Source organism: Camelus ferus, chromosome 5 (assembly GCF_009834535.1).
Source record: "Camelus ferus isolate YT-003-E chromosome 5, BCGSAC_Cfer_1.0, whole genome shotgun sequence".
In the NCBI taxonomy this organism is placed as follows: Eukaryota; Metazoa; Chordata; class Mammalia; order Artiodactyla; family Camelidae; genus Camelus; species Camelus ferus.
This window is the reverse complement of record NC_045700.1, coordinates 63,919,896-64,397,465: the sequence shown is the minus strand read 5'-3', so window position 1 is coordinate 64,397,465 and position 477,570 is coordinate 63,919,896. Positions and strand designations below refer to the sequence as shown.

Here is a 477,570-nt window from a genome sequence, read left to right as displayed (position 1 = left end):
TTTTTTGATATATACCCAGGAGTAGAATTGCTGGATCATATGGTAGTTCTATTTTTTAGTTTTTTAAGGAACCTCCTCCATACTGTTCTTATAGTAGCTGTACCAATTTACATTCCAGCCAACAGTGGAGGGTTTCCTTTTCTCCATATCCTCTCCAACATTTGTTATTTGTAGACATTTTAATGACGACCATTCTAACAGGTATGAGCTGATACCTTGTGGTTTTCATTTGCATTTCTCTAATAATTAGCCATGTGCCATAATAAAAGTTGATTTGTTGTTGTTGTTGTTAACAAGGCAAAGAAGAATATCCTTGCCTTGAGAAGAGACCAGTAATTCAGAAATAGTGTAGGATGGCAGGATAACTCTCTACATAGTGTATTTTTGGGGGTGGGGGGGGAATGTTTCTCTTTCATGATATGGCACCTATGATGTAGAACTATGACCCAAACAGTTCAAGGCTAGAATGTTGTCCCTGTCAAAAGTACACTTTCCAGAAACCTAAAAATTATTTCAAAATACTGTCTTCTAGATTTTCTTAAATACCTTGAAGAAACATCATAGACACAGCCCTAAAGGCTCCTTTTTTCCTCTCATGCCTTTGCATCACAAACACACCACAGCTGTTCCCACTTTGCCCTCAAATTCTATTAAAATCTCCTGCCCCAGGCCTAGTTGAGGTTAATAGACCTGAGGCCTCCAGATGTGTGTTTGACCTTCACAGTGTTTTCAAACTCAAGAAGGTTCACACCCACACACACTCCTAGATTTGGATCTTTGAAAAGTTAAAAGGTTTGGCAACAGTGGGCCTGTACTGGTTCATAACAACTGGCTAGAGCTGGACCATGAATGATGAGATGGGTCCATTCCCTGTACTTGTCCACAACGCCCACGTTGTTCCCTTTCACTTATTACTGTGGCATTTTGCGTTTGTAACGTCTGGCCTAGACCCACTTGTCTTTCCCTCTTTCCCATTTTCTTCCTCATTCTGTGAAACAAAAACCCAAAAGTTCAAGCCCCAATCCTAGAGTGGAGGAGGGAAAAGGTCAGGTTGGGCAGATCAGATCAGAATCTGCAGGGAGCCTGGGAGCCTGGGAAATCAATTTTTAAGACTTTGGCCCTGTCTCAAGGAAAAAAGAAAAAAAACTTTAAGAAGTTTGTTGATTTAACAGTAGCAACTGGTAATTTTTATGTCCATGATAAACACATTTAAAATTCTGCTCCCACCTTTAATATTTCTCAATAAAGCAGAGAAAAAAGAAAAATACAGTGGGGTTTGGTTCCTTGCTTCCCCACCCTATGATAAATAAAAATCTCATTGTCAAGTGAGAAATGGCAAAAAAAACCAAAACAAACAAAAATCTATCATCTTATTATGGGCTACTTACCTATTACTTTTAGAAGCAGAAGAAAGGCACAGAGGAAAGATGTTAGTACCTAGTCAAGCAAGTGACAGGTTCTTAAACGCAGGGCAGATCTGCATCAACATACACCACATTCAGTTGAGTAAGTTGTTATAATATTGAAAGACTTGCTGCCAAACCTATTCCTCACCAATGCCCGCCTTTCATCACCCAGACCTATCCCCAGGCCAACCTCCTCTGGTTTTAGCACCTAAGAGGTTACTGCTCATACAGCAGAGAGCCTCCAAGATCCTGCTCCAGGGACCCCAAAAGTCCAGCCTTCCAGGCCTCACCAGTTGCTATGATCCCCTCAGGGTCCCTGGAGGACTGGCTTGTGCATCACCAGCTATTCCAGGAAGCTCAGATTGTCTATACTGGCTTCTAGCAGCCTGCTGGTCCACCAGCCAGCCTGCCCAGCTGGACCCCCACAAAAAAGACAGCACTTTCTGGGCTCCTGGTGGGCAGGTACCTGGTGCTTATATAACCATACCTTGCTGTGGTCACCTGCTACCAGTCTTCATTTTCCCCAGAACGTCCCTTCTATGGTTGCTGGTAGGAATTGAAGTCACCACAAGACTTTAACTCTTACCAAAGCATAGAGATGGGCAACAGGCACTGAGGAGGTAATGGGGGCTCCTGAGGCCAACAATAGAAGGATGTTGTGAGCAATGATAGGCCCCATGGGGCCATGTGAGATTAGCATTGTCTACGGTAAAGCCTTTTTATGGTCCCTGTTGAAATTCACTTCCATCTAAAACCCATCAAAAAGCCCAGATGAAGTGGGCATTAACATTAATTTTATAATTATTTAGTGATTGTCTCTTATAGGCATCCTTATAAACATATGTTAACTCCTTTGAGTACTGTAATTATCAGTCTCCCCATTTTACAGATGATAAAACTGAGGCATAGAGAGACATTGTTTAAAACTTAACAGACAGAGATGGAATTTGAATCCAAGCAGCCCAAGATGTCTTATCTGGTCTAACGGATTAGTTGTGACCCAATTAAATATTCAAATAAACAGTTTTCCTGACAATCAAGAATAAAGATACCAAATATATATTATGTAAAAATATCAGCATTATAAGGGCTAGAAGAATGTTCATGTTTTGCTGTTAATGCAGTAAATGGTTAAAGATGATTATGGATCATAAACAATGTCATTTATGTAAAGAGAAATTCTCTCTTTAAAAAAATATAAATACAAGTCATCCAGTGACAATTAAATAGGAAGTCATTAGAACAACTTCTGCCATTCTCTGTGTCAAGTCAGGGCTCATACAAAAGGCATTATTTAGCGAGTAACATGTATGTCAAGCAAATATCAACCAGCCATTTCTAAAATTCAGCAATGTATTTGGAAACTATTAGGAAAATTGGATGAACTATTTGTGCTACAATACACATCACTTGACAAGCAATTTCGTAATTCATATTGTTTAGAGAATAGGAGCATTTTTTTCTAATGTATGTGTTAACATGATAATGTGCCAGTTGCTAAATACAGTTGGCCCTCCTTATCCATGGGTCCCGCATCCCCAGATTCAACCAACTGCTGAATCCACATATGTAAAACCTGTAAGTACAGGGGACCAACTGTACCACGCTGTTTTACATAAAGCGTTTAAGCCTCCGCAGATTTTGGTGTCCGCAGGCGAGGCGGGCCCTGGAACAGTCCCCAGAAGATACTGAGGAATGACTGTGTTTTAACATCACCTTTGCTTCCAGCACTGTGCAGCTTTCTTAAAGGCTGTTTTTCTTTCTCTAGTATGACACTAATAACTGAATTAAATCCCTTGCTTTCATTATAAGCATGGCATGTCACTTAGATTCTCCTTATAAAACAAGGGTCAACAATTCACAGCATAAAATATGAGAACACCTGATCAAGCTTTTGATGTGGAATGCACACTTCTGTTAGTCTTATTTGATTTTTAACATTAGTAAACAAACAAACAAACAAAAGATGATTTCCATTAACATCAGAAAACTAAGATACAAATAGATACCAAGAGGACTTCTCAGTCTTTTTTTTTGCTTCAATTGTAGACAAATCAGAAAGCACTCATTATGTGGACACCTGAGTATTAATTTTTCCCTTTTCCTGTGTAACCAATGTGTTGAGCAAGTGTGACTCATACAAATTGCGATCAAAACAGATTTATTTTTGTCTCTCACAGTTCCTCTAAACATTATGCAGTGGAAGAAAGATCCCCCTGCCTCAAGCTGAAGACTTGGGCAGACTCCTGACTTCTTAGTCACTCTCGGATAATAAGTCTTTTGGCTATAAAAAGATTCTCAATTATAAAAAAAAAAAAGTCTCAATTCAGAAATGAACTATCCGACCCAAGGAACAGTCAACACTCCAAGGCTGATGGGGGCGATCTCTCTACTCCTGCCCAGCTCAGGTCTCCCTTAGGCAGCAAGCCTGCTTTCTCCTTGTGGACTTGCTTTCTCTTTTTCCTGCCAGTTGCTGCTTTGGCTCCCTCTGGGGAGAAAGCTGGGAGAATAAGGGGAAATAAGGGAAGAGGAGATGCCTTACTTGGTTGGAGACTGGGCATCTGTGTCTTGCAGGTGACTGAAGAGGATTTTTCCTCTTTCTCTGTGGGCTTCCAGGGGTACACCTCCAGCCTCTTCCTGCCGAGGCTTCTCTCCCATCCAGGCAGGCTTACTGGATAGGACACAAGACAACTTTCTCCAGCTCCCTCTCCTGCATGGCCCTCCCTGGGCCCTCTTGGATTACCTGCCCTTCTTATTCCAGGAGTGGAGGCAGATCCCAACTCAGCAGTGCCCCTGCAGCCCCACAACCAGGGCCGTCAGCCCTGCTCTGGCTGCTAGATTTCTCCAGCCTGTGTGAATCTGATGCCTGCCAACATCAGGGAATGTATTTCAACGTGCTCCAACCATTAGAATCCTCTTTGTATTAAGCTTAGGGTTAGAGGCAACATCTCCCCACAGCTCCCCCAAAAGAAAAGAGTGAATTATAGACAGCCTGCCATCTCTGCCCAAAGAAACCCCTCATCAACCTTCTCTCGTCAAATCCCTCTCTGTGTCCCCCTTTGATGCCCTTAATCTGACAAAAACAAAGCCCTGGAGATTATTTCCTTTGGAAATGTCCACATGGAAAGGAACAATATTTCACTCTCGCTTTTTTTTTTTTTTTTTTTTTTTTTTTTGCATCCTGATGTATCCTGATGTCAGTCAGGCCAGCCCCACAGTAGATTCTCAGGCCAAAAAATAACCATTTCTAACATCCTGCTGTCTTGTCTCTTCTAGAGTGCTTTTGGCTAGAGTAGTCTCATAATGTGTACATCTTTTTAAATAGGAAATGAATAAATGCCACAAATACTTTTTGAGTGGTACATCCTCATCTGGTACAGTGGCTTCAAGGCCTTCAGAGTCAAGTGAGGGAAACAGATCACACACAACACACCACAGCCCAGGATAAACAGTAATAAATGGTGGGAATCAAGTTCACATAAAACCTATGGGGAAAAGGAATCCAGGAAGGACAGGGGAAATAGAGGGGGAGTTTCTAAAGCAGTGCATAAAGGCATGAGTGAAGGACACATTCTGAGAACATGAAACCATTTTGTGTATCTGGAGCAGGGGTGGGTTGGAGAAAATGAGGCCAAGGGAGAAAAAAAAGCTTGGAGATAAATATTGGGTCTCCTCTCATATTCACAAATTTGGGTTCTGTTGTAGAAGCTAGAGCAGTCATTAAAGATTTTTGAGGAAGAGAAATGACGTGATCAGATTGGAGTTTTAGAAGAATAATTTTGGCAACAATGTGGAGATTGAACTGGAAAGAAGAGGCTAGAGCTGGGGAGACAGAGGAGAGGTGACTAAGAACCTGAGCCTGGAGAGTAGCAGCAAAGATCTGGAGGAAGAAAGATGCTTGAGATACTCTTGAAATAAAAGGGACAGAACTTAGAGACCACAGGATGTGAACTGGTTAATGGAGAAGGAGAAATAAACTTGAGGTTAATAACTTGAGTGGTCAAGTGGATGATAATGCCATTATCAAAGATGAAGTATGAGGTGGGGGGAGGGTATAGTTCAAGTGGTAGAGCGCATGCTTAGCATGCACAGGGTCCTGGGATCAATCCCCAGTACCTCCTCTAATAATAAATAAATAAATAAACCTAATTACCAACCTCCTCCAAAAAAAGATGTATGCAGGTGGAGAAGATGAGGTGTCAGTGGAGTATTCATAAGGACATCTCAGAAATTTGTTAATTCATATCTGGATCTTAGAAGTGGAAGATGGATAAATGAGTATCAGCCCAGATTCTGGATGGTCCCAAGCCAGAGAGAGTAAATAAAAGGAAGAGGATTGGCTTGCCCCAACTGAGTCTAACCCAACTATACTGATCATTTATGAGCAATGCTCTTGCCATTCACCCCATAGCATGGCTCTCTCTGAGTTCAGGCATTATCCCTTAGGATGAATGAATCTAGTTGACAGGAATGCAGTGTTGGTGATGACCCCAGGTCTGTGACTTCCCTGTGGTAGATCTCTGGACATGCTGCTTGTTTTAGGGAAAGTTAGAAGAGCTAAGTTTCAAAACGTCATGAAGAATGGTCCCTCCTTCTCAGTTCTTCCTATGTCATCATCAGCACTGCTTCTCAGTTTGTCCATTGCCCCTAAAACTGTTTTTATCTCAAGCTGGGAAAAGGTCTTTTTTTCCTTATATTTTTATTTGTTCTTGAAATCCACTCATTAGACACCAGGTAACTTAGCTCTGTTTATTTTGTTTAGGGATGAAACATCAAGTCATCTAGAAATAGCACTCTTAAAATCAAGTCAACAAGGACCAGTACAAAGTGATTAATTTTTCCATGTTACCATAATACTTGGCATTTGTTCTCCCTTCATAACCTGAAACAGAGCTTTGAAAAATGCCTCACATACAAATGATATTAGTTCTGGAGAATGGATGAGCTCATGCACGCTGGACTCACAAAAAAGAAAAGAGTTAAAAACCACAAAATGAAACTTGTGTAATTCCTATATTTAAGGGGCAAGCAGAGATAGGGAAAGAAAGGGGGGGGTGATTGTAAAAACTAAGGGACAGCCATTTGAGGGATCATACTGAGAAAAAAATGTCACAGAAACCCCAAGAGTAGATGTTACATAAGGTTAAAATCTGCAGGGAATCTGCCAAACATGAGAAATGAGAAGCTGTTGAATTCTAGAATAGATCATTCAGTGACTTTGCAGCACAATGGTGGATGCTGAAGATAGAACAGGCTTTTTGGGCTGCACCTCTTCATTTCACTTATATATGACCTGGGGCAAATTATATAACTGAGCCACTGGCAAAGAAATACCTTCTCTAGGTCTGAAAGGGCAATCTGAAATGAATTCTCCACTCATAGCTTGGGGAACTTTGAATATAAGTGTTTTCTTCTTGAAATGTCTTTCTTCCAGGGCACACAGTATCTGTCAACATTGTCAGATTGGTGAGAAGGCAATCTCCCTACACTTTGACAACTCACCCTGTCAGTCCGATGGCTATTTTTGAAAACCCATTTCTCTTTCCATGGGTTCACAAATACTTGCATTTGCTATCTTACTGGAACATGGTGGCTAACTCTCATACTGGCTTTGAAATGAATATAAGCAGATTTATTTCTTATATAATAAAAAGCATGAATAAAAATTTTCAAAAGAGTAAACAGACTTTGATAAGCATATTAAGCAGTGCAATAGGATCTCAGGGGTTAAAAGAAAGTGACTAGTGTCTGTTTTACTACTGATTCCTTTGTTGGTCTTAAATCTTTTAACCAAACCTTTCAGCCACAAAAATGAAGATAATTCTTCCTTACGTCCTTGTGTTTTAGCCAATTCGATTTACAGAGTGATTTGTGATTCTTAGATGAAGATTACTGAGATTTCTCATTTAAACATTTTAAGAGTGGTACGTGACGAGCTGATGAATTTAAATCCCTCTGCCTTCTGGGCCAGTTGGGAAAACCACAGTAGATTAATTTTGGTTATATGATTTACTGTGATTTCTTCTGTAGATAGATTTGAATGCATTATACAATCATGCAATCATTTGTACATAATCGCCTTTGAATTATATTCTATTTTAATCTCATTCCTGCTTTTGCACACACATGCCTGTGAACACACTTTAAATATTCTATAACATACCCATTCTAAAATTAAGTTAGTTTTCAATTTCTTGGGAAATGAGAAGTGTTTCTAATGACTCTAGAATACAAGGGGGGCTAAGTTTGCAGCTAGCTCTTACAGCAGGCTCGTAGCTCTTCCTAATTATGTTGACTGTGCTTTCATTCCTGATGCCAGACGAATCATCTTGATGCAAGCAGGATGGTGCCTGATTAGAGAAGCACATTAGCAGCAATACAAAGTGCTGCAAAACAAGAAAAATCCCAGAGGAGATGGGGCATTTATCTATGCTTTATAAGGGAACTTTTCACCAATGAAAAAAGCTGAAACCATATTCAATATCAGAGCACAAATGAATGGCTTCCACTCTTTTTAGAACATGGATTAAATATAGGAGAGCAAGTAGAATACTTCCTCCTGAATCTTACAGCCACATCCAATGTCATTCCATTTTTATAGCAAATTTTCTCACCAATTTTCTAGAGAGACATCAAAGTTTCACAGAATCAATCTCATGCTTTGGAGAGGAAGATCCTAGCTGTTTTTATCAGTAAAAGAAATAAACATTGAGAGAAGTCTGTTTGGCTTGTTAAAAAAAAACACGCTAGAAAATCAGAGATGAAAATTACCAAATGTGGCTCAGCACAAAGCATGGGACAAGATGAAACTCCCTTGTTTCAAAGGTATGTCCATCACAGGTGCCATTATTCTCTATTCAAGACACTTGACCGCATCAGTTTTCTTGTGTTTGAACCAATGGCTAGGGCTTTACTCAGCTATTCCTGGTACCCCAGCCATGACACCTATAGGAGGAACCCACAGCAACCATTCCTCATTCCTGGGTTGGTGGTATTTTTCTACCTCACTAGGCTATAGCCCTAGCACTATCAGAAAGGACATTTCCCAAATCATTCTTCTGAAGAGTTCAATCTTTTTCTTGCCAGCAAACATACTTTTTTCAGCAGACAAATGTCGTCCTTAGATAGACTGGGTAATATCTCTCGATGTAAAGTGTGCTTGTCTGTAATGGAGGGGCTGTATACATTTTATATCAAGGGCTCAGAGAATGATCGCCATGTGTGTGATGTCAGTCTTTTAGCATCATTTCCTTGAAAAAGACAAATTAATGATCTCTAATATAAATTAGTAGCCATAAACTGATGACAACCAGTCTTGAAATACAAAATGAAATTGCATAGTCACTGCTTAGTATTTCAGCAATCTGTATGCAGACACACAGGGGTCAATTATGGTTCTCATTGCTGATTACATTTTTAAGGGAATCAAAGTTATTGCCCTTCAAGATGTCTTCCATGCTTTTTTTTTTACATGCTTACATTGCTTCTTTTAATCTTCACAATAACTCTATAAGTATCATTATGTCCATTTTATGTTAAGGAAAGAGGGAGTTACAGAGCCAAATAGCTTGTCCAGTATCACACAGACAATAAATGGTGACACAGTGAATTACTTGGATCTCTCTGATTGGAAACCCCAGTTTTCTTATTAAACTCTGCTGTATCCCAGGGAAGGCGTCTGCTATTTATAGTAAAAGAACATACTAAGGTTTACTGTTTTATTTTTATTAAAATAAAACATTCAACCTGATGTTGGAAGGAATCTGTGGCATAGAATATAAAGAACTTACTGGTTAAGTAACTTTGGGCAATTTACTTAAATTTTCTGTGCCTCGGTTTCAACGCTCATAAAACGGAAACACTTTTAAGTGTATTAAAGTGTAATTAAATAAAAAATGAGTGAATAGCTCACAGGATGTTTGGGAATTTTAAATGAAATAATGTGTAGGGTTGTCTAAGAGAGTACTTGAAACTCAGTAAGTGCTAAATTTTCTGCTGTTCCAACCTTATATTTTTAAATTGCATTTAATAGAATACCACAACATGTAATTTTTTTCAAAAGAACCTACTATACATGTTCTTGTGTACCAAGCTGTTCTCCTCTAAACATGTATTATGAACATGTTTCAGTTCAATACAGGTTTGCATTATTCTTTTTAATGACTTTATTGCATTCCATTTGCTGGGTATACTATAAATTACCTAGCTAATTATATGTGTTTGGACACTTGATCTGTTTGCAAATTTTCACTATTATAAATGATTGTCCTTTCTTATATCTCTGCACAGACGTCTAGTTATTTCCTTAGCAAAAATTTCCAGAAATGGAATTATTGGGTTAAAGGGTATTCAGATGTATAAGAGCTTTTTATATGTGTAGCAAAACTGTCTCCAGGAATCATGTACTTTTTATTCCCACAATAGAGGGATATTCCCCCACATCATTTTTTATCTTTGCCGATTTGTTGTGCATATGTTAGTTTTTCACGTTTAATGCTTTTGATAACAATTGATGAGACATTTTCTTACTAACAAGAAAATACATTAAAAGCAACCAATAATTAAGATCAGAAGTTTGTAAACTTGTTCTACAAAGAGCCAGATAATAAATTTTTTAGGTTTTGCAAGCCATGCCTTCTCTGTCCCCTCAACTCTACTTGGTAATGTGAAAACAGCCACAAACAACACATAAACAAATGACTGAAACTGAAATTTAAATTTCATATAATTTTTGCATCTCATAATTTTATTCATCTTTCAATTTTTTTTTCATTTAAAAATGTAAAAACCATTACTAGCCTCTGCAGACAGAGAACTGGATTTGGCCTCGGTTGTGTTTTGCTGACACCAATTTGGATAGATGTCATGTGATTATACGTGACTCCTGCTGTCTGATTTTCCTGTAACAAAGGCAGGGGAGGAGATAGGGGGTCAACTGTTTGAAGAGATTGGTGCCCTTTAGTCTTAAGGAAAGAGTTGCACCTTTCCACAATCCAAAATGACTACAAATCCTGCTCTCTAATTTACAACCAGTGAGGACTTGAGCAACTTAACCTCTCTGAACGTCAGCTTTCCCTCACTTAGAATGAAGTTGGAATCATCCACAGGGTGCCCTTAATTCATGTGAAAGCAGTTAAGCAATGGCCAATATTCTTCAGTGTTCTGGAAAATTCACACAGGGGGTGTTTCATTAATATATTGGATACATGAGTTACAGTGGACAGCTAAATTGATATTTATTCATAAACAGTCACATTGCACTGCCTTCCTTACAGCAGGAATTAACCTTATATTCTTGTCCATTAAAGTAATTATTCCTTTGCATTTGTCTGGTGCTTTTAGATTTACTACGCATTTTCAACCTTTCATTTATTTAATCCTTAAAACAATCCTATGGGGTATATGTTCCTGCCACATTTTCTATAGTGAAAAATATGATATGATGTAATGATGCAAGATTATACAGAAGACAGCTAGTTAATGAAAGAGCTATAACTGAACACAGGTCTTCTAATCCCAAGTCCAGGCTTCTCTTCACTACACGCAGATGGATCCTTTCATATTTGAAAAGACAAGGTAGCTGCCTCTTTGCTGTCCTCTTATGCTGAAGCTCTCACTCCTGGCCTGACTCTTGGAAATTGTTATGGAGTCGAAACTCATTCTGTTCACCACACAACAAGCCAATAAATTGGGAGATGAGGTGTCAAGGCAAGGAATAAGGACTTTATTTGGAAAGCCATCAGACCAAGAGGATAACAGTCCTAGAGAACCATCTTACCCAAGTCAGAATGCAGGCTCCTTTTATACGGAAAGGGGAGGGGGTGTGATTGGTTGTTGCACATTTCTTGGTGTCAGAATCATTTGTTCTTGCAGCTGTCCACGAAGGTCAGGTCATGATGTTCCTGTAAACCTTCAACAAGACAAATATTATTCTCTATTCTGCAACTTTTTATCTCTCTGTGAATGGAAAAGTGTTGTACCTTTAAAAGTCAGAGCCTTGAGAATGAGCTACCCTGTATATTTCAGGCTATAGGCAACTTTCTTTTACAAAAGGTGCAGAACCAGCACGACTAAGCCCAGGAAACAGAGCACAGGGTTAGAGCTAAAGGAACAGATCTAACATGGAGTCAAATTCGCGATTCCCTATTACAATCTGCTCCTTATTCCCATTTTTCCTGCTGTCATAAATAATCACAGTTTAGAACGTGACCTTTCTCCTCATAACTCCATCACACTTTATGGAACCACTAAGGGGGGGTCAAAGACAGCTAAGCCCTAGGCCGAGGGGCATAGAGGAACAGACCAACTGAGCGTAGATGAGTTACACCAAGTAGTACAGCCTGAACTGATGAGGTGGCCCTTGTGGCACCCTTGTCCATCCACTAGTTCCCGCTCACTGAGGCTTAAGCACAACTTCTATGTCTGTGAGATTCCCCTTATAATATCCCCTTCTGTTTAAGCTAGTCTGGAGAGATCTGTTTCCTCCAACCAAGTAAACTCAAAATAAAACACACTGGTTGATCCGTAGAGCATTTTTTATTTTCTTCCTACAATATGTGAAGACCTATATAGATCCATAGGATTTTCAATCAAAACCCACATTAAAAGCTACATGTCTATGTAATGTTGGGCACATTTAAAAAACATGATCAAAGTAGGCAAACTGGGTTTTGAATTATTTCTCATGGAAGGCAAAGAACATTAATTATTACTAACCATGAAATTTATTTTAGATGAGGCCTATTCCATGACCAAATGTTGATGAAATGCTTGAAGGTAGAAATTAGAGGATTGTGTTTTCTTTTGTGGCAATTGTTTCTGGTTTTCCTGATGATAAAACTATAGTTTCTTGGCTAATCCTATTTTTGTGGCAGTTGGAGTTGTTTACTTCTGTTTTTTAGTATTTTGTGTAGTTGCCTTTTATATATTAAAATAATGAAAGTCAAATAATTGTCAATTTGTGCCTTTAATGTGTTCAGTTTTCTCCTCCGGCCTGAGCTACTTACCTGCTTTTTTCTAATATTCCTGCATTTTGACTTCAGTTGGATTAGAGCACAGTGGTTCTTTGCTCAGTTTGCACACTGGACACAAGCAAAGCTTTGTAAAAATATTTGGAAACTTTCCCTTCCCCATTGATTCTGACTTCATTGATCAGGGATATTAATATTTTTAAGCTCCTCTGGTAAGATTCGAATCACCAGGATTAAAAACCAATGGTTTTGAGAAATCTATCAACCTCTTCTAGAATCCAATTAGTCACTAGGGTTGATAAATGAGCAGTTTATTTCTCGATCAGATAAAAGGATATTGACCCAGATGCACAACACTTTGGATCAGGAAACAGAAGAGGTGAATTTTAATACGCCTGTAGCTCAGCTGTGCAGTGTGAAATGAACCCTGCACAGAGGGTCTCGGGCAGGCTTGCTTGGTCTCGGTTCCCTCCAATGGGAATGATTATGCTGAAAACAAAAAACGAAGTATCCTATCAATGGTTACTGCTTGCCTTTTTAAAAGAGAAAACTGCGAGCTTTCAGAGTTTGATGATATTTTAAATCAAGTTCCAAATGTTTCTGCAGATCAAATTCCCCTCCACTGGGGTGAAAGCTCTGCCCAAGGTCGCAATGCTACGTTCTCTGGAAGCAGACTCCGAGATGCAGTTCAGTGCAAGATATAAACTGTATTTGCTGTGGAACAGAGAAAGCTGTCTCTGCTGGGGCAGATCAGGGTCTGGGGTTTGTGCTGTGGCCACGCGACTGAGTCATGGACAGACTCCCACCCTGGCAGCGGGCACGTGCACCAGAGAACAGAAGGAGTGAGGAGTCAAAGCAGCGACACGGCAGGAGGGAGAAGTGTTGCAGAGACTGTTTCTTCCTGGCTACTTCCTGAGGAGCCCAGCATCCTCGGTTCTCCTCTCACATCAACACTCATCATTACATTTGCAGGGCACACAAAGTAAGATATATTCAAAATTTCAGCCAATCACAGACAAGCAAACCTTTCATTAATAAGAAAATGTCAATAAAATATTAAGTGCAGATATTGCATTTTCCATGCAAACTTTCTAAAATAAACAATTTTATTTTTTAAATTGGCCCCTCTGCAGAAATGGTCTACTCTAGGAAAACATGAATCTCTTGTTCTCTTAATAGTGGTGGTATAAAAGAGGATTTTTAAAAATATTGTTTTTCCTAAACTTCAGAAGGAAAATTAAATTGAGGTATAGTTTTTTAAGGGGCAAGGGACTGTTCAGCATTCCCACCTTAGCAAAATAAAGCTCCCTTCATTACAACGGTCTAATATAAAATGGGAATGTATACATCATCATCCTAATGTGACAAACAGTGCATAAAAATGAAGCCTGAGAAATAAAAATATTTAAAGCCACACCAATGTTAAGTGAAAATTAATACATAATGACTCAGCAAATATGGCTTTCAGCATCAGGAAGCTTTCCTGCTCTTTCAACAAAAAACATGTGATTGTTTTTAAAGCTAGAAACAAACAAAAATAGGCTTTAAGATATCAAAGTCTACCTGAAGTATAATATTTATATTTCTTCCTGTCTTCTTAAATCTCTGTTACTGAAAGCACGTTTGTGTGCCCAATGCATTGTGAGGCCAAACAAACTGAAACGCTGGAGTTTGGAGCAGAGAAAGGTTTATTGCAGGGCCAAGCAAGGAGGGCAGGGTGACTCATGCCTAAGAAAACCCCAAACTCCCCAAAGGGTTTCAGCAAATATATTTAAAGGTCAGGAAGGGGAGGGGGTCACAGGCTACGTGATCAGCTTGTGCAAAATCCTCTGATTGGTTGATGTTGTGTAACAGGGCGGTCAGCACTATCAACCCCTAGGTGCCAGAAGGTCTGGGGGCCATGTACTATTGATCATCAAGTAGTTAATTTCTTCCTTTGGTGGTGCTTTTTAGCATCTGAAAAACTCAGGAAATAAACATGAGATACTATTCTCTGGGTGCTTCAGAAAGGAGCTGCAGCAGAGGGTATGGGGGAGGGATCTGACCCTGGAAGGCCCTGCAGGGTCCTGCTCTGTTACATCTACAGAAGAAAAAGGGTTTTGTACTCCTGAAACAGAGCTGTCAGACAATTAATAGGAATCAGAGGGCTGGCATGAATTAAAGTTGAAACAGAGATTTGACCTAGTAAAAGACAGACCATTCATGTGTTATGATTTCAAATAAGCTCCTGACATTCCTAAAGCAATGTCAGGAGCTAGCATCCACCCCCATCCTCCACAGGCATCAGTGAGTGACAATGTGTCACTTCACCCTGTGCTTCGGGGATACGTTGACTAACAAGCCCTAACAAGATTCCAAGTGGAAAAGAAAAAATTTAAATGCAAATACTGTAGCCATCTTCTCCACATAATTACAAGGTTTATATAACATCAGCTCTGAGAATTATCAGAACTGTTGTCTGTCCATCTTCCCCAGTGTCACTCCATAAAGAAATATTGTGGATTGTAACATTGAAACAAAATGAAAAAGAGGACTAAGCTACACAAAAAAGTTCATTTAAAAAGCTAAAAGGCTATGACATCATATCCAAATAATAACACTAATGATACAGTAGAACAGGCACTGCTCCAAGGGCTTTACTTATATTGTAGTTACTCTAAAAGATGTCTGAAAATTCTTTGACACTCCTCCCTTTGAGAGGTGGGATCTATGTTGCTACCTCTTGACTCTGGAGGAAACTTAGTGACTTATTTATAACCAATAGACTGCAGCAGAAGTGTTGCTACATGGCTTCTGAGGCTAGATCAGAAAAGACTAGGCAGCTTCCACCTGGTTCTCTTGGGATGCTCTCTTTGGGTGAAGTGAGCTGTGAAAAGTCCAACTACCTAGAGACTTACACTCGGGAGAGGCTGTGTAGATTTGCTCTGGTGGACAGCCTGAGCTGAACTCCCAGCTGTCAAGCAGCATCAACTCTCAGCCATGTAAGTGAGCCGTCTTGGGCATACAGACCATTCAAGTCTTCAAATAACTGCAGTCCCAACTCACCACTAACTGTAACTGCATGAGAGACTCTAAATGGGAGCTACCCTGCTGAGACTTCCCAAATTCCTGACTCGTGAGTCATGAGCACAATAAAATGGTTGTTTTATGCCATGAAGACTGAGACTGATCATTTGTTATGCAACAGTTGGAAACAGAAAATATATTGACTCATTTAATTTAATCCTCACAACAGCCTTACAAATCAGCTACTCTTGTTATTCTCATTTTTCAGATGAGGATACTGACTCCTAGCGATGTTAAAGGGGGCAATTTTCAATGTTACATGGCTTGTGAGCCACGATGCTGGTATTTGAACCCAGGAAGTCAGGTTTCAGGGTCCTTGCTTTTAAGGATGAATGTTTGTTATCATATCTGTTTAACCAAGCAGGATCCTATTGTCATTGGTGACCATATGGCATTTGTAACTGCTTATTTGTATGATAGTCTGCATGGTTTTTCTCAGGCTGTTGGGCTGAAGTGGGGGGGCCTGGGTCGTCTGCCCAACCCGCTAGTGGTGCTGTGTGCAGGGGTCACGTACAGTGCCCTGCTGTTTCTCCTGACACCCCAGAAATTGCAGTTGGGTTTCTGTTTTTGTATCTTGTAGTTCATAGCTTGTCCCAACTGTGCATGCATGCAGTTATTTTTAGTCCCTTATAGTTTCTTTGTATTTTGTTGCTCAAGTTGCAGGTCCCAGCCTATGCAAGCACTGCAGCAAGAGGTCCCAAGTCTCAACGCACCTCAATACCAGAAACATATATCAACCTGACTTTAAACTGCACAATTTTTTCTTTAGAGCCCTTTCCCACAGATCTACTTCCTAAATACCCATTGTTCTAAGCACATCTAGGAGATATGGGTCATTGATTTCCAAGGCTGGCAATAAAAAAATATGCCCAGCCCAAAGAAGGGACAGCTGCATCTGCAAAAACAAGGACAACATTGCAACAATTTGTTATCCTGTGTGTGATCTCTATGGAAACCATCACCACCCCTTGATCTTTTACTATAAAACCCTATACCTTATCTCCTCAGGAAGCTCACATTCTTGGAGGCCTCCTTTACCTCGCAAAGAAATAAAGTTGCCTCTTCTGCTTTATCCAAAACTCTGTCCTCAAGTCTCAGTTCAGTAATCAGGACATAGAGGGCCCAGTTTCGACAACATTTGAACTTCTTATGTGCCATTTCAAATCCTCTTGGCCTCACCTACTACTGGGGCCAGTGACCACTTGTTCCAGCTCCAGCCACTTCTGCAGAGACCAGTGCTATGTGGATTCTTGCCAACTTCACCTTGCCCCTGCCACATAAGCTACGAGTGACCCAGAAACCGCTTTTAATGCTGAGGCATGAGATGCTGAGGACCCTCTCTGTGCCCATACGTGTGTGTCCAGGGAGTGTGTGAAGAAACTAATACTCCACAGAGCAAACCAAACCCGCAGATAAACTTTTCCCCTTCCCTCTATAAATGTACTCTCTTGAGAAGCGGTTATTCTGAGTAACAGATTCTCAGAGAACAATTTCCAGGTCAAGCAATCAATTGCTTTTGATACAAAGTAGTACTCAGCTTGGTAATGCACCATCCTATTAGCTTTGCCTCCTTTTCTCCCTCGTCTATTTTCAGTTCACTTCTACCCCCTTGAACTGTACTCTAATAGGAAGTAACACATAAACCAGTTGCTTCAAGCCCTGTTTTCTAGGAAGCTCAGATTAGGATGTTAGCCAAATGTATGACCATTAAATTATTATGCCTAAATGTAATATATAACATTGGCTTTTTTAATTTTTAACTTTTTAAATAAATGGTATTATACCATAAAATGATTCTACAAGTTGTTTTGTTCACTTAACACTGCTCTTTGGAAAATTTCCCATGTTGATACATGGAGGTCTAATTCATACATGTTAAATGCTATCTATTATTCCATTGTGTGACTATGTCATAGATGATTTATCCATTCTCATGAATGTGAAAATGCATAGGATGCTTAGAATTCACTACTAAAATGTTGTTGTGGTGAGGAATTATTGTTCTTATCTTTTTGTTTGCATATGTGATAAATCCTCCAAAGTCTACTATGGGAATTGTTGGATTGAAGTGTACACATACTCAATTTTCCTAGGTATTGTGAAATTAATCTCCAAAATTATTTTATAAATTAAGTCCTTGTTTTCAGCTCTACATATTCTTGACAAACCTTGGTATTATCTGAGTTTTTAAGAAGAATTTATTCTTAGCACAGTTTTAGGTTTACAACAAAGTTGAGAGAAATGTACAGAGATTTCTTATTTATCCTCTGCCCCCACCCATGCATTGCTTTTCCCATCACCCCTATCCCCCATATCCCACTAGAGTGGTACATTTGTTAAACTGATGAGTCTACACTGACACATCATAATCACCCAAAATCTATAGTTTACCATATAGTTCACTCTGGATGTTGTACATTTAATGGGTTTGGACAAATGTATAATGACATGTGTTGAGTTGATCATTATAATATCATATGGAGTATTTTCACTGCCCTGAAAATCCCGTGTTCTGCCTACTCATCTCTCCTCCCTCACCAGCCTCTTGCAGCAGCTGATCTTTTTACTGTCTCCATAGTTTTACCTTTTCCAGAATATCATGTAGTTGGAATCATACATAAAACCTTTTCAGATTGGCATCTTTCAATTAGTAATATGTATTTAAGTTCCTCCATGTCTTTTCATGGCTTGGTAACTCATTTCTTTTTAATGCTGAATAACATTCCATTTTCAGGATATACCACAGTTTATGTATCCATTCACCTATTGAAAAATAACTCAGTTGCTTCCAGGTTTTGGAAATTATGAACAAAACTGCCAAAAATATCTGCACGCAGACATAAATTTTCAATTTATTTGTGTAAATACCAAGGAGTGCAATCGCTGAATCTTATGGTAAGATTGCGTTTTGTTTTCTAAGAAATTGCCAATCTGTCTTTCAAAGTGGCAGTATCATTTTGCAGTCCCACCAGCAGTGTATGAGTTTCTGTTCCTCCACATCCTCTCCAGTATTTGGTGTTGTTAGTGTTCCAGATCAGGGCCTACTAAGGTGTATAGTGGTATCTCATTGTTTTAATTTGCATTTCCATGGTGACATATGATGTGAAGCATCTTTCAATACGTTATTTGACATCTGTCTATCTTTTTGGTGAGATGTCTGTTAAAGTCTTTGGCATATTCTTAAATGGGCTTGTTTGTTGTCTAACTGTTGAATTTTAAGAGATCTTTGTGTGTTTTGGATAACAGTCCTCTATCATCTTTGTCTTTCGCAAATACTTTTTTCCAGTTTGTGGCTTGTCTTCTCATTCTTTTGACATGGTCTTTCACAGAGCAGAAGTTTTTAATTTTGGTGAAGTCCAGCTTATTTCTTTCATGGACTGTGCTTTTGGTGTTTAGCTAGAACATTATTTTATTGCCACAAAAATGGATTTTATTGCCATATCCAAGGTTATCAAGGTTTTCCTCTGTTACTTTCTAGGAGTTGTATATTTTTGTGTTTTACATTTAGATCTTTGATCCATTTTGAGCTAATTTTTGTGAAAGATATAAGATCCGTGTCTAGATTCATTTATTTGCATGTGGATATCCAGTTGTTCCAACACCATTTGCTGAAGAAATTATCTTTGATTCTTGTAGTGTCTTTACTCTTTTTCAGAGATCACTGACTATATTTATGTGGGTCTATTTGTAGGATCTTCGTTCTGTTCCATTGATCTATTTGTTTGTTATTTCTCCAATATCATGTTGTCTTGATTACTATAACTTTAGGGTAAGTTTTAAAGTTGGGTAGTGTCAGTCCTCCAATTTTATTCTTCTTTAATATTTTGTTGGCTATTCTGGGTCTTTTGCCTCTCCATATGTATAGTTGGTAGAGTTTAGGTAGAAATATCAATTTAATTTTTTCTTAATAGACACAACACATTCTGCTATGTCACATGTGATTTCCTCATATTTCATTATTTAAACTTTTTATTCTGTTCTACTAGTAAATTTTTCTATCCTTATGTTATTATCTATCACATTGTCTTAATTATTATATAGTCTTATGACTCCTCAATACTTTCCTTTTTCTGAATCTCCTAATTCCTTTCTATGAATTTTAGGAATGACTTTTTAAGGGTTTTATGAAAAATCCTGGAATAACATTGAATTTAAATAATAACAATATATCTTTATGAAAATGACTCTTCCTACCTAGGAACATGGTATGTTTGCAGTCTCTATGCTTTTAAACAATTTATAGTATTTTTCCACAAAGGTACTAAGTATTTTTGTTAGGGGAGTAGGGTATAGCTCAAGTGGTAGAGTGCATGCTTAGCATACACAAGGTCCTGGGTTCAAGTCCCACTACCTTCTCTAAAACTAAATAAGTAAACCTAATTACCTCCCCCTAAAAATTTTTTTAAAATATTTTTGTTAGATTTATTCCTGAATACCTTATAGATTCTCTTGCTATTCTCTACACTAAATAGATCAACCTTAAAACACATAAATATGATATTTACAGAATAATGAGTTTTATGAAAAACGGGAAAATAATAGCACTTATGGTATAGAATAGGGAAGAGTATTATTTCAGGCAGGTTAACTAACATTCTTATATGATGAGATTACATTTGGGCTGAGATCTGAATGGTAAAAAGGTGCCAGCCTGTAAAGATATGGAGGAAGATAGACCTGCAATACAAGGTCCTTGAGGTGGGCAATGTATCCAGAGCAAAGTGAAGTAATAAGAATTGTTTGTAATGCAATCAATCATGAAGAACCTTGCAAACCAAAGTAAGGAGCTCAGATGAGTATGGACTTGGGCTTTAGAGCTTTGTTCTGCCCACTGAGGGATCACTGGAACTGCTCTCCTTGGAGATATCAGCTGTTTGGGCTAAGGATGCACAAGACACATGGGGCACATCCACTCTTACGTAATAAGTATGAGCTTGAGGTATATGTGGCCTCTCCCTTCAAACTCCAAAACTACAGTATCAATGTATTCATTTGTACACTTCAACTGACGGACACATGACAACAGTAATCATGCTTTATCTTCAAATTTTAGTGGGTTGCTGTAGAGTAACAGTGGACTCTCTTCAAAATGGTTTTTATTAATTATTATGAGAATTAATATTACTACTAGCTCTCATGTACTTACACAACGTTCTGGATTCTGCTTACTAAAACAATCTTTTCCAAAATCCAGGCAGAGTTCTCTTCTGCTCAGTTTATTTCCAAAGAATGTTTATTTATATACTCATCTGGCAACTTGGAACCTGGCCATTATCAAAATTTGTCCTTCCATTTAAAAGAGAGGATAACCTTCAAGGCTGACATACATTTAGCTGCATCTGTCTGGATCTTCTTGGAATTTCCTTTCACATGCTTCCTAAAGCCCAGTAGCCAGTCCCTTCTTCTGATCCAAAGCCACTTCATCACTGAGCATTGTCTTTAGGAAACCTCCACATCCAATTCAATGTCTTGCACAGTGAGATGATAATATGATGCAGTGATTACCATGGAGCTGGTTCATTAACTGTGATGGTGTGATTGACCAGATTAACTCAGTTATTAGCTTTCCTCCAACAGTGTTCATCTGAATTGAAAAAGAAATGTATTAAGGAAGGTAGTGTAGAGGAAAGCATTTAGGGAGGGCAAGTTTCTTCCCTAAAACCAGAAAATATTTGGAGGTTTTCAGTGGGGTATGAGAAGTAAACCATCAGGGTAACCTTAATTCTCCACTAAAATGTTATTTTGAAAACAGGTCTTGACAGTGCTCATTGTAGATCTTTTTTCCACCCCATATGACTCACTGCCTTAAGGGCATTTGGGAATGGATAGGGTCATTAGCTCTTCTTCATCTTCCACTGTCAACAGACAAATTCTTTCATACGTCCTTAAACAGCTCTCATTTACATGATTCATCACACTTCTTCCAAACCCTCACAACTTCACAAAATTCAGTATTATAGTAGAAATTTGTGGGGGTAGAACTTTGAAGCCAGATCTCACAGTTTCTTTTAACACTTACTGTGTAACCTCAGGCAGGTTATGTAATATTTGAGTGTCTCAATTTTCCCTTCTATAAATGTTGATAGCAGACTTTTTTGGGTCAACTGTTGGATATACTTTAAACAGACCTTGACATATAACAAGTATTCGGTATATATTATCTGCTATTAATATTTTTTGACAGATACCCTACTTTTTTCTATTAAATATCATTCTTAAAAAAATGACCTTATTGATTACTTCACAGCTTACCTAGGTCATCAAGCCTGAACTCTCTCATATTCTCATTCTTCCTCTTTCCCTTCTAATTGTGCCTCAAATATTTTTCCTTTTTATCTCCCATCTTAGGAATTATGCCTCCACCAAAAAAGGATGAATCCAGCTATGCTCCAGAACCTTGTTAATTATTCTCTCTCTTAAGTGTACTCAACATTTCCTTCTAACATGACCCTTTAATTCTGGCTCATAAATGTGTCCAAATCTCATATGTTTAAAAAATTCCATGGTACAGACACTTTGGAAGACAGTTTGACATTTTCTTACAAAGCTAATCATAGTCTTAAAATACAGTCCAGCAATTGCACTCCTAGGTATTTTACCAAATGAATTGTAGCATCTTTATTTGTAATTGCCAAAGATTGGAAGCAACCAAGATGCTCTTCAATAAGTGAATGGATAAATAAACTGTAGTATATCCATACAAATGGACTATTACTCAGCCATAAAAAGTAATGAGCTACCAAGTTACAAAAAGACATGAAGGAAACTTAAATGCTAAGAGAAAGAAATCAGTCTGAAAAAAACTGCATACTATATGATCTCAACTATATGACATTCTGGGAAAGGTAAAACTATAGAGACAGTGAAAAGATTAGGGGTTGCCAAGGGTTGGGGAGGAGTAGGGAAGGATGGGTAGATGAAGCAGAGAGAAGTTTTAGAGCATGAAACTACTCTGTATGATATAAAAATGATGGATAAATTACATTATTTGGAAAAACCCATACAATTCTACAATATAAAGAGTGAACTCTAATGTAAACTATGGATTTAGTTAATAATAACGTATAAATTGGCTCATCAATAATAGCAAATGTACCACAGCAATACAAGTTGTTAGTAGGAGAAACTGTGAGCTGGATAAGAGAGAATATAGGTTCTTTCTGTGTAAATTTTCTTTAAACCAAAAATACCCCAAGAAATGTTTTAAAAACCTGAAGAAAGTTTATATAAGTTGTTTCACAGCAGCACTTAGGTTAGTTTTTTAATGACTAGCTTGAAGAAGATGTGTATGTTCACCTTGGGAGCTGTCTTAGAATTCTACCTACCCCACTATCCTATTCTATGCTCTCACCTCTCAAAAATATCTTTTGTGACAATAGACAATAGTTGATGTCCCTTATACTTCCAAATTGGTTTTTTTTTCTCTTTCCAGATGTTCACCTGAATTACTTTACCTACTTCCATGGTTTCAACTACATTTTATACAGTATTAATCAATCTATCCTACCTCATTAACTCTTCTGAACTCTATATCCATATTTCCAGCTGCCTCTTCATGATATCCATTGGAATTTCCAAAAGATGCTCAAGGAAAACTCATTAATGCTCCCATACACACATATAAAATAAGAACACGATTCTCCTTGCCAACTTTTTCTCTCTTTGAATGAGATCATCATTACTCAGTTGCTCAAAATAGAAAATTTAGAGCTTTGGTGGATATGTACTGAAGGCTTAGTATAGAACAGGGACTCTCTTAAATTCTTTGCAAGTATTAATATTAATCTTTACAACATCTCTATGGGGAAGGTGCTATTATTTGAAAACCTTAGTGAAGAACCTTTTCCAGGGTATTATACATAATAAGAGGTAGAGCTAGAGTTAAAACTGTCTGGCTCAAGACCTAAGCTTTTAACCACTGTGCTACCTATTTTTAATTTTTCCATGCCCACTTTGTAATCAAGGCCTATTTATTCTGCTTCTGCAAGATCACTCAAACTCAACTCCGAATCTCTAGCTCTGCTCTCATATTCAGGATCTCATACGATATTTTTCTAATCTCTAGACTGGTGTTCCCACCTACAGCCCTTGCCTATTTAAAATGACTTCTACATTCTAGTCATATCAATCACTTTTAAATGGAAATGAAGTTTTTCCTGCTCCACTTAAATTCTTCCTATCCAAACTTTGTAGCCTGCCATACAATACCTTTCTCCCTCTGATTCCTGCCCCTATTTTCTGATCTGCCCCTTTGTTCATAAGTGAATTCATATCATGGTACCTTTTTCTTTACCTGTCTGTCTCTCCTTCAATACTGTGAGTTCATCATGAGCAGGAATCTATATAGATTAATGGTTGGCATACAAAATGAACGAAATAAATTTGCATTGAATAAGTGGTTTAGAATCTTTTCCTTGTTTCAAGATTCCTATTAAAAGATGACTTTAAGAGGAGCAAAACTGGAGCTAGCCTGTACTCAGAGCTTTAGGCCTGCCCTGGCAGCTTTGAAAACCTACTCAGACAGGTTACATTATACTAATGCAGAAGCTTAAGACATTTAGCAACACAAGAAGTAAAAGCAGCTCAAGAAAACTCAGTGAAGATCCAAACACTGAGAATGACATGCTTCCTAGTGATCAAATTCAAGTTTGATTCACTGAGACATACGACTTCTCTTAGAGTAGAATACCTTTGACAACATTAAGTAGCATTGTGAGTGATCGCAGTTACAAACAAGGCAGAAGAAATATTGAGTTTAGCCTCAAGGAATGTGTATAAAGAATAGCTTCGAGAAATAGCAAACATATATGTTATTCCCCTATTCTCGTCACATAGCAGACAACACTAATCAGTAACTGTAGTCCTTTCTTGCAGTACCTGTGCCTTAGTTGCACCATCTTTCTCAAGGGGCAGGTCTTATCAATTGATTTGAATTGGCATGAGAAAGAAAACTTATTTACTGTCTATCCTATAAAAGAGAAGACCTCTGTGCTAAGACTCATGAGGACCTGCTTCTCCTTTGGGCTCTGCCATTAACCAGTTAGGCAAGTTGCTTCCTAACTCTAGGCCTCAACACCCTAATAGTTAAAACTTGAAACTAGGGGCAGACCACCTCTAAGTTTCCTTTGTGTGTCCTAGCCATAGATATTTATAATCTTAAAGCAATGAAGAGTGTCTATGAATGATTGAAAAATGCATGACTATTACATAATTCTAAGAAATGAAGTTACTATTAAACTTACAAAATATCATTGTTATTTTTTTCCTCCTGACAGAACTGCTGATATGAATTATAAGATTCTTTGTCCAATAGTGGTTTTAAAAAATGACTTTAAGATATTAAATAAACTTATTTCTGTGACTGAAAATATCAATACACACCTTATAGTTCTCTCTATACGGAGTAGACACACAAGCAGTTAATTATACATAAAATATTTCTGTTTGTTGAGATCAGGGTCTAATTCTCCATTGCATGGGTCACACCAATACCTTTGTTCAAAAAGGCATATGACTATGTTTGTTTTGCAAGTATTTGGATCCACAGCAATTGTTTTTTACTCAGACTGCTTCACTTAATCCCACCCCTACTTGTTTCACTGCCAGGTAAAACATCTAACAATAATCCACTTATAAACTATAGTATGGGCTTTGACTACAACTGAAATAAGATGGCAAGTATCAATGCGATGAGCAGGATCATCCAAGGGCACTAATGGACTATAATAAACTGCATATCCTAACAGCATGATTCAAATGTTCTTTCTCAAGTTCTAATTAACTGATATTCACAACTGGGTAGTTTGGGAATATTTCTGCTTTTGCAAAACATGCATGGTTACTTTCTTATGGTTACCATTTTAAAATAAATTTGTACATCAGAGAACTTTCAGGCTTTCTCTGTCTCACCAAGCCAGCTTCCTTCCTGGTTTACACTTCTAATAATTTTCATGTGCTCCTTCTGCTAAGCCCCGAGGGTGGACTCCTGACCTCCTTGCTAGAGGTGCGAATGATGCCAGGGTTAGTGACTGCTCTGCGGTTCCCCAAAGCTCCTCCTCCCCAGACCGTGACAGTTCTTCAGATGCTGAGGTTGGGAAGCAGGACAGGGGACACTCCTGGGGTGCAGATCCGAGGGGAGGAAGCCGAATCCTGGGGGCTAAAGAGGCCAAACAGGGGACCTGCGTGCGATGCGGAGGGTGGACCCTTTTGGCCATCCCGCCGCTTCTCAACCTGACCCCTGGTTTTGTTTCCCGCCGGTCCGTCCGGCGCGGGCCGCTGTCCACAGTGGGAGGTGCTGAAAGCAAGGAGCGGGCACGGGGGCGGCGAGGCGGACAGCTCCTCCGAGCGCCCCCCTCCTCGCTTCGCGGCTCCTCCAGCCCTCCCCTCCTCCCGCAGCCATGTTCCACGCACGGGGAGGGGCGGGGGAAGGGGAGAGGGACGGGGGATCAGAGCGGAGAGAGCCTGCTCTGCCTCGGGGAAGGAGGGGATGAGAGTTGGGGAGAGCAGCGGGAGGAGGAGGTGGCGGCGGCGGCGGCTAGCGAGGAGCCGGCGCTGGGTCCTGCAGTAGGACTCCCGGGAGCCACCATCATGGTGAAGAGGAAGAGCTCCGAGGGCCAGGAGCAAGACAGCGGCCGCGGCATTCCCTTGCCTATCCAGACCTTCCTGTGGCGGCAAACCAGGTGAGGGGCGCAGAGGGCGCACCGCGGGCTGCCCTGGGCTGGGGGCGCTCCCGGGGCCGCCTGGGTCGTCGCCACCACCGCCACTGCCGCTGCCGCTGAGGCCGCGCCACAGCCTGCAGCTCCCTCTCTGGGGCTGGAAAGCAAGCCCTCTGCACCCGCTTAAAACCACGCATTTAAAAATATTTCAGTGAAGTTTGACGGCAAGTAGATCGGCAACTGTAGAATAAATATATACATTATTTAGGGGGTAGGAGGGCAGAGAGCCTAGGAAGAGGGGGCGGGGAACTAGGGAAGATAATTATGACTGGTTGTGCTCCTGTGTCCAATTCCCCCTCCATCTCCTGCTGTAATTCCAGCCCGGTGACCTGTTGTTTTTACAGCTCCTGTTTGTCGAATATCTGCTATGCCCACTTGTTAACCATTTTTGCTCGGATTCAGCCGGTGTAATCTTCCTGATTAAAGCCTCTGAGAAGAATTTTTGATAAGAATTTTTTTCCCGAAAAATCCTGAAGCCTATTCCAATAAACAGGAAACAAGATTCCGTTATTGCTACTATTATTATTCTAGAGATTTATCAGCTAAGAAATTAGATCCTGAAAATCATAACCCACAAGCTGTGTTCATTTTTCAGTTTTTAATATGACTGTACACATGAGTAATGCAACACTTCTGACCATTGGCGATTTAGAATCCAATTAGGTAAAAAGTCTTCAGAATAAGAGTGGCTGCATAAACTGTAGAGATCCACAGCTTTTTCATATATGTAATTACACGTGTAAAAGCAAACGTCGTCAGCTATTCAACACCTGCTCATTAACAAGCCATAGGAAGGCATGAAATTTGAGTTTCATAGCACTGTCTTATTTGTTGAAAAATATGTCATAAGGATGCTCTAATAATAATTGTACTTATGTTTATTACAATTATCTCTATTAATTTTTCAGTGCATTTTTGAGGCCTAAACTGGGGAAGCAATATGAAGCCTCTTGTGTGGTATGTGATATTTACCGTTTAACCACTATTTCTATATTCTGTATGGTAATTTGTAAGAAAGACATTAGATCATACTGTGTATATTAATTCACTTGGCAAATATTATTGAGCACCTACTACGTGTCAGGCAGAGTTCCAGATAATGAGATAGAGCAATAATCTAAACAAATATGGGGTTTGCATTCTAAAGGGAGAGGGACAGTCTACTTACAAATAAGTAAAAGCCATAACAAGCCAGATGGTGATATACGCTATGGAGAAAAGTTAAGCAGAAAAGGAAATTAGAGAGCATTAGGGTGAAGGTTTTATGTTAGATGCATTGGATAGATAAGGTTTGCGTGCTAATGTGACCCTTGGACAAAGCTTTAAGGAAGGGAGGGAAAAATAGCTGAGGGAAGAGCAGAGGAAAAGCAAGACTAAAGGCCCTTAGCCCAGAGCCGAGGGTAGGGGGTTGGTAGACCTGTAGAAGAGAGGGGGGAGAGATAGCAGAGAACCAGGTGGTAGAGGGCTTGCAGGGCAAGTATGATAAGTGAAATCCTTAATTAACAAAATCAAGACTCAAGGGGGAGGGTATAGCTCTAGTGGTAGAGCACATGCTTAGCATGCACTCAGTCCTGGGTTCAGTCCCCAGCACCTTGATAAAAAATAGATGAATAAATAAATAAAGCTAATTACCCCCCCCAAAAAAACAAAATCAAGATTTATATAGTGCAAGTTCACAAGATGACAGCCTGTGAACTACTCAAAATAATATGCATTTTTGAATTTGATGTCTTCCATTTTTGTGCAAGTCTGAAATGGACGATATGAAATAACTATGAAAATAATGCTATTAATGTTTATGCAAAATATTGTGTACTTGTCCCGAGATTATAAGGGAATCCCATGCATGTCTTACAAATTGAGAACAAAGGACATGAAACAATGAAGCAAAGTTGAAATGCGCTTTTCACAGACTTCATTAAAATTTGGAGCTCAGGTAAAGGTCTTACATTGCATATATTATAACCTATAAGTGGAAATCTACCCATGTGGATATTGCCATGATTTTTCCAAATGCCTAGATAGGTGATAGATGACCTCCTAGTAAGGAGCTCTGAAATGTGTTAGGGCCACAAACTATTATGGAAGCCAGTGGAGAATTAAACACCCCCCTCCCACACACACATGCACACTTAAATAGGAATTTGCTTTGTTGCATCTCTTAACCTTCAAAATTGTCACAGTTTTTTTTTTTTTTAATCTAACTAACTTTCTAGTAAGTCTCTTTTAATGTAATTTGTTGTACTTAGCTCAGGTTAAAGTAATTTGACACTTGAAATCTCTGAGCCTTCATCAAACCATGGTTACAATTACACTAGCTTAAAATAACCCTGACTTTTCTCTGTTCTTGGCAAAGATGTGCTTGACATTTTTAATATAGTCACACAATATCAAAAAAGTAAGTCACATTCATAGATAGATATAAGTATAAAAACCAATTTCCTGCATTGAAAATTATAAAAAGTTATATTAGTAACACTTAAGAAGAAAATGATATTAAGTATCTAAAGCTTCTTGAGATTATGAAATATATAACTCATCCTCTAAAGGTATATTCATCAAGACTGTATAAATTCTTATAGTCTTCTAATGTCTAATATACTTACCCTTTACCTAATGAATACTTAGATATCGGAGGGCTGAGGAATTTAAAAGTGTTTGGATCTGTCTTTATCTTGTTTTTTTAAAAAAACAAAACACAACACAAAACAAAACCCAAAAGACTGTATCTCTGATTGCACTCCTTGCCAAACCTCAGCATGCCTTTCATTATGAAGATGAATTTATTTTCCTTCCTTGAGTCTAAAGTAGATGGTTTTCTTTGGAGAATCTCTGTATTAAGTCATGTTGTTTTCTCAGGTATCCTAATAATTCCAATACTACAGCTTGAGCACCTGGGACTTGTATTATGATTCTAGAGAACACAATTCTTTAGACCATCTGGGACATCAAGTACCAATCAGGTTCTGTTCATCCAAGTCAAATGTCTATTAAACTTATTCTAATATTTGATAGCTACACTTTCCCCAACATCTTACAGTGATATCCTCCTATACCTTCAAAAAAAATTGAGTAGGTTAAACCTATTCAGTGGGGATGCTTCACTCTCTGAAAGAATCTCCAACCAGGATAGAAGATTTAGTAAACTAGCAAAGCAAAAATGGCTTATTTCCCTCCTCCCTCCCTCTTTCTCCCTGTCCTTTTCTTTCTTTATTGAAAAGATATATTAAATATCTTTATGGTTGCAGGCATTAGGTGAGGAGTGTCATGTGCCAACTCTTTGCTAGGAACATAGAATAACTCAGGAACCCTAAAGTCAGATCTCTTGAAAGATTGCACATTCTCATAAATTCTGTACCTCAAGATACTTTCACAAGAGACATTTCAATTTGGTCTGCAGTTGTGATAACCCTTTAGATGACCCAAAAACATTTTTATAAAATATTACATCCAAAAACTTTATAAGGTTAAATGTGTTGTTGCACTTTTTCTTTTGATAGGAACTTATTTTGGTGGAAATAAAAATCATTTAATAATTCAAACCATAGACCTTTGGCTCAAAAACTTGAAAATGGGTAGATAATAGGAAATTATCACTGACTCACTGCATGTCAACATACAGAATGAAATGCAACTTGAGCACACTCTAAACAATTTAATGTAATTATTTGTGTCTTTTCGGATATGTAGTACATTGTCTAGTTTTTCACCCATCAGAGTTCAATTTCTTATTTCACTTTTTTTGTTGTCTACAGTCCTTTGAACGAGTATTGGTAGAAAACAAGCTTCATGGCCTCTCTCCGGCCCTCTCTGAGGCCATCCAGAGCATTTCCAGATGGGAACTGGTACAAGCTGCTTTGCCTCATGTCCTCCACTGCACCGCCACCCTGCTGTCGAACAGGAACAAACTAGGTTGGTGCTCCTGCTTCCCTTCTTCATGGTGAATCATTGTCCTCACTCAGAGCAACTCCTAATAACACTCATAAGAACTGTCCTTCTTCCTTATTATTTATTTTCCCAGGCACTGTGCACACATTCTCTCATTTAATTTTCACAAAGTCTCCGTCACTCTGGCATCACTATTATCTCCATGTTACCAACGAGAGGACTAGCTCTGTTTGTTTTAAGGTTTTAATTTTACAAGTATTATGTGAATATATTCTCCATTCAAACATTAAAATGTTATAGGAAAACTAAAGACTCTCACCTGTTCAAGATGAGTTCTAATCAGAGCTGTCTCTTTGTTCTACCAATGCCTAAAGCAACCGCCTTCGTGAATTTGGCATAGTGCCCTCCAGACCTTTCCCAACTTTGTAGCGCTATGTGTATGTGTACATGCATGCACATAAATATTATTTGTCTTATTTAGATTATTTGCAGATTGCTTTCCCCACATAGCATTATGTCCTAGCTGTCTATCCCAAGCTCTTCTCCATCCTGTTCCTTCCCCTTATTTGGGTCTTTGCTCACATGTTACCTTTCTCAAGAGGTCTTTCCTACTCACACTTTCTAAAATGGAGTAGTTGTTATCTTCAGAGCCAATACTCTTAACCATTGTGCTGCTTATTTGGAAACATATATGGGGATCTTACTGAAGAGCTGTGATCCATGCAGTTTCTATCCCTGTGACAGCATATCATTCTGCAGAGATTACAGCCAGTTAGAAAGTCCCCAGAACAAGAATGAGCCCTCCCAGCAGTGACTGTAAGTGGTACAGAGAAATGCTGGTGTCTCCCAGGAAATCAAGTCACAGAACAAAGCAAGGATGTGCTCTCAAGACCTAAGGTTGACATCCATTGTTCTGGTCATAGAGTTTGCCTTCACCTGACTGTGGGGTTGTCCCATGCAGGCCACCAGGATAAATTGGGTGTCGCTGAGACAAAGCTCCTTCACACCCTGCACTGGATGCTCCTGGAAGCCCCCCAGGACTGCAGCAGTGAGCGTTTTGGGGGCACAGACCGAGGCTCCAGCTGGGGTGGCGGCAGCAGCGCTTTCATCCATCAGGTTGAAAACCAAGGTTCTCCAGGGCAGCCTTGCCAGAGCACCTCCAACGATGAAGAAGAAAACAACCGAAGGAAGATCTTCCAGAACTCCATGGCTACCGTGGAGCTCTTTGTGTTTCTGTTTGCTCCTCTGGTGCACAGGATCAAGGTAAGCAGAAAGCTGGTTAGGGCTGAAGGGGGCTGGAGGTCAGGTGAGGGTGGGCTTCAAATGATATTTCCATACTTGGTGTCCATGTCTTTGTCTGATCTTATGGCAAGCCAAGACATGGAGAGCTTTGCTGCTATATTAAACTACCAAACATTATTTCAAAACCAAAGTTCTTCTTTAAGAACTTTCAGTGGTTCTCCATCTGCCCCAAGATCATGCCCAGCATATGAAACATGCCATATAAGGTCAAGCATGATCTGGAGCTTAAGTCCCTCTCGTAATCAACTGCCAGTCCCTACTGACCACCTCATGATCCAGCTCTGGGAGCCATGTGAACCATTCCCTCAATATGCCCTTGCAGTCTGCTCTGCCCTCCTTTCCCTCCATTGTTCCTTTGTATTTCTATAGCATTTTGTAATAATAATATTACATCTGTTATAATAGAGCAGAAGTTTTTACGTTTTATGTGCTGTGGACCATTTAACAATTTGGTGTACAATCTAAGAATTGCTTTTCAAAATATTTTTAAATGCATAAAGTACAAAACATGGTATTACATAGAAATAAACTGTATTAAAATACAATTATATGCATGTACTCCTTGGATCTGAAAGAGACAAAATCATTTGAAGTCATTGTGCCAACCCTTTCTAGCTATGTGATCTTGGTGATATTATTTAACCTCTTGGGTCCTCCACTGCATACAATTTTGGATATTTTGAACACACGGTGAGTATATGTGAAGATAGAGTGCATAGAAAGTCCATGGAAAGACATCAAGTACATGGAAAGAAATCAAGAATTATTTGTTACTTCTATGAATGAATGAATGAGAGTGTTCCATCTAAGTGCTCTGATAAGAGATAAGGAATTATTACACTCAACTGTTCTTTAATAGAATATCAGGATCCTAATAAATCAATGTTTCATTATATATATATGTAAAATAAATATATAAATACATATATATATATGTATATATGATGGTTGTGAGACCATTGAGGGGGCATGGACTAGTAAGACTTTTCATCCATTTAATTTAATTTTAGATAAATTCACTTTCAGTGGACTTTGTCCCATTGCTGAATTGAAATTACCTGTATATTCCCAAAATGTTTCACAGGCACTGGCCACATCATCTATGAAAATTATCAAAAAATTCTGTGTTATTAAATTAAATTGCTGCTTTAAAAGCATTATGCTTTCCATCTTTCAAAGTCTTTTATAAAGGTTACACTTAATGGAAAGCATCACTTTATCTGAGACCCTCTCCCAGACCCATGGGGCCTGCAGGACCTGCTTCTGCCCACCTCCCCAGCCCCGTCTCCCTCCATCTCACTGGCGTCTCTCTTGTTCACTAACTTGCAGACTCACCACAGGTTCACCCTCCAACTCAACAAGCGTATTCTTGCTTTCAGGTCTTTTCACTGATTTTTCCTTCTATTTGAAGCATTACTCCCATCCTCTACCCCTAGATTTTCACATGGCCATGTCCTTTCTGTCACTTTACTCACAACTCAAATGTTACCACCTCGGGAAGTATTTCCCTGGCTACTTTAGTGCCACTAGTATATAAATCTACTTCTTTCATTGTTTCCTTCTTAGCACTTATCAGTACCTGAAATTATTTTATGGGTTTGTTTACATTTGTTGCCTATCACTCTCCCTAAAACAGAGGTTCTTCAGCAAAAGGATGCTGCCTGTCCAGGTCCCAGCTGTATCTCTAGCGCCTAGAAGAGTGTCTGACATATATGGAGCAATCAATAATCACTTAATGACTGACTCACTAAATAAAACCAAGTTATTATCAGAAGCTGATTCTGGTGCTAAGAGTATCAGTTACATGTAGGTACATAGTCCCTAAAATGGAGAGAGCCGGAAAGAAAGTTCCTTTAAAAAGATAGCCCAGTAAGATGTCTATTTGTAGAGAAATATCCTCTGGATTAAAAAATGTGAAAGTATAGGAGTGACCCGAATGGCAGTAATTTTATTTGAAGACATGCTGAGAGTCCAAGTTAAGGACACAGGCCTGCGTTAGAATCCAGTGCTTGCTGCATCCTACTCTAAGTAGGAAGGACATTGAGCAACTAACTTCTTTAAGCCTCAAGTATCAATTGAATGTAAGAATAATTTTATGAGGCACTGTGAGGATTAAACAAATTATAGTGCTCAACCTGACACACAAAAAGAAGTCATTAACAAATGGTAGTTACTTGCAGTGTTGGCATTTTATTGCTGCTGGCGTTGTGCATTATTAGTGGGAGGGGAACCAGATCTTCTTTCAGGGGAGACTGTAGCTAGTTGAGAAGAGCTGGCTCAAGGTCCCCAGGTTTTACCTATGGCCTGGGACTGGAGCATTTATAAGGGAGTAAGAAAGTGCCTCTGATACACTGCACAGTGATTAATACATAGTATTGTAACAATTATTGCTGGGTGTTATTACTAGCACTATTGTTTTATCATTTTACTATTGCTATAAGGGAAGTATTGTTCTAGATGCCATAGGGGATAAAACATTGTAATAATGTGATAAATATCCCCACGAGGCTTTTTTCATCTGAGCGCGTTATGTAACGGGCAGTTTTCAAGTATCATTTCTGGTTTTTACAAACACCCACAGGAAGGTGAATATCTTTGTCTTCATTTTACCAAAGAGGAAACTGAGGTCCAGAGAGGCAATAATCAAGCTCATTAAGTAACCAAGGTGGGATTCAAACCCAATTCCATCTGACTTTCTACAAAACTACGCAGTTTTTTATGTTTCTGTGCTGGAAATCTCTTCACTAAAGTCATGAACAGCCTCTGAGCTATTGACCTAATCTTTCTTTTGCTGTCTTCATCTCACTAAAACTCAGCTGTGTTTGAAATTACCATCATCTCTTCTTCTTCTATTTTTTTTTTAACATTTCTTTATTGAGTTGCAGTCATTTTACAATGTTGTGTCAAATTCCAGTGTAGAGCACAATTTTTCAATTATATATGAACATACATATATTCATTATCACATTTTTTTTTTGCTGTGAGCCACCACAAGGTCTTGTATATATTTCCCTGTGCTATACAGTATAATCTTGCTTATCTCTTCTGCCTATGCCTGTCAGTATCTACAAATTTTGAAATCCCAGCCATCATTTCTTCTTGAAGATTTCCATTCCTTTGGTGACGATACACTCTGCCAGCTCTCCATGCATCCCTGGCTAATTCTGCTCTATCTTCTTTGAGAGCTCATCTTCTTTGCCTGCCCCTTTAACTCTGGGAGTTCTCCAGAGATACAAACTAGACCCTTTGCTATTGTCGCTGTATCTTCTCTCTGACCTCTTCTCCTGCTTCATTTACCGTTTGTGTCCCAATAGGCTGAAGTCACCTAATTTTATATCTCTTAACTATTCTCCTCTCCTGGCCTCTAGACCAACTTGTCAACTAGCTTCTTCAAACAGATAATCCATGAGCATTCAGATTTCCCCCGGAATGAGCCCTTCTCCTGATGTTCTATATTTCAGTGGATCCATTCACATAAACTCAAAACCTAGGAGCTTCCTATGATTACTCCTTCATTCTTACCTGCATATTCCACTAATCACAGAGTTCTACTCATTTTGTTTCCTAAATATTTCTCAAATTGACCACATCTTCTTCATCCCTATCTACTGCCTTAACTTAAGCTTTCATCATCTCTCACTTGGACCTCTGACTTGGTCACTTTCTAACTGGATTGTCTCCTGGCTTGTCTCATAAAATCCAACCTCAACACCAAAGCACTCTCTCTAAAATGCAGATCTGACCAAATAACCAACATGCTTAAAATAATTTGTGGATTTTTCATTATACAGAGAGTGAAACTCCAGCTCCTTAGTGGTATCTGGGAGCTGCCTGGCTTCCTCTCCTGCCTATGAGCTCCAAGTGCTTGGAATCTCCCTAAGAACATAACATGTTTTTTTCCCAGTCCTATTCTCATGCTGGTCATGCCCGTAAAATGCCCTTGTACACCATCTTTCTGCCTAGAAAACCCCTACTCATTCTTTATGACTTCAGTCAAGATCTGCCCCCCTCCTTAGACTTATTTTATTGTCACTTTTAGCTTGTTTATTATCATTATCTCTTTATGTGTCCATCTCTCCCACTAGATTCTGAGTGGTTTGAGACTAGAAATTATCATTGTATCTTGGATAGCTAATGTAGTCTCTGTTTTGTAGGTATGCAATTAATATTTATTGAATGAATTAGTTTACTAATTAGCAAATAAATATAAGTGACTCATCCTTTTGTAAGACAGTATATAATTCAATGCATTTTTATGCATTTATAACTAGCTCAAATATTTTACATGAAATCAATAACCTAAACATTCTATAAATATATTATTCAGGGCAAATTTAATTTTATCAGTGAAAAATGATGAATGTTCATTACGACTAAGGAATCTGCTTTAAATGTGCTATCAATATTTTTTTAATTTCATCATATTCACTTATTCTTTCAATAAATATTTATTGAGTACCTCCTATATGCTAGGCACGGTTCAGAGCACTGGAGAAACAGCAGGGAATTAAACAAAATCCAAGCCCTGAAGGAAATTTTTGTAAAATCCGTATGTGTGAAGTAAACAACTTTAAAATGGAATTTAAAATAATAGTTGTTTAAGTAGATCTCTCTAAGCTACTAGTAAACATATTTAGAATGGCTTCACATCATTGTGAAAACAGGCTTTCAGTGCAGGCAAGAAAGAACCTGTAATATGGAAATGTTGATTCTATGAATGTTTATACCTTCTGGTTTTTCTCAGGACCTTTCTAGACCACCCACTGCACAGCTGTTTGAATGATAAACAGCATTTTCTCCAGCTGCAGAGTTTCTGCTCATGTGTGCAGAGATAGCATTGGGTGACCCATTAAAGGGGGCTCTAGAAGAGGAATTAGCATCCCAGAGTTTATACATTCAGCCAACTCAAGAGGACATACCGACATAAGAGTTGGCTGTAGGGACTGCAAGTATTCAGTTCTAAAGGATAATTAGATTTAGTTGGTGTTATTTGGGATATGTAAAATATGCTCAATTAATCAACAATTATGTGTTGATGTTCGAGGAAAAATGCACAGGAGATCTGGTCTTTAAGAAAGATACAATCTAGTTGGGGGTATATCAAATACAATAAAATGATGGCAGTAATTGTCAATGAGTGCTAAGTGTCGCATTGACAAAGCAGATGTCAGAGGCCAGGATGTCAATATAAGAGAGCTCACTTCCTGCTGCAGTGTTCACTGGAGCTTTATCGGTATCAAGATTACTTAGAAGAAATATGGAAAAAGACAATCTCAGAAACTAATAAGATATGATCAAATTCAGGTCAATTGAGATTTAGCATCCTGCATTTCTGGGGACAAATCTGATATATTTTGCACACTGTTAATTCCCTGCTTGTTGGATCTAATGCCACATGTAATACCATGCAAACTTCCCCACATCCACTTCAAGGGATGAGGGAGGTTACTTTCCCCTTAACTTCAGACCTGTCCATCTAGCTGTTTACTCAGTATGTCTAGTTGAATGTCTAACAGGCATCTCAAACTTAACATGTCTAAACCAGGCTCCTGATACCCCCAAAACTTTCCTCCTTCATCTTGCCCATCTTTATCTATGGAAAAGCCTAGTCTTTGATATCTCTTTCTCCTACACTCCACCTCTACTCAATTAGCAAATTTTGTAAACTATCTTCAAAATGTAGGCAGAAGCTGCCGCTTCTCATTTTGCCCTCTGCTAATACCTAATCATCTTTCACCTACATGATAATAATAGCTTCCTAAATAGTCTCTATTTCCACGCTTACTCTTTCTCAAACTATACTCAATAATCTGAGTGATCCTATCCAAACATACATCCAGTCATGTCATTCGACTTCTCAAAACCCTCTGCTGGCTTCCCATGTTATTTGGTAATTACTGAAGTTCTTACTATAGCCTGTAATATTTGGAATTTGATAACTTCTCAGATCTTTTTTTTTTTACTTCCTACTCTTCTGTCATTCACTTGACTCCAGGTTCACAGTCTCTTGGCTATTTCTTGACACACAAGATATACTTAGGACCTTTGCACTTGCTGATCCCTTTGCACAAAATGCTTTTTCTGGAAATATCTATCTGGCAGCTCCTTCATTTCATTCAGATACTTGCTCAAAAGTCACCGCACAAGAAGGCCTTCCCTGGCCATTCTGTCTAAAACATCAGCACCCTGCCTGACACTTCCCTCTACCTGCTCTGCTTCTCCCCTTGCACTGGGGGGCAGGGATTTTTATGCGCTTTGTTCATTGTTGTATCCCAGAACCTAGAACAGGACCAGGTACACAGTTGGTGGCCTATAAATATTTGTAGAATGAATGTTGAAGGAATTTGATCAAATGCTTTATGGGCTTTTCTAATACTTCCTGTAGGAGTCTTGGGTGCTTTTCCATCATAGGTACTGCTGTGGTGCCAGGATCTCAGTCTACAGTGTACAGAAGGGTCCCCTCTGTCCCAATGTGGAGATTTCTTTAGGGGTTTCATCCATTCTTTCCATTAAAGCTTCCTTTGATACTGAGCTCCATTGATTCACCATTTGAGGAATCAATTTCTTTCTAGCTCTTATCCTTCTAGATCGGTGGTTTTCAATCATGGCTACGCATGAGAGTCACCAGGGGGAACTTAAGAAAACCTCACAGCAATTCTAATTTAATCAATCTGGGTAGGGGAGAAAGCAAGACCTGGGCATCCTAGGTTTTAAAAACTCCCCAGGTGATTATAATATATAACCCAGGGTTGCAAATCACCACCCTAAGTGAATTCCTGGATCTCAGTTGTGTTCATTAATCTGCAATCATATTCTCAGCTTCCATCTCTACGTTGTTTTGAGAGGCTGCGTTGTTTAAAATGTAACCTCAGAAGGTCATGTATTTGTACTTATACAATAAATATAAGTTGCATTTTAAACATCTCAGCCACTCAAAATGAGGTAATGATGAAGCAGAGAATGTACTCCCTGGGAGAGACCTTCAACTGTAGATAAATTGAAGGAGTATGGGTTGTAAAGTCAGTGCAATTCAGCAAGTAATTATCGAGCACCTATTGTGCACCCAGCTTCTAATGCTGTATTTAGCATTGTGATGGTGACAGGGGCTATGGAGGAGGGAGGATGCTGGATACCTCTCTGCCCTCAGAGAATTAGCGATTGTTGAGAAGGCAGCATTACAAAAGGATACACTAAGAAGAGTCTAAATAATGTTTCCAATTCCATGAAATGCAAGAACAAGAGATGGAGTGCACGATAGAAAGTCAAAATAGCCAGCCTCCAAGGATACTGCCTTATGAGGGGAAAAGGGGACAATTAAATCATTAAGAGGAATAATAATAATAATCACGGGTAAAAAGATCTGCCAAGACCCTTGAAATAGAAAGTACTCAATCACTGCTAACACAGAACAATGATTTGTGTGTTTCATGCTCTGCCCAAAGCTGCATTCTTATTAATTTTGCCTAAAGCAGACCACCGTGATTTCCGTAGTAATTATGAAGATGACTTAGGGCCATTGGTTTACCCTAGAAACACTCATCTGAGTGAGGAAAGGTCTTGCAGATCAGGCTTCTTTGAAAATAATCTGGTGAATGATGTTAATTGTTGCATTGCCTGGTCCCTTCAGCCAGTTCTTGGACATAGATCTTCTCTTCTCCCAGGAATCTGACCTCACGTTCCGATTGGCCAGTGGGCTCGTTATATGGCAGCCCATGTGGGAGCACAGACAGCCCGAAGTCTCTGGCTTCACAGCCCTGGTGAAGCCCATCAGGAACATCATTACAGGTGCGTGACTCAGACACCCAGTGGGTCAGTCTCAACAGACTCCCTCATATGCAGGAGTGAGGGTGATGGGTGATTTGCTCTTCAGAAACCAAGAGGAAGAAAATTTCTCCAGGGAGTTATCTAGGTGCCCAAGGTACAGGGCTCACTTACATGATGAGAAACTCCAAACCAGGAGCACATGCTGTTGAGTTGTGTGACTTTGGGGTAAAACATTTAAACTTCCTGAGCCTCTGTTTCCTCATCTGTGAAATGGGAATTATAGTTTTACAATACTATCAAGGTTGTTATGAGGAATAAATGAGTTAATATATGTAAAACTGCTTAGAAAGATGCCAGGTACATAGTAAGTGAATAAGTGGTAGCTATAATTATCATTATATCATCATTATGGTAAATGGAATAGCAACTCCTTAACAATCTTGCCATAGTGTGTTTTGGCTGTCAAAGCATTTCACTACAGGAATTGCCTATGAAATAGCCCTATTGTTGAACTGTAGAAAGAGTACAACATTATAGCCTGAAAAGTCAGAAAAGCCTGGAAGGTTCCTGCTTCACTCCAGCTCTATCTCTTACTATGTATGTAACCTAACCTCTCTGTTTCTATTTATTTAAAATGTAGTTGATACCACCTTGAAGTGATCCCTCCTTCATAGTGAGGGATAAATAAGAAAATGAATAAGGTGCCCACTTTATAGTGAGTGCTTAATTCCATCTTTATTCCCAGCCCAACTTTAGCATTGAAAACAAAATCTAAAAAGAGAGAAATCATGTGAGAAGTCTACAGAAACATATATGTAGTTTGTTTACTTTGTAAATTTTCTCTGCAGACAATGGAGGATTATGCATGTAAAAGAGCTTTCTTTGTAAGGGGAAGGAAACCATAAACAAGTTCTTGCATACTCTTATTTCCCCCTATAACTTAATACAAACTTGCAAGGTACATAGTATGTTAAGGAATTTTGTAAAGTAAAGAGTGATAATATGCTTATAGTGACAAATCATGCTTATAATAGCAATTCAAAAGGAAGATGAAATTTTTCACATGGTAAAACTAGATAATCTCACAATTTACCCATATATAATCCATTAACTATTGAAGTAAATTATAAATTCAAGAGCAACAGTCTGTCATAGGTTCAAATATCAAGGAACTAAATAAGTAAAGATGTCATAGCCACAAATGATCTACTTCAGAATCTGTGGCTGGAATAAGGTTAATTTCACTGGATTAAAACAATCTGAAAGTGAAGACAGATGTACCAGGTTAAAAAACTGAAAACAATATAAATAAGACAGAAGAAAATAAAATCTGCTACAGTAAAACAAAACTATTACAGAAAAAGCCGTATCTTGATGTTAATTAAAGAAATTTAATTAAAAAAATTTTTTTAAAGTCCTATCACTTTCTATAAATGGAGAGGTGAGTTTAAAGTTAGATCTCTCTCTCTGATTAAGACATAAATAATCATTTAACACATGAATAAAAATTAAGGAATCATGTCCGTCCAGGGAAGCACCCAGGCTATTCACTTCACCCTCCCTCTGCTTCACAGTAATATTCACAGTGGGTTCCTTTCCCTCTGCCCAATACCTGTGGACTTGAAATGGTGCCCAAAATCTGAGGGGGAGTTAAACTCAGTTTAGTATGGTCAGAAGGAAAACAGTGAACGTAGGTGACGTGCACTTGGTCTCTCATTTTGTGATTTGGTAAATCACTTTCCCTCTCAGCACCAGTTTACTCCAGTTCAAATGGGACATTGTCATTTTTGCTTCCCATTGTCCCTGACCAGATGTGATTAATTTGAATCTTACTCCAGGGGCAGCTTTATGCGGTCAATAAAGCACAGAGCCTGGAGCCTGATAGCCTGGGCTGGAAACTTCATGTAAGGGGCAGTGACCTTGGGCAAGTTAAATTCCCTATGCTTTAGTGTCTTTATCTGTAAAATGGGTGTAATAGTATACCATAAGTTATTATAGGGTTATTATAAGTATTAAATGAGTTGACATTTTAAAAACAGAACAGGACTTGACAGATATTAGGGACTATGTAGATGTTAACTTTTATAATCTTTAGTACTGCCAATTTTTTAGCAACCTATTGAGTTGGACTGAATAGGTAAAGAAATCTATATTGATAACCTAGAAATGCTAAGATTTTTGAATTGGTTATTTGATTTCTCTTACAACATATACTATTAAATGTCTTCCTTCAAGGTTTTAGCACTCTATTGAGATGGGTTTTTTATTTGAAAATAAAATGAACTTATAAAATAAATTTATATATAACATATCATCTTATAAAATCTTTGCAGCTAAGAGAAGCTCTCCTATCAACAGCCAGAACCAGACCTGTGAATCACCAAATCAAGACCCAAGACACCGAGAGGTGAGTTTAATGTATTTGAGAGAAGAAAGGAGATGGTCATTCCTTGGACACAGTGTAATGTCAAGGGTAAGACATGACTAGTGCTTTATCTCAATGGCTAGCATGTAACACTCAATAAATGATAGCTATCACTATTTGATAGCTATTCCACATTAAATTATCATCTTGTTTCAATTATTGACTCTCCTAATATATTCTAGGCAACCCTAATGTAGGTACAATAGTGCTATTGCAAGTGGAGAGGAGGGAGTAGAAAGGAGGCTTAAGATGCAGTCCTACCCCTTAAGGAATCTAAAGTTTAATGAGGAATCAAGACTAATCCACATAAAGCCAAGGATGCATAATAAAACAGAACATAACTTACTGTAAATTCATCATGTACTCTTTGATTCAGAAAAGAAAGAAATGAAGGCCAGGGTAGTTCAAAGCCACACAGAAATGTATACTGTCATTAACTTTACACATCGCTGGATGACCTGCTTTTACTTCCAGTTCAAAACGTGCAAAATACAATTTGCTGCTTTCCATCAAAATTGTATCCTCTTTCTAACTCATGCATTACTGCCAGGAGTATCATCATCCTTTTTACCCTCAAAACTAGAAATTTTGGAATCCTAATATATTTCTCTTATTTATGGAGCAATCGCTAAGTACAGACACTGTGATTTATATGCTGTATTTCATCTATTCTAAGATGAATATTTTTTTCACTTTTAACGTTTGAAGTCTAGTGTATTCCATGATCTTCGGCCTCTTCCAATCTCTCTACTTTTAATATGATTGTCATTCTTGTGCAGCATAAATTTGATCATTTTCGGCATCTAAGGTTGCATAATCAGGGTCAGTGGCTTAGAAGAATATATCAGAGGGAACAGTGAAAGACTCTTTAAAGAAATAACACTATTTGATTAGATTTACTCCTAGGTATTTTATTACTTTGGGTGCTATTTTAAAGGGGATTGTTTCTTTACTTTCTTTTTCTGTTGATTCATCATTAGTGTAAAGAAATGCCACTGATTTTTGAACGTTAATCTTGTAACCTGCTACCTTGCTGAATTCTTTGATCAGCTCTAGTAGTTTTTGTGCGGAACTTTTAGGGTTTTCTATATATAGTAACATGTCATCAGCATATAGTGACACTTTTACCTCTTCTTTTCCAATTTGGATCCCTTTGATTTCTCTCTCTTGTCTGATTGCTGTGGCTAGAACTTCCAAGACTATGAATAGGAGTGGTGATAGTGGGCATCCTTACCTTGTGGGACCCCTATTATGTGTAGGTTGGCATGTTTTATATTATCCCACAGGTCCCTGATACTGTTTTCATTGGTTTTTATTTGTTTTCCTGTCAGCTGTTCTGTTGTCCTGTCTTCTAAGTCACATATTCATTCCTCTGCATTATCTAGCCTACTTTTTACAGCCTTTAGCTCAGCTCTTATCTCAGCAAATGAGTTTTCCAATTTTAACTGGCTCCTCTTTATAGTTTCAATTTCGCTTTTTGACATATTTTCTGTCTCTATTCACAATCTCTTTTAGTTCCTTCAGTACTTTGATCACTCCTTTTTTGAAATCATGATCTAGTAGACTATCATGGTCTCTTTCATGATGGTTCTTTAAGGGGATTTCTCTTGTTCTTTAATTGGCAGTGGTTCCTCTGCTTCTTCATTTCAGTTACATCTCTCTGGCACTATGGATTATGGAGTATCAGTTATCTACTGTGGTCCTGAAGAGGTTTGTTTATTTACTTATCTAAAGAGGATGCAAAAATAAAACTAAAAAAAAAAAAAAAAAAAAATTTAAAAGAAGAAAAAAAGACTTGAAAACAGAGTATAAACAATAACAGAAGAACAAAATGAAGAGAAATAAAAACCAAATTGAGACAAATTTTTCCAATTAATAAAATGTTTTAAAAGAAAAATTTTAAAGGGATTAAAAAATAAAAATTAAGAGAAAATTAAAAACTAAAAAAGAAAAAAAGAAAAGAAAAAAAGTGAATGTGTTCCCATGGAGACTGTGCACTCAATAATTCTGTCAAGAGGTCCTTCTTAAGTGTGGGTGGTTGCCAACTCTTCCTTCCGTGTCTTTGTCTGTTGTCCCTTTGGTTGGGGGTGTGGCTGGTGTTGTGGTGGCCAGAGCCTGCCCTGTCTATTGAGCAGAGCCTCTTTTTTGTCCTGTGGTTGTCGCAGCTCCTGCCCTTGCCCTGCTTCGCAAACCCCGCTCGCTGGTTCCAGAGGCCCTTGGGTCGCATCCGCGGTCTGTGCCAGTAGGCCAGCGGGTCGCGCCTCCTCCCAAAGCCGCATCTCAGCGCCGTGCACGGTGGGTGGGCGGGTCGCTCCCCGGTCAGTGCTGCTTCCTGCGCCTGCGTAGGGCCCCTGCTCAGTAGGCAGCCTCAGAGAAAACGGCCGCACCAACGTTTGCCCTCGCTGTGTGCCAGAACTCCGCTCCTTGTTCTTTTGTCTTAGAGGCGCGAGTTCACAGAGGCTCCGGGGCAGAACGGTCCTCTCTGCCTGGGGCTGTCAACAAGCCTCAGTTCCGTCTATGAGGTTGCGGAGCCCCCAGGTAAGGATTCACGTTTCCACCCCACCTCTGCCTGGAACCCACGCACCGGAGAGTATGGCGGCTGTGGCTGCGCCCCGCCCCTCTTCCCCTGAGAACGCTGCCAGTAATGGTGCCGCGGGTCTGTGGAGACAAAGGCCATGGCGCCCCTCCCCCCCAGGGCCCCTCAGCATTGTAGCTTTGCTTTTTGTGTGTGTGTGTGTCTTATGGGGGACCCAGACTGTTCTGCTCCGTGTCCCCTCCCAGTAACGGCGCACAGCACGCTGCAGTCCCCCAGGGTTGCCTCTGTACAGCCGGCCTGAGTCCTCCTCCTGGCTCAGGCAGCCTGTCCCGTCCCCCACGTGCCGGCTCGCGTCTAGGGCTGGCGGTCGCGGGGACCCTTTGAGCCCATTTATCTTAGTTCTGATGGTCAAGGGCTATTCCATACAGAACCGAGCCTCGGAGGTTCCCCTCCATCCTACTGAGCTCTCCGTTGGAGAGGGGGAGACCCAGAGATCGAGCGCTGTTCCTCTTTGCCTCTCTGTCCCTGTGGGACCGGTCCCGCACTATTTTCCTTTTTCTTCCTTCTTTTTTCCTTGTCTCCTACCAGATTTGTGGCTTATTTTGTCTTTTGAAGTAGGTGATATTCTGTCAGAGTTCAGCAGGTGTTCTGATTGGCTGGGTGGGTCTGTGGATGTCACTCTTGATGTATTTGTGGGAGAGGGTGAGCTATGAGCGTCCTTCTACTCTGCCATCTTGTGCCTTCTGTGAGCAATACTTTTATTTTACAAGAAATTGTAAGGGCTAAAATGCTATGATTGGTCTTTGAGGGTCTTTATCCTTTAGCAAAGTATTTTATCTGTAATACTAATGGAAAATATCTCACGTTACCTGGGCAGAATTACAGTTACTAGCTAAATGTAATTAAAATAAGCTACTCTAAGAAATAGGCTGAATTTGTGCTTCTAAATAAAGGTCATTGTACCCAATTGCAAAAAATGTCTTTCATCCCCTCTTCTGATGAGTGATGGAAAATCCTGCACCTTGCACTTTCATTCTGATGTTTTGGCTTTGATTTAATTAGCTCTATCTAACTCGGCACTTGTTTTCTGCCTCATGTCTCTCTTCAGGTCACCTCAGTACTGGCGTATCTTTGCTGAATTGCCTGTAACTCTTCTGTAGATACTCGAGATGCACATGAAAAAGAAAAGAATCAAGGACAAAATGAAATACAGTACATGAAAGAGCTTAGCCTAGTGCTTAGAATGACACAGGTTCTTTCTAGAAGCCTGTTTTCAATCCCTTTTTGATGAAGCCAGATCCCTTTGTCTATGACATATTTTACTATGCTGCAAAATTTTTTTAAATTTAGAAAACAATGTATGTAATATGATAGATAACTCTAGAGGATATGCCTGAAAGGAAAAAAAAAACAAAACCTAATCTGCTGTCTCCACCTCCAAAAGGGGCTTCAGGTGGTCTGTGAAACATTCCAGTCGGATTCCATCTCACCCAAGGCCACCATGTCAGGCTGCCACCGAGGAAACTCCTTTGATGGAAGTCTGTCCTCCCAAACTTCCCAGGAAAGAGGACCATCACATTCCAGGTGTGTGATTGTGATGTTAGGGACAGAAATGTATTCCCAGTTCTCAAAAGTTAAATATGCATTTCTAGCTACTTGTGTAGCCTCTCTTCCTTAAAATGTGAAAGTACACGGTATATGTAGACATACTCTTGGTCAAAGTATCATTAGATTAATAATTCCGGAAATGAGCTATGAATAGCTCTCAGTTAAACATACTTGGTTGGAAGTGGGAAGACATGTCTGATTTAATGAGATGTCTGAATTAGATAATATTTTAAGTATTTAAATGCAGAAACTCAAATGATGCTGCAGGGATGTGAAAGGATCTGCTTTGATATATAAAAATACATTATACCAGCCAATCCTTGTATTAAAAAAATGGGTGCTTCTAAATTACTCATAGCGAATTCAGAAGTCTGTTCTTTGTAAACGTTCCAGGGCTGCCTGTCTTAGTTGGTACACAGTGAATTTGCTTACCAGTGCTTTCCCTAGGGGCAAACTCTACCTCAGAGGGGAGACACTCTAACACCATTTGTATAGTCCTGTTTTCAAGTGAAGTTTCTGTCTAGTGGGTAGTATTTTAAAAGCAGGTATTTTAAAAATGCTCTTTACATATCATAAAATTCACCCATATTAAGTGTACAATTAAGCAATTTTTAACAAATTTACAAAATTACACAACTACCACCACAGTCCTATTTAGAACATTTCTATCACCCAAAAACATCCCTGTGCCCATTTCAGTCACTCCTGTTCCCACACCCTGATCCAGGTGATCACTTAATATGCTTTGTGTCTCTCTATAGTTGCATTTCTGGACAGTTCAAGTAAATGGAATCATGCCATATGTGGTCTTTGGCATCTGGCTTCTTTCCTTTAGCATAATGTTTTAGAGATTCATCTGTATCATAGCATGCACAAGTAGCTCATTCCTTTTTATTGCTGAACAGTGTTCTGTTGCATGACTGTATCACATTTTGTTAATCCATTCGTCAGTTGTTGGATGTTTGGGTTATTTCTACTTTTTGTCTATTATGAGTAACGCTGTTATGGACATTCCCATACAAGTTTTTGGATGGATGGACGTTTTTAATTGCTGGATTGTATGGTACATTTATGTTTAATTTTTAAGAGCTGCCAAACTGTTTTCCATGATGGCTGCACCATTTTGCATTTCTATTGGAAATGTGTGAGAGTCCATTTTTCTCTGTATCCTTGGCAGAACTTGTTATTGTCTTTTTATTACAGCCACTCTAGTGGGTGTGATGTGGGATCTCATAGTGGTTTTAATTTGCATTTTCCTAATGACAAATGATGCTAAGTGTACTTTCATGTCCTTATTAGCTATTTAAATATCTTCTTGTGAAATATCTATTCACATTTTTGCCCAAGATTTAACTAGGTTGTTTGTCTTCTTATAACTGAATTGCAAGAGTTTTTAAATATATATAGTGGCTATGTCTTTATCCCTCCCTGCCCCCCAAGCCTAAAAAAGATTCACAGATATTCCCTGTTAGTATTAGCTTGCTTGCTTTTTCATTTGGTAGTTTTAAAATGATTTAACGCCTTCTGGCACCAGGACCGCTACGTGGCTACATGGGTGTAGTTTTTTTTTTTTTTTTAAGATTTCTTAGAATTATTGAAAGTTTAGAGCTAAAGGAATATAATTGCTTTTTAACCAAAATACTACTCTATTGTGCTTTAAAAGAAATAACATGTAAAAAGTTTATTTTTGTATCTTTATTTTGGACTTTAAAACCAAGCAACCCAGTTGAATGATCTTTTGCTGTTTGGGAATATGAAATTTTGACGGCAACTTTACTTGTATAAGCAGGGATTGTTTGTATTTATCCACATGATTTACTGTGTTGGGTCAGTGATGATGCGTGCTTAAAATTGTATCATTTTCTTTTTCTTTTCGAGGGGGAGGTAATGAGATTTATTTATCTGTTTGTTTACTTATTTATTTATTTTCATTGAGGTCCTGGAGATTGAACCCAGGACCTTGTGCATGCTAAGCAGGCACTCTACTACTGAGCTATACCCTCCCCACAAAATCATATCCTTTTTAATGTGAAAGGAAGGGTAACCAATCCAACTCCTGTCTCCTTGCCGACACACTAATCATTTTAACTATGTGAGCACTTTCAGCAATGAGGAAATTAGTACTCTCAGATGAAACTCATTTCATTCTTAGATAGCTCTATTTAATGGCATATCCTTTTTATATTTGACCAAATTTTGCTTTTCTTTAATTTCTGTCTATTGTTCTTGTATTAGTTTTCTACTGCTATGTAACAAATTACAACAAACTTAGTGGCTGAAAGCAACACACATTTACTACTTCACAATTTCTGTATATCAGAAATTCAGGCACAATTTAGCTGGACTCTGCCTCAGGGTCTTGCCAGACTGAATTCCAGATGTCAGGAAGGATGACAGTCTCATCACAGGCTGGACCAGGGAGAGATCCATTTACAAGCTTTTTCAGGCTGTTGGCACAATTTCTCCCTGTGGGTGCAGGACCGAGGCCCCTGTTTCCTTGCTAGCTGTTGTTTGGCGGCTGCTCTCAGTTCCTAGGGGCCACCCACAATTCATGGCTGCGTGGTCCTAACCACAGGCTGCCTCACGTGGTGGCTTCCTTCTTCAGAACCAGCAAGGGAGAGAAGCCCTCTCTAATTCCAGTCCGTTGATACAATCTTTATAATATAACATAATCACAGGAGTGACATCTCATCATCTTTGTCATATAATATAACCTAATCACAGGAATGGCATCCCGCCACTTTTGCCCTAAACTACAGGTTATAAGAAAGTCACAGGTCCAGAGGGGGAGGGTATAGCTCAGTGGCAGAGTGCATGCTTAGCATGTCCGAGGTCCTGGATTCAATCCCCAGTAAGTCCATTAAAAGTAAATTAAATAATAAGTAAATAAACCTAATTACTAGCCTCTCCAACAAAAAAAGAAAGTCCTGGGTCCTGCCCACACAAAAAAGAAGAGGATTATAAAGGGTGTGACCACCATCAGGTAGGAAGCAGGAATGGATCCCCTAAGTGCACTCACCACAATCCTTTGAGTACGTACAGAATCTTCTCATATTACTGTCCGCTTATTCAAAGGGAACCACCACCATAATGACCCCTCCACACATGAAAGCTCCCATTTTATTTGGTGACAATCACTAACAAAGTTATTAAAGGTATAATTTAATCATATTTGAAGAAAAGGTAGTTCCTTATGACACAGACACAGACTAATAAGGACTACCTTTTTGGAGACATCTTTACATTCATAGAATTTTCTAGAATCTTTACATTCATAGTATTTTCTAAATTTTCATTTATTCATGTCTTTTAAGTGTATTCTAGACATTAGGGTTGTATCAATATCAAAGTTCTTGTCCTCAAAGAGCTCATTTTCTAAAAAGATAGATAAAAGAGAGTAAATGCATAAATAAATAAAATTATTTTCAGGTTACTCTAAGGCCATGAAGGCAAAAGCAATGCAAAGGGGTGGGATGTGGGCCCTTTTTCATAGAGACCTGAGTAATATGAAGGATGTAGCCTTACGAGGACCTGGGGAGAGCAATCCAGGCAGATGGAACAAGTCTAAAGGCTCCAAGGTGGAAGTAAGTCCAGGATGTTTTGGGAACAGCAAGAAGGACAGTGTAATGTGGGGCCAGTGGTAAGCAAGAGGGTAATAATATAATCACCATTTTACATATGTACTATATATGTACATTTTCTCATGTTAATTATTGAGTATCCTCATATTCCTTCTTTACTAATTCTGTTCTACACAAATTCTAAGGAGTTTAGTTTAATTTAAGTGGTTTCTTAACTCAAATACTATGCTTCTGCCTGACTTTAAAAAATTGTGAAAAACAATACTAGGGTAAAATATTGAGGTCATAAAATACCCAGGAACTTGTATTTCTTACATAATTTTTCTTAACTATAGTAAGCATTGGAAATTTTCAAATATAAATTACAAATGATCTTTTATTCCTCTGACAAAATTCAGTGTTAATGGCTTTATTCTGATTTGCATGTAAAGACAAAGCCAGCTATAGTGTTCGATGTTCCTTTGTGGAAAGACATTGTTTTTCCATCCTCTGATGTGGCCACACTCAATCATCTATGTATATATTCATTCATTGAGACATATATGCACGCAGTCGCCCATAGCACACATACATCTTCATGTTTGAATTAGGTATGAGTTAGTGGCACTTCAGAAAAATGAATTCTGTATTCTCTCTGCCTAGCTACAGTGGCTGGTTGCCATGGAAATGATGCACAAGGTAGGCCTTTCAAAAATGCTGATGTTAATATGTCTTCATTGGAGAAGTTCATGTATTAATCAGAAATAAAGAGAAATTTAATAACAAAACGATGCAAATATCCTAGGAAAAAAAGGTGTCTGCTTATACCAAAGAAGTCCAATTCACCATCTTTTTTGCCCTAACCTTGACTGAACTGAACATTACTCTTCCCTGAAGTCTGCAACCAGTGAACAGGTAGCCAGTTTCTTTAAATTGATGTCAGATTTCATCTTTAATTACTGTATGCATAGACTTAATTTCTGCTTCGTTAAATACTCCATAGGGTCAGGACTGATTTCCACAGTTTTTTGCCTCCACAGAGTGTCTGTTATTCCCTTCCAAAGTGTTTTTCTGCTTCAGATTGCTCTCTACAAGCATCTCCCAACCCTAATTAATAATAACTTGATTTCCTTAAAGCCATAGTTGCTTGGAAAATGTATTAAAGGAATTCTTACCCCTTTTTGATAGTCTTTGTCATAATGTATTCTATGCATATTAAAGAAGTGTATGTAAATTATAGAAAAAAATTAAAGGACATAAAGTATTTTTAAAAAATTGAAAGTCATGAGCTAATCAGGTAGATATAAGCATCATTAATTTTTTGTATATGTACTTCTCTTCATTATATTTACATACACCATTTATAAAATATAAATCTCTTAGGAATTTTGGTTGGAATTTATGATATTGTGATTTAAAATAAGAAATATATAGTATACTTGGTCTTTGTCCCCATTTCTGGCACAAACTTCCTACAACGTTTAGCGTTTCCTAAGTGATGAGAACAACAAAGGTGTCTTTTGTTATGTTAATGAGGTGACTTTTGTCCAGCATCTAAGGTTGCCAGGAGAACAAACCATTTGCCTAGAGGGTTGGAAATTTCAACCCCACCCCTGACCTCCCTGGAGAGAAGAGGGACTGAGGTTGAATCAGTTGCTGTGGGCAATGATTTAATCAATCAGTGCCTGTGTAATGAAGCCTCTATAAAACCCCAAGAGTGTTCTGGGAGCTTCCAGGCTGGTGAGCGCATTGAGGTGCTGGGATAGTGGTCAGCCTGGAGAGGACATGGAAGCTTCATTCTCTTTCCCTAGACCTTGCCCTTTGTATCTCCTCTGTTTGACTGTTCCTGAGTCATATCCTTTTATACTAAACTGGTAATCTAGTGAGTACACGGGTTTTCTGAGTTCTGTTAGCCTCTTTTGCTAACAAATCAAACCCAAGCTGGGGGTCATGGGAACCTCTGATTTGTAGCCAGTCATTCAGAAATATATGTAACCTGAACTTGCAACTGGCAGCTGGAGTCCTAGGGACGGGGTTTGTGAGACCCTCCAATTTGTAACCAATGAGTCAGAAGCCCTGATGACAACCTGGACTTGTGACCTGTGTCTGGAGTAGGGGAAGTCTTGTCTCTAAACTCTTAACTTGTAAAATCTGATACTGTCTCTGGGGAGGAAGTGTCAGAATTGAGTAGGACATGCAGTTGGTGTCCACAGAATTGTTGGTGGTATGGAAAATACTCCCTCCCTATCTCCACACATTGAAACTGGTTGCAGAACACAGAAGAGAATCACATTAAACTTACGGATTATTTGGAGGAGAGTAGAAATCTTTATAACGTTGAATATTGCAATAATTATAGCTTTGTCTCTTTGTTTAATTAAGATTTTTTTTAATGTTCTGCAGTATTATTTATAGTGGTTTCCAAGTGCCTTCAACTTCTTGTATTACCATTCTGTTTTAGCATGGGAGTTGATGTTCTAGGTTAACTTGTTTAGTGTCTTTGCAATCTTTCCTAGCACTCCTTGATACTGGTTATTTTTTCCAAGTGTTTGTAAACTATAATATAAGACAATGTTCAAATCTATGTTGAGTATTAGATATTCCCCACTTAAACTGTCACCAGTTGATGTTAAATTCACCTTTCTTTCCACTTCTTTTTGGAGTTGATGTTTATCTTCAGCTTGTTAGGTCAAATATTCTTTAGATTTGAACATACTAATAAGTTACATTGCCAATTTTATTTCCCATCATTTTACTCCCCAACCCGTGGCATTTTACATATTTGTTGTTATTTTGAATAGGCCATTTTCATTTACATTTTCAAAATGTTTATTGCTTGTATGTACAAAAGCCTTAGATTTCACTGTCTTTATTTTGAATCTGTTTCTGAAATTTATCAGTTTATTCAAATAAATGAAGACAGGCAATAAGCAGGTAAACTAAGTAGAATATAATTTCAAGTCATGCCACGTTCTGTGAAGAAAATGAGAACAAGGTGAAGAGATGGATAGTGGGAGAGTGAAGCCTTTCTACACAGTGGTTAGGAAAGGCCTCTCTAAGGGGATGACATTGAAACAGAGCCCAGATAAAGCCTAGGGCATGAGGATAGAAATTTCCACACAGAGAAGAACTCTGAAGCTGGCAAAAACTTAATGTATTCAAGGGTAGTAAGAAGGTCAGTGTGGCTGAAGCATAACTACCAGATATCTGGATGGGTCCAATCAGGAGGGAGAAACCACACAGGAATCTGAACAGGGCAAGTTTAATATAATGAATTATTAAGTATAACCTAGGACTGGGGTATTGGAGTAATGATAGACCAGCTAGTAAGAGGTAAAGGGAATTCTAAAAAATACAGAAACAGTAGATATCATGGAGCAAGCACCAACTTTGAAGCTTGGACACAACACCCAAGGAAGAACCCCCTCTCCCCAGGGCTGAGATTCGATCCTGTTAGAGACGACAAAGTCACCTCTCACTGAAGGGCAGAAAGGTCACTGTGATGCTGTATCAGGGGAACTTGCTGGAAATCTGCCTTCTAGAATTTGTCTGAAGTTCACCCTCTAGGGTGCTAGGGAAAGCTCTTTATGGGGAGGTGTCTTGGTAGAGGTGCCTGGCTACAAAACTTCCTAAAATGGGGTGTGCCAAGGGAGCTGTTGGCTACAGGGTGCTGCTGGCCACTGTGAACGCTAGGAACTGGGCACAGGAGAAGGTGTGAGTGCAGCAGGAGCCTGGTGCTAGAAAAAACACCCATGCTGCAGAAGCTGCACACTGGGGAAGCCATGTGCATGGCAGGACCTCAGCACTGGACAAACATGAACACTATTGGAACTGGTACTGGAGAAGCTGCACACATTGCATGAACATGTCAAGAAAGTGCACCAGATCCAGGAAGCAAAATACTTTCCTCTTGTAGTACGTCTCCCATTCTCTCTACTGACCAAGCTGAACACCGTGCCAACTGTCAATGGAAAAACATTTAAAGGACCCAAATCCCTTTTCACAGAGTAAGCAAAAAAGATGAATTTGGAACTAAGAGGCAAAAATAAATAACTGACACAGCAGTGCAAGCATGGCAGAGAATGAGATTGGAGGGGGAGACAAGCCAAATCATGCAGGCCATGTTGGCCGCTGTAGAGAGCTTGCATTTCATTCTAAGGGTGATTAAAAAATCTACTGGAAGGTTTGAGCAAAGGAATAGAGAGATGAGAGAAGCACCAATGAGACCATAAGGAAGTAATTGCAAAAGCCTAAAGAGAGATGCTGGGGTCTGTGGAGCTAATGCAGAGTGGTTAGAAGGAGAATCTATGGAACTTTCTGATGGATAGAAAGTTGCCATGCAATTGATGTCCGAAGCGTATTCTAACTCCCTGGAAGGGGGGTAAACTCTAGGATTACATATACAGGAACTTCACTGATAGTAGAAAGCTTCTCTTCATATGACTGCTCATTTATTTAAATAATTAGTAACATAGCATCTTATATGGTTGAAATTTAACTTATACTTAATTTGCTACTTCAATTAAAATATTCAAGAATATTAGACTACAGGGTAGCATTGATAGTCAAAACCATCGTATACATAGGCAATTGCCTCTCAACACATTAGGGAGTACTAATAAGAGTAGAAAAAGTGAGGGGCAACACGTGCTTTGGTGGAGGGGTAGTGAAAAGCCTTTGAAAATGATTCACGGAACCTGGTCCAGGTTTGTATATCTGAACTTTTTACTGAGCCCACAGTAAAAAATATATTTGACTCATGACTCATGGCAAGTATGTAAAATGTAACAGAAATGACACCAACCATCCAAATCCTTACTCCATTTATTGCATTTTGATAGTTTTTATTCTAGTTAACATTTTAATCATAGTCATATCTTTTGGAGTTAATTTCCTGAACCAATAATGAGTCATAACCTTCAATTCAAAAAATATGAGTCTGGGAGGCTAAGGAAAACCTATCCTCCTTCCCAGTGGCTGCATTTAAAAATTTCTTTCTTTCTTTCTTTTGCTGAAGCCCTTCATGTGTGGGTGGCACCATTTGATTGTTGATAGAATAATATAAAAATTTATTTTTTGCATCATTTAACTCAGGAAGAAACTGTGCTTGTGGTTAATTTTAGATTTTAGATTTAAGTTTCCCTCTTAGATTCCAGAAGTTCTAAGTTTATAACTTGTCATTTATTGTCTGTCATTCTCACTTGACCGTATATGCCTCAAGTTGAGGAAGTTTATATACTTTCATATCTCCTAAAATACCTAAGATGGTGTAAGATACCTAATTTGCTGAGTAATTGCCTAAAACTAATTTATAGTAATTTTAAATTGAGCACTGAATAATGAATATATTATGTATTTAAATTGAGTAATAGAATTCCAGAATTTTGAGATTTTTTGGGGGGGGAGGAATGAATTAGGAGTCTCAGATTAACATAAACATACTACTATACATAAAACAGATAAACAAGAAGGACCTACTGTATAGCACAGGGAACTATATTCAATATCATATAATACCTATAATGGAAAGGAATCTGAAAAGGAAAACATATATATATGTATATGTATAACTGAATCACTTTGCTGTACACCTGAAACTAACACAACATTGTAAATCACCTATACTGCAAAAAATTTTTAAAACTATATATGACTTTAGAATTTTCAAAATGATTTCATTTTCCTTATACTATAAATTTTGTTTGTTTAGTACTTTATAGTTTCATTGGCCCTTTTACATAATATTATGAAATTGAAATTAAAATGTCCTAGTGAAGCACACAAATATTATTTCCATTTCTATCAAGGTGCAGGTCAACCTGATAGCTTAGTATAAAAGAAACATCGTGATCTGAACCTCATGTATTTCTATGACTCATCATTGTCCATCACACAAATTACTCACCAACTATACCAATGGAATTATTCTCCCCCTCTCACTTAAAACATACAATTTTTTAAAAACTCCATGCCTTTGTAGGCATTGTTCCCACTCACTGAAATGCTGATCCACCCTCCTGCCCCATCCTCAACTTTGCCTGGATAATTGCTACCTGTCTTTCAATTCTTTCCCATGTCTCCTCTGCCAGAGAGTGTCTAGCAAAAGTGAAATGAGTGAGACCAGTTAGAAGGATGGTAAAGTAAACCAAATAAGAGAGAAGTGAATGAATAAATGAACAAATGAGGAAAGCAGAGCTCTAAGCCATGCTGCGCCACCTCGCGGAATCTGTGACTGTCAATATAATCATGTTCTTTCTGCCATTGGGAACAGGGCATCTCTCGTGATACCTCCATGCCAAAGGTCCCGCTACGCCACCTACTTTGACGTTGCTGTTCTTCGCTGCCTACTGCAGCCCCACTGGTCTGAGGAAGGCACTCAGTGGTCACTGATGTACTATCTACAAAGGCTGAGACACATGTTGGAAGAGAAGCCAGAAAAGCCCCCAGAGCCAGATGTTCCTGTCCTGCCCAGACCTAGGAGTAGCTCGATGGTGGCAGCAACTCCCTCGCTAGTGAACACACACAAAACGCAAGTAAGAGATGCTCAATCCATCATCACTTGAACCCACAACTTTGACCATAACAGATTCTTTTTTTCTTCTGTGTATCCAGCTCTTCTTTATCCCAGTGCTGACTCTTTGATTGGTAGGTTACTCTGATGCTATTATCCTTTCTTTCCATCTTTTACTCCTAGACCCTTAGCATTTAATTGACCATTCAGAGAAGTGCTGTCTAAATGCCTCTTGCATACACTAATCTAAAGTAAGCCTCTGCTGATCCAGAAAATGGAAAATGGGTTTTCTGGCTAATCAAAGTACTAGTTAATAGAGAGTTCTCACATATAACTGTCAAGTACCAATATTATAAAATGCATGACACTAGCATTCTGCTGAACTTGATTCAACCTCCTTTTCGAAGCTCAAAATTTTCCAGTGCCTCAAGGTCATCATTAGCAATATTGTTTTTTGATATATAGATTACCATGTATTCTTCAGATGTTTGGAGGAATAAACTAAATGTGTGCATATGTGATAACATCCCCCAGAAATATCACTTTTTGATAAATGAAAGTCCTGTTACCAGCTTGAACATTTGTTCTTCTTCTCTTCCTTATGAATACCACATGTTGAATATGCAGAGAAAAATATGATTTTGCGTGTGTTCCAGTTGTTTGGGTTTACTTACGTGTGAATTGGCTGTGCCTGGAAAAACATCTGCATGTTCTGAAAATAAAGAGGAGGAATCTCAGAATGAAAAGGAATTATGCTCCGTTTTAGTAATAGATGATTCTGCACATGGTGAATATCTCCTTTGGAGAATCATTAAACGGAAAAACATTTTTTTAAAATAAAAAGTGAAGAGATACCTACTCCCTCCTGATTTTCTTAGCTTTCCTAAATCTGGAACTTTGTGGTCTCACTGTTGAAAAGTCCAAATAAAAGTTGCAATTAATATGAAATACACCTCCTCAGTAGTAGCTTTTGGGTTCTGAAAGTTTGGACACACAAGTTAACTTCATAGATATCAAAACAGTATGCATATCCCTATTAAAAATATGAGATCTCAATAAGAAAAGTATTTAGATATAAAGCCCCAAGTCCTTGATCATGAATCTACCTTCGTTGTCTGTTAAGGATCTCACTATGAAGTGTAATGAAGAGGAAAAATCTCTCAGCCCCGAGGCTTTTTCCAAGGTTTCGTTGACCAATCTGCGTAGGCCTGCAGTCCCAGATCTTTCTTCAGACCTTGGCATGAACATTTTTAAGAAGGTGAGTAGAACCACTTATGTCCTTTGACGTGCTGGTAATTGAAAAAAAACAAAACAAAGCAGTGGGGCATGAGATGCTTCTGATCGTGCTGCAGAGTGGGGTGGGATGGGAAAGAGACCCCGGAAGAGGTCTGCTCCCAATTACAACACTGGCTTGCAGTATGACCTTGTGCAGATGTTTAAATGAGGGCTTAACATTCTACACTTTATACAGAGTTGTTACACAGCTCAGTCCTGATGATATGTGTAAAATGCTTTTAGTAATGCTATAATGGAGATGGTTGTGGTAGCAGTGATGGTAACTTATATTTGTATAATTCATCTCGTTTTACCAAGCCCTTTATAGAAATAATTCTTATTTAATCCAACGAGATTTTTATTCTTCACCATTTGGACCTAAGAAACTGTATCTTACTGAAGTTCTTAGAGTGATGGGATCATCATGGAGCATTTATTCTTGAAGTCATCTGTGTTTTAAAGACAACAAGCAAACCAAGCTTTGTTAATAAAGTAGTAGCTCCTTATAACTGACCACTAGGTTTACTCCCATCTCTTCTTTTTGTGAGTGGCAATGTAGGTTTCCATTCAACAAACATTTATTGAGCATTCATAAGGGGCTAGAACACTAAAGGTAGGAAATTAAAAGGTGTAGTCTTCATGCAAATAAAACTGAGGTGGGAGTCAGTTGATCAGGGTTCAAATTCCAGCCCTGCCACTTTCTACCCATGTGATACCGGCCAAATGATACAATTTTCTTCATCTATAAATGAGTGCGTAATACACTTAATCTTGAAAGGTTAAGAGATTAAGTGAGATAATATATGTAAAGTCTTTACTGTGCCTGGCACTTGGCAAGTACTCAATAAATGTTATTATTCTTTAAAAAAAAAAAAAAAAAAGGAAGGAAGAAAAGAAAAGAAATGAAACTGAACCTTGGAAACTTTAGGTAGTTTTCAAAAGGTTGAGTCCAAACTCAAAACTAGGCCTTCTAACTAGATAGTCCATGTTCTAAGACTCTACATTTCACCTGTCCTTTTTATAAGTAATTAGAGCTGATCAAATAGAAAATAACATGTGTAGAATAATATATATGTGGTAGCCTATTTTTCTCTTTTCAAAATGACTGGTTAATTTCAGTGAAGAACACAGAATTATGACCCCATCTATGAGCTCGGAGTGTTGCTACCTTTGTTGATGATGCAGTAATGGGCAATGGCCATAGTTCTTCTAAAAACGTCAATCAGTAGGGGTAAAAGAGGCTTTCAGTACTGACTGCACATGAGAATCTCTGCAGAACTTTCAAAAATTCAGATGCCCAGGTCTGACCCCAGACCCATTAAGTCAGAATTGCTAAACAGACATTGATATATTATAAAAGCTTTCCAAGCAATTTCTAAACTCTTAGTTATACTGGATTTGAACTTATTTAACTGGTAGGAATAATAGATTTGTACCAATGCATGCTCTGTATCTTCTTTGCCTCCCCTTATGAACAGAGGCACACATTGGTTTTTGTCTGACTGAAACAATGGATCTTAGTCTTGAAAAAATGGAACAGAGAAAGATTGGCTGGTCCAAGCAGTGACTTTGGAATTCTAGACTCTAACTCAGGGGCTCTCATGTTTTACCATGCATCAGAATCACCTGCAGGGCTTGTTAAAACACACATTGCTGGGCCTCCCCCTTCTGAGTTTCTGATCCAGTGTGGCTGGGGATGAATCTGAGAATCTGCATCTCTGACAATTTCCCAGGCACTGCTGCTGCTGGTCCAGGGACCACACTTTGAGAATCACTCCTCAAACCCAACCCAGCAGAAAAAGCCAGGAAATACATTAGCTTTTGCTCAGTTTCTTTCATTCTTTTGACACACTGTGGAAATTGGATGATATTTGGTGACTTTCTGGCTCTCCCTTTCCTGGAACGTTTCCTGTGTTTTACTCCAGATCATGGAGCCCTTTGGGAAGCAAACTGTAACCTTGCCTCTGCCCTGTGCCCGACCCCTCATCTCTCATCCTTGTAGTTCAAGAGCCGCAAAGAAGACAGAGAGAGAAAAGGCTCCATCCCGTTCCACCACACGGGGAAGAGGCGGCCCCGCAGAATGGGAGTGCCATTCCTGCTCCACGAGGACCACCTGGATGTGTCCCCCACCCGCAGCACATTCTCCTTTGGAAGTTTCTCTGGGCTCGGAGAAGACAGGCGAGGCATTGAAAAAGGAGGCTGGCAAACCACCATTTTAGGTGACCACCAGGACTTCCCAAAATAGGGCAGAGCTTCAGTGACCTGTTTGGAACTCTGGATCTAGGTCTCCCGGGGAAATCTGGGTCTTTCTTAAACAGTTTAGTCAAGAAGTTTGGGCCCACATGTAGGCTCCCCAGACCCAAAATTATGCTGTCTCTTTCATAGCAAAAGAAATGCAGGTAATTGAATTATGCAAGAATCCTGTGTAATTAGACAGGTCATGGACCTATTTCTTGGATCATCCTAGATGTGGAAACATGGCCTCAGAGGGTTCTGTGCATTAACTTTCATTGTGAATCCAAGGGCAGACTTTTCTAACTTAGATATTAAAAAAGGAAGATGTAAAGGAAAGAAAAAGGAGCTTTTTTTTTTCTTTCTTTCTGAATGTCACATTAAGAAGGCCAGCTTGAAGTCAAGAGCTGACAGCTGGCCAGGGCCTAACAGATGGTTTCTGACATTTGACTTAGATTAGGGCTGACCTTATCACAGGCAGCTTCATCCATCATCTTGACCCAGAACATTCCCAAGGCGAGTTCAATTCCTGCTAGTCGGCTGTACCTCACGTACTTCCTGACATCCCCTCACTCTCATGGCTGTCCTTTGGACTGACAAGACCTCATCAGAGCATCTTTCAGATTTTCAAACCCTCTTGTGGTGCTCTTGTCCATCTCAGGGAAATTCACCCGGCGGGGCAGTTCGGACGCGGCCACTGAGATGGAGAGCCTGAGCGCCAGGCACTCCCACTCTCATCACACGCTGGTGAGTGACGTGCCAGACCACTCCAACAGCCACGGAGAAAACACCGTCAAGGAAGGTGGGTCGGAGGCGGCCCTGGCAGGCGGGAGTTCAGGTTCCTTTTCCTGTTTCCTGTTTTTACTCCATGTTCCATTTTCATTGTAACCTGGCTCCTGTGCTTTTTGAAAACTCCATCTGTGTATTATGTTGCTTTGTAATCTCCTTGTGAGCCATTCTTAAGATTTCCTTAGTAGCAAGAGCTGTTGGATAGCACACTATGAACACCGTAGCTTTTAGAGAGAAAGCCAGGGCAAGCCATTCATATTTGTTTTTGTTTTAATGGAGGTACTGGGGATTGAACCCAGGACTTCATGCTGCTAAGCATGCACTCTACCATGGGGCTATACCCCCCACCCCATATTTGTTTCCAAAAGAGCATAGACCTACAGGGCTAGGAGCGACTTAGAGGACCTCTATGACATCCCTCTGAAGGGCTTGTCCACCTTGTCTCTGCCTTCCAAGACCACCGATCTCCTTTTCAGACAGCTGATATTTGGTGCTTTATGTGGAGCAAATGTGTTTCTGGATGGAATCCAAGATGGGTTCTTACTCTGTGCTCTTAACCTATGAGCATGAATTTAGTCCCTCTTTTCCCTGGATTGTATTTCAAGTATTTGATAACGTCTGTTAGTTACCACCACAAATTTATGTTCCATTACTCTTAAGCAAAGGAGAAAAAGAACCTTTCTTGTTTGCTGTTGCCTAAACATACTAGATAAAACCAAATAGTTTTAGCAGTTACAAACTTGTGAGGAAATACTTCAGCTAAACTAGTTTAACTATATCAGTAGGGTCTGTCATCTAACAGTGGGTAAAGTGCACCTGTTAGACAAAAAATGTTAGCCTGTGTCTTAAGGAAGTTGGTTAAGTATTCATGTTTTCTATAACTGTCATTATTTATCATGTATTACATGACTTAACACCTTAATCATTTCCATCAAAGTTGAGAATAGCTCTGAGACTATCAGTCAAATATCTGTTAATGCTACAGTGGTGATTTGGTCATGATTTAAATGATAGTATAACTGTCTGACATGATGTCTTAGGTTAATATGGGGAAAACCAAGACATTGCTTTCCTTTTTTAGTACGATCCCAGATCTCCACCATCACAGTTGCAACCTTCAATACCACATTGGCGTCATTCAACGTAGGCTATGCAGACTTTTTCAGTGAGCATATGAGGAAGCTCTGCAACCAGGTGCCTATCCCGGAGATGCCACACGAACCCCTGGCATGTGCAAACCTGCCTCGAAGCCTCACAGACTCCTGCATAAACTACAGCTACTTGGAAGACACAGAACACATTGATGGGACCAATAACTTTGTCCACAAGAATGGCATGCTCGATCTTTCTGTAAGGAGCAAGATTTTGTCTTACTGAAGCTTGGAAGATATTGAATCTCTGGGCCAGTTTTTACAATGTTGGGTAAAATGGGCATATAAATTCTTAGAAATGTTGAGCAGTTAAATGAAAAATCTACTCATGTAAAAAAATTTCATAAATGTACCCACATCTTAGATTCATCTTTTCTTTTTTTCTGATCTCAATATTTTTATATCCTGATAGTAGATATATACAAGTGTGTGTGTGTGCTTGCTAAGTCCCTTTTTTCTATCTAGAATGGGAGTAAAAAATTCTGTTTATTTTCTTTTGTTATAAAAGCAGCAGGACTCTAAACCCACGGTATAGCAGGAGGAAATGAATAGAAGTCCAATAAAACATTTAAACCTGCATTCTCAAGAATGCCTGTCTTGATTATGGTTATTAGCAAATGAAAGGGTTGTTATATTTTACAATTATATTTCACAAAGTTTTGTAATTTCACCTCAGGGAAGTTAGCTCAGCAAATAATTTAAACTACTAGAATCAATAAAAGACATAATTTAAACATGCAAATATTTTGCATTTAAAATTGAAATGTAAATAATGATGCAATTGCTCATGCGTAAATGTTCTTCTATTAAGTGTGTCCATAAGGAGGTCATTTTTCTTCATCCTGTGTTGGTGGAAAGTGAAAGGCAGAGCATTAAAACACTTTGATTTTAAAAATCAGTTGAGCAAGTTTCCATTTGGGCAAATAATTTCTTTCCTATTAATTTGTTAAGCTTTATTGTCCCCATAAAGTGTCTATATCATGGCAAGTTTTAGAGTACTTAAGTGAGATAACACACATACATTTTTAATTCTTCTATATTAAGCACATACACATGATTCCAATGCAACTTAATAAAATATCTGAAAATTACCTGAATTATTTATGTTTAAGTGCCTAGAACAGCCTAAAGGAAATGCATTAAACAGAATAACTGAATCTATTTAGGAAGAGGTTAATTCAAGTCCCTTAATCACCCCCGGTTTATTTTTGTCTTCTCCCAGGTGGTTCTGAAGGCTGTTTATCTCGTCCTGAACCATGATATCAGTTCTCGCATCTGTGATGTGGCGCTAAACATTGTGGAATGCTTGCTTCAACTTGGCGTGGTGCCCTGTGTAGAAAAGAACAGAAAGAAGAGTGAAAATAAGGAAAATGGGACTGTGGAAAAAAGACCAAGTGAGGGAACTTTCCAGTTCAAAGGAGTATCTGGAAGTTCTGCTTGTGGATTTGGGGGCCCTTCAGTTAGTGGAGCTGGAGATGGTGGAGGAGAAGAAGGAGGAGGTGGTGATGGAGGAGGTGGAGGAGGTGACGGAGGAGGAGGTGGAGGAGGTGGAGGTGGCCCCTATGAGAAGAGTGATAAGAACCAAGAGAAGGTATGACAACCATGTTTTGTGTCCTCATGAAATGTTACTCCTGATTTCTTTCCAATTCTTGCTTGCTGGCAATTTGTTGACTCAGAATAGCAATTAGTCAGTAGAGTGAAAAAGTCTAGAAATCTCTTCATTAGGTTCTCAGCAGGCATGAGTGAAAAACAGATGAAACTGTATCCTGAATTCAAAAGCCATGGCCGTCCAAGTAATGTTAGAATTAATTCCCTGGCTTTGTTAATTCTGCAGGAGAATATCTCAGATACAGTACATGGCCATAATTCTTAGTCTGCCACCAAGAACAGCCTCATTCTCAAGACTTTCGGGGTCTGACCCAGTTGAGCAGTGTTGTTCCCTTCTCAGGCTGCCAGCACAAAATACCATAGATTGGGTGGCTTAAGCTACAGAAATTTATTTCTCACAGTTATGGAGGCTGAGAAGTCCAATATCAAGGTGCCAGAAAGGTAGATTTCATTCTGAGGCCTCTTCTCTTGGCTTGTAGGTGGCTGCCATTTTGCTGTGTGCTCATGTGACCTCTTTTTGCTTTGTGCACAGAGAAAGAGAACAGACTCCCCAGTGTCTCCTCTCATAAGGGCACAAATCATCTTGTAGGGCTCCCCTCTCATGACCTCATCTAACCATAATTTTTTCTCCGAAGGCCATGTCTCCAAATACCATCGCACTGGATGTTAGGGCTTCAACATGTGAATTTGGAGGCGGCAAACATTTAGTCCATAATAAGCAGTATAATTTTTCCACAAAGAAAATTAAATAAAGTCCTTTCTCTTGACTTAAGGAACGCATGTTTAGGCAGCCTACTTTAATCACAGTTAAGGGGAAAGAAGGGAAGATGTTCTGTGTAGTTGGTTGGTTTGTTGGTCTTGGTTTGGAAGATGAGCCTTGCTCCTCTATGTCACAGTGTGTCACATCCAGGTGTCTTTAGCTTTCTTGTTACTGACTGTTCTTGAATTTAATTTCCTTTGACTTGAAAACCTGATTTATGATCTCAGCACTTAACATCAAGAATCAGTTTTCTCTTTTAATTTGAATTTTAAATAAGAATTAACAGAGCTTAAATTCATATAATTTATGCTGATTTCAGTTTGGGGTTTGAGTTGGAAAATGCTATTAAGAAATTGAAATCAACAAGAGATTTGAATCTTGAACAGGTGACAATCTACACATCAAGTCAAGTGTTTATAAGCATAAGATTTCACCGTGCAGAGTTCTACCACCTACATACTATCTAAAGAGTAAATTGTTATTTTCTTGCAGGATATCAGGTTTTTTACATCTGAATAAGTGTTGCAGTGCTCCTTCCTCTTTTATATATTTTTTCTCTATCTCTTTCCAGTTCTACTTGATGCATGTTTAATGTGCATTTATCATCTGTGTGTCTGCCTCTCATTGTCTACTCTTATTTTTTCTTAGTATTGTGGACTCTGATCTAGTTATTCCTGCCCCAATATTCTTGCATTCCTAAACCTACCCTCTTTTTTAGGATTTCTTCTCCTGCCTTGATCATATATATGTTTTTCAATTCTAACAGAATCTTCTGGTTCTTAAGGTTCCCAACTTCTTACCTTCCTAACCATCACTGAGGACAATCCAAGGATCCTCAGATCTCACCGTAGATTAAAATTATCTAAATGATGATATAGATCACAATGGATTTGATCTTGGATCCTAAGATCTAAGAAATTATTCCTTCAGCAGTTATGTAGGAATTAGCAAACAAATACAAGTTTTAAGGACCAAATTTGTAAACACAACAAATCATGAGATTCTTAACGTTCAATTTTTCTTACCTGTCAATCTAGCCTGGCCACTCAAAGAGAAAATAGATACTGCTATGTCATCATGTCATAATATTCAAGGAAAAATAGACAAGAATAAAAGTTGTGAAATTTTGATAAGCTTTTATCCCTAAGTTGATGAGGGATTTTTTGTTTATACTGAGAATCTCTGAAGTTCATTATTAGTATTTTATTTTACTTTGTTTCTGTTTTGCTTTTGTTTTTAGTTCTAAAATTTCACCCAAGTAGTATTTTTATCTAATTTCTTATTAAAGAACTGCAAGTCCCTTGCCTATTTAAAATCTAGATATTATACTAGAAACTTGGTAATATAAGTTTGACCAAAACTATCACTTTTAATTAGGATGGGATTTCTAAAAAGTCAGATTATATGTTATCCAAAACAGCCACCAAGATATAAATGTTTTTTGGTTAGTTCTGCAGAATATTACTCTTTGTAATACAGAGAATTTATAAAATCATACCTTACCGTAGGTCAAGTACATTGTGCTTGTGATTCACACAAGTCTGTTTTGCCTCAAACCCATCTGTCTTTTCAGTGAAATCAGAAGGTTTATCTAATTTTGTAACCTAGTAATACCAGAAGCATGGGGGATTGATTAGTTCAGAAGGGAAGATCTAATTTCTGTTTCTATATTTGCCACTCACTGGTACTGAGAGCTTGAAATGTTATTTAATAGCTCTCCCGATTTCCGTCTGTAGCTTGATACATCTTTCTGAATGTCTGCTATGAGACATAAATCCAAAGGACATCTGAAGGTCCAAAGAAATACAAATAGATATTTACAAAAACTTATTGGAGTGGGGAGGGTATAGCTCAGTGGTAGAGTGTGTGCTTAGCATGCATGAGGTCCTGGTTTCAATCCCCAGTTAATAAATAAATAAATAAACCTAATCCCCCTTCCCCTCAAAAGACCTGATGAAATTTTAAAAAAAAAGAAAGAAAAGAAAAGAAAAGAAAGAAAGAAAAGCTTTTGAAGCTAGGAATTTTTTTTCAAAGTAACATGTAATAACTTTTAATTGTATGTAAACCAATCTTCTAAATCAGCCCTTAGTCAGGGTGACTTTCCGAGGCAGTACTCCCTTGGCTGTGTGTGCTCTGCTCTGCCAAGGGCTTGTGCTAAGGGGGTCAGTCAGGACTAAGCTCCAGGCCAAGCCCTGCTCACCGAGCTCTTCACCCAAGTGCTGCCTCTGCTAAGAGGGCTCACCTCCTAATTTATCCACCTGGAGGAGTGCCTCTTCTCATATGCACAAAGTTGCCCCAAAGGTTAGCAGTGTCCTACACCTAGAAATAATTAACATTGTTTTTGTTATTATTACACGTGCCTTACATGTGTTGCCTCACAAACTCTATGAAATGGGTATTTTTTATGATTCTTATTGTGTAGGGCACAGAGTGATTAAATAATTTGCCCAAGGTTGTGGAGCTAAGATTTGAATTTAAGCTAAAACATTTCTGAATTGGTATGTATGTATATGTGTGTGTGTGTGTGTGTGTGTGTGTGTGTGTGTGTGTGTGTGTATGTATGTTCGAGTCTTCAATTTTCAACCATCAGAGCTGTCAAATTCCCAAGAAACAGACTCAGACAGGAGAGGTGTGGCAGGAGGTTTCCTAGGGTGTCCACTCAGGATCAGTATCTGTGAAGTATAAAAGGGGCAGAGAAGTCGAACTGCAATGTCGTTGTAACAGAGACTTTAGTCCATCACATGGGGAGCTCCGGAGCTGGGTTGTCTCTTCAGAGAAATCCCCAGGTAAAGTAAGGGAGCCCACCTTTATACCACACCCCCCCATCCTTTTTATGCCCTTGACCTGCCATTGGAGGCAGACTGTTTCTAGGAAGAGAGCATACCCTGGGGCGAGGCAGGTCTCATGAGGTAAGGCAGTGCCTGGAGAGAACTATCAGCCGAGAGCTATCAGCCATCAGTACTTCTAGCAGCTCAGAGAATGAATATTCAGTTCTAAAGAGGGCATCTCTGGAGTCCAACATTACATCCACTACATGCGCTTTTGGTTAGAAAAGGAGGACCAATTACATAACAATAGGGGAGCAGAGAGCCTACCCTATCACATAGTGAACAGCACACAATGTCTAGATAACTCCCATCCCTTTCACGCCCTACCCACATCTGGATACTCTTTCTATGTGGGTAGCCCCAAAGTTTGTGTATCCACCTGAGCGTGGAAAAGCCCCTCACAATTTACAGAGCAATTCTTACTCATTATTTCATTTGTTTGGCACTGTAAATCGATAAAGAAAGAAGGGAAGCTATTAGGCGCCTCAGTTCACAGGTGAGAAAACGAAAGCATAAAGAGATTAGTTAATTTATCTAACATCATGTGCAATTAAGGAACAGCTGGAATCTCAGGTCCATGGTGCCTGTGCAGAAAGTAGCTAGAAGGACTGAGGAAGGCTGAAGCTTCTCGAAGGTAGTAGGACTTCCACACTGGGATCTGCGTCATTCCTTAGCAACAGCTTCCTTCTTCTTTGGAAATAATTCAAGGAAGCTCATTTTTCTGGAAGCTGTGTTCTCCACGAAGACCAAGGATTAAATGAGGCAAGAGAGAGGATGGTAGCAGTTTTCATAATTCATCTCAGGAGGCTTCCTATTTAGCCTCAAAGGAAGAATCGTGCTTAATATTTACAAGTTTTTTTTTTTTTAATATTCTCACCTTGCTGCTGCATGAGTATTACAATATAGTGAAAGTGTAAAATTAGAAAAATCTTTTGAAAATGTCAGAAATTTCAAAGTTTCTGACTTGGATCAGTTCCAGAAATTTAACAGTAATCCTTGGCTGGTGTGTTATCAGAAGCCTGCTGATGAGGATAGTTTCCGGAAAAAGCCATTTGCCTTCATCACCAATAGTCTGCCCTGCCTCCCTCTAGGCAGTTATTCTGATAGTCTGTCAAGGATGTGAAAGCATGTCTTCTAATAAAGACGACTACGTTTGTTTCCTTTAGCACTAGAGGGTGTTCAGAATGCATAAACGTTTTTCTTTCTTGTAAGTCTCATTCTAGATTTTTGAAAAGTTAGCTTGCTTGTTGGACCCTTGACAGTTCTCCTTCACAAATTGCAGGGGCTCACTCTACAACATATGTACTTGGTTTAATAATAAAATAGAATCTTAGTAGCAAAAGAACCTTAGTGACTTAAGTAAACAGAATCCTCTTTGTTTCTCAGTTTGTGGATACTAGGATGAAAGTACACCTGTAAGCAACCATAGGCTTGCCCTAACCATGCTCATCAAAATAGTGAAGTCTTTGGGATGTGCCTATGGTTGCGGAGAAGGACACCGAGGGCTCTCTGGGGATCGTCTGAGACACCAGGTATTCCGGGAGAATGTAAGAGAATTAAAGTAGATTCCATTTCCTCTTCCTCTTCCCTCACTCCAAATTAGGAATGAGTCCTTTGACAATGAGGGTCAGTGTTCCCGGAAAAATATTGTATTTTGTAGGGGTACTTAATGCATCATAAGGTGGGAGGATTCCCACAAATATCTCAAGATATCTAAAACCCAGGCCTGGGAAAATTTAATTGGGAAACCACTTCTACCTCCTGCTCAGGGCAGGCCAACGCCCAGTTGGTAAAAGGGTGTATAATTGGAACATGTGAATTATAGTTTGAAAGAACATTGCAAAGATGAGTGCATTTAGCAAGCTTCTGATGGTCTGTGACAGATGACTTTTTAATCACCTGTCTGGGGTACTATAGAAGAATATCTTATGTTAGAAAAGGGGATCAAATTTTAGGACTTAGTTTGTTGTTTTTAGATACGGAAAATGGCCCTTATTGGGACAAAACAGGACTGCAAAAGTAGCCAGTCATTTTCTGGCTGCTTTGTTTGACAATGAACCTTAACTACTAACTATCTGAGATCATATGCCTTTGAACTGTGTGAAACTTGAAACTCTGCGCTTAGCCTAATTCTGTGATGGAACATGGAAATGTAATTCCATCTCATTTTCATATGCCTCCACTCCCGACTGCTTTTCCCTACAAACCTGAGCAATAACCCACCTCCACAACAAGTCCGAGCTGGAACAGTTGCCTCATGCATACATTTGAACTGAAATCATAAGAAAATATTTTCTTAAAAGTAAGGGTTTGATGCAAATTTAAGACCAGGAAGCCCTTTGACATATCTTAGCAGAGTTTTAGGATCATGTCAAAATCTAACCCCAGCCTGTTTTTCCTTGGTATTAGGTTTTGTCATGAAATGTTCACACAGTATTAGCATGTTGAGTTTCTTTCTTAATCTATCATCTACCTACCTATCTATATATCACTCACTCTTTTGTATTCTGTTATATTGTATTGTATTTGTTTATTATATATATGGGGGTTATTTTCACAGTAATTAACATCTAAATTCTGAAACTTGACATTTTGGCCAAGGTCTAGATTTTGAGGCCAAAAATTTTAAATAATCAAGATAATCATGAGTAAGGCAATAAAAGCTGATGTTGCCCCCATCTTTGCACTTGTGTATGTGATTTTTGACCTTTGATTTTTAATTCTAGTACAGTATGAATAATTCCCTTCAAGGCTAAAACCACATCACTCCTCATGCAGAAGACTGATTCCATGAAATGAAACATCAGAATATAAAAAGAAGTGTCATGCTTTAGCTTGAGGTGTAAACTGGCTCTGACATCAGAACTTGTCTTTCTAGACTTGGAGAAAGTAGGGCTAATTGGATCAGAAGCCACTTGAGGGGCTGTTGCTACCGCTTTGTCACCATACTGTCTTCTCTCAAGAGTACTGAACATTACTCACTCAGAACGTCCAGTTTTCTACCTGCCTTCTCAACTTTGTTGCTTTACATGGCAATACCTCCATTCTCCAGTAGCCCAGTTTAGCACTCATTATAGGGACTATATTTACTTATCCACGCTTAGTAGACGCATTGTCCAAGAGGTATAAATTTGAGAAGTTTTCCCTGGGAAAGTCTAATTCAAGAAGCTAGATGTTTCCAGATTTCTCTGGCATTGGATTTTCAGAAATGACTTCACTTTTAAAATATTAAGAATATTTCTTACCCCCATCAGATCAGGTACTCTGTACTTTTATTTTTTTTTTTAGAAATCAATTATTATTTATTGTAATGATATTCATCAAAGGGCCTAGCAATACCGGCATGTGTTTCTTAGAATAAACTAATCATTAGCTGGTAGTCCCAAATTACTGAAAGGAATTCTCTCTTTATATCTCTTGAAGAAGTTTATAATATTCATTCAAAATCAAAATACTTATGGTTTGATTTTCTGCTTCTTGCTTAAACTTCCCATTGAACTCACTCAGACATTCTAATAGCCTCTAAAGAGTAGATCTGAAACTCTGCCTTTTTGGTGTATTTTATAGAGAAGAAGAAGTACTTTACAAACTTCATTTTATAGCAAGTAGCATTTATTTTATAAGGGAAGGGGGAAGCTTGCTTGAAACATAGCAACCAGAAACCTCTCTGGAATAAAAACACCTAATTTCCCAATCTTCCAGGACCCCGTAAAGGGAAAATGAGGGGGAAAAAAAAAATCAGTCCACCTGACTGTGATACAGATGGAGAGACTAAAGCAAGGTCACACTGAGAAGTCCATTGCTCATTACAAGTTTCAGACTTTTATAACCTTTCTCTTCCTCTCAAAATTCCTAAGACTCTTTCTCTGGGCTTTGACTTGTCAAAATGGTGATATAATTTATATTTTCTTCTGGGCCACCCAGTTCTCAGGGATTGCTTTCCCTGACCTGACTCCCATGCTTATACCTGGTTGCTCCAAATTCCTTGGTTAAGATTGTCCTCGTCCAGCCACTTCGCCCTTCTTGATCTTTTGCTTTTTTCCCCTCAATCCAGAGTCCTCTCTTACCATTTCCCCAGTTCATTCCATTGTTAAGGATTTTCTTTTTTAGGCAGATCTTATCTTCTGTACATACCAACTAATCTCAGTATCTGCCATCTTAAATCCTTTTTGGAAGTGGATGGTCTCTAAACACATTTTCCCCAGCAAACATTATTTGACTCTATCATAGGAGAAATAACCACTGTGAGGAAGCAAGACCTTGACTTCTACTTTTGGCTCTGCTGTGAAATGTGGTGTATCAACTTGGACAAAGTCCTTAACGTCTTTGAGCCTCAGTTTCCTCCACTGATAGAAGGATACTCTTCAAATCACAGAGGTGTGGAAGTTGAATGTTGCTATGCACTTACACACAAAAAATATGTTTTAAACAGCAAAGCACTGCACAAATTTTATTTTTCTCTCAGTGGTAAGAGAGGACCCATAAGCCTCCCTAACAGTATCAGGGCATTTTGTATGTGGCCATCTGCAGTCAATGACTGTGATTTTATTTGTTCTGATGGTGGGGATTATTCCCTTTCTCTTTGCCAGATTGTTTCCCAAAAACTGGGTTTGCCTCTTGGTAGGTATAGAGCCAAAAGATACAACCAAGCCAAAGCACAGGAAACAGAAGGATTTATTACTTGTAGCAAGTAAGGAGAACACTGGGGATCTTTCCCAAAGCAGTGTCTCCCTAACAGCAAAATTAGGGAAGTTTTAAACTAAAGGTACATGCGTATTCATGAAAGGGCTTAGGCGGTGGACAGAGTTCAAACTTTAGTTGATTGAAGTCATTAGGGTCAGTAAAGGTCAACGTCATCATCCCTCAGGTTCCTGATGATCTGGTGGTGAGCGCTTCAGGCTAATCTTTGCTATCAAACCAAATGGGGAGTCTTTACAACTGATATACTGTCTTTCCTATTGTTACTTCTCTTGCCTGGTAACAGTCCTTTGTTTCTGCATTCTTTTGTTCCCTTAAGGTCATTAATTACTGAGGCCTATTCCAGGGCAAGCTTTGTGGCCAGGCTTAAATCACAGAATGGCTTAGGCCAAAAATGACTTCTCTTAGGTCAAGAAAGCCATGCCTAGCTCTCTTTCTCCAGGCACCCCCTACCCTATCTGGTTACAAGATGGCAAAATTATTTGGTGGATCCTAAGAAGTATTTTTTTGAGTATCAGGGCCTAGACAATGGTCAATTGTTTTTCATATTCTTGAGGCCAACTTCTATTTAAATACCAAACTTCCACGTTCAAATGCAGACACATAAATAAACAAGCTAGACTTGCCTTTATTTTATACCTCTTTCACATTTCAAGAGTCTTTCCCTCCTGGCCACGTAGGAGGACTCCGGATAAGCACTTCCTACTTACTCCCCAAAACATCCATAAAATCTACTTCAATTCAGAATAGCCGAGCAAGGGAGTGGCTTGCTTCTTCCCTTGACACAGAGCCTTTGAGGTTTTCTAAACTTTGTTAACCAGTCCTGTCAGCTACCTAAATTTTACACTTGGAGTTTTTTCATTGAGGTCTTAAAATCTTGATCTTGGCGAAAATACTGAGCTAATTCTGGGACAGTGTTAGACCTTAGCTTTGGGTTTTTCCTGAGGAACAGCCCTTCTCAAAGTAATCTCCCTCATACTGCTCAGCCCCCTCTGCTACTTCATCCTCAGATAAGAGGGGCTGGCCGGGGTGGCGGGCACCATTCGGCAGGGATAGACTGAAGCCTTTGTCTTCTGAAGGCTTTGGTCTCATACCAGTGGTATCCCTAGCCTAAGCTGGTACCTGTGACTTCTTCACTTTTCTTCCTTCCTTGCAGGCCCAGAACTGCCTCACTAAGTTATACAAGCTAGATAAGATGCAGTTCCGACAAACCATGAGGGACTATGTGAACAAGGACTCTCTCAATAATGTAGTGGACTTCTTGCATGCTTTGCTAGGATTTTGTATGGAACCAGTCACTGACAGTAAGTAAAACTGCACTGAGTTCTAGGAGGAGTTGCTGTGAGAAGTGAAGCAGGTAGCGTTTCAGAGACACCCGAAATTTGTGGAGATAGAGTTGAGAGGAAAAGCTATTTCTGTGTTTGTGTGTGCACTTGTGTGTAATAAAATATAAACATGAAAAGCTTGCACATCATCTTTGATGACACATTTTGGAGTCTTTCTAAGGACAGCTTAGCTCAGCAGAGGGGAATTTGGTAAAGCTCTGGCATCCTCACCTGCAGCCCCTTGGTCCTTACACTCCTCTCTCTCACGTGACCTCTGTACGACTACTGAGGCAGAGATGAAGGAACAAGGGAATATGCTGATTAGTTCAACAAATATGAAATGAGGACCTTCTATGAGCCAGAAATCGTGCTTGGTGACTTTTTTCACAAAATAAAACAGGAAAGGGGAAAAAAAGACTAAACATAGTAGTAATATAATTTTGATATATATATATATATATATATATATATACACACACACATACACATGTACTGAATTTTTTTTTAATTGGGCAAAGGAATCTAGAGATAGGCTCATAAACTGTTTTATAGCTTTTTAGCTTTTATGGCTTTAAGAAAACTCTAGTGAAAAGACCTATATTATAGGGGGAGACCAGTGAACACAAATTACATCCACAATAAATTATCACCTTCAATATCACTTAAATGTAAATGCAGTAATGAAATTAAGCTGATGCCTGAAGCCTGAGTTAAGTAAAATATGTATTTTTGTTGAGAGTCTGGGATAAAATAACTTTTTTGTATAGGTGTTTATTATTTATTTAGTATGTGTGATAGTAGTTGATTAATTTTTAATGGAGGGGGGAAGGTATAGCTCAGTGGTAGAGGGCATGCTTAGCATGCATGAGGTGCTGGGTTCAATCCCTAGTACCTCCATTAAAAATAATAATAATAAACAAAATAAATTTTTAATGGAGACTTATTTCATGGATTTAGAAACAGCTTTTCTGTTTGTATCCCAGGCTTTATTGTCCCCCTCTAGAATCCCTGAAATAATCTATGTTATTAAAGTTGTTTTCAGCCAAGCATATAGCAAATTTAAAAAACAATGAAGTAAGTAAGCATGTAGTTCAGATGCTGCAAGAGCAATTTTTTATTACAAACTATTTCTTTCTGTTTTTTAACCTATTTGATATAGAAACTATGAACAGAGGCTAAAAGATTTCCTTCTGTAATGTTAGTCTAAAGATAACCTCTGACCCACTGAAACAGACAGTGAGAGGTTGGTAATAAAGTATGTTTCCTCCTTCTTCGTCGTCGTCGTTGTCGTCGTCGTCTTCTCCTTCCCCTTCCTCTTCTCCTTCCTCTTCTCCTTCCTCTTCTCCTTCTTCCTTCTCCTCATCTTACCCCTCTTCCTCATCTTCCTCTTCTTCTCCTTCTTCTCCTCCTCTTCCTTCCTCTTCCTTTTATTATTGAAGTAGTTGATTTACAATGTTGTGTTATTTTCTGGTGTACAACATAGTGATTGAGTCATACTTATATAAAGTATGTTACTTTAAAGTGATGAATTCCTCCTGGGATTTTTGAGAAGTTAAAATGGTTCACAGTGTATCAGCCAGGCAGACACATGTCCCTGACTGATCAGTCTTGGAGCTGCACATACCCCACCTCTACAGTCTACAGGTGGCTCGCAAGCTATGAGAAATACTCTGGCGAGGCCACAAAATACCTAATGTACCCGTTGAAATGTGAAAAACTGGTATAAAATGCCACATAGGGTGATGACCTCAATTCACTGGCATTTCACATGTGGATGAGTTAGAAGGTAGTAGCTCCAAGGGAGTTGTAGATTTTTTCCTATCCATATGCCCGTGGAGTCTCTGGAAGCAAAAGCTGCTGGAAGTCCTGTGCAGCTCTTGGCCAGACTCAGTCTTCTTTTTGTTTCTGGTGGTGCTGGTGTGAATTCCCCTGCAGGGTCCCTCCCCATCTCTTCCCTCCCACTGCCCATCTCACCTGGTCCATCCCACCTTATTCTACTTCCCACCGACTGAACAATTTGCGCTAAGAAATCATCATTCTTCACCACCGAAAAGGTTGTATCAAGTTAAGTCTGTCTCCACTGAGAGACCACTTAGTAGATCTTTTTTTTTTAAGTGATCACCTATTTAAAAACTACTTAGGTTTAAAAGACTTTCTTAGGGTCAACAGTTGATTCTCTTTTTGTTGCTAAGATATATCAATTAAAACACTCCACAAAGTGATGAAATATGTCATAGTAAAGACTCTGATGGAGACAATGAGTTATCTCCAAGTCTTCATAGAGATTATCAAACCAGGGGTATCTGGTTCTGTATCCTCTGCTTCTGTATTTTGTGTAGCCCTTCACTAATTCCTGAGTGACCAGTACTTTAAACTGTGTAGCTGAATGGAAATACTGCCTTTCATTGATGCCTTTGCATTCCAGACAAGGCTGGGTTTGGAAACAACTTCACCACAGTGGACAACAAATCCACAGCCCAAAATGTGGAAGGCATTATTGTCAGTGCCATGTTTAAATCCCTCATCACACGCTGCGCTTCAACGACACATGAATTGCACAGCCCTGAGAATCTGGTGAGAAGCTCCCCTCTTCTTCCCACAGGAGTTCTTGCTCTCATTCCATGGCCCAGAGAAGGACAAGTTGAAGTCTAAAACTTTAAAGTTAAAATATCAATTTTCCCAGTGTCACCAGTAACTCACAGTGGAAACTCAGCAACACGTTTCTCCTCCCTGTTACTTGTTATGTTACCTGCAAATTGGCTTATGTCTTCCATCTCAGAGGTTTTGTGGTCATTGGTAAAAATAGCTGCAAGGTTCTTTGAGCCTTTCAGAAAGAAGGTGCTAGAGCCCAGCTTGTTGGCTCATGAAATAGTAAAGGATGTTATGCCAAGCTTTTTTTCTAAAACCATATACTTACTTTAAAAATTAATGCAAATATGCTGCTAAAATTGATTTTGTCTTTTTTAAATTGAACAATGTACTTTTTTAGCTACTCTTCACAAAAGATTATGTTAATTAAACCACTGAAGCCACAAGCGGAGAGAGCCAGCCTGTAAAAAGTTAGCGCTTAATTGCTACCAAGGAGATTGTGGTTTGGGATACTAAAACATAAATTGAGACTGATATATCTGACATGACTAGATGAATTCAGGTCTCTTCAGTGAGTAAAGCAACATTTCCCTATCTTACCACTCTGTTAGATATTATGAGTCCTATGCAGAAATCAGCCCATTTACACATATGGTCACTATCTGCCAAGCTACTTAAGTCAGAGAAATTATTTTAAGCTATTCTAAACCAATGAAACTATGTATTCACTTAACTTGAGATAAATAGAACAAACACCCAAACTGAAAGTAATTTTGCTAATTGTTGAAGCCATCCCAGCAAGGTTCTTGGAGCTTGAGAATAACTTGAGTACCATCCATGGGTTCAATTTGCTCCTGGCAGGAAGTAATTTGACAAGTTGACTGTAGTATACACGAGCTCACGTAAGTCTTAGCCTACAAATTCATGTATAGAAGAAATAATTTATTTCTTAGTTTTCTTTAAATCAACTTAAATTTGACTTTGAACCCGCATTCCACCAGAATGGCTGGAGGTTGAAGCTCAGTCATTCTTGGGTCTCCCCTACTTCATGGAGTGATGCAAAGATCCCCAAGTCTTAGGTAGGACCCAGGGCCTGGTGAGGCTTCATGGGTTTCAGTCATCAGCCCACTCATGTTAGTTCACGTAATACTCTCTGCTGCTGAGGGATGGACACTCCGGTGCATTTGGAACCCTTGCTTTTTGGGGCCTTGCCTTCCACGGAGGAGCTACTGAAGAGCAGAGTGAGGGCATAGGGCCTTGCTTCCCACAGGACCCAAAGGACAGTCTCTGTGCTTTCCTTACTGACCCTTCCTTCTGCTTTTCTGAAGGTCATGGGCATAATTGTCTCTGTGGTCTTCAGTTTTGAAACCCAAAGCTGTAAGGTAAATGTTTCTTAGGTTTCTGTGTTCTGCTTTGTCATGAACTTTTTTAAGACAAAGAATATAGTATCTGCCTTCTTAAAGAGAGAAGAGAGAGGGGAATATGCTGAGTGAAAAGTTTAATATCTTTTTAAAAAGTCCTGCATATATTATTAAATGTTGAATCACCAATGTAATTGTTTTAATAGCACTGTATCATCTTAAGTCCATAGTCAAGTTCATGTTCAAGTGGGCTGCAACATACATATTATTTGTTAAATCTGTGCAGCAAAATGCACCATCCTTGAATATCAGGCTCTGTTAGGAGTGTCTAGAGGAGTTAGCATATTTTATCACAAAGATAGAGAAATTGTGGAGAAGCTCAACAGCAACTGAAATCTCTAGTCTAATTGCCTTTTTTTTTTTTTTTTGCAGGCATCTCTTTAGAAGTCACAGTTTAGAGAGAAATTAAAAACTTGGGAATTCAGTGGTTAAAAGTGTAAATTGATATCTATCTAATGATACAGCCAACTTTCTGAATATGAAGCTTGGTAACCATTCTTTTTGATACTGAGGATGACAGGCAAGGGTCTTGGTAATGTTACTATAGGTACAGAGGGGCAGTATACCATCAGTTTCACTGTAGTACTTTGTCTTCTTTTTACGACTCCAATGCTCATCTAAGTCCAAGGAATTATCTTCTCCCCTTCTTCCTGTGAAAACTATTTAATCACATAACGATCTTCCTTTTCCCACACTTTCCGTCTTGCTTCCAAACAGGGACTGTATTGTGATATCCGTCAGCTGGTCCAGTTCATCAAAGAGGCACATGGGAATGTCTTCAGGAGAGTGGCCCTCAGTGCTCTGCTTGACAGTGCCGAGAAGTTGGCACCAGGGAAGAAGGTGGAGGAGAATGAAGTGGAATCTAAGCCTGTAGGCGGTAAAAGGTTGGAAGCTTGAGCTCTCTGAATATTAGGGTTTGCCTGTGTCTGTAGAATATAATCTTCTGTTGCACTGTCCGTGGAGTTCCCAACATGGTGTGTAACTCCAGTGCAGGGATGGTGCAACTCTCTTGTATAAGCAGTATTGCTGCTGGTGGTGGCTCAGCTGCAGCTTAGAAAAGGAATGAGTTTGCTATCAAATAAATTCTGCCTCTGTATGAATCCAAGCTCAGTTGATTTCAAACTTTTATACACTTGAACCTCACTTCATAGCTCTTAATTATATGGTAAAATGTTACCTGTGTTTTGACCCTTCTCTAGATAACTTACATTCTTGCCCGGAAAGGAAAATCAATTACTGTTACCCTATCATCCTGTTCAGTAAGTAATATTTTAACATGACAAAAGACAAATTGCTGAGCAGTGTCCAATTATTTTTTCTTCTAGTAAATAGGAGTTTATTGTATGCCCATTCTATAAGAAATGCCACTTACAAAGATCAAAAGAAACTCCTAAACTCAAAATCCTGCCTGCAGCTAGTGACTGTCTGCAATAATGTAGCTAGCTTCTGAGTCAAATGGTAAGATGTAAATTCCATCCCAACATAGACTCATGGTGGTATAGGGTTTGCAAGCCATCTAGGTTGTCTGGAACAGAATGTTTTTCCCTTATGAAGTGTATGAAGTATTGAGAGGCAGTGGCCTGCTCTGTTGTGATTGGTGGAATGCACCATTTGCTTAGGTCGGAGGCGGGAAGCATTGTGGATAAAGGCCAGGTGACCCCTGCACCTGAGGAATGTCGCAGCTTCATGTCCGGTCGCCCCTCCCAGACTCCAGAGCAGTAAGTAGCATTGGGTTTTGTCTCCAATGCAGTGGGCTGAGCACTTCCCACTGGAAGAAATTCTATTTTCCAGGCTGCTGTTTGTTTTTCATTTCTGTTGAACTTCTCCTTGCTTCTGCCCTTTACTTTTCATTCCCAAAGCCACTCACCTCTACAGGCCCAAACCATAAATAGCCAACCTTGTGCTTACAGGAAGCCTCCCTCACTGCCTTTCCCATTTCCAGTTTCTCCCCCTCTTCCGCCTTTCATGCACAATCCTGCAGATAAATCTTGAAAAATAGCATGTGTGGTAGGTGGGGTGGGGGTGTCATCCACTTTCTTGCTTAAAATCACTTGCAAGTTGTCAATGTAATCAATGAAGCTTTTCCAAAAATAACTAAGATAATTTTTCTCATGTCCAGCTTTAGCTGGACTCTACTCCATTTCACCTGGGTCCTCTCCTGAGAGTCATTCCAAAGTCCTCTGACATCAGTTTATCTCCATTTTTCATAACAGCAAAATCAAAAGCGTCTTGATAATAGTGCCCCCAGAAAATGTGCGGATTACTATAGACTCTAAATATGTAGTCTAGTTCTGTGCAAGGCTCATTTGTATTCATTCTTCTTTTAATAACTATTTGCTCACAGGTATGATCAATATTTAAAATATGAACATCATTTTAAGTATGCCATTTTACTTCCCAAAACCCTGATCTTGTATTGTGATTATCCTTCTAGAAATCCTGCAGGGTATTCTAGGTTTTATGGTATCCCCTCTCTCTAGTCAAGGAAATCAGTCATCAAATAGAACCTTGGTAATCCACAACAAGCAACAAAACCTTCAAAGAAAAAAAGTCTGCACAATTCTTGTAGCCCTTCAAAATCTTAGAAACTGCCCCTAAATGGGTAGAGAAAAGGAAGGAGAAGATAAATCATCTCCATGGGTCCAGGGACCAAGTGAGTTTTTACTTACGTTACAGCTCTAACTCTTAGATGGGGATTGGCCCATAGTAGGCACTTAATATGTTTTTCAAGAATGAATGAATGACAGTCAATCAGTGAAAGGATGGACTTGTCGAATTTTTACCATTAAGCCTTTGTCTTCTTTAATTTCCATTCTCAAAATTGAAGTTTAGTTTTTCCTTTAAGTCTTTAAGGACATAATAAAAATCTAAACAAACAAACACAAAAATTAATGTGAAAGGCAAAGGTCTGTAGCTGAATAACCAACGACAAGACTAGTAAGAAGTCCTTACGTACAGAATTTGTCCAAAATAAGAGAGAGGGGCTTTTTTTCACCCAAAATAACGCTAACCAACTACTGAGCTAATCTGAACAATGAGAATGATTTAATAGGTAAATCGAATTTAAAACATAAAACCACCCACCTTGATAGTTGATTCTGTTTCCCAGATTGCAAAATATTCTTTCTTCAGTGTTCTGTAAATACCACCTCATTTCTCAGCACTTAGCACGTGCCTGTTCTTTCCCTTGAATGATGATACATATTTTAACATGTGTCTACATAAAAATCTCCACTTGGTGGGATATCATAGAATTTCAAATGTGGGACTTTTCCCTGATCTGAGTGGGCCCCGGGGATGTGCCTGCCATATGTCCTCTATTTAGCACTGGGGAAAGGTGGGTGGGCAATCCTGGCTCCTCTTCTATCTTCTCTTTCTCTTGCCTTTCCCTCCCCTTCATTCCCTTCACTTCTCCTTCTTCCCCCTTAAATAAAAATCACATTAACTGAGTAGTATTAAAAGCAGTTTTATATGCCCATTTCTCTGAAACTCATTACTGATACACATTCACTGGACAAAGTTGATGTGGCACTTTATTGTACAGCTGGTCAACTATAGCCTCCCTGGACGTTTCTCCTCTCAGACCACGTAGTCCTATACTCATCACTGTGCCTTGCATTTCCCAAAGGTAAGAAAAGCTTCATACACTGTGATCATCTGATAAAAATAATGGAGAAGTCTAAAACACTGATTTAAATTCACACCATGTTTGATAAGCAGTGTCCTGAATTAAAATAATAATTGAAGGTATTTAATACTCTGGTACTAAAATCTGCATCTCCATATAAATATCTTCAGAAAATGATTACACAATACTGTCAAATTTTAGACAGATCCCAGGTTTAACCTCAAAGCTTATAAGCAAATCATTACCTAGAACCCCTGAAAAGAAATTTCACCATGTGTTACTAGAGTATTTTCTATAACCTATTCTTTCCAAATTACTGAAGTATATATGTTGTTCAAGCTGAAACGTGGAAAACACAGAAAAGCATGGAGAAAAATAATTTTTAAAAAACATTTTTTTATTGAATTATAGTCATTTTACAATGTTGTGTCAAATTCCAATGCAGAGCACAATTTTTCAGTTATACATGGAGAAAAATAATTTTTAAATCCAGATATCTTCAAATACAGATGACCACTCCAGATCTGATACATTATATTGAGTGACTATTTGAACATATGTGCACACAAGCTCACACACAGAGACACACTTACATGTGTACTTTTCTTTTTATTACCTTGGTGTTAATCCCGTTAACCCATTTGATCACTGCCTTTTAACTTTGCAATACATCATCAACGTACCTCAAATCACTAGTCTTCTGAAAATAGAATTTTAATAACTACAGAGGATGCCATCCTACGGAAGCCCTACAGTTTATTCAGCTGTTTCCCTGGAGTTGAACATTTAGATTGTTTCCATTTTTTTTTTTAACGTTGACCCACAAACCTCAGTGAGCATTTGACTTTCTCGTATCTACATGTTAGTTTATTGTCCCATTGTTTCCTTGGGTTAACTTCCTAGAAATTGAATTTCTCTGTTGAAGGTGTAGACAGAGGCTTTGGATAACATATTATCAAAGTATCTTCCAGAAAGGTTGACTCATTCTGTCTCATCGTGGTAGTGTGATAGTACCATTGCTTTTTCTCCCTCTCCCCTCAATCTTTCTTAATCATTAAATAATTTTACTTAATGAGTGAAAATGAGGATCTCATTTCAACTGGCTTTTTTTTTTTTAAGTCCTGGTGAGATTAAACTCTGCATGCTATTGGCCACTTGTCTTTTTCCTCTTGTGGAATGCCCTAGTCAGAAATCCCTTTGGAGAGGTTCCCATTTGTCTTACTGAGTCAGGCTAATTCTTGTAACTCTTAAATTTTAAGCTTCTTTGACTTAAGAAAGCTAAATAATCAGGAACTATAAAAATAACTTGGTGAAAAATTGTGGGATGAAGCATCCCCTGGGTATGGTGATTGCATTTTATTTATTTATTCAAGCATTTTTGTAAGTTTGTTTAGTGCCAAGAATTATAGGTGGGGAATGGGGTTGGGAGCAGGGTTGGGGTGGGGAGTAAGTTACGGTACTTCAGGAAACTTCAAAAAAGTTAAATATTTACTGACACGGTAACTGCTTCTGTGATTATGACTCATACTTGCAGACAATTACCTGCAATAATATTTAGTCTTTTTATTATGGTTGAAAAAAATGATCACCTCAATTTGACAGCTGAGACATGACTATTCTCAATAACCACTCAGAGTCAACTTTGGTCTCCCTCCTTCCACTCCCACTCTGACTCTTCCTAATCCCAGCCCATCAAAGATCAGCCTGCATGATTTGCCTAAATATCATTGTCAGGCAGTTGAAAGAAATCTAGGAGAATTTCACGTGTGTTGTCAGACGTCTAACCCTATCATCTGCCTGATTTTCAGCGATGAACAAATGCAAGGGGGCAACCTGGGACGGAAAGATTTCTGGCGCAAGATGTTCAAATCTCAGAGTGCAGCGAGTGACACCAGCAGCCAGTCTGAGCAGGACACTTCAGAATGCACCACTGCCCATTCGGGGAACACCTCTGACCGGCGTGCCCGCTCACGGTCCCGCAGAATTTCCCTACGGAAGAAGCTTAAACTCCCCATAGGTAAAAGTATGTCTGTATTTATTTTATGGTTTCTCTTATTCCCTGCCATATCCTCAAATCAACTCACAATCAAAACAGAGCAACGCATGGAAGGAAAAACTTTCAAATCACGAAGACTAGGCTGACTTCATTCATTCATTCATTCTTCTTTCAGTTGATATTTCTCAAACCCCTACTGTGTACTTCCATCATGTGCAAACACTGTGCTAGGCTTCAGGGATTAAATGGTGAGCAAAATTACACAGTGCTTGACTTTGCTGAATTTATAATCTATTAGAAGTGATAATCACTAAAGCGGATAATCATACAACTAATTATAGTTGCAAACTATGAATTTTATGAAGGAAATTTATGTAGTGCTCTGAAAGCATGCAATGACAAGACCTAACCTAAATAGGGAGAGGGAGTAGGAATCAGGGAAGGCTTCCTGAAGGAAGTGGCATTAAGATCTACGGGATACTGAGGGGGAGTGGAAAGGAGAGCACCCCAGGAGGTAGCAGTACAATGTGCGAAGATATGGGTTCTTTTTGTCCTCATCTTAGTCATGTAATTTTATAGCCCAACACTGAAGATGTTTATTCACAGCGTGTACATTTGGAAAACAATTTGCTTTCACTTTTATTTACATCAAGCCATGTAACTTTCACTGCTTGTTGGGCACATGCTGACTTTTTTGTTTAATCCATTTGGGAGAAAATGCTATCATGGTCTAATTTCTTTTTTAAATTATTAAATAGGAAACTGGCTGAAACGATCCTCCCTCTCGGGCCTGGCAGATGGTGTGGAGGACCTCCTGGACATCAGCTCTGTGGACCGCCTGTCTTTCATCAGGCAAAGCTCCAAGGTAAACAGAACATTACTTATGTAAGGGAATGTTGGAGTCACTGATAGGAAAATGTCAGGGCTGAGAAATGCTAAACACCTGGCGGGGCCAAATAAGGAAGAGCTGAAGAAATTCCCTTCAAGTTAAGTAAGTTTTAAAAACTTAAATGAGCAATGGAAACTAAGACATCTTCGTGGTAGACTATCATAGACAGGAAAAAAGTGACAAAAACTTTATGTAAAATTATAATGCAGCTGTAGAGAGGTATATAGGTATTATTTCCCAGCTACTTTTAATTTTTAATACATATGTGAAATTCTGACATCCAAGTTCCTATCCAAGGATGGATATATAATTGTATAATGATTCCTTTTACACACATGCACATCCCCCCAACCAAACCACCCACACACCACTTATCTTCCTTCCCTACTTTTCATACCATATGGACCCTTTTCCCCATTGAAAAGGGTAAAACAGCTTAGAATGACTTTTCCCACTAAGTGCTTCTTCATAATACTGTTAGACATTGTAGGAGCATGCAGTTTGGAAAAGTCATGGTTCTCAGTGAAATCCGTTTCTGATAAGAGTCTTCCTTGTGGCTGATGCGTGGCCTGGTTGCTGTAATTTTCAGCATATAAGACTTTAATTTCTTTGTATACAAATTATTTGCTTACACTCTTTCTTCTTTGACTCTTACTAAAACCACTTGTCTTCTGTTTTAAAAGCAATGTTTTGAAATAATAAAAAGAATATAGAACATTATAGGACATTTATAAGATATATTTATAATTCCTCCTTCATATTCTTTTTGCTAAAATTTGGCCTAGTATCTGAGAGTCTATGAGGCCCATAGCTTCATTGCTTTGCTGAAAACAAACACATTTCAATTGTTAGAAAAAAATATTATTGCACTTTATAGTACACATTATAAATTGATTTAAACCAGTTCCTATTTGGCTATCTTTCACTTCATTTGATTCTCAGTTGTGGTATTGTTTGTAAAGATTGCATGTGAGTTGTTGTTCATAAATTTGAGTTTGGACTTTATCAGAATTGAACCTTAAGAATATCTCAATTGTTCATGAAATTGTGCCTGATTATTTCACTTTCAATCTGTGACCAACACTCTCTTCAAAATGTAGTTATTAAGTGATGTCTTTTTTGGCACATGGGAATAAACTATCCAGACTAGCTAACCAGGTGTAGAAGTCAGAAGAAATGAAGGGAACTTCATATTCTAAACAACTTATTTTTCAAGGTAAAAGTTAGTATAAACACAAAGAATTTCCTTTGAATTGAGTTATGTGATCGCTTCCCTTTTTTTCTCAGGTCAAATTCACCAGTGCTGTGAAGCTTTCTGAAGGGGGGCCAGGGAGCGGAATGGAAAATGGAAGAGAAGAGGAGGAGAACTTCTTCAAGCGTTCAATTGGTAAATGTCACTTGGCCTAAGAATTACATCCAACTTTTCATTACACAGAACAAACATTTAATGAGATAAAATGATCCATTTTTCTATTTCCATTGATTTCTTATTCATTTCTTCCTCATATGTGTGCTGTTTTTACTACTATTTATAGCTTCTCTACTTGTTATCAGTTTGGTTCAACAGACATTTATGGAAGTCCTACTGGGTTCCTCACTCCCTGGTGGGCCCTGGGTTTACCAAGAATAAGACACAGCCTCTTCTTCTGCCTTTCTATCCTTTGTTAAAATCTGAGAGTAAAGAACCTTCATATATCCTTTTATCCACCCACCTATCTACTTAGGAATTCTGCACATTTTATCCCTGACAGGTGGCCAGCCACCCTCTGAGCACTTCCACTGAGGGGGAGTTTATTACTTTACAAAGCAACTAGACAGCTGTCATTGTTAGAAAGTCTTTCCTCATGTTCTGAAAGTATACTTATCCATAAATTTGACTCACTAGTCCTAGCAGTGATATCTGTTCACGCACATACACACACACACACACACACACACACTCACTCATACACACATAATGGTAGTTTCACCTATTATCCATTTCACCTTCTCTCTTTTCATCTCACTTCTGCTGGTTTAATATTGTTGATTCCCTTTGTTTTCCTTACATAGAAGAGTCTCTAGGTCCATCACCATTTAGATTCCATTTTACATGTATTCTAGTTAGATAATGTGCTTTACAAAATGTGGTGCCTCAGATGGAATGCAATATACCATTTTGACTTTAATCAGTGTAGTAGATAGTGTAACTGTTAAGCTCCAGGGATATAGCCAGTGGATGAACACAATTTAAGACTGCGTTATCTATTTTCACATCACATAGTTGATTTGTATTGAATTTTGGACTTACTTTTGCTAGATGTCCTTCACATGAATGAATATCATGCATCACTTTGAAATAGCCATTATTAATTCTTCATCTCAAAATACATAAAATGTATTGTTTCATTAACTTGCCGGTGGTTGTGACTTGCCCAGGGAGGAAGTTAAGAGCAAGAACCCAAAACAAGTTGAATTCTGAATCTTTTCTCCTTTACCATTGTGCTATAAAGATACATCAGCAGACATACACATTTCCCTATTTTCATCCAAGGTGTTGACATTACTACTAAACAGGGCAAATCCAAAGAAATAGCTCCTAGAACACATCTAGTTGACTTTTATTGATTAACAATTTGTGGGTACAGTTTTTCAGCCAATCACACACTTAATTTACTAGTGATTGGCAAGTACTTTCCAACCTCGTTACAAAAACATCATCTGACTTTACCAAAATATTTCACTGGTATCTTTATAACTCTGTCAAAAGGAGACATGTAACTTAGTTCAACAAGATGTCTTCTTGATACTACAAGGGTTCCTATGATTACTTCTGTGTTTTTCTTTTTCTTTTTTTTTTTTTTTAATGTTCCTCTCTATGTAATTCTCTCTTATAGAATTGGGCTAGGGCACACATCAAGCTAATTAGTCTGTGGTTTCGAGAATCTTCCTAGCAATCAGGATCTTTGTCGTTTTCAGTCCTCTTGCACTCTTTCCACTCATGATATTTCAGAGAGGATACATCTAGTGTTCAAAACGGCCAGTATTCTGTGGTGGTTGAATGAAAGTTGGAACTAAAGTGTGTTCTCCAGGTGCTGTGTTAACTGGATGTCATTTGTCTAGTACTGTGATCACATCTCCAAGTTCTTTCCATGCACTGGTGTATAACTTGGTGGAACTGAAGCTTAAACTCAGAGACTAGGGTCTCTCACATTTGGTGGCTTCTTAGTGAATCTTTTCTGTACTTTCCCATTTGTGAATTTCTCTCCTTTGTAGAAAGGATGAAAGCATAATTGAGTTGTTGACTTTCCTTTTGACTTCCTTACATTCCTTTCTTCAGGTAAAAAGCCAGTATTTTTACTCTTACTCTTGTTCCAAACATGTTATCATTAGTATTTCTCACACACCTTAGTTCATTCTGGATTTTGTGTTTTTCTCACCACCATTCTTACAGATTTCAGCCACTGTTTCACATGCTCTTTATATTCCCTTCACAAATAGAAAAGACCTGATACAGAACATTCATAAAGCCTGAGTCTAGGGTGAGTTTGTATCAACAATCAGCAATACAGACAGTCTCTTCCTGTTTGTCTAGAAGCCAAAATGATAAAATCTGGGACTGATTCTGGAATATTTTATGTGCTTTTGACTTGCAAAAGAATATGACTTGACGTCATCATTCTTTGTCCTTGTTTTCTGGCTTGTTAAAAATTACAAAGAGTAGTCTGTGAGACAATTCTTTTGGAATCTCTCACAGAAGACAGGTATCCTTAGCTATTATAAAGAACAAAACAACATTATGTGCTAATCTAAGTACATTGTATTTTGCAACAACTACCATCCTTGACCATGTGAACACCTTTTTAACTTTGAGCCTAATTTTGTTTTTTCTTTCTTTCTCTCTGTTTTACTTTACAATCTGACTAAATGGTCTCTGTGCATCCATTATAGATGCATTGTCCTTTTCTTTCTTATTCAAATGATTTTCGTTTAATTGCATATTGCCTGTTTCTTGATTTAAAGTTGTTAAAGAAAACAAATATCAGAGGTTTTCAATTTAAATGCAGTACCCAAACTTCATTGAATTAAGATAAAATGCAATAGCTGATAGAATTTTTAACCTAAAAGATTATTCAACAAATGAAAAATACATCTGCTGAATATTTAACAGAACTGAAATTACATTCAGAGAACAGCTATCTTTTTCTTCTATGTTTCCCCATTCATTAAGAATATTTTATTATAGAAATCATGGATGATATTTCATTAATTAAAGCGGTGGATTTCTTCTCAACTGATCAGCAAACTTTACTGAATATCTTCTTTGTGCTCAGCTCTGCCATGAGCTCTATGGGAAATGATGCTTAAAGAAATACTTCATCTTGAAATGACGCTTTGGAGATTTAACAGCTTTTTAAAAATGTATTCTATGTAAATTATGCCTCAGTAAATTTAATGTAAAAAAAAAAAAAACCCAGTAAATAAATGCAACTAAACCATGCTGAGACTAAAAAATTAATGATAGCCAAGGAAGCCAGGAGGCATCCTTACATTCTTGTAAGTTTATATAAAAGATAGACTAAGAAGAGGTACATTTTATAGGCAAATTACTTTATAACATTTCTTTTAGTATTACAACACGAAATGCAAAACTGCTCAAAAAGTTAGCAAATATATTGTTATCTATTACTGCTTTACAGGTACAATGGAAAATTTCCATTGTAAATAGCTTTTCCCTACGGCATGATCCTATGTCCTGGGCTCACAGGGTTCCACTGATCTTCTTATCTGTCATAAGGGTACATCATTCTGTGAAGGGCTCTTCATAGAATAGGTTCTTGCTGACAAAAGTTGTTTTGATCACTTCTCTCTTCACTATTTTGGTCATCATCCTTAGCTGCGTTCTTTCTGAAGTTCTTTTGATCAAAATGGCACTTTCTTTAGTGATATTGAATATATTTCTTTTAGAATTAATTATCTTGTCAAAAAATATTTTAAAAGATGTGGGACACTTATTCTTAATGCTTCTTTTAATAAAATGATGACAACTGTTTTTTAATAAATTGGTAAAATTAGAATAATTTTTTGACCATCCATCCTGTCTTATGTATTAGTTCTTTTATAAATTTGAGAGTTACCACTTGATGCATCTTAATTATAGTAGGAAATAATGAAATGAGTGGATTCACTAAAAACAAAAATCTTATTATTTGGGATCTATCAAATTCAAAGTTTAAGTTTAAAGACTTAAGGCTATAATTTTATTTAATGGATGATATTTCCTGTGATATGTATATGTATTAAAGGGCTGTATATAAATGATTAATGAAGTGATATATAGATAGGAAAAATAATAGGAAGTTGCCTGTTCTTATAGCTTTGGTAATGTCCAGTGATTAAATACTGTATTGTCCAGGAAATATTTGTTCCTAATCTATAGCTTCTATGCCTTCTTTGTATCATTTGAAATTCTGTCTTTGGAATTTTTTCCACTGTCAGATTCTTCTTGAGCTACTTCCTTTTGCGTTTGATATGAAATATGCTACACTAACTGAAAAAAAAAATACTGAGGGTGTTGAACATAGAATTTTCAATATGGAATATTTGTACCTGAAAAGAAAACATACCCATAAGGAATGAAATGTGGGAAATGTTGATAATGATATTTTAATTATATTCTGAGCCATTTTGTATTCTTATGAAAATTTTCAAACATGGACAAAAAGTAAAAAGAATTTTCCAATAGATCCCAAGTATCCATCACCCACTTGAAATAATGATAAAAAATTTTACAATTTGCTTCATCTTTTATTTTTGCAATGTGTTTTAGAACAAATTCCAGACACCATATCATTTCACACCTACATACTTCAGTACGATACTGTGACATTTTGAAAGTTGTTGACCAGGAATCGGTAATTGTGTGTCATGCCATATTTTTTTATCTTGTGGTAATAAAGTCCAAAGGAATCTGTTCCCCAAGCTTGAACTACTTCCAAAGGATGTGTTTTCTAAAAGAACAGGTGCCCACTTTTTTCCACTAGTTCATCTGTTGGCCACCATCCCTTGTGTGGGACATACTCTCTTGGTAACTCAAGCTCATAACTGTAAATATGGCCCTTTTATCTACGATGAATGCAGGTTATTAAAGGGGTAACTCCAACTCTGGATTTGATTTTTAAATGCAAATTTGCAAACATTAGTGTTAATTAACAGGGATAAATTATTTACCATACATCCTGCAACCACCAGTGGTGACACACTTGTGTGTAGGGCACTTCAGTTGAGAGCAACAGTTACAAGAGCCACCTTTGTGCTAAGTGGCAGGTGGGCAAGTGGGGCAGTGGGTGGGAGGGATCAGGGTATTCTTGATAGAAGAGGGGAGAGAGTCATTTCCTGTAATGGGATCTGTCACCTAGTGAGGACCAGGAGTTGGTAGCATTGCAAATAAATGGCATCAGCGCAGATTAAACCAAGCACTAAATCAGCATCCTGGAGGTATATTCTTAGGTAGTGGAGGTACATTTCAGAATCATGGGAAGTAATTTGAGCTTGATTTTAAAAAAACTACATTCAATATTATTACCTTATACAAATTATACACACACACACACACACACACACACACACACACCACACACTAGAAGCACTATATATATACACACACACACACACACACACACACACATTTATAAATATATATATACTAGAAGCTATAGAAAAGCCATGAGATATTTAGGCTTTCTTAAAAGTGCCTAGGGATTAAAAAAAAAGATGAAAAACAATGCTTTGTATTATTCTTCCTTAATGTGTGATCCTTAGACTTTCTGTATTAAAATCATGTGGCATGTTTGTTAAAAATATACATTGCCCCCAGACCTATGGAATCAAAATCTCTAGCAATAGGACCTGATATTCTGCATGTTAAGAAGCTCCTTCTTGAGCTAGTGACTGATTCTCATTCGTAGGTAGCTTAATATGGAAAAGTAAGTGAGGATGGGTCAGTGGTTCCCAAACCTCTGACCCCTGTGTGGGGTCAGGCTGGCGGCATCATTATCACCTGTGAAGATTTACAAAGTGCAAAATCTTACATTCCTCTTCCAGGAATGCTTCTGAAGTTCTGAATAAGATTCAGGAACTTCCCAGATAATTCTGATAAACAGCCATGTTTGGAGATCCTAGAATTAAATGAGCAACCTCTCAAGTCCTTTACAACTCTAATAGTCAGTGATTCTTTGCATTGTAGCTAAATTATCAAGATATTATCTTTGATATCAGCTTTTCTGTAACAAATCTGAAATTGCACAGTGATTTTTGCATCTTCCAGTAAAAACAAGTTAGTTGTTGATTACAGGAAGAATTATTTTAAATAATCCTCTTAGCAATATTAGAGAGGAGATCTGGTGGCAAAGTGATCAGACCCTATATTTAAATAGTTGTATAAAACCCCAAATTTACATATATACTATGTGTCATCAGATTCCTAAAAGTCAAGATGTGTCCAAATCAAGCATTAGCTAGAGAGGAGGGAGATGTGGTCCAGGAAAATGTTCTCAGGCCAACAGTACAGAAAATGCATTGTTAAAACTTCAAAGCTCTGTTTTTAATTTATAACCATTATACTCTCTCTCCTTCATTCCTCCACCATGGGAAAACCCCTGCAGGTTGCCACAGTTTCGATGACCATCTGTCTTCCAACCAAGATGGTGGAAAAAGCAAAAATGTGGTGAATCTTGGAGCAATTCGACAAGGCATGAAGCGCTTTCAATTTCTGTTAAACTGCTGTGAGCCGGGGACAATTCCTGATGCATCTATCTTGGCAGCCGCCTTGGATCTCGTAAGTGGTTGGAAGAATTTGCCCACCGTGTCCCCGATTCCAGTTAATTCTGCTAATGGAGAAAAGGATAAATCCCTAATCCTAATCCTAACTGTGGGGTTATGTTTTGTGTTTTTGTTTTTCTCAGCATTAGTGGCAAAAGGATAAAAAATAAAATGTAGTGAAGTGAGAGAAGAAAAGGAAGGCGGAAAAATCTTAGTAAATATATTCTGGGAAATAGAATGTATAGCATCATGATTAAAAGTATATGAGGGTTCTGGAATGACTCTGCTTGGGTTAAAATCACTCTGACATCTACCAGCTAAACTCTGTAAAGAGAGTAAAAGGAATAATGTTATGCCTACCCACTATGGCTACTGTGAGGATTAAATGAGATATTAGATAGAAAACCCTCATCATAATACCTGAAATAAAGTAATTGCTCAATAAAGTAGGCCATTATTATTATTATTATATTATTGTTAGTTTTATGTCTGTCATGTTTTAGTCCTTTAAACTCTGACTTTGTTTAATTACCTATTATTGGAAGGAAAATATGAAACAAGGATCAATTGACATTAATTGTGCAGAAACATCTCAAACATCGTATGGCATTATACACACTTAAGAGATTCAAGGGTATAAAGTAGATCTTGCTTAGAAAGTATTTTTGTCCAGTAAACAAGGCCCAGATGTCAGTTTTGAACTCAGTCTCTCAATTTCCTTTATTTACCTTCTGGTTTAATAAGCTCTTCATACATTGCATAAATACTGGGTACAAAATTCCAAGTAAATATCAAGAAATAAAAGTCTCTTATTTTCTCATTTAAAAAAGAAAAGCTAAAATTGACATTTTTACAACAAAAAAATTTAAGCCTGTCTGTAAAATGATCCTTTTTTACAAAACATGAGTATATGACCACTGGCCACTCATATTTTACCTTGTAAAATCGTGCCAAACCTTGTAATATAATTCATGACATTTTTCTGTGACATTTATCATTTTTGCTGTTAGGATATTTAGTGACCAGCAAGGGAAGTAGCTTCACTGAAGCCTGAAATACCACTGTAATCACCCAAAATGATGATTTGTGGTTATATAAGATTGTTCAGTCAGTTTCCCATTCCTGAGTATTGGCTTTTGCAAATATTTTTGTAAATTCCAAAATATTTAATGTGTATTGATATATGCTACCATGACTATAAAATGTAGAGAGTCACAAGTCTCCAGGAGAGCTGAGGCTGGTGGCAGACAGACAAAGAACAAGGAGATACCTGTCTTAAGCAAGGGAGCTGAGAGGCAAGGAGCCAATTTCTCATTTTCTAAGTGGGAAAGTGGTAACTAGCCTGTCACTCCTTTGAGTCATACGTGGCTCTTCTTAATCACATCTTGATCTATCCCAAAAGGAACAGATTAGAATAAATTAATGTAACAAATGAATAAGGAAAGGGCAAACAATTGAACATTTAAAAAATGAGTAAGTACATCAACATTTCACTGAAAATATAAAGCCAATGAAGTATGTCCCATTGTATTTGCACTAAAGAAGTGCTCATTAAAATAACTATAAATTTCTATATTTTTACTGTCAGATTTGCAATGATTAAAAAGTGTTAGCGAGGTATGAAATATCATGTTGTTAATAGCAGTGGAAGCAGTAGACTTTGATTAGGGAACAGAAGGAAGCATTGGGATAACAGAGTGATAGTGAGAGAGCAGTAATGCTGAGCGGAGCCCCTCCTTGGTTCCCTCCCTGAGTAGTTAGTAATTTGGGACTAGGTGTAGTCATGGGGGAAGAGCAGTTCTCTACATACAAATACATCAAATGGAAAGGGTGGTAGAATTTGAAAGCCTGAAGTCAGTGAGACTTGTAAGATACTCACCGTATAATAATTGATTAATTAACTCAACCAATGTCTATGGAAGGCTTCCTGTGTGCCAGGCATGGTGCTAACTGTTAATGATAACACAACAGACCTCAAAGAGCTAGAGAGCTTCACCTGTTTTGCAACTTTCCTTGTGAAGATGATATTTGTATAGTGATCCATTTTCCAGACTTGGTGTATACAGCATTCTATGGTTGATAAACTAATGATTTAACATTTATTGTGTCCCTACTATGTTTTCAAAAAAAAGGAAAATTAAATCTCAGAAAGACCAATGGGCCAGGGCTCAAAGCTAGAAAGAATAGAGCCAGGTTAGAACCCAGGTTTGTCTTCAGAGATCCTAAGATTTGTACTTCACCATGTTGACTCACTCATGAAAAAAATTATGTGAAGTCGCTATAAGAACTTTAAAACATAAAAAGTAATAAATTCTATATTTTATGCCTGTTAGTTTAAATGTGATTAAGAAAGTGTAGATGACAGAAACTAGCTGAACAACTGTTAAATACACAATAGCAGTTGTGCGTTAGATCTTTCTGGATAGTTCCAAACTTCAGTGCTATCAGGTCCATCTTTGTCTCAACCCTAAAGTCACAGATAGTTTGGAAAATTTTGAGACAAGTGAGACATTAAATTTCTCAAGCAACTGCCTGAATGTAAGGAAAACAGTAATAATGAATCATGTTATTTCAACTTATTGTTGAAAAATTCAGAGAAAGAGGTACAGCTGGCCATACAAATTGGAAAATGATAGGATAATAGTATTTGGACAATGATCAGTGAAATAAGCACCTGATGACAGAGGTGACAGATTGTCCTTCCCTCACTGGGAAGTCTCAGTCCCATTCTTTCAGAGATCCTGAGTGAAATCTCCACATCAACGCACATCATGCAATGGACTCCATCAAGCCAGTCTTTTCATTCATACTTTGCTCAAGGTCATGTAAGCCAGTCAAAGCAAAAACTGGGCTCAGAGCAGAATCGTCTGATTCTATTCAGGACTCTTTTAGCAATATCGTATACTTTTTTTCTGTAAAAAAAATTATTTAGGTAAATCAAAATATCCCTTGATACATTGAAAATGCACTTAGATGTATATGATCTCCATAATAAAGAAGACTGTGAATGATTTCTAATGGTCCAAAAGCATTTGAATCTTGAAAAACGGTCACATGAATTCATGAATTCATAATAGAAAAATACAGAGGATTTTTAATTTTGAAGATTCACACCACACATTCTCCCTCTAAAGCAGTGATTTTTAGTATTCTGGGGACATAAACTCTTTCAGAATTGAATGAAAGCTATGGAGAGAAGTGCATTTATAGACAAAATTGAGCCTTATACTATCAGAAGTTTCATGGACAACCCCCCAAAACCCATCCATGAAACTAAAAATGAAAAGAACACAATCTCAATTAATGTATTATCACTGGCAAAAGGGACTCTCTAATAAAATAATTGGAATAATTTCATTAACCTTTATTGATGATATAACAACATAAGGAAATAGAAATAGAAAACTTTAAGATTAATATAAGACATGTGGGCACGGAAGAAACAGGAGGCTTGTCATGAAATGAGAAATACATGTTTGGAGATTAAAAAAATAATCCCAGTAGAACAAATTAATACTGGTTTCTGAAAGGAGATTATTATAAAAGGAATATTGATGAATACTTTAATCAGTTTCTTGAGTGTTGAGATTTCATTCCCTCTCATCAGATGGTACCACCTATATGATTTTGAACTGCTATAATGCTTAGAGTTTCCAAGGAGATGTGATATGTGGGATTTCCTAATATAAATACACTCTATTCCTGATTGTAGCTTGACTCCTACCATTAAGTTGGGCTGAATTCCATAGAAAACTTTAAATTTGTTTTACTTCCCCAAAATAAAACTATGGCCAGATAGTTACCAGACCACTAGATTCTCCTTTCTTCCTTTCCTGTAGAACCTTCTCTGGCCCTGCTTGACCTTCTCAATCTTACTAATTTCTTTTTTTAAGATAGTTTTATTAAATTTGGGAGGGGTAAGTAGGCTTGTTTGTTTGTTTGTTTATTATTTGTTTATTTTTAGTGGAGATACTGGGGATTGAACCCAGGACCTCGTGCATGCTAAGCATACACTCTACCACTTGAGCTGTATCCTATCCCCTTCAATCTTATTAATTTCATGGGAAGATGTAAAATAAAGGAGGTTTGATGCTTATAAGCAGTGTCTTTGAGCCTTGAAGCAAAGAGGTATTTTCTGATCAATATAGATGTCCAATGATGAAGTAGATACATTGGGAAGTAATGAGTTCTTTGTTATTGCTCTGGATTCAATGGGGATAAGTATACAGGAGGACTCAAGAGGTGAGTGGTTAGTATGAGCTGCTTTCATATCTGAGCGTCTTTGATTCTAGGTTAAGGCCAAGGAGTGTCCAGAGGTCAGAATCAGTGAAGATTTAAAGGAGACAAAGAGAGAAAATCCAAGTAGACCTGGCTGGTTGAATAAAAGGGATAGGTGATGATGGTGGTGATGGTAGTCACGGTGGTGGTGATGGCAGTGGCAATGGTGGCAGGGGTGATGGTAGAAGATAACAAAAGTAACATTTTCATTATATGTCATAGTTTATAAAGCCCCTTCATATTCATCATCTTATTTGTTGATATGAGAGAAAAGGGTCAAGCCAGAAAATGGTCCCCAAATAAGGGCACACTTAAACTTAGTTTCTCAGGTATAGAAAAGTGAAGGAACTGAAGTCATTGGTGTATGCTGGCAAGTGGACTGAGAGGAAGGAAAATGTAGCTGCACGTCCGATGTGTTTGAATCAAAGTAGCGTTCTATGTTTGCTGTCATTTGCACAGGTGTGGGAACTGCAGTTTTCCATGCCTGTGGATTTGGGTCAGGAGCTCCTCAAGAGTGCTCTCTAACTTTCACAGATCCTTCTATTAACTGTATTGTTAGCTTCTGTATCTGCTGCATTTGGTTTCACTTAATGTCTGTTCTCATCTGCTTCCTGACTTTCAGACATGCTTCACTTTTAAATGTTTTATATGTTTTCCAGTGCATTTGTGGTTTTAGTCATATGTGTGTGTGTGTAAATAGAGATAGAAATATGAAAATAGAAATAGATATAGATATAGAATTAAGTATAGATATAAATGACATAGATAGATTGATGATAGGTAGGTGGATATAGATGTCAGACAGATACACAAATGCAGATATTGATTCAGATATGGATGTAGATACAGATACAGACATAGGCATAGATTCTGCCATTTCATCAGATAGAATTTGGGAGACGAGGGGAGAAATGAATGTGTTCAGCTCATCATCATATTCCAGTCCAACAATTTCTTCCATCTCTCTTTTATTGTTTCTTTTGTTGGATGTCTCATTCATTTTGTAACTGCAGCTTAAATACAATGTTTGCATTATGATGTAAGTTTATTTCAGGACAGTTTTCATTGTTTTGTTGCCTTAATCATCAAATTAAAATGTGATTTTTTTTGAGTTTACAACTTTCTTCAGTATTAAAAAGTATTATTAAATGAAAGAAATACTAGAAATATCAGTGTTCAGTCTTGCCAGTCTTGTTTGTTTTAAACAATCCTCTGGTCATTTTTGCCACGATTATGAAGGGATAATTAGTTTAGTTTTCAGTTCAGCATAGCAGCTCCTCACACCCTTTCTTTTTAGTACACATTTAATAAATGTGCCCGTAAGGCATTTTTAAAAAGACATATTTTAGAAAGGACTCCTTTCATCTTTAGGTTCACATAATATACAAGCACAAAGATAGAAAAGTTAAACAATTCGAACAAAAGTCACTTCTGTTTGTTTTCTATATATTTCAGGTGAAATAATCTATCCTTTTTCATCCAATTGAATATGAAACATGTACAGACATAGTGATATCTAATTTACTGGTAATGTATTAGCATGAATAACACTTATAATGACGTCAGGTTGCTTTAGGAACAATTCTACGAGTATAAGAGAATCAGTGGGATTATAGACTTCTCCCTAGTCTGTGGATGGGGAAAACCTAATTCATGTTAAACCATGTAACTTCACAAATAGACAGCATTAGGAGAAATGGTTATATAATTTTTATCCAAACTGGGACATTTTTGAGAATCAAAGGGGGTGCTAGCAATGGTACCAGTTAAATAGACATAAACTAGAACTCTCCTGGGGTAAAAAATGAGATACTTGGTTACCATATAGCCATACTTTCTGGTTTATTGCATCCAATTTAACCTGTATTGGGGCTTAGCATCACAAGACTACTTGGTGATCAGTGGAAATTAGCTTTTTTTTCAGGGAGATTGGAATATGTGCATACAAGGAACAATTAAAGCAAAATAATACTGTATTCTCTTTTGAATCATAAGGAAAGTTGAAATAATCCAGTAATAACCAAAACTAAATTATCAAATTATTCACTTAATTCTAGTGGTACTCCTATATTATTGAATTAAAAAATTCTAACTATTAAATGTAGCATAAAGAATATATGTCATAAATATGCAGGGTTTAAAGAAAAAAATAAATAGGACATTTCCAGTTTCTTTGCAGTCCCCTCTCTCCCCCTCCCTAGTCACTCACCCCTACCTCCCAGACGACGCTACTGTCTTGAAACTTTGTTTTAATCTTTCCTGTGCTTTCTTTATTGTACTACTTGAGTTTGTGTCCCTAGGGAATATCTTGTTTGGTTTAGTTTCTTTATGCTGTATTTTAATGAAGAGAAAATTTTAATTTAAAGTAATTTAAATCATCAAAATTTTCTCTCATGTCTTTTAAAGAAATTCCAAGGTAGTAAATGCATCTTACATTTTCCTCTAAAACTTCTACTAAAGTTTGCATTTCACATTTAAGTCTTTAATTAGAGTTTACTGTGTGAATGATATAAAATAGGAATTTGTTTTCTTTATTTCCTTTCTTTATATGAGAAAAATTATCCTACCTTAATACATCGACCAATTCATACTTTATTGTCTGATGTGCAATGCCATCTTAATCATGTGTCAGGTTTCCTACATACACGGATGTGATTCTCAGTTTTTTTCTGTTCCATTCCCTGTGAACTATGAGTTAATCTACTCTGTCTTAATAGCTCAGATTTTGAACATCACCTAGGCTATTCCTGGCTTTTTGTTCTTCTATGTGAATTTTATAGTTAGCTTGTCAGTTTCCATGAAAATCCTTTGAGTTATTCTTGGAATTACATGGAGTCCACAGATAAATTTAGATATAATTAAAATTCAAATTGAAACTCAGATCTGAATTGATTATTCAAAAGTTCTGTTTCTTCCTGAGTCTAAGTAATTATAATTTTTTTAGTAATTTGTCAGTTTTACCTACATTTTCATGTTTATTAACCTAAAATTGATCATCACATTTTCTTATTAGTTCTTAATCTTTGCAGCATCTGTGGTTATTTTATCTGTTTTTATTCCTAAAATTGTTTTCTTTTTCGCCCTTGATTATGCTTGCCAGATGTCTGTCAATTTCATTAGTCTTTTTTAGTGACTTTGTTGATTCTCTCTATTGTATCTTTGTTTCTAATTCATTAATTTCTGCTCTTATTTTTATTATTTCCTTCATCTTGCTTTTAATTCATTGTACTATTCTTTAGCTTATTAGTTGATTGCTCAGTTCATAATTTTATTTTTTTGTTCAAAACTGAGCTTTTAGCTATTAATTTCCCACCAAGTACTACTTTAACTATATGCCATACATTTTGACAGGTAGTATTTTTGTTATAATTTAACTCCTTTTTAATTCCTTTAATAATTTCCTTTTCCATGAGTTATTTAAATATCTGTGTGTTTCATTTTATAAATTCCAGGGTTTTGTTAGCTATCTATTTGTTATTGAGTTCTAACTTCATTTTCAGATACTGATTCTTTGGAATTAATTTAGACTTGCTTTATGAACCAGAGCATTATTAATTTTCATAAATGTTCCATGTGTGGTTGAAAAGAATGTGCATTACCTAATTGTTGGGCACACATAGTAGCTTTTCTTTCCTTTTTTTCTTTTTTTTGAATTGAAGTATAGTTGACCTACAATATTATATTAGTTCCATGTGTACAACAAGGTGATTAGGCATTTATATGTACTATGAACTGTTCACCATAAGTCTAGTAGCCATCTGTCACCATACAAAGTTATTACAATATTATTGACAGTATTCCTTATTTTGTACATTATATTCTTGTGACTTATTTATTTTATAACTGGAGATTTGGACCTTTTAATCCCCTTCACCTATTTCACCCAAACCCAACTCCCTATCTCCCCCATCCACCCCAGCCCCACCTCTGGCAACCACCAGTTTGTTATCTCTATCTATGAGTCTGTTTCTGTTTTGTTTTGTTTGTTCATTTTTTGGTTTGTTTTCAGGTTCCATGTATCAGTGAAATCATGCAGTATTTGTCTTTCTCTGTCTAACTTGTTTCCCTTAGCATAATAGCCTCTAGTCCATCCAGGTATAGTGCTTTATATTCACATCTTCTATATCCTTATTTTTTTTCCTTCACTGCTTAATCTGTCAATTACTATTACGTTAAAATCTCCACTATGATGACAAATTTGGCCATGTATACTTGTGGTTTCACCAATTTTTGTTTATTTATTTAGAGGTAGATAGTTTAGAAGTGTGACGTGTATCTGGTGCTATAAATCTTTTATCACTACCTAGTGACCCAGTTTATTTCTGATATATATAAGATATATTTTTCTTTATTACTAATGCAGCTGAAACAATTTTATTAGGTTAGCATTGGCCTGGTATGTCTTTTTGCCAATTCTTTCAACTTTTCTACATCTTTGTGTTTTAGGTATATCTCTTATAAAAAGTGAATATTTAAATTTTTATACTGTTTTAAACATCTTTTTCCCCTAGAAAATTTAGAACATTTACACACAGATTATGATTACTGATAAAGATTTATTTCTGTCCTCTTCTACCTATTTATCATATTTTTTCACTATTGTGTGTTCTTATTTCCACTTCATGCCTTCTTTCAAATTGTGTTGGATTGTGTTTTATTTCTCTTGCTTTAATTTTGTTTAGCTTTGTTTTACTCATTTTCCTTGGTTAGTTTGGAAATTATTATATTATTCTTATATTTTTAAAAATTACATACATATTAACTAAATGAAGTCTAAAACTAATGGTTATCTTTACTCTTCTTTCAAACATTAAAAGACTGTAGAAGGCTTTAACCCCAACTATTTTTCAAGATTGAGTTCTATTTTGTTCTTGTTTTAACATTGGCAAAGTAGACATTATTTTTATTGATTTCTTTAGGAGAACTATTTTAATATTTGCCTTAAATCTTAGCATGGTCTTTGCTAACCATTTCTCCTTGCATCTCAGACACTCCCTTCTAAGGTCTATGTCTTTCTTCTGAAAGAAACCTTTCAAATGTTTCTTTGGTGATGATCAACTGGATGTAGCTCTGTCAGCTACAGTTTACTTGAAGATGTCTTTATTTTTCTCTACTCATTGAAAGGTAACTTTGATAGAATTATAATTATAGGCTAACATTTTCTTTCTATACTTCAAAGATGTTATTCCCTTCTCGTCTGGTTTAATAGTCATTCCTTTACAGGTAATCTGTCTCCTGTAATCCCTTCTTCTAGCTGCTTTTAATATCTTTTTGTTATTGTTGATAATTTGCAATTTCACTAAAATGTTTCTAGCCTGTTTCTCTGATTTGAGGTTTATTAAGTCCCTGAATCATGTATTGGCATATTACATCCACTCTGAAAATTATTCAACTATTTTCTCTTCAAAGATTGTATCTTTTGCATTTTCTCTAATCTTTACTTCTACAAATTGAAAAGATGAATGGTAGATCTTCTCAGTTTATCCTCTGTTTTTGACAACCCCTCTTTCATATTTTTCATTTCTTTGTCTCTTCCTATGCTGTATCTTGGATAATTTTCTGAGGTATATCTTCCATTTTGCTTTTTCCCTTTTCAGTTATGTCTAATCCCATAATTCTTAACCAGAGATAATTTTGCCTACCAGGGGACATTTGGCAATGTCTGGAGGAATTTTTGATTGTCACAACCTGGGGATTACTATTTGCATCCAGTTGATGGATAACAAAGATGCTGATAAACATCTCATAATACATAGTGTACCCTTCACAAAAAAGAATTACCTGGCCAAAACAGTCAATAGTGCTGAAGTTGAAAAAACTTGATCTAATCTGTATTTTAATCTATCTATTGAGTTTTAAATTTCAAGTACTACATTTTTATTTATAAAAGTTCTATTTAATCCTTGTTTTAAAACTGCCTGGTCAACTTTAATAATCTAACTTCTTCTACTTTTAATACATTAATCTTTAAATGCATGGATATTCTGTGATTCAATAATTGCAGTCTTTGCGGGTCTGATTCTGCACTGTGTTGTTTCTGCTGACTCTTACTCATGGTGGATTTTTAAAATGTATTTTTAATGTGAGCTTAACTCCTTGAAACTTTATCTGTGTAAATTCTTTAAGACCTGTGTTAGGAGTATTATTCAGTGAATCAGCAGTATTAGCATCACCTGTGAGCTTGCTAGAGATACAAATTTTCAGGCCCTGCAGCAGATCTGAATCAGAATCTCTGAGAATGGGGCCAAAGGATCTATTTTATCCATATTCCCAAGTGACTCTTATGCATACTCAAGTTTGAAGATTTGAGAAGCCCTGATTTAAAGTATTCCTCCAGAGAGGATTTCCATTTCTTTTCTCAGGCACCTAGGAACATCACCAACCCAAGATCATTTTTAAAACATTTTTTGGGGGCAAGGAACATGGAAATAGTGCACATTCTAGTTGAAACTGATATGAGAATGTTCAATTTTGATTAGGAATTCTCATTTAAGACTTTTTTTTCTTTTTCTTTTTTCTGTTCTACCCAGAGCCAAGCCTAGTTGTGCATGCCTACTTCTGTGGGGCAGATAGTTCTGTTTTTCATGTGCTGAAGGTGGCTCTCACCTGGAATAGTAGCATTATATTAGAATGTATGGCCCGATCTCCCATTCTACTGGAACCTAGTGGTCTTGCCATAGTCAATAGAAACACTTGGAGCAAATATTCCTACACTATCTCACATCTCTCCCCCTACCTTCAACCGAGAATTGCACTTCCTTGTAATTTCTACTCTCCAATGATCTATCTCCTGTTAGAAACAAAAGCAAAAATAATGTGAAAAAATTTTGGCTATTTTATCCAGCATTTTTAGGTATCTAAACCAAAAGAAGTTTGTCTTCACACTTAATCCATCATATTGTCAGAAACAGGAGTCTTCATTTGGTTTTTAAAACACTTACCCAAAATATTAGCATGATCTGAGTAAGTGTTAAAATGACTACCCATCCAGACTGTGTACTAAATAGTAATGCCTGCCTCTAGCCTGACACTGAATCATTTCAGTTGCCCACAGCTACTGTAGAAATGGGCAGGGGTTACTTAATGATCTCAGTCAGGCAGAGAATTCAATACAAGCTAAGTAATAAATACTGACTCACAAGCACATGCCCTCTAGCAAGCGAGGTTGCACTGCACAGTAAGACCCACAATAAATGCTTATTCCCATTGGTTTTAAATAAATAGGTATCTTGCACCAGCAAGAGCTTTATATTTTATTGTAAGGCAATAAAGTATTATATAACTACCCAGGGGCCAACATAAACTATTCAGTCTTTAGAAACAGTTAGTTGCTGTCCTGTGTTGTTATGCGTTTTCAAGATCAGTCAGGGTTTCTTCTTATTAAGTTTAGATATAGTCCTTCAGGGAAAGGAATGAATTGCAATTATAACCTTCAATTAGCCATCAACAATATTTTCTAGGTCCCCAGGCAAAATAAAGCACAGCTGTTTGAATTAGTATTCTAGTTCTCTACTTTACTTTCATAAAGGAAACATTCAATATACATGACGATCTTATGAAATGCAGAAAAAAGTGACAAAGGAAGTCAAGGAAAAGTAGCCTGATGCTTGAAGTTTTCTAGCTGTAGAGTGTTAGAGAAATCCATGCTGCATAATGTATGGCATTTTGTCATTTTAACTAGATGGCTCTGTAGCATTGCAGAGAATACCTTATATAAGGTTGAACCATATGAAATTGGTAATGTTCTACTCTTTTTTGACCTTCAAACTTAGAGATTTCATGTGGTTCAATGTAATACTTTGTCTTCTCAGTTAAAATTGATTCTTGCCTGTCAGGGAACTATGAAGCTATGACATAGTGAAACTGAAGACGCTCTGTGGCATTATGGAACAAAAAGGTGATCGGGCAGACAGTATTAATAAGAAATAATTTAAATATGCCTGGTTTTTTATCAGGACCATCTGCAAAGTTCTCTGTGATATACCCATGGTATCAAATTTTGTTTAGAAGTTCACTTTTAACTATGCCTGTGATACTCTGTAATTCTCTTCATCCATGCAGCATTCTTCTGATTCATTTTTCTCCATTTGTGCTGTGTTTCTCTGTGACGTGAATCCATCCCTATCCATTCTGTCATGCCTCCATTTTTTGCTACTTCGTCAGGTTGCACTGAGCCTTAAGAGGTAAGCTCCATCGAAAGAGCTCCACCAACTGACTTTCCTTTATGTCCAGAAAGAATCCTTTGTCTAAGATATAACATAACCCTCCTCCTAAAATCAATACTTTCTAAACTACACTTTGACAGGAACTTATAAGGAGAATAATTCCCCTTATAGCCACACCCTCACTAGAATGCCTTGAATGCTTTTTCACACACAGTGTGATATCAGTGCTTGTTGCTAAGTATCTTCTCCTGGGATGTACAGTTGAATCCTCGGCTTTGCACCACAACTCCCTCCATTGTCTGTACAGTAATATACACACCACAATACCCCAGAAATTGCTAGTACCCAGTGCCATCTTGACTGTAGGATTCCCAAGCCTGCTTTCATCTACCGGGTTCATGAGCCTTAAAATAAAAGAGCAATATTTGAGTTACTCTATATCATTGTCTCTTAATTTGGACAGTGATATTTCCAAAAGTTACTAGGTTTGGCAATTTACATGGATCAAATTTATCAAATAATAACCCACCCTCCCTTTAATGTTGTGCTGTATAGTTAATTAATGGGAATTATTTTCATATTGATCTCAATTCCATTTCCTAACTTATGTTAGGATTTCTTAGGGCCAATAGGATAATATTTGGGTTTTATCATAGGAAGTTTTTGAGAGCAGAGAATCGAAATTGCTTTTCATTCAAAACGCCTTGAGCTTCCTAAACAAATAAAAACGTATTTTCTAAAGAAGGCTAGCCAATCTACATAGGAAACCCCACATAGCACAATTTGGACTTTTCACTCATCTTCTATTAGTCCTCTCAGTGCCATCTAATAGTTAAGGGCAATAAAAAAAAAAAAAAAAAAAAAAGACCTATCTGCCCCATAGATTTGAGTTAGAAGTTTTACCCTTGTTCATTGTGAAGGAGCCAGGGTTCATAACATGATGCTACTCCATGTTGTTTCTGTCTTCCTGTAATTAAACAATGAATCTCATTGCTTTATATTAAAAATGTGTCAAATGTGGCAGACTAAGAAAAAATCCACAGCACTAGCCTTGCCCTCCAGACTGGCATTCATTTTTAGACATAGATGTTCCAGCCTTTTCTAGACACAAATTAACATATCTGAGATGTTTAGTAAAATATTTAATACAAGAAAAAAGTGCAAATATTTAGTTTGTATGTTATGGCACCATAATAATGGTAGTTTTGATGCAGAAACTCATTTGATCCTTTGCAATCTGAAATCTTTCTATCCCTGTGACCTGCTACCAAGTTTTGGCGCCAGTACAGTTGATGATGGTTTCTCATCATCAGTGTCCATCTTGTATTAATGATAAATTCTCACCATTGTGTTTATCTTGTCTTCTGCCTTTTCACATAGATTAACTTTATATGTCATGGCAAGACATTATATGCTTTGTAAAATTAAGTCCCTACATAAATAAATGTATTTTGGGAGTTCTTGATGGTTTCATTTAAGTTGTAGACAATGAGAAATGTTTAATGGGCAAACTTACTTGAATAATCCAGTGTGTCTGAGATACTGTGGCACTCAACAGTAGGAAGTAACCAACTCTGCCTGAAGAGGGATGGGATTAAGGAAGGCTTCTTAGAGGAGGTAACTAAACTGAATCTTAAAAGTGGGAATTTGCCGGATAGACAAGGATCTTAAAGGCTCTGCAAGTCATGGAAACAACACATGTAAAGGTAGGAGATGCCATATTTGAGAGACTAACCAGTTTGACATAATTGGACTATAGAGCACTTGAGACAGGAATAGAAAGAGAGATGAACAAAATAACAAAGGTCAGGTATTATTATTCACTGATGACTGAGCCTATAATATATTTTAAATGGGAAAATTATGTGATTATATATTTGCACTGTAGAAAATAATATTACATGACACTAATGTCCCAATGACTTTCTACATGCATTCTAGGAACCATCTTTTACCAAGGTTTATATGAGTATAAATTAAGACCATGTAGATACCAAAGAGGAACTAGCACAGATCTGAGATTGAATCCTGTCCACTTCTTCCCAGCTATATGATAGTGGAAAATTATACCTCATTTTTAAAAATATTAAAAAGAAGATATTGTTTCACAGGGTTGTTATGATAACTAAGAATTACAATTCATAAAAACTAACTGGCAAAAAAGTACCTAATTGACACATAATTGATATTCTCTATAGATTAGCCCTTATTCTAACATTATGGATCAATGCGTTGTTAAGAATGCTATTGCTTGCAATGATGAAAACCATTTTAATTTGAAAACATGTGGTTACTAAGCAACCTGTACTCTATATTTTTTTTAACTGGCATAAGTGAATTTTTGAAGTATGTATTTTTTGTGACCTGTTGACCTTCTATGGAAAACTTTATATTCCTTCCATTAATTATTTTTTTGGCTTATGAAAAGTTCAGTAGATGTTTCTGGGTATCAACTACAAGTTGCTTCTTGTATTTTTTTTCAAATACATCTTGACATGACAAAATGGAGCCATGTTTTTATTTTCCTGAAGAAATGCTCTGTTTTTCACTTATCAATTAAGCAATTTCCTCTTTGTCAAGCATTTGCAGTTAAAACCATGCCTATTAAAGCAGAATTTGGCCTATTGTTTATGAGAAATTGAGGGAAAAGACTAATTCAACATACATACATACATATTTATTTATTTATCCATTTCAGGTCCTATTTTATTCTGTTTTCTCTCACAACTCAACCTAATTTAATAAGCTCTTCCTTCTCTTACTAGCCAAAATGAGGGAGGAGTTGCACTTCTTGGAGCTTGTGGATGGTCCTAGATGACAGATTATTGTTTGAACAAGATCCCTCCTGACACCTTTGGTTGACATAATACTAGTTTTAGAAATTGAATATGTGTTTGCATCACGTTAATTTTAGGTTTAAAAAAAGCTTCATATTTAAAGCCTTCTTATTAAAATTTATTTCACTCTCACACAGAAATCCCAGCTGCCTCTTAAATTTGCAATAGAGTCATGAAATTACTTGAGATTCTTCAAAAGGCGGAAACTAAACACAGAAACCTACTTAAAATGTCTAATTTTTCAACACCCAAATTTGCCATCGTGGATTCATTTTCCAGATTTCCCACTACTATTTTAACCATGCTAACACTACACTGGGAAATATGGCCAAACTAAATCAAAATACGGAGACTCAGATAAACAACGAGCACATGGTCATTCCCTTTAAGGTCAATTTACTGTTCATTAATCCCACATTACTCTTTCCTTAACAACCCTACTCAGGAAGCGCCTGTGGTCGCCAGAGCAGCGCTTTTCCTGGAATGTGCCCGTTTTGTTCACCGCTGCAACCGTGGCAACTGGCCAGAGTGGATGAAAGGACATCATGTGAATATCACCAAGAAAGGCCTCTCCAGGGGACGATCTCCCATTGTGGGCAACAAGCGGAACCAGAAGCTGCAGTGGAATGCTGCCAAGCTCTTCTACCAATGGGGAGACGTGAGCTTTTGATTTTCTTCTATAGAAATTAGGCTGGGTGAAGTGAAGAAATTTTGTGTTTATGTTTGTCCGTTTGTTTGCGAGACAATTTATGGAATATCTGTTATGTACCAGGAACGGAACAAAACGTTTTCGGGGCAAATAAACTTAATTTGTTTAATATTCCCAATAAATCTACAAAGTTAGACATTATTATCTCTTCTGCCTTCTTTCCTGGTCCTCTGTCTCTTTCCTCCCTACAGATTCAGACATTTTCAGGATCGCATCATTCCTTCCCATATAATTTCCACTAGGATTACATTTATTCCTGTATTCTCAACTTTTACCTGTATGCCAGTGGCACACACTTCTCTATCCAAAGCACTTCCCAGAACTCTGACCAGCATTGCCAACTGTACTTTGGAGGCATTCACTTAATGTCCTGAAATGAATCGAAGCAAAATAAAATCTTTCTCTCCGTTTAAACACATCCCCATCTGCAACCCATCTTGAACTTCCTATTCTTATTGATGGTACCACCATTATCTAAGATGACAGCCTTTGAACACGTTCTAAACCTCCTTCCCTTATTGATTCCCCCTCTTCCATGTCACTGATGCCCTTTAGGTCAGATCTTTGTTACTTCTCATCTGTGTGACTAAAGTGTTTCCCTATTTGGTCTCCTCCCCTCAGTCTTCCCTCATCTGACCCATCCTACACACTGCCAGTAAAATGATCTCCCAATGTCATAGCCCATCAAAAACCAGAACACTCATACTTATCTCCCAGCCTCCAGACTTGCTCCCTCCAATTCATTCTCCAAACTGCTGTCACAGTAATTAGCCTAAAATGCAAATCAGACTGTGTTTCTTAATTCAGTTATAATGCTTCAGTGGCCCTCCTTTTCCCTTGGGATAAAACCCAAATTGCTTAGCCTGGCATTGCCGCTCTCTCCACAACCTTTGCTCAAATCACGCCAAGATTATGGATGATGAGGTCAAATGAGCTAATATATCTAAAGAACATTTATCTCAAATCTTTTGCATTTAAGAGATACTCAGTAATAATAAGTTACTACATTAATTTTTGAAAGCAGGATATATGGTTTGCGTATTTCTAGCAGCTAGTACAGTTTCCCTCAGAAGAGTGATGAGGGTTCTCCGCACTCAAAAGCTACCTTCCATCCTTCTTCAGAATGCAAAGTGAAGTCCAACTTCAAGAACTGTTGGATGTGGTCCCAATCTACCTTTCCAAGCCCTCAGCCACGTTATTTCCTCTCACAAAATGTTGCTTCAACTGAGTGGCTTATTTGTCAGTGTCTGGACACATCAGTGCATTTCCCTGAAGACAGATCTTTTGGAATTCTCCATCTGGAATATCCTCTCTTCCCCTTCCCTGTTAGAGCAAACACTGATTCTTCAATCTGCAGCCATGAGACTTTATATGATTCTCTGAAATGAATCTAATCTCTCCTTCTTCTAGACCAAGAAAGTGCTTTCAGTTTCTTTTACCACTTAATGTGTTATTTTGATACGTCATTACCTCTCCAGTCAGATTGTCAGCTCGTTTAGGGAAACAGCAAAAGACAGAGACAGACGTCCAGTGTTTGAACCCCAGTTCAAGGTTGCTGATCAATCTCGAGCGAGTCTTCCAAAGTTTCTAACTTTCATAATTGCCAAACAGTGATCCTTCTTTATGAGGGTTTATAATCTACTAGGGCACATTAAACAAAGATACTGATGTACTATAACAATTTATTCAACTTTATGTTTTATTTAATACCTAACAAATTACCTAATAAATATTTGATGAATGAAGGAGGAATAAACATATCCCCAAGGCATTCTTCTAGTCTTGGAAGAGATACAGAGCTCTAAATTATTATTTGGATATTTAGTATTATCCCAAACAAGTTCATTTTTTGAGCAGCCTTTTAAGCTTTACAAACTGTGGGTTTAACTTAAATTGCTTAGTATCAGCATTCTGGAAGGATCAATGTAAAATTTTTTCCCCTTTGAATCTCACTGTTAAGTTTACTGGCTCCACTCCAGACTCAGAATTTCATGTCTTCTTCTTTACAGAGGATTTTCAAAATAGTAGCATCAGGAGAAGGCTTTTTGTTAAGGTGGTGGTTTTTGTTTTTGTTTTGTTTTGTTTGCTTAAAACTTCTCAGGTAAGCAGCTAACATTTTAGGATGCTGCAATATCTTTTTACAGTGCTTTCTTTCTCATTGATGTGGTTTTTTTTTTTTTACCAGTTCCTCCTCTAAAAATAAATAAATAAACCTAATTACCTCCCCCCCCTTAAAAAAAGAAAAAAAAAAAAAGAGAACTCATTGATGTGGTTTTTGTTACTCCTCCCTTAATTCTATAGTTTTAGAAGACCTCTTTGTTTTCAGATAGCCAAGACATTCAAACAACTTGTGTTTTTATTTAAAGAGTTCTGAACATATCTTTGTGAGTTTCTAGTAGTGTGTCTAATTTCTGACATGCCCAGAATTTGGTGACTTTTCCAAATATTTGGAAAGGATGATACAGGAAGAAAGAAAAAAAATTAGCTGGAACTCTGTCCTTATTAATGCAGAGTACCAAAACTGTCGAACTCCAAGTTCAGTGCTCATTTTAACTTTTTGACTCTCCTTCCTAAGAATGTGTCTCTTCTTTTGTTGCATAGAGTATGTAATTGGAACGTAAAAGGCATTAGATAGAGGTAATATATTTTGTCTCTTCTTTTGGAAAATTCCTGTTGGTGAATCAGACAACAATCCATGCATGATGATTCAGAAAAATAGATAGCAAGTACTAGTTTTGTGAATTTCTTGTAAAAGCCTATGTTGCCCATGTGCTGAGTTATCTGAAAGTCATATTTCTAATGTGATGTCGGGTATGCTCTCAGAAGAACAGCTAGTATTTTTTTCTAATTCATAGTGTATCATGAGGGGGGAACAAAGAAAGCCATTTATCGTGTACTTAATGACAGATACAAATAAAACTGCAGTACCAGAACCCATGCTAGACTCTAAACTCATTAGCATGACAGTACCTTTCTCATAAAATAGCCTAATCAGGAACACCGAGGAGCTGACTTTTTTTTTTACTGCAACAAAATCCCTCGTTAAAAATAACTGCATACTCCTTTATTTGAGACCTATAAAATAAATGACCTTTGAGTGAATGAAAATATTTTCAGGAAAAAATTTGTATGAGAATAAAAAAATATCATTCCAGCTCCCGCAAGTCTTCAGACTAACTGACCTTGGAGACAGCATCAGCGCCTTCCCTCTCGGGGTTTCCACGTTGGGGAACGTGGTGGTGACAACACTGTGGCATACAAAGGGGGATTATCCTGGAAATGATTCCCATTAATTGGTGGCTTATGACCTCTGTAATGTGAGAGCCTATTTTACAGTCTGACATGCCTTGTGCTGTTTCATTCTTTCTCTTCCCACGGTAGGCAATTGGCGTCCGATTGAATGAGCTGTGCCATGGGGAGAGTGAGAGCCCAGCCAACCTGCTGGGTCTCATTTATGATGAGGAGACCAAGAGGAGACTGAGAAAGGAGGATGAGGAGGAAGACTTTTTAGATGACAGTAAGGAGACTCCCTTTACTACAAGAACCCCTGCTTGTAAGAACCTCTGCTTTAGGAGCACGTAATATTTCTCTTTCCTCTTTCATATTCTTACCACCTTCCCATGTCTCCCCACTGCACCTTCTCCCCTATTCCCTGTGCATGGATGTGAAGCATGTGCATAAAGCCACACAAGGAGAGAGCAAGGACCAGAAAGAGAAGACTGTAGACGGGAGCAAAGAGTTGCAGGCAATATGGAACATCCATTGTGTTGTAGTCTCTGACTCTTAATATTATGCAAAGATTAGTTTTAGGTCTCTCTGAGAAAACATAGTTATGGAAAATTACTGTCCCGGAAGAGGTTTGGTCAGGTTTTTGTGTTTTATTGTTGCTCTTAGAGATTAAAAAGGATTAGAGCAAATAAAATTGAATGAAAAGCTTCCCAAATCACTAAAATATTGAAATATTTAATCAGAGAATATTACAGTATTTAACATGGAATTGAAATATTAAGATTCAGTTGTTAAAACTGTGAATGTCTGATGTACTATACTTATTTATTAGAATTATAATTGAGCCCCATCATAGAAGAATAGAGACAAGGAGATTCCTGGGCATCCTTCTCAACACCATTCTGTGCATATGTGTGTTCTATACCATACAAACTTGTGTGTATGTGTACCACTGCCTTTTGTGGAGCATCAAATTCCAACATGGTTATAGAATTAGTATCATTATCTAAGGAAGACAGTGAAACCTCTTCCTTTTACCCTTCTTTAATGGTTTGAAACTAAGACCCTGATTATGTCTTAAGGATTGTTCTTAGTTAAGTGATGCCAAACCTACTTCATCCTTATAAGCATGAAATGTAAAAGGATGTCTACAGTGTAATATTGAACAGAATTAAATAATAATCAAAGAAAATGTATTGGTTTTTTTCCACTTTCATACCAATACTTTTTTTTTGCATTTTTTCATATTTTGGTTTTTCTCAGCCCTTATCATGTCAGAGAAAATCTTTTTGACTTAGCTATTGACAAAACACCAAATTCTGACATTAGCCTTTTTAATCTAATGATGGAAGTTGGCCCCAAAGATTCCCTCAAGTTCACAGGAGTCTCAGCTATCCTAGAATGACTCATAGAATTGGGTCTGATTTATAGGAAGAGTTGAGGATTATCCAGCAATCCCAGAACCTAGTGAGTGCCTGTCAGAAGAATTCCGAAGCTGCCCTGGATCTCCTGGGGTCCTTTAGAACAGAGAGGAGACAAAGCAACATTAGATGGATGTATCTTCATAGACCAGAATGGTCTCGCATCTCCATGAGACCACATAAGGATCATTGGCCAATATGGTATGCCTGTTATGTTAGCTTTTTGGTGAGATTATGTATAACTCAATCCTTGTAACAGAATATTTCAGATGATAGTAATGAGAGATCCTGGACTAAGACCAAGGACTGACAAGAAGTATCTAAATGATAACCTCAGGATTAAAAGGACAGCATTAGAAGTTTATACTGAATATCTAGTATTCAATTATTTTTTAAAAACATTTGCACACCTAGGCAATTTCTAGAGTCATGTAGCCTTCACTGAGTATAAGATTGGAATGTCTGCTTTAGTTCTCCTTTCAAGTCAATACATAGCTCACTTTGCGTTTAAAAAATAATCATGGTGTAAGCAAATTATCAGTCTGGAAATTCTTGAGGAATTAGTGTTTTCCATTCTTAATAAGTGGCAGTATCCTCAGCCACATATTACCTCTGTAGAAAACATAATGATTTTCATTGGGGAGCAATAGGCAGATATCTTCAGAAGGACTATCATTTCCACCCACTATCAATATAAACCATGAATTATATATAATATTCAGTTAAGGAAGCCAAATACAGAGGAAACATTTTAGAAATGTTTTTAGGAATGTTAATATGCAGTGATACAGTGATTGCTTGGTAACTTGATTCATTGGAAATAGATAACTATTTTCTTTCTTTTATGAGAGGCGTGACTTTGGTTTTGTTTTCTGAACACTGATAAGTAATCAATATATTTCTCCATGATTTGGGATGTCATGTATCTGAGAACTAATTGTGAGGATTTTAAAAAGTCTCTATAGTGTCACTTTGGCCATCATCTCCCTTTAGAGCAAAACCCATTAGTTGGTCTATGGTAGATGCAACTCATTCAAAGACTGGTCTTCTTCAAAGCAAAGGAGCATATCTGCATATTCTAGTACAGCTATTCCTTAATATGACAGGCTAACTTGTATAGGCTGTATTATACAGGTGACCAAGGAAGTACCAAATCTAGTAGTTCCAAATCTAGTTGACAGCCCTGTACCTTGTCTAAATCTGATTGATCAACAATGTGAAAATCTGGCAAGACTGGTTTCTATTTCTGTTTTCATTAAAAGGCTTTCCAGTTTAGTGGAGCTGCATTTTGTTACTCTCTGATGCCTTGAGGAGAACAATTTAGTTCTTAATGACTGATATTTTAATACTGAGGCATTCCTTATAGAATTGCAAAGGAGGGAAACAGAGGGGTGTGGTAATGCATAGATTATGCTAAAGGGACCAGGTAAATTAAACATGCATAGGTAACATCCTCATATGCAATTTCATTTTGGACATGTGGAGGTAACATTCTCATATGCAATTTGATTTTACACATGTGTAGCTATGTCCATCAAACCGTGCCTCTCTCTATGTTTTATTGGTTTATTTACTTATAAAAGAACTCTTTCATTCTTTAGGCACTGTGAACCCCTCCAAATGTGGCTGCCCCTTTGCATTGAAGATGGCAGCATGCCAGCTTCTCCTGGAGATTACCACCTTCCTGCGAGAGACCTTTTCTTGCCTGCCCAGACCACGCACTGAGCCTCTGGTGGTAAGCAAAACATATTGATGATCAGCCTAATTGGAGAGTCTAGCCACGTGGCCAGGTTTTGAGGATTCACAATTTCCTCAAATCTCCAATGGCCAAATGTATCATAGAGTTTAAAAATTCAACCAAGGGATTTTCATACATAAAAAGAAAAATCTTTTTTCTCTATTAAAAAAAAACCTATAATTGACCTTGAAATCTCTAAAGATAGCACCACTGGGTAAAATGTTGGATCAATCATTGTCAGTTAGTTATCCTAAGAATGTCTAAGAACCTCTAGGTGTTTTTGCTTCACAAACTATAAGGAGTTTTATGGCCAGCATTCTCCAGAAATCACTGACAGATTTTTTTCTTCATAATAACTACTCAAAAATCCACGTAGAAATGTGCTTCCAATGAGTTTTCTCATTTCAATTATAGGTGAAAAGACTTACGTGTTTAGCATGCAAATATCTCCAAACGTGTGTTAGTCCTGCAGCATTTCCTATGGATGCGGGTGGGCAGAAAAGAATCACATGTTCTCATGCGCATACATACACAGAAACACACACACACACACACACACAGGCGCACACACACACATACACACAACCCTGTATCATCAGGGCCTGATTTGTGTAACTTAGGATACAAATTCTAACAAGAGCCAGGGGTCTTCGCAGAGCGTGTGGGACAGGGGCACACCTTAGAGCCCATTCTCCTTGGCCCCTAGTTCTCCAGGGGGCACAGAGTTTCCAGTGGTTCTTCATCACAGCCAGAGCTGAGGAACCAGAGAAATTCTTTTTTTTTTTCCAACTTGACACAAGACTTACACTGCTCTTCCAGAAAAATTGTCATACCAACAATCTACATGCCTTCATTTAGGTGAATTTTACAATCCACCAGCTCTCTTGCTTTTTTAACCAAACTCTATGTGAAGAAGGCTGAACCCCCGTCCTGGGGGAACAGAAGAATCAGTGCTCTGGTATTCCTGAGAAGTGCCTCTCTAACTCCAGTTTTCCCATGTCTGGACAGCCTGTTTCCTCACACTCTAAAACATAAAATGGAAATACTTATAGGTAAAATATGTTTTCAAGAGAAACATATCCACATTTGGACTGTGAAACTATACCATTTAAATATTGGAAAGGGGAGTTCTTCCTTCTACCTTTATTTAATTTCATGTTATCCTGGGCCTTTATTTTTCTGAATTGTCACCTTCAGTATTATATTGAGACTACTGTATAAAACCAAATCAAAACCACCACTTACCAGATGGGTTTAGTTTAAAGTCAAGCATGAGAAAATGTCTGATCTGTAGGCCTCTGTCAGTGTTAACCTGTAACATTCTAATTATACTAAAGCCTTGATAAAAGCACAGAAACATACCTACTTTTAAGTGTTCAGATTTTCAATGGTCACCATTTTGGCCCATTATGATTTTTAAAAAATAGGAACCTTAAAATTTGACAGTTATTTTTGTTCTTCCTTTCAACACTATGAAACTATAGTTTAATGTCCCTTATTATTGTAACAAATTTTATTTTTAAAAAAAATCAATCAAATCTTTTAAAAATTACTGTATAACCACCTAGCAGACTAGTAGGAAATGCCAAGAAATTAAGCAAAAACAGAACCTGCAATCATTTATTCAATAAGAGGAACTTTTTCACTGTTACACTGCCTTTCACTAGGTCTCAGAAATCTTTTATTCATTACACTAGGATTTTCATTGTCAAGTGTAGATATATATTTTGTGTTGAGATGTGACCTTTATAAAGTAAATGGGGAAGACTTTTTTCTCATGTTTAATATACCTAACCGTATTTGATGGTGAAGAAAACTCAAGTCACATTTTAAACTATTGTAGAAAAAATAGTATCATAAAACTGTTTTACCAACACAGAAGCTATAAACACTTGAAGTTGTTTTTTAAGAAATTGTACTCAATAGTGACTGTAACAGACTCAGCATAAATACCACCAAGATGAAATATTTTAAAATTTTAACAAGACATTGCTACAAGGGTATTTATAGACCTTTGGAATGTTTTATTTATTCAGGAACATTTTTAATAGCAGTAAAAAAAAAGTTACTCTAATGTATAGAATAATAAAAGTAGAAGGTAGTAAAATAATCACTTCAAATTAAAAATATTCTGGGATCTGAGGCTTGAAGATGGGAGAAAATTGGGAACAGAAACTTTCCACCAACTAAAAGTCTTTCTGGTAGAAATGTCATAAGGCCATTTCCAAATAAAAGATATTTCCCTATGAAATATTTGTTTGAAAAAGTCCTAGTTATATTCCAAGTGTAGAAGAGAATGCAAAAATATCTGAAGTACGATAATTAAAATAAAAGTTAATTTGATAGGGTCAAGAAATCCCAGGAGGCCACTCATTGGTGGGGAACAGAGGTAAAAGGAAAAATGATATCAAAAGATTTTAAAATGTTGCTAAAAATGTATTTTTACTGACTTAACAAATTTTTCCCACATAGATCCCTAGATGCAACTTAGTATACTCCCCCCCTAAAAAATAACTTCTGATAGCATTTTTATTCACTCTTTTTGTAAACCATACAAATAATATTTAAAAATGGAAAAAGCATTTTTTACAAGATTCATCATCTGAAAAGCATAATAATCAAATTTTTCTCTAAATATTAACTTCCAAACCTGAGAACAACAAAGAAATTTTTTTACAGAATTTTGTTTATAAAACTGCCGGTCTATTCAAATGTTTCCCAGTTGAATTAGTAAAACCAATAACCGATGACCAAGCAACATGGAATTAAAAGAAGTTATTTCTCATCCGATGATGATATGAGTCCATAATAATAAAGACAGTAAGGCAGTCTCCAGGCGTCTATATTCCCTCATTAGGGAAAACAACATATTGGATGCTTTTGTATAAGATTGTGCTAGAAACTGTACCAACAGGATTTAACAAATCAGTTTATAAAGAATATACTGCTGGATTCCAAATGTTCCTAAAGTTAAAAAAAATCCGAAGCAAAACACAGTTCACATATATGAAGACCAGACTGATGAATATTTGAGAGTAAGACTGAGCAAGGTGGTGCGATGGTTCCAGACATGGGAGAGGACGTGACCCAGAGATGAATATATTATAACAGGAAAACCAATGCATAAACACCACACTTAAGAAAGGAGCAGAGGGCCGGGGCTGGCCAAATAAGGGACTGGAAAAATCTGAAGAACCTTCCTGGAAGAGTTCACATTTGAATGTAGCTTTGAAAGATAAGTGGGATTTTGGCAAGTAGATAAAAGTGGAAGTTGAAAGAGATTACTTTTGAGAACCAGACTTGTTTTGTATTACTTTTTGTCCCAACTAAGAAATGAGTCTAATTAAATGTGGCTACCAAAATAGAAATTAGTTGGTTATTTTTTTTCCTAAAAGGGATTAATTTCAGAGAAGCAATTATATTCCTAGAATATTTTTTGACAATGTTAAATAGACTCCATGTAGTTCCTTATTTTTCTAGATGTGATATAATTTTCTGAATACCAAAGCATAACTTCTATTCTTAATTCAAAGGGAAAAGAAGAAACAATATGTAGAGTCTAAAGTTTCATTTATTAGCAACAATTAAAAGCATAAGATTTTCATCTTAGCGCAAACTGAGTTTTTCAAACTATTTTTTGTTTTCCGTGCTATTCGAATCTGAGGGCTTACTATGTCATAATTAGGAAAAATGCTGTATAAAAATAAAGTTAGCATTTTATATATTTTTCACTTACCAGGTCTGAAAGTGTTTTAGAGGTTAATGATTAAATATGATCTTCAGCATGAGGAAGACTCCGTTCACAGAACAGTTCAAATGTTCAACTTGGGGCCTCACAGGTCAAACAAACTACTAAATATTTACACTCCCCAAGGTTTACTTTAGTGTGTGGGATCATTCTGTTCATAAGCAGATAGTGATGGATCCGCTGTTATACTGAAGTCTTCCTAGAAGACAGTGAGAAATTCCCCCAGTGTATGATCCTGTTTTGAGCCTCTGGCCTCACACATCAGGTTCCTTAAGCCTGAACTGCCTTTTCCTCCTTGTTTGCCAAGCTAATCTTACTTAATCCTGAAGATTTAACTCCAACATCATCTCTGTATTTGTTTTCTATTTCTGTTGTGTGATATTGTAATGTACAATAAGAAATAATGTATTTGGTCTTCATCCTTGTTTCTGGCACAGAGCTCCTAGAACCCTTGCAATTTCTTTAACGTTGGAGCGTGATCAAAGTGTCTTTTGTTATATTAATGAGGTAACTTTTGGATTGCCTCTAAATCACCTAAGGATCCAGCTGGTCGATAGAGGAAGCAACCAAGTGATTAGAAAATTGAAACTTTCATGTCCCACCCTCTCACCTCCACAGAGAGGAAAGGGGCTAGAGGTTGAATCAACTGCCAGGAGCTGGTGATTTAATCAGTCATGCCTATGGGATGAAGCCTCCATAAAAACCCAAAGGACAGGGTGCGGAGAGCTTCTGGTTGGTGAACACATGAAGGTTGGGGAAAGGGGTGCCCTTGGAGAGGCAATGGAAGCTCCACACCCTTTCCCCATACCTGGCCCTATGGCATTACTTCCGTCTAGCTGTTACTGATTATATCCTTGTGTAGTAAACTGGTAATCTAGTAAGCAAAGTGTTTCTCTGAGTCTTGTGAGCCCCTCTAGCAAATCAGTTGAACCCAAGGTTGTTGGAACCTTCGGTTTATAGCCAGTTGGTCAGAAGCACAGCTAACAATCTGGGCTTGCAGTTGGTGGCTGAAATGGAGATAGTCCTGTGGGACTGAATCCCTAACCTATGGATTAAGGAAAATGTTTTCATGGCCACAATCTACAATTGGCATTAGATAAGAGGGAATTTGGCTGTTTAAATGCAGCTGGGTGCAATTCATGGAGGGAGGTTCTCCATAAGACCAGTGCAGTGCTGGGGAGATGCCAGCACTCACGTGCTCCCCACTGCTATTTCAGGACTTGGAAAGCTGCAGACTTCGTTTGGATCCTGAGCTAGACCGGCACAGATATGAGAGGAAGATCAGCTTTGCTGGGGTCCTGGATGAAAATGAAGACTCAAAAGATTCCCTTCACAGTAGTAGCCACACCCTCAAATCAGATGCAGGTGTTGAGGAGAAGAAAGGTATGGAAAAGCAAAAATTAATTCATCTTTCAGGGTTTCTTGTAGAGCATTTGGTCTGGGGTCTAAATGGCAGAATTGTGCACTAAAAGAAGTCCAGAATTTTTGGCTCTGTACAGCACTGTGTTTGCTCAATGAGGTAGGCAGTCACACTGGTTAGGGGTTGGACTCTGCAGTCAGGGAGGCTTGGGTTCTATTTCCAGCTCAGAAATTCTCCAAATCCCATTGGATTTAAGATGCCATCAGTTGTAAGATGAACCATTATCTTATATACTAATAAGAAAGGAAAAATACTCCCCATTCAGCTCGTAGGCAATACTTTATCACTTAATGTATGTTTCATTCTTATTGAGAGAACTTTCAGATGTAATTAGGCATAGATTTTTATTATCAGTATATATAATCTTGTATCAGTATATATATGATCCAAGTTAAAGTTTTTCTAAACCATCTTCAATTCAGAGTTCAAATTCTTAATCATTTTTCAACTCGGAATTGTCCATGTCTGTGTTTTTATATGTGATAATGTCCTCTGTGCCATCTGAATATTAGTAATACATCATTTCTTAAATAAATCTAGTAAGAGAAGTAAAGCGATTGGTGTTAGTTACTTTAAGCCAGTGTGCAATTTTATGAAGCTAGCCACCTTCAGTTCCTGCTTCAGTAATGTTGCCAAACGCATCTGACTTACCACGTTACCCGCTCCTCCATCCAGCTATCATTTGACTCCTTGGACTTAAAAAACACTGGCACCCGTTTTTTATATTTTGTTGCCAGTGCTTTAGATATTCACATGAACACAGGCAATAGCAAATGTGTCACAAATGCTGCCTGGCACAGGTTATCCTAAGATGTCACCAATTGTAAGACAAATCTCAATTTTAGATATGTTCAAATGTAAAAAAATGTGCACCTTAAGATAATGAAATAGAGTGACTAGTTATGTGACCTTATCCAAGCTGTTTACTTTCTAAGTCAATTTTCTTCTCTGTAAAATTAGATTAATAACACCTACCACATTATAATGTTGAGGGCTTTAAATGAGACAATGCAAGTAAAACATAAACTCAGTACCAGATACATAATAAGTACACAATAAACAATTATCCTTATATATATATCTCTATATATCATGAGCATAGAAATTAGAACCTATGCAGAAAATCCTAAATATGAGTTAGAGATTGCAGAATTTTAAGTTGCTCTTTAAAGTCTCCTTTGAATTGTCAACTTCTCTACCTGATTTTTCTATTTCTCAAATTTCTTTGCCCCTCAATGTTTGAATGATGAACTCCAATTGAAAGAACATCAGCACATTTGTAAAAAGAGTCAAAGACAATTTTATGCATTGGGATAATTTCTAGTGTCCTGCAGACAGTGACTCCATAAATGATAATTAAAGGAATGCATAATTCTGAAAGGAATAACCCTAGATAGAGAAGCCACAACATATTAAAAATATTTAAAATTTTGTAAGGAATGGATATATTCTCAAAAAAAAACTTGTTAATATTTCAAGGTCATATTGTTGTCATGACATTTAAAAATGCAAGTAATCATATCATATTGTTTTGAATTTATGGTTTAATAGAAGCCATGTTGCAGGAAGGATTTAGCCAAGTTTTAGCAATTTCTGAGTATGAAGTATCAAGTCAAGGCTTTTTCAGATACTGGTACTTCTGAAAGGATAACTGCAGATGATAAGACACTTCCATGTTTTAAACATATCCCACAGGGATTTTTTTTTCCCCAAAGTATTGTGTTAGATACTATTTCTAATTGTGTCAGTATTATTGCTAATACTGACATGGTTAAATTTAAGCAGAGTAAATTCTACACCATTTAAAAAAAAAGACCTCATTAATTTTTAAGAACACTTTAATTCATGATTATCGTTCATGTAAATTGCCTTTAATATTCAATACACAAAGAGTTTTTCTCCTCATAGAATGGCTATGTGATTGTATGAAATTTGTATCATAAATGAAGAACAGGAAACTGAAACTATGAATAAAAAGAGAACATATTCATAAAATGTCCTTTACCAGTTGGCAAAAACCTTCCCAAAGATTCCTAAATATTCCTTAACCCTTTTCACAAGCTGATACCAGCTGCCAAAGCGGATGTGAAAAGGGGGACCACAGGGACCCTGCTAATGTAAATTATTAAAATTATATTTAAAATTTCATACCATCTGTTTGTATAACATCTAAAAATGTCAGTTCTTGAAATAAACAGCCTGAGGACAATTTGGATCCTGCAAAGGAAAACTAACATGAAATAATCCTTAGAACTAAAAATGTCTGCCTAAAATCTCCAAGCAAGTTCTGTTCAATCATTTTATCCATATTCCAAATACAAACTAAGATTGGCATTCTAAAATACAGACACCAAGACATGTCTGATCATTCAGCAGTCATCTATTGAACACCTAGTATATACTGGGCACTGTTACAGTTTCCTAGAATACAGTGATGAACAGGGAAAATTTCCCACATATATTTTAGTTTATCTTAGCTAATAGTTAATAATGTAATAGTGAATAACATTAATTTCAATTAGATATATATAGTATGAAGGAAAACAAATTAGAGTCAGAGAATTAGTAGTGACCTGGAGTGGGAGGGATTGTAGTCAGACGGGCCCCATAAGTGAGACTGGTCTGAGACCTGTATGATGTGAAGGAGCCAGTCATACAAAGGGCATACAAAACGCAGAGACAACAGAACAAGGCTCTGATGTAGGAATGAACTTGGAGCAAGTGAAGAAGGGCAAAAAGTTCAACATGGTTGCAACAGAATGAGTTGGAGGAAAAGTGATAGGAGATGGGGTCAGGCAAAGAGCAAATAAATAGGGCCTATAAATGTGGTTAGAAATGTAATTCTATTTTAAACGTGTCTGAGAGTTGTTAGCAGGCTTTGACTAGAAAAGTGATATAATATTTGTATTTATAATTTATGTATTTGAAAGATGAGTTGAACTGCGGGAGTGAGGGTAAGAGGAAGTTTCATAGTTATATTAGTCCAGGGAGTAGGTGATGCAGCTTTCAAAATCCAATGATATTTTAAAGTGTGGCACCAGCAAGACTTGCTAATGAATATACTGTGGATATACTGAGAGAAAAGGGAAAAGAGATGTTTTATCCAATTTGGATGAATTTGTTTCACTTTCATACCAGTTCTCGTTGTCATGGAAACAAAGGCTAAAATTCGATGGTGTACAATCTCAACTGATGTCTCTTGTGTACTATGCCAAATCTGAATTCTAACTGCTGTATCCTTTGTAAATAACCAGTGCCGTAATTCTGAACATTAATTTTTCAGTGCTGTAGGATGTCTCCCATTATCTTTGGTGGTAGAAGAGGTTCTCAAAATTAAATTTGTTTCAGATCCTATTAATTTGGGGTTATTTTGCCATATTTGTAGGATGAAAAAAGATCATGAAATCAGGCAAAGAATGCCAAGTGTGCCTCTGTAAGAAAGTTTTGAAACTTATTTCTTTAATATTTTTCTCTACTTCCCAATCTACTTTGAGATGAAATTGGATTAATAGTTATTAAAAATGATAAGTATATTCTTAAGTTTCAAATACATTTCAGGTAGGTCACAAAGTCTCAATTAAACCTAGAAATAATACAGTGAAGCCTGAAAAATACAGTGGTTGAGTTTTGTGCTATAATTAACACAGAGCACTCTGGTCTATAGTCCTTGTGGAGTGTATCCAACTCTGCTGCAAGAATTTCTATCCAAATGTGAAATTCTATCCAGATGTGTTCAGGGAGCTCCATGAGGCCTTTGCCAGCTGAGTGGTGATGATTTCCATCTTTCCCAATCGCAAGAATAGGTCAGAGATGAAACATTTCACATTATTCAATAGGAATTCTTCCAAGCTTCTTTATGTGGCACTAAAATCCATACTTAATTAACATTTTATGGAGCAATGCAAGTTCTGTCACAGTCACATACTAGCTACCCTGTGAGTAAGAAACTTTAGGCTAAAATGCAATCTCCCTGATTGGGACTTTTAAAAATATTAATAGCTATGCCTTAAATCATTAGTAAAAAATCTTGTTCCTGTCTTAAGAAATGGCCCCTTCCTGATCATCACTTTAAGCCCTGAAAACTTTCTTTATCTCACTTTTACAAAATCAATATGTGACAATATCAAATCTTCAAAGAAGAGGAAGGAGGTGTGTATATGACTATGGGAAATAAGGATGCTTTTGATTAAAAAGTAGGTTTCGAGTTGAATGTGTTTCTTTTACCCTTTTATTTTCCTCACTGATGACTGTTTCTTCCAGAACACTAAAGATGAATAATGCATGTTCTTCTTGGTACACGTAGACTGTAAGGTTGGCTCAGAGTGTTGCAACTTTTGGACTCATATCTCACCCAACCTATTGACTGAGAGGAGGATGCTATGAAATCACTAGGTGCATTGAAAATGGAACCATTTCACACTCAGGTTCACCCAAAGCACCCCACTGAAAACAGATCCTATATAGTGCCTTGGCTAAGGAACTGAGCGGAGCCCACTGCTGACTGTTGGAGAGAGAACTTGTTTTTATTTCTTAACGAGGTATTCCTAAATGAAGGGGTTTCCATAACTCACATGAGTCTGTAAGTTCCATTTCAAAAGAAAGACAAAAACAAATGGTTTGTGGTCCTACTGAATCAAGCAGTGATGCTGTGTGAACGTACTAACAGTCGTGGAGGATGCTGCGGCGGGGTGCGCTCATGCTTGTGAACCCTGGGCCAGAGAGAGAGCAGGTGTTCCCAGCACCGATGAGCTATGTGTCCGAGAGAGAAGCTGCACCAGCCCTTCCTGGTGGACCCAGCCTCCTGCCCGCCTAACAAAGCCGCCTGACGGGGGGCTTGGGAGAAGCTCCTTGTCCAGACATGCTGCTCGTCCCGGCCAACAGAGAGGAGGCTGTTCAGGGACAAGTTGGGGAGAGCTTGGATCTAACACTGGCTGGGGAGAACTAAGGGGGAAAAAGCCCTATTTTATTCTTTTAATACAGTTCCCAGCAGGAAGATCAGGATAGGAGGTTCCCGCCTGCTCCAGATTAAAGGAACCCGCAGTTTCCAGGTGAAGAAGGGGGGTTCCTTGTCCAGCATTCGCCGGGTCGGCAGCTTAAAGAGCAGCAAGTTATCACGGCAGGACTCAGAGTCTGAGGCTGAGGAGCTGCAGCTGTCCCAGAGCAGGGACACTGTCACTGACCTAGGTAACATAGAGGAGTGGGGTGTGCAGGGACGTGGGGGGCAGGAAGACAGGGCCCAAATCCTGAAACAGCTCAAGTCCATTTTCTTACACATCGGTAGATGGAGGACAGAGTCATAGGTTAGAGCGTTCATTCAGTCTGAAAACCAGGCTGCCCTCTCGAGCAGGGCTGCTCCAACCTTAACGTGCACACGGTCGGTCAGCTGGGAGCTTGCTAAAGTGCAGATTCTGATTCAGCAGCTCTGGGCTGGGAGCCAGAGAGTCTACATGAGGGAAAGAAAACATTTTAATGACAGGGACAGTTTTTGGAAATCCAGATGTTTGTGCATCCATTCTTCTGGTCAGGACCTTTCAAGCAAAAATGCAGAAATTCCCTTGGGGACAGACAGCTAGCATAAGGTCTTCTGTAAATAAAAGTTTCTATTTCCCAGTAAAAACAACCAAAATTTCAGAGGAAAAATGTCTACACCTAAGAATGAGTGACCTTCAGCGAATCACTTAACTTCTCAGGGACTGTTTTCCCCAGCTACCCAATGGGGATAATTTTGTTTACTCCCTGTTTACTCTGAAGGGATGCTCTAAATGTGTCAAACTCCTGAGTAGGAGCTCTATATACAAACAGAGCATTAGAGCTGTAGATTGTCACTTTAAGATCCACAGAACCCCAAAATGTCTTAGTCCTTTGGTTCCTGATCACTGTCTTAATAGACAAGAAAAAGGTTAAGCAGTCGTGCCAGTAGGGCTCACCAGCTGCCTGAAATTTAACTGTTAGGTAAAAAGTGAAGTACATGGTCTTTGCCATTCAGTCCCTGTATGAAAACCAAAATGGAAAGGTTTTTTTTTTTTTCCCTAAGTAGGCCGCTTCAGAAGTCAGTCAGGAAATGTGGATAAATTATCAATCAAGTCTGCTGAAATAGAGACTTAGTATAGCTCATCAAAGAGAGTTTAAAATAGGAAATGTTTTACCCACCCTTGCCCTTGAAAATAGCTAATTTATGCGTTAGTTAAGATTCAGTTTATTTTTAAAGGAGACAATAGGAAAAAAAAAAACCTAATGATGTCTTTTGTTACAGGTCTTAGCTGTAACAGGATCATCAGTTAGTTTGGGGGAAAATATTATTTGAATTAATTATTAAAACTGATTAATTTAGCCTAAGCTGTTAAATCAAACTATCCAAGCTAGAAGCATAGTTTGTCATAGAAAATACCCAAAATGCCTTGTAGATTTGAGGACAGAGCTTTGTTATCTAGTATACTAAGTAGCGAATTCCTGCGAGAGACCTCCTTCGTATTTTCCTGCAGAAAGGAGTTTGGACAAAGGGTTGTCCACAACTGGGCACAACTGCTTTCAAATTCCCTTAGTTTTTCCAAGGCACCCGCCCATCTGTGAAATAGCTCTGATAGCAAAGCCAGATGGTGTTCAGAGCGGTAGCACTGGCCGTAGTCACGGCAGCAGTGGAGGTAGCAGCACCCCGTGTGGCCACTGCAGGTTGGTTGGTGTCCCTACTTAAGTACACCTGCAAGGTCTGGGCAGTCTGGAATGGACTTGGGCACGCTCAATAAATTTGGGCACACTCAGTCAGTAACTTGCTCATCTCAGCAATTCAAGGACTTGACTCTGTTTTTCCCTCTGCTCCCATGTCTCAAAATGGAAGCCACCATAACAGAGGTCATAAATGTCTTTGTAATCATCAGTTTGGCTGGTGATGAAGGGAACCGCTCCTAGTCATACCTCTCCACTCAAGTCGCTGCTCTGCCCATAACCCTCTGGGCCATGGTAGTCTGCCCTAGGATTCAAAAGCATGGACAGCTATACCATAGCAGCATGGTCTCCAGGGAGACAGGACCATACAACTTTTCTTGGTATTTTTCTTTTGAAGAAGGGAGTCCTTGGAGTGCAAGTGAGCCCAGTATTGAGCCAGAGGGAATGAGCACTGTGGGCACGGAGGAAAACTACCACAGGAACATGTCCTGGCTTCACGTAAGTAGGAATCTCAGAAAGAGCCCTGAGATCAATTTCTTTTGGCTTTGGGGAAGATCTGTGGAGGGAGGGCAGGAGACTATACTGAAACCATCCATCCATTTCCACCTCCAAGAAGAACCATAGGCTTATATTTCAGCTGAACCTCTGAGTACTCACTAAGATTGATAATTTTCTGGATTGAATTCATTGTAAGCTTATCTAAGACCAAAGGTCCTTTGTTATGGTTGGCTTGTGGGTCAGTATAAGTCAGGGAAAACCCTGAGGGACCAGACCAGGTTGGTGATCAAGATAGCCTGAGTGACATAGGCAAGGCATTCACAATCAGTTTTATACAGGTCACCACAAATGCTGAGAGCAAGGTCATGGTGTCTGTCTTGAGTCTGTATTTGACCAAATTGTAAACCAGGACTTGGAGATTCTAAGGTGATGAAGGTCACAGCTCAAAAGGCTTTCCAGAAGGTCCAGGGAAGAAGGGATCCCAGGGGTACCTCAGGCACAGATCAGAGTTCAGGGTTTGAGTGGGCATGAAGAAAGGAAAAGAAAGGTAAGGAAGCATGACGTGAGAGCCACAGTTAGCAGGGCACTGCCAGCACTATTATGGATCTTAGATATGGACTATCTCCATCTCCTCTGATTTTAATCTGACTTCTTGGTAGGGTCAGATTAGGGCTGGCTGGGGTATAATGCTCAGACTTTCAGTGCTAAGCCCTCAGAACTGGCTGATTTTGAGAATCTCTGAGGCAGCTGTTTTTAAAGTAAACTTTTTGGTGAAGTTCAACTTAACATGTTGAAAAGTATACACAACCTGTGTGTACTGCACAATAAATTTTCACAAAGTAAACACATCTGTATAACCACCACCAGGTCAAGATGAACATTATCAACACCTTAGAAGCTCTACCTGGGCCCTCCACCAGCCACTAACTTCTCCTAACTACCATGCTAACACCAAAGATTGGTTTTGTCTATTTTTGAAAAGTGTATTTGTGTCATATGCTAAGTACTCTGTCGTGTCTGGTTTCTTTTTGTTTTCACAAGTGTAAATCCTCCAGCTTTGTTCTTCCTCAGGATGTCCTGGTCTATCCTTGGCTATGTTTGCTTCTATTAGTATTGCCTTGTTAATTTCCATTAAAAAAAAGCTTCCACAGCAGCCTTATATTGAATATAAAGATCATTTAAAATAGAGGAATTGAAATATTTATTGTATATGTATAAAATCGTCAATCTTTCCATTAATTTATGTCCTACCATTTATTTAAGATCTCAAAATTTCTTCAGTAATGCTTTTTAGTTTTCTATGTAGTGTTAATACTCTGGAAGTGTTTGTGAAGATCAGTTTTATTTCTTCTTTAAATATTTAGAAGAAATCATTGGTGGAACTTTCTAGATTTAAAAATTTCTTTGTAGGAAGGTTTTTAATTACAGATTTAATTTCTGTAATATAATTAAGACCATTCAGTTTTTCTATTTCATCTGGGAACAGTGTGGGTAAATTGATTTCTTTTCTAGGAGTTTGTTAATTTAATTCAGTTATTCACATTTATTGGCAAAATAGGTGTTTATAATATTTTCTTTAGATCATTTTAAATTCTGTGGGATCTGCAGTGATGTGCCTTTATCATTTCTGATATTGGTGAGTTACTTCTCTTTTTTTGATCAGTGTTGCTAGAAATGGGTCGATTTTTATTAGGCAAAGTACAAGATTCTTTTTTGTTGTTTTGGGAATGTTTGGTTTCATTAATTTCTGCTGTGATCTTTATTACTTTATTTGACTTTAATTTGTTTTCTTTCATAATTCTTGATAATAGATACTTAGATAATTGATTTCCAGCTGCTTGGCTAACATTCATTTAAAGCTATAAATCTCTAGAAATTGCTTTAGCTGTATCACACAAGGTTTGACACATTGTATGTTCATTATCTTTCAGTTAAAATATTTTTTGATTTCTATTTTGATCAGAATTGATCATACATATTTTAAAGTCCATGGCTGATAACTTCAGTCTATGAATCTATTGTATTCTCTTGGTCCTCCTGCTCCTTAAGTTGTCTGATTATTTCATTGACTCCTAGACATGGTGGATGAAAACTTATAGAAGCACAATGTTGGGTACATGTCATCAAAAAACCCATAGGATGCACCACATCAAGAGTGAACCCTAATGTAAACTATAGTCTGAGTGATAATGTGTCAACATAGAGTCATCAAGTGTTAACAAATGTGCCAGTCTTGTGGGGGATGTTGATAATGAAAGAGGCTACTCATGTTTGGGGGCAGGAGGAATATGGGAACTCTGTACTTTCTACTTAATTTTGCTGTGAATTTAAAACAAAGATTATTAACTTTTAAAATGATAGAATTATAGAGGCTCTGGATAGTTTTATCTCCTTCCACAGAGGATCCACCATATACTTCAGCAGACAGCAAAGAAGATCGCCTTGGTCCTAAGCTGATTTGACCTGCAGTGTTTCTATCCCCCACCCCGTCTCCCTGACACACACACACACACACACACACACACACACCCTAGTACAAAGGCTTCCAAAGTACCCAGTGAGCATCTGGGGTACGTCTGAGAGCCTCTCTGTCTTGATGGGTCAGAAATCCCAATTCTGTTTCCCCATCACAGTGCAATTTCCAAAATCTCTGCTCTGCTTGTCAGCTGGTTTCTGCCTGGTTTCTTAGCTACTCAACCAGCAAAGGCTTAGAAAGGAAAACAGTCACAGTGTCAGTCTCACTTCTCTGAACCTCTCTTCTTGACAGGATCTTATCCACTCAATTCCTCCTTCCTTGGGCAAATCTGAACTCTAGTTTTGTCTTCCAGCCCCCATGAAATTGCCTAGAGCTCTGCCTGGCTCCTTGGCCATCTATGCCCGAGAAGTAGCAAATGCCTCAAGAGGAGTATGGTGTGCACTCAGATTGTGCTCACCCACCTCAGTGGATGCCCTATGTCCACATCTCATTTTGTAGGTCCTGACCACCTCACTGTGTTGAATGCTATCTTATGCATTCAAATATACTTATATTTGAATGTAAGTGTAATATCAATATATTTAAATATATTTGAATGCATAATTAAATATCTTTAAATATATTCAAAGTATATATTAATATATGGTAATATATATGTATGTGTATTAAAACAGCCCATGTTTATTATCTTATACTTTCTGTGGGTCAGGAATCTTGGCACAGTTTTGCTAGGTCCTCTGCTTCAGGATTTCTCACAAGGCTGCAATCAAGGTATTGACCAGAGCTGGAGTCTTATCTGAAGACTTGACTAGGAAAGGATTTTCTTCTAAGGTCATGTGCTTGTTGGTAGAATTTCAGTTCCTCAAGGACTGTTGGACTGAGGGCCTCAGTTCCTAGCTGGCTGTTGGCCAGAGACCACCCTCATTTCCTTGCCATGTGGACCTTTCCAGCATGACAGCTTGCTTCATCAAAGCCAGTAAGCGAAAGAATCTAGCAAGAGAAGTCACCATATTCTGCAACCTGATCATGGAAATGACATCTCATCACCTCTGCTGCATTCTGTTGGTTAGAAGCAAGTCACTAGGCCAGCCCACACTCAACAGGAAGAGGTTTCACAGAGGTGTAAATACCAGAATGTGTGGTCACTGGGGACATCTTAGAAATATAGCTACCAAGATGTGCTAAATGAGAATGTCCTGAGCTGAAGCCCAGCAATATATTCATTTTTGTATCTGTTTGTTTTTGTTAAGCTTTCTTGGTGTTTCTCTTGAACAGTCAGATTTGAGAATAACAAGGGAAACCTTATTGTTCTTATTTGTTCCCTACCTCTTACCAGTATAAACAGGAATATCAGGGCTCTTTGATGAGTCTTGAGAGATCTGGATATTCTGCTCTGACGACATCTATATTTTTTGAAAGCTTTGAAGAGTATGAGGTACTGTTAGCTGAGTCTGACAGGGTTATGGAGTTGATTGTTATTGTTGTTTACCTTTGTGTCAGAGGAAGCAGGGCCTCTCATTCCTGAGGAAACGTGTGGCAGCCCTGCCTAGCAGGTTTGATTGGCCTTGTCCACGCAGACTTACTTTATGTTCTCCATCGGGTATGGCACATGGTCTCTCACAGGAGAGATGCTGGGGTGGGAACTAGTTTCCTGAAGGATGGAATCATTCAGAAGGTTAATCTGTACAGATTTGACTAAACCTGCAGCTCTAGGAATACTACTGCCTTTTTAGGAAGGCAACTTTGGAAGTTATAAACTCAAGGGCCTTCATTCCTTTTTTAAACATAACCGTATCCTTTAAATCAGCCGAGTTCTTTTCTGGAATCCTACTTGGGGAGTCTAGGGGGACTTGAGCCAGTTCTAGCCACAAGTGAAGAGCTGGAATGGCCCAAAAGCTGGAAAAAAAACTTAGTTTGTAGAAAGAGGAAATGAAGTTCTACAGTGGGGGCTCAAGGCCCACTTGAAGATTATAGGTCAGATGTGTGGGAGATGCAGAAATGTTCTCCAGGTCTGTGTAGGTGGGCTGGAGTTAAATACATCCCACAGCTGTGAAAGGCCAACCAATCCTTTGGGACAGAACTTCTCATCAGTTTCTGCTTTTCTGTCTGGCTCCTTTCACAACGTAAGAGCTGAGTAAATAATATATTTTAAGTTCAGAATCTTTATTTGGAAATATTTTGGAAATCATACATTCCCCAATAATTGTTTTATGTTTTTGAAGATCACTTAGCCTTTTATTGTTTCAAAAAGGACTTTCTAGCATGTATAAATCCAGGGAACAAAAGAAGCCAAGTACATAAAGGCTTGTAACTCTTTGTTCTCTTATGGGAATTGTTGTGGTTTTAAGACCCATTAAGGGAAGTTGACATTTTGACTTTTCATCTTCCACCCCACATAATTGTTCACAGTCTGTCTGTACCCTGGTTGCCTGGTTGAGTCTCAGTGATGTCTGTGTTCCAGGTCATGATCTTGCTGTGCAATCAGCAAAGCTTCATCTGCACCCATGTTGACTACTGCCACCCTCACTGCTACCTGCACCACAGCCGCTCCTGTGCCCGGCTGGTCAGGGCCATCAAGCTGCTCTACGGAGACACCGTGGACTCCCTCCGTGAGAGCAGCAGCGTCAGCACTGTGGTTCTCCGGGGCAAGAAACAGAAAGAGGTGAGTGAATGATCCCGTGATAACATACCGATGATAGGGAGAATGATGTCCTAACAATCTTTTCTCTGGAAATGCAAATTTCAGCCCACTGCAGTTGTATAAACCAGGCTACAGATCTGTGTGATTTTGAGCCAAGATGGAAGATCAGTGGAAGAAAGACAAGTGCTTTGTCTTCCTGTTCATGAGCAAACATGGACTCTTTTCCCAGGTTTTGTCTTTTTTCTATGAATAAATATGAACTCATAGGGGCGATGGTGATAAGTAGGTTGTTCTGGTATGCAGAACAGTAGTCCCCCAAAAGTGTCCAAATTCTAATCTCTGCAACCTGTGAATATGTTACCTCACGTGGCAAAAGGGATTTTGCCTGTGAGAATAAATTGAGACTCTTATAATGGGGAGATTATCCTGGATTATCCAGATGGTCCCACTGTAGTCAGAGGCAGAGGAGATGTGACAACAGAAGCAGAGGTCAGAGTGATGCAGGGCAATGAGCAAAGGCAGCCTGGAGAAGCCGGAAAGGACCAGGAAGTCAGTGGATCCTTAGAGCCTCCAAAAGGAACACAGCCCTGCCAATCCACTTTAGACGTCTGACCACCAGAACTGGAAGGTAATAAATTCGTATTGTTTTTCAACAAGAAAGTTATGGGAATTTGTTACAGCACTAATAAGAAATCCATAAAGTTACGTATTAAGAAATAAGTAATAGATGGCCCAGCTGGTCAGAGATAAACAATAGAGTAACCTAGTTCAAATCAGACTAAAGGAAACTTCTTTAAGAAACAATTACATTTTCTAAGCATTCAGCTGCACTTTCCTGACAACTGACCAGCTGAGCTGGCAGGAGATGAAGACAGTAACCAGGGCTGCCTTGCTGCTGCCAGGGAAGCCCTGAGTGACCCACCTGCCCCTGAACAGGCGTGATGGCCAAGATGCTCCTCTGCGTGCTGCTGGCTGCCCCTGCAGCTGCTTCCCACAAGTGGTTTTGCAAAGAGATTTTTATATAATACCTATTCATTTCGATGAGCATTCATTGGGCACCTGCTGTTGGCACAATATGAGACCAGATATTCTTTGGAGAAATAAAAAATAAATAAGTAGGAGTAGAGGATCTTTCTACTAAGGAGTTTGTGAGCCAGGTTTGGCGGGGTAGGAGGATGGCAATAAAATACAAATCAAACTGGAGAATACGAGCCATAACAAAAAAGGCACAGTTGAGTTGTATGGCAATTTGTGATGCTTTAACAGCCAAAAAAGGGATTTTTTAATGACTTTTTTTAAAATTATGAAAGCAATACAGGTACATGGAAGAAATTCTGGCTAATGTAAGAGCTCCAAATATATATATATATATCTTGTGCATCTTGTAAGTATGCTAATTTGCCTTCTGGGATATGATCTTTTAGTTTTGGGGGTTTTTTAAGCATATGTATGAGAGTTTAAGGCAGGTATACATCATTAACAAAGCACTTTTTGATTCTTGCAAATCTTGTGCAGGAGATACTGTTCTCATTTTACAGATGAAAATGTTGAGGTTCAGAAAGGTGGAGTTGTCCACAGTTCACATCTATAATGCATTCAGTTAGACTTTCATTTAGGAACATGGAGTATTCATTTTTTCAACTAGACTTTATTGCATTTCATGGTATTCAAATTACACAAATTCTGAGAGGAAATCAAGTGGAGAAACTACTTGAACTGCTAAATAATGACATAAAAAGAAAAGTATGTATGTATATATGCATGTATACATGTATACAGATGTGTCATTTATGGTTGAGATGAGTACATGTGTATGTATGTATGTACATACATGTTTACATACATATGTATCTCAACCATAAATGACACTACATTCAAAGGAAATCTGTTTTCTTTTAGGCAAGTACTACTTCATATAAAAACTCCCTTAGCTTTAGAAGAAAACCATATATGTTGAAAGTTATAAAAATACAGCAGCCTAAATTAATATTCATTGTTCACCATACACCTCTGAGATTTCTTACTTCCACGACTTTGCACCAGCTGCACCTTCACCTATAATCCATATGTGGCCAAACCCAAACAGCCTTCAAGATCCAACTCAGATGCCACCTCCTCACTGAAACCTTTTCTGATCTCCCTAGTGTTCATCACAGGGCAGACTGCAGGTGGATGATTAGTTATTTTCTGTTCCTTCTTCCTCTAAACTGCAGTGGTGTTTTACTTCTGCTTTTCTCACTCTTCATTCAGTGATTCATTCATTAATTTGTCCATCCATCCATGTGTCTATTCAACAAATTTTTAAAGAACTTATGGACCAAGCTGAGTCCACACCACTTGCTGGGTATAATAATAGCAAAAGAGATATGGCCCCTGCCCTCGCATGATGCACACAGTCTAGTTGGAGAGACGGACATTAATCAAATAAATGTTCCAAACTGACGTAAAATTGAAACAACAGTAAGCACAACAAAAGAGAAACCCCCTGTGCTGAGAGAGCTTTTGAACAAGACTTTGAACGTATTGGGGGAAATAAGACAGCCTCTCCAGTAAAGTGACAGATGAGCTTTGACTGAAGGATACATCGATGTTAGCTGAATACAGTATTCTCCTACCAGAAAGAAGACGTGAGTTCAGAGGACGATGGTGGGAACACAGAGGACTGGTGCGTCAGCACGAGGCTTTGTGGGCAGATAGAGGGCAGACCAGGGTGAGCCCCTAAGGCCATGGGAAGGATTTTAGTCTTGATCCTGTGAGTAGTGGCAAGCATTGAGAGGTTTCAAGGTCGCTCTGCCTGCAAAATGGGGCCACTTACCTCCCTATTTCTCCTCTGACACTTAATTATCAAACTTCTTGAGAACCGAGGCAGTCTTATACACATATATCCTGGTGGTACCTAACAGAGTACCTCACTGTAGCAGAGGGGCAATACTATTGAATGGATGAGTGGGCTGCAAAGTTCTAGGATGTTCCATGAGTGCCCTGTACCTCTGGCCCAGCCAGGACACTGGCCTGAAGCAGGAGAAAAGGTTACCAGCCTTAGGTATTGCATACATTTCTGAAAGAGAAACTAAAACAAGAGCCTGTTCCCCCAACCTTCACGCATTTCAATTAGTCATGCAGGTGCAGAGCTGAAAAGATGTATTGAGTCTTCTGTGATATGCAGTTTATCTCCAGAATGCCAGCCTCCCATTCAAGCTTTTTCTTTTTTTTAATATTTATTCTCTCATGATGTTTCCATTTGCCTGTTCTGAATCTGTCACATAAATGAACAATGCCCACGTTTCCAGAGCCAAAATGAAAACAGAGTAGGCAATAAATCAAAAATGAAAGCAGTGATTCTGATTAAAATGGAGACTTATGAGCAATTGATATTTCATTCCTGTTTCCTTTTTAATTGGTTTTTTATGGCAGAATATATTTGGAGCAGCTAGTACATTTTGTAACCCATTTAACTGATCAGTCTGCTAATCTACATTGCCCTGCTCGGAGACTCACGGTACATTCTGTTAGTCTATTTGAATGCACTTCCAAACTTGAGAGATTTTTATAAACTATCATTATATAATTATCATTATATATATTTTTATTCATATATATGCACGTATTATGTATGTATATATGCATATACCTCACCTTCACCAAAAGGTGAACTCACCAAAGAATTCTTTGCTTTTTCCTATGTATCTGTACCTTGTCTAATGCCATGCTCTAAATGGATTAAATGTTCAATTAGTGCCTGCTGATGAAAAAAGGAGTAGATAAAACTTTTTTTCCTTTTAGTTGAAAAGGAGAGGTAGATAAAAGGTTTTATGTGTCCAAACAAGAAAGGGCACAGGGTCCGTAAATTTTGTGAAGCCAATTCAAATGGCAAGTGGTTAGCTGATTTCCTGCAGGACTAATATTTTTCTAAAGCTATGGAAAACATAGTTGTGATGCCAAGACCAGGCCCTAGGTCTTGATTTCATGGGCCAGAATGACTCCTCACCATAATATACATTCCCCATGTGTCAAAGTTATATGAGACACAAAAGGTCTGGGTTAACTTTGGAGAAATACTGCACTTCTCTTGGCATGATGTTTCTTCCCAGAAACATGAGACAGTCGCTTTCCCAAAGAGCCCAAAGGCTGACTCCGATTTTCCCAAATTTTAAATACCTCCTTATTTCCACAGTGCAACATCGTTCATGACATTCTCTCCTTTTCTGCTTATCTTGACATTGCGTTAGTGTGCTTGTTTGTTAGCTGTCTCTCCTGGTAAGACACCCTGTGTAAGAGGGCAAGTATCATGGAGGAGTTTGCTCCTCAGCGTGTCCTCAGAAGTTGGCCCAGTTCCTGCATGTGGTTAATTCTTAATAAACATACTTGAATTATTGAAGGAATAAATACAATTTTTACTCAAAGTAATTAAGTTAATACTATGCCTCTCTAGTCAATAATCTTTTGTTGTAAGGAATAGAAGCCTGTTGAAACTTGTTCAAATAATCAGAGAGTTTCTTCAAAGGATATAACAGAATCTCAGGAAACTAGGGACAGATGGAAAACACGGTCAAGCCTCAAAGGAATGAGATCCAAAGCTGCTGTCCATCTCCGGATGGACATCGTCCCTCATCTCTGCTGCTTTCTGCTTCATCTCTGTCTGCTTACTTATGACCAGTAACTCCTGCTTTATTCGTCTTGTACTTAAGCTGAAAATCTCCCGGTTGCATCATTATTTCTCAGCCCCAGCAACCATCACCAAATGTATCAGACTCGGTCCCTTAATTCCCTAGGAGAGGAATTTGATGGGACCAGTTCTTCCTCTTTTTGATCCAAACACCACAAGTGATAATTCACTGGCAGTCAATAGGCTGGTTTTATACTGTAAATTTAATCAGTAGTATCAGAATGAGGAGAGAAGATAGGGAGACAATTATAGGGAATATGTCTAAGATATGTATGTAGAAGAAAATGACAGTAGTCCAAGTTCTACCACCCATAGCAAGCATGCCCCAGTATCCCTGCCAGCTCTTGGGACTTTAGAACTGCCTCCCATTGACCATGGCTCCCTATGGTAAATCAATTCAACAGTGAACAACATCCTTTATTAGTGATACATTCTGTCCTTTAGTCTTGGGTTACTAGTCTTGGTTTTCTTTACAGGTCCCTGTTTGATGTGTATTTCCAACTACCATGTACCTCTTGCAGTCCAGTGAAATTTCCAGCTCTTCAAGAATGACTAATAACCAATAGATGCCTTCAGAACTAGCCTCCTACTCCATCCATTTCTTATTCTCTTCTAGCCAAGTTTTACACCAAGTTACCAAAGCAAAAAGCAACTGATATCTTTGTTAGCCTGAATTGGGGGTCACACCAGTGGAGGACTTTAGGACCTTCACGTAGTGTATCCAAGTGCCCATCACATATGTACCCATCTTTAATATCTACTTTTCAAGCCTGAACAAGTCACACTAGAAGAGTTACTAGCCCATCACCCTAATATAAAAGCCTTTCCAGTTCCGTTCCCCTCCCTTGCCACTAAAACAAACATCCTAATTATCTTGAGGCCAGCAGAACACATGATGCTTCTTAGGGAAGCATGCCAGGATATTAAATGTTTGATATCTGAGAAGCTTGACTTATACCTTCTGTCCCCAGAAAACAGGATTAAACAAAACCCTACATTTCCCAGAGTATAAGAAACACATAAATGTGTGTCCTTGTTCTTCTGAGTATTTTCCTGTATCTACCTTGTTAAAATTCCTATAAATTAATCAAAAGCGTTGTTCAAAAGTAACCCTGAAAAGACAAAATGTTTAGCCAAAGGAGAAACGGATAAAATATTTTAAACTTTAAAAAATCATATTTTAAAATAACTATAATGACTGTACAGCACAGGGAACTATATTCAATATCTTATAGTAGCTTACGGTGAAAAAGAATATGAAAATGAATATATTTATATATATATTCATGTATGACTGAAGCATTGTGCCGTACACCAGCAACTGACACAATATTGTAAACTGACTATACTTCAATTAAAAAAGAAGTAATAAAATTACTGTAATGACCTGGGGAAGTATTCATCATAAAAGCATAGTGGAATGAAATGTTCAAGATTGTGTGCCACCTTCATAGCATTGTCACAGTTGTGCTAAGATGCAGAGGGGGACAAAAGGCTGAAAGGAACCAAATAATGGCCATCACTGACATGGGGATTATAGGGCTTTTGCTTTCTTCTTCATAGTTTTTCCTGTATTTTCCAGATCTTCTACAATTTACATGTATTTTTTTATAAATAGAATAAAAGCAAAAAGACTCCACTTTGTGAATACCTTAGCTTTTAAAAAAGTCAAATACACCCCTACATTTATATGTAAAATGATTGCCATGATTTTATGATTTTAGAACAGTTTTCAAATTATATAAAATAGGCACAATATTTGTGCTGTATATTACTTTTACAGTCACAGAAGGAAAAAAAAAAAAGCAATGCAGTATTTCTCTCCCCAAATGGTGTGTGTTCCCAAGTACGTGCCTCCACATTTTTTATCTTTAGAAAACACAGCAAGAGGTCTGATTCATTTGTTTCCAAGTAGATTCATTTAAAAGTTTATTCCCTCCCAGTCACATAACAGATGCATTGTGTTGGGCCTTTTTGTCAGAGTTTTGAAAGGCTTTCTTGGAACATGCATGTACTTTTAGATTTGCTTTTTCTTTTGAAATATCTCCATCTATAACACTGTAAAGCTCTGTTCAAAATTTCTTAAGGAGCTTAGTTTTTTCCCTTGGCATTGAGGGAGAAAGTGTTTCATTGACATGGCGCTGGAAAAACAAATGAACATTCATACTGTGCAAAGGGATGGATTCCCTCTTTGAATAGCCTGAGGTGCAAAAATAAGAGGAATCAGGACTCAGGATAAATAAACAAGGGCCTGTCGCCATTGGGAGCGATCATTCTCCCAGCTGCTCTGTCTACTCCATTCCTTGGCATTTAGGGAGTCAGGGAGAGATACTGTCTACTCCGTGTGTGTGCAGATGAGTCCGGCCTATTCTGGACCCTGGTCTGAGGGGACAGTTTGAAAGAGGAGCTGCCAAGTGTGATTTTTAATGAAGTCACTTCACCTGGACGATGGATACTCTGAATTCGTGTTTCCTTAATGAGAGTCTTTTATCTTTCACTTCCTAACATGTCTGTGTGAAATACTTTCTTTCCTCCAAATGGTCAACTTACGACATCCAACCCTGTGAAAGGACTATGAGAGAGCGTGGATTTTAACTGACAACATTTTAAAAGATTTGTGATTTTAACAGCTTGATGGAATATAATTTGCCCTGAAATGGAAATCAGGAGATCCTGTCCTTTCCTTATTCTGCTGATGACCAGCTTTGCACCTTGGGTAGGCTACTACCCCCGTCTAGATCCTAGTCTCCTTGGCGGCAAAAGAGGGATTTGCTGCTAAATATTCCTAAGCTCCCTTTTCATTACAAAATTAACTGCTTTTATCACTTTCAGAAAATGTGGGCCCATAAGAAGGCGTTAAATCATCTGTTCCATTAGAAGAAGTTGGTTATTTGGAGAATTTGGAGGGGAAACAACACTTGTTGGTTTTTGAGAGCACAACCCTCTTCATCATCTATCTCATATTTTTCTCAGTGCTCAGATAAATCATGCCTGAGGACACCTTCTCTGAAGAAGAGAGTTTCAGATGCCAACCTGGAAGGGAAAAAGGACTCTGGAATGCTGAAATACATCAGACTACAGGTATTGACACGTGGATCAGAAACATTCATGGAGCAGTAATAGGGAGGGGACTCCAGATAGCCTGTTTACTAATGTTTGGGACATAAAATGCCAATTGCCCCAGTACTGGCATAAAGTCTCCTCTAATTGATGAGCAAGAGTGCCACCAAGTGTGCAAGGAAAAAATCCCTTCTTGCTGGACAGCCAGCTTGCATAGAGACAAGGCTCGGGGAGCTTGGCTAGAACCAGTCTCTGCAGTCCAGGGATGCCAGCTTCCCACCAGTGGTAGTGATGCTCACAGGTCCTGAATGAGACAGTCTGGATTCCAATCCCATGTCTACTGCTCTGGTTCTGAGACTGTGGGCAAGTTATTTAATTTCTCTCAGTTTTAGTTGCCTAATCTCTAAAATGAGGATTATAACACTAGACCTATCCCAAAGGATTAAAAAAGACAGTACGCTTACCTGCTTATCCAGGGCTTGACATGTTGTTATACTGTTATATTACAACCTAAGTTCTAAATCATAATACATTTCCCCAGGGGAAAAGAAAAAAAAGTTTCATATTTTTGTAGAAGGTGTTTTAAATGATGGTTAAAACTTAATTTGCCCAGAACCTACATTTATCACCTAAATTATTTGAAATAATAGATTAAATAGGACTTTGTGGGCTAATCTGGGGGGCAGTAACCACAGTGTATAATGTTTTGAAGGGAAAAAGCCATCCAAGTTCACTGGTTTAGAAAAGTAACTTTCTGAATGGAACTCCTTTATAAATTAGAGGCTGCTCACAGTTTCCAGTGGAAATCAACTCCCATAGGAAGGAAAATAAGGTGCTATGAAAGTCCACCAGGACTTTTAACACAAAGATACTTTGGCTGGAGTCCTTTTTCCCTCATGGTACTATACTGATTCTACAGTTTATTCCCTAGGTGGTTGCATTAGTTTTTGTGGTGACAGCATTATAAAATTAGTATAATTTTTGGTAATCATGCATCAACTAATAAGGTTTAAGGCTTATTATACGTTATGCCAATAAATGTGCTCCCACTTTAGAAAGGACTTTAAGGTCATTTAAGGAAAGCAGAGAGAGAGGGGGTGGCACTTAATTTTCAAGAGTACAGCAATCAGTGTCTTCAAAGATTTTAAGACATCATTTCCACCTTTTCCCAGGTGATGAGCCTGTCTCCTGCTCCCTTATCTCTGCTAATCAAGGCGGCACCAATTCTGACAGAGGAGATGTATGGAGACATCCAGCCAGCTGCCTGGGAGCTCCTGCTCAGCATGGATGAGCACATGGCAGGGGCGGCAGGTAGAGAAAGACTACCCAGGACCCTGGTCCTGCTGCCGCTCATCCCCGTATTTAAATAATAGAGAAGCACATGATTCCGTTTTCACCCTTGGGTCAGATTGGTAGCAATGGCTAGGACTCTAAACAGAACCGTGCACCACGGGGAAACAGGACTGGGCTCTACGTGCACCCCTTTCAGTTCACTGTGTGGTCTGCACAAGGACAGTATGTCTCTCCCGGGATACTACCAAATTATAAAGCATAATTCCCTCAAGAATCTACATTTTCACTATATTTCACAAAAGATAAATTGTTTTTGTGTGTTGTGACTTCCTAGATCAACCATGAACTACCAGTGTTAGCTTTATTATATCTTATTGTGAGTCATATTCTGTGTCCAAATTACAATATCAAAACAGATTTGTTGAAATTTAAGTGACATGTCCATGACATAGCTTGTAAATGGTAGATGCAAAATGTGAATTCTTCACCTTTTACCACTTTTTGTACATATTTCTTTAGTTTGATATAGTTATTTTAATTGAAAAATGCACATGGTAAAAATTCAAATAGTATAAAAGTGTATGGTGTTTTAAAGTATCACCCTCTTTCCCATGATTCCCAGTCCCCTTTCTCAGATGTGACAATTTTTAAATTTCCCAGGAAACCTTCAAGGGTACCCTGTGCACATGTATATACCTAAGTATGTGTGTGTGTATTACATGTTTCCCTTTTCACACAAATAGGACATACCATAAAGACTTCTGTACTTTGCATTTTTTGTTTATATCTAGGAGACTTTTTTTTTTTAATTTTAAAAGTTTACTTGAACAAAAATTGATTTTAATCAGGCAGTGCCAAACCAGAAGTAGTTAGGAGCACTCTACCAAGAGTAGCTCAGAGAAAGACTTTTACAGAGAAAAGGCAGAAGCAAAGAAAGACAATCACTGATTAGCTATAACTTAAAACCTAGTTAGCTGCTTGCAATTGTTTGTCCATAGCATTTTGATTTGACGGGTTTACAGGCATAGATTTGGGTTTGCTTATGTAAGCTGCCATGTCATTAGAGCCACCTCAGTCTAATGGCTTCTTTTTTAAAATAATTTCATAATTATTGGTCATCCTCTCACATGCGAAAAATTGACGAGAGACTATAATGTTAACTATTAGAAGAATAATACCAAGGAGACTGAAGTGTACTCCTTAGCCAGGGCCCCAGTGAACCAAACCAGTTAGAATCAAATAAACCAAAGAATATACCTGTTTCAGCCAAGTGGCTTGTTTGTTAACTTTCTATATTTGCTACGATACTGTAGAGGTGTTGATCCAGGTGCAGCAGGGGGCTTTTGCTATGACACAGAGTCCTCCTTGTTCAGCCAATAAGTAATCTAAAGCAGTTCTATTATCTAAATCCACCTTAACAAGAAAATCTTAAGTCTTTTGTTATGCAGTTGTAGCCTTATATACATTCATCAACAGTTGCCAGAGTTAAGGAGCATTGTTTCTCCTGTGCGTTAACAGAGAAAAGAAGCAATTAGTGAAAAGGCAGAAGGAATAAACATTTCACACTGGTGATAAAGATCTTGATCTGTGATCTTAGGAGATCTGTTCACTACAAGGTACCATATGCTTCTGGATGGGAGCCTCCTTAGTCAATTTTCATTTTAGATCTCCAGCTGGCGTGTAGTTCCAAGAGCTTGGAAGAGCCTTTTTAATTGAGGGATGTGGACCCAAGGTTCAAGTCCATTAAGTATGACTGATATCTGGGTAGTGAGGAGGGCCTACTGTGGTCCCTTCCAAGGAAGCTCAAAGGCAGTCTTTGTTCTTAGTGATTCCAAATCAGAAGGGTGGGAAACAATTAGAAACATTAGTTTGGATAATTATAAGGAGATATTTGAGGAAAATAGAAGAAAGTGGAATTCAGTTTGGTGTACAGTTATATAACAAAACCTCAAAGATAATGTACGGGACCAGAATCTGTTATCCACAAGGCTGTGTTATCGTTTCCTACTGAAACATAATCTTTTCCTCCACAATCACCTTTATTTCTATCAGAGACAATCACAGTGAGACGAGTTTGTTTGCAAAGTAAGTCTCATCTCATTAAACTTGGCCTGATTATTTACACAAGTACAGCGAGAATAGTGATTGACCATATAGCCTCTCTTTTTATTATTATGATGTAAGGTTCAGGTGTACAGTATTACTACATCTATATACATGACAAAGTGATCACTTACCACAAGTCTAGTTGCCATCCGTCGCCATACAGTTGACCTCCTTCACCCATTTTGCCTGCCTCCCAACCCACTTCCCCTCTAGTAACCATTAATCTGTTCTCTGTATCTATGAGCTTTTGTTTTATTTTGTTTTTTCATTTGTTTTGTGTTTTTAGATTCCACATATTATTGAAATTATATAGTATTTGTCTTTCTGCATCTGACTTATTTCACTTAGCATAATACTTTCAGGGTTCATCCATGTTGTCACAAATGGCAGGATTTCAACTTTCTTTACATATAGGCTCTTTTAAAATCTGTTTTACTGAAACTTTTCCTAAAGCATCTTAGTTTGGACTTTTAAAAGCCTCTCCAGGCTAAGAAGCCAACCCAAGAACGTACCATGAGACTTCACCTGGCACACCTACAGATTTGGGTGAATTCCTCTATTCTTGAGATCCCTCAAATATCTTGAGGTTCCTTGGCCTGCCAGAAAGTTACCTTCCTTACTCACCTGGTAAGGCTACAGGGAACTCTATAAGCAAGGTACCCGGCCGGTTTTTCCTTGGGCTTTTCTTGGTTCCATAAAATCAACCTTAGCCCTTTAAAACTGGTCATACCTGATTTTATGCATATTCTCAAATATGATATTCCAATTCCAATAAAGTCTTGGTAATATAACCAGTGTTCCCAACTGTGTCTTGTTATAAGGAGAACAGATTTTTATTGCATTTATGCAAATAATTATATTGCCATAAATATAAAAATATTCAATATGTTTCTGAATTCTGGAGGGATCAGATAGGGATAAAAAGTAATATACTCTACAAAATTATTTTACAGAGATATACTTTACAGAATTATTGTAAGGCATAGAAAGCTTAAGAGAAAAAAGAAAAATATTTCCTTAAGTCTGGGAAAACAAAATACTAAGGAACCAGCAATGTTTCAAAGAAAAAGTTATAAAAAAAATTATAATCACCCTCATCAGCTTATTCAATCCCATATTATTAATATTTGTTCTGCTTGAATCCAGTTTTTTCATTAGTTCTGGAAATTTTTATTCAGTTCAGTTTTATGATCTTATAGTTAACCAGAAACCTACTTTTTTAGAGTAGCTCTTAGAGTCATTTCCATGAATCTCTCTGAAGAAAAAGCACCTTTGCAAAAGCATCAGAGCAAAATAACAACTGTCTGTAAATGACAAAAAGACTTTTAAAAAATGGCCATGGTGAAAGATCTGATGAAAATTCATTTGATAAGGAAATGTAGTTATTTCTGGGGCGTACAATAATTTAGGATAATAATTGGGCAATGAGAGTACTGACAGATTTCTAGAAAGCCAGAAGTAGATAAAGCTATGTTCAGTAATTAATGTTTCAATATTTTATCTTATTTGGAAATGACCTAGATAGTCAATGAATAACCATCATTTAACTTATCTCAATATAACATAAGGTTTCAAGTTACCAAAAAGATTTCAGAAACTATTTTTAAGTAGACATACTATAAATTTTAATGTTGAAAAGTTTATACACATTCATCCTTCATCTATTTAATTTATTTGTTCTTAATAATTATGTTTAGAATACTCATGAAAATTTCATAAGACATTAAACAGCTAACTATCAACTTAAGTTATCTTTCTTGCTTACAAATGGTATAACAGATACAACATGAGCTTGTTTGACTTTTAGTAAACCTAGGTCCAATTAAAGTATTATATTTAATGCTGATAACTCTAAAGACATGCCAATTTTAATTAAACCAACAAACTTAAACTAGCTTTTATTTTCAAAAGATTATCCTATATCACATGAACTTGAAAAACATTTGGTTTAGTTCCTATATATCTGAGGGAATACTTGATTTATATAGATGCTTGTTTGTCTTTAAGTCAATTAATAGAGCTCTTCATAAATTAATTTTGGCAATACCATCTGAAAGTAGAAAAATATCACACATCTGTAACATGCAAACATAGACACATATTAACATACAGACAGATGCAAAGATCTTAAAGCTTTAGTTTTAAAATTTCAGCCATGAGACAGGTCTGGTAATGCAAAACTGACTAGTTTATAGAAGAACAATTTGATCTAAATTGTCTTCCTGGCAAGTAAAATAAGTTAGATTTACCTGCTCAGATGGCTAAAACTTTTACTAATATTTGTGGAAAACACCTTAAGATTTTTCATTCACCTAATTTCCCAAATAGCTCCCTTTTTTTTCTGATAAAAATTACTTTCCTGAAGTTTGCATTTCAAGGGATGGATTTGGGTTCCCAGAGAAGACCAGACAGAACATTTACATCTCAAAATCACAAAGAAAAGATGTAAATTTCTCCAAGAAAGGCTTTTGTTTCCTAAATCCAGATTTTCTTTTTTAAATATCTGCAAGTCCTTTGAGATAAATAGCGGAGGTTTTGGAGTTGGTAAAAAGGATAAGTGGACTTTGAGTTGTTTCTAGAGCCACATTGTTCTTATAAAGACTTACTCTGTTAGACAAGTACAGTTGTTTTTAATTCTTCACAGAATTGGGTTGCAGCCTGACTATCAAGATGCTGACCCAACCATCCAACTACATTATTCTCAGTTTGCTTCTTTATATCAGGGAGCAGAGCTTCAACTAAGATGAAAATCAAAAGATTCCTGTGTTCTAGATTCAGCGCTGTTATTTCTTTGGAATGTTTTAGTAAACTCTTCTGCAGTGGCTTTGGAATGTGTTTCTTCCCCTCTGGGTACATAGCCTTTATTTTAGCTTGGAGGAGAAGGCCTGAAAAATAGTTCCTATCAGGCTCTAAATATCTGCTTCCAATTTGGCTAACTTCTGACTGTAGAGCTACTTAAAAAAAAAACAAAAAAAACAGTCAAATATCTTGTCAGGTTTGAGTGGGACAGACAGTAAATATTTCTGGCAATATCGAATAATCCCATGAACACAAGATCCAGAGCTATTCCCAAAGATAACCAAAAGAAAGAAAGACTTAGACAATTCCCCTGAGAGCTGGCAATAGTAGGACCCTGGCCACAAATGGAATGTAACCCACATTTCTGTCTGGCTAGATTTTGGGGACCTCCAATCTGATGACTGCCAAGCCAAGTTCTCAGGGCAAAAAGGAAAATGAAATGAACAAGAAGGCAGTAGCTGTCCCTGGGAGAGAAAGGATCAATAACAATTTTTTTTTTTCCCTGCCAATTTGGAAAGGAAGGGACAATGTGAAATTTTACTTTCTTTTCTGAACCAGGCACCAGATAAAGATCTAGGGGAGCTGACTTTAGTAAACATTCTTACCCATTGCTGGCTTCTGCCAATTTTCCCAGGATGCTGTCTGCAGGCTCCAGAGTGAGTGAGGTGTCCCAGTGTGTCTCATCCTGGTCACCAAGAGCTGTAGAGGAGGAAAAAGTAATTTCCCCTCTTACCTTTAAAAAATGAGTCCATTCCAGCCTTTTGCTCTTTTATACTACACTGCAATAAATGTCTTTATGAAATATCTTTGTTCACATTAAAGCTCAGATTTTTGCTTCTGTACCATATATTTCTCAGAGAGAGCTGCAGAAGTTCAGGGAAGGGCATGCTCCCTAAATATGGGATAGCCATGGAAACTCCTGTAGAAGATATAAATAGGTGAACTGGGCTTTAGGAAAAGCTAGAAGGAAGAGGAAATGGTGTGTGCAGAGCTACGTGGGGTGTGGAAATGCACTGGGTTTCTTTGGAAAGCCTGAGGAGGAGTTGAGACTGGGGTGGCTTTTGTCAGGAGGTCGCTAGTCCATAGTATATTAAGCAAATGAATGGGACTGAGATTGTATGAATTATTACCAAGTTTAATGTGGCAGTGGAGTAGTTCGGTTTTAGAAACAGTGATTTTTAGATGATGATGAGACATATCATTGGTGATATGACACTAAAGCTAATGACAAAGGCCAAAGCTAGGGATAAGCTTGGGGAAAACTGGATATATGTGGCAGCTGAAGCAATGAGAGTGGATAATTTCAGGGGAGAATCAGCAGAGAGGAGGGAGCTGAGTGATGAGCACAAAGCCATTGGCCTTCTCTGCCTTCAGAGGACAAGAAGAATTGCTGGCCAGCAAAACTCAGAAGAGCAGAAAGTAGAACTTAAATAATCACAAACTATGGAAGAAAAGGAAGATAGTTTTCAAGGAGATCATTATGAAGGTGTTAAAAACTGAAAGGAAACAAATGCTAAAAAAGACCACTGGGTCTATTGATGAATGAGCATTACAAGAACACTGCTTCAGTAAAGAGATGGAGGTAGAACTCCAACTGCCATGATTTAGAGAGTGACCATGGTGTTTAAAAATTGAGACAGAATAGAGTACATTTCAAAGAAAAGTAAAGGTGGGACAAATAGTGGTGATTTGAGGAGGTGGTAGGATTAAAAAAAGGGATTACCAAAAGCTACCAATGATGGTAGCTAACATTTGTCATCAAACTATGTCACACACATTAGCTTACTTGATCCTCATAACAGTGATTTTGTAAATGAGCAGACTGCAGCTCAGAAGGTTGAAAAGGACTTTTAACCAAGTGCACACAGCTCAGAATTAGCAGAGCCAGGAAACCAAACCCAGATCTTTTGACTATAAATAGGTGCCCTTTCCATACACCACATTCCCTCTAAAAAATAAAATACACTTTAGAATTCTGTAGTAATTTTCATGTTACAAAGCACCTTTTTATACATTATCTTATTTTATTCTAACAACAGATTTGGAAGCAGCAATGATCATCATCATCATCATCATCATCATTGACATTTTCAATAGAGAAACAAAGGCTAAGAAGTAGAGAGACTTGGCCAAGGTTGATAGCAGAGAAGTTTCAGCTGGGTTTCAACCCCAGTGATTCTAACACCATTGCCTGACAGTGTTTTGAGGATCTTGAAAAAAGCACAAGAGAGATTTTAAGTTATGTTTTTATGATCGACTGGTTCCTCCTTCTACACTCTAGAGTGATTTTTTTTCCTCCTTATTCAGTGTCATTGTGACTTTTCATGGTACGCACCTTTCTCTTATTGATACTGGCTTTCCTCAGATTAAAAAACAACAATGGTATAATGGTTCATGAAACCTCTTTTAGTTTCTTAATCTCTTCTACCTCTTGGAAGGATAGAAGTTTCTAATAAGAGTCTATATAATGAATTTTATTTTTAATACAACGAATGTAACTGAGACAGTTTTTAATGGACATTTTTAGATACTGTCCTAGGGTTACTCTGAGATGACTCTAGCCATTTCCTAAAGAAAATATTTCAGTATGTAATTTCCTTTTGTCGTTTGCTTCCTCTGGCATTCACTTTTCACTGTGAGCCAAGGGAAACTTTGCTCAGAATGAGTTATTCTACTGAAATGTCATGCTGTCACTGCCCTTGCATCAGATATTGGAAGATTATGGGTGGCACAAAGGATGATGTCTGGTTTCCAGTGGCTGAAACAAGGTTTGCTTTTGCCAATGCTGGTGGCCTGGCTCTATAGCTCAGTAGTCATTTTCAGGAGATAGGAGCAGTTCCCCGCTTTTCCCCATCCCCAGGAATCATGCAAAATTAAAAGATGTGTGCTGATGAATTGTTGATGGTCTTTAGCTGCCATGTTCCTGCTGTGTGCCGTGAAAGTCCCCGAAGCTGTGTCTGATATGCTGATGTCAGAGTTCCACCACCCAGAGACCGTGCAGAGGCTGAACGCCGTCCTTAAGTTCCACACGCTCTGGAGGTTTCGGTATCAGGTCTGGCCCCGGATGGAGGAGGGAGCACAGCAGATTTTTAAGGTAAGGGATACTTTCCACAAAAGGGGTACTACACATACACACACACACACACACACACGAATGAGATTAACAAACCTGACCCAAGGCTTGTTTCAATCCCTGAACCTCAAATCCACAGTGTATGGCCCAAGTGATGCTTCCTTTTCTTCTCTCTGATTATACAAGTAAACCTAACTCATATAATTGTGAATTCTTGTTCTTTATAAATTGAAATATAAAGAATGTAGAGTAAGAAAATCAAGTTTCTGTGAACCTCAAGTTCTCACTACCATCCCAAGAGGTAAGCACATAAAAATATGAGTATAATCTTCTAGACATTTTGCTATATATATACACAGATGTTTTTTGAAGGATGGGGTGATTAACACAAATAGTGATCATATAGTTGAAACCCTTCATTTTATTAATGAGTAAACTGAGACCCAGAGAGGTTCACACGGTGCTTTATAACATCCTGTGCTCTGTAAGATTGAGATAATTATACTTCAGACTCATTTTAGCTTATTTTCTATCTTACATCGTTCTTCTGATATCCACTGACAGATCCCGCCTCCCAGTATAAACTTCACCCTGCCCTCGCCAGTGCTTGGAATGCCATCCGTCCCGATGTTTGACCCCCCTTGGGTCCCTCAGTGCAGTGGGAGTGTCCAGGACCCCATTAATGAAGACCAGTCTGTGAGTAACAGGCACTTTCTTTCTCAAATCCTCTGACTGTGTGATGTACATGTGAGAGAGAAGAGCAATGAATGTGTGAGCCAGTTTTTTGGTCTTGTTGTAAGAAGGTAACAGCAGCACAGAAAATCAGCCACAGAAGGCCTTTAGTTCCTGTGAAACAGAATAGAAGGAACTAACACCTGGGAGTGAGCATTTGCAGACCTCCAAGCCAAGACAGTTTTGTTCTATAATCAAAGCAGCAGCCACCTTATAAAGCTATTAAGAGTACTAGGCATTGATTTCTTAGTCAAAGGTAGCACTTTTGCCTCTATTACAAAACAGTTTATTTAACCTACATAAGCTACCCAACAGTTAGTGAGATTGACCCTGGATGAATAAGTAAAAGAACTGAGTTGACAGCTCTTGTTTTTCCTCGTTTGGACCTTACTCTCTTCTTTATCTTGTTGATCATCAGTATCATCATCACAAACATCACTCTGAGGCCTCTGGTCTTATGTTATTCTAATATTTCACTGCTATATAAATACAATTCATAAACAGTTGAGTTTAGAACACAGTCTATTTATAAACAAGGACCAAGGATATGTGCCTTTTAAAAAAATGAATCTTCAAAATATGCCTCTTTCATCTGGTGAATGGCATTTTTCTAAATTACAAGAGGAATGTAGAAATTTTAGAAAATAAAAAATAGAAAAAGAATACATCTCTTTGCACAAATCCATGATTATTTCATTGCATAAATTCCCATGGGATATAGGGCAACTGGTATATAATTATTAAGGATTTTTGATACATCTCACAAAGTATTCCCAGGATGATTGCACCATTTTACCCTATACAACAGAATAGGAAATGTCTTCTTTATTCAAATTAACCAGTGTTACTTTTAAATGCCACTCTGAATGGCAAAAAACAAAGTTATTGGCTTTTTTATTCACACTTCTTTAAAAAGTTGGATGAATATATCAAGTTAGGTTGAATATTTTTGCATATCAACATTTATTTTCTAGACATTTATAGTTTTCTTTGGAGAACTGTTTGACCTCTCTACTTATCAAAATATTTTATTTTAATTCTTTTGCATACAGTACCGTCATATCTGATAGTTTGTGCCAAAGAGAAAGGCACACTTGGTTCCTCCCTCATACATGCAGTAATTCTAGCATCTGGACCACTGGCATAAATATCTTTGGTTTTTCCTCCCATACATGTGATAGATTCATCTGAGCCAAGTACATTTTCTCTCACAAGTTCACAGTGAATTTCAAACCAAGTTCCCTGCTTCTATATCCAGTTTTTTCTTATTCTATAATTCTTCCCTTATATTATAATGAATCAACTTAACCCCTGGCTCTAAAAGTGAATTGCCATGTGGCTCATCAGATGCCCTTAACTGCTGTGTGTCATTCATTATAGGAAATCTTTAGTCTTATGTTAAGATTCTGCATAAAGGGAGCTTCTTTGACTATAGTCCTTTAAAAGAGTCATCACCACCTCTGGTCTGTCTCTAAAATCCTATGTGACCACTGGCCAACAAGGAGATGTAGAATTGCTGTTGTACACAGACATCACTTCACATTGGTAGTCAGGAACTTCAGTGATCACTTCCCTGCTCTGGGACCAATGACTTCACTCCCCAAGCTCTTGGAATTTGTCTTAGCATAAACATCATGATTAAGGCACAAACAGAATGGCAACTCACAGAGTGAATCTTCTCTCCTTTAGTGTTCCTCATCTGTTATTCTTTTGCTGCTGGTAAACAGAGTCAGATTTCACATTCAAACTTAGCAACACTATCAACTCTCATGATTTCCGCTCAATAGCTTTGTTTCCACAAATATTGATAAGTATTTACAGTGTGCCACTGTATTTTCTATTATTAGTATTTATTATTCAATATTATTAATATTATTTGATATTAATATTTTTTCAATATTAAATACTTACAATGTGGTAGGTATTTAGGATACAAAAATAAATCACATAATTAATTGTTTCATATGAGAGATAGATCTCTTTCTTCCTCCTTCCCATGGTTCTGACTTTCTCTTTTATTAACCTTACAAAATAAATGTCCTTCATTTAAAACCAGTTTAAGAAATTTTGGAAAGAAACAGAATATTAAAAATTTGTATTTGTTGTCAGTGTTTAAAGAGTGGATCATTGATATTTTATTCTAAAGGTAAAATAGGATTCTTTCCAGAAATTACAGTCTTGAAGAATTATTCAGATTGCATGAGAAAAAAATAGCTTAGTTGGAGACAACCTAGAAACTTGGTAGAAAAAGAAGCAAACAAATAAATTTCCATGAAACTATATCATGGATACTCTAACATTTCCTGAGGACAAAGTACTACATTTGTGTTATTCATTGGAACACTCTTTTTGCCTGTGACCAGGTAGAAGAATTGCTAGTAAATAAACTTGCCTTCATGTCTCCAAAGAAATCCTTTTCAGCCCGGGCTGTGTCCCGCTCCCATCAAAGGGCAGAACACATCTTAAAGAATTTACAACAGGAAGAGGAGAAGAAACGTCTTGGTCGAGAAGCCAGCCTCATCACCGCCATCCCCATCACCCAGGAGGCTTGCTATGAGCCCACCTGCACACCCAACTCAGAGCCAGAAGAAGAAGGTGCCCTTTACACACTGGACTTCTTGGGGGGCTGAGTCATAGGAGAGGGAAAGGACTTGCTTTGAAATACACATTGATGATTTTACGTGACATGAGGTGATATGCTCCCTCTATCTCTCTCTCACCTCCTGACACTATCTAAAGAAAGAGAAAAGTTGTCTTTTTCTGAATGTTTAGAGTTGGCCTCTTTACAGAGGGGAACATTAGCTATACTGAATGAACCAATATGATAATGGACCAAGCAGTGAGTGACTATGACTCAGGCAACAGCTGAATCCAGAGTGTGTGCTAAAGTAAATGCAATTAAACTTTCATCATTAAAAGTGGGGTTAGTCTGGGGGAGGGTATAGTTCAGTGATAGAGTGCGTGCTTAGCATGCACAAGGTCCTGGGTTCAATCCCCAGTACCTCCATTAAAAAATAAATACATAAATAAACCTAATTACCACATACCCCCCAAAATGGGGTTAGTCCATTAACTGCTTTCTACCTTAAGTGCAGACAGTTCGCTGGTTGGTATCAGAAAATGATTTATGAACCATTCTAAACTCAGTGATTCTCTGCCCTGCTTTTGTGAAATCTTTGGGAGGAATTTTCTGTCTTTCTTTCTGTAAGTTTTTTTTTTTTTTTCATTTCTCAAATACTCTCTAAGTTACTTAATAAGCCTTATGCTCTGAGAGCAATATACTTTGATTTAAGTACAACTGTAGTTGTGATGATGGTAGCTTTGTTGTTACAAAACCAAAGTTCACATTCCCCATTTTCTTTGCCAGTAGAAGAAGTCACCAATCTGGCATCCCGTCGATTGTCTGTGAGTCCATCCTGTACCTCCAGCACTTCCCACAGGAATTACTCCTTCCGCCGAGGCTCAGTCTGGTCAGTGCGTTCGGCCGTCAGTGCGGAAGGTGTGTCCTCTCACAAATGTGTTTTTTACTTCTCATCACTGATGCATTTTGAAACAATTTTAATTGATATTATCTCACCTTATTATACTGTCTTCATTAAATAACTTGCCTCATGATTTCGAAGTTCTGAAAAATAAATATTCGATTGTGTGGTATTCTTTAAAAAAAAAAAGTTATTGTTGATGCAATCCAGCAAACGCCCTTGCTAAGTTGGTTCTATTTTAACTGCATTACATATAATCATATTGCTGAGGGTCCAGTAAACATTATTCTCAGAAGTTAACAGTTTTTAACCCTAGCTTCACATTACAGTCAACCAAGGAGCTTTCAAAAAGGGTCCAGGTCACATCCAAGACCAAATCAGAACCTCTAAGGGTGGGACCCATCACATCAATATTTTAAAAATCTGCTCAGGTGATTCCAGTGTGAGCTAAGACTCAGTAGGATGTTTTAGGATGCTATTCTGGAGTAATTTAACAATCAAAGGAAGAACGAAGCTGTTGCTACTCCTGTAATAAAATCTGATTCCAGGGGAAAATGTGATCCTCTTCAGTTCCAGGAATTTTTAAATTGTTCTTCTCTAATGATAAATAACTGACTGGGACTTGCTGCTTCATGATTATACGAATTTCGTCACTGCTTTGTAAAGTCATCCAAAAGTCATACAGAAACCAGTGGTTCTCAACCCTTCACTGCACTGGGGAACTTCAAAAATGACCAATGCTAATCACAGCTTATGGAGATGGGCCCACGGCACATCTATATTTTTTTTATAACACCTTTGTTGAGATATATTTCGCATACCATAAAATTCACCCTTTTGAAGTACTATAATGCTGTAGTTGTTAGTATATTGGTAGAGTGTACAACTGTCACCACTACCTAATTTTAGAATGTTTTCGTTATCCCAAAAGAGGTCCTATACCCATTTGTAGTCAGTCTTCATCCACTACTTCCCCCAACCCCTGACAAGAAGTAATCTACTTTCTATTCTATGGATTTGCCTGTTCTTCACATTTCATATCAGTGGAATCATACCATACATGACCTTTTGTGACTGGATTCTTTCACTCAGCATAATATTTTCAAAATTAATCCATGTTGTCACAGATATCAGTTCTTCATTCCTTCTCATTTCCAGATAATGTTCCATTATATGGATACACCACATTTTATCAGTTCATCATTAGTAGAAATGTGGGTTGTTTCCACTTTTTTGATTATTATGAATTACACTGCTGTGAACAGTTATGTATAGATTTTGTGAGGAAAACTGCCAAGCTATTTTCAAAAAGTGTCTGTATCATTTTACATTCCTACCAAAAGGTATGAGGGTTCTGATTGCTCCATGCCCTTGAGTAGCCACAATGATCTTGGAAATGAAGAACAAGGTTGGAAAACTCACATTTCCTAATTTCAAAACTTACTACAAAGCTGCAGTAATCAAGATTGTGTGGTATTGGTATATGGATTGACAAACAGATCAATGGAATAGAATTGAGCAACCAGAGGGTTGACCGTCACATGTGTCTTGATTCCGTGTTTGAAAAGGGTGCTGAGAAAATTCAGTGGGGAAAGACAACTAGATATCTATACAGAAAAGAATGTTAAATAGGTAGGTCTTGAACTGGGAAGTGTTATTGCATTAGAACTACAATATTGAGGAAAAGCACCCCAATTATGTCTCCCTCTTCAGATGAGGAGCACACCACCGAACACACCCCCAACCACCATGTGCCTCAGCCCCCACAGGCAGTGTTCCCAGCATGCATCTGTGCAGCAGTGCTCCCCATTGTTCATCTGATGGAGGATGGTGAGGTGCGGGAAGATGGAGTAGCAGGTACAGTTTTGACCAGTAAAACTATCAATAAGTCTAATAAATACTTAAGGTGTTCGTCTGATAAAGGACAGTAGGGTGCTCTAGAAGACATGAACCACTAGCATATGTGGAGTTGTTTTATGCATGTATTATAATTATAGATCTGTAGTACATGGGACTAACACTATCACTTTCTCTACCCCTTCCTCCCACAAACTTTATGACCAAGAAATTCCATTCAAAATATGGAATCCAGTCCAGGAGCACTGTTTGTGAACAGAGAACAGAACAACACTTATTTGGCAATATAGAAATCACATAGTCATTTGGGCCACCTTAGAAATCTTAGCTATTGGCTTGACATCATTAATGCCACCTTTCTCACTTGATTACCTTCCCAGAGGTACTATCTAAAGAGAAGAATTGAAAAATAAAATGATACCGGGTTAATATTCTTAATGTTAGTTTTAAAAAGCCTTTATAACTCAATAATGACTTTTTTAAACCCCCGTAGAAAAATGGACAAAGGATATAAACAATCTAATGGCTAATAATATCTGTAAATAACGTTGTTTAAAGTGCATCCTCACACCTTGCTGATGGCAGTATAATATTCAGTGCAAACCTTCTGAAACAGTTTCTCAGTATGCATCAAAAACCTTGAAAGTGTGAACACCCTTTGACATAGATTTGACTTCTAGCAATTTCCTAAGGCAATAATGAGGACTGAATAAAGGTTTATGACAATAATAAGTATTTGGAAAGAGTTTAAATATCCAACAATATGTAATTAGTTAATCATGGTACTTCCATAAGACAGCATTCTGTGCACATCAGAAACAATATTCTAGAATATTAACATAAAAGTGTTCAGTTTATTGCTAAATAAAAAATAAATACCGGAGAATATTTTCTACATGGTATTATTTTAAACGACATGTAAATATGTATTTCATGTACATGAAAGGACATACTCCAAAGTGTTAATGGTTGTTTTGATGGTTGGTAGACTTACCAGTCTTACTTTTCTCTTTGTCTTTTTCTGTATTTTTCATACTTTCATGTTTTAAGCATTAAACTGCCTTACCTCATCAATTAGAATAAAAATTGTATTATATAGATAGTCTTGCAACCAGTTTCAACCTAACGAAAACCCACATCTATTTTAATTATTTATAAAGATACATGAAAGCTAAATCTTACATTTAGACATATCTTGTTAATATTATTTATTTATATAGCTCAATTTTAATTGGATGGTTAGCATCTGAAGCAAAGAAAAGGTAGCATTTATTTAAAATATCAGGTGAAAGATAAATTCATGCTAAATTCTATATTCCGTTTAGAAAACTAAGCTAATTAAACCATTTAAACTGAAGATCATCCAGTGCTTCCCCACCACTCACTTTTACCCACCTGCTTTCTTAGCCTGGTCACTTCTAGGCAATCTTAGCCTGACCACCTTCCCCAAAGAAAGGGCACTTTCTTTCACATTTATTCCTAAGACATTTTCATTAGAAGTGGGAGCCATAACTACTACTGGCTCAACTATGTTATCTTGCTGAAGGAATTACTATTTAAATTATTCATGTGAACAATAAAAGGTCATCTCTAATTCATATGCATTTTAAACTGAGACATATATTCTAAAAACCAAATAATTAGAAATTTCTCCATGCAACAAACAATAAATGGTATTTAAATAAATAGGACTTTAATGTAATAAATACTTACCACTGCTAATAGGAGGGTGATTTCCAAAACAAAGATTCATAAATGTATTTTTAAGATATAATTAACATATATCATTGTACTAGCTTTAGGTATACTACATAAAGATTTGATGTATGTATATATTGCAAAATGATCACCACAGTAAGTTTAGTTAACATCCATCACCATACATAGTCACAGTTTTTTTCTTAGGAGGAGAATTTTTAAAATCTGTTCTCTTAACAGCATTCAAATATGCAATACAGTATTGTTAAGTTTAGTTACCATGCTGTAATTACATCTCCAGGATTTATTATCTTATAACTGGAAGTTTGTAACTTGACTGCCTTCACCCATCCCCTCCACCCTGACCCCATGCCTCTAGCAACCAGTCTGCTCTCTGTGTCTATGAGTTTGGGTTTTTCTTAGATTCCACATGTAAGTGAGATTATACAGTATTTGTCTTTTTCTGTCTAATTCATTTCACTTTGGATAACACCCTCAAAGTCCATCCATATTTTTGCAAATGGCAGGATTACCTTCTTTTTTATGGCTGAATGATATTCCATTGTATATCACAAATGCATTCTTTACAAAAACAATGCTCATATTTAAAGACCGTCCTATACTCTTTTGTCACCTTTCCTTTATTGGCTAAAATGTTCAGAAACAACAAAGGGTTTCTACCTTTCAATAGAAAAAAAGAATTCACAGAACCTTTTTAAGGCAAAACTTTTAGAGAGACTAATCAAAGCTTTGTAAATTGTTTGAATACTTTATCTTATAGGTTTATTTCCATTTAAGACAAGTGTTCAATTTCCTTTCTCTCCTAAAGTGAGTGCTGTGGCCCAACAAGTCTTATGGAATTGTCTAATTGAAGATCCATCAACAGTCCTTCGGCATTTTCTGGAGAAATTGACCATCAGCAATAGACAAGTAAATTCCTCTTTCTTTATAGGGTAGCCATGTAGCTCTGTGTGTGAACACGGTTAAAAGTGAGTGATGGACTTTATAGTGCTATTCATGCAACGTCAGTATCCCCTGACACATAGCCAAGAAGTACTTTGGATAACGATAATGATGAACAAATTAAACTTTGCTGTTTTCTTTCGAATTTCTCCATTATCTGAAGTCTCCATACGTTCATGGTACATGGCTAGTAATGACCCTAAGATACTGAAAGATTCTCAATCTTGTAAACAAAGATTAAATTTCAGTTTAATGTTATTTAATGTTTTTATTGTTGGGTATGTTTACTGAACTCTGATTTATTGGTAGTCTGTGATGCAAGTAGCGTTATCAGAGTATGTTGAAACTCTCCATTAGTCAAAAAATCGAATTTACCAGGCCCCTCTGTAAGAAGATTATGCCAAACAAAAGTGGTTTTCTGAGCAATGGTAAAATACACTGATTGCAAATTATTTCTTCATTTCTATGTTATGATCTTGTTCACTGGAAGATTAAGTTTAGTTTCTGAAAAGAAGGTTAATTATAAACATCTCCATTTATCCTCTCTTGGCCTAGCACATTATCTCTTTGACTCAAAACTAAGGAAACAGAACTATGATGTTCAATAATCCTAGTTTGTTTAATGGTGTCTTATGATAGGTCCTCCTCACATCTCCATTACACCTGGCAGCCGTAGCAAGTAGAGCTGACTAAATATCCAGCTTTCCTGCGATTTGCCTGTGACCTACAGACATAATCTAAATTTCTATTTTAAAAAAAGTTGTCTGACTACTGCTCAGCAAGTTCACATATTAGCTTCTAGGAAAAGGCATTACAGTTAGTTTAAATTCTGTTTAACAAGCATCATGTATCCAACATTAAAATGCTGGACATAATGGAAGTCAGCAAGTGGGCAAAAGTAAGAGGAATCCTCCCCTTGCTCCTCAAGAAGTTAATTTTATTTCCTACGTGGTGGCCAAGTGAGACATGGAGGTTATGTTGTTCTTTCAGGACGAGTTAATGTACATGCTGCGCAAACTTCTCCTGAATATCGGAGACTTTCCTGCTCAGACGTCTCACATCCTCTTCAACTACTTGGTGAGTTTCGCCTCTAGCGGGTTATAAATGTTCATTTCCAAGTAGGAAGCAGCAGCATGAGAAAAAGGTTTTAGGAGATTTCTTTTTCAATGAAATCCCATTAGTTACATGACTGACGGTGAATCGTGGTCCCCACTGTGTGTATGGGGAAGCCCCTCCTGGCACAATCCTTGGCCTGTGGGAGGTAATCAATAACTGTCAGTTTTGTCTCTGTCTTCCTTTGGCATTATACACCTTCCTCATGTTGGTTCTGTTGTAAAAAAAAGGAATGTGTCATTTTTAGTCATTTTTTCCCTTTTCCTACCTTGCTGCTTAAAACTGCACACACACAAACACACACACACACATACACACACAGAGAAGAAAATGTTGCCCTAGATGGAAAGTATTTGCAAGTGTATTTTTCCATAGCAACTGTCTGTGCTTTAAACTATCCTGACAGCTCCTTCCTGAACACTCCAGAATTTACCAGTTTCTTTATATTCTCCTCCTTACACCCTAAATGAATATGCAGTTTGGAGATTGTTGGCATGATGACCATTCTTTTAAACTGCACCTTAATCTAGGCAGACAGATGGCCAAATGAATTTCTATATTGAGAGAACTTCTTTCTCCTTTACTATCATTGGTCTTCTAGCAAGTGGGAAAATTAAAGAGTTATCCATATGTATCTGTAGCAGGATGATAAATTTAACTCACACTACAACTCTGATATGCACAGAGAATTTGTAATTCCTTTCTCATGTCGGTGACTGATCTGCTTTTTATCATGAGTGCCCACTTGGTGGTTGGCAAGGGGAAAAATATAAATAAGTGTCCAATCCAGTTTTAAGTTCAGACTGAGAGAAATATATAAATAGTACCTTTGGCTAGTGTTCAGTCTCTCTTGGCTAAAAATACTTAGTCTCTAGGAATTCTCCTCCCTTCCAACTTCTTTCAGCTCTAAATGCTATGTGGAGTTGGGGAGAAAAAAGACCTTTGTTCAGCATTCTATCCCTTGCTCTGACTCCTCCCTTTGCAAGACAATGCTCTTTTTCTGGCTAGTTGCTGGAGGCCTGGCTGGCAGAAGCTGAAGCTCTTGGCTCTTGTAATTTGCAAACCCTGTCTGCTCCCAACAGTGTTTACTGGGAAACTCCACCTTGCCTCCTTTCCTACTGGTACCCTGCATCCCTCTGAGTTCTGGTTGAGGGTCCTATATGGCTTTAGCTTAGGAAGTCCCCTGTCCAGAGCATCCTGCCCAGTGAACCAGCCTATGGCAGTTCTAACCAGAAAGCTCTCCAGCCAAGCTTTCTGCTGCTTCTTGGTCCTGTCCACACCACACAAAAACCCAAAGTAGATTAGCAAAGCCAAATATCAATGCCTCCCTAGTTTAAGTACATACCCTGCCAAGTTAAAGTTACATCCAGTTGTTATAAAAGGCTCTGTGGTGAACTCTTGTCAGAGACCCAAACAGAGACCAGAAGCAAGAGGCCCTTCGAGCGTACCTGCTCCTTCCCCCAGGTCACTGGACAGGGGAGATGCTTATGTAGACCACTGCTCCCCTCCATCCTTTAGTCCTGGGACAGAAAGATGGATGTTTCATTTCCCTTCTGCCATACTCTCTTGTCAACTCCAAATTAGCCTACATGGTAGCCAAAAGTCCTCCCAACTAGATCACTGATAAGCTAATAAAGAAAGAGACTGGCAACACTTTGGCTACATGCTGCATAATCTTATTTCATATGAATATAAATTCCTGTTTTTGCATTTCTGTCTAAACTCTAATCTTTCTCTGAATCCCAAGCACATGGATGCTTTAGGTGAACTGGGGAAAGGGGTCTTGCACTCAGAACGGCAGTATAGTGAAGGCAGAGTCATTCTTTAAACCATTACCTTTATGATACATTTCCTTTTTCTAATGACTCTTATAGAGCATGTATATATAGATGTGTACGGTGGGGATATTGAGAACAATGACCCATCTCTTCTGGACGTTGTTAGGGACATTTAAATCTACTGCTTAACTTGACCCACTGATCTTCATCCTGGGGTCTGAGTAGGTGTGGCAGTGTGTAAAGACTTTGAAAGTGGTTTGCTTCCCAGATAGTTTTAAGGAATAAATCTCCAAATCCTCATTTTGCAGACATGCACTGACACTCCCTGAGCATGACTGCCATCTCAACCCCTGTTCCCCTGCTGGACACCAGGAGGGCCCTCTCTGACCATCTCAGATATCACCAGACTGCATTGACAGACATGTAATACTGTCATGAGCATTAAGGAAGCCTCATTTCTGATTGATCCAGGCACTTTAAGCCAATAGGACTTCTCACCTTTTCCTGTCCTTTATAGCTGTCTACTAGGGATGAGGTTTGGCCATCGTGAGAGTATTCAGCCTTCAGTACCACCAAAGCAGACTGGGTTAGTGACACTGATTCTTCCAGTGCAACTGGAAAGTTTTTTAAGTTTAACAAATTTGTCAAGAAAAAAAATGGATAAAAAGCCTTGGGGACTGGCTTTTATATTATTTCTTTCTGATTTTGTTGTACATTATTGAGTAAGGTAGTTAAAACTTATTTCATCCAATTTGATGAAGTGCACATTCCAATTACAGTCAGTCCTCTTATTTCACTGTACAGACTATTTGACATACTCTATTCATGTTAACAAAAAGTAAACGTATGATGAGATATTTTTAAGTGTTATCTTAAAAATGGACAGAACGGCATGCAGTTTTTCAAAATTATTTCAGAGGACACAAACAAAAACTTCTATGCTCACTGACTTAGCTAAGCAGAGTGTTCTTAGGTCAAACTTTTTAGACATCATCCAGGCTGCAGATAGTACTTGGGCAAACATCATATAGAAATGCATTTTGGGTGGCCCAAGTACCTGAGCTCCCAAGTGACTTGGAGCTGGAAAAATGATCTGCTTTCCCCTTAAGAAGTGAGTATTTTGGTGATAATGTAAAAAGGTAAGATGACCCATTCTGGCCAGTTTTCCAGTCATACCTCCCGCTTACTGCACAGAAAGGGTTAGAGGAGCATTTGAACAGAGACTATGAAGGCACAAAAAGAATATTTAATTAAGGAAAGAAAAGCCCAGGAAATTAGAACACGAGCTCAGGATTACCGTGGCTCTGTGACCGCATCCTCTTCTGGCTTCCAGGTGGGATTAATCATGTACTTTGTGCGGACCCCCTGCGAGTGGGGGATGGACGCCATTTCAGCCACTCTGACTTTCCTGTGGGAGGTGGTGGGTTATGTGGAAGGCCTGTTCTTCAAGGATCTGAAGCAGACCATGAAGAAGGAGCAGTGTGAGGTAAAGCTCCTGGTGACCGCTTCAATGCCAGGTAAGAGTACAAATAATCCTTTAACAGACTAAGCATCTCTTTCATTCATGAGAAAATTTTCAGGGTTGTGACCCTGGTGTTGAGGGCATCAAAGAATTTTTGTTGACTGCCATCTAAAGAAATACAATAGACCCTTTAAAAGTCAGCAATTGCCAGATGAAAAGGGAGACATCAGAACTGAGATCCGTGTGAATAGACCTTCAAGGGCTGCCAAGGTTAAAGATGTATTTAAGTCTATCACAGAGGGCCAGCTGAACTGAGAGCCTTTCTGAATGAGTTTTTGGCACTGCAAGGAGAATAAGATTGTTTGCATGGCATGGGCCCAGGCTTTTGTAAACTCACTGAGAGATGGCTTTATGAAAAGTTGGAACAGGGAAAAGCAGGAAGGAGAATTAAAAAAGAACATGCAATGTGATGTAAACTTTAGATCCCGTTCCTTTTCACTTTGGATAGCTTGTCTTTCTTTGAGATAAAAATTTTGCCAAGCCTTTATCCCTGTGCAATGACTAAGAAAATGTAAGATGATACATGTATTGAAATAAAAGAGAAAGACAAAATTACATATAAATGAGAACACAGGTTCTAGCAGCAAAGAGGCCAATGTTAAAATTAGAGCACTGCCATTTGTTGTCTGGACAATTAGTGTTAGCTGTGAAAAAGTACATCATTTTGTAAAATTGAAGTATAGTTGATTTTGTAATGTGTTAGTTTCTGGTGTACAGCATAGTGATTCAGTTATACATACATATATTCTTTTTCATTATATGTTATTACAAGATATTGAGTATAGTTCCCTGTTCTCTTACAGTAGGATCTTGTTGTTTATCTACTTTATATATAGTAGTTTGTATCTGCTAATCCTAAGCTCCTAATTTAACCCTCCCCCCATTTCCCCTTTGGTAACCATGAGTTTGTTTTCTGTTTGTTTCTGTTTTATAAGTAAGTTCATTTGTTTCATATTTTAGATTGCACATACAAGAGATATCATATGTTATTTGTCTTTCTCTCTCTGACTTACTTCACTCAGTATGATCGTCTCAAGGTCCATCCATGTTGCTGCCATACACCATTTTTTAAGCTTTCTTTATTCATGTGTAAAATGGGGTATAATTCATACTTCACAGTCATGAGTGATAAGTGAGGTTAGGTTTGTAAAATACTTGCTGTCATACCTGACACCTGTTAAACATTTAGTAAATGGTGCTTGTGTATTTCTGTGTTCTGCAGATTACTCAACACAGTGATCAGTTTTCAGTACAGCAGAGAAACTCATATTGTCAATCATATACTTAAAAACAACTCATTAAAAATCAAGGTATATCATAATGTTCACAAAGATTTATAATTAAGGAATGAAGTAAAAATAAGTACTATCTCACCAGCCAAAGTAGAATACAGGAAATGTAAATTTAAACTAAATTTCAATTACATGTTTTGCTTTTGCTAATATCTCCATTTATGTTTTCTCAACCATTCTTACCTTGTCATCTCATTTAAAATATAGGAGTATATTATTTGTTGCAGTGCTTAAGTTTGGAATTCTGACTCTTCCCCTAAATAAATGTGTGTCTTTGACTAAATTACTTACAAGTTCTTATTTATAAGAATGAATTCTCTGTTTTCCTCATTTGTAAGGTGAAAATAATAATACATGTATCATAGGGGTGCTTTGAGATTTAAATACAATTATGCACTAAAAACCGTTTAAAGTATTGGGAACTCCATAAATGGTAGCTGTCGCTCTTAATAAGTAAATATATTGAACGTATATATTTAACTATTAACAAAGGAATGCAGTTAGTACAATACCCAACTCACATTAAACACTATTAGTAATAATCATAATAATAACAATTAAAATATCAGCTTATTGATAATATTTCAATATTCTATGCCTTATATACAAACTTCCTTATAGTAGAAGTCAGTTTATTGTGATTTTTACCTTCTGTAGGTACCAAAACCTTGGTAGTTCATGGACAGAATGAGTGTGATATCCCAACCCAGTTACCAGTCCATGAAGACACTCAATTTGAAGCCCTGTTAAAGGTAAGGATGACTTTTAACAGAAGTGATTTTTTTTTATGCACGATGTCGATGGCCATTTCACTGATCATCCAGTTTAGAATTTAATGGCATTTATCCATCTTCCAATCAATATGCGCATTTATCCACCTTTTACGGAATCCTCGCCCTTCTGTCCTTCCTCTATTTCCTTACATAATTTTCCCCGCAATCACTGACATTTTAGCTCTGCGTTGAAGTGGGCAAAATCATGCTGGCTACCTCTCAGCCACACTCCTCTCCAGATACCTGTGAGTCCTGCTTAGGAGCTTCCCAGCATCCCCCGTGGTAGCTCTGGAGCTGCCCTGGGTCCACATGCTGAGAGCATGGGGCAGACTCTAGCAGTCAGCCGATGATCCATGCCAGAGACCCTTTTTTGTTGAGCGATGCAGTCTTAACTTGCCCCTGACAGAAATGATTGGAGAAGCAGAAAATATACACCTTAGAATAAATCAGGTGAATCAAGGAAGTATTTTTAATGGTTGTGGCAATTATGCCCCCTCAAAAGAAATGCAATCCACAATGACTCTTGCCGATAAGGTTTTTAAGGTAAAGTAATAAGTACCCTAAGTGCAGTGATTTCCCATTTATCCAGAGTCCAGACTTTTGGCCCAGACATAAGTTGAAAAGACCTCTGAGAAATTCAGCTTTGCCAAACCTGTGTATTCTATTTCAGTAAAAATAAAATTTCCCGGTTGTTAAGCCTCCTCCCGGCCTTATCCATTTATCTCCAGAGAACTTCTCAGACTCAATGAAGGAAACTTCAACAAGCACTCCATTTTCTTGCTCACTTTGAATGGCAGGATAGCGTGAAGGCAGACAGTTAGTTCAAAGCCAGGCTCCCCGACAACCAAGTCACCTAAATCAAAGCCAGGTCCTCTCTAGTCCCGAGTTCTCTTTCAACAGTGCCGGGATCCCAGTGCAGGTTGTGCAAGTTCTCTACGTGGGAAGCGTTGAACTTAGAACATAGTAGGTAATAAGTGCTCAATCACTGTAGTTCATATTCTTAACGCAGCTGCTAAACTTGCTTTATTCCTGATGTTGAGACCAGTAGATGCCACTGTGCCTCCACAGTTCATCACTGAAGTCTACTTTATAGTTGTACCTTTCAGCACCACAAGAGCAGACAGTTTATATTACACTACCTGTCTTTATGCGCTCATTCTTCGGATATATGGATATACATACACACACATGCACGTATGTACGTATGTATGTTTCCTTGTAAGAAGTTACCTTGTTCTTATGATGCTTTTATCTTTCAGCTTGCTGCTTGGCTCATAATAAGTTCTCAATAAGTGTTTATTATTGTTCTAGGAGTGTCTGGAGTTTTTTAATATCCCAGAATCCCAGTCAACACATTATTTTCTCATGGATAAACGGTGGAACCTTATCCACTACAATAAGGTGAGACTTTGCAGTAATGCCACTCATGGAGAGTTGTGTCAAAAGCTCATCATGTCTTTCCTGAGGCAGCTTGCACTTGGGGAGGCATCGCTGTTTAGAGGTGAGGAGTACGTCCACTTGGGTGGCACTACCTCGCTGTCTGTGTCACTTTGGACTGGCCACTCTACCTTTGTACCCTCCGGCTTCCTGGTCTGGAAGGTAAAGGTGGTGATAGCATCCTCTGTAGAGTCGTAATAATTAAAGGAGGTAAATTCAAGTAAAGCACTTAGTTGCTCATTATTATTACATCTAGATGAAAAATTAGGTTCCCTATATCATAACTAGGTTTTCTATTTGGAATTTTAATATTGTTCTTGTTCCTCTTTCTATTATGTTAAGCATGAATGTGGTAATGATCTAATGAGCAAAAATAACCCAGAAGACCACTGACATCACTTTCCAGTGATTCTCTTCTTCTGGAATGTCCTTTAGTAAATTGCCTCTGGCTCCTTTGCCCTTGACCGAGCACCCTGGTGTTTGGAAAGGGTACTGAGAAGTTTGATGCTATCCTGAAGGGGAGGGGAGTTTATCTTCCCTGGGATTTTGTAGAACTGGGGAGCATAAAGTAGTAAGAATCTAAACACTAGAAAATACACAACTTGTGTTTGTCTGACCTTTGGGTAAAGAGGAAGTGAGAGTCCAAGTTAATCACTTGAATTCTTTTTTATCTTTGTATGATCCCACCACAGACCTACGTTCGAGATATTTATCCTTTCAGGAGATCAGTGTCTCCACAACTGAACCTTGTACATATGCATCCAGAGAAAGGACAGGAGCTGATTCAGAAACAGGTGACTGACCACCACAGTTTTATTCTATGATTTTGTCATGTCATTGGGACAGATGATCTGAAAATGGTTGCCAGCCCTGAGATTCTGTGATTCTGTCATGATCCTCTCTAGAGAGAGTAGATGGATGGGCCCTTGGTCAATAGATAATACCCCAAAATAGTGTGTGAGCTAAGTTTTATAAATTAGATCATAATGCGAAGGTATTAAGGAACACTCTCTTGGAGTAATGCTAGGATGAATCACTGGGTATAAATAATAAAAATCTAATTTATTTACCTATTAGTGTCTAAGTATGGATTTTCATTACACATTTTTGTAAAGCAGGATTGGAAGTACACATAATATAGCTATTAGAAAGTTGTCCCAGAAATTTATGCTAGCTGGAAAAAAAATAAAAGGGATCAATGTAATATGCCTGAAAAAGGGCACTGAATCAAGGTCCAGAGATTTGGACTCAGTCCCAGCTCTGCCACTGACTGGAGATCTGACCTTGGGTATGTTACTAACTTCTCCTGAAACAGGAGGAGACAGAGTCAAGCAGCTGTATTTAGATTTAAGATCGAAGAGCAGAATAATGTTCACACATCTCATCACAAATCAGACTTCGAGCTTAAGGAAATTCACAGTATTTTGCATGTGAAATATAGCTGTAGTACATGATTCTAATGATATAATTTTAATGTGGTCTGTGTGTTACATTCATTTATTTTTAATAAAATGTCTAAGCATGAAACTTTATCATTTCAATTTTTCTGCACATAGCAAGAATGCTAATTTGGCATCAAATTATTCAAAAATATCTTCATGAGATGAATGAGATAGCCTAGAATTTGACCACTTAAGTAATTAAAAACACAGTTAGTACTATGACCTAAACTGCATTTGAAAGAAAGAAAATAGTGAATGGGTTACAAAGGGTGAGGTGCTAGGCAAAACTAAGATCGTAAATGCAAAGAACTTCTAAAACAATTCCACCAAAAGATCCCAGCCTCTGATATAGCAGCAAAATAATTAAAACCATAATCAACAGCAGCACTTCACAACTGTGGTTTTTTAAATCATGTTTAAGAACATGTTTCTAAAAAACATAGCATAAAATGGGATTCCCGCTCTCTGTATTCTCCAAATTGGAATCTTAAGGCTTCTTTCTGAGTTCCTCAGGGACTGTAGTCATTTGCAGACCTGTGGTTCTGGCTCTGAAGTTCCTCAACAGCAGCTCGCTGCTTATCATCCTCCTCATCTCACCCCCCTGCCCCCTCAGCAGCAACAGAAGAGGCATTAAGAGAAGGGCCACAAGCCCCGTGTCCGAGGCATCTGAACTCAGGGCCAAAGGGGTACAAATCTAAGTCCCATCAGCTTTTGTCCCAAGGTAGGTTTTTCCTGGATCCCATTTCAGTCTTTAAGAGGCAAACCCAGAACTGATAGGAAACAGCTTAAGGCATCAGTGGAAAAGATAGAAGCAACTGGAACTGACTGGCTCCTGTCGCAGAAGGTCATCCAACAAACAGGCTCTGTTTAACATTGAATGGTTCTTGACAATGCTCGCCTTGTGCTCCGCCCCCAGCCTGCAAACTCGGCAGGACACTTCCTTCTGTGGAGCAGACAGATGCAGGAAGTTGGGGTCAATTATGCATTGTTTGCTCTCTCTATGTGTAAAGAAAAAAAGAAATTTCTTCCTCATTTCACTTCCTCCACCCCTTAATTTTTAATCAGCCTGGTTTGCCATTAAAGATTTTGCTTCAATTTCTTCAAATTAGTGATTCCTGGGTTGCCAGTTCTACTTGTCATCTGCCCTGCTCTTGTCTGCTGCTAGGTGTTCACCCGGAAGCTGGAGGAAGTCGGGCGGGTTTTGTTTCTCATCTCCCTTACCCAGAAGATCCCCACAGCCCACAAGCAGTCCCACGTCTCCATGCTCCAGGAAGACCTCCTCCGACTGCCCTCCTTCCCTCGAAGTGCTATCGATGCGGAGTTTTCACTCTTCAGTGATCCTCAAGGTATCAGCAAAGAAGCACTTCCTCTCTTGGGCTTCTCATGCCCTTGTTTTGTCCTCAGCTGGAGAGCATCTTAATCAGCAGACAGTTCCCTAAGCCAATGGCTCTCAGCCCTGAGTGGGCATCAGAATCACCTGGAGAACTTGATAAACCACAGATCGCTGGGCCCTACTCTTCATCCCTGAGTTTCTGATGCAGTATCTCTGGAATGGGGCCTAGGAGCCTGCATTTCTAACAAGCTGTCAGGTGATACTGATGCTGCTCTCCCAAGGACCAAACTCCGAGACCACTGCTCTAAGCTAATCATGAGGAGTTGAATGAAGTAGTATGGTGGTGTTAGAGGAGTTCCTGACTAAGTGAAGAACAGGTATTTATACAAAGTTTAAGAGGCGGAAAAATGAATCTACTGTAACAGAAATCAGAACAGTGGTGGCCTCTGGTTTGGGGGGAATAGATTTCCTGGAAGGGGGCAGGAGGGATCTTTCTAACGTGATGAAAATGGTCTATATATTGATGGAAATTTGATTGCATGAGTGGGTATTTTTGTCAAAACTCATTGAATTCTACATTTACAATCTGTGTATTTTACTCTATCTAAATTATACCCGATTTGAGAGAGCGAGACAGGGGTCAGGGGAAAGGAGCCTGAAACAGAAATAGAAAGAGACCTATTCTGAAACCTCACTCTGCTACTCAGTTTTAAATCTGGGACAATTTACTTAAATCAGCATCGCTATGCTCTGTATCCTCATCCAGAAGCTCCAGAGCAGTAGTAGACAGAGCTCTAGTCTGACCAGGATTTTAAAGACCAAGAATTAGCCATAACCCTGCCATTTTCTTTCTGTAATGACTTATTATCTCTCAAAGCCATGGCTTATGCAGCAGCAACACACTGCGCATGCCTACCCCGCCTTGCCCACAGAGCTGAATCAAAGAGGTGATGAAGAAAGTCCCTGGAGGACTAGGAGGTATTACAGCTGTGCCAGCAGTGTTGTGCTGGGAAGTGAGTCAGCAGTCGATCTCCACACTCCCCAAGTTGGAACGAATGGGAAACAGCGGTGCCCTGGGCTTTGGTGGTCATACCACGCTGACCAGATTGGCATGGGGCTCATTCTGTCTCTGCTGTTTCATGTTCTCGCAGCTGGCAAGGAGCTGTTTGGCCTTGACACACTTCAGAAGAGCTTGTGGATCCAGCTCCTAGAGGAGATGTTCCTGGGCATGCCGAGCGAGTTTCCCTGGGGAGATGAAATCATGCTTTTCCTCAACGTGTTTAACGGGGCTCTGATCCTCCACCCGGAAGACAGCGCCCTGCTCAGGCAGTATGCAGCCACCGTCATCAACAGCGCTGTGCACTTCAATCACCTGTTCTCTCTCAGTGGCTACCAGTGGATTCTGCCCACCATGCTGCAGGTGCGCTGGCTCGCCTCTCCTAACTGGGAGATTAACTGCCCATCTCGCACTTCCACAGGATCTATTAAGGAAACTTTTGAATGATGGAATTATCTTCTTTTGTGACCCCAGAAGGCACCAGGTGAAACCCTCCCTCCATTAGAAATTTCCAAAAGGTCACGATATTCCATTTTATCCTGAGATCTCCCAGATCTGGGCTGTGCTTTCCTGTTTCTTCTAGGCCAGTTATCCTCCAAGTGTAATCTCTGCACCGGCAGCATCAGTATCACCTGGGGCTTTGTTAGAAATGCCCATTCTTGGGTGGGCCCCATCCCAGACCTACTTGATCAGAAACTCTGGGGGCAGGGCCCAGTAATCTGTTTTTACAAGCCTCCAGGTGATACTGATGCCCTCGGAAATGTGAGAACCATTATTCAAATGTATGGCAAGTGGATGTTTCTCCCAAGAGAGTCTCTGCCCTCTCTCTGAATAGAGATTTTCATTGCCATTAAACTTGGAATATGACGGGGTTGGAGGAGGTGAATGGAGCAGAAACAGTTTCCACTTACACAAGTCTGATGTGTATGTGGGTGCATTTAGGAGTGCTGAGTAAAGTTCAGACAGGGCCGGGGGGATCACCCTAGTTCTCTACCTTTATGGAAATTTTCATAAAAATTATGGAAGTAATACACACTTGTGTAAAGTGGGCTTTGCTCAACCTGCAGGGGCAAGAAATTGACTTTTAATGTCATCAGGGCTCTCTGTCTGATTTTTAAATAGTTGGAGTTTTCCCCTTTTTATAACTTTTTTGACTGATTATCAAAAACAGTAAATGCTCATTATGAGATTCAGAAGATAAAAGTTTAAAACAAGAAAATAAAGATCACCTGTAATCTTCCCTCCTACATAGCCTTGGTTTAAATCTTCAAAATCCTGATACTCTTTCCTACTTTTCTTAAAAACAGAAGTTGGGTCATACCATATATTCAAAAATGTAATACTAGGAATATATGGGCATTTTCTCATGTAGCTCTATTTAGCACTATGGCATCTTTTAAAAAAAATAATTGTCTAGTATTCTGTTGTATGCATATACCATAATTCACTTAAACAACCCCAATTTACAAATAGCGAAAGTTGTTTCAAATTTTCTACTATTTTAAGCAACCTTGCAGCAGGCATTCTCGTATATACATCTTTGTATATTTGTCCAATTGTTTTCTTAAGATAAATTCCTAAGTCACAAATTTCCCAGGGAAAAAAGTATATTGGTATTTTTAGGATTCTTACATATATTGCCAAATTTCCCTCAAGAAAGGATATACCATTTTACCCTCCCATCTACCAGTTTATGAAATTCGCCATTGCCCTCCTTGCTTCCCATAATAGGCTGTTTAGGCATTTTCTGACTATGCGGCATTTTCCCACAGGTGTACTCTGACTACGAAAGTAACCCCCAGCTGCGTCAAGCCATTGAATTTGCCTGCCACCAGTTCTACATTCTACACCGGAAGCCCTTTGTGCTCCAGCTGTTTGCAAGTGTGGCCCCTCTCCTGGAGTTTCCTGTGAGTAAGCTCTGTGGAAATAAAGACCAACCAAACGAGAAAACTAAAGGTTCTTTATTCGGAGCTCACTGGAGCAAGGGAGTTAGCCACCATCACCTGTGTTTGGGAAAAAATTCGAATGCAGACAGTATAGTGGAGAAAAGGGGAGGCTTCAGGGATACCCTGATTGGAGGCCATTGGCGTGGGGAGGCTGTACACAGGCTAACAAGAAGTGAGGTCTCTCTTTGCCGTTGGTTATGGGCGCATATTTGGCTTTCTCTGGTTGGTCCTAAGTTGGACATGGGGATAAGGATTAGGGAAGCTGGGAGTAATTAATCAGGTCCTGGCCATTAGGGGGCTAATTGTTCCAGGGGTTATTTTGTTTACACTAGAGCTAGTAGTTTGACTTCTACAAGTCTACTTATAGCAGGCTGGTTTCCTGGGCTGGTTACCACAGGCTGAAGATCAGAGTTCTGTTTTTACGTTAGCCTTGTCATTGTCCCATTGTGTGACCAGTCTCTCAGCTCTCTTCCTTCAGCCACTGGACCATGAGCACCGTAAATCATTTCTCTTTCAACAAGTGAATAATTTCTCTTCAACATTTATCTTCAGTTCTTATCTCAGCCCCTAGGATGTAGATAGACCAACTCTCCAGGTTTTTTATACTCAATTAATAAAAGGATGGAAAATAAAAAATGATAAAAGGAGAAGTCCCTGATACTCATTTCTTTCTATCACTCTCTAGCACTTACCCTGCTTAATTTTTCTTTTTCTGCAGGGCATTTATACCATATCACATGTCACACATGTATTTGTCTCACCAATAGGTATCTCTGCCACACCCCACAACAGAATTTAAGCTCCATTAAAGCCAGACCTTTACCTAGGTTTCATTTGCCTTTTGTTGTCTTTAGTTGTTAAATTTTTATGGAGTTGTTTTGTTTTTGTTTTTGTTTTGCTATAACCTCAGTGCACAAAATGGAACCTGGTACATAGGAGGCATTTAATGAAGATTTGTTGTTTTAATGAATGAATTAAAGCCATTTTAAAGAGATTTGAGGTGGCAAGTATTTCCATTCTGGAGATATATTATCATATAGGACCTATAAAATTCCCAGAGTTGTCAAAATAAGCATCTGTTCTCCAAACATTTTGGAAGTACTCAGCTAATCCACCATGGGCATTTCCTTCGGGAATGCTGAGTCCTACTAGCATAGACCAGAGGAACAAGTGGCATGAGCTCTTCTTGCAGTTCACATATTGCTGCATTTTAATGAGTTTCCACAAATATCTTTTTTGTACTAGATTAACATTTAATAGATTTCTTAAAAGATCAGGCATTCCAAAGTCACATAGCAGCATGGTTGGATGCAGAATTCTGTAAACTGAAGATATTGTAATTGTTATTGGTGGCAAAGTTTATGAAACTTGAATTCTTGATCAAACGACATCAGTACTCAGGTAGGAATTAATCATCTAAAATGGCTTTTCTTTATACAGGATGCTGCCAACACCGGGTCCAGCAAAGGTGTGTCAGCTCAGTGCCTGTTTGACTTGCTACAGTCACTGGAAGGAGAGACCACAGACATCCTAGACATCTTAGAGCTGGTCAAAGCTGAGAAGCCTCTGAAGTCACTAGGTAAAAGCAAAATTTGTCTTGACATTCTTGTTCTCTTGGTAATCTTTCTGAATGACTCTATACTGAATATTTTGAACTAAATCAGAACAGCAAAAACAAATAGAATAATGGTGAGAACATTTTCCTAGCTCCTATTTTTCTTAAATTTCTTGTAAATCTTGAAGTGTAAAGAATTCTCTGCCATGAAGATTGTATTAAAAAAGGGGGCTCAGTAGACCACTGCAGTTTTCAGAAAATTGGGTTTTCATGGGCGATTCGAAGTGGGTAATACTTTAAGATAGTTTTTTATTGTCATGGACTGTGTATAAGTAGAGTTATTCAAAGATTCAGAGAAGTCTCATGTCTTACCTTAGACCATCCAAATGCCCTTCTATTCGGTAAGATTCTTTTAAGCTACCCCAGAAAAAGCACTTTTATTTAATCATCCAGTTTATTCAAAAGTAGAACAGAGTTTTCAGTCCCTTTAGATGAGGAAATTGATAGTGCTCACAGTTTAGGAATAAAGTCTAAGAAAGAAATGGCTACAAAATATAACTGGAAAGTCAGTATTAACAGTGACAAATTCTTCTCCCTGGCTTTGACCGTCTGTCCCTTCAGATTTCTGCTATGGAAATGAAGACCTGACTTTCTCTATAAGCGAAGCCATTAAGCTTTGCGTTACCGTGGTGGCCTACGCTCCTGAGTCATTCAGAAGGTAACTGCAGCCTTTTCTTCTGTGCCTTGAAATAAGTAAATATGGTGAAGAAAATAAAATTGACCACAAAGGGTTATGTGTGCTAATATTAACCTGTAACGTTCTGGCAAGTATGTTTGCAAAAACTAAATCTGGGAAATCTGTCATAGCAGGGATTATGAAAAATATAGTATATCTTCATTAATTTGAAATCCCCTGATTTGGAATTTGTGCAGCAGCTAAGATGTTTAGTCTTGTTTAGAAAATATCATCCTCACATGTGATATAAATTAATAGCAAATAAAATTTTAGGACAGACATTTAAACTATTCGAGAAAACTCCTTTCAAGGAGCAGTAAGAACTTCTGCCAAAGAGCAGGAAGATAAGTCATGTCTGTCATTTTGCCAAGTGCAAGGAATCCAAAGGTCTCACATAGAGAGTGTCATTCCAGTTCTAGGACGTTGGCTCTCATCTGATATATGTGTACAGTGATATGCAGAATGAAAATCAGTCTCATCTCTCTATGAAAATAGGTCTTCTAAAGGCAGAGACAATAATTCAAATGAATTGTGAATAGCCCCCTTTTATGTAATGTACATGCTTAAAAATAAGAGTTGTATTCCTTCGAAATGTTCCATAATTCTGGCCTAACTAACCCTTTGGCCTTCCCTTCTTTTCTCCAATTATATCAACAATAGACAATCTCTCTCTTACAACTTCTTAATCTAGTCTGATTTTTTTCTCATAATACATAACCTAGAAACAAAGCACTACATTGTGCCATATTCTTGGTATATCTGTATATATCTTCCAATGTCCAATATAATGCTGTAGTCCATAGAAGATATAACAGTAAAAATGTATAGAATGAACAAATCAGATAACAGCCAACTGTTTCCATTTTCCTATTTCTCTCATTTGATTATTTCTTTATGCATAGTCCTTTGTGGTCAGAAAATGTTTTGAAAGAAAATAAGGATTAGTCATAAACATCTCACAGCTTTTGCCTCAACTTTCTCACTTTACAGAGAAACATGGGCTGATAAATTGTTCCAGAGTATTGCTCCCTATTAAGACTGCCTTATCTAAGCAGGTTAGCATCTTCCTGATATAAATTCAAGAAATTGAGACTACAGACTCCTGTCACATAAAGAATAAGAATATAAATCTTGTCTGAGTATTATGTCAGTTCCAGGATGCTGACCCTGGTCTAACCCTGAAAATAAGATATAGTGACATACTTGGGGTGTAAAGATTGGGCTTACAGATTTACACATTACTTAGAATTCTTAATTCTCTTTCTGATCAAATCTCATCATCAATTTTTCACATTCCTCCTTAATTCTACTTTTGGTTTTCAATTAGTGTAGAAAAACATTGACCCATATTGCAACTATACTATTTTAACCCAGTGGGTATTTTAACTCTAAGGATATGTTGACTATGACTTTATAAATATAAAAACCTTAATCATAATTATGCCTACAGTGATCAATGTTCATTAAGGGATAATTGTCTAATTTCTCTATGCCACTTTAATTCCTTGATCAGTTATTTTATGTTGCAAATAAGCCATTTTCAACTTTTTATTTTCATTTTATCAAAATTCTTTTCATTGATAGTTAACCTGACAGGGGAGACACCATGATCATGAAGGTGGCTTTCCCAGGGTAAGGCTTATCCATTGCACTCTGGGTGTACTGACCCCTGCGATTTCCCCAAATGCAGGAAACTTGACTGCATGACTTGTGCTAGTGGGGGACTACTTTTGCACTTTCCCCTAATCTAAAAACAAACAAACAAACAAACAAAAAACTAAAAAAAACCCAAAAAACAAAAAACCAAAGTTCTTTTCACTGAGATTATTTTCTTTCCATGTAAAATTTATAATAAAGATTAAAGTCATCAATTAGGTTTTGGGGAAGGACTGATTTTGTTTTGGTCTATATCAAACTTTGCCAATTAGAGTTTCTGTCATTTTGAGCTTTTGTGTTTTGGGTTTTGATCATTATACCTGCCTGGTTCCCCAAGTCATATTTCAGTGTTGCCTGCAAGATGTAGTTTCTCTATTAGATCAGTTTATTCAGTAACAAATTCTCCTCAGTGATGTTTTAACCATTGTCAGTTTTATTTGATGCTGAAAATTCTCTTAGTTATTATGAATTGAATAAAAGACTGGGATTTTGTATTTTTTAAAGTATTCTATGAAAAAAGCAATGGACAGCCTATTAGATATTCCCAGACTGCTTCATTATTAAGGATCAATCTTATGCTGTAATGCCGTTGTTTAATAGTCTTCCATCAGTTTGCATATAATGTACCATCTCCGCACACACCACTGGGAGATAGCAAATGGTAGGGTCAGAACGTCCTGATCTTGAGTAGAGTGACCTCTGCACCATCTTCACAGTACATTTCCCCATCTGCCCATGACAAATAATCTCTCCTGCCTCTGCTTCTATAGCAATTAATTTTTGTAGTTTTTCCTTCTGAAATTTTGTTGTTTAGCTGTCTTGAGGTGCTCGGTCAAGTCACCTTACCTCACCCTGCCTCTTACCACCATGTGTGTAAACAGAAGGAGTCACCTGAAGAAGATACATAATGTTTCTTTTGGCCTCAACCTCTGGTGCAATTCCCTGCTCTCCTTCCTGAGCTGCACACCGCAGCCTTCTTGAGGATTTTATTTATTCTTTCTCAGAAACTCCTGAGATGGTTTTAGTCTTAAGTGTTGAGGTTTCTGAGAGGAGCCAATGATGAGTCCCCTCTCTCTTGCCCATGTCCTAAAAAAATGAAGGAAGACAAGGAGTGAGGCAAAAGGGAGGTTGATCATATCACCTTTATTACTGAGAAAGACTAAGTAGCAGAATCAAGCTTGAAACAGGACCTCCCTGAAAACTCACAGCATGGCGGAGGAAAGCCCTGTTGGCAAGCCTTTCCAGGAAAAAGGAAAGGGCTGAGCTGATTGTATATATCTTTATCAATTTGCCCCTCAGATAAGTCCTTCCCACTCCTCCAGAGCAGAATGAGTAAAAGGGCAAACAGGAACCAGGATTTATATGAACTGAACTCTCTCTCCTGGAAGGAAACATGAGGAATGAGTAAAAAATGCCACGTGCACCCCCAACGTTTCCAGTTCTTTTTGTCTTAAACAATGAGGATTAAACGTTATACCTGTGGTCAACCAGGAGTGTGACTTCAGCCCTCAGGAGACCAAATCTACCTTCTATCATGATGTTCCTCGTCCCACTTTCCCTAGGCTCCTCCTACAATATCACAGCTCATAAAAGACTCAAAAATGGATTGAAACTCTGCATTAACTCCATGTCCACTCAATTCCTGAGTATAAAAATAGTCCCTAGGCAGGGGGTGGGAAGGGACAGACTGGGATTTTAAAGTGTAGAATAGATAAACAATACTGTGTAGCACAGGGAAATACATACAAGATCTTGTGGTAGCTCACAGAGAAAAAAAATGTGACAATGAATATATGTATGTTCATGTATAACTGAAAAATTGTGCTCTACATTGGAATTTGACACAACATTGTAAAATGACTACTACTCAATAAAAAAAAGTTAAAATTAAAAAATAAAATAAAACACACACACATACAAAATAGTCCCTATCCTATTTTCCCTTCCAAGTGTGTCCAGTGCCACGTTAATAGGGTGTATCAGAGATTCTGCAGTGAGATTAAGGGGTAATACTAAGATGATGCAATAATAAAATGCATAAAGATTCTCTAATATTAAAATGCTAATGACACAGAACCCCCAAATTTGACTAAAAAGTCCTCCCATTATCAAATTCCCAATGAGACACAAAAGACTCAAGTGAAAATCAAACACATTGGAATCAAAAGGAATTAGAGTTCACGACGAAATTCCTCTGTCGTCGTGAGTTAAAAGCCAAAGTCAACACTGTTAAATTGAAATTTTTGAAGAATCTTCCCTAATGCCCTATTCTGCTGTAAGCCAGAGGCGTTCTTAATTCCCGGGTGGAGTCGGAGTCTCTTAAACAGTTGTTCCCTGATAGCTCTTACAGGAATAAGTTCAACTCTTACAAGATTCAATATTTGTAACACCAAGTCTCTGTTGTACCCCTAAATGTGATACGATCCACAAAAGTAGGATGTAAAACGCCACCTTGGTTTTCTTTCTGTTGATTAAAGTCTTCAGATGCTGATGGTCTTGGAAGCTTTAGTGCCATGTTACCTCCAAAAGCTAAAGAGGCAGACGTCACAAGTGGAGACGGTACCTGCTGCCCGGGAGGAGATCGCGGCCACGGCTGCCCTTGCGACATCCCTGCAGGCCCTTTTATACAGTGTGGAGGTCCTCACCAGGTAATCCCACTGGCAGAAATATCCACAGCTAGAAACTGTATGTACCCACCAAAAAGCAGAAAAAAATGGGGTGGCAAAAAAAATTTCTAAAACCCAGTTTTTATTTACAGATAACTTACCCAAACTCAGCCCTTTATAGTTTAAAACTACAAACATTCCTTATGTTATTTACATAAATAGTGCTAAGTACTCTGAGTAATAATAGTAATAATAATAATAATAATAATAATAGTAACTATTATTATTTTTCTACCATGATTACTAATCACACATTTGCATGTAATTTGCTGAGCTTCTGTGGCAGCTTCTGTGGCAACTTCTGTGCCAGCAGTGAGCAGATCTTTTGTAAAAAGGCCAATTTAGTGAATATGAAATTGTGATCCAGATTTTAATAAAATAAGCTCTTTTATGAGACATGAAATGTCTGCAATTCCAACTCAGCATTCTTTTGTTATTTTACTGTCTGTAAGGAGTTAGGGTTTCTTACTTTCATTTCAGAAGCTACGTAACAAAGATAAACTACAGAATTTTGTTCTAATGCTCTAATTAACAGATTCTCCTTGGGACCAGGCTCAGGAGTGCTGAGACAGAGGGCTGAGGGATTTGGGAATGGAAAGGTCATTTGACACCAGGGTTCAGCCCTGAACAAAGTTCCAGGAATTTAGTTAGTCCCGTCACAAGATTCTTGGGTGGAGAAGTGGGGGAATTAAACTGCCAGGGAAGGCATGTACTAGGGGGCATGTACAAAAGATGGAGTGAGAGGAGTCGGGACAGTAGATGCAGGAAACTATGTAAATGGTTGCCTTTCCTTCTCTGTTCTCACCTAAAATTAGCTGGAAGGTGACATTCCTCCGCAGGGGTGGACGTGGGGAAGCCTTCTTTCTGCCCTGGTGTCCATCGTGTTTGGCCATATCCTTAGCCTACAATTCCAAGATTTACTCCCAAAAAGGTGCCCACTTCCCCAGCCCCATCTTGCTCTGCCGGTGAGGGGGCTAGGTGAAATCTGTTGGTTCAGGGAGGACTATTTCAGCATGCAGCAGCAAGTTAGACAGGGAGTGAGACTGTTGCTCATTAAATTCAATGTATGTTTAGTTTCTAATCTTGAGCTACATTGTCAACCTCGGCAAGTAGAATACAGCCCCAAAGCCTTGGGTCAGCTATCTTTTGAAGTGCCCGAGTGCATCTAAACTGAAGAAATGGGAAGCAGTGGGACAGGGAGCCGTGATGAATTGCCTCATCCAATGGGAAACAGTCCCTAGTGCATTGACGATGATTTCCTGAGAGTCCGAGGTAGGAGAAGATCCTAAAGAGAAACACGTGACTTTCACTCTTTCTGCTCATCCACCTGGTTACATCACTAGTGCCTTCCTGTGACCAGAGGAGAGAAGAGCAGACCATTCTCCTAAATGTCACTTGATATTTCTATTTATAGACACAATATTGATGCTTTCTACTCCCTTGTACAGTAAGTCAATTAGCTTATCCAAAATTGACTTACCCAAAATTCCACAAAGAGTTATGGAGGGAGCTCTGACATTTAAAATTCTGTAGCCTTAAGTATTCCAGCCTATTTAACACTCTTTTGATGGAGGGGAAGACTAGTCTCATTATTTGGTTATAATTATTCACAACAAATTTGGCTTCATTGTTTTTACAAAAAGAAGAGAATACCACTTCACTTTCACAGCCCTAATTTATGTAGCTCACGGGGAAAAAAAAAAACCTACCTATAAATAAATAATTATATTTCAAGTGTCTCATATGAGTTTCTATTGTCGCATAACACATTCCCATAAACTGAGAGACTCAAAACAGAACACATTTATTATCTCAGAGGTTTGTAGGCCAGAAATCGAGCAAGCTCAGCTGGTTCCTCTGACAGGGTCTCACAAGGTCAAAGTCAAGATGTCATTCAGTCTGGGCTCTTATCTGAAGTTCCTGGGGAAAAATCCACTTCCGAGATCATTCAGGTTTGGGGCAGAATCCAACACCAGTCAGATTCAGGTCTGAGGTTCCCTTTCCTTCCTGGCAGTCAGCCAGGGGCCACTCTGCTGTCAGAAGACACCTGTTTCCCTTCTCACACGGCTCCAGATCTACCAGCAGTGGTGCCCTGAGTCCCTCTCAGACTTCACATCTGTCTGCCCCTAGTGAGAGTCAGCTCTGTGCTTTTTAAGGGTTGGAGATGAGATGAGGTCTGCCCAGATCATCTCCTTTCTGCCAATATAATGTAGCTTAAACACGGGAGCAACGCCAGGGTGGGAAGTTCTCAGGGCCATCTTTAAATGCCGCCTACCACCACGAAGGCACAGGAAGGGAAGGTCTGGTGTGATTTTTTTTTTTAATTGATACTTTTCAACACCTTTATTGTGGAATGGTTCCTGTACAGTGAACTACACATATTTCAGGTGTACAATTTGATGAGTTTTGACAGAAGTATGTACCCATGAAACCACTACCACAATCAAGATAGCTAACATGGTGTGATTTTTAAAGGCTTTCTCCCTTTCCAGCCACAACCAGCATCCAGAAGATGAGCACAACAAAAGCAAGCCTTAAAGAGCTCACACAAGCAATGGCTTTGAAAAGCTTTATCATCCCTACCATGTTGCAGACACTGATGCAGAGGCTAAGTTTGCCTAATATTTAAAGTGAACCCTGCAGATATAAAATGAGATGGTTCAAATCTATTTCTTAGTGTGTCAATTACTGACTTATAATAGATACTAATTTACTCCCTTCCCTGGGCAGTTTTAGGTATAATTTTGTCTAGAAAAATTCTTTTACTCTTTGATAGTTTCTCAGAAAAACAGAGTGGCTGGTTATGGAGAAGGTTACCTGAATGGTATTCACCCCTATCTTTCTCTTACTGTCTGGAGTGGCTAACTTCCTGGTAACTGTAGAATTTGAAAAATGAACTCTTAACTCTCAATTACTACAGACTTAGAAGTCTGATTTCATAAATGTCTGGTTTGAAGAGTCATAGTTTATTCCTATGAATAAACCAAGAAATGGGAGGACTTAAATCATGGTGAGCTTATAAACCCTTAGGAATCAGTGTTCCCTTAAAAGTGCTTCCCAGAACAGAGACAGCAGAAAAGTGTGACAGAAAAACCCAAAGTCTATCTTTATAAGACTCTAAGACTAACTTAAAACTCGTGTGAGCTGCAGTAGCTTGAGGATTTCATCAGTGTTTCCACTTGTGTTGTTGTTTTGTTACTGTCATTGTCACAGGCCCATGACAGCACCACAGATGAGCAGGTGTGACCAAGGCCATAAAGGGGCCACCGCAGCCAACCACACCATGTCATCTGGGGTGAACACCAGGTAATTCACTGGCCTTGTTCTTCCGTGGTCTCTCAGTTTCATGCAGCCTGAATCTCAGCTGTTGGGAATGAAACGAATCCTGAAAATAGTCAACACTGAGTGTGAAAATCTCCAAGGGAAAGAAAAGAAGGGGAGAGTTTAGAGTGACAGGAAATACTGAGGCTTCTTTGAAATTCTCACCTTCATAAATGAAGAGAACTAAGCCACCTTCAAAAACTGGCATTTGTGTCCGTTTGTTTGCACAAACATGCAAGATGTTCTCTGCCTCCTGGGTGGTCTTTGAACCATTCCAGTGTTGTTTCACTGGCCTCCAAGAAAAAGCCAAATGAAACAGTAATAATCAGGAGGTGGTTTCTCATTCCAGGGCAGCTGTGCCAAGTCAGCTTTCTTTCATCTGGACAGATTTTTTGCAGACATTTCATCCACATTTTGACTTAAGTCCTTAAATGATGCTTTCACGGTCATTGACTTCATCGCCTTCCCTGTTTTGGTGTAACTCAGACACCAGCTATACTAGTTAATACTTCACCTGCTTTCTTCTGCCTGGGTTAACTCCTAAACACTCTAAGACAAAAACAAACAAAAAGTTTAATTAGCTTCTTCCTCCAAGGAAGATTTAGGGCAAACCCAAGATCAGCTTGAGAGAAAGTTCTCCTTTCCCGGTATGGAGTAGTTAGCAGGGAGATGATAAGAAAAAACTAAGTAATTTTCTACTCTCTCTGAAGCATACTTTTAAGTGTGTATCGTTAATTGTGTAAAGTAAATTCACTGCTTATCACATACCTATATAATAAAATAAATTCCTGACTATAAATTATCTGGTCCGATAGTGTTAACTCAGGCCTCAATTTCTCACGTTAAGGAAAAATGACTATGTGGGTCTTAAATAATGAATGTAAGTGATATTTACGGGCTTCTCTAAGCACATGGGGCCAGGTTCAACTACGAGATGAAAGGTGCAGAGAGAAAGAGGGCTTCTAAAGTCCTGTTATCAAATCAATCATAAAGCAGCCAGTCTCTAGAACTAAAAGGAAGTCAGCCATAGTTCTTCCTCTGATCACCCAAAATAGTAGGACATGATGTAAAAACTATAACTTAGATTCACTTTGCCTTTGAAGTTTTCAAAAATTTCCCTCATTTGACCACATCCCATGGGTTTGTGGATGTTTTTACAATGCCTGTCTTTCTACAAATTAAGTGGCAATGGAACAGCGTTCATGGCAGCTATAATTTCAGCATATGTGGTTGCCAAATGAAAGAGTAAGATTTTGTATTTCAGGATTAGCATGTGTGGATTGGTAAGCTTATCAAAATGTGTAGCTTCAAAGGCTTTTGCTAGGAAAAATCTTTAAGAGGCCCCACCACAAGGCCCCTGTTCTCGCTCTGATAGTCACGCAGACTTTTTTCTGACTCCCAGGTACCAGGAACAGGGCGCCAAACTGCACTTTATCAGGTACTGAAAGACAGCCCTAATTTCATACTAATTCTGCTATCTTGTGATGATTTGCCTTTGAGCTGGGTTATGGTTCCATTAGATTGCATTTCATCCCCACATGTCGTTCTACTTCTGGGTACATCCTCAAGAAATAGCTAATGTAAAGCCACTACCATTTGGGGTGACCATCTCTTCTAGGGTGATGCACTTTCTTTAGCTTTCCAATGAGGTTCTCCTAGGCCCCACCCAGTGCTGATTTGCTGACTTATATATAATATAAGGAATCATATTTCTCTGCCATGTGGTACTTCCCTCTCACAGTTGCCCCCCCATGCACCTTTCCAGACCCCCAGTTAACCTTCTGTAAATCCCCAGAGAAAACCTGCACTTACTGGAGGAAGGGCAGGGCCTTCCCAGAGAGGAACTGGATGAAAGGATTGCTCGGGAGGAGTTCCGAAGACCCCGGGAGTCGCTGCTGAACATCTGCACGGAGTTCTACAAGCACTGCGGGCCCAGGCTGAAGATCTTGCAAAACTTGGCCGGGGAGCCACGGGTCACTGCCCTGGAGTTGCTGGATGTGAAGTCCCACATGAGGTACTGGCCTCATTTTCTCTGCCTCTAAGTGTGGACACAGCTTGGGCTGGATGTCTGAAGGAGGTTGGGGTGTGGTGGGAGGCAGTGGAGTAGAGATGGGGCAGAATAAGAACATGGAGTTGGTTGAAATGGACTGGTTTCCTGTGGCTTGGATGCAGGGCCCTCTGGGAAAGTATGTTAAGTCTGTGAAAAAGGATCTCAGCATGGACAGGGGGCAATGTTCTTAAAGACGGAAAAGCCCAGGCAATGTATTTGCTCCTCAATAAAAGAGAGTGAAAGGGAAATTCCATCACCTAATTCTTCGGGAAGTAGCCTTCTTCCAAGTTCTATTTCCTGCCCAGATTCTAATTTTTCAAAAGAATCCAATGTCTCCTTTCTCTTATTTTACACTAAAAATGCACTGCTACTTTCTGCTTGAGGGCTTCCCCTGCCTCTACATGACCCAAGGACGCACTGATTAAGTCGGCAGGGAAGGAACAGTTTTAACTCGGAGCCACATTTTGCTTGAGTCTGAGATCCCTTTTACATGCACTGGATGTAACAGCCTTCCAACGTCTCAAAACAGTGTCCTGGTAAAAATTCTGCCCTAGATGAGGCCAGTCATGAATTTAAAATTTTTCACTCCTGGTGTGTCAGGGAGAGGCCCCAGAATTACATCTCTGTGCACTCATATTTCCTTCTTCCTATGGAGACGTTATTTCACTTGTTATTCCAACTATAAAGTCTGTGTCTGTATTTTCAGATTCCTAAAAGGAACATGATTCCAGAGGATCTTCTATTTAGCTTTGTAACCGTCTGTAAAAGGTCATAAAAATTCCTTGAAAGGAAAATTCCATGGGCATCAAAATGTTCACTTGGAGAGTTTAGTGTAACTGTAAAGCTAAAGGTAGGCTTAGGTTCTAGCCTTTCAGAAATTACATTGCAATTTAAAGACACCAATTTCCTAATTATTAACTCCCTTTTTTTTTCCCCTTAAAATTATCTCTTGAAAAATTTAGAAAATACTAAGTGAGGGAGAATGTGTGGAAAACACAGGCTTTTTCTCTTCCAGACTGATTTCACATCCTCTGAGTTGTTGGCACACAGCCAGAGCTCCAGGGCTTCGCATGTGTTCACACTCCCTGCTGTGCTGTGATGGGGGAGAGCTTATTTTACCCTGAGAATCTCAGTTCCTACACTGGGGAAGGGGAGGAAAGTTTGGAGTATTACGCTCCTGTTGCCATAGTAACTCAGCGCTCTGTTCAGGCCATCTCCTCTCCTTTCCTACTGATGATCATGGCTAGCTGACCTAAGTCGCCCAGAGTCAGAGAATCACTACTACCAACAGACATTTTGTAGGAGAAAGGGGGAGAGATTTCTAAAAGATGGGAGAGAGAGAGAAGGAGAGTCAGAGAGAGAGAGAGAGATCATGATCATGGGTTAGTAACTGTCCTACAACTTGTCCATCTGTATCTACCATCCTTAAGGCATTTGGAGGGAGGGGAGAGCATGTCAGAGGGGCCTGGAGGTCCCTCTAGAGGTCAAATCCCTATTAAAGGTTAAATGAGCTCTAGTAGTTTAAATGATTGAGCTCTGTGCCTGGCACTGGTCTAGGGCTCAATATATACTAATGCTAATGAGAAATACCCAAATACTATGATAGACACTGGGGATGTAAAATAAAACTCTGGTCCTCAACATGATCACAGCCCAATACAAGAAGCATGCATGAGAATATAACTATAACTTACAGACATAGAAAACAAACTATGGTAAAAAACAAAGGGCCAGGAAGGATACATTAGGGGTTGGGGATTAACAGGCACACATTACTATACATAAAATAGATAAACAACGAGGACCTAATGTATAGTACAGGGAACTATATTCAATTTCTTCTAATAACATAGAATGGAAAAGAATCTGAAAATATATATGTATGTGTATGTATAACTGAATCACTTTGCTGTACACCTGAAACTAACATTGAAAATCAGCTCACTCAGTAAAAAAAAATTTTTGAAGAATATAATGCCGTGTTGCAAGTACTATATATCACATGTGTGTATAGATGTATTTATTATTTCACCAAGTTACTTGAGGCAACTTAGAAAATTGTATGATACAAAGGAATGCAATTTACAAATTAGAGAGTCAGAACAATGTGAAAAAACTTAGCAGGAAAATAATTTTGTTTGTGGTGAGAGGACAGGAAATCTATATGATTTAATCATTATGGATGCTATTCATGAACTATAAATTTTACTTTGAGCTTTTGAGTTATCAAAGCAATGAGGGGGAAAGGACCAATAACAAAATCATAGTATTGAGAAGATAAAAACAACTAGTTTTTTGGTAAACCATTACCGTTTTTAAATATGAAGAAAAAGAAATATCTCCTAGTTGGCATTGGTTAAAAGAAAAGAGGAGTGTGACAAACAGCACCCTCAACAACGTCCCCATAGAGATCAAGGGCCAGTGTCACACGGCTGATGCCTGTCACTGCTGAGAGTTCCAGATGTCATAATGCAATTCAGCAAGAGGATCCTCTACAGAGCCAGGATAATGTCTTTCTATAGAACAGTTATTTCATGGCCTGGAGCTATAGGGAGGTAGGCAAAATTTTTACTGCCAGGGATATTAAGACTAAATGCCCTCTATTCATGCAATTTCTTACAATAAGCTTTCAATAAAAATAGACCTGCCATGTTCTCTTTCCAAACAGTTTGCTGAGTGCGGACAGTTCCAAATGCTTTTATCCTATGCCAAGCAAAGGGTATAATTAAGGTTTTCTTTTATAAATTAAGTACACATTGGATATATGTAGAAGTCAGAGCTAAATATATAAATTTTAGAACTGTGGGCATATGGGTGGTATTTAAAGCCATAGGAATGGACAATATTAATCAAGGAGAGAGGACTGATTTAAAAAAAAAAAGAAATGGGATGATATAAAAGATAGAAGAGATATTTGCAAGAAGTACTTGATTTGAGTCAAAGAGCCAGGAAGGAGTGTTGAAGAAATCTGTACCCCTGCATTTGCAGAATATATGGTTGACTGCAAGGCTCTCAAGGAAGATATTCTTGATTAGATAGTTTCTACCCTAAGGGAATTTATTGGCACATTTGCCCCACCCAGAGCTGCCAAAGCAGCAGTATAGCAGGGTAGCAAGATCTGCAAATTTATTTTCTTTCTCCCTCTCCTTCTCAGTGGGAAAAATCCCTGTGTTCTCACGATTATTCATGTGCTAGTACAGCAAAGACTGTATTAAAGGAACTTTTTGTTTTATGCCCAAAGCAAATTCATTTTGTAACATGACCAGGGATGAGAGAAATTCAGTTAGTAATCCATAAAATGACTCTTAAGTATTGTTTTCAAGCTTAAAATGGATCAGTCATTTCTCCAGCATTTCTTAAGGTTACCTACAAACTAATAAGCGAAAAGAAATACGTGTGTGTAGATTTATCTGTCAAGCAGCCTGAGAAGTGAAGAATTATTTTCTGCAGGGCACATTTGTGAGAAAGAGATAAACAAAAGACTGTGAAACACACACACACACACACACACACAATTTCCAGAAGGACAATGTGAACGTTGGGTCTGGAGGGAGGATAAGGGGGGATGAGGAGACAACAAGTGTTACTTGATAATGAAGGGTTGCCAGGGAGAAGACGGATTGAATTCAGGCTTCCAGATGAAGCCTTGTAGGAAAAAACTCAGGGAACTGGGGGACCTAATACAAGGAGAGCTTTTCACAGTGTGGACCCCCATAGATGGAATGAGCCACCTTGTGCAGTGATGAATTCTCCATCCGTGGTGCTGGTCAGATGGAGCAATTGTGGAGCAATCTAAGTATTACAGAGGAGGGGGCTTGGCTCTGATTCCTAAACCAGAGTGCCTGTCAGAATCACCCAGGCAGCTCTTAAACTGAAGATCTTTTCAAGCATTTATCCTGTCTCTTTTGGAATAATCAAAAGAAAATTTCTCCTTATTGAAATGCTATAGTTAATAGTTAATACATGAAAAAAGGAATGATACACTATTTCCACTGTACTACTTCCCAGTGAGTTAATGAATCTGCCACAGTGATCACTAGTGGTGGCTGACATCCTAAAAAGAGTGACAACTAGGAATCACGTGCCTGCTGATGAAAGTACGTATCACCTATGAAGTGCACGTGCCAGAAAATCAGATCTAATCTGATCGAACCCCTGAACATGACTACCAGCTGAATTAGATATAGGGGCAATGGGATAAATAAATAAAAGACACCATGGAGATCCAATCAGCAAAATCCAGAATGTAGGAAATGCTACACAGCAAACAGCTAAATTTCTCCAACAAATAAATTACTAGATGTCAAAAAAGAAAAAAACCAAAAACAGAAGAGGGGGAGGGGGGAAACTACCAATTGAAAAGACTTAAGAGAGATATCAGTCAGTTGGAATGTGTGGGACTTATTTTGTCCTAATTTGCTTTTTTTTTTAAACATTTATTTTAAAATTATGAGATAATGTGTCAGAATGTTTGTAGTTCAGGGAGTTGGTGTGTTGGAAGGAGAGTGATTAGCATGATGCTGTGTGGGACAATTCCCATGGTGGCATTCTAAGCTTATTCTTTAAAAACCAAATAAAATGTTTTAGGTTGGCGGAAATAGCCCACTCCCTTCTGAAGCTGGCACCATACGACACCCAGACCATGGAGAGCCGGGGGCTGCGGCGCTACATCATGGAGATGCTGCCCATTACTGACTGGACGGCCGAGGCAGTGAGGCCGGCCCTCATCCTCATTCTAAAGAGATTGGATAGAATGTTCAACAAAATTCATAAGATGCCTACTTTGAGGTGAGGAGGCCTCCTAGTCAGCTGTTGATATTACAAGCCTCAGACTTAAAGTTGGTCATTTTTTAAGGTGGTGGATCAATCTGGAGTTGAATGAATGACTTGCGAGTGTTCTGTTACGTATGCATAGATAGGTGTACAAATGCATAAGCAGCAGCGTCTATATTTTGAGGAAATAACATATTCTTTAAAAATATGTATCTTGAAAAATCTGTTCATTTCTTAGCTATCATATTTCTTATCTGACACACATCAGAAATTCAGTGTGAACCCTTCAATTCCAGGACATACCTTCTACATTACACAAATAAGGAGAGAAGAAAAATTAATTTCATGTTCAGAAAACAGGTATTTAACATAGTATTTTAGGTACCAGTTTAGAGAAATGCCAGGCTTTACAATAATCAGCCAAGCAGCAGCTAAAGAGATCTCAGGGTTGATAACAGATGACTCATTTTCACCTTTTTACTTAATTCAAGTGGTACTAAATGAATGTTATTACCACTTGATCTCCACTCAGTGGCCTGAAATACCCATTAGTAACCTTTCTATGAGCAGATGCCTCTGAACCAGTCTACCTGGAGATCTGAGCCCAGTTTGGAAACCTATAGGCACCATGAGCAGATAGTTTAATTGATAAATGCTAATAAACGCACATACTTGGAAATTTCAATTTTGGGTTAGGGAGGGCACTTCCTGTCCTTTTAAACAAAACCTAAAGTCAGTGCAGCTCTTGCCCAAGAATTTGTAGAGCTTACTGTTCGATTTGTTAGAACTTTTGCAAGTTTCATCCTGTGCCTGTCTTTATTTATGTAGTCGTCAGGGGAAAAAAAAGAAATTGAAAGATTTCATTCTAATAATTGATGGTTTGATGCTATATTCTTTTATATTGTGAGGACGAATGCCTATACACTATTTCAAGGTTATTTATTTCATGGGCATGGAAATGTCTGTCCTTAAAGGACTCCTGTTTTCTTTAGTGGTCCCAATGGAACACTCGTGCCTATTGGCAAACGGCCATGAGCTTATAAATCTTACAGGGATGTGTCAGAATAACTCCGTATCTAAAGATGTTAAGCATCTTCATAGGCTGACTCATTTGTCATATAACTAAGCCCATTTTTAAAGAACAGCATGCTTCCTAAAAGTAGACTTCTGGATTAATGCATCGACTTGGTCAGTGGTAGGCAGTTTTCTTGGGATGCAGGCTGTGAATTTAGAGTAGCCGTGGATTTAATTTCTTCAGGTGATCTCAATTCCACAAGAGAAATGTGGACTGAACCTGTCCTGTGAGTTCCTTGGGCATCAGGGATGTCACTGTGTCCTCATTTATGAGCATTTCCACTTTGTCACTATAGAAATTTCAATTAGGTAGGCAATATAAGCTTAGAAATTATTTCCAGGATAATATTTGGAAATAGTGTTGATCTCAGTAAAGCCCAACCTGTTTATTTAGGGGGCCACAGAAATGACCCTTTCACTACTGAGACAAATACATACTAAACTGTCTTTTATTACAGAAAATCCTATGTTCATCTAGTTGGTTAGGTATACCACCATTTATACTACCATAGAAAGCAGCCCCCAAATATCACTGTTTAGGAAGACAAGAAAGAACACTTTTTAAATAGACTATTTTCAAAAATAAATAGATAGACTATTTTCCTCTAATGCCATCTTTTTGGCAGGAGTTAAGCCATATAAATCTAATTAGTTGTAATCTGGTGTAAACGCTGATGGGATCAACTGTAGTCTGATTGGAAGATTTCAGAAACACAGCCTGTAGTCAGATTAGTTCTGTTGGGGGTGGTGACCCCGACGATGGCGTCCCTACAATCGTAGCCTCATGCTCCCTCTCAGAGCTAAACCCAGGAAACATGAAATGCCACCCATTCATCATCTCTGTTTTTTCTTCAATAGATTTTGTCTCATTAGTCGAGTGGGGCAGGAGTGCCTATGCTACGTTTTCAGTATCCTCTTCCCTCCCCACTGTGCTCTGTACTTTTGGAAAAACATGGTAAACTTCATCCTCTGTGAAGCACTTTGTTGTCTCAGACATCCATCCTGTCTTAGATGGCGTCAGAATCACCGTCTCATTCACTCTTTTCAGACAGTCTCCGGAAGGGAGCCATGCCGCTAATGGCTCCTATATTGTATTCCAGGCGACAGGTTGAGTGGGAGCCTGCCAGCAATTTGATTGAAGGGGTTTGTTTGACACTTCAGAGGCAGCCAATCATATCCTTCCTGCCTCACCTTAGGTCACTGATCAATGTCTGTGTCAATCTGGTGAGTAGCCAAGTGGCAATCTTCTGAAACTTTGCAAAATGTAACTCTGCTATTGACTTCTCTGAATTGAAGATTTACAGGTCAACCTACATACCTACCTACCCATGAAAACAGACGGCTCAGGTGACACTGAAAATAGTGAGGCACATTTCAAGGTGGTGCGTGGGGAGATCCAGGGGCCCATCCCTGCACAGATGGGATTTTGGTGCGCTGCTTCCCACACACTACTTTGACAGTCGACCTCTTCAAGTTGCGCTGAGAGTTGAGGGCTGCCAGTTGGAGAGTGGGGTGGTGGAGACTGCACAATTGGCTAGATGTTGAGGTAGTCTCGGGTGGGGGAGTTTAAAATACAAAGAGAATTTTTTTTCTTTTTTAGTGCAAAAAGGCACTGAGTTGGCCAGTCTAGGATTTATGGGAAGAAAGAAAAAAAATTTTTAATCATTTATGTAATCTCTAGAGTCTGGTCTCCGCAAGGTTTTGTACAATGTGGAAACCATGGTAGAGCATTTCATTGACTAGAATCTGCTGCTTAACTAGTTGGGCAATTAACCTGTAGTTGGAATGCCTAGTGCAAATAGAGCTCTTGCCATCATCATTGTCCTCAGTATTTGCTCCATCAAAGAATGTTGACTGCATTCCTTTGAGTCCACAAGTAAGTATATCCAGTCTCCTGATTAGAGCAATTTTTGGTTCATCTCTCATTATTTACATAGTTAGTTATAAACAACATTATACAAAACCTTGCCTGAATCCAGTGTAAACATTTGATCTGACTCCAGACATTACACGCCTTCAAGAGGAGGCAGCACGGATAGATTAAAAGTAACATGCCCAACCTTCAAATTATTATTATTATTATTATTATTATTATTATTATTATTATTATTATTATTATTATTATTATTATTATTATTATTATTACTGAATGAGACTCCCTTACTACAGTTGCATGAAATTGCAATAGTCAAGGCTGGTCATGTGCTCTGTTTGTATTTCAGGTGATGGGAGTGGTAGGACCCTCCAGTGTTGCTGATGGATTACCCCTTCTTCATCTCAGCCCTTATCTCTCACCACCTCTGCCCTTCAGCACAGCTGTTGTCCGGCTTGTAGCGTTGCAGATACAGGTGTGACTGCCTTACCTGTTTGTCACGCTCTTTTAAGTTGCTGGTTGAGGCACCAGATCATGGTGTCCTCTTTTCTTTTTTCCTGCAATGGCTGGGCAAAATCTGTGAAACAAAAGTGTAAACATCTCCAAACTTTTACCGGTTTGGAGCTTCAGCACTGAGCTTGGTCCTAAAGTTGTGCTTCTGTAATTCTTCTTGAGATCTCAAAAATAGCAGAGTCATTTAGTCCTGCCACGACCTCAGCAACCACTTCAGTCATTTAAAATGTATGCAAATTTGTTAGGGAAATAATGGTTCACAGATAATCAGCCCACAATTGTTAATTAAAAGAGGCAGTAATATTCAAAGTCTGGCTTTAAATTATTTGCAGAAAGAATTGCCATAAAAAATTCTTTCAAATGGTATCACTAGACTTTGAATATCTTAATTTTCTTTAATGATTGTGGGTTGAATATTGCAGGTGCTTTTAAAATTATTACTCTCCCCCTTCTTTTATGTCTTAAAATTAAAATAATCATTCCCAGGGCAAAAATGTGCAGAATGCCAATTTCCCTGCCTATTTCTGTGTGTCACTAATGTTAAGAGTTGTAAATCACCAGGAAGCTCTGTGACCAATGGGAGGTATATAACTGACCCATCTATTCTCTGACAACCAAGCTCGATGGTCCATCATCCAGAGAACGGGTAAGATGATGGAAAAGAGATTAAGCAAGTACTGTGGGTACCACACAAAAAGGAAACAATGACATCCCTAAAGTGATAACATTTTAGTAACACGTGTACAGAGATCATTTATCTCTTTCTTTATTGTCTGTTGCTTTCTGGCTTGGAGAAGGCCTTATTCAGGGGTCCGAGGACTTTTAAATAATTTTCAAATGGAGCAGGTGGCAAGTTCTTCCTTTTTTTTTGGTTGCTAAAATATTTATTAGTGGACATATGGAGAAACTGAAAATGGGGAAATGTGGCTATTTTAATACCAGACTATAAGTATAATAAATTTTTATTTTATATTCAAGATGTTACTGTTTTTTTTAGGTATATAGCACTCAATTATGTCAAGCAAATGGTAAAGTATCAGTTTGGGGTGAATCTTGTATGCTGCAGAGATGACAACTGAACTCCCAGTTTGCAGGTGCAGCCAGCAGGGAGTCCCGCCATGCTGTGTAAAAACAAACAGGCTGAATGGGTGAGGGGGGTCAATTAATCTTTTTTTCTATTATTGCTGCACAGGCTTTAAAAGAAGATTTCCCCTTAAGCCATGTGATCTCCCCATTCACCAATCAAGAGCGAAGGGAAGGGATGCTTTTAAATCTGCTCATCCCATTTGTGCTCACAGTAGGATCTGGAAGCAAAGGTCTGATTAATTTAACTAAAGGAAACTTATCATTGTTGTTGTGTTTTCTTAAATGTCAAGCTATTATTTCTCCTTTTCCCATGAAGGTCATCACTGAAATCGATCTGAATGATGTAAACAGGGTTATCTTAGAAAATAGAGTTTTTCTTTCTTTTCAGTTTAGCTACCCTGGGGCAAAGCTTTCCTCTGCTCTGCTTCTTAGAAGATACATCCTATTTAAAATCATTTCAGTACATTAAAAACCAGGAGATCATTTTTTTGATTAAGAAAATGGTATTAACTGAAGTACAGTATGATGTGCATTGACAGGTGAATGAACTTTATAACCTACTGACACTAGGTTTAGCAGAAATCCTTCCACTGTTATTAAATTCCAGTGTGTTTTCATTCCTCTTCCTTCTTGGGGGATTTTTCTTTTAGAAAAAGTTTATCTCAAATGTAAAGAGAGTGCATTATGAGTATTTGAGCAGACAAAAAGAAAGGAGATTGAAGTGGTAAAGCAGAGATTTGGCTGAGAACAGGGACCCTTGGGTGTTGACCACGGAGGAGACACCCAGGACCAGAAGCACGGCTTCCACTCATAGGAGGAGCTCTACTTGGTGGGGAAGACACTCGAATTTCTAGGGTGTTCTAGTTTGGAATTGGAAAGAGAGCTGAATTCTTCTGTGTCTAATGTGGAAAGTCTACCTTGTGACTTGTTTTTCTTTCCACTTCCCTCTTCCAAACTCTGCCCCTCAGATAGCCCGTGGCTGGAGCAGCCTGAGGTGCAGCTGCTGCTACAGACGGTCATTAATGTGCTCTTGCCTCCACGGATCATCAGCACGTCCAGGAGCAAGAACTTCATGTTGGAGAGCTCCCCCGCCCACTGCTCCACCCCCGGGGATGCAGGGAAAGACTTGCGCAGGGAAGGGCTGGCAGAGTCCACCAGCCAAGCAGCATACTTGGGTGGGTACTTCTTCCTTTCTCTCTCTCTCTCTCTCTTTTTCTCTCTCTCTTCATATATGTATAAATGTATGTATATACACACACATATATGTATATATACACCTTTATATATGTGTGTGTATATGTATATGCATATGTATTTATTTAGTTATGTTCCACCTAGACTCAAAAAGTATTTTTTAAGACCTCAACTCAGAGAGTATTTAAAGAAGCCACTTGAGCAAGGATGAAGCATCACCCTCCACCTCTCCTTTCCTGTTACCCTATCCCTGCTGTAGCTGGGTTCTGACCTATGTAATGGTTGAAGTTGCTCCTTGGCCAGAAAGAACTCAGCCAGGGAGAAAAGACCACCCCCGCCACAGCACTGAGACTCAGGAGCACTATAACAGAAAATCTCAAAAGGAGGAAGTTGAAAAAATCTTGTAGGACATTGTTCAATTCACCAAAGCAGACCTTGGTATGGGGAGTATACACAATGGTAAAAAAACAGGTCCTTGGGGTTTGGAGTGTAGTGGGGTGTTTGGACTGCATTATAAGGGATGCATCTGAAAATGATGTGATTGGCAAGGAGAATGAAAAATGGAAAAAAAGAAACAAGGCCACTTGTGCACAGGACCTACCCACGTGGGGTTTGGTTGCCAGAGTCATGAGAATGTAGGGTTCAAATAAAATCTAGACTCTAGCACAGAGTCCTGCATGAGGTTTGAGACTACAGAAAGGATGACAGAGAAAGAGGTCTTAGCATGTAAGACAGGGATTGGAGGAAACACTAGGGAGTAACTATCTTCAGTTCTCTACATGCTCTGCCTTTCTAATGAAGGCGGATCCTTTGGTTACTTGGCCAGGCTATTTTAAATTTATTTCTACATTCATTTTGAGCATTTAGTGTGCAGAAAGCAGTGTTTTCTAGACTTTACACTATCATCACTTGGAATCCTCACAACTCTACGAAGTAAATGTTCTCATTTTAGAAGGGACAAGGCCAAGGCCCAGAAAGGTTGAGTAACTTGCCTAAGGTCACACAGTTAGTAAGTGGCAGAGCCGAATTTCAGATCTTAACCATCCAGCACCAGAAGCCCTGCTCATGAGCCCTTTGCTATCCTACTTATGATGGAGAGGAAGGTGGAAAGCAGAAAGGCAGACACCCAAAGAAGGCAAACAGGCACATAACAGTAGAAACGTCACCAGGGTCAGGGTAGGGATAGAGGAATGTTGCTTTTTGTTCATCTGTTTGTTTGTTTCGTTGAGGGAGAGGAATTGAGACTAGCGACTGCTGAGAAAGTGAGATTTTGAGGAGGAAGATGGGGAAGGAAGAATCTTATTACAACATCTCTGTCTGTGTGATATGGCATGGTTTTCCCTAGAGATGCCTTAAATTAATGGTAAACGTGTATGTGATTCCTCAGGGCTTTAGGGAGCTGGATTTCTGTGTGTCTTCTAGATGCTGAGATGGGCCTTCAGGCAGGATGAAGAAGCTCCAGGTTCCCCTGACTGCCCCATGGGAGACCCTGTGGGCACAGCTGGTGGGGTTGGGGGCAGAGGAAGCCCCCACCACAATCTTCCACATCTTTACAATATTCTGGTTTGTTCCTGACACACTGTTGGGAAATTTTGCTTCCTGAAAATAAACACATAAATGTAGATTGTGACGTGGCTGCTGAATCTGGGAGGAAAGAGATGTTGTAAAAGAAATCCAGCAGGTTTGGTAATAGACATGATGTGCAACATGGAGGCGGGGGAGGCAGGGACGATGGAGTCTTTTCTGGAAGGATGCACACACACACATTTACCGCTTACTTGGGGAGCAGTTTAGGTTGGAGTCAGAAAGGGTGTGGGAAGGTGAAGGACTTTTTTTTAAACTTTATGCATTTCTGCATGGTTTGATTTTATATATATTTCGATAACAAGAATATATTATGTCTAAGTTTAAAAGTAAAAAGAAAAATATTTTAAAATGCCCATGTTTTCGCTTAGGATATGAGTGGTATGTTAGTATAACCATAAAGCCACTATGACAGAATTTTTAGAAAGCAAAACTTTAGCCACACATCGTGTTTATAACACCTTCCCCTTTCAATTCTGCGAACTGCTTGGGTCTGTATTTTCCAAAATACTATTTAAAGGCACTTAAGAAAGATCTATGTGCTGTCTTAATCAGAATCAAAACATGTTACCACACAAATGTCTGTCTTGATGTCAGAACAGTCTCACTGAAGAGTGCATGAAAGTTTATGGAAACATGGAGAGAGTTCAGAAATGTCGAAAATTGATGCGTTAAAGGGCTGTGGATGCGGGCGGCAGGATGTGGGCGGGGTTCCTCCCAAGCACCAGTCGGGCGGCTCATCTGTCTCTTTTCCTGGTATGAAGCCCTCAAGGTGATTCTCGTCTGCTTTGAGAGGCAGCTTGGAAGCCAGTGGTACTGGCTGAGCCTCCAGGTGAAGGAGATGGCCCTGCGGAAGGTGGGAGGCCTGGCCCTGTGGGACTTCCTCGACTTCATCGTGCGGACCCGAATCCCCATCTTCGTGCTCCTGCGCCCTTTTATCCAGTGCAAGGTGTGGTGTGTGCTTCTCCTCCGGGGAGTGACACACCCCGGGAACGTGCTGCTGTCCAGATTAAGGCAGGATTACAGCAGCGTTGCTGGGGGGAACGTGTTACAGCTAGTCAGTAGGACCAGCTAATACCATGCTTGATGAAAAAGACAGCCCAAACAAGTGTCCCAGGGGATAAAACTTCATGTTAGAAGAACTTTCACTTAGGGAGGTAGGTATAGCTCAGTGGTAGAGCACATGCTTAGCATGCACAAGATCCTGGGTTCAATCACCAGTACCTCCATTTAAAAAACAAACAAAAAGACAGAAAAAACCCTCACAGTAAGAGCTTAACTAAAGTCTATGAAACTTTGCCCTCTTCCCATTTTTCCCCCAACCCAGAAAAAGAGATTGACCCAATGGAATGATCTGAAGAATGGTCTCCTTTCTTTAGTGGTATGACTGAGATCGGATTTTAAATAAACTTGAAAAAAATGGGATAGTTAAAGCATGTTTTTCCCTGGGACTCTTAAGTATTCATCTACTTTCATTCTTTCCATGCCCTGATTTCCTGGGGCAGTGATTCAAAACAGTGTATTGGGTAAGCACTTTCTAAGCACTGTTCTAAGAACTTCATAAGCACTACCTTATCAAATCCTCACAACCAACTATGAAATAGATGCAATAATCAGCCCATTTTACAGACAGGAAAACTGAGGACCTGAGAATCTATGCTTTCCTTTCAGCTTCTGGCCCAACCAGCAGAAAATCATGAAGAGCTTTCTGCCCGACAACATATTGCTGACCAGCTGGAGCGGCGTTTCATCCCACGCCCTCTGTGTAAGAGCTCCCTCATTGCTGAGTTCAACAATGAACTCAAAATTCTAAAAGAGGCAGTTCACAGTGGGTCAGGTGAGTATGCGTGGGGTATTTTGAATCTGTTTGACTAATAGAACTTACAACCTACCAAGAATGTTTCTGTCCAGGTCACTGCTCTCTTTGGAACCAACTGTGAGTTAGCCACTTCAGTACAACTGGTAGATTTCATCGCTGTCAACAACAAAACACATCAAAGGAGTATCATAAGAGTTTAATTTACTCCTTTTCTAAACATTTTTTAATCTTCATGTCAGTGGTTAAGCTTTTTCTCAAATATTTAACTGTAAAAAAATACTTAAATTCTTACTTCATTTCCTTTTTGAAAAGGGGACTCACATTCAGTGAACATCTATTACAGGATAGATTATTTCATAGATGTTATTTAATTTAACCCACACTAATACCTGCAAGATGCATAACTGAATGTCTGCTTATAGAATGAGGAAATTGAGAGGCTCAATAGAGGATTAATAACTTACACACATAGACTGGCACCAGTGATAGGACTTAAAACCAGGTCTGTATGACTGATTATAAAGTCCTTGACTTCACACAAATTGGAGGGAGAGAGGGTTGAATCAAAACTGGCAAGCTAGGAGGTACTTTCTTTACACTGTTCAAAAAATTTTCTTTGGGAGTGCATTGTTTACTTTTATAATTAACACTAACTGCAGGCTACTGAGGAAAAAAAATAAATCATTATCTGCCATTAGAGGGCAGTCATTACCCATAAGTAGAATATTATTATCTGATGGCTTTTTTTTTTTTTTTTTTTTTGTCTAAAACTTTTACTGTTGTTTGCAATGAAGTAAAGACAAAGAAATTGACAAGTATAATCTTGGTGTAGTCTATACAGTGCCATTCAAGTACTCTGCCTTATAATAAAATTATCTAACATAGAACCAAGGGGGTATTTTATAAGTTGTAATTTCCAGAAAAGGGAATAAGAACTCAGTTTGAAGTATGTATTCTGATTCTGATTGTGAGGTTCATTTCAGACAATGAATTTATTACTTCTTTACGCTTGTGTCAGGTAAAGTATATTTCTCAGTGAAATTGACCAAGTTGGAAGCTACAATTCAGGTCAAAATTAATTTGCATTTCGCCAGCCTTGGAAAATGAAATTGAAAACAGAGAAGGAGCAACATCCAAGCATTTTACATTGTTAGAGATACGCTCCTTGCAATAAAACTATTCAATTATAAGTACATTAGTGGCCAATTTTTTTTTTAACGTTTTCACTTCTATCTGCTATTTTGTTCTGAAGATCATCTATGTGGGACACACTGTTTTGCTGACCTTTCCTTAAAAAAAATACAAGTCAGAGAGAAGTTTGAAGTTTGCACTTGTTTTCTGTCAAGATCCTCACCATAGATTTCCTTTGGCCTCTCCATCCTGCTAGCCTACCAAGGGAAGACATCCATCAGCACTGTGGGCACCTCCACCTCCGCTTACCGCCTGAGCCTGGCCACCATGTCCCGCTCCAACACGGGCACCGGCACTGTCTGGGAGCAGGAAAGTGAGCCGTCCCAGCAGGCTTCACAGGACACCCTGAGTCGAACTGATGAAGAAGATGAGGAAAGTAGGTCATCCTGCAGAATTTGGCGGGGGCAGGGAGGGATGGTTAGGGGCTGGGGAGGTCGTGTGTGATACAGGCTGGCCATGTGAATGAGGACTTGGGAAGGATTTCTGCTTTTGTGACCTTTTTCAGTTCTGATCCCCCCCAGTCATTTTTACAAAAAGGATTTAAAATGGAATTGTGACAGATCCCATGATTTCTAATGCCTGCTTTTCTATAAATTCTTTGATATCCTTGGTCATTTGGTAGGAGTTGGGTAGACCATCTTGCTTAGGTCAGTCAACACTTAATGACCCAGTTGGGCAAGAAAAGTGAGCAATGCGTATGCTCATGACTCGGAAAAGACTAGTCAGCTGTATTATCTAGAATGTAAGCCAGAAGACTGTCTCAGGGGCATATAACCCAGTTTGAGTTTAAAATGTCCCCAGTAACAGCCCAGGAGCTTCTAATGCATATGCTTAAGATTTGGTGTAATGAAATGAGGAGAAATCCTGTCAAGAACACACTTCCATATATATGCATAATAGTTTTAAAAGAAAGTGTCCATTAAACACCACTCTCGTAGAATGTTTTCTTAACTGTATCAATTATTTTCCAATTGTGTTTTTAAAATATTTTATTTAAAAAAATTTTTAAAGACCTAATTAAGGACACTCTGGTATAAGATTTATAGCAAAGTGTGCTGTCAATGCCTTATGAAAACAAAATCTGGATCTTCACTCAGAGCTTCTCCATATGAAATAACAACAAAAAGCCCCACTCTGAACTAAATTAAATAGAGTTGAGGTTAGAATTTTAATTAACTAGGATGAATGAAAGTATTTTAACACCCTACTGCAGTTGGATGTGTAGGAGAGGGAAAGAAATAACTGCTTTGTCAAAATGCACATCAGTTATATTTCCGGATTTAGCTTCAGAACTAAGTAGATAACAAAGTGATAATCATATTGTTCTGCACCTGACTTACAGACACACTTGTTTCTAAATCACCCTGGTCATTGCTCATGGAAATAATCCTAAAATTGTAATTTGGAAAATCTTGAAAAATCTTGACCAAAAGAAAAACAAAATGAGAGAGACAAGGATCAGCAGTTAGAATATTTATTAAGTCCTCGTAATAATCTAGAACTTAAAGTAATATCCATTTTCCTTTAATGCTTCAAGTAATCTCTCCTAGCAATTTTTTTAAATGATGACAAATGATAACAACCTCTCTTTAATAGAGCTAAATATATTTTGCAGGTAACTTTATAAATACGTAGATGACCTAGCCAGTAGAAAGAGCTAGGGAAGAAAAGTGCAGAAGAAATAAACAGAGATATCATTGACCAAATGCCAACACACACACATGCACACACACACTGACACATGCAAGTTTTTGCTCTTATCTCTGCTCTCAGACATTACAACCGTCCCAATGAACGAAAGGTTGCTAACACATGGTGTGGTGTGATTGTGATGTGGGTGTGTATTCATTTACTAGGTGGGGTATGAAAGCTAGAAGGTTGACATCTTTGAATTAAACAATCTTCCTATTCAGTCGTCAAACCTGTATCAAGACCTAGCAGGAACAAGAAAGTATGAGAAAGATATGTTCTGTGCTCTCTAAAATCTTCGATATAGTCCTGCAGAGGAGATGACGGACATTTATGATAAAGAACACTTAACAAAAGAGTGAATGGAAGGCAACACACAATTAATCACCAAACAAACATTGAAGGAGTAAGTGTTCAGTGATATACGAGTTTGAACAGAGTGAAAAAAATTAGTGGAATCCCAGAAAGTTCTCAGTAGGAATAGCTCAATCTACCTGACCGTGTTTTCATGTTTTTTAAGGCACATCTGGTTATTCTCTTCTCTATGAACACACCTAAAAAGAAAATACCATTCTATACCAAGAATCAACTTCCAGCCAGTCATTATATAGCAAATTAAAATGTTTAGCACTTTTTCTCTTCACCTGTTTGGTTTGAAATAAATTTCACTCGAAATAGGACTACTTGGAGATATTTTAAATAAATGCTGTTAGATGACCTTATATGGTAACGTTTCACCAAAACTCTAATGTTAATCAGAATATGTTTCCTGTTCAGTAAGAAACAATACTAGCTCACTTAGAATGAGGTCACCTCATCATAAATATTGTACTAATGTTAATTTTCATATGCATTTGGATACATTCATTTCTGCTTCTATGAAGAAAACAAGACTGCATGCATCAAACTTTAACTTTAGGTTAAAATAAGCATTTGTTAACGAATTTATAGGTTTTTAAATATTTTTCCAAAAAATGCTTGAAATAATCTTTCCCTCAGCAGTCTAAAAATCTTAATAAAATGTACTGAATGTAGTGTTTGAATGTCAAACAAACATGCTTGACTTGTTTAATAACAAAGTCCCTTATTGGACTACTGCTGGAAGGTTTAAAAGTGTATAGTCCAGCTTTTCTGAAATCTTTAATTTGCAGATGCCCCTTGACTTCTACAAATAACCTACTTGTAGTAATGGACAAGGAGTTTACATTTATTTCATGAAGGCTGTTCAAGGGTGGGAGATGTGTAGATGTGAAGAATTATCCTTCATCCCTTTGTTTACAGATTAAAAACTAAGCCCCCAAAGGTCTTTTTTTTTTTTTCCAAGATGGAGTTACAGTCATGAAGATTTATTGAGGCTGTTTCCCTCACCCAAATTATGTAACTGGTCACTTTAACTCGAAGTTCTGTTCATATTCTCAAAATGACAATGTTCATTAACTCTGGCTCAGCTGTCAAATTCTCCATTTTTGTACAAATAGTGAAGATGTTTCTTCAGACCCCAGAGGTCTTAGTTTTGAATCTGTACAAAGTGATAAATGATAATTTAGCTTTAGAGACTGCCCTAAGATTGTATTTAAGCCAAGGACGGAACCCAAGCACAAAGTTGGTTTGGGTTTTCTGATCCACGTCATAGTTGGGTAACGCTCCCTTCTCTGGCCCTTTCAGATGACTCTGTCAGCATGCCCAGTGTGGTAAGTGAACAGGAAGCTTACCTCCTGAGCGCCATTGGAAGGAGACGGTTCTCCAGCCACGTCTCCAGCATGTCTGCACCTCAGGCTGAGGTGGGCATGTTACCCAGCCAAAGGTAAAGAGCCCCGGGTATGTTATACTCTGTACTTGAGGGCAAAGGCAGAAATTCTGAGAATTCACTCCTGTTATTCTAAAAAGCTAAAAAGAAGCAAACAATGTTTTGAAGTAGACCATTCAAGCGATTTTTCAACCAGGGTTCCACAGGCAACAATTTGCAGAGAGTTTTCTAAGCCAGGCCAGTAGAAGGGATCTCAGTTTCTGATCCTAGCATTATTTCTCTTCAGAATTTTTCTATAAATATATATAGGATCTTTGTTCATGGTCTTCTTTCAGATGATATTCTTGAATTTCAGATACATCATCAGCTAAGCTAATAATTAGTGTCTCGCAAGTGTATAAGACTTGCTTGATATATTTGGTAAAGTTTAGACCTCTGGTATGTGATCAGTATTTAGTGGTCAGTAGTGATACTGAACCAAGCAGAAAAGGACCTATGCCACTATGTCTGACCTTGGGCAATCATTTAACAAGAGCCCACAGTTTTCTCCTCTGTGAAATGAGAAGATTAGCTAAAGTTGGTCTTCAAGGTAACTTCTCAATCTATAGTTCTATGATTCCATAACTAAATCCTTTAAGACATTTTCTTTGATGTTCTCTGCCCTCTCAGAATATTGATTAAAAACTTTATATACATATAGTTTGCCATATATATGGTAGTATAGAAAATGGTCTGACATAAGAGAATTAACACATTGTAAATCAACTATACTTTAATAAAAATTTTTTCTATTCCAGAGTCAATAAAATTTTTACTTCAGGAACTGAATTATTTCAAAGAATATGGCCTTTTTTACTTTTATTACCTATAGAACCATTGTGTTATAATTTACACATGGAAAATAATAACGATCAGAGCACATTCTAATGTTCAGATAAAATTAATTTACATGCAGAAATAATTACCTTGTACCCAAATCCTTTAGCAAATCATTCCTGACCTGCATGGATGAAATAAAATTTGTGAAATAAAGCCAAACTTTGGAGAATATTTTTAAAAGGGGGAGATTATAAAAGATTAATAAGTAAATTACATGCTTATACAGAAAGCAGTATTTATGTACTATTTAGTTATTACAAAAATTGATAATATATAAGGGTAACTATCATTGTAAGAAATTGTTTTACCCACCATTTGATAATTTTTATCTTTGAAAAGGAAGTCTTATAAATAAAATATATGAACAAAATCAGGGCCAAACTATAAAATGTCCAAAAAATATGTAAAATCATACAAGCAGTTAACATTGGCGACTAGTGATTTTTTTAGTGATTTATTTTTAATTGCTAGTAATGTGTAAACTTCTCTCAAGAATGAATAAAAACTATCTAGCCATCTACTTGAAAGTTTTATTTAAATTAGAGAATTTTAGGAATTTTAAATGGAGGATCTTTTTGTTATTTACCTAAAACAACTTGGCCATCAATTCCCCTTGTCCATATCCTTTCAGAGGTTATCTCATTTCTGGGGAGAAAATTTGTTCTATTATGGATATACTAGAAACCCAGAAAAATAATATAGGTGACCCCTTTGGGCTTAAGTCATACTTTGGAAGGCTAGCGAAGATAATGATGTCTATGTGTGTAGGGAAAGCCTCCTGAGGACAGACGCTATTTTTACAGTAAACAGGTGAACCACAATTCTTTGGGGGCAGGCACTCCAGTTTTCTGAATAGTTTAATTCCATCCAATTTAGCAACTATTTATTGAGTGCCTTGTAGGTGCTTTGCTCAATGCTGGGCACTGAGGGAAGGAGAAAAAGTGTGACATTTTCTGTTCACAAATCCCCAAATCAGCAGCATCCAAATATATCAATAAACTATTTAATTATTCTCTCACCAACCTGATAGGCTTTTTTTCTTTTGGCATTTACAATTCAGTCACTAGAGGATGGAGTGAGGAGGTAAATGCGAGTTCCGGGTGAATTTCCCAGGGTTATCTTCCTTCCATTCGTGTACTTGCATTTTCATTGCAAAATTAGCAAGTGAAGTTGGGTTCTTTCTTTGCTTTTCTTAATGGCATCTGTTCCAAGAGTTGGGTTGTAGCAGTTCATGGTAAGTGGTTTCTGTGTGATAATGTCACAATACACCAGAAAGAAGCAGGATCCTGGTCAGTGAAGCGTCATGTCCATGAAATAGGTGAAAATCATCACCACCCAACCAAATAGTTACCAGAGGAATGACAGTTTCGTCTTCTCCAGATTCATTCTGCGATGCGTTTCAGAGCTCATGTGTCCATTCAGAGCTCATTTTAAGTCCCAACTCTTGACCAATAAATAGATCACTCCACTGAGAGTCGTGTCCCCCCAGAGTCACTCCTCCCCCATTGCCTTGAGTCCTATGTCTTGACAGACCCAGCACAAGGTGAAATGGTTGACTGTCTCCTTTTCCTTCCTTGTTCTGTTAAATTGATTTTTTTTTTTTTTTTGGCTCTTGGAAGCAGAAAATCGCATGCCTTTTTTCTTTTTCTTTTATTTGTTTGCATTTTCTTTCCCTAAATGCTTCATCTCCCTACCCCTCCTGCAGTGAACCTAATGTCCTCGATGACTCCCAGGGCCTGGCCGCCGAGGGCAGCCTCTCTAGGTACAGTGTCAACGCTACCTGTCTATTGGTGTCTGTGCTGAGGAACTAGCTGTTCCCTGTCTCCTCTGTCTCTCTGTCTCTCTGTCTCCTCTCGTCCCGTCGCAATAACGATTTTCATTTCTTGCCCTTTGTTGCTCATGAACACACGACCCTGGAAGTCAAAGGTGTAGCCTCCTTCATTTTCAGCTTCAGAGCTCAATCAAAAATGGCCTAAAAAGCTTACTTTAAAAAAAAAAAATCCCTGGAGTTCTTTTAGGGCTTATCCCATGGACCATCTAAAGAGTTTAACATGCCAAATGTTAAATTTATCCCATCTAATCATTTCCCCCCCAATATCCCTTGATATTCCTTAAGAAATGTTCTTTCAGAAGCCTTTTAATACAACTCTCCATCATCGGGAAGCCCCTTACTAATTCCAGACAGGCCTTTTAGCTAATTGCATGGATGGTAAGAAAACAAACAGTGATGCTGTAATAAGTGTTGATACAATTTATGTCATCCCCTCTCTAATGCATGCTTTGTGGCAGGCTATCGTAGTAGCCTGTTCAAACGACACTTGTATAAAGAATGCCTGTCCCAGTACAAAGAGGACTCCCAAATTTGCCATGAAATATCAGACACAAACCTTTCTTGTTAAGAGAAGCCTTATGCTGCAAACAATATAATGGTTTGGCTTCTGGCTTAAGGCTTCAGAAAGGGGGACTGCACCTTTAACACTCAGATAAACCACGTCAAACATTCCTAATCTTGTGCTGTTGATTCACACCTCTCAACTAATCCTCATTAGGGGCAATGCTTCTTGTTCATTCTAAGAGTGCCTTTGTTCCATCTCAAGAGAAAACATTCCCTTTCAGGTTTGCATTATAGAGTGAGTGCCATACACCCATGTTTATTGCTCTATCACAAAGATGAGGAAATGTTGAGAGGCCGCTCCTGTGAAAGGCTGTCCTTTGTTTTCTTTGCATCTCGTTCAGATTTCACATTTTCTTCTGCCATTGAAAATGGGAAACTTATTCCATCATCAGGTGTATCTTTTTTTTTTTTCACTGGCCTCATAATTCATGACATTCATTTGTGTTTGCGAGCCCTTGCCATGACAGATCAGTCTCTTACTGGTGGTAAATGTGGAAGTGCCGTAGAGTGAAGGCTTTAGTACCATTACTGAGGGTTTTGGGGACAGAAGTACAAAACAGTCCTCTAGATGTTTTCCCTTCATTGTTTGTAGTATTTGAAGAGCTTTGAACCAAGTTTAGCACTGTGACCACTGGCTTTAAGGCATGCATTTGTTTAAAGTTTAATATTAACATACTGAAACAGGAGAAGCTGGATCAGAAAGATAATTTCAATGTCCTACTGAGGGTAGAAACTATTAAATCAGACTTTCATTTGGCCAGCTCTTCTAATTAGGCCATGTTCTACTCTTGCTGAGTAAATACCAGTCTGGGGTTGGTGGGAGAAGGAAGGAGTTTGTGTTGATTTTTATAAATTCTCCCAGGGACTTGGCCTTCTCTGGCAGGCTTAGGGTTCAGATGACTCTGATCTGGAGTTATCTAAGCCAATTCAGTCTGCCCTGGGTCCAGTGTCAATGGGAATAAACCCAAAATTCTTGCTGTATGACAGTAGTTCAGAGCCAAACCTGTAGGTTTTATCTGCAGTTGAACTAGTCATTCCTGTGAGGGCTTTGATGACTGTTTTAAATCAACTGTTGTTGGTTTGTTGTTCCTGTAACTGGGGTGTTTCAGTTCTGGGTGTCAGTCACCCAGATTCAGTTACGGTCATTAAGAAACCAGAAGGTGAGGTGTTTACTTTGGATTCTAAATAATTCTAGTAATGCAGAGGCATTCCACCGGCCAGTAGCACATCCACCTTTGCCATACACTGCAAATCATATCTCTTGAACTGCATCATGTCACCAAGTTCTCTTTGGAGGAGAGGAACTTTTGGCATTTACTAAGAGGTGGGTTTATAAAATAGGCTATATACTTTTTATATTTGGTTTCTGGGCTTTCTTCTTTGGGGCATGAAACTTCTTTATGCTGCAGGCTCTTAAAATCCTCAAGAAAGCAGTAAGGCATGAACCATGTAAGTTACATTTAGCACACACCCGAGTACTCAGGACCTCAAATCCATCCAAAGGAGTCGTAAGGAAAATCTGGCACCAAAGCTTAAAGAATATCAGGAAGCATGCCTAATGGAAAGTAATAAACTTGACTCCTCCAGCCAACCCCATATTTTGATAAACTTTCTGAGAATTTGCTTTTGAAAAAGCACTTGTTTTAGGCAAAGTGGGCAAGTTGGTCTGAGGACTAAAAAAAGAAAGGAAAAAACTAGGATAATCGGATAATCTGATGAATAGATGGAAATTAACACAATTCTTGCAGACCTTTAGAAAATTTCTTCCAGGATTTTTTTTAACCTGTGCTAACTGGTTTCTTATAAACATTCATGACAAGGAATATAAGCTTGTTGGAAGCACTATGCTATGGAGAAAAGATTCTTTCTTTTGGAAATTAATAAATTACAATAATGTTCCATGGAAGAATTCTCTGCTTTGAGATTGTTGCCCTTAGAAGTACAGAAACTCATTGTAAATGTTCCCTCCCAGTGCCCGCCCCCAAATACACACACTAGGGACCATATTTTCTCTCCAGAAGAATATAGACACAGAAAGTTATCCAAGCACATAAGCCTGGAAGTTTATACTTGAGGATTAAATTTTCTTTGGACATGTTAGGACATTTTGAAAGGAAGGAATTGACAATCAACTCTAACCTTAAGAAGAAGAGAGTGATTACAATGTTATTTGATTCTGCAAGGGTAATTTTAATCACCTGGCAAATAAAAATGTGGCTCAAGTTTGAACAAGACATGCAGTCTGGGTAAGACAAAATAAAAATAACCTGTCCATCTCATGATCATCCATATTTTTCAAAGTATGAAAACTTGGCAAGTACTCTAAAGTACAAGAGAAAAGTTAAAGCAAGCTTTTTGTGTAGCTGAGAATTAATAGTTAAGAAAACGTGTGTTGTGATACAGGATAAGGATATTCTGCCCATGCTAAGTCAGTTCTTCCAGGAGAGCAAAGATCCAGATTATCCCCACCCCCTCCAGCTTTTAAATCTGATTCCAGCCTCTAATATCAAAATTCCGTGGCATTTGAAAGATACATTTTCTTCGTTGTTGTGGAGGCTAAGTAAATTTTAAACAGTAATCTTCTACTGGGAAAGGGAAGAGTAGGATTTTGTCTGTTTATATCCCTATATCCCTCTTCTCTATAAATGCTTTATGGCTCCTTTAGTGCTGGCTTCATGCACTCCCAGCACAAGGCCATCCCTCAGGGAAAGTGGCTCTGCTCGTGGTCTGGCACTACACCTCGAGATTCTCTAACTATATTAAAATTGAAACTAAAACTACAGATAAAAGCAATGAAAATACAAATTCATTTTCTGTGTGCTAGTCTCACCCAGTGCTTCTACTCATAATTTTTATTTATGAAATCTATTTCTAGATTGAAATCTTTTTTTTTTTTGGTAATTGAAATGAATGATACAAATTTTTATTGCGTTACTGAATGGCCCTTTGTTCCCCTATCCTATAAGAAATACCATTAAACATATATTCCATCAGGAGATACATACGTATTTATACTCTACAAAACAGGCCTTCGTGCTGAAGTAAGGGAAAAGAGGTAATTTGTGCCAGAATTGTCTTCTAAAGTTGTCTAAGTTTCTCTAGCTTATCAATGACTTCCTTGTATTTTGAGATAGGTGTTTTTGGTTTTTGCATACAGTTGAGTCACAGTGGTTCTGCCAAGACGCAAGTACATTTACTTCCCTAAAATCTAGATCATTTGCCATAGTAATGTTGTTCAGTGATGTAAAAATACAAAGGATGATTTTAGCTTCAATTCAGAAAGTTGTATTGCTTTTATACTTATTGTATACTCTTTTATTTGGCAAAACAGTGGAAATCAGTCATTTCTCATCCCCAAGATTAAATTTTTAGGAAATCAGTTTTTCTGAGAGGTGCTTAGGGCAAGCACCATGGTCTTCTGGTTGGTGTTAGTATTGCACACCTGATGGTCACACATCACAAATCCTACACGTGATGGAAATATTACATGACATGGGGAGAAGCTAAATTGAAATCACTTTTTATACTGCAACTCCAGTTTAATACAGACCTGAGAAAAAGAAACACGTTCTGTGTGTTACTTCCATTTTTAATTTCTCTGTTTTTTATTAACATGTCTTCTGCACACAGTAAAGCTAGACTTTGATGTTCCAAATATAAGCAAGTTAGCATCACATTTTTAGGGAGAATATAATATATTAGCTGGACTGTATTTCCAAGGACATGTTCTAGAATTTCATCGCTGATATGTGCATTCCATTGATGAAATGCTATATCACTTACATAGAACAGATAATTACTAAGGCTGTAAACTTGATCCATTTCTTAGAGATAAGCCTCTCTATCCATAGAGAAAATTTTGATGCTTATGATCCTCCCTTGGAATAATCATCGTGAAATTACCATTATGTTTTGACATTTAACTCCCTGAGTGGCGTGTATTTCTTTTCGTTTCTTGCACCATTTTTTTTCCTCACAATCTCTGATTACTGAATAAAAATGAGACAAATGGACTGCCTCTATTTCATTTTCTCTGCCCAATTATTCTTAAGACATTTTATTGCCTACTTCCTTCTAGTGTTCTAGAAGCAGTAAACTCATTACAAAGTAAAACAAGGAAGCATGCTATATTACATCACTCTTCATGTTCAAACCATTTTACATCAACTAACTTCTTTTCTCTACCTTAATGGGAGGTAGGTGGTAAGTATTAACCTCCCTTTACAGCCAAGGGAACTGAGGTAACACTTAGATGTCAATGAAGAATCTGTTCTAGTGAAAGCTTTGCTAAGTATTTGGGAGAAACTTGTTTCTACTTTTGTGCATATGATAATTGAACATCTTTCCAATTTAAGACACATGTTAAAATGTATAATTAATAAGGAGATGTCATTTCAAACATGCCAGCAACTTAGTTTGGATTGCTTATCAGAATTTATTGCATTGTTCCTTTGGGATATTTTTCCGTCTTCATAGAAAAGTCGTATATGGAACAAGGTCATATATGTATAAAAATAATGAACATCGATTTTTTTGAACTTGATATTCAGGAGGACAAGAAAGTGTAAAAACATCTGTTTTTGAGACTCTGTCTGGAATTTTGTATCGTGCATCCCAAATGGTGTAATACATTATGGTATAATTCCATCTTTATTTCAGAAAAACTGTGATGAACTCCATTTGGGAATCATTCATTTTCTTCTAGTGGAAATAGAAGTAAGACTTTAAAACTAAAAAAAATGACAGATGTGGTTGTGCCAGCCATGGCGATGATAGACTAGTTGTTAATACAACAGGGGAAACATTTGATTGTCTTTCCACCAATTTCTCTCCCTACAACTGCAGGGAGACTGTATTTAGGTAGCTCTTTTTTCTAAAAATGGCAATGAATGAATACAGTCTTTCCTTTTCATGGACAGTTGCTGACTCTGCATTCCTCTGTGGAATGTTTTACTGTAAAAACTATTTGTAGATGACTCTCCTTTTGCAAAGGCAAAGCAGAAAATAATTACCCATTAACCAAATAATCACATTGGCATCATCCACAGGATTACAGTGTTCTCTGGGGCACAATACATTTCCTTTTTTCACCTCCACTCCCATTATAAATACCTGTTACACATGCATGCAGAATGAAAAAGGATCATGGGGCCCATGACCGTGTTTTCAGCTTCACCCAACACTAAAATAGGGACCACTGCCCGTAGTCATTTTTGCATATAAAAGACACACATACACAGTAAATTTGGGGGGAGCAGGTTGTTGCTTTTATAAATTACGTACTATGTTTGGGTGCAGCAATTCGATATTAATTAATTAAACTTCTAAGTTGTAATGATAGCTTAATTACTTTGCCAGCCTTTTAAGTCTAAAATCACTCTCCCAAGACATTTAATTGTCTACCCGTGTGACTATTCATGTACTCAGTAGTCACAGAGACTTCCGGCTGCAAACATGTGTTGAATGTGACCCTTCACCCAAATGGATTCTGTGTCTGATGTGTTTGATATTCGTCCATCTTATTTTCATTTAAATTGAAATTTTAAAAGAGGTGTTCCCATCCATGTGATAGAGTTGTTCGTGTTTGTTCGTCACCACCTTTTCCCTTACCCTCGGGAAAAAAAAAATTGAGATTAGAATATGGCGTCTTAAGCCTTTTTGGTGGCTTCCAATCCAGGGGTGTGATCAAATTGATGTTTTGCTGAATAGTAGATCCAGCATCAGTCATTGAAAACAGAATCTCAATTTTGGCAGCTTGGGGCTACAAAGCCTCGTCCTTCCTCCCAAACCTTTGAAAAGTCCCATCCCAGGGATTCTTTCTCAACCTTCCTTCAAAGATTATGGCATCTTTGAAGTGACTGTTGGACATACGTGGTTTTGGCTAACGCCCACCAGAGGAAGGTCTTCTGTACTCCCTCCTGGGGACACTAACACTGTTGATGCTTGGCAGGGTGGCAAGTGTACAGAGTGAACCTGGCCAGCAGAACCTCCTCATTCAGCAGCCGCTGGGGAGAAAGAGGGGCCTGAGGCAGGTAAGCCGACCCTGCAAGGGCAGGAGAGTCCTCTTAGGAAATGGAAGCTGTATTCAATTTTGAATTCAGATGTATATTAAGGCTATAATTTGCCTTCTCCCCACCTGAAATAAGCAGGACAGAACAACTTTAAAACATGGTAAGTGCTTAGGCAAGCTGAGAGTTTGGGGCTTCTATTTTAGCTCTGAAGTTTCTTATTAACCAAGCTGATTGCTTAGTAGAATAAATGAGCCTATGCTTTTATTTGCCCCCTATCCGGAAACCTTTGCCAGCCAAACCACTGACTGTGCAAGATTTGTTATAAAGTTGATTTAAAGTCTATTTCTGCTTAGAGGCAGAGGTACAGTTATCCCTTCCAGAAGCAGAGACACAGTCATCCTTTCTTCCTCATTTCAAGATTAATGATTCAATTTCAAACTGAAATCGAAGTAAAGATCACCTGTACAAATTTCCTTGGGTGCGATTCCTTTACATTACTGTCTAAATAAAAATCTAAATGAGGCCTTGCATTGCTGCTTTGATGGGAGCGTCCCAACACTGATTTGGAGACCAGACATTTTCCCAGCATCTGAGTTTTTTTTTCATCAGCCTCCCCCTGAGAGTTAGCTTAAGCTCAGTGACAGCTTTTAGATGAGCAAAGGCTGATTGCTAAGCAAGAATTACTAGTTTTGTATCCTAAAATTCACTGAAATTCTCACATTGACTGTTTTAAATTATGGTTAATGTTCTTAGGATATATAAAGGAGTAATAATCAGAAGACAGGATTGGTTAAAGGGGATGCCAAATACGTACTTGCATTTAGATGTGCAGAAAGAAGTTTATTTCATTAGCGATCAATGTGAGGAACAACCATAGGACTCTACAGAAACCCACAAAGAAAGGGACAAACCACAGGCAGAATCCTCTGAGCTCAGCTTTTCCTCCCAGGTAGTTGGATTGTTCGCGCTACCCTTCTTCTGTCTCTTCTCTTTAGCTAAGACGTCCTCTACTGTCACGTCAGAAGACTCAAACTGAACCCAGAAACCGCCACGGGGCTCGGCTGTCCACCACTCGCAGGAGCATTCAGCCTAAAACGAAGCCATCTGGTGAGGCCTCCTGTGTCCCTTCTGACGCACCATTGACACGCTGACATGCCACACAGCCGAGACTGAGCTCATGCAAATAAGCACAACTTTGGAGAGCCACTAGGAAAAGGGAAGAAGTTTCCCAGGAAACTGGAGTGCCTTTATTTTTCTCACCTTCCCCAACCCCATCCCTCCCCTCCTGAACCTAGGAAAATGGAAAGCGCAAATGCTATGAAATTTGAATGTAAGGGTTGTGTTTTCCTTACCCAGGCCAGGAACTAGGATTGTCATATGTCTCACTGAAGAAAGAGGAACGATGAAGAGTAGGGACTTTTAAATGCTGTTGGCAGTCATTCTGAGCGATGACCAAGTTCACTTAATGCTCTTTGCCAATCTTGTTTTTATGTAAAAACTACTTAGGTGAAAAGGCTATTTATGTAAAAATGATTTTTCTACCCAAGTCGTACTGTTTGTAAGAAGGTAAAATCAAAACATGTACATAATAGTCAAATATGCTCTCATTTATTGATAAACTAGCAATGTCTTTACTAAGAAGAGTCAGGAGACACTGATGAAAGCTAATTAAGCACCAACAACATACTTCCCCCCACTATTCCTATTTACTGCTTTATTTCTGACCTACAGCGGATCAGAAACGATCTGTGACCTTCACTGAGGCTCAGCCGGAGCCAGCAGGTGCCCCAGCAGACACACTTCCTGCTACAGTCCAGCCACAGGGCTGCAGCCCAGCCCCGTCCAGGAAACCAGAAGGGATGGACAAACCGGTCCTCACGTCTTCCCCCACCACTGTCATCGCTGATCTTCACAGCCTGTCTCCCAAACAGGTGAGGGCGCTAGAGAAACAGGCATGCCTTGCTCCCGGCGCACCTTTGTCTGGAAACCAGTAGGGTATGCATATGTATCCCATATAAATTAAGTCTGAGTTTGTAAAGCTTTGTTAGCCAGACAGACCCTGGAAAAAGAAAATCTATATAAAGTACATGGCCAAGACTACATCTACTTAAGAAGGAATGAGAGAAGTCTTCATGCTCTTTGTTATGAAAAACCGGAGGAAACATTTCATAGCTAAAATAACCATTGAAAACTAATATATAGTACATAGTTGAAAGACAGTTCAATTGAAAAAAATGTTATCAATTTAGATGAAGCCTTTAAACATAGAGCCTTCTGTATCCTGTGAGAGGAACGTTTGGTTCTTTTTCCTTATGGTTTTAATATTTTTCTTGTTTTGATTTTTTTTTCTGCTATTGATTTTTAGAAATAAGTTCATATAGGCCCCACATTCTTCTCGTGGTATTTAAAGAAAGCTAAGGGACAATATGCTATATACATTTATAAAATCTTTAATGGTTAAAAAGCATTGTAATACCATTATCTCATTTGTATACTCACAGTCTACAAGGTAAGCGGGGCAAAAACTGATGCTCATGCTACAGGTTAGAAAACTGAGGCTTAGAAAGTTGGAAGGGCCAATATAAGATCTCATATATAACAGAGGCTAAAACTGGGTCCAGCCTTGTGATTCCTTGTCTAGTTACAGCTAGACAACAACACTGATGCTACTCCCTGTCTTTCCATGCTGTTACGATCCTTTCAATCTCAGGGTGAGACCCTCCCAGCTGAAGAAGGAGAAAAGAAGGAGGACACAGAAGTACAAGGTGCTGCAGCGCACAGCCCCCTCTCTACTCAACTCTCAGACCCTGATGACTTCACAGGCCTTGAGACATCCATCCTCCTTCAGCACGGAGACACTGTCCTTCACATCAGTGAGGAAAATGGCATGGAGAACCCCCTGCTGGCCAGCCAGTTCCCTTTTGCACCCACTGGGCTGGGGCTGGGGGAGACTGATGTAGACCTAGATGAGTCTCACGTTTAACTCTGCACCTTTTAAGAGTTGAAGGTGTAGACAGGATGTGCAAGGGCTCATGTGGCTAAAAGTTGAAAAACCTTTGCTTGGAAAAGATGAAAACACAGCACTTTACACCCAGTGGGTAGCACAGATCCCAGTAGATTTTGCTGCCAGTGTGCATATTGTTTCATAAACATCTTTAAAAATCAATGGCTAAGATGGTCTGGTTGTGTGAAGACTATAAAAACCAGGGAGGAATAAAGGGAAAGAGCCATTTCACTGCACATTGTTTATGATTCAAGAAGCCTTGAGCAGTTAAAAATATATACTATTACAGAGCTGCTTACTTAGAAATATTAACGGATAATGTCTTTTAAAAGGAGAATGCAATTTTTGAGGTTACATTATACATCTCATGCAAATGTTTATTTTTATAATTTCAAGAATATTAAATCAGGTGGCTATACAAGTAGAAATTTACATAAAAATAATAAGGAAATATTAGTTTGGGGAAACTAAATAGTAAGTAAGCTTGCAGCCATTTTTGTTTTGATCAACAATGCAGCTATTTAGAAGAAAAAAATACTATTTTTAGAGCTGTGGACTTTTCAATATTTATTTTTTAATTGTTATTTTCATTGCATATTGTAAATCAAAATGCTCATACCATATAAGATAATTCCATTTCATAATTAGTCACAGTAGAGAATATTCTAGAAATTATCAGACATAATTCTGAATTAAGAAGAACCTAAACAGCCTATACTATGACAAAAATTAAATGTAAATATAATAGCTAGAAAGAGATGGCATTCCTCCTTCTAGCCCTGACTACATCAATGCCAAGACTGGGAGATATTGGGAACTGTGACTACGTTCCCTCACTGCATCCTGTGCCTGCCCTTGAGGGCGTATTTTCAGATATTAAGGTTAGTGTTACTAGAATTGGTTCGATAAAATAACTTTTTCTTAGTGTTAAGAATATTCATATGATCCTTTAGTCATCAAAGTTTATGAGGAGAAAATACAAAGTGAGCAATTTCTTTATAGACACAGTCAGCTTGTTTATTTTACTTTAACTTGAAGTTCAATTACTTCAAGAAAAGTATGAAACTTAGAAGGTTTGTGAGGCCATATCTAGTGTTATTGATCCTACTGTGGGGCTTGGCCTCATACAGTTCAAAATTAAATTTCAAAACTTTAACAGTTTATATTCGAAACCTGTTACATAACTTCTAAGCATACAAAAACGCATACACATACCAAAATTGGAATGGTGGTGGTGGTGTGTGTGGTTTCTAGTCCTCAAGTTGAAGTTCAGACATTGATTACATTGCAGTGAATTTAAAACCTATACATTTAAACTCTGACTACATTGGCTATGAAATGTATATGTACATATAAAGGAGACCTATTAAACCCACCCAAATCACAAAGGAAAATGATTTTTCTGTTAGAATTGCTTATTAAGTAGGCCTTGTTTTTACTGTGATCTACACGTTCAAATATAAGTTGAGGTTTTGGTCTCATTCACTGATAGAATGAAAGTTATCTCTGTGTTAAAGATTAAAGGACAAAACTAAAAATTTCAAATCTAAAACTTCAGAAAATAGAGGTGGTAAATGACCTCTTCTATGTTTCACAATATTTTCAGGACATTTACACTTAATGCTGAATTAATTCTCAAGTGCAAAAATATACATATATGAGTGGTTTTGTGATTTTTTTCTAAGCTATATATTTCGCCTGTTAAAAATTATGCTGCTCCATTAGTGCTTAGAGGCCTTATGTTTGGTAATTACCAGTGTCTGGGCTATATGAGTCTCTATATATGTGTGTGCTTTGTTCCAGTTTCTTGATTCTTGATTCAGATTCTCTGTGTATAGTCGTATCAAATATTTTAAAATAAAAGGGTCGAAGAAGATTGTTAAAATATCCAATCAGAATCCTATATACCTTTCTATGTGTTTTAAAAGTATTGGGCTGTTTTGAACATGACTATGCTGGCCCATTTGCCTTTTAGCCTGACTCCTTCACTCTAGTGTTATGTAATTCTGTTGGAAACTTTTTCAATAAGCTAATAAGTAATGTTGTACCTTGCAAAAAAGCCTCCACTCTGACAAACAGGGCCTTATAGAGTGGAAATGTTTTCATACTGGGACTGTGGAGATTTTGCAGATGTGTGCATCTGTTCCATTTAAGGTGCCCTTAAATGTGTTGAATGTAATGTGTTAAATGTTTATGTGTAATTGATAAAATACATGTATGTGCATAAGATTGTTACAAGATGTATTCTCAGGAATACTGTTACCTGGAGTTTGAAGGAATAATTATTAAAAAAAAAAAAGTCGGGGAAGATTAGAAAAAGTTCAAGATAAGTTACAATTTTTTGTAATTCAAATATTATTGCATAGATAACTGAAAGTTAATTATCACATATGATAAATACAGTACTGGTAATACTAGATCATTTCTTAAGCTATGATATTTAATAATATTTATCTTGTTCAGAGGAAAATTAAAACAGACACTCACTTCCCATATATAAAAAATTGAGCTCCACCAAGAGGCTGCTTCTTCTGAAATTAACTTTTGAGAGATCTTAGAATAAGCGTGTATATCCATGATAGTGGGTGGAGATTTATGCTACTCAGATCCAATTCAAGCAGTTCAAATTCTGGATACAGTACTTTATATAGCAAAACATTTTACTTTCATTTTTCAGTATTTGCTGCTTTCTATAATTCTATTAGATTAATTATGGTTTTTTTTTTCCCCAAAAAGGACACTGAGTTATTGAGTGCATTGCGACAAGGCACTGAGAACTATAGTGTCAAAAGGCATAAATGGGCTTAGCAATGCTGGGGGAAAAAAATCTGTGGAGTTTAGGGGTCTGGCTGGGAGTAGCTGGTTTGCTATTTCAAGCCTCCAAGCTTACCTTAGGCAGGATATCTCCTTCCTTCTTTAGTAGCTGTCCCTTTAGTCAATTAAAAACATTCTCACTCTGCTGTCTGGCTCCAAGAGTATCTGAGACAGGAAAAGAGTGTATACAGGGACCTACAGGGAAGAAAGGGTCATAAACAGAATGACAGTCCAAAACAGAAATTAAATACCCTTCCTCAAATTGAACAGGAGACTTGAATAGTCTCCGGAATTTGCTGCTATCACACTGAGTCATGCCCCGTGACCTCACACTTCTAATTCCATGGCCTTGTCTTGGCAGTGAATAGAAAGTCCCACCTCCTCATTTATTTTAGTGGGTCTCAACTGCAGCATTTCAGAAACAACGTTTGGTTTGACACTCAGGAGAATAAAAACAACTTTAGGGCAGAATGTGTTTGGAAAAACTTAAGACAAATTTACTTATGTTGTTTTAGGATCTTTTAGGATTACAGATCAATGTACCTCCATATTTTTCAATAGTCACTGTGACTGCAGGATGAAAATCCTTTATTAGCCATTTTATAGGTTAAAAACAAAAGATTGACTACACAGCCAACTTCCCTCAGATGACTATGAAGTTTGTTATGAATACTGAATGACCAAAGAGCATGGAAAAAATGCATATGAATAAATACTGAAACGTTTATGAAAGATATTTATGAAAGATTAGACTTCTGTGTTTGAATATGCACATATAATAAAATAAATCTAAAAACATTAAGATGCCTGATTGACTTTCAGTTCTCATTTTTCTTCACAGGGAATAGTTTTCACTCATTCAGGAACATGTTCATTTTAGATCCTTGGGGTCTGCTCTTGTTTTGGGTCCTTGGAACATGCCTTGATATCTGTCCACAACCTTCATAGTCTGGCGTGAGGTTACCCTTTAGTTGGACACCCCCAATTCCTCCCTCCAACCCCAGATGAGCTCCATTCTACTCATGCTCTCCACACCTAACTTGGAAAATAAAGTAGAATGGGCCTATTGGGAGACAAGTACCCCAGTTTGACTTCTCCGCTCAGGTTATGACCTACTGGAATTGTTACTGGGAAAAGGAAAATAAGAATTACCTCGGTTCTTAGTCACCCAAATAAAAAGAATTTTTGATGAGAGACAGAAAGTGTGATATAAGGAAGATTTTTATTAGTGAAGTAAAAAAATAGTAAAAGATAGTACACTCCCGAGAATTGGGAGCTGGCCAATCCCAGAGAGGAAAAATGGCACTGTTCCTTTGTTTTTCCTGTTTTTATATCCTGGTTTCATGATTGATTGATTGATTGATTGACAACTCAGGTTCCCTGCGCTCTAGAATGCCCATCCCCTTTTGGGCAGGTTCATTGGGTCAAGTTATACCAGGGCCCCCTCTCATACGCAGCTGCATCACTTTGATTTTAACTGGCTTCTTTTACTGGCCCTCATTTAGAGAAAGTAAAAAATTTCTGGAGTCCCTTTTCCTGAATGCGGACACACTGCCATTTTCTGGGTTGTTCCTTTCCCCCTGCCCAGTGTTCATTTCTATCTAAACTACCTAACATTATGACTGGTAGGTTTCCTAGGAGGAATGTTAAGGACCCAGTTATTCTCTGAATGTAACCAGGATCACCATGGGATCCAAGTTACCACCAGTCCTATCTTTTATGCAAAGTGTCCCATCCTTACCCTGTAAGGTATGCTCCTGCTAAATCCATTTTTTTTCCTCATGTGAATTTGTTACCTGAAAAATTAGGTTTGCCTCTTGATGGGTGTCAAGCCAAAAGATACAACAAAGCCAAAGATCAGGAGAAGGAAGGAGTTATTATTTGCAGCAAGTAAGGAGAACACAAGGGATCTTTCCAAAAGCAGTGTGTCCCCAAATAGCAAAACTGGGGAAGTTTTAAGTTAGGGGGCTTGGGTGGAGGACAGAGTCCAAGCTTTAGTTGACTGAAGTCACGAGGGTCAGAAAAGGTCAACATCATTATCCCTCAGGTTCCTGTCGATGTAGTGGTTGAGCACTTCAGGCTAATCTGAAATACTGAGATAGAACTGGGAGCTGACAACTGATACATTATCTTTGCTATATTTACTTCTCTTGCCCAACTGGTAACAGTCATTTTTTCCCCTGCATTCTTGTGTCCCCTTAAGATCATTAATTACTAAGACCTGTTGAAGTGAAAGCATTATGGCCAGGCTTAGATTACAAAATGGCTTAGGCTTATCTTATATTAAGAAAGCCATACTTGGTTTTCTTTCTCCAGAGAACCCCCTACCTTATCTGATTAGTTTTACTACCTTTCTTTTCCTGACCCAACAACCCTAGACACATTTGGCAGATGAACAGCCACTCTTACATCGTTTCGGAATTTTGTCTGAACAGTAAATATACGTGTAACTTGTCAATAAGCATTCCTGTGAGAGCAGAAACAAAGAGAAGAGGGATGCGGGCCAGAACAGAGCAGAGTAATAATAATGACAACCAGCATTCTAGACTGAGCACCAGGCATCATGTGCTGGACACAACCTTGGATTCCCAAAACCCAAACACTGGCCACTGTCTTAACAGGTGAGAAAACTGGAGGCAATGAGAAGTGACTTGTAGGTCACCCAGCTAGTATCTGGTATGGCCAGGACTCGTCCTAAATCTGACTCCCACGGCTCTTAAGAATTCAAAGAGTGAAATAAGAACAAAGAATTTTTTAATAGACAAGTCCAGGAGTGAAGAGGGAAGGATCGCACATGCAAACAATGGAGAAACAAAAAAGTAAAGAGCTGGCAAGAGTCTCAAGGGAACGGCAGAAGTAAAGCTAAAAAAAGATTAAGAAACTCCTCGGAGGGGCCCGGAGCCTTGAAAGCCCTCTTTTAACAACCAAGGTCAGAGGAAGGAGGAAGGGGCCTCTCTGTGAGGCCCCGCCCCTAGGCTCTCGGAGTGGCGGTCCCTCTCCTCAGGGGAAGGCGGGACTTCCTCCCCTCAGGGAAGCAGCTTCCGGCGGAGTCCGGAAGATGCTACGGGGAAGAGGCGGGGCCAAAACTGGACGACCAATCGGGAGGAAGCCTTCGTTTGCCAGGGCTCTCGTGGGGTAACTTGCTCTAGAGAACCAGCACCATGGCGTCCGGCTGCAAGATTGGCCCATCCATCCTCAACAGTGACCTGGCCAATTTAGGGGCCGAGTGCCTCCGGATGCTGGACTCTGGGGCCGATTATCTGCACCTGGATGTAATGGACGGGTAACTCCGCGGGGCACGGGTCAGGGTTGCCGCGCGCGCGGGGCGGGATGGGCGCACCTTCACTGAGAGCCTGTTGGGTGCACGGCGTCTCAGTACCGCGGAGCGCCTCACTCCGAACGCGGTTCTCAGGAGGGGCCTGGGGTGGGAGCCCTGGGGTGGGAGCTCTGGAAGCCCTGCCTGGAGCCGACCTGAGGCGGCACCCGGGGCTGCGGCCGCGTCCCAAACCTCCCCCTCCCCCCACGTAACGAGTGGTCTTCTAGCACTTAGAGCCCGGAAGCGACCTTAAATCTCTAGGACTCGTCTCTCATTTTCAGTTAGAGAAACTGAGGCCCAAGGGGATAGGCATGACTTGCCCAAGCTCATATAGCTAGTTAGTGGCAAAGCTGGGGAGACAGACGTGTGTAACGATGACGAGCTTGGCACCTGGCATGAAAACGCCGAGTTCTGCCACTTGCTGGATTACTTGGGACAAGCCATTTAACCTCATTGAGCTTCAGTTTCATTCTGTGAGAAATGGGAGTAATAACAGGCCCTACCGCTTCGGCATTTCTGGAAAATAAAATGAGCTAGTACGCGTGAAGTTTACAGTGCCTGGCATATAATAAACGCTATAGTTGTTAGTTGTTGTATCATTGTTCGAATTTTGATTTTCCTGTCTATTTTCTCTTCAGGCACCCTGCTCTTCAGGGAGGTCAGTTTTTTGTAAGTAATTTTTAAGCACTGTAGTTATCGCCCGTAATTAATATTGTTTGAAGTAAGAGTGGTGCTAGTTTCTTAAATTGGTTATAAAATGAGGAAACAAACCTAGAGAAAACAGTTGACTCCTTCAAGGTTACACACATTGTGACGGTGTTGCAACGTGTGTCTCTTGGGTTTGCCAAGTGGTTCTCTGAGCCCCACTGATAACAGGTCATAAAATCGTAAGAGCCATTACCTTGGTTCAGGGTAGAAAAATACATTTATTTTAAATAGGTTTGATCTCTGTGTGCTCTTAAGCAAGTTTGCAAGTTTTTTTGTTTGTTTGTTGTTTTACAAAAGATGATTGGTCACTTCCCTTTCTTTTTAATGTCACTCCTCTTATGAGAGTTTTGTCTTCCTTTGTTCTGTCTGGTTAAATCTGTTGTTTCTCTTTTGCATTCCACTCAACACTGCCCAACCGATAATGGCAAAATCTTGACCTTAGAGTGCTATGAACTCTAGTCTAAGTGTGGAAGAAGGTTGGTAAATATGACCTCTTACAAAAACTTGGTGGGGGGATGATGGCTTTTTTTGTTTGTTTAGTTTGCTGTCATATGTAATTCTGCTTACATACTGTTTTATGACATCTTTACTTGAAAGCCCTAAACTTTCGGATAATATTACTGGAACGTGTTTCTCAGAGATGAGTAGCTACATTTTTGTGTCTGAGACACAAAGTGGGAAAATTTTGTGTCTGAAACACTTGGCGTTTCAGGATAGAATGGACTATGTATATGTGTGTAGCCTGTTTGACCCAGAGAGTAATTTGGTTTTGTGCCACATTTAAGTGAATGAATGGAGAAAGCATTGTTTCAGTTCACCAATCAGAAATACCAGTAACAACAACAACAGGTAGTATCTATGAGCACTTAACTACTTTTGTTCTGATACTTTTTATGAAGTATCTCACACAACCTTATGAGCTCAGTGCTGTTGACAATAAGGAGCCAGACATAAAGAGAGGTTCCGCGAGTCACCTCATAGCTAGGAAATGGTGGAGTCCAGGTTGGAAGTATGCAAAGCCTGTTTTGTCTCAGAAATTAATGTTTTCTCTTGGTACCCGGCTTACAGAGAATGATCAAGACATTCTCTGTCTTCAAAGAGTAACTAATTTACATTTTAAATTTATTTCCTGTCTCTTCTGCTGCACTGTAAGCTTCCTGAAAGCTGGGTGTATCTCTTTGGCTCGTCTCTGAATTATCTGCAGGAAAAGCACGATGGCAAGCTTAGTTACTATTGGTTGGATGAATGGCTTTATCACAGTGGAGGGATCTCTGAGGAATCCCTTTTGCCCCTCCCAGCCCTGTGGCAGACTCTGAGCTTATTAAGATATAAGTATTAGTTTTAAAATGACTTCTCTCCCCCGTGCCAGGAACATTTTGCTTTGAAAAAAACTAAATTCTGCATACACCATTTTAAAACCTTTCCCTTTTAGGCTTCACAGTTTTCTAACCTAAGAGCCATTTTCATTCCCCTTTTGCAAAGGAGGAAACCATTTTAGGGAGGTTCAGCCCTTTCCCCAGTGTCCCACTGGAAGAGGCAGAGCCTGGCTGAGCTGCAGTGTCTCCTAGGCCGGGGTTTGAAAGAGGGGCTATGAACACCCTTTCCCAAGGCGGCCAGCCACAACTGACCTTCCCTCCAGGTACTGCCTCCACACTTCTCCTTTTCCTGGCCCCCTTCAGAATTCCACTGTCACACTGAGTGTGGATACACTTGTCATTTTCTAGTCTCCCTGTCCCCCACTGAGGCCCCCACTATGATTAAAACTGACCGTCTTCATCTTGTAAGTCAGGACCGAGTTCTGGGAACACTGCAGGGGGGCGGGTAGGGGGGCACTAGTATGGTTGGATATTTGAAATAAAGGACAAGTGGATTTTCTGGAAAAGAAAAACTGAAAGCATGTGAACATAAACACGTCATGACAGGCTGTTGACTGGCAACGTGTTGGTCCTAAGTGTAGGAACAGAGCAAATAAGCAAACTCTAAATTAGTTACAAGGATTTAAAAACCAGGGAGATTTCACGTTAGCGCTAGATTTGAACTTCCAAAGATTTCCAGTACTGGTCCCACAGTCTCACAGGCCACAATGGGGGAGGAGCTAAACGACAGCCACCATCAGCCTGGCCACGTGCTCCCCTTTTGTTTCCTGTCTCCATCTGGCCTGGTTCGCTCCTCCATGTTATCTGCCAACCCCTGTATAGGCTTATGAGGGTGTGACTCCTGGTTCACAGGAAGTGTGTTCTAGTTACATATCAGCCTTGATCCTCCTTTTAACTGTCTTTGCCCTGTTGGGAGATGTAATAAAGGTTTGCTTTGTATGACAATTATAAACAAAGCTTGGGATTGATGGTGGAATGTGATAGGAGATCAAAATAATTGTATCCCTTATCCCTGTGTTCTAGACAACTATAGTTTAATCTTGAGAAGTTCTTTGGGAGCATTTTTATTGTGTTTTATTTTTGGCAATATACTGCAAAATGCCATTATAGCTTCTATTTCCCAATGAAGTAAAAGTGTATTTGTTTTATTCTCATATGTTCTCAAGATGTGGTTATTATGTTTATTTTCATGATAAATGAAATGTAAGACAACAAAAGTACTTCCAAGGCTACCAGCAAATTGAAAGAACAGTGAATGAAATCCCAGAGTTGTGGAATACCCAGTAGGCCTTACTGCCTGCTTATGTGACTCTTACCTCAGGTTCTGAGTAAACATAGTAAACATCTTATCCATAACCCTGGCAATTAGTCACTGCTTTTAGGCAAATGATAGAATGGTTTCCAAGATACTGGAAATCCAGCCTCCAAGGACCACGGTGCTGGAGAGTAAATGTGTTTGAACCCATCCACCTCACCCATCCCTCTCACGTGTGTCCTGAATCCTGACCTCTCTCTCTTAAGGCTCTCCTCCCCACTTCGACTTCTGTTAGTTATTAGTTGTTGGTGGAGGGGAAGATAAGCATAGTAGTTAAGAGCTTGAACTTTGGAACTAGATTGCCTGTGTTTAACTCCTGCCTCCAGCCCTTACCTCCTGTGTGATCTTGGGCCTCTTTTCTCACCTGTAAAATACAGATAATAGTGGTACCTATCTCACTGGATTTTTGTGAGATTTTAATAAGTTAATATATTGAAAGTGTTCAGAATGGTGCCTGGCCTGTTTTATTTTTTTTTTACTAACATTCATTCTGCCTGTCATCTAAGCTCAAGACTTTAGTCAAGGTTTGTTCTTTCTCTTCCATCCCCCCCATCTCATCAGTTAGCAGATCCTGTCACTTGCCTGTCTGCCTGTCCTTGTTTCCATTCTTATTGCTTCTTCCCATTAACAACACCTCTTACCTTCCTCCTTCCAGTTTACAGTCCATCTTCCTACTTTATTACTTACATCTTGTTTCTTATTTGCTTCTTTCTTTAAAACCTCACTTAATATTTACAATAGGATAAAGTCCTGGCATTTGATACCCTTAATGTGACACAGTCTACCTCCTGCCTTTCCACATTAGCTAAGGTGGGCCATACCATCTCCCCTCTTCTTTGGGCATAACTTAGTTTTTTCTGCCTTTGCTTCATTTCGTTTGTGTTTGTTCTGTAAATTCATGATCTTCCCCTCTTTTAAAGCTATACTACTTGCCCCTAGACTGTTTTCCCTTGTTCTTGTTTAGCTTTTCTTACAATCCTCATATATGGTCATACCTACTACTTCAATAAATAAAGCCCAGATTTCAGTGGCTTAATGTTATCAAGTTTATTTCTCATTCATGTGATAGTTCGGTGTGACTGTCCTCCCGTGCAGAAATGCAGGGACATGGCCTCCTTCCATCCCGTGGCTCTGCCATTCCTTAAGGGCTTCTTTCCTGGCAGAGGGGTGAAGTGAGAGCAGAACAGGCATACTGCTTAACCTCCTGGGCTCTGCAGTGGCCCACCTCACCTACATTCACTGTCCACTAGTGAGAACGAGTCACCTGAGCCACCTGGATGTGAAGGCAGTTGGGATATGTGCTTCCTGGCTGAGCTGACTTCCTGCCAACAACTCTGCTGTAACAGTAGGTCGTGAATTCTGGTGAGTCGTTAGCCATCTCTTGCCTGTGAGATTGTAAACTTTTCTGGGGTGAGCAGGAACTCTCACATATTTCTTTATAAAATACAGTATTCTCTGAAACACCCAGCCTGGTACTTACATAGAGGAGGTTTTGTTAAATATTGAAGTGAGGTGGTAATAGAACAAAAGGACTGGCTGGAGTGGGATAATGGTTGACTGCTTTGGCTCTGATATCAGGAAGACTTCATTTGAATCCTGCGCCAACAAATCATGAACTGAGTGACTTAAGGAAGTTTTATATCCTGAGATCATAAAATGGAGGTAATAACAGCATCTACTTCTTAGGGCTGTTGTGAAGATGAAATGAAGTAACCAACAATACCTGGTATGTTGTAAAGCCTCAGTAAGTGGTGGTGATTAATACACATCAGATTATTGATGATCTTTTAAAAAGTTTAAATAAATTGTCATTTCGTGCCCTGTAGTAGAGGTGGATTAGAAGTAGGCACAAGTGGCCTGTGATAGGCTAAGATTTGAAAGACCCGTATCAGAGTCCTGAACTTCCTAACTAGTGTGTGACTTGGGCAAGTCATATAACTTTTGGGGTTTTGATTTTTTCATATTCCCATTTCTACCTGTCAGGGATTATGAATTACAGAGTAAATCACATGACATTATTATGATTTGTTGAAATATCAAGGAGACACAGCTTTGTAAGACCAAAATTACCCAGATATTTTGAGTATTGAACTTATGATGTTAAATAGTAAACTGAACAACTTGCAGTCACAGGCAATCTCCTCCACCCGCATCAGAATACATATTGAGAAAAATACAGAAACTGAATTGAAAACATTTTCAGAGTAAGATTTTGTTTGTCTTGTAGGCATTTTGTTCCCAACATCACCTTTGGTCACCCTGTGGTAGAAAGCCTCCGAAAGCAGCTAGGCCAGGACCCTTTCTTTGGTAAGTGGGTGTGATGCCATCTGAAGCTGGGTGTGTTGCTCAAGCAAAGGAAAAGTGGCTGGTTGATTTCTCAACCTCCAGTTTCATCTCTACCCTTTTTCCCTCCTCACTGTGCTGGGGCTTCATTGGCTGCCTGTAAGAAGCCAGACTCTTTCCACTTCAGGACCTGGGCACTTTGGCTAATCTCTGCCTGGAAGGCTGGTCACCCGGCCAGTGCTGCCTCATCTCTCTGCCTCAGATCATTTGTCATTTTTTCATAGAGCCTCTAAGCACCCTCCCCTGAATTAACCTTCTTCCGGTTCTCATATCGCCTTGTTCATGTTCTTAGAGCTTCCTTCAATCTGAGTTTTACTTTTACCAGACTCTAAACTCCTTAGGGGTAGGATTTCATCCACTTTGTTTACTGAGGTTTTCCTAGATTTGAGCATAGACACACAGTTGGAGCTCAGTGTAATTGTTAAATGAATCAATGAATAGGTTGGTTTATAGTCTAGATGCAAAGCCAATTATTTCATGGAAATTGGAGCTTTCTACAGATGGGCCTCTGTGTGCTCCACTCCAATGTTGTAGGATAATACGGATTAAGATTTCTAAGATCACACAATGACCTAGTTAATTCTTATGGAACATAGATTCAGCCCACAAGTTGTTGCTGCTGCTGTTTTAAACTAAGTTAACGATGCCTCGTTTGCCACGTCTCTGGTATTTGAGAAATTTAATGAGTTTTTATAAATATGTGTTTTTATATGACTCTTGGAATTTAGTAAAATTTAGATTTTTTTTTTATTGGCATATTGTGAACTAGTTTTTATGAAGGACTCTAGCTGTGCTGTTCAGTATGGTAGCCATGTGTAGCTATTCAAACTAGTAAAAATTACATAAAATTAAAAATTGTTTCTTAGAGGCATTAACCACGTCACAAGGTCTTGATAGCCATGTGCAGCCATGTGGCATGGTGCAGCTAAGGACCACAGCTGTCATTGCAGGAGGTTCTGGTAGAGCCTCTGTGTAGCTCCATCCACTTAGAATGCACCAAAGAACATGTACATTATTACCTGATTTATGTGACATAAGGGAAGCTGTTCCGGGAATGACATGGTTGCCATTTTGAAATTTGCAAATAATGAAATATAATCCTCTGATTATCTGAACTTTTTTTAAAACTACATTTTGGAAAATGAACTTTCCAGGCTATATTTGTTCTTACGGCTATCAGAAATGGATGAAATAAATAGTGTTGTTGCCCCTGCTTGTACAATGGCCAGAGTCCTCCACTCTGGCTTTGTGTGGATTAAAAAAAAATTTTTTTTTCTTTTCTTCTAACTGAGCCTCTTCTACCAGTTCTGCTGCACCTGTCTGCACTCTACCCCACAGTCTGCCTATTTTCTTTTTTCCTGTTTTTAGTTTGTTTTTTACTGTTCAGCATGCTAATCAGTCTTTCTAGACATGAGTCTTGGGTAAAGATGAATGGACTCCATATGCTTTAACGTTTGGGTTTTGTGACCTTTTATTTTTATATTAAGAGACATGTTTTTGTTTGTTTAATTCTTGGGTATTGGTTGTTGAATACTTGATACATGACTGTTTCCTAGGAGTTAGATCACAAGTTGTATGTCTGACTGCTAAAGTTCTTAACTATCCAGTCTCAGTATTGGGTAGAGGTAACCACCTAAGAAGTAAAGTGGCAGGAAAAATTGTTTTTACTAAATCAGTGGTCTTCAAGTAGTGTCTGAGGACCCATGGGAATCTTTTTCAGACGGTCCCTGACGTCAAAACTGATTTTTTTTTTTTGGTGGGGGGAGGTAATTGTGTTTGTTTATTTTTAGAGGAGGTACAGGGGATTGAACCCAGGACCTTGTGTATGCTTTACCACTGAGCTATACCCTCCCCTCCTTGAAAACTGATGATGGTTTTATTTGTAAGGACATTGCCCTTATTTGTCCTGATGGTGCACAAGCAATGGTCAGTTAGTCTGTTGGTGCCTTAACCTGGTGACACAGGTGGCTGTCATGTTCTTCATCACCTTGCATCCATAGCAAGTGTCCTCGATGAGTCGGTATAGATGATTGATTTAGTGGACCTTGACCTCCAGTGCGTGTCTTTTTAGTATTTTGCACGTCAAAGTGGGAAGTACACACAAATGCTTCTGCCTTGTACTGGAGGGTGATGGTCTTGTCAAAGAAAACCTCTTGCGCTGTTTGGGTTGAGCTGTGAGTGCTGCTGCTCTTTTCATGAACTCTATTTTCCCTTGAAAATGACAGATGGGCTGTGGTCATCAGGCTTGGATATTTTACTGGCGTTTTCTTTAAAATTAACTAATAGACAAGCCTGTCACTTTAAGGAAAATAACTCATTAGTTTTCATTGCCCTAATAAAGTTGGAGCTTACATGTGAAAATTAGAATTTTGGAAAACTTGTGTCTGCTACTATGAGCTTGACAGCTTCCCAGTACTTACAACTTTTCTGATAAGATCTGTAGCGACATTAACAAATGTGAGTTTGGGGTGCTACATAATGAAATGTGTCAGTATTTGGAAGATCTGTGTAGCTGAGTGAACCAACAGTACTTAAAAGATCCATTCAAAGTGTAAGATAGGCTAATGGTTTTAGTGTAACAAAGTACAAAAAGGTCACTGGTAGGGATTACAGATTCCACGTTGCCATTAACCTAATGAAAGCACCACTTGTCGAGATTTGGGAAGAAATAAAAATATCCACACTTGTGTGAAAAGACTGTGAATGTAGGTACTCTTCCCTTTTCTATGCACTTTTTCTTTCCCCTCCATCTAAAACAACAGGTTGAATGCAGAGCAGATGTGAGAATACAGATGTCTTTTGTTAAGCCAGACATTAGAGACTTACAACAATGTAAAATAATGCCACTCTTACATTAACATGTAATAATTATTATTTTTAACAAGTAGACACTTTAAATTTTTTTCAGCTTGAGTTTCTATTGTATTAAATATTGATACATATAACCCACATCAACAGTGGTTTTGGGGATCTTAGTAATTTTTAAGAGCATAAAGGGAGTCTGATAATAGAACACTGGAGACCTGCTGATCTTGGTGTTTTACTTACAGACAGATTTGCTGAACCACTGACTCTCTGAGCACAGGAGATCATCTAGCCAGGGCTGCCAGTGGTGACTGCGTGCTGGAGATTGAATAGGGATGACTTAGCAGACTAGTAACTTAAGGAATGAGTAAACTTGATCTTTTAAACCGGATTGAATTTTCCTTGTTTATAATACAAAGGAGAGAAAACCCCCCACCAAATTGAGTTTATCTTTGCAAAACAAAGTTTTGCCTGTTAAAATATGTTCTATTTTTGCTACTTTTATTAGTTTAGCAATATAAATATTAATCCTGGCTTCATTAGTCAGGCTTAATACCTTCTTGATCCTGCTTCTTTTAAGCTACCCACTCATGAAATGCTATTAAGTTTTAGATCAAGATCTTTAAGAAGGCCATGCCCATTTCTTCCCAAACATATTTCTGTGATTCAATCTTTAGAATTGGGACGCAAGTCAGGCTTCCTCTGGTTAACACGCCCTTCCCTCTGAGTCTGTTCCTCCTCTGCAGTTGCCTGCCTCTCAGTTGATGGCAGTTCTGTTCCAGCCCATGAGGCCCGAGTCCTTGCCCCATCCTGACTCTACTGTCACTCTCCACACCTGACCCACAGCAGCCCCGTTGGCTCTGCCTTCCAAACATCGGGACACCCTCAGATTCCCCACGCTGCTCGCCATACTCAGTTGCTGCCATTGTCACTTTTCACCCAGGTCATTGCCTTAGCCTTTTGAGTCCGATCTTGTCACATCTCTGCTTGAAATCCTGCAGTGTTGGCCCCGTGTTGTGCGGAGAGACCTGACGGCCCGCAACCCTGCTGTCTCCTCCCGCCCCAGCCACGCTGGCCTCCCTCCCTCCCAGCCTAATTTACTCATTTTCTCTATGGTTCGTCTCCCCTGCTACGAATGTAATCGCTGTGACAGCAGAGATTTTTGTCTGGCTGCTTTTTGCTCTGTCCCTAGGGCCTAGAGTGGTTAATGGTGCGGCACGTGCTCAATTAAATACTGGTGGAGAGAATTGCTTAATTTAGCTTCCTTATTTTTTAAATGAGGAAGCAAATCCACATAGATACTATGACTTCTGTAAGTTTTTTAGAATGGCATTTCCTGGACCTGGGCTTAGGTTTCCTGGTTTCTGGCTATTTTCATAAACAGCACTGTAGGCTTTTTGTGGGAAAATGTTTTTTTGGTAAATGAGTTTAACCAAAACCTTATCTTAGGGATAAAGGGAGGCTAGCTATACCCAAGTGTAGCTGTTAACAATTATTGTGATGCCGAAAGAGTTCATATCTGACATAGCAAAAACTACAAGCTGGCTTCGATAATATGAGCCAGCTGTTTCCTTTCTAGTAATACTTAGGACATCTGTGTTTTCTTTCTAGACATGCACATGATGGTGTCCAGGCCGGAACAGTGGGTAAAGCCGATGGCTGTAGCAGGAGCCAATCAGTATACCTTTCATCTTGAGGCCACTGAGAACCCAGGGGCTTTGATTAAAGACATCCGGGAGAATGGAATGAAGGTGAGAGGTCAGCAGTGACACGTAGTGTTTTACACTATTCATTTTCAGAGTTGGGGAAGATTTGGTGGAAAATGGGAAATGATAGGTAGAGAAGACAGACTTAGGTAGCTATTCTTCAGCTTTGAAGCTAGAGTTTAAGTGTGACTTGTTTGTCAGATAAGATAATATAGTTTGAGACTTTTCTGAGAGTTACTTCCTTTTAGAAACATTTACTTTTGGTGGCCTTGTTGACTTTTAAAAAAATAATTATAGTCTAAACAGTTTATGTATTCTATTTACATCTAAGATCTTTAAGAATAGACCTTTCTCCTGGGCCTGATTTGCCATGATAATATAATATGGAAATAATTATTGATGTGATATAGCAAATCTGTCTCTTGTTACAGGTTGGCCTTGCTATCAAACCAGGAACTACAGTTGAGTATTTGGCACCATGGGCTAATCAGATAGATATGGCCTTGGTTATGACAGTGGAACCTGGGTTTGGAGGGCAGAAATTCATGGAAGATATGATGCCAAAGGTAAAAGGAGTATTTGGTTCTGGGGTGAGGCTTTTATTGTGTGTGTTCCTTCAGTAAGCATATATTGAATTACTTGTATGTTTAGACACATCCTGTCTGAAGGGAAGAAGCGGGTGCTTATACATCATTGGAACCCGGCGTGAGAAGTGCCATGAGACATTTACATTTGGAAGTCAGAAAAGATGCTATACCTTAGTCCTGAAATTTTCTTTCAAAACCATTATCTCTAACTTCTAGATCTCTTGGGAGTTTTCATTGAATATTGAGAGTTTTGTCTTTGTCTTGTTTCCATGAAGTGTATTTTCTGCAGAGCCATGATTTAAAAGGTTTTCTGCAGTCATAATTTGTATTGGTATAAAGTTATGTGTGAGACATTTGGAGTCCTGTTTTAGTGGCTAACACTAGCTCTGATTTTTTTGTCTGTTTGGTGTTTTCCCCTCACACATCACTTTAGTAGTCACTTATTCCTTGTATATGTCTAGGTTCACTGGTTGAGGACCCAGTTCCCGTCTTTGGACATAGAGGTTGATGGTGGAGTAGGTCCTGACACCATCCATAAATGTGCAGAGGTGAGACTGCTCCTTGTATGTGACCTAGACCGGTTTCCTATCAAATGTAATACCAGGGCAGGACTTGTCTGCTGGAGACTTTTCCTACCTTTCCTAAATAGCCTTTCTTTCTTGGAAAAGTACTTTTTGGTTCAAATGTAAAACTAGGAGAATAAAGAGCAGTAAGTAAATACTCTAAAATCACATAATCATTAAATAGTAATGATGAAAAAATTCTTTGAAAAAGAATGCCAGCCTGTGGAAGATCATTAAGTTCCCAGGCCGTGGAGTGAGAGATAGGGAAAGAAAACATACCTGCTCATAAAGGGAAAACATTGTTATTCTGTAGAATTTAGGTGTATTAGCTACCAATCTGTGCCTTGCAAAAACTGACTAGAGCCACTTCTGATGAAAATCTAGATCTGACCTCTGGCCCTCCCTGTAGAGGTGGGGTGTTTTTTTTTCCACGTAGCTAGCCAAGCTGAGTTAGGCTCCTGAGCATCATAAGAGGATGCCAGCCCTCCCTGCGGCAGCCCTGCAGGTGATTCAAGTTTATGTGGCCTGCTTTAATTAAGTAGCATGGTCTAATTTGCCCTTCCAGTGTTTCGTGTAGATGCCACACTGCTTGATAATCATCAAAAGCTTGATGATTATCAAAAGCTTGGCTGTGATCAAAATGGAAGAGTTGCTGGCCAGATGGTTAGTGAGCATATATCCTTTGACTCCTTGTGGAATTCCTTTTTACTGAACTGTGCTTTGTCATCAGTGCTCTTCCTGCTTACGTTATGAGACATGTTAAGTTGTAACCCTATAAAACCAATTTTTTCTTCTTTTGTTTTGTGGGGGACTGTTAGAGTGTGGTACTCTGCCTCCTAGAGTGACAGTGTCTCAGGGAGGGGTTTTCCTCAGCTTCAGCAGTTCTCCCAATAGTCCACCCTTTCTTCTAGCCATGTATCACATAACAGGCTGGAGTCACATCCTAGGACGCTCAGAGATAAATTTGGCTTCATCTCACTTGCTTTTCTCTTGCATTTCTTTGCTTTCACATTGAAAAAAATCTTAAAAATCTTTTTTTAAGCCACCTCAGAACTATCTGGAATGCAGTGAAGTATACATAAAAAGGTGCTTCTGGCTTCAAAATGAGAAATTAGTTAAATTTAATGTTGCCTTGCTTTATGAGTCCTTGCACATTTTAGCAATAATTGTCCTTTTAAACTCCCTACCAATTCCTATACATAAGTCAAAGATGAAGAGAATCTTTTAGGAGTTGTATAGGAAAAGCCTTAATAGAGTTGAAGATGAAAGGTTTTTAAACCTTATCTAAGTATTAGCAGAGATGCAGTCTAGCTTTTTTTAGAGGTGGTTACCAAAAAGTCAGTGATTTTTCAGACATATTTAAAAATAATTTTATATCCTCATTTAAGCATTTTAACTTCTTTCTTCGTTGAAGTTACTTTTGTACAATTACAGTGCTAACTACCAGCTGCAAAGGTAAAAAATAAACTCTAGTCCAGGAATTCTGTTTTAGGCTTTTCTGCATCTTCCTTTGAGGCATAATCTAAGTGTTTACTTCTTCCAGGCAGGAGCTAACATGATTGTGTCTGGCAGTGCCATTATGAGGAGTGAAGACCCCAGATCTGTGATCAACCTGTTAAGAAACGTTTGCTCAGAAGCTGCTCAGAAACGTTCTCTTGATCGATGAAACCACAAGGAGTCCAGTCTTTCTGCTCATGAGATCTCCTTTTTACTGGAAAACAAGCTATTAACTACCAAATCGTACCATAATTCAGGCAGTGCTGCTTTTCTGAGCAATTATTCATTCCAGTGACTAAAATCCACTGTGCAGAATGTTCCAAGACGTTAGAAATTGGTGTGTATAAACTACATTTTTTAGTGATGGAATTTAAAGATTAGTGTGGTAAAATACCATTTTTACTGGGAGACTTGATTTTTATAGAGTAAAAATATGGCTGTATTAAGGTTATGAACAGAAATGTTTTAATGCCCAAGGAAGGCATATTAGCTACTATGAAAAAAAGTTTTTTTCTGAATTTCTAAAAAAGAATTTTCTGTTGTGTCCTGGCTGTTCCCCAAAAGCAAAGGAAGTCCCTATGTTTTTCCTGTTTCATGTCATTTTTGATTTGTGTGTGTGCGTGACAACTAAGTTTGGATCTGGCTGGGTTGGCATACCTTATTCTTCTAAATCCTAAAACATCTATTTTTTACTTTGCACCTTATGTTTGATATATAAAAACAAAGTGTGAAGCCCAGGGATTCTCACGTGGTCTGTTCTGAAATACAAGCACAAGCCTTCCCAGGGTTGTTAGCTTTGCTGGAGGGGCAGGTTATGCAGTGGTTCCATCCTCTTCCTTGTCTCACCTCCACCCCATTCCCACTTTCTCTTAATCACACCCAGTATTCTAAGGGACATAAAATGTTTTGCTACTCTGGACTGAAAAGAATGGAAGCCTTTTTGGAGGTAATAGTAAGTTGAATCCTGACTCTTTCCCCTTTCCAATTATTTGACCTTCGCACATCAAACTAATCAACCTCTTTGAGTTTCTCTTAACTGATTTATAGATTGAATATAATTACAATAACAATGTAGGGTTGTATTGAGGATTAAGAGAGCATTTTATATGTAAAGCTTCCACTACTAGTCCTAGAATTGTAGGCTAGTAGACTTGAGAATGTGCAATATGAAGTATAGCTATCATATGAATTTGTTTTGTAGATCATAAAGTACATTGATACAATCTCATCAGTCCTACAAATCTGTCCTATGAGTGGTAGGACAGGTATTTTTGTCCCCATTTTAAAAATGAAGATGCTAAAGCTTGTCAGCAGGCTGGTACCATGGAAAGGACCCAGTAGAGCATAGAATTTCTGGTCTGTACTCTTTACAGATGGAGCCCTTGTGAGGTGGATTACACAAGGAAGCTTCTTGTACTTAACATTGTCTTATTTTCAGTCTAACTTTACCCTGTAGCAGAACCAGATGACTGAGAATATTCTGCAACTATGGATTTTGACCCCAAGGATATATATTTCATTAATCCAAGAAGGACCAGGTAGGCTAAGGTATAACAAGGTACAGAGTTAATCCATAAACTAAATATTTATAATTGTGTCCCAGATTACATTTTGACAGTGGATATATATTAGCCACTTTATTGTTGTAAATGCTCTTGCTGTGTAAAACACATGGCAGGAAATAACAGGCGCACTGTCATTAAGCTTTTTCAGGCTGCTACGAGTTTTGGAAAATAAGGTTTGAAAAATAAGAATGTTAGCACTTAAAGCACAGAACAGAGCTTGCTTGGTTTCTTCTATGTTGTGAGGTAAAAATTTGTTTCTTACTTTTTTTATTTTGGCTTAGGAAAAGCTTGTGCCATAGATGGATGGCATTTAATCAAATCAGACAACACAAGGCATATAGAAATAACTTTAATTAAAAAACTTACATAGACGATTATAATATCAGACATGACAAAAAGATATGAGTTTATTTGCCTGGACAACTTGGATCTGTTCTGGCTTTTGTTTTCTTTTTTAAAAAATAAATGTACAGTAAAACTACAAGCAAAAATTTGTCAGTATTGAACCGGAAATTCTTTTTTCTTCTTTACAGGGACCAATATAATTTCTAATCCCTAACAAAAACTTGGTGTCAAATACCCCAGATTAGGCCAAATGGCTAGGATTGTCAGTTATATGGGTACTACAACTTGAATAACCTTTTATTACATGAGCAAAAGCAATTCATATAAATTGTTCTCAACTTTTACATAGAAAAAATGATGTAATAGCTTCAAAAGGAATTTTACTTAATGGATACTCCAATATCCAGTATTGAAGCGTTATCCTTTTAAAAATTTTAATCCTCTTTCTAGGATACAAGTAAGAACAGATGCTTATTTGGATAAACTATGGTAAGGAATGACCAAATTAACTAGAAGTACAACAGTATACTAACTAACAGGAATTTCCTGTTTGTTGCTCATTTTAAGTTGGTGTCTTCTCTTCATGAGATACAGAAAATAGATAAACTCAAGGTGAGTTTTAAAAGATATGATAGTATTTAAAATACACCAATATTTAACTCTACTTTGCTTGTCTTATTCTGTTAGGAGTGAATAGAAAATAACTTACATTTAATCCAATAGGTATCATCAGTGATTTCAGATTTGTTATTTGGTAAAGAAATTTCCATAAATAACTTCTATTGGTTAAACATGTTTTTTTTTTAAAGAATTCTTTTCCTTAGTCAGGACTTTTAGATGTCCATTACCATTGGAAACTTGTGCTTCCTTATTTATAGTGCAGTTTATATTTCATGGGGTAGTTCATACATGCATTTTCAAGTAGAGTGGTCACTGCCAGTGTTTTTTAAAACTACATATGTGTGTATATGTATGCATGTATAGTCTATACACATGCATTTGTATATTCTTAATATACTTCTGAGACAGTTTAAAGAATTACCATGTGTATAGAAAAAAGATCTGTCAGTGATGCACAGGTATGTGTGGGTATAAGGTCGTTTTAAAAAGTATTATTTACCCAGTAATGTGATCTGATAACAAATTGCAGCAGTTAATTTTTTGGTGCTTGTGATTTGTATCATAAACACAAATGACTAGCACTTGTCTGTGGGTGAGAAGCTAGATATTCCTATGGTTCAAGAAGGAAAATGAGACATAACTTGCCTGTTTCACGGACAGCATAAAAGCTAATACATGCACTACATGCTCTTACTCTGGAATTGTGGCTGTGGTGGGGTGGAGGGTGAAGAACAGGGCTCATTTTTTTCTCCTGTTTTCCATTCAGTTACATAGTTTTCTTAACCTGTTCCCTGTCACCTATTTTTTTTAACATGAGTAAGTCCTAGACCAAAGGTTTTGTACACTTCCATTCCATCCGCCTGCCTTTTCGGATGATGGCCATTCTCTGCTGCACTAGTACAGAAGGCTACACCATGGAAAGCTGGGCTCGATCTTTCAATCTGATCGTTTTTTTCATCTTGGCATAATAAGGCTTGTGTGTCTTCATCCTTCAGTGGAAAAGCCCGTCGTTCCCACCACAAAGACTGAAAGACAAAACATTTTCAAGTTAAGTTTTAACTAATTTATTTTTAAATTCCTGTCTCAAGTAATCTATAGATGTTAATTTTGTCATGACCATTGTTCTATTCTTTAGCACATAAATGTACACATTTTCATTTGGTCATATGTATTTAGCAACTCAAAATGGTACATACTGAGGATTACTTAGGGACCTTTGGGAGTTAAGTTTTTCACTTTGCCTCTGCCACGAAGAGAAGACCGCTGTCATTAGGACACTGGTCTTCATTTTCAGCCCAGGAGTACTTTGGGTAGGCCTTTTAACAGTGTTTGCATCTTCTACTTCAGCATCTCCATTTTCACCCCATCGTTATTACAGACACCTTTGACCTTTCCTTCCCCGAGCTTTCTGTGACTTGCCTATTAATTTCTGTAGTCTCCGCTCTCTCTAGATGTGGTTCTTCTTTTCCAACACCTACTTATGAAGAAGAGGGCAAGAAGTACACTTTATAGGTGTAGTGTTAGAAAACACTGCCGTTGAGGTTAGAACTGGACGTATGGGGAAACAAAAATCTTTTATAAGGGGAAGAGAAATACCTAATAACATTTACAATGTGCCAGGTGCTGTTCTCTTTAATCTGATTTGGTTTGTAATGATACTTTGATAGAATCCCCGTTTTTTAACACATGAGTGAATCGGTGGAATTAGTAATGACATGTTACAAAGACAGGAAAGTGTAGTTAGTGATGGAACTAGAATGCTGGAATGCAGATCCTCTGATTCCCAGCATTCTGTACTGGATTGTCTACTGAATGTGTTACATAACGATGAATCCTTAATTAGCAACAAGCAATTCTATAAACAAGTTTGTCAAAGTTAAAAGTCAATTAAAAAGCGGTTTAGCCAGTTATGTGTATTACACTTACCTTGATTTCTTGACTTTCATTTAGTGAGGGGGAGCCATGCGCACTCGGCTCCTGGCTCTCTGACGGCGGAGGCTCGGCGGGACTCCCGGCAGCACAGTGCTGCCCACCACTGAAGTCATTAGGGTATTCTTTCAAAAGCAAGTCTTGTCCTTCAACATTTTTACTGTAAGCTCTAGCAAGAAAATCAAGATAATTTGTTGAGGTCTTAACATTTTAGAAACAACCCAAGATGTCACTAAGTCAATTTAACTTGGTAGCTTGTCTTTAAACAGTTCTGCAGAAAAGATTTTTACAATTTCATCATTTAAATACCTTCACAGCTCAAAGACTTACACAGTATTTTATGAAATCTTTAGGCAAATTATAATAGTGGTTTTGTTACAAGTTTGAGGTGTTTTTTATTTTCCAGAAAGCAAAAAAAGACAGTTAATTGACCCTTACAGTCTGAGTTCCAAAGAGTATTCTATTATTATAATGTCATCCATGAAGGACTAAATTTACATTTTCTTCTATACTTCTGGAAAGTGATATCCCTGGAATGTGGAAAAAGATGAGAATGGAATCTGATGCATGTTGGGATAATATTACTGAATAAGTTGGAGACACCCCACACTTAAGTGACTATCAGATTTCAATGTGCTCTTGCGTTTTGAGTTCTGGCTGTATATTAAAAAATCATCCAATGTTACAATATAAAATACCAGGGATTTTCTCAACTACATAATTACTAATCATGTTTTTAGGATTTATCCCACCTTCCCTCAAAGTCATGTTCAAAGTACTTTAGACAATTTACTTTTTAGACTGGATAGTTTTCTTGAAGTTTTTGTTTCTTTCTAAGGAAAACATTTTGAAGTGGTTACGTTATAGATTTTAACCCCTAGTGTTAGGTCCACTATTACAGTACACTGAACTGATCTGCTTTATCTAGGGGCAGTTTTCACATTATTTGCTCAGTTAACTCTATTCCTGAAGCTGACGATAAGCATGAGAAACAGTGGAATAAAATAGAAAAACTCCTCCTCATTTATGTAATTAGCCCGAATATGTTTTAAATGTAAGCTCAGTATATGCAGTGCTTCACTTCTAGTGCACAGACAGCTGATGTTATATGTTTATACATGTGTGTTTCCTGCCTTTATAATGGTCTCCCTCATTCATACAGAACTTCTGTAGAGTCCACGTGGAGCTGACGGTTTGGGTTTCAATTGACAACACCTGCCTGCTGTTTCTTCTGTGCCATTTGCTTTGCTCCCACAGTGACCATCTGGCTTGCTCTCTCTCTTCATATTTTTTGTGTCTTAGGGAGAAGACTTCATCAGAGAGATCTTCTATCTGGAATTAAAAATAAGAAATTAAAGTTTTGCTTTTATCAGGAACATTTTGAAATATGAAAACAAGTGTCAAAGTTCCTCATCAAGAGAACAATAGGAAGAAAACTAAAATAAATGCAGTATAAGTCATGAGAACAAATGTTACAAATTGAAGAGGGAGTTAAAAACTTTTCACTATTGGGTCACATTTGAAGACTTATCTAGAGTATGAATAGCTGCCTAGACTAAATATAGGTTCACAGTGCTTCTTCCCATTTACATAAAATATTCTTAATGCTTTGTTCAAAACTTTGATATAGTAATGTCAAAAGTAAAACGGTCTGAGATAAGTGAGAATTTGAGTTACTTATCTGGAGTTCTAAGGCGTTGGTTGTGTTTTTGAATTTGGGTTTTCTGGCTAGGATCATTCTGAACTAGGGAAGAGTGCATTAAAAGAGGGAACTGCATCAAAGAGACATAAATTTTGGTTGCTGAAAAACATGATCAGTTGGCACAGAAAGACTATTGGAAACAATGTCTTATATAATACTGCTTCTAAAGACTATCACTGGTTTTTGGGGGGTTTTTTTCAAGTTTTTTTTTTTGTTTTTTAAGTTTTTAAAAGTTTACATGTATGTACTGTTCATTGTTTCTAAGAACAGAGCTTTAGCTTTTTAAACTTACATAGTTATCAAAGGAATAAAGCCAACTACAAAATAAGAACAGAATGCAGTAATTCAGTCAGACTACCACTTTGGAATTAGTTTGGTTCTATAGTATTTTTCCTTGTAATTTTTCTTAATTGTAAGTTTTATCCATACAGGTCCACAATCTCTTTCCTGCAGTTACAAAAATCTGAAAAAAACAAGTGTTCATAAATCATTTGGTGACAGCCTGATCTGAAAAGATGTGAAGCTATTCCATTTCCTATAAATATTTCACTATAGAAACCTGAATATTTGATTATGAGAGCTGTCTTAGACTGCCTGCATGTATTACATGATGTATGCACATTAATTTTCTAAAGTCTAAAATTTTCCAAATCCAAAAGCAGTTTGTTCCCAAGATTTTGAATATGGCATTGTAGGCTTGACTATGAAGACTAAATCTAATATTGGGAATGAATACAGATATTCATAAATTCAACGATTCATGTAAGCAGTCAAACCTGCACAAAACCATTTCTTATCACATTGATACCCTTAATGAGGCACTTTTCATAAGTGAAAATCAGTGTCTGTTAAAGGGCTTATATTTCCCTTTTCCTTAAATACTAAATTAAGGAGGCTTCATAATATTGTAAAGTGCAATTACCCCATAAGTGAAAGGCAGCTTACCTCTTCACCTAAGTTATATTCATCCAAAGGCTGAAGAACAACCATCCGCCAACTGTTGAAGAGATAGAAACCAATTTCAAATGCTTTTGTGTATCTAAATGTAGCAATTTTATTCTCTAAGCACAGCTAATGCAGTAATGTTTTCTTTCCTTGGGACTTCCATAATTCAAATGGTTTTATTTTAGTACATTTTTTAGAAAGATAAAATATTTGTGTTATGAGAAAGAAGACAGAAGATAAGGCCTTACTTTTGGCCTTACAACAGTCTCTTCTGCGTAGCTGCTTTTTATACCTTAGAATGTACTAATTTTGAAATAAGTCCGTGGTATGCTGATAAACTGGCTCAAAAAAGAGGGGAAAAGCTCTGACTTGTAGTAGTTGCCAATTTCTTTGTGTGAAGACTTCCATCATGGCCTTTGGTGGGTTGAACAACTGGATCAGATTCCTATGTAGTAAACAACCAGCTCAACCAGCTAGCTCCAGCCTGCCACTGCCATTGAAAAACACTGTTGCTACAGAACATCATAACCACAGAAAGTATTCCTTACTTACGTGGAATATATCAGCAGGTTCTCTGTAGGAACTCTCATAATGCTTCCTAAAGTATTAAGAGTTCTCTACATACCTCAAAGTAATTATGAATAAGAGAATTAGAAATTAGCTAGAATACAGATGGGGAGGAATTAATATAGTTGTCACCCAGCTCATGTATCTCTTTCCATCCTTTTCTGTCTCTTGCTTATGGTGCCAGATTTATAAAAACTGCTTTCTTCATTGCTGGCTTAACTTCACTGCCAGCAGGAAGCATCTGTGTATGGCATTCAAGAACCTCCACGATCTGGTTCTTTTTGAGCCTGTGTTTCCTTTATCGCACTACAAAACCAGTCTCCGGCTTATCCTTCCACACTTGTCTGTCTCTGTGCCTGTGTTGTGCTCTCCCTATGTGAATACACTCTACCTTCCCCTCCTTCATGATGTCTTCCCAGTCTTCCCATTCATCTTGCTTTTTGATGTGTTTATTTCTGATCTGGAAATACATCAAAATGCTATTTTTGTTGTCACAGGTGTTTATTGTCTTACAGTGAATACCCTATGCAGATAATTGCTTTCTTTGAAAACTTTTGCAACCTTGTGCAAACCTCCATTTTAAACAGCAAGGACTATTTGTTACTATAATTATTTACACCCCTAACATAGCTTTTAGTGCTGTGTACATAATAGATAACTAAATATTGAATGAAAAAAGTGCCAAAGTAAGCCTTAGTAATTCCCAATTCTTAATAAAAAAGAAGTATACATACCTTGGAGTGAGTATTTCCTTATATTGGAGTTTCTCTAACTTAGCTGGGGCCACTAATGACATGGGAATTACAATATTATCTATGTCATAAGAGCTCTCGCTTCGCAATCTCCTCCGTGCAGTATTCTGCAAAATAGGATTACAGTAGGTTTACAGTAGTACTTGGTTACCTGTGATGATCCTTCCACAAATTATATAAGACAGTATGACAGTGCATCTGAAAACCAAGGCATACCTATTTTCTATAAACTAATAGAATCCATTTTGGCAAGTATACAGTGTACATTTGTGTGTACACACATACAAGCCTGTTTTTAAGACCATAAAAAATATGAATGCCTTAAGATGCAAAACTTATCAGAAGGGAGTACCATAAAGGACCCTAAATGTCAATGAAATGATCTTTTAACAAACTTGCTAATTAGGAAAGGCTATAAAATTAAATAGTTTAAGCCATTTAATAAAGATCATTTTTACAGTCTTCATTTATGTGTTCCTGGTCCCTGAATTTCATGCTGTTTTTTCTAAATTCTCCCACTTTTTGACCTCTACACCCTGACCAAATAACAAAACAATGTAAGAACAACACAAATGCTAGATTCTTAGTAGCAAGATTATGTTTAGCTTCATGTTAAGGAGTAAGGATGGTTATGAAGTTTTTAACACAAAAAAAGCCATAACCAAGGATTAATGAACAATTAGCTCCCTAGTAAAAAAAAAGCTTAATCAAATTTATTGCTTCCTAATAATTCTAAATATGCTAATTATGTGCTAGTAAATATGGCTGTTATAGATTAGAATACATTGTAAGTTTTTTTTAACATCAGTCAGCTGATTTTTAAAAGGCTATAACGCATCTTTTAAAGTTCACTGTACAAAAAAACCTACTTGTGATGATGAATTCTGGGTTCTTGATAGTACATTGACATTAGTAACTGCAGTAAAATTGCTATGAGATCCTGGTTCTGTGCGTTGAAAAGCATATTCTTCAAATCTAGTTCTTTCTCCTGCCATGGAAAGAACCATTGAGAATGTCATACATTAAATGTAACTGGAAGGTATTAGAATTTCTATTTTCCTAGTTAGGTAACATGCTATTCCTTATTTTTTAAATTCATGTATCAAAAAGAAAAAAAGGAAATGAAAAGAATCTTACCCATAATCCTTGCCACAATTTACATTTTCTGGGGTCGTGACAGTTTTTATTCAATGCATCTTACATTTCTTTAACCTCATTTCCTTTTACTCTCTTCGTGTTTTCTGTAATTCTTCTGAAGTTGAACCTCTAAAACTTACCTCTTAATTTTCTTCTTTATTCTCTCATATTTTTGTTATCTTTGACCTTTTGTTCTACTTTTTGGGAGATTTCCTTATCTGGATCTTATGACTGTTCTACTGATTTTTGAAACTTTCTCCTATTGAAGTACTTATTCTAAAAGTTCTTTTTCTCTTTTATTCATTTTTTTTATAGGATCCTATTTCAGGAACGAAATTTCTCTTTTCTCAGGATATTGATTAGAAGTTTACTTCCAACTTTGTTATTTTCTGTTTCTTCCATGTTCCTTTTTTCCACTTGTTCTGCTTTCCTATTTGTGAGTATAAGTTTATGTACAGCCCTTATTTGTTTTGCTTTAGCACAGATATTAATCATTTTCTGTGGAACATAAAATTTAATATACAGTCCATATTGCTTCAGTTGTTTGAAGATGTCATTTCTGGCTGGTAGTTTATTCAAATCATTATCTACATATTGAAATTGGTTGTCTCCTAGGTTTATTATAATTTAGAACTAGAGTTCATTTCTTATGACATTGACTTGTTAAAGACTAGAGCAGGTGTCCTGCACTTTCAAGAGTTGTCTAGTTCTTTGTAGTATAGCATTTGCTTTTTCTTCTATCCCTGTATTTCCATCAAACTCAAAGTTAGGTCTGTCAATTCAAGGGAAACACTTTACATTTATAATGTATTTTTATGTTAAGATACAAATTTCCCTATAGTTCAGTAAACATGAATGAAAGTTCTTCGAAAGCTAGGTGACTCTTGGCTGTCTTAAGATTAAGGTACCAAAAAGCATAATGAAATCTCTGGATGTGGGTGGGAGTTTGTTCATTTTGTGCCACACTAGTTGATCAGGTAGTGGTATCAGGTAGTGACTTGGTCTGTTATGGTGGGATTTCTAGAGGCAATAGTGATAAATATGTTAAATCCCTCATGTATAATTACAGTCCAGTACATCTTGGGTATAAATAGTTTCTAATTTATTGGGTGTACTGATGTACTACACCTAGGTAATACTTGATGAACGTATATATTGCTATTTTCACTAGGACAATGAACAAGAACTGGTAGGGTCTACAGATAACATGTTATTTAATATATATCTTTCCAGTTACATTTTAATTTTATCATTTGCAATAATTATTGACACTATCTTGTCACAAGTCCCCATAACCAACTCACTTTGCATTATTTGCAGAGTTCTGGTTTCAGAGATATCCGTAGTGACTGTAAGCTCCTCAGGGGAACTGAACTAGGTGGTTGAGTTATTTTAGATGAATCTCATCCAATTTCTCAAAATTCTGAGGGAGCATCAGTGAATCAACATCTCCACAATAGGTACCAGAAATGGTAATTAATGAATTTCTAAAAGGCAACCTGTCCTGACATATTTTGAATCTAGAATACAAGGTTGGAGACTAAGTCTTGTCCAGAAGGACAGTTAGTAGAAAATAATTAGGAAACATAGGAAGGAAATCCATAATTGCCATGAAGTGGATGGATTCCCAGTCCACAAATAATTCTGAACTGACTTCTTGAATATGCTGTTACCACGTTCATAAACCATGGATATTTTGTGTAATTAGTGACTTGGATTATGAACTCCCATGAGGCAGCATATGGAGATGAGAATTTTTTATTTTCAGTTTTTAGTGCTAGAGCTCATGTCCTCATTTTAACCTACCTAGTGCTGTTTCACTCAAGTGTCTTTTCTTTCTTCCCTGTAACAGCTGTGCAGAAGGGTCTGACCTTATTTGAGGCTTGCATATAGGAGAATATCCATTTCTCCACTGATTCAGAGAAGTATTATGGACTAAAACAAATGGAAAAGAAAGGAAATGTGAAGTTTTAGTTCCTTAACACAAACAGATAATGAACATGTTTATCTGTTTTTACTTTGTAATACTGCAGAATATTAATATACCAGTCCAAAATTACATATAATGAAATAAGTACATACCAAGATGAAATACTCCTAAACTGAAAATACCCAGAATAAGATTCATTAAAAACATCTTCAGTAAGTGCCCAGTTTCCTATAGTTGCTCCATTATTTTGAGGAGGATGAAGAGGAAAGGAGATCTCATTTTTCTAAATTACCAAATTTTGTGGAGAAGACTTGTTCAGATCTGTAAATCTTGGCTGAATAGGATCTGAATCCTTAGTTCTTAAATCCCTTAAATCTGGGAATAATTCAGGACTAAGTAACATTACAGAATCACAATAGACTGGGATCTCTTGAGAGCAAGAACCAGTTTCATCAGCCTCTTGACTGCCAAAACCATTCTTTGTTTTTAAACTGAAGTATAATTGATTTCCAATATTGGGTTAATTTCAAGTGTACAGCATAGTGATTCAGATTTTTCAGATTATGGAAATTACAGATTATTATAAGATACTGAGTACAGTTCCCTGTGCTATACAGTAGATGCTTGATTATCTATTTCATATATAGTACTGTGTATCTGTTAACTCCAAACTCCTAATTTATCCCTCCCCCTCTCCCTCTTAGTATCCGTAAATTCGTTTTCTATGTTTGAGTCTATTTCTGTTTTGTAAATAAGTTCATTTGTATCATTTTTTTTAGATTCCATATATATGTGACATCATAGGATATTTGTCTTTGACTTTTTTAAAGCAATTACTTTTTTAAAACTTTAAGCCACTTAATATCTGTCCCTCAGTTGCCTTATTTATAAGATAGGAATAATAAAAGCTATTGTGGGATTATGAGGATTAAGTGAGTTAATTCCTGTAATAGTCACTAGAAGGCTATCTCACATAAGTATGCAGTACATGTTAGTTTCATTGTGATTACTGTTTCTATCTGAACCTCATATTTCCAGTACTGGATTAATAACCAAATTGGCTTCTTTTTGAAATGCTGTGCAATATGGAAAGGAACAGAGAAAGAAATAATGTAGGCTGAAGTGCCAATTTCTCACCAACACTGAAAAAAAGTATGGCCTACCAAAAGTGACCGAGATTTCAAGATGACAAAGCACCCTAGAAATGATAGGCAGCATTTGTATACATAAACCATGCACAGGTCTGCACATTTACAAACACCCTAGCAGACAAAAGAAGAAACTTGTAAGTAGAGCAGAATTTGTGAGGACTCTCTGAAAGACTAATACCTTGTGAAATTCGAAGAGCAAACTGTAAAAGCATGTGGGAAATTACTGCCACAAAAAATGTGATCAAAATCAAAGGGGCTCTAGACCTGGAAGAAAAACTGGGCAGGAATATTACCTGGAGCAACTGACAGAATGACTACGCATGCCAACACCTCAGCCAGGGTCCTGGATGAGGCCTGAGCACAGAAATGGATGAGTGGATAGTACGGCAATGTATAAATGCCCCACTTTGAAACAATGTCCTGCTCATCCTTAACTGCCTCTGAAAATAGTATAGAGTGCAAATTTCTACCTCTTCCATGAAAAGGATCCTATAAAAAGCAGTGGCAGAACAGTCTCAACAGTGAATATCAAAAAGATGAGAACACAATCAAGACTCCGAAACTCTCAATACTAACAGCATAGATCAAGGAAGTAGGAACAACAAATGGGAGAACCATCTCAAGAAATAGTTAATATATATACAGAATACAGAGTTAACGGGTCTTCAAAATAACTAATATTGCCAAGAGAAACAGGCAGAAGTCTCTGGAGAGACTTCATAAGTAGAAGGTATAATTGTTCATATTTAAAAACAAGATGATCACTCACCGCTGGAATAACAGAACGGACATAGCTAAAAATCAGAATGAGTGGGTTGGAAGAGTAATTCCACAACTCAAGGAAATAGAGTGATGGAAATACAAAAAATAAAAAAATAAAGGAGGATAAACCAAAACAGGGTAACAGAGGAGAGAGTAGAATGAATGGGAGGCAATATTTGAAGAGACAATTGTCAAAATTTTTCCACAGTCAATGTTATGAACCCTAAGATTTCAGTAATACTTGTGTCAAAAAAAAAAAATCATACAGCATATCACTATGAAGACATCCTAAAAGTACCAGTGAAGGTATAAAAAAAAATTACTGCAAAGGAATGAGAATCAGATTGACATAAAGCATAATCAGATGCAGGAGAAAACAGCAACTTTTTAAAGCACTCAGGGAAAAGGGTAAACAATTCTAAGATGACCCCCAAGATTTCTTACCATCATCAAAGGAAGAATGCAGAGAAAGAAGTCAAAGTACAATAGCATGGCAGGCATGATTCCAAACTCATTTCTAAAAAGGGGTAACTAGAATTGTGAGAGTTAGGTTTTATAACATATATGTGTCTGTCACATGTTGGTGTTCCAATTGTATCCACTCATTTCAATGGAAATATTTCTAGAGTATTTTAAAGCAAATCCCAGGCAATTCAACCCATCTGTTCTAAAAAGAACTCACCACCTTCCTTGTCTTAAAAGCACAACAAATTTTGAAGAAACTTTAACCTTCTCTAAGTTGATGCTTTTTATTGAATTCTACTTAAAAGTTTTCTTTACATGTTTCCCCTCTTACTCTTCAGTGTTTTTAAGGTTTCAGTGGACTCCTGAAATAGCAGGAAATACATGGCAATCTAGAGTCTAGCGCCACACATTCTCTTCACCTGTTCTAATTATAATAACACTCTCAGCCTTTCAGTTCTTGCTTACCCAAATCCTCCCCTAAATTCCATCCTAAAATACATCTTGATCCAAGATCTCTCCTGTCTCCTGCCTTCCCTTCCCTTTCATTTATATAATCAGTAACTCTGGAGAGCCAGTTTTGTGCCAGGCAGTGTTATACCTTGGGGATACAATGTGAGCAAAAAACAGGCATGGTCTCTGCATGTGCTGTAGCTTACAGGCACTCTGAGAGACTGCAAGTAATGTGTGATAGGAAAAAGAAGTACTACTGATAGAAGATAATGAGTGTATCTAGATAGTAAGAGAGCTCTAGCAAAGGCTTCCCCAGATAGAGTGATAAGATTTCAAATATGAACAGAAATAGCTGATGAATGTAAGGGGAAGGAAGAGAGAATGGTAGAAAGGCCCAAGGCTCCAGGAAGCAGGACAAATTTGGGAACTGAACAGCAGCCAAGTAATGCAGCATAAGGAAGCGTGGTGAAAAAGAACCACGAACAGGTTGTAGACAAGCTATCTAGGCAGGGCTTTCAGGGCCCTATATTAAATAATATTCCCTCTTGTCATGTATTTTAAAAGATCTGCTGGGAAGCATATGTGATGTAATTAGATTGAAAATATTACTTGCTACAGTGATTGAAGGGAAGTAAACATTGGGCTATTTCAACAGTAAAGAGAAGGGATCATCATTAGGTTGGACTGAAAGTGGTAGAAATAAAGATACAGAAGCAGGTTTGAAGCGTAAGACCACACTGACAGTGGGGTTGGCTATGAGGAAGTGCTGGGGGAGAAGGCTGAGCCCTAGGTGCTGGCTCGCTTGTGTGGGTTGTGATGCTGTTGGTTCCTCTCTCATCTGTCCACTCTAAAAAATAACAAACTTCCTGTTTTGACATAATTTCAGACTTTGAGAAAACTTGAAATAATACAAAGAAGTCCCATATACCTTTTCCTCAGAGTCCTCAGATGTTAACATTTTAGCACATTTGCTTTATCTTTCTGAACTCCAATGAAATTAAGTTATTGACATGATGCCTCTCTAAATATGTCAATATATTTTTTTTCAAAAACAAGAACATTCTCTTATATAGTCACACCATGGTCAAAAGCAAGAAGTTAACACTATTACCTACACAGAGACCTTATTCAAATTTCACCAATTACTCCTATAATGTTCCTTATAGAAAATACTGATGACTCTGCATTCAGTTGACAGGTCTCTTTAAAGTTCTGTCATATCTCAGATAATTCCATTGTTTTGTCTTTCATGACTTGGAACATACTGATGAGAACAGGCCCTTAAGTTGGCTTTGGTTTGTTCTCACAATTGGCAATTAACTAATCAGTTCTTCAGCTTACTTTTCCCTGCTTTATTGTTACCTGAAGTCAGCAGTTCTGTCACAGTTGCCAACTCGGATGGACAAGTACAGGGTAAATCCAAGCTCTGGAGCAAAGCTACCCTAACACAATCTACCCTACAAGAACCCCTGGCCATTTGAATATACGTGAACATAGCACATTGTTTCATTTCTCCATGATGAGGTATGGGATTGTTTCCATTTTCAAAGCCAACAGGATTTGAACTACCTGGAACCTTGTTGAAATGTTGAATCTTAGAAACCATTCGAAACTTGCTGAATCAGAATCTGCACTGTAAGATATCCACCAAGTAATCTGCACACTAAAGTCTGAGAAACAGTGATCTGGAACACTTCACTCTTCCTCCAAATTCCAGTGAAGTATTTGGCATCACCATCTTTGTGGACTTTCTCTTTTTCCCATCACCCTTAACCTCTCTTCCTCTGCCTTCCCCTAGGCAGAGTTATACACTCCCTCCTCTTTTTAGAATGTTTTTTATCATGACTGTACCCATAACATTATTTAATAGTCATGTGTGTGTCTGCTTCCCCCATTACATTATAATTTCTTTGATTTCCTATGATTCACCTTTGATTTCTCAGCACCTAATAGTCTATCTGTCCCAGAGCAGTTGCTCAATAAATGTTGGACTCCAGTTTTACTTAATTCTGTACAAAAGAAAAATTAATGACCAGCCATATAAGACAAACACATAGGATGAAACCTAATTAAGGCTTAGTTATTTGGAAGGGAATGAGGAAAACAGGGAAGGAGAGATCAGTATACAAAAGAATACATTGATTTGCCTAATGTTATTGCAGCATTCAATTCAAATGTCTTCCATTCTTAGCTTTTAATTTCCCATTACCAACATGTCATTACATTATTGATACATTACTAATAATTTTGTGCCTAACATTTACACTGCCCTATATTTAAAAGTCAGATAAATAATAAAACATAAGAAATATAATCACCTAACCTCATTTTTTGCATATTCCCTCTCAAATACATATATTTCATATTTCAAATGTAATAATTTTTATTTGCATATATGTATTACTGTATTTTTTAAATCTGATAACTCGTTATTGTTTCAGATGTCCGCCCAACATTCCTCTGATTAGAGACAGTATCACTTCACTATTAGCTAGCTGTTGGTATTATTTCTATTGTGGACATTCCTTTTTTATTTTTATTGAAGTATAGTTGGTTTACAATAATGTTGTGCTAATTTCTGATGTATAGCAGAGTATTTCAGTTATACATATATATATTCCTTTTCATGTTCTTTTTCATTATAGGCTATTACAAAGTATTGAATATAGTTCCTTGTGCTATACAGGAAGACCTTGTTTATCTATTTTATATATAGTAGTTAGTATCTGCAAATCCCAAACTCTCGATCTAGCCCTCCACCCTCCCTGTCCCCCCGGGTAACCAGAAGTTTGTTTTCTATGTCTGTGAGTCTGTTTCTGTTTTGTAAATAAGTTCATTTGTGTCATTTTTTAAAATTCTACATATAAGTGATATCATATGGTATTTTTCTTTCTCTTTCTGGCTTACTTCACTTAATATGATGATCTCCAAGTATTATGGACACTCTTAAAATAATCATTTTCATCATACATTTTTTTTCTTTTTTTCATCATATATTTTTTTCAATTAAAAAATGTTAGTCTCAGGGCAAATTCCAAGAAGTAGTTACATCATGTAAATATAACCTGTATTTCCCTATATTTCTTTAGTCTTTTTTTCCTAAGCACAGGCAATTGTTCCTTGTTCCTAGTGCTTTTATTTTTTTTCTTCTCTAACTTTTTACTGTGGAAAAATTTCAAGAAACACATATGGGAATAACAATAATGAACTCCCCTGTACCTAGCATTCAACATCAAGAATGCTGGTGTGGGGGAGGGTATAGTTCAGTGGTAGAGTGCAGTGCTTAGTATGCACAAGGTCCTGGGTTCAATCCCTGGTACTTCCATTAAAAATAGCAATAGTAATAAATAAACTGAATTACCTCCCCCTCACCAAAACAGATTGCTTAATGTAAAGTGTGACACTGATGTGAATGTATTCTACTTCCAGCTTCACTGTTTATAAAAGGTTCATTATTTGTGTAATTATCCTTAAAAAAAAAAAAAAGAATGCTGGTGACCAATCTTGTTTTAGCTCTCTCCCACCAACTTTTTTTTGCTAGAGTATTTTAAAGCACATCCCAGAGGTCATACGTACATATATGTCAGTTTGAATCTCGAATAAACTAACAGGTAAAATGTGTTCCTCAGTAAAATTTGAAGCTTTCTTCATGTAATTCCTTGTTAAGTTTAACCCTAGGTATTTTATATTTTCATTGTCAATGTGTCTAGATAATTTATTCTTCTATAAATTCTAACTGGTTATTACTGGTATTTATAAAGGTTACTGATTTTTATAGGTTTATTTAAAAATCTGCTACCTTTCAGAACTCCAATTCTAATAGGCATTCAGTTGATTCTTGAGTTTTTGAGATAGATGATTATTTCATCCAGAAATAATCTAAGTTTGTGTGACTTTTTTGATGTTGAGAAGATTTTAGCTTAGTAGAGAGTCAAAACACATTGATGTGTTTTCTTCCTTTCTCTGATTGCTTCCAAGCACTGACAATGTCCCCACCCCCTATTCAGAGTTTCATTATAATTTTTCAAGTTCTATTCTGAAATTTTAGTGTTTTATTTACAATTCTTGGAACCAAATAGAATTTATTCAGATACATGGTATGAAATGAGTATATAAACAAACTTTCCCCCAAAAGACTAACAGTGCTGTTTATTGAATAGTTCCCCACTTATTGATTTACAATCCTTCCCTTATATAATAAACTATAAGCTATGTAGTCCACTTCATGAATCTACTCTCCTAAATGTAAGCAAAATAGAATCTATGCTAATGTTTTTATATGTGGTTGGGCTAGATTCTCTCAGTATTTTTTCCAGTAATTCTTTTTATATTTTCCCATTAGTTCTTCCCAATGGGCCTTCCAATTATTTTGTTAAGTTAACCGAATTCTATTAGAACGTTGAGTTACATTGCATTAAACATAAACCAACAGGAAGAACTGATATCATCACTGTTCTTGTCACCAGCACTGCTGTTTCCCCATGTTTAAATTTCTTTTTATACTTATCAATAACATTTCATAATTTTCATTATCACACATTTCCTGTAAGGATTACTCCTGTGCATTTTCTATTTGTGTGTGTGTGATTTGTGAACAGCGAATATTAAAAATTAAGGATTTACATTTATTCCTTTGTCAAATTTTATTTCCTTAGCAAAAGTAATAAGTATATGAAAGATGTAAAAGGTATATAAAGTACAAGATTTGTAAATGACATACCAGGTGATGGAGATATGATACAGTCTCCTACAAATTTATTTTCAGCAAGATCTCCTTTTATTTCAGTCTTTTTTAACAATGTTTCAAAGTGAAAATGAAGAGGCACATCTGAAAGATAAAGGGAAAAAGAAGTATTTTCAGTGAACATCACTCTTTACAGACTCCAATATTAAAGACTGCTTTCTTCCTATGAGTAGTACATAAGGTTAGAAAAATAAGCAAAAGCTTGAAAAGTCAGAACTAACAGAAGTGGCAAAATATTCTTTCTAAGTGTATTGTTAGCAGTGTTTTGGAAATTACTGATTATATGTACTGAACAAACAAAAACACTAACGATGAACAATTTCATAAACTAAAATAGTACATTAGATAAATAGTACATGAAATAAATCCTCCCAAAAGATCTTTAACAAAATTTACAGCAAAACCTGGCTGACTAAGTTCATTCCACCCTACCCTTGTGAACTCTGCATTTGAAATAATGAGGTTTCCAAAAGACATAATTATACGGTTTTAATTACTTGAGGGAAAACCACTATAATTCAGATGCAACCTTTTATGAAAATGTCAGGTTTCACATTGTCTTAGTTTTACTAGTATTTTGAATCACAAAATGATATCTACTTTTACAAATACCAAACATGTTGACAAACTAATTTTCTTCTTTTAAATAGTTAGGAGAGGCATTCAATTCACTACATTTAAACTCCATATGCTCACAACCAAAAGAGAAGCTAAGTAAATAAAATAGATGTGCTTCACATTTATTAACTAAAGTGGTTTTTCTTCAATCAATAATGCGAAAACAATCATATTAAAAAGAATTCAAGAGAGACACCTAAACTTTTTCCTAAGAAACATAAATATTTTATAAAGTGGTTGATTTACTAAGTTTTGCTACTGAAAGAAGGTATTTATTTTAAGGAAAACTAATTATGAATGCATAAATCAGGACAGACCCAGGAGAGTCTGGATTTTAACAAAAAAGTATCTCTCCGTCAAATGGTGTATTTTAATGGCAGATCCATACTCAAATGTAGAAAAATATGCACACACAAAGATGGGTTCATGAGTATCAGGGAGGCTGTCCCAAGGGGCAGAGGTAGGATGGATTACTATGACCATATGAAAACTATATGATGAAACGATAAGAAGACAGGTTAAATATGCTGCTTGAATATTTCAGGATTGTGATATTTCCAATTACTAAAACAGAAGTTTGTTTCTCTAAAGAAATACCACTTAACTTTTATAAAGGGTATCACCAATTCTACCACTGTTCTTTGTGAGTTGTGGGAAAACATGATGCAACTAGGGAGGTGTCTGTTCTACCCATATACTTTCCTTAGCACCCACATTGTGACCTTTATTAAAATATTTCATAACATTTTATTGCACTTAGTTTACATTTCAGTTGTCAAGTTAGAATGCAAGTACCTTGAGGGATATATTTGTATTAATACTCCTGACACCTACTTAGTACCTAGCATACAGCAGCTATTTAGATTTTTATTAAAAGAACACAAGAAGAAACAGATAACCCTAACTAGTAGGTGAGGAAGCCAATCTTATTAGAGGGGACATATAGAATGAAAGATATTTATGCCAGCTCTCAGATATATGTCATCGAAGAAACAGATTTACTAATAAGAATACAGAAACACATTGAAGAATATGGCTAGGAGTGTGGCTCTGGAGAAGGACTACCTCAGGTAAAATCCTGTCTCCATCATTTAATAGCTGTGTAATCTCAAATGAATAATTTAACATCTCTAAGCCTTAATTTTCTCCTATGTAAGATAAAGAAGACAACAGTACCTATTCTCATGGGGTTGCTGCAAGAATTAAACAAGGAAATGTAATGTGTTTATAGGACCCAGTGTATGCTAAGACCAAATGTTAGCTGTGTCATTATTGTTATGTGTATTATTTTTGTTTCTATTAATAAAGTTTCCTCAAAGATGGCATAAAATAGTTCCTGCCAGGAACTTACTTCAAAGTTATGGTGTAGACAAGAAACCACTGTAATACTGGGAAAAACCAAGCTAAGGTTCAGGGCAGGAATAGGTAAAAAAAAATGGTGCTTTACAAAGACAAGCAGTCGCTGGGATGATTAGAACCGAAAGCTGAAGGAAAGAAAAGCCCATTTGACATATCTCCCCATAAAGAGATGAACCTGAGACAGTATGAAGAATGTTTCCTTTTTAACCCTATTCATTCAGTTCCAGTGTAGATAAGACTGGAAATAGTTGAACAGAAACCAAGAACTTTAAAGAAACTTAAAGCCACCTTAGGGATGCATGGATGTAATGCCTCATTTGTACACTTGTAGATTATAGAGATTCCTGAGGTTCAAAAGTTGACTATACCTAAAGATGGACAATTTTCTTCTCTCAGAGAAATTTAATGCTGATTATAAATGGAGGAATACTATATGGCAGAGAAAACTCCATGCAAAACAACACATTAGGAAAAGAACACTGACTTACTGAGAAACATTTCAATGGCATTGCCATGTTATCAATAAAATGCTAAAAATTTAACACTCAAAGGGAGATTAAAAGCTAGGTATTTCCCAAAGCAAATCAAAATGGTTTCCAAGGAATTAAAGAATCAACTTACAAAGACAGAAAATTAACTCAGCATGTGACTAGATTAATTCCTCTATGAAAATGCTTTAGTTCTAATATCCAGTGATAACTGATAAAAGCTTATTAGGCTCATATTTGTAAGATTAAATTTCATTAATATTTCATAAAAATATTCAGTTACTTAGAAAATTTTTATAAGGAGGCTTACCTGATGGCAATGATAGAACAGAATGGAAAGAAGAATCTAACTCTGATACATGTTCTCTCAGTATTTGAGACTTTGAATTGTGCTCACAGCTACTCCAAGTTGAAGCTGATTGCAGGCAAGGCATTTGTGTAGGATTTAAAAACCTTGTTTCTTTTGAAGGCAAAGTCTGCAAGAAAAAAAAAAAAAAAAAAAAGACTACATTTTTGTTGAAAACTGAATCAGAGAGAATGTAACATAGTACAGTATCTGATTGACACCAGCAAGAAGTCCTGCATTACTAAAGTCACCTCGGAGGGGGTGCTTTACAATGACCTGGAGTAGGTGACAGAAGTTACTGACGGCTGTGAATGTGATAAGATTTGACTAGGGTTGACGCCACTAACCCCTGCCTTGTTCAAGGGTCAGCTGTCTGTTCTCCTTACGGCCTCTTGTAACCAGTGAGTGACATTAGAGTCCGCCTTAAGTTAAAATGCCAGACAATATCTACACTGGAATAACAGTGAAGTTCTATGAAGTAATATGTATCACATATTTACATTAAGTAAAATTAAATTTACAGTAAAACATTAAAAAAGATATATATAAACATGTAATATGTTTCATGAATTTGAATTTCTTAAGACAAAAATTTCAATCCAGAAATCTCAAGAAAATCACGTTGCTAAATCAAAAAAGTTATGTTGCTACATTAAAAAATACATATTCTGTTAAATGTTAGGTCTTTAAATTATTCTTTCTGGTTATAAAATTAGCATACAACCAATGAAAAATATCCATAAAATAGAGCAAATATTTTAAAAATTAATAGAGTTCACTTGTACTCCATCTCTCATACCTCTACCTCCTATAATAACAGTTAAGACTCATTTTTTAATGGAATTGATATTTAAAATGCTTATAGTAACTGAAATATTTAGATGCCCTTTAAAATTTTTTTTTATTTTATAAGCTTACATTAAGTTTGTCAACGTTCTTGAGTTTGTTTTCTGTCTAACTGGCATTTTCTGTGTTTCCATAGCATCTTGGGCATAGCATTCTCTGCCACAGCATTCAAACAGATTTCCTCTGGACTGTGAGCTCCTTGAAGGGTGGGACTACAATGGCCCTGACATATGGTTGAAACTTGAATGCTCACCATATGAATTTTATTTTATTTGCTTTAAAAAAAAAATTTAAGTGAACAGAACTTTTCAAAAACATGTGTGCCTGACACTATTTCATTGGGGGAAACAACAGTCCCTGTTAATATATGCTAAGATTTATCACATAATGACTTCTGTTTATTATCCACTGGCCAAGACTTAGGTCAGCTAGTCATACCTAGCTGCAAGAAAGGCTAAGAAATGCAGTCATTATTCTGGATGGTCAAGTAAATTGTTGATTTTTATAAGAAGACAGAACATGTGGATACATGGTTATAAGGATGTGAGTCATGTCCAAGATTTATTCTAATGCTGCTATAGGTATATATCTATAGGAACAGTTCCTGTTTCTTACCTTTACAAGATGCACTGGTACTTTTGACTCACTCTAGAATTATTTGTTCTTTTATGATGTCATTCAAAAAGATACAAGAAACAATTATTTAAAATTACAAAGAGAAAATGTGCTAACCTCCCCTTTTCCATGTATGGCTAGAACATTATGAATAAAAGGTGATAAAATCTGAATATTTACCATATAATTAGTTTTCTCTTGCAATTTTTCCAAATCCAGGAAACCCATTAGCCAATTTGAAACTATCCTAAATAATTATGGAGACAAGTGAGGGGCATCTAGGAAAAGGCCTTTTTTCCCCTGCAGAGAAAGTGAAGCCCAGGAGGCTGAAAAGGAATGGTTGGAGAAATAAGAGAAAAGTCTAGAGATTCCTGCCAATAAAAATTCAAATGTCTAGAGGGTGTGATCAACAATACCATATGCTGCATAAGATTCAAGCAAAAAAAGCCTGAAAAGCATCCACTACATGTTTTAACTTTAACAATGAAACATTTCATATATACAAGAGAGCATATAATTTGTAAGGAAAGCATAAAGTAATGTTTAAAAAACACCTTTACTCACCATCCTACTTTAAGAAACAGAACAATACCAATACCTTTGAAGACTTTTCCTCCTGTCCCACCACCATGAGTCTGTGGCAGAGATTGCTACTTTCCTCCCAATATCTGTCCTCTCCCCCTGTTCTAAAACTCCTGATTTTCAGCTGGGCACATTTCTCAAACTTCCTTGCACTGAAAAATTACTAAATCCTAGCCAGCAGACCATGAAGAGAAGTCATGTGTGCAATCTTTAGAAACTGGCCTTACAAAGGTCCCTTAGCCCTCCATTCTCCCACCTGTGATGGCGGGCTACCATAGCCTTGTGGATGAGGGTCATGCTCAAAAGATCAAACAAAAAGGCAGGAGGAGCCTGGTTCCTAGAGAACGACATGGTTGTGATGCCTAGAATATTTTCAATCTGTTGTAAAAAGAAATAAATTTACAACTTTCTTTGTTTCACTAATTGGAATTTCTGTCAAATGGAGCTAAACCAGTATCTTAACTAATACAATGTACCTCCTTAATCATATTTTTCTCTCACATTTCCAGGAGTAACTGCTATCCTTAATTCTAATTTTATCATTTCCTTGTTTTTTTCTTTATAGTTTTTCCACACAAGTATATGTACTCCTATATAATTTACTATTTAAGTCTGTATGCTTTAAAAATGTATATAGACAGAATAATACTAATGTACTTTCCTGCTTTAGTACTCAGCATAATGGGCACACAATTTATCATTCTACTGTTTACAAATATCTAGATTGTTTCCAATGTTTTACCATTAAAAAAATGCTAGTAGGAATATCATATTTTTCTCCTGGCACATGGGTGCAAGATATTCTCTAGAGACACTGCTAGAAATATAACTGCTGCTTCTACAAATGCATGAATGCACATGTTCAACTTCACTAGATGATATATGTTACTAAGTAGTTGTAACTAATTTATACTCCAACAGAGCAGATCGTAGTTCTCACTGCTTCAGATCCATCCAGCAAGGGTATTGTCAGACTTCTTATTTTGGCCAGTCATAGAGCATACAAATAGTATCTCATGGTTGAAATTTGTATTGCTCTCTTTACTGTTTAAATTGACCACCTTTTCATACCTGTAACTGGCCAGTTAGTTTTCCTTCTTTGGGGAAATACATGTTTTGATAATTTTTTCTATTGAGATGTCTTTTTCTTGTTGTTTTTTTTAAGTTCTTAATATACTCTAGAGTTACAAATCCTCTGCAGGTTCAATATGTTGCTCCCTGTCTGAGCTTCTCTTTTCACTTTTTTGGTCTTTTAATCAACAGTTATTCTTAACTTAATGTTTCCTTTATATATAGTTTGTACTTTTTTGTATCTTGATGAGGAAATCTTTTGTATTTTGATGAGGAAACCTTACCCTAGTGATTCACACTTTTAAAGATTGTACTTTATCTTCTGTATAATTTTTTAAATAGCTTAATTTCCACCAAAAACCTATAGAATTTTGTTTAAAAGCACTGAATTTATAAATCAATTGGAATATTTTTAACATTTAAAGAATTTTGATATCATAATTAAAGATCATCCAATCCAATCCATAAATATGGCATATCTCTTCATTTATTTAGGTCATCTTTAATTTCTTTCAATAAAATTTTAGAAAATTTTTCTTTTAAAGTCTTCACATATTTTGTTAGATATATTCCTAGGTACTATATAATATTTACTGTTTCATGTAAAAGGGATTTTAAAATAAAATTGACATATATTGAAGATATCCCACAACTTTGCTAACCTTTCTTATTCTAAGAATATTACTTCTTGTTTCTTTTAGTTTTCTATTAACCAGACTGTCTACAAATAATGGCAATTTAGTTTCTTTCACTCAATCCTAAAACCTTTATTCATTATTATTTATAAGGTTGCAAGCATGCTAGATGGGCTCACTAGTTCAATAATAAATGGAAATTATCAAAGGAGACTATTTTTGTTCCTGATTATAAAGGAAATGCTTTTAATTTTTCAGGATTAAGAGTGATGTGGATTAAGAATGGTTGTAGAATTTTTTCTTATATTCTGTATTGGAATATATTCCCACTTTGCCAAAAGTGTTTTTTTTAATATGTTAATGTTGAACTTAGTCATATACTTTTTGTGACTCTAGTGAAATGATTACATGGCTTTTCTTTTTTAATCTAATAATGTGACTATTACATTAACAGATTTTTAAGGGTCAAACCAACCTTGGATTCTTCTCAAGGAATCTTGCTAGTGGTTTATCAATTTCTTTTTAAAGAACCAGCAACTGAGTTTGTTTAATTTCTATACTGTATATGGAAATTTATTGCATATGTATGTTTGTTTTTATATTTCATTGATTCCTATCTTATTAGGATTATTAAAATATTTTGTTATATTTTTGCCCCTCTGTTAACTTAAACTTATAGATTCTTTTCTTTTAGTGGTTCTCCTGGAGATTACAATGTGCATCCTTAACTTAATGGCTTTTAGAGTATAAAACAAATTATACCTTTTACGACTTCCCTGAAAACAATGGGACATTAGAATACTTTTTAACTCCACTTAATCTCCCCTTTCTTTGCTATTTAATTGTATATATATTTAAAACACTACAACATATTACTATTTTTGCTGTCAACATTTATATTATCCATATATTTATCCTTTCCATTGTTCTTAGCATCTTCCTACAATTCTGTTTTCACCTGGGATCATGTTCTCTCTCCCTTTGCTATAATTATAGTGTAGATTTGCTGTCAACAAATTCTCTCCATTTTTACTTATCTGATATCTTTGTATATCATCATATTTGAAGAATATTTTTGTGGATACAGAATTCTAGGTTGGCTTTTTTTTTTTCTTTTAGTATTTTAAGGATATTCTGGCTTTCATTGTTTCTATTGAGTAGTTGTCTTATTGCTGCCCTCATTTGAAGGTAATGTGTCTTTTTTACCCTGACTGCTTTTAATATTTTTCTGTGTCTTCACTTTTTAGCAGGCTTGTAATAATATGCCTTGACATAATTTCTATGTATTTACTCTTTTGAGGCTCACAGAACTACCTGAATCTTTGGGTTGATGTTCTGTTTTAGTTTGGGGAATAGTCTCTATTATTATCTGTTCAAATGTTACTTCTGTCCTATTCTCTCTCCTTCCTTCTAGAGTTCAATAAAATATATGGGTAACTTTTCCTCACTGATTCACAGATTCCAAATATCTGATAAAATAATCTGTTTTTTCCCACTTGTTCTCTATTTTTCCAACATTAATTGTAGCTATTTTAATGTTCTTGGCTGTTAAATCTTAAGTATCAGAATCACTCGATGGTCTATCATTTTTGTCTATTTTTTCTCTTTTGAAGTTTGGTCATGTGGTCCTGTCTTCTGGGATGCCTAGTAATTTTTGATTGAATGCCAGATGATATTTTTTTTTAAAAATCACAAAGTCTCCAAATGATATAGTTTCTCTAGAGAGGGTTCTCTTTCCCCACTTCTCATAGATAAAGTGCAGATTTCTCTCCTTTAATCATATTGCAGAGTGTGCTCCGTTAAGTCTAGGTTGCAGCCCTAGTATGTTTTATATACCTGATTTGCTCCTGGCCCTTCAAAGTTTTCAGCTAAGTGTTTTGGTATATTTTACAGAGTTTCCCCTGATTATTCAGTCCTTTTAAAAAAAAAAAATCTTAAGAGTATGCTGAAGAGTGCCACTCTGCTTTGAAGAGGCTTTTGTCATTGATGTTTCAAGCCTGCTCTCTGCAGCCCGAGTAGTTAGCAAATGTTATGAAGAGAACATTGGTCAAAAATGTTCTGAAATGAAAACTGGCCGTGTGTTTTGGATCGCCCAAAACATATCATCTATTAGCATCTGCACCAAATTTGAAAATTTTTGCCAAAGTTCCAGGGCAAGAGTGGTTGCAGGAGCCAGCTCTTCTAGGTGTTTCCCTCTCTGAAGTCATATAATAAAACTTCTCCTCTAAATTTTATATTTATTAATTTCTTCTCATGTCTTCCAATTCTCTTTTTCCTCTCTGTATTTCATTTTCCTTTCCTTCTTTCCTTTTTAATTCCGAGGATTTCCATTTTCAAGCTAGATTAGTCATGCACTGTAAAAATATTCTTCATATTTTATATTCTAATATTTTGTATCTGAAGGCTTTCCTAAGATAACTGTCACATCATATTACTGGAATCAGAAGTTCAATATTGGATCTGACAATTGAAAGGTCACTCTGACCTTTAAAAATTGTTTCAATAAAATACTTTTGTTGGACACCATACTACAGCAGGGTAAAGAGGGAAATAAAATAATGACATAGCAGTGCTTCTCAGGAAACCCAACAAACGATAGAGATAAATAGAAACACTTTCAAACTTGTTGTGGAGGAAAGAGATTAAACAATAGTTAAACGGGATGTGTTATTAAGAAATCAGTTTTCAGTGCACCAGAAACTAACACATTATAAACTGATTATATTTCAATAAAAAGTTTTTAAAATAAGAAATCAGTTTTGAAACTAGAAAAGGCAATTCCATTTCTGTCCATGAATAAACAAGTAGAACCTAATTAAATGTAAAAGCTTTTGCACAGCAAAGGAAACCACTGACAAAACGGAAAGACAACCTACTTAATAGGAGAAAACATTCACAATATGATCAATAAGTGCTTAATATCCAAAATTTATGAACAGCTTATACAACTCAACAGCAAAACAAACAAACAAACAAAAAAACATCCAATCAAAAAATAGAAGACCTAAATAGACATTTTTCTGAAGATGACCTACAGATGGCCAACAGGCACATGAAAAAGTGCTCAACATCACTAATCAACAAAAAAAATGCAAAACAAAACCACAATGAGATATCACCTCACACCTATCAAAATGGCTATCATCAAAAATCTATATATAACAAGGGTTGGTAAGGACATGGAAAAAGGGGGACCTTGGTATACTGTTGGTGGGAATGTAAATTGGCGCAGCCACTATGGAAAACAGTATGGAGGTTCCTCAAAAAACTAAAAATAGAACTACCATATGATCCAGCAATTCCACTGCTGGATATATATCCAAAGAAAATGAGAATACTAATTTGAAAAGATAAATGCACCCCAATGTTCATAGTAGCACTATTTACAGTAACAAAGATATGGAAGCAACCTAAGTGCCTATCAATAGCTGAATGGATAAAGACGATGTTACATATATACACAATGGGATAAAAAAAGAATGAAATGCTACCATTTGCAATAACATGGTTGAACCTAGAGAGTATTATGCTTAGTGATATCAGTCAGACAGAGAAAGACAAATACTCTATGTTATCACTTACATGTGGTATCTGAAAAATAAAACAAATGTATATAGCGAAGCAGAAACAGACTCACAGATATAGAGAACAAACTAGTGGGTAGAGGGAAGGAAGTGGGGACAAGATAGGCGAAGGAGATTAAGAGATGTAAACTACTATGTATTAAGTAAATAAGCTACAAGGGTATTTTGTACAGCACAGGGAAATATAGCCATTGTTTTGTAGTAATTTTAAATGAGTATAAGCCATACAAATATTGAATCATTATATTGTATACCTGAAACTAATACAATATTGAAAATTAACTATACTTCAATTTTAAAAAGTACAGCTATGGGGCTTATATTAAACAACTATTTTCAGAACTTGGACAACAGGCAGCATATGACTTATCCCTGAGAGAAGAAAAACAAATGAGATGATCCTATAAATCTGTCAGATTTTTGCACAAGGAGGGGGATCCAAGTAGAGTATGACAGTGTAACTGACTTGAAGAGACAGATGCTAAGTTTTGGGGAGAAAAAGCTGGCTATAACTTGTAGAAGTGCTGCCATAGAAGAGGAAGCTATGCAGAGAAAGGGCTGCAGAAATCCACACTGGGTGCATTCCAACCTTTTGTCAAATAATAATCTACATGTGCAGAGAGCGAAACAAAAGAGGCCAATCTAAGAACAAGTAATTTCCAGGGAAAGAAAAAAGGCAGGGGAAAAAAAAAGAACAAACAATACATGGGAGAAAAAAAAATAACAAACTGGTCGACTTAAACCAATGTCGTGGATATAAGGTGCTATCTCATTGTTTTAATCTGTGTTTTTTCAAATTACTAATGAAGTGTCCACTTTTTATATTTGTTGGATTGGTAGAACCTCTCTTTTATTAAGTGACATGTTCAAGTCTTTTACTCATTTTTAATTTGTTGACACTTTTTCCTTCGGTAGTTTCATATTCTGACTGTGAGTTCTATGATAGTTACATGTACAGAAAATATCTTCTCTCATGGTTGTTTGTGCTTCACTGTCTTTTCAACAGAAATTCTTCATTTTTATGTAGTTACTTTCACAACTTTAAGGCTTACTAGGATATTTTCCTACTTTGAGATCATGTATTCTATAGTAGGTTCTAAAATGTCTTTTTAATATTTCCTTTTATTTTTAATTCTATAATTTACCACTGAATGACTTATACATAGTAAGGAATAAGAGATCCAATTGCATTTTCCCCATATGAATAAGCAATTTCTCCGGCACCATTAACTTAAAAAACTATCCTTTCCTGACCGCTCTCCAGTACCACCTATCTTAAGTCAAGTGTACACATACACTCAGTCTGTCTCTGAGCTCTCTGCTGTTTCGTTGTTTATCTGTCTAGCCCTGTACACATGCACCAATACCATACTGTCTTAATTCCTATAGCTTTAAAATACTATTTGTTTTCTGGTAGAGTAAGTCCTCCCACTGTGTTCTTTGAGAGTGTCATATTTATTCTTGACCTGTTGTATTGCTGTACAAATTTTAAAATAAAACTGTCAAGTTCCAAAATAAACAAACAAAATCCCATACTAAAATACATAAAACAGATGAGATTTTTGATAGCCATTGTCTTAAAACTATGAGTCAATTTTTCTGTAATGGATTTGTACATCTTTGGCTAGATAGATTACAAAGCACTTGATAATTTTCAGTATCATTATAAAATAGTACCTTTAATTTTACTCTTTGCTGGAAAATAATTTTATAAACTGATTATGAATTCAAATAGTTTGTTTATTCTTTTGGATTCTCTACAAAAACAGTCTACAAATGAACATTTTGAGTCTTCCATTCTAAATTTTGTATCTTTTACTGTTTGTTCAGCTGTGCTGGAAGATCTTTTCAGTAAAAGACAGAACACAAAAGGCAATGGTGGACATCCTGTGTCCTTCCCAATCTCAGAATGAAAGGCTCCAGGTTTCATGATTAAGTATGATGTTTAGTGTACATTTCTGTAGATACCCTTTTAAACATCAGATTAAGGAAGTTACCTTCTATTCCCTAGTTTTTACCATGAAGAGACAAGTAACATTATAAAATCTTATTTTCCGTTCTATTTAGATAATCAAATAATTTCTTTTACCTAACTATTACACTATTTTCTAATGTTAAATCAATCATGAATTCCAAGTATGAAGCCAATTTTGTCAAGATGTCATTTTCTTTACATACATTGTTGGGTTTAGCTGTTAGCATTTTGTTTAGAATTTCTGCATCTCTGTCCAGAACAGAGATAAGCCTAACATTTTTCTTTTTTTAAAAACCACCCTTGTTATTTGTTCATATAGATATTATGGTAGACTCAATTTCTTTTCTTTGAGTTTATATAAGGTTGGAATTATATTTTCCTTGATTATTCAGTAGCATTTGATGTTCAGTGAAGTCACCTGAATCTCAAGTTTTCTTGTGAAAAGAATTTTAATGATGGATTCAATTTCCTTAATAGTTATAAACTATTCAGGTTTTCTATTTCTTTTTTATACAACTTTGATATGCTACATACTTTTAAGGACTTTGTCTATTTTATATAAATTTTCAAATTTAAGGACATAAAATTGTCCTTTTTTTCCTCTAGTATTATTTTTAGAAAGATGTATATTTTTAGCAGAACACACTGCCATTCTGTGTATAATTTAGGGTTCTATTTTTAAGGAAGAAAGGGAAAGTTGATATTGCATGGGCAAGGAGCTGGGAGGTATAAACAGAATCCAATAAGAACCGTACTGACTGAGCAAAAGAGCTGGAAAATGACTAGCTCTAAGGTCTATCAGCCAGAGCACTGATGTAGCTTGCAGAGTACAATAGTGTCATAGCACTAGAATCATGGCAGAATACCTAACAGTCAGGCTTTCTCTAAAATTAAAATCTTTTAATCTATTAAAAGATTTCTGTATCTTTTTATTCTGAAGGTATTCTGTTGTTAAAGGTCAAAACTCTAAGTTGTATGGTCCCTGAAACTCAAGGTATCTGTTATTTATTAGATAATCTAAATATTTTGACCTTCATAAGAACCCAAGTATGGTCATGAAAAAGAACAATTATTTTTAACTTCAAAGAAACCTGCAGGACTGATTACAGATCCACATTCTGCATATGCATAGCCTTTCTAGAGGAAAGGCAAAAAAGAAGAGAGTAACTAATAAAGCAGACTAGGAACAATAAGAATGTGTGTTGTAGGCCAAAAACCCTTCCACTTCCAATGAAATAATGAATAAGATGTTTCATTTCTTAGAAACATCTTAAATGAGTCAAAAACAATCAGCTAACTTAAACTTTGAGGTTCTTTTGTCAAAAATTTCATAAAAGTGAACACAGCTACCACAAGATTAAACATTTTAACAAAGATGTTTTTGGATAAATATTATTAGGCAGCACACAAACTAGCACTGGCTCAGCTTCCATATGATTTTTAAGGAACTAAAGGTACATTATCCCCATGTACTGAGCACCTTCTGAACTGCACATGCAGGTGGCCTGTAAACAACAAAGCACTGCATTCATTTATATATTCTAAGTGATATGGCAAGTGAATTAGTCATTTTAAGATGTTAATGTTGATACGATGACAACTTGGTACAGGAATGGCAAATAATACAGCATGTCTGCCACCAGTCTGTTTGCCTAATTTGCAACAAAGATTGATAATTAATTGTGGAATCCCCTTTCCCAAGCCCAGATGCCAAAATCTTTCTCAAACAGAGCTTCAGAGAGCCAACAGCCACTCAAGTCAACTGCAGTAGGCAAGAGAAATGGAGAATATTCGGCGTTCTTTCCTTAGTGGCTTGAAATAAGTTAATACACAACGTAAAAGAGAATGGACTATAAAGAAAAAATACATAATCAAGCACTATACACGTTTAAAGCAAATGACGTCAGGTTTGTTTCTTTGTGTTCTGAAAGGTACATTTTACTCATCCGCTTCACAATGGAGTTTAGAGCATTATGAACCAGATGACATTAAATTGAGAGCCAGATTGGGCTCATGTTCTGCTGCTACTTAATCCCTGATATAAGTGTTACTATTAAGACTTACTTGGACCCTTCTACACTGCTGGTGGGAATGCAGTTTGGTGCAGCCACTGTGGAAAACAGTATGGAGATTCCTCAAAAGACTAGGAATAGACTTACCATATGACCCAGGAATCCTGCTCCTGGGCCTATATCCAGAAGGAACCCTATTTCAAAATGACACCTGCACCCCAATGTTCATAGCAGCACTATTTACAATAGCCAAGACATGGAAACAGCCTAAATGCCCATCAACAGATGACTGGATAAAGAAGATGTGGTATATTTATACAATGGAATACTATTCAGCCATAAAAATCGACAACATAACGCCATTTGCAGCAACATGGATGCTCCTGGAGAATGTCATTCTAAGTGAAGTAAGCCAGAAAGAGAAAGAAAAATACCACATGAGATCACTCATATGTGGAATCTAAAAAACAAAACAAAACAAAACATAAATACAAAACAGAAACAGACTCATAGACATAGAATACAAACTTGTGGTTGCCAAGGGGGCGGGGGATGGGAAGGGACAGACTGGGATTTCAAAACGTAGAATAGATAAACAAGATTATACTGTATAGCACAGGGAAATATATACAAGATCTTATGGTAGCTCACAGAGAAAAAAATGTGACAATGAATGTATGTACATTCATGTATAACTGAAAAATTGTGCTCTACACTGGAATTTGACACAACATTGTAAAATGACTATAACTCAAAAAAAAGTTTAAAAAAAATGACTTACTTGGGCATTTTACAGAGTGAACTCAGCAAATACCATGATTTGCTGTAGTTCTTCTTCCTCTTTCTTTGATCACATCAAATCAGTTACGAATACTAGTCATTTCTTCCTTGAAATGTTTTTTTTAATACCTGTCCATTTCATTCCCCTCTAAAGCCTTACATCTGGACTACTGTAACAGCCTCTTTTATTAAAATAAGTAATTATTAGTTTTATTAGTGAGTCTTCACAGTCTCAAAAAGTAGATTTTATTTTTTATTTTTTGAAGTATAGTTGATTTACAATGTTTTGTTAGTTTCTGCTCTACAGCGTGGTGACTCAGGTATACCTATATTCTTTTTCATTACAGGTTATTACAAGCTACTGAACATAGCTCCCTGTGCTGTACGGTAGGACCTAGTTTGTCTACTTTGTACCTGGTAGTTCGTATGGACTACTGCAATAGCCCTTAACTGATCTCTGTTTCTCTAATCTCTTCCTGGTGCAAACAGTACTTTTCAGGTACCAAGTCACTCTTTCCAAACTAATACTTGGATCATTTTGCTTTCCCACACCACAACTGTCACTGATTTCCCCAGTGTTGTCATATAATTGAATCATCATCATTGTTCACATTTGATGAGGATTTACATGCCAAGCACTGGGCTAAATATCTTTCAAATGTATTATCTTATTTTAACATCAACACAACTCTATAGGGCAACCATTATTTTTCTTTCCTTCATTGCTTGATTCAGCTGTCTTAATTTGGGGTTACCCACTCCCCTAAAACAGATCCCAAGTGGAAAACTGCTTAATGGTCACAAATTCCTCCCATCCCTGTATGTAAGTATATCCCTTTGTTGCAACTCCTATGTACAGATGGAGTCTATTTCTCCACCCTCTGGAATCTGGCCTGGCCATGCGACTTGCTCTGACCTGTAGAATGCAGCAGAAATGATGATATTGAGATCCAGGGCCTATGCCTCAAGAGGCTTGTAGTTTCCCCTTGCAATCCTGGAGCACTGTCCTGAAGTGCCATGTAAGGAAGCCATTCTAGTTACTGCAGAATGAGAGGCCACAAGGAGAACTAAGTCTCCTTAGTCAACAGCCAGCACTACCTGCTGAATGAGTAAGTGAGGCTAACTTTTTCCAGCTCAATTAACTCTTTAGCTGAATGTAGCCACATAAAGGTAGCCCTATTTTTATGCACGAGGAAAAGAAGGCAGTGAGTGATCTGCACAATGCTACACACTATTGTTAAGAAGTAGAACTAAGATTTCAACCCAGTATGTCTTCTAGAACCTATGCATGAAACCACTAAAACGTGCTGACTCCCCAGATTTACCTGTAATTACAGAAGGTATATTTTCTCAAAGAAATGTTACACATGCTATAAATTTGTCTCTACAAGTCAACCCATAAAAGTCCCTGTAGTACAGAATTGCTACAGTAATGTGAGAAAATCCTCCACCAAGATACTTCTACTTTCCAGAGCAGATGCTCCAACAGGGGGAACTGAAGTTGGTGCAGCATGGAAGAGGAAGAGTCGGCTTCCCAACAGAGCAAGCATATATATAGGCTCTAAGTCACCTCCTCCTCCTCTTTCAATCAGATGCCTCCTACACCAGGGAGCTAACCTATTTTCTGTTTCAGAGCCACTGTTTGTTACCTCAATTCAGATTTTTCTTCTCCTTTCCCTCAGTGTAGAAGGGAATATTCATCTCTTGTTTGCAATTAAATCTACATGTGCTTCTGCCTTGTTTCCCCAACAGGAATTTAAATCTCTGTAAAACCATGTCTTTATTTTTCTCTAAAATTCTTAAACTATTTGCTCACAAAAGTAGCCTGCATGCACATAAAGTTACAAAGCTAATCATTTCACATTTTAAAAAGTAAATGAAAACCTTAAAATGGAATATTTATTGTATATACCTTAACTTACATAATTAGATTATTTTGTTAAAACAATCAGTCTTATGATTTAATAATCTATGAAATAACAATGAGATTGACTATTGAATACCAAGAAACACTACTTTCACAAATTTGTCTTGAGAGACAAAAAGAACACAGAAGAACAGAATTTAAATCAGGAATTGTTCTACTTTATTTTGTAAGGGTTATAATATTTATTCTTAATTGTAAGTTTTACTTCAATTTATAAATATGTGAGATCTACTACAACTGTTATCATAAATATATATGAAATGGCTTTTGGATTACACGCTAAAATTTATGAATAAAAAAATTTTCCTGCTCAAAATAGTTTCACACCCCTCATTCCATAGTCCTAGCTTGACTATTTTATATTTAATTTACTACTTCTGTAGGACTTTGCAAAGTACAAATAGCATTCTTCAGAGTGACAGTATCACTGGTAAATAGTTTACCAGAGATTATCAGGGTCTCCTAGAGACAATACGGGTTAGTTATGTTTACATAAAAGCAAGGAGAGGAAAAGAAAAAAAATAAGTTAGGGAACCTAAAAGAATCCTATGGGAAAGCAGGAAGCTTGCATAAGAACACTAGGCACCATAGGGGATGGGAGACACCATGAGGGAAGGACAGTAAAGGACAAGCAAGGGTCCTTTCACTTAAGTAAAATTTGGCCTGAGTCAAGTCTTGATATTTATAGCATGGTGACTTACAACTTATATTCAGGGGCTGCTTTGAAATATTAATAGGGAAGAAATAATCACCACCATGGCCACCCCCCAATATGGAGGAAGGTAGTTGGGAGCATGACCAAATGAAACTTTCGGCTTTTTCCTACTGCCTTTCCCGACTCCTAGCCAAACTGTCTATACTTTTATCAATTTCATATAAAACATTTAATATTCTGGTCTTTGATCTGAATGACTGAATAAATTTCTTGGCTTATTCTTACTCACTTATCCTGTTTCTTTAGAAAACTATATCCAGAATTCTAACCTTGGGTGTCAGAAGCCTCTGTCCTCTTGTCCCAGTGGGGCAGAGACTCCCCCTGCCAGGAGGTGGTCAGGGTGGCCTCTGTTGTCTAAGCTGAAACACCAGCAGGGTAGGGCCTAAGGTTGCATAGTGACTCATACTCTTATCAAGCAAGAGCTGAAGAAGTATATTATGGCCAAATACCCACTTTTTTCTTTAATTCTTTTTTTTTTTAATTGAAGTATAGCTGATTTACAATGTATCAGTACAGGTGTACAGCAAAGTGATTCAGTTATACACACACACATTCAGATATATATATATATATATATACTCTTTCAGGTTCTATTTTATTATATGTTATTACAAGATACTGAATATAGTTCCCTGTGCTATACAGTAGGTTCTCATTGTTTATCTATTTTATATATAGTAGTATGTATATGTTAATTCCAAATTCCTAATTTAACCCTTCCCCATCTTTCCCCTTTGATAGCCATAGTTTGTTTTCTATGTCTGTGAATCTATTTCTGTTTTATAAATAAGTTCATTTGTATCATTTTTTTTTAGATCTGCAAATTCTGCAAATAAGTGATATCATGATATTTGTCTTTCTCTGACTTACTTAATATGATCTTAAATTCTTAATTGCAAATAAAATTGAACTTTAAAGAAAGCTATTAGCCACAACTTACATTTTAAGACTTAAGAGTATTATTCTGGAAAACATATTCATACTTTATCTATGCTTGCCAATGCATTTTCCTGATTCTAAAGATAACTCTATAATTCAGGTAGATTAAGCAATGTTATACCAAGTATAAAAAGACATAAGACTCTCCAGGAATAAACTAAAGTTATTTTAATAAAGAATAAGTAAGTAATGTATGTATGAATAATAATGAATATCAAAGGATATGATTCAGCTTGAAGATAAGGCAGCAAAAAAAATTAAAATAACTTTAGAAACTATGTGAAGTTTTAATAATTATTAATATTGGCTGAGATTTCATAGGGAGAAATAGTCTGAAACAACTCACACAGCATTCAAATCAGATGTTTTACTCAAGCTCATGAAAGAAGTAGTGTTAAGACTTAGCATTAACACTTAAAAGAAAACTGTAAGTTCATACTTATATTTATGTAAATAGTGCATCTTTTCATCCCACTTTGTGTTTCAGTTTCCCCACAGGAAATGTGGCATGAATATTAAATAAGAAATACATGTATTCATAAGTTGAAACAGTACCTGGCACATGATAATTGCCTAATAAATATTAGCTGCTATTATTTCACAGTCTTATTAAAGATTAGTATTGTTAAAAAGGGTAAAAATAAGTAAAGATGCATACGAATTTATGCTTTTTATTAATTTTGCCCAGCAAAGGGATCATAAGCTCTGCAAATAATTATTCTAAGTAATTATTCCAATCCTTTTACTTCTATTTGTTTCATCTCATTGCTCTGGCAGAACAAGTAGTGTAACAGCTGCCTGTAGAAATATGGCGGATAAAAAGGGTACGTAGTGAACTCATAGATCTGGCTAAGGAGGTTTCTAGGCAGAATGTCTAAGGTGCCAGTTGGTTCATTTAATTGCCTGTGATGAAGTATGGATGGAGTAATGAGCTTCAAAAAAGGGTAAATAAGTTTTCAAGTAGAATTTAGAGGAAATATAGAGCCAAGACTTGCTAGGTTCAAAAGTAAGACTGTTTCTCATTTCTGGCCACTCCAGACAGCAAGACAAAGTTTAAATCCTCTGTGACCTCAGTGTCAAGATCTTGAGGGAAAGACTGGAAGACCCTTTGTTAAAACTTTAGAAAGGTCTGAGACATGTTTGTAGGTACTCACGTCTAGGCAAAAGGGCTTCTAAGAATCTTAAAGGCATGCTTCAATAATCTTCTCTATTACACAAAAGTGCTATTAAGTATCTTAAGGAAAATTGTCCCAAAGCAGCCTCACACAAAGTCTAAAATCAGGAAGGGCCTATGTTGAAGAGTTATATAGATATGACTGTTGTCCAATGGAGTTTATTTCAATGTGATACATAGATATTCCACAAAGTTTTTAGACTTGAACCTAGACTAACACAGAAATAGCTCAAAATGACAAGGCCTCTAGGCCTTCAGTCTTTTATAGGTAGGAAGCATGCTGAGAAAACAAACACATATGCAAAAAGGGCCCTTTTTTAATGAAAAATAAAAGGTGACTCGGGAATGCAGCCAAGAGCCCACAGGGCAGAGCTAACAGCTACAAAGAACCACTTCCAGAGGAACAGGCCCACATTAACAAACCTGCAACATGTGTCTAATTGTGTATTTCTCTCTCTCTCTCTTTTTTTTTTTTTTTTTTTTTGTGGGAAGGAGTACTTAGGTTTATTTATTTATTTACTTTTTAGAGGAGGTACTGGGAATTGAACCCAGGACCTCGTGCATGCTAAGCATGTGCTCTACCACTTTGAGCTATACCCTCCCCTCCTAACTGTGTATTTCAGAACTGCTAAACTTCTCCCATTTCTCCCTGTCTGAGCAGTGTTTATTCTCAGTATTCCTGCCTGACTATTATATGTTGGGTATGCATAGAGAAAATAATTTATAACATTAGTTCACAAATCTTTCAATTCAGAGAAACCATACTTGAGGAGCTACACCCAAAGAACCACACCTGAGAAGCCATACATAAAAAGTCTCAATTCAGGAACCTGGACATGGTTTAAAATAATGAAATTCAAGATGTTAAGCCTGAGCCTAATGAGGTAATGTGATGAGACTTTAGAGGCCTTCAGGGGAAAGGGTTAGGTAGTTTTTACATATGAAAGAGATGTCAATAACTGGGATCAGAAGATGGACTGTGGTAGGTAGTCCCCAGTAATGGCTCCCAATGAATCATGTCTCCCAGTATTCTTGCCCTTGAATAGTCCCTCCCACATTAAATCCTACACTGATTCACTTTAATCAATAAACTCAACCGAAAAGCACTGCATGAATTCTAGATCTAAGTCTGAAGAAGAACTGGCAGCTTTCATATTTGCATTTTTGACAGTGTGGGCCACCATGTAAAACAACCCTGCTAAAGAAATCATGCCCCACACAGAAAGGCTGAGGACACTACATGGAGAGAGAAAGAAACCCAAAATTCCAGCCCACCCAAGACCCCAGATGACTCCAGCCCCAGTCACCATCTTACTCCAACTGTATGAGAGAACTTAGACAAGCCTGGAAGAACTACTGAGGGTAATTCATGGACTCATGAATGATAATTATAAACTATTTTTAAACCAATAAATTTTGGGATGGTTTATTATGTAAAAATACATGACCAAAATAAGAAAGATAGGCTAACTGAATGTGTAGCATATACTCATGCCCACTTCTATGATGAAAAAGATATACAGCATGAACCTTTGCATATTACATACATGTGGTCATCACCATTACCATGGTCAAGATATGAAGTAGTTCCAACAACCCAGAAACCTTGGTTGTACCCCTTCCTGGTCAACTCCTACGCCTTACACTGAAGTAATCACAATTCTAATTTCTGTCACCACCAAGTTTTGTCAATAGTTATCACAGAGTATGTATTCTCTTCTTTCACTCAACATAATGTCTGCGAGATAGATCTATCTAAGTTATTGGATCAGTAGCTATCTCTTTTATTGCTGTATTAGATACTACAATGCTCCTGCTGATGGACATTTAGACTGACTTCTGATTGGAACTTTAATAAGTAAAGCTGTTATAATAATTCTTATATAAGACTTTTTATGTACAGATGTATTCATTTCTCCTGGGAAAGTTCCTAAGAGTGGAACTGCTGAATTATAAGAATGGATGTGTGCAGTGGTATTTCACTGTAGTTTTAGTTGCATTTCCTTGATGAGTAATAACTTTAAACACGTTTTCATATACTAACCGACCATTTGGATATTCTCTTTTACGAAAGATCTGTTCAAATATTATGTTTTTTTTCATTTAAAAGAAATTCTTACTGTGGTAAAATACACATAAAATTTACTATTTTAACCATTTTAAAGTGTACAACTCTGTGTTATGCCTAGTTTTAATTGGATGGTTTGTTATTGTCTCTTTTTTTTTTTTAAGAAATATATATACAGTCAGGATATGAAATCTTTGTTGGAGAAATATATATACACACGTATGTAGCAAATGTCTTCACTCAGTTTATACTTTATTGACTTTCTTAGTGCTGTCTTTAATGGAAATAGGTTTATAATTTTCTTTTATGATTAGTGTAGTTTGTATTCTGTTTAAGAAGCTACCTCAAAAGACATGAAGATATTCTCCTATATCTTCTAGCTGTTTTCTTCTAGCTTTATTATTCTCCTTCCACATTTATGTCTATAATTCACCTTCCTCTTTCTTGAGGGTTAGTACTTGTTTGTAGGTGAACAGCTCTACCAGCCCACTTCCTGCCTGTAAAATTTTTAGGGTCCAACAACGTTCTTTCATTTTGTCCAGTTTCTGTCCCTTTCAGTCTAGGCTGATAGTGTTCTGTTGATACAACATTCTCAAAAACATAGTGGGTCTCCCCGGTATGTCAAGAGGATCTGTATCATTAGACAACGAAGTTCTGCTGAGATCTTTTCCTGGTTTCAGCTAAGATCCCTGAGTCACTTGCCTAATCTCTTTGTAAAACATTTGTCCAGCCACACTCTTGGATTCTTCCCAGAGCATGCTACATAATGTTTTGGAGTAGGATGATAATTTCCCAAATTATCAAGTTCTGGTCGCTTTTTGCTTAACAATTCCTTCCTCAGTTTATCTTTTTCCTCCCATATTTTACTATAAACTAAGGAAAAACCAGACTGAAAATTCCACACTTGATAATTTCCTCAGCTAAATATCTAAGAGTTCAATGCTTACAAGTCCTATTCTCCACTCAGCAGTAGAATATGATTCAGCCAACTTTTTCTACCACTTTAAAACAAGGATCACCTTTCTTCCAGTTTCTAATAACATTTCTTTCTGAAATCTTACCAGGAGCATCTTTAACATTCATATTGCTTTCTAGTAACATTCTGTTCATGACAATATATGTATTCTCTAAAATGACAGCATCTTTGTCTTCGATCCTCCTCACTTTCTTCTGGGCTTTCACCAGAATCTAGGCTCTTTTTTTTTTTTTAATCACATACTTCAAAATTCTTCCAACTGGTAGCCTATTTCCCAATTCCAAAGTCGCTTCCACAGTTTTAGGTAACTGTTAAAATAGTACCCTACTTCCTGGTCCCAAACTCTATTAGTTTCTTAAGGCTGCCATAACAAACTGCCATAAATTGGTCGGCTTAAAAATCACAGAAATTAATTTTCTCACAGTTCTAGAGGCCCAAAATCCAAAACTGACGTGTTAGCAGGGCCAAACTCCATTTGAAGGCTCCAGGAGAGACTTACTCCTTACATCTTTCAGTTTCTGGTGGCTTCCGGTGTTCCCTGACTCATAGTACCATAACTCATCTTTGCCTCTGTCCTGTGAGGGAGACTGTGAGGAATAATCTGTCCCCCCCCCCTTCCCTTAGCTCCTGGGTTTTGCTGCCAATCTTCAGTGCTCCTTGGCCTACAGAAGAGTAACTCTGATCTGAGTCTTCATCTTCACATGGCATTCACTCTGTATGTATGCAACTGTGCTCAAACTCCCCTTTTTATAAGGACACCAGCCATACTGGATTAGGGCTTACCCTAATCACCTCATCTTCACTAATTACATCAACAACAAACTTGTACCCAAATAAGCTCACGTTCTGGGGAACTAGTAGCTAGAATTTCAACATAGGAGTCCCTGGGAACACAATTCAACTCATAACAGTCACATTCATAGGTACCAGGAGTTACAACATTGACATAACTTTTTCTGCAGGGTCAAGGGGGGGACAAACAACTTTGCCCAGTATAGTTGTTTGTTTTTTTTTTTTCTTTCAACACTTTAAATATTTCATTCTACTCTTTTTGCTTGCGTGGTTTCTGATGAGAAGTTAGCTGTAATTCTTACCCTTGTTCTTCTATAGCTGAGGTGTTTTTCTAAGATACTTTCCATCTTTGGTCTTCTGCAGTTTGACTATATTATGCCTAAGTATTTATTTATTGGTATTTATACTGCTTGATGCCCTTCTGCTTGAGTTTCCTGAATTTATGCTTTGGTGCTTGTCTAATGAGTCAATACTTTGGAAAATTCTCATGTATTATTGCCTCAAATATTTTTTTCTGCTCTGTTTTCTTTCTCCTCTTGATATTCCAATCACACATCTGATACACCATCTGAAATTGCCTCTGAAATTGTCCCCAGGTTCTTGGATGTGCTGTTCTGTTTTATTCATTCCTTTTTCTCTTGCATTTCAGTTTGTAAAATTTCTATTGACCTACCTACACTTGCTGGTTCTTTCCTCAGCCATGTCCAGTCTACTTATGAGCCCACGAAAAGCATGATTCATTTAGGTTACAGTGTTTCTGATTTCTAGCATTCACTTTTAGCTCTTCTTAAGAATTTCCGTCTCTCTGCTTACATTACCCATCTGTTCTTGCATGTTTTCTACTTTATCCATAAAAGACATTAACATATTAGTTATTTAAGAGAATTCCAACATCTTTGCCGTATTTGAGCCTGGTTCTGATGATTTCTTTGTCTCTGCAGACTTTGTTTTTCCTAACATGCCCTGTAATTTTCTGTTGAAAGCTGAACAGATGTCTTAGAACCTGAGGTAAACAGGCCTCTATTGTGAGGTGTTAAGTTAATCTAAGAGTTTGAGTGGGACTGTGTTTAATGTCAGCTATAGTTAATAAAGGTGCCAGAGTCCAAATTCCTTCAGTGTCCTTGTTTTTGTCTCCCCTGTTAAGTACTTCTCTTCAGACAGAGTCTACATCTTGCAGCTGTAACCCACTGTTACTGGACTGGAGTCCTGCTGGCGTGGTGGTAAAGTATGGGGGAGAGAAAGTGTATTTACTGTAGTAGCGTAACATACTATAACCTTATGATTAAATCTGTTTTTTGGTGGTCTGTGTCCCTGATCTGTGACTTTAACAAGTGAGACAGAAGGCTATAGGGCAGAACTGCTTCTCTCTCAGGTGGACAAGGCTCTGGTAAAGTTATTTTTTGCTTTTGTTTTCTGAAGAGTAAGCCTTACAACAGACAATGCTCTGGGCTTATTTCATAAAGGTTACCCTTTCCCTTCTATGCCAGAGCCACTAGGGACCCTTCTTGGCTCCTCACTGTGAGGTGAGGGGCGCCTGGAGGTAAAGTCCATGAAAATGTGAAGGGGTAGGGCTTCCTAAGTCTGTGGTCTCCAGGAGTTCTCCACTTTCAGTCTCAAGCAGTTCATCAGAATTACCATTTAAATGTCCCTACCAGTTAGTTTATAATTGCCACGGCTTCTGCTCCAGGGAAGCAGATCTTGGCTATGACTCTCTGGATCTGCCTATCTCTCTGTATTTCAGGGTGGCAGTTTGCCCTGAAACCTCAGTTCTCTCATGGGTTCATGAAAAGGCACTGAATTTCAGTTTGTTCACATTTTTATTGTTAGCACGGACAACTTGTAAGCTCTTTACATGATGGAGCTGAAACCGGAAGTTCTGCTAATGTCTTTAATAGTATGATGACTTTTCTTTTTTTTTTTTGGTAATCTGTACACATGTTTGCTGCAATGAGAATGATGGTCAGTGAGCTGTCTTCTGTATGCTACCTAGTAGTGGAAGACTCCCACCTCTCTCCATTGCCCTTGTACAAGCTTTTCCAAACCAGTACTCTATCAGGGACTTAAGCACTAGAGAAAATAATGGATGCTACAAAGCTTATACCATTCTAGAGGCACAGGAATTAATTTATTGCATAAAATGGATGCCTTAGCCATTTTACCACTTAATATTTCAATCTGTATTTCCTAAAATTAGGGTGTTTTCTTACATAACTGCAAAACATCACACTCAGGAAATTCAACATTGATACAGTATTTTTATATAATCTACCATCAAAAGTCCAGTTTTCTCAATTGTCCCAATAATATTTTCCCACCAAAAGAATTGTGATCTGGATCGTATATTCATTCAGTTGCCATATACCCTTTTAGTCTCTCTTTCAATCTGAAACAGTTCCTCAGCCTTTCTGGGCCTTTATGACATTGAGTTTTGTTTTGTTTTGTTTTTTAAGAATACAGCCCAGTTGTCATTTTTTAACAGCATGTCTCTGATTCGGGCTTTGTCTGATGTTTCCTCATGATTAAATTCAGGTTATGCAACGCTGGTCAGAATACTACATAGTGATATTGTATCCTTCCTACGTTAGTTTTGATCACTCAGGCAAGATCATTGTAGGTTCTCCACCACATAGTTATGACAATATAAATAACCTGCTCCTCATCAAACTTTTCTTCAGTCCTGACCCCAGAGTTTTCACCCACTGATTATTCCTACCTAAACAATCTTTACTATGACTATTGCAATGATTCTCTAATTTCACTGCTCACTCGCATTTATTAATCAGTATCCTACTCTATGGAAAAGTCTTCAGCTTCCCCTTTTCATCTCTCTCTCTCTTTCTGTCTGTCTATCATCAGGATGGATTCATGGCTTCCTATTTTTTCATTCATTACTGTCCTTCGTTAGTTTGATTCTCAAAGAGCCCCAGATTTGGCCAGCGGCAGCCTCTTCAAACCAGCCCCTGGGGTTTTTTGACATGCCCCCATCATTAACACTTCCTTGCATTCTGGTAACAATAAAGTATTCCAGCCACATCTTCTACCCTCCCTCCCCCAACCCTAGAAATCAGCCATTTCTCCCAAGATCCCTGTTTGGTATTAGAAAACAAGAATGAGTGCCACATGTTCCCACTGCTATCACAGGAAGTTTGAGTCTAGATCTGTCATATTCAGTTTGGTAGCCATTATCCAAATGTGGCTATTCAAATCAAAATTAATAAAAATGAAGTAAATTAAAAATTCAGTTCCTCAGTTGCACTAGCTACACTTCATGTGCTCAATAGTTACATGTATTTAGTAGCTACCATATTGGACAGCACAGATAGTTACAGAACATATCATTCCAAGTTCTATTTGACATTACTGTTCTAGAACCTTTCATAAAGCAAATCAAGAAAACACACACAACCTCATATGTTCTCACTCTCCATTGCCTAGTATCCTCCTATATTCTACTACATTAATTTTTTCACATATTAAATAATAATTTATTGAGCATATACTATTGAACAGTTACTGTTCAAGGCCCTGTAGGTTCAGAAATACCCAATTCCTGTTCTCTAATTTCTTATAATGTAATGAGAAGACAGAAAAATGAAAGGATTCTTATTATAAAATAATGGATTATTATAATACAGGGTGCTACATCAATATATACCCCATAGTGGAGATTATCAAGGATGGCTTCCTAAGAGAAATGACATTTATTAAATTTAGAAAGAAAAAAATATTATCCTAGATATCTGGGGGTTATGTTTGGGACATTTGCTGTTCTCCATCATTTTTCTATCTTAGTTTCAATTACTAAAGTGCTTTCTTTATTTCCCCCATACCCTTTCAAAAGTCTGTTTATCTTTCAAAGCTCATCTTCTACAATGCATTTCTTAATATCTCTAACCAGACAAAGCCCCTTCCCCGCCCCTCAAATATACTATCTTTACTGATTTTAAGTACACAAAATATTTGGGTTATTTTTGTTGTTCTCAATGTACGAATGGGTAAAAATATGAGCTTTGGAATCAGACTTACTGCTTACCAGCTATATGACTTTGGGCAAGTTACTTAATCTAACCTCAATTTCTGCATCTAAAGGTGGGATTAATAATGCCTCATAGTTACACGTTTGAAGATTAAATAATGTACTGAAAATGCTTAGCACTATAACTAGAATATGATAAATTATATGATCCACTAGTAACAATAATATTAGACTTGTTTCTTCCCTTGTTTGCTAAAAGTCTTAAATTTTTTCACACTTTTCCAGGTCAATCTTTACATTTTCAAGGCATATATAGTATTTTAGGAACACTGAGCAAATCCCCTAAACTATTCAAGCATACTCCTTCCAGTCAGGCATATTCATTCATATGTAAAATATTTTTGATGGACAAGTTTATTTATAACTATGAAATTATAAAATCAACTTCAAAAATATTATTTACCTATTGCTTATTTAGTAAAAATCATTAAATAAAATACAATTTCACATATAAAAACTTTACATAAAATATTTTCCTATTAGGTTGATTAATTATGTAAAATTTCTTAAAATTCTAAACTAAAAGTTAATTTAACAAATTTCAAGTTGGAGGAGCATACTAATAATAGCTGAAATACTAAATGGCAAAAATCAATCTATTAATAAAAATTAATTTGTCAGAATTCACATTCCTATTTATAAAAGGATTCTATAAAACCAAATTTAAAACTGGTTTCTAAAGAAACAAAGCATTTTGACATTTATAGAAATATATTTTAAACAGTAATATAGTAATAATCAAAAACAATATTTAAACCAAGGACAATTTCTCTCCTCTGATGTATTATTTTAAAATACAATAGGGAAAAAAAGCATGTATACAAAGAGAGCTAGAGACAACTTATTCGGCCCTCCATCACAGTTTGTTTAGTTATGTACAGAAAGATGTACAGCTGACACGTTGCTAATAAGTGAAGAATATGCTTTCCAAGGTGAACACTTTTAATGAAGTATATTTTATTTGTAAAAAGTGTAAGCATGGACATCTAAAATTACATTGCTCATATTCTAGAAAAAGGAGTGCTTGCCAAGTTTAACAAATACCAGATCTAAAAGGGAGAGCAACATCATTTCCTCCAAAATAACTGAGAGCCCTACTGATATTCTTTACTGTTTTCTTTACTAAGCAAAAGACAAATACATAATATACTTACGTTTTCCTTATTACCCTTACCAGTAAAATTTTAAAGTCAACTTGATACCTAATTTTCTTTCAAATTAGTTTAAGCATAATAATGGATTTAAAAAATGGAAATGTTAAGCTTCAGAACACACTGCTATGCTTAAAAAATTATTAAATCCCACTTATTCTAAATAACTGTGTATAATCCATAACCTCTTATTTGTGAACTATATTGGCAGTAAAATCTTTATTTATGTTTTCCCAAAGATGACCTTACCTGAGGAGTCCAATAAAAAGCAGGGCTCAGTCTGTAGAGTTTTCGTTTGTGGAAACTCTGAAGTGGCCTTGTTCGAGCTGCTGTATTCATGATAGTCAAGGATGGAGATTTCAATCTTGTCCTGTCTTTTCTCCTTTTCTTACTGTGCTTCTGGTTAAGTAACCAGCTACTGGAGGAGGAGAACTCATCTAAATTCTCTGAAGCACTGAAATGCCATGAAATAATTGGGGAGTAGAGGGGATAAGATAAAACAAAACAAACAAACAAACAAAAAGACAAAGAAAACTAAATGTAAATTGCCTTGATCTATTATCAGAAGAGTATTAATTTTAGCAAATGTTGTGGCAACAATTGGTGAAAGAAACAGTATTAGTGGGAAATTCCATTTCAAGTTATGAAAATAATTTCTACTTCTATTTTCTCCTGCAAACCAAATATCCCATAGGTTAGAAATGCTCATATGAATTCACTAGTACAGTGTAAATGTTCGCTGTAAATTAATAATTCACAAATTCAACACTGTTGAAACTACATCAAATTCTTTTTGCGTAAGGGTGACATTACACAGGACTGAAGGTTTTAAAAGGGCTGAAGTCTTATGACTGCATCATTAGTTGCTCTTTTATAAGTATTACATATCATTTCAGTAAATTTTGACACAAAGATGCCATCCTATTATATTTTAAGAATGTTTTTCAAACTTCTGACAACATGGAAGCCACAATTATAAAATAATAAAACAGGTCACACAAACTACACATGAAAATAAGCATAAGTTTATAATTATTCTTCATATTAATTTTTAAGCATATTTAAGTATTTTAAAACTTCAGAGCATCAGGAAGAAGTTAATGCTTACTGCCACCTAAATTTAATCTTCATTTATGCCAGTATATTATATACAAAATAATTCAGGTTTTTGGGCACTATAACATACCAATTTCAACTTTATTAATATAGACAAAAGCTAGTCAGCTTAGCATTCTAAGATCAACAAGTGAATCTGCTGTACGTGTTATTACTATTCAACATATAAATACCAAATGTGCCATTTGGTTCAATTAGAATTAGTGTTTAATGGTAAACATATGGTTTTTCCATAGGAGTATTATTTGTTTTGAATATTTATGGCTGCTATAAAATGTTCTATCATTTTGTAGATAAAGCAAGTAATTCAAGAATGCTTTAGATAGTAATAAGAAACCAGAAATAAAAGTACCTGAATGGCTTATGTTGGTGAGACCAAGAGAATAATAAAATATGGAATTTGGTGACTACAAATACCTAATTGAGTATGTAATATTGGCCAGATCAGTATAGGGAAAGGAACTGATGACAACTATTCCACTTTTAAAATACAAACTTTAGTCTCCAGAGAGCTCTAGCCCCGATGTTTTAATTCTCAGTTAATAAACGTTCTAAAGATAGTCTATCTGAGAAATGTTTAAGATATACTGATACTTTCAAATTAACAGGTCCAATCTCATATCCTGATGTTACTTTCTGTGACATATCATATATATTACTATGAAAAACCTGAAGTGTATGAGTGCTAAATAACAGTCTACGCTTGAGAAACAAACGATGGACCTGGGCTGTCACGTCAAGGGTGAGCAGAAGGCACAGACAATAGCCAATATCAAATTAGGTAGTAAGCAGGTCAGGTGGCTGGCACAGAAGTGAACCAAGGTCAGGAGGAAGACAGGTTTCTGTAGGTAGTTAGTGTTAGAGCAGATCACATCAGGAGGGCTAGGATCCAGGAAGGTAGGAGTATATCTAGCACAAAAGGAGGCCCTTCTAGCAAGTTAGAAACAACTTTAGGCAGACCATACTGGCTCTTTAAAAGAGATGATGCTTGGGTAAGGTCTAGGGAAAACAAAGAGTTTTTATTCCAGTAGCCTGAAGCACAGTTAACTAGCTCTTCCCTCTATTCAGGACTCTAATTGTTAATGGCCCTTAGTTTCCCCTTCCCCACAGGAAGTTCAGCCATAAAGAAGGTGAGCCGCCATCTGCCCACTGAATAACAACACATAGCTTTTGAACCAATGAGAGGCTCACAGGAGGGCTTAAAGATAACTGAAAAGCTTGTCATTTGTCTCACTAAATCTAATATTTTCAAGTTTCAAAGGTGACTGACACATTATCATAGGATAAAGCTAACCAAGGTTAATTTGGCTCATAAATCACTTTTATAAGTAACTGATGAGGCTATTGTAAAGGGTTATTGCAAATCACTGATAAGTTCGCTTATTCTGCACAAGGTTTTACACTAAACAGAGGGTCAACCAATGAAACTTATTGAAAAGCAGAACAAGAGGAAAATTATGAAGAAATTCCTTGGAAGACAACACAACCCTGCTCATAAGACCCTATAATCTAAGACTTTTTTTCCCCAGGAGATAATAATACAATATCTAGGTAACTAACTATTAAGTAAAACAGGAATAAAGATATCATTGCTAAACCAATATAAGATACCATCATTACATGACACTCTTTTAAAAAAAAAATCTTAATAGAAGCAAGACGAAGAGGAGGAGGAGAAAATGCAGGAGAGAAAACATTTCAGTAAGAGATAAGGCTTAGTTTTCCCACTGAGTTGTGGGTTCACCTAGGAGACCCCAGAAATTAAGGACGCAATGGGCCATTGTCAAGTACTGTCACCTTATAATTATCAAGACAATTATCAATAAGTATCAAAACACAATTATCATTGGACTTTTGAAATAGCATGCTTAGAAGTGGGACAGTACCAGGTGAGGCAACAAATTATACTTCTTTAGATTTCTAACTGGAAGCTTTTGCTCAGAGAACAATAAAAATCCAATAGGATAGCCTAGATCGTTCATGTTATAGGCACATGGCACAACTTAGCTTTAAATAAATTAAATAATAGAGGAGGGGGAAGCAATGAGTGTGGGGTTTTAAGTTTATACCTTTCTCCATTTCCAGTATCACTCCCCTAATCCAAGTTATTTTGTGCCAGGATTACTCCAATAGCCTTGTAACTGGTCTCCCCTCATCCACACTTTTTTCCTGCCAGTCCATCCTGCACCAGTCTTTTGGGAAAACAAATCTGGTCTGTCTTACCCTTTCCGTGCATCCCCACACTGTTTAAAATCTCTCAAAGCCTTCCCACTGCTCTTAAGAAAAAGACTTAAATCCTTAATGTGAAAGACCCTGGTTGGTCTGCCCCGCCCCACTGTTGCTCTCCGGCCTCATCTTGCATCACTCTCCCTCTTGTTCCCTAAGTGCCAGCCATGCTGCCTCCTTTCATTTCACATAACTCACACTCACTGCAGTGCAAGACCTGTTTATACCACTTCTGCTTCCTGGAATTTTCTCACACACATAATTCCCAATAATTATTTGGCTCTCAGTTCAAAAGTCAGCTCCTCAGATAAGCATCTGAGCTCTTACAAAGTCTCTCCAAAGCCCATGTCAAATCCCTTTACAAGCTCTGAGAGCACCATTCATCTTTCCTTCAAGCATTTTTCATGGAGATGATTTTACACTGATTTGTACAAACATTGACTGTTTTCCTCCTTTTCTAGACTACAGGCAGTGCAGAGACTGTGTCTGCTTTATTTCCCTGTGTCAGAAGTTCTTGATACTATACCTTGCATACAGCAGATGCTCAACAAATACTCACTGAATGGAGAAATATATACATGTACATTGTCAGATTTATCATTCCAGCCTACGCTTTGTACAGTGCATGCACAACATACACTGCAACTAAAGAACTAGTTTAGTGAATGAGTAAACACTGAACATTTTAGCATAAGAGCCAAAAGAAGATCTAAACAGAAAGCTACAAGAGAGTTTTTAGAAAAATAAGTTATACATTTACACTGCCTTGAGCTCCATTCTAAATCTCTAACTTTGGTTTACAAAAGTTAGTTTCTGTTAAGATATGGTGTGTCATATTTTATCTTATAATCAAATATGTCCATCATAAATTTTTAAAAATAATAAACAGATGAGCTATAAGGTGTTTTGATTTATAAAAGAGAAGTCATGGATAAAGTTTAAAATTTTTCTTCTAATCTAAAAAGTGCAAAATGACGAGTTTTATCTAAGACACTAATCCAAAAGTCATGTGCTCACATTTTATTCACACTGTTTAATTTCCCTAATAGTTACTTAATGACTTTCTGAAATAATTGGTTTTCTATTACAATCCTAGAAAATCTTAGCAGTTAAGATATTTATGGATGATAACAATAGGCATTCAATTTGCTTTTATAGGGTATAATGGAGAACTTCAAGTGAATCTTTTAAATAATATATTCAATATACTCTGATTCCTATGCTCTGATTAACTGCCCAGAAATGAGGCAATTATCTTTTACCTGATATTTTATTATAAATCACTACCAAAGTCAATTTTTGCAAATATTATGTACTTGTATCATAATTAATAAACAAAACAACCTAAAGATATCAGTATATGGGGACATATATTAGCTAATTTCTTGGTGCCATCTTGGTGGTGGTGGTAATGGTGAATGGATATGGAAGAACAGTCTCATTTCAATCTAGTTTTTAATAAACCCAGTGAAAGATAGTCTAGGATTTTTCACAGTAAATTATTCAAGTATCTCATAACATTTTGCCTAACAAATTGTGTTCTTAGAAGACTGGAATAATCGTTATAACACTCTGCTCAAATGTATTTAGTAAATAAGAAACTTTTGGGCCTGGTTATAAATTAAGAATGCTAAAACCATAAAAGACTCAATGAAGTTGTTCTTCTCTTTTATTCTCAAGGAATAGCAGCAGAGAATAAGTAAGTAACAGAATTTAAAAACACTGTTTTAGGCCAGTAGTTTTCAACATTTCTATCACATTAACCCACTGTTATACCGAACACACTTAAGAAAAAGTAGAAATCAACAATGGAGAAGACAATTAAATTAAGTATTCTGTAAGAGATTATACGCATACACAAATACCCACACTTGCTGTACTGGGTTGAACAGGGTCTTCACAAAATTTATATCCACCAGGAACCTCAAATTGTCACCTTACTTGGAAATACTGTCTTTGCTGATGTAATTAGGTAAAAGAGGTCATACTGGGTTAGGGTGGACTATAAATTCAATCACTGATGTCCTTATAAGAAGAGAATTAAGGAGACCCACCCAGGGAATAATGCCATGTGAAGACAGAGGAGAAAAGGTCTACAAGACAAAATGCCAAGGACTGCCAGGAACTCTCAGAAGCTAGGAAAAGGGAAGGAAGGATTCTTCCCTAGAACCTTCAGAGGGCAATGGTCCTGCCGGACACCTCGATTTTAAACAGCTAGCATCCAGAACTGTGAAAGAATCAACATCTGTTATTTTAAGCCACACAGTTAGTGGTGATTTGCTACAATAGCCCTAGAAAACTGACACACCCATAAAAACACACACCTAAGAATCACTGTTCTTGTATAACTTATAATTTCTATTTCAAGTGTACTTTTCACCAGTTGGAGTTCTTTGATGACTTTCATCCTATAGCAGCTAAGGTAGGTGGCCACATTCTCCAAACTTTCCCTAATGCCCAAAGTCCCGCCTTTAGCTGAATTTAGTATCTTTCTTTCCCTTGATAATATTTGGAGAAATGAATGCATCATGTACTCAGGTAACTCAATGATACTTAGGATGGCAGTCACCAATTTTGAGGAAATTATGTAAAATAGGACTTTATATAAAAATACTAAAATCGCCCCCAGGGGCATTACTTGTCCTCTAAATGGCAAAGGTAAACATCTCCTTCAAATGACCAATGGATCACGATCCAGGCACTATCTGGTAGGTATAGAGAAAACAGTGCCTTTACAAGGCTATTTCTATTCTGGACATTAAGTAGGAAAATGATACCCCTTAGTCAAAAATATAAGTTTCTTCAGCTGTAGCAACAAGAAAATGTGTTGAAGTATGCCGTAAAATGGCAGTCTAAATTAGATGCGGCCTCTAAAAAAAAATTAAGGTACAAACCTATTCTTAAAAATTATGATATATCAATGTAGCCATTAAAATGAAAAAGACATATTTTAAGTATAAAAAACCTCCAATATATTATTGAAATAAGATATAAAACTGCTTTCAATAGATCTCAACTATGAAAATAATGTATAAAAATGAAAGGAAAAAAACATACTCTGAGCAATGTAAGCGATTTCCACTGTCTTCTTAGTATTTTGTGAATTTTTCAATCTTCCTACAATGAACTTGTAGTACAATTTTATATGTCGTCTAAAATTGCAGTCCTTTTTTTTTTTTGTATTAGGGACTTCTAATATATTTAAAAGTGGCTATCTGAGAATAAAGAGACTTAGGAAACATAACAACCAAATGTAATACGGCCTTTGTTTGTGTCCTGATTCTAACACATTATCCATAAAAAGATGATTTAGAGACAACTGGGGAAATATGAATAGGAATAGAGAACTTCATGATAATTATAAATTATGACTAACATAAAAATAATAAGCAGATGATAACAACATGGTGAGTATGTTGAAAAATAGCTTATCAAGGAAATATACAGATATATTTACAGTTAAACAATCAATAGAATTTGCTTTTTAAAAGTACATAGAAAAAAAAACTGTCAGGAAGTGAAACAGCTGGAATGAGTAGCAAAATCTTGAGACCTATTAAAGCTGGGAATAAGTGGATTCACTTCACTATGCTTTCTACATGTTAAAGTTTTTCATAATAAAGGCAGAGAGAAAAAGGGACTGACTACTGCAGTACTATCTGCCATTCTTATCTCTGGCTCTTAGTTTCAAGTGGGATTTTTTAAAAGTATAAAGGCAAAAAGATCAGGAAGCCAGCGTGACAGCTCTATTTTTCTGCGTACTGTCAAACATGTCTAGCTGATCTATAGTTTGGGAGTACAGTTCAGATTCTTCAGTATAAGCTCTGGGCTATTTTTCTGACATATGGGATACAGTCTGAAATTAAGAATTTCTATTTTACTAATTACTATTTTTCATTTTAAAGGAAACTTTGCAAATAAACAGTTGGAAAAAAAAAGCTAAAATGTTTTTCAAAATTCCACCATATAAACACAAATACAGCTTTAATAAAAATGTTGACTCTCAGCCTTCAGGTCTTTTTTCCCTGTGGAATCCTGCGGTACAGTTATTTTGATATTCTGATTTTTCTAATATTCCAAAATAAGCATGTTCCTAAATGACTACATACTTTCTATACACATAATTTTTTAAGTTACATGATATTCCTTCCAGTAGTTGTATCACAATTTATTTAAACATTCCCCACAACATTAGGTTTTAGACTTATGTTAATAGAGGCAAAAAGGGAAAAGTGAAGTTTTTACAAAAGAAAATAATTCTTACTGGCATTAATTTAAAAACACAGCAGGAGAAGTTTTATTTCCTTATTGATGCCATACATCTAAGCTAATCCAATAATTAATGTCATTCACAGAAACCCAAAATTATGTTGAAAACTTCAGCTTTGAATTTGCTCTAACAATGTTTTCTCATAACTGAGAAGTGACTACTGAAAATATGATGAGGTTAAAAGAATTACTTTATATGTGATTAGTCTGCCAGTTTAACTGCAGTTTTTCAATTATGATACCCAATTAGTTAGAATTGTTGCTTTTCACAAGATAATTATCATTAGTGAAAAGAAAAAGGTGACAATGATTCATTGGAATTTAATTTCATATCATATTCTGGGACTCATTAAAGCAAAAACAACAACAACAAAAATCTAGACATTATTTCAAGTAGGAACTCACTTTCTCAGAGACAATACTCCATGGGATAAACAAAGATTCATTTACAACATTTTATCTCATTTTACAGTATGAGATCTAAAGACTAATAACTATCTCTATGATGATAAAATGCAATGCTTCATTTGTTTCAATCCTCAGTCTTTTCAGTTGCTCAGTTCCTGTTGACTCATCTTGGACCCTGCTGCCAAGACTAATAAAACTAAGAAAGTAATTCTGACTCCTGGGAGATTCTGCCATTAAATAAGAGATGGGGGTTGGGAATCAATGAATAAAAAGTGGGCAAAACAGCTGCTCTGGAAAATAATTAAGCAGGTGAATTTACTTAAGTCATTATAAGAAAAGATCATTAGGATATTATACAAATTACCTTAAATATTTTAAAAAATTATATAAAAATAAGTTCTATGTGGTCCACTAAAAATTAATATGGAGAATAGGTAGCCAAACTTTAAAAATTCAAAATTTATATTTCTTCTAATATAACTAGATACGAAAACTATGACATAATGTAATATAAGGCTAGAACAAGAATGCTTTATCAGAAGCACTTATGCGATTACTTATCTGAAAAGCCCAAGCATACAGAATACAGCTGAAATCGCGAAAGCCTTTTAAATAACCAAGAAAAAAAAAAGATCAGTAAGTCCAGGCACCAAAGCTCACTCCTGTTACCGTTAAGAGAGGACTTCTCTCGTACTACAGAACGTCTCTTACTCTAGTACAGATACTTCTACTGCTCTAGCCTTGGTCATCTGATTTTCCAGTCCAGAGCTGAATTAGATGAGAGGAGGCAGAACTGTAGGAGACAACAAAAATATCAATCTGACTGTAGGGGAGAAAGCGCAAATAAGTATAAATTGTTTTTTTTTTTTTTGAATGCTTATTACCTGCAAGAAATCTTAAAAGACATTTCATTCATTCAACAAATATTTATTTGTGTCCATGTTATGACTCACTGATCTAGATACTAGGAAAATAGTATTATTAAAAAGACAGATCAAACAAATTCCTACTCTCACAGAGCTTACATTCTCATCCAGGAAGACAGATTATAAGTAAAAAAAAAAAAAAAATTGTATCACACTTGTCATCTCATTTGGTCTTCATAAGAATCCAAGAAACAAGCGATTTTCATTTTAACTGTGATTTAGAAAGTTGCCCAAGATCACAATGATACATCTGATTCCAAAATGATTTTCTTAACAATGCAATGAATTTCTTTATAGCACTTGATCAGGATTTAAAATTATACATTTATTTGTGTGATTTTTTTGGTTGGTGTCATTTTTTTCCTGCATCTAGACTCTATTATACCCTAAGGTAAGAAACCACATCTGTTTTTGTTCAACATCACACCCCAATCCAATGCAATGCCTGGCACACGGTCATCACTTAGTACGTATTTGCTGACTATTAAGTGAATTCTTTTACAGATATAGAACTATTACTCTCAGTAGTCCCTGAAGATGTGGTCACAGTGGTGAGCCTGAATTATCAAAGAAAAACTGAATTAGGTTCATCCAAGAAAGGCAATGTGTAATAAACTTGATTTAAACAGTTCTTCCTACTTGTTTATTTAAGTTTTTTTCACTTGGATAGAATTATCACTCCTCCTACTGGCATGGGTACTTCTTTACATAATAACTTGTAGATTATGTTTAAAGTTACTAAGATATGTTGAGTAATTTCTCTCTACTCACTGAATCTCTTGATTTAAGCTAACATAAAATTATTGCAAGCAAAGCAAAGCACAATAGTGTAGTGATGTTACAAAAACACATGCATTTTAGGCTGTATTGAGCCCTGTTTGTTTTTATTTTTCCTTGTTTGAAAAAAATGTAATTCCTTAAAAATAAACACTTAAATGGAGCATATTAGCACTACTGAGAACTGCTTGAGACAATATTTGTGTCCTAGTATTTTTAAAGAATGAGATGTAAAGAGATTAACTGGCTTGCCCAAGGTCACAAAATGTCTGTAACAAAAAGAATATGCAAAAAGTGTCTACTCCCATAACCTTAAGTTACCCCAAACCACTAAATTACAAAATCATTATAATTAAGAACAAACAAAAGTTAAAACCTTAATTTTTTTTGGCTGGGGAAGGAGATTAATATCCCAAGATGGTCTTTTGAGAAGGTATGTTTTATGTAATACAAGAATAAAATCCAGCAATGTGTTTACCCTGAATTTAAGAGCACTTAATTTAATTACAGGGTTGCAGACAAATTGTGTAGACCAAAGGCAAGTCAGCAACTTTCTATCTTCCCACGAGATATGATGGAAAAATAAATGGTGCCTCAGTGACTCCTAGTACCTGTGTGAAAAATGTCTTGAGTAATAACTGGTCTATAAGGCTTTGTATATGCCCTCAAATCCTTACCTAACTCAGGCCACTCTGAAATACTTTTTTAAAAGAGTAAGAATAGTTCTAAATCAATGATCAGTACACTGCCCAGGATATGAAAGAAATAACAGACCATACCCACAATTTTAATATATGTTATGTCCTTACAAGAAAATACCAATGACTAACATTATTAGGCTATTTCTTGCGTGCCAGGCATTGTTATAAGAGTTTTATATATACTACCTCATTTACTTCTAACACAACTGTATACTGTCTCCCAGCATCTGGCATGTTTATTGCACGACATACATTAAACTCTTCGTCAATGATCTATTGAGTGGTATACTACATTTTAATAAACCAAATGTACTTTTAAAGATAATACAATTGTAGAAATCAGGTTAGAGTGGAAAATTAATGATGGCCAAATGTTGGTTAAGACTTCATAAAATTTTTAGAAGAGAATATAAATATTTAGATACCATAATGAGTTTTAAGGAAATGTAAGGCAAAAACACATTTATCATAGTAAGTCATCAAGTTTCCTGTTACTTTTAAATGTAATTTTGCCACTATCTACAAATATTCTGCAACTTCCTTTCATTGTACTGCTATTATTAGGCCTGACATTTGTATTAATTTACACTTTTCAGCTGAGTATGCACCTCACAATTCACAACTGAATATAAGAATACTTTTCAGGTCATAGGGGACAACTGAAAATACACTACAGTGACTGGTCCTTTTCTTCAGCCATTCTTCATTTGCTTTCCACAAATATGTATAAATGCTGTCATTGGAGAACACAGAACAGATATCCTAGATTAAGACAGATTCAACAGATAAAGAAAAGGGCGAAGTTTATAAATTCAGTAACTGGATAGGGGTTCAGAAACTGTTGCACGAAAATGTGAACGTACTTAATGCCATTAAACTTAAAAATGGTTAAAATGGTAAATTGTACAGTATGTACATTTTACTAGAATTTTAAAAATTCTTAAATAATGAATTTTCTTACCTTCACATCTACATAAAGGCATAAAATAAATGGTATTTATATGCCTAATCTTATTTTCAGAAAGCGCTTTGTGGTTAAGTGTCAAGTTTGAGTAAGATTAAATAGACTAAGCCCTAATTCTTGAAAAGCTTTGAGTCCGAAAGATATTTTCTTAATATAAAACTATATGAAGAAAAAAATAAGAATATTCAAAAAACAGAAAGATACAAGAAATAGAACCAGTCTTCATTTGACATTTTACTCCCAGAGTCAAAAGGCTCATAAATAAATTTCACATTGCTTCAGTACAGATATCTCTAAATCAAAACTTTTTCATATATTACTATAAGATTGTATATTCAATTAATTTTCAAAATCTATGATAATATTCTTAAATGTGAATGATGTAAAATAATCTGTTACATTTTTAGAATTTCACTACTACACAATTGTTTATTTTATAAAAAGTTCAATTACTAATACTTTTAAAGTAAATCCTTAACTGGTTTTACAAGTATCAATTAAGTACTTTAAACAATATAGTTAAGGAGCCAAAAAAAAAAAAAAAAAAAAACCTTAGAAACCACATAACATGCTTCTCCAACGGTGGGTAGCTCTGCTACAGAAAAAGGAGGGGAATGGAGGAAAAACAAAGGGAAGGCGCCATCTTTTATAAAGTCTATCCAAACTTTAACTCCTCCAGCCCCCCTTCCCACCCTAAATTTGGCTACAGTCACTTTACAAATAACTGCAGCTACACCCATCTTAATCTCTTTCATTCCACTCTCAAAGAACAAGTGTATTTTCTCCTGTCATAAGGCCCCTCCATAACTCTATTGTATTTCTACATTTCCCATCTCTAGCTCTTTTCCTTCTCTTTATTTTAATAAAGATGCTTACGTTTCTTCCATCTTAAAAACAAACAAAAACCCTTCTTTGATCTTATACATCCATTTCATTATACAGTCAGCAGCCTTGAAAATATAATCCTGACTCCTCTCTTCCATCTCCCACTTCCTTATTAACCGGCTCTGAATCTCTGTGTCCATCAAGCCTCTGCAATGTTCTTGCTAAGGCCTCAGCTTATAACTGACCAAATCAAGAGACATTTTTCAGTTCCTCTCTTTGACATCTGACACAACAACCACGTAGTCTCAAAATTTTCTGTGTTTCCTTCAATGTTATTATTCTCTTATCTGTAATATATTCTAATTTCTATGTTCCTGGTAAAATACATTTGTATATTATGATATATACTATCATAAATAGTAGAATGTTGCAAAAATTTTAATGAGACCTGGAGTATCTCCCAAATCTTTTGTTTCACACAGCAGTTTGCTTATTAACGGTGACAAAGCATTTTAAAAGAGTTATTAAACTTAAAGATCAATTATACATTTTAAACAAAAATTCTAACATTCTAAATTTGCTCACCTTGAGGGTTGATGAAAACTAGTTGTATTACATTTTCTACCAAATGTTAAAAAATAAGTCTTCCCTTCAAGCGAAATACAATATTTTGATAACAAATATGAAAATAAGTGCTTTTTGAAAGAAACTCATGTTATACAGAAAGTATTTGGGAAAAATGTTGTTTGTTGCCAAAAATAAATTAATAAACAAATAAAATTGATAAAATTAACTAAAACATTTACGTATATCAGCACACTTCAAAAAGCTGGAGAACAAATTTTTATCTGCTTTTAAATTTATCAAAGAATTTTAGTAGATTTTGAACCTATTATAAACCTTCAAAAATAAACTTTCCAATTAGTTTGTAAGAACAACTACTTAACATCAGGAAAGATGATAATTTTTAGCTAATTTCAACAAGAACCTTTGAACTACATTTCAGATGGAAGTGAAAAACTATGATTTAGTAAACACAGCCAACATTACATTTCTTTCATTTGGATTTACGTATCTATTTCAACTAAGACAGCTATTAAATCCAAATATCCAAACAACTGCACACAATTCCATTATTGTTATATGATATTTTAAACAATTACATGTTTCACTTGCTAGACTGCAAGTTACTGAAAAGTGGAGATGTTGTCTCCTTCACAACTGTATCCCTAGAACTTTGTCTCTATGGCACACAGCAAATAGTTACGCATTAAATACTTTGTGAATGAATGACCAAAAATACAGGAGGTACATTAAAATGAAAATATGTACACACACATGCATAAGTATATGTATAATAGTGTAATGCCTTGTTAGGTAAACAAAACATTACCTAAAATGGACTTAGCCCCAAATCACAATGTTCATATGCCAATCTGATGGTGTTTAATGGCTGAACTTATAATTATGACTTTCTTAATGAGGGTATGTTCTCATATATGAAGATATCAGAGTATTTTTATACATGAGAGAATATTTATTTTCAAAGTTTGTCATCAGTGATATAAGGAATGAATATAAAGTCAACAAAAAATAAAGCAAAACTAATAGAACTGTCTCTATAACAGAACAATGGACAAATGACTCTGCACAAACAAAAGTATTAAAAATTAGACTTTCAAAATAACAAATTAGAAATAAAAATAAAATAACGGCATTTTTATTTTAAGACTTAAGTTTTTATCCATTAAGTCCATTAAGAAAGTGACGGCTATTTAGCATAATTTCCCCCATGGTATAAATTTTCCTTTCATGCTATATTTTTAAAATGTTAATAAATCATATAATTATGAATATAAATATTTTCCAACACTAAATTACACTTAGCCCTTTTTGGTACTTAAAACAAAGACGCCTACATTACAATTTTATTTAGAAAAAAATTAGATGAACACACAAAATAATGTTCTATTAGCACTTTAATTCTAACTGCATCTTTAAAAGGAAAGATTCAAAGAGAAAAGCAAGTAAATAAACAAACCTAATTACCTCCTCCCTCAAAAAAACAAACAAACAAAGAGAAAAGTAAGCAAAATAAAGAAAACAAATGCTGTTCCCCAAAAAAGGATTAGGATTCAATATATATATATTGCTGACATGATATAATTAATTGCTAAGGATTACAGGAATTATTGTATTAATTACATTCAGGAAAAAGTTTTCCTTATAAAAGCTGAGATACAAAATGATTGAGTAAAACTTTACTTAAACTTTATGGATGGTATTTACCAATCTTCCATGCCCAAACTATACATAGGGTCTTTTTCCCTTAACGTGTATTGCAAGGGCAGTATGGAGCTAAAGAATATAAAATGCACAAAATGGAAGTTATATTAAATAAGGCAGTATTTTTGTAGCAAGTGGTATCACTGTTTTTCTTTTTTAGAAACATTATAAAACTTCCTGGAAAGCTTTCTCCCTCATTCTCAGGCTTATATAGCTCCCTTAGTTATAAAAGTCTGATATTATCTAAAATGTATCCATGGTTTATTGACTGTACTCTAATAATGCTTCAATAAAAAGAAAAAAGCAGCTACTTTACAAAACTTAAAAGATCAAATTTAGAGGCACAACTATCCCATTGATACCTACCTCCTGGAAATGCCATTAGCCAGACATTTATGGCTGCAGGATTTAGAGGAGAGGGGTGATGAAGTTGGGGACAAGTTGAGAGGGGCGATCAAACTGTTGATGATCTCAGTCAACTGTGCACTCTGCAAGAAAAGTATAAAGCTTTTACTACTGCTAAGCAAGAAATGTGAGTTAAATCTTAGAAGTTTAGTGCCTATTACAGCTTAAATTCTCATGAAACAAGTACATTTTAGTAAATATTTTAATCTACAGAGACAATTTACACCACTACTGATTTTTCCATTTATTATAAGTAATTTACATCTTAGTACTCTTTTTCCACAACTTTTTGTTTCAGTTCCTTTATCTACTCATCCTATCCTCTAAAACATTTAAACTCAGCTAATAGCATCTACATAATATATCCTTTGAGATAGCCAAATTAATAATAACAAGACCATTGCTGCAATTTATTAAGTGCCTACTATGTGCCAGGCACTTTACTAAGCACAAAACAGAATATTTCTAATGTTTACAACTAACCTGCGAAGTAGATACTAGAACTACTGATATTACTATTATTAAAATCAATTACAGACGAAGAAATTGAAGCAAAGACAGATAAAGCAGCTCAAAAAATGATTAAAAAGTTGGTAAGAAATGGAGCAAAGGTGTTCAAATTCAGGCTTGAATCCAATGCCACACTGTTTCTCAGTATTTTTCTAATTCAAATATATCAGTTTTTTTTTAGGTGCCCAAAATTTTCATTGACCTTTAACCCAAACTTAGATATATTTGTAATATGTAATAAATAGTATATCTCAAAACAATCACCTACAACAATTATAACAAGCATAGGCCACATTAATGGAAATAGTACATTGCTACAAAACAATGACAGCTTTTTTCACTACACATGTAATCCATGTTCATTGTAGAAAAAAGGGAAAGTATGAAGAGGTTTAAAAAAATAATAATCTGTAATTATACTTTATGGAGAAAACTATTGCTAATATCTTGGTATATATCTACCCCTCCAGAAATTTTCTGAATACATGTGAGCATGAGTATATACACAACACACACATATGCAAGTGTGCACATGCACACACACACACACACCCTTTCAATTAAATCATGACACATCAATTTCTTAAAACCTGGTTTTCTTACTTAATACAGTGTGACTATATTTAAAAAAAATATAGATCTATTTTATAATTTTCTTAACTAAAAGATATTCTAGTATAAAATAGAAGTGTATATGAAATATTTTGAAACTCTTCATTTGTATGAAACAAATGTTATTAGAAATAAGACTAAAGAATATGACAAAACTAAATATATTTGATTTCTTCAAGAAGTCTTTCATGTAAAAGACCCTGAAAGGTTTTCACCATTTATTTTCTTGAAAAATAATACTTTATTTTTTTTAGATAATTACACATTTTCAGATTAAAGCTAGTTTTCAAAATCACCAATACAGATTATTTATCCTTCTATCAAGTATTTATTAGCTTGGTCATATAAAGCAATTTACAGAGTATCTCATATTTTCCAGTCTAAAACACTGACACTCTCTTCTCACTGTTTCACCTCCAAAAATACCTAGAATCTTCTTAGCCACTGGAGGTTACTAGTCAGATATGTGTAAATAATTGGCCCAGAAGGAAAGCATTGCAACTAACCCCTAGCTTTACCCTAATAACCATCCCACTCCAGCCCAATAAAATCTCATACTTGAGTCCATATTTGGGATGGAAATTCATAATAAAAATGAGGGCAAAAGTAAAATTAGGAGAGGCATAATTTGAATTCTGAAAACAAAACTTAATCAACTTTAAAAGTCAAAACACTTACTAGCTATTTATAACAAGGTTTCTATGCAAATATACCAATATGAAATTTATGTTAAATTACCTGAATTTCTAAAATAAAGTCACCTTTCAATTTGTGAAAATACATTATCTAATAATGCAAGTATGCATTAATACCATGAATCAATGTTATTTTTTTAAACTGATGTCAGTCCACAAGTCAAAAGTCCTTTGAAACTGCTAATTCTTTAGTTGCTTTTGAGAAATATTAATAAGTTTGGTAAGCAAAACATTCCTTAACAAAGTTAATTTAATCACATCAACGGATTACCTGATCTATCTATATGCAAATTCCTCTGTGGTTGGTGAACAGTTATATACCAATAGATTATGTTAAGAAAAATATGTGTAATATCAGGATTGCCACCCCTTCCATTTAACTTACCCTTAGACTGTCTTCTTCAACAAGTATTTGAAAACAACTTAATTTTCAGTTGGCCTATAAAAACATTATTAGCATATGTTTCAAGAGCACATTACCTGTACATAGGCAATTTATCAATGACCTCTACAAGTGACTGCTGCTGCTCCTTGCTGCATCCTTCTCCTACGTCTAGAGCCATTGCTACTGTTCTCACAACTCCTGGTTCCCTTCCTTCCCAAAGTCTCTGACACTCCTGACAGCAGTGGGACCCAAAATGAACATGATACCAGGGCCACCTTCATGGGTGAGCAACTTGCCCAGTAAGTAGCATGGGGCTGCACTCAGAAGGATCCCACGTTTGGTTAATGCTCTGTTGTCACCAGCTTAAAACTTAAAAATTATTTTTAACAAAGGGCTATGTAATTTCATTTTGTACTGGGCCCCACAAATTAGCCAGTTCTATGTTAACCCAGGTCCAACCAAACAAACTGGTGCTATGCAAGAAGGAAAAAAAAATACAAGAAATCTCTTTCTGAAGGATTAATAGTGACCTACAGGTAAAGAAAGCAGAAGAGCTGACTGATCAGGTAAATACATTATTCTGGGGTATGAAATGACTAGGGTCAAACTGAAATGGTACTGATCCTACGGGATGGAGGGAGGGGAAAAAAAAAGAGGGAAGAGAAATATAATCAACACTAGTTCAAAACGCCACTTATATGGTAAAGAACATTCCAACTTAACAACAGATAATTTAAAAATAACTTTCTGAATTATAAAATAGTCATAATAGTATTTTGATTATGCATTCCAATTAACAAAAACTCTAGACAATTGTAAATTTAACAAATATGGGGCGGGAGGAGTTACCTCATATTCTGAATTACCAGGAGTAAGACAGTAGTAACCTGGTACCAAACTATTTCACAACGAATGTCTTAAAAAAAAAAAAAAACAACAGAAAAATCAAATGTAGGAAGACATGAAAATCTATGTTACCCACTAGAACAATGTAGTCATGCAGCTGTGTCCCAACTGAGTCTATTCCAGAAGATTCAGTCTGGTTGTAAATTAACAAACTCCTATAAAGCCAGGTTTATTCAAAAGCCACCAAAGTCTAAATTAAAATAAATGGTTTAATTTTGAAAGATAAATATAGGACAGAATAATTAAACTTCTGGAGTCATCCATGAAAGGATTTAAATACCAGGGAAAGTTCTGGAATCAAAGTAATTTATTAACAGTTTATTAGACTTTCTATTTTCATGATCATTTTAAAGAAAGAATCCATATTCTAATATTATCGTTCACTAAAAATCTGTATCAGTAAGTTAATCAAACAACCATTCAGATCTATTAAGTGGTACCACTGTTCTTTCTCCATGAAAAAAGTCCAATGATAAGTAATTTTATTAGAAAGTAAGATTTTCTATCCCTAATATAAATGAGTTATCACCCTATAAGCTACGTACCAATACTTAACAAATTATATTTAAATAATTTCAATTATATCAATATTATAACAGGTTAGTCATACATTCAATATTTTAATTTTATTTAATGTCAAATGGCCAACTTTAATAACCAACCTCTCAAGCAGACACTACATTTATTTGAATAGTTTACAAAATCAATTTAAAGCCATTTCATGCCACTCGCACCTCACTTTTACTTAACATTACCTGTTTTTCTATATTGCGAAGAAGTAGTGTAGGGCTGCTTGGTGACATTTCAAAATCTTGTTCTGGTAAAGGATCTTGACTCTTTTGAGAAATCTGGGGCTTCCCTGTAGTGTTTAATGAAGCTGCTTGGTCTGCAAATTGTATTTGTTTTTTCAAAATGTCTTTTGGAAGTTGACATTCTTCTAGGACCACTATCCCCTAAGCAAACAGCAATTAAAGAGTTGCAATGAAAACAAACTGACTGCTAAATCAGCTTTAATGTTACAATGCACTTGAACCATGCTTTTTAGTATCCCTTGGAAACCAGACAATAGACATTTGAAAGTACAGTTTAACTCTGTAAAAAAGCTGCTGATTTAAAACATGAACTAAAATAACATATATTTGATGGATCAGGCTTCTAAAATGCTGTTATAAATTATGCATGCAGTTATTTTTCATATTGCTTTTAGTTATTAGCATAAAGCATGATACATTTAGAATGAAGTAAAAGGCTTATATATAAAATATGAACATTTATGACTAAAATGTAGAACATTTCCAGACATACATCTTTCGATATTTTGGTCACTAGCATTTCCATTCAAGATTGTATTTGAGTACTCCTAATTTCATTAATTAAAGTACCAAACTTACAAACATCCAAACAACAATTACTTCATACTAACTCTTTTCAGAGCACTCTGAGGAGCCCCAGCCCTGCTGGTTGCTGCAGGACTGCACTTTGAGGAAAAGTGTTCTCTAGGCCAACCAAAATTCTCATTTCCTTACAGGGTAGACAAGTTAATAATAAAGACACAAGTTTTCAAATTTGATGGTGTACCTTCTGAAATGCAAAGAGCTGGAGAAATGGGTAGGTATCTAGCTGCCTCTGTACTCCCTGCCTGCCTGCCGTTCATGCACACCCGTACTTCTTCTCAGCTGGCTTGCTGAACTTGCCCCACATTCCCTAGCTGCTTCACTCCAACTGCCCTGAACCTTAGGTCCCTCAGTGGCTGAAGAGAAAGAGGAAAAAGGAATGTACAGACATGATTTTAATGGTTTCATAGTTCTCACCATAAAACTTCTTCCCTTCCTACCCCTCCTGTTACACTTTCCCCTGCAAAGAATAATATATATTTATATGTGTATGTATGTGTATATACATTTTTTTTGCAAAATATCAATAAGCTCCAATAGGCTAGTTGGAAAGGTATTAAATGTCTAATGTGGCTAAAATATTATATTCTTATAGTGAAAATAGACTATAACATTAATACTAGTATAGTATTTAAAGATGGAACAAATTAAATGATTGCTGTGGGCCAGCTGACATCATGTATAAGTGCTATACACAAGATGGAAATTACCTATCGATTATGTTATATATAAGTTGCCTTAGTTTACACTATAAGTTAGAGAATATATCAGTTTAGAATGAACATATTCAGGAATAGTATAAAACATACATTTTATAGTTGTATAATAATATATTACCACTGATAAAAGTAAAAAATTTGCTTGGTAAAAGTAAAAAAAAATTTTTTTTTAAACTACACTTTTAACAGTGCTAGTAACATTTACAAAGAGTAGGGGACCAAATTGTTGATCCCATCTCACTGACTATTTTCTTAGAATGCATAAATATGGCTGTTCAAGAAACCTTAAGAAATACATTAAAAAATTTTTCTTTCATTTGATATTTTAAAAATTATATTACACTTAATAGACATAGTGTCATCAATCTCAAAAGCTCTTAAAAGTATCTGAAACATCTATCCAAAATTTGAACAAGTCTCTCATAGGTTTTTCAAAAGTACCTAAACACAAAAGAAACACAAGTTTTCACTATATTAATTACAATTCTCTTTGGTTTGATTACAGTTTATATTATGTGCCAGGCTGCTGTGAGTTGGCTTGATTTCATAATCCTTACTTATAACATTATTTATATAGAAAAACCAATTTTGAATCTCAGAAGCCCAATTTCCAAATCTTTAGATTACTATCTTTTTATAAGTAAGAGGCCTGCAGTAGTTAATTCAATGAGAATAATATTAAAAATTCAACAGGGAAGACATTCATAGTCACTTCGTAATCTATTTTTTTCTCTTAAACTGTTGCCTTTGATAAAACTCTCACAGTGTAAGAATGGCCCATGATTTTTCTATGCCACAGCCAAAAATAGAGAAGAAAGAAAAAAAGATTGAATCCTTTGGAGACATTGCAGAAATAGCTCCTGTTCTTAAAAATCAGGAAAAGAATATACGTGTGTTGGATCACTATGATGTATACTTTAAGTATCTTACAATTTTGTTTGTTAGTTATAACTCAATAAAGCTGAATTTTAAAAAATCAGGAAAAGAACAGTCTAACAACAGATGAAATAAGGTAAATAACAAAGACATAACAATTTTTCAGAAGGATGAGTCATGATAACTGAGACAAGTGAAAACTCTAACATGAGATAAAAGCGAATTGGCTGCTCAGAGAAGACAGCTATTCCTGACAATAACATGAGAGCTCTCCAGCCCCACTCTCAGGGTCCTCGTAGAGAAGACACAGTGTGAAATAATAAACAGTTGCCTCAGCAACATACTTATTATTTATATAAAGTCATCAAAACCAACTGTAAGCAAAAATTTAAATGAAAATTTCAAAGCACTGTAAATTTAAGATATGGAAGACTCTACTATAGGATAAAAAGAGAAATCATTAAATATGGGATAGCCAGCCTCTCAACCAAGATAAACTATTTTAATTTTTTTTTTTCTGAGAGTGAGAAGAAGCTGCTGTCTTAGTGAAAGCTGGAAGGAGAGAGAGAGAAGGAGAAATATGGAAGCTATAATGTGTTGATAAAGCTGTTGCAAGAGCAAAGGAGGGATGTTGCTAATCTCTGCTTTCTTCTCTCTAAAACTTTAAGCAAAATTTAGACCACTGACTGGGATTGTGTCAAAAAAGGGGCAAACAAAACTTTAGGTTATCTGCCCCTTCTTCAACACTACATAAACTTGTAGATCTACTCAGTGTATGTTTCCTGACCAAAGACACAAACCAGCACTTATTTAAACAGGCTATTTATAGAAGAGCATCTCAATTTCTTTTCATTCTAATTTAACTGAGAACGGCTTTTACTTTTCCTTTCAAGATACATGAAATTAAAAGTTCCGTTTCACTCAAGATACATTAAACGACTCTTCTCAATTTTTTAGTTACAATAATTCAAGGAGGTATTCAAGAACAAAGTGCTCTTTTCCCTATTCAGTACAATAATAACTCAACTAAACGGCATATAAATAAATAATTAAACATTTTGATTAAATCAGAAGAAACATGTGGAAAAACTACCAAAATAAAAGAAATATTATATTTTGATAGCATAACTGTAATGACATTTTCCATAAAATAAACATAATGTGATTCTTAAGGGAACAAAGGGCCAGACACACATTTAGCCTGAACCAAGAAAAAATATAAAGGCCATATAAAAGTTATTACTGGAAATGTTGATTTATTTCTTTAAAATAATTTATTACAAATACATGTTATAGAAACATATAATCAAACTTCTAAAAACATTTAAACAAGTATAAAGCACTGCTAAGAACACAAAGAATATGTAAAAAAAAAAAAAAACCCTTTCTCAAGTCAAAGTAAAATGAACTAGACTATCTAGATTCAAACATAAAACTTATCAGTTCAGCTAGGAACCCACTTTCTTGGAGATTTCCAAATTGTTTTAAACTTGACTTGTTCTTAGAACTCTTTGCTATAAAAAAATGTTTGTGACATTGTATCTTTCAAAGAAAATGATCAAAGGCGAGAACTGATCTAGTAATCTTGAAAAGACTGCAAGATCACTACAACTTAAGGCCCAGATGAAGACTGTTAAAAGTGAGAAAGAGTAACTGAATAGGACACGTCCATCAGAAAACTATTCCTGAACACAGTTGCTTCAAATCCAGTAGACAGAACAAGTAAGCCTTTTATGTCTATCTTTCTATCCACCTTCCTACACACATCACCATCAAATTCTCCAAGGCTTAATATCAAACAATATTCACGACTTCCTACATTCCTCTCCCATCCTTGCACAACTCATACTTTCTGATCCTTTGAATAGTGTACTACTTTGTCATTCCTAAAACAGATCATGTTGTTTCATATCTTCAAACATTTAAGGAAGGCCCTTTTCCAGTTCCACAGGTTCATTAAACAAACTACTATTTATCCTCCAAAGTCGCACTGAGGCATCACCTCTTTAATGATGTTTTCTCCAACCTGCATTCCTAAAGTCAGAGTTGAGTACTCTCTCTATGCCACATCTATATCTTGTTAAAAACACATATCACTGCACATACTGCATTACACTGCAATTAACTATTTACATGGTCTATCTCACCTACCAGAATATAGACTCATGATAGACACAGTTTAAAACTTACTAATCTTTATTGATGTGTAGACCCTAGATGGGGTTAGGCTAACTACATGATTCAAGGACTCTACTTTCTTCTCATCTCAGCTTTTTCTTTTTAGACCAATCACCATCAATTTTACAATATTACTTCCATTATGTCCACAATTTCCCACAAAAACAAAGTTACAAAGAGATATTTAGATTAAAGAGGACTCATCAAATTACATGAGAACTCTTTATATCATCGCCCCTATGGGAAAATACACTTCAAGTTCTAAACAAATAGCCTATAATTTGGGGAAAACAATATATCTTTAAGTTAAGGAAATCTCATGTTAAATTTCCCCTGATTAGAATTAAAATAGCATGTATTTCTGTAATAATTGGCTTAATTCCCCCCACCCCATTAAACTCTAAAACTAAAAATGTAAGAACTCTGTAGGTTTCGTTCACCACTGTATACCCTAAGTGCTATATTAGGCTCCTAGAAAGTGTGTGACAGGAAAGAAGGGAAAAAATTAAGAAAAGGCAGAAAATAAGGAAGTAAAGAGAGAGAAATAAATTTTATTTTAAAATTGCTACCATATAACAGCATAGCTTTAACTGCTATTTCTATGAAATAACTCCAAATCTATATCTTTTTATAAACTTGCCTTCTCTAAATCTCGTATTTCTAACTCTTTCAGGAATCTCAACATGAATATCTGACAGAACTTGCAAATCAATATGTGAGAAAGTAAGCTTATTCTTGTTAAAATTTCCTATAAAACAAGCACTTTTGTCCTTTCCTGGAAACAGCAGGTCAATAACTAAGAGGGGAGATGATGGTGATGGTTACACAACTATATATTTGTCAGAATTCAGCAAACTGCACAGTTAAAAAGGTATAGTGTGAGAAAAAGATAAAGAAACAAAGATAAATCCATAAGTAGACACCTGTTAGTTAAAAAAAAAAAAAGCATAGAAAATCAAATAAACAAGAATTTTTAAAGTTACCAGATAGAAAAGACAGAGTAGTTACATAGGAAAAACAAGGCTGCTCATCAGAATAAAGAAAACAATGACTTAGGATTCTTTAAAGGGCAAAGGGAATATAAGTATCAAATTAGAATTTTCTCTCAACCTAAAATATCACTGAAGAGTAGGGTAAAGTAAAAGTATTTTGAAATATGCAAATACAAAGAGAGTTTAAGTGTTCAGAATTTACCATTAAAAACTACTAAAGAATTTACTTCAGCAAGAAGTAAACCAAGAGAGAAAAGGTGATGTAGAAAGATACTGCAAATTATTCCCAGTATCTATCTTCCTCTTCTCTCTTCTTTTTACCAGACCCCACCCCTACTGGAGTTTTACCTATGCATACAACTTCTCAGTGAAAGTCAGTATTATTTAGCTTTTCCTCCTATGCACCTAGTTGTAGCCATGCAGCTAAAGTTGGGTCTAAATTTAGCTAAAATGGAGTGTCAGGAAAAGTAGTGCAACTTCCAAATCACACACAACTTAAAGACTTCTCAAGAGCTCGAATAAGGAGAAGTCTACAACCCTGTTCAACAGTGCAGTCAGCACACCCTAGAGTATATCACAGAAGCAAGATAGAAGGAATCTGAGTCCCTGAATGACCCTGAGCAAACAAGATGCTCCACCAGTTTGTACTCACCCTCTCACTTTTGAAGCATTATGTACCTTTATAAAGTAACTATATTTGGAGATCTTTGTTATAGCAGCTTATGCTATAAACTAATTTTATAGGTAGAATACAAAAAAAAAACAAAACAGTAAGCACATTTTAAATGAAATCTGTTAGAAATGTAATTAATTACTAACAGTAAAAAGAAAAGTAACTAGATTAGAGTAGATATGTTCAATGCACAGTTAAATAGTATTAAGATCCACATTTTAAGTAAAAAAAAAAAAAGAGTATAAAAAACTGAGCACTTTTAATCATTGTAAGAATTATTTGCAGTTAAGGAAGTATGTTAAAAATTAGGAGTAATGGCAAAGAATCAAACTACAATGCATAGCTTCTAAACCAGCAGAGGGAAAAGATAAGAATAAAGCAAATTCTATCAATCCAACGAAAGACAAATGAAAAACAAAACACAAATACAAAGAGAGAAAAATAAAAACAAATAAAAATTGAACTAATCAGAGTGGATTTTTAGAATAGCTATATGTAGCTTACAAAACAAACACCTAAAACAGTAAAAAGTCTGTTAATACCAAATAGCATTAGTACTTCATAGTGTAAGAGACAGAAGCTAACAGAATTACTAGGATAAACTGAAACGTTAACAATGATTGGAAATTGAAAGATCTAGATGTATAAAGATATAACAGATATATATAACAAAGTCAACCACTTTAATAAATAGAGAATTCTAAAATCAGCAAGTAAAGAATATACATTCTTTTCTATTATACACTGAGCATTTAAAAAATTTGATTAGTAGTTGGTCACAAAGAATGAAATCCACACAGGGTAATCAACAGGCTATAATGTAATTAAATAATAAAATACTTAAAAAAAAAAGTTTTGAGTTCAGAAACATAAAGATGTACTATTAAATAACTCAAGTTAAAAAGGCAATCACATTGGAAATTTAAAAATATTAAGAGCAGAATGAACAATGAAATAGTTAAATATGTAGTATGCAAAGTAATATTTGAGTTAGAGCTGAAGATAAGAGTTATAAGGTCAATCAAAAGATACAGAGTGGCTGAATAGATACAAAAACAAGACCTGTATATATGTTGCCTAAAAGAGACTTACTTAATATTTAAAGACACACACAGACTGAAATTGAGGGAATAGAAAAAGGTAACCCATGCAAATAGAAATCAAAAGAAAGCCAGAGTAGCAATATTTATATCTCACAAAATAGATTTTAACATAAAGACTGTTACAAGAGACAAAGAAGGACATTACATATTGATTAAGGGATCAATCCAAGAAGATTTAACAACTAAATATATATGCAGTCAATATAGTAGCACCTAAATACATAAAGTAAATATTAACAGACATAAAGGGAGAAATCAACAGTAACACAATAATAGGAGGGAACTGTAACATCCCACTTACATCAATGGACAGATCATCCAGACAGAAAATCAATATGGAAACACCAGCCTTAAATGACACTTTATGCCAGATGAACTTAAAAGATATATATATATTATATATTTTTATATATATATATATATAATATATATATATTACTTCAGGAAAAAAGAAAAATCACAAATAACAACCCACCCTTACACCTAAAAGAGCTAGAAAAAGAACAAACAGAACCCAGTTAGTATGGAAAGAAATCACAAAGATTAGTGCAGAAATAAATGAAATAGAGACTGAAAAAGAATAGAAAAGATCAATGAAACTAAAAACTGGTTCTTTGAAAGAATAAACAAGTTGATAAATTGTTAGCCAAACTCATCAAGAAAAAAGGAGAGAGGGCCCAAATCATTAAAATCAGAAATGAAAAAGGAAACATTACAACTGACACCACAAAAATATAAAGGATCATAAGAGACTATGATGAACAACTATGTGTCAATAAAATGGACAACCTAGAAGAAATCGACAAATTCCCAGAAATGGACAATCTCCCAAGACTGAGTCAGAAAGAAACAGAAAATATGAACAGACCAATTACTAGTAATGAGACTGAATCAATCATTTTTTAAAAAATCCCAACAAACAAAAGTCCAGGATCAGATGGCTTCACATGTGAATTCTATCAAACACTTAGAGAAGAGTTAACAGCTACACTTCTCAAACTATTTCAAAAAATTGCAGAGGAAGAAATGCTTCCGAACTCATTCTACAAGGCCAGCATCACTCTGATACCAAAACCAGACAAAGGTATCACCCAAAAAAGAAAATTACAGGCCAGTATCACTGATTAAAATAGACCCAAAAATCTCAACAAAATATTAGCAAACTGACTCCAACAGTACATTTAAAGGCTCATACTGCATGACCACATGGGATTTTTCTCAGGGATACAAGGATTTTTCAATATCTGCAAATCAAACAATGGGATAAACCACATTAACAAACTGAAGAATAAAAACCAAATGTCATCTCAACAGATGCAGAAAAAGCTTTTGACAAAATTCAATATCTGTTTATGATTCAAAAAAATGTTTTAAAAAATCTATTTATGATAAATACTCTCCAGAAAGTGGGCAAAGAGGGTATTTACTTCAACATAATAAAGGCCATATATAACAAGCCCATCACACTCAATGGTGAAAAGCTGAAAGCATTTCCTCTAAGATCAGGAACAAGACAAGGACACTCAATCTCACTTTTATTCAACATGATATTGTAAGTCTTAGTCACAGCAAGCAATCAAGGGGAAAAAAAGGAATCCAAATGAAAAAGAAAAAAGTAAAACTGTGATTGTTTGCAGAAGACATGATATTATACTTAGAAAATCCTAAAAATGCCACCAAAAAACTACTACAGTTCATCATGAATTCCATAAAGTTGTGGGTTACAAAATAAATGTATAGAAATCTGTTGCATTTCTCTGCACTAACAACAAACTATCAAAAAGAGAAATTAAGAAAACAATCCTATTTACAACGACTTCAAAAAGAATAAAATACCTAGGAATAAACCTAAGGACATAAAAGACATGTACTTTGAAAAGTATAAGACACTAATGAAAGAAATTGAAGACAACACAAATAGATGGAAAGATATACCGTGTTCATGGATTAGAAGCGTTAATATTGTTAAAACGACCAAACTACCCAAAGCCATCTAAGACTCAATGCAAAATATCAAGGGCATTTTTCACAGAGCCAGAAAAACTGATTTAAAAATTTGTATGGAAACACAAAAGACCCCAAATGGCCAAAACAACCTTGAGAAAGAATAGAGCTAGAGAAATCACACTCCCTGACTTCAGACTATACTACAAAGCTACAGTAAAACAATACAGCACTGACACAAAAACCGACACTTAGATCAATGGAACACAATAGAGATCCTCCAAATAAATACATGCAGTTATGGTCAATTAATCTACACCAAAGGAGGCAAGAATATACAATGGAGAAAAGACAATCTCTTCAATAAGTGGTGCTGGGAAAACCGGACAGCTACATGTAAAAGAATGAAATTAGAACATTCTCTAACACCATACACAAAAGTAAACTCAAAATGGATTAAAGACCTAAATGTAAGAACAGAAACCATAAAATTCCTAAAAGAAAACATAGGCAGAACACTCTTTGACATAAATCATAGCAATATTTTTTTTGGATCTGTCTCCAAAAGCAAAGGAAATAAAAGCAAAAATAAACAAATGGGATCTAATTAAACTTAAAAAAAGCTTTTGCAAGGCAAAGGAAATCACTGACAAAATGAAAAGACAACCTATTCAATGGAAGATAATATTTGCAAATGATAGGACCACTAAAGGGTTAAGATCCAAAATTTATAAACAGCTCATACAACTCAACAGCAAAAAAACCAAATAACCCAATCAAAAAATAGCAGAAGACCTAAACAGACATTTTTCCAAAGAAGACATACAGATGGCCAACAGGCACACGAACAGATTCTCAACATTGTTAATCATCAGAGAAATGTAAATTAAAACCACATATCACCTCACACCTGTCAGAATGACTATCATCAAAAAGAACACAAATAACAAATGTAGGCAAGGATGTGGAGAAAAAGGGAACCATAGTACACTGCTGGTGGGAATGTAAATTGCTGTAGCCACTGTAGAAAAAGTATAGAAATTTCCCAAAAAACTAAAAATAGAACTACCATATGACCGAACAATTCCACTCTTGGGTATATATCCGAAGAAAATGAAAACACTAATTTAAAAAGATACATGCAACCCAATGTTCTTAGCAGATTATTTAATAGCCAAGATATGGAAGCAACCTAAATGTCCATCAACAGATAAATTCAAGAAGCTAAAACAACAGTAAAATAGCAAACCCAATAAAAATGAAACAAAAAATTGAAAGAGCCAAAAATAATGTGTTAGAAAAGAGAAAGATCAATAAGCCCCCAAATTTTCTGGAATAAAAAAACTAGTAACACAGACACAAAATTTTTGAAAATTTAAGAAAAATAATGTGAGGGTACTTTTGCATTAAAAGCAAACTTATAAAACTATATAATCAAGATAGATGTATAGATTTGTAAGTCCAGTAACAAATTTATACACATATGAAAACTCAATATATGACAAAAGTGATAATTTCAACTAGAAAGTAAAGATAAATTACTGTAATTTATAAAAAGGTGCTGGAATGACCATCCACATCCAAATAGAAAGTTAGATTATTACCTCACAACAAACACAGAAATAAATAGCAGGGGTAGGATCTTTTTGAAGACACAGAAAGATACAATCCATAAAGAGAAACAGCATACAATTATGTTGAAATTAAAATCTCTGTTCAAAAATAGATATACCAAAAAAATGAAAAAAGATAAGTTAATTCTTAGACAAAATTTGATAGTTAATTACACTAAGAATCAATTTCCCTATATTCATGAGCAATTAAATTAAAACAGTAATAAAATATTTCACTCCCATTATACCGTAATTAAGAGACCAAAAAATATAAAGTGTTGGCATGGGAAACCAGGAGCTCTCGTGCACTGCCAGTGAAAATACTGATTAGCCAATCTCATCACTGAGTATAGGAAAGCTGAAGTTAGTCATGCCTAACTTCCAGCACTTCCACTTTGAGGTTTATCCCCAAGAAAACCTCTCCACAGGCCCATCAAAAACACACACAAGACAGTCACTGCAGTATTGCAGTATTGTTTTTACTGGTATAAAAACTGAAACGACATACATGCCTACCAACAGAAAACAGAGCAGATAAACATCCGTTGTATTCACACAATTCCATTCCATTCATACATTTAAACATCATACAGGAAGTATAAAAATATATAAAAATTATGCTGAGCAAAAACAAGCAAGTTGCAAGAGTCTGTAGTGTAAATATCACTCGGTTGGACTTTAAAAGCAGGGAAAAATAAATTTTTTTATAGATACAGATAAACATTTATGTGCCAATAGTATAGAATATACATAAAAGTAACAGCTATCAAAAAACGTTGGAATCACAATAGTGGTTACAGTGGCATGGGGAAAGGGTATGGGATCAGGAAGGACCATACAAGTACTCCAGTAGTACAGACAATGCTTTATTAGTCTGAAAACTAAACCCAAACTAGTAAAATTTAATATTTAACCAATTTGGGGGTGGGTATATAGGTATTCATTACAATGCTCTCTAGAACTTTTTGTGTTTATAGTTTTCCTTAAAACAACCAAAAAAACTCTAAAGAGATTCCAATAAGATACACTCAGAATTTCTCTCATATGCTCAAATAAATGCCAACAAAGTAGAGCTTTATATGTATATCATTTCTATTAACTGGAATCCAATAAAGAAGTTCTGAATTGTTCAATATGATAAAATGATAGTGGTAAATACAAAGGTATTACAAAGATAGTGTCAACTTACAGAGTATATCAAAAAGCTTAACATTAACTACACTTTTATAAAGACTTACAACAATTATTTTGTGTTAAGAGATGAGGACAAACTGAAACTAATAATTTTTTTTTAAACAGAGGACACAGACAATACCTTGGAGGCACGAATCTGCCTGTGAACATCCGTTAGTTGTTGGATTTTGTATTCTAGCTCTGAAATCTGGGCTTGAAGCCATGTCCATCGGCTGCCAACTCTTGCTCTGTCTACAAGCCACTTCCATTCAGTACTACAGTTACTGTGAACAAGACAAACACTGTTAGTCAAAGCACAAAGGCAATCAAGTTTTCACAGAGATTGTGTAATAACTTCCTTGACTTCTGTCATGCAATCTCAGATTCCTTTACAAAGCATCTAATTACATGAAAAAGAATGGCATATCAACTTCTCATCAAAAATTTGATTTCCTTATCTTTCTATCCCACAAACACCTGTTTTTATTCAATACTGTGTATCCTGTAGTAGGATAATCTCCTTGATATTTAATATTTTATTAATGCTCAAGCTCTGAAATAGGAGTGGGCCGACAAAGGAAAAGAAAGAATGACAAGACTAACACCATGCAAAAACTGTTACATGAGGCTTTCATATGTAAGTAGATATCAAGTGTCGGACAAGCCATTTGAGCTGTGCTAGATCTAAATTCACGTAACAAACCATAGAGTACTCAATTTTACTATATGTAATTTTCATTTGCTAAAACAAAAATCACTATTAGCTAATTAAATACTTACAATCAAGTTTTTTAAATGTCAAAAATTATCAAAATGAACACTTTGCTACATTTCAAATAAGCATATCAACTATACATGTGAGATGTTTATTAAGATAAACAGCTTGTTAAAAAACTGATTCCCAGAATTTACAGCTTAGAGATGACAAAGAATTTATATTAAGCCGTTCATGATTCTTTGAAAATAAGAGTAGAATCTTAGCTTCTCTATCTTTTGGCAAGGGCACTGCTCTAAACCATAGTTTGTGAGATTACAAATTAATTACGTTATGAAAATGTTCCAACCAGACCAACTGGAAAACAATCACTTGGGAGTAAGAGAAAGAGAGAGAGGGAGGGAGAGTGTGTGTGTGTGTGTGTGAGAGAGATAATTAGGAGCTTCAGATTGCCAAGGAAGAAACTGAAGAAGGTATGACTGAAGAAATTGAAGGGTAGTAACTACTTAAAGGCAAAACACAAACTTCATGAAAAACCTGTCTAAAAACCACATTTACTGTCCCCATTGAATGTGGGGACATCAGAAGTGTACCCTAATGGAAACTATAGCCTTTGAGTGATAATGATGTTTCAATGTAGGTTCATAAATTGTTACAAATACACTACCTTTGTTCAATATATTGGTAGTGGGGTAAATCATATCTGTGTGGAGTCAGGGGGTATATGGGAACTCTGTATTTTCCACTCAATTTTGCTGTATACCTAAAATTGCTCTCAAAGATAAACTATTAAGTTTTATGCATTTAACCATAATGAAGTAACTTTCACATAAACTTTAGCCAAAAAGTTTGTTCTAAGAGGTCATTTGTTGTCAGAGAAACAGAATTATTGTAGCTTACTATATAGAATGTATTCATTATAACAGGATTTTACATTATATCAGTGTTTCCAAAAAGCTGCTTTTTAAAAAGATTCTAATTGCATGCAATGTGACTGCAGAGATCATCACAGAAATTAGGACTTTTCTTGGTATTATTAATCAGTTTATAGATATTGTGATTTTGTAAATGTGACATGTTTAAAAAACACTTTTTAAACTATGGACAAAATTTAAAATGCCTATTCAAAGTAGATAAACAAGATGATACTGTATAGCACAGGGAAATATATATAAGACCTTGTGGTAGCTCACAGTGAAAAAAATGTGACAATGAATATATGTATCTTCATGTATAACTGAAAAATTGTGCTCTACACTGGAATTTGACACAACATTGTAAAATGACTATAACTCAAAAAATGTTTAAAAAAATGTCTATTCAAAATATACTATTCAGAGATAATATGAATAACATTAACTGCCAATCACAGAATTAGTGAAGAGGGCAAGGGCCACATCAGTAGTTGCACAGGTGAGGGTAAAGTATTGGATTTTATGCAAAAAGGAAGTTATTGGTGAGACAGTAACAAAAACACTTTTTGAGCAGTCTGACTGCTAGGTGGAGAAAGCATTGTAGCATTGTACTGGGACATAAGAGTAAATAAGGAAACCAATCAGGATGCAACTATAACCATCCGGGTGTGGTACAGATAATAGTGATCTCTAAATATATTTCATGTGCTGTCCTACATTTCCCAGCCCTCACTGCACTTAGGTTGGAGTCATGTGACTAGTTCTGAACAGCAGGCTGTGGGCTAAAGTGACACGGTCATTTCCAGTCCACCTGACCACCTTCAAAGCCACTAGTGCAGACAGTATAGCTACAAGATGGAAGACGATCACAGCTCAAACCACACCGCACTTTATGTAAGCCGCAGCAAACCTCTGCCGGGTTAAACTACTGAGATTAGGTGATTGTTACTCTAGGGCCTATTCTGACTAAAATACTCAATAAAAGATGAAAATGGCCTGGACTAGAAATGGGGCAGGAGATAAAGAAGAAATAAAAATAAAAGGATGTATTCAAGGTTGATTTTAAAATTGACAGGACTTGCAGAAGTATGGTGTGGGAGTAAACATGGAGAAATCAAAGATGATCTTAAACATTCTTTCATTAAATTTTGATCCAGCTGGAAAATTTTCCTATAACATGTAATTTTCCTTGGTTATCAAACTGATGATTAGCTTGTGGTCGAATATAATAGAGAAAAAGAAAAATTTATGGAGTTCATGTTACTGTACTTCTTGTAAAAATACTGTGATACTGAAACTAAGTTTACAAAAACAAGTTTTATGTTCATATCTGACATTAAATTATACTACCATAGAAAAATAGTAATATCAAATTAAATGTAAGTAAACTAAATAATGCTGGGGCTTTGTGGTATGTGAAATGAATTTTCTGTAATGGATACTTTAGCCTACATTTTAACAGGAGTGAATAAAATCTGTTTGCTATGCTTGGAAGTGGTAACCCATCTTCTCCACCAAAAATGCTCCCTTGTTTGAAAATATGTCTTTCTGAAAAATATTTTATGGTGGTAAACATGTTACAGATAAGTATATGGCTGTCTCATTCAAAGGAGATTAACACCTGTTGTACCCCAAAGTCAAAACATGTTTTATGTAAACAATTTACATAACCAATGATGTAATGGCTTATATAACTTACAGTGTAACCAATCAGAACACAGCTGATGCAACAACAAACCAGTAAGAATATGAGGCATAGAGTTGTCTAGACTCCCAAGTTAGCATGTAAGCCTGGCATGCCAGGCCACTAAGAACACTGACTCCCTGCACTCCCTCCGGAGTGCGCTGAACTGATCACAGAGTACTGCATGCCCCGATCTTCACTGGAAGCAGGGGGCTCCTACTTCCAGTGAAGGTCAGGGCAAAGGCATCTGTGAGTGGAGACCACCTGGGCAATGACACTAGTCAGTCTCCAGAGAGGCAGTGTGTGCCTTCAATCCCCATCCTTGCTTGTTTGCAGTCAGCACTTACCTTGTGGAAGGAAGGAAGTACAAGCTGTTTAAACCAAGTGGTTTTGAGTACAATTTTTATTGGTACTAACTTATGGTCAACATCATGAACTTACATCACTGTTTTGACCTTGAAGTGCAGTTTGTTCCTCAGAATAAGACAGAACTTTCTAATGTTACATCTTAAGTTACCAAGACTTAGAGAAAAACTTGTATAAATTAACTTTGCTTTTAATATAAAGACCTTGTTAGCTTACTAATAACAATGAGTTAACTATGATAAAAAATCAAAAAAGAACATCTAATTATGAAAAGTGACAATCCCAAGAAAAGTAATGTCTGTTCCAGGGAAAATAACATTAAATTAGGCGAAACTTCTCCATCGGTGTTTGCTCACCTAGAGAGCTTACCCTTCCTTAAAATTTGATTCCTTTAGACCAGAGGATGGCAAACTTTTCCTGTAAAGAGGTAGACAGAAAATATTTGCTTTGTGGATCACATGGCCTCTTTATAAACTATTCAACTCTGCTGTTATAGCATGAGAGCAGCCATAAATGAATGGGTGTAACCATGTTCCAATTAAACTTTCTATATAAAATCAGCCAACAGGCCAGATTTGGTCCACGGGCCTGACATGGAGGGTATTTTCGTACGCTTCCTATGCTTCCCAAGGGATTATGACTTCCTTTAATGAAATGTCTTTTCAAATCTTTTGCTCATATTTAATCAGGTTATCTTCTTATTGATTGGTACAAGACCTATGTCAGACCACATGTATCAGAAATATTTATAGCTTCCAATCTGTAGCTTGCCTTTCATTTTCCTAATGGTGTTTTTGAGCAGCAAAAGATTCTAAGTTTTTCTAATTCATCTAATTTTGATGAAGCCCAATTTATCAAACTTTCCTTTTATGGATAGTTTTTATGTCCCAAGAAATCTTTGTTTAATACTAAGTCATAAAGATTTATTCATGTTTCTAAATTATAAAAAAAAAAACTAGAGTTTTAGCTTTTAAATTCATAATCCAATTCAAATTAAGCTGTGTATTGTATGAGGTAAGAGTCCAGATTCATTATTTTCTATAGGATACCTAGTTCCTGAACCATTTGTCAAAAATCTTCTATAATCCTTTAATAGAAAAAAAAATTGAATAGATAAAAGACTATCTATTGAATACTATATGTTGTATATACACTTACATACACACACAGACCCCTTGATATCTATCATCTATCTACCTACCTATGTCAACACCTTGACCCACCCAATACCACACTATTATCGTAGTTTAAAGTAATTCTTAAAATCCAGCAGTGTAAATTTTCCAGCTTTGGTCTTTCTCAGTATTGTTTTAACCAATACAAATCAGCTTGTCAATTTCTTTAAAATTAAAGAAAAACTAACAGCATTTTGATAAGGATTACATTGCATCTATAGATTTATTGGTGGAGAATTAACATCTTAACACTGAATCTTCCAATCAATATGTTATTATTTCTCTGTATTTGCATACTATTAATTTCTCTCAGCTATGTTTTGTGTATTTAAAAAATTTACCTCCATTTCATGTTTATGGATGATAGTATATAGCATTCATAAATTATTTGGATGCCAGTATATAAAATACAATTGATTTTTGTATGGTAACCTTACATCCTTTGACCCTGTTAAATTCACTTACGAGTTTCAGTACCTTCTTCCTAGAGTCTTTAGGATTTTCTGTGTATATTATCATGTCAATGGCAGATATAGTTTTATTTACTTTTTAATCTGGATGCCTTTTATTATTTTTCTTATCTTACTGCACTGGCTAGGAATTCCAATATAATGTTAATTATAAGTTGTGTGAGTGGATATCCTTATCTTCTTCCTAATCTTACAGAGAAAGCATTCAGTCTTTCATAATTAAATGTAATGTTTGCTGTATACTATCTGTAAATGTCCTTTATCAGACTGAAGAAGTTTCTGTCGACTCTGGGTTTGTAGTGAGTTTTTATCATGAGGTTTGAATTCTATCAATATTTTTTGGTATCTATGGAAATTATATGTTGTTTTTCCTTTTTTTTTTCTATGATTGGTTTTAAATGTTAAATCAACCTTGCTTCCTGTTACACACCCTTTTGGTCACGATGCATTTAAAAAATATTTTGCTAGATTCTATTTGCTTTTTCATTAGAGATATTCTGCACCTACAGTCAAAGGAGTTATTGATGTGCTATTTTCCTATAATGTCTTTGTCTGGTTTTAAAATCAAGCTAATGCCAGCTTCATAAAATCAGTCAAGAAGTGTTCTATTTTTTGAAGGAGTTGTTTACTCCTTAAGTTTCAATAAAATTAATCTGGGCCTGGAGATTCCTATAGGGAAGGTTCTTAATTATTAATTTGATTTATCTTATTAACATAAGGTTTTTCAAGTTATCTATTTCTTCTTCTGTCAGTTTTAGTAATTTGTGTCTTTCAAGTACTTAGTCCATTTCATCTAAGTTGTTGACCCTAATGGCATGAAAATGCCCTACTGTTCCCTGATTATTCTACTAATGCCTGAAACATCTACAGTGATGCTTTTATTTCTTTCTTGCTATTGGTAGTTTTTTCCTAATCAATCGAGCTAGTTTATCAATTAATCTTTTCAAAGAACCAGCTTTTGGTTTCACTGATTTTTCTCTATTGCTTTTGTGTTTTATATTTCATTGATTTCATGCTATCATTTTTTCCTTCTTGCTTTGGGTTTAAGTTGCTCATGTTTTTGCAGCTTCTTAAACAGAAGGCTTAGACTATAATCTGTATACCTTTCTTCTTTTCTAATATAAGCATTTATAACCACAAATTTTCATCTAAGCACAGCTTTACTAATCTAGTAGTGGCATCCCACAAAACTAGACATGCTGCATTTTCATTATCATTACATTTGAAACACTTTATACTCTCATGATTTCTTCTTTGATCCATGCTTTATTTGGGAATGTATAATTTAATTTCCACATTCAGACCTACATATTTGCATTTCTTACCATGTCTTCTTTCCTTTGTATAGAACTAAGTTTTCACTCAGTATCATTTTCTTTCAGCCTAAAGATCATTTTAAGATTTCTCATAGTGTAGGTATACTGATAGGAAATTTTCTGCTTATTTGGAAGGATTGTTTTACCTTTATTTATGAAATAATTAAATTTCAAAAAAATGATTTTTTCTTTCCTTTCAGCACTTTAAATATATCATCTTATTGGGGTTTTGTTTGTTTGTTTGTTTTTGTTTTTTTGGCTTGCTTACCTTCTGATGAGAAGTCAGCAGTGAGTTTTTTTTCTTTGCTTCCCTATATAAAATGGCTTTTTTTCCTTCTCTTACTGCTTTTCAGATTTTCTCTGTATCACTAGAACTTGGTGATTTGACTATAATACATGTTGGTATGGTTTTGTTTTTAATCCTGCTTGAGATCTATTGAGATTCTTAGATCTATGGCTTTATGATTTTCAGCAAATTTAGAAAAATTCTGGCCATTATCTTTCTTAATATTTTTGCCTCTCCCACACCTTAAATCTAGAATTCCAATTACATATACGTTAGAACTTTTGCGTCCAGGTCACTAACATTCAGTTCATTTTCTTTTTGGTCTTTTTACTCTATGAGCTTCAATTTGGATAATTTGTTGCTATATGTTAAATTTTATTAACCACTTCTTCTTAATGTTTAGCTTCTTGTTAAACTGAAACAATAGTTTTCAATTCAGATATTGTATTTTTCCCCCTGAAAGCTAAGTGGTTCTTTATTGTATCTTCAATTTCTCTCAGAAGTTTGTGTTTTCCTTTTAAGTCTTTGAGCATGCTTACCATATTTTAGATATTTTAAAGTCCCTGCCAACTAATCTCATCGTATCTGTCATTTCTGTGTCTGTCTCTATTGAGCATTTTTCTCCTCCTCTTTTGCATGTCTAATAGTTGGTTATATATACATGTGTATACATATATATATGTATATAAATACACACACATTTACTATGGACACTATGAATACAATGTTAAATTTCTCGATTTTTTGGTCTTTCTTTACAGACTAATGAATTTTGTTTCAACGGGTTATTAAATTATTGTTCAACTTCATTCTTTTCAGCTTTAAGACTTGTTAGAGCAGGTATAGAGTAGCCATTAGAAAAAAGGGCAAACTCAGCCTTACTCTTGAAGTGTGACCATTTGGGGGTCTGTATTGAATGCTGTAGATGTTCAACAAAGTCTCTCCACTCTGCTTATTTAGAACTCAAACATCTCTCAACCTTGTATGAGCACTGGAAATTGTTCAGATTACAATCTCCTAACAGTTTTTTTGTGTGTCCTTATGGAGTTTCTCCTGTAGTGAATAGTGGAGTATTTAACAAAAATCTCAAGAGGACCACATGAAGATTTCACATGGTCTTTCTTTGCATACATAGGTCCTTCCTCTCTAGCATTCTAATCTTCTGATTCCAGCTAACTCAGCCTCCCCAACTCTAATCTTTATCTCATTCAAGCAAGACCACTTGACTTTCCTCTCCTTGATATCTGAAAGAACTCAGGCAGAAAACCAGGACAAACAAAGGGTTCACCACATCTGTTTCTCTTTTCTCAGGAATCACTGAATCTCTGACCTCTGCTGCCTCATATCCATTTTCTGTAAATGACTGTTCCATGTATTTTCTCCAGTTTTCTAGTTATTTACAGCCAAGGAGAAAGTGTAGTACCAGTAACCGCACTCCATTAAGACTAGAACTCAAAGAACTTTTACACATGTGTGTATGTGCTCGCTCTAAAACACTTCTACTTTGTTTCCAATATTTCATGCTCAGAATTTCATTGCCTTTAAAACAAAACAAAACAAAACTAGAGTTGCAGTTTAAGGCCAGAATCTTTAAAAAAAAAAAACAAACAAACCCTGAAAGTGATTTATGGATTCCTGTTTTGGGTGTTCCTCGACTATTTCACGGAAGCAGAGCTCTTTATCCACCCTGTGTCACACATGTATCTACCTTTCAACTGTTCTGTAAGAAAAAAGTTAAATTATGTTTGAGTCACTATAGTTTTAAGGCTCTTCGTTACAACTTAGTCTTTATGCTAAATGTTATACACAGAAACTTCTTATAACCAATAGAGTGGACCGTAAGACAAACCCAAAACATGTGGTACTAACTTAGAGGTAAGGCAAAAAGCAGACAGGAAAGAGACACAGGTTGGTGATCCTTTCTATATTACACTATACTATATAGACTATTCCAGCAAAACATGATCATTTAAAAGAGAGACCAAGTACCTATCAAGACTACAGTTCTAGCAGAAGCAGCTAGAAAAAATCATAATGTTGTAATGCATTGGCTGTTCCCTGTTGTTTTAAGCCTGATATAAATGAATTTAGGCAAGAATTAGTTCATTCACAAGTAGAAAAAAAAAGAATACAACTCTTCTTAGGGAGGCTCTTTCTGATTACAGCCTACCTCTAACTTAAATGGGTAATCCAATAACACAGGGCCTTGAAGGAATAGAAAAGCCAACTGCTTCTCTAGATACTGCTACCAACAACAAAAAAATGTATTTCAAGAATGTCTCTTAACCACAAATGACAAATGCTGGAGAGGCTGTGGAGAAAGGGGAACCCTCCTACACTGCTGGTGGGAATGCAGTTTGGTGCAGCCACTGTGGAAAACAGTATGGAGATTCCTCAAAAGACTAGGAATAGACTTACCATATGACCCAGGAATCCCACTCCTGGGCATATATCCAGAAGGAACCCTACTTCAGGATGACACCTGCACCCCAATGTTCATAGCAGCACTATTTACCAATAGCCAAGACACGGAAACAGCCTAAATGTCCATCAACAGATGACTGGATAAAGATGTGGTATATTTATACAATGGAATACTATTCAGCCATAAAAACCAACAACATAACACCATTTGCAGCAACATGGATGTTACTGGAGAATGTCATTCTAAGTGAAGTAAGCCAGAAAGAGAAAGAAAAAAATACCATATGAGATCGCTCATATGCAGAATCTAAAAAACAAACAAACAAAAAAACATAAATACAAAACAGAAACAGACTCATAGACATAGAATACAAACTTGTGGTTGCCAGGGGGATGGGGGGTGGAAAGGGACTGGGATTTCAAAATGTAGAACAGATAAACAAGATTGTACTGTGTAGCACAGGGAAATATATACAGGATCTTGTGGTGGCTCACAGAGAAAGAGAATGTGACAATGAATCTATGTATGTTCATGTATAACTGAAAAATTGTGCTCTACACTGGAATTTGACACAACATTGTAAAATGACTATAATTCAATAAAAAAAAATGTTTAAAAAAAAGAAAAAGAATGTCTCTTAAGAATTCTAAGCCACATAATGGGAGACAGCCTAGGAGGAGAAGTCAGATTGACTGCTACCCAAATGTACTGTTTCAGGTGGACGCAAGGTAGCAATCATTAAATTGAAAGAGAGCTAGATGGTCTAAGGAAAATAACTAGTAAATTAGCTAGTTTGTAGGCTTAACCAACTGTGACCAGGTGAGATCTCTGGCTATGGTATTTTCACATATAGCCGACTGGAAGCAAATACAATGGAAACCTACATTTTGGAGGCAATTCTGTTAACAACAACAACAAAAATAAAGCCTAGCATGTTCTACCTGGGGAGCCCAAATCTGCTCCAACAATAAACCGGGTGAGAATCCAGCGCAGCCTCCAATAAGGGTGTACTTCCCAACACCCATTTCAGATACAAACACAAAGGATGATGGATAAGGAATAATTCCCCAAGTGTAAAGTCAGGGACTATGGAAAACAAGGGAACTTTTCTCAGAAAGCAGAATTGAGATTCTACCAAGACCTTACTCCACTTTCAAAGCAGGAAGTCTTATTAATCGTTGTAAGATCCAGGAACTATCATGTATATCCCATTCTTCTCTTTTCCCAGTGGGAGTTTTATTGTAGCTATCTCTACTCTAATATACTTATAAGAAACAAGAAGGCAAGAGGGTTAGAAAACTTGTCTATCAGTTTATAGGTTACCACAACATAAGGAGCCACATCTGGATCTGAAAGAGAGGACTTTACTCCACCCATTGAATGTGGCTTTGTGTCATAATCTTAATACATTGTACAATTCTGCCTAGAATTATGGCAAAACCCACTGTGTCAACTATCTAAACTGAAATTTTCAATATTAGTTTAAAAGGATTCACACATCAGATCAGCATATTTACTCTTGTTCTCTCCTACCATCTATCACTCCCTCCACCAAGTCAAAGAAAGGAAAGGAGAAATCAAAAATGGAGAGGTCAGGGAATACTTATGTATTCTATCAATTTTGAAAGTTAATGGTCTGTTAAATAGTCTTAATTGTGCTTTTAAAAGCCTTGCATAGTATCAAACATTGATAAATAGGGACATATACATAAAACAAATAAATGAATTTTTTAAAAACTAACCAAAACACACTTGCTAAAGGATCAGTCTGAAGTCCTGCACCTCAGCAGTTCAACAAGCACTGTCTGTGTGCATGTGTGTGTGTGTGTATGCATGTGTTTATATGAGTGCATACTTCTTTTGTTCAGGAAGCTAGGCTACCGTGTAGTGTTTCCAAACTATACACTGCACAAGGGCAGCTTAAAGGACAAGCAGGACTAAAATCCAGCAAGAGTTCTGCACTCCAAGCCCTGCAATAACAAATCTAAATCTACCCAGAGGAAGGGGCATCTTTTCCTACTGCACATAAATGGGCTAGTGATGGTCCTGCTAGTTACTATGATGGGCACTGAAAAGAAATAAGATAAAACAGGATTAGACTGCCTTGTTACTCAAAAAGTTGACTACCACTAACCGAGAATTGAGTACAGGCATTTTGACTATAACAGCATATATGCATTCCTGAATAACCCCATGTCCTGTAAAATAAAAAGAGCTGAAATTATGGAAAAAAATAGAATTAGAGCCAGATGACTCAAAATCTATGGAATTTAGAACTACAAAGTCCTAACAAAACAATAAAAATCCTTATAAAAATATTGGTATAGTTAAGTTTCCACTGGCATGTGCATCAAGAATAAGTCAGCCCATCCTTTTAAAGCTTCATTTCCTGGAACTTGTGTTTCTTCCTTTGATGTAGGTCCTTGAAGACATTCATTTCTAATAGAGACCAGTTTAATAAAAATTTAAAATATCATCCAGAGATAGCCTTCTTCATCAATCAATTTCTTTTTAACACAGAAGTACTGTCTTTACAGCTTCTTCAACGAAACCTGCAACTTTCTCAGATCTTTCAGCATACTGGAATATACAGCAATTTTTGACCAATAAACCAGTAACCAATTGTAATGTAGAAAGATACTTTCACAGAATTTTCAGCGTTTTTCTTATACTACTAAAGCTTTCTCTTTAGTTGTGAAAAAGCTTGCCCTTGATCATTCCAAAACATTAACGTGTTTGAAGTGGTTTGGGAAAAAAAAAGTTTAAGCCTAATTCCGCATTGTACTGACGTCATTCCCCTATATGCCAAATGTTAAAATTAAAAGTTTTTCAGGGAGAAAGAAAATTGTTTAAGTCAGAAATTCAGATATGCATAAAGAGAAAGAACACTGGAGCAAAGTGAATGTAAAGTAACAACTTTTATCTTTCTTATTCTTAATGGATCCAACAGATAATAGATCTGTTTAAAATAATAATAACAACATAATCAATTATGCATGCAAATGTCCTTGTATGCTTATATATGCCTATATATGCTCATGTATAAGTGAAATGAATGATAGGTGTGATCCAAGAGACAAAGAGAATAGGTTTTTTTAGTTATTGTAAGGTTTTTACAGTAACTGAGAAGAGATAGAGTATAATTTGAAAGTAAAGGTGATCTGTATTACATTTTAAAGTATACGTGAGCATATTGAAAATAATGTTTTTTCCTGGTTTTTGTTTGTTTTTTATTTTGCTTTTAGCCTGTACGTGCTAGGATCACAGGGAGACTTTGTAAGGATGGTTTAAGTTCTCCTACAAGGTTTAATTTGTTATCATGTAAATATTCCAAAGCAGGCTGCCTTGTGCTATGTTGATAAGATTGATTTACTTCTTAAAATCACCTTATCCATTTTTTACTGAACTTTTTATGTAAAAACTAAAATCAATTAAAGAAAAAAAAAGAAAGTAAAGGTGGATTAGTTGAAATATATATGGCAAACTTTAGGGTAACCACTAAAAATTTTAAATAAGTTTAATTGATATGCTAAGAAAGGAAAGAAAGCAGAATTATATAAAATGTTCATTTAAAACTACAAAAGGCAGAAAATATGTGGAAGACAAAAAAAGGAGAAAGAACAAGGGCAACAAATAAAAAAGTGACAAATGTGGTAGGTATTAATCTACTACATCAATAATCATTTTAAACAACAATGGTCTAAATACACTAATTAAAAGACAAAAATTGTCAGAGTGGATCAAAAAATAAGGCCCAACTATATGCTGTCTACACCAAACCCATTTTAAATATAAAGACACATCTAGATTAAAACTAAAGGGATAGAGAAAGTTAGACCATGCTAACACTAATCAAAAGAAAGTGGATGTAGCTATATTAATTTCAGACAGAGCAGACTTCAAAGCAAGGAAAGTCACCATGGATAAAGAAAGGTATTACATAATAATAAAAGGGTCAACACTTCAAGAAGACAACTGTCCTTAATGTGCATGTGTCTAACAAAAGAGCATCAAATTACATGAGGCAAAACTGGTAGATGAACGTGAGAAGAAATAGATGAATCCACTATTATAGCTGGAGACTGAACACTTCCTCTATCAGAAATGCACAGATCGAACAGGCTGATTTCCTGTAAGGATAGAGCTGAACTCAACAGTACCATTAATCAACTGAATATAATTGACATCTATAGCCTACTTCATCCAACAACAACAGATTACACATTCTTCTCAAGCTAACATGGAACATTCACCAAAGAGACCACATTTTAGGTGATAAGACATAATTCAACAAGTTTTAAAAATCAGAAATCATATAATGTCCTCTCTCAGGCCACAATGGAATTAAGTTATAAATCAATAACAGAAAGATTAACTGGAAAATCCCCTAAATACCTGGAGATTAAACAACATACTTCTAATTAACACATGGGGCAAAGAAGAAATCTCAGTAGAAATTTTAAAATATTATGAACTAAATGAAAATGCAAATACAAGTCATCAAAATTTGTGGGATGCAGCAGAAACAGTGTTAATGGGGAAAAGCATAAGAGAAAAACAGAACATACAGCATTAAATTAATATATTAGACAATAAGAGATAGGTAAAAATTAATCATCTAAGCTTCCACTTTAGGAAACTAGAAAAAAAAGAGCAAATTAAATCCAAAGTAAGTTGAAGAAAAAAATAATAAAAATCAGAGCAGAAATGAATGAAACTGAAACTATGAAATCAACTAAGAAAAACTGGTTCTTTGAAAAGATCAATAAAATCAATTAAGCCTTTGGCCAGGATAACTAGAATTAAAGAGAAATGACAGAAATTACTAACAAGAGAAATAAGAGACTTCATCACAGATCCTATGGACACTAAGCAGATAATAAAGAAATATCATGAACAACTCTAAGTCCATTAATTTGATAACCTAGGGGATATGGACCAATTCCTTGAAAGGTACTATCTGGCAAAACTCACACAAGAGGAAATAAACAATCTGAATAGGCCTGTATCTATTAAAGAAATTGAATCAATAATTTATAACCTCTAAAAACAAAAAATACCAGGCCCAAGTGGGTTCACTGGTAAATTCTACCAAAATTTAAGGAAGAAATTTTATCAGTTCTCTACAATCTCTTTCAGAAGATAGTAGCAGAGTGACTACTTCCTACTATGAGGCCAGCATTACCCTAATACTAAAACCAAAGACATTAAAAGAAAACTACAATCTCATGAAGATAAGTGCAAAAATCCTCAACAAAATATTAGCAAATTCAATTTAACAATGTATAAAAGGGCTTATACACCATAACCAAGTAGGATTTACCTCAAATATACAAAGCTGGCTCAGCATTCTAAGTCAACTAATGTAATCCATCACATCAACTTCATCATATCATTATCACATTATTACATCATCATCCCATCAAAAAGAAAGAAAATCATGTAATCATACTAATAGATGTACAAGAAGCATTTCACAAAGTACAACACCCATTCACAATCAAAACTCTCATTAAACTAGGAATAAAGGGAAATATCTACCAAAAACCTACAGCTACATTATACTTAATGGTGAGAAATCAGACACTTTTTCACTAAAATCAGGAAGAAGATGAGATATCCCCTCACCTCTCTTTTTCAATACTGTATTGGAAATTGTACTAATGCAGTAAGACAAGAAAATGAAATAAAATGTATACAGGTTTATAAGGAAGAAATAAACTCTGCTTGCAGATAACATGGGAAAAATCCAAAAGAATCATTTCTAAAGCTTATAACTAATAAGCAATTATAGCAAGGCTGCAGGATACAAAGTTGATATACAAAAGTCAACTGCTTTCCCATACAGCAGCAATGAGCAAGCCAAATCTGAATTAAAAACACATTACCATTTATGTTAGCATCCCCCAAAATGAAATACTTAGGTATAAATCTTACAAAATATGTACAAAATCTAGGAAGGTGAGGAAAACTACAAAACTATGATAAAAGATATCAAAGAACTAAATAAATAGAGACATATTCCATGCTTATGGATAGGAAGATGCAATATTGTCAATATGTCTTTTTCCCAACTTGACTTATAAATTCACTGCAATTCCAAGCAAAATCCCATCAAGCTATTTTGTGGATATCAACAAACTGATTCTAAAGTTTATATTGGGAGAAAAAACACCCAAGATAGCCAACACAACAATGAAGAACAGCAAAGTCAGAGCATTGACACTATCCATATGCAAGACTTAGTATAAAGCTATAGTAATCAAGATGGTGTGGTATTAGCAAAAGAATAGACAAATAGATTAATAGAACCTTACAGATAGCCCCCAAATAAACCCACATAAATATGGTCAACTGATCTTTGACAAAGAAATCAAGGCAATACAGTGGAGGAAGGATAGTGTTTTCAATATACAGTGTTGGAAAAACTAGACATCCACATGTAAAAAAATGAATCTAGACACAGACCTTACACTTTTCCCAAAAATTAACTCAAAATTGATAATAGATCTAAATGTAAAACACAACACTGTAAAATTCCAAAAAGATAACATAGGAGAAAACTGGCAGAAGAGAACTGCCAGAGAATTAACACAACCAGGAACAGCCTTCACCCAGTCACTGATAGGATTTGATGTACAAATTCTCCAGCTTTCTCACCTCTCAAATGGTTAACTCAGGCATGTATTTTACACTGGATCGCCAAGAGTCCCATGGGGTATTAAGCTCCAGTCTTCCACAACAGTAAATTGTTTTATAAGACGCTATTTACTGGCTGTTCAATCAGTGCCTTATAATGTATAGGCACTTTATATTTATTATTTCATCTACTCATCTCCAGAACTCTTTAAATTAGACCAAAGAAGAGGGATCTGATTCAGAAGGTTAAGAATAACCCTAACCTTTGCTCAGAGTCACAGAGCAAGCCATGATAGTAACACAAGCATGTCCAGAACTTGTGCTCCTTCACCAAAGGAACAAAACATGAAGGGGGAGATTCTATTCATATTACAGTATAAGGACTGTATCTCAAACCTACAAAAAACATAGTCCTATTTTTCTTTCCAACTTAACTTTAAAAAAAAAGTCTAATGTCTAATGTAGTCTTTCAATCAAAAGTTCTTTTTAAAGTATATCAGCAATGTCATTATGAATTAATCTATTATTAAATATTTAAACATATATTTAAAATAACTAGTAATGGCTAACGTGAGTACTATTCAATTTCCTAAAACAATTACATTCCTTCACAGGTAAATTTCCTGATAGGAATGTAGGAGCTAAGGAATTTGTTTTTCTTATAGGACCTATAAACTAAAAAAAAAAAAAAAAGGCATTTGTAGTAATATAATCTAAGATTTCTAAGATAAATATAATACATTTTACTTATCAAAGTTAAAATGTTAAATATTAGAATAAAATAATTACTTTTAAATGTCCATATTTTGGCACATTTCACTCATTTATTCATTGAACACATATTCATGCTGACTCTAACATGTGTAAGATACATCTTTTGACCAGTTTGGTACTAGAGACCAAGAAAGAAAGGAGGGAAAAATCAAGTAAAGATAAATTATACAGTATGGAAGAGGAAAAGATAAACATATAGAGAAAATTTCACAGATCATCAATTCTAATTTTTATATCTTCACAACTACATATACAGATACAGAAAAATTCATTCATTCACTCAATGAATACCACACAACCACTAAAAAATAGACAGTGCTAGGGAGTGGATACACAATGACAGAAAAAAGAAGTATTTGCCTTTCAGTTGCTTAAAATTAAGTTGCACAGCAAAGGAAACTATCAAAAAACCAAAAGACTGCCTAATGAATGGAGAATGTATTTGTAAATTATATATTTGCTAAAGGGTTAATATCCAAAATATACAAATAACTCATACAATTCAACATCAAAAAGAAAAAAACTGATTAAAAAATGAGCAGAAGACCTGAATAGACATTTTTCCAAAGAAGACATACAGATAGCCAACATGAAAAGGTTCTCAACGTCACTAATCATCAGAGAACTGCAAATCAAACCTACATCATTAGAATGATTATCAAAAAGATAAGAAATAACAAGGATTACAGAGAAAAAGGACCCTTGTGCACCACTGGTGGGTATGTAAATGTGTGCAGCCACTATGGAAAACACTATGGAGGTTCCTTAAAACATTAAAAACAGAACTACCATGTGATCCAGCAGTCTGCTTCTGGGTATTCATCTGAAGAAAATGACAACACTAACTCCAAAAGATACATGCACCCCCATGTTCACTGCAGCATTATTTACAATAGCCAAGATGTAGAAGCAACCTAAATGTTCATCAATAGGTGAATGGAGAAAGATGGTTATATATACCCACATACACATACAATGGCATTCAGCCATAAAAAATGAAATTCTGCCACTTGCAACAATATGGCTTAATCTAGAGGGTAATATCTTAAGTGAAATAAGTCAGATAAAGAAAGACACACCATATGATCTCACTCATATGTGGAATCTAAAAAAACAAAACATAAATACAGTGAATAAACAGGTGGTTGCCAGAGGGGAGGGGTGTGGGGTGGTGGGGGAAAGAACAGGATTAAGAGGTACAAACCTCCAGTTATAAAATAAATAAGGCACGAAGATGTATACAGGATAAAGAATATGGTCATTAATACTGTAGTAACTTTGCATGGGGACAGATGGTTACTAGACTTACTTGATGTGAATGTCAAATCACTATGCAGTATATCTGAAACTAACATAATATTGCACATCAACTATATTTCAATGATTAAAAAACCCCAGTTCATTAGCTCTTCTCAACAACAAAAAAATAATTTACAACATTCACCTACTAAATTTTATTAAACTGAATTACTTCAAAAGCATTATAAATATAAAACCTGATAAATTTCTGGACTTCTTTCAGAACACATGTACTTAATAATGTGTAAGCATCAATGATAAGATGTTGACAAAGTTAGATGGTCCAAAAGAAAGAGCACAGATTTAAAGTTTCACACACATGGGCAAGAATCCTAACTCCATGACTTATTTGGCTTTTTAACCATAGGCAAGTCACTTAACCATGCTGAATCTTTTTCTTAAGTGAAATAAGGATAACAGGTACATTGAACAATATATAAAATGTAAAGTAAATAGCACAATGCCAGTCAGAAAAATATGTCCTCAATAATAACTATCAGCTCCCACATCAAACACATTTCAAATATAATGATAACAGAACACCAGAAGCCTGGAATGCTCACTTTGTTTTACATTTTATTCTTCACTATAAAGATTAATATACTGACCTTCTATTTATTAGTAAAAATTGTGTTCAGCATCTAATTTCACGATCCTCATTTATCTTTGAGAATTTGATAAAAATGATGAATTTCTCCCTTCCAAAATACCACATATGTATTTTGCATCAATTTGGGGGCATTAACAGGTTCTCTGAAAGCTAGATTTAAAACTATGTTCTATCTGGTTGTTTAAATACAATTAATTCAAACAAATAAAATTTAAAATTCAGGTCCTCCGTTGTACTGGCCACATTTCAAAAGCTCAATAGCCACATAAGCCTAGTGCCTAATGGATAACACAGATATAGAACATCTCCATCATCCCAGAAACTTCTACCAGAGCTGTTTTGGAGTATTAAAACAGTATTGTAGGTAAAACCATTTTTCTCTGTGTTTTTGTTTTGTTTTGCTTTATGAACTATCTAGATACCTCTCTTTGAAGCAGATTCCCAAGAGGGTAGAGACTGTGAATATTCTGCCCACAACTGAATCCCTAGGGCCCAGCACATAATAAGCATGCAATATGTATCTAATAGCTGACATTATCATTTTGTTTTGTTTATTTCAATCTAGCAAAAATTAACTAAGTTGGTAAAGACCAGAGTTCTAAGCTGTAAATACAAGAAGTATATAAACAGTTCAAAATTTCTGAAAGCAGCAGGTCAGCTTGTATGTACTATCAACTGATAAACTCCTGAACCCAATGGGGGCTCCCTATGCAGACTTTAAAAAAAAATCTTAGCTATACATATTGGCTAGATCGCTTAAGCAACATTTTAAGTCTTGTCCATAGCCTACTCTATTCAAGAACAGGAAAAATACTTACTTATAGCTAATTAGCTTTTATTATTCGTGTATAGACTTCTTCCTAGATAGAGCAGTTGAGTAACTTATTTTTAAACAGTATGTATATATTTATACACTGTAATTTTTAACAAATGAAGCATTTAAAAAATTCACCAAAGTATCATACCTTAAAGATTATGGCATTAAGATTTTAGAAAATCTATTTCTTTTCAACATATCTTGAAATTAAGACAAAATTACTGCTATATACAGAACAGTAAAAGGTCTAATAATAATTTTGCACTTACACTGCCACATTTTTTCTAATGGTATATTCATCCAAATCGTCATCAGAGCTGCTATCAGTTGCATCAGAATCCAGACCCTCTTCAACATGAGACAACAGCCCTGTAGCAGACAGTGCAAATCTTTGGATTTCTGCAGCTGTACACCGTGCAAAGCCATTTTTTGTATCATTCCACAATTTATTCTCTGAAGTCAATATGTTGACATCTGGCTTAATTTCAGTGCATTTAGATAAAGTGTTATCCAAAATTGTGGTAGGTTCATGAAAAATCTTCATTTTGGGGAGGTGATGTTTCATAGAAAATTTCATTTGCTGACCATAGTGCTTAACAACATGCTTTGCCAGGAGCATCTGCAAATGTTTCTGGGTTCTTCTAGCCTGGCTAAGTAAAATTTTCTGTTTGCTTACACAGTGGAGTAAACGAGCATTCACTTCCTCCTCCTTTTCAGCAGCTGAGGAACTAACAGGCACATTTGAGCAGCCACGCCCAATTTTGTTTTGAGTACAGTGCAGTAAACCCTTTTTAATCTCAGCATCACTAACTTTATCCAAAAGTGCTTTCTTTTGGTACCACTTACAGTTTTTCAGTTGTACTTTTTCTACATTAGTGTCTTTGGTTGTATTTGAATCCAAAATAATTTGTACATCTGTTGTGCACTGACTTGTAGTATCTGACAGAGGTTCCTTTTTGATGAATTCTTCAGAATGAGAATGACAGATTTTACTGAGCTGAATGTTGCTGCCATTACATAGTATGTTTTTCAATTTATTGCAGTTGGGTTCCCCTAATTTCTTTTGTTTATAATTTTCATTGTATTTACTTAATGTAGCATTAGATCTCATTAAAAGAACTGTCTGATAATGTTTTGAAGACTGAGGGGAGCCAAAATGTTTTAAATTCACAAAATTAGTGTTAAGAGTAGGTTCAGGAGTTGGAAATCCCAGCATCTGAGAGAAAGTGTCTCCCTTCAGCTTTTCATCTACAGTTCTTGGACTTTCCATGCATAGCATCTTGTCAGACTCCATGGTACTTGGTAAAGATGAAAAGCAGATACCCTTTGTTGCTGCCTCCCTTAGAGCTGGGGTCATGGCGAATCCTGCAGATAATTACTGGAAACCTAAAATAATGTAAAAATAAATGATCAAATATCAAGAAAAAACACTTTCGGTGTTTCCGATTAACAATTGAATGGAACAAAGCTCCTCCTTTATTTCCCAACTCCTAACATTATCTCTTCTCTTTTCTAGCTCATAAGGAATTCAGTAAGGACTAAACTACTCTTAACTCTGACTGTGGGCCTAATACCCAAAACCTTAATGAAAGTTGCACACTACCTAGCACATAAGTGTTAGACAAATACTTGTGAATGTAATTATACCTCAGGATTCCATTTTTTTTTTTTTTTTTACAATGTTTAGTGAGAGCCAAAAGAGAAAAATTCCAACCTGGAATCTGGAAATTATACTTGAAAATATGACTCAATCTCATACTTGCATCCAAAACTAAAAGTACTATTTTTATAAAATATGATAAATTGCTCAAAAATTTCATTTCTTAATTTAAACTTCACAATCTGAACACTATCAATAATTGAAATATATAAAATACTGTAAGATAATATAAGTGAACTGAACTACAAACAAAAAATTGTATAATTACACAAGTGTTAAAAAGTAATGTAGTAGTGAAAACTTGCCTAACCTGCAATGCATAAAATTTTTTTCTGAAAAAGCATCTGCAATCACTTTTTTCCTTTTCACAAATGAATAGTTATCAGTTATCATTATAGAAGCAGTCACCCCTGCCTGAAAAACAGTGTGGAATGTAACAGATGACACTAGAGATTAATCCCATAATTAAACAAATTTCATTGTATTTTATCAAAAGAAAAAGTATAAAGTCATATATTCTGACTCATAAAAAAAGTTCACCCAGTACCATTAAAAATTATGAAGACTGAATAGTTAGTAAAATAAATTTTATATCATTAACAATTACAAGTTTTTTGAAGACATTATGAAACTATGACACTCCATAATTTTTGCTTCAACCTACATGACAGTTAACAGTGATTTAAATGGCCACCCTCCCATACTGTATGTGCCCAGGTGCTAGTTATAACTCTACACCTTCATTCCTATTTAAATAAAATTTCTTCAAACAAAACCAAAAGCTAATTCTTTGCAAAGACTAACAAGAATGATCAAAATGGAAAAAAAGGCACAAAAATTTCTATACAATTAAAATAAAAATCTATACAGAGTTAAAAGCAAGTGATAGACTAGGAAAAGATATCTGCAATATACACAATAGGCAAAGGATTAACATCTTGAGTATACAAAGAAAGTATATAAAGGGATACAGCAGTAAGACATTTCAGAGATGATGACACCCAAATCATCATTAAACATATACTCAGTCTTACCAGTAAAGACAGAAATGTAGATTAATAAAGCAAGAGACCAGCTTTCTAACCACCAAACTGAACAGAATGTTTGTTTTAAGTCTGAAAATATCACTTATCATGAGAATGTGGATAAATAAGATTTCTCTCATCTATTTGCACTATAAATTGATTCTATCATTGGATAATAATGTGGAAAATGTGTTTGGCACAGGTGCACAAGAAGGCAATGTTTCTATTAGCAAAACATTCTTTCAAAGCAATCAAGATAGCTAACAGTAAGAGAACAGATATTAAAACATGATAGAATACAATAGAGCAGTTAAAGGATGATTTAGATCTGTATGTGTTAATATGGACAAATCTCAAAAACTAGTATAAAAGTAAAATAAAAAAAGAAATGGTGCAGAATATATATAGTATGGTATCATATGAATAAAACACACACACAAAATCATACCTTATGTAATGTGCATATACATATGTGTGTTTATGTGATTACAAGTATAAAAGATGAACCAAAAAAATACCCACCCAACTTGTCACAGTAGTTGCATCAGTATTTTATTACTTGGGGAAAAATACTAAATGGAAAAATGAACAAATGTTAATGGTTATCAATTCTGTTATAAAAATAGATGTTTGCTTTTTTAAAATATTTTACCATATAATATCTCCAAAAATGTAGAGATTTCCTATATAATTCTCTCTCCAAATTCTGTATGTCTCAAACTTTAAACACTTTTCCTTTATCCTAAATACAAAACAAATAGAAAAAAAAAAATAACTCATATCATTGGGTTTTCTTTTAAAAGTATATTTTACACTCTACTTTTACGAGAAACAGAAAAATAATTATATAAAACAAGCTAGCACAGGGGAATTTTTTTTTCAAGATTCAATCTCTCATTTGATCTACCCAACAACCTATAATTTCTAATCTATAAACATCTACAATAGTATTTAGATAACTAAATAGCTATCTAAGGGAAACTGCCCTAATCACAGTTCTGCCTGAGGTTGTCATATTCAAAAGATACTATACTGTATCCTCTCCCTATCCACCTGTTCCCTTTCAAAAATTTGAACAGGGCCCTAAGGATGTAATCAAAGCGGCTAGCAGCAGGGGCAGAAGGTGGACTATAAGACCCATACGGCAAAGAACTACTGACTTCAGCCAACAGACAGCAATTACCTAGTCTGCCAATAGCCACGTGAGTGATCTGAGGAGCAGATCCTTCCCCTGTCAAGCCTTCAGATGCCCCTAGCCCCAGTCAACACCTTGACTGCAGCCTTCTGAGATGCCTTGAGCCAGAGGCACCCAGCTAAGCCATGCCTAGATTCCTGATCCACAGAAACTATGAAATAAATGCTTTAAACCACTAAATTTTGGAGCTATACAGCAATAGACAATACACTTGGATATAAAGATTTTAGGGTTTTGGACTCTGGAAGGCCTAGCCATATCACAGTTCCAATTCTATGATTTCCATAAAGTTTTTCTGTATTCTGTTCTCAAGTGTATCCTTATAAAAAACCTAGTCTGAAAGTCTATTCTGCAACCAAAAGAAACTCATGAAAATAGCTATGTCTCCCACAATTAAAAAAGGTTACATTATATTCATATAGTTTTAGCTATATGAACATAAGTACATTTATTCCAATTTTTTAAATTACTTAAATATGTAATCATTGTGTAAAACAATGTTTACTGATAATACTAAACTCCACCACTTCAGACTACCCCCATATTATATAAACAACTACACTTATTACTAACATTTTTAAGGTCTACAAAGACTTGGATTTTTGTCTATTTTGTTAACTACTATATTGTCAACATGCAAAAAAATACCTGACATATAGCAGATAATCAATAAATATTTGGTGAAAAATAAGTGGTTGCCATTATACTCAGAATAAAATTCAAAGTTGTCCTTACCATGGCCTGCAAAGCTCTATATTATCAAGTCCCTGACTACTCTGACTTCTATAACCTTCTCCAGAAACACTGGCCTCTGTGCTATTCATGTAACACACTAAACAAGCCCTTGTTTCAGGGACTTTGTGCTTGCACTTCTCTCAGCCTGGGACAATTTTCCACAAATAAGATGGCTGGCTGCCTCACTTCATTCATGTTTCTGCTCCAGTCACCTCCTCAGAGAATCCTGCCTTGACTAATTATTTAAAATAGCTTTAGCCCCTCACTTCAGGATTCTCCATTCCCCTACACTCTTTTATTATTTCTTAGAACACTAACCACTATTTGATACTTTATTACATTCTAGGAAGGAATATAGTTTCAGGGTAGAACTCTATTTTGTTCAGTGTTCTAATCCCCAACACTTACAACAATGCCTGGCACACAAAAACTGTCAGATGTCTGTTCGCTGAATTGATTAACAAACAAACAAGTGAGTCATGATTTTTAAAGATATTCCAGGACTTAAGTAGTAAGGAGTAACAACACCTATTTCAATTATCATTTTTAAAATAAATGCTACAAACACAGCAATATATAAAAAGAATAGTATGTCACAACCAAGTGTGGCTTATGCCATGAATGCAAAGTGGGTTCAACATAAAAAAATCAGTCATTAGGGGGAGGGTATAACTCAGTGGTAGAGTGCTGCTTAGCATGCATGAGGTCTTGGGTTCAATCCCCAGTACCACCTCTAAAAATAAAGAATTAAATAAACCTAATTACCCCCCAGAAAACCTAAAAACTAAGTAAATAAACCTAAATTACCCCCCACAAAAAACGAAAAATTAAATAAGAATGTTTTAAATCAATCATTTAAATTCACTGTACCAAAAGACTAAAGAAAAAAAACAAAAAGCATTTGACAAAATCCAGTATCTGTTCATAATTAGTGAAAAAACTCAGCAAATTAGGAAAAGGAAGGAAATTGCTTAACTGATAAAGAGCATCTATACAAATGCCTAGCTATAACTTCATAATTAATGATGAAAGACTGAATGCTTTGAGTGTAAGACCGGGAACGAGGCAAGGTGTCTGTTCTCATCACTCCTATTCATCATCACATTGGAGGTTATAGCCAGTGGAATAGAAGAAGAAAAAATTTAAAAAGTCACACAAATCTGGAAAGTAAAAGTAAAACTGTGTTTATTCATACATGATATGATTTCCTATGTAGAAAATCCAAAAGGATCTATAAAAAAAGCTCTTAGATCTAATGAGTTTCCTAAGGTAGAAGATATAAGGTCAAGACACAAAACTCATTTATATTTCCAGATACTGGAAATGAAAAAAACAGACAAAAAATTTTTAAACAATATTAATTCCAGTAGCTTAAAAACATGAAATACTTGGGTATAAATCTAACAAAATATGTGCAGGATCTACAACCAGGGGAAAAAAATAAAACACCAATGAAAAACTCAAGTAAGATAAATGGACTGATACAGTTTTCATGCATTAGTGAATATTGTTACGAAGTTAATCTATGGATTCAACACAATCCCAATGACTTTTGCTAACATCAATAAGCTGATTCAAAAATTTATATGGAAAGGGAAAGGAACGAGAATAGCTAAAACAAGAAAAGGAACAAAGCTGATGGACTCATCCTATTTACAGTAGTCAAAATAAGTGTGGATTGGCAAAAGAATGGACACATAAATCAATGGGAAAAAAACAGAAAGCTCTGAAATAGACCCACACATACATGGTCAATTGATTTCTGACAAAGATATAATATCAATTCAATGTAAAAAGACTTAGTTTTTTTAAACAAATGGTTCTGGAACAGTAAGACACCCATATGCAAAAACCCTAAGCCCCAAACAATATAAAAAAATGTCGAATCTATCAGAATGGATCATAGACCTAAACGTAAAACTTAAAACCATGAAATTTCCTTAAACAAACAAACAAGCAAACAAAAAAAAACAGAAGAAAATCTTTTTAATATTGGGTTGAGCAAAGACTTTTTAGCTATGACACAAAAGATACTGATAAGAGAAAAAAACTGATAAATTGGACTTCTTCAAAATTAAAATAAATATTAAATAAACATTTTAAAATTATTTCATACATATGATGAAGATAATATGTTCAAGAATTAGTGGAAATCAAGATGTGGATACTCCTGAAAGTCACTGAGTTTATCATTCAGGTCAACTCTGAATAACAGTTTCAACCATTACACAGTTTTAAACTATAACTATTTTCAATCGTGTCTTACTTAATTTTTATACATAATGGACAACTGGTTAGAGGCAGAATGCATACAGAATACTGATGGAGAGTATAAAATAATAATTCTGCAAATTTACCTCAAGATATCTCTGTTAGCTCCATAAAATGTACTCCATCCACATGATCAAAATTATTTTATAGCATCTAAAGGTGTCTCCAGTATTTCAGAAGCCAATTTAAAAAATAGTGAAGATAGTGAAAAAGAAATAAAAAATTAAAAACAAGATAGTGAGAATAACTACTAGTAAGACCATCTGATTTTCATCTGGGTATAAATCTATCCATATCACAGCACGTTACTTACAGAGCAGTGCTTGAGAATGGCAGCTGAAAACCTATTTCATCTTTTAAAAACAAACTTTTTCCAAAAATTACGGAAATTAACCAGTTGACTTTTAAAACCAGAAAATGAAGAAATAGCCATAAATGTAGTTTTGTCCATTTTTGGTAGAAGCTAGATTTTAACCTCCATTTAAGATATATTTGATCTGAGATCAAACATTCAACAATTCAGTTACCAGATATTTATGGAAAAATGCGTAAGAGACACTATTCTAGGTACTAGAGAGATGGCAATGAGCATGAAAAATAAGGTTTCTATTCTCTCAGAGCTTACATTCTAGCAAATGGTAGATAGAGAATACACAAATAAGGAAATAAGAACATATGAAGTAAATAAGGGTTCCACAGTGTTTTTATAAAAATTAAACAAAGTGGAGTAATAAGAGCACAACTACATTGCGGGAGGAGCCCATTTAGATTTGTAGATGATGGAAGGCTTCTGTGTTGGTAACATCTGCTCTGAGACTTGAAATGACATTAATAAACTAACCAAGATATGGGGTAAGAGCTTTCCAAGAAAAAAAGACCACTAATAGAAAGCTTTAAAGCAGGAATAAAGTTGGCGTGTTTGTGGAACAAAAATTACAAACATGTCTAGAACATAATGAGTCAGAGAGAGTAACAGAAAATAAGATCAGAGAGGTAAATAGGGTCCAAACCATGAATATTTTATGTTAAGTCAAAGGAAAGCCACCGAAGATATCTGAATGAGGGGGGAAACATAATCTGATTTATATATACACATATATATATATATATATATATATATATATATATATATACACACACACATACATACATATATATATATATACACACACACATACATATATATATTTTTTTTAATTATTCTGGTTGTTCTGTAGAGTAAAAATTTGTATTACAGAAATAATGGAAACAGCTTTCAAGAACACAAGCAGCGAGACCAACAAGGAAGCTACTGAAGTAATCTAAATGAGAGAGAGTACTGGTGGCTTGGGCTAGTAAGATAGGAGAAATGAAAATGTATGAATCTAGGCTATGTTTTAAGGTAGAGTTAACAAAACTTGTGACAGCCAAGATTTTGTGGGGCTTAACGTAAAGAAAGCAATCAAGAACAACTCCTAGATTTTTGGCTTGAGCAACTGACTGGTCAGTGGTGCTATTTTCTGAAATGAAGCAGACATGGGAAGACAGAAGATTGAAGAAGAAAAATAAAAAGTTCGGTTGGGACTTACTGACTTTGAAGTGCCTATTAGCCAGCCAACTGAGGCAGGTGGATGAATAAGTCTAGAGTTCAAGCAAGAAGTCACAGTTTGAAATACTATTTTTGGAGTCACCGGCATATAAATAGTATATAAAGCAAAAGGACTAGAAAAGTTTATCAAGGGAGAGGGTATAGGCAAAGAAAAAAAGGAGCCTAGGGGGTTCTCTCACATTTATATGAACAAAGGAGGAGCAACTACAAACGAGGAAGAGCCCTAAAAGAAGACTTAAAAATTTTTGTCTAGTCAGTGAGATGGAAATTCCAGAGTGTATGAAATTGAGATTCCAAAGTGTTTAAAAATATACTAAAAAGACATGGGCAGCTCCATCAAATGCTACAGTGAGGTCAAATAAAATGAAGATAAAGAAGTGACAGATGATGTATTACTTCTTAAGAAATCTGTTGAAAAGTCTTGCTTTTCCTTAGTTAAAAGTAAATTAAAGAAATACACAAATCCAACCTATACCAAATCCTAGCCTTCTGTGTAAGGGAAGGGAAATACCTAACCCTAGCCCCATCTAGCCTACCACTCCCACCTAAGAGGTGGAAATTCTGTGAAGCATTTGTGAAATTCACAGCCCAGGGACATAGGCTCCATAAAAGACAACCTAATCATCAGACTACAGAATACTGCTCCTGTCCCCCACATCTTACTAAAGACCTATTTACTGAGGTTCTTTTTACCAAATACATCATGTCCCATCTTTCAACAAGAAATTACAAAGCACTAAAAGGCAAAAAACAGTTTAAAGAGACACAGCAAGCATGAGAACCAGACTTAGATATGGCAGGAAGGCTGAAATGATCGGACTGTGACTTTAAAAGAACTTAAATAACAAATTATGATTAATTTCCTAAAAGCTCTAATGGGAAAAGTAGGCAACATGCAATAACACATGCATCATGTAAGCAGAGGAATGGAAATAGATGGAAATTCTAAGAAAGAATCAAGAAGAAATGCTAGAGACCAGTAACACTGTAACAGAAATGAGAATGCCTCTGATGGGCTCACTAGTAGACTAGACATGACTGAGGAAAGAATCTCTGAGCTTGAGGATATGTCAATACAAACTTTCCAAAGTGAAAAACAAAGAAGAAAAAGACTGAAAAAATCTAGGAACAGAACATTCCAGAACTACCAAAGATGTTAACATACGTGTAATGGGAATACTGAAGGTGAAGAGAGACAAAATATTTGAAGCAATAATGACTGAGAATTCCTCCAAATTAACGTCAGACATCAAATCACAGATCCAGCAGAAAATTCAGAGAACACAAAGCAAGATAAATGCCAAAAGTAAATTAAATAGCATACGTTATTCAACAAATGAGGTACTGTATTAAAATTACATTACATGAAATACATATAATAATCAATAGCATGCTTACAACAAATAATAGTTCATTAAAAACTTTTTACTAAAATTTATTTATCACATATTTTCCCCACTAGAATGAAAGCTGCATGAAGGCAGGATTTGAATGCTTTCAATCACTGCCGTATTCTAAAATAACACAGTAAGCCCTTAATAAATATTTCTTCAATAAATATACAAAATAATAAAATCATTTAACATTTTTCAGGAAAAAAGGTCATAAGATATCTTATTGTGAAAGGAATCTTAAGGCTAGGAAATATTAGTATAGAACATTGCTGTCCAATATGAGCTATCTAACTTTTAAATTTGCTAATAGACATGTTTTAAAAAGTAAAAAGAAATATATGAAATTATTTTTAATTTCACTGTACCCATTATATACAAAATACTAGGACTCCCACCTGTAATCAAAATAAAAATATCTTGATGAGATATATTCTTTTTTATGTGTGCTGAAGTCTCAAAATCCAGTGTTTACATTTAGTGCAAACTCAGTTTGGACTAGTCACATTTCAAGTGCTCAACAGCCACATGTGATTAAGAATTACTGTACTGGACAGTACAAAGTATAAAGTATACGGTACCCCTAAGTAAACAGGAATCAACCATTAACTAAAATATTTCAGTTCCAAGTTCTTAGCCAAATATATTGTTTAGTATTTTTAAGCACCAATAATATTTTAGGTAATACAAAAAGAATATGGAAAACACAAATCCTCAAAGAGTTTTCCAAAAAGCATCTTGATCTTCTTATGAATACTCAGTTTCTAATTATTCTGGTTTCTAATTATTCCATTTTCAATTATGCACATATTGGGTGGAAAAAAAGTATTTGGATATTACCTAAATCTAAGAAATTTCTTTCTAGTTGCTAAAATATTGTGTTCTATTAACTCTCAGCACCACCATCATCTTTGATGATTATTTATTTTATATACCCAAGATACTTAAGCAAAATAGGTTCCTTCTCTAAAAAGAATTTAGTCTAATGATATACAACTTCAAAGAATCTGGAACAGATAAAACTGAGAAAAAAACTAAACAAATTCACTTAACCATAACATACAGAAACTAAAAGAGTAAGCTAACATGATTTAAGGAGCAAGACTGCAAGCAACTGTATCAGTATCTTCTCAAAGAAAGCAGATTATTTTGATTATCTGTCAAGAGGCAGTACTTCTAGATAATCTAAAAATCAATTGTATTTCCTGGACATGGATTTCACCTTTATGCAACAGAGTTTTCAACTTACATACCATTTAAGCAAAAGTAAATAAACAATAATAATTCTTTAGCATATCCGCAGCCCAGAAATTTTGGGGGTGGCACAACACACACACACACACACACACACACTCCATTGTAAAACTGTTACAGATAATCCACCAACTAAATAACCTTATAGGGGAAAGTCCAGATCTCAATATATATGCATTTTTCTTGTAAGTCTCATAAGAACTACCAAGAGTGCGGAAATCTGAGTAAGACAAGTCAAAGTTTATGTCTTCAAATTATAAACATTTAAAAACTACAAAAAATCAAAACATTTTTTCTTATTGGTTATATTAAATTTCATTATTATAAATAAAATCAAATTAATTCAGAAAAATGTGAGGATTGTAAAGTTAAGCCTATACTATAAATTCTAATTTTTGGTCTACAATTTAATCCAAAGAACATTCATTGTGAATTAAGGAAGAAATTAGTTGTTCTGATACTATATTACTACAAATAAAAAGACTTGTCTTGTTGTCTCCAAAATACTTCCATACTTCCATTAGTGACTTAATCTTTATTTTTAAGGTTTATAAATCATATATGTTCATGAATTTAGCATTAATTAAATGCAATCTGATCCCTTGGACATCATGTCACTATCATGTTATTTCTCAAAAGCTGCATGTACATAGTGAAATAATGATGACGTCAATAACTACTGAGTTTGAGTTGATCCCTACGCTTAGTAACCAGGTCTTTACAATTACTATACAGGTCATATATGCCAAATCATTTTGGTATATGATCTAAAGAAAATCAAAAGTTTTCTAATCTACTCCATCTTCAGAGTTGAAACAATCTAGACAATCTAAGAACCACCCTTCCTCCTGAGAACAAACATTAAAAGTTAGAAACCAAATCTGATTTTCCATCCCCTAAAATAAACTACTCCAGATTTTGACTGACTTATATTCTAGCATGCATATGTATATTCCGTATAGTCCATGGAAAATATCATATCCATATTTGTCTCTAAACATTAAATTTACTCTTTCCATTGAAATCTGGATAATCCCAGTTCTCTTCAAAGCAGTAACACAAACTAGGAATAAAAGTATCATAAAGAAGGCAGATTCATCCTTAAGTTAAAAGAGGGTGAAGACTACCAACAGCATTTTGAGAGAAGGGAAAACCCTGAAGCAGACATAAATTATTTCCACACTTACAACTTAAATGTGTTTCAGATAACTGATCCATTTAGTAACAGAGAAAGAGAAGGAAAAAAAGACAAGTTATTTTAGCAAAATTTGAGAAGCTCTTTCAAACATAACTGAACTATAAGGGGGCTAAAAGTTTCTAATTTATAACTCACAAAGTTAAATTAAATCAATCAACAAATTAAATAAATATATGTAATGAGAAAGAGTTTATATTGGTATAATTTTATTCCTCAAAAATATAGGAATTAATGGAAGATATGAATACAAAATACACTGCTGTGTTTTCAAGATTTCTTGATGCCACAAATAGGCATTCTCAATTTACAGCAGAAAACACTGCAGTAATTGGCATGACCAAGGTTCAGTTAGCTCAGTATGTTGTACTCAGTAATGTTTACAGCCAGAACTTCTTCCACTTTGAGAACTATGCCTAAAAAGGAATTCTCTTTGAAGACTAAAGGAATTTAATTAAAGATAAAGCCACTTGGGTGGCCACATAACACATCAAACAGATCATACTTCAAACTTCAAGCAGAATTATAACTATTCAGTTATAAATGCATGACTCATAGGAATATAAATGAAGTCATTTTTTCTCTGTGTACATCAACTTAGATCCAGAAATTTACATTTAAAAGTGCACTATCACGTTTGCTCAGTCTATACATTTTGGCTCCAATTTAATTTCATGTAGCTAAACTCTGATTAATGATCTACTACCAAGTTAAAAAAAATTTAATTGCTTTAAACAATATGCGAATTCTTGGTCTTACAGGATTGGAAATAAACAATAAATTAAAAGTTCATTAGAAATATTAACAAAGCCTCAACATTATAAATGAATGCACTTTCTCCCAATTCTGCAATACTTGAGAGTTGTCATATCCATACAGAAATAAAGTGTTTCTAAAAACCTAAAAATATCATCAAGCATTAAAAACTTTCATTATGAATTGTCTTCAGATTTTCATTACAGACTATCTACAGGCAAGTACATTACCATTTTTATCACTATTTGCTGGTTGTTTACTTATCTCATATGGAATAAGGAGCACAGTTCAGTGAAACCTCTTCAGGACATTAAAACGGAAAAAAACAGAAATCTTTTGGAAATGAATATACCTTCCTTGCCTTTTTATATCAAACATACTGAAAGTTACACAAAATTGTACTGATGACTCAGGGTCATCATTATCTACAGTATTCCATGTCAGTACTCTAATGCAGTAAGGACTTTAAGGATAGAGATATAATAGATATGTTTTAAAGTCAGTAAACTGGTTGCTAATTCCCTTTTAGCTGTCACTTCAGTTGCAAGCAGTCTCGTACCCTGCTGTCTCCTACACACAATTCTAAACCTGAAAAAAACAGCTTTCTGCCTCCTTCAACAACTAATACTGGATGGACAAATGTAAAAGGACAGGAATAGAGATTAGTAAGATTAATAACTGAACAAACAAAAATTACATATGACAATATAAGGTTTAGGTGGTAGGTTAAAGGCAGTAAAAGATGTTATAAGCAATTAATAGCTGTGCTATCAAAAACAATTTTAATAGTGAAACAAAGGAACTTTACAGTAGACTTTTTTTCTTTAAACACAGAAAAGGCTACAAGTGAGTCTAGAACCACCAAAATAAAATTTGTAAATGAATTCTACAGTAGATGAATGAACAAAGGAAATGAAATAGTCTTAAGTGATAATGATAAATGGAATCAAAACTGGTGGAGTTCTTGGATAATGCAGCAGTTAGACAACTGGAAGTTATTGGACCTTTCAGCAGACAACTGTGATAATACCAGTAAGGCCCCACCTGAATGGAGAAGTACTCAAAGTAATGAAGCAAACAATAATGGTGTATTGCCAACAATGCACTCCTAAATTGTGTAAGACAAAATTTCCTGACCTTTCAGAGGTCAAAAAGACAAATATTATAGCCAACTAGCAAATACTTACTGAGCACCCACTATGTGATTTGCAGCACATCAAATACAAAATATACTCTCCCTTGAGCAGCTTATAAAAAAATAAAAGATACATCACAGATATATGTGAAAAAAAATTTTAATGCAAGTTAAAGCAAGGTTTTTTGTTTTATTGCTAACACCAGATAAATTAAAGATATAATGTGAGGCATGCTCATACAGTAGATGAGTATTAAAACTAATTCTGGAAGGTAATTTGGTGATTTACAAGAGCCTTAAAACACAAAGACACACACACACACACACACACACACACACACTCTTCTACCTAGTAATAATTCCTTTTTTAAAAATCTAGGGGAAAATTTTTCCAAAGATTTATGTAAAATGTTATTGTCTGTAGTGCAATCTGTATCAGCAAAACATTAGAAATATCCCAAACATTGCCAATAGGAAAAATTTTAAATATGATAGTTACATGATATAACATTAAGTTGCCAAAAATAATTTTTTCAAATACTAGTGACATGGGAATGTTTACAAGGTAAAGTTAAAACACTGCATGGTAACAGTTTAAGGTAAAATACACAAATATGCACAGGAAAATAGAAATACAAATTATTTGTATTGTTCTTATTTGCACTTGTCTTCATTTTCCCAATCATTTTGTAATAAATAAGATTATTTAACAAAATAAGCAATTGTTATTTGAAAAGGCACATATCACGCACACAAAGTAAATGTAAAAAGTCAGTGTGAAAGAAGTGGCCTGGATTAAGAAAAATTTCATGTAAAAAATTAACCCAGAAGGGCTGGGTAAGAGAATGATAATCTATCTACATTAAAACTATGAGGAAATGGTAGCGACCTTGACACTGCTCTGACTAAAGCAGGTGGAAAATGACGGAAAATTAAAGACAATAAGTTGTAACAGATTTTGAAGATACTCAAATATATCCTACATCATGATCCATTCGTTTATTATATTCTTCAAGTATGCTGGCTTTAAAAAAATAGACTTGTTATAAAACTGTACTACCCGGCAATTTCTGTATTTGTTGGTAAAGATTATAAATCACTCTTACTAACACAAGGTATTTGATTCTCATAACAACCTCTCAAAGCAGAGACAGTGTTATGAAACTATTTACAAGAGGAAACAGATTGGGATCGGAAAGGTTGTAACTTGCCCAAAGAAACAGCTAGTAAGAATTGGAAACAGCCGAGATCACTCACTGCTAAGCCTCTTTCTCAAGCAATCTACATTCCAGAACACCAGGTTTTTCTTATGTTGAATTATTTTTAGAGCCACTTTTTCCTAGTCGAAAACACTGCCGGTTTTGTCCGCAGTATTGGGCTCACTTAGATTGTTGCTAACAAACCTGCCCCATTCTGTATTTTAAAAACATTCCTACTGACCCAAACTGAGCACGAAGTTAAGCAAACTGGTTAAGGAAAAACGAAGGAAGCTATCCTCTTAAATCTTGCCAGCTGACTAATGTTCGAGGAATCAAAAAGTAATGTGCTTCCCACATTTAAAAAAAAAAAAAAAATCAATCCCCCCACCCAACCCCGACCGCTGAAGGGAGGGGAAGGGAGGAGAAAGGAGGGGAAGGGAGGAGTGGATCTGCCCGGGGTGAGCTGGGAAAGAACCAAACACTAATTCTCTCGGAATAAGAAAACATCACACAAAGGTCCAACCAGTGCCTTCCCTCTTGGCTGTAAAGCTAGCCTCTTCCTTCCAGTCGTTTCTTTAATAACCAGAACGTAGTCATGTATTTCTTGCTACCAAACACCACGTATTCTCAAATTTTCCAGCAACATCCATCCCTTCAGCAAAGAGAAGCGACACAAACTTGGAAACACCACTGATCAATAGTTCTCTAGATTCCTCTTTATCCCACGTAATTCTAAAGGCAAATCAACGTCTGCTTGAAATAAATGGAAAATAAATAAAAGCGAGGGTCACATCTAACGCAAACGGCTCCGCCTCAAAGATGCCCCAGAACAGCCTTCACCACAACCGCACCCGGCGAGGCGCGGCCGCCGAAGCAAGGGGCGGGTCCAGGCGACCACGTGTTCCGCCATCTGCGCACGCGCCAGCCAAAACAAAAGGGAGAGCCGCCAAGCCACGCCCCTAACCCACGTGACCGCGCCTGGGGCCGCCCCTACCCCTCCCTCCACCTCTTCCCTCCCCTCCCCTCCGCTTCTGCCAAAGCTGTTAGGTTTAGCCGTTTAAATTTGGCTGCGGTCCGACCCCTGCCCTAGAGCGAGACCCTGTGCCGAGACCCATAGTCCAACAGCCCAGAGGATTCGGGGGGCGAAGGGGCTGCCGGTCGGTCGCCTGGCCCGCAAGTCCACCCGGCGGTCTTCTCCGCTTTCCCCTCCCCGCGCTGCTGCCGTCCCCGGCAGAGGAGACCCACCCCCCTCATCCCGCCGCTGAGACGCCGGCCACTCGCCTGCTGGGGCGCCCTGGCTCCCCTCCGCCGCCGCACCTTCGGTCCGGCCGTGGTGGGGGCTGCTGAAGTGATCTCTAGCTGCCCGCCCGCCTCCCCCAACCCGGGGCGCCGCTGACTCGTCTCCAGAGCGCGTCCCGCTCCCGCCCCGGCCGCCGCCGCCGCCGCGGTTTAACAGTCTGCCCGCTGCCCGCAGCTCCGGGCGGCTCGGGCGACGGAACCTTGCCGCGGTGGAGGGGCAGTGGGCGGGGCGCGGCGCCGGCCAATGGCAGCGGGGGAGGGGCAGCGCCATGCAAATAAGCGCGGGTGGCGGGGAAACCCCGGCAGGGGGCGGGGCCTGCAGAAGCGGCTCCGAGCGTTCTGGAAGTGGCTGGAGCGCGGAGCCCGAACCCTGCGGCAGAGGCGCGGCCGCTCCCTTGGGGCGAGTTCCTCGCGGCTCCCGCTTCTTCCTTACCTCTTCCCTGTGCCAGCCGGGAAACACACGCACACACAGCCCCCCCACCCAAATATGACCAGGCGACTTCCCGCCCCCGCTTTGCTATTTCTGCACCACCGTGACAGGAAAAACAAAGCGAGAGGAAAGTCAGGCTGCTTTTTCGCCCTGCCGCCTGCGTCGGCTCCTGGCGGCCAGACCATTTCCCCCCCGCTGGAGGGGCAAGTTTTAACAAAGCTTTGTCACTGTTGCCAAGTCCATACGTGTCTCTGCGTTTGCACTTATTTGGGTTCTGCGCTCAAATACAAAGTTACAATTAATTCTGTGCGATCCCCAAGAGGCCCCGAAAGAGGGTAGCAAAGCTGCCTTGTATCTGGCTGGGTCGTTTCATGGTAAAAATTAGGAGCGGTCAAGCATTTTGAAATCTATAAAGCTGGTTTGAGTGGCGTTGGAGTTAACTCTGTTCTACAGTAGCGCAGTCAAATAAATTAACGGAGTTTAGTGCGGAGATGGTTGGCCAGGGACACATAACATCTCTGAGAGTCTTGCACCTGGCCAAGCGCTCCACTCACTGCTAAACTACACTCATGCATTTCCCCAGCCACGCACTCAAGTTCTGTGTTTTTTTGTTTTTTGTTTTTTGTTTTTAATAACTGAGCACTAAATATAGCTCCTTACAGGCTGTAGATAGATTACAGGCTTTTTTAAGCACCTAATTTACACATGGAATGATTTAGGGAATGAAGCTCACTAAAATTTTGAATCCAGAAAGACAATTGCTATTATTTCTACCTTATTAATAGGATAAGATCTTGGCGGTGGGAGTGGAATCCAAGGAATTGGGGTTGTAACAAAGCATAAGACATGACACAAATGATTGGAATTGGAAAATAACCGGCTTGTTCCTATTTTTTTTAAGTAGATGGTGACGTTACTACAGTGATTTTTATGACAAGCTGCATTTATAGAAGAGAATACTTTTTAAAAAATTGCTCCAAACAATCAATAATTGCACCTTCGTATGGGGTAAGGGAAATGTGCCGGGAAATCGATTTACATCATTGGAATAAAAAATTCTAAATAAATGATGTGTTGTGATGATAATTAAATCAGCAAATCTCTATTGGATATTTACTGTAGTCAAAGAATTGCCCTGTCCCTGGGGACAGAAATATAAAAATGGTAAGACATTAAAAAGTTATTTTAAATGCACAGTCTGAGAAGTCAAATGTTGTGTTTTGATAGTTCAAAGAAGTATTTTTTATTTGTGCTGGGTATTTTAAAGGACTTTCAAAAGAGAAGGAAGTCATCAATAGTTCAGGAGATAGTATTTTTGAGTTTGAGTAGAGGTGGTGTGAGTCATTATTGGGCTAGAAAAGTGCATTGTCATTACTAGATTGAGTAAATTTCGAATAACAGAAACTCACACTTAAATCTGAAGGAATTATAGCGCCACCAAATCACTTGAAGATACAGTTTTCTCCTATGAAATAAGTATCAATTACCAAAACAAAATATTCATATAGTTACAAAATGTTTATTGAACACATATTTTGAGATGGGTACTGGAGATATAGCAGAAAACAAAGTTCCTGTCCTGAATTTACAGCAGATGATATAGGCATTGAGCTTTGTAATTATACAAGTAATAATTCAGAAGGCATTTTTATATACATTGTTTAATTTTTTCCTTAAACAATCCTAGGAGGTAGGATGTTTCCAGTGCTCTAGGTTAGTTTTTATAGTCAGTCTGCAGTCTGCCACATTTGCAAACCTTAGATAAATATTTCAATCAAGCCATTACACGAATAAAATCTTTCTTTCATATTCAGTTTATGATACTTTAAAAATAATAGGAATAGGAAATAATTAATAATACAAATTTGATGTAAAAGTGTAGAAAAGCATGAAGAAAATCACAATGTGTAAGGCCTGCTGTATTTTGTACATACATATGTCACTGCATACTGTATGTTTTTTAACCCATTTAACCACATATTAAGCACATTGTCCCTTGAGACCAAATACTATTCTAAAGCATGATTTTAATATTTGTAGCATGTGCATGCCAGTTTTCCAGAAACTGTAGAAAACCAAAGCTCCTTAACAGAAAATTTGACCTACCTACAGAACCATTTGCCAAATTGCTTTCTGTATTTCTCATTCAGCAAAAGCCTGAAAAATGCATGTAGTTAATTTTTTTAAAATCAAAGATACATTATTATTCAGAAGATATGTTAAAAGCATTCTGATTTCCAAGAAAAAAAATAAATAACAGTGGCTAGGAAACTTACAGAACTAGCAAGACCAAGGAGAAGGGAAGGACACCATTCTTGCTGACATAATTATTGCGTATCTGGAAGCACGTAAAAAAAAGCATCCAGGTAAGCAGTATTACAATGATTTCATGAGATAAACTCTCCTCAACACAAGTTCTTATTTGGTCACTCTTTTCATTCAGGGAACATGTCTGTAACACTTAATATATAGCTGATATTATGATAAATGCTAGTGATACTGGAGAAAGATCCTACCCAGTCTCAAGCAGCTCTCAGCCAAGGAGGGGTTACAAGTATAGCCTTTTCTATCCCCCTTGCCTGCTCTGTTTTCCTCCATGGCACTTACGACTACCTAATTGAACATAGATTTGAATTATTTTCTTTTTGTTGTCTTGTCTTTCTAGGTAGAATGAAAGCTCCCTGAGGTCAGGCACTTTTGCTGTTTGGCTTACTGCTACATCCCCAGAGTCCAGAACAGGGCCTGACACGTGTAGGTTTTCAACACATATTTGTTGAATGAATACATGCATTTAATTCTCACATTCTGCAAAATGAGTGTTATATTCATTTTCCAGGTGAAAAAAGAAAAAGAACCTCAATAAGGTTAAATAATGTAATATATCCAGATTCTCATACTGAAAAAGGGCCAATATGGGATTGGAAAGACAGGCGTGCCTGGCTTGAAAGCCAGAGTCTGTTCCCCACTACCTCTCATAGAATAGAAAACTAGTTTGGACACCTGAACTAGTTACTCCTCTATATTTCTATGCCCAAGGCAACTGTCCTCCACTGTCAAATTCTAGTATATTTAATTCTTTCTTTTTATAATTATGTTTAGAAAGTGGGATAGAAGCAGCAGCAAGGCTAAAAGTGACATTTCCTACTCAGGACAGATTTAGCTTTAACTAGCCAGTATCAACAGACAAGCAGACAAAAGGTAGAGGGTATGAAACAAGAGCTATAGGATTCTTAGAATGAGGACAGAATACAGGAGTAGTCAGGACTGAGACATGAATTTAGGGGAATTGAAAATGACTCCCTGTGTATACAAATATCCACAGCACCTTTATTCACAATGGCCCCAAACTGGAAACAACTCAAGATCCATCATATTGTGAAAAACCAAATTGTGGTACATCCATATAATGGAATGCTACTCAGCAATAAAAATAAAACAAAAAATGGAGGAGGGGTTTAGCTCAGTGTTAGAGCACATGCTTAGCATGCACAAGGTCCTGGGTTCAATCCCCAGTATCTCCATTATAAAAAAAGAAAAGAAAAAGAAAAGAAATAAAGAAGAAGTCTATTTAAAAAAAGAGAAACAATCTATTGGTACATAGGACAACACAGATGAGTCTCAGTGTGCCCAGTGAAAGAAGCCAGACACAAAACAGAGTAAATACTGTATGATTATATTTACATAAAGCTCTACAAAAGACCAATTTAACCCATAATGACAGAAAGAAAGCAGATCAGCAGTTTCTTATGCCTAGAGTGAGGGGAATAGAGGGGGTGGGTTTAGCAGGTTCATGGTAGAAGATTTAGTTTGTAGTTGTATTATAGTAGGTATTTGTTAGTTGCCTGTTTGGTTTCTATTCCACAATTTCCCTTTCCTAACATTTTCCTGTTTTCATACTGGTGTGCTGCCGTCCACCCAGATCATGTGCTTTGAGTGAATCTGTGAATCTGCTCCTACCACTGTGTCCCAAAGTGGGCCTAGATTGGCTCAAACCAGTTAAGGCATTCCATTTCCCTTGGCACAATCATAGGTTCAGAGGTGAGCGTGTGACTGTAACTAGCCACTTGAGAGTGGATTTCAGCTCTTACGCCCAAAATGCTGGGCAGAAGTGCATTCTCTCATTCTAGTTATGAACAAAAAGTCCATCCCATGATCATTAGAGGAGCTAGTTTCAAAATTAGGCCTACATTATAATTGACAGAACATACAGATGGAGAGAAACTGGTACAGTAGGTCTTTAGTGAAAAACTAAGCTACTCAGTCAACCAGCTTTGAGTCAGCCCTGTCTCTAAGCTTTCTAGTTTTGTGAGCCTTTTCTTCATTTTTTTAAGCCAAATTTGATTTGAATTTTGTTTCTTGCAACAGAATACATTCTATCTAATATAGCTTTCTACTGTAAAACGGAACATAAATTCGCTTGGGATATCGTAAGATAAACTTCCAGTGAGTTTAGATTTAAGAAAAAAGGCTGAATAAAAAGTACAATTTTTAGTCATCAAAATAATTTCAAGAGGGATTTTATGAAACAATGTAAAATAAACGTATTAAAAATAAATAAATTTGGTAGTAGCTTGAAACTAGAAAAATTCCACAAAAATAAACTAGGGATCTTTGGAAAAATGGTAGATTTTAACTCTAGGGCAGGAACTGTACAGGATGGGTATGAAAATTTTTGGTATGCTACAGACCAAGGACACTATCATAAAAAACATGCCATGTCAAAATGATTCGGGATTACACTATGTCTGGTGTTTGTGTTAAAATAATCTATGAGAGTAGAGGATATATAAGGATACAGATGACTGAAGATTGGTCATGAGTTGATTGTTATCAAAGCTGGGTGATGTATACGTAGTGGTTCATTATATGAGTCTCTATACTTTTGTATGTATTTGACATTTTCCATAATAAAAATTTAAAAAAAAATAAGAACAAACTTGAAGGAACTCTTACTGGCCTAAGGTGAAACAATTTAGGCACCAAAAAGAATGACTGTAATTAATTAAAATACATCAACATTTCCAAAATCCATGAATTCTTATTTGTATTAAAAAAAATCACTACCATTGGAAATTCTTAGGGCACCCATTCATTACTTTAAAAATCAATAAAAGGAAAAAAAAATCAAGAATTTATTCTGCCTTTTATTTACAAATTCTGTGTCAGGACGTAGCAGCCATGTAGGTGCAACTCCTAGATCTCCCTTTAAGAACTCGCCATTTTGTTGCAAGGAATACAGTTAATTGAGTCTCCAGCTGTTAGTACCTTTAGGATCCACATTAGCTTTCGAACTGAGACCACCCCCTTCCCCAGCAGTCCTTGGACAATGACTGAGCAGAGCAGAAGAACTAGGAGCTAACTGTTTCTGCCGAAGGTGGGGCTCCTCTAATGGGCAGTCTTTACTCCAGAGCTCCTCACTGAATTGGGCAAGATTTCGTCAGATCTGCTTTATGGTCTAGGGTTTTCTTTTCCGTGGCCAATATGACTTCCTTCTCTGTCCATCTTTGGCAAGTGTTACCTCTCAACAAACTTCTTGCACTTCTAACTGTGTCTCTCCTTCTGATTCCTAGAGTACCAAGCAGACACACAGACTAATCAAAAATGAATTATAGTTCTTTTTTAAGAAAGTTAATGATTGCAAAGGAGTTAGAAAATTAGAAAACCATCTTTTACAACTCCTAGTTAAATAATAGATCTTGTAAATAACTATCAATGGATTTTTAAACCATTAGATAAATGTTGATAGGGAATTTTATGGAGATATCAGACTAATACTGTCTGAATTCACTGATCAATCTTAGGATGTCTAAAAGTGAGATGACGAGACATTATGTCTCATGGTGTGATGCAACAGAATTTCACAGCATTGCTCATTAAGTTTCCAGGGCAAAAGAATTAAGCCTGAATGTAATCAAGCTCTATCAGTTTACAGGAAACATAGGAAATAGAGGATTAAATTAGAAATCACCATGAGAAATCAATCAGTCAAATAAATAATGGTGGATATTCTACAAAATACATGACCAGTTTTTGTGCAAGAAATCAATGGCATAGAGGAAAAAGGAAGTAATAATTCCTGACTTATTTTATGAGGTCAGTGTTACCATGATAACAAAACCAGGCAAACACAGTGCAAGAAAAGAAAACTGCAGGCAAATATCCCTTATAAAGTTGATGAGAAAAATTCCCAATAAACTATATTAAATAGAGCCAAGTAATAAGTAAAAATTAGAACATGTAATGACCAATCAGGGTTTATCCAGGAATGCAAGGTTGTTTCAATATTCAAAATGCAACCAATGTAATTCACTATATTAATAATTCAAAAAAGAAAAAAAACACATGATCATATCAATTAATGTAGAAACCATCTGACAGAATTCAATATCCACGAATGATAAAAACTCTCATCTCAATTAGGAATAGAATGGAATTTCTTCAATCTAATCAAGGGCATCTACTAAAAATCTACTTAAAAATCATATTTAATGTGAAAGCCTGAAAATTTTCCCTTTAAGATCAGAAACAAACAAGGATGTCCATTCTCATCATTCCTACTCAACATTGTAGTGGCAATCCTTGTAAATACAATAAGAGACAAAGAAAGGAAGGAAGGAAGAAAGAGAGAAAGAAAGAAAGAAATGGAGAAAGGGAGGGAATGAGGAAGGGAGTTAGGAAGGGAGGGAAGGAGGGAAGAAGGATGAAGTTAGGAAGACTAAAAGAAGTAAAAATAAATGAAAGGTAAATGGGTTAAAAAGAAACAGAACTTTCCCTATTCATGGATGGTATTATTGTCCATGTAGAAAATCCAAAAGCATCTACAAAAAGACTCCTAGAATTTACAAGTGAGTTTAGATAATAGGATACAAGGTCAACAAACAATAATCAATTATGTTGACAATAAATAATTGTAAACCAGAATTAAACATCAATATAATTTATAGTACCTGCCCCCCAAAATGAAATACTTAATTATAAATGTAACAAAACATACAGGATCTCTAAGTTGAAAACTACAAAATATTGAAGAAATAAGTCAAAGATCTAAATAAACTGAGACATTCTCATTGATGGATTGCAGGATTCAGCATTGTAAAAATGGCAATTCCTCCAAATTTATAGATTTACTGTAATCCCAATCAAAACCCCAGCAGGATTTTTTTTGGTAGATATAGATAAGTTGATTCAAAAATTCGCATGTAAAGCTAAAGAAATTAGAATGGCCAAAATGATTTTGAAAAAGAAGAATACTGTTAGAGGGATCCCATTATCTGATTTTAAAACTTTCTATAAAGCTACTGTAACTAAGACGAAGGAGAAGATACACAGATAAATGCAACAGAACACAGTCGGAAAATAGATCCACACAAATTTGGTCAATTGATTTTTGACAAAAGTACAAAGACAATTCAATGAAAAAAAATACTCTTTTCAACAAGTGTTATTGAAAGAATTAGACATCTATACATCTGTATGCAAAAAAAAAAATGCACTTCAACATAAATGTCACCCGATTTTAAAAAAGAATTACTAAATGGAACATAGATCTAAATCAACAACATAAAATGTAAGATTCTTAAAAGAAAACATAGGAAATAGAATGGACAACATCCAAAACACTGGCAAAGAAAAAAAAAAAAGAAAACATAGGAGAAAAACTTCAGGACTTGAGTTTGAGCAAAGAGTTCTTAGATATGATACCAAATGCATGATCTATAAAATTAAAAATTGATAAATTGGAAGCCATCAAAATTAGAAACGTGCTCTATGAAACTCACTGTTGAAAGAATGAAAGAAGTAGCCACAGATAGGGAGATGGTATTTACAAATCACATATCTGAGAAAAGACTTGTATCTCAAGGGAAACAGCCAGAGCCCAAACACCTTGCATATTTTCAAACAGGCCACACAGGCAAGGGTTGAACAGCAGCTGGATCTTGACAGAATGCCTTGTGGCCCTCCTGGAACAGGAGAGCATAGGAGATGTGTGAGCTGCTGCAACAGTGCTGTTTCTCACTCACTTCCCTGTCTACCCAGGAAGCTGGCATTAGACAGTTTCTCATTGTTTCCAGGTTCCGGTGGGGAATGAGGCTTTCTGCCTCCTCATCCTTAGGGCAAAACTGCAGTTATAAAACTGATTTGCAAGCATCATGGAATGGAATCCTCAGCAAGTGACCCATCCTTCTTGTTGCAGTCACCTGGCCTCTTTTGTTTGTGTCATCCTGTGCAAAGACCATAGAGGGCTGGCACCTTTGGCTATTCATCTTTGCATTCTCTACATAAGGGAAAAAAAGACAGAAAACTGAGTCTAAAAAGGGCTCATTGTTTCTTTACTGGCTGGATTTGCCTTCTGCTCGACAGTATCAGAATATATAAAGAAGCATCAAAGCTCAATATTAAGAAAACAAGCAATCCAACTAAAAAACGAGCAAAAGATCTGAACAGACAATTCACCAGAGAAGATATATGGAAGGCAAATAATCACACAAAAAGCTGTTCAGTATCATTAGACATTAGGGAAACGCAAATTAAAGCCACAATGAGATACGACTACATACCTATTCGAATGGCTAAAACAACAAAACAAAACAAAACAAAAAACAAGTACTAGAGAAGATGCAGAACTATTGGAACTCTCATAGCTAGTGAGAAGGCAAAATGGCACAGGCATTCTGGAAAAACAGCTCGGCAGTTTCTTATAACGTTAAACATACGTATACCTTTATGACCCAACAATTCCTTGCCTGGGTATTTAATCTCAGCAATCAGAATGTCCTTAAGCAGGTGAATGAATAAATAAACTGTAGTTTACCCTTACAATGGGCTACTATTTAGCACTGAAAAAGGATGGAGCTATTAATTTACACAACATGAATGAAACTAAGAGAAAGAATCCATTCTTAAAAGGTTACATACTGTATGATTTATATGACAGTCTCAAAATGACAAAAATATAACAGAGAACAGATCAGTGGTTGCCAGGGTTTAGAAGTACAGAAATGATGTGACTATAAAAGGCATGAGGTAGTTTTTTGGGGTCATGAAACTGTTCTGTATCCTGATTTTGGTGGTGGTGGTTCATGTCTATATACATGTTAAAATTTGGAGAACCAAAAAAGCAATTTTACCGTATGTATACCAAAAACAAGCAAATTTGCTGTATGTTAATTAAAAATAAAATTTTAAAAAGACAGAAGGAAAAAGAGAAAAGGGAGGATTGTTATAAAATAAGAGATGCGGGGAGATAATACAAAAAAATGCAATTTATAGACCTTGTTTGGATCTGATTTGAACAAAGCAACTACAAAATTCATTCTTGATACAGCTAAGAAAACTTTAATGTTAGTTAGGAACTAAATTAAATTTAAGGTTTTAAATGATGATAATGGCCTTGTGGTTATGTGAAACAACTTCACAGTCAGATTCATATTCTGAAAGACATGTGTGTGAAATAAGACTAAGTCTGGGGTTTGCTTCAAAATTATTGAGAAAAAAAAGCGGGGGATATACATTGGCAAAATGTTGAAGCCAGAGGTTCATTACACTATCTTCACTATTTTTGAATGTGTTTGAATTTTTCTGTAATCTTTTCTTAAAATTTCTCATGAAAATGAGACTTCAAAAATAGGGCAGAGCTTCTTGTCAACACTGATTATAAAGCAGTAGATATGACAGGCCTACAGTTGGCTTCCATCTCAATGTCAAATCTTTCCAATGACTCCAAATAAATAAATGCTGTGTGTGCCAAAAATAATACTGACATAAGAAAAAACTCAGACTCCTAGAAATCTTATATCTTGAGCAATAAACTACTAAAATTACTAGATTAGTCAAGGTTGGCAGTTACATTTTAAAACAGCAAATCTAAACAGCTTCTTTTCTATATTGTCATTTTCAACGATACCATCAAAGAAATAAAGGGCAAAAATAATTTTAAGGCAACAATTATGATTCTATAAATCTCAGCCAAAAGCCAAAATTACTCAGGCTTTTTGATTCTCATTAATTATTTACACAGTGTGGCTTTCTTGCTGTGTTGGTCCAGTCTGTTCTTTTTGCACATTATTATTATTTATCATTTCTCGATCACTTAGCCCTGCATGAGATACAGAGGATAAATTGCCTCCCTAGGGAACAATAATCAAAGCCACACAAGCAAAACATGAAGATTAGCTAGTTAAGAAATGAAAAGTAAGTAAGAGGTTAAGGAACACATTCTGAATTCCCTGTTTTGTTTTCTGCTTTAAGCTCATCATACGGCACTTGCTTTTTTTGAGGAGTACAAAAGACAACTGGAGTTTGCAAGATAAACAACCAGCTTAGAAGATAGAAAACATCCCAGATATCATTCCAAGAAAATACCCTACCTTAGAAATCATTTCACTTTCTGATACATAAAAATTACAAGGACCTATTCCTAGGTCGCATGGACTGTAATAACTGTGAGCATGTGTGTGCGTGAGTGTGACTGAGGTCTGCCTAGCAGAACTCCATTCCCTCTCTTCTGATAGTATCACTCTCTCTGCTTCAGGAACGGCTTCCTGTAGTTTGTGTGTTCCTGATGGGATTGTCAATCACAGTGCACCTTTCCCCCCACCTTATAATGACATTGTGCTGAAGGATGTAGGCCTGAAGCAGCCCAAGGTCATTTTTACAGGCCCTGTAATGAAATTTCCCTGCAGCGTCCATTAGGCCAAATTGCAATGAAAAGTAGAAATAAGCAGATGTAGTGTTAAGTGCCAGCAGTTCTAAACCCCAGAATCTAGGCCCTTAAGATTCGAGTTCCCATAGTTCTTTAGATCATATGAGCTATTCCACAATCCTTTTCAGCTAGCACACTCAAGTGTTTGCTTAGGCGAAGTGGGTTTCTTTGTCATCTGCACCTGAAAGCATCCTGAGAACTTAAATAATTTGCCCAAGGTCCAATGGCTGCTGTACAGTAGTCATCACTCAACTCTAGGTCTGTCCACCTCTATGTGGTAGGCATGTCCCACCATGTAAATTACTTTTTATCCTACAGATGTATTTCTAAAATCTAGTTTCCTTTAAGATTGGAAAAGGGGCTGGAGGTGGGAGTGGGGGATTGTTCTGTCGAATTCTCTATTGTTTCCTGGTAGTAGGAGTGAGGTGAAAGCAGCAACAAATACAGTAATATCTATTAAGAATTTATTTTAACCTATTTGCACGGTATTTAATGAGCAAGAACTCAATTGGCAATCATACAAACTTCTATCCAAGAGCAAATCAAAGGTAGGTAAGTAAGGCCACGATAGAATGGTATCAAAGTATTTTCTCTTCTCTCTGCTCTACCCAGTTGTAATGATTGCATTTAAAAACAATGTTTCATACACACAACACTAATAAAATTTTTAGGATTTCTAAGTTGAACAAGAATACATCTATTTATTTCCATTTAAAAACTACTTCATTCACCATCTCACCAATATACACAAAGAAAAACAAGTACTAAAATGATGCTAGCAGTTTACAAATCAGTGGTTTTTTGGGTGGATGATAATTACTGGAAAGTTGCAAGTCAAGTATCATTTCCTCACTTTCTTATTTTAAATGCTTACTGCCCTTGTCATGATTTGAAATTATTTTATTTACTCCTTACCTTCTTACAATTTGTTTCTTCACTTACTAGCAGGGATCTTACCAGTTTTTAAATCATATTTTCCATCATATTTTTAACAGCCTGGTTTATAGAAGACATAAACTATAAATTTGTTAAATTAACTAAAAAATTTACTCTTCTCCAAAGTAAAAGTCACTGTTTTGATACCTATAAAATACAAACTAAACTAAACCAAAAGATGATGGGTTACTATGTGTTCTCCTAGAAATTAAACTGGGATGGAAATCTGTTGAAAGGCCAGGTGTCAGTGGTCGAGAGAACCAACAGCATTCTCTAGTCAGGATTAAGCAAATGCTTAGCTGAGTCTCAGTGGTTCCAAGGCTGTAAGGTAGGAAAGCTTCCTGTTCAACCAGAGCAGCTCTTCATATGTGAGGATTTCACAAGGACTCTGCATAAGCTTTGGTTTGAAGAAAGTGTTCCATTGTTTAAAAAGAGGCTTAGGGTAGTGTGGTAGAAACCGGCGTTCTGGGCGTTCTGGGGAATTTGGAACGAAGATAGCTAAATTTATTTTGCATTGTAAATTACATTTATGTTTCCCTTTCAAAGTCAACATGCTGTGAATATTATTGTTTTATAGTATAATAACAAAATTATGTCTCCCTCAATTTCAAAGATCTAGGCAAATATACTCTTCAGAATTTTAGGGATAAATGAAACACTAAGGTTTTCAGAATTAGAAAAATCTTTGCCTTTTAGCTATATAAAAAAATTCAAAGTTAAACTTTATATTGGAAAATTTTAGAATCTTTAAATTCTCCTCCCACTGTGTTAATCGTATATTTTCATTTGAGTTCTTTCTCTATAGAGCATATCAAAACATGTTTAGTGTTCCCTCCCTTTCCAAGCTGTATTTTATCTTGAGTAGATTTAAAACCAGATTAGTTGTAATAGGATTCCAGGATGCGGGCAGATGTCTACTTGTCAAAGACGATCTCTCTTGCAATCAGCTCCTTCATTATTTCATTGGTACCACCATAGATTGGCTGAACTCGGGCATCCACATAAGCTCTGAAGATGATTGAATGAATAAACAAAAGATATTAGAAATTACAAATTTTTCTCACCAGATAATTATTAATGAAAGTATTCATTTAATGAAATCCAAACAATAAAAGTTCTTCCTAAATTACTTTTTTTCAGTATGGCATGCATCCTAGATTGGAATTATAAAATTCTATTAAGATATTGATCATCTGTATAGCTTTGTTTTAGTTCGCTTGAAGAGATTACAAATTCAAAACAGCATTTGTTTCTTTTAATTTAATTTTGTAAAATTCAGCACACATAACAGCATTCTAAAAAGGGCTAGTTTAGATTTAGAAAGGGATGGAATGTCTTAATTTTCCTGTTACCTTTAATGTTTCCCCCCAAAAGTTGAAATCTACTGGTTTTATAGAAAACAAGAAAAAAGAAAGTACATATTTTCTGATATCCTTTAGATTTCTGCCACCACTGCTGCCAGCAGGAGTATAAATTGATGCTTCAAAAAATATTATTTCACAAAGTTAATAGGTAACTTTTTTCTGGAAATGGTTAATAGTTACTCCAATAATGTATGAGGTTAAAATACTGAGTGGGTGAGTACACTGCCAGAAAAAAACAAGAAGGAATTCACTTTCAGTAGTGATGACAGCAACCATAACACTGTGTAGGTGTTTTTACCTTTTCTTATCTCATTTTATTCTCTCAGCTTTGGAATCAGGGAGGATAAATATTATTACCATCTTGCAGGTAAAGGAACTGAGTGCAGAAAAGTTAAAGCATATACCAAGTAATGATTGCTATTTTAATGTTTACATAACAGATCATTGGCAGCCTGGAATAAAAAGGCAGGTATTCTGCAACTTTGGCAAGTATTTTTTTTTAAATTATATCTCAGTATTTTCATTGACTAATTGTAGAATTAGTTATTGATCTTCAGATTTTTCTAGTAGACATATTCAAAGGTATTTTTTTTAAAGCATAAAATCTGTTTTGTTTTGTTTTTTTAATTTTTGAGACAAATTAAATGTGCCAGCTCTCTAGGAACATGACCAACTCTGGACTTATCCTTGTCCATATTCATCATGGTCATTGGCCAATAGTAAGCACTCAGTAAATATTTATTGATTTGATTTACTATATTACAAAGGAATTTTAGAGTCTCAGTACCTACTTTCTGATGAAACTTGAAATCTACAGACATTTGTGTTTTCAAATTTTTTTTTTTTTTCTTTTGAACAGAAGCCATTGTTGCCCACAAAATTCAGCACTTTCATTTAGAGAACCTACTTGGCATTGCAGCCTACTTCAGCAATCTCAGTGTTTTTAGACATTTTTGGACATATTTTTTTCACATTAAAAGGGTTCCAATGGAGTGGGTAATTGACAGAGATCAGTAGATCTTTCATAGGTTACTCATTAAATTAAGTCATCAACTAAAATTAACAGAGAAAGGCAGCAGAAGGAATGTTTAACCACACAGTGATAAAGCAGCTCTTCCTACCCCTGCAGACAAGTCTTGAAATGGCAAAACTTAAGCCTCATTGACCCCAGGCCCAAGCCTCCTAAGTAAGACCGAAATAAACTCTTACGCTTAAGACTTGTTATTTCAAAACAAACAGACAAACGAAAAACAAATAAAATGAAACAAAATAAAAAAGCAAAAAGCACCTCTTTGATCTGAGCCCAGCAACACACACACACAATATATAGCTTAATCTAAGGATATAAAAAACACAATTAGAATGATTTTTTTCTATCACATCAAAGTCTGCACACTTCATCCACATACGGCCTAATGTGTCTAACTAGCTTTTTTGATAATTGTCTACTACTCTCTCTTGTTATCTTATGAAAAATTCCTTCCCTGTGTCTTTGGGGAGAGAGATGGCAGTCCAGTTTAAAAGTTCATACAGTCGTCAAACCAACAAGCTGGCCAAGAAGGGGATTATTATTCCTGAAAGGAAATATGTCTCTTAAATTGAAACCAGGGATTTCACGTAAGCCATCAAGCTAGAATTTTTGCTTACTGTTGACCTGAAGGAATTGCCTCTGAGAAAACAGAGACCAAGATTTATGCTACACTCTAATCTTGGACCATGTAGATTGTTGACTCCTCTTCATTTAATGTGTCTTTCTTAGAAACTGAACTAAATTAAACAAGCACTGAGCCACTACATGGCTACATTCCCAGCAGCAGTTATAACAGCACAGTTAAGTAGAAAAATATAACCATCCATTATTATTTTACTTTCTTAGCATTGTGAACATTTTGAATAAGATGGATTAATATTCTGAATAAAACATGAAAACACACAGGAAAAATTCCAGCAATGATTTAATTTGTGTTATTAGTATAACTCAGTGTTTACTTCTGAATTCATGACTATACAAAGATAAAAAAATAAATCTGCTTTTGATTAAGGCTTGTTTGAAGTAGTTCTGAAAGGATACACCAAAATCCAACTCCAAGGATTGATAAAGAAAAGGAAATCATTGAGCTACTTCATGCCTACATTCTGAAGGAAAAAACTACTTGCTGAGTTTTTATAAAAAGTTATAAATTATATAACCCTGTGATTAAAGCTTTTTCAGCTGCCCATTGGCTATGGAAAATTAGTAAATTATATCTATGCTGGAGCTTCTGTTCTTAATGTAACTTGAATAAAATGTTTATTTTTCTCATTAAGGGCTATAAACATATCAAATGTTTTCAATTATGCTTGCCAAAGTTATAAATTTGAAAGTAAATTTGAATTCTAGTGTGATAACTAACTTTTCCCTTTAGATACTCGGTTTAGGTTAATATTAGAAAAAGGTTTTAGAAGCCCATAGCATTCTCATTCTTAGATCCAGAACTAAATTAGACTTCTCTCTATACAGCAAAAACTTCTTTGGGAAAATTTTATAAGCTAAAAATATTGCTAAATAAGAAGAAAAATAATGTTTATAGAGTGATGAGGAGAAATGCCATGGGGAGATTACTGAGGCAAAAGACTATAGGAAGAGGGAAAGGAGAAATTATGGAGATGGAGGAAGAAATATGGAAGAGGATGCTGGCTACTGACAAACTGGTACTGCTCTGAAACGATAACAAGAATATTCATATGTAACACAATAAAAACATTGTATTTCATTTATTTTAATTTGAAGGAAATGTAAAATCTATTTAGGAAAAAGTAGTACTTTTGATATGTTTTTAGAGCAAAGTAAATAATAAAAAATGTAAGATATGACAAGTTAGATCCTTTTCACATACAGGTTAATTTTTCTGTAATGCCTACTTTTTTTTTTTTTTTTTTTTTAGTTTAAAAAAGTGGTATTTCCAAACAAGACATACAAATGTCCAATAGGTATATGAAAAATGCTCAATGTCACTAATCATCAGGGAAATGGAAATCAGAATCACAATGAGCTATCATCTCACACCTGTCAGGATAGCTATTAAGAAAACAAAAGAAAAAACAAAGACAAGTGTTGTCCAGGATGTGGAGAAATTGGAATGTTGGCACGTTGTTGGAGGGAATGAGAACTGGGGCATAGCAGCCACTTTGAAAAACAGTATCAAGTTCCTCCAAAAATTAAATTGAACTACAGATGATCCAGAAATCCCACTTCTAAGTATTTATTCAAAAAAATTGAAAGCAGGACCTCCACGTGCTATTAGCGCTCACATGTTCACTGCAGTATTATTCATAATAGCCAAGAAGCGGAAACAACTTGTATATCCATGGATAGATGAGTGGATAAACTGCAGTATAACGTATAGTGGAATACTATTTAACCTTAAACAGAAGGAAACTCTGCAGTATGTCACAACCTGGATGAACCTTGAGGACATTCTCCTAAGTGAAATAAACCAGTTACAACAAAACAAAGATATAATTCCACCTATATGAGGTATCTAAAATAGTCAAATTCATAGAATCAAAGAGGAATAGTGGTTGCCAGGGGACAGGGGAGGGAGAAGTGGGGAGTTACTAATCAACAGGTATAAAGTTTCAGTTAAGCAAAACGAGTAAGTTCTAGAGATCTGCTGTGCAACATTATGCCTATAGTTAAAATACTGCGTGGTATGCTTAAAAAATTGTGAAGAGGATAGATCTCATGTTAAGTGCTCTTACTACAGTAAAATAAAATAAAATAATCAATAGTCAATGCAAATTAAACAAATAATAACCTATTTTTACCCATTAGAATAGCACAAAGTTTTAAAAGGCAATATACATTCATAGCTTAGGAGGCTAAGTCATTCTCAGATTTGTTCTTTTGAGTATGAGTTGCTACAAACTGGAGGAAATAATCTGGAAATGCATTAAAATTTAAAATATGCATACTTTTGAGCTAGCAATACTACTTTTGCGACTCTGTCCTGTTGTAATAAAAAGATACATACATATATCTAAGATAAATGTATGAAGGTATCTGTTTCAGCATTGTTTGTCACAGTAAAAAATTAGAAACAACCTGAAATATGGTTAATCAATTGTAATAAAATACTATTCAACTAAAAAAAAGTGATATATATCCTGTATAATGAGTCAGCTAAAGCTTAATATACTGTATATTTATGTTTATTTATATTTAGTATATTTGTACTAACATATATCTTCACTTTTGTTTTTGGTTTTCTTTTTGTTTTTGTAGGGGAGAGGTAATTAGGGTTATTTATTTATTTATTTTTAGAGGAGGTACTGGGGATTGAACCCAGGACCTTGTGTATGCTAAGCATGAGCTCTACCACTTGAGTTATACCCTCCCCCACCATCTTCACTTTTTTTAAAAAAATGATAAAATCCTACTGGTGAGCTGATAACATAAAGCTGTTTCTAACTGTTTGAACACATTCCAGAGTCAATGAAGAACACCAAGATTTTGTACCTCCTTTCCCTCTGTACTCAATGTACAAAGGACGGTTAAAGAAATGTTCCTTTCTCTTCACACCATCCAGAGGAGTGTAACACAGCAGACATACTCACTTTGCAATTGGGTACTCCCACATGTATCCCCAACCTCCATGCAGCTGCACACAGTCATAAGCTACACTGTTTTGTAACTCGGATGCCCTAGATGGCCAAAATAAAAAGCAGAAAAGGAACATTTGTCATGAATTTTCATGAGATGCTTTACAATCAGGAAACAAATTATTTTATGATTGTTTAAATGTGCACATTTATCAAACAATTAAAATTGCCAACCAGAGAAGATTGCCATCAATTACATGTGAAATAAATCTCAGGAGAATTTTCACATAATGAATACTTTCTTCATCAATTATATTTCTGTCTGAGTTTTTATTAAGATTTGAAACAAAATGTAGAAAGCTTAGACTATTTAGTTTTGGCTATTTCAAGCCTGAACATGATATAATGAAAAGTTGAATTTGGTCTAATTTATTTAGATTCTCAAAATGATCTAAATTATAAGAGACTGTATAATTATACAGCCATCCATTCTCTTTTGCCTTGTGTAATATGTGTTTTTTTCTTCAAATGTGTCACTTCCTACCAAAGGTTGCAATTCTGAATTTTAGTAACTGTGAAAAAGAAATTTTTTAGGGTTTTCAGAAATAAACTGAAAGTAAAAGTGAAATCCTAAGAGGAGAGACCACTATTAGAGTAGTATACTTTCATATAAGAAATTAATTAAAGATTATTTGGGAATTATTATTCCTGAAGTGTGTATATATATATCTATCTATTAGTATGAGGTACTTGAGAAACATTCTTTTCTGTTCTTATCACAATGATTTTAACTATTGTTAAAATCTGTAAGATAATTGGTAGGGATTTTATTCACTTTATAAATATGTTAGTTCAAAATCTTCTCAACTTATATTTCAACAGTGGGAAATATAAAGCAGAGATAAGCATAGATATATTTTCCTATACAAAATAATTTTTAACAATTTCAAACCATAGGACAGGTCAGGAAATACAGTAACAGTATAATGATTAACAGACAAGACTCAGGGGGCAATCATATTTGGAATTCTATAAATTTTTGTATTTGGCCAGTATTTTAGTGAAATATTTACTAGGTTATAACTAGTTGCTTCCTCTGCTCCAATGTGAAATACCAATATGTCTATAAACCTGTGTATTCAAAGAAAAGGAAGGCCAATAGCTATCCAAATATCTTTTTCCAAAAAGTCTTCTCCAAAAATTTTTTTTGCACTTTTTCCCAATAGTCAAAAACCTTGCTATAAATGTAAAAGTAAAATGTCTCCCTCAAAAGCGTAAGTTCTTAGTAATTCCATATGACTTTTCAACTTGGCCACTTTATTATTTCGGAATCATTATACAAAGCACTGTTCTGCAAATTTCCCCACGACTTCCGATTGAACTGAAAACAAGTTAATGAATAATGACAGGAATTTTTTTTTCTAGGTTATTTTTGGGCTAATGAGATGTGAGAATGTTTTTAAAACCGAGGAAACCAAAGTGACTTCCAGAGTCTGATTTAAACTATGTTCTTGCATCTTAAAATACACAAAAGCCTTATGGGGGTCTTTTTTAATTTACTCATCTTTAATACCATTGCTAATCATCTTTAATATGAATGAAAATGTTTCTATAGGCCATTTTTTTCCCTTTCCCTTAATAGAGCATGTACAACTTTTGACTGGACAGTCAATTCTTCAGAAGTGTTTCTTCGATCTGGAAAACATTTTACATAGAAAAATCTTGTCCAAAATACTCATTTCACAGATATCAAAATGTTGGCCCAGAGAGAATTAAATTTAATTATAGTTATTTAATGAAAGAATTGGGATTCCATCTCAGGATTCTAAGTATTGCTCTTCTACTGTTCCTTTTTGGTCTCACTATACTGCCACTCTGCAGATAATTTGAAATTAAACTATTACTTGAATGAACTAATCAGTCATCCTACTTCAGTCTCTTAATATTTTACTTTCAATGGCAAACTAAAAGTTAAAAACCAACTTGAGTAAGTTTTAGCACGTTATAAATAGGCCTAATGGGATCTTTCAGCATTTTTATAAAAGGTGGTTCTTACTGCTAGCTTTTATTTACTCAGCCGTCTTCCTTTAAGACCCTCAAGGCTGAGTTTCAACTTGGATGAATTCCATAACAGTCTGTGCAAACACCCATTTTAACTACTGTAGCATGCATACCAATATTTCGCCATGGAAGCAGTGGCAGAGTCCAGACGTTTCGTTTCATGCAGCTGGAGACAGCTGTCCACAAAAGCTCTCGTTACACAAATGTGTGTTTTTAATTCTGCTAGCTTATGCTGCACCGTCTTGAGTTTAAAGGAAATGAAAGGAAAAAATGAACATAGGAGAAGCGCGTATTGAGTCACCTAGCATGTCAAAAATTATATAAGAAAAGATCTTTACAGCAAAACGAAAGTGGAGTTACTGTTTTTTTCTCTAAAAAAGAGGCATATGTTAACTAAACAAATTAAACACTCAAACACTCACTATATTTCATTGCTAAGAAAACTTGTACTAAAAGAAAAGATGTAAAAATAGATAAACACATAAATAACATCTCTGCTTTGGATTAAAAAATTTAGACCATTCAGGGAACTTTCTGAAAAACAGCATGACTTTAATGAGCGAGCACCATCTTGTGGCACAGTCCTTTATGCACAGCTGTTGAAAACACCTGTTTTCCTCTGGAATCTAAATCCATGAAGAATTTTTCCCTATTAATGAAATGAAGTATATATACTTCTCTATTCTGCTTGTTTGTCTTAGAGTAAAGTAATAAAATAACAGACTGGAGGGACAATATCAAAAATATTTATTAGACAGTATTATTTTATATTGCAAAGTATTTAAACTAGATGTGTAGAATATAATGGAATAACAGAATCAGAACACTCAAGACATCAAAGTCCAGAAACCCCCCAACCTTTGCCACTTTTCTCACCCTCCCTATCTCTCTCAGTAGTGTTCTAGAACGGTCTCTAACTTGAACTGAATGGTCTGGAATTGTCGGTGTTAACATACCTATACATCTCCCCCTGATACCATAGACAATCAATAGTATTCTTGGAAATCATCTATGGAGACCCTCCTCAATTGTTCTCACTTCAAATCTCATATTCTTACACTCCCGACTCTGGGTTCTCACACCTTTTATATCTGGCCTTTTGGGTACTGATTCTTGAACCTCCTTCAAGAAACTGGCTGAGATATGAAATAACACTGGCTTTCCACGTTGGGTAAACTCTAAAAATACACCCCATTCTAGTTGACCTCTTAGATTCAAGGCTGAGCTATGATCAGCTGACTATCTTCCTTATGGAAATTCAGATAGAAACAGAGTTTTGATCATTCTGCTGTGGAATTTATGAGTGAGACCTTCACTGTGGCTAATAAAAGGCATGGAAGTTGGTGAAAAAGGTGGCACAGTGAAATGCAAACTTAGAAATTATATACATGCCCCACCTATGCAATGGCAAGTTCAAAGCCGTGATTGTGTTCTCAAAGGAAGGCTTTAGGGACCAGACATTCAGAGGATGTTGGCTCTGCCTTTACTACTGGTTATGGAGAGTCTTAAACTACAAAACCAAACCCTTCAAAGCATCATTGTAGTAGAGACAGTTTGGGTACTTTCTATTTCTGGAAAAGAACAGAAAAGGAGTATAGTAAAACCCAGGACCAGGCAAGACCAGAATGTGTCAGCTGGAGGAGGAGCTCCGAGGGACAGATTCCTCATATATACATCAACATAACTACTGCGCTGATGAAAAACCCAACTGACTGCCTTTCCCTGGGGTTTACCCCATCTTCTTGTAGAAACAGATCATCTTCCTGGCATCTAATAATTCTAAAACCAAGCAGTGGGAAGGCTGGCACCACACTTTCCAACCTCTTATATCCTGGCTTCCAATTCAGAACATGCCAGGTTACACCAAAATTTTCTTCCTCTCTCATACTTTCTCTTACTTTTTCTATTATATTTATCTAGACCAAATCTCTAGACTTTAATCAGCATAAAGTTTCCCATTCCCACCCCACACATCCAAGTTTAGTCATAGAAAAATCTAAAGATGGAATAAGAAATGAAAAAGTGGGGAAATACCCTTCTATACACTGAAAACAATGAATTATATATTCCATGAAAATCCCTGAAACCAAGTCCTTAGCTTACCCTTGGTCTAGGTCAATGACACTATTTATGACACTTCATTTGGAAAATAAGGGAGGGGATCTGACAAATCTCAAGATACTTTTACACTGCTCCACCCACCCACCCTGTGATGGCACATTTGAGAATTTATGCACTATTTACAAAATGAGAGAATCAAGATCTGTAAGCCCAATTATCTCATATAAGAGCTGTTTCCGTGGAAATCCCAGAAGCTTCTAGAAGCTAAAGTTAAATTTCAGACCAAGATGGGCTCATTTAGAATTCTTACTTCAGTACATTCAGTGAGGTCCACAGGTTTGAAGGAATTAATGCCTCCAGAGTATATAATTTACTCTCAGGGGATAAAGAGATTAAATATTTACATACTCTTGGCATTGAGTTGGGTTAGTAAACACATTTGGTCTTTGCTCTTCACTGCAGACACAGCTTTATACTTTCAGAAATGATTCTCTAATGAATGGCAGCCAATAACTGTACCACAGATTATGAGCAAGGTGCTTTTTGTGAATATCAGAATGCTCTTGCAGTATTTTTTTTAACATTCATTAATAGTTGCTCATAGATACTACTGCATCTAGCATTTCATTAAAAAAATCCCCCTAAAGTTGCAAAGTAGATCATACAGAGTCTCTTTCTGAGTTCTGAATGACACAATTCTTAGAATCATAGAATTAAGGAATTAGAAGACATCTTGGAGTGGCTACTGAGCCCACTATTCCACTTAAACAGTGCCATTAGATGTACCCTGATATATTATGACTCAAATATAAAATATAACCATTTAGGTTTGTTACCTAATTTTATAGTTAATTAACTCAACACTCAAGGTCTTAAGAATGGAATATGCCCTTTTTGGAGGAAAGTAAGGAAAAAATGTTATTTTTTTACCTCTCCTATATTTTTCATAATAATTTGTGCCCTTAGCATCAAGAGTACATATCACATAGGAAATAACTAAAGCTTAGATTAGAAGAGAATATTGAAATTTCACTTCATTGTTCACAGGTGAAAGATATGGAAAAAGAAAAAAAAAAAGTCTATCAACTTTAGATTTCCACTAGCATATGGGTTAAGGGATAGGTTCTGGAGTTAAAGTATGTTTGTAATCCTGAGCATCTTACTTAACTTCTCTACGCTTCAATATCCTTATCTGTAAAACAAGGATAAATACAGAATTTATCATACAGAGTTGTTGTGAAGAAAAAAATAATTCATTTAGCACAGTGCCTGGCATATAGGGGACATCAATAAATGACAGACATTATCATTATTAAATATCTGAGTTTTACTCTTTTATTGTCCGTTCCATGGAAAATCATAAGACTTGACAACTACCATGGAGAAAATGAAAGAAAAGAAATGAAAATCCCATAACTGTTGCAGCTTAAGTGTGGCAGGTCTCCATTCTAAAAAGAAAATAAATTTGTGAAATGTATCTGAAAGGTCAGAAAGGCCCAAAATGTTCAAAATTCAAGGGTAACAAAGAGAAAGGACACTGAACAGTTATACGGTCATAAAAATGACATTTGGCCAAGTATAATATGACATTTAAAGGTCTTCTATTTCAATTTAATACTGGAACCACTGTATACCCAGCTTTAGAATAGGAGGTGTAAGCATGTATTGGCCATTCATCTTCTCTGAATATATACCTAGATTGAATATGAAAATATTATTCAAAAATACTTATTTAAAAATACTTATTTATATAAAACAAGGGGATTAGAAGAAGTAGCTCAGAAATCCCAGAAAATACACATTTAACTTAGAAAACAACTGCTACTCTATACATGCCTGTGGTAGCAGAATTCTACTGCCACCTAGTGAAATTTTAGTAAAGTACTTTTGAAAGAAGGCAACAATTTATTGACACTTGCTTTGAAAAGGATTAAGACTTTCTTCTCTTTTTGCCATCAAAATACATACATACATATATACATATATATATACACATGTTATTAAATAATGTTTAGAACTTTTTTCTCCCATGGGAAAATATTATACCAACTTTCCATTTTCTTTATGGTTAAATGTAATATTACAGTCATCTTTGCTGTGACTTAATATGAGGTCCATAAACACAGGAAGTGTAGATTTCCAAGGGGATAGAAAATATGTCTGTCTGGTTCACTTGTTATAGTATCCAGAATAGGGCAAAAGGCATGAGCATTGTGATAAATATTTTTGATGCGGAAGTGGTGGTGGTTGGATTTGAGAAGCAAATGATACTAATTCCACTTTGGATACAGCTGGGAAAGTCACTGAGTGACATCAAGTGGTATCTCTGTCTTCATATTGCTAGGAGCCCAGAGCATCTATTTCCAGCACCATACCTATCAAACTACATCTGAGCACGCGACCTTTAGAAGGTAATCAATATGTATTTGCTCAGTGAAACAAACATATGTATCAGTATTTCTCAATGGGAGACTACTGGCATTTTGAGTAAGACACTTAGTTGCTATGCAAAGCTCTCTCTAAATTACAGGACATTTAGCAACACTGGCCTCCAGGGCACTGAACATGAGTTCCACCCCCAGTCGCTTTGCACCCCTACTGCCTGACATTTCCAAATGCCTGGGGGAAGACGGCAGTCATCAAGAATCACTGATATGTGTACATCAGGGATACATAAATGAAAGGGAACATAACGTGTAACATCCTCGCTCTTCTCTTAAGGAAATCACAACGGAGGCAAATCAAGTCATCCTGTTTTTTAAAAATATTTGCTTGATTAAGTGTGTGCCTCATTTTTCTAGACACAGAACAACTGTATTTAGATCTGCTACGTCAATAAGAAAAGTTAGGGTGTAAAGAAGTTTTTTTTTTCAGAATGGAGAAAGTTAACCTGATGAATGTGTAGGCAGCAAGTTGTTCCCCAAATGACATGGAGTTAAGTCCAGATCAGGAACAAGAGGGAGAAGTTGATAAAAAGACTCCCTTTATTGGAATAAATGGAAAAAGATGTTATGTAAGAGAAAAAAAAAACACAGTTCACCCTTGAACAATGTGGGGGTTAGGGGCACTGCCACCCCGTGCAGTCAAAAATCAGAGTATAACCGTATGACTCCTCTAAAACTTAATTACTAGTAGCCTCCTGCTGATCAGAAGCCTCACCCATAACATAAATCATTGATTAGCACATAGTTTGTGTTAAACGCATTATATACTGTAATCTTGCAATAAAGTAAGCTAGAGAAAATAAAATGTTATTAAAATAATAAGAAAGAGAAAATACATTAACAGCACTGTACTGTGTTTATTGATATTGTAAGCTTACAATGTCTGTCAGGGTCTATAGCAATATTATCTCACAGGATACAAAAAAGTAGATGTTATACGTATTACTAACACTAGACAGCAAAATTGAAAAGATTACATGCAAAAGAAATTCATATTTATTTATAGGTAAAGAAACAGCAACTGCTTTATGGTAGCCTAGTGTAACCAATGGTACCATGTATGGTCTGTGTATTAAGTTTTGATAAATTTTAACTTTCTATAATAAATTCATGTATATTGCATGGTAGCAAATGATAAAATAGACTAGTATTGATTATATTTTATGCATTCATGACATATGTTTTTAAATTTTTTGGATATTTTTAGGCTACACACTTCATCTACAAGTTTTAAGTTGTCCCTTATCTCCAAAAATGTTTCCAATGTATTTATTGAAAAAAATCCGTGTGTAAATAGACCTAGGCAGTTCAAACCTGTGTTGTTCAAGGGTCAACTGTTACAGCTAACTTTAATGAAAGCTTGCTTTGCCAGGCAATATTCTAAGCACTTTATGTGTATTATCTCACCTAATCCTCAGAGTAACTCTAGGAGGTAGCTACTGATATTATTTGCATCTTAACAATAAGAAAATGCTTCTGAAGAGATAATGCAACTTGCCTAGTCCACAGAGAGTTAAGTAGCTGTAATAGGATTTAAATCACACCTTTACTTAATTTCTTTAATGATGTCCTGGAAAGCTACCAAAGCATCTCTCCCTTTTCCTTTACAAAGCCTTTCAGCTGAGACATTCCACTTAAAACTCTTCAAGTAGACTTCCAACTCCAGGTTTCTTGATGACTGCACTGTTTATAGTGTTCCTTCATTCAAGAAGAAACTAGAGGGCCCAAAACTTGATTGACATTTTATGGCTACCATATACTGCGTTCTTTTGCAAATACCTTAAACTTCCTGGCAAAACTCAAGAAGTGGAAACACAATCATCCACCTTCTCTGTGCTTGAACCTGGGTAACAAAACCCTTTTAGTAAAAGCTAATACACAAAAAAGCAGGTGTCACTAAAAATTCATGATCACTAACCTCATTTGGGTCCTCACTACCACCAGCAAGCTTACCCTGTGTCTCTAGTCAGTTCTGTCTCTCACTCTAAGATCTCAAAGCTTCCTTTCTCTTCTCAGACACCTCCATGCCCTATTCACTCACATCTCCTTCTTACTCTATTGGTATGTAAAGATATGGAAGTCTTTGGAAGGGAGCTTTTGCAATTTTCCACCAACATAGCTGAACCCCTGCCCACTTTTTCCTCTTTTTTTTTTCCCCCCGTTTCAGTGGGAGAGGGGCCTCTCCTGTTGGGATGGGGAGCCCTACCTTTCCATGTGCTTTGCACCTACACCTCACACTTTCTCAAAGATCACATGCAGTTAATTATGCTCTCCATACCTACAATCTTTCCTTCTTTACTAAATCTTTTCTCTATGTATTGAAATATGCTCCAGCATTCTCATCCTAATCATAACAAAAATTTAATAATCTCCAAATATTTCATTTGATCTCCAAACACTTCCCCCTTTCCCTCCCTACCCTCCTCTTCTTGCCTCCTAGTAACTACCATCCTTTTTCTCAACTACCATTCACAGCAAAACTCAGGAAACAGTCCCCAGCCATCAGTATCTTTACTTTATTTCCATTTACTCCTCTACTCACTCTGGTCTGGCAACCACACCAGTCCATTAATGGTTCTCATGAAATAACTTCCATATCCAGTGGGCACTCTTTGACCTTCATCTCCTTTTCTCTCTAAGTAGCTCCTATCTACTTGAAATCCTCTTTTCCCTTGGCTTCTGCAACAATACTTGCCCGATTTGCTGCCTCCTTTCTGGCTCTTCATCTCAGTTGTCTTTGTAGGCTCTTCCCTTCCTATTTTACCACTAAATCTTGTAATTTTTTTTCTCAGGACTCTGTCCTAGGATCTCTTTTGTCTTACTCTCTACTGTCATCCTCAGTGATCTCACTCACTTCCATGGATTCTAATATCACCTACATGAAAATTACTCCCTGTTCATGCTGAGCCTAGATCCATTAGAGGTTGAGGACTTTGACATTATCTAATACTAAACCATAAGAATAAGCTTACCTGTATATGTGCAACTGTTTTCCCAAAAGCTTTTCTTTGTTTAACGTAGTTCCTGGTTTCTTCAAACATGAATTCACTGGCTGAAACTGCCAACTCAGCAATCAACAGCCTTTCCTAGAACCCAAAATTAGGTCTTGAACATTATTCTAATTACACAAGTGATTTTCACAGGATTTCAGTGATAATAAATCACATAAATAATCTTTATAAGACTGAAGGTTAATTTATTTCTTAACTCTTTATAGTTAAGTTATTCACACGTCCAGCCTACAAAACTCATATATGTATATTTTTACAACTTCAAGTTATACTCAAGTGATTGGCTATATCACAATTTTTATGCATGGACTTTTTATCATTCTCCATCATTCTATTCCAGTCCATTATCTAATCACAAGACAGACTCTGTAATACTTCTGACCTGTGGAAGCTCTTTCATGATGTAATAGAATCCTTTATTCTCTTCTCCAAGTAGGGCACTCGCTGGCAACCGTACATCTTCAAAGAATAATTCTGCAGTATCCTAAGGGATCATACAATTGAGTACAGAATTATCTCATTGAAATCTTCCAATAACCTGATGAGGAGCTTATTATTTCCATTGAAAAAACAAAAACAAAACCAAACCAACTGGAAGCTAGTTGGGAGTGGTTAATGAAAACAACTAGTAAGTGGTAAACCAAGGATTCAAACCTAGGTCCATCAGATTCCAAAAGTGGTTTTCCCACTGCAATGCCCTGTCATTCTAGCTCTAATACTGTCCAGCTCTGTAGGTATTAAGGACTAAGAATTTCTTTCTTTTTTAAAAACACATTCATTTTATTCATTTATTTTTTTATTGGAGGTACTGGGGATTGAACCCAGGACCTCGTGAATACTAGCATGTGCTATGCCAGTAAGCTATATCCTTCTTCCCAAGGACCACAGATTTCTAATGCATATCAAGTAAAACATGTTTTTCTTTTTGGTAATGAAAAAAATTACCAGACAATGATCAAATAGTATAAAAATGTTTTCTGTTCTTATTTCATAATTTTCTTTAGTGAATCTCAGAAATAGAGGGTCTATTATCATGCAGTTAATGTTGCCATTTCTAAAGCAGATTTTTACAATACCCCGATTCACTGTCACTGCTGACCATAGCTACACAACGGTGGAATAAATCTCCATTATCATTTCTGAAATGTATATTTTAAGAATCCAGCATAGGACGGTATGATTGTGCTATACATAGTTCGATATATAAAGCGTGACTGAGTAAACTCATTTATAATAATATGAATTATATTTATAAGTGATTTATGTTATGAATACAAATTTATATTATGACTTACCTGGGCTTTCAGTCCCATTTTCTGGAGCTTTCGTCCCTTGATGAATCCTTTCATCCCATTTTCCACCAGAAAAAGGCTAATGCCATGGGCAGGGGAGCGAGCTTCACGATTTGTGACTGCCACTACGATCACCAAGTCACTCAGCCACCCATTTGAGACGAACACCTGCAGAAGCCCAAGTAAACTGCATGCTTCGCGATAACTCAGGTCCACGTATAAGTCAGGACTGGGGGACAGTATGTTCAAGAAGACTAAACCAGACAAAACATGCTTTACACCTCTCTGTGTACTCTCTCCGGATATCTACAGTATTGATTATTCATACATATCTATATATCATATTCATATCTACAGTGTTGATATTCATGAGGTTATTAAAGAGTAGGGGGAAAATTATCCAGTGGGTCAAAGAATGAACCCTACACATTTTCTTCCCACTATTAATACTGTAAATAATAATAATAAAAAGTTATTATGTTATTTTCCAACTAAAACAAAAGTTTCTATAAAAATACTAAACTGTATTTTAGAAAGAAGCGTCAGACAAGAAAAAGAAATCTGCTGTAAATGGCACTATACTAGTCAAGTATTTGTACGTTCAACTTCATTAGTTTTTGAAAAGGCATACTTTTGATTTCATGATGGAAGGTCTACTTCTTTCCAAATGGCCTAAATAAGGAAGAGACTGATTAAGGAGAGATAAAACAAACTAAACAAGAGATATTAGTTTATTAGATAATATTTATTCAGAAAATAAACATACCTAGAGCAAATATTAGTAATTATCTTCTCATTCTGTATCTTTCCTGGGTCATCTCAACCACTTTTGTGGCTTTAGTTGCCATCTGTATGTTGATGACTTCAAATCTTTATGTTAGCCAGATTTCTTGCTAGTTTTGAGACCTGTATACCGGTCTGCTTCTGGATAATTCCACCTGATGACTCAAGGAACACATTCCTTCCCACCCCTACTCTTATCTAATTCTGCATAACAGTCCGTGTTCCCTTTGTGAGTGGATGCTGCCAATAAATCATGTTATCCTGCTCCATATTCAATTCAACACTTACTTCTCTCTAATCTATTCCAATACTTTTTAAGTCTACTCACCTCCTTTCACTTCGACTGCCATTACCTTTTTTCAGCCCTCCTCATTTCCTGTGTAAGTTCCTACAACTGATCTCTCTGCAGCTCTATTATCCATCACGATGTCAGAAGGATCTTTTAAAAATGCAATCTGGTCACACCGTGTTCACATTTGAAAAATCTCTGAATAGCTCCTCATAGGCTTCAGGATAAACTTTAAACTTCAGCAGGACATATAAAACTCATCACAAACTGGCACCAGCTTACCGGTCCTGCCTTACCTGTTGTCCCACTTGTCCCTCATTCCTTTTCTTTAGGTTAGTTCTACTGAATTACTTGCTGTCCTTCCCCAATATTCTAAGGTCGTCCTTACCTATGGCTCTTTAGAAATATTATTTCCTCTACTTGGGAGGCCCTTTCCCAACTCTGCTACACTGAAGCCTACTCATCCTGGACTAAGTTCAGGCGTCATCTCTTCCAGTCTTCCAAAATTCCCGCTGGGTTAAGTGCTCCCATAGCACCCTGAATTTACCGTCACCTTAGCATTTATCAAACTGTATTCAAATGACCTAATTTTGTCTCTGTCCCTTTGAAATAGTATGGGTATAAAATGGTGTTGGTTACTCTCATCACCTGCCTTCTGTCCCTTTGTAAGAAGATTTAAGCTCTAAAATCCAGGGCACTGATACTTACAAATAATGGGAAATGGGTCAATGATATTACTGTTGTCTACATGACAGCAAATGGAGGCAACAGTGGTGCCATGGTTATAATAATAAACGACTCTCAGCATCTCTCTGCACTGGGAGCTCCTTGAGGGTGGGGACTATTTCTTATCCACATATCTACCCTTAGTGCTTAGAATAGCATTTGTCTTGTAGGAGGCCTTCAAGGATGTTTGTTGAATAAATGAGAAAAATACATTCCTCAAAAAATTTCTATACATCATGGTAGAAATATTTTTCTCTACAGCGTTTTTCCATTACACCACTCCCTTGCTCAAAAACAATTCAGGTCTCCCAACTTCCTACCTTTCTAAGATAATAACGACCTTTTGTGTAGCTGCCACAGTTGAACTGCTGAAATAGAGCTTTTGTTATTTGTTTTTAATCACACGGCATCCAGGAATTAACACCTGTATGTTACTAATACCTAATGTGAGTATTTCCACCATGACTGATCCTCTTTTCTAATAAAGTTATAAGGGAATTAATTCTCTTTGTAAGAGAAGGCTTCTTTGATTTCTTTCTTAATTATGACAGTCAAGGGCTGTTTGGAAGCTAAAACATTTTCTGTATTAGTGAGGGGGCATGCAAAACAGAACACAGTAGAGGAGCAGATCTCACGTAATATAAATGTTGCACTGTTCTTACTATCTCCAAGACAAAACAGGTCAACTTGTGCCAACTCAAGCAAACTCAATTCCTGTGAGTCCCTAGATCTGACAAAATCAATGATGAGTAAGTAGTCTTTCAGGCACTGTTACCCATGGTATGACCCTGGGGAGGAGGGCTGTGGAAGCCCCTCTTTACACACCTTGCTTCCATTGAGAATCCAGTCACTTCCATCCTTTTTGGCATTTGTTCTTACTCCCTGCAAATCACTGTAATTGAAAGAAAGGATAAAAAAAAGTGTATTAATTGGTAAAAAATGAACTATGCAAGTGTTGTTATGTAAGTATGTATACATTGTGATAATTCAAACTGGTTACACCACTATAAACACTGACATCCAACTAATATTGGAAATGTTCACACAAATCCACTGAAAAATCGTGTCTAATGTATTCTAGACTATTTATGCAAGTGAATATTTGATTGATATTACATAAACCAGCCAGATTCCATAGAGCATAACAAGGCCCAATTAGCATCCAAGACCCCCAAACTGGACTCGGATGACACTTCAAGGCCTACTACATACCTCAGATTACTTGTCACCACGAACCTTCCTGCCTCTATTCCCCTTGGTTCCTTCCCTTATCTCTACCCAAAAAGCTTAGCTATTTAAAAGACTATGTCTCAAATGACACTTCCTCTAACAAGCCTGCTCTGAAAGTAGAATAGGTTATTTTTCTAAATATAAGATAAACAAATCACTACAACTTAAATATGAAAAACACAGACAACAATCTAGACAAACTAGGAAAACAATTTTAAAAACAATTTTACCTCCTGTAATGAACCTTTTAAAAATATATCCTCCCAGTATTTTTCTACGGAAACAGATACACACATATGTGTATTTTTTTATAAAACTGGAACCATACATATGATTCTGATTTCTTAATAATATCTATTGTTTTTCTATAAGATAATTTTTACTAGTGGCATAGAATTTCATAAGGCTTTGCTATGATATATATATATATTTTTACATTTTTTACTGAGTTAGTTTACAATATTGTGTCAATTTCTGGTATACAGCACAATTTTTCAGTCATACATGAATATACATATATTCATTTTCATATTTTTCACCGTGAGCTACTACAAGATCTTGAATATATTTCCCTGTGCTATACAGTATAAACTTGTTTATCTATGCTGTATATACCTGTCAGTATCTACAAATCTCAAACTCCCAGTCTATCCCTTTCCACATCCCTCCCCTCTGGCAACCACAAGTTTGTATTCCATGTTTATGAGTCTGTTTCTGTTTTTTACTTAAGTTTATTTGCCTTCTTTTTTTTTTTAGATTCCATATATGAGTGCTATCATATGGTATTTTTCTTTCTCTTTCTGGCTTACTTCACTTAGAATGACATTCTCCATGGACATCCAATAGTATGGATTTTTAAACACACAAGAATATGCTTTATTTCCACAAACAAGCATTCCACCTCACTTTTTGAAAACATGGCAGCCTTCTTCATTTATCTTTCATTTTCACACTTTTAAGAGAAAGAGGTTTCTTTACAGTAGGAAAGACAGCAGGTAAGATTCAGTAATAGATGGAAAATGACAACAGATCTCGGTTTCAGGGAGACAACTGAAGTAGTGGTGCATCTACAAGACTAAGTAATATTCCATCTAAAGGGCTATTCCCCTGCTAAAAAGAATAAGGAAACAGAAACAAGAACACAGTATTGGCAGATGTTCCAAAGTTTCAAGAAAAGCCAGAAATATGAATGTTTACATACACTTCTCTGGTTTTTAAAGTTGGTTCAAGGTTTATTTTTAAATTAAACAGATTAACCAAATTAAACACATTCCTGGGCTCCCACAGGTCCCATGATCTGCCCACTTGCGACTACTGCCCCATGCTTTTCCAGATCTTGTGCCGTGATGACAGCCACTGAGAACCCAAAGGGGTGATATCTGATATCCTTCTTTTATACACTGTACAGCAATAAAGTATGATTTCTAAAACTAGCAATTAAGGAGGATATTGACAAACTCAGTGGTGACCATAGGACAGGGAAGAGACCTGAAACCAAATGCACTGGATTCATCAAGTTTTTTTTAATCTCCTATTTTTGAAGACTCAGGTAGCTTCCACTTCTAATTTTCATAGATATCCTACAATGAACAGCATCATATATAAATAGTCCATATCACTTATTGCTGTGAAATTTTTCTGATTCTTCTTTTTGTCTAAGGACTTTATGTTATATATCCCATGGAACTTTTTAAAATCACTTTCCATATCAGACTGAATAATGACCCTCACATAGAGCAGGTCCTAATCTCTGGAATCTGTGGTACCTTATACTGGAAAAGGGTCTTGCAGATGTGATTAATTTAGGACCTTGAGATGGGGAGATTATTTTGGATTATCTGAATGGACCCTAAATACAATTACAAATGTCCATGTGAGAAAGAGGCAAAGGGAAATTACACAGACAGAAGAGAAATATTACAACGTGCCCACAGATGCAGAGGCTGGAGTGATGAGGCCACAAGGGAAGGGATGTCGGTAGCCTGAGGAGATGGAAGAACCAAGGAATGGATTCTCCCTAGAACTTCTGGAGGGACTGAGGCCCAGCTGATACTTTGATTTGGAACCACTGATTCAAATTTTGGACTTCTGGCCTTCAGAACTTCGAGAGAATAAATTTCTGTTGTTTTGGGCCACCAAGTTTGTGTAATTTGTTACAGAAGCCATCAGAAACAAAAACACTTTCTTAAAATCTTACCTTGAATTTTTAATAAAAAATTCTTATCTTTCCCACTACCCCACATACCAGACTCAAGCCTTCTGAGGACACAGTGTATATCAAGATCATGTTTACATGCCCCTCGCCTAGCATATTGCTTTGCACATAACAGGCACTCAATAAGCATTTGTTGAATCACATTTTTAAAATGTTAAATATGCAGAAAAGAGCAAATAGCAGGCCTTGGGCCTGACCGCAAGGTGGGCTCTTGGCTGGCATGTCTGAGTTTGGATTTCAGGAGACACACTGGGCCTAAACTGTTGGTGCCAACAGTATGGTCAACGCTGAATGCCTGCCTTCTTTCAGGAAATCTCAACTTCTGGTACATGCGAGGCAGAGGGTGCCTCAGTGACCAGCCTCCAGTAAAACGCTGGGCACTGAGTCTCTCTAATGAGCTACCGTGGTGGACAATGTTTCTCATATATTGTCACAACTTGTTGCTGAAAGAATTAAGCAAGTTCCATGTGATCCATTGGAGAGGACTCTTAGAAGTTAGTTGCTCATGGTTTTCAATAGATTTAAATCCATGAGAACTTTCCTCTTGCTGATTTTGTTTTGTATCCTTTCACTGTAATAAATGATAGCTGTGAGTACGGTTATATGCTGCATCCAGTGATTTTCCCCAGCAGATCATTGAACCTGGGGTGGTCTTCAGGACATCAACATTTGAAACAAGGCCACCTATTTGAAAGATAGGTTAAATGACAAAAATCTGTCAATCAGTCTGAAGCCTAGTTTTCAGCAAAAGGAAGGATGCACATAGGGAACATTTTAGAGCTGCGGGCTGTTGTATTCCAACAGAATTTTCATCATATGCCAGTATGAAGTATCAACTGCTAAAATCTATGCACGGTTTATTGAAACAATTCTTCTATACAGGGACACATCAAAGGTAACGAAGGTAATGATACAGCTCAGTTTGTGGATTTTTAAAACAACTTTTGAATGGTAAATACGAAAGAGTAAAAAATGGTTTTAAAATATACCACTTAGTATTGGCAAGAAATCACACCCTTACAATAATTCCATTAATTATCATTTTCTTGACCTCTCTGCTATAGGCACCCAGGCTCAGAGATTTTGCCCACAATCACATAGCTGATGTCAGAACACCCTGGGTCCGATGCAGTTACCAACTTGCACTATGCGTTTGATTAAAATACTTTGTTTCTCACTTTCTGCCTTCCCTTATGTAGAGATCACGATATTTCTATATTTCATATGGGTTATTATGATAGCAAATAAGAAAATCAACATGCACATAAAATGTTAAGGTATCATACAAACACATGTAACTATACATAATGGAGTCTCCTATGTACATGACAGGGGAAAGGGCCAGTGAAAGCCTGCATCTTTTCCAGCAAACTCAGCCTTTTCCCATGAAGGTCAAATCAATGCAAGGACCAAGGCCAAATCAATGGGAACCTCTGAAAGAAGGTAAAAATTAACCACATCCCATCTTCTTGATTGTTCCCCTCCCACAGGCTTTTTCTTTACTTCTCACCAACACTCTGATACTCTTCTTCATCTGCAACTTTCCACCATTCTTGCACTCTCTTACCCATATGCCCCCACCGCTTCTCTCTCTAAGTATCTGACGGATCTGCTCTCCCTGAATTACTCTCACCAACCTACCCCTCAAACCTGCCTCCATTCCATTCTCATTCTCAGTTTCCTTCTTAATGACATGTACCTAATCACAGATGAGCACAGAGAATTTTTAAAAACACAAAACAAGCAAGCCTTTGTTTGTACGTGTGAGTTGGCAATAAATCAAGGTCTCCCACTGATTCTTTAGCCTCCAGCTGAGAGCTGAAATGCAGTGGTTTGGAACAAAAACGCTCTGATCGTGGACTAATATGATGCAATCAAAATATTGGACAGTCAGCCAGTTATCTTAGAGAATGATCTCAAAAGCAAAGGAAGGAAATTAAATTCCTACTTCTTTTAGGTCACATTTTTAGGCAAAAGAAGTAAAACCTGTTTAGTTTGGCAAAATTAAGTATCTCTGTTAGCCTTTAATCATAGATTTATAACTGGGAAAAATAAATAGAATTTAAGCAAATTGCCAAATGACACTATGACATATTAAGACATTTAAAAGTAAATACACTGTTGAAAAAATTAAAATATTAGGGCCTGATCTTGCAGAAACAAGTCTTGGATTTTAGATCACTGCTCTGCCACATCTTTAAGCTCTCCCTCCATACTGCCTGTTTCCCACTGGCCTGTAAGTCACTCCTCTCGTCAACATAAGCCATTTCCCTGGCCATGCTAGCTTGTCAAACTGCTGTTTCCTCACTGCGCTTCCTTTCATGACACAACTCTGAAAAAGTTTAGTCTGTGTTCTCTGCCTCTGTTTTCTCACTACCCATCTTACTCCCTTCCCAAAGTAACTTCTGCCTCTCCTCTCTCCTGAAATCACAATAAAAAAATCCACCATTGAAAAAAAAAATCCACCATTGGTTGCCATGACTTTTTCTCAATTCTCAACAGCTCTGTGTCCTTGGCACGACTAACTCCTCACTCCTATCCTGTCACCTTTTCAAACTCACTTCACCTTGAGCTCATGACAGAGCACTTGTCTAGATTTCCTTCAGATTCAGTCTTCCTGTCTCTGTCACTACATCTTTTGGACAGTTCCAAAGGAAACAGTGATGCCCATGGCTTCCTCCCTGATCTCCTTTTCATCCTTTTACTTTACCCCATGAGGACCAGGTCCCACCACAAGGCAGATCTAACTCCCTCTTTTAAACTTCTCATTTGTCAGGTCTCAGTTCAAATAGAATCACTTTATATAGGTCTTTCCTAACACCAGCATCTAAATTCATTTTTTCCCTTCCCCATCAACCACACATGCACCATGAGTCTCTAACATAGCACCTTGTTTCCTTCATAGTACTTATCATAATTTGTAATTGCAAATATATCTGTTTATATGTTTCTTGTCATTCTCCTCAATGAGCACAGACACCACATCTGTGTTGTTCCCCTCCTTATACCTGGCATGTGGAAGGCACTTACTAAGTAACTATCAAATGACTAAATACATGATCTTATTCAGTTCCATTGCTTCAGTTTTCATAGCTTTTAAAACCTGTTGCCACCCCAGCTGGTCTCCAGACTTCCAAATTCATATTTTTAATAGCCTGCTGCACATTTCCATGTAAAATATCACACCACATCTAAAATTCATCATGCTCCAAAAAAAAAAAAAAATCATCATGCTCCAAATTCAACTCACATCTCAATATCTTATTTGTATCACACTATGTTAATATCTCAAACTCAACCTCTAATACAATCTGCTGTATTGTTAACCATTATGATAAGGCCTTATTTTTCTACTGGAATGTGAAGTTACTTGAAGCTGTGAGTGATGCTGTATTTCTTTTTGTATTCCTCTTAGCATATTGCTGAGAGTTTTACATAATTCAGGTACTCAGATTATATCTGCTGTTAAGGCATTGCTTCCAAGATTTCCAAACCAACCAAATGTTGCTTTACCTTCCTGCCCCAGGCTCTGTCATTGCTATGGCACCAATACACTTCCCTGCAGTCATCTGGGGGATAAAGTGCTTAATCTGTTCTTCTGAGCCATAGTTCGCAATATAGGGCATGATAATATCCGAATGAAGACTAAAACCTGGGCCTGTGCAATTCGAATATGCCCTTAGAAAGAAAAAAAGACAATTTAAAGCATAAAATAGATATTTCATACTTTTTAGTTTCTTTGATTCTCAATTAGAAAAAGACGAAAGGTCCTCTCACATTATGTGGAATAGCTTGTCTCCCTACAAACTTACAAAGTTCTTGAAGGTTTTCGCTCTTTGTGTTAAATAACCTTTTAATTTCTGGCTCTAACATAGTAACAGTGCTCTCACAGAGCTCAATGAACATGGATTTAATGAACTGAAACATAAAACATTAAAAAATGTATCATCTACAACTGTATCACCCTAACACAGTAACTATTTTCATTTTGGCAAACAATCTTTGCCAAAAGGAAATACATGCTCCAATATAGTTGCAGTCATAGTGTAAATTGTGTACTTATAAAATTTGGCACAGTAATAATCTTAAATAGCTGCAAAATATTACAAACTGCTTATCTCCTATAATTTACTTATTCATTCTTCCACTGCCAGACATTTAGATTGCTTCCAAATTTGGGGGATTATGATCTAACATGGCAATGATGTTTGTATATAGCTGCTGTTTTTTTCTATTAAATTATTTCTTTAAGATAAATTCCCTAAAATGGCATCCTAGATCAAAGAGCAGAAATATTTTCGTTTTTTATACCTCTATGTTTTTAATCCCCAATGCAAGCATTGTAATAATTTATAATGCCACCAAAACTATATGATAATGTCACTTTCACCACAAGCTTGTCAGCACTGGGTATTATGATTTTTCATTTTCATTAACTTTCATAGGTACTCAGAATAATTGACTAATAAGGATAAACTTTGCATCTGCTTGGTGGTAAAAATAGACATTTTTCACCTAAAAAACCTATTTGCATTTCTTTTTTGATAAACTGTTGGTTAAATCTTTTGCCCACTTATCAACTGAAATCTATATGTGAAACACTTAGCATATTTGACGGAAATAATCTTTCCACTCTTCCACTCTCTTTCAAATACCTTTTTAAAAGAGGGAAAATAACCACATGGTCAATTAGAAATGAAGCACATATTTTAACAACTTGAAAGGGGATTTTCAGTCTTACAAGATTAGAAAGCATTTTAAAATCATCATTTCAGAAAGGTGAGTTGACAAAACTAGGCTCAGCTTCAAAGATTCCCATACTTACTGCTCCTCCCAAACAATAGCTGACGAGTACAAGTCCCCCCCAATGCCACCATGACGCTCTGCAATATTGATGCCCAGCAGTCCTTGTTTTCCAGCTTTTTCCCAAAGCTCCCTGCTCACTTCTCCAGCTTTCTCCCATCTAAAAAGACAGACATTTAAAAAATCAGAAAAACATTTTTCGTATTATTTAAATGGCCACAATATGAATTTATGAATGATTTTGTGCAGGCATGTGCCCTTAATTTAAGGTAATTGCCAACATTGGCCAGACCCTTCTACTTGCATTTGACACTTTTATAATTTCTTCTCCTTCTTGTTCTCTTCATATTTGCCACTTTCTTCCCCTCCGTCCTCCCAGCCTTGACGATTTATTGTACCTGCAAATTATATCCACTGGTATCATGGATGTGGTTCCCTCAGCTGGTACTCTAGGGAGCAAGCTTAGTTGTGCCAGACAGTCATGAGAATTTGCCCAACCTGTCCTGTAAAGGCAATTACTCTCTGCATATTTCCTTAAAATGCTAAACTTATGGAAGGAACATATGTAAAAGCTGAAAAGAGTAGGTAACCTTATCACAGTTGAAGAGAAACAATGGAACAACAGAAGAGCAGATGCATTTCACAGCAGAGCTCTGTCAAAGGAACTTCTAAAAAGATTAGATATCTGAGTAAGATTGTGCAAATTTTGCTTTTCTTCTTCAAAAATGAGAATGTATGAGGAAAGAGATGACCAGCTAAAAATAAATAATCTGAAAAAAAAATTTAAGTGGTAATTAGATACAGCTAGTAAAGTAAGTGGTATTTGAAGATATTGATTAAAGGTAAACACAGATATTTTAAGAAATTTTAATAGAAACAGTTTGATTATCATGTGTGTTTTGATGTAGTTACTGCTTAAAGTAGCTTTGGAAATATTTTTATTATCAACCCCAAATTTGTCAACTTCTATCATTTTTACTTCAAGTTCTCACCAACAATTTTTCTGAAACAAAATTTAAAATCATAAAGAAATAAACAAAAAAAGATTCTCCTAGAGTGAAGTATACTATGCTTCTTTTATCTTTAAGAAGCTAGTTGCTTTTTACCAAAGACCAGCCATGGCATAAGACTTCAGATAATTTCAGTCATTCTTACCGAGAAAGTAATGATAAAAACTTAATGGAAGCTCTTTAAACATTTAAAAAAAATTCTAATTGTAGTAAAATACTGGTTTGAGTGAAATTTGAAAACATAGCAAAATCTTATTTTAATAGAAATAACAGCTTTTTGGTAAATAAAGTAGGTAATGAGTAATTAACCATTTAATCAATAAATGGCTCATCTAGTAATGAAAATGCTTTAAGGTAGCCAATTGCCTGCCAAGATTTGCACTATGCTGATCTTTTAAGCTTTTATGTATTTTAACTCATTCATGAAGCAGAAAAAGAAAGAATATGGAATTGACAAATATTTTGTTGCCACTTAACCTGAGTTTTCAAAGACACTATTCTTAGATTATGTTGCAAAATTTCAGATTTTCCTATTTGTAAAAAATTAATAAAGTTCAATAAAATAGACTCTCCAGGGTACCAGAGGGGAGCTCTCACACCCTGCGACAATGGCAGAGCCCAGCAGGTACTTTTCTGGCAAGGACTCAGCCACTGAAAACCCCTGGACTCTTCGTTTACTCTAGCCCTCCCCAACTTCCTTCTCCCCTCTATAAAAGCATTCTCCTTTTCTTGCTGTGCAAGGAACTTGCACGTGTCTTGCCATGGTTGCAGACTCCCAATTGCAATTCTCTGCTGATACTGAATAAACCCATTTTTTTTCTGCTGGAGAAATAACTGGCAGTCTATTTGTTTTAGGTCAACATATTTTTCACTGTATGCTTTACAATTCAAAAATCTTTGAACTAGTTTAAGAATCTCGTAATCTTACACTATTCTACTGAAGAGTGGTAAAAATGTTAATAGAACAATGAACACGGCATTTTTTTCTATAAAACAACACACAGCATTCTAGGAAATGGTCCTTATTGTACTTCTGATGTACATTACTTTAAAGGAAAATGTGCCACTTACTCTGTGTGATGAGGGCTCACTTCTTCTTGAAAAAACTTCCTTACACTTTTCCGGAAAATGTCATGCTCTGAAGAGAAGATTCTTCTAATTCCTACATCGGTTAATTTTTTAGCAGAAGGAGTTTCTAGACGTTCCTCCCCTCGGGAATGAGAACATCTTAAAAATATACATACGTTAAGAAAATTAAGTAAATTGTTGCTCTTCATATCCAAATTAATGTCACCGAACAATGTGGAAAATTAATTCTATTGAATGACATGGAAAAAATCTGATTTTTTTTTTTCCTCAGAGACACTTTAGAGGCAGGTAGAAAGAGTCTGATATTTGACAAATCTGCTCAAATTTGAGGATCACCACTTTAGGATCTACCTCACCTAGATGAGATCAAGAAATAGTTTACCCTTACTACCTCACTCTTTACTTCCAAACCTATAAAGAACACACCATGCCTGGAACTAACCACACGTTTGTGCTGAGGCAAAACAGTAATGTCAGATGATAGCAATTAAATAATGTAAGGTTCAAACACTACAAAAGAAAAATACTGGTAAGCTTTCAGGTCATGTACAATGTTTAAAATAATGTAACCCCCCATTAATATTTTATTCAGAATCATACAATTTCAAATGGCAGGTGCTTAAGATGCAAACCGTGTTGATTTTATTGCCACAGTACAATCTGGGTGTAAATCAAAATCGTAATGCCCACCAATTTCTGTAAAGATTAGTCTAGAATTAGTCAAGATCATCAGATAATCACCTTTCCTCTCCCCACCTGCTGCATTAAAGCTTAAAAAGAGTGTTCTGTAGTTTTTTGTTCTATGGTCTTCAGATTTATCCCCCCTAGGATACTCCTGAAAAGATTTTGAAAAATCTATGAACCACTTTGAACATATTTAAGCACATATCTAAAAAACTTTTTATCATATATTCGAATATTGCCGAAGGATGTTTTTCTGTTTTGCATGAGCTCTGTTTTGGGGTTTTCTCTTCCTTAATTGGACCCTGATCCTTCCCTTCCCTTCCCTCTCCTTTTTTCTCTTCCCTTTACTTCCCTGTCTCTTCCTTTCCTTCTTAGTCCAGAAAAGACCCAGTTTGGTTTACTGACAATTAGGTTGTTTCAATCTTTGTTTCCCCCCGAAATGGATTATTTTGCTCTAGTTTATGTATCTTAGCTTAATACTAGGGACTGAATTGTGCACACACACACCACCCCTCATTCATGTGCTGAAGCTCAAATTCCCAATGTGATGGTATTTGGAGATATGGCTTTGAGGAGGTAATTACAGTTAAATGAGGTCATAAGGGTGGAGTTCTAAACCAAGAGGCTTGGCAAACTTGAGAGATATAGCTCTCTCTCCCCGTGTGCACACAAGGAAAGGCCATGTGAGGACCCAGGGAGAAGGTGGCCATCTACAAGCCAGGAAGAGAGCTCTCACCAGCAACTGTAATTGGCCAGCACCTTGATCTTGAACTTTCCAGCCTCTAGAATTACGAGAAACAGATTTCTGTTGTTACCGGGAGGAGGAAAATAAGAGTTACCTTAGTTCTTAGTCACCCGAAAACCATGAATTTTTAATGAGAGACAGAAGGCGTGATATAAACAAGATTTTATTAACAAAGTAAAAAGGTAGTAAAATACAGTACATCCCAAGCATGGGAAGTGGGCCAATCCAAGAGAGGAAAGACGGCAACACCCCTGTTTTTCCATCCCAGCTTAGAGGGTGTTGTTGCGATTGACGGATTGATTCACAGCTCAGGTTCTTTGAGAGCTCAGGCTGACTGATGGCTCATGTTCCTTGTGCTCAGGCAAGCCCATCATTTTTACGCATGTTTTTACCCATGGTGCACACAGAAAAACCTATGGGAGGGAGCTCAAAATGCAATGTTAACTACATTATAATGAGCATTAGGTCAAGTTAAGCCGGGTCCTTCTGGCCGGCTTCTTTGCTGGCCCTCATTTAGAGAAAGTAAACGTTTTTGGAGCCCCTTATCCTGAGCACAGGTGTGCTGTTATTTTCTGGGTTGCTCCTCTCCACTTCCTCTCCCCTGCCCGGTGCTCATTTCTATCTAACTGCCTAACAAAACCACTCAGTCTATACGGCATTTGGTTCTGGCAGTCTAAACTAATTAATACACTTACTATGTATTCTGTGTCATTTTGCTTTAGGCTATGTTTCCTAGGCAACTTTTGAGTTTTATTTGCTAATACAATCTGAGATGCTTTTTAAGTGGTAACCTTCAGAACCTTAAGTTATGAACATTTAACATTACAATTTTTATACTTGGTCTGCCATCTGCCTTCATAGACATTTTTCTGGTTTGCTACTCTGTCATCTGAATCATCATTTTTTAATAGCTTATTTATTCATTTAGCCCACAAATACTTTCTGAGTGCCTAATATGTACCAGGAACCATTCAGGTAAATTGGGATACAGCAGCAAGTGAAAAAAAGATGACTGTCTTCATGCTTACCTTTTAAGAGAGACTGAATTATTATAAATACTAACTACAGTAAGAAGCATATATACACTATGTTAGAAGGTGACAAGTACCATGGAAAAGAAACAGAGCAGGGTTCAGAGTGTGTTGGAGACGAGACAGGGACAGAGGCTGCAGTATGAAAGACAGCGCAGGTTAAATTAGAAAAATGAGATGAGTAAATGCTTAAAGGTGATCAAGTCAGCCAAGGAGGTTTCTGGAGTAAAAGATTTTTAGGACAAGAGAACAATTAGAGCAAAGGCTGTAATGTGGGATGGTGTCAAGGAAGCCAAGTGTGGATAAGCGTGGACTGAGCGAGAAGAGCAGTAGACGAGGTCAGAGGTAACAGACCAGGACGTGAGGGCCTTGCAGCCCACTGTAATGTTACAGCAAGCAGACGGACTAAAATTTACTTTATCCTATAACTGAAATGATTGGCTCCAATTTCTTTAAAATGCACACATCCATACATACTTGGGATTTTTCCTCAGGGGGAAAAGTGTGCTGAGACTATAAAACAGGCTATAAGACACTGAATCATCTGTCAGCATAATTGGTAACTAACAGAGTAGAACTTAACGTTCAAGTCTGTCTAGATTTTAAAATCCTGTATCCCACGTTACATTAAGGAAACCTGTGGAACATTTCTAAGTAAAACACCAAGACACAGGAAAGTGAAAAAAGTGCTAGAAAGAACAGAGACTTTCAGGTCAGTTAAAAATGTTCGAGAGAATATGCAGAGGGAAGAAAATAAAAACCCTTGGCAGAAAGTTTGCTAAAACATTTATTTTTTAAAGATCAAGGAACCTGTATTAAATAAACTGGCCCTTTTTCTCCCTATAAAAACCAGGAAATCTATACTGAATAAATTGGCCATTGTTTTCCTGAAACCTTAAACTGCTACCAATCTAACAGGCTGGGCTCTAATTATTATTACCATTATTTTAAAAGCCTCAATTACATTATAAAAAGGAGCTGGTCTCCACCAGCACCTTCAGGCAACACTTGGGAGCTGGTTATAAATACACAATCTCAGGCTGCATCCCAGAGTTACTAAATCAATCTGTACAGTAGACCCTTGAACAACATGGGGGTTAGGGGTACCCACCCTCCATGCAGGTGAAAATCCGCTTATAATTTATCGTTGGCCATGCACGAACCTGTTCCTTCAGAGCAAAGTTCTGTATCTTCAGAGTCAACCAAACGTGGACTGTGTAACTGCAGTATTTACTGAAAAAAATGCCTGTGTCAGTGGACCCGAGCGATTCACGTAGCAACCCGTGTAGTTCAAGGGTCAACTGTATTTTGATAACATTCATAAGTGATTCATTTGCACATTAAAGTTTAAGGAGCCTGTTAAAACAAAATTATAGTTCCTGACCTATTCATAGGGTCCCTCACATCCTCCTGTCACCAATATTCTTCCTATACTTTAATCAAATAACTTATCACAAAAGACACAATGCAGTAGATATGAGAATCAGGCTGTCTTTTATAAAACCAGACTTTAAGGAATGTGCAAAAATGTGAAACAATGTCACTATTCTCAGTGGTTTTTTGCTCAGTTATTTTTCACAAAAATGTTATTTATGTTAACATGTAATGGGTTACTTTTACATGAACTAAATATTTGTACAAATTTTCCAGTTTTGTAGACATCTATTGGTATCAATGTCCAAACTTACAACCCACTTAAACAATTTTTGTGAAACCTCTAATTTTAAGAGAACAAAGAAATCCTGAATTTAAAAAAAATTTTTTTTCTTGAGCATCCCTGTCTATGAAGTTCCAGGGAAGAGCTTAGAAAAGTTACGTGTATCCAAAGTCAAGTCACTCCTTGGTGAAGCCTTCCCAGCTCTCCTCAGAGGAGCAGGAATATTGTTTCCTGGCTCCCATAGCATCTTACAGTTATCATAATGTTGCAATGTGCTAATTCATCCGTCCTGTCACTCATATTAAATAGGAAATCCTCGGTCCTTCCACTTTGTTTATCCAATAACTGGATTTTATGTGTCAGACGGTACATGAAGCTTTTGATCTCATAAACACTTCCTTAAAAGCCACTGAGCCACTTAGAAACTCTCTGCATTTAGTTAATTAAAGAATTTTCTAAATCTCAGGTTGATTCCCTTGTCTGATGGGGATGTTACAGGTCTCTCCTGTCCCCGGCTGTCCTCCCCTGGACACTTCTCCAGGTAGGCGTCGCTGCAGGTGCCCCGTGCTTTTCTCTAGATTGGCCAGGCGGTGGGGTCCCGTTCCCAAGTCCACTGTGGGGAGGTGCCTTCTGCCACAGTTTCAACTGAACCAAAGCTCGTGGCTTCACTCAGGCAACAGCGCCCAGGGAGGGACCCCCCACTACGCTCGCCTGGCAGGAACTCTACAAAATGCAGGCTCGCCGTGCCTACTGCAGGCGGTGGATCAAGACGGGCCGGATCCGCATCAGAGGGAGCATTTGGCGACCGCCCTCGCTTTAGGCTGTCCCCGCGTGGAGGCTGATGGACTGGTGCCCCGCTCCCGCCGTAGTGGGTCAGACCCAGGTTCTGGGAGCGGCGGGGCGAGGCCCAGCCCCTTCTCCCACCCTCTCTCGCCCTGAAGGCTCAGCCCGCCGCCAGCCCCTTGCGCGCGCGCCGCCGGGTTCCAGGCCCCCAACAAGGGTGTGTGGCCGGCGGCCCGGCAGCCTCCGGGCCCCGCAGCTGGAGCCGGGCCGGCACTCACCTCGCGACCCGCGGCCAGGGCGGCGCAGAGCGGCCGCCCCACAAGCGCAGGGCCCCGCGGAGGCGTGTGGCCATGGCTGGGACATCAAGGGGCGGCAGGGGCGACGGACGCGCCTCCTCGGTGACTGCAGGCGGGCAGGGCGAAGCTCTGAGCCAGCGGACTGGACTGTCCCTGGACCTTGCTCCGCGCAGTCCCGCCCGAAAAACGTCGCGCAGCCGCCCTGATATACGCGGCCCGGCGGCCCTTCCGGAGCCCAGAGCCAGGAGCTGTGACCCACCGTGGCCGCGCGGGCAGAGTGTCGGGGAGGGTTGAAACACGCCCCTTTCTGGAGTCTCACCAATCGAAAGATCTAAAAGCAAAACTGTTGCTTTTCCCTGCGGCGTTGTTAATTGCTTATCTAAGCACTTATTTTCATTGTCCTGAACTGCTTTGAGAAACGGATGTAAGCTATGGGAGCCTCAAAATAGGCCCAAAACGCAAATCCACAGTTAAACATGAAGTTTACTGTGTAAAATTGGATCTTGATTTACTTCACATAGATGGTAATGTAAACACTATTTCCAAAGAAGTGTGTCATTATTATTGTTGTTTTTTTCCTTGCAAAAACTAGTGGCCACTTTCTGGGAAAAAAAAATTAAATTATATTCAGTACTCAAAAAACTTTAGTTCAGTTCTCCAGTAGAACTTGATTTGAATTTGTATCTTGCCATTTCCTTTCACCGCAAGTCATCGAATACTGCTTAATAATCTACATTTCAATTTAATGAAGTCTGAGCTTTTTTGGTGATAGGAAATCTCTGAAGGTTTTTGAACTTTCATGAGTTTGCAGAGTAAATGTCTAAGGAGGTAAAGCGGGACATTAAGACCATTCTGGTAGTTGAGGACAGTTATCAAGGGCCTGAAATTGTACAAGTGAAAAAGAGACACTTGTGTTAGAATACAAGAACAACTAACTGAATGGATGATATAAAGAAGTTTAAAAAAATTAATTCCAAACAGAAGCAGGTGAATATTATTAGTTGGCAGGGGAAGCATGGGGCTCCATGCAGACTTGCTAGAATTCTGGACTTGCTAGCCCAGCCTTTTTAAGCTACTTCAACCACCTGGAGTCTGTGCTTATTAGGGTATTTACTTGCTTCATGGGGCCAAATTTGTTTTTTTCAAGATGATAATTAGCTGATCAAGTAACCTGCTAATATGGAGCAATGAGACTCTACTCTGCATAGTCCCGCTGAGCCTCTGAAAAAAATGCAGATAATAATCAAGCAGTCCTTCAGCATGCCTCAGTGTGTGTGCTCTGAGAACCACCACAGCAGCAGCACTTGTTGAACTGGAAGATCTGATGATGAGGTCCAGGATCCGTATAGCTAACCTGTCTCTCAGGTGATTTTTTTAAAAAAATCAGGTTTAATTAATTCACTTTATTTTTATTGTTTAAAAACCCTCCGTGGTGGCCACAGCTGGAGCCTGGGTTCTCGTCAGCAGGACTCTACTGCAGGCTTTGCACTACCGACTGAAATAAATGCACAGCCTAAAAGTTGAGAGTTATGTTTTATTTGGCGGCAGGACAGCCTCTCAGATCGCTCTGAGGGACTGCTCCCTAGAGGTAGGGCAGGAGCTAGGATATATAGGAGCTTTACAACAAAGACCAGGTAGTTGGAACAATGAAAGATTACTTGTTATTTAAAGAAAAACAGGCATCTCAAGTTAAAGAATTTAGTGCTTTTCTATGTACAGGAGGAGGCAAACATTTGGGCTCATTGAATTCATTCCTTTGACAAGCATCTAGCTATCTAGGGCCAGTATCTTGTCCTTTCTTATTCTGAGTCCCCTCAGAGTGCACCATTGTGAGTGGCTGCAGAGGCTGGGCTGCAGGCTTGTCTTCACTGGGGGTGGTGCAGTGGCTGATGACTTGATGGCTTTGGCATTCTTTGTTTACTAATATGGCTTGCAGTATTTTTCGTTCACATCTCTAAGGTCACTGGACTTGGTGGACACAGTCTCTTTCCAGAGGTGGTGAGGTGCGATAACTGTAGATCTTGGAGATGGCATCAAAGATGGCCTTGGCAGAGTTGCTGGGGTTGCAGTGCAGACTCTGGCCCAGGTGTAGCAGGAGAACATAGCAATCTTCCTCAGCAGATTCTTGGGCCTATTACCAAACTCAGGTTCAGCTGCTCACTGCTCAAAAACCAATACTCAAGAGACCAGTGTTGGTTGGAAAAGGAAAGATTGCATTATTCAGAAGGCTGGCAGCCTGGGAAGATGGCAGAACTCATGTCCAAAAACCAACTCCTAAGATTCTGCTTGACCACGAAGGTTTTTAAAGGAAGAATCATTTGGGGAGAGGGTCAGAGTCTTCATTATTTTCTACTGTGTGCAGACTATCTTCTGATTGGCTGGTGGTGAGGTAACAGGGCCATGATCTTGTACTCAGCCTGAAGTTACTACCCTCCACGTGGATGGGAGCCTCAGTTCCTACAGAAGAGCTCAAAGGTATTGTGATGTATATTTCTTCATGAGGAACCAGGACCCTGTCCCAAGACTGCACTATTGTTTCTTTTTTTTTTTTAATTGAAGTACAATTACATGTCTATCTCTGGTAATACAGTGCAATATCCCAGTCATGCATATACATATATATATTCATTTTCATATTTTTTTCCATTAAAGATTATTACAAGATATTGAACGTAGTTCCCTGTGCTATACAAAAGAAACTTTTTTTAAAATCTATTTTTATATATAGTGGCTAACATTTGTAAATTTCAAACTTCCAAATTTATCCCCTCCCACCCCCTTTACCCAGTAACCATAAGATTGTTTACTAAATCTGCAAGTCTGTTTCTGTTTTGTATATGAGTTCATAGTGTGTCTCTTTTTTTTTTTTTCCAGATAGCACACATGAGTGATATCATATGGTATTTTTCTTTCTATTTCTGGCTTCACTTAGAATAACGATATCTAGGTCCATCTATGTTGCTGCAAATGACATTATTTTATTATTTTTTTATGGCAGAGTGGTATTCCATTGTATACATACATCACAACTTCTTTATCCAGTCATCTGTCGATGGACATTTAGGTTGCTTCCATGTCTTGGCTATTGTATATAGTGTTTGGGCATTGGAGTGCATGTGTCTTTTCAACTTAGAGTTCCCTCTGGATATATACCCAGAAGTGGCTTTCCTGGATCATATACTAAGTCTGGTTTTAGTTTTTTAAGAAATCTCTATACTGTTTTCTATAATGGCTGCATCAACCTATATTCCCACCAACAGTGTAGGAGGTTTCCCTTTTCTCCACAGCCTCTCCAGCATTTATTGTTCTTGGACTTTTGAGTGATGGCCATTCTGACTGGTGTGAGGTGATACCTCATTGTAGTTTTAGTTTATATTTCTCTGATAATTAGTGATATTGAGCATTTTTTCATATGTCTATTGGCCATTCATATGTCTTCATTGGAGAAATGCTTGTTTAGGTCTTCTGCCCATTTTTGGATTATTATTTGTTGTTGTTGTTGTTGTTGTTATTAAGTTGTATGAGCTGTTTATATATTCTGGAAATAAAGCCTTTGTCAGTTGCATCATTTGCAAATATTTTTTCCCATTCTGTAGGTTGTTGTTTTGTTTTGCTTATGGTTTCCTTTGCTGTGCAAAAGTTTATGAGTTTAATTAGGTCCATTTGTCATTTTTTTGCTCTTATTTCCATTGCCTGGGTAGGCTGCTCTAGGAGAACGTTGCTAAGATTTATGTCAGAGAATGTTTTGCCTATGTATTCTTCTAGGAAATTTATTGTGTCTTGTCTAAAGTCTTTAAGCCATTTTGAGTTTATTTTTGTGTATGGAGTGAGGAAGTGTTCTAACTTCATTGATTTACATGCTGCTATCCAGTTTTCCCAGCACCACTTGATTCCTCCTCCTTTGCTTCTACATTCCCTGCCTTCCCTGATGAGCAACTACTTGAATCTGCCCTTTGGAACTCAGGGAAGGTCAAGGAGGCTGGATGAAGCCTGTTTGAACAAAGAGGCTTCAAAAAATGGGAGACAGAAAGAATTTGTACCAGGGACGGCTCACAGAGTCCTGCTCTGTTTCAGGCCCAGATATAGAGATGAGGCCAGTGCCTCTGGGGTTGGGGAAGAGCGAAAGCCTTTATGGCTCTCTGAAAACTTAGGGTTTGTACTAGTCAGTCTGTGATGGACATACATGTGTGTATTTTGTACTTTGTGTCCGTCTTATGATTTGTAATTGTCATTCTGTCCCGAAAAATGGGAAATTCTGTTTCTGTTCTACCACGGAATTCTGTCTGACTAGAAGGATGTTAGTTATAAGCCTGTGACTAAAAACAAACAAATAAACAAACAAAAAGTATGGTATTATAACACTGTGTGGCTGCAATATTCTGTAGACTCCAAAAAAATTGGTTTAGGGAAACTTTAAAAATTTCAAAACTGGTTCTTTTTATGTACAAACACAGTCTAGTGTGCCTGAGACTTTGGACTTGAGCTAATTAGTAGAACTTCAAACCAAAAAACAAAACAAAACTGTTAAAGGCTTTTCAAAAACTCAAGCAGAAGAACTATGAGGTCTCTGTCTATCTGGATATATGTATGTCTGTGTGCATATTTATACATATGAGATGCCTCTATCTTTAAAAATGTTATCAAAATTAAATTTTTAAAAGAGCTCTATTTAATTGGACTAAAGAAAATTAAGTAATGATATAAATTCTCTAAAATATGAAAGGAAAACTGGCCAAAATGAATTTGAGGTTTACATGAACTGGGAAATATTCAGTGTAAAATTAATACCTGGTATTAAAGTTTGCTAATTTGATTAATATAGACATGTTTTTAGAGTCATCAATGTTAGGCATAATACTTCTGTTGTACCTAGGTTTAATAAAAGTCAGATAAGATCTTGTTATATCTGCTACAAATTTGTCAATAAAAAAATTACTTGGTATGATAAAATCCTTATAAGTAAATTAAATACAAATGAAATTATAAGATACTAAAACATTAATTACTGAACACTGGCTTCCCTTTGCAGAGAAACTCAAGGTATTTAGGACTATTAATAAATATGTTTGGTGCCTCCTAGAGACATTGTTCTCTATAAGAAAGCAAATGTTTTAAAAACTTATTATTGGTATTTATGTTTGCTAATCTGCAAAATACTAATATAAAAGGCAGTTCATAATTAATTAGTTTCCACCAAAAATTATGGTTTTCAAGGGTTAAAATTACATGAAATTAAAAAAGAGGACAAAAGTTTTCTTAAAATGTTAATCTGCTTTTGGTAACAGATTATAAAGTTTCTTTGCCTCTCAAGTGATCTGTTCTGCATTTGCCTTTAAAATCTTTTATTATCACTTTGGTTAAGTGCATATTGTTTCTCAATAAATTATGATTTTTATCTGACCAAGTGTTTTAAAACTTTTTGACAAACTTCCCAAATATCAAATTCTAACAAAGTTCTTCTGACCCACCCTAACTTTGGGATACTTCAGAGGGCTCCTGAAATATTCCAAAGAGAAATAGTAAGCTAATTAGGTTCATTTAATATATTAGATTACATGGAAAAATATTGCCAGCTAAATAATATATCTTCTTAGGTTATATTGTATGGGAAAATGTTATTAATATAAATAATCTAAAAATTATATGGAATATCTTAAAGTCTGATACGTCTAAAATGTTACCAGTCAGATTTCTGGTTATTGTAACCAGGTTCTTTATCAACTACAGCGTAACCAAGTGTTTAATCATGCTTCTTAAGTCTTTTGCCGTTCATAAGCAGTTATGGTTTTACTCTGATGCCTTTGAAAAATGCTTTCTCTTGAAAAAAGTTTATTAAAAAAGTTCTTTTTGACAAGTACAGGTTCCTGATAATTTTTAAATCATACTGCTAAACTAGATAAGAAATTTTAAAAGTCTGGTGGAAACTCTGATTATATAAAACTGTTAAACAAAAAGGAATAGTTACCTAAGACTGAGTAAACTGATAATGTTGCTAAGTCCAAACTCACTCTGCTTGCTGCACAACAGGTCAATAAATCAGGAGATGAACTGTGGGGGCAAGGAATAGCGACTTTATTCAGAAAGCCAGCAGACCAAGAGGATGGCAGACTAATGTCTTGGAGAACCATCCTGCTCTAATCAGGATACAGGCTCCTTTTATACAAAAAACAAGGGAGGGGCTGTTGTTGATTGTTGCAAACTTCTTGCTGCAGGCATTCCTTGTTTTTGCAGCCATCCACATGGGCCAGGTCATGGTGTCTCTGTAAACTTCCAACAAAACAAAGGTTATTCTCCATTACAATAAATGGTTATAATTTTTATAATTTTATAATTTTTTATGGTTATAATTTTGGTTTTGTCTAAGATATTACTGGCTTTTAACCTGTGTTTTTCCAGATGTAATGAAACCCTTCTCATGCTAATTATGACATAACAATTTGGTAAACTATGCTTTTGTAAGGGAAATTAAAGGATTTATCTTTTCTCTCTATCTAATTCCTTCAGAGATTGAAAACTCTTAAGTTCCCAACCACTTTGTCAGATAAATTAGGAAGGTCACCTTCTAACAAGTACAGTCCTGGCCTTGAGGACTTTTGGAAATTCAGTCTGACTCCTTCTGTGGAATTCCAACACAACCAATTTAAAAGAGCCTGTATGATCAATTAGTCTTGATTTGGCTATATTTGTTTAAAATGGGGGTAATTATAGAGAAAAAAAGATTATATTTCAGTGGATATTAAATTCTAGCTTTGTTAATTGAGATCTGTATTTACTAAGACTCACTTCCCAGATGGATCCTTGCCCTTAGGTTATAAGGAAGGAGGCAGGGCACAAACCAACAAAAAGCTGTCCTGCTCCTGAAAATTGTTACAAAGCTTAATTGAATTACTGAAAGAACACTCTGTTTATTTCTGAAGCTCGGTAATCTAAATGTATTTCATAATCATATGTAGAATTAAAGTCAATCCAATTATTAGATTTATGGACAACTATCTCCAGTACTTCTAGGTTACCTTGGTGGATTTCTCCACTCTAAGGGTCTAATTTGTAGGCCCTTAGGAAATTTATTCTTAAAAAAATATATATACATACACAAATATATATATATATATATATATATATGATGTTATATATATGTGTGAAGGGAAAGCTGGGCTGGTCTAACAAGATAACTCACAGGTCTAGGAATGTGAAGGAGAGGCTGGGCTGGGCTAACAAGATAACTCACAAGTCTAAGTATTGGAATACTGATCTGAGTTCTGCTGGACTAACTTGTAAATCTAAGTTAATTAGTGTTGGTTTGCTGTTTATGTTTTTTTGCTAGCCAGCTGGATTTTCAAAGATACATATCTGGCTTTGGAATGTTGGTTTGCTGCCTCCCCACCTCCACTTTTGTGATGATAATGCTGCTAAAGCTGTTCCATGCCTATTGGCCGAATACCCCAAGCTTGTACTTTACCCTATAAAACCTCATGCGCACGTCTTGGAGGTGCTCAGAGCTTCAGAGCAGAAGCCCCTCTGAGCCCGCCGGCATAATACATCTGAGTACTCCAACCTTCCGAGTGGTGCTTGTTTCTTGACTGGCCTTTTGTTTCCGCAACATATATATATAGAGAGAGAGAGAGAGAGTTCTGTTCAGGTCCCTAATGATATAACTAGGTGGGATTCCCTCACCTGGCTAATTAGTACCTGCTCTAACCCTGGCCATAAATACAAATTTTCTTCTAAAGTTACTCAAGCTCAATCCGAGCACAAGTGGCAACTTAAAGTAACTAAATATATAGTTCTATAGTGGATAATTGATTATAATAGTGTAATTCTAGATATGGAAAGAAGCAACGAAAGGGAATATCTTCCTGGACCACAAAAGACTAGTAAAATGGGTGGTCCAGGGGCTTTTTGCTATTGTTAATAAGGTCTAGTCCCATAATAGCATATTAAGTGGCCTATCAACAAAATCCTCGCTTGATCTAGTGATGCAGGAAAGCAAATGTGGAGCATGAAAAGGGCCAAGTCCCAGGCTTCAGTGGAGCCCCTGGGACGTGCCCTGCCAAGTGTGAGTCCTTGGCTTCATGCAGGAAAGAATTCAAGTGCAAGCCACCGTTGAGTAAAGGTAGATTTATTTAGAGAGGTACATACTGCATAGAGTGTAAGGCAAGAGAAAGGCAAGGAAAGAGGTGTGGGAATCGGGTGCTCAGGTTAAAGTAAAAGTAGGTACGCACTCCATAGACAGAGTTGTGGGCCATCTCTAAAGGGGAGAGAGAGTGCCAAGGGCCACTAGGCATGGTGTTGCCACTTTTTATGGGCTCAGTAGCTTCACACGCCTACAGGTGGGACCATTCCAACTGCCCTGGGGAAGGGGCTGGGATTCCCAGGAATTGGGCCACTGCCCATTCTTTGGCCTTTTGCAGTTAGCCTTGGGACTGTCGTGGCTCCTGCAGGCATGCTATTTGATCTCGCTGTTACAATGAGCATATAATGAAGCTCAAGTTCTACTAGAAGTCAAGCCTCTTAATCCTCAAGGCCAACTAGGAGGTGACTCTTCCACCATTTTGATTGCTGTCATTCCTTGAGTGGCTGTGTCCTGCCCCCTTCCCTCCTGTCTCATTCCCCCCTCAGAGATTTTACTCCCATAACCTCATGGGGTTGCAGAGGGGTGAAGGTACATCTTCTGAAACTACTCCCAGGCTGAGTAGGGGCGTTGACCCTACCATCAGGGAGTAAAAACCCCTGAATGCCTAATCTAGGGGCCCCAGGGGCAGGACAGCCTTATGTTTTTGCATCCAAGTGTGATATGGGCTGGACTCTTCACATAGCATTATCCTGATGTGGAACTGTTGTAACTGCTTTCATAATTTGCTTATGAATCTTCTTGACATTGGAGCACCTTTGTAAGAGCAGTTTAACTCTCTACAATGACAAAAGACTTAAAAGACATGGTTAAATACCTGCAATTGATAGAGATTTCTTCATGATTATTAAAGTCATGACTGATTACTTTTGACTTAACATATTAAAGAATCGTAGTTAACTTAATATCTAAGATGCCCCAGGTTTCCTTTAAGGCATCTCAAAGTCAGCTGGAGCTACTAAGAACCTTTAGAACTTGTCAAATACTTAAAATCCTGATTAAGCATGAAACTTTTTACTTTTCTACTGTGTATTGAAATATATTTTTTAGGAGCTTTAATTGGATATATTCAAGCAATTATGAACTGTTTTAATTACCACTACATGATATCATTTGTTTTTCTTAAACAAGTACCTGAGGTCTTGTATTGCCTCACACAATAAGCCCCTCTCCTGGCTCCTGTTGGGGCTTATAAGTTACAGGTTTTGTTCTGGACAGATGTACCCAACTAGCGATTCCACGTAGCTTAACGGCAGTTGGGGTGCTCAGTAGTACCTGGTATGGTCCCTTCCATTTTGGCTGCAGCTGGTCTTCAGGGGGCCCCTCCTTCCAAGTTTTTAGTAAGACAAACTCCCCTGATTGGACAGGGACTTCAGCCTTTTCCTCTGTGGGAAAGGGCAACACTTTGTTTCCATATTCTTGGAGAGCCTTTTGAACTTGACTAAACTAACAATGTGGGAAACTAATCTGAGTTTCCTCATCAAACAGGAAATCTGAAGTTAAAAAGGGCTTCCCATAAATCATTTCAAATGGGCTAAGTTTTAAAATTCCCTTAGGCGCCGTCCTTATTCTTAGAAGGGCCGTAGGCAAGAGGAGGACCCAGGTTTCTGAAGTCTCCTGACATAGCTTAGCAAGTGTTCTCTTAACAACATGATTTGCTTTTTCTGCCTTGCCTAAGGATTGGGGCCTCCAGGAAGAGTGGAGGCGATAGTTAATACCCAGAGCGGAGGAAACCTGTTGAGTCAGCTTGGCAATGAATGAGTCCATTATCACTCTAAGCCTTCTGGTAGCCCAAATCTTGGGATTATTTTTTTGAGCAGAAATGTTGACACTTTAATTGCTTTTTCTGTTCTGGTGGGGAAAGCTTCTATCCATCCTGCAAAGGTGTCCATGAATACCAACAGGTATTTCCATCCCTTACAAGAGGGCATCTGAGTAAAGTCCATTTGCCAGTCTTCCCCTGGATAAGTTCCACGATGTTGTGTGGGCCGGAGTAGAGGTGGGGGAATAGGGGTGACTTCCTGTGTCATTGAGGGCACAAAGTTCACATGCCCTAGTGACTTCCTTAACCGTTTGGGACAGTCCCTTGCCTAGGAACATTGAGAGATTAGTCTGAGCATGGAGTCCCGCCCTAGGTGGGTGGACTCAAGGAGTTGCTGAATTATTTTCCACTGTTTGTCCCCAGGAATGAGGAGCCTATTATCTTTTGCCAGCCACCCCGAGGAATTCTTCTCTAGCCCCCTGTGTTTAGCCCGTTTGACCTCTTCAGGTGTATAGGACAGCGCCGCTGGGAGAGCCTGGTCATTAGGCAGAACTGCAGCTTGTCAGGCCGGCTGTGCTCTGGCTGCAACTTTCGCAGCCTTGTCTGGGAGGGCGTTTCCCTTCATAAGGGAAGGATCGCCCTTTTGGTGACCCCTTCAGTGTATGACTGCAACTTCTTTAGGAAGCTGGACTGCTTCTAGGAGTTTTAGGATTTCTGCCTGGTGTTCCCTTGGCTGTCAGCAGTCCCCTTTCTTTCCATATGGCAGCATGGGCATGTAATACCAGAAATCCATATTTAGAGTCAGTACAGATACTGATTCTTAGACCTTTTCCTAACTGGAGTGCTCCGACTAAAGTGATTAGTTCAGCCTTTTGGGCAGAAGTCTGGGGGACAGAGCTCCAGACTCAACGACTGTCTGTAGGTTTACTATAGTGTAACCAGCTCTCCTTGTTCCATTGTGTATAAAGCTACTTCCATCAGTAAACCGTTCTGCATCCGGATTGGACAGGAGCTCACCCCTGAGATCTGGCCGGCTGGAGTAAACTTGTTCAATACTCTCCACACAGGAGTGAACGGGGGATTCTTGGGGTGGGGGATCCGGCACTAGAGTGGCTGGATTTAAAACCTGACAAACTTTCAGAGTTATGTCTGGGGAATCAAGTAGGAGGGCTTGACATTTAAGTACTCGCCCACCTGTCAGCCAGGGGTGTCCTTTGGTCTCTAAGACTCCTTGTACCTGGTGGGGGGTTAGGACTTCCAGTGGCTGCCCCAGGGTAAGCTTATTGGCCTCATCTACTCACAGAGCAGTGGCAGCTACTGCCCAAAGACATCCTGGCCACCCTGCGGCCACCTGATCAAGTTGTTTTGAGAAATAAGCTATTGGTCTAGGCAGGCCCCTGAACTTCTGGGTGAGGACTCCCAAAGCAATTTCTTGCCTCTCAGCTACATAGAGGGTAAAAGTATTTTATAAGTTTGGGAGATGCAGTGCAGGGGCAGTTCCTAGTTTCTGTTTTAAAGATAAAAATATCTGTTGACAATTTTTGTCTCAATTTTGGGGTTCGTGGTCTCCCTTAGGGCCTCATAAAGAGGCTTTGCGATAAGCCCAAATCCAGGAATCCAGATCCTGCCAGATCCCACCATCCCCAGATAGGCCCTCAGTTGCCTCTTAGTCTGGGGGGTTGAAGGGTCCTAATAGCTTCCTTTCGGTCTTGGGCTAGAGCTCTAGTCCCAGGGCAGAGCGTATATCCCAGGTACTTAACCTGCTGCATGGAAACCTGGGCCTTGTGGGGAGAGACTCGATATCCTTGTTCCCCTAGGAAGCTGAGAACCTGAATAGTGTTTTTATCTGAGTCCTCTCTAGTGGGACTACAAATTAGGAGATCGTCCACATATTGTAAGAGAGAGCCATCGGTCAATTCTAATTCTCTCAACTCTTTTGCTAATGCATTTCCAAACAAGTGAGGGCTCTCCCTGAAGCCTTGGGGCAGCACAGTCCAGGTTAGTTGGGAAACACTACGAGTTTCTGGATCTGTCCACTCGAAGGCAAAGAGATATTGGGAATCTGGATGCAGAGGAATGCAAAAGAAAGCATCCTTTAGGTCTAGTACTGTGAACCAGGCTGCATTTTCTGGGACCTGGGTCATTAAAGTGCATGGATTAGGGTGGATTGGAACCACTGCCTCATTAACTGCCCTCAGGTCTTGAACAAACAAGTATTCTCCATTTTGCCTTTTTATGGGCAGGATGGGAGTATTACATGGAGACTGGCAGGGTTGTAACAGCCCTTACTTTAAGAACTTGGTTATCAAAGGCTGGATACCTCGTTGGGTCTCAGGCCTCAAGGGATACTGTCTCCTCCATGGGTAATCAGCATTTGGCTTTAATGAGATCTGAACTGGGGACACGTTAGTAGCCTTGTCAGGGACCTCTGTGCCCTGGACAGCAGGGTTTACTTGAGAAACAATATGAGGTGGAAGGGAGATCTCTTCTGATTTAGTACTGAGGTGGGTTCCCAAGGACAAGGGATCCGATGGCTGCTGTGTAAAACTGCAATCCTCCCCGGGCGCCAAAGGGAGTCATTTTTCTTGGTGGGTGCCTTCTTCATGGGGGTCTCCAAACTGTATTACGGTCTGGAATTAGTGAGTAAATCCCTTCCCAACAAGGGGATGGGGCACTCAGGCATGAGCAGAAACTGATGTGCAAAGGTATAATTTTCTAGCAGGCAGCTAAGTAGGGGTGTGAATTGCTTGATTTGTGGCTTTCCATAAATCCCTGTTATTACACAGGATTGGGAGGACAAGGGTCCAGGGAAATCAGTCAGCACAGAGTAGATGGCTGCCGTATCTAGTAAGAAAACAACTTTTCTGCCTGCCACATCAAGGGTTACCTGAGGCTCCTCCAGAGAAATGACCGAGTATCCTGTGGGAGCCAGGGAGGGCCTTGGGCCCCATCGGTCTTCAGTCATCTCAGCCATCATTGGTTTGGGAGCCCCAGGCCCCCTTCGGGACTGGGGGCATTCCCGATTCCAGTGGCCTTTTTGTTTGCATATCAGGCAGGGTCCCTGTGGACCTTTTTCAAATATAGGGCATTCATTCTTCCAGTGGCCCTCCTGGCCACGCTTTAAACAGGTCCCTTTTTGGCAAGACAGTGGCTCTGATCCAGGCATCCTGGATCCTATCCTCGCCATGGGTCTTTGTGGAGGGTAACCCTGAGGTGGCGCAGGGGTTAGAGCAGCTGCTAGGAATTGTGCCTTTCGCTGTTGTCCCTGGATCCTTCTTACTTCTTCAACCCTGTCTCTATAGTTAAATACTCCAAACACCAGATCCATAAGCTGATTCATGGGGGCCTGGGGTCCCTGAGCTGCCTTTTGTAATTGTCTCCTAATGTCTGGGGCCGACTGATAAAATGGGTATTTACCAGGACTTCCCTCTCAGGGGTTTCAGGGTTAATATTAGCATACTTTTTAAAGGCCTCCACTAAGCGGCCCTGGAAGAAGGCTAGAGTCTCATCTTTTCCCTGTGTTCCTCCCTGACTTTGTCATAGTTGATGGGCTTAACAATACATTTTTTCATCCCCACTTAAAGCAGTACTGGCAGGACTTTCCTCCGGTGAGGGAGATGATGGGGAAGACCTCCCCCTCAGAGTTGGGGGAAGTAGGAACTTCTGGCTGTGGACCTTGCAGAGCTGGACTCATAAGTGGGTCATCTAGAACACTGAGCTCCTGTGGGAAGAGATGCTTTAAGGGGACATGAGCCAGGAATATCCGGCAGGAGTTCCTTAGACCTGGGTTTTGGTATAGGGTCAGGAACATTTGGACATATGGGATTTCCCCCCTCACCCCTGCCATTTACCTCCTCTTTTACAAAATAGTGCTAGCTGCAAGATGGTATTGTAATTCAATGACCCATTCTTTGGCCAGACCTCTTGGTCCCCTAGTTTTTGTTGGGCCGATGCAGTATTACAAAGGAAAATTAATTCCTTTTTCTTCAAACTATCCTTTTAAAAGTTTTTCCAATTAATTAATATGCATCTTAACGGGGAGTCCTTTGGGATACTTGTAGTTGTCCCCATTTTGGTTAGGATGTCCTATCTGTGAGCCTGAGGTGGTTCATTTGAAGTAGTCAAGGAAAGGAGCAAGGACCAGAGGGAGAAAAGGTGACTAGAGTCCCAGAGTCTAAATCGTTTAGAGGGAAGGAGGAGACTGAGGTCCTGAATAAACTAAGCAAATTACGTTTTGTGAAAGAGAAATGAATAGCGTTGAAAGGTGGAAATCTAGAACGAAAAAGGAATGCTTAGCCACAGTGCTTCCCAGACCAGAGATCTGTAGGCCCACTGAGGGAGTGTCCGCCTGCGACCCCACTAAGGAGCACAAAAACCAGCGACTTGTGGAGAGCACTCACCAGCAACTCCCGCTCAGGGGTGCTTGAACCTGCAAACCCACCCAGGGGTGCTAAAACCTGTGATCCACAAGGAGAGTGCTTGCCTGTGACTCTGGCCTATTGATGCAATGGGGCCTTATGCCCCGAGGGCACTCAGGGAGGGCCAGGCTGCAAATTTTTAAAGGGGAACTCCCGGAGTCCCCTAATTTGGGCCCCCTTTCACATTTCCAGCGTCCCGGAACTGGATCAAGTCCAAGTAACCTGCGACCCCACACAGGGGCGCAAAAATCTGCAACCAGTGAAGGAAGTGCTCGCCGGCAACTCCCACCCAGTGATGTGAAAACCTGCGACCCCACCAAGGGGTGTGAAAACCTGCAACCCATGAACAGAGCACTCGCCAGTGACAGCCCCTTCCCCAGGCAACGTAAGACTGATCTTTCCACTTAATAGCATATGAAGCCACCAAGCCCATAAAAACCAGCAACATGGCGACTCGCAGCCACCTCTCTCTCCCTCTTCGGAGACAGTCCACATTCTGTCTATGGAATGTGTACCTACTTTTAATCTGAGCACCCAACCCCCATACCTTGTGGCCTTTCTCTTGCCTTTCAATTTATCTCCCTGAATAAATCTACCTTCACTCAACTGTGGCTCGCTCTTGAATTCTTTCCTGCGTGAAGCCAAGGACTCAAACTTGGCGGGGCACATCCCAGGGGCTCAACCGAAGCCTGGGACTCGGCCCTTCTCATGCCCCACATCTGTTTTCCTGCATCAATTTGATATTATACTGTTACGGAAACGACAGGCCAGCCAAGAAACAAGTACCACTCGGAGGGTTGGAGTACTCAGATTTATTACGCTGGCAGGCTCAGAGGGGCTTTTTCTCTGAAGCTCTGAGCACCTCCAAGATGTGTGCATGGGGTTTTATAGGGTTAATTACAAACTTTGGGTATTCGGCCAATAGGCATGGAATAGCACCATTATCACAAAAGTAGAGGCAGGGAGGCAGCAAACCAACATTTCAAGGCCAGATATGTCTCTCTGAAAATCCAGTTGACTAGCAAAAAAACATGAGGAGGGAATCAACAAACTGACACTTATTAACTTAGATTTATGAGTTAGCCCAGCCTGGCTTTTCCTTCACAATACAAAGATACACTATCTTGTATGTTTAACAGCTGCTGTCTGTCTGTGCCATGTCTCTTAATTAGAAGATAATTGTTTGAATATTGGGATGCTTATGCTTCTGATGCAGGAAAATGGGTGTGGGGCATGAGGAGCGCTGAGTCACAGGTCTCGGTTGAGCCCCTGGGACGTGCCCTGACAAGTGTGGGTCCTTGGCTTCATGCAGGAAAGAATTCAAGTGCAAGCCACCATTGAGTAAAGGTAGATTTATTTAGAGAGATACACACTGCATAGAGTGTAAGGCAAGAGAAAGGCAAGGGAAGAGGTGTCGGAATCGGGTGCTCAGGTTAAAGTAAAAGTAGGTACACACTCCATAGACAGAGTGCGGGCCATCTCCAAAGGGGAGAGATCATGCAAAGGGCCACTAGGCATGGTGGTGTCACTTTTTATGGGCTCAGTAGCTTCACACACTTTCAGGTGGGATCAATCCAACTGCCCTGGGGAAGGGGCTGGGATTCCCAGGGACTGGGCCACCGCCCATTCTTTGGCCTTTTGTGGTTAGCCTTGGGGCTGTCATGGTGCCTGGGGGCATGTTATTTGATCACACTGTTACAATGAGCATATAATGAAGCTCAAGTTCTGCTAGAAGTCAAACCTCTTAATCCTCAAGGCCAACTAGGAGGTGAATCTTCCACCATTTTGGTGTTAAATTGCTGTCATTCCCCGAGTGGCTGTGCCCTGCCCCCATCCCTCCTGTCTCACTTCTACTCTGATACCTGTGAATAAATGTCATTTACTGAAGAAATGCTGGCTTCTCTAACTGCAGTTGCTAGGTATCTGTTTATTAATGTACAAAACCTGAGTGATTAGGAACTATTATTTTATTATTTTATATTTGATTTGAAGAATATCTGATGACATATTAAGAAAACTGAACCTGGAATTTGTTTTCCTGGACTTTTGTTTTCCTTACAGAGGACAATAATTTCAAAACTAGTTGCTGTTTCATGTTTCATAACATTTTTTCTTAAAAAAAAAAAAAGCAGCAATTTAAGTATCTTTTGCCAACATAGTTTTTACAGAAAATCTAATTGTCAGAATTAAAAATGAATTTGTTTAAATGTTAAGCTTTGAACACTGACCTACTTTTAAACTGCTTCTCTCTAGGCCACACTCATAATAAAAATATTAGTTATATACTTTTTAAAACAATAAGTCATTACCCAAATGTAAAAAGAATTATAAAATTTATATTTTGAGGCTGTTGTGTTTTTTGTATTTATTTTATATAAAGCTTAGAAGTATATATGTCCTGTGGTTCAAATCAAAGTTGATCTGACCAAGTAGAGAATTTTTACATAAGTTCTAGTGCATTACAGCCTTAGAATAAAGAAATCCAAGCATATGAAATCTGTTATATGAATCCTGTACAATGTCAGAAGGATGACTGCTAAGCCATTTTGCTTGTAAAACACAGAATTATTCCTCTGCATAGCTGATTTTTTTTAGCTCTTTTTTTCCCCTCTATTTTTTTTTTTTTAACTGGAGTTTAGTGATTTACAATATTGTGTTAAACATAGCTGACTCTCATTCAGAGTGAGATAAGGCTTCATGGTAAGACTTCTCCAAGAATATGTGTCTTTTGCCATAGTAAATGGCCCTGGTTTCAATTTGACAATTTTTAAAGCTTTATTTAAAGTAGCTTTATTTTAAGTAAATAAGTTTGACATAATTTCCACAGACATCTAAATGTCAAATTTGAGGACATATCTGCTTAAGCCCCATCCTAAACTGGGAGGATTGCTCCTGTTGGCTATACCACCTGGGTGATAGGCATCCTAGTCAAAGGGAAAATATTTAGCCAAATTATTCTCTCATTCCAAGCCAATGTCATGAGTGTCAGCTTATGGACAGAAATGATGTGGACCATGAATTATATTTTTAATTCAAGAGCACTGTTTATTTATTTTCAAATTAGCTGTCCTGCAATTATCTCCACCTGCTGAGACTTCAAATTCCCATGTCCCCTCTCAAATTTATCTATATGTCCATCTTTTCTTCCTTCAATCTAACCCTAACCCTAACCTTAACCCTAAAAAGAAAGAGGCATCTATTCTGTTTAAGAAATTATCATCCCTTTCTCTGTAAGTTTTTACTTATCTGCTGACCTTGAGCTCAGGTATACATATATGCATAAACACACACATTTCCAACAACAGACTGTACAGTGCAGTTGAAAATCTGAGTATAACTTTACAGTTGGCCCTCCATATTCACGGTTCTGCATCTGTGGATTCAACCAGTGATGGATTGGGTAGTATTGTAGCATGTACTTGGTGAAAAAAGTCCAAGTAAAATTGGACCTATGTACTTCAAATCCATGTTGTTCAAGGGTCAATTGTATATGATATTCTGGAAGTGGCAAAACTATGGAGATAGTAAAGGATCAGTGGTTATCAGGGACTGGGGTAGAGGGAAAGGGATGAATAGATGGAACAGAGGGTTTTTAGGACAGTGAAATGCTCTGTATGATATTGTAATGGTGGATATATGTCATTATACCTTTGTCCAAACCCGTAGAATGTACAACATAAAGAGTGAATCCTAACGTAAACTATGGATTTTGGGTAATTATGTGTCAGTGTAAGTTTGCCAAATGTACCACTTTGGTGCAGGATGCTGATAATGTGGGAGGTTACGCAGGTGTGGGAGCAGGGGATATACGTACCTTTCTTTGTACCTTTCAATTTTGCTGTGAACCAAAAACTGCTCTAAAAAATTAAATTTTTTCTTAAGTGTCTGTATAAGAACAGGAGAAGACATACAGAGGAGACATGTGAAGACAGAAGCAGACACTGGAGTTCTGCAGCCCCAAGTTAAGGAATGCCAGGAGCCACCAAAAACTGGAAGAGGCAAAGGAATGGATTCTCTCCTGAGCTTTTGGAGGGAGCATTGCTTTGCTGACATCTTGATTTCAGACTTCTGGCCTTTAACATTTTAAGTGAATAAATTTCTGTTGGTTTAAGCCATCCAGCTTATGGTAATTTGTTACAGTAGCCCTTGGAATCTAATACTTTATTCTCTGCTTTCTACTGTAATCTGTCTGCCTGAAGCAGACATCTGTTTACTTTGCTAATCTATTCACCATTTTTTCCATTAACAGCACTTATATATATTTTTTGAGGGCCATCTCTCTTCCACTCTGCTCATGGAGATTTGGGGGGGGGCGGTAATTAGGTTTATTTATTTACTTACTCTTGGAGGAGGTACTGGGGATTGAACCCAGGACCTCCTGCATGCTAAGCATGTGCTCAGTCACTTGAGCTATACCCTCTCTCCTGGCCATGGGGTTTTGATGGGTGTGGTAGACTGTTTGCATCAGTGGTTCCAGTTCTTCATCCCTCTCTGTATCACACCCGTTAGTATGTACCTTTGGGGTTTCTCCAGCTGTAAAGCTGGAATTTATTTCCCCAGCTGATGTGATTTCCTTTGGCTAATAGAATTATATGAAAGTGAATCCAGGCCTCAAGATGCTTTGCATGTTTCTGATTCCTCTTTTATGCTCCTGCTATGCCTTGGAAGTCCAGGAGACCAAAATGCTCTTCACAAAATAATGTTTATGAGTACAATTTTTATGAGTACAAAATTGTATTTTTTATGATTTTGACCTTTTTCACAACATACTATTTACAATTATTAATTTCAGTTGCTAGGGGGATTTGACAAGTTAAGAAAGTTATAAGCACCAGGATGCAGGGAAATGTAGTTTTTACCTGGAGGTTCTACCTCCTGCGTGCAATTTTAAGAGGGAGTTCTGATTTCTCATTTACCTACCAAAAACTTTTATCCAACTGTGAGTTGAATACTGGAGTCACTTGAGGAATATTTTCAAAATGACCTGCCCCCATATCAGATTTCATGAATCAATCACTGAAACATAGAGCCCTAATTGAGAACCAGTGATTTACTGCACCCACCTCCAAAAAATTCTGTCTTCCCGTATTAGCTTCCTATTGCTGGTATAAGAAATTGCTACAAATTCAGTGACTTAAAACAACACAGATTTATCTAGAAATCAGTTTCAGTGGGCTAAAATCAGAGCTGTTGTAAGTTCTGTGTCCCTTCTAGAGCCTGTAGGGAAGAATCCATTTCCTTGTCTTTTTCATCAAGAGGTGGCCTGCATTTCTTGGCTTATGGACCCTTTTTTGATCACTCCAACCTCTGCATCTGTCTTCACACCTGTTAGTGACTCTGATCCACCTACCTTATAAGGACCCTTATGATTACATTCACCTGCAATCCAGAATCCACAGTCCTTCACCACATCATCAAGGTCTCATTTTACCATGTAAATTAACATAGTCACAGGTACTGTGGATTAGGACACAGACATCGTTGGGAAGCCATTATTTAGCCCAGTACATTTTCCTCATATATTTAATTTGTAAAATATGAGGACTAATTTAGATTTGGGGGAGTAAATGGGAGATGCATGTGAGTAAAACATTTAGCATAGGCTCTGGCACGGAATCAGTAGCAAAGGAATGTTAATTATTATACTTTAAAATATCCTTTTTAATAGAATTTTGATGAATGCAGCACCATCTTGTCTTATTCACTGCCACATTTGTCTTGCATACCTAAGTGTTCAATGGATAGTTACTACATGCGAATGAATATGGAGTGTATATAGGTACATATTAACTTTACCTTAGAGTCCATTGTTTTCTTATATTGCATAATCATGTGAGCCAATTCTTACTATATATATGTATATATATTCATTCTATTTTTTCTGTTTCTCTGGAGAACCCTGACTAATACATACTGAAAATTTTAAATTTTTTTAGAATCCTGATGGTACTGTGTTCATTTGTGGGCAACTGCAACTTAAATAATGAACTGGCCAGACTAAGAGTGTGCTCTTTTATTTCATGTGCCCCACTTGTGTGATCTTTCCTTCAACTTCAATTAAGAGTAAAGCAGCAATTAGGGCTGGAGAAAGCAAATGACACAGGTTTTTTTCTGAATATGAACCTAGATAATTCCTGTTTTGAAATCTGTCAAGCTTCTAAAGATCCAATAACTAGGGTTATGTAGTTCAATTCCCTGAAACATATTTTTTGGGAAGATGGATGCTTGTGAAGAAACCCATTCATGCATAATTCAGTTTTCCTGCTGCACTTAGAATCATTGCAATCATACCAATGGTCTAATTCTTGACATTAACAGGAAAAGGACGTTAGATATGACAGCTCTGAAACATCTAAATTTGTAAATGAGGAAGCACAGTCATATGCTGGCTAGCGCTTTAGTCCAGAGAGAAATTCCTTGTGGCTCATGGCTCTTAAGTCTCTCACAAGTGGGGAAAACAGGGGACTGGATGGGTAAAGCTTATTCTCTTCTTCCTCATCTTGCCCAGCCAACGCTAAATACATGATCATTAGGACTCTGTGATACAGTGTCACCTCCATTACTTCCCCCCATTTTCCTTTCTTACCTACCCCAGTAGTTTTGAGGAGTGTGTTCTCAATGTGTATGTTATTTCTTGGTTAAAATAAAAAGATATAACAGACCTCAAAACGCAGTACCAGATTCTTTTTGTTCTGTGGATCATCTCTACCTTCTAGGTAAGGAGAAGAGCAGGTGCAAATCTTAGAGGGAAGGCCGGGAGGGAGAACAACTGGAAAGTTTGGCTTGTTTGGAATGTAATGCAACAAGTGAGCCGGAGAGTTGTGTGAGGTGTGGGGAGGCGGCGGCAGTCTGCGGCCAGGTCATGCAGGGCACTGGAACCCAGGATAAGGATTTGGGATTTCATTTTAGCATCGAAAAGAAGCCATGAGGGGGTTTTAACCCAGGGAAGTGGGGTAGTTGTTTACATTTATGGAGAGGAGACTGGCGAGTGGTTCTATGGAGCCTAGTTAGGAGGTTACTGTGCTTTCCCTGGAAGTAGATGTGGCAGTGGAGATGGAAGGAAATGAATAGATTCTTTATGTATATATATGGGGGGGGGATAGAATTGATAGGCCATACCAACTGTCTTAGTCCATTCATGCCACTATAACAAAATACCATGAACTGGATAGCTTATAAACAACAGGAGTTTATTTCTCACAGGTCAGGAGGCTAGAAGTCCAAAATCAGGGCCAACATGGTCAGGTGAAGTCCCTCTTCCAGGCTGCAGACTTCTCACTGTGACCTCACATCCTGGAAGGAACAAGAGATCTCTCTGAAACCCTTTTGTAAAGGCACTGATCCCATTCATGAAGGCTCCACACTCATGACATAAGCACCCCCCAAAGGCCCCACCTCCTAATACCATCACACTGGGCATTAGGACTGCAACGTATGAATTTTGGAGTGGGGGACAAAAATATTTAGACCACAGCATCAACAGATTGGATGTGGGAGAAACATTTCACCTGAATATTGATAGAAGACATGAGCTAGTTGGAAATATGGTCACTTAATAGTCATAAAATAGTTTATGGAAAAATCTGTCATTTCTTGTCACTTCAGCTCTGAACTGTTAAGCTTGTCTCTGAAGCTGCTTTCTAAGTCTGTGAGACTGGTACAGTGAGTCATTCTACTCTTTTAAATAATACGCAACATTATTTAAGCAACAGCTACTGGGATTAGTGTTCTCTTTACACAGGAAGGAACCCATTCTCTCTGGTTATAAATTCCCCAGTGATTAAATGCAGGACTGGAAGATGTAAAGGGTAGAGTAGGGAGGGAGGGAAGGTGGGGAGAGAGTGAATGGAGGTCAGCGAGTCAGGCCAGAAGTTCAGCCTTTTCATTAAGTCAGACACGCACCCAGTATAGTCAAGTGATTGCTGACTATGAACCTGGGGCTGGTGGGTGGAGGTGGTGGTCTCATTCCAGAAAAGCATATCCATCCCTAAAATATAGTCTAAATGTAAGCAATTTAAGGAATAGTTTTAAATAGAGGTGTTTAGTAGGACTTCAGAGGAATTTTAGAGGATTGTGTGAAGGAAGTTTGTGGCGGAATGCCCTTGGGATTCACACTCTGAAAGTATTCAGTGCAATTCTCCACTGGCGCTTGCTGTGAACTCCACATGGCAACTTTTCTCACAACTGAAACATCTGGTAACATTGACTCTGCTAAGTCACGCAGCCTAAGGGGCAGAGCTGCTTGCAAATCAGCCTGGACCTATTGCAGGGCCTGCTTCTACACCTTTCTCAAAGTTGGCAGCTCTTTTGCTCACTGGAATATGAGGCAGAACAGTATTCCCAGGGATGGAGAGTTTTATCTCCCACCTTCTGGAACACGTGTTTTACTTGCCGTTTCTTGCTCTTCTGACTAACATGACATCATTTTTGTGGCTGAATGATGTGTGGAATATCCTGACTGCCTAGGTCTCTTCAGACTCTCTTGTGACAGAGAAGGAAAGACTTAGCCTAGCCTTGAGGTAAGACCCTAAACATGTACTATCCTGTGCCAAGAGAGTAGAAACTGTTGGTAATCATCCTTGATAGGGATGAAAAACAATATATTGGCCAGATTGTTGGCTATACACCATGAACCTGAGGCCACTGAAATGTGCCAAGTTGTGGTGTTTCCCTTCGTTCTCTAGCATTCTCCTGACTTTTGTAGAGGCCAAACCGGAGAATTAAATGGAGCTATGCCTGGGAATGTCACCAGCAAAGCACATTAACAATTAAAAAATAGAACCTGGGTAATAAAGTCTAATATTACTTATTTCCTTTGTTCTTAGTCTAGTTTTACTTGCTCATAGGGTACCACATGTAGAGGCTTTGTGCCCTGCACTTCAGACCAGGGTTCCTAGTGTGAAATGGCTGCAGCAAACACTTGATGGACTACTTCTGCACATGACAGTGTGATTCAGATGGCAGCAGTGAGCTGTGTGCAGGGCTGCTGTGCCTGGAACTTCAGTCTGGAGTTGTGAGCAGCACAGACACATCTAACCTGCAAGAAATCCACCCCCCTCCTTGCTGACAAGAACCCCGTAAAGCAGCACTGTTGAGGGCCTTTTTGGGGAAAGCATGTACTCTAGAGCATGAGCTCACACCTCCCCATTCTCTGATCAAAGAATAAAGCCTTCCTTTGCCTTTGAACCGAACTCAGCCTTATTCTATTGGTTTGAATGACAACAGGCAGAAGAACCCTTGTTGGGGCCCAACTTGAAAGGGTAGGTCACAAATTTTGGTGGCCCAGATGGGACAGACCATGGTCTTTTCACCTGCACTTATCCACAGAGCTCTGGCTCTACGGGGACGGTGGTGGGGACTTTGGGAGGCTCGTGTGGCAATGATTGCCTCTGATCTCTGAGTGTACTCTGATGGGATAGAGCGGCGGCACAATGCCTGGCTATGGTTCACACAGCATAGCCCCCAGAGTAATGTGGACTGTGCCCCCTTGAGGGGATCATACTGTGGCATCACTGGGGATCAGAGACTGAAACTCACATGTGTCTGCCTCTGCCTCTGTCTGGCCTTCCCACAGAGCTGGATGGCTGGGAGCGGTGGGGACTGAGGGTGAGAAGGCGCCTCGACAGTCTTGCCTGTCTTGCCAGTAGTGCTGACCTCTTGATGCCTGTACAAGACAGTAGCAGCCACACCTGGTCTTTCTGCCCTGGCCAACATTTAGGGGTCAGCAGTTGCCTTATCCACAGTCACTTTAACTTGGGCAAAGAAAAGTGGCCAACCAAGTGAGCCAAGGGGCAAGACTGCGAAAAGGCCCAGGTGATAAGAATCACCTGGCAAATGGAAAAGAACACTTGATCTGAGTTCAGGAAAAGGCACCAAGGACACCTGACTGTGAAAGGGTCCCAAGGTAGGTATGCAACTGGTGACTTAACCTCTTCCAGTCAGCACTTGTTTTTCTGAAGTGGGCTGGGGAGCCCTGTGAGCAGCTCACAAGATCAGGAACCTCATTGTTGGGGCCGGCAAGAAAATGAAATACCCACCGCCCAGCCTGTACTGCCTCAGCTGCTTGTCTGGCAAACCTCGGGTGATTATCAACCGAGGTTCCACAGACTCTCCTCTCAGTATCAGCACAGAATAACTGCTCCAGTGGTCTGGTGAGCACCCCACAGGAGTCCCTGGTGCTTCCAGCTCTCATCTGGTGGAAAGTCCAAAAACTTCTCCTTTTCAGCCAAAAGGAGATAGAAGACCCCTGCCTCAGACAGCTGTGCCACTTCCTTAATGGGCAAAGTTAGTCAGGAGCAAATGTGGCTAAGCTGCTCTGGCCCCACGGCAGTGCCGGCTACCTTCCTGTGGGACATTCTGACCGAGGAGGGACTAACTATCTCAAGCACAGACCATTAAAAATTCAAAATGGACCCTCAGTTATGTCGGGAGTTCATGCCACTTGGACACCTCCTATTCTGGTCTTTTGAAGAATTCATTAACAGTTTGGTTCTGGTTCCAGATTTCCTGAGCTGGAAATCTTATTTGGGTCAAATCTTGTGGCATTTGTGTGCCAATAAATCACTCCAGTCACCCTCTTAGTAGTTGAAAACAAATCCAAAGCAGAACATCTAAGGTATAGGGAACCAAATGTCCACTATACCAAGGGATAGCCCATTAGGGTGCATCCTGCAGAACTGGAAGTTTTACAATTGGACAGGCTGTGCCAGGTACAAAAGAAGTCAGATGAAATTCCCTATGTCTAGTTATTTTTTTAATCAGATATAAAGTGCAGCCTTATATCAGAATCAAGGCCTTCAAAAGGGGTGTGGGCTCTCCTCCACTGAGGTAATATTAGTTTTGAGCCTCCCTTTGAGGACTGTCTTAACCTCTTCTTTAATCCTCATCCTCAACTACAGGACTAATTACCAGGGCCCAAAATCTTGCCAGGAAAAGTATTCTCTTTGAGGGGCAGGTCCCAAAGTGCCCCTGACACTAGACTTCAGAAACTGGAAATAGAGCCAGATACCCTTACCCCTCACCTGGTCAAGGCTGCCTACAGGGTATTTAATAACTGAGCTGTAGAGGGGGAAACGTCAGAGGGGAAAAAGGCCTGGAGGCAAGACCGCCTACTGACTATCGCCCTCCAGTGTCAAATGGTCTGCACAAGAATCTGGATTGACAGCCCGTGGAGACTCTCAACTCTCAGCAGGGGATAGCAAGCCGAGGAAACTAGGACCCAGTCATTACACCATGTGTAAACAACAGGGACACTGGACGAAAGAAGCCCTTGCTGGCCACAAAGGGGGAAGGAAATGGCAGATTCCGCCACCACTCTTGAAGGCAGATGGTCCAAATAGACGAAGAATGGTGAGACCAGAGGGCTCCTAAACTGGCACTCAAATTGACTCCTGAGAACTCTTGGCTGACATTGCACATGGGGGAAGCCTGTCAAATTCTTAGTCGACACTAGGGCCACTTCTCGGTTCTGAACACCAGATCGGCAAACTCAGTCACAACAGTTGTAAAATTATGAGGGTATCAGGGAAGGCCCAAGAATGAGCATTCATAGAGCCATTAGTCTATAAATTGGATGAACACATGCTCACCCATTCCTTCTTGTATGTCCCTGAATGCTCTATACCCCCACTAGGGAGAGATATCTTACATGAATTGGGGGCTACTATCCACCTAACGGGAGACAAACTGGAGATAGGTGTCCTCTTAGACAAAGGGCACAAGATGATAATGTTACTGGCTGAGGACAAACTTCCCTGGTCAGAGCAAATTGACTTCCCTGGAGTAAATGCACCAGTCCAGGAACTGGTGGGCTGAGTTGCAGGAGCCAGTCCCGTAATAGGCCATCCAAAATCTGGCTATATGAGGCCTAATAGAAAATAGTTCCCTTTCCGTTGGGAGGTCTTGTTGGGCATTGCCCTGTTATACTGGGCCTAATTGACCGGGGCTTTATTAGACCATGACAATCTGCCTGTAATGCCACATTATACCCATAAAGAAACCCAGTGGGGAATGCTGGATGGTACAGGACCTCAGGGCAGTCGATGAAGCCATTAAGGATACACATCCAGTAGCCCCTAATCCCTACACACTGCTGGCCACTCTACCAGGACCTGGTATTCTGTGTTAACAGAAACAGACTCTCAGACATAGTAAACAATCTTATGGTTACCGGGGAAAGGGGGTGGGAAGGGACACATTTGGGATTTGAGATTTACAAATGTTAGCCACTACATATAAAAATAGATTAAAAAAAAATTTCTGCTCTATAGCACAGGGGACTATGTTCAGTATCTTATAATAACCTTAATGAAAAGGAATATGAAAACAATATATATATATATATTCATATATATGCATATGCATGACTGGGACATTGTGCTGTACATCAGAAAGTGACACTTTATAACTAATGGTACTTCAATTAAAAAAAATAAAGCCTTCTTCTGTACTCTGTTAGACCCAGAGTCACAATAAATTTTTGCTTTCGAGTGGCAAAACCCAAACATGCAACAAAAACAATACTGCTGGACTGTCCTGTCCCAAGGGTTTAAAAATTCCCCCACCGTCTTTGGGGAAACCTTAAATAAAAATCTAAAAGATTTGCATCTGGAGGAAGAAACTCTTCTCCAGCATGTAGATGAATTCCTGATTGCTAGCCCTACTAAAGAAGCTTCTGACAAAAAATACAATAACCACTCTGGACCACCTAGCCAATAAAGGATATAAAGTGACTGAGAAAAGGCTCAAATATCCCAAACTGGGTTGATCTACCTAGTCTTTATTTTTACAGAAGGTCAGAGACGCCTACCCCAGAAAAAGAAAGAAGCAGTTTGCAACCTTGCCCCTCCTAACACTGGAAGACAGTTTAGGGGTTTCCTGAGGATGGCCAGGTTTTGCTGCATCTGGATTCCTAACTATGGTCAGTAGCTAGGCCTCTAAGTGAAACGTTGAAGGAAAAGGATGAAGATCCTTTTGAATGGAATTTAGAATGCAAAGGAGCCTTGGGATATTAACTCAAAAACTGGAACCCTAACTCTAGTAATTTTATTTTTCTCCAAACAATTTATTGCATATTTCTCCAAAGCTGCTACAACCCTGGGAAAGGAGGCTGAGAAATTAATGGTTAACTAGTCTATCAACATAAGAACTCCAAACAAGTTTCAATCATTAGAAGCTCTAAGGGAACACAATGGTCCCTGGAAGGTCAGTTCGAGTCCAGGCTATGCTGTTGGACAACTCAATGGTTATAAAAATCTGTTACACACTAAATTCTGCCACCTTGCTGCCTACAGAAACAAGGCCTTTGGAATATGATTGTGTAGGAACAATTGACACAGTTTATTTCAGTTGTCCTATCTAGGAAATGAGGCTTTCCTGAACACTGACAGGAGTAGTTTTATGAGGGAGGGAAAAAAGCTGGTGGGTGACTTCCCAGATCCAAGTCCTAGAAGCAAGAAGCCTACTCCCAGGGACCGCTGCCTAAAAGGCAAAGCTGTGGTCCTCACTTGAGCCTTAGAGCTCTGGTCAGGGATGATCTTAAATGTTTACACAAGGTCCTGGTATGTGTATACCATCTGACATGCACACGGGGCTTTTCGGAAGGAAAGAGGTACGCTTACTGTGGAGAATAAAGGAGTAGAACATGGCTGAAGCAAACTGAAGCTCTTAGAAGCAGTACAGCTTCCAAAATAAGTGGCAGTGAATCATTGTAGGAGTCACCAAAAGGGTAAAGCAGAGCGAATACAGGGAAACAACAAGGCAGAGGCAGCTGCCAAAGGCGTGGCTCAGAACCAGTAACTACCCTTTATACCCTGAAGGCCAGATCCACCCAGTTATTCCCCAATTCACACAAAGGAAGAATTAGACAAAGCCCCCAAATGGGGCTTCAGCAGAGATCTAAGAGGCCATGGGTGGCTAGCTATTGAACATGGGCAATACTTCTTTCCCCAAATGCGGCTTGTCAAGCACCAGGGAACTCACTACAGGAGAGAAAACTTATATAACTGGTTAGTTGAGGTCATGGTAACTCCTGGCATGAAAAGTATACTCAGTCAGATAGTTGAGACATGTCACATCTGCACAATGAACAGCCCTATCACCAGATCCCCTAGAGGCTCCCAGGTGAGGCTCATTCAGACCAGAAGCACATATCCTGGAGAAAACTGGCAGATTGGTTTAACTGTCCTGCTGAGAGGACAGGGCAATTTCAGGTATCTCTTGGTGCTAGTAGACACATTTTCTGGGTGGATAGTAGCATTCCCTGCAAGATCTGAAGTGGAAGCTGAAGTGGCTAGAGCATGACTAAAAGAAATAATCCCCAGGTTTGGGGTCCCAGGATCCTTGGAAAGCGAAAATGGTCCAGCACTTGTGTCTCAACTGAGGAATCAGGTAACGAGTGCCCTGGGTGTAGTGGACCTTGCACTTAGCCTGGAGACACCAACTGTTGGGGAAAGTAGAGATCCAACTAGACTTTGAAACAGGCCTCTAGCCAAGCTACATCAAGAAAGAAAATTGGAGCAAGTTGCTTCTGATTGCCCTGTTCTGCATGCAGTTAGCCCCAAGTGATAAGCTAAGGTTAGGTGCATTTGAACTGTATGGTAAACCTACTTCCCAATCCTGAGAGAAGAAACACCTTAACCCCCTTGAAATGGAACAACTCAAATGTGCCCTCCAGGTAGGAAAAACCGTGAAAGCTCTCACAGGATTTGGTGAGCAGGTGCTGCCCACATCCACTGACCTGGCCCCATACCCCTTCTGGCCAGGAGACTGGATGCAGCTAGAAGCCAGGAAGAATGACATCCTGCGAGATCAGCTCTCTCCGAGTGAATGGACCCCACTCGGTGATCCTAACCACCCACTCTGCCCTGAAGTTGCAGGGATCACGCCATGGGTGCATCACACTTGAGCAAAGAGGCCCCTGAGCTCCAACCTCTGGAGAAACAACCTGAGGCAACGGACCCCTTTGACTCTCCCTGTGAACCTCTCCCTGACCTGAAGCTTCTCTGCCGAAAAGCAACAAAAATGTGACCAGGGATGCTCAGGCCACGGCAGTGAGCCTCGACATCAGGACACACTTTTACTTACGGGCAAAAGACCTAGATACCTTCACTTTTAGGAATAATTTCACATGTGACCAATATTATGGTAATATCTTGGCCATGCATATGAAATTGTCTGGTGTGCTTTGTCTCCAGAAGGTTAGAATCTACGAAACTGGCAATAGTGGTCGATCAGGGATACAAACAGTCAGGGCTGAGGCCTGGGGACAATAAACGTGTCTAAAGGCAGCTGGGGAGAAGCTCTGCTCCTCTACTCGGAGTTATGATGACGCCCAAACTCAGCAGGAAGCAGTTAGAGAGGGACCGACCTGCGCCCCTCAGCGCCCCTCAAGAATGAGGAGCAGGACAAGGCAGAGGAGGGATTTGTCACTGGCAAGTCCATTAACAATTAAAAATAGAATCTAGGTAAAAAAAATAGTCTGACCTTTTCTTTTCCTTTGTGCTTGGTCTAGCTTCACTTGTTCATAGGCGGCTGTGTGCAGAGGCCTTGCACCAAGCACTTCATACCAGAGCTCCTAGTGGGAAATGGCTGTGCGACACCTCAGCTTGGGGACTGTGTGCCGAAGCACCATGCATGACACTTGATTCAAGATGGCGGCAGTGGGCTGATGCTGCACCCGGCGCTGCGATCTGGAGTGTGAGCAACACGCCTGCGCCAGCCCCGTGACAGCTCCGCCCCCATCCCCACTGCCAAGGACCCGATAAAGCGGCTCCACCCCCCACTTGTTGGGGAGAGTGTGTCCTCTAGGGCACCGGCTCACACCTCTCCATTCTCTGATCAAAGAACGAAGCTTTCCTTTGCTTCTGAACTGAACTTCGTCTTGTTCTATATGTTTGAAAAATATCGGGTAGGAGGACCCTTGTTGGGCGTGACTCCAAAGGTGGGTGACAGGACCAGCACTCCTGCTCCCTCTAGGTCTCTAAAGGTGGCACAAATTATTGCCCTGAGACGTATGTTGTTTTTTATTCACTGTCTTGGCTGGGACATAATGAGGCAGTTTCAGAGGCTTCTGCTTGGCTTCCCCCACTATTATAGGGTGACTTGTGTCCCTTTTCCCTCCAAATCTATATATTGAAGTCTTAACCTCTAATACCTCAAAATGCTATCTTATTTGGAAACAGGGTCAATAGGGCCCTTACAGATGTAATTAGTTAAGAAGAGGATGGGTCCCTAATCCATTAAGACTGGTGTCCTTATAAGAAGGAGAAATCTGAAGACAGACACATGTAGAAGGAACATGATACAAAGAGACATTGGGAGAAAACGGCCATCTAAACACCAAGGAGAGAGGCCCGGACCAGATCCTTTCTCATAAGGAACCAGCACTGCCGATACCTCTAGAATAGCAAGACAATAAATTTCTGTTGTTCAAGTCAATCAGTTTGTGGTGCTTTGTTAAGGCAGTTCTAGGAAACTGATATCCCCACTGTAATAGCTCTTATATTACAGACCAAGGATCAAATGAGGAGGTTCTGAAAAAAAAACTCCGAGCATATCTATTTCTATTACATATTCAAAGAATGATCACTGGGTGAGTCTGTGGACCTAGTGGATCCACTGTGAGCCAGATCTGGGCCAGGACTCAATTTATTTTCTGGACCCCGTAGAGCACAACACTAATTGAGAGCCATGGCGGTATTTTGGGTCTCCTGGTATCAATGTCAACAATCCTCAGTTATCTGAGTAAATGGCCATAGGGGCTTTGGGGAAGAATAGAGGAAGCATTAATGTACACTTTGCTGTGGTGTTTCAGAGTCATTTTTCCAGCTTGTCCTTGTCAATGAGAACTGAATCTGAAAACCAGCTCATGTCTGAAAACTGAACAAGGGTTTACTGTGACTTTATTTTATGGCAGCTGTCCTCAAGCTCCTCACCATCCTTTCTTGATTTCTTTAGGTTTTTTAGATTGAGCAATAGATTTAGATGAGGCTGCTCATCTACCAGGCTTCTAGGGATGTTAATTTCTGGTCATCATTTCCATTGCTCTCTGCAGGTCAGATCTCCCTGGTTACCCCTCCAACCTTGCTGCTTAGTACCATATTTGTGCTCATCTTGTATCTCATGGTTAAGTGCTCCCATCTGGCCTTCATTATTCTAGGAACTTATCATCTACACTCCTATGAAGAAATCCAACTCTCTAACAGCATCTCCTGCTGTCAACCCTGGCCTCTAGTAGGTAGACACCACTGAACTTCTTAATGATGCTGATGTGCCTTTGAAAACTCTTTTTTTAAATCATTTTAGTATAAACAGAATGTCCTACAACATACTCATCTGTTGGGTATTGCAGCCTTACGTAATACGCCCAGTTTAGCGTGCTGATTTCTCTGAGTCTTTTGATCCCTTTTCCCACCGTCTGCCATGATAGTCTGGCATTCTGTCTTACTTAATGGGGGCAGATGCTTTCTCCAAGCTTTCCTGAAATAGCCTAGCAGCATATTATCCCCACTTCCTGTAGCCCTTGTAGGGTGTTAAACCTTGTATCATGAGAGTGGTCCCATATTGATAAGCTCCCCTTTATCCAACTTTCTATTCTACTCTTCTTAGTCCATCACTGTCGGAGTCCCGTCTCACACATACTCTCATAGGGCCTGTTAGCACATATTGGCTTGGGGTGTAATTCCATTCCTGTATTAGTGGACTTCGCACATCCTTCACCTGATTATGTTGTAACTTAGCCCAAGTTATTGTTTTTATGGCCAGCAGAGAGGAGGTGGGAGTTGATCTTGAGAGAGGTGCATATTGTCTTTCAAGGCAGAAGTCTCTGCATCGTCCACAAGTCATCAGAGAATGCTAGTCTTCAACAGGGAAGAGTGGGATACTTCTGTGGGCCCAGAGAATTCAGGAGGATTTGGGACTCAAGATTTTTGAGTGTATCGAGTTAAAGGTCCTCATCTTATGTATGCTTCAAGGTTCCAGTCCCTTCTGATCAGAGGACTGTCAGATTTACCAGGATTGAGAATTTAATCCTTAAAGCTCAGAACCCTTGTAATTAAGTCTAGAGCCTGGTCCTCAGTCTTTCCTCTCTCTGGTTACAGGAGATGAAAATCTCTTTATATGTTGCGAAAGATGCCCTCTGGTTTATACATTTATCCTGTAATTAAGAATTAATCACCTTCATACTAGCATCACTTTTTTGTCATGCATCTGTCCTTCACCCCTGTTATGGGATGCATTGTGCCCACCCCTGCCCCATCCATTCATATGTTGAAGTCCTAAATCCCAGTACTTCAGAATATGACTTTATTTGGAAATAGGGTCATTATTGATGTAATATTTGTTAAGGTGAGGTTACTAAACTGGCTCTAATTCAGTAACTGTTGTCCTTTTAAAAAGGGGAATTTTGGATGCAAAGACACTCACAGGGAGAACTCCACATGAGGATGAAGGCTGAGATCAAGGTGGTGCTTCCATAAGCCAAGGGCCACCAAAGATTGCTAGCAAACCACCAGAAGTTAGGCAGAGGCATAGGACAAGTTCTGTCTCACAGCCCTCAGAAGGAATCAATCCTGTTGATAACTTGATCTTCAACTTCTGTCCTCAAAAACAGATGGTAAGTTTTTACTGTTTGTGGTATTTTGTTGAAGTAGCCCTGGCAAATGGGTATATCCCCCCAACCCATCCAAGTCCATGTTTAATATTTACCACTTCCTATGGATTTCACAAATGCCTCAGATTTTGTCCCTTCCCATACACTCCCTTTAATCACTATTCCACCCTAGTTCACCACTCATGACATTTTATACAACTGCACTGGTACAGCATCAAGGGGACAGTCATACTCCTCCTACCTCTGCCGTTGAGCTCCTCATTGCCAGGTGGATGGCATGTGCTCCAGCTCCAAAATCCTGTTTTAGATTGTTTTTAAGTCTACATCTGGAAACAACAGTCCTAGGTTGAATATCTTAAAAAAGACTTTGGGATGAAGATTAGCATGTAGGAATTTTTTGGGGGGGTGATTTTAGGATCAATACTTGTGAGGAATGAAGAAAATAAAATTGGTCAGAGGTAGGAGTTAAACTGTAATGCAGTTGCAACCAAGGCCTTAGTCAATCCCACAGGGAAATCTGCAGCCCTTCAGAGTTGTTTTGAATTGAGACAAGGGTGCCAGGTCTTTACAGAGCAGCATCGACCTGGTGTTGGATGTGGGCTGTCATTGAAGTTGGGTGGAAAGCTGTCAGATCCCACCACTCTCAGAAGCTGGAGAATGAGAGCCTCCATCTGAAGGGGGGTCTCGTCAGTACACAGCATTCATTACTCTTTCTATTTTAAACCACATAAAAATACTAGATAAACTATTGCAAACATCCTTAGCATTCATAGTGAGACACTTGGTATGTACCTGGCTAAGTAAGTCAGCTTCTCTCTCTTTCTCCTCATGAAAATCATACAAAAATAACAAAGGGAACAACTACCCACAAATTCATCTCATAAATTAGGAGATGGGGATATTTTGCAGACTTTATCATAAATACAAAATTTCCATAAAGCATATGAGATCTGATAGAAAACTCAAAAGAAGATGTAAAAAAAAAAGTACATAGAGTGATAAAAGGGCTCAGTAGTGATGGATCTTAAAGCAGCTGCTTGCAGAAAGATATTCCTAAGTGGGAGGCTTAACCTGAAATGCGAAAGATGTGGTCCTTGCTTACAACTACCCAGTGCAGGATGTTATTGGGCCAAAGCCATACAAAGGTGCTCCCCGAAAGTGAGGAACTCACCCATCAGTGTGAAGACTTTCTCCTCTGTGAAAATAGAGTGGGGAATGGTGTGAGGAGGGTTGAAATCAGGTGGAATCTTACGGGAAAAAGTGGAAAAAGCATAGGAGATGGAAAGAGTACCCAGTGGCAGCAGATTTCAGAAAACCACAGGAAAAGTACACTTCCTAAAGTGAGGGATTCATTCTGAGTAGCAAAGACAATATTTCTTTCGCAAAAATGAGTTAGCAGCTGGGATGTCAGCAGAAGGCCTGCATAAAGTAATTAATTAATTAATCTATTTGCATTTTTTTAAAAAAATGGACTTGACTTTTAGAGTAGTTTTAGGTTCACAGAAAAGTTGAGCAAACAGTACAGACAGTTCCCACAGATGCCCTGCTCCTCTACATGCACAGCCTCTCCTTCTGTCAACATCCTGTATCAGAGTGTAAGTTGGGTGGAAAGCTGTAACACCTGTTACAATTGATGAATCTCCGTTAACACATCATTATCACCCAAAGTCCATAGTGTGCCTTAGGGTTCACTCTTGGTGTGGTACATTTTGTGGATTTTGACAAATATATAATGACATATATCCATCATTAAAGTATCATATAGAATATTTTCACCACCCTAAAAATCTCTGTGCCCTGCTTATTCATTCCTCCCCACCTCCTAGTCCCTGGCAACCACTGATCTTTTATTGTTTCCATGGTTTTGCCTTTTCCAGAATGTCATATAGTTGGAAGGTCAGTTTTTAAAAATCTTATCTATTTATTTATTGTGAAGGAGGATTAGGTTTGTTTGTTTGCTTGCTTGCTTATTTATTTGTTTAATGAAGGTACTGGGGATTGAACCCAGGACCTTGTGCATGCTAAGCAGGCACTCTAGCACTGACCTATACCCTCCCCTCAGAGTGTCATATATAGTTGTAATCTTACAGTATAGGGTCTTTGCAGATTAGCTTCTTTTACTTAGTAACATACATATAAATTTCCTCCATGTCTTTCATGGTTTGATAGCTTGTTTCTTTTTAGTGCTAAATAACATTCCATTGTCTGGATGTACCACAGTTTGTTTATCTATTCACCTAATGAAGAGCATCTTGGTTGCTTGCAAGTCTTGGAAATTATGAATAAAGCTGCTATAAACCTGTGTATGCAAGTTTTTGTGTGGACATAGTTTTCAGCTCTTTTAGGTAAATACCAATGAATATAATTGCTGGATCTTATGGTAAGAGGATGGTTAGGAAGCATCAAATTGTCTTCTAAAGTGACTATTATCATTTTGCACGCCCACCAGCAATGAATGAGAGTTCCTGCTGTTCCACATCCTCACCAGCATTTCTTGTTGTCAGAGTCTCTGGATTTGCTCATTCTAATAGTTGTGCAGTGGTGTCTCATTGTCATTTTAATTTGCAATTCCCTAGTCACATACAATGTTGAACATCTTTTCATATGCTTATTTTCCTCTGCATATCTATGGTTAGGTGTCTATCCAGGTTTTTCACACACCCCCCCCCCTTTTTTTTAGTTGGTTTGTTTTCTTATTTTGGGGCTTTAAGGGCTCTTTTTATATTTTAGATAGCAGTCCTTTATCAGATACGTCTTTTGCAAATATATTCTCCAAGTCTGTGGCTTGTCTTCTCATTCTCTTCACAGTGTCTTTTGTAGAGCAGAAGTTTTTAACTGTAATAATGTCCAGCTTATCAGTTACTTATTTGATGACTTGTGCCTTGGTGTTGTATCTAAAAAGCCATTGTCATACCCAATGGTATGACATAGATTTTCTCCCATGTTATCTTCTAGGATTTTCAGACTTTTGCATTTTACGTTTAGGTCTGTGATTCATTTTGCGTTAATTTTTGTGATTGATGTAAAGTCTGTGTCTGGATTCATTTTTTTTGCACGTGGATGTTCAGTTGTTCCACCAGCATTTGTTGAAAGACTATCTTTTTCCATTTTATTGCCTTGTCAAAATCAGTTGACTATAGTTATGTGAGTCTATTTCTGAGCTCTCTATTCTGTTCCATTGATGTATTTGTCTATTGGTTCACCAACAGAGCATTGTCCTAATTACTGTAGCTTTATAGTAAGTCTTGAAGTTGGGTAGTGTCAGTCCTACAACTTTGTCTCCTTCAATATAGTGTTGGCTTCTTCATATGGGCTTTAGAATCTGTTTGTTGATCTCTACAAAATAATTTCCTCGGATTTTGATTGGGATTATACTGAACATATGGGCCAAGTTGGGAAAAAGTGACATCTTAAAAATATTGAGTCTTCCTATCCAAGAACATGGATTATCTCTCTATTTAATTCTTTAATTTCTCTTGTCAGAGTTTTATAGTTTCCCTCATATAGATCTAGTACATATTTTGTTAGACTTATACCTAAATATTTCATTTTTTGAGTGCTAATGTAAATGGCACTGGGTTTTTAATTTCAAATGACACTTGTTCACTGCAGTTAACTTTTGTACTTTAACCTTGTATCCTGCAACCTTGCTGCAACTGCTTATTATTTCCAAGTCATTTTTATGGTTGTTGTTGTTAATTCTTTTGGATATTGTACATAGATGATCATGGTGTCTGTGAACAAAGACAGTTTTATTTCTTCCTTACCAATCTGTATTCCCCCCCCCACCTTTTCTTTTCTTATTGCTTTAGCTAGCACTTTAAGAATAATGTTGAACAGGATTGATAAGAGGGGACACCCTTTCCTTGTTCTTGATCTTAGTGGGAATGCTTTGAGTTTCTCATCATTAAACATGATGTTAGTTGTAGATTTTTGGTAGATATTCTGTATTAAGTTGAGAAAGTTCCCTATATTTCTAGCTTGTGGAGAGTTTTCATAATGAATAGTTGTTGTACTGCATGTAGTTTTGATTGGAGAACCATATTCAATAGTAAAAAAAAAAAAAAAAAAAAAAAAAAGAAACAATTAGAAAGATAATATTATTGACCAAAATTGAGTAGTAAAAGAAGGTGGTTAGGGAACAGGTGGAGGGAATAGGCTAATTTTGTCATTGTAAGAGAGACTTAATAGAGGATTAATGAACTTTATGATATAGCATAATTATAATGATAGTTGTTAGAACAAAAATAGAAAATTTCCTAGGTAACAAAATAAGTATATAGAAAATTCACTTCTACATAGCAAAAGACTTAGGAAAAAATAAGATAAATTGATCCATATATTTAAATTTGTTTACCTCATCTACTAATTAGAAAAAAAAATTTCAGATCACTTTACAAAAGCAAAATTAAATCTTATAGTACCATGCATATATTCTTTAAGTGTTCATGAAACATTGATGAAATTTATTAATATTTGAGATTGTAAGAAAGCTTTATATATTCCAAAATCTTTCTTATTTTTTCTGTGTGTACTAATAAGTCTTTGACAAAATGCAACAAAAATTAATAAATTTAAAATTTCTCAATAACATAGGAATTAATAGTTATTTCCTAAAAATCATAAAACTTTCTATTTTAGCTTCCAAACCAGTATCATGATTATTGGGAAGCACTAGAGGCATTTTATTTCATGTCAAAAATAAGACAAGAAAGCTGTCAAGTAGGGTACATAAGGGCAAAATCCTTGCTTCATCTGTAATAAGAAAACTTGGATAAGCAAATGAAAAAAATAAATAATACTAATTATCTTTAGAACTCTTGAAGAGCTGTGAACCCAAAGAAGATAAATAAACTTGAACTTCAGAGAGGGATGAACCTGATAGGGGATCTGGGTGGCACATCAGTGAGAACTTCAGCCACTTCCACCCACAGGAGCAGTTGCCTTGGGAGACAGGTGGACAGAGGAGCAAGGTTGCCGTAGGCAATCTACTAAGACAAGGAGAACTTTCAATGATTGTACATAAGCTGGTATGGAGCACTGGAATCTGTAAGCTCAAACTCAAAACTAATCAGTCCTGTCCAGTTTTCCACTGTGGACTTTTACTAAGTAAGCAGCAGTACCACCAAGCCAATTATACATTGCTGGTGGCAAGTATAAATTGTTACCATTGCTAAGGAAGACAATTTAGGAAAAACTATCAAAATCACAAGTGCCTATGCCTTTTGACCCAGTGATACAATTTGGGGGAATTTATCCTGTAGCTATACTTGCATACCTGGTAAATGATCTATATATAAAATATTCTTTGCAACATAGTTTGTAGGAGAAGAACATGTAAATATTACAAATGTAGGGAATTGATTAGCTAAGCTATGTTCAGTCATACAATATAACATGACTGTACGAAAAAGGAGAAAGCACTCTGTAAAATATGCGAAGATCTGTAAGATGTATTGTTAAGTGAAGAAAAGCAAGGTTCAGGATAATGTGTATGGCATGCTACCTTTTCACTAACAACAGGAGATAATTAGGATATATTTTATGTCTGATTATACAGGTGTAAACAAAATCTATTGAGATATGCAAAATCAATAGTTATTACATATGGGTTTTTTTGGGGGTAGTATGCTATATCAATGTATTACATTTTAAAATTTAAGTTAAAATTCATAATTGAGTTTACAAAAATGTCAGGGAAAGCCTAGCTGTCATAAATGAATAGGAAACAAACAGCAGAGAGAGTGGGAGTTGGAAATTTCATTGCCTTTGGAGGCAGGAGTGAAGCTTGGTAATTAAGGGCTTGAGTTTAAGTGATTATCCAGGAGGTGGGGAGCAGAAACTGAGCTCTTACATTAAACTGGAACTCTTAAAGGGCTACAGGCTAAGAGAGAAGACAAAGTCTGCTGTTGCTAAGAGAATAGATTTTAAAAGTTCTTATCACAAGAAAAAAGAGCTAGTTACTATGTGTGGTGAAGGATGTTAACTAGGCTTATTGTGATCATTTTGCAATATATTCATATATTGAATCATTATTTTGTACACTTGAAACAAATATAATGTTACGTGGTAATTATCTCTCAACTTAAAAAAAAAAAAAAAAAGAGAAAGAAAGAAGTCTGCCCACAAGCAGAAGCAGGTAAGTGATAAGGAAGTTTATGTTTCTCAGCCTTGGCTCTAGGTATGGGAAAATCGCTCTTCTAAGGATTCATACCTGTTGGTCTGACCTCACTTGGATTTAAGTTTCAAATACGTACCCACAAGAATGACTCTAATTTAAAAGAATAAGACCAGGTTGTCCATGACTGCCACTATTATTTAACATTTTACTGGAGTCAAGAGAAAAAAATATACATAAAAATTGAAACTGAAGGAAAGAATAATTGCAGATAATATTATTCTATATCCAGAAACCCAAGAAATTAACTAAAAGAAACTCTTCTATAATACAATAATTTACTAAGGCAGCAGAGTAAAAAATAATGTACAGGAATGGAAATTTTCCTATATGTGAACAAGTGGTGTGAAGAAATAGAAGAAAAAATATTCTGAGCAGATGGAAAAAAGACAAAAATGAAAGTCATCCTATGGCATGTAAGTGAATTAAGCTTCTCAGTTGAAAGACAGAGATTATCTGGTTGGATTAAAACCATTAAATAGTAATAATAAGCTCCTAAAATAAAAAAAACACACCGAGAGTCAGCTATAAGCTGTTTATAAGAAACATGCTTAACATGTAAGAACCTAGAAAGTTTGGAAGTAAAAAGATACTAAAATGTGTTCAGTAAGAGTGAGCCAGTGGAAAGCCAATGTAGCTATGTCAAGATGAGATAAAGTAGATTAATGGAAAAAAATGATTAAGAATAAAAGGGCCATTTGATAGAATCTAATTCCAATCATGACAAAAAAAAAACTTTTAGTAATCCAGAAGCAGAAGAGGAAATCTTCAACTCAGCAAAGGGTGTACACAATATAATCTTCAGCAAAGATTACAATAAATGTCAAAACCTCACAAGTGTTTCCTTTAATTTCCTTTCTATATCACTTCCATCTAAAATTAATTTCCAGTTATTAGAATGATAAAATATGGGAAAAGAAATAAAAGTTACAAAGATTGAATAAGAAGTACAAAAGTTACTATTATTAGCAGATAAAGGCTATCTATGTGGAAAAATCCATAAGACTACTGGGGCAAATTATTAGAAAAAAGATCTTATAAAGTTTACTGTATATGAGATCACTAGTGAAAACTAACTTGTTCTCCTTTACATCAGCAATAGTTAGAAAATGTAAATGTGGCAGAGGTGACTGTGGCCCAGACCAAGCACTTGGTCATCACTGTCAAGACTGTATGTTATGTAACCTGCGATTGTTGAGTAATCGGTGTTTATGAGACGCAGTTTCACAGAAGCATGGGCGCTAGTCACGTAGCCCGGAGGCGATTTCATGACCAGAGCTGTGAAACCTGAAAGGTTCCAGTGCTGATGACTTGATGGAGCTGAGCTGTCCCTGCATACTCCATTTTGTCTTTCATGACCACGTGGCTCCCAAGTGGTGATTTCTGGAAACTAGGAAGCCAGGCTTGACACTCACCAGACCTCTCTACATTGCTGTCATGCATGCTGTATGTTGTTGACTGTTGTATATTCTTTCTTCAGGTTAAGTGAACTTGGTGCTGGATGAAGGCAATTATTTCTTGTAAATTTAATTGCCAGTCCATACCCAAGACTACTACTGCTGGTCAAGGATAATTCTCCTGTGATTATTTTATAAATTTAATAAAATTCCTATCAAAGGAAAAATCCTGTAATATATATGAAATAGCAAAGAATCAAGAAAAACCAAGATAGTTCTGAAGAAGAACAAGATGGGGAGGAGGCTTACAAAATGATATTAATAAAAAAATGAATTACTGGCGGGGAGGGTATAGCTCTAGTGGAAGAGTGCATGCCTAGCATGCATGAGGCCCTAGGTTCAATCCCAAGTAGCTTCATTAAAAAAAATAATTAAATAAATACATCTAATTACCTCCCCCCTCCAAAAAATTTAAAAAAACAGAGCAGGTCTCAGCAAACATTAAGAACTAATAAGAAAATTTTAGGGAGGAGGGTGTAGTTCAAGTGGTAGAGTGCTTGCTTAGCATGCACAAGGTCCTTGGTTCAATCCCCAGTACCTCCTCCAAAAATAAATAAATAAACTTAATTACCCCAAAAAATTTTTTTAAAAAAAGAAAAAGAATTATTAATGAGGTGATAAATAAATAAGCCAATAGAACAACTTAGGGAGCTTCAAAACATACCTTCTCATTTATAGGAATCTGATGTATGACAGATATGGCATTAAAAAGTAGTGTTAAAGTGGGTGAATTATTCCATAAATAGAGCTGGGACAATTCCTTAACTATATGGAGAAATAAAGTAAATTCTGAGCACACACCATATTCCCAAATCAATTTCAGGTGTAAAAAAAGCTATAAAACATTTAGAAGAGAAAAGAAGAGAATGCTTCCATGGTCTAAAAATAGATTCTTTTAAAACATTTTTAAAAACATTTAAAGGAAAGGACTGGTAAACTTGATTATGTTCACACTGAAATATTCTATGTATTAAAAGATGTATTATTGTCCAGAATATTAAAAATACTTCCACAAATCAGTAAAAAAAAAATGTCCAAAACCCTCCGTAATAAACAATGGGAAATTATAGGCAATTTATAGGAGAGAGAAAACCAAATGACCAATAAATACATAAAAACATCATCAAGGTCATCAGTAACCAGAAAATGACCAATTAAAATTGTAATGTGATACTATTCAAGCACTACAAATAGGCAAATATTATACATACAACAATACCAAATACTGAACAAAGATAACTTACAAAAATTGACAGTGGGATTATCAGTGGTTACACTATCTGTGAAAGTGCAGTGTGGCAATACTGAATCAAGTTTAAAATGCATTTATCTTTTTTTTTAATTGAAGTATAGTCAGTTTACAATGTTGTGAAAATGCATGTATCTTGAAGCGATTCCACTCCTCAGTACAGATGTAGCGGAGTGACCAGCAGCATCAGCGCCGGCTAGGAACTGTTAGAAATGTGAATCATAGACCCCAACCTCTCACCTTCTGAATCAGAAAAAACCCTGGGGGTGGAGCCCATCAACAGTGTTTTAGATAAACAACAAGTTCACACGGTACAGCACAAGGAACTATATTCAGTATCTTGTAGTAACTTATGGTGAAAAAGAATATGAAAATGAATATATGTATATTCATGTATGACTGAAGCATTATGTTGTACACCAGAAATTGACACAACACTGTAAACTGACTGTACTTCAATCAAGATATATATATCAAGCAAACAAACAAACAAACACAAGGTAAGGAGGGTATAGCTCAAGTGGTAGAGTGCATGTTTAGTATGCACAAGGTCCTGGGTTCAATTCCCAGTGCCTCTTCTAAAAATCATAAATAAATAAATAAACCTAATTATCTCCCCCACTGAAAAAAAATTAAAAAACAAACAATGTTATAACCAACCCTCCATGTGATTCTGATGCACACTAATGTTTGAGATCCAGGACCCTAGAAAAAAATCAACTGTGCCTGGAAAGAGATTTTTTTATTAAGAATGTTTACTATCAAATTCTAAAAACTAAAAAAAAATTTTAATTTAAACATTTTTTTTTCAGAATTCTTGCTAATGGAAGAAAAATTAGAAGCATCTTAACTATTCATTAGTAAAGAATAATGTATAAATAATACAGTAATGTAAAGGATAAATAATGTAAGAATGTATAAATAAATTCTGGCAGTCTTACAATGGAATACTAAACCAGAGATGAACTAGACTTATATGTATTATATGTATTTGTATGTCTTAATATTATATTGAAGAGAGAATAATTTAACATATAAAAAGGTTCGTATGGGGAGATACGGTGGGGACTAAGGCAAACTGGGACTCCCATGCCCCATCCTCTACTAAGGGCTAGTGCAGTTATCATGCAGGAATGTGCACACAAGTGCAGATTTTCCAATTTTTCAGGCATGGTCAAAAATTAGAATTTTTATATGAAATATGATAATATTTGAGTATTTGTAAGTAATTAAAATTTATGCATACCTAAGAAAATAGGATTGTAGTTAGCTTCAGTTAAGTGGCTACTAATTTGCTTCCTCTTCTGTAGTATAGATATTAAGGCATTAAGAATTTATGATAATTCCATCTGATTTCAGATTTGTCTTGTCCAGTATATGCATTCAAGTTTATTAGATGGCATTATAGCTATAGTTTTAAGTATGTTTAAAGTTAATAATGGACAACGTTCTCCAGCTTGTGTGCAGCTGACTACAATGCTTCAATAATTCTGGGCATTAAGTTGGAGGGGAAGAATGGTGGCACGTAAAAGTGGGAGGGTGTAGACAAGGGCAACATAGTGTTTTCATGTATTGCTTTTATATGACTTTTCAAAGGCTGAGGAAGTGCTTCATATAACATTAAAGAATACATATATTCTTTACACACACAGATAGTAATGTAAACGCTGTGTGTGTGATGGTAAACGCTGGCTACAGTATGTCTGTGGAACATCTGAATGACTTTGAATAAGTCTTTTACTTTCCTTCAGGCTCTAGTCTTTCCTGATAGAATGAACCATATCTTGGCTGTCCTTATCACAGAGACTCAGCTCAGTCCCAGACTCATTGCTATTTCTTTAATCATAAATGCATTACAACTAACTGAACTAATACATAAAATGAAGAGCTTATTCTAAAATTATGCTATTGCAACCTTCAGAATTCACATTCTGTGATGTAAAAGGCTATGAAAATATTTCTCACCTATATGCGCAATCAGATTAACCTTTATAAAATGTGTTTTAGAACAAAACCAGAAGATGGCAATAGAGTAACATAAATCTAAACACTAGAGGCACTTAATATAGTTTTGTGTAACCTTTGTCCTTCAATATACTTGTATTGACTATTCCTCTAACCTTTTGTCTCACAATTCCTACGAATAGCTTGTTAGGCAAGTGGGCTGAAATGCATACTTCCCAAAAAGAAAAAAAAAAAAAAAAAAAAAAGAAAGAAAGCCAATGACGGCAAAACCCCATATTGTATCAGCATTCCCTTGCTCTGTACAAAAGAATATCCAGAACTCTTTCTCAGCCAGGCAAGTTTTCATTTCAAAAAGTTTGTGGGAATACAAAAGACAAAAGACTGTCCAGAGAAAGAGTTACATCCAAGAAACATTGAGAAACTTGTGTGTAGTAATTGCTTTCAGTCTTAATTTCTGATGGGTGATATAACACCATGGTTACGTACTTGGGCTAGCTGAAAATTTGGGGTTCCATCCTGATTTTACCATTTACAGGCTCTGTGACCCTGGGCACATTTTTTTTTTTTTTTTTACCTGTAACTTAATTTCTTCTACTGTGAAATAGGAGTGATCATAGGTGTTCTCTTGTGGTGACATTGTAAGGATTAGAAGAAATGATACTTTTAGCTCAGTGTCTGACATGTAATAAGAAGCTAAAAAATGTTAACTGTTACTCTTCCCACTAAATGTGGATGAAAGGAACTTGCTTTGTAATTAATTTTGAAAGAATACTAACCATTGAATGGTGTCAGAATATTTTTTTTATTGCTTGTTTAGTATGCAGCTGAAATCTATTTATAGTGGACATTGACTTCTGCCATTATGTCTGAGCTAAGGAGAGACTGGTGTTTTTACCCCCCCCCCTTTTTTTTTTGGCCACAGATATATTATCTTTAACATTGCATTCAATCTCCTCTAATCGGTTTGTCAAGTAAATGCAGGCTCGTTTCCACCCACTGATGATGTGATCAGAGCTTTATAGAGCAGGACTATGTGATGTGATCTTATTTGTGCCAGTGATGGTAGTAAAAGAATGAATAAACCAAGATCTTTCCATTGCTCTCCCTGAGCTATCTGGTTACTCAATAGGAACATATGAAGTTTTGCATTTTAAATTGCATAAAATAACAAACTGCATTCAGGTCAGCAGAGGGGCTCCAACCTCTTTCAAGAAGAAAGAGAGAGACAGAGAGATATCATTAAGAGACTACCTCGCAGAAGTCTGGGAGCCTGTAGTGAAAAACCAGCATCATAATTGATCATTTATTTCAAAGTAGTTAAAGCAGAAATGAGAGTCAGTGAACTGTAATACATCGAATTATTCTGTTCACTGTCTTTATAGACATGGTGTTACCTACCTACTGTCATTTTTTCTCTTTCAAATCCAGACAGTACCAATAATTGATTTAATAAACACTTTCCATCTAAATACCAAAGTCAGATTTGACTGTCCTTTATGAGTGAATTACCACATTCTGTTGATTCTTATTCTTTATTTTGTGGTTGGCTTTATTCCTTTGATAACCATGTAAATTTAAGAAGCTAAAGCTCTAAACTGTTCTTAGAAACAATGATCAGTACAAACACGTAAACTAAAAAAAGTTCAATATATTGTATATATGTATTTACATGAAATATATCATATGTGTGCAGTCAAATTGTAACAATTCTACCTAATAAAACTGAAAAATGGAAAAAAAAGTCAGAAGTTCTCATTTCACATTAGTATAACCTGAGGGTTTTAAAAATGCCAAAGCCAGGGCCTCATTCCAGAACTCTTAAATTAGAGTTTCTGTAAACAAGAACATAGATTACTTTAAAAAGATGTTTCCCAGGTGATTCTAATATACACCCAGAGTTGAGAACGACTGAGGTAAGTATTACGTAGTTAGCACTGCTAGCTTGGCCCTGGACAAGCTGTTTATTAATTCCCTGACCCATTTTCTCTAGCTCTCTTGCAAATGTATTCCATTCGTCTCAGCTATCCTTCCCGCACTTTTCAGCACACCTACCTCCTTCTTAACCAGATCCAGGACATCTAATGGGATTTCCCTGGCTTCCTGCCTCTCTGCACCCCAGTGTGCCTCTACTTCACAGGTCAGTTTTCTCCCCTTGTCTCAAAGGCAGAAGTGTCCTTTTTGTGTTGTTTTCAAAGCTTTCTCTTCCACCTTAAATTTGCCTCCATCCCTCAGGACCATGCTCCTTCAATGATCTTCTCTTGTCTTGAATTTTCAATTCAAGCTCTACAAACTCTTGAGTCTCTCCTAGGTGCTAGGTGCTAGGTCTCCAAAGGAGAAAGAGACAGTCAAGGAGTTCAGTCAAGGAGGGATGACAGAAACATAGACCTGATTATACTGCGGTGTGATTTGGACAACAAGAAAATATGTAAAGAATATGAAAGTAGCAAAAAGGAATATGATTGCCAGTTTTTCTGAACCCAATTCCTCCAATGCTAAAAAAAAGAAAAAAGAAAAAGTCAGTTTTGCATATCTTAAATGCCAATTGACTTTTTTTTATTATTAAATTAATTGCCCCTTTTTACTGTCCTTTCTTTCAGTGCCAAATTTCTTCAAAGGATAACTGACATTCATGCCTTTAGTTCCCACACGTTTCTTAACCTTCTTCCACTCTAGCATCTGTTTTTACTGCTAGCATTGTCTGGCTCACCAATACCCTGCTTTTCACTAATCTGATTTCTCAGCAGTATCACATGCACTGAAACCTTCACTTCTGCTGGCTTCTCTGACATTTCATCCCCTCCATTCTCCCCTAACCTCGCTGAGAAGTCTTTGTCTAGCTCATGTTTAGTGATTCTTCTTCTTCTCACCATTAATTAGGTGCTCTTAAATATTCTGATCTCAAACTTCTGTCTTTTTTCTGTGCACTCCCTTCTTTGAAGATCTAATCAAACTTCCACTTTCATCTAGAAGAACAATATAAATAATGAATTTCCAGTCTAATAAACCATTAGCATTAAGGGTAGGAATAATATCTTACTATTCTTTAAAAAAAAATCTCTAGTGCTAGGTATATTTAAAAAATATGATTAAGTAAATATGGAAAAATGTTAATGGTCTTGAGTATAGTGAAGAATAGATGGGAGTTATTTGCATTAGTCTTGCAACTTTTTTATAAGCTTGAAATCGTCTCATAATAAAATTCAAAAAAAATTAATCTGGAGTGTAAATATCTTCCCTTCATCTCTTTTGGGTGAAAATAATGCATAAATTCTCTTGAATGTCAATAAATGAAATTTTATTTATGCCCTTAAAATTTCTTTTAAAATCCTTTATAACTCAGAGAACAACGAAACATACTTATTAATCTTCAAAAAAAATTTAGATAGCTAACTATTATTTTTTTTTGTATGAGAAATAAATATTTCCCAAAAAATACTGAGTACCTACTTTGTGCTGGGCACTGCTCAACATGCTAAATATAGTTCCTGTCCTTATGGAGCTTATGTTCTGCAAGGGGAGAAAAGTGCTGAGACAATAAATAAGCGAATGATGGCATATCTGAAGATGATAGGTCTAAAGGGATAATGAAGCAAAAAACAAGGACAGGTGGTCAGGGGTGGTGATAGGGTTCATCTGAGCAGAGAATCAGGGAAAGTAAAGGAGTGAGCCAAGAACGTAACCAGTGGAAGAGCTGTCCCAGTCGGGGAGTAACAGGTGTAAGGGGCCTTATGTACATATCATGTTCAGGAAGCAGCAAGGGGACTGGAGTAGCTACAAGAGAATGTGAAAGAGGGAGAGTGATTAAGGGAAGAAGTGAAAGATGTAGAGGGTGTCAGATAATGTAAGACCTTACAGGACATTGTAAGTTTGTTGGTTTTTACTACAAGTGAACTGCAAATGAATTGGAGGATTCTGAGCAGGCAGTGAGACAAACTCACTTACGGGGAGAATTGTGGCTATGTTGTAGAAAACAGATTGTAAGATGGCTAAGGTTGAAAGTTGATGTATTTGGAAGCTATTGCTATAATCCAGTTGAGTTATGGTAGCTTGAAGACCAGGGTGCTAGCAGTAGAGGTGGAATGAAGAGTGGTTTGAAGTTGGGTTTTTTTCTGAAGATGAAAAAGACAGGATTTGTAATAGATTGGATGTTGGGAGTGAAAGTGGCAGATCAAGGAACAGTCTAAGGTTTTCACTGAAGTGGGGAATACTGTGTGGGGAAGAAAGGGAAATCAGAATTTCATTTTTTGATATATTGCGTCTGAGATAACTATGAGACATACAAATGAGCAGGTTAACCAGGAACTTAGGTGTAAGAGCCTGGAGTTCAGGGGAGAGAACTATGCTAGAGAATACATTTGACAGTTATCAGTATATAGAGGATACTGAAAGTTATGAGACCAGATGGGATCCTCTAGGAAATGAATGAAGAGAAAAACAGATGGCTAAGGTTTGGAGAACAAAAGAGCTTTCAGGAGATAGGGAAAAAAACCAAACCAAACCAAACAACAACAACAGGAGAATGTAGAGTTCTGAAGGAAGTGTTTGAAGGAGCAAAGAGTGATCGGTTTTGTCAAATACAACTGGTAGGTCAATTAATTTAAGGACTGAGAATTCAATTATGAAATGGGGGTAAATTGTTGCTTTGATCATAAAGTTTTGATGGAGTGGTGAAAATGAAAGGCCAGTGGGCTCAAGAAGAAGATTTAGAGGGGGAGGAACTGAAGACAGTGAGTGGAGACAATGCTTTCAAAGAGTGTCTTTGTAGAGGAGAGCAGAGGATTGGGAAAGAGATAGAGGTTAGGACGTTTTGAAACACAGGAGATACTACAACAAACGTGGATATTGATGGAAATGATCAAGCAGAGGGAAAATTTATAATGCTGAGGTGGAGGAATTGTAGAAGCTATGTCTATGTCCTTGAGGAGGCAGTGGGGATGGAATCCCTGCACAAATATGCAAGGTGGCCACAGCCAGGTTCCCACAGTAGCTGGAGGGAAGGCTAGTATATGAGCACAGGTGCATATAGGCTGGTAGTGAGGAAGGGAGAGCTTATGAAAGCTTGCTTCTGATTCCTCTATTCTCTCAGTGAAACAGAAAGCAAGGACATCCTCTGAGAGTCAGATGAGGTAGGAAGTGTTGGAGATTTGAGAAGAGAAGAGAAAGTGTGAAATATCAGTAGAGTGAGAAAGTAAATGTCTGAGGGAAATGTAATAAATTGGATTAAGGGTGTGTAAGGTCATGAATTTAAATTGAGACCAGGCACTGTTTTTTTCAGCCACTGTCAACTGTGCAGGTGTCACAAAGTAGACTGAACGATGGATTTCATCAAGTGAGTACTACAATGACTAAAGGGGCAAGGTATGCGGAGATGTGATTACAATGATGGACGATGAGAGCTAAACCAGATACAGTGTGAAATGAGGACATGAAGGAATGAGAGACAATGGAGAATCAGGTGGGGGTAGGGTCAGAGGTTTGCAGAGTTTTTGGATCAAACTACTAAAGAGGGTGAGATAGAAAATTGCTATGATGTTTGAATTTGAGATTTTGGAGGGTGTGCAGTTTCTGATATCGGCAATGTGACAGGACAAGGCCATGTGAGTATGTGGCTGAGGTAAGATTAGAGGACATGAGCACTGGAGTAGAAAAGGCCATGGTACTGAGGTCAGAATGTTAGAAGGATCATTTGCATGGATATTTGAATCCTCAATACTTGTGAGAGGGAGTGATCTGGGGATCTGTAGAGGATTACAGCAAGGAGAGACAGCCGTTGACATGGCTTGATGGCAGGAACTTCAAAGCCAGAGTGTTCTAGGGCAGAGGGAGAAGAATGTTCTGGAAGTGACTGAACTCATCTCCAGACCTTGCATATAGGAGGTGTGGAAAGTAAACAGGTACCACTTGCAGGCAAAGCAGAGTTAGGAGAAGACCAAACTTCAGTTAGAGTAAGAAGATGAAGGGAACTTAAAGAGATTGAGAATATACTCTCTCTCTCTCTCTCTCTGTTCAATGCATTTTCTTTTAAGATATTAACAATCATTCCTTCTACCCCAAAATGTTTTAAGAATGTTGCCGCCCATCATTGCTATATTAACTGAAGATGAAACGTTTATGAAGTAATCTATATTTTCCTTATGAAGTATAGATTTTTGGTAATAGAAATTTCAGTTGAATGCTCTAATGAACTGTAATGTAAGACATCTGAACTAATTAATCTAGAATGCTGATGTAAGAATATGATTTTTTTTTTTGTAACTAGTCAGATGTTCCGAGCATAATTACCTGAACAGACAAGAAACAATATTATTTAAGATAAGACAGCAATAGTAGGATGACTTTGGACACATAGTTGCCTCAACTAAAAGTAAGTCAGTTTTTATTTTCTTCCAAATGAGGATACACACTTGTAATAACATGGATTGATTTTCAAATAAGACTAGTGAAGAATGATGACTTCATTTGGATTTTAAAAACTCAATTTGATACACACAACAACTTGGCTGAGTCTCAAGGGAATTATTTTGAGTGAAAAAAGCCGAGCCAGTTTGATACCATTTTGATGACATTCTTGAAATAACACAATTACAGAGATGGAGAACAGATTAGGGTTAGGGATTTAGGGGGCAGGGTGAGTATGGCCATACAGGGTAGCAAGGGGGAAGTTTGTGGTTATGAACTAGTTCTGTATTTGATTGTGGTGGTGGTTACATGAGGATAAAACTGACGGTGGTTACGTGTGATAAAACTGCACAGAACCACACACACACAAGTGCGCGCACACACACACACAAGTGCATGTGTAACTGGCGACATCTGAATAGGTTCTGTGGATTCCACAAATGTCAGCTTCCTGGCTTTGTTATTATGCACTAGTTACACAAGATGTCAATATTAGGTGAGAAAGAATGACAGGTTCGTGGCACTTCCCTGTATATTTATGTGCAACTTCATGTGAATATACAAAAATGAAAAGTTTACAAAAGCCCTGCTAGCTCTCCCAAGAAACACAAAGAACAAACAAGAATATAGCAGGAATCAATGGATGCATAATTTAGAAATGAAATGCTGAGTTGTGGTGGAAGAATGGTATGAAATTGAAAAGTAACACTTAAAGAAGCCTTCCTGTTTTCATGCTTTGTTTAACACAAGCAACTGACTGGTATTCCAATTGACTTTCTGATATTTAACAGACTAGGAAACTGCTTTTAACATTTTCCATAGATTTGTCTTATGAATCCATCATTATCTAGCTTTTTTGCTACATTCGACACGATTTTCTTTGGAAATGGCTTCCATAAAATATATGTTTCTATGCAGAAGAATTATTAGCGCTTCTTTTAGCAGGTGATGACAGGGATGTGTCCATTGTTTCCATTTTTGCCTTGACTCTTTGGAAGTTCAGAGCTAATATATAAGAAATATAAAAAGATTTATATGCAAGAGCAAAAGGAATTACTTTCATACGTAAGTAAATAAATAAGATAAAGATTTTGAAAATGGCATTAGTTGTAGATGAAGACTACTCTGTCACTTACACTGACTTTGGTTCTTCCATGACCCTCCGGGTTTCAGCTCTTCGATAATTAACCTTATCTTGTTACCACTTCGAATGTGCATTTGACTTCAGTTAGCTTATTTCTTGTTTCCAGAGCAGCTTGCCTCTGCTCAACTCTCTTCTAACTCAGAGTATCTCTTTTATAGAATAATTTCTGTCTCTTTAGATTCATTAAGCACCTGAAGGAGAAATGGGGAAAGATATAGACAGCAGGTCCGAGGAAAGAGGTCAACTTTTCTTAAGGTAATGCACTGCTAATATGTTGGCAAGACTATGTGCTAGTCTTTGGGTGAATCTATTTATTTAAACTCTCACAATCATAGGATTCAGAAGGGACTATTTGAAGAGACACACCCTGCTCAAAATCATACAGCTGGTCAGAAATGGATCCCGGATACCACACTCCCCCTTCAGTACTTTTTTCAAATGTCTCATGAGGTTGGGAGACGAATTGTTCATATACATACACACTGCTGACATTAGCAAGTTGTGTAACGATTTTTAAATGAAAGGAATAATTATACTTTGAAATTTAATTGTACTAAAAGTACTCCTTGAAAATATACTGCAATAATGGTATTTCTAAATCTAAATCTGTTATTATCAATTTCTAACTTTTTTGTTTGTATAGTTTAAAATATCCCATTTAATTAAGCATCATTATACAAAATCTTTCATTATAAAATGTTTTCTAGGTCCTTGTGGATAGCAGATGATAACAATAATTTTCATTCATTCAGTGCTGCAACTTTAATTTTTTTTTAAGTGGATTGAACCCAGGACCTCATGCATGCTAAGCATGTGCTCCACCACTAAGCTATTCCCCACCCCCAATCCAGTACTTTTATAGTTTCTCAAATACTTTCACACGATATTCATAACTGAGTGAAATAAGAATTGGTTTTGTCATCATTTTGTGGCTTAGAAAAGTTGCCATGGACAAAGCCAGTGGCAATTAGAACCCAAGTCTTCTGATGTTGAAGTTAGTGACTAAATTGACGTGCTTTTCAAGTCAGCAAATGTTGCTAAACTACCTGTGGAGGAACAGGCTGTATCTCCATGCTTGCTGCCACCCCGGTGTCAGGCCTGGCGCATCATTAGGGGCAGGAGAATGCAAGCCAAGATGAATGTGGACCCTGCAAGTATAATTCATATCTGGCAATGTTTATTATTTACTCTTACTTCAATTTGTGGGGCAAGGTGTTATTCAAATTATAAAATAGTATTTCAGAAAGGACTTCACAAAAAATTACGTCAAGCATTCAGATACTGCACAGGACTATTTAATGACAGTAGGATTCTAGCTTCCATCTTATCTGTAAATTTGCTGAAAGGGCTTGCCAGAAGCTTCTTTGCATGAGGACCCAGGAACTTCCGGGGTAACTCACTGAGGAAAAATGGAGTTGTGCACTGTGCCTTTGATTAAGTAAGAAAGCCTTAGTTTGGGGTTCCAGGGGTAGGGGTTGGGGTGGGGGCAGAGGTTAGAGGGAAGGGTGGTTCTGAATCCTGCTTGGTGCCCGTCCCTTGGTTTGGTTCCTCACCCTAGCCCCACTAAATGCATATGTGTGCCCTAGGCTGCTGCTCACCCCTGTAGCCCTGCTGTGCAAACTAGCACAAACTAGCACAAACCTCCTTTGTGCAGGTGCAGTCCCAGGAGCATAGGGCTTGGTGGCTCAGCAAGATGATGTAGACTTTGTGGGAAGAAAAAGCCTGCTCCTCCTTCAGGGAGATGTAGCCCCTCACCAGGGAGCTGGCTCTCAGCGCACAGACTATTAACCCCTACTCAGCTCTTCATTTAGGTACATTGTATAGTCATGCGTGCCCCACGTGCGCCCTATTTGGGGATGGTATAAAATCATACCTTAACAAAAACCCAATTTCATCTAAACAGTAAAATATTGACCATATCAGCAGCACTGTGTAGGGACCATTTAATAGCATTTAGCATAAGGCGAGAACTGGCATTGTCTACCACTTTTAAAAAGAAAACTGTTGCTTTGGCAACTTAAGAGATTTCAATGACTCAGTAGGGGCAGGAGGTAGTGGCCTCTAGCTGACATGGCCAAATGCAGCAGAAGCACAGTGGCTATTGTGGGTGTTCACTAGACATGCTGGTGCCCAGTGGGGACCTATGGAAAAGGGCAATTACCCAGCAGATTTGGTAGCATCCAGTAGGTGCCACTGAGCTAAGGTGCACGGTGGTTTGTACTGGGTGATCAGTAAAGCAGTGGTGAAGCTAGGCAGGAAGGACACGCATGCACATCTGTGAAACAGTCCTGAGGACTCTCAGAAATGCTTGCTGAGGGTCTGGTGAGGGAGGTACCCTATGTAGGAGTCTGGAGGTTGTGCCTTAAGGTGGTTGGTAGTGGAGGAAGAAACAGTAGATCTAGATTTTTGCTGTTATTGTCTGCCCATCTGTTCCCGCGATCTGGTGGGAAGCCTGGAGTAACTCAGGTTACACAAATAAAACATTAGAGATAAACCACATAAAGCAGCCCGTCCTTAATATGTTGCTTGAGGTCAAACATTAAAAGAATCTTAGAGAAAAATGTGACCTGGTGTTATTCCTATAAGAATGTTATAAATTTTCTTTGAGAAAGGAAAACTTGCTAGGCTTTTGTACAGAATAATCCTACAATTACATCTTAATATGAGAAGGAGCGATTTTCCACACCCCATAAATAACTCTAATAAAATCAAGCCAGCCGAACAGGTACAAATTGACAAGGAAGTGATGGAGGAGGGGTCACTGAATAAGTGATGGCCAAACAGATTTTAGAATTGAACTGGCTTGTCAAATCCAATGAAGAAGAAAATGACTTTTTGGGAGGTGAGAAAACTACTTAAAGAGTTCTTTTGGTATTCGATTTAGCTATTCATTTTGCAGAAAGATAGCATGCCACTGTACAAAGGCCGTGATATAACTGCACAGCCATGGTTGTCTTTTTATGTGAAAGAGGTAGAATGACAAGGAATTATAGGCCAAAAATAACTGTTCTGAGTGGGCTGGATTTGATGGGGTGCAAGCAGGAAGCAGCTAGATTCAGTCTCACCGCTCTCCTTTGGAGTCTCTCTGTTGAATATCTTCCCTCTTGGATCGAATCTTCTATCATTTACAATGAATTTTCCAGTCACTTTCACACAGTAAAGGCATTCTTCTTATTCTAGTCAGCATATTGAAGCATCTCTTAAAAGCGCATACATACAACACTCTTCCCAAGAAAAGTTCCACTAAACATAGTTTTCTCCACCTCATTACGTAAAACACGAGTGGTATAGTTAAATGGACAAGGAGATGGGAAGTTGTGAAAAACGACCCTTCCCTTTGTTGACTGAGTCCCCTGTCTGACAGAATATGCATTGGATTAGAAGAGTCTTCCTGACAGAGACCATCTCCAGTGATTAAGTGACTTAATGGTTGTCCTGTTCCCAAATAGCACTGCTGAAAAAGAACTACCAATGTGTTTGTGTTACACAGAGCTTGCAAGGTGAGATAATGTGCCAGTAATTAAGTAAACCGGGGCTTTTTTTTTGGAGGAGATTTTTATCCTACTTTTTGAAACAAGTTAATCCCGCTTCCACTCTCCTCTGCTTCAAAGGCTTGGGTCACTGCAGTGACATCCTCTGAGAGACGCCTGCTGCTTTCTGCATGCTCAGCTCTGATCTCTCGCTGAACCACAGGGAGTCACTAGAGACCAACTCAAATTCCTTCTTTTAGGCAAGTCATTTTCATGGCTTTGTAGGTGTTTGTTAAGAGGCCCATTCTTATATTTTCTTTTCCAAAATTATTTTAGCCCTGTCAATATAGTAGCATGCATCTTTAGCATGGCAGACGACCAGGTAAAAGATTTGGGTAAAAGCCATGGAAGTTCATTCCCTAATATCTTTTATAGTAAATTCTAAACTTTATGCAAACCTTTATGCAAAATTCACCACAAATATTTAAGGAAAAGTTAACTGAAGAAATCAGAGATGTTTGCTGGGAGATATATATATATATATAGGAGATATATATATAGGAGCTTACATGTATTATGTGTAATATAATAATATATTACAATCACAGACAATTATAAACATATTTCATATATCTCTATATAACTATGTCTATTTATCTATCTACCTTTCTATCTAACTGTCTATAGATTAACTACCACATATGCCAAATGCAGGCAAAGTCACCTAGTATACAGGCTGTTTAATCCCCACCATACCTGGGAAGATGTTTTTATTCTCATTTTTGTAGAAAAAGGAAAAGAAATTCAGCAAGATTAAGTGGCTTGCCTATAACCTCATATCTAAAACTTCCTGGCTTTTAGTCCATAACCTTCTATCACAGCAGTCTGCTCAAAGAGCAAAACAAGTGTGAATAACTTTCCTCAGTGCTTTATGAAAAGATAAGTGAGCCATCATTTATTCAATAAATATTTAACTTATAATTGTGTATTCCACCTCATTCCAAAAAGGATGAGGAAGCATATCAAAGCAAATAGAGTAAACTCAATAGGCTATAAAAGAGAAAAGAAAACTAGCCACAGGGAAATAGGTGAATTAAGAGAGAGAAAGTTACTATAAGGTGCATAGAAAAGTTGTTTTGCAAGTGTGGACCCGAAGACTTGCATAATAAGGGGAATCCTCCTTGTCTTTTAGTCACGGTATTAAATTATACATTCCCCATGCTTCACAAAAGTTCTTCAATGTTGTTCTTTTCCTTCATAATCAAATATCTAGTCAACTAACACAAGTAAGAAATGAAGCTGGTTTGCTGCTTTGGTGTACTTAATAATTTCCATCTTTGTTGATTGGTTTTAAATTTGTGGAAACTATGCTTTTTATCAATATCATAACACTTTCAGTTTTGAATTCATTTTTATTGAATAGGTTCAAAATGCAATAAATATTCAAATAATTTCAGAAAGACAAGTACAGGCAACCCATTGCACAAACCCAGATAATATCGCTGACGAAAGGGGAACTGTTAATTGGCAGGAAATGACACAAAAAGAGCTGGAAGTGGTCACTTGACTGGAGACCAAAAAAAAAAAAAAAAAAGCATAACTGAGCATAATGGTTAAAGAATGTCACTAAATAGTCTTCAAAAGAATAAGATATACAGAAATTAAAACTCACAGACTCATACACAGAAACTCATATCATAGAATCCTTCCTGTACAGATGCTAGAGGTAGGTTGCAAATGTGTCCGAAAGATCACAGTAAAGAGAAAAAAAAGTTTTGTTATAGATTTACAGTATATTGGAAAAAAAGGCCATCGTCCAAGGCAACTTTTTCTAGTTTAGAGAGAGATTTTTTTTTTGAGATGTGATATGAATATTTAATTTCTCTCTCTTTAAGAATTAAGAGGTTGCCATTTGGAAAAATGTCTTCAATGTGTGTAATTGATTTTTGTTCTCAACAACCTCTCTAATGAAGTATAGAAACTCATCAGATGACAAGATTGACCTCTAAGCCTACTCAAGATTCTGAGAACAAGTTTGTGTTAGTACAAGCTTAGTTCAGGAGAAAAATAACACACCTGAAGAAGTGATGGTGCCACAATCAGGGAAAGAAATGTCATGAGATTTTAATTTCAATTCTGGTTACATATAGTTTATTATGAAGGAATTTTCAAATGTCAGTTTGGTCTCTGAAGTAAGGAAACTCACAATAAAAGAATCCATTTTATCATTATTACTCCCTTGGGGTGCAATTCATATTTTCTATTATATTATTATGACACTTTCTCAATTTTGATCTTTTTTTTTCAGTTGGAATGGGAAATAAATGAGAATTTTTATTATTTAGAAAATTTTAGCTAATTCTCTTTTTATCTAGGTTTAGCAAACTCAACAAATAATGTGTTAAACTCAGTCCAAAGGCATGTGAATTTCAAGGGAAATTAAACCTTTCTGATTTACTTATACATTACTCATTGAAATATTATTTGGTAGAAAATGCTTGATGTCCAGAAACCTTATGAACCATTTTATCATCTTTTTTTTAATTTGATTCAGAAAGTTGATTTTCATGTCTAGTAAATAAAGTTTTTATCTGGAAAGATGAAACCACAAAGTCTATCAATATGGTTATTATAGTTTATATCACCAGTTTTTCCGAACAGATTTGATATGGCTCACAATAAAAGCACTTTCAATAGGGCAGTTAAAAATAAAGGTAAAATTGAGATTAAAAAGATGTAAAGAAAAAATAATTTTATGGGGGGAATTGTAAAATATATTAAATTTGTTGTGAGCTTCCCAACCACCAAAGCAAAAGGGAAATCAAATGGTTTTACTTGAAAGAAGTCTGACATTTGATTCTATCTTCATCTTGGACAGCACACAGGTCATACTATGAAAGCAAAAGCTAAGCAGGGAGACCAACAAACCAGGAACACCTTGTTTAGCAATAGTTCCCCAAATAAATGAAAACCGGAGCCTTCTTGCAAAGTTCCAGAACTTTGTCTCTCTTAATCTTTTTTACCTCTTTAGCACCCCCTACACACAACTCTGGCAACCGTTTATTCACTGTATCTTTGCCTATGTTTGTTACTGACCCTTTCAGTCAGGCCTTCTGCCCCATGTCCTTTGTGCCAATAGGAGGCTGAGTTCTGTTCAGAAGCAAAGGAAACTTAAAAAAAAATTTTGTGTATGTATTTTTTTATTGAAGTATAGTCAGTTCACAATATTGTGTCGATTTCTGGTTTACAGCATAATTTTTTTAATTAAAGAAATTTTTTTTTCTTGGCAGGGGGTAACTAGTTTTACTTATTTAGTTTTAGAGGAAGTACCTGGGGATTGAAACCAGGACTTCATGGATGCTAAACATGCACTCTATCGTCTGAGCTAGCAAAGTTTTAGTCCTCAATCATTGAATGGAGAGATGAAAGCCGGTGCTTTAGAAGAGGCGCTCTCCCCAGCAGGCCGTGGGCGGGGACGCTTTATGGAGCGCTCACGGGGAGGGGGCGGAGATCTCACGCGGAGGGGGCGGAGCTCTCTCGGGTCGGGCGGGCGGGGCTGCCCTGCTCTAGCTCCTGGTCGCCGTTCCAGCGCAGAGTCTCTGCACACCGCCCGCCGCCGCCATTTTAAGTTACAGTATCCTGTCTGTGCTTCGGCCGCGGTTGGCCAAGTCCGGCGCCCACGATTCTGCGTTGGGGACTCTAATCTGACGCATTAAGTGCGAGACTCTGCGTTCGGTCCCTACAGGCAAGTAAAACTGGACTAAGCAGAAAAGAAGAGGTTAGACCTTATAAAGTTGGTCTTACTTTTCCGAGAACAAATCCCTCCTCTGCCTTGTCCTGCTCCTCATTCTTGAGGGGCGCTGAGGGGCGCAGGTCCGTCCTCTCTGACTGCTTCCTGCTGAGTTTGGGTGTCATCGTAACTCCGAGTAGAGGAGCAGAGCGTCTCCTCAGCTGCCTTTAGACACGTTTATTGTTCCCAGGCCTCAGCCCTGACTGTTCGTATCCCTGAGCGATCACCACTGCAAGTTTCGTAGATTCTAACCTGGAGACAAAGGACACCAGACAATTTCATATGCATGGCCCGAATATTACCAAGAGAGTAATGGTCACATGTGAAATTTTTCCTAAAAGTGAAGCTATCTAGGTCTTTTGCCCATAAGTAAAAGTGTGCCCTGATGTCGAGGCTCACTGCCGTGGCCTGAGCATCCCTGGTCACATTTTTGTTGGCTTTGGTTCCACTTCCTGATCTTGGAGAAGTGGCCTTATGTAGGGAGTGTCCTGTGGGACCCAGCAGCATGCTTCCCTCTGGTCACCAGCGTTATACGCTCCAGGCGTGCTCCCTGTAGGGCTGCGTGCGCCCTTGTGTTGTGGTGGGGCCAACCACTGTAGGCACACTGGTTGGCAGGCCTGGCTCCCAGCCCTGTTGGCTGTGAGGCTGTGACTCTGTCGTGGCAGCAGGCCCACTAGAGGGTGAGGTGGGTTTCCCATGTGGTTGACTGAATGGCCCAGGGCGCACAGGTTGGTGCCAGCCCGCTTAAAGTTTGGTCCAGGTCCCTGTGTGACCTCGGCGTGGGTGAGCATGGAGTTGATGCTGGCTCACTAGTGGGTCGAGTTGGATCCCCACATGACTGTCTGCATGGCCCAGAGTGCTGGGGGCAGGTACCCGCTTGCTGGTGGGGCAGGTAAGCCCCTGGTGCTGATAGTCTAGAGAGAGGATTCCAGAGTGGCTCTTTCCAGTCTAGTGTTATTGTCATAGAATGAGCGCCCCAGATGGGCTGCTTGCCAGCATCTCCATCCTCAGGGAGTCCCAGGTGCCTCCTGTCTCTTTGGGAGGGTCACCAAGATCAATCAACAAATGGGTCTGACTGAGGCTCCTCTGCACTGGGACTCGGAACACGTGGGATTTTGTGCGCCCCTTCGAGAGCTGTCTCTGTTTCCTATAGCTCTCCGGCTCTCCTGAACATAAGCCTCGCTGGTTTTTAAAGCCAGAAGTTCTGAGGGCTTGTCTTCATGGTGAAGGACCCCTAGGCTGGGGATCCTGATGTGGGGCTGGAGCACTTGCTCCTTGGGGAGGACCTCTGCATATTCCTCCAGCGATATTCTTCCTGTTTGTCAGTTGCCAACCAGGGTCCTGACTGTACCGCGTTTCTGCCCCTCGTACCCACCTCACTGTGACTCTTTCTTCATGTCTTTAGTTGTAGAAAATCTTTTCTGCTCGTTTTCAGGTCATTCTCAGAGATAGTTGCTCTGTAAGTAGTTGTAATTCTAGTGTGTCTGTGGGAGGAGGTGAGTTCAGGGTCTTCCTACTTTGTCATCTTGGCTGCACTATTATTTTTGAAAAGTTCAAGTGAACCAGGAGTATTTCTAGTGTTTACTGGATTATTTCTGGGCAATTTAAATATCTGTCTCTGAAAAGTCTGAGTTCTATCCTTTCTCAGCTGGTCCACCCCTATGTTTGCAGGCCTGGGGCAAGAGTTCACATCGAGACTCATCCACTCATCATAAATTTAAATACTTAAAAGTTATCAATCAAACTAACAAACTGTTATATAATATATATTCTGGTACTCTGTTGACAAATATAGCTTCATAATAACTTGGAAGGCCTGGTTAAAATTCTTGGACTTCTATTCTCACTTCCAGTTCCGTCCTGTACTGCAGGGACCTTGTGGTTAATGTGGTTAATTTTATTCTTACTTTAAACAAAACAAATAAACACTGGCTTTGGCCATCTGTTGGCGTTTGGTTTGCAGTCTTCCTTTAGGAGGATAGGAAGAATCCCACCCAGGTCCTGGAAGAGAGCTTGGGGCCATTTGGGCAGGGAAGTCTGGGGTTCTGGGTATCCGGAGTGTGTAGGAGTGGGGATGTGGGCTCCAAGAGTGGCTTGTTCTATCTCTGGGTAGATTTCTTGGTTCTGAGAGTGTGTTGCTGGAGGTGAACCAGAGTGGCGCCCTCTACAGTGTGAGGTCCAGGGATAGGCCACATCTGCCCTGGCCGAAGAATGGGTTGGCTTCGCAGTTCTGTAAGGCTGTGGACTCTGGCCTGTTACACTGTAGGAACTGGCAGGTGAAGGGCAAAGCAGGGTATAGCTAGTACTTCTTACCAAATATTAATGAATAACAGAAAATTTGTCTTGATACGAAGTTTCTGGAAAAATTCTCTGCAGGTGTTTGGAACCCTATCATCCTTCCTTTTACACCAACTCTCTTTAGCCTGTGAAATTGAGATCATTGCTTGAATTATTCCATCATTTTGCTTTTCTTTAGCTTCAGGTATCTTGATAATTCAAGACAATGTGACTCTATAGTCTGAATTCCAGGTACTTGCTGTTTAATCTCTTTTCTTTTGGGATATAAACTTGGTTTGCTGAATAAATTTTTGAATTTGTGGTTTTCTCTAGACTTAGAATTTAAAGGAAGATATTCTTTCTCCATTCTCTTAGGTTCCAAGGTATACCTGTCACTATGAAAAAAGACATGTAAATACAATTAGAGAAAAACACATCAAGAATTATTCTGGATATAATGTTACTTGAGAAATGTTACCATGAAATCCAAAAATAAAATTTTATTTCCCCAATTTAATGATTATTGTTTATTTCATTCATAGAGGAGAAAAGTTAAGTTCTTGTGTGCTATTTAAGTTTCAAATATACTTTGAGGCAAAAAAATTAATGGATACTATTATGTTATATAAATATATGTTAGGAAGGTGAGTTGAAGACAGTTTAAAAAACTTGAAAATATTTGCTTATGCAGCGTAGGCTTTTCAACAGTTATTTTTAAAGACTGAGGAATTAAGCACCTGTCATTTTTGCCAGCTGGTGTAGATGTTAAAAATTACTGTCAGTCTTCCGCCTGCTACTCGATTTTGCACCTGCTACTGCTTGAGTTACGGGCGTCTCACATATGGTAATTTAATAAGGTTAGGCCCCTTGGCAGTGCACTAGATGCCATCCCACTGGGAGTTAAAGCAGTTTTATAAGGTCTTGAGGGAAAAATACTAAATATGAAGTTTGAGACTAAAAATTTAGTCCCTTGTAGACATCACATTTTTCTAACTGAAAAATATTAAAGGAATATAGAAGATGGGAAAATTAGCTACATATTACAAAACAAAAATGAGCCTTTTATGACTGGACTATTTGTACCAGTCAATTTCTCCACATGGTGAATTTGTAATTTTTAAAAAGCATTTTTTATTTCCTGATGTAACAATCAAATATAAATACGTACTGAGAGCTGCTCTGTTCACTATGGTATCATGAGCCACATGTGGCTATTTATATTAAATAAAATGAGATACAATTAAAAATTCAATTCTGCCGTCACAGTAAGCCACATTTCAAGAGCTCAGTCGCCAAATGTGGTTAGTGGTTACATACAGGACAGTGTAGCTAGAGATTTCCATGTGTACTGAAGAGTCTAGTGGACAGTGCTGTGTGAAATTTCAAATTTCTGGTTTAGGCAAACTTAGCCTTAAAGATCTTGAGGCCATAGTGAATCTTCCTTAAAAGAATGATTGTAATAGCCCAGCATCATCTTGGGTTACAGAAACTTAGGTAAAGTTGAAGCTGTTGGCTACTGGAATCTGAGGGACCTTTGCTAAAGATAGAAGTGGCATGATGACCTGAAGTACCTACATCAGGACAAAGCTGTTTCAGCTCCTCACAATGTATAGGCAGCAGGTACTTTTCAGAGATTTTATAATCCCCGTAGATTATAGATATGTTTTTAGAGAGTGGGAGAACTATTTATCACTTCATTTCTTCCAAATATCCAACTATTAACTTGCAAATTCTGCGTCTATTCTAAAGAAAAAGTGATATAGGATGGCTGTGTTGTGATGAAGTAATTTAACAATTAGTCTTACCATCTGGAACATGTATTAAAAGATTGAATCAAGATTTTTGGGGCCCAGCCATGCAAAGTAGAGGAGCTCATAGCAGAGAGAGAATATTAATAGACAGGCTCTCGAGTTCTTGAGTAAGAGTCTCATCCCCAGAGAGGTTTTTTTTAAAGTAACAGCTGAAAGGTCACTTTAAACTTGATCCTTGAAGACGTTCAGTGAGACAGATCAAGGGCTTATTAGAATTTTCTAATAGGCCAGGTTGTCACTAGAACTGAAATGGATCAAGCTATGTATACAGTGATTTATACAAAACTGAAGAAACCTGCTTTCCTCTTAAATTGCCTGGATAGTTTATATTAGAACGTCTCTGATCCCATCTGAATTTCCTGTTTCTGTTTTGCTTTTTCAGTAATATATAATTATCATTATTATTCAGTTAGTTATTGTTATGTAAAGTGTAATTATTTGCTCTCTTAAAAGTTTATGATTCATCAATGCTCTGTACATTAACAAAAGAATTGGGATTTTAAGAATTAGTTTCTCTAAGCAAGAAGATAAAAACACAATGCGACTTGAACATTCCAGACTGACCAGAATTATTTATTGACTTATTATTTTAAGGATGTTCATTGACCCATGGTAGAAAATAAAGAGGGGTGCTTGGCTTTGAGATTGTCAGTATTTTATCCTTCTTGTCTAGAGCAGCAGACAGTTTGTGTGGTGTGGATATAATTCAGAGAGAAACGTAAGGTGTATAAAAATTCAGGGGGTCCTTCAGTCTAGAATGGTCCAAACTGCTTTGCTTTTCTGAGTGATGGTAAATGAATTTGGACACTTAGTCATGGGTGTTATTAAAATAAGGTTCCAGCCAGTCTTCATAAACAATGCTTGATCTGTAAAGGAAAAGGGAAAAAGAGTTAGATGTTGACTCCATCTTTTCAGAAAGAAAACCAGGAAGGAAATAATGTGAAGTAGAAAGGAAGAAAAAGCACAGAATGAACCATCACTTCCAAGGTAAGGCATTTCCTTGCTGCAAGAATCTGATTGCAAGTGCTTCACTTTGGATGTGATAACATTGTTTTCTAGAGCAGTAATTGTGAAAAATGACTTCAGTTTTTCAAGGAACTCAGGCTAATGCTTTTATTATTGTTATGTTTCAGCTAAATTAATTAATTAGTCTCTGGTTTGTTGAATTTCCACTGCATATAGTACAGACAAAGATGGGGTTTATACATTGAAGCAAAAACCTCAGAAGTATTTGCTTATATGCTTATACAAAAATGCTCTATTTCTAAATACCCCATCTTAAGGAGTTGATGGCATGCTCTGCTTAATATAAATAACTCTTCATTAAGAACCAATGCCAATTATATATGTACATATACAGCATATAAATGAAGTTGCTACATTAAAAATACAGTATTGAGAAAGCCTTATATATTAAAGAGAACAAATAGATACCTTGGAGCTCCATTTAGATAGACATGATGTGCTTGACAAAAGCTGTAGGAATAATACAGATAGTTTAGAGTTAGAAAGCAGTCAATTTTAATAAAAGTTATAGTAAGTTAACTCAGTTTTAATTATTCTTAGTTATAACTCTAAAGTTTATTTTTTAAAGCTCTATATAGCCCACTATTCTTAATGCTGGATCTATGGCCTTTCCCCTAATTTTGAAATTTAGCTTTTTGATTGTTACATTCACATGGTTAAATTTTTTTCTTGAAAGTATGAAAGAGTTTATAACAAAAAAAAGTTCATCGCCACTGTCTCCCTGCTATCTCGTTCCTCTCTCTATAGCTAAGTTGGTGGAGCTATTACTCATGTATAAGAAAATGTATGTTTCTAAAAATCTTCTTTTTTTTTTTTTTTACAAATGTAACATGCTCTACAAACTCTTTTGCACTTGCTTTTCTCACTTAATAAGAATCTTGGAGATATTATCATAACGGTACACAAGGTTGTCCTTGCTCTTTTTTTAGGGCTGTAGGGACTTTCACTGTGTAGGTGTACCAAAATCTATTTGATCCAGCCTACATTGATGGACTTTAAGTTGTTCAAATATTTGGCTGTTGTGAACAACACAATAATGAATAACCATGTATCACTCGTTTCACTTGAGTGCAAGTGTGTCTGAAGACTACATCCTTCGAAGTAGATTTGCTATAATTAATAATACCCCATTGCCACACAGGGATTGTTAATGATTTACAGTCCCAGTAGGAATGCATGAGATCACCTGTTTCCATACACTCTCCTCAACCCAAAGAGTGGTCAAATTTTTAATCTTGGCAATCAGTGTATCTAAGTGTAGTGTTAATCTGCATTTCTTTTATTATTAGTGAAGTTTAGCATATTATATTTATATATATATTTATTTCCTTTTCTATGAATTGTCTGTTCATGTAACCAGTTAATTTTTCTATTGGATTGTGATCTTTTTATTAGTTTGTAGCTTTTCAAAAAAAATTTTGAAATGAACTCTTTCTGATGTTGATTGCAAATATTTGTCTTTTGACTTTGCTTCTGGTGGCTTTTGCCATTTAGGTAAAAAAAAAATATGTGGTTGAATTTATCAAAATTTGTAATGCCTTCTGCGTTTTGCATCGGTGTTAGAAAGGCCTTCCCACTCCAACAGCTATAAATAATTTTCCCATGGCTTCTATGCTTTCAGCTTTTATATTTAAATGCTTGACTTGTGAAATTTATCCTAGTAGGAGATCCAGATCTGCCTTATTTTCTAGATGACTGTCCCCTTGTCCAAACAACATTTATTGAATGATTCTTCTTTTACATAATGTATTTATGACAGTAATCAAATGTGAAGCATAGGAAAAAAGTAAAGTTTAGTCAAGATTGTCAGTGAAGATATGCTTGGCTGAGTATTTTCCTTTTCTCTTGTCCTTTCCTGTCCGCTTTGCTTCTCTCTTCTCTGCTTCCTTTCCCTCCCCACTTCCCCTCTCTGCTTTTCTTTTCTTACTTTTTTCCAAGTTGTTAACTTTGTAAGTCCATATTTACATCAGAGCTATCAACATAGCTTTATTGAAATGTGCTTAGATTAGTGTTTTGGAGGGATGTATACATTTCTCAATTTCTTGCAAAATTTAAAACTTACGGAGTCATATCATGTAACTTTACTTTGTGTGGTGCATTGCTTTTCAGACCCTCTGGGTGAAGCTGCTATAAATTGGTGGCAGGAAATAGGTAATTGGTCACTGTGATATAAATTTCATTTACGCAAGAACCTAGACAATGAGAACTAAATTTTAGCACCAGCCCTGCCATCAATGATGTGACCTTCACTAGGTAACTAAACACCTTTGGCCCTCAGTTTCCTCATTTTCATAATTGCTTGCTGTAAAGGATTTTGAGATCTCTCCAATCGTAACATTAAAGAATATTAATATTTGATATTAAAATTTATTCTAACACAAACCCTGTCTGTCTTACAGAGATGTTATGAAAATCTAACAAGAAAAAATAAAAATGAGAACACACTATAACTTATATAACAATGCACAGGAAGGTTAAAACCCACTGGAATAAATCTTATGTATATAGTCAGATCCTTACAAGATACCTTTTTAGAGTTATTGTGTAACTGATAATAAATAATGTGTATGTTAAATAAGGGAAGTAGAGAAAAAGAAGTTGTTTTAAGCTTGAAAGGAGTCCGCCATCAAGCTGATCAGTTCAGAGCTCTATAACCTTCAGAGCACATGAGATCATACCTTCATAGTTGATGCAGCCATTAGAGTCTTCTTGACCTGCCAGCAGGGCGTCTACTTCTTCTTCTTTCATCTTTTCACCTGATGAAACAAAACTCTTTGTTCAAAAAGAAGGACAGAGAATATTTTCAAAATTCCACCATATTGGGCTCCTGGAGGCTATGGCTAAGCTCTTGGAGGATAGGAACCAAGCCCTTCTTGTTCCTCTGATACTCAGGAGGTTGTCAGTAAATTGTTTTTGAATAAATGAATGAAGTGCATTCTATACTTGATCATCCAGACTCTATCCTGTAACTACAGTGCTTTACATTACTTATTCATTGCCAGTAACTTGTACCCATTCCCCCAGAACAGACTCTTTGACACTGAGACCAACTGAAATGGTCATTAACTTTTGACTATTTTTTTCATCTTTCCTGTGTGATCTTTTCCCCTACCTGTTTTGGTTATAACGCGATTCCCCTAAGTCATGCTTTTTCCTACGTATTCTGTCCTGTTAAGTCCACTGAAATAAATTTTCCTTACCCAGTGTGGCTAGAACATGGCGAAGTTCAGCACCCATGACTGTGCCGTTGCCTTCCTTGTCAAAGACACGCAGACCCTCAACAAAGTCTTCATAGGTGCCCTGGTCCTTGTTGTTGGAAATAGCTTGCAGCATGGGCAGAAATTGTTCAAACTCAATTTTCTTGGCATTCATCTCTGGAGGAAATTGCAATTTTGAGAGTCATGAAATGTCATCCCACTGAGTCACAAATTAAACTTGAAAGTTCATTCTGTGTCATCTGAAATTTCAGTTGGTAAATTGCTGATGACAAAAAATTTGTAATAGATAATTAGTGTGAGCTCTGGAGTCCCAGTGCTTGAGCTTTTACCCTCATTCCATCATTTACAACTATGTGATCGTGGGAAAAATTCTTAATCTTTGTGCCTCAGCTTTCTCACCTGTCAAAAGAGTTATCTCATAGTGTTAGTGTGAGCATTAAATGAGATAATAAATGCAAAATTTACTACCAAATCTGGGACAAACTGAATACTTAATCAGCGTTAGCTACTATTTTATTAGTATTGTCAATTTAATGTTTTCTATAAATACTGGGGAAATAATATAAAAATATATTGATAACAGACCTATTAGCATATAAATGTAGTGAAACTAACCAGACTTTAATGTATATCCCACCTTTGTCCTGAGCTTTTGCAGAGCCTTCAATGTCTTTAAATTTTCAGTAATTAAAAAAAGAAGCCTATGAGGAGAGTGTTTGTGTTAAATACTTTGTGATCTCAGGACTTCTTTGCAGTTTTAGGGCCAGGAGACAATAAGAATTCCTTTAGTATCTTGTGACAAGGTAAATTGTATTTACAGCAAAAGTATAAAACAGACTGTCCAGATGTATACAAATGGATAAAGTTATGTACCCCTAAAATCAAAACTCCCAGCTTCTTGGAAAAACATGTGGTTACCTTCATTGCTGGGGTTCCCCAGAACCTTCTTGACCTCTGCATTGGTGGGATTTGTGCCCAGAGCCCGGAGGACATCACCAACCTGGTTTAAGGTGATCTTGCATTCACCTGTTCTGTCAAACAGGAGAAATGCCTCCTTGAATTCTGCAAGAAGCAAGAAGCAAGAAGCTTTAGGATGCTTTTTTCCACCAGAGACCTATACATTAACCCGAACTTAATCACGGGTCCAGTTTAAAATCTCCGATATTTTACAACTTTTGCCAGTCACTTAAGTTGTCTTTGGATTTTCCCTTTTCCAGGCTCAACCCCTGACAACCCCTTTTGACATTTCTTTTTGGGACTATGTTAAAGTAGCATTTCCAATTTCAAGTCATATGTTATTATTCATTGGATGTGGAAATTGGAGCTCCTAGTCATATTTATTCATATTTCCTTCATCTGCCTTGGAAACAGGACTGGGTTAAGAAATTCTGAGGCCTTGAGAAATCTTAAGAATAATCTCATAAAATTCCTTATATAATTAATAAAGTGAACAAAACTTCAAGAACATAAATTTTTAGTCAGGGTTGTTTTATGTGAGGTTAACCCAAACTTCTCAAGTTATATAGAAAAAGTGCTCTTGAGGTACGAATTTCCTAGACTCTCCCCTTAAATAGTTTTCTCCAGGGATAACTTCATTTTTCAGGAAAAATTTTAGAAAGATGAGGCAAATCTCTAAGTTCTATAGTGGCATTTAACCACTTCAGTGTATGACTCTTAATAGGCTCCTGTGTAACTGATTCAAAAGGAAGAATATTTGTTTGGATCTATTGCTATGGTGATATCTTTAAATTTTACTCTTTTTTCAGATATTACATATGGGAACATATTGCCATATTAGCTTCAGAATGTAAGCACACATTTTAAATTAAAATTGTATGGAGATAATTATAGCTTCACATGCAACTTTAAGAAAAAATACAAAGAAATGTCTTGAATGCTCTGTCTAGTTTCCCCCATTTTGCAAAATTATAGTATCCCATTGCAACCTTAATACTCACATTGATAGACTCCACCTATCTTCCTCAGATTTCCCTAGTTTTACTTGCATTTGTGTATGTATGTAAGTTAATAAAACTTTCAAAAGGGTTGTCTATTTTTATCACAATCACTCTGTTGCATACTTTCTCTAAATTTTGCCATTTTCTTTGATAGACTTGGTTTTGCCTTTCAGGATTACATTAACAAAGAATTAAGAAGTGTACACTGAAAAGACAAAGAGGTGCTACTACAGATGTAGGAGCAAGTAAAGACATTTTAACTGAACCTTAAATACTTAACTAATCAAAATTTCTGGAGAACCCAAAAGTGCTGATGGCAGCTTGTTGGAGTTAATACCAACAACACTCAAAAAACCATTTGTGAATGAACTGGTAGAGGTGAAAACATTCTTTTTAGGCCATCAGTGGTCTCAAATCAACAGATGCTATCTAGATAGATTACTAAACAAAATATCCTATTTTACTGTCCCTCCATCCCCTAATCTAAAATTGCATTAGACATTATATTCACAGTCAACTATAGATCACATTATCATTCTTTGTTAAAAATTCCCCCTCAAATCCTATGCTAATTGACATCACAGATTATTCCCTGACCTAAAAGAACCACTGCAGGCACTGTGGGGTCATTAGTCAAGCACTATTTTTCATCTTTCTAAGGGACATGTGAAACTGAATTATCCTTATTACTGCCTTCAGGCTTTCCTGCACAGATTGCTCTGAGGGCTCACTGTGACCCTGGTCAGATGCTGATATAGAAACAGGGTTTTATGGGCTGTAACAGAATCTCTTTGACATTAACCCTTTTGTTGATTTAAAGGCCAAGGCCAGAAAGATATTGCTCTTCCTTCCCAAGAGTTTTCAGGCTTAGTTACTCTCTTGATGCGTCTAGACTGCCCCGACTACCTCGGGGCTGGTCTGCTGTTTTTCTAGATAAAGTTTGATTGGAACTCAAGCATGTCCATTCATTTGTGTATTGTCTATGGCTGTTTTTATACCTCAGTGACAGACTGAGTTGTTTTTACAGCAACTGCGTGGCCAACAAAGTATAACATATTCCCTATGTGGCCTTCTAAGAAAAATCTACCAGCGCCTAGTCCAGAACAACACCATTCTAGAACTTTTCGTGATGATTGAAATGTTCTGTCTCTGTGCTACCTTAAAGAGGATAGCTACTAGCCACATGAGCACTAAAATATGACCAATGCAAGCAAGAAAATAGACTTTTAAAAGCATTTATTTTTACTTAAAGGATAAATTTAAATACCCACACGTGGCTAGTGGCAACTGTACTGGACGGCATAGGACTTAGACCTTTAGAATACCGTTATTTTCTAGTTTGTTTTTTTCTTTCCTCCAAATCTCTAATACATTTAAATAGAGCAGCCATGAACAAAATGCTTCAATCATGGAACAAGGGAGCAAATGAAGTAAGTAAGAATTCATTTTTTAAAAAGTAGGATTTCCATTTGATTGAAAATACTTACATTTGTTTTCCTGGCACAAGAGAATACCAGTCTACCACACTGATGTTTACCTAACCTTTGTATCTAAAACCTATTTCACATACGGAGTAATAGGCTTAAAGTTCAACAGCTAGCCCATCTGTCTCTGAACAGGGTTTGAAGTCTTCAATTGCTTGGTTCTACCATTGTTTGGCAGTCATAATGACACTATAAATTAGATATTTGAGAGGCCTGGGATGCAATAGCATGTAACATAGCAACATCACTAGTTAAAAATACATTAAAAAGCAAACAAATTATAGTAGAATTACCAACTGTTTTCAGTAAGAAAAAAATAGTCCTGGTAGTATAATTTCAAATGATCTCGAGTTCATTAGATTGTCTAATCTGTCTACATGAAGCCACTGACCATGATGAAAGATATATGGGAGTTCATACTACAGCAAATACCATTTTTTCTCTTGATTGATGTCCAAACATGAGATATTCCTGACAATGAAACAGACTGAAAAATGTTGAAACCTTTAGGTAGAGAACTGAGTATAATTACAATTATGTAATTTTGAGTATTATCATAATTATTGCTATATTATATATCATAACTTATGGAATATATACATACTTACTATGACTAATATTCCAATTTATGCAATATTATGTAACTAAAAATTTCTCCCCTCCCTTCTATGGATGTATTTGTGTCTTAGTTATTTAAATATGTGACACTTTGATTCCATAAAACATTTGGCCCTAGGCTTTCTAGTGGAAAAAACAAGATTCATGGGGCATAGGATCCCTTGGATACAAAGACTTGGAGAAGAAAAAGTGGAAGTCTTAGGGACTCTATTCAGATTCTCTTGAATCTCAAGAGCTCGAAGTCTTCTAGTTAGAAACTGTTTCTATGAAGGACATTTCTAGTTAATTTAAACCCGTACTAGATTCTGATCCTATCACTAATACTTTGGTTCTTTGAACAATTCTCAACATCTCTCTGGAAGTCTGTCCTACATCTCTAAAGATGGACCAGAGATGTCTAAGTTTCCTTCCTTACTTCCTTCTACAGTTTTTAAAATAAATTATTGCCCCGTTTTTGTCTCTGAATGCACTTTTATAATATATCCACTTCACCTGCTATTTCTCTCAACTCACTCTGCTGCCCACTGAAATTATGTGGATTTAGTAACTGAGCAGTTTTATAGTCAATTTTATTTTCCAAATTGATTAGTTTAGAACTACCAAATCTCCCTTTAGGGATTTGATTAACAAATTAGCCATCCAAAATCCACATCCTTTTTTTGAGGTATATATGTGGTATTACCTACTATCTCAAATTGGTCTTATTTAGAAATCATTGAATACAAGGAATTGTTTTGTGCTGTTTAGCTTTTGTTTTCTTAAACCTTTGATTGCTGATTATAAGTAAAGGGTTCACTTGAGAGAATTTATATTTATAGTGGTTGAGAGCATGTATATTTAGAGTGGCAACATCAGTGGGGATAATTAGAAGGAGCTAATCTTATCTCAAGGGAGTTGGTTTTCTCACATGCCATCTTTATGAGTGTGCACATTTTAACAACTATATCATTTAAACTTACCATCCTGCTGTGCCTTAGAGAACTCGATCTGTTAAAAAGAAATTAACCACAAAGAATATTTTAACCAAACAAAAATGTCCTGGTTTTTAAATGTATCCAAGCTCATTCCCTGAGTAATCTTCAAAGTAAGTTCAAAAAGTCTGCTTACTTTTCAGAGCTCGGGAGTAGCTGGGATACTAATAAGCTGAGCCATGCAGTAACCTGCCTTGGAGATGAGTGCTATTTCTCTACCTACGTCTGGAGTAGAGAAGCTCGATTCACTTACCAGCAATCTGGTCAGCACTGAAGGACTGCGGTGGCAAGAGAGAGGAAGAAAGAAAGAAACAACTAGTACTCTTTCAAATGCATTGACAGAAGGGAGTGTTCTCTGCTCTGAGATTTCTAGGAAGCCATACAGGTGTCATAGAATAAGAAGGTTGCCTTAGGATACTTTTGAATCTAGGAAAAATAAAAAGCTATATTGCAAAAGAGTTAGGGAATATCTCTGTATCTTACTCTATGAATCAATGATTTAACAAATGCTAAATCAAGTACTTCCTGGAATAATATAATAATCTATGGTGTATTTAAGATGTATCTAATATAGATACACTGTATTAAGAAGTACAGATACTGCATTAAAAAGATCATCTTAAGTCTTCTATTTAACCAGTACATTTTTATCCAATGTATCTGAAGTAGTTTACTTAAGTTTAGTTATCGGCATCACTGGATAGTTCTTTAAGGCATAATATTTCGCTATAGTTGCAGTTTTTTTCCTAAATTTAGATACAGTAAACCTTATATGTGATACAGTAAAGTTGGTGAAGCATAAAGTACTGCTTTGGGAGTAAGACGTATTTTTCCAGTTGGCATAATAGCTTATATTAATCTTTTCTATCCTCAACCCACCTCAACAGAAAACAAAAGTAGATTCTAGAGACTCATACTGAATATGTTCTCTCCTCGATTTTATTCCTACCTGCCATCTATAAATTTGCCTATAAATTGCAAACAGTTTTCTCATAGGACCCACCATGATGGAGCTGCTGGGCTGCAAAACAGCGGCGAAGCTGAGGAGTGAGGTGAGGGCTGCTCCAGTCCCTGAGTGGGGCCTCCCTTGCTGAGGCTGCCTTTTATTTCTGGAGGAGCAGTGACCTCGCAACTAGCATCAGGTTTCAGAGAGAAGTAGCCACTCCCTTGGAGAGTTCCTTAACTTTCTTAGGGCAAAGGGAAAGAGGGATGTGTACCCCGAGGTCTATTTTTAGGAAATCGGAACCTAGGAGTGGGCAGCCATGTTGAGACCAATGCCTGTCGGTACTTTTATGGTCTTTATCCCTGAAATGTTCTCTTGGAGCGTCTTCCTTTAAGAAGCTCCTTATTTGCTCAGTGGCAGAGGAGCTTAGAGTTTCTCTCAAGACTTGGGCTGACCCCTTCTCTTGACAAATTATAGACTTTGTGAACTTCAAGTCAGCAGTTTTGGTGTAAACGGAACTTACTGGTTGGGACTGGACTGGGGTTTCAAATGGCAACTGCTATAGAAGGAACACTCTCTGAAGCTCTGCCCCTTGTGGTAGAGTTCAGAGGACGTGGAAGGGCCACACACATTCTGTGTGTTTCTTAGGGTCCACTCAGGTGAAAATCTGGTCAGTTTGTGAAATCTCCAGTTGAAGGCCATTCTTTTGCAAGTTGTATTCTCAGGAGTGTAGAGCTTATCTAAGCCAGGAATGGCTTTAATCTCCAGTTTCACCATTCTGCCATAGTTTTCTTACATTAGGGATGGGTATTTGCCTCCCTCCCTGTTACCTGTAGTGTGGCTGACAAGTCATGTATTTCGAATTTATGAAGTTTTTTTGGGAAGGAAAGCTGCTGGACTGTTTTTGTGTTCTTTCCCTCCCATTCTATACATACTCCTTTAAAATTTAAAAGTGTTGCCTGTGCTCTTACTAGAATGTGCTGATTCCCTTTCTGTCACGTCAGGCACTTCATGGCTGCGTCTCTAGACTGACAACTGAAAGAATCCAAAGCTGGGGCTGTGCAATGCAAAGCTGTACCTTAGGATTTAAAAGCTATCTAAGGGATTGGCTAGTAGGAAGCTTTCATGACAGCTTATCTGAAAATAGGGAGAGCTCCCTTCCTAGAACGGTCCCAGGAGGTGGTCAGTCTGGGATGCCCACTGAGGTTCAGACATGCTTGTCAGTTTTCTACATCTTTAAAGCAGCTCGAAGTCATAAAGAACATTAGAGATAAATTCTAATTTAAGTGCTGTTTCAGCAACTCTTTTTAAGGTAATGGTCACAGAAAGCACAGTCTCCCTCTGCTAGACAGAAGTATATTTACAGCTTTCCCTCAAGCCATTTGGAAAGAAATCAACATTTAAACGCATATCACTCTTTGTCCAGAGTTTGCAAGTAGTGGAAAAAAAATCTCGTAGAGTTTGAGTCCCAAAATGAGGATTGAAAATATAATTAAAAAAATATTACTGCCCAGGAAAACGTATCTTCACGAATAGATTGACATTTTGAGAGTTTTTTGGGAAATGGAATTTAATAGAAAAAATTTAAATCCTTGGAATCATTAGGGGGAAATGAAAGGGAGGAACAAAGGTGGAAATTTGTCACCTTTGATAATTGTGTAATTTGGAGCCTCATGATTTTTGATACACAAATAAAAACCATTAGAGCAGACCTTGTTTTTTGTGTGTTTTAGTCTTGTAGTTAGTTATATTTATGTACTGTATCATTACATTTGAAATGCCTTATGATTAATATTGAGAACTAGTATATATCTTTAGTAGAATAAATAACTATATATAATACAAAACAAAGTCATCGAAGTTGCCCTACGTAATACCCATCATATGCCCTACATAATGCTCATTTTCATTTTTTTTCAGATAGAAAAATGTGTCTTTAAATACATATAAAATACAGTCAATTTGTACATAATCTGTCAAGTAAACTGGAAAGTCATTTTAATAGTTGTATTTATGTTATAAATAAGTTATTTATAACCACTTGGATATTATGTAAGGGTTTATTATTATTAAAATAGAATGGAGGCAGTTTTCAAACTATTTCACTCTACTAGTTTTTACTTATGTCTTATCACATAGAGAATGAGTGTTTAGATATTTTTTGCGCTTATTGAGAATGGAACATTTAAGCAAACTTCTGACAATAGTAGAGAAGGCTATATATAGTCTAGTCTAGTCTAGAGAATATAGTTTTAACTTTAGAAGGCTTAGATGCTGTGCTGAAAGAATAAATGGGAGATGCTACGCTTTTACACTTTTACAAATGGCAAAACCTTTCTCTTACATCTCTTCCTGGGTGTTATAATGATGAAGTAATCCGCCCTTTGAACAAAGGCATGATATGAATACAAAATATCTGATTTTGGACTCAGTTTGCTATGTCATCGTTTGGTTTATTTTGAAAATTAAGATATAAGTCTCTTCTATCTGGGGTCTTCTGTCATCTCTGCTTCCTAGAAGTTAACTATCTTCCAAAGTTCTTGAGAGAACCTTTTCTGTTTGCCTAGCTCCTTTCTCCCACTGAAAGACGTTTAACCTTCCTGACTGGTGAACTTCTGGGAAGCACAGACTGTTACTGGAGATCATTTCCATTTGTCGATGATACAAACCCAGATGTGAGCCAACGTCTCCCTCCTGGAATGCTGCCCTTGCCTTATTCTTAGATGGCGTCCCCCATGCATAACTCTATAGAGTACTTTGCCTATATGAGATGCTCTACAGAATTTTCATTAAATTAAAAACATTCGAACATACGTACAATAAGTTCCTCCTTCGAACATAGGCTTCTCCTCTAGAGTATTATCTTCCTTGAGGGAAGAGACCTTGTCCTTCCTTCAGAGAGCCTACATTCTAGAGGAGGGGCACACATTTTCCTTTGATGCTGCATCTCCAACACCTAGAACTGTCATGCACATAGTAGGCATGCTCATTTTGAATTACTGATGTATATACCTTTATATTTCTAGAACTTTCCCTTAGATTTTATATAAATACTATGATCTAGGCTTCTGATTTTCTCACCCTCAGCTTGTTTTTTTAAAGGGTTTTTCTATCATTGCCTGTGGACTTAGTTTAGACTGTTGGTAAAATAATTGTTTTCTACATTTTTATGATTCATGTACTATTTGGTATTGGATTTAGGTAAGTAGTAGTCAACAAGTTACTCTTACTAAAAAAGATTTTAATGCAGGGTTTCCAGATCATTTCTCATGTTGAGAGAAAATTTTCTAATAACAATCATGAGGCTTGGTTAACTGATTAAAGATAAGATAAAGTTTCTGGTATATAGAAGGAGTCAATTTATAGGAAAAATATTAAAATGCAACTAATCAAACAGACTCTGGAATGAATGTATGTTAAGCTTTAGTATAACAAGAAGAGCTGTAATTGAAGATGATCTGGGAGATATGCGATATTGAATGCTGAGGGCTAATGCCCTAGGAAGGAACATAGACTACAATCTTTAAAGAACTTCATCATCACTGCTAGATACAATGGTCTAATGACTGGTGAGGCTAAGTAAAGATGTTCATCTAACCAGGGCCAATTTTCAAGCAAGAAAACATTGCTACATGTGCTTTTATTTAATACCTGGCAGTGAGAACAAAGACCTGAATGTATGCAAACCCTAACGAAAACTTAATTTTCACTCCGGCAGTTACGAGGAATCATTGTAAGAGGCAGGCAGAAGTACTATTTTGGAACTCTTGAGAGTTTTGTGCTTCAAAACAGTTCACTTAATTTAAAGGAAATAGGTATTTTTCATTGTACTTTTAATTTCAACAAAGTGTATACTTAGGCCGGTGGCTCCAACGTGGTATAAAAAGGAGAAATTGAGAACAATGAGAATATGGTACCAGCCCAAGCTGTCTGATATGAGAGACAATAGATGGCTGTAGTGGATAAATTGATTTAAAGAGAAGAGGGAGTAGTTCTGGTGCTCAGGATGCCTAGATGAGTCCGCTGAATTCAGTCACATTAGATCAAAACTGAATTATTAAAATAATACAATTCAGACCTACAAGAATTAACAGAGAGGTTAAGTGAATTTCAATAAAAAATTTTAAAATGTGACCCTACTCTGTCCTTTGAATTTCTCATCAACTTTCCCATCAATAGCTGATGAATAAATTTAAGACTTCTTGAGAGTGGCACCTACTCTATTTTGTGCATTTGTTTGATGTCATTTAATTAAAAATCCAAGTTGTGTTTTTGTTCCTTCCTTCCTTTTTATTTTTAAAATGTGAGTAATAGAAACATTCTTTGTGTATGTGTTTTAAGAAATTACAGGAATCTGTTTTTTCCTACTTATGTGGAATAAAAGTTCCTTTTGTGATGAGAGGAATATGTAAATATTGGCGTTACTGCTTTAGAGATTTCAGGTCTTTTGATATCGTGGAAAGATAACTGGATGGGGATTGATGTATTCAGAATTTTGTTCTGGTTCTCTTGTAATGGATCATGTGTCTTCTGATTAAATAACTTCTCTGTATTATAGCTTTGTCAAATATTATACTGCATGATTTCTAGAGTTGCTTATGGTTCTACAGTGTTGTGAGTTTTCCATCCTTTTGTCAGTAAAATCTACTGTAACGCACCTCTTTTAATGGAAAAGGGCAGTTTGCCTAAAAATTTGATAAATGACATTACTTTAAAGTGATTCATATAAAGAGGAGTTAAGCAAAATGAAATTTCATAACACTGTGTTCAAGTGAGTGTTTTATATCTCATTTATATATCAGGAGATGGTACATCATTGGGCACTTACTAGGTACAAAGAACCTCACTTGCCACCATGGAAGGAAGAAGATAAAGTTGAATAAGATGTGGTTTTTTCTTTAGGAAAATTTTTCTGCTCTGGTTTCAACTCACTATTATTAATTTATGACCAGAATAACAAAAATTTATCATCCATATAATTTACATTTTAACCAGTATAACTGAAGCCATTGCTACTTAATATTTTGTGGTTTTTGTCCTCCAGATTCTGATTTGGGGGGGAGAAACAAATTGTAGAAGTTGAGGCAGAGACAAACTATAAAAGATCTTATTTTCATACAAAAAGTATTTCAGTATCAAGAGAAGCAGAAGAAAGTGTAGAATCAGCAGACTAAATATAATCCTTTCCACAATTTCCATGAGTCAGATGGTGCTTAATGCTGGGTAATTATGGAAAGGCTTCTAAAGACAACTTGCCAGGGGGTTCATTTGCAGCAGTAAAATGTCAAGAGGCTAAATTTGGCACTGTCACTTTGTGGCCGCCTTGTCTTGCAAAGATTTCATTATCTTTAAAATTAAAATGCTATTCACTATTAATTGGTGAACATACCTATTCCTTTCCAAACTGCCTTTTACTTTGCAAAGACATTATCTAGTTACATATTACTCAATATATAATTTCAGAGAGATGCTCTTTCATATTTTCTCACTCCATCCCACCTATTCTCTTCTTTTGCAGTGTAGATGTTTGGAAGTGGAAACTTGATACTGATACCTACTGATAGTCTCAAATAATTTTTGGTTTGCTTCTGAGTTTACATTCATGCCACAAATGGATGAATATTGCAATTGGTTGACATTTTAGTTGTATTAAAAATTAATCTGTACTATTAAAAGGCCAAAGTAAAAGAAGACAAATTCTTAAAATTATATAAAGAAAATTTAGTAACAACTTAAGGTCTTCATCCATTCCTTCTAATTAGAAATTGACTGTTTGTCTTTTCCTTAGACTAGTTAAGATTAACATTTAATCATTATACATGTGGCATTATATTTCTGTGTATCACTCCAAAGAATATTTGGTTGGGATTTCCAGTTTAAATCATGCTATTTATTCGTAAACAAAATAGAAACCCATGCCATTCTTAGAATATTAGCCTGATGGCAAAATTTGGAGGTCAGATTTGATATATGTGTATGTTTAATTAAACAAAAGCAAAATTATTTAAAAATTCAATCTGCTTCTCTACATTTAACAACATTAAAAAATATTTTGGCATAGTTTTTTTCCCCAGCTTTATTGAGATATAATTGACATATAACATTGTCTAAGTGGAAGTCATACAACATGATTTAACACATGATGATTTTGATATATGAAATAATTACCACAATAAGCTTAGTTAGTTACCATATCCATCATATTACATAATTATCTTTGTGTGTGTGTGTGTGTGGTGAAAAGGTTTAAAACTTATTCTCTAGGCAACTTTCAATTATGCAGTACAGTACTGTTAACTATAGTCACTATGCTGTGTTTTAGATCCCCAGAACATATCAATCTTATAACTGGGAGTTTGTACCCTCCGACCACCTTTACTCTTTTCTCCCATCCCCAGCACCCTGGCAACTGCCAGTCTACTCTCACAGCAGTTTTTATTTCCATGTTCCATTTGCAACTGTTTCCAGGAAGCTGGAGCAAAGTGACTAGGAGGTCTTTCTAGGTCCCTAATATGCCACCTTCCATCTATAAGTGAGATCATCCAACCTGTCAGCAACAGATACTACGATGAGGGGAGCTGAGGAGAATGGAACAGTAATGAACTGCTAAGGTCAAAAAGTCCTGATGAACTTACTCTGATGTGCGCCTGTCACCCCCTCTTCTGGCTACCCAAGGGCTGTGCAGGGCAATATAAGAATCACTCATATTGCACTCTTAATCTCATATCCTTAAGAGCAAAAAGGACTCCTTTTGTCATTATTAGAAGCAGCAGCTTACTCTTTATAAACAGGAGGTAGTTTGGGATATGGTTAACACAGCTGACTTTGGATTTGGCCTGTTAGGTTAAATCCTAGCTCTGTTACATGCTTGTTATTTGATCATGAGCCTGACACTGAATCTCATTTAGGCCCAGTTTATTTTCTTACAAAATGAGGCTAAAAACAACCTCAGTGTAATGTTTTAAGGATTAAATAAGATAACAGGGCACAGGGTAAATCATAATAAATATCGATTGTTATAAGGAACGTTGTAATTTTAAAAGCCTTTCATGGGCCATGGTATCATTTGATTTTTTTCCCAACAATTCTTCTAAGCGGGATGGGGTTTGTATTAACCTTATTAGGGATGAGAAAAAATAATTTATAGAGTAACACAAATAATCCTATACCTGGACCAGAACCAGTCAGGTGTTACAACAAATATAATGATATTTACCTCTACTGAATACTCATCAGTAAATAGGTGTATTTATTGGGATGGCTATATTTTCATCTTATCCATTGAACTTAAAGTTTAAGTCTTTCCAAGCATATGGTCAATTGTTACTGTGAGATTTGTTGTTTGATGAGTTTCTGTCAACGCATTCTGTACCTTTACCACTTATTGTAATGTCGCCCGCAGTATCTGGTCAGGGATGACCTGATTGAGTGGTGAATACAATGAGAATTAAAATTTAAGCAGCACAATGACAAACATGATTCAAAATTCCATCACTCATAGCAATCCGGACAGCTAAGGCATGCATCATTCAAAAAATTAGCTTACACGTTGAAGATCTTTTAAAATCTTGGCACGTGGTCATCTCATTACCTATTTACTTTTGTCATTTCATTTGGTTGTAGTTTTCGGCAGCAGGTGTTAATTCTTGTGTTTGCACTTGCAGCTAAACTTTGGTGCATTTTAATCCCTGCACTTGTGATTCTGTCAGGCAGTATTCTTTAGTCTGGCATGCGTTGGAAGTCTCAGCTCTCTGAAAGCAAAGAGCGCTTAGAACTGCCCAGGGCAGTAGCTTTGATGTTGAGTATCAAAAGTATTTGTGTTTTTAAAAAGGATACTTGTAGAAAATCCATAGGATAGGACACCAGGTAAGCAGTCCTTCAGAGAATATAAAAGGTTTTATGTCAGAATTACCAAAGAAATGTTCTAAACAAGCAGCCAGTAAGTCAGGAAATCAGGAAAGCACATTTAAGATACTGATAAAACTAATTCATATTGTTCAGAGTTTATGGAGAGTCAAATATATGGCTGGTAAGCATGGTATATTATGAATATGGAACATAGATATTAACTGGGGATAGTATTTTAAAAAAGTTTTTTTTGGCAGGGAGAGGTAATTAGGTTTATTTGTTTATTTTTTAGAGGAGGTACTGGGGATCGAACCCAGGATCTCATGCATGCTAAGTATGAGCTCTTCCACTTGAGCTATACCCTCCCCCTAACTGGGAATAGTATTGAGGGACTAAGTATTACAGTTGCTATGACTATGACACTACACAAAGACAGTTCCACTTAAACTTCAGCCCTACTCAAAGTGCACAGGACAGCTAGATTTCTAATCTTACATGATTTATGAAAGAAAGTGTAAAATCCAATTAACTTTTGTTCTTTATCGAGTTTTCAGAAAGTTAATGAACACATATAACAGCTCTATTAATTTCTTCAAAGTTCATTTTCTCTGCTTGAAAAAAGTTTATAACTTACATGAGGTAATATATCTAGAACTATCATTAAGTTATTGAAAGCATCCTAATATGAAATGTTAAATGCACGTTTTAATTAGTCTTGTTACGTATTGGGATGAAATTAGATTTTATAAAGTTCTCAAGTTGCATCACATTCTTCGGCTATGTTATAATATCTGTAAACATGTACTGATTTCATATTGTAAAGTGCATATCATTACAGCCATTTAAATTCTTTTACAAAAATATGTTAGTTTCAATTCTGTTCTTTTTTTTTTTTTGCTCTTTCTATTAGGAATGGGCTCTTTGAATGAAAGATAAAGGTTAATTTCCTCCTGTTTCATCTACATTATTTTAAGTTCTCCTTTTTGGTTTGCGTACCTTATCAAGATCCATCCCATCTCATTTTACAATGAAATAGTGAAGATGGGCATATCTCATCTTTACAGAGACTCTCTAGGAGTGTTTCCTTCTTTTGCTTCGTTGTAGTAGCTCACACTAGCATTAATTCAACGTGTAGATGAAAGGATAAACCGATTCTCAAGACGCAGAAAAGTGTCACTTCTCTGCTGACTATGAAGAAGCAATATGTTTAGTTTTTGGATTTAAAAAGTGATTTTTTTTGGTCTTAGAGACTTCTTCCCTGAAAAACTAAATTTTTATTCATTTACTTATTCTTACACAGTTCCTTAGGGAAGGAAATTAATGCCTTTTTTCATTAGTGGGATACTTCTTAAGAAGGCACATTTTTCCTTTCCAGATGCTTATAGTCTCATACAAAGAGATGATATTGTCTTATAAATCACAATAAATTTAAAGAGGAACAGCTCTGACATTGATTCATATCTCAAGCGTTAATATAAAATGGAGAGTCAAAGAACAGGGACAACTGGAATTACTGCAGTGGCTGTAGTCATGCTTATTGTATAATGTAGTCAGTGTGCATCTATAAAATATATTAACTGGTATTGCTGGAGATGAAAAATTTGATTTAATGAACTGTGTGCGTGCAGTCCTCAAGATAGAAGAACATTTATTGGAAGATATGACATTCATTTCTCCTCTTAAGTGGATATTCATTAAGAATAGTTCCTAACCAGTGTTAGATTCTATGACCAACTTCTTTCAGATAAGACTTCAGTTACCTACAAACTCAAGATAAAATATTTGTGATGATCTACTTCTATTTTGAAACATCAAATGTTATGTTTAACTGAAATATTATAAAACTTTGAACATATTTATTTAATTTCATCACAGATAGCTAAGGGTGATCTCATTCAATATTTATATCGGGAATATTTTTAAAAAATATACATTTATACTAAAATACTCAATGAATTGTTTATTTATAGGTTAGCTTGGTCGTTGCAAGTAAACAACATGTTAAGTAGTAACAAGTGTTAAGTTAGCAAAATTCAGATTTATTGAGCACAGAAATTTTGGCTTCAGTGAAATGATCACCTTATAGGCACCTTCACCCATTAGTTTTCCATATAAGGCAGGTTCCCTTCACAAAGATTTTCAAACTGGCCTTCAGACCAAACAGAGCCCAGGGAATGAGGAGAAGGTGCACACTTGATATGTTACATCACTGACGTAACAGGCACATCCATAGCATCATTTTCCCAAAAGCAGATAACCTTTGGCAAAGTGTTGACACGAAAAGCAATCACATTCTTCTTAGTCCAAAATCAGCATGCAAGAGCTCAAAGATATAAGCTAAAAGCCAGACAACCAACAACTTTTACAATGTTTTGGGGGGTGACTTTCATTTAGGAACAACTCGCATTCTGAATGAAATACTGTGTATAAATAAACAAGATGACAGTTATAGCCACTGAAACACTTGAGTGCATTGTAGTTTGCACTGGGATCTCATTTATTGTTGTATCAAATTTTATTAAGCAAAACTGAAGGGGGAATTAACTTGATTTGCAAAAATCTTCTCTTTTTCAGATGAATTAAAGTAGCTGTCATATAAATATATCCAGGACAACTGGGTTATCAGCTGTTTCTGAACTTTTGGAAACAAGTAGGGACTAAAACTTTCCTTTTGATGTACCTTTAATGAAGAGATCTAGTTTCTACAGAGATCTCATAAAAAAAAAACCCACTGGTTTAAATATCTGTAGAAATAAAAAATCTTGCATTTTGACAATTTAGGGAAAAAAGGAAACAGAAAAAAAAGATCAAATACAGTTTCCAAATATAGTACCATACTCATAATAATTTTACTAAAATTATATGCTAGAGTTTATTAATTTTTTTTAATCAGGATTTTCTCCCCAAATCTACCAGTTTGCTTAGTAATTCTGTTCCTCTCAATGAAAAATCTGCCCCTCTGAGGGTTCCCTACTGTTGAAGGATGTTTCAGTGACCAAACAGTTCACCATTTCATTACCTTAATGGCAGAGAGGTCAATCTTTTCTTCTTTGCGTGGGGCAGGTGCAGGTGCAGGTGCAGGTGCCGGGGCAGGGGCAGGGGCAGGGGCAGGGGCTGGGGCAGCAGCGGCAGGTTTCTTCACGTCCTTCTTTGGTGCCATTTTGTTTAAAAGGGTGTGTTAAAAAAAAAGAGAGAGAAGGAGCACCTCCAAGAGAACCTGTCAAAATGATTCTTGGAAGAGGAGTGGTGGTTTGGTTGATCCGCAGCCCAGTGTCTTGAAGGTGGACCCAGAGTGTTAAATGGTATAAGGGCATGCATATATATTTCACTTAGTGCCTAACAGAATGTTGACACTTGCAGCTGGATTGGACAGTTCGCTAGTCAAGGGGGATGGCATTCCGGCTCAGACTATAAATGGAATCTAAAGGGTCAGGGCTTCATCAATTTTTTTAACTCCTCTTGCTTTTTTTTTTTTTCCCTCCCCCTCCCCCTCCATATATAAAGGAGAAAGAAGTATGACAAAGCCAGCTTCAGATTGCTTGGTGACAGCAGATTGATACTTTTTCTTGGTTGAATTATGGTTCCACTGAAGTTGTAAATCTGTTTTTCTCCCCCATGCCTAAGAAACTTTCCTGAAGGATTTGATTTCAGCCTGGAATTTTGGCAGGGAGTACCACCAGCTTTCACTCAGCTTCTTTGCTCATGCTCCTCCTCCCTTGCCATAATTTGCAAGAAAGTGTTTGTCAGCAAAGAGGTGGTGGTGTTTAAAAATAAAAAGCAGACGTATAAGGAAAGCCCATTAAGTCTTACAGTGACTTCCCTTCTAGGGACCACAAACTCTGGCTCTCTCTCCCTCTTTTAAGTTATGGTGAACTGTATGCTAAAGAGAAATAATTCAAGACTTCTTCCTATCACTTAACTTTTTTCCTATAATAAAAAATATCAGATGGGAAGGAAATAACTGGAAGATTTACCCTCTTGCCAAACACTTTTTCTAAGAGTAAAGTAACTTTCAGTCAAAGTAGATACTTAGCCATTTTACGTCCTAAATGGAATCAAGTCCAATTATTTATCACCTAAATTTTGTATCCATACTGTGGAGATATGATGAATTTTGAATTTTACCTAAGTGACCAGAGAGATAAAGACTTTAACTTTAAAGGTGGA

The 477,570-nt window shown here is 37.2% G+C and overlaps 5 protein-coding genes, 1 long non-coding RNA gene and 1 other non-coding gene across 29 annotated transcripts; 4 read left to right on the top strand and 3 right to left on the bottom strand.

Moving 5' to 3' along the window:
- The first annotated feature begins 25,940 nt into the window (after nucleotides 1-25,940).
- On the top strand, nucleotides 25,941-216,416 carry UNC80 (unc-80 homolog, NALCN channel complex subunit). Of its 10 annotated transcripts, XM_032479961.1 has the most exons (65): nucleotides 25,941-26,121; nucleotides 27,066-27,114; nucleotides 29,913-30,069; nucleotides 31,007-31,308; nucleotides 39,009-39,132; nucleotides 41,445-41,518; nucleotides 45,517-45,656; nucleotides 55,512-55,773; nucleotides 56,875-57,009; nucleotides 59,029-59,245; nucleotides 59,920-60,060; nucleotides 61,129-61,397; nucleotides 62,421-62,789; nucleotides 67,795-67,941; nucleotides 72,249-72,396; nucleotides 74,843-74,991; nucleotides 77,145-77,311; nucleotides 78,047-78,145; nucleotides 81,864-82,072; nucleotides 82,810-82,916; nucleotides 84,228-84,327; nucleotides 90,584-90,756; nucleotides 106,466-106,678; nucleotides 110,111-110,246; nucleotides 112,980-113,113; nucleotides 118,082-118,247; nucleotides 123,265-123,468; nucleotides 125,345-125,445; nucleotides 130,383-130,583; nucleotides 138,202-138,309; nucleotides 139,461-139,599; nucleotides 147,399-147,580; nucleotides 148,124-148,255; nucleotides 150,700-150,886; nucleotides 151,659-151,790; nucleotides 153,487-153,630; nucleotides 156,158-156,258; nucleotides 157,282-157,368; nucleotides 160,516-160,699; nucleotides 162,654-162,748; nucleotides 164,081-164,170; nucleotides 164,899-165,000; nucleotides 166,814-166,994; nucleotides 168,133-168,401; nucleotides 169,811-169,945; nucleotides 171,425-171,563; nucleotides 172,161-172,257; nucleotides 176,409-176,579; nucleotides 179,811-179,903; nucleotides 181,321-181,356; nucleotides 181,714-181,932; nucleotides 186,556-186,756; nucleotides 188,916-189,039; nucleotides 190,038-190,163; nucleotides 191,394-191,517; nucleotides 192,256-192,462; nucleotides 194,830-195,014; nucleotides 195,737-195,902; nucleotides 197,272-197,451; nucleotides 200,430-200,568; nucleotides 203,096-203,152; nucleotides 209,736-209,817; nucleotides 210,792-210,903; nucleotides 211,528-211,727; nucleotides 212,507-216,416. In XM_032479961.1, the coding sequence occupies exons 1-65, from the start codon at nucleotides 26,030-26,032 to the stop codon at nucleotides 212,777-212,779; spliced, it is 9,984 nt and encodes a 3,327-aa protein (XP_032335852.1). In that variant the 5' UTR covers nucleotides 25,941-26,029; the 3' UTR covers nucleotides 212,780-216,416. The 10 variants fall into 10 exon arrangements, with proteins under 10 accessions (XP_032335852.1, XP_032335848.1, XP_032335846.1 ...); XM_032479957.1 differs by lacking the exon at nucleotides 123,265-123,468; XM_032479955.1 differs by lacking the exon at nucleotides 123,265-123,468 and having other exon boundaries at nucleotides 59,920-60,096; nucleotides 67,795-67,926; nucleotides 81,864-82,078.
- On the top strand, nucleotides 173,856-174,020 carry LOC116663937. Its single transcript, XR_004320293.1, has one exon. It is a non-coding gene; the product is annotated as a U1 spliceosomal RNA (small nuclear RNA).
- A 2,291-nt stretch (nucleotides 216,417-218,707) lies between the features above and the next one.
- RPE (ribulose-5-phosphate-3-epimerase) lies at nucleotides 218,708-233,886 on the top strand. Of its 8 annotated transcripts, XM_014557113.2 has the most exons (8): nucleotides 218,761-218,897; nucleotides 219,569-219,599; nucleotides 223,580-223,691; nucleotides 224,557-224,636; nucleotides 229,089-229,228; nucleotides 229,615-229,749; nucleotides 230,232-230,318; nucleotides 231,877-232,923. In XM_014557113.2, the coding sequence occupies exons 5-8, from the start codon at nucleotides 229,091-229,093 to the stop codon at nucleotides 231,997-231,999; spliced, it is 483 nt and encodes a 160-aa protein (XP_014412599.1). In that variant the 5' UTR covers nucleotides 218,761-218,897; nucleotides 219,569-219,599; nucleotides 223,580-223,691; nucleotides 224,557-224,636; nucleotides 229,089-229,090; the 3' UTR covers nucleotides 232,000-232,923. The 8 variants fall into 8 exon arrangements, with proteins under 8 accessions (XP_014412597.1, XP_014412596.1, XP_014412595.1 ...); XM_014557111.2 differs by lacking the exon at nucleotides 223,580-223,691 and having other exon boundaries at nucleotides 218,708-218,886; nucleotides 219,569-219,588; nucleotides 229,615-229,644; nucleotides 231,877-233,886; XM_014557109.2 differs by lacking the exon at nucleotides 223,580-223,691 and having other exon boundaries at nucleotides 218,714-218,886; nucleotides 219,569-219,588.
- Nucleotides 233,731-346,645, bottom strand: KANSL1L (KAT8 regulatory NSL complex subunit 1 like). 5 transcript variants are annotated; one of them, XM_032479963.1, is made up of 16 exons: nucleotides 346,436-346,643; nucleotides 332,958-333,007; nucleotides 330,020-331,136; nucleotides 310,403-310,544; nucleotides 298,351-298,548; nucleotides 294,449-294,570; nucleotides 279,834-280,038; nucleotides 253,671-253,836; nucleotides 250,872-250,979; nucleotides 243,200-243,328; nucleotides 241,126-241,244; nucleotides 240,239-240,363; nucleotides 238,938-238,989; nucleotides 237,510-237,622; nucleotides 236,288-236,459; nucleotides 233,731-235,386 (listed from the first exon to the last, which is right to left on the bottom strand). In XM_032479963.1, the coding sequence occupies exons 3-16, from the start codon at nucleotides 331,105-331,107 to the stop codon at nucleotides 235,156-235,158; spliced, it is 2,970 nt and encodes a 989-aa protein (XP_032335854.1). In that variant the 5' UTR covers nucleotides 331,108-331,136; nucleotides 332,958-333,007; nucleotides 346,436-346,643; the 3' UTR covers nucleotides 233,731-235,155. The 5 variants fall into 5 exon arrangements, with proteins under 5 accessions (XP_032335854.1, XP_032335855.1, XP_032335856.1 ...); XM_032479964.1 differs by lacking the exon at nucleotides 346,436-346,643 and adding an exon at nucleotides 336,723-337,714; XM_032479965.1 differs by lacking the exon at nucleotides 332,958-333,007 and having other exon boundaries at nucleotides 346,472-346,644.
- A 1,741-nt stretch (nucleotides 346,646-348,386) lies between these two features.
- Nucleotides 348,387-392,941, bottom strand: ACADL (acyl-CoA dehydrogenase long chain). 2 transcript variants are annotated; one of them, XM_032479950.1, is made up of 12 exons: nucleotides 392,659-392,941; nucleotides 387,463-387,618; nucleotides 385,404-385,541; nucleotides 384,092-384,256; nucleotides 377,959-378,025; nucleotides 375,339-375,503; nucleotides 374,426-374,527; nucleotides 374,005-374,118; nucleotides 366,641-366,768; nucleotides 364,482-364,568; nucleotides 361,174-361,221; nucleotides 348,387-359,529 (listed from the first exon to the last, which is right to left on the bottom strand). In XM_032479950.1, exons 1-12 carry the CDS (start codon nucleotides 392,730-392,732, stop codon nucleotides 359,436-359,438), a joined length of 1,338 nt encoding a protein of 445 aa, XP_032335841.1. In that variant the 5' UTR covers nucleotides 392,733-392,941; the 3' UTR covers nucleotides 348,387-359,435. The 2 variants fall into 2 exon arrangements, with proteins under 2 accessions (XP_032335841.1, XP_032335842.1); XM_032479951.1 differs by lacking the exon at nucleotides 361,174-361,221 and having other exon boundaries at nucleotides 358,033-359,529; nucleotides 392,659-392,939.
- A 45,300-nt stretch (nucleotides 392,942-438,241) lies between these two features.
- LOC116663723 lies at nucleotides 438,242-464,891 on the top strand. Its single transcript, XR_004320011.1, has 3 exons — nucleotides 438,242-438,583; nucleotides 456,253-456,324; nucleotides 464,756-464,891. It is a non-coding gene; the product is annotated as an uncharacterized LOC116663723 (long non-coding RNA).
- On the bottom strand, nucleotides 455,883-476,853 carry MYL1 (myosin light chain 1). Of its 2 annotated transcripts, none has more exons than XM_006190504.3 (7): nucleotides 476,423-476,853; nucleotides 464,601-464,628; nucleotides 460,500-460,643; nucleotides 459,564-459,737; nucleotides 459,042-459,119; nucleotides 456,772-456,813; nucleotides 455,883-456,203 (listed from the first exon to the last, which is right to left on the bottom strand). In XM_006190504.3, exons 1-6 carry the CDS (start codon nucleotides 476,561-476,563, stop codon nucleotides 456,785-456,787), a joined length of 594 nt encoding a protein of 197 aa, XP_006190566.1. In that variant the 5' UTR covers nucleotides 476,564-476,853; the 3' UTR covers nucleotides 455,883-456,203; nucleotides 456,772-456,784. The 2 variants fall into 2 exon arrangements, with proteins under 2 accessions (XP_006190566.1, XP_006190567.1); XM_006190505.3 differs by lacking the exons at nucleotides 464,601-464,628; nucleotides 476,423-476,853 and adding exons at nucleotides 464,866-464,890; nucleotides 465,616-465,736.
- Between the last annotated feature and the right edge of the window lie 717 nt (nucleotides 476,854-477,570).

What these genes read in the sequence shown, in the direction of transcription:
- UNC80 (XM_032479961.1), top strand. Translation starts at nt 26,030, where the DNA reads ATGGTGAAGAGGAAGAGCTCCGAGGGCCAGGAGCAAGACAGCGGCCGC. An exon ending in GTGATAAGAACCAAGAGAAG is followed by an intron (nt 62,790 to 67,794) that starts GTATGACAACCA and finishes TGTGGATACTAG; the next exon opens with GATGAAAGTACACCTGTAAG. An exon ending in AGGTGTTGAGGAGAAGAAAG is followed by an intron (nt 118,248 to 123,264) that starts GTATGGAAAAGC and finishes CTTTTAATACAG; the next exon opens with TTCCCAGCAGGAAGATCAGG.
- RPE (XM_014557109.2), top strand. Translation starts at nt 218,776, where the DNA reads ATGGCGTCCGGCTGCAAGATTGGCCCATCCATCCTCAACAGTGACCTG. An exon ending in TCCGGGAGAATGGAATGAAG is followed by an intron (nt 229,229 to 229,614) that starts GTGAGAGGTCAG and finishes CTCTTGTTACAG; the next exon opens with GTTGGCCTTGCTATCAAACC. An exon ending in CCATCCATAAATGTGCAGAG is followed by an intron (nt 230,319 to 231,876) that starts GTGAGACTGCTC and finishes TACTTCTTCCAG; the next exon opens with GCAGGAGCTAACATGATTGT.
- KANSL1L (XM_032479965.1), bottom strand. Translation starts at nt 331,107, where the DNA reads ATGACCCCAGCTCTAAGGGAGGCAGCAACAAAGGGTATCTGCTTTTCA. An exon ending in ATTAGAAAAAATGTGGCAGT is followed by an intron (nt 310,545 to 330,019) that starts GTAAGTGCAAAA and finishes TCTTGTTCACAG; the next exon opens with TAACTGTAGTACTGAATGGA. An exon ending in TTCGCAATATAGAAAAACAG is followed by an intron (nt 294,571 to 298,350) that starts GTAATGTTAAGT and finishes CTTTTCTTGCAG; the next exon opens with AGTGCACAGTTGACTGAGAT.
- ACADL (XM_032479950.1), bottom strand. Translation starts at nt 392,732, where the DNA reads ATGGCCACACGCCTCCGCGGGGCCCTGCGCTTGTGGGGCGGCCGCTCT. An exon ending in CCCTGGCCGCGGGTCGCGAG is followed by an intron (nt 387,619 to 392,658) that starts GTGAGTGCCGGC and finishes TATATTTTTAAG; the next exon opens with ATGTTCTCATTCCCGAGGGG. An exon ending in GGATTCTCAATGGAAGCAAG is followed by an intron (nt 375,504 to 377,958) that starts GTGTGTAAAGAG and finishes GGGCTTCTGCAG; the next exon opens with GTGTTCGTCTCAAATGGGTG.
- MYL1 (XM_006190504.3), bottom strand. Translation starts at nt 476,563, where the DNA reads ATGGCACCAAAGAAGGACGTGAAGAAACCTGCCGCTGCTGCCCCAGCC. An exon ending in TTGACCTCTCTGCCATTAAG is followed by an intron (nt 464,629 to 476,422) that starts GTAATGAAATGG and finishes TCTTTTTAACAG; the next exon opens with ATCGAGTTCTCTAAGGCACA. An exon ending in CCATGTTCTAGCCACACTGG is followed by an intron (nt 459,120 to 459,563) that starts GTAAGGAAAATT and finishes TTGTTTCATCAG; the next exon opens with GTGAAAAGATGAAAGAAGAA.